The sequence below is a fragment of the Drosophila nasuta genome, chromosome X, assembly GCF_023558535.2.
Source record: "Drosophila nasuta strain 15112-1781.00 chromosome X, ASM2355853v1, whole genome shotgun sequence".
NCBI classification, from domain to species: Eukaryota; Metazoa; Arthropoda; class Insecta; order Diptera; family Drosophilidae; genus Drosophila; species Drosophila nasuta.
The window spans coordinates 21,127,728-21,568,424 of NC_083459.1; the positions used below are offsets into that span (position 1 = coordinate 21,127,728).

The following is a 440,697-nucleotide window of genomic DNA, read 5'->3' on the forward strand; positions in this document are numbered from 1 at the left end:
GCAATAGTTAACATGGATAGATCTTAACTCATTTGAACCACAGAACTCATACGTTTAATGTAAATAAATCGGAATAGAAAAAATTAGAGATATTATATATATTTCCCCTCTATTATAATTTTGGAAATTATTAAATATATGTATTTATGTAACAGTGTTCTAATCTAGTTTTAAGCATTCAAAGAGAGCATACATAACTAAAAAGAAGCTAAGACATACGTTATCCATTCATTTGGAATACATAAAGAATATTAATCCTCAAATTTTACTTGAAGAAGTTAAAACTTATAAACTTGTTAAAACATGATTAAAAAAAATTGTATTTTTTCTATTAAAATAAAATTTTCTGAAAACATTACAAATCTTATTATTAGCAAATCTAGAGTAGATTAGAGGGAAAGAGTCTAAAATTTAAAACAAAAGAATTTTAAAGTTCAATGTCGCTTTTGAGACTAAAGCAAACAAAAAAACATATACAAAAAAATGTTTTCATTTTGAGTGAAGATGATTCTTATAGCTTTTGATTAAAACTTTAATTAAAGCTAAGAATGATTTTGAAATTATTTGTCTGTTTTAAACGAAAACCAATAAAATGAATTATTTTATCGTAAAACAAAAAAAATTTCAAAAATCAATCTTAGCTTTAAATAAAAAAAAAAGGTAAGGGTCATTCTTACCACTAGAATGACCCTTACCTTTTTTTAAACTTATGTTTTTTTCTCACTGTATGTTTTTTTATTATACCCGCTACCCATAGGGTAGAAGGGTATTATAACTTTGTGCCGGCAGGAAATGTATGTAACAGGTAGAAGGAGGCATCTCCGACCCTATAAACTATATATATTCTTGATCAGCGTCAACAGCCGAGACGATATAGCCATGTCCGTCTGTCCGTCTGTGTGTCTGTCCGTCTGTCCGTCTGTCCGTATGAAACACTGGATCTCAGAGACTATAAGAGATAGAGCTATAATAATTTTTCGACAGCATTTGTTATGTTTGCACGCAGATCAAGTTTGTTTCAAATTTTTGCACGCCCACTTCCGCCCCCGCAAATCAAAAAAATCGAATAACAAGCGTAATTTTAAAGCTAGAGTTCCGAATTTTGGTATATACAATAATAACTATAGTAGTTATGATTCCTGAAAATTTGGTTGCGATCAGATAAAAATTGTCGAAGTTATTAAAGAAATACTTTTGTATGGGCAAAAACTCCTACTTACTAGGGGTCTGAGTTGCTTTGGCCGACAATCTGGTACATTGTGCCGCCTATGGTATATTTTGAATGCGGTACTATGTCGATATACCAAATATATCATTTGGTATATTTTTAGTATTTTTTGCAGTATATTCGGTATATTTTGAGAAAATACCGCAAAATATATTTCTTTTATTCAAAATGGGTAGCGGGTATCTCACAGTCGAGTACACTCGACCGTAGCTTTCTTACTAGTTATTTATATTAAATAATGTAAATTTAAGATTGTTTGATCTTGATTTAAGATATTATCTTCTTCTCTTTGTAGAATTTCGATCATAATTTAAAAACAAGTAAGAAAGCTACAGTCGAGTGTACTCGACTGTGAGATACCCGCTACTCATTTTGAATAAAAGCAATATATTTTGCGGTATTATTCTCAAAATATACCAAATATACTGCAAAAATACTAAAAATATACCAAATGGTATATGTGGTATATCGATATAGTACCGCATTCAAAATATACCATAGACGGCGCAATATACCAGATTGTCAGCCAAAGCAGTTGCTTGGTTAGTTAACCAACCTAGTAAGTAGGCGTTTTTGCCCATACAAAAGTATTTCTTTAATAACTTCGACAATTTTTATCTAATCGCAACCAAATTTGTAGAAATCAGAACTACTATAGTTATTATTATATATACCAAAATTCGCTTAAAAATTACGCTTGTTATTCGATTTTTTTGATTTGCGGGGGCGGAAGTGGGCGTGGCAAAAATTTGAAACAAACTTGATCTGCGTGCAAACATAACAAATGCTGTCGAAAAATTATTATAGCTCTATCTCTTATAGTCTCTGAGATCCAGTGTTTCATACGGACGGACGGACAGACACACAGACGGACAGACGGACATGGCTAGATCTTCTCGGCTGTTGACGCTGATCAACAATATATATACTTTATAGGGTCGGAGATGCCTCCTTCTACCTGTTACATACATTTCCTGCCGGCACAAAGTTATTATACCCTTCTACCCTATGGGTAGCGGGTATAATAAACCTTCTTGGTTCCATTTTGATATCAAACAGTCTTGATTCAAGATTTTATACTTGATATTAACCTATTTTCTCTTTAAGTGCATATATGTATATAACGCGTCTAAGAACTCTTTCTTCACTTGGATGCAGCTGAACTTTGTAGATTTAAATGAATATATATTTTAACCTATTCATTTTCCATGTTCTATGTCTACTTCTCTATTGATCCAGAATGAATCGATTCTAAAATGATTGATCTATATTTCAATGACGTCCGGTGCTGGAAATAATAAAAAACAGACATGAAAAAGCGACGCTTAAGTGGCAAAAGTGGAAACTGCGTGCGACGCATAGTTAAAAGCCATATTTCTTTTAATGGCCACATGCGAAATGCGAAAAGCGAGCACCACGTCGAATGGTGACAATAACCGTAAGGCTAAGGATAATAATAAGTGACTAAGTGAGTGAGTAAGTGAGTGAACACGGTGTCCAGATAACGATAACGTAAATAATGACCAACAAAAAAAAATGGAAGGAAGGAAGGAAAAAACGTGCTCGATATTCAATAACCGCACCGAACTAAACTCTTACGATGCTAAGGACGAAAGTGTGATGGTGTGGCGGAAGAGGGGGGAGAGGGTGGGGGGCAAAAATTGAATTGAACATTTGCCGATGCCGATGGCAACCAAGGAGACAGGATTGCCATTGCTATGTCCTGCCCATGACTGACCCATTCAATTAAGCATGAAAAAAATGACCCAAAGAGACAGACAGAAAGAGATGGAGACTGTGTGTGTGTGTGTGTTCAGCCTACGTGCCATGATAGTCCTGCTTGTGTTTTGTTCATAAAAAAAAGGACATCACATGCGAGGATGAGCAGCACTTAAGGAGCCAGCAACAGCAACAGCAACGCCAACGGACGCTGCCCGCAACAAAACACGCATCACTTGTCACACATACTTAGCAGACGCGAGCGCAAGAGAGAGAGAGAGAGTGAGAGAGAGGGGGTGCGAGCGAGATGGCGTCATGTCGAAAAGGACTCACTTATTGTCGTGTCCTGGTGTTGTTATTGAGGTGTAATAAAATTTTTGTCCATGATACCCATAACAATAGCGACAACAAAAAAAAAAAAAGGAATAGAAAAAAAAGCGAACGTACGAAAATAAATAAATAAAATGAAACGCCGCCATGCCGACACAATCAGTAAAGGATAACGAGGCCGGCGTCACCCTGGTCACATATGGCGGTATTAGTTTTAGCAACAATAGCTGTTCATGCGGCAACAGGGGTTTTTCTACTTTTTTGTGCGATGTGTTGCGAGAACATCGCATAAACTTGCAATTGAGCCAATTTGTAAAGTGCGGCAAGCCCATTAACGAGCAGCGACTCCACACACACAAACACACACACACACACAGACAGGACAATGTCCTGCCACCAATCGAACATCAGCACCTGCGTCAGAAGGCAAGGCTGAAGCTGAAGCTGGTCAAATGTTCAATGTGCAGCTGAACTTGGGACTTGAAGTTGAAGAGTTGGAGAATTTGCGAGTTGAAATTGAGGCAACAAAAAGTTTTTGTTTGGGGCGCGTATCCTTTTTAGGGATGCGACTACTTTGCATTACAAGCGCCCACATTAAAATTAAAATCAAGTTCTTTCTGCTGGCTGCCTTTTTTTTTTTTGCCTAACTACAAATAAATCTAAGACTCGCATATTCCTCAAAGCAGCCATCCACAGTGACTGATGCAAATGGCCAGCACAAAGACAGACATACAGATAAAGAGAGGGAGATAGACATAGAAAGAGAGAGAGAATCGCATTGGAGCGCGTAGAATTCTGTTGGATACGGGTCGAAATGGCCACAGTTGGGCAACGCAATTTTATTTCGCATTTACATGCCCACATGCATTATGCATACTCCCCCTGTGTGTGTGCGTGTGTGTGCTGAGTCCTTTCACTCTTCTGTTGCCCTAACAAATACAACGCAGCTGAGATTTTATAGTATATTGTCCATTTATTATAACTGAAGCTTACAATTCAATCCACAAATCATTAAATTTAATAAAACCTATATAATTATCTTTAAGTTTTCATTCTCCAAAAAAGCTTTCGTTATTCAACATAACTCACATAATTTAAGATTTCATATCAAGCTTCATTAGCTAACATTTTTAACTATTTCACATATTTCTTTTTTTATTTTGAAATTTAAAAAAAAAAATGGTATTTTTCCATTAGTTAATTAAATTTTAACCAATTCGATTCAAATAAAAATAATACAACGCTCAACTTCAACAAATTAATGAATCTGTTCTTTATTCATTTCAATGACACATGATTTTCGAATAGCATTATTTAAGTGCAGATCTGCTTTTTATCAAATTCGAGTTCATACTTTATATATATGAATATACAAAATAAATTAAGCATTGTATGGTATTAAAAAAATACTGTAATAGTATTTAAAAGTATTTATCTCCATTGAAGTTGAAAAAAAAGTTATTGAACATTATTAGAATAAATGACGTCGAATTGATAATTGTCAATCGAGAAAGACACCTTATAATATATTCTCTGCGATTGCAGAGTATCAGATTGTCGTCTTGTTTTGTTTGGTGGGAATGCTTAACTTGTTTAGTTTTCACTTATGTTTAGTTGCGCTCGTTTGTTCTTTATTTTTATTCTGCTGCCAAAGACTCTAAAATGGATACAAAAAGTACAAAACACAAAAAACAAAAAAAAAAAAAATCTATATAAAGTATGCAAAAAGTAAAACAAAAAGCGTTCGGCACAAAGGATGCTACAATAATATCCTTAAGCTACAAATGCAACATGAATTTGTCTTTGCTCGACCCAAACCCCTTTCCGGTGGTCTCGTGTGTTTCCTCTCTCTCTCTCTCTAAGTGTGTGTGTGTGTGTGTGTGTGTGGAGCCAGGGGCACTTTCAGACCGAGTCCAGTAGTGCACCGTAATGCCCACTCAACCCTCCGCTCCTCCCCCCCTCCGAAAATCCCATTCCACTTAGCCCGCACTCAGCAATTTTGTTTCCCTGTTGCTTCCTTCTTCGAGTTGCCTTGGCAAAAACAGAACAACAAAAAAAAAATAAAGATCCAGACAAAAAATACATTTATAAAAAACAAATAAGAATGCTTCGAGTCAAGCGTGATCGACTTCAACTGTCCCTGCAAAAATTATTTTATGTTTCACTAGTTTTATATTTAAATAATGTTGAATAAATTAGTTGATTTCATAGAAATCTTATTTTTATACATATATTCTTATACATAAATAAATTTAATAAAAATGTTAATTTTATACATTAGTGTTATCTTTCATTAAGTAAATTAGCACCAAAAATATTACAAAATTTGTTTTTTTATCTCCATTTGATAATTTCCCTTAAGGTAACTAAAAAAAATGAATATAAAAAATACTATGCAATATATATTTTCACAAATAAATAAATAAATTTACGTATTTGAAATGTAATTTCATAAATCAATACTGGCATCTGTTTATCAATAATATAATTAGCAAATTAAGATTTAAAATTTACAGTTTTAACAAGTTGTCTTCAAAAAAAAAATTATCACACAAATTAATTGCTTAAACACACAACTTTAACAAGAAATTGATTATCAAAATGCTAATATATTAAACAATTTGTTCATAAACAATCATGTTTCATAATTTACATCATAGTAAACAATAAAAGCAAATTTTGTATATGTATAAATGTAGTTAAAATACTAATATATACTATAAAATACTGTCTAAAAACTGAAAATACTGTATAAATATAATTAATATACTAAAAATATACTATTCAATACTGCATGCATATAAAATAATATACTAACATACTGTCAAAATACTGAAACAACAATTTTTTTTATTCATTTTAGCTAAAAGAAAACATTAAATGCTACTTGCCAATAAAAGTTTTGCATTATTAATACTATTAAGTTTTAAACTTTAATAGAATAAATGTGCTACAAAAAAGTATTAATAGAAAATTCGAAAAATTGACAATTTACTGAATAATCTTCAATGGAATACCTTGAAGTGATTCACAGCTTATCTCAAGATGTACTTCACATTATAGGCAGGTCGCAAAAATTAGCATAAATTGATAATACCCTGTTTGTTGGGCATTCGTAATGGGCGCAGTATATAATAAAGGATACTCGAACTTTACAAATGCATGCACATTAGAGCGCCAATCCAAGCGACTTATGTGGAGTGTGTAGGTGTGTGTGTGTGTGTGTGTGTGTGTGTGTTGTATGTGTGTGTGTGAAGTAATCTTATGCGTATCATGTGAACTCTGCATATGCCTTTCTCGTTCTTCTTTCAGCTCCTGTTGTTGTTGTTGTTGTTCCTATTCGGGCTGGCCAACTTGACGTTGTCCTTTGGTCCTTTTTGCTGCCTTTGCTTCGACACTTATTTTAATTTATTTCATTTTCATTTATGCCTCAAATGTCCTTTGTGTCTTTGTCTCTCTTCCTGCCCATGCATGTGTGTGTGTGTGTGAGTGTGTGTAATTAAATAAAAACGAACTTGGGGCAACTTTAAAAATATTACACACGCACACACACACACATGCTTAACCCATAAGGATACTCTCTCTCTTCCTCTCTCTCTCTCTCTTTGTCTACGTATCTGCAGATGTATCTGTATCTGCATCTGTATCTTTTATTTGTAAACGTGTTCGTGTCGCATCCGGCAAGCTTTTATTTTAATTGCACATTGAAATTAATGCTGAACTTCAGTTGTCAAAAGAAAACGAATACATTTTAACCTGTCCCAAATGTTGACTTTATGCTAAAGTCCTCTCGTATTATTTGCTCTGAGAGCTAAACTGAATCTTGATTGAAGTGATGACTAATAAGAATCTAAGCCAAAATAATTAAGAATGCCCAAAGCAAAAGGAATAAAAACTCGTAAATATCTGAGACGAATCTAAAAGACTTCAAGTCTACAAATATTTTCAATTTGTTGTCAAGTTTGCTTAAACAGTGCATTAATAAAAAAGATTAAGGAATAAAAAACTGTATATTCCATAAAATATTCTTAAGCCGAAAAAAAATCGATGATTCCAAATTCAATATTGAGCAACTTGTCTTATGACTTGAATTCTGATTGCCGGAACAAAGTAAATTTCAATGATTAATTTATAGCTTTATTCTAATGAATACGGCATTACTGTTAAAATATACCAAAATACTTAAATATAGTATATTGAAGTCTATATTTGGTATATTGTACATTTAAAACTAATATCTATAGATTAAATATCTAGTTGAAATATTTTTCTTGCAAATATTTTTTTTTTATTTCAAATATTGCGCATTAAATATTCAATCTCCTTATAAATGATTAAAAAATATTGTATTATTATGCACTTAAAGTACCAAATGCTGTTCAGTTTTATCCTCTTCAAATATTAATTAGCGTCTTCACTTCGTTCTTTGGATTCTTGTGGGTCTGCTATCTCACAATTTGGCAAATTATTATAGGATTTTGGGTCTGTGGTATCCTCCTTTGATATCGGCGATGTTTCGGTCATCGGCTTTAGGTTGTCAGATTCTTCAGAGTTTGTCACGTTTATCTTATCCTTGGACCTCAACTCCAGTTTCTCCTTTTCACGATTGCGACGCAAGAGTTCAGCATATGAGATTTTTGGCTTATACTTTGGATGCAATGCCTGCTTCGAAAACGTGGGCAGCAGCTTGGCCACTGGATGGACGTAGTAGCCATCTTCAGTCGCCCCATTGATCACCTTCAGCTGCGCCTGGCGACAGGTCAAATGTGTGTCATGTTTAGCTGGAAATGGAGTGTGTCGAATTAGAAAACTTAAACCGATAAACACAATTTGTTTCTCACCTATAAAGTGTTGTTGCTCGCGAAGTTCACGCTCTGGCTTTGGCATCGATTTCGGTATGGCATAATCACACTTTGGCCCCAATTCAATATTCTCCTCGCCCAGCACTTCACGGGCACGACTCGAGAGTGCCTGTCTGCCGGGCACAACATGCTCGAATCCCGGTGGCGGTCGTGCTGAATTTGACAAGTTTCAATTAGTAACAGGTAAGTAAATAAGAAAGCTACAGTCGAGTGTGCTCGACTTTCGAAATACAGGCTACCCATTTTCAATAAAAGCAACGGAAATGTGATATTATTATTAAATTATACTAAAAAAAATACTAAAATATACCGAAATGTATATTTAATGTATCGACAGTCAGAAAGTTGCCATTCATTTTCAATAAAAAATGAAATAATGCGACAGTATTGTTAAAATACACCGAAATAATATACTGAAAAATACTAAAATATACCGAAGTTTATATTTAATGAATCGACCGTCAGAAAGTCGCCATTCATTTTCGATAAAAAACTAAATAATGCGACACAATTGTTAAAATATACCAAAATAATATACTGAAATATACCGAAGTCTATATTTGATATATCGATATACTATTACATTTAAATTATACCACAAAGTATAAAATATAGAACCACAGCATCTAAAATCTGACTGCAGCTGCTTTTTTTTTTGGTATATAAAACTATTTCTTTAATAACCTCCACAATTTTTGCCTAGGTTATACAAAAATAAATTATAAAACGGTCATGAGAGACACAATAAACATAACAAGTTCAACAGAAAAAGTGAGTGTGATCGAAAAGAATAAAAGGAAAACAATGCGGTATTATTCTTACAATATACCAAATCTACGAAAGGGAATATTTGGTATATTGATGTAATTTAATTTAATTATTAATTAATTTAATTTAAAGTTTATTAATTTAAAGTTTACCGTAGAGTTTAAAATATACTAGATTGTCAGCCAAAGCCAGTGAGACCCATAGTATTTAGTCAAGCATTTTTTTCACAATCTCTTACAAGTTTTATGTGATGACAACTAAATTGCATGGAATCATAAGGACTGTAGTTATGATTGTCTGACTCTAGCGTTAAAATTATGTTGTGGAAGGGGATCTTCAAACTTATATACCGAAAACGTAATATATATTTAGAGAGCATATATATTGTTTTAGTATATTAACATTATAAATGCCAGATAATGGTATCCATTCTCATTCATCATTGAAGTACCTACGTTATTTTTAAAAAATGTTGTGTCTCTACTTAGCTCTTATAGATAGACAAGGGACTGTATGAAAATACAAGGATAAGGATACTCACGCATTGGATTACTAGGATCGCAATGGCGTTGACTCGAGTCAAGTGGCAGCCACATCTGCTGCGACTTGGCAATGGGCTGCCACTGCATCAGGTCAAAGGCACGTGGTGAAGACGTGATTTGACATCGAGTCCTAGAACAGACGCATCGACGTTCTGGCGACTCGGCGGCAACGCGCCACCAGGTTGGCTTCTTGGGGGACAACTGAGCTTCATAGGTTGATGGCCTGGCTGACACGGATTCTTTAGGCGAAAGGTCCACCGAAATGTTTTTACTTTCGCTGGTCGGAATCCGCGGATTATTCAGGTGTGTGAAGCCATAGACATGACGACGTGGTCGATACGAAAGCCCTTGAGCATTGGTCTTGTGATGTGGCGGCGGCTGTGGCCAAATGGTGCGAAAGGAGCCCGATTGTGTCAATTTGCCAGCCATTGACAATTGTTCCTTCGCACGCGATTCGGCATCCTTGGCGACAGATTGCTTAACAACATCTGAAAATGTTGCATTCATCTTTGTTGTGGATGTTGTGGACACCAATGTGGGGGAACCCTCCAATGCTTGTTTGATTGTCATTGACTTGACTGACATCTTTGGAGCGTCTTCTTTTATCTCCTTGGCATCCTTGTGAATGCCATGAGCCACTACAGATGCCCATGATGGCGAACGTTGTTTCGACATCTTATCAAAATCAGTCCAAACCCTTAAATTGCTCCTAGAAATTAATAGTTTTGAGGGAGCTGTGTGAAAACGAGTCAATTGATTTCCCCAAAATCTCTGTCAAACTGAAGGTAAAGGTAGTAAAGTAAACTCGAGACAAATTTGACAGATGTTACAATGACTATTTAGTATTGTCATTGCCTTCATATCGAAAAGCAAAATTCACAGTTGTGCGTTAACAATCAGCTTTTTCAGAAGTGGAAACTCTGAATAACTCCAAAGCGAGCAAAAGCTTAGAGGCAACAGTGGCGACATCTGGTGGATAAATGAAATAAATTTGATGTACCAAATGTGTGATAAAATGTCCCGTTTTTGGTTCAAATGTACCGAAAAAGCTTTAGGGCCGAAGAAGCTTTAAGTTCTTGAAAACATTTTCTAATTTGATTTATTTTTTTGGCTGGTAATCAAATACAATAATTTTTATTTGAACTTAATACAAAAAATTAAAAAATTTATACAAAAAAATTATTAAAATAAAAGATATATGAATGATATATCTTTATTTTGAAAATTATAATAATATTAATAATAAAACTTATTACAAAATAAATTCTAAATTTGAAATTATAATTAATTTCTTTATTTCGAAAATATTACAATCTTAGAATAATAATAATATTATAAATACAACTTATACAAAAATAATAACATTTATATAGAGGTGATTTTATTAAAAAAATAATATTATTATTAACATTTTATTATTTAACATTTTAAATACGTTGTAAAGCAAATAACTGACTTAATAAAAAGCATAAATTTTATACAAAATGTACCACTGTATAATTAATTTTGCAATATTTAAATGCAGATAATATTGCGCACTGCAAAGCTAAGTTCGTCATTGATATCTCCGCCAATTAATGCAAATATACTCTCGATATATCAGGCAATGAAAAGCACAAACGTACAAAGTATTATTTTTAAGTGAAAAGGGCATTGTTCAAGGAGATAAACCAAGCACGACGCGCTGGTGATAAACAAAAATAAAAGGCAGTGTTGCAAAACGTGAATTTTATCGCAGTCAGCTGTTGAGATTTCGCCGCACCGCATGTCAGTGTTGGGCAACGTTTACTACTGAGATATAAAGATATATATGTTACAAACTTACACACATACATACATACATACAAACAAGCACACACTCTTTCTTTCGACATGGAAGATATTGTATCACAAACACACACAATATAAATTGCAACAAGCGTATTTTTTTTCTATTTTTTTTGCTTGAACGAAATTCCCAGATAACATACATATTAAATAATTTGTAGCTAAAAAAAAAATTGATTAAAATTGTGAATTAAAAATACAAAATTTTTCTGCACGCGAGAAACAAAAAAAAATCGAAAGAAGTAAAACAAGAAAGCTAAAACGAAGCGGAAGAAAATAGAGCGTATGAAATAGAATATGTATGTTTGTATACAGCGCACACCTGCTTAAGTGTGTGTGTGTGTGTGCGTGTGTGTGTATGTACATTAGGCAACAGCTGGTCGTAATATTGTAAACATCAAAACTCTAGCTACAATTGCCTTCGATATCAACAAGTCCAAACTCATTGATTAATTCTGCTCTACATGCTGGAGTGAGTGTGTGTGTGTGTGTGTGCACATGTGTGTAGTTGTATTTATGCATATGCGCTCGAATTCGCGTCGTTTCGTTATCGCTTATTTTGGCTTGCCCAAATTGGAGCATGCTGCCGACGTCGTCGTCGTCGTCGTAGTCAACGTCAACGCCAGCGTCGTCACATTGAGTAAGGGTAAGGTCTGTGTGGAAGATAAGGGGCCAACGATATGTCAGCGACAGCAGCAGTCGCTGCACCAGCAGCAGCAACAGGCACATCAACAACAAACACAGCAGCAGCGGGAGCAACAACAACTACAACAACAGGAGGTGGTGAGAAGAACCTTTTGTTTGGCCTCAACAAACTGCGATCGCAAGGCAAGCTGACAGACGTGACGCTCATTGTGGAGGATCATCGCTTCAAGGTGAGACCCAGACAACACTCTACTTTCTCGCATTCTCTCACACATATTCTCTCCGGTTTCCAGGCTCATCGCGTCGTCCTGGCCGCCAGCAGCGATTACTTTTGCGCCATGTTCGCCGACTGTGCCATGATCGAGTCACGCAAGGAGGAGATCACATTGTATGGCGTCACAGCACGCGCCATGGGACGAATCATACTCTATATCTATACATCGCTGCTCGACCTCAATGTGGACAACGTAGAGGAGACGCTGGCCGCTGCCACCCACGTTCAGGTTAAAGAGGTGATCGAACGTTGCACCATTTTCCTGGAGCAAAAGATAAGCATGGACAATTGCTTGGCCATTGCCAGCATGGCAGAAATCTATGGCCAATTGGCACTAGCCGAACGCGCCTATCGATATATTTGCGCTCACTTTAAGGAGTTTGCGGACAGCGGTGATTTCAAGGATGTTAAAATGGAGCAATTGCATTTCATACTCTCGAGCAATTATCCCATCGATGTCAGTGAACTGGAGCTGGTGCAGCTGCTGTGCAACTATGGCCACGAACAGCAGCTGGATGACAGCGCCCTCCATGAACTGTTGCGTCTGATCAAATGGCAATATATTGGCTACGATGAGCTCAAGTCGTTGTCCAGTCATCCCATCAACTATGCGCTGGTCGGTGAATATCTGGCCAAGCTGCAGGAGAATCGTGTCGTTAGTCGTCAGTCAGCAAACAGTGGGCAAGAGTCCAGCACGGAGCTGGGTCACTCACAGGGACAGGAACAGGGACCGACGAATATGCGCGGCATGGAACTGAGTCTGCTCAAGATTGGCGGCTTTGAGTGGAAGGGTCTAACCAATGAGATTATGTGCTTCTCGCCAACCAAAATGAAGTGGTATGAACTGACTTCCATACCACACATCGATCAATGTAAGCTGTCTACCAATTTAATTTTTCGATTTACTCGCTACCTCAGTTTTGAAAATCCGTCTGTCTGTCCGTCTGCCTCCAAATGCAGCTAGATTTTGGGACTATAAAAGCTAAAGCTTCCGAATTTGCTGAAATAGTTTCAGATTTAATCACCGAGACAGCAAATTAAAAAATATCAGTTGGACAGGCTCAATTTTATAGGGGCTATGATGAAGACTATCTAAATTAGGTTTATATTTTTCATTACCTTGCCTTAAATTGTTATTTATGCAAAGAACAGCAATGTAAAGGTTAGAAAATCTTAACAGTTTGCTATCTAAATGAGCACCAATAATTTTCTTAAAACTTCTATAACTTGATAGTTTCTCAGAACAGAATTGAAAAGATGCAAAATAGGTTTTAGGAATGTCTGTTGCAGTCGGGTCTTAGTGTCTTTGGTTGACAATCTGGTATATTCTGTACTCTATGAAATATTTTAAGTGAAATAATAGTATTTTCTTAGTATATTACATTTAATATTTTTTATCCGTATATCAAATATAGTCCTCGATATATTTTTGTGTCTTTTAGTATATCAATTTAGCACATTTCATATTTTAAATGTAATAGTATATCGATATACCAAATATAACCTTTGGTATATTTTAGCGTTTTCAGTATAATTGGTACATTTCATAATTTAAATATAATAGTATATCAATATACTAATAGCCTTCGGTATATTTTAGTATGTTTTCAGTTTATTAATTTGGTATATTTTTAAAAATATTACCGCATTGTTTTGGGTAGCGAGTATCTCACAATCGAGCACACTCGTTTGTAGAATTCATGCGTGTTGTTCATTAAAATTATGTATTATGTGTAGGCAACTTTGGCACTGCCGTTCTTAACAACGAGCTGTTCATCGTGGGCGGTGCCTACGATGTCTGTCTCAAGGAGTATATCCATCCCTTTGGCTTTCGTTATTGTCCGCTGCGCGACTCCTGGGTGAGCATAGCGCCCATTCAGCTGGATCGGTGTCGCTTCTCGCTAAATGCCGTGGGCAAGCAGCATCTGTATGCCGTCGGTGGGATTGTGGAGCACGACGACAACTCGGAGGAGGCGCTGCGTCGTATGTCCAATGTGGAGCGCTACGACATCGTCAGCAACACATGGACGTATATGCCCAGCCTGCAAGAGAATCGCAGTCAACATGCGGGCGTCGTTGTCGGCGACAAGCTCTACATATCTGGTAAGTCCATTGGGGAGGTGCTAAAGATTGAACATCAATAATTACAACAAACTACTTCAGGTGGCATCCATTTGGCAAACATATTGTCGAGCATGTGGTGCTTTGATACAAAGAGCGAACGCTGGCTGGAGTTGGCACCGATGCCAACGCCATGCTGTGACCATGTACTCGTTGCGATCGATAATCGCATCTATGCCTGCGGCGGCTGGCACGAGACGCTACGGGAATCGCGTGTGCTTGTGGAGCACATCTATGCGTACGACATCAAGACGAATACGTGGAGCGTTGAAACGAAAATCCCAGCACCAAAATTCTATTCAGGCGTCACCTCGATGCGTCGCACCATCTTCTTTGTGGGCGGTCTCGATTCGACCGAATCGATTGATCGCGCCAGCTCCGAGACAATGGCCTATGATCTGGATACCGGCGATTGGTGGCATCGCAAGGACTCGTGGGATACGCCCAACGATGTCTGGGAATCGACATGTGCTGCCATCTATGTGCCCAGCTTTGACTCATCGTAAAACGACGAATTTACTACGACTACAACTACAACTACGACTGCCTGTCCCTATCCTGCGTCCTGTCTCCTATCCCTATCCTTATCCCCCGTCAAAATCTTAGATTGTGATTAACCTATTACTACAGTGTACAGTGAACAAATGTGCCAAGCAAGGCCACAACAACTTTGTGTGTATAGAAACAGAAAGAGAGAGAGCAGATCAACCACAGCACGAACGTTCGAATATGTGTGTAACTATTATTGTGTAGAAAGCATAACCATAACGATTTAAATAAATGATTTTGTTAGCAAAAAAAAAATATATACATATATTTATAAATAAAGAAGGTGTGCAGATAGATTTCTAATCTGATTCTGTAGTTGAACTAAATTAATGAAATACAATTGTGTTTTATTATTCTCGACATATTAATAAAAAAGTTAAATTTTCAGCGAATTATATTTTCCGGTTTCTTCAATCAATATTGGATCCTAAGCATCGAGACTAGAACCAAGTTGACTCTGTTTCAATTTATGTCCATTTTAAAAACGATTGTTGAAATAACTGCATGTTTAAAATTAAATATATACATGCATTTAGTTTAGTTTGTCATTTTAAACATCTAAACTTCAGGTTAAGGGAATTGCAGCTTTGTGCTTTGAATCCCAATTAAAATGTTTAAGAGTTAGCGACCCCGACTCAATTCACAATAAAATGAAAAAGACTGTTCAAATGTCAACAGCCTCAATAAAAATATATATAAATTAAAGCTAAGCCCGAAAAAGCTTGATCCCTCATTAAATTGATAATAAAATAAAAAAAGGCTGTTGAAATATATGAATGTTAAAAACTAAGTATGTAATCGAATGAAGTTTTAATTTTTCATTTTAAATAACTCCACTTTAAGTAACTTGAACCAAACTCACAATAAACCAAGTTGTCATCCCGAAAAACTTGCAGAAAGCTTGACATCAATTTGGAGTAGTTTGTCTCTGTTAATTCGATGAATAATATGCAAATACGATATATCTTTATATAGTATGAAATAACCCTGTAAAAATTGCGCATTTTGGGATGGGAATTTGTGAGCACGGTTGGGCGGGTTTTAATACTCGAAACCGATACGGTGGTGGATACGTTTTTATATATATTTTTGTCACTTTGGTAATCGTCTTTTTGTCACACAGATGATATACACATGTGCACATGTATTGTATATATATGTATGTATGTATGTATGTATAACATAGTATATGTATAGTAATGACACACAGTAGTCGAACTAAAATATAAGTATGCATAGAGTATAAGTAAATAATTTAATCTTAAGTGTCAAGAGTCAGAATGCTTACAAGGTACACAAGAAACAAGCAACATGGCTAAAAACTAGACGGCTGGCTAACACAACAAGTTCGCTCGCGACAATTCGCGATCTAAATGGTATTTATGTACGTATACGTATTATGAAAATATATATCTCTAAATAAAACTCAACTTAAATAGATACAATTACAACATAATCGTTACAAATTAAACAAAGAATTACACAAAAAAAAAAATACATAATAGATGGAAGTACACAGCTATTGTTTACGAAAATTCAGAGCCAATCTTTCTTCGGATTCATCAATCCAAATTAGGAGGCGGGCTACGTTTGATGATGCGGTGCTATAACCACCCAGCCATCGTTCTCAACTGTCTCGCCTCCTCCAACAATGCCGCCGCCGGACATCTCTTGGCTGCTGCCGTAACTGTTGCCGCTGCTGCTGACGATGTTGTTCATCACCGGTGGCTGGAGACGTGCTTGTTGCGCCGCCGGCAGCTTCTCCCATTGCTGCTGTAGATTATTGTACAGACTCTGGAGGTCCTCCTGCAATCGATGTGAGGTGAATCGAGTATTAAAATAACGATTTCATTTAACGTGAAATCTTGGCTTACCTTGTCTTTGATTTTGCGCAACAATTCCTTCTTCTGCTCGCGCTCGATTTGATCCATTTGCAGTATGAGCTTCTCCTTAAAGTCCTGTGCATAGTAGAGGTTCGTGTCCAAACTGAGATACTCCTTGGCCATATGGCGATGATCGCGATAAATCGCTTGCGATTCGGCATTGTTCGGTATGGGCGGCTCTGGCTGCAATTCGAGATCCAAAATCTCCGCCAACGATTGCTCTGTATAGCCACAACCTGAATCGACATCGGGATCAACATCAACGAGATCTACATCCACCTCGGCATCGACACAATCGTTTTTATCGTTGGCATGTTGATTGTTTTGCAGTCCGTTTGTTGTTATGTTATTATCTGGGTTGTTATTGCTGCTATTGTTCTGTGTGATGTGATTAACATTGTTGTTGTTGTTATTATTTGTGAGGTCTGTTGTGGTGTTGGCGGTATTGATGGCCATTATCATCGGCTTGGTGTCCGTCACTGTCAATCGCTCGCGACCATCGCTTTTAGCTGGAAATTAAATAACATAAATTAAACATAAATTGAATTCGTTGGTTTTCTTATACGCATTAACACTTTAGAATAGCTTTGAGACAAAGCGATCTCGTCAAGGCAAAAAGTGTCACCATTTTATCTTTAGTGAAGTAAATTTAGTCATTAATTAAATAATCAATTTACTATGTTGAAAATCCTTCTCTAAATCTCCCAATTTTAGGAAACATGGTAAATGTATATATATTAATATAGATTTTACTTTACTTAGTTGTTTATACTATAAATTTATACATACTTATATGAAAATCCTTCTCCCAATCTATTGAAAATCTTAATTTCAGCTAGAGATTTATTCTAAAAACTTATCAAGCGAGTGTGAGTGTGCTCGACTGTGAAATACCAGCTACCTATTTTTAATAAAAACCATTTGCTGCGAATATACCCAACAAATATACCACAAAGACTAAAATATACTGAAAGCTTTATGTATATAGCATATTGATATAGTTTTACATTAAAAATATACCACAGAGTATAAAATATACCATATTTGTAGCCAAAACGGCTAAGACTCGATACAAAAGTATTTCTTAAATACCTTCCAATTTTTTTTCTTTTTTAATTATTTCTCATTTGTTCATTTCACATTTGTTTGCCATGCTACTAAACTATGGATCATGAGATTAAGTTGAATACGATATCTACAATATATATTAAATGTGAGAAAAGTATACAAATTCACCAATAAATGATTTTTTTTAAAAGCATGTAAATAAAATTTGTATTTTATGTTCCTTGCATTGTGTTATTTATTTATTTATGTTGTTTAGGTAGAAAACTTTAAATTTGTTGCCACTTTTTAAACACATTATTTTTTCTTTCATATTATTCTAATAACATATTACCATCACTATCAAATGGCTTATGAATTTAATGGCTAAATTTTGAGAAAAGTCTTAATCGCGTTTAACTAGAAACAAATGTAATTTGAAATAAACATTTATGTAAACCGCTCTAAAATGGTTGAAAATTAAATTAATGAAGATTCTTTATAGTCATATACGAAACTATTCATCGACAAATATTAGAATATTTTCTTTCGAGGCAACTGACAATTGTATTTGCTTACTTTTCTTCAAGTATCTTTCAACATTTTGCATAGTAACATTTGCTTGTAGATTTTAATTTTCCAAAGAATTTTACACTCAATCAGTTTCAGTTCATGAGTCAGAAAAAAAGAAGCAACAAAAAAAACTCATATTGTATACACTAAGAAGACATATGGGAGGAGGAGATATGTATACTATATATGTGTAGATATTAAAAACGTACTATAGATGATCCAGCAACTGTGCAGATCGCTCGTCTGTTTGGTGGTAATCAAAGCCTGTGTGTCGCACATGTTGATCGAGGATGATTTTTGTCTATACTATATAGTATATTTGATATTCACTTCGATACTTCGATAATATATCGTTAATATACTCGTTGCAAGATCTTCATCATGATCATCATCAACAATAGTAGATGAGATTGAATTGTTGCGAAAATCCTCCACTTGGCCGAGCGATGAGTGTGCTCGTTGTGATAACGTATTTTTCATATGGATTTGCTTTTTTCGGGCAAAAATTTGCAGGGGGGAAAACAGTAAAACCAAAAACACACAAAGAAGGCAAAGAAGACTAAATAATATTCGCGTTTGTATTCGAGAAAACTTTGCTCTTTCGCTCTCGAATCTTTTCTTTTTTTGGTTTTATTGTTGCCTCTCTGCTCGCTGAGGGCCAATGTTTATATGAGTATTCGACGTTTTCCTTTTTGCTTTTCCTGCTAATTTGGCACAGTAAAAATCACATTTCATTTAAGTAGTTTTGATCGTGCTGCAATTTGCATTATTAGGGAGTGTTTATTAAAAGCCCGACACAGAGACGACGATGATGATGTTGAACTTTGGGCGCGTTGCGATTTGTTTTGTTTTGTTTTGGAATTTGGAATTGTCGTTGCAATCGTTGCGATCGATACTCAATGCGGCGCACAGAACGGCACGGCGCTCAAACGTAGACTGAGCGTATTTGGGGATGACCGTGCTATGGATGTGATGTGCTGTGCTCGGCAATATGGCAAGAGCCAAGTGGAAACAGCAGCAACAGCAACAGCACACAGATAGAAGGAGAGTGACCACAATGGATCCCATACACACACACACACACACACACACACACACACACACACACACACACAGCACAACATTTGTGTATATATTCTATGTAGACTCAGTTTTGATAGAAAAGAGTCTAAAGCACACACATTCATCGCGCATTTGCCGATCATTCGATGAATAATGCGCCTGGCATGCGGTTGGGAAATCTTCCCTGCAAACAGCAACAGCATCAACATCAACAACGACAACAACAACAACAGCGGCGACAAATGCCCTTTTGGCTGAGAGCTGCCAACAACGAGAAAATGTATTAGATAGAGATATGTATTTACTTTTTGGCCAACGACTGCGGGTGTGACTAGGTCGTTGCTGCTTCTGCTGCTGCTGCTGCTGTCGATGCATATAGATATCGACATGCAACAACAGGCCGCCGCATGCGACACTCTGCCTGTCTGTCTGACAAGCAAATTTGTCTTTTGGCTTTTGTCATGCCGAACATTGAATGCCCTTTAAAGAGACTCAAAACTGGAAGAGACGGTAAAATGGCTTTACATTCGAATTATATTTCATTTATAACTCCATATAAATATTTCATACTGCTTAACAGACGGACGAAAGGACAATATACTAAGTATGGTATAAATATACTGAATAATATTGAGCACACCTCATTTAATGTTTATAAGAGATAATAAAAGTGGCTTTACATTCGAATTATATTTCATTTATAACTCTATATAAAAATTCTTCTTAAGCATATTTTATAGTTGCAAAACTGACTCATGGACGAAAGGAAAATATACTAAATATATAGATATATACTAAATATAATACAATATACTGAATGGTATTGAGCACAATTCATTTAATGTTATTAAGAGACTTAATTTATAACTCTACATAAATATGTAGCATTCGCATATTTTATAATTGCGAAACTGACTAACAGACAGACGAAAGGACAGTATACTAAATTTATAACAATATACTAAATGGTATTGAGCACACTCAATTTAATGCTTTCAAGAAATAATAAAAAATTGAATCATATTTAAATTATAGCTATATAAATATGACATATTTTATAATTGCCAAAACTGATGGACAGACGGACGAAACGACAAACATACTAAATAGAATACAATATACCAAATGGTATTGAGCTCGCCTCATTTAATGCTTTCCACAGTTCAGCACCAAATGAAAATATCGGCCCCCCCAGCAAGGGTATAATAATTCTTGATCATATTTACTCGACTTATTTCGTCCCCGTGCCCATTAAGTGAGATTCTCTCTATCTCTATGTGTGTATATATGTATGTATGTATGTGTAGGCATATAGACTACTTCATATACATGTGTACTATATGCACGAAATCAAAATAAAAGTGAGATTATTGCCGAATGACTCATTCGGTCAATTCGGCTGCTCGCCGGGGATATGATGCCAGGGGCGAAGGGGGAAGACAGAGAGAGAGAAAGAGAGAGAGAGAGCGGGGCTAGTCGGTCAGACTGTCGGCCTCGTCATGTGTGCAGTGTTGTCCCCACATCCATGTGTGTGTGTAAGTGTGGCAATTTTCCCGCTAGATCTAGCAATAAATCCCGCTATACGTGAAGGCCCCAGACTTGATATATTCGTTATTACAATAGAATAATAGAAATTATACTTCCTGCTATGCTTCAATATCCACATACTGAGGTAAGAAATCTAATTAACCATCTTCATTTATGAAATCCACTCACAATTTTAATTTAATTAAAATTGTAATGGCCTTAAGATATAGAAGACAAATCAGCTAAAACTTCTACATATATCTTTAATATGTTATATTGTTAGGTTTTTCTTCACACACGATTATAATCTTCTTAAAAAAAAACTCATCCAAGCAAGTCTTTGGATTGAAATTAATGAAACCAATTTCTTTTTCAATTACCCGAAGAAATTAAACTACACTTTGATATGTAAAGTATAGTATATACCAAAAGTTGAATATAAATTGGCATTATTTTCCTATAAAGGAATCGTTATGAAATTTTGAGAATCAACATAAAATATTTTCATATCAAGTTTAAAAATCATTTCAACTACGATTTTAACTTTTCCAAATATTTAAAATGTATTAGAAGTATTTAATATTTAAAGCGCGCAGCACTGTTTGCGGTTTCTTCCTCTGCTATTAGTTGATTTTCATTTGATTTCTCGTCGCTGTTTTTCTTGTTGTTTCTGTTGCTGTTTTGTAGTGTTCTGCTTTCTGTTTTAGTGTTTATGTTGCGGTGGCAGGAGGCGGCAGCGGTTGCGGTTGCTGTTGCTGATGGTGGTGACCGTGCATGTCATGCCTATAAATCTGTAGAAAAATTGCCAGCTAGCCAGCCAGCCAGCCGATCTACTTAATACGATAATTGTGCACAGCGCAATGACTGAATGTACAATATAATTGAATTGGGTATAGCGAATACTTAAACACTTTTGCAACTATGTATAGGCCAGAATATAAAACGAAGAACAACTAAACTTTCCTTCATATCTAGAAAATTATATTGCTATTTCTTAGCAGATCTTTGAGTAGCAAAATTTGGGAAACAACATTGCAGAAACTTAAAACAAAACTAATATGAAACATGGAAATGACTTGCATTACAATTAATTAATATATAAGAAGCAATAATAATTTGCAATTAAACTATTCGATCGTAAAAATTAAATATTAAAATCGAACTTCAAAGAAATGTGCCAGAAATATTCATACACATAATTTATAACACACGTTTACCCTTTGTAACAACAATTAATATAAATTATTCAACGAACTCTTTTGCCATTAAAATTGTCCTAGTTGTTGACAAATTTGTTGGCCATTTGTTGTATTTCTATTCAGATAAATCAGCAATCTTAACAATCAGATCAAAAAGAGTCATCTGTTGCTTTTCAGTTGGGTGGGGAAATAATAATATTCAATTGGGGCAATTGCTGCATTGTTTTCAAATTGCACATCGGGTGTTTTCGCTATTTTACTATTTGCATGATGATGAGCGCATCGCATATTTATAAAGCGAACGCTTGGCTGTTGGCACTGAGAACTTTTGCCAATTGAAGAAATGTTCTGAAATGCATTTGCATTATTAAAAGCAACGCAACGCAGCGACTAATTAACCAAAAATCGAGCAATTAAACAACGACAACGAATGAGATAGCAAGCACATTGTTTACATACGATTAAGTGTTGCTTGTTTTTGTTGCTGTTGCTATTGCTGTTGCTTTTGCTGTGTAGCTGTCGTGATGCGTCATGCTGTCCCGACCCCAAGAGCAGCTGCCACATGGTAACTCACACGTAACTCAACAGAACGCATAGAAGAGCAATCAAATGAGGAAAGCAAAGGAAGTAAGAAAGCTAGAGACGAGTGTGCTCGACTTTGAGATACATGGCACTTGCTTGAAAGGAAATACTCAACAATTTAAGGTAACCAGAGCAACACTCAAACGCGTTCTTAACCCTATAGAAATATTGCTTAATTCATTTTAAATATAGAAATTTGAGACATCATTTAAATACGAATTTCTGTTATGTATTGAAGTGATAAAATCACACTCTAAAACAAACGTTAAACTAGTTTTTAATCCTATAGAAATAATGCTTAAATAAATCGAAATATTAAAATTTGGAAACATCATTTAAATTCGAATTTCCATTATGTTTTTGAAAGATAAATTCACACCAAACGTGATTAGCAAATTTAGTGTTTGAAATTCTCAGACTTCAACTCCAGCTATGCTGTATAAAACACTTTCGGTACCCTTCTATTCCATGGATTGCGACTATACACTTTCGATTACAATACGATAATGTAATATGCAAATATAAATTCAATAAACATTACTCACCATGAAAACTACTGCTGCTGCTCTCGCTGCGACTCAGATCGAAACCGTTCTACAATTGTGAGAGAGTGCAAGAGTGAAATTAATAATAGATCCATCAATGTGAATAATCAATACAACGCACCGCTTCAACATCTAGGGTAAGCTGTTCCATTGGCCTGCGGGCCATTTGAATCATGCCATTGCGAATGGTCTCCAGACGCTTGGATGCCTCGGCCGATGATGTCAAATTAAAGCTATCGTTTTGACTCTCGCAGCTATCCTCCTCGGGTATGGCATCCCAGCGATTACTGCTGCTGATGTGAAACAGGCCATTATTGTCCAATTGCCCCGAATTCGTGGGCGTTCTTTCCGATGATGATGATGAGGTATTTTCGTTGTGTATTGAGCCCGTCGTCTCCGAGCCCATCTCAGTCGCAGTGCCTCGCACATTTGTTGGCGTCAACTGTGTGGATGCTAGACTCATGTCACTGGAACTATGACTAAAGCTATCATATTGAGCGCCCACCGTGCCGTCGCTCTCTTTGGTCACAATCTACAACAAAAAAAATAAACATTTTCCATTAACTTTTACGTCAAGCAGAATCGTTGAAGTAACCACTACTCTCACCTGTTGGTTAACAAACGCATATTCGAGCGCCTTATCGGCACCCACATAGTCTTTAATAATCTCGTTCATCACGCCCACAATATACTGCATTGAGGGCCGATCCTCGGGCGCTGTTTTCCAACACGCTGTCATCAGTTGCTCAATGTGCTTGGGGCAATTGTCCAGCAGCGGAGGTCGCTCACCTGTTGACGCGAACCCCAAACAGAACAAGTCAATATAAAAAACAGTTTTTGTTATGAAGAAGCCTCACTCACCTTTGTAGATCTTCCACTGTATTGTGTATGCATTGTCAATGTCCTTAAAGGGCTGCTTTCGCGACAGAACTTCCCACAGCACAATCGCCCAACTGAATATGTCGCATTTCTCTGTGTATTTGGATCCTTCAAACACCTGTTTGTAATAGAGTAATAAATATAACAGATGAGCACATTATTCAATATAAGCAACAAGCTAAAACTTCTGCTCCATCCACTAATTTACTAATGTTATTTACTAACTGATTCAGTATTTTGTATATTATTTTATTTAAACTCTATACAATATGAAATATTATATCTTATATCATGCATATCATTATAAATAAATGTTTTTCTATACCGAATAAAATACAACAATCCAATATTCAATAAAACCATATTCTAAAAATATACCGAATTAATATACTGAAACCTACTAAAATATACTGTTGGCTATATATGGTATATCGAAGTAGTAGTATATTTCAAAAAAATACCATTCAGTACAAAATATACCACATTGTCAGGCAAAGTAACTCAAATATATTTCTTAAATAATTTTTATCCGCTCGCAAACAACATTTTTGGATTCATACGGAGAGATAAACAGACAGACATGGATATATCATCTCCGCTATATATGTATGTATATGTGCATGTACTTTATAGGGTCGCAGATGCCTTCTTCTGTCTGTCCCATACATTCCCTGCAGTCACAAAGTTATGATACCCTTCTACCCTATGGGCAGCAGTTATGAGGATGATTACTACCATCAATACTAGTGAGTTTGTTGTGTACATATTACAACCTCCCGTTGACTTAATTTACAGTAATTCTATTGTTTTCACTACTAATGGTTTTAGTACTACAATAATTTCCTCAGCTGAGCTCTATTATTATCGATTTAAAAAAGGTTTACTACTGCTTAAATATCTAAAGTTACCTCCATAAAGCAGTAATGAAAAATAATTAAAATATTTAAAAAAATAAATTGATGTAGATTTTTCATTATTTTATATTTCGTTTAGTGTGGTTTTTTGTTTTAATTTTTAAACACAATCTTGCTGATTAAATCTTGTAAACTTTGTTATGTACAACTTGCAGCCTCCTAGCTCTTATGCGCAAATAAATTCTGCTGTTTTAATTATTTTTTCTTACCAAATATGCCAACTTAATATTGACGCTAAATAAAGTATGTTGCAGTTATGTGTAAGTGCCCTTAAGCGAGATATAAACTATATATGACTGTATTATTTTGGCACTCACCTCAGGCGCCATCCAAGCAGCGCTGCCGCGATTATTTGTCATCATTGTGGACTTGTCGGCCACAGTGCCAAAATCGCAAATCTTCAGGTTGCGTCCCTTGTTGGTCAAGAGCAAATTGAGTGGCTTTAGATCACGATGTATCAGCGGCTTTGGAGTCATTCCATGCAGGTAGGCAACACCCTAGAAAAATGAATTGAATATTTTAGGATAATGTTCATATATTATGGAATCTGGACAGACCTCTGCACATTGGCGTGCCCAACTCATGGCATGGGCCAAGCTATATACGGGCTTTACTTTTCCATGTAGGAAATTGTGCAAGGAACCGCCTTCGGCATACTCCATAATAAGATATGTGGCCTGCTGATACGATGAGATGCCGTGCAATGCAATGATATTGGGATGCTTGACACGCGACAATTGCTTGACCTCCTTTTCAATGTCCTTCTGCTCGGCGCTGGCGAAGAACTCCTTGACTGCGACCAGCTGATTGCGCCAGATGGCCTTGCACACCACACCATACGAGCCATGTCCGACTTTCTGCGAATGTGATGAAGAAGTTAATCAATTCAATTCAATTCGGAGATTATAATCATTCTTACCTCGCCAAGCGTTATCTCACTGAAGTTCACATAGAAGGCTTGCAGCGAATCTTGGGACGCGGACGCAGATGCAGCCATTGCCTGCGGTTTATGTTCTTGTTGCTTTCGTTATTGCTAATCCTGATCCTGGTTATGATTGCGATTCTGGTCTTACTGCATATGCGTGCTATTGTTGTTGTTGCTGTTGTTGTTATTATTGTTGTCCGTGCGCTTAGCTTATGCTTATATCGACCAGCAGTGAATCGCTGCAAATGCGAACGCTGCGCACATCTTCCAAAAACGGCGTTGACCACAACTTTACCATTAGCGGCCAGGTCGAATAGTTTCGCCGTTGTGTTAAGTTTTAGAATTCGTGCTGCGATTCGATTGTTTTTCAATTGCTTCAACAATTATTTCTCATTTCTTTTTCGTTTTCCTATTTAGTTTGGGCCTGTTCGTTTGTCGCTGTCTCTCTGGGCTAGTGGTTGAGACGACCTGCAAAATAATCATAATATTTTTTCGTGCTTATCGATATGATGCGATGTTTCTGCATCTAATATATCGTTTGAGAAAAAATCTGTTATTGCAAGCAATTTTCAAGTGGTACCAAAACTACTGTAGTTATTTTATTCATAAAAATGTTTTATTTTTTCTTTTTTAAATAATTCATCTATTCGAATATATATACATATATATTTTATCTTATACAATTGGGTTGTAATGAATTATCTATTTGAATTTAAATATAAAAATTGAAATTACATGTATTTAAAGATTAATAATTGTACCTATTGATCTTGATCAAATCGGAATATTCACCAAAAATGGAGTGTTTATATATTGTATATAAATACATCGATATATTTCACCATCTCTAACCGATGTGTGGCCATTGTAGCCCGAAAATACTAAGTTCTTTTTGGTATATATCTGGTTTAACTGCATTCTGTATTTGTACTCCATTAATAAATGCCGTTACTAAACTTTGATTGTGATTTTTGATATAATACATTTTTAATGCAAAACATTTTGTACATCTTTGCTACAGTTCGGGAGGCATTAAGTTGTTCAATATGCTGGCGGTCTTTTAGCTTGTTATTTATGTAAAATTTACCACCACAATACAGTAGGTGGTATATTGGATATATTTTTGAGCTTATTTAGTGCGTTTTGGAAACACACTTGCGGTCACCCTGCCACACTCATACGTTGAAGCGCTCGCTTGCCAAGCGGATGCAATTTCGGACAAGAAAAGAAAGAAAAGCAAGAATTAATTTTGTTATCTTTTATTTTTTTTCGACGCTCGCAATATACACAATTACAAACGCAAACAATTGAGTAAACTGTGGTCAAACAGTAGTTAAAATGAAAACAGATTGCTGATAACACCAAATCGTAATGCATCCAATAATAATATTAATATAATAACAAGTGTGCAGCCTTTTTTTTCGCCCGCGTGAATTTGGAATCGGGAAATCGGGAATCGTGAATTGTGTGTTGTGCGTGTGTGAAATTTGCTGGTAACACAAAAAAAGGCAAAGGAAAAAGAGAAAAAGTGCGTCTAAATATATGAAGAGAAGAAAAATATGGTGTTGGTTTGTGGGGGGTGTGTTTGGGGAAAACAGCAGTAGCCAGCAAAGGCATCAGCAGAACCATTTGCCCACAATTCTATTTTTTTTTGTTTTTTTTTTTTGCCAAAGTGTTGTTGGAGGCGACGCCGCCAATTAATGCTCGCGGTCGCTGCCGCCGTCGCAGTCGCAGCCATTGATGCCGACGCCAGTGTCACCGCAGCAATAACAACAACAACTACAACGATGACAACAACAACAACAACAAAACGCTGCAACGTGAAAGAAATGAAATGTCAAAGTTTTGCAAAGTTTGCATATTGAAAAGACGCGCATAAAAATAGTATTTTTTTTGTTTTCTGTTTTTCTTTTTTTTGTTATTGTTTTTGGTTTTTGTTGGTTTTGTTTTCGTTCTTTCGCTTGTGATTTTCATTGAAAATGAACGAGAAGTTAATGCAATATATACATATACACATAACACAAGAAGCAAGCGAAAAGAGGAAGAGCGCACAGAAAGTCAACTTCATCATCATCATCGCCGTCGTGGTCGTCATCGCCATCATCATTATCAACGTAATCGTAATCTCCATCTCCTCCACATTCTCTTCTTTGTTAGGATGTGTGCGTGTGTTTTTTTTTTATGCGTGCGCGCCACACGAGGAAGAGGAAGCGCTACCAAAAATTACTTTGCGGCTTGCTCTCTCCCTCTCACTCTATGAATGTGTGTGTGTCTGAATTTCCATTGCCTGCTGGCTACTGTGTGTGTGTGTGTGTTTGTGGGCGAGTTTGTGTTTTAGCACTAATCTTAATGTAGTTATCGGCATTTTAAACGCTTTTTAAAGGGCATAACAACAACATCCTCAACATTCGTCGTGTACATTAAGTGAGAGCAGCAAACAACAACAACCGGCGACAACAAAATAAAAACACACACAGCAAAACAATAATAACAACAACTGGTCACACTGTGCATCACAATATCCATGTGCGTGAGTGTGTGTGTGTGTGATTGAGTTTTAAAGCCGCCGATGCCGTTTGGTAATTTGTTGGTAAGTCTGTTTTTCAAATTATGCTCACATTTTGTTTTTGTTTATTTGTGCACTATTTAAATGTAGTTTTGTGTCTCGGAGCGTGTGTGTGTGTGAGTTGTGTAAATAGTATAAACAAACAGCGAAACGAATTATGTACTATACTCTTTTCCTCTTGCCATCATCATCATCATCATCCCCACTTCAGTACCTCCCTCCCTACATGTTTGGACTCTTGTGCATCTTGAGCTATTTCTACATTATTCTTGTTTTGTTGCTGCTGCTGTTTGCTGCTTTTTACGTGCTCACACACACAAACACACACGTTTCCCGTTGTACTTACAACATGAACAGCGAAAGTTGTCTTCCTGCTTTTTACCGCCATCTCTCAGGCATCTGCATCAGCATCGTTCATTTTCCAATCGTTCCTCTGCTCAAGCTTTTTTGTTTCTTTTGCTCACGCTCTTAACTTGTCTTGGTCTTGTGCCTTGCAGCTTTGGCTGACAATTCCTGTTAGCAAGGGCATATGCAAATTGCGTTTAGCCGACCTTCTCTCACCTCGCTCGCTGGCTGGCTCGCTCTCTTTTGCTCTCTTTCTTTCTCTTTGCGATTTGCTCACTCCTGTTTGGAGATCATTTAAAGTAGTCGCTTGTTTAGCTACTTGATTCGATACGCACATGTAATTTGTGATCTATCGATAGTTTGATCACTTTCGATAATTGTATTGTATTACTCACGGATTACACTAAACCCAAGCAATATGAACTTTCTTGTCTTTAATCTATTTAAACTATTAAAGCTTTGCTAGATTATAAAGGGAAATCGAAAGCTAATAAATATAACTATTCTTATGAAAGTACATGGAAACTATCCTATTACATTTGTCTTGCCATTGAAAATAAATGTGACTCTGCAATATAGCGACCAAAGAATACAGTTAAAGATTTTTATATTAATAATATTTAACAAAAATAAAAGCAAGGGAGTCGAGAGAACTTTACTACGAGATACCCTGTACGCATTCAAAAGATCAGACTTATCGTGTTATCACATGCTTGAATGCTTTTAATATTTATACTGATCATGATATTATAATATGCTCACAGGAATAGGAATCACATGATACCCTTTTATTTACACATTTTGTTACGGGGTATATTTAATACTGGGTAATAAACAAATAAATTATACTTTTGAACAGACCAAATAAATAAACAAAATGTGTACAATTGTATTTTGACGGATCTCGATCTCTCACCGAGTTCAGCGAACGAACGCCTTACAAAGTCATAAATAACAATGCGATGACAATGTCCCTTCTCTTTTCATGCTTCCACATACTCGCCTCATAATTAGGAGTCGAAATGCAACCCGAACGAATTAAGTGGCTACAATAAAGACCCTGAGAGTTTTTTTTTTCTCTCCTCTTCTGTCGGTCTGTGTGCTTGTTTGTTGGTGTGATCATACCACACACACACACAGTTGCAAAATAAAACGGTTTTAACTTTATTTAATTCGAGGACAAAATGTTTCTTTAATCCAGTTTTCAATGCGTTCAGGGTGTATCTATTATCACAGCAATTTGATTCCCCTGAAATTATTGCTATAAAGTTTTTAGTGAAGATCTTATGTTTTTTTTTATATTAGAAAAGTATGAATAGGTAATTGTAGTATAGCTACATTATAAAAGTTATATTTGAAAATCAAATCAGCTTTAGTATTATTGAGTAAAAAAATACTCAAAAATAATGATTATTTGTGGTTTTTAATTTTCCTCAAAATAACTGGCTGTTAAACAGAATAGTATGTGTTTTGTTGACAAAGAATATGTACAAACAAACTTTATATTTAACCTTCCACACTTTATGGATAGCGCATAAAAAAAAAAATAAGACAAAATAACACAACTAAAACACACAAAAAAAAGAAGGTTATTCCAGTAACTAAGTAAGTTCATTGCTTGATTCCATTCGATCTTTCATCCGTTGGCCCTGTTTTTGTGTTTGGTTTTTTTTGTAGGCTCGTGCTTTGTTGAACGTCGAATCGACTCCGTTCGCTCCGTTTTGGAGTTCATCGTTGATTCCGCCGTCAAAAGGCGAAAACAGTTCCCAGGCCCGTTAAGCCAAAAATCGTATGAACGAAGTAGCTCTGCTGTTGCTTCAAGGTTTTATGTAATTGTTAATTTTATTTTGTTGGCCGTCGGTTTTCATTTTCGTTTATTATTATTTGTATACCCTGTAGCCGTTAAATACGCTGTCAAGGGTATAATAAAGTGCTGTGAATTTTTGGATTTGTTCGATTCGATTCGCTACAGAAATAATGCAAATTTGCATAGTAAATTTGAAAAATGAGAGAAGAGTTCTCTTCTGCTTAAAGAAAAGGGTGTTACTAAAGTCGATCATGCTTTTGATGCTCATTGTTTTCTTCATTTCTGCTTCTTGCGTGTTGGTCGAAACCAAGAGAGGAAAAAAAAAACAATTGCAACAAAGAGGTGATTTCTTACAATCGTGATTTAGCCATATTGTTGTTGTTGTTGTTGTTGTTGTTGTTGTTGTTGCCGCAGTTTCTGACAGTTGATGCCGTTATATTATTAGGTATTAGCTTGCCTACATTCAAATTGTAATTCTTTACTCATTATGCGTAATTATCTTTTGACTGTTGTTGTCTTTACATCTCTATGCAAGTCATTTGCATTTAATTTCAACAGAATTATCAACCTATTACAACGCAAAGTAATCGAGAATTGATGATAAATTGTTATCAATCCCCCACTTGACTGAGTGGGGCGACAAAGCGTCATCATCATCATCACACCACAACAACAAAGCACAGAGCTGAAACATGTCACTTTTCTACCGGTTGTGTGCAGTCAGAACATGTCTCCAATTCACTTGATATTACTCACTCACTCACTCACATTGAGGTTTCTATTCTATTGTTCTAACTTGTTGTTGTTATTGTTATTGTTATTCTTAGTTGTTGGCCATTTGTCAAGTGTCCGCAAATCGCGTGAAATTTACAACGTTATACAATTTAAATACTAGAATTAACAATTTGTTACTGTTCTATACTTCCATTGTTCGCTATTTTTTATTCCATTTCAATTTCTTTTATAGAGGTATGATGACATAACCTCATATGTTCACAATACCACACGAAGACCATACAAAAATTACACAAACCAAAACAAAAAAAAAAAAAAAAACGAAAAAACGAAACAAAATAATAAGTACGAATAAGTAGACTATCAAATACACTGCTTGCAGTTTAAATTGAAAATTTTAAGCTAGATAAATTTGGTTGTTTAAATAAAAAGCTGAATTTAGTTAGAGCAAATAGTTAAACACTTTTTACAGGGTTGCATACCCTGTATCTATTATAATAAATAATACTGCTTAATTTTTTCAAATTCAACAAATGGTCAGATAACAACTTTGGTTGTCTAACAAGAATTTGAATTTAGTTAGCCACAAATTGTTAACTACTATTTACAGGGTATACAAAAGTACACAAAAAAAAGAGAACAAAAAATATATATTACTAATAATAATTCCGTTTTCAAATTTAACAAATGGAGGAATAACTAATTTGGTTGCTAAATACAATTTGAATTTAGTTAGCCACAAATTGTTAACTGCTATTTACAGGGTATACAAAAAGTAGGCAAAAAAAAAAAAAGAGAGAAGAAAACTATTATAATAATAATGCTTTCCTTTTCTGCCTTTTGTGTACAGCTGAGCTTAGGCGCCGATAAAAAAGCATTACGATACACAACGCGAAAAAATGTGAAATATTTTATATTACTTTTTTTTTTCTCTTTTACTTATTATTATTTTTTTGTGTGCTAGCTAGCAAAGCGTTGTTGCTATTGTTATTGTTGTTGTTGTTACTGTTGGTGGGACACTTCCGGCGTTTGTCAGTTGCCTGAATAAATGTGTATCTGAGTCTCTCACTTTCCATGTATGTGTAATGTTATGTTATGCATGTGTGTGTGTGTGTGTGTGCTCTCCCAATAGCTGCGATTGCTTTTCCAAGCACTTGTCGTGTCTCGCACTTGCCGCAGTTCCGTTAGAACGGCTAGTTAACCAAAGTTTGTCATTTCATTAGAATTTCACCTTATCGCCAAAAGCATAACAACACAACACAACACATGGGAAAGAAGCAAACAACCGCAATGAGATGAAATTCTATCACTCAACGTAGTCACAATTCGAATACTCTTTTATCGATAATCGATGATGATGAAAGCCATCAAAAATAATATTTCATTTGAGTTGTTTTCTTAAATGCTAATTATCTGATGTACTATTCTTATAATTAAATTTCGTTATCAAAGTTTAGAAGTTCTTCTATTGAGATACTTTGATTGTGATAGTACACTCAATAGTCGGTCTTTACTCTCTGCTCGATATATCGATGTTATCAAATGTCATAAATGTATTTTTGATTCAAAGTGAATATTCTCACATGTGACTCAATTCTATAAAAGTTCGTTTTCTCATTAAGTATTTTCCGATTCGTTTAGGTAAAGACTTTAAAGTGAAAAGTATGAAATGATCGTAGTAATATAAATGCAAATTCTTTAGTTGAGAGAGAACAAAAGCAATTTGCTACTTTACTACGCTTTCTTGATCAGGGATAAAAGATGAACCACAGTGTAACAAAATTAAAATTTAGTTTAATTTTTTTTTAAATTGAAAAATGTAAAAATTAATATAATACTTATTTTTGAAAAGTAAATCTATTGAAAATAAGTCATCAAAATACTGTCAGAAAATGTATTATATTTTATGAATTTGAAAGTAAAAAAAAATGAAATAAAAAATAAATTTTGATAAATAGTTTAGAAAGTAAAACTTCTGGAAATAAGCCAATTACTTGCACTAAAATTTGAGTTTTAAATAATAATTTTGTGAGAAATATAATGAAATTAGTTTTTTCCGAGCTTTCTAAGCTGATTATGGTTCAATTATTTCTTTAATATTTTGTTTTGCTTAAATGCAGAAAGGTTTAATTCACACGCATGAAAAATCAGTTCCCTTATCGTCTGCCTAAGAGATTGCATAAAAACTTTTGACAATCTCATTCGAAATTTCATATGCAATGAATTTGTAAGATGTTTTTAATTTTCCTTCTGTAATTCAGTTGATATCTAAAATATTTCATCTGAAGTGAAAATAGTTAATTTTTCTTAATTCTATTAATAAATCTAAATAAATATGATACACATTATTAGACTTTGCAAAAAAAAGGAAAAATAAATTGTCGGCGACTTTATCATCGTACTTTAACAACTTTTTAATCGCTTACATAAATATTTATTTTCCAGCAGCTAGGCTGCAGATCTTGTATGGCAAATAGACACACTGACACTTGGTTTGATAACAAACTGAATTGTTTTATAACTAACAGAGTTTATCATATCTATGATGGTATATTAGAATACATTTTTAGCCATGTGAGATAAGTGAGTAGGGTAGCATAAGGGAGGGGGAAGAGACAACACAATCCGACACCTAAACTTAGCTGAATGGACATGTTCAAGTATCCGGTGTGAGGGGGGGAGGGGAGGCTTACATTTCAAAGAGTGAAAAGGAAATGCAATGGGACTTTTGCACTTTCCGTTGCTCCCCTTTCTCGCTCTCTCGCTCCTTCTCTTGAGTTCTCCGTAGAGAGATTGTGGGCACCGGTGTCGCTTAGGTTCAAAACTCATCAACGTCGCCATTATCAACTCAAGCGGCTGTGATTATCTGATGATTGTCTTCGCTAGCAACGGGAATTCACCGTCATGCTATCAATATGTTGCTTGGGTGGTGGGGTGGTGGAGTGGTTGGGTTGAGACACGTGCAACGGAACCAGCTGCCAACCAAAGGGGATGCAGAACGCGTATGCAAACATATGTATTCTAAAACAAAAGTGAATGAGAGAGAAAATAAAAGAAAACAAAACGAAACGAGACGAGACGAAAAAAAGTAAGAAAGCTACAGTCGAGTGTACTCGACTGTGAGATACCCGCTACCCATTTTAAATAAAAGCAATATATTTTGCGGTATTATTCTCAAAATATACCAAATATACTGCAAAAATGCTAAAAAAAAATATACCAAATGGTATATTTAGTATATCGGTATAGTACCGCATTCAAAATATACCATAGACACAATATACCAGATTGTCGGCCAAAGCAACTAAGAGCCCTAGTAAGTTGTCGTTTTTTCCCATACAAAAGTATTTCTTTAATAACTTCGACAATTTTTATCTGATCGCAACCAAATTTTCAGGAATCATAACTACTATAGTAGTTATTGTATATACCAAAATTCGGAACTTTAGCTTTAAAATCACGTTTGTTATTCGATTTTTTTGGCTTGTGGGGGCGGAAGTGGGCGTGGCAAAAATTTGAAACAAACTTGATCTGCGTGCAAACATAACAAATGCTGTCGAAAAAAAATGATAGCTCTACCTGTTACATACATTTCCTGCCGGCACAAAGTTATAATACCCTTCTACCATATGGGTAGCGGGTATAAAAACAGCAACTGAAGAGCTCAAACTAGACAAACAGAGAAAGAGGGAGTGAGAGAGAGAAAGAGAGAGAGAGTGAGCGTCTAAGTGGGGGGATGTGGTTAAGGGAAGGACAAAATGCGTTAAAGGACGACAACAAGAGTCGTGTCGACACCACAACAATGCCAGTTGCTACTGTTGTGTGTTAACTGTTGTTACTGCCGGTGACGCTGACAACGACAGCAACAGCAGCAACGACAACAACAGGCAGCCAGACGGACGGACGGACGGACAGACAGACAGACAGACAGAAGCATTAACATTAACCTGCAAGGCGAACAAGAGGAAGCACATTAACCAGTAGGCTGCAAGGCATTAAAATATCGATCGATAATGTCGAAAGTAAGCAGTACGAAAAGAATGAAAGATATGAAAGGAATGAACACAAATGCAAATGGAAGAAGGCCTTTAAAAGTACGCTCTCATTAGAGGCGGAAGCTAAGAATTGTTTAGCTAGAGAACAAGCATAAATAGAGGAGGGAAGAAGGAGGAGAGTATAATCTCTTATCCCAATCTTATGCATATCCTCCCAAGTGCCATTCACATCCCACCACTGCACAGGAAATTACTTGGAACGAATCAATTGATAACAACAACAACAACAGCAAGAAAAAGATAAATAAAAGGGAAAAAGCATTTGCCAATTGCATTCGCATCCCAAATAGATTTAAAGGTTCCACAGAGAGCTTCTCATCAATGACTTGGCGCAAAGTGTTGCGATTCGATACGATTTGAATTCGATATTCTGCACTAGAGCAGCTCACACTTTTCTCTCTCTCTCCCTCTCTGACTCGGCGTTTTATGTGCGCAATTTCCGTTGTCTGACAATGTAACGACTTCTGCCAGTTAATAACAATAACAACGACAACAGCAGCAGCAGCTATGCTAGAGCCCGAAACTAAAGCTAAAGTCTGAAGTCTGAAGTTACCAAGTTGCAAGAGCAGCAGCTGCTGCTGCGTCGATTTTTACGTCTTTATGAAATATGCATCGTCTGCTTGCTTCTTGTTGTAATGCGACTGCGTCCTCACAGAAGAGTCTCTTGTGTTGGTCTCTCGGAGCCGGTTTGCTGCTAAACTGACTCGGTCGGCCTCGGCCTGTTTTGCTCTGAGCTCTGTGCTCTGTGCTCTCTGGCACATCCAGTCAGGCAGCCTGGTCCTTGAACCGTTCGCTCATCTTTGCCAATGCATCGACTCGACTCGAGTCGTTTTAGTCTCATCTGCACTGTAAGAGCTCCAATGCCAAGCATTAAGTGCAGTAACTTCTGCATTTTCTTCTCCAACTTCATTATCGTCTGCTTATGCGTCAACATCATCGTCATCGTCATCATCTTCATGAGCTTCTGCTCTCTCTCGCTGAAATTGCAAATTGCATTGAACTGAATGCAGCAGCAAAGTGGCCTCGACTGAGCCGAAAAGAGATGCCAACACACAGCCAGAGCGAGTGAGGAAGAGTCAAAAGATTGAGAGAGTCGAAATGATATAAAAAAAAAAGAGTTGAAAAGCTTACGTTTAGTTGCATCCAATTTATAAAATGCCCCTGGATGATTCAGACAGCGACGACTGTACCCAGAAAGAGAGTGGAAGAGAGAGATGGGAGACAGAGAGAGAGAGCGAGAGCGAGAGCGAGAGAGAAAGAAAGAGCTGCCCAGTAGCCCACCCAGTTTTCTAGCCAGTCTAGTCTATTAACTGCTTTTGACCTGCTGCTGTCGCTGTCGCTGTTGTTGTTGTTGTTGGCGCCACTTCATTATGCATATGCACTGCCCCTTCCCCCTCCCTCAAACACACACATACTCCACCACACCCAGGAGCAACCCTTGTGGCAATATCCTCGCCCCCTCTTTGAATGTCTCAATTGCATTTTAACACTCATTATTAATGGGCTTTGCATAGGCCCAAAACGCAAGTTCTGGGATTTGGGCACCACACACAATACCCACTGGAAAATAAATCGCACCACCATGAAATGAACCACCCTTAAAGAGCCGCCCCACCCATCGCTAATATTGAGCCACCCCATCGAGTTTGGGCTGAATGAAAGCCTATTCATAAATGGATTTTAAAGTGGATGCATTGCTCGCTGCTTTGGCCTGAAGTTACTGATACGTATGGCTAAGCTTTTACTTTTTTGTTTTTCTGCTTTTTCGGTGGACTGCTGCGCCCCCTTTGACCCTGCCCTTCGGGGGGTGCCTGTTAGGCATTCAATTGGCATGAGTGGAGTACTCGCATGCACTCAGGGTCTTCATTATGAAATTAAATACACACATATGCCCAAGCATGGGTCTTGCCTACAGATTTGCATTGTGCAATGAGCACAGCGAGCACTTGAGACAAACCCTTCTTCTTGCATTTTGCTGCTTGCTGCTGATGCACTCTTTGGCTCAACCGTGACTGTTCATAAATTATTGAATCGCCGCTGAATTGAGTTGTCTCCACATCGTAACATTGTCAATAAACGAATTTGTAATGATTTACTTAACGAGACAGCGAGATATTCATTTCAATTTCATTAAGGGGAATGCAATTTATTACTTTCAAAACGGATTTGTTTTAAGTTAATCTTATCACTTTAATATAGTAGACATAATTTATTAGAATTTCAAGTGAAATCAAATATAATAATATCTAGTACAGTGTTACATATTTATAATACTATACAATATTCGCACATTCAAGATTTAAAATTATTGTTTCAAGATTTATGTTTCGTGATTTATGTTTTGGTTGCGATCAGATCAAAATTGTAAAAGTTATTTAATAAATATTTTAATAAATGCTTTGGTTGTTAATCTGGTATATTTTGTACTCTGGGGTATATTTTAAATGCTGTACAGTATCAATATACCAAATATAGCCATCGGCATATTTTAGTATTTGTGTGGTATATTTTCGGTATCGGTATACGGTATATTTTCAGTATTCTACATCATATTTGTGGTATATTTTAGAAATATTTTTTATTTTTATTTATATTCTTATTTTAAGATTTTTTCAACATAAAAATCTTGTTTCAAGGTTTGTACTTAAATCAAGATTTCAAATCTTCTTTGTTATCTAGATATTTTTTTCTGTGTAGTAATTTCTGCACATTCCTGTTTTATTCGAAGACATTCATCAATTTCAAATGTCGTGTCATTTCATAAAACTGAGGGATTAGTTTCAATTTTATTATGTAGCGTATTTTCATTATAGGCTATCAATTATAATATTTGAATTTGTTGAATTAAATAGAAGAATATCTAAAATTCATCCCTGTTTTCAATATATTTCTGAATTTCCCTTTTTCTTAATATAAAAGTTGATAATTAATGAATATAAAATGTTGTAGTGAAAGCCATCAATAAATTAAATAAAAAAATGAATTAGTAAAATTAAATTTAAAGATCGGGTTAGTTCACTTTTACTTAAGTGGGCTGGACTATTAATGACATCTGGACAAAATTTGATGTCAATGTCATTATTAATAATATGTATGTATAGTATGTATATAACTAGTAATTATAGCTATAGCATTCAGTGAAATTGTAAGTTAACAAATCTGTAAATTAACATCAGATATGGGAATTCAGAGAATAACAATTTAAATAAAAAATATAAAAAAATACAAAAGAATAATAACATCGAATTTAAATTGAATTCAAGATATAAATATCAAAAAAAAATATTTTTAAAGAATTCTCTTTAGCTGTGCTTGCGAATTATGATAAAATAGATTATTAATAAATCTCAATTATTTAATGCTAAAATCACCTACAACTAAAGCATCTAAATGAACATGATGTGAATTATTGATGAGGAGCAACTATTGATGGCATGTGAGGGGAGAGAGGGGAACTCGCAGTAGCCACCTATTAAAATAATGCAGGTGCCATTAGAGTTGAATTTGTAATTGAACCGTCAGCAGCTGCAACATGGGTTAGTGGGTGGCTCTCCCCCTCCCACCTTCCCCCGCTAGTTCCTTCAACTCTGTGATTTACAACAAATGCAATTAGGCCCCCTCTCACTTAATTAGAGACTAGCAGCAGCAGCTGTTGCAAATACGTCGCCGCCAAACAACGTGGGCGTCAAATATATATACAGGATATATTTATTATGTGTATTGTGTTCGTTGTCCTTGAATTGGATCCGCATTCAGTGGTAGAGGTAACACAATAATTGCCGCAATTTTCCAATTATCTTTGGATTAAATTGAATTTGTATTGAATTGTTATTAGCGTTGTGTTGCGTTGCGTTGTGTCGTGTTGTCATAATGCATAGAAATATTGAAATTTACGATTCAAGGACATTTGGCTAGCTGAAATGTTAACTCAAATTTCGTAATTATTTTTCCTGCAATTTTTAGTTGATTGCTGTGTGCAGCTAGCTCTCTTTTTCTGGTATTGGAGTGTGATGACTCTGGCATTTGTTTCTCGCCATTTTCGCAGTTCACTTCAATTGAACTCGAAATCATGTCAATGAACACAGCAACAGCAACAACAACAACAACAACAACAGCACACACATAATGACAAACAACAATGTTGTTGCCTTTAAAGTCTGGACACGACTCCAGTTGGTTTTTATTTTTGTCTTTTTCTTTCTGTTTTCTCTATAATAAATTGGTCAAAGGCCTGAATAATTGCAAACTACATACACTACTTGACAAAAGTATTCTTACAGCAGTGTTTGATCGTATTTTGTATTTGGCTTGCATAAATAACAAATTCAATTTTGCTTATTTTCCAATCGATCAACAATTTACCTGTTGTGATCACATGATCACAATATTTAAAATGTTTAAATCTTGTACGTTCTTCTTCTTCTTGATGATGTCATGCACACTATAAGATATCTGTGGCAACTGGCTGTTTATTGTACACGAACACACGACTTTGTCAAAATACTGTATCCGATCACTGTTTGATGATTGAACAAGAGCAAGACAGATTTCTCTCTTTGGGGTTATCATTCTTTTTTTTTTTTTTTTTGTTGTGTACACTTTTGGGGCAGGTCTTTTTCGCAGTACATATTATTATTTTATTTTTATTTCATACATTGTATTTTTTGCTTCTTTTTTTTTGTTGATTTCAGCATTAGTTTCCCAAATTCACTCGCACGCTTCGAACTTGTGCCGGGGTCGTGCCAGGGCCTTGGTATTGCTCGGGCACGTTCAACGGTGGGATGCGATTATGCCATGATGATCGACAGCATATTATACTCTCGCTCGTTGCCGCCTCTTTAATTAATTTCGATTCATATTTTACCTTTTAGGTGAAGCAGAAATTACATTTTTTGCAGATGAGTCCTACAAAAGCGTTGGATACTTTCAAAACGTTGATCTCTTCTTAATCACTTAAATATTGTAAATGTCAAACGATTCCTTAAAACGGATATGGCATTTATTTACCATATTACCGAATAATAAGCACTGTCTGTTTTTCTCTCTTAGAGTCCCATTTTTAAGTTCAATTTTGTTTAATGTAGTTTTCAAACATACTGCAAACATCACTTTGTAAAATCGAATTGTTTAAAGAGGATGTTAAATACATAAATGGTTGGAATATAGACAATACTGTGTTTAGTATATTTTTGGTTATATTAATATAGTATATTTTTAATTATATTTTTAATTTCGTTGGCGAAATCGAATTGCTTGAAGAGGATATTAAGAAATTTTTAGAAATTCGATAATACTGGCTGTGCTTAGTATATTATGAGCTTATTTTGTTAGTATATTATATTTTGAATATGTTAAACAAATATTTAGTATTTCGACAATACTGACTGAGTATATTTTGAGTTAAATCTTTAATTTAGTTAACAAAATTTAATCAATTAAGGAGGATGTTAAATAAATGTTTAGAATATCGCCAATATTAACTGTGCTTAATATATTCACAGTATATTTTTCATTATGTTAGTATAGTATATTTGGAATTAGATTTTTAATTAAATTGGCTTCAAAGCATAGAACTTCAATGTGTTTTTTCATTTTTTTTAATTCAGTGTTGAATATCCTAAATTTATTTCTTCTGTTGCATTTTTAATAATGATTATTGCACAAAAAATATATGTGTAGTATATTTATACTATATACTATGTATATTGATAACAAAATGTCCCTTGATGCTGGCTGCTTCACTTCTTCGTTGCTTTTGCTCTGGTATAAAGTTTTGATTATTTCCTGCGATATGCTCATTTGTTTATTGAAAACGTTTTCACGAATATAAGCAATTGACACACACACGCACACACACACATTCACTCGCACACACAAGTTCATACAAGATACACATAAAAAGCATCAGAAAAAAACACGAAGAAAAAAATCGAATATAAACATAAAACTGTAGCGAATTGCCAGCTAGGCGCATGTCTATGAGTATTCTTCTTTCAGTTCACTTCACACATACCCTATGCTCTGGTGGGGCATCAGGAAAGGGTATGCTCAATGCTCAATAAACCTATGAAGTTAAAGAGAAAGCCATTAAAGCAATTAATATGAATTAAAAACTATATGATTGTGTTAAAAGCTAGAATCTTGTATTTTTTTTTTTTAGCAAAACGTTCTCTCAATTAACGAATTTATTTTTGCTGATACATGCTTTTTGCTCTCGTTGTTGTTGTTGTTGCTGTTGTCGGTAAATGTTGAAACCTTTTGATGCTGATGATATAATTCACATGCATAAATATCAAGCATACGAAAGTATGTTTGGAATTGATACATGAACGAAATACACAGCTAATATAATGCCAATTTTAGTAGACCAAAAAAAGAAGAAAATAAAACACTTGCACTTTCACACACACAAACGTAGATACAGATACAGATACATTTACAGATACAGATACACAGGGACAGTCAACAATCGCTGCCACCCCTGGCACGCCCATTTTGCCATAAACTTTGGAAAATGCTCGTAAAATGAGGTCAAGGTATCTGGGTTTTATTGATGTATGTATGTATGTATCTCTTTCTCTCCACACTCTCTCTCTTTCTCTCGCTCACTCTGTTTGTGTGTGTGTGTGTGTGTGTGTGTGTGTGTGTGTGTGTTTTTCTCGCTCGTTTGCTCTTGGTTCCTTTGGCGGCAAATTTTAACACTTGACTTATTGATTTGCCCGTCAATTATCAGAAATATGATTATTAAGGCTCGGCTGGACCAAGTTTGAATCTCTCTCTCTTTCTCTCTCTCACCATCCACTCAATTACTCGACTCGAGACTAGAATTCAAGAACTCTCTCAATTACCTGGCTCCTTTGGCCAAATCAATGAAATCAAGTGGTTCACTTGGCACAGTTGCTTCCCCTTATGCTTATGTTTTCATTAACTTAATGCTGCTCACAGTTGAAGTCAAGTTGAATGATCCCTCGGATGCTTGGAACTTAAATTCTTATTGAATAGGTAAAATTTGTAAAACATACAAATTTCTTGATATATGTTTCAAGCATTTCTCTCACCTTTGTAGAATATTAAGTGAACTATTAATTTTATAGTTTATTTTCTTCTACTTTTAGGAATTTGCAACCCTGTTTGATACTTTAAGCATAAAAACTTAATGCTATTGTTATCAATGCTGAATATTTCGAATTTCAGCAAGTTAAAACTATTTAGTTAGTTTATGTAACCAAATCAAAACTATGCTTAAGTTATTTTTGGTGCCAAGTTCATAGATTCCCTGCAACTCTTGAACTCTTCTTCTCTCTTGCTGTTCTTAAAGAGTTGAGAATGAACTAATAGGTAGCATACACAAAGGGGAAGGTGATATGGGGGGAGGAGTGGGCAAGAAAAAGAAAACAACATGACGCGAACGCGAGAAAATTAAATAAACAATTCGAAAATAAACGTAACAACGAAACAAATTGAAAAAAAAAGTGAAAAAGTGAACTGAACCCGACGCATGGGAGTCGCGAGTCCAATTCCGATTGCGAGTCGCATCGTCGGCGTGTGTTGTATGTAGTATCTGTATCTGAGTATCTCAGAGTGTGTCTGTATCTTTTTGCGGCACTTGGCAACAAGTTGAATGGCACTGAAAATCCGAGGCCCCCCCCTCATATCCAGTCAGGCAGTCCGTCAGTTAGACAGTCAGTCGCACTTCTAGTCACTCCTGGGAGACAGATACACGCGTACTGCAAATGCAGATATACATATCGATATATATATCTATATGTATATATGTATATACTGACAAACGGACAGCGAACTGACCGATCGACTGTTTGAGTTGTCGATAAATACTCAACACTTGTGTTGTCGGTCGGCAAATGCTTTGATGTGCGTACGAATACAAATTCGAATACGAATACGAATACAGCAAGTATTATTTCGAATAATGTGTGTTTAATTTACCATGTGCCAAGAAGAAGTCGATCGCTATTCTCTCTCTCTCTCTCTCTCTCGAGATGTGTATGTGTGTGTGTTAAGATGAACCAAATGGATAACCTAACCGATAACCTGACTGGCCTCTCACTCACATCGTCAGGTGTCTGGAAGAACACACACACATTCTATACTATATAGAGATCCCTATGATTTATAGAGGAAGCTTTCCATAGTATCTCTCTGAGGTGTGCTTTTGTTACCCCTTTATCTACTGAATTCGTGCGTGAATAAAGAACAAAACACAAAACAAAACACACGAAAAAAAACAAGCGATAATTGAATTGTTGTATTGCTTTTGTTTTAAACAAATTCAAAAGTATTTTCTTGCACGTAATTGAATGCTTTCTCTTTTCTTGTATCGATTCATTTGTTTGTTTATCTATATATACATCTACATATATATATATATATATACAATTGTAATGGATTGTACATTGTACATACCATACTGTATACTATAATATATATTGGAAATTTGAAATGCAATCGTAATCGCGTTACGCACTCTAAGTGCTATTGTAAATATTCGAAATGGCAATGCGATATGCCATCGTCTTTCAATTTATGGGCTAGAACACACAAAAATATCATATAATATAAGTAGGTATAATCACAGATAATCAAATGGCCAAAAAACCATTAGGCTTTTTTCGAGGGCCGAGATTATGCATTAATCTAGGCCAACTAAAGGATGAGCTTATCGCCTAACAGCGAAAACTGAGAATAGAAAAATGTGCATACATATGTATAAGTAGAGAAAATGCGATCAATTCTTCGCTGAGGGGGCGTAATTAAGCGTAAACTTGATCGTTGATTGATGTTTATAACGGTGCAGCGTTGCAATGATTTATATCGATTAACCTTTAGAACAATTGCGAACCGACAAATGGAAGACTTCTTGTTGTACACGATGTGGATGATGATGATGATGATGAAGATGAAGAATCTGTGGATCATCAGTTTCACACGGGTTCATCAAGTTTCATTTCGTCGTCTTCTTTCTCTTTTCGTTGTAGTTTTTTTTTTTTTTGTTTCCCCTCATTTTATTTGATTTGATTTTATTTGAGCTAATGTTGTGTTTTGGTTTTCGGTTTTTCTTGTTGTTTTTTTTTTATTTTCTTGATGGGTCGCCGCCCCCAACACTTTGATTGATGTAATGTGTCCATTGGAGGTAGTATGTGTGTGTGTGAGTGGTTGGCTTATTGGATAGCTGGATACTTTTACCGTTTGTTCGTTCATTACACGCATGTAGTTTTTTTTTCTGGTGGGGGAGCTTTGTTTTTTCTTGTGGCTCTGTTACGATTTTTCGATTCCTAGTGCAAAACAATCAATTTAATTGTTATCACGAGTATATTGAGAGAACAAAAAACAAAAACAGTGAAAAAAAGAAAGAACAAAACAAAATATTAAGTATAGTCAATAAAGCTGGCAAACGATTCGTTTGTCGTCGTCGTCGTCGTCGTTGCTGTCGTTGTCATTGCCGTTGTCGTTGTCGGTCGTTGGTCGTTGGTCTGTCCGTCAGTTGTCGCTACTTTCATCATGATATCATCGATTTTTTATTTACCCATTTTGTGTAGAACGTCGCCCGGTCCGCCCGACATTAACAAGATATCGAAGTGATCGTGCGATACGATCTTTGTGTTTCAACTCCGCCAACTGATTAGCAAAATGGTGTTGCACTCTAGCGCTTATCTAAAGTTTGCTATCGATACGCACTAACTATCGATAGGAGTGCGATATTACTATCGATTGCCGGCCCTCACAACACTCGACAGGCTTCTGTACGTAATCGCAGTGATATGAAATGATATGATTGTAAAGTGTATAGATAAGAATAATAGTTAGATACGTTCGCTCAGATCTAAATATAAGCATGTAAACTCATTCGTTTCTCCTTGAATGCTGCTGTTGGTTGCTGACACATTTTAGACACTCTGTTGTTGTTTGGTTAACTGGCTGCAATTAAAAACGAAAAACTAAAGTGTTTGGCTAGTTGGCTAGCAATGACAATGGAACACAATTATATATAGCCTAGTATCTAAACGATTTTTTAGTTGTAGTTTTAGTTGTCTACTGTGGTAATTACACGTGTATTAATTCACGAGTTGTCATTGTCGACTTCTATTGTTGTTTAATTACGTCGCACTCGCCGCAGCGATAAAAACAATAAAATACACACACACACACATACATTCATAAACACACCCATTTAGACATGCACAACTAATCCATATAGGCAAAGTTAAGCCCTGTTGTGTGTGTGCCTTTGCTGCTACCTCGTTTACTACATATCAAAATAAAATCGCATTCAAGGCTTGCGCTGCAAAAAACGGGGGGCGTTGATCGGAAAGAGAATGAATATTAACAAGTGCATATATACATCACACCTGCCCTTTGACCCGCTGTAATAATGGCTGGCTGCTGAGCGAGAGAGAAAGAACAGTTGAAGCAAAACATTCTTGAGTTCAGTGGCCGTTGAAATGGCACAATTATTGTCTATTGGGGTCAGCGAATGCTCTGACTTGATTAGAGTGTTTAATGCGTCGGTGTTGCGTTGTCATCACTGTTACCTAAAAGAAAACACAACAACTAAGAAAGCTGCAGCCGAGTGTGCTCGACTGCGAGATACCCGCTGCCCACTTTGAATAAAAGCAAATCAGTACGGATTACGCTTAAAATATAGAAATTAAATATATTGCGCAATAATATGAAAATATACCAATATACTGCATTTGGTATATTGATAATCATATACCAAATATAACATTTGCATATTTTAGTATTTCTTCGCTTTATATAGATAGTACTATATCAATATACCAAATAGAACTCGGTATATTTTAGTGTTTAGTGCTACATATGTAATTATTTGGTATATTTTATTTGACAGTAATATACAAATATACCAAATATAACTTTTGATTTATTTCAGTATTTTTGTATTTTGTGCTCTATAATTATTTGGTATTTTCTACTCGGCTTGATATACCAATATACCAAATATAAGTTTTGGCATATTTCAAGAAAATATACCGTTAAGTACAAAATATACCAGATTGTCAGCCAAAGCAACTAAGATCCGTAAAAGGTGCGTGTTTTTTTTTTTCATAAAAAAATAAATAACTTCTACAATTTTTATCTGATTGCAAACAAATGCAGAAATTGCAAACAAATGCAATACTATTGTTGTTATTTTATATACCAAAATATTTGAATGGGCGAGATTTAAGTGTTCATACGGACATGGTTATATGTGTCATCTCGGCTGTTGACGCTGATCAAGAATATATGTATATACTTTGACTCCTTCTGCTTGTTACATTCATTTCCTGCCCGCACAAAGTTATAATACCCTTCTACTCTTTGGGTAGTGGGTATAAAAGTTACGCCATGTTAATTACCATTTGAAGTCGACTGGCAGCGGGTGGAGCAGGTGATGAAGCAAAGAGCAAGGGAGAGGGCAAGGGGATGCCAAATGCGACTAGGCGTGTTACGCTTTTCAACTGCCAACATTTTTGACGGTCAATGCTCGCAAAACACTCGCACACACACACACACACTCATTTAGTTGTGGCTATTTATTATTTTTCTTCATCTTTCTTGTTTTCCTTTTGTTTTTTGTTTTGTTGTTGTTTTTTTTTATGGCAACTTGCATTGTAATTAAAGCTGTAAAATGTTGTTTAAGAGGGTCGCTTTTATGGTTAAAAACACTTAAGTAACACTATATAACTGTACTGCAAAGAAGGCCAAAAGAGCTAAAGTTGTATATAGAGTACAACTATGTGGAGTAAGGCTATCAATTGAAAGAAAGACATTCTCAGAAGTTGACCGAGAAAATAAAAGTTTATACCATGCTATAATACAGTTTTCTTGATTTGTTTTTGTTTTGTTTTCTAGATTCATTAAACTAAACGTCTGGACCAATGCGTTACCGTTAGGAGGTGCTATGGTCTGGTGTAGCGCTATCATGGGCGTTCTGACGCCGCCCCCCCAATATTGGGTCAACAAACAATGCGGACTTTGAACGGGCAAGGAAAATAGATACCCCCCAAAACAAGAAGAAGAAAAAAACCCCAGACCCAGACCGAACGAGAAGGTGTCGAGAGCGAAAGGTATTCGCCAAATCAAATGAGGCTGCAACACGTAAGCAGCCAAACAGCAGGTTGACCATCATCATCATCAGCAGCAGCAGCAGCAGCGGCAGCGGAGAAGCAGGCGACTCTCGGACTCGCTTCGTAAAGCGACAACAACAACAACAAAAAACAAATCCAAATTCAGGCTTAACAGAAAATGTTACAAAACTCGAATGCAGCAACAGCTCAGCCCAATACCACAACAACAGCAGCAGCAGCAACAACAACCACAACAGCTGCCATGGCAGCAGCAGCCGCGGCGGCAGCGGCAGCAGCAGCAGCAGCGGCGGCGGCAGCAGCGAACAATGCAGCGATAGCCGCGTCATCCATACAACCAAAGCTGGTTGTCATACGAAGGCGTCCGAATCAGGGCTTTGGTTTTACGCTGCGTCATTTTATTGCCTATCCACCGGAAGATGATGCCGCCAGCTGGCCTCAGGTAAGCACAGCTTGGACAACAGGCGAAAATAAAGTAGCAAAAAAGCAACAGAGAGAGAGAGAGGGAGAGAGAGAGAGACTGCGCAAGCGCGCAGTTCCAGTAGATTGTATACTAACATTTTTGCCTGGCCTGATGTGCCTTGGCTTTGTCAATTAGTCACCGATTGCCTTGCCACTTTTGCTTTTCGCGCTTCGACGAGTTTCAGATTCACAGTCGCAATCGCAGTCGAATTTCGTATTCGGATTCGCAGTCGACGTCACACACTCACTGTCACTGTCTCCCGTCCCCATTCCGATTCCCATTCCCATTGCTATCCCTCTTTCGTCCCCTCCATTCCCCGCCCCTCGATCACGTCGCAGTCATTACGTGAGCTCAACGCACGCGCCGCTTATTCAAATGACCGTCGTTGCTTTCTTTTCGCCCTTGTGGCAACAAAATGCGGGCATATTGAATGCGTCACACAATTTGCAACACATCACTTGATGCAACTCTGAAAGCAAATACCTTCCTTCTGAATTGACACACAAAAAGTACGTTACATTATTAATACAAATAAGTTTAATAAAATGTATAATCAATCGGTAAGCTATGGATTATTGTCTCATAAAACTAGACTTTGTAATTCAATACAAAATTTACAAGTGTATAATCAAAAGACAAATCTTAATAATTACAATATTTTACATATTTTTGTACACTTCATTTAAAACAAGTTTTTGTATTTGCCTCATTTTAAAATACCAAGTTTTCAATACATATATTTATTACTTAAAGAAAGAATAAATTAATAATGCAAATAAATAATTAAAATAAAGAATATATCATAAGGCAAAACGTTCTTAGAATAAATATATTTTTCTTTTTCTCTCAGAAAAATACACAATTTCTTTCTTTTTTTTTCATTTTAGTAGACTTGAAGTTAATAATATTAAACTATAAAATATTACAAACTATAATATAGTAGATAGAGTTCGATTTAAAGTAAAGTATAAAATATTATATACTAAAATAAAATAGATAGGATAAGTAGCTATTTCGCAGAGTATTTCGAATTCGTAGTTTTGAAAACTTTAACAAAACTTGTGTGTCTCTTAAGTTGCTTTTTTTTTGCACTAATTTGCGTTTTGCTCACTTTACTTTTATTACACGCGACGTTTCGTTTTGCTCTCTATCGCTCTTAAGCGTCTGTCTCTCTATTTCTCCCACTCGCCAAGTCACTCTCAGTCCCTCTCTCTCTCTTTAAGCCAGTCTCAGCTCTCTCTCGCTCTCTGGAGCCGCTCTCCTTATTGCCATTAAAGTTGTAGCTGTTATTGTTGTTGTTGTTGTTGTCGATGTCGTTTCACGTTTATTTTGTACAATTTGTGTTGTATTTTTGCGCTCTGCGTAGGAAGCGACGAATGTTGGAGTTGGCGGTGGCGGCGGCGGTGGCGGTGGCAACGGCAGTGTCGTCGGCTTGGAGCCAACTTCGCTGCCGCCATACCAAGTGAAAGCGATGGAGACCATTTTCATCAAAGAGGTGCAAGCGAACGGACCGGCTCACTACGCAAACCTGCAGACGGGCGACCGGGTGCTAATGGTGAACAACACGCCGATCGCAGGCATCGCCTACAGCACCATTGTGTCAATGATCAAACAGACGCCAGCGGTGCTCACGCTGCACGTTGTGCCCAAGGAGTGCGATGTGCTGCAAATGGTAAGTCTAACAAGTGAGAAAGCTGCTGCGGTCAAGTGTGCTCTCGACTTCAAGATACCCGCTACCAATTCTCGAATGAAAGCAAAACAGTGCAAAAGCGGCTTGACCGTTCGACAAATAACAAAAATATACACATATATACGAACAAATATGTAGTCTATACAATATTCAATGACATTAAAAAGTGAGAAAGCTGCAGTCGAGTGTGATTGAATGTCAAATACCCATTACCAAATTCTTAAAAACAAGCAAAGCAGTGCGATACCGGTGTGTCGATTAAAAAATACCATCGAATATACTGGATTATACTACAAGCTGTATTTGACATAATAAATTAATATCAGTTCATTGTGCTCGACTGTTAAATACCCGCTACACTTTTCCAATAAAGACAGTATAAAATCGGCTTGATCGTTAAAAATATACTAAATAAGCATTCATAGAGTAGATTTTGGTATAACAATATACCATTTCGTTACAAAAACAAACTGCAGTGTGATCAAGTGTGTTGAAATGCAAAAGCGGTTGAACCATTTAATAAGCCACAGACATGTACTTAAAATAAAATTTAGAAAAATACTGAAAATAATATATGATAGACTATTAATGATGTGGTCACAATTACTTTTTCGATAACTTGAAAGTTTTTAATCTGAGCGCAACCAAAGCTTTTGGAATCCTGATGACTGCTGTTATTGTGTGTATCAAAAATTTTGTGTTTAGATTTCAAATTCTATCAAAACTAAAACCAACTTCGTGAAGTGTTCGTTCAAATAATAATATAATGATAGAAAAAGATATCATCAATAAAAGAAAAACAGTGCGAAAGTGACTTGATTGTTGATAAAAGAAACAACAAAAATATACCAACATATTCGGCATAATTGTGTACAACTAAAGTTTTAAATTATTTATATCTACTTCGTATCATCGACATACACTCTTTTGTTTTGTTTCTTCAAAATGTTGTTTATTATTTTCTTACGTTTTTTTTTTATTTGTCTATGTTGTAGCACTATACGAGCATTGCCCACACTCCGGAATCGAATCGTTTAACGATGTCCGCACAAGCACCGCCGCCTCCTCAGTCTCAGCCTCAGACGCATTCACAGTCGCAATCGCTGGCTGCAGTTTCGCCAGCAATGTTGGCAAATGGCGCTGCGACCATTAAATCCACATTTCCACAGCAACAGTTGATCTCATATCCCGCTGTTGCCAACTCGTCGTCATCACCGGCGTCGTCCTCAGTATCGCCAGCAACGCCACAGCAGCAGCAGCAGCATCAGCAGCAGCAACATGCGCCGCCTCTCCATGGCGGCAGTCGCTCTGGCAGCATCACTAGCAATGCCAGCGGCAGTGGCATCCCCGGCAATAATAGCTACCACAATCAACAACAGCAGCAGCAACTGCAGCAGCTGCAGCGTAATCAGGCAATCACCGGCAGCAGCAGCAGCGGCGGCGGCGGCGACTTTGGCGACATGGCCTATGGACTGCGCCAGCAGCAACTTTACCATCAGCATCAGCAACTGCTGTCCAGCAGCTTTATGCGGTAAGTTTGCATGTTTACTATTATTATTATTATAATTATTCAACTTACGTGGCCCAAAAGCCAAGTGTGGACAAGGACGGAGGAGGCGCCATCGTCAGCGTCATCGTCACCGTCAGGGACGTCGCGCGTTGGTTTATCTTATCAGTTTGGCAGGTTGTGATGGCGTTTCTCTTTCGCCAAAACAGTGTTTATTGCAATTAGACAAGCCAGCGAGCGAGCGAGCGAATGTTGCCACTAGCCACAGTGGGGCAATGCTAAGTTCCTAATCTCATTTTGACAAATTTGTTTCATTTATTTCAACTAATTTCAAAATGATTGCGGATAAAGTTTTCCGAAATTATAGGAATGAGGTTTTATAAGTTCAGAATCTCATTTTAATAAATACATTTCTTTATTTAAGCTAATTAACAAATGATTGCGTAAAAAGCTTCCTCAATTTTGATGACAATTGGAAAATAATAATTTTCTTATCAACTTGATATTTCAAGAGACGCTGTTAAAACACTGTCAATCAAAACATATTTAATGTAAAAGGCTTTAAAATTGTTAACCAATATGTATTTTAGCACTTATTATATTAATGTACCAAATAGGTATATTTCAGTATTTTTTTCGATATATATCAATATTCTATATATGTAATTCGGATTACTTCAGTCTTTTAAAGCCATATTCGTACCAAATATAATATATTTTTTAACGTAAAAGGCTTAAAATTGTTAATATGTATTTTATTTTAGCACTTATATAAATGTGCCAAATATGATATATTTCAGTATTCTCATTTCAATGTATACAATTCGGTATACTTTAGTATTTTTTTTATAGCCATATTCATATTTATGTATTTAGATGATTTATTTATCCCTTAAGCGAAAAACTCATTTCGATTATATACTCTTTCAATGCATTCGATCCCACTGTGCAGCGTTTGATTTATGGTGGCGTCGAAAAACTGTCTACCTTGATGAGTATGAATGGTGTGTGGTGTGTATATTTTGGTGCTTTATTACACTTTTATGCAAGAAGCCAACAAATCAACAATTTGCTATTAATATTCAGCGTGAGTAGTGAACACAAATAATCATCTTCAGTGAAATAGAATTTGTTTGGGATCCCACAAGAAGAATTCTTCGAATCTCACAACTAAGATGTTAGCGAGTTAAAAATCCATTTTCTGCATTCGCTTGCAGCGAGCATACCTCATTTTCTTGACTCAATTAAATAGTCACAGGGTATAGCAATATTGCAAATAGACGAATGCGAACACACGACCGACCCCTACGCATTTTGTAGGCACTGAATTGCTCATTTCCAGCATGAGGTTTGTTTTTTGTGTTTGTCTTTTTGCTTTTTTGCATTTGTCATACTCATTTGGCACATTTCTCACCAGAAACTTTTCACTGTCATTAATTTTTACATTCTCCTGCAAAAGCATACAACAAACACTTGAGTACATATGTTTTCAATTTTTATGTATTTATGTGCACACACATACATATCTATGTAGGCGCAAGTTAATGATGATGAGTCCATAGTTGGACGGACACCGGCCTATAAAATTATAGAACATCAGCAGCAGCAACACAAGATAAATGTAGACACATACAGTCGTAGTAGTAGTAGTTGTCATTCTGGTGATTTCATCGTCATCATCAGCATCATAATATTTTATTTGTGCTCATTATCATGTTGAATGCAAAGTATTTGAACGTTTGCATTATACAGAATTTCAGATATTGACCTCTACAGATTTGAGATTCCTTTGTCAGGATACTCATCGAATACATTTAATTTGTACAAATTGAACTTTTTCTCAATTTTGCTACTTCAAATGTGACCAAAGAATACATTGAATTTAGTTGTTTATTTACGAATTTAATGGCTCTTAATTATAATTTTTATGTACCAAATGCTTGGCATGAAAAAGCCATCTTGCAGACAACATTGTTATCCAAAAACTAAATTAATGTTCAACTATGTTGAACAATATTTTGTATTAACTTTTTGAACTATTAAGTGAAAGTATTATTCTGTGAACTTCTTGTCGACAACTTAGTTTTGCGTGTGTTTGAACTCATTTCGATCATTCTTCCATCTGACCATCAAATTTGGCATCTCCTGTGGGAATTGGGAATTGTCTTGGCATCATTTGTTTGGTTGGGATGATCATTTGTCTGTCTGTGTGTGTGAGTGTGTGTGTGTGTGTGTGTTGACTTTACGACTGCGTCTCGATTTGGCAATGACGACGAATGCATTTATTCATATTTCTCGTGTTTTTAAAAACAAAAATAAACACATGCATAAAAATGCTTTTGGCCATTTGGGCGAACTTCCTCTTTTCTCTCTTTCTCTCTAGCTTTCGCTCTCATTCTGCTTACACACATTGTACATCGGGGCCAATAGACAATTCCCTCCAGAGAGAGTGAAACGATGACCCAGTCCAGTGGGTGCTGGATGGAAGACGATACTTTTGGCATATGTGCAGAATTGCAATTGAATTGTTGCAAGTACGCAATGCATAAAAAACGTGCATGCATAAAAAAAATAATCTTATCTTTGCAATTACAATTTAACTGACTTTGCATATGCAGACGCATTTTGAATGAGAGCAATTAAGAAAGAAGCCGATAGCAACCTGTTTTCAATAAAAACTTTGCGGTATTCTAAATTAAATATACCAAACACATCTTAGAAATACTGAAATTTATATCGAATTATATATTGATATAGCAAATGTTGTCAACAAATATTAATATAGCTAATGATATACCATTATTATTTAGTATATGGTATATTTTTAAAGCAAGTGCTGACAAAAATATTAATATAGTAGTTATTAGTATACCAAAAAAATCGGAAATATACCGAATTTTATTATGGTATATTGATATAACAAGTACTGACAACAAATATTAATATATCGAGAAACATACTGAAATATTCCGTATTGTATATATTGGTAAATTGATATACCAAGTAGCTCAATATATTGAGATTTGAAAAAAATACTGAAATATACAGACGTTTATATTATATATGGCTGTTACACAAAAATGACTATATCGTAACAAAGTTATCATACACCTCATCCCTATGGATTGTTATACCCGCAATTATAAAGTTTGACAAAATAAAGCAGAGAGCTAAAGCGAAAATTTTCAGAATATGCATTTTATCATGTGAAAGAAACTTTATGCAGATTTATATCACTTACATTTTAGGGTAATACCCAAATAATAATACCCTTTCACGCTACGATTATCGTGTCTAGAGAAATGAAGAAATTATAGAGTCAAGAGCTCTTTTTGAACTTCATCTCGCAGACGTTTTACTTGAATAGTTAACTGTTTGGCACGTGTTACGGATGCGTTGTGGTGTGTCAAACGTTATTCATTGTATTCATGTTGTACTTTTAGTTAATTATACATATTTTTGTTGTACTTTTTCATAAGCTATCGTTTCTAATTACGTGCCAGCTATGTGGTAGCAAAAAAAAAAAAAAAAGAAAAAACTTTCGTGCTGTGGTGATAAGTGGCTAAGAAGTCAGTTGCCACCCACTCACTCACACATCGAAATACTCACGTAGTTGTGAGTGAATTTGAATTTTGTTGGCTTATTGAAATTGACTTTCTTTATGCAGCGTATTTATTTATTAAATCATTTTTGCTTTGTTGTATTGTTTTAAATTGTTTTGTGACCCATTAATGATGGCAAAAGAAGCAGAATAATAACAACAACAAGAGTATCGCGAAATGAATAAAATTCAAATCACATTTCGAATGTATTTCACACTGTGTGTGTGTGTGTGTGTGTGTGTGTGTGCGTTATGACGCCCACATTTCGACATCATCAACAACAAGCAAGCAAACAATTGCGTATACGAAACGTTGTCGCTTTGTGTGCCCAGGCAAACCATATTTCATACATATGGATGTGTGTGCAATCAATTATAATATGTGCGTATGTATTGTTGTGTTGTGTTGTGTTGTGTTTATGCTAGCAACTTCCAACATAAACCTCAACATCAACGTCAACGTCACTGACTAATTTAGCAACAACAGCAAGAAGAACACTAAACCACAACAACAACAAAATGCAAAAAGCAAAAAACTGAAATCTCATGTGTGTTGTTGAGTGTAAATGGATAACAACAAAAGCAACAAACTGCACACGAATATTTGTTAATGCGCCATTGTTAAATGATTACGACAAAATTAAATTGAATTTTATACTACACACACACACATACGCACACACTTGCGCACACATGTAAGTCAGAAGTAAAATGAGACAAGAAAAAAAAAATCAACCGCAGTGAATGGCATTTCAATTGAATTCGCCCTGTGTGTTGCACTCTCAACTCAACTCGATAGGGACAGGGAGAGGGAGAGGGACTGTTGTTGCTGCTACTGCCACGCCCACCGCATATCATCGCCCTTCGGGCTGATTGAGATCGGCGAGCCAGAGATTGAGATAATGATGCATAAGATGTGTTTTAGGCTGAACTCGCATGCGCGACACTTGAGCCAATTAGCATTTACTTTCGTTTAATGCGATGCGTATGATAACTACATAGAGATACAGTATCTGCTAAAAGTATCTCTCTATACAGTAGTGACAGTTATTTTTATTTGAACAGCGAAAAGTTCGATTTATCTTTGTTTATTGACAAAGCATGTATTGATTATAAAAAAAAAGCCATTTGCTAATATTCACATTATCGTTTAGCTTTATCACCCATCAACGATGGACGACCACACACAGAGAGCTCTCTAATGGCGATTAAAAAATTTCATATGCAGCACTTAGGCAATTATTTATCAGTTATTGTCTAATTTATGAACAATTTTTGTGCAAAGTGAAGTGAATTGATATACAGCTATAATATAGTATAGATTCATACTATAGTATAGTAACATTTAGTGTATTTTATAGTATAATACTATATTTATATTTCTATGCAGATCTAGAGATGTAGAATTCAAATTGATGTAGTATTATAATAGGGTATATTTTAGTATATTTATATAGTATAATATAGTATGTATATTTATGTAGATCTATAGATATAAAAGTAGATATCAACTTTGTTTATAGATACCCCAAAAGATGGCGTAATATTTGAGTCCTTTGCTGCTCGATTGACCTTTTCTCTCTGTGTGTGTGTGTGTGTGTGTGTGTGCCTTCGATTTTGACTCATTTGATTGATGGATGATGACAATGGTTGATGGCAGCCGTGCACAGTGGAACAAACACACCATATTCTGGCCAACAAACGTGTCAATTTGGATTTGTGGGAATGATGCATTTGCAACCACTGTGCGAATTCAAATTTTTCGTTGGACTTTGACTGACAATTATACCCCCAAAAAAGAAAAAGGCAAAACAGGGTGAGGAAGTGAGTGTTTGGTCAACTACGATGACTGATAGCGATATCGACTAGTGCTTGTCGTCTCCCTCACTCGTTCGTTCTCTCTCTCTCGCTCTCACTCTTTCTGCCAATCGGGTAAACCTTGTGCTCCTGTTTACCCAATTGAATTTGTGAGTTTCATGTTGCCCGCCACCTCCTCCTCCTGCTCCTCCTCTCTCCAGCTGCTTGGATATACTATAGCATATAGCATACATATGGTATCGTCTCTCTCACATGTGGATGTCGATGTCGATGTCGATATGGATGAATGTGGGCTGTGGTATCCTAATTCTAGCCCATCGTCGTCTCTTATTGCATACAATGAAATATTTTTTGCGCTATGTGCGCGTGGCACAATTGGTTATAAAAAAAAAAATGAAAATGAAAATGGAAAAAAAAAATGTAGAATAAAGAAGCAGAAGAGAAGCGCGTTGCGTCGCGTCAGTCGATGTTCGGTGGCTGGGTGGGTCGTCGGTGGCTTGGTGGGTTTTGCTTTTGCTTTTGCTTGTTCAACGATTGCCCACTCAATAGCTGGGGGGCTCTTTTCAATTGGCGGCGGGGCCCTGCCTCGTTTCAGTCGCGAGCTTAATATGAATTTCATACATGCATACAAAGTGGATTTGCTGTTGTTGTTTAATGTTGTTGTTGCTGTTTTTTTTTTCATATATTTCAGTTTAGTAGCATGGACTTTGGTTTGTACTTTAGTTTAGTTGCTGATGGCGAGTGGAGCGCGTAGATTTCATTTCGCAGCCAGATACGAGATTCGCATACTGTAATCTGTAATCGGTAATCGTTAATCGGTAATCGTCTAATCTTTTTGTGATCAATGTGAGTTCTCGCCTTCTGTGTGTGTTTCCTATATTCATTTTGGTTTTTTTTTTTTGTACTTCAAATTATCATTGATTAAGCGAGATCACAAAAAGTTAAAGTGTTTTCAATGAAAGATTAGCTCAGTTCTAAGATTTTTGAATGCAACACTAACAACAGCAACAAAACAATGCGCGATTGTTTCGGTTTTCTTAGTTTATTATTTAGTTCTCTCTCTCTTTTTTTCTTTTATTTTTTTATTTTTGAATGCGATTTGCGTTTTGGTGGGTTCGCTTCCGTTGCGGCGTATGGGTTGCCCAAACAATAAGCAGCTACGAAATCGATACCAAAACAGGCCAGCAAATAAATGCAATGCGAATTCCACACACAAATGAAGTTGCGAAGTGCGTCTGTGGACATAATGACAAACCGACAGTGCGAAGAAGGGCGGGAATTGAATATGCACATATATATATATATATATATATATAAATTTGTAGTGGTATACCCCTCCGTCCCCTATTGGATGCAGCATATGAACTGTTGACAGCACAGGTTGGTTCATTGGTTGGGGCGTCTCTCGCTTTCTGTAGCTTTTTGTGGCTTATCAAATGTGTCAACATTATTATTTATGGCTTGTTAGAGTTGCAAAGAGGCGAAAGAGTTGGCAAAACGAACGCAAATCAGACAATAAGCAACACCAATTACCAATACACCAAGACACAACAATGCAGCAGGCAGACATACTACAACTACAACTACAACAAGTAAGAAAGCTACAGTCGAGTTTGCTCGACTTTGGGATACCCGCTGCCCATTCTTAATGAAAGCAACACGTATAGCATATAGTTAATATAACATAATAATATTAAAAATAAATAAAAGGTTATATTTGGTATATTTATATAGTACTATATTAAAAATATACCACATAGTACTCAAATATACCAGCTCTGCTAAAAATCTGGTATATTTTAGTACTCAATGGTATATTTAGCATGTAGTGTTATATTAATATATCGAATATTGAAGTCAGTGCAAAATATACCAATTCTGCTGAAAATCTAGTATATTTTAGTACTCAATGGTATATTTAGCATGTAGTGTCATATTAATATATCGAATATTGAAGTCAGTGCAAAATATACCAATTCTGCTGAAAATCTGGTATATTTTAGTAATTTATTTATATATATTGTATGTTTTGTATTAATATACCAAATATAGCCTTCGGTATATTTCAAATTGAGACCCATATTATATTTCTTCTAAAATGCTTTTTTATATACATAGATCTAGATACAAACAAACATATATCGACTCTCTGATCAAGAATATATATTCTTTATAGTGTTGGAGATGCCTCCTTCTGCCTTCACAAAGTTATAATACCCTTCTACTCTTTGGGTAGCGGGTATAACTAGCAGACAATAAAGCGCGAAATTCCACACCTACACATACTGAGAGATGCAGATACAAAAGTATGTGACTGTGTGTATTGTATAGATACAGTTCATTTATTTGGCTCTGACTTTATTGATAAGCTACACACACACACACACACACATACCAAACAACAACAACAAGAATAACAAATCAGCACAATAGAGTAGCGTCGATTCGATTCGCGTCGTGTGTAGATGGATCACTTGTGTCAATGGGGTTGTTTTTTTTCCTCTTTTTGCCCCCTATTTTTTTTTTTCTGTATTTTTGTATTTTGTTGTGTACAAAGCTTATGCAAAGATAACGAGTAACAGTACTTGGGGATATATATTTATGCATTTGCAGCTGTATCTCTGTATCTGTATCTCATATTTCGCCCCCTCCATTTGCATATTTACTTGCCACTCTCAGTTGATTATTAATTCATTCCAGATCACTTGTGCTCACTTTCACTATACACATGATATACGTAGAAAAGTACTTGCAATGCAGTTTTCACCTGACCTTCATGGTCATTTCAATTTTCGCTTAACCTTCCTATGTGTTTTTATCAAATATCCTTCTTCATGGTCAATGTCAATTACTTGGCACATTACATGCATTACTTTAGATAATTGCTTGGTCAACATGTCGAATACGCAACAAGTTTTGTGCCACAGCCACAGCTACAGCTACAGCAAACTCTGTCCGGAAAGTTTGATTTATTAAAAGCATTCGGGCAAGAACGCCACGCAGCTTCCACCTGCTGCCACTCACAATAATGGTTGTTCACGGTTGAGCGTCAGCGTTTTATTTGCTGACCTTTAACATCGCGCAGCCAATTAAAATGGCTGCCCCGTTGCATCCTTCTTCCTGTTGTTGTTTGCCTGCCACTATATATACTAGATCTATCTTTCCAATCGCCTGTCAGTTGTAAGCGCACTATAAATTTGCAATGCAATTTGCTTCTAAATAATTAATGATTATATCATTGCATTTACTCTTCAATGAGAAAGATAAGTTTTTTCATTCAAATTATGAATCATATTTCCATGTTATAACTGATAATAAATCTTAACTCTGTTTTTTAATTGCTGGCGTGTTAAAGTAAACGAAGCAAATGCAAATTTGCAATCATCTCTCTCAGCGTTAATCTCATTTCTTGAGAACTATCGCTGGCATCTTCTTAGATAAGCATTTGATATTCAATGTCAGTCACACTTTGTGTGTGTGTGTGTGTGTGTTTAGAGTATTGTGTAGTCGGTGGTAGCACATTCTAACTTTTGCTGGCATTTGCACTTAGTGTGCATCTGTGCAAAGTGAAATAGGAAGCCGAGGTAAACTAATTATTGCTCACAGATTCCTTGAATGCTGCCAGGACACAACTTGATGCTTTGACTTAATGCTGCAACCAATCTAATTTGCGACTCCGATCAAGTGCTGAGTGCACTTTGGTCTTTGTGGTTGTCAGCACACACACACACACTTATCCAAATTGTCATGGTCATGGTTAGGAGGAGGGGGAGTGGGAGGGAACCGCAGTTCACATCGCGATTGCCATTTGGCTGCCAACTGTTGACCTGTTTTGTTTTCTGCCTCCTTTCCCCTCTCCAAAAAAAAAATGATATGATGTTATTTATAGACGAGGCCAAAGAAGGCACCTGCGTCTCCCGTGGCACGAGGCGACGACATAAAGATCTCGCATTCACATTCGATCTATTGCTGCATTCGTGATGTGGCAACACATCGAAATTCTTAAGCAAATACATTCATAAATAAACAAACAACACACCAGCGAACACACACACACACACACCAACACAATTCTCAAATGCAAATACACATAACATATATACTATATACTCATATACTCATTGTAAGCAAATGGATTTTCGACCCTCGGAAGGGACGCAAGACAAGGGAAGGCAAGGCGGCTTCGCACTTTGTTGTTTGGCCAAAATTGCGCAGCTTACGCGTATTTGGCAACACAACTGAGCAACTCATCAGCAACTCAGCAACTGGGCAACTGTCATCGTGACCAGCGTAATCAATCAGCTGACTGCGTCAAATCCGATTCATTCACGTCCAAAACATTGATGTCGTCTCTATCATCGTCATCGCTTGTGGCACGCGCCAAAGTAGCTTAGTTCCAGCGACCTTATTCCCTATGGCGATCAGGTGCCAACGCTTTCATATAAAAATGCGCTGAAGTGATTCGTCGATAGCTCTGTGCTTCACCCACACAACAAGTTGAGCATTAAAGTTGAATTTATGCAGCTTTTGGTTGACAATATGGTATATGCTGTTATACCAAATATAGGTTTTGGTATTTTTGGGCACTTCTATGATATATCTGAAATGTAAAATTATATCGTTATACCAAATATAGATTTTGGTATATTTTAGTATTTTTTGGTATATTTTAGTATTTTTTCGGAATACCAATTTAGTATATTTCAACAAGAATACCGCTGTAGCATTGTTTTACTTTTATTAGATGTGATTTGTCGTTAACTCTTTGCTTCACCTTCATAAAAAAGTTGAGCAAAAAAGCTATGTTCGAAAAGTTATATTTCTGCTGATTTTTTGGCTGACAATCTGGTATATATCTGTGGTATTATGCGCATTAAAGTAATAGAATATTGTCGTATGTGGCGTTTGCATTTTTTGTCCTTTATTTGCTTGCTACTTATGAAGTTTAATGATTGTGAATCACACTTAAAGGTGTTATATGAGAGTAAGGTCTTTTGTTTAACCTTCCATAAATTTATGTGCACTTCCTTTAAACACTAAGTGTTCTTTCTAATGTAACTCGAGAAAAAGAAATAAAACCATAAAGCAAAAAATAACTCAAATTTACTTTACACTTTTGTAAAACTATAAATATTTCAAAGGACGCAAACTTAAATGGTTGTTGGCTCTATTTAAAGCAAGGTTTCCTAGTTTCCAATTTTTCACCCACCCATAATATAAAAAGAACTTTTGACCTTGCTCCACATATCCTTTGTCCTTATTTCGTTTATCGTGTTGTTCTAATGTTGTATGTTATTTTGTTGTTGTTCGTTGCAGTGCCAATCAGCCGCCAAATCTAACAGTATTAGCAAGCGCAACCGCGACCACGCCCACCACACGCCAGCCCAAATCGGCAGCGGCCCTGAGCCAAGCACTGTATGCAGTGAATGCAAGCGGCGGTTGCGGTGTCGGTGGCGGTGGCGACAATAGCGACCTGATGATACGACTGCGCGAGTCGATCAAACAGAAGGAGGAGTTTCTTAAATCGCCGCTGCCCTCCGGTGTGTTGTCCGCCTCTGGATCTGTATCCTCCAACGGCAACGCATCGCAGTCATCGCCGCAACAGCATCAACACCAACACCACCAGCAGCAGCAGCAGCTGACGCAACATTTTTTCCCCCCGCACACACCACCGGGAACAGGTGGCGGAGGACAACGGGTGCGCCATCAAGTGTTGCTTAAGCAGCAGCAACAGCAACACCAACAGCAGCAACAAGTTGTCCTCGGCTGCGATATGTATAACAGTTATGCGGGCAGCAAGCTGGTGGCACGCCCCTTGGGCGCTGTGCCGTCCCAGCAGCGTCAGGTGGCAGTCAACGTGGCCAGCAACAACAATGCGGCTGCCAAATACGCCAAGGAGCTGGACTATTTCGAGACACTGCAAGAGACGGGCGTAACCAATAAAGTGTAAGTGCAGCACGATTTCAATTGAGATCTCAATTAATGCAATTCCCTCTCGCATTTCAGATTCGAGAGCAAACTGGTCTCGCACATGTCCAAGGGCTTTGATCCGTTCAAGCCGCTGTCAATCAACACAAACGCCGTCGCCTCCGAATCGACCAGCAGCAGCAGCAGCATTGGCCCAGCGGGCAAAAAGCAAAGTGTCCTCTACGAGTCACTGCAACAGCATCCGCTGCATCAAATGCAGGCCAAATATCAGCAGCAGAGCTCCAGCAGCCACAGCCATAGCAGCAGCACTGTCGATGGACAGACCAGCAGTCGCATGGAGCTGCACAAGGCAACACTTGCGAATGCCACCATCGACACCACACCGAGCAGTAAGTGTGACATCGGAACAAACTCCTTCCCATTTTTCACATTGCTAACTTCCTTTTCCTTTTGGCTTACAGAGTATAGCGAAGTGGTGGAGCATTCACAAAGCATCAGCAGTTCCTCGCACACTGTGGCTACATTAGCGGACATTGCCGAGAGCAGCGGTGAGTGTTTTCCATCTGCAGGAGAATATTAACTGTCTGATCAGAAGTTTATCTGAAAATAGTAGTTTACGTTACTTGGATTCGCTTCACAATAGTCAAAGATATAATTTCATACAATTTGAAAGTCATTCTATCAGGAATACAACCAAAAACTCGCCTAGCGGCAGCAATTTCACTTAACAGCTACTCTACATTTAAGCTAAATACGCTTCATAATATAAATAGTACTTGACGTTACTTGGATACGCTTCATTTCATTTAATTTGAAAGACTATTCTGTGAGGTATACAACCAAAAACTCACTTAGCGGCAACAATTTCACTTAACAGCCACACTTCATTTAATCTGAATACGATTCATAATATTGCAATTAATTAGAAATCATTCAATTATATTGTAAAACGTTTATATGTGCAACCATTTCGATTAGCAGCAGGATTTTCACTTAACAGCCACACTGTATTTAATATAAAATACACTTTACGGCATATTTGCCTCATTTAATGGGCTAACATTGAAGAATGCTGTCTTTGCTTCTGTTAGAATTTTACTTAACAGCTGTTAGGTTTTGTCTCTGAATTACAGTTAAATGAGATTTACTTTTATTAGAAAATTTGCATTATTTGTGGTTTAAAAGTTTGATTGAAAATCTTAATCATAGACAAGTCTTTAATTCTTTTTAGCTTAAACCGCATATTTAATTTTTAGAAGTCTCTTCATTTCCCTCTGGTTGTCGAACTTGAAGCAATCTGAAATTAAATGAAATTGTTTATTGAAGTTCGCATTACCCATCGAGTGCTCTATTGTATTTATTTATTTTATTTCTAAAATCGAAATGAGCTCAAGTAACAATTGCAAAAGTTATCGATTGTTCGCTATTGAATGATTTTCTTTACTTCTTCGAACTTTACCAGCAGGTCAAGTGTTTTATTTTATTATCAATTTTGCATTTTAGTGGCCACTCGAAATTGTTCGTTTTCATTTGCAACTTCCATTTATTATTTTTAATAAATTCTAAATGCCGTGCATAGCATATTAGTAATAAGAATAATAATAAAAAATGACTAATAAATCTAAACAATATTTTGTTGCAGCCGCTGCCATTGTGGACACAACAATCGGAGCTGGCACCGTTGTGCGACGTTACAAACCACTGGCGTCCAGTTCCTTTGACGAGGGCAAACCAATGCGACGCATCTCGTATCTGCGTGCCACCAACAACGAGACCGAATACCATGCGGAGACATCAGCATCAGCAGCTGCGGACAGCGTAGCGCCAGCGAGTGCCGCCGTTGCTGCTGTTGCAGCGGCAGCTGCTGCAGCCGCCGCCGTTGTTGAGCCGCACAAGACGAAAGCGCTGGTCGAGGAGCATCCGGATCCCACGTACGATGTCATCGGCGGCACTGGCGGTGGCCATGAGTTCATTGAAACGCCCAATGGATTGGAGGATGTGCGTCTGTCCACGCATCATAGCAGTCGACGTGCCTCCATGAACAGCGACATGCGTAGCAGGTGAGTGGCGAGCTCTTAGCATTGGGATGTAACACACGGAAGAAGGCATCTCCAACCCTATGAAGGATATAAATTCTTGATCAGTATTAACAGCCGAGGCGATGTACCCATGTCCATATGTCTTCATTGATTGAAAATTGTGACCAGAAAAATTAATGTTTCTTCACTGATTTCAAATAATTTAGGACTCGGCACACACAAACGACTATAAGATGTGTACAATTCTTTTAAGTGAATATATTCACTGTAGTGAAAATCTCTTTAAGTTCACTATTAAGGTCACTTTAATTAGCAAAAAGATAGTTTCTATTAAACTAACTTCTAAGTCGTTTGCAAGTAAAATTCGATTTTGAGTCTTGTATTGCGTTCGTTTAGTTTCACCACGTAATTTAATGTTGTTTGCAAGTTTTTAATGATATTAACTCTTGCATTTACTTTGTGCGCAGCATTCACATTGATGCCGAGCTGAATGGCAAATATGTGCCCAACGAACTGGAGGCCTTCGAGACGGAAATTGAAATCAAGTCGTCTTGCATCAATGGCAAGGTAGGTTGCAGCAGTATATCTCCTACTACATATGTGATGTACTTTATTTGGTGTATATTTTCGTTGCAGCGCATGTCGGAGTATCGTTCGTGGCGCCAGGTGAAACTGGTGATCGAAGGAGATTTGCTGCGCATTTACTCTGGACGCCATGGCAAGTCGGAGCACAATGTAAGTACCCCAACCAATTGCACATAAAACAGATTCTCACTCTACACTTTTCGTTAACAGGTGATAGAACTTGATATTAGAAATTTTAAATTCTATGACGAGTCATTGGACAAGAAGAAGTACTTGATACGCATGCAATCGAAGCCCAGTGCCAGCGGCGCCCACTTGGCCACATTGGGCAACGAACTGAACTTGGATGATGCCCACGACAAGCTGACATCGTCGGGCAGCAGCAGCGCCGCCGAACCGCAAACGCCAGCGGCAACAACAGCGACGGCACCATCTTGTGGTCCCTACACCGAAATACTGTTTAAGACCAAGAGCAGCAACGAGATGAAGCGTCTCTTTGGCCTGTTGCAGTGGAAGGACAGCCTCAACTACGATGATAACGTAAGCTTGAAATTTCATGCTTGTTTAATAAAATTTACTACAACTTTGCCCCCACTTCAAAATTTCAAAACAGGAGCAACAGCTGGCGGGTAAACAGTTGGCGGAGCCACAGAAAACAGCTGCCACTTCCAGCTATTTGGATGATGTCGCCGGCGCTGCAGATAGCTCACCATTGAGCTCGCACTCAGGTGGCGGCTTGGTGGAGGGACCCGTGGCTGCCTCGATCGCAGCGGCTGCCACAACTGGCGATTCCATATCGCCGGTGATGAAGTTGCGCAAACCCTCATCGCACAAGAATGTGCCGGATAAGGATTTGGGTTCGCCCAAATCAAAGAACTGGAAGGATTTACTCTTTCGACGCGGCGGCAGCGGTGGCGGTGGCGTCTCTCACGGCGATTTGTCATCCTCTGCCTCGGGTTGTGCCAACAAAACGGGCGGCTCCATTGGTTTACCGTTGCGTGCCTGTCCCATGTCCAAAACGAATGCGTATGTGCCGCATTTGGTGGAGGTGTGCACCAATATTGTGGAGACCAAGGGCCTGAGTGTGGTGGGCATTTATCGCATTCCCGGCAACAAGGCGGCCATCTCGGAGCTGTCCGAGCTGGTCAACATGAAGGACTTTCAATTCGATAGCTGCGCCACCGATGATCGCTGGGAGGATGTGAATGTGGTCAGCAGTCTGCTGAAGCTGTTCATTCGCAGCCTGCCGGATGCGCTGATGCCGGCCAGTTTCTACATCAATTTCATTGAGGCGGACAAGAAGACGGGCCTGGAGCGCATTGTGCTGCTGAAGGAGATTGTGGAATCGCTGCCGCGACATCCATACGAGACGATGAAACATCTGATCAAGCATCTGTGTCGCGTCAGCGACAATTGCGAGGTGAATCGCATGGAGCCAAAGAATCTGGCCATCATATTTGGCCCATCCATAATACGCACACCGAACGATACGCTGGAGACGGCGGTCAAAGACATGAAGCATCAGTGTCGCATTGTCGAGCTGCTCGTCACGCAGGTGAGTGTGTGGAGAGAAGACGGTTTAAACCCGCTACTTATAGAGTGGAAGAGAAATGTAGGTAACAGGCAGAAGGAGGCATCCCTGACTCTATAAAGTATAAATATTCTTAATCAGCATCAACAGTTGAAATTATATAATCATGTCCGTCCGTCCGACCGTATGAACACCTAGATCCCATAGACTTGTTTGCAGGCAGATCAACTTTGTTTCAAATTTTTGGCACGCCCACTTCTGCCTCCGAAAATTTTAAAAAATTTAATAACAAGTAAAATTTTGAAGTACGATTTTTGGGACGTACAGTAATAACTGCAGAATTTATGATGATAATAATAAAAATAATTGATAATTCTTAGGCTGACAATCTGGTATATTTTAGTAATCTATGTATACCAAATATTACCTTTGGTATATGTATTTTAGTATGTTTGTGGTATATCGCACCAATTTTGCTCATACTCAAAACATAACTTTTAGTATATTTTAGTATTTTAGTGGTATTTTAATTCGGTATATTTTAATAATAATACCGCACTCTTTTGCTGTCATTATAAATTGTTAACGGGTATCTCACAGTCGAGCACACTCGACTGTATCTTTTTTACTTGTTGCTTTTGAAAACACGCTAATTCCTATTTCCATTTCAGTATGAATATTTCTTTGAGAACGGCATCTTGCCGGATGTGGCAGAGTTAAGCGGCGGTGCAGCGGCGCCGAGTCCGGCGCAACCGCAGCAGGCGCAGGAGGATCAAACGAGCATGTTGCTGCACAATCTGTCGAAGATTGAGCGGATCACGGAGCGCGAGACGCGCACCTCACGATTCATTCCACAGCTGCGAAGGCGGACGCATGGCAAGCGCAGTGCCGTCAACTCGGACACGTATTCCGGCGAGAGTCTACTGGTAAGCGGCAACTCTTCCTCTTCCAACTGCACCACCAACTCCACCACCACCACCACCAACAACACCACCACAACCTCAACCACCACCACAACCTCAACCACCATACGCACCAACAATCAGCGACGAATGCAGCGAAAGGCTGTGCAAAGCATTTGTGATTTTGGCCTAATCCTGCCTGCTGTTCACTTTCAGTCGCTGGACTACGCCAAGGTATCGGCGAGCAGCACCAGCAGCAGCTCGACGCTGCATAGCAGCAAAACGAATACCACATCCACCACAACCACAAGCAAGTTAATCAGTTCATCGTCATCGACATCGACGTCAACCACATCGCAATCGGCGTCGTCAACAGCAAAAGGTTCGTCGTCCACAACGAGCACCAAGAAGCGCAGCACTGGCGGCTTTCTCTCCGGTTCACGCAGCTCCCAGACACGCAAGGCCAGTCTCGATGAAAAGGACTCGGGTAGCGTGGGTTCGGCCAGCAGCACAACGGGCGGCAGCGGCGGCAAGCATGAGAAACAGCAACAACAGCAACGCAGCAGCGTTGACATCTCCATACTGCTGACCGACGATGACTCGAGCAGTCGCCTCAGCGATACAGGTAAGTTGCTTGCAAGGAATTGTCGAGCATGCAGTCAGCTAATCGTTGGTTGATTTCATAGGTTCCATGTCGCTGACCACGATTACGGATACTCTCGACAGTAAGCTACGTAATTTGCGCAGCGGTTCCGAGTCGAACGATGAGAACGGCTCACCTGAATTTCCCAAGAATCGTCGGCACACACTCGGTCAGCCGCTGCACTTGCACTCTGAGAACATTCCTTATGCGGACGAATCGCCGGAGCGTTTGTTTCACACCTTTTGCGCTCTGGACGCGCCCCATTCGCTGCTGCTGAGCCGCTCGTGCACCGCCACCAACAGTTTGGGCGGCGACACCAAGGAGGACAAACAGCAGCAGCAGCAACAACAGCTGCAGCAGCTGATGATGAAACCCGTTGTTGCTCCATTGCCCGCGAATTTGCTGAAAGCAGCGCATAAGCTGCAGCATTCGGCCACGGCGCCCATACATCAGGGCAGCTCAACGGCGCCAGCAAGTGGCGCTGCCACGCCCACCGCCGGCACCGGCTCCAGCAGCGCCTCGACGCCGTTGGCCAGCACCCCGAGCTCGCAGACAGCGTCGACGGTGCAACGCAATTCGTACAGCAGCAAGAATCTGCGCTTCAGCAGCTCGCTGGCCTACGAACGGGGCATTGGATGTGGCGTTGGCGCTGGAGCCGGTTCCGATGATGATTCGGAGGGTTCGACAACCAGTGATCCGAAGGAGAAACTGCTGATGGCATCGCCATCGTTTTTTCTCGAGCGCTACAATAAAAAGCGACGCGACCATCGACTCTTTCGCAGTGCCAGCTTCAATTGTCGCAACTATTCGACGCGACACATGAGCAACAGCAACTCAACATCATCGTCAGCTGCTGCGGCCGCTGCTGCAGCTGCCTGCTGTTCGCCCACATCGTCGTCGACAGCGTCGTGGGCGCATGCCGCTGCCGCACTGACCAAGGACGAAAAGACTGACATGAATCTGACGAAGAAGCGTCAGATACAAAACAAGCAGAATCGTTCCATTAAACGGCGTCACACAGTCGGCGGACCACACGACTATGCGGCCAATAGTGGCGCTGCGGTTCCCAGCGCTAGTGGTGGTCACGATCTGGCCGCCATCAATTACAATCATCACAATCGACATCATCAGCAGCAGCTGCTGAAATTGGGTGGCGCTGGGGGCGGAGGAGGAGGCGGCGGCGGCACAGAGGAGACAACCACGACGACAACCACAACGACAACAGTGTTGCGTAGATTAGGTGCGCCAGCGGCGAGTGTGAGTGGAGTCAGTGTCAGTGATGCGGCCAATGTGGCGTTGCCCGTCTCGTCGGGCACAAGCTCGAGCAACAATAGCAGCAGCAGCAGCAACAGCGGCAGCAATGCAACCAACAACAACAATAACAACAATTCGCCACTTAGTGATGGCAGCAATGCGAATAGCGCAACATCCAATGTTGGCGGTAGCAACAACCCTGGTGGCAGCAGCTCGAATAACAGCAGCAGCAGTAGCAACACTGGCGTCTCAGCTGGCGATCAGGTGCTGGAGGTGGGCATACGTATTAAGAATATCAATCGAGGACGTTACTAAACGTGAGTGCAGCAGTCACAATTAATGTGTTTTTTTTTAATGAAATTACCAACTTCAATTCTCTTGCAGAGCAACACAACACAATAATGAATCAGAGCGAGAGAGGAGTATGGCAGCAAGAGCGAGAGAGCGCGAGAGAATTGTACATACAGAAAATAAGAATATGTTCAAGAAAAAGTATTTATTTACAATGGCAAATCGAAACCTCACATATACACTCAACACACACACACACACACACACACTCAACGTGGGAACAAGAAACACGAAGGAGAAGGAGAAAGCGTGGTAGTAATAGATAGAGGAAGACAGATCAAGAGAGAGAGATAAAGCTATTTTGTAAAACCTATACACAGTACGGGAAATATGCTTAGCCCATATATATTTGTAAAATAATCATGTTTATACATAAAAAGCAGAGGTATATACACATACATATATGTATTATAGAGATATATACCAGATATAGGTAGAACTTGGCTCAAAAGTTGATATATAATTATTTAAAGGAAACCAATCTACAACATACATATATACAATAAACCATGCAATGTCGCCTGCCCAGAGAGTGCTTCAAAGGAGACACACACAGAGAGACAGACAGACGGACATAATTCGGACTGTATGTAGTTTTGTACCTGTACCTGTCGATGCGATGCGATGCTAATGCAATGCAATGGTGATGATGTTATAAGTTGGGTGGTAGCTAGTAGAGCGTGTAGCTGCCGCAGTTGCAGCAGTTTCGGTGCCTTTATTACTTTGCTTTAAAATGTTGTTTGGTGACATGATTTAGGGAACAATGCACAATGGAGGATGGTTTGTGCAGACGACGACGAAGACCAGTCAATCCATTCTTGGTGGCTGGGCAGCTTAACATCATTGGCCCCATTGCAAAAACAGACAGAGCATAATGTGTGTACTACGTTAACACACAAGGGGAGTAAACTTACTATATACATACATACTACTTGGTGTATTTTGGTGCTCGCGCGGTGTCATTAGTCTAAGAAAATCGACCATGAAATTTGTATTTTGTGTTTTGTGTATTTTGAAATTGTCATAAGTTAACGATAAATGTGTTGAATCCTCTTGGAGTTACATAGCAGGCGACAGACAACAAACAAATTATGGTGTAAACACACGGTACGCAACAAATCTTATAACATTTCCCCCAGATGAGGTTTTTTTTTTTTATTGTATTGTATTGTATATTATGTTAATGTCAAGTCGACCGCTTATGAGTATCCATTATAAATTATATACTACATACACATACATATATATATATATATATATATATATATATAAATATATACACTTACACACATATATATGTATGTTTCATATATCCGATCATCTACTTGAATACCGACCATAAGTCAAAAGGTTTTGGAAACAATGCAGAATGTATTGGATCGAATCGTGTTGAGTTATGGCAAATGTCAAACTAATGATTGTGCAATTGTATATTTTTTGATATTATCTTAAGTTATATTCAACACGCAAATATTGATGAAAACGAAAATATGAAAAAACGCAAGAGAAAGTTACGCATACATAATTAAATATTAAGTGATTAGAACCTATAGTTGTATATGTAGTTTTATACAAACACCCGCATACGCACACACACACACATGCATATTATATATATATGTATATAAATGCATGTTTATACACACACTGACACACAAACACACGTACATAAATATGCATATTGTATAAAACTTTTCTTTGTATATACCATTTATCTTGCTATCTTCTGATACTTTCGATTTGTTTAACTATTATTATTATTATAATTTTCTCCTCTATATATAATTATATAGACATGCTATATACATATATATATATATTATTCTTTTGAAAACCCGTACTTTACTGATATACACATATATTATGTTTTGTTATCGCAGAAACAGATAAAAACTTGTTGCAAAATGTTAGAAACCCAAGCGCGTAACGTTGCTATATATATTATATTATATATTATTACTATTTTTTGTTAGTTTTAGGTAGTTATTTTTTAAAATTGTATTTTTTTTTTAATAAATGTGAATTTATAAAAGCAACAATGACGACACAATAAAAGAAGATAATAAGAATACTTGTAAAGCGAACACATGTTTTTTCTTTGGATTCTTTTTTTTTGACCCGACATTTATTTATTTACATTATACATTTGCATAAGAAAATATGTAGTTCAAGTTGTAAACCCCATTGAAGAACATACTATATTGGGAATTAAATGAGCTTATCCAGGAAAGTGTGTATTGTCTTTGATTTTCTCTTCAAATTCGATTTTATAGCCGGTTGCCGATTCTTATACTACTGAAATCTAAAACATCTGTAAACTGGTTAGTAAGTGACATTATTGCATTGAATTGTGTTTATTTCGGCAGACGTTCAACTCCCTAACTGAATCTAAAAATGTATTTTTGTAGGAAATCAAAATTAGTTCAAAGAAACTATTCTTCAATATCATTTCCTAAACTTCAAATGGCAAAAATTTATTAAGTAATTAACTGCATATCTTTTAAATATATTTTCTTGTATTAGAATTTCTTATTGGACTGATGACACATACAAAAATAAATCACTTACATATACAACCAAATTCAGTAATATCTCCAAAACCAAGAAAATATTATTTTCAAAAAAGAAGTATCCAATCATTTGTACATTTATTTGCTACACTTTAACGATGAAATAACTTAACCATAACGATGATATGTATAATACGATATTTACAAAACAATATAATGTTATTTAAATGCATTTAAAGCTTGGCTTGTGGTCCAGTGCCCGATATCTTATAAACAAAATGATGAGCCGTATCATAGTGGGGATTGCAGGATTGTCGAACGCGTTTTAGCCACGCACGTATCTTCGGATACTTGATACGTACATCGTAGTCGGCCATGCCTAATCGAAATTGTATGATTAAATGGATATAGCTATTAGAATATTGTCGATCTAACTTACGTGTCTGTTCAATTTCGCAAGCAGCAAATATGTCGGCTACTGTGAGCGAGGAGCCCGTTAGGAATTCACTTTTGGCCAGCCAAACCTCTTCGATGATATCGAGATTGCGTTCCATATGGATGCGTAATGTCTCGATCTTCGCCTCTGTGGGTGTGCGCCCGGTCAGCAATGGATCAAGCCAGATCGTACGGAAGTAGAGGGCACAAGTCACACGGATTGTGTTGTGCTGCCACTCGAGGAACTCATCGACACGTCCCTGATCCACAAAATACTTGGGATACAGATGCTCGGGGATCTTGCCTTTGGCACTGAGATACCGCAAGATGGCAACACTTTCGGCCAGCTTGTAGCCATTGTCATTGATGCAGGGCACACGCTGAAACCGATTGATGTTGTGCTTGAACTCATCTGTCAGATGTTCACCTGTTCACCAAGAGTGCCAAAGTGCAAAGTCGTATTATGCAGATAATGCGTATCGATTAGATTAACCCAAAAGTTCAACCTACCATTCCGAAGTTGAACAACACAATCCTCATACTGCATGCCGCTTAACCGAAATATTATAAACAATGCCCGCGAGGGCTGTGACATTAGATCATAATAGAAGCGCAGCGAAGACATCTTTTCAACATCCAGATTTGTTACCTGCCTACGAGTACCTACAAAAGTGCAAGCAGAGTTTAAGTATGCTTCAAATCCGAAAGCATGTAAACAAAAAACAAATGGTCCAAAGTTCACGCAACTTTACCGATCGATCGATTGATCGATCTGCCGACACTCACCTTAAGCTAAACACTTGCCACAAGCACCGCTCGCTAGCGACTAAACTCAACGGTTCGCGAGTAAAAAGAGCAAAGCTACAAAAGCTTTGTCTCTGAGCGGATGAGAAGAATATGGCGATATTTTTTTGCAGAGAGTGAGCGAGTTGCTTATCGAATGGATGAGAGCTTTGCTGTGGTCACTACGTTTAACCCTCTGCGGATGGAAAAGAATTGCGGCAACTAATTGAAGACGATGCGAGCAAATATTTCATTTAATTAAACTTATTTCCTGTGCGTACCGTAGTTGATAAAGCTTTCCCGTTTTGTGAAGCTTTAAAAATATGAATGAAAATTCAGACTACGCAATATGGGTAAGTTTATCAGATTTAGTGGGTTAACGTTGTTGTTTATTCAGTCTTTGACTGATTTGCAAATAAAGACAATTTACAAATAAGTATGAAAAATCAACAACACACTGAAAGAAATTTAATCATATATACATTTTATATTAAGTATACGTAATGTATAGCTGCATTTCGATTTTGAATTTAGCGATTTAAACAAATTTTCTTTGGTTAAAATTGAAACTATTTTGAGTAAAATTCAAATAATTGTTTAATAAATACTTTTCTTGGTTTTAAATTTGAAATATATTTAGTGTATAGATGCATTTTGAATGAAATAGGCAATTTTTCATTTGAAATTGGGATTGTTTAAGTAAATTAAATTAATTAAATTAAATTAATAAAATGCTGATAATTTGATATGTCCTATGAACTTCAATAATATTTCCCATGGAATAATCCTTTTTTATTACAGTTTATTTTTCTATGGAACTTGGGCTTTGAAAATATTTCCCATAAAATCATAAATTTTTCTCACAGTCCTATATATTTCTGCACTTAACACAAAAGAATTTACAAGTGCATGATCAACATGGTTATCACAATTCATTATAGCATCTACATATGTATGTATAAACATTACATACCATGGCGATGACTCTACCATGGGGAATCAATTTACTACATTAATAAAACTGCAGTCTATTATAGATAACACAATCTTTGTAAAAACACTTTCCACTTGAACTTTTGACCTTTCACAACAGCATATTTGAATTGAAACCTTACCACGCAATCCTTTCTTCGGCGTAAATGGAACAACGTTGTCCTCATCATTGCTTAGACCAAGTAAACCGGCCAAATGTGACGCCATTTTTGAGTTCGAATTAAGAAGTCAATCAAATCCATTGCTACCCCACCCTTTTATACCACAATAAATTAATCTGGCTTCTTATGACCGCGAAATACAAATAAAACTAAAAATAAGAAAACAAATGTACAAGCTGTTGACTATGTATATTTTCGTATATAATATATAGACTAGTATCGGACATAGCAGCTAAGATAGCAATGGCAAATCAGCTCAGGAAACCAGGTTCTAACCGGTTATCGTATGACTTACTGATATGGGGACGTTTGTTTATGCCATTGCATTGCTCGGTTTCAATTTGTATATCGCTCGATTTTTATATTAGCCGGATCAGCTGATGTATTCCAAAAACAAACCCATGGAAACAGAACTTTTACTCGCGCCGTCCGTCATTCATTGCCTGATTATTAAGATTATTCCAAAAGTGAGGTAAACGATCAGGCGAAATTATTGGCCGGATAATAAACTGTGTACATACATACATATATATTATAGTAATAATATAAATAGTAATGAATGAAAACAAATTTTGCAATATAAATGAGATGAAAGTACCTTCTTCACTTACTGTTGTCACAGCTATTATTTGTGAATTCTGTAATTCTTATTCTTATCTTTTTTTAAATATTTTCTAATGTATCTTACTTACGTACTTACCTTCCGAACTAAGCTATGTAAATGCGGCATTTAGAGTTTGACATTTAAAGGTCTTTTTCCAGTTTCAAGCTTTTTACACATTAATAAATGAACTGATTTTACTGTCAACAGTACTATTACAAGATATTACAAAAAAACAAATAAGGCGCAAAGGCCGCTGCAACAATATTTAATTTTTTAAAGCGCTAATTTAAGTCTTCAATGCAAAAACAAACGACAGATGTTGACCATTTCAAGACATTATTAACGGTAAGTCAGCTGGTGAAATACAAGGCGAACAGAAGTGAACAGTAAGCAAAAATACAGGAAGTCACTTAACTTGTGCTGAGTGGCGCAATGACGGTTTAAATTTCAGCCTCAAAGTATGCTACAAATAAAGTTTTGCAGCACCAACTTAAAATGTTGAGTTTAAAAATTGCATTGCATACTTTTAAGGGCACATTTTCAAAATACGCCACAATTTCAAAGGAGTTGCATTACTAGGATCACAAGGACGAACTTCCTCGATTAGCATCAAAAAATATGTAACATCATCTAAGGATCTAGCACTTTTAATTTTTCATTCTGGGTGTCAAATCTGTCGGTGGAAAATCTGAAATTGCAGGATAACTCAGGAACCACAAGGACGATTTGAATATCCTTTGGCACGACGAACTTGAAAGGCTTAGAGCGAATATGGCCGAGATATACCTAATTTTCAGTTCACAAAAAAGTCCTTTTATTTCGAGTCCTATAAGAACTTTCGTCCTTTTAGGCACGCCAATTACCTTGTTTTCATAAAAACAATCCTTACTCCAAATTACATCCCGATCGTCCTTCAAATGGCCGAGACACAATGTATACAAAAAAATGTTTGAATTTTAACGGATTTGTTCTTTTTGTCGGTTACTTTTAAATTTTAAATTGGCGCCCAAATGGATGGTGCCACTAATTTAGTAAGTGACGTACTGGAGCTCTACTTGCTGCTAATTTATGTTCTCCTAGTATTTCATTTGCTAACTTGTCAGTTTTTGCCGTCTTCTGTTGCTGTTCTTGACCTCTTAAAGCAGCCGCAAACGGTGAAAAAGTTCCAAGTCAGTAGGTGAAATACCAGGCGAACATAAATGAGCAGCAAGCAAATAAACAGCATGTGACTTGCTTATTTGGTGGGAGCAATTTTGCTCCTAAAAGAATGCTACAAAATATTGTATTGCTGTGCTGCACTAATTTAAATACTCATCGCCAACGAAACATAGATGGCGCTACTAAGCAGTTAGTGACAAGGCTTCAAATTTCAATTGAAACTTTAAAGCTACTGCTTGTGTGGGATTGTTTTGGGTTTATAAGGGCAATCCTTCTTCGAAAGGACATCTCTTTTTTTGTCGGTATTTTCAATTTTCAAATTCATGATCATCAATTGAGTCATGAGTCTTTTTTTCGAAAACAAGCAACTTATCTAAGAATCCAACATTTAGAAATTCATCATATTTCATTTGTTCTAGTTAATTAAAATCTCTCAAATATTTTCATATTTATAATATAAGCAAAAACAGTTAAGATATACATACATAATACATAATTAATATACAAACTTAGGTTTGTGAATGTGCATATTCAAGAGGACATATAAGATGAAAACAATAAGATTATAATATGATAAAAGCCGAAAAGATACCACTAAAACTATGTATATTGATTAACAGTTGCTCTTATTAACATTGTTTCGCTTTTTGGCAAATCGATTTATGGTCTCTATCTCAATCCTTCGTTCTGTTTAATACATAACAATATTCATATATGTATAATATAAGGTACTTAATATTAACTGATGTTTGCAGTCAGTTTTCCACTTGGTACATAATTTCCATTTGAATTCTTTGACAGAATGACTTTGATTATATAAATATATTCATTTTCTTCCAACTATCGGCAACTTTGTGTGTATATATATTTAAATATAGATATATATATACATATATATGTATGTATTGAGTTGCACATTGTATATTATTGTAATTAAATTGCACTCTAATTTCTTACATCAATTTCTGTGATTGTTTTTAGTTTGGATTTACAAAAAAAAAAATTACACACATCTTTCTAACTTGTAGATTGATAAATACGATCTGAAATATTTGGAAATGCTGATTTCTTTTTACAGTGTATTAGATTTAGATTTACTTTATAGTCTTTTACGTTTTCAGCCCCTGTTTTCAATTGGTTTGGGGATATGGGTATAACATTTAACGATCATTTACGTACATAACATTGAGGAATAATTCAGTTACAGTTACAGTTACAGTTACAGTTACAGTTACAGTTACAGTTACAGTTACAGTTACAGTTACAGTTACAGTTACAGTTACAGTTACAGTTACAGTTACAGTTACAGTTACAGTTACAGTTACAGTTACAGTTACAGTTACAGTTACAGTTACAGTTACAGTTACAGTTACAGTTACAGTTACAGTTACAGTTACAGTTACAGTTACAGTTACAGTTACAGTTACAGTTACAGTTACAGTTACAGTTACAGTTACAGTTACAGTTACAGTTACAGTTACAGTTACAGTTACAGTTACAGTTACAGTTACAGTTACAGTTACAGTTACAGTTACAGTTACAGTTACAGTTACAGTTACAGTTACAGTTACAGTTACAGTTACAGTTACAGTTACAGTTACAGTTACAGTTACAGTTACAGTTACAGTTACAGTTACAGTTACAGTTACAGTTACAGTTACAGTTACAGTTACAGTTACAGTTACAGTTACAGTTACAGTTACAGTTACAGTTACAGTTACAGTTACAGTTACAGTTACAGTTACAGTTACAGTTACAGTTACAGTTACAGTTACAGTTACAGTTACAGTTACAGTTACAGTTACAGTTACAGTTACAGTTACAGTTACAGTTACAGTTACAGTTACAGTTACAGTTACAGTTACAGTTACAGTTACAGTTACAGTTACAGTTACAGTTACAGTTACAGTTACAGTTACAGTTACAGTTACAGTTACAGTTACAGTTACAGTTACAGTTACAGTTACAGTTACAGTTACAGTTACAGTTACAGTTACAGTTACAGTTACAGTTACAGTTCCAGTTCCAGTTACAGTTACAGTTACAGTTACAGTTACAGTTCGGATTTGTGCCTCTTGAGGGGGAATCTGTGGCTGTCAGGGAGTTTTGGCAAACATAGATAAAGTGTCTATAGTATGTCTACAATATTTGGTTGCATCTACACATTCTATACACTATATATGATTCTTTCCTCAACTAGATCTACTTGTTCTCAATGATCATTTGCAGCTGCAACACTAGACTCCGGGCCAGCTGAAGGACCGCCTGAGCATTGTGTCGCTCGGCCATTTCTAAAAAGGATTTAAGGATTATATTAGCATAAGTTAAAAGCACAAATGCTATATAGATCAAGGCATACCATTGAAGAACTTGATGACATCGGTAAAGTCCATGCTGTTGGACAAGATGATGTCGCGATAGGTTTCGAGCAGCGCCAGCGCCAGGAAGAGCACAAAATGTCCGGATGCAATGTGCTTGGCCGCCCAGATGACCTCCCAGGTGGCAAAGACATCGTCATAGATGAGCTCGCGTTTAAAGTCCAAGAGGAACCAGCGGTAACAGAAATAGAAGTGCGTGTAGTCGCCATTCGAGTCCATCAAATCGTACATCTCCGAGTCGAGTATTTGAATGAGGGAACTGCGTTCAAAGAAGAGTATGATAATGATCCTCTAATGTGTAATCTTTCCATTTACTTACCGCATGTTGGCAAAGTGCATGTCCATCGCACCACCGCTGGGAAAGTTCTCGATCATGCGCTCCATGAGCTTGCAGAAGCAGCTGTAGCTGAGCGACTCATCGTCGAAGATAACCAGAAGTGGAGCAACCAGATCGCACATGCCCTGCATGTAGCCAATGTCGAGGTGCTCCCACACGTATGTGGATATCACATTGCGCAGCTTGTCCAGATTCTCGTTGGCAAAGTACCAATAGTTGCGATCGCAACGCTGCACATCCTTCTCAATGCGATGCAGATTCAAACCAAACTGTTCCAGTAGTTCACTCTGTCGAGAAATAAAGGGATGCTTGTTACCGCGAATGCAAAGCGCATAATATGGGAGAAAAACTTACGCTATATACACCTCCATTTGAGCTGGCCGGCGAGGCGCAGGCAGACTTTGGCTGCTGTAGTGCATCCATATTGCCGGCACTTCCGGTGCTCTCCAATTGCTCGGTAAGTGGCGGCATTTGATTATCGCCATCTGTTTTCGTAGTTCGCTCCCAGCTGGCAATGTCCACGGAAGCGTTCGTTATGATGACAGCTGCCTGTTGTGTTGACTTCACAGTGTCCTCGTCATGAGGCAGCTGAGCCTGCAGATCATCGGCGCTTAGAAACTCCGGACTGAGCACGCCTCGAGATTCACTCGGTTGTGGTGCACCGCCAACGGTTTCATACGAAGATGCCGTCGAAGTTGAACAGCTTGGCTGTTGTTGTTGTTGTGATTGTGGTTCCTTCTCGAACACTGCTTTCGATTCGAGTGCAGCAGCTTCGTCTGCGGACTGCTGTTTTTCCTCTGGCTTCTTTGGAAACTCTTCTTCGTCTTCCTCCTCCTCCTCCTCATCTAGCTCATCGAGTCCTTCGTCCACATGTCCGGAGTCTGTGCTCGTTTTCATTGCTCGTGGTATTGGTTTAACACTCAGATGCGTAGCGCTGACCGCTGAAGAAGCCTCCTGGCTCTGCTGTTGTTGCTGCTGCTGCTGTCGCTGCTCGTCGTCAAACTCCAGATCGCCCGGATCGGAAATATCCGAAATATCCTCAAAGACTTCGTTCTCCAGTTCGCCGCCAGCCTCGAGATCAGCAGCACGCACAGTGCGCTCATTGCCGCTGTTGCTGCCCGAGCTGAGCTTGGCCACCGCTCGTGCCGTCTTCTCCTTCTCCCGCTGCTGCACAATGGCGTCCACCGCCAGCCATTCACTCATTGTGGTCTCGTAGTAATGCTTGCACGTCTCGTCCTGCTTCTGTCGCTCCTCCTGCGTGGTGCCAAACGCATAGTGTCCCAGCAGATATGGCCAGACATCTTTGCGCAGCTCCGGCTGAACGCCACCAAAATAGATGAGGCGATAGAACTCTGTCGAGTTCGTTAGCATGCCATCCGCATTGAGCTGCTCCCAGCGCTCCTTGGTCAGACCTTCCTCATCAGTTTTCACTTGAAGAACAATACGCAACAAAGATTGGGAGTTAACCGAAGGAAAAAGTGAAAGTAAAACAATGACTTATAGTTGATTTCAAAGGAATCTGTGGTGAGAATTGATTTGAGCTGAAAGTCTATAATTTTGTTGGAGAACAGATATTAACAATGCAATTTAACAAATCTGTTATTTATAGTTAACATTCCTGTTGACAAAACAGTTTCATCTATCTATTATATATAGCAAATAGATGAAAGCTCTATTAGATACAATTCTGTAATTATATTCCGTTGACATATAGAAATATTTGTTGTACTCTTTAAATATGTTTAACTGATAATTCAGCTTATTTTGAGAATTCTCTCCTGCTTCTCTCTTGTTTGTTTATTATACAAATAACGAAATAAGAATGCAATCGTATGCAACTATTCAACTGATCTGATCTTAAAGAATTGGCAAACTTACTCTCCGGTGTTATGCGTCCATGCACAAGTCCCGATAAGTGAGTGCGCACTGTGGAAAGATGCCGACAGTAGGCGAGCCAGCCATAGAAGGCCCGCGAGATGATCTGACGACGCATTGTGGAGCAGACCATCTCGATGCTGGTGCTCTGGTTGTGCTGTTGCAGCAATGGCGATTCCAGCGGATACTGATCGATGGACAAGCTCTTGTTGGAGCAATCGCTGCTGCCCGTGGTGGAGCAGCTGCTCAGTTGAGCGCGTCTTGGCGTGCTGCGAACAAAGTCCAGAATCGAGTGTGTTGCAGCTATGGATAGGAAAGAGAAATGAGTTTAAAAATAAGGTATCAACAAATACATGTTCTTCTTATTTCAAAAACTGATTCTCTAATACAAGTCTACCCAAATTCACTGCCTAAATCAAGCCTAAGCTAAAGGGTCTCTAGTGGGAACAAATACATTTTAAGAACCCGATTACATGCTTTCTTTGGGTCATCTGCATTTTACAATTTAATTAACGTTGCTTATCACGCATTGCTATTTCCTACTTTTCTCCTGCTTTAAAGTAGGACAACGACCTTATCCTTGTTCCTCCTGCCACGATGGCAGCTGGCTTTTAAGCCCCGTCGTTCGTCTTAACTCTCATTGAAATTGAAATTTCTTGTTCTGACCTCCTGGACAGTGTAACTTGCTTTGGAGTAATTATACAGAACTAAACATTTAAGATTAATAGCAATAAGGAGTGGAAATTTGTCATTTAGATGTTCTCTAGATGTGCGTAATAACTTGAAATAAAATACAGTATATAAAAAGCGATATAAAGAATATAACCGACAAAGGACAAATATAAATTTAAGCTTCATTTACGATTTTTTAAATGAATTTTCAACTTTTGAAGTACCCAGAAAAGTGAAATAATTTCTTTATAAAAAAAACTCTAGCAAATTTTAAGCATACTTATTTTTATACTACAAATGTATGGTATATATCGATTTCTTTATGCTTTCGCATAAACTCATAATAAGTAGAGTTCTAACCATATGCTCTTTTCTTTCGCTTTATAGACAATTCGCTTTGCCGGAATTCGGTTGCATTCGAGTGTAACTTTCAATTCGACTTATAGTCTTTATGTGAGTTATAGTAAATCGAAAAGCAAATAAGAAAACTTACCAAACTCTTCGTGTCGACTTTTGCTGACAATGCGAAACACATAATCAATGGGTGTCTCATCCACAGACTCCATGACCGAGGGCAGAATGCGTCGACGCATGCTCTTGGGCCAGAGAAACATCTTGCCAATGCCACGTTGCGACCACAGCGGAGGATCCAGCTGGCCATGTGGCAACAGACCCGTCTCCAGGCAGCTGAGAAACTGCTGCATGTGTCCACCCTCGGGGAAATGTATCGGAGGACGTTGAACGCCATCCTGACCGACGAGGATGACAGTGCCGCCGCTGTCCTCGCCACGACTCTGATGGCAATGCACATAGACGATTTCATCGACGTTGATGTTGAGTGCATATGCCCAGAAGGCTTCCTTGTCGATTTCCTCCTCCTCGGACTCGTTGTAGCCATTCATCAGTTGATTTGGTGTCCATTTGATGGTCAACGTTTGAATGTGTTGATGCAGACTGAGATAGCCGGGCATCAGTTCGGCAACATCCTTGGGCAGGACATGCACATTGTTCTTCCCATAGAGCAGTGTGGCCTTTGCATTCTGATGCAGCGACTCCACATAGTCCTTGGCCACGCTGGCCGACGCAATCGATTTGAATGAACAGCTGCTGGCATCGTCAGAGCTGGTGTTCAAACTGCGCTTGAAATTTATGATAGCTGGTCGCGAACAAGTCGAGGATGATCGACGACAGCTGATGCGATGTCGTTGTACCTGGAAAATGCAAAATCAACAAATTAATACCATTGCAGCATTTTTGTAATTTATATTTTAATATAGATCTTAAATATAATCGAAATATAAATCTAAATAGAAAAATAGTCACCTAACATCACGAAAATAGAGTTAAAGCCCTAAATATTTGCTAGTACTTAATATAGTTTATATAAAAAATAATAAAAGGAAATTTATAGATTTATGTAACTGGAGAATCTGAATTAGCTAAAACTAGCACCTTAACAACACAGTCAAATATTAACCAAAGCTTTCAGTAAATGCATCATTTATAACTTTAAATGAATCTTTAAATAAAATTGCTGTGCTCATTTACTATTATTTATATATTACACATAGTTTGTAGTTAATTATGAGACGAATGATAGGTTAAGTACTCAAAGATAGTTCCAACAAAGAGCTTTAAAACTTTCCTAATTCCTTTTCATTAATCCCATTCTAAATTGTCTGAAATTTCTACTTTAAAGCTGTAAGAAATTAACATTTTTAAATTGCCTTTTTTTCAGCAGACTTTGAGGTAAAATTTTTGTTTTGTTTATAATAATCATTCATTATTACTACTCATAAGCAATGCTATACAAGTTGTATAATGTAATTTTACTTAATTTTCACTAAAATTAAAGCCATAAACAGAAGTTATATTTTGACTATCAGATGCATAGCTTTGCATATTGTTCGGACTCACCAGCTCATCGGCATGCGGATCTGTCCAGTAGTGATCGGCTGTCTTGGCGCGAGTGAACTCCAGAGCACAAGGACCCACGAGCAGGGAGCTGAGAATGGAGCCATAATCGGGATCGGCAACAAGAGAATCGCGGTCGTAGTAGCTCTGAGCATTGCTGACCAAATACTCGATGATCTTGGTCAAACGCTTCTCGTAGAGTGCCAAGCGTATCCACAGATATCTGCAAAGTTATTGAAAATTAATTAACAATCAGTTGTGAACATTGAAATAGCTGTACTAACGACATACGCGATTAATAATTGAAAGAATAAAACATTAACAAATAGAATTGATTTTTTTAGATCAAATGTTTTACTACTCATTTCAAGTAGTAATTATTAAACATTATTAAAAGAAAACACTTAAACAAAAATAAATAAAATAAAGTTAAATTAAATCAATATAAAATGAAATAAAATAAGATGAACTTAAAACAAAACCAAATCAAATAATGTTAAAATAAAACAAAGTAATAATGAAAAAACAAAAAATACAATGATGTCATAATAAAATAATAGAAAATAAAGTAAACAAGTAAGAAAGCTACAGTCGAGTCTACTCGACTGTGAGATACCCGCTACCCATTCTAAATAAAAGAAATATATTTTCCGGTATATTTCTCAAAATATACCGAATATACTGTAAAATACTAAAAATATACCAAATGGTATATGTGGTATATCGATATAGTACCACATTCAAAATATACCAAAGACGGCACAATATACCAGATTTTCAGCCAAAGCAACTCAGACCCCTAGAGTAAGTAGGCGTTTTTGCCCATACAAAAGTATATCTTTAATTACTTCCACCATTTTTGATCTGATCGCAACCAAATTTTCAGGGATCATAACTACTATAGTAATTATAGTATATACCAAAAACTCTAGCTTTAAATTTACGCTTGTTATTCGATTTTTTAGATTTGCGGGGACGGAAGTGAGCGTGGCAAAAATTTGAAACAAACTTGATCTGCGTGCAAACATACCAAATGTTGTCGAAAAAAAATTATAGCTCTATCTCTTATAGTCTCTGAGATCCAGTGTTTCATACGGACGGACGGACAGACACACAGACACACAGACGGACAGACGGACATGGCTAGATCGTCTCGGCTGTTGACGCTGATCAAGAATATATATACTTTATAGGGTCGGAGATGCCTCGTTCTATCTGTTACATACATTTCCTGCCGGCACAAGGTTATAATACCCTTCTACCCTATGGGTAGCGGGTATAAAAATAAAAAATACAAAAAATAATAGAAAATAAAGTAAGAAATAAAATAGAATAATGATGAATATGATAGAATATTTAAGATGAAATGCTGCATCACTCACTTCATGTTGGCCAACGACATGCTGGAATTGCTGGCGCTGATGGAGACCGAGATCGAGGCCGAAGCGGAAGCTGAACTGGTCACTGTCGATGATGACGTCGCTGTGGCTGTGGACATTGAATTGCTGCTGCCCTTCTTGAGCATCGGTGGTCGATTGAAGCTGTCGCTGCTCGACGACGAACGCTTATTGGGATCATTCGACTCGATCTCCTGCACCATTTTGCTAATGTGCTCCGCCTCCGCGCATGTTTTGGCAATCTTATGCAACAATGCGGTGGTCGATGATGTCTTGAACAAGCCGAGAGCACGTCGCCGCAGCCCCTGACTGAGGCATGCCTCGACGGCGGCACAGAGCGAGGTCACCGAGCTGCTCTCCTCATGAACGTACTTCTTGGTGACCGCCTCCTCCATTAGTTGTTTCACCTCCTTCTTGACGCTCGCAATGAGCCGCTCCTTGAAGTCGACGCCATCTGTGTGTGTGTGAGTACGAGTAAACATTAACTCTCTATATGTGTGTATGTATGTGCCACGCGAATCTCATAAAATGCGAACGCAACGCAACGGCAAAAAACCCCGCGGGGCCGTAAAACCAAATCACAGCCACGACCTGACCTGGCGACGACGACGACGACGACTTTGCTCCAAAACTTCGTTCTGGCTCTGACTCTGACTCTGGTCGCTGGTCGCTGGCTGTGGCTGTGACTGTGGCCCGCCTTATTGTCCGGCGGCGTCCATTGTTGCGTCGCGCCCCGTTTTTGCTCGTTGCGCGTTTGGAAACTCAATATGTTCAACATGTGTTGACAGCCTCCCCTGGTAGCCATCAACGCGCTACATGAAATTAAAACATACGCCCCGTGTGACCCGCCTGACCCCTCAGACCCCGACCGACCTTCTCCTCGCCTAGTTGCTGCTGTTGGTCAGCAAGAAGCGAGTTTGCTGTCCGTCGCATCCTTCGCGAATGCTAATGGCATTTGCACTCAAAATTCATGATGGCTTCCGGCTACGTATAATTTCATTTTCATTAATGCTTTGCCATTGCCACATGGAAATGCGAGCCAATGTGTATGTGTGTGTGTGTGTGTGTGTGTGTGCCAAGGATGTGACGATGAAAGATAGTTATAATTGGCGGACAGGTTGTCAGGCAGCGTCCGTCCAAGAGTAGGGTCTGAGCTGGGTTCGCCTCCGACTCGCCTTCTTCTTAATCTTGCTCGCATTTTTAATGAAAAGAATCTCTGCCAAATACTAAATGAAATGTCACGCAGTTTTCCTTTTTTTTTTTGTCTTCCTTAGCACTTTGACATTCTTTCAAGCAAGTTACTTTGAGCGAAAGAGAAAGCAGGAGCGTTAGAGAAAGAGAGAGATATTTACTTAATGCTAAACGGTCAACATTTTGCATACATTTGCAAGCACATAATAAATATGTAGTATATATGTATGTACACATGCCCCTTATGTGTGTGTGTGTGTAGACTGAAGCAGCTGTTGCACCCAGTTGGGTGTCGCTTTTGGCGACAACTCGCTACCCGTCTGGCCAGCAGAGTGTGGCTAAAGAGAGGGGAGGCGGGAGGCAGATGGCAAATGGCAGGCAGTCGCCACATGGTGAAATAAAATGCGTAAACGAATGCCACGAATGCAACATGCTGTTGTCTGGAGCGTCTAGCCGGGTGGCGTCACTTGCCGTGAACAGAACATAACATCGTGGAGCGAGAGTGTCTGAAGTGCTGAAGTGCCTGAACTGCTGTTTAATTGCATCTTCTTTGTTCCACCATTCACACATTTGCCACACACACACACACAGCTCTTTCTCTCTCTTTCTCTCTCTCTATATAGTATATATATTTTTTAGTAGGGCAAGTAATTAGTATCTAAATGCACAGCAGCAAAATGCTTGAGGGCAGCCAAAGGACAAAGTTTGAACAACTTAATTTATGCAGCAAAAAAAGAAAAACCAACACAAAGAGAGCAAGACCGAGACCAAGACCGAGACCGAGAGATGGGAAATGAAATAGATTGCAAATACAAACACAAAGTGCATAGATCACACTTTTGTTACATTTTCCCCGAGTATTTTCTGCTATTTGACATGCGGTTCTTTCATTTGTTTATTTGCCTCTCCTCTCCTGTTTGCACATCAAATGAATGCAAACACATGTAATATAGATGGCACTCGTCGCTTAGCTTGTGAATCAGTAGCTTGATAAATTTTTAATTCGAAATGATATCGCATGCGAGAAGAACTTGGTTTAGCTGATTTACAACTTTTTGGGTACGATTTGAGTAAGATATCTTTTATCTAAAGCTGTTCGATTGACATTAAGTTACATTCGATTACTTTAAGAACAAATTCTTAAAACTAAGAATATTGGTCTGAAGAATACAAAATTCTCAAATAAATAAATATTTGATTTATGTTACAAAATTTAAGTAAGAAATCTTTTATCTAAAGCTGTTCGATTGATATCGCATTCAAGCAGTAAGTGAATGAATTAAGTTACTTTCGATTACTTTAAGAACAAATTCTTAAAACTAAGAGCATTGGTCTGAAGAATACAAAATTCTGTAAATAAGACCAAAAATATATGATTTAGGTTACAAAATTCTGTAATAAATAATCGAAATTCCTATAATCTTTTTAAATAGCCATGAGTGTTTTCCTTCATAGAACTTAACAAGTTAAGGTAATTAACTAAACTGAATAGCTGAATGCGCTAATTAAATGATAAAACAACAAATTATAAAATTTATACTAAAAATAAAAAACTTTAAAATATAGTGTACTATTTTTTTGGGCTTATAATAAAATTGTTGGCTTTAAAAATACACTAGAGAAGGAAATATAAAAAAATCAATCTTGAAATAAGATTTTTATATTGCAAAAATCTTGAAATAGGATTTTTAGGTAAAAAAAATCTTAAATTAAGATTCCTACGATAAATTTGAATATTCAAATTAAGAACATCTAGTTTGAAGATTAAAATCTTACTTTAAGAATTAAAAGGAAGATTGCAAGTCTTGAGATTCAAACGATAATAAGAACTTGGGTCTTACATATCTCAAATGAAATCAAGATGTGTTTTCTGGCTTTAAGATTTTCGTGTTCTTGACGCACTTTTTAAACCACAATTCTTCGTATTATATTATAACTTTTTCTTAACAGTGTGTGTATAACTTAAGTGAGAAATCTTTCAGCTAAAGCTGTTCGATTGATTGGGCACATCCCACGCACTATTTGCTTAATGCTGTTTAAGAATTTATGTGGAAGCATTTATCTAATCGAAGATGACTCATTTGCAAGAACTTTAGCTTGTTTTCATAATCGTTGCTGCAATCTGTTGAAGCATTAACGCTTTAAACGCATTATTAAATTGATGGCAAATAGTTGTTTGCAACAGCACTTTGAAGCCATGCCACAATAAAATACCATAAAGTCAATTTGTCGCAAGTTCAAACGCAAAACATTTCAAATCTCTGTGTCTCACATCTCATTCAAGTCAAACGGCATCGGCATCGGCATCGGCATCGGCATCCCAATGGATGCCAAGAGAAAGCAGCAAGAGCAACAACAAAGTTGACCAGTTTTCCATTTGGTTAATAGAAATGGAATGGAATGGAATCCCAAGAGCAAATGCCCACAAGATGAACACACAATATTATATACAATATACATATATATATATATATTATATATGTGGTTGGAATGTGTGTGGCAAGTGCTTTAAAAGCCGCAAGCTGCGTGCTACAGATTTACCGATTTGCCAGATTTTTGTGCGATTCTCTCAACGATTGCATCAAATTGCGCATTTCGTTCGCAGTTGGCAATTGGCAATTGGCAATTGGCATTTGCTGTACTTTTAATGGGCATTTAATTTGCAATCATCGTAAATTCATTAGGCTTCCTCGACCGCAAATGCCAAATTGATGGCTCAACATGATGTCAGGTTCCCGTGGAGAGGACTTTAATTACGGTTATCCGCGTCAATTTTAAAATAAACCCGCATATTTCTATCTGAATGCACGTTACACAAGCCACATTCCATCTATTTTCTCTCATCGCTCTCTGCTTGCTGCCTGTTGCTCTTGTTGTTGTCGTTGTTGTTGTTGTTGCTTTGAATTTTGTTTTTATTTCGGGCTGTCGTCGTCGTAAAATGATTTGACCCTTGAATGTCATGACCCTGCTCGACTTGGCTTTGGCTTTGGCTTTGGCTTGCTGACGGCTCACTGCTCGCAGCTCGCTGCTTGCTGCTGGGAAGGGCAACGCACAAATGCACTGCGAGCAAATTCAATGTCAACTTAATGTATCAAAGATTTAAATCGTTGCAGCACCAAAATAAAACGTCGAATTTATTAACCTAACCAACTGCTGAAATTCTGCTTAAATTCTAACTAGTTAAACTACGTTTATTTTATATTAAATTGCATATAAAATAGCCCTTTTTAATTGAGCGTGTAATTAAAAATAGCAACACATTGAAACAAGCTTCCGCTTACAAAACTTCACTCAAAAAAACGACTTAAGGAATAGCTCAATTCTATATGGGATATTCTGTGCCGAAAAAGTCACAGTAAAAAACATAAACTGAAACGAATTTCAAAATAAGTAAAGGTTATTCTTAAAGCTATAGATTAAATTGATTTTACGATAAAAATTAATTTATTTGTTGTTTTGTCGCAAGAATTTGTTCAATTTTGCAATTATCTTAAAACAGAAAAATAATTCCAAAAGCATTATTAGCTCGAATTAAAGTGCTAAGCAACAGATATAAGAGTCATCTTTATTCAATATAAAAACATGTTTAGATATATCTATTTCATTTTAGATAACTTAAGAGAACTCTCATATACTCTTTGTTATTAGGTCGATAAAATGGTAAAACTTAAAACAAATTTATTAAATAAAAAGATTAAGTTGTTGGCATATCAATCAATAGAACCCTTAGCTATATTATTAACAAAAAAGAAAGTAAACAGAAATATTTATGCTATTTTTAATTTCAGCAAATGAGATTGCTTAAGCTTTGACAAATAAAAATACGCTATTTTATACTGAAAGTTATTTTAATATGCGAGCAATATTAGTGGAATTTACTTCACTTCTTAGTTGAGATAGTATAACAAAAGGTAACCAATCTTGATGGAATGTATAGTATTTCATTTTTTCGTTCAGCTGGTTTCACATAAGATAACAACTAAATGGATCGTAGACTCAGCTGTTTTAATACTAAAAACTCACTTGATTAACTGGCATGTAAGGTTCATATAAGACTTACATATGAAATACCTAAAATTATGACTCCATTGTTGTTAAATTAAAATAATTCACAGAAAAAAACGTGCTCAATAATAAAGTAAAATCTTGACTAACTATAATATATGATGTGAAAATTCAACTTTTTTCAATGTTATTTATAATATATGTATCTACAAACCGACTAGAGTTTGAACCTGGCATGATTTGCGGCATCTCTGTTTACTGAGTTAACAGCAACGACGCCAGAAACTAGATTCTAATTTTAGAGGAAGCGAATTACAACATTCGCATTTCCAAAAATTTATGTAATTCGTATTTTAAGAATCAAGCGCAAATTTCAAAGAATTTGAAAGCAAGATTCTTCAATCTTAAAATCGAAAAGTTCTCAAACCATTCTCATTTGCAATCAAGTTATTTATATAGCATAGTACTACATTCAAAAAATACCATAGAGTGTAAAATATACCAAACTGCCAGCCAAAACAACGAAGTCCCAAATTCAAAAGTATTTCTTAAATAAAAAAATGTTGCTTAAAATTTGTTGCCATATTTAATAGATACAAAAACAATTAATTAGTTAAGGAGCAAGGCGGCATTTTATTTTCATGCTGTGCAGTTTTTGAGCAGTGTAAAAGGCACATAAAAATCCATTTATGTTTACGCGCATAAAATATGGATTCCATTGCCGTTAATAAGTGAGTGTGTCTAGCCTATAGAGTAACTGTGTTTATTATCCAACGCATCTTCATCCTCAACAACAGCAGCAGCATCTTAAGTATGCGACGTGAGTTTCATCGAACTGACAATTATTTGTAGCGAATTAAGATAAACACTTAATTAGATGCGACTACGGGATTTGAGTTCGAGGTTTTTTTTTGTTGTTTTTGTTGTTTTTTTTGTTCTGCGGGTCGACTCTATGTGGCATCAGACATCTGTTGCTTTTCCCTTCCCAAACGTTGCCCTTGCTGTGTCCTAGTAATGTTGTTGCTATCGTTATTGTTCTTACAACAGCTTTATGCGTTGCCAAATGAGCTTCTGCCCCACCCCCCTGCCCAAAAATAAAAGAGAGAGGGGAATAAAATGTTATCAGCAGCGACAGCAGCCGCAGTAACAAAGCCCGCATAAAAATTGCTGACTGTGTGTCTCATATGTACAAATGTGTGCGCATTTCGCACATTAATTAGAGTCAAATGTATGATACATATTGTATTAAGAAGGTACATACGAACACATATATACACATGTGTATATGTATATATGTATAAATGACTGTGTATTTGTTAACATGAGCTCATAGGAATCGTGTTTGCTCCAGTCACAAACTGCATAAGCTTCTAGCTTCTAGCTTCAAGAAAAATGTTGCCTACATTTGGGGGCTGGAATTTCAGCTATTTTCTTTTGATAGTTTTTGTTGGTAGTTTGTTGACAGCTGCTGCTGTAACTGCTGCAAACATTCCCCAGATTGAACGTTAACTCTTTTCGCCTCTTTTGCTGTCGTTTCATTAAATCACACACACACACACATACAGAAACAATACACCAACGCAGAAATTCCGCATTGCAAATTCCATATTAATTTGCAATTCCATGTTCATTTACACATTGGCAACTGTATGCGTAATTTGCAATCAGAGAACATATTGCAATCTGTGTGTGTGTGTGTGTGTGTGTGTGTGTGTGTGTGTGTGTGTGTGTGTGTGTGTGTGCGTGGATTGCATTTCTTGATCCTAGCTCTTAATGCAAATGGATGTGCATTTATATGGCATATTGCAAAATGTTTTTGCTCCTTGTTAATTGAAGTTCGTAGGTCAAATTGTGTGGAGGGTGGAAATTCAACTGGAAATAGTTTGTGCAATTTCACAAGATTGTTTCGACGACAATATTTGTGATTGCAATTACCCGATTGGCAACGATTGGCGTTGGCGTTGCACATTCAACGTTAGATGTTAGACGTTCGACGTTCGATGTTTGTCGTTGGCAATCGCAACATGTAATTGCATTTCAAGTAAATGCTAAAAATAAATCATCATCGCAGTATTGAATGACATTTCCTGCTAACCTCAGTTGTTATGGCATCGATTACCAAAGGTGTATTTCACTTTTTGATTTTGATCTAACCCAATCTCAATCTCAAAGCTGAAAGTACATAACATAAATCTCTATTAGCATCGCTTTTGATAAATATTCGTTACTAAAACTCATCATTGCAGTCTCGAGTTGACAGCTGTCAAATGAGTGTAAAACTAATGATAGCCAGACGCTGGATTTCTACTTTATTTTAGTATTATTTCTTTTTTCATTTTTAATGCATGCCAGAGCTTTAATGTTTAAGAACAGAGGAGAGGAGGAGCGAGTGTGACATGTGAGTTTGACACGCGTTGACAATGCGAGAGCATATTTTGAAAGCGAAGCTTTTTATGGGCTGTTAGGTAGACAGAGACAGACACGCACGCAGTTGGAAAACGTGCCAAAGGCATTTACTCGGTGCGCCTGAAAGTATGCAATGCGTATGTTGATCACATGAAACCCGCATTAGCCAAGTCTGCAACCCCTGCCCCTGTCTTTGCTGCCCTACTCCAACCCACACACACACACACACACACACACACAACAGACTGTTGTTAGCTAAGACTTAAGAATACTATTTGCAATGCGTGCTGACTCTGCTGCTGACTCGCATCTCGCATCTCATCTCTCGTTTCCATTTCCACATCGACATTGACCATCATTAAGCGGTGCTTGCGTGTGCGAATCGTGCATTTGTGCCATTGTGCTCTGCCATTGACAGGCATTTGTGTGTTGGAGCGCTGGCGTGTTGGCTAACTGACTAACTGCAGCTTCACAGCTTCTCTTAACTGCCTGCCAGTATGCCACAGCGATTGTGAGATCAGCCGCAAACGAAAACGCAAACGCAAACGCCTACATACAAGTTTAGTGACAACATAAACAAACGCCCACGACAGACAGCATTTGGCTTGGCTTTCGTCTCTCTCTCTCTCTCTTTCTCTCTTTCTCTCTCTGAATTGACTTTTGTTCATTCATAAAAACGTGTTACGAGTTCAGAGGGTGAAGGATTTGCAGCTTGTAAGTCAAGGGCAGCCGTCACACTTCAATCAAATCCAATGCTAATGCACAGCACACGAATAGCTTTGCACTCTGTGTGTAGCTCAATTAATTTGCAACAGTTGCAACAGTAGCAACAGTAAAATGCAAAAACTGTGTAGGTTTCGCAGCCATGCTCAATGTGGAGGAAGCAACTGTAGCAAGGAAGCAAGGAAGCAAGCTTAGCTTAACTGCACACAAACGCAGCAATAAAGTTTTAAGCAGCTTATGCTGCAGCTGTTGTTGCAATTTCTGTTGCTGCTTCTTCTTCTGCTGCTGCTGCTGCTGCTGCTGCTAATGCTACTAAGTATTTGTTGCAGCTGCAAACAAGCTTGAAAAGTAATGCTCAGTGCTCAGAGTGCTCAGCATTATTATTGCATTTTGTAGTTCTGGGGGGCGAATTATAATTGATGCTGCGTATAATGATAACAAAGCTGCTTATTTAAATGAGCCATAATAATTACCAATTATTGTTTAAGGTTTAAGGCGAAAGTCATCAAATTGAATTGCAATAGAATTTCAATCAAAATACTGAAATGAAGATATTCTATTCAGATTTTGGCTTATGTAGTAATGAGTTTCATCAACATGAAATTAATGAAAAGGCATTCAATTCAGATTTTGGTTTATGGGCTTTGATCAATCTTTGTTCTTACTTCAAGAGTAATGTATTTGCTTTTGCCAATTGTTGTTAAGACATAAGCAAATTTAATCAAAATTACATGAATGTTGAAATTGTCATTGCAATTGCGAAGGAATTTAATCAAAAGGCTTTCAGCTCAGACTTTGGTTTATGCAATTTGATCAATCTTTGTGCTTACTTAAAAACAACATTGTAGCATGGTTGCTTGTGAATTGTTGTTAAACGTTAAGTTAGTTTAATTTAAGCAAATTTCATCGAAATTCAAAGGTTTTTGAAATTGCAAATTCAATTGCATTTGAATTGAATCAAAAGGCAATCAATTCAGACTTTTATATATGTGATTTGATCATCATTTTGTGTGCTGCTTGAATATCTTACTTATATATGGTACAACATAGTAATGGGTTTGATAAGCATAAAATGTATAAATGAATATTTCGATAACGTACCTGCAGTTGTTTGCACCATTTTGTCGGCCCCAAAGCTGTGAAGCTTTTAACGTTTACACAAGCGCGCGTAAAATATATATTTGTATTTCGCTCCAAGAGTGTTGTTGTGTGTGTGTGTGTTGATGTGTGCGTATGTGCGTGTGTATATAAAGTATGTACTTTATAATCTGTCTGTCTGAATGCTTGTTGTTGTGGTTGCTCTGCGTTGGGTATCAGATTTGTTTTGCGGTTTCTTTCCTTTGCTTTTATATCCGCATACAACGCTGCGTATGAGTAATATCGTAGCAAAACGTTGCGGTTGCCGTTGCTGTTGCAGCCACAATAACAAGAAAAAAAAGTGCGAGTACTCGCTTTCACATTCACTTGGCCATGCCTAGCTTCGCTGCTAGCTAGCTGACTGACTGACTGACTGACTGACTGACTGACTGACTGACTAACTGACTGACTGACTGACTGACTGACTGTTTGAGTGTCTGAGTGTTGCTTATTTACCAGTTGCTTCTGCTCTGGCTGCGTTTTATAAATAATTTGGCATGCTGACGCTTCGAAGCAAAGCTGTTGTTGCTGCTGTCGCTGTTGTTGTTGTTGTCGTTGCTGTTGTTGTTGCTGTTGTTATTGCCGTTGCTGCCGTTGTTGTTATCGTTGCCATTGCCAGAGCCAGAGTCAGAGCCAGTGAACTAGTGCAGAGAGAGAGTAATGAGATTCGAGCCAGACGCGAAAGTGGCGAACAAGCTTCTTCAGCTTAATGTTTATAGGCGTGTGTCTTTCTCTCTGTGTGTGTGTGTGTGTGTCTCTGTGCACGTGTGTGTATGTTTTTTTTTCTTTCTTGTATTATATTTTATTGGATCGTTAAGCTAAACGCGTAACGTCCGTACGCGAGCAGCTCAAAAGTAAAACTGAAAGCAGCTAACGAAGTTCAGCAGCGACGAAGCTGTTGCTGCTGTTGCTGTTGCTGCTGTTGCTGATGTTGCTGGTGTTGCCTGCTTGCAGCTATCCACATGCCACCTCTTCCACTCTCACTCACTCTCTTTCTCTCGCGCTCGCTCGCTCTTGCTCTTGCTCTTGCTCTTGCTCTCTTCGCGCTCCAGCCCTTCTGCTGCTGCCTGCTGTTACTTGTAACGCTTTTCAGAAGCTTTTTGCTATCGCGCTGCCCTTTGGCCAATGCTATCTCGCTCCCACGCCTGGCACACTTTTCTACAACTCTGTTTTGTGTGTATTGTATATATATTATATTGTATATATGTATATATTATACATATACAGCTATGTACATATTCATCGCTGCTGGTGTTGGTTGGTGGTGGTGCTGACGTCGAACGCTGCCTCGTTGCTTGTGTGGCAAAATCTTGCCACAAGCAACAGGACAAAGCTACCCGGCTCCGGCCGCTGTCTGCCCCAAATTCGGCAGCAGCAGCAACGGCACTTATTTTACTGTTGCTTCAAAGCATTTTCGTGAGTTTGCGCGCTGTGCTTTCACCTGCGACCCGCTAACGCCGCCCTTGCCCACACTCTTTGGCCATGCCTAACCTGCACACTTTGTATTTGTGTGTACCAAATATCGACTTTAGGTTCTTTTACTTTATTTTTTTCTTTTTTGTTTCTGTTGCTTTCACATCTGCCAGCCACATAAAGTATCCCAGAAATTGTCATCGACAGGCAGTCATCGCCTTCATCATCATCATCATCGTCATCGTCATCGTCATCGTCATAAGCATCCACGTCTATGTCTACATCAATATCATTTCGATTTAAGCTCTTGCGCTATTCTATCCAACGCACATGTGAACGCAAGTGCTTTGATTCAGCGAGCAAAAAAAAAACAACACACGCACTCACAATGTTTTCAAGTTCATGATCGATTAGGTAATACCCTTTAATAGTCGCATTTGAGACACATTTCACTATAAGACTCAAAATCAGTAACTGGCTTGAATAGCGCACAAAAGTAGGCAACAGATATTTTCAAACTACAAATTTCTATTGAAAATGGAAAACATGTGACACATTCAGTTGCAGACACAATTTCCAGGGTATCCAAATGTATTCCGAGTTCTTCTGAAGTTTATTCAAGCAGGCAAGCGAGTTACTGCAAAAGATAAAGAGTAAGATTGAGTGAGACAGAGAGAAAGAGAGAGGGAGATAGAGTGAGAGAAGTGGGGAAATATTAAGCTTTTTTCTAGGAACTACTTTAATTTGATTTCCTCTTTTGCTTCATCAATGTTATGAATTCGAGGATGGCAGCAGGATTTGATACTACTTTGGGTTTTACTTACCCTCTAATATCCTAGCAAGTGGATCTACTTAGTGAATGTATACTTTCAATTAAGATTCACATTAATGTAAAGATATCTTATGAACAAATATGTTGTTGAATTTCATTAAAATTATCTCTTTTTCTTTTTCTTGCTTTTATCTTTTTCCATCTTTTCATTCTTTAAAACACTGATAAATGAATAGACAATTTTTTTGTTTGTTTTTTTTTTCTTTTTTTTCTTTTTGGTTATAACAATACAAATACAAATATACATATATGTATGGTATGGTATATAGTATATGTCTATGTATATATATAATTATATATATATATATGTTGTATATTACGACAGGCATTTGATAGATCGATAAATCGATCGATCGATTCATCATCATTCGTTTCGTTATTGTGACTAGCAAACAACATTATATCATCTTCATAACATTTCGTATAGTAAGTACATCGTACATCATCATCATCATCATCATTATCATCATCATATATAATAGTATTCTACTAATCTTGCTCGATCTACACAGTGCTGCATTACATTACAATGGAACTATCAGATCTGGTCATTATCCCAGCCCCAAATCCCCGCATTTCATCCCATTTCAACTACAAGTGTACGCGTGTATATGTGTGTGTGTGTGTGTGTGTGTGTGTGTGTATGACATGGCATAACATAACATTAACAATTGTGGAAACAGTTGCTGTTTCATTTAAAATTCCCCCGCTCCCATAATATAACCCGCACAGCATTTTGCAATTAGTGCATATGTATGTATATATGTGTATATATATATATATATATTTATATATATGAATATGTATATGTATAAGTATGTATATAATACAATATTCTCGCTTCTAAATATACAAAAGGTATAAATATTATGCATTTGCATTTCGGTAACTGCCTCTAAATAGGTATGTATCATGTATATTCTTTTCTTTTCCATATATATCGATTATTTTTTTTTGTCTTTTTGTTTTTTGATTTTTTTTTTTGGTTTACAGTGATTTTGGTGATTATTTCATATTATATACTTTATTTTTGTTATATATATTTGTTTATTTTTGTTTATTCTTTTCTTATTCTTTTCAGGTCACTACATTTCTTTATGGCTTAGTTTCGTATGCATTTGTTTTTTGGTTTTTGTCTTTGACTTAATCAAATTTGCAATTTCACATTGATTTAAACGTGTGTGTGTGTGTGTGTGTTTTATTTATTGTTAACAATGTGTTTTCAGGGTTAAAGCGCTTCTTAAACGATTCCCAGCCGTTTCTTCCAACAAAAACCAAAAAACATCGATAACCGATAATCGATAAACGATAACTATGCATGTAACATAACAATTTGCTCTCACGAGAGAACTTCGCGTGCTCTAACGGTGCATTATCTATTGGGTGCTTCGCTCAGTTAACTCACATACCGTGAGCGTGAGTATGTTTGTATGTGTTAGTCGCATTAGGAATGTATGTATGTATGTATGTGCTATGTTCTATCTCCCTCTATCTCATGCTGACTCTGTCGACCATAAGTTCCAAATACTGATTGCGAAGTACATTACACTACACTACTGTATTGCGTGTGCACTAACTCTGGCATTTTAGTTAGTTGAGCCTACTAAGTGCTACTAAACAACTCTTCTACACAACTACACACTCAGACACACACACACACACACACACACATAGCTCCTAAGTAAAAAAAAACACTACACACATAAAGTGAGATCCACTTCCAGTTCGAGTTCAAGTTCGAGTTCGAGTTCTATTTGCCAACTTATTTGTTCTCAATTATTGTCTGCAGTTGCAGGACGAGACTGCGTGACAGCTGAAGGATCGACTGGGCATTATGACGTTCGGCCATTTCTGAAAAGGATTTAGCATAAGTAACAAGCACAAATGTGATATAGATCAAGGCATACCATTGAAGAACTTGATGACATCGGTAAAGTCCATGCTGTTGGACAAGATGATGTCGCGATAGGTTTCGAGCAGCGCCAGCGCCAGGAAGAGCACAAAATGTCCGGATGCAATGTGCTTGGCCGCCCAGATGACCTCCCAGGTGGCAAAGACATCGTCATAGATGAGCTCGCGTTTAAAGTCCAAGAGGAACCAGCGGTAACAGAAATAGAAGTGCGTGTAGTCGCCATTCGAGTCCATCAAATCGTACATCTCCGAGTCGAGTATTTGAATGAGGGAACTGCGTTCAAAGAAGAGTATGATAATGATCCTCTAATGTGTAATCTTTCCATTTACTTACCGCATGTTGGCAAAGTGCATGTCCATCGCACCACCGCTGGGAAAGTTTTCGATCATGCGCTCCATGAGCTTGCAGAAGCAGCTGTAGCTGAGCGACTCATCGTCGAAGATAACCAGAAGTGGAGCAACCAGATCGCACATGCCCTGCATGTAGCCAATGTCGAGGTGCTCCCACACGTAAGTGGATATCACATTGCGCAGCTTGTCCAGATTCTCGTTGGCAAAGTACCAATAGTTGCGATCGCAACGCTGCACATCCTTCTCAATGCGATGCAGATTCAAACCGAACTGTTCCAGCAACTCGACGCTGTAGACACCGCCATTGGAGCTGGCCGGCGAGACGCAGGCGGACTTTGGCTCCTGCAGGGCATCGAGAGAGGCGACCACAGTGATGTCCTCGTTGAGGGGCGACATGAGACTGGTTTTGCGTGAGGTGAACTCCTCGGTGGGCTCGTCGTCGTTGCATTGTATGTCAAGATCGTCCAGGGATGCCGCCTCGGTGATGATGACTGCGGTGGCCGGATGCTCCTCATCGTGACGCACATCGTCGGCGCTATGAAATTTGCTCAGCTGGCCACAGGGCTCATCCTCAGCCACACCGTCTTCCCCTTCGCCTTCCCCTTCACCATCCTCTGCCTCAGCTTCAGTTTCAGATTTCTCGCTGGCCTTGGCAAAGGCAAGATCAGTAAATTCATTGCCAACCGTCTCGTAGCTGCTGGTGGAGGGTGAACTCTTAATGCTCAACATCAAGATATTGCCGCAGCCATCGAGGGCCAAGCCCAGATCGCCTTCCACCTCCGAGTCGGCAAAACAGTTCTCCTGCAACCGCAACGGTTCCATATCATCGATGTTCTGGAACTCCAGCACCACCTGCTCGCTAAGCTGCGGCCTCTCCTCCTCCTCTTCCTCCTCTCCAGCCTCAGTTCCAGCCTCATCCTCGCCCTCAGCTTCATCTGGTTTTTGCTGCGCTTGCTCCTCCTCCGCTGGCTGCTCATCGAACTCATCGCCCGGATCGGATATGTCCGAGAAATCATTGTCATCGAACACATCATTCTCGCCTTCACCCTCGCCCTCGCCCTCCTCGACATCCACTCGATTCAATGGTCGACTGCCATTGGGCAGCAACAACTCATGCGGATTGCTGTTCGCATTGGCCTTTGCCGCTTGGCGTGCCTGCTCAGCACTGAGCTTGGCCACCGCCAAAGCTGTCTTCTCCTTCTCCCGCTGCCGGACAATCGCCTCCACAGCCAACCATTCGCTCATCGTGGTCTCGTAGTAATGTTTGCACGTCTCGTCCTGCTTCTGTCGCTCCTCGGGCGTCGAGCCGAAGGCATAGTGACCCAGCAGATAGGGCCAAACCTCTTTGCGCACTTCATGCTCCACGCCGCCAAAGTAGACGAGGCGATAGAGCTCCAGTTCGCTGGACACCACGCCGTCCACGTTCATGGCATTCCATTTTTGACGCGACAGTCCTTCCTCATCGGCCGCGACTGCGAAGAGACAGAGTTTAGATTTTGGTTAGTTACCTATCCTTTACTTGCAGAAGTATTCATATTACGCTTGTGTTGCAACATTGTAAGTTAATCTGGTTAAGTAGAAAATACTAAACTGGTCCGTACTAATTTTTTCTGCTCTTCACATTTCATATTAAACTGATTTCCTAAGAAAGTCTTTAGTCTATAAAAAATAAGTAAGAGACCAACAGTCGAGTGTACTCAACTGTCAGATATCCGCTATGCATTCTCAATGACAGCAGAACAGTGCAGTATTATCACTTAACTATACTAAATTAATATACCGAAAAATACTGAAATATACCGAAATATAAATTTGGTATATTTATATAGCAAATTATGTCAACAAATAATAATGATATATGGCATCGTTAAAATATACTGAATTTATATACCGTAAAAATACCAAAGTACTCGAAAATCTATATTTGGTATATTTTCTTAAAAAAAATATATCAACCAATGATTGATCTATGCGGTATGGTTAAAACATACTAAATAGATATAACGAAAAATACTGAAATATACTGGAATGTATATTTGGTATATTAATGTAACAGATGCTGTCTCTTTATCGTTAAGTTATACAAAGTTAACATACCGAAAAAAATCCTGAAATGTACCGAAATGTATATTTGGTATATCGATATAGCAAATGTTGTCATCAAGAGATAGATCTATGTGGTATATTTAAAATATACTAAATTAATATACCGAAAATATACTGAAATGTGCCGAAATGTATATTTGGTATAATGATATAACAAGTGCTGTCAACAAGAGATAGATCTATGTGGTATCTTTAAAATATACTAAATTAATATACCGAAAATATACTGAAATGTGCCGAAATGTATATTTGGTATATTGATATAACAAATGCTTTCAACAAGAGATAGCTCTAAGTAGTATCTTTAAAACATACTAAATTAATATACCGAAAATATACTGGAATGTACCGAAATGTATATTTGGTATATTGATATAACAAATGCTGTCAACAAGAGATAGAACTATGTGGTATATTTAAAATATACCAAATTAATATACCGAAAATATACTGAAGTATTCCGAAGTGTATATGTCTATAGAAAATTCTGTCTAAAATCTAGCACAGATGGACAGAAAACAGTCTTAATAGGTAACTAGTATCTTGATTATTTAATGCAACTCTTGGGATACTTACGATCTGGTGTAATACGGCCATTGACGAGGCCAGAAAGATGGGTGCGAACCGTGGATAGATGGCGACAATAGGCCAGCCATCCATAGAAAGCGCGCGAGATGATCTGACGCCGCATTGTGGAACAGACAAGCTCAATGCTGGCGGTTTGACTGGCCTGTATCAAGGGCGGATCCGGATTGCTGCTCTGATCGATGGACAGACTCTTGCTGGAGCAATCGCTGCTGCCGGTGGTCGAGCAGCTGCCCAGATGCTTGCGACGTGGACTCGAACGTCCCAGCTCCAGTATGGGATGTGTGGCCACTAGAAAAAACATTGGAATTAATATAAAGATACAAGGTAAATGAAAAAGTGAAAGTGAAAGGAAAACTTACAGAACTCTTCATGCTGACTCTTGCTGACCACACGAAAGACATAATCGATGGGTGTCTCGTCGCTGGACGACTCCATCACCGATGGCAGAATATGCCGACGCACACTCTTCGGCCAGGGAAACAGTTTGCCAATGCCCCGTTGTGACCACAGCGGAGGATCCAGCTGGCCATGAGGCAACAAACCCGTCTCCAGGCAGCTGAGAAACGCCTGCAGATGTCCACCCTCGGGGAAATGTATCGGAGGACGTTGAACGCCATCCTGACCGACAAGGATAATGGTGCCGCCGGTGTCGCCGCCACGATTCTGATGGCAATGCACATAGACAATCTCATCCACATTGATATTGAGTGCATAGCTCCAATAGTAACTCTTGTCCACGCCATCCGTATCGTTGTAGCCATTCATCAGTTGATTTGGCGTCCATTTGATGGTCAGCGATTGAACGCTTTGATGCAAACTGAGGTAGCCGGGCATCGGTTCGGACACGTCCTTCGGCAGCACCAGCACATTGTTCTTGCCATAGAGGAGCGTGGTGCGTGAGTTCTGATGCAGCGACTCCACATAATCCTTGGCCACGCTCGCCGGCGAGCAGGCCTTGAAGCTGCCGCTGCTCGTGTCCTCGGAGCTGGTGTGCAAGCTCCGCTTGAAATTGATAATTGGCCGATGACAGGTGGGCGGTGTCCGGTTGCCAGAGCTGATGCGATGACGTTGCACCTGCAAACGGAATGGAAAGAGAAACGAGTTAGCAAATGCAATTGGATTGACAATCAATTTAAAATTGGGTTAAATATATGTTACATATAGTATTCTTTTAATTTCAAATGTGTGGATAGTAAGCACTGCTATTTCAAAGAACACAGCTGTAAAATAAATGAAATAAATACAACTGCAATAAATATTCACTAAAGTCTGCATCGCTTTTGGTTAAATTTTGATCTATGAAAGTTATTAAAGTGCATCAATATATAAAATTCACATTTCTAGCTCTAAAATTATATAATAATAAAGTAATATAAAAGTTGTCAGAGAAGTAAAAAAAAATAACGTCATAATACGTAAGTCATATGATTTTAATCGCAATTCTTATTATAGAAAAAGTTAGCAACTCTAACCGCGATTAGCATATGACTGAAACAGCTTACAGGTCGTATACGCAATCGAATACGTGCTGTAGTAATTGTATATTATGTTCATGACATTTCCTTAAATTAATTTATAGGGCAACTAAGTCTGTCCCTTTTTTTTTTGTAATACTAAAACTATTTCCTTTGTTTAATATAAATTCTATTATTCTGATGAGATGTTTTAATTATTATTACTGTCTCTTTTGATCAGCCATCTCACATGCTCTCTAGACTTTAGGTAGCTACAGTTATAGAGGAAGCACTTACCAGCTCGTCGGCACAAGGATCAGACCAGTAGTGGTCAGCAGTCTTGGCGCGTGTGAACTCCAGAGCACAAGGACCCACAAGCAGCGAGCTGAGTATGGAACCATAATCGGGATCGGCGACCAGCGCTTCGCGATCGTAATAGCTCTGAGCGTTGCTCACCAGATGCTCGATAATCTTGGCCAAACGTTTCTCATACAGCGCCAGACGTATCCACAGATATTTCCCCAGCGGCGAGCCGACGTTGTTCCCGTTCCCGCCACCGATAACCGATGACGATGACGCCGTGTTGATGGTCGTCACCGATCCGCTGCTGCCGCTGCCCTTGCTCAACAGCTTCGGCTTGATGATGCTGTCGCTGCTGGACGACGAACGCTTATTGCTGACCGCATGACTCTCGTGGGCCAGCTCCAGCTCGAGCAGGCGACGACTCACATAGTCGGCCTCGGGACAGATTTTGGCAATCTTCTGTATCAGCGCCGTGGTCGATGAGGTCTTGAATAGGCCAAGGGCACGACGACGCAGTCCATGGCTGAGGCACGCCTCGACGGCGCCGCACAGCGATGTGACGGAGCTGCTCTCCTCGTGGATGTACTTCTTGGTGACCGCCTCCTCCATGAGCTGTTTCACCTCCTTCTTCACATTGGCAATCAGGCGTACCTTAAGTTCGCCATCTGTTGTAGGAAGGAGGAAGGGAGGAGAACATCAAATTAATGAGCAACTACGGAAAAACGAAAAGACAGCGAGAGGAGAAACAGAAATTGTCATTAAATCCCAGACCCTAGACCCTAATCTCAGACCTTAACCCTAACCCTATCCTGCAAATCCTGCAGCTTCAGTTACGCCTTTGGGCCCCTCCCTAAAGTTGCACTTGATTGATGGCGCACAGTCAACGTGCCACTTTCTTCCCACTCCGTGGGAGTTGCGAAAGAGATAGAGAGAGAGATAGCGAGAGAGAGAGAAAGGAAGAGAGACAGAGCGACCTCAATCATTTTGTCCTCACTGTCAATTTTGCTGGCTTTCCTGTTTACTCTCGGCTTGATATCAACGCTTACTTACTTAGTATACTATGTCCGTATGTCTGTTATGAATGCTATGCATACACTTGGCATTAAAAGGCTTACATGCTACACACACACACACACATACTCGCTATACGATATGCGTATGTATTCTTACACAAATATGCTAATAGGATAGGAAAATGGCTGAGCGAAAGACGCGCGCGCGCTTCTCTAATTAGAATGGAAATTTGATGGAAAGGATTTCGGATAGCGACTCCGTGACATGGCAACTCAATGGCCTAACCCAAAACGATTTATACGTAAATCTCCAAAGATTTGCCCACTCGCATTTCTAAATATTGTTTGTATACAATATACAGCTCTTTAGCTACACATGGTTGGGCTTATTATGGGAATAATAGATTCGAATATTTCGTAAATCAATAATTGGATTTTGGAAAACACAATTGAAGAAAACTATTTATTGTGGGAAATATACATAAATTAGAATACTTTCCAAATTAATAATCAATAATTAGTTAATTCAAATTAAACTTCAATACAATGTTCGGAATGATATATTAAAATACTTGCTCTAGCAATAATTAAAAGTTAATTAACAAGAATTCAAGTTTAATTTTGAGAATCCCAATTTGTAATTGACAATTGCGGGAATAATGGATCACAGTACAAATGTATAACAAAATTAATAATTTCAGTTGTTTAATAGTGATAAAACATAAATAAATTAAAAACAATTTTTTTTTAAATTTTTTCTAAATTTACATCATTTATTTTAAAATCTTCGAAATAAAAATAAATAAATTCTCACTTTGATAATGGAAATAATATATTGAAACACTTATTTATACACATTAATAATTTGAATTGTTTAAATTAAACAAACTAATCGTAAACAATTTACTTTTTTTTCTTAATTATATAACTAAAGCAAGCAAAATGATTTCATAATTTGAATTCTACGATGATGGAAATACTAGATTGCTATACAATATAAATAAATCAAAAATAGTAAGAATATATAAGTAGCTTTAAACAAAAGTCACTTTCATTTAAGTACTTTACGTATGTATTATTATTATTATTATTATTGTGTATTTATTTATTGTTTTTGTTAATAATCCTCGAAGGTAGCAAATTACTAATTTGGCTTAATTCCAAATTCGAATAAATGCCATCAATAATAGAAAAACTTTCGGCCGAAGCAGATGAAACACGCTGAGCGCTCAGCTCAATATTCGTTGTAGCCCCCAAGGGATTAATCACAATAATGTTGCCAGTTCAAACCTCATTTAAACCCATTTGTAAAACGCTTAAACAGTTCAATTAAGAACGCAAGACGCCAGCACTTGGTCTCGAACAAACGAACGAACGAAGCAGCCAAGACCAAGACCAAGACCTAGACCAAAAGCAAGAGCAAGAGCAAGAGCAGAGCGGAGCAGGTCAGGCCAGGCGGGTGGGAGGTCTGATAACCTTGACTCGCCGATGGCGAAAATAAAAAATGGAAGAAGAACAAAAAAAAAGGTAAAAGGGAGAGGGAGAGGGAAGAAAGCTTTCCTGAATCCTCAACTAGATAATGTGTGTCTACCCAGTTTTTCGGGTGTGTGTGTGTGCTCGTATTGCGTGCTGTCCGAGGGTGAGGAGAAGAGAGGGGAAGAGGAAGAAGACGAAGTGAAATACGAGCATGCGGTGTTGGCAACACCTGCGACGCACACTCTTGACCCTTAACAACATAAAACAGCTGATGACAGGCCGACGCACTGAGCGCTCAAACCACACGCTGTGGCGAGAGCGAGACGGCAACACAGTGTGTGTGTAATAGGGAAGCAGGACAACTACAGAAAGAGAGAGAGAGAGAGAGAGAGAGAGAGCGAGCGAGAACATTGGCTAGAAAGAGACGCAAAAGGGTATTTCGTTTGTTTCGCTCAAATTGCTTTTGCCTTTCTACTTTGTCAGCGGTGGATGAGAGTGGATGGATGCCCCATGACCATGCCCCTGCCTGCAACATTGCCATATTGTTAATGGAAGCTGGAGCCCGAACATATGTTTGCCACCCACACACAAACAGAGAGTGTGTGTGCGTGTGTGTGTGTGTTTGCCTTGGCCATGGCCACTAAGAATGCACCTCTGATTACACTAATTGCAATTCAATTTAATAAATATTAAATGCGGCTGACAGCTGTCTCTGATGACATTTGATGTATGTATGTATGTATATGTACATATGTACATATGTGTGTACATTTGAAAAGGACTTTAAGGACAAGGCAAATGCAATTACCGCTTGGTCGTCATTAAAAACCAATATATATTGTACATTTAATTAGGCAAACAAAGGCAACGCAACACAACCGCAACACAAATGCATTTGGTGCTCAACAGGCCACATGCCACATGCCACACGCCACAGGACACGGTACACAGGCCACAGGACACCAGCTAGTATAAGCCATAAGCCACAGCGCGAACGTGGGAATGATGAATGCAAATTTTTGTTCTTTGGCTGACCGTGAACTTTTGCATTTGCACTGACGGCGCAACAAGCTTGCAAGCTTGTACGCCGGGTCGTATGTGTAATTTAATTGAATGCATTTCACAGGTGCAACGGTGGAGGGAATATGTAAATGTATTGAGAGCCTTCACTCTTCACTCACTCACAAAGTCGATACACACACAAAGTAATCGACGTCAATTAGCGGCATATGCGGTTACTTAAGTGGCACATTGGCAAATTTCAAGGGCAAATTAATGATAGCAATAAGAACAACGAAAACAAAAACCCTGATGGAGGTAATAACTTACAATGCAGACGCTTGTAATTACTCTCCATTGATTAATGAACTCTTTCGAAAGTTCCTTTCAGCTAGTTTCACAATAATAATGATTCTTCCAACAACAAATACAACTTGGGCTTAAATTACCATTCTTAAGTAAGCTGCTTTAATATGGAAATACAAAGAATTTCTGCATGAAATTTAACAAAAGTCTTGACAAAAGCAACTGTGCATTGCGTTCGCCCCAAAAAGTATGCTACAAAAAATTAGCGATTCGAAATTGAACATCTAACAAAAAAATCGGGTGTATAATATACAGTATATAGTATACACAGTAGTATACACATAGCATATATATACACCACCACATTACACACACACACACATGAACAAACCAACAAAAAAAAAAAAAAGTTCCATTCCAATAGTTCAGAATACACTCGCATTTGTCTTTTATTTTGCTTTCTCACCTTCAGCTGCGAAACTTTCTAATCATCAACAACACAAAACACAGTGTAAGAGAGGGAGAGAGAGAGAGTCAGAGAAACAGATACAGATACATTATTGTACACACACACAGCTGTTGTACTTTCAAACATAAGTTACTCCTTGTGCTGGGCTTGCCAAAAAACAAACAAACAAAATACGAACACGAACATTGTACAACAAATAAAAATCATATTTCAGGCATTTATGGGAAACGTATTAATTTTTATTGAATATGAATACTAGAAAGGAATACTTATATAAAAAATATTCAAAAATATGTTTACTTTTATTTACTGAAAACATAAAATTGGAAATGAAATTGTAAAAAATATATTATTGAAAACAAAGAATTTAAGTTTAATATGCATAATGAGGAAAAAAATGCTGAAAATAATAATTATTTTGGAGTTTCTACATAATCGCAATTTATTTCTGAAAACATATTGCATAAAATAGAAATAGAACAAAAATATAACAGACAATGAATACATAAAATAAAAAATAAAATAAATAATAAAATAAAATATAAATCGAAATTTATATTTAGAACATATTGCATAAAATAAAAATGAGACTATAAAAATAAAAAAAATACTGAAAATTATAATTATTTTTAGTTGCTGCTAAATCCTAATTTATTCCATAACACATATTGTATAAAATAGGAATAGATCTATAAAAAAAATAATAAAAATATACAATATTTTGAAAACAAATAATGTGTAAGAATACTGATAATATTTATTACTTATCAAATAAAAAATGAAAAGTATAATCATAATTGATGTATAAAAACATATCGTAATAAAACGACAATTAATTTATTATATTAATAAAGAAAATATTCATCATAATAATTGTTCGTATTTTATTTTAGCATTTCTTGCCACTAATCAAATGATTTCTGAATAAACCCGCTCTGAAAATGCTTACTGGGTATCTGGAATCTAAGCAGAGAGGGGCAAAAGTTTTTCTCACTCACCGCTGGTGACATCGCCTGTGGCGTTGGAAGCGCCTCCACTGCTGAAACTGTGTAGCATATTCATTTTGTTTGGCTGTGTGTGTGGAACGTGCCAGGCTCCCGCTTTTCGCTTTTCGGATTGTTGTTGTTTCTAGTTGCCTTCTTCGTTTCGTATTCCTTCTTCTATGTCTACGTCTTCTTCTTCTTCTTGTTTTAGTCCTTGCTGCTCTTTCGTTTTGCGCTTCGTTTTTTGTTCTTCTTCTTCTTCTTGTTAGTGGGGTATATTATAATACTTTGGGCAAATATTTTCAGTTTCGGCTTTGTTTATGCGTCGCCGTTCTTCGTTTGCTGTCCCTCTCTTGCGCTCGTTACTCTCTCTTGCTCTCTTTCACTTGCCAGCTCGCTCTCTTTCGTGGTGGACTCTTTTTCGTTGTTGTTGTTGTTGTTTGTTTTTTATTATTATTATTGTGTTTCGTTAGTTGAGTTTAGTTAGTTTTTTTTCGTTTTGTGTTATGCAAAAATTAAATTGTATAAAAATTTATATTCGTTGTATTTGTTGACGACGACAGTAATCTAGTTTGTTTTTTAAGTTGTTGTTCTTCTTCTTTTTTTTCTTTGGTTTGCTTGTTGTATGGTTTTATGGCTGTATATGTATGTGTACACACGTAGGCACACACACACACACTCACACGCGCGCTGGCAACAAATCACTGCGACTTTGTCACTGTTGCTGCTGTTGCCGTTGTTGTGGTTGTTATTGCTACTGTAGTTGTTGTTGTTTTTGTTGTTGTTGAGAGCTTTGTTAAAAATGAATTACGTATTTTGGCCAATGTGTTTTTCTAGCTGTATGTATTTTGTTTGTTGGGTATTTCGTTGTGCATATGTGTTTGCATAAAAATGTGTGTGTGCGCATACACATACAATGTAGTACATACATACGATACAAATACAAATACATACATACATCGAACAACAAGTATATACGTACATATCCTACTACTACTCGCACATTGTATTTATATTTTACATTTGTGTACGTGTATGTACCATGATGTATGCATATGTACATTTAATTAGAATCTTTCACATTTTCGCTGCTCTCTTCCATTGTTCATTTCGTTAATGCTGTTCAATTGTTGTTGTTGTTGTTGTTCTTGTTGCTTTCCTTGTTGTTGTTATTTTTGCTCCTGCTGCTGCTGATGTTGCTGTTGTTGTTGTTGTGGTTGTAGTTGTTGTTGCCAAATAAAGGGACGAATTGTATTTCGCTGAATTTCTCGTCATTCTCTGCCTCTTTATTTTGCATACTTTTAGGGCCTGCCTCCTTCCAACATCCTCATCATCATCATCATCATCGTCGTCGTCGTTGCCGTCGTACCTTCCACACACACACTGTTTGTGCCTGCGCGTGAGTGCGTGCGAGCTTATGTGTGTGTGTGCGTGTGTGCTTGTCTGTGTATGTCCGTGTGAATTGTTTGTTGTCCGTTGTCTGCTTGCTTAGCTCTGTCCTTGTTCGTCGTCTGTTCGCCAGCAGCGTCGTTTGTTAACTAACGGCACTTTACAAACGACGACACACTGCCAAACGGCAAAGTCAATTCTCGCTGCCAGAGGCAAAACGATAGACACGCCAACACAACTGCGATTACTAATTATCGATAAGTGGCGATAGTCAATACTGCAAAATGGTGGCGCATTAAAAGCTCTTGATGTTTACCCTTTTTTCAAATAACAATTTAAAAACAAATATGGGTTTGCGAATGTATTAAACTACGCAAGATACTTATGTCTTAAATATCAACTTTAATCATTGTTTTTAATGCAAAATCAACTACATAATATGTAAATTTTACCTAATTGCCTTTTTTGGATAACTGCTTCTCTTTTCTTATTATATGAATTTGGTTTACAAACAATTATCACTCGAATTTTTTTCCACATTTCCATATATTCATTCATATATTTGATATTTTCCAACTAAGCATAAATTAATTATATCTTTCATCTTTTTATTAAGGCTCATAAAATAAAATACTATATTTATGTTAAATTCACTTTATTTCATTTGTTTTCAAATTTACTATCCATATATTAAATGCCTATATATTTTGAAATTTCAAATTATTTAATTTGCTCACTCACATTTCATATTAATTATAACTTCATCATTTTTATTTGTATAAAAATTTATTTATTTTTTTAGTTAAAAATGTAAAAATTCTATTGTGAAAGAACATTTTAATATTCATGTTCAGATCTTTTTGTTCTTAACTTCATTGTATAATTTTTATTTAAATCAATGATTGAATTCTCGTTTTTAACGGTTTTCATACTATCATTTTTGATTAACTTTTATAGTATAAAATATTATAACAGAATGTTTTTATATTCATGTTCATATTCCTTTGTTCTTAGCTTCAGTTTATAATTTTTAATTATAACAATGTTTGAATTCTTGTTCTAACAGATTTTCATAACACAATTTTTAATTCATTTTTGTAATATAAAATATTTTAACGTAAAATTTTCATATTTATTACAATGCCATAATTACAAATTATACACTGAAGCTAAGACTTAATAGCTTCAGTCTATAATTTGTAATTATAGCATTGTTTGAATTCTATTTGTAACAGATTTTTGTAATATTAGTTAAATTTTTTACGATATAAAGCAAATATTTTTCTTTCATTCTTATGAATTGAATAACAAAATAAACAAAACAATTTCAGTGTAAACAAAATCGCATATATAGTTGTGGCAAGTTGTAGCAGGTACACCGTTGTAATTGAAATTTAACTAAACAAATCGTGTGTGGAATGTAATGTGATATTGATATTGATATGTATAACGTATCGTGCTATATATATGTACTATATGATTAATCGATTACAATGACATCGCCACATGTCAAGTGCAGCTGCTTCTGCTGCTGCTGTTCGTCGTGTGGATCGTCAGTGGCATCGCTTTGCACTTGTGAAATGTAAATGCCAAATCGCATTTTGCCGCTCTGCATGCGAGCGATTGTTGTGAGCGTCTCCGGCGAACGTTCGCCGGTGCGTTGATTAATGCAGATCATGTCGCAACGCTGACACGGTCCATCCACATGGAAATGGACGTCGCCGATGCGCAACTGCGTGTAGGACAACTCCTCGAAGGGAACATCGGTCTCCACAATGATGTTGCCACGAAAACGATCAACGGTCTCGTCCAGCGGCTCCTCGAAGTCCAGCGAACGCACCGAAGCTCGATTCACAAGCAGAAATTGCGCCTGATTGACGAGACTTAGCTGTTGCTTCTGCTGCTTGCCGTTAGCTGCACTGCTGCGCTGTCCCGATTGACGCAACAGACGCAATCCATCGATGCCCAGTTGATCGCTCAGCCAATTGGCCACCTCGTCACCACAGTCGTAACCCTCGATGGGCTGGCGGCAAACTTTGCTGCGACACCGCGCCGAGTTCTCCGCCTGAGCGCTAAGCGACAATGGCACCGAGACAAAGGACGACGAGCTATCGAAATGCAATTGCAATTGATCGTGTACGATGCGTGGCTGCAACAGACAGAGATGCGTGCAACGTTTCTGGGTCAATGCCATGCCACTCATATCGACAATCATCCATTCACGATCATACTGCAATCCCTGCTCGGTCAATGGCCAACTTTCGCCAGCATTTGTGATCTTAAACGCTGCGCACGATTTGATCGGATAGATGGCCAGTTGTTGGAGACGTGGTCGCAAATGCTGGGCGCGTTGTTGCAACGGTTTCGGCAGCTGTGCCACTTGATTCACAATGAACTCGACGCGCTGCTGTCGCTTCGAAGTCACATAGCTGTTGCGCAGCATTTCCAGCAGCCGTTCGACATCCTCCAGTCGCGACATGTAACCAAATGAGACACGCACCGCACCCGTTGGCTGGCCATTTAACAGATCATAGTAGTCGCCACAAACGCGTCCGGCACGCTTATAGATCGCATCCATTGTGTCGTCGCTGAGCTGCAAATAGCGCTGACAGGCGCCAATGTTGCAAAAGCAACCGGTGCGCAACAGTATGCGATGCAATGATGCCACACACGCCACCTCACCGAATCCCACATAGTCACCCGACTCGGTCAGCACATTGAACGTCACAATGCCGCCCTGTGTGGCACGTTGCTCGTAGCCAGCATTGTTATACAGCCGTATCAGTGGCGCTCCATTTGCGTGTTGCAGCTGCCGCAGTTGCTCGGCACAATAGCGTGCCAGGCCGTGCACATGCCGGGAGATGCGCTCCATTGTGTTGCCACCGGGCACCAGACGCTCAAGCGTGCGAAAGCCCTGCAACAGCTCGACAATCGATAGGAATGGCAGTGTGCCATCCTCGAAGCGTTCGTGGAACACGTCACGCAACTGATGATCCATGCTGTGCGGATACGCATAGTTGATGGTGCCGCCGCCATAGAAACGCTTCTGCAACACCTCCGCACCACGTCGACTAACGAGCAGCGCTCCCACGCCGGTGGGATACCCAAAGAGCTTGTAGAAACTGAGGCACACATAGTCCGCACGATGCCGTTGCAGATCCAATGAACTGCTGGCTGCCAAGGAGGCGGCATCCAACAGCACATAGTGCTGCTGTTTCACTTTCGTGGATGACTCTTCAGCCGTTTGCTTGCGCCACACACATTTGCCCGGCTGTTGCAGGCCGTGCTTGTGCAACTGCTCAATGATGGTCAATGGCAACTTGTTGCCACTAAAGTTGCACTGGCCAGAGAACACGACCAGTGATTTGCCCGACGTCGTTTCATTTGCAGTCGCCTCCTGGGCCACATCATTGAGCCGCAGCAGCTCCTCTTGGGTGAGCATATAGATGCCTTTGGCTTGCACCAGCTGTCGCATGCCCAGCACCGATGTGTGATTCTCCCGGCAATAGTGAAAGTTTCCCTTGCTGCCGAAATCAAAATGCTCGGCAACCAGACGCAGTGCAGCCGTTGCATTTACCGTGAACACCACATGATAATCCTCGGCAGTTGTGTTAAAGAATTCCAGTATTCTGCAGAGTTCAAATGGAATAATGTAACAAAGTGTCAAGAGTTTAACAGTCGGAGATACTCGCTGTCCATTTCAACATTCTTAGTCAATGGGTAGCGGGCATAAAAAACGTATTTACTTGTAGCGCACCTGATCCACAAAGTCGCCGGTGGAGCGACAGGTGTGTGGATTGCATATCACATCGCGTTGCAACTGCTGTGCGGCAGCTGCCACTTGACTCTCCGCGTAGAGTGTTGTGCCCGCATGATCGAGGTATGTAGTATCTATGAGAATCAAAAAAACAACAACGATTGACAATGTCAACAGGGATTCTTATCAGTAAACAATGTATTTCGCCACCTTGAATACCACCTACCAGCGAGTCTAGAAAATTCTTTATCGATTAGCGCCTGCTCCGCAGCGCTAAACTCAGCCGTGTACTCGCCGCTCATTATTGCGTGTTTGCAGTTAACTCCATTGGCTTTTATACCCCCAGCACAACAACACTCACACACAACTTGAAAAACAACCGGCAATTATAAAATAGTTTCACCAACAGTAAATAGTGGTGGACATTCAATCAATAGCTCTATCGATACATCGATGTTTTCGGAGATATGTAAAAATCGCTTATTTTCAGAGAGTATAAAATTGGAAAATTTAAACAAAATACTTTTCAAATAAAATTAATTAATAAAATGTATATACATGTTTTGAAATACATATATTAAAAAGTAAAGTTGCTTCCTCGTGTTTCTATGCTAACGCATTTAACAGTTAGCTATCGATAACAAGCCACTCAGCTGTTCACGCACAATTGTTATCGGCACACAGTTTTGATGCACATTTATCTGGCTGTGTGTTTTGTTGTTCCGCAAACGTTTAGATAGAGTTTTATTGTGCACAATGCCCAAGGAGAAATCACGACATCGGAGCCGCAGTCGCAGTCGTGACCGAAAACGGGATCATCACAAACGCAGCAGCGACAACAAATATCGCGACTCGGACCGGGATCGCGAGCGTGAGCGTGAGAGAAAGCGGGACAGAGACAGAGATGCACACGGCAGGCGCAAAGAGCGGGAACGGGAGCGCAGTCGAAGTCGCGAACGCCAACGAAGTGGACGCGACAAGAAGGATAAGGAGAAGGTGAAGGAGCAACGTCGTCGCTCACCCTCCAGCTCCAGTTCCAGTTCATCGTCATCCTCCAGTTCATCAGCGCCACCAAGAGGAGCAGCGAAAAGTAAGCGCAGTCCCGAAATGAGCTCCATTAAACTGCTGCAGACGCTGGAGGAGCGACGTCTGCGCGAACAGCAGGAACGCCAACGCGTCAAGGAGCAACTGAAGGCGAACGAAACGCCGGAGGAGAAGCGTGCCCGCCGTCTGCGCGAGAAACAGGCCAAGGAGCAGCGTCGCCGACAGCGCATGGGCTGGGACAACGAATACCAGACGTACTCCAACGAGGACAATCCGTTTGGTGACTCCAATCTAACGTCCACCTTCCACTGGGGCAAGAAACTCGAGGTCGAGGGTCTGGCCAATCTCTCGAGCAAAACCGTCGAAGTTCTCTCGCTGCAAAAGCAGCTGGAGAATCGTCGCGAGCTCGAGAAGGTGAAGAAGCGACGTCAGGAACGTGAACTGGAGCGTCAGGCCCGCGAAGACGATGCCATGCAACAGCAGCGCTCCAAGGAGGCGGTGCAATTCCGCGAATGGCAACGCCAAGAGGATCAGTTCCACTTGGAGCAGGCGCGTCTGCGCAGCGAGATTCGCATACGCGATGGACGCGCCAAACCCATCGATCTGTTGGCCCAATACGTGTCCGCCGGCAGCACAGAAACGACGCTCGAGGATGCGCTCGAGATGCAGATGCATGAGCCATACATGCTGCTCCATGGCCTGCATATGGACGAGCTGGAGGATCTGCTCGTGGACATTAAGGTGTACGAGGAGCTGGAGCAGGGCAGGCATATGGATTTCTGGAATGACATGGTCACCATTGTGCAGGACGAGCTGCAGAAGCAGCTCAAGCAGCAACAGAGCGAGGCGAACGCATTGAATCAACGACGCGACGGCATCCATCAGAGCGTGGTCAAGGATGTGGCGGACATATTTCGCGGGAAGAATGCCAAGCAGCTCGACGAGATGCGCGGCCGCATCGAGGCCAAGATCAGCGGACGTGCCGATGGCGTCGACATCAGCTACTGGGAGAGTCTGCTGTCGCAGCTGAAGGCGCACATGGCGCGTGCTCGTCTCCGGGATCGCCATCAGGCGCTGCTCCGCGAGAAAGCTGTCGCTGCTGAAGCGTGAGAACGACGGCGGCAGCAGTGAGGCAACCACTACCACAGCAGCAGCAGGAGGAACCTCTCCTACGGCTGTTGTTAAGCAGGAGGATGAGCTGGACGATGAGCAGCAGCCTCCTGCTGAAGCAGACTTGGGAAGCAGATCAGGAGCAGGACATGGACAGTCCGTTGCGTGAGCTGCAGCAGGCGGTGCGTCTGTATCAACTGGGCAACTACAGTCCCAGCTACATGCGTGACGAGGATTTCACCGGACGCCGCTTGACCGCTGCCGATGAGGACAACGTGGATGGTGCGCTCTATGGTGACAGCGATGACGAACATCGGGTGCGCCAGCAGCGTCTCCAGCTCATCCATCCGGAGCGCATTGTCGATAGCGTTGAGCTGACGCCCCAGGAACAGCGTATGCGGGGTGAGGCGCGCAAAGGAATGCAGGGCGATGAGGCCGAGTTCAGTGTGGAGACCACAGTGGATGCAGTGCCCCAGCTGGCGACGGACAAGTATCGACCGCGAAAGCCGCGCTACTTTAATCGCGTGCACACCGGCTTCGAGTGGAACAAATACAATCAGACGCATTATGACATGGACAATCCGCCGCCAAAGATTGTCCAGGGCTACAAGTTTAACATCTTCTATCCGGATCTCATGGATAAGTCCCAGACGCCACAATACTTCCTCACCCCATGTGCGGACAATGCAGACTTTGCTGTGTTGCGCTTTCACACGGGTCCGCCATATGAGGATATTGCCTTTAAGATCGTCAATCGCGAGTGGGAGTTTAGTTATAAGCGCGGTTTTCGTTGTCAGTTCCACAACAACATATTCCAGTTGTGGTTTCACTTTAAGCGCTATCGCTACAGGCGCTAAACATCAAATATATTTATCTTCGTCATTTTTTTTTATATATACATATTGTCTTTAAAAGTGAATAAAATAATACTTGTAAACATCGTACACAGTTTGATTGGGAAGTTCCGACCTGAGCACTGATACTTCAAGCAGTCAGTCGATCAATCAGAATAAGTAATAATGATTAATAATATAAAAAGGATTGAAATTTAAAATGAATTTAAGGCTGTACATACATTTTTTTTGTCAGTCGTTCATGATAACGAGTTTTACACAACCAGCATAAAATGAGGACTTATGATCCCAAATTAAAGCAAAGGATAAATAGTAGACAATATTTACTGTCATATGTCACTTAACAACATTGAGCTTTCGAATTTTACAAGCTCCATTCGCTCAAAAGCTTAGCGCTTAAGTTTGTTTTAAGATCCTGAGTTATTCGAAGAAGAAATAAAATAAATACGATTCTTATACAAAACAAAATCACTTTACAAAACTATATATTTATTTAAATTAAGTTAAAATTTATTTATATTTGTTTTAACTTAAACAAATTCTTTAAATTTAAGCAAAATCAACTCAAAATTTATATTTTTGAAATAAAAAACTAGTAAAATCTAATTATTATATAAATATTTAACATTTTTGTAGCGTCTACAGCAATTTTTTGAATTAAGCGTCAGTTTAGGATATCACACAAAAATCTATATTTTGTAATCATGTTAGAAAGATTTTTAAAAAGTTATAAATCAGCGAAAGGAATTTTAACTCGAGCTAAAAGAGAATTGTTCGTATTTACTTAATGTTGATCAATTTGCAGTTGGAATTTCGATCAATCTCTTTTATTGCATGATTTCAGCCTTCTAGCCCTTATCATTTAAAAATTTAGTAACTCAGTCGGTATTTATATACAAATAGATCAACAATTAGTTATTGGTCAAAATCATTACACTTGCTTCACATAATGCTGCAGTCTTTGATGGGCGCTTCCTTCACACGTTCCACAGATTCGCCTCGTCGCGCTCTCTCCACCTGGAGGAGCACGCTCTGGTGCTGGGGAAACGCCAAACAACTGAGCTTCGAGTGGACCAACTGATCGTCGATCTTCACCTCGAAGGCTCCACGACGTCCCTGATGGCATGAGACCTCCACATCGGGTGCTGCATCCAAGAGGAACTGTCTCAGCATCTGGCAGTGCATCGCAAAATTGCACACGCCGCTGTGGACATCGAGTATATACATACATAGAATATCATCAGTTTTTATACGATTTGGATCACGTACCAGTATTCCACATCCACGTTGACCATTGTTTAAACAAAAGCTTAAAGCTCTTTAATCGCAATCAATAATAATTATATATTCCGATTGTTTACACATTGAATTTAATTGTGTGCTCATTTATTTGATTTTTCAAATTGAAGTTGACCTTTTTGATTTCAGTTGTCCCCACAAATAAAGCTTCAAGTTAGGCAACCACAATACGTTAGTGCTGGAACCGTTGCAATATATTTTAATATCGATTGCACACATATATCGATAATTATCGCATCGACACGCAGATTTCGCAAAGCGCATTTGAAATTGTAACCGAAATGTTGCATTCTTTTTTGTGTAAAATTTATTGTTATTTATTATTTATTTGTGATATTCGCACAATTTTTCAGTTGGCAATTAAATCATGAAGCTCTTTATTTGTAATTGTGAAGTTATTCCATCTCTTAAGACTATTTTTATTGTTTCAAACACTTTAAATTCATAATTTACATCCACTTTAAAATACATATATTGGAACTAGAAATTACTTTACATTTTTGTTTAGAGCACTTTAAATGCTAACTTTACATTAACTTAAAAAGTGTTTTGGAACTACGCGTTTTTTAAATATTTTGTTTCGAATGTTCAATGTTCAATTATAATTATGAAAATGCTCAGCCTTTGTTAACGCGTGCACGAAGAAGTGTCTTGCATGCGGCATTGTGTGTCTTCAGAGGCAACTCATCTGCAAGACAAATTCGTAATCAAATCGAATTGTAAATAAAAGAGACGTTGCTGCACTTACAGATCTTGTGTTCGCCGTGGACTGGCAGCAGCATTGGCAACTGTTCGGGATTGGTGCAGACAAACACATAGGGACTATCGGATTCACCCTGAGGATACAAATCCCGATATTCCTCCTGGGGCAGACAGTTGTCGACATGCACACAGCCCAGCAGACTGCTGGTTGGATAATGCTTGGGGAATTCCAGATTGTCATCTGCAGGAATATATAGTATAAGTAATCCCAGCACGAGACTATACTTTCGGTTACTTACCATTGTAGAGCACTCGATAGAACTGCTCCATTTGGGCAATGTCATCCGCATGCGGCTCCTTGGAAGTCGAAGCTATCCACAGGCGGCCTCGATGCTCGCTGTACCAAACACGACCTTCATGCCTGCACACAATATTTGTTTTATATTATATTTCACAATATTTTATAAAAAACGAGTTTAGAAAGTTGTAAGTTTATATAAAACAAAGATAAATGAATGAAGTGGTAGAATACGATGGAAAACTGTCACATTCTTTTGATAAATTAAGAAAAAATACTTTCAGTTATTTTTTCACATTCTCACAAAAGTGAACAGGTCTACAAACAAATAAAAATAACGAAACATTGGCAGCACTGCCGCCTCGAAGTGCATTGGCAGCACTGCCGATAAATAGTTTTAATCGACAACGATTCGCACTCACCTCTTAATGCCCGCCACGAGCAGCGAGGCCCACGGCTGATGCATGGAGAGACACTGTCGCATGTCCTGCAGCTCTAGCAGCTCCTTATCCTGCACCCGATTGTAGACACGCTCCAGACCATCGTGTGTGGGCACGGCTGGCCACTGCTGTTGCTCCTTGTTGGGACGATAAGTGGGCGCCTTGGCCACATCCAAATTGGGCGCCAATCCCATGGCCGAGTGGCCAATTAGACACGTTGTCGTGGTGCCAGCAGTAGCTGCTGCTTGTTGCTTGCTCACTGCAGCCAGTTGGCGCAACACCTGCTGCTCGTACTCCTTGCTGATTAACGATTCATCTGGCAGCTCACGGCCAGCGAAATCCACTTTAATCTTGCGCTTCAAACGGCTGCCGTGCTTCAAATCATGCATCTCGCTTTTCAGCTGCTCGTACTTCTCACGCTCCACATCCGTCAGCCAGACGGAGTTCTCCTGGAAATAGTCTAGCTCATCGTCAATCACCGTGGTACGTTTCTCGCTGTTCTTGTCGTATTCCAGCAGACGATCACGCTGTGCCAACGCCTCCTGCAGCGCCTTGTTGGAGGACTTCTTGCCGCTCGCCTGTTGTTTGGGCTGCCGTGTGGCCGCTTTGGCCATCTTGAGCTCTTCCTCGGGTGTGTAGACAAGCTGTCCGCAAAACAGACATGGACCGCTGCCCTCCTGTTCGCAAACAATGCGTCCGCAACCGAGACAATTGTTGATCAGCTTATGTTCGGCTGCCTGGCAATCGCAGCTGCGTCGTCCCTTCAACAGCACATTGGCACCCAGCACTTGGCCATCCTTGGCATACAGATTCACATATTTTCCCTGTTTCTTAGCCGCTCCTCCTCCTCCACCACCGCCGCCGGTTCCACCGCCACTGCCTCCACCTGTGGGTGACTTGCCTTTGGCTTGGTGGCTGCTGCGTGGCTGCTTGCCACTGAGCAACATGTGGCGACAGTTCAATAGAAACATTCGATGCTCTTCATTATCCTTGTTAAGCAGATTATCAAAGTAACTGTCGAACTCAGAGTCGTCGCGTATGGCCAAAATAGTGCTGTGAATTCCAAAAAGAGAAAATCAGTAATTAACCATTCAAGTTTCCGTTAGCAGTTGACACTCACGACATCATTTGATCGGTGACCACACAATCGAGGCACTTGGACAAAGTGTCGCCCAGCCACTTTTCCATATTGCTGCTGCCAATTTGAATTGTATAAATTTATGAAATAAAAGCCAACTCAATAAATCTACACGAACAGCTGTTTCGGCTTACTTATCGATTTGCCGTTAAGAGCACGAACATTATCGATAATGCTGCTTGTTTGTGATTTTGCATTAAAAGTCATTATTTAAAATTGGAATTTTTTTTACATAATTTTTCACACTTATAAACATAATTTTAATCTTTTGGTAAAGTTCATAAATCAAAATGCATTAAACTAGCACTAAATACTCAATCTTATCGATAAATATGAACGCGCACATATATTTGAATTTCTTTTCATATTTTATGGCTGCTCAAATTTTACGTTACACTGTAAATTACAAAGCTTAACATAAGAAAACATTACTTTTATTTATGTTTATTGGCATAATTCATATAAGAAGTAAATAAAAGAATAAATATTATTCGATTACTTGACATGAAAGAAATGCAGTGTTGGTAATCATTACAATCGGCAACTGGGAATGGGTACAAAAACAAATGTCTGGCAACGCTATGACAACAAAAATATGCGAAATGCAAGTAGAAAACAAAATACAATAAATATTCGTGCACAATGAAAGCAATGGAAACATTTTAAACGCTCTACCGCTCCCGTTCGTTCGTGAGATGTGTGTTGTCTGCTCTCTGTTGCTCGCTGCTTCTCAGACTGTGATCTTACGCGTATAATCAATTAAAATATACGAAAAATCGTGCTAGTGTGTGTTCTTCTATTTGTAAATTCTCGAAGACACCGAGACGCGTTCGCTGTGTGTTTATTTAATTGGTTAGTGCTCCTGTTCGTATGTGTGTGTGCACGCTCCTGTGTGTGTGTTCAATTTATTGTAAATAACATAACATTGAGAGCGGCGTACCAAATCAATTTTCAAACTGGCCAAAATAGAAAGTGCTACCTGGCGACAACAACAATAGCAACAACAACAATAAAACGGCAACGAAAGTCATTGGCAAAAAAAAACGGGAAAAAATCAAAGCAGACGTCAGCGGTGACAACAACAAGGAAAGGCAATGGCGGGGACGCCTCAATTTTTTGCCGCAGCCGCAGTCAGCTTCTCTGTCCGCGTCTCAGTCAGCAGCCACCCTCATTGAGAATCCGTGAATTCGTGATTCGCACAGCTGTATTTGCTTTTGCAAACACACACACGCCCCGTTAAACAAAAAAACAAAGCTATTGAAGTTTTAGCTTTCTGCATTTCAAACTATTGTTTTTGGCTTGTGCAAATTGCGTGAGTCGCTCTGTCGCGCTGCTCCCAACCTGTCTCTTTCCTCCTTTTCTTTCCACTCTCCCTCCTCTTCATCTCACTCTCTCGCTCGCTTGCTCCAACATACGCCACGCTGCTGCCGCCGTTGGCTTTTTGCCGTTATAGTGTTGTTGCTGCTTTGTCGCTGCGTTTAAATTTGACACGCTGCTCGATTTGCTCGTTATTAACTTTGATTTGTGTTGTATTGTTTTTTTTTTTGTTGTTTTCCAGTAGTTTGCCGTCGTCAAAAGTCTTCGCTTACGTGTAATAGTTTTGCCAAAAATAGCCAAGTAATAAAATTATACAGAATACTCATACATACATATATACAAGTAGCAACAAAAACAATGAAACGCCCGCACTAACAACAACAACAACTACAGCAACAACAACGGCATCGAAACTACAACAAGAAAAAAAGCTCTTCAAATTATATGCGCCTGCGTCATCGTGTGTGCAATAGTGTGCGTGAATCTCCAACGAGAGCGTGTATGTGTGAATGCGTCGTGTGCGTGTGTGAGTGAGTGAGTGCATTTATGCCAATGTTGTGCTTGATTGTGTGTGTGCGTATGCATCTGTTTTGAAACCGGCATCATAACGTCAGCTGAGCTGAGCAGCGGCGAACTAAAAGACGAAGAAGAAGAAGAAGCAGTGCGCCTCCAACACCCCCCAACTCACCAAAACACACACATACATAACGCACACACACATATAGAAACAACACGAAAATGTATCGAATCGGTCCAATTGGACGTAAATCGAACTTCCATTCGCGCGAGAAATGTCTAATTGGACTCGTGCTGGTGACATTGTGCTTCCTATGCTTCGGTGGCATTTTCCTGCTGCCCGATAATTTTGGCAGCGAGCGCGTACTGCGCGTCTACAAGCACTTCCAAAAGGCCGGTCCCGAAATCTTCATACCCGCCCCTCCGCTGGCCGCGCATGCGCCACGCGACGAGGATCCGCATTTTATGGGCGATCGCCAGCGATTGCAACAGAAAATCATTGCTGAGCTCGGCGACATACTCGATGAGCCGCAAGTGGCCGCTGTCGCTGCTGCTGCATCCGATGCAGCTGGCGCTGCGGCTGCGCCAGCGGTGCAACAAGAGCAGCCGGTGCAACAGGAGACGCAGCCCGATGTGGCGCAACAACAACAACGTGTCTCATCGGCCGATGATACCACACATAATCAACAACAACAACAACAACAGCAACAACAACAACAATTGAAGCTGCCCATGGGCATGTCAAAGGACTCTACAGCTGATCATGCTGCCGACGCGGGAATGGAGGAGAAACGTCTTAAAGTCAAAGAGGTGAGTGCGATTATCATACATACAATTGTACTTCTTCTCTTGTCTCTTGTCATTTCGCTCGCACACGTTTTAGGCAATTAGCTGATAAGCTTCAGTGTGTCAAACAGATGAAAGCTTTCAAAGCTTCCTCTTCTTCGCTTCTGCATTGACTTCCGTGACAGCAATCGTTAAGCTTCGTGTTTATTTTTTCCTTTTTATGACGTGTTATCGAAGGCTCCCATGCTGTGTGTGTGCTGATGCTGGCAGCAGCAGAAGCAGCAGCAGCAACTCGTTGATTCCATGATACAATTATACAAGGTAGTCCCGTCGTCAAAAAGCTGTCCATAATCGACACAGTACATAAGTGCGAGTGAAACGACTGCGCCTAGTGAGTGCGAAAGAATCGACAGTAGAGCTTTGTGATTAACCCTTCAATGGCGCATAGGGTTTAATTGTTCCACTATATTAAAAACAGTTGAAATGTTTTTTATAATTTAATTTTTAATAGTTTGGAATTGGATAGTAATCGTTGTTTTGGTTTTTGATTACCAATTATTTAGTTCAGGTTCTTAATTCTATCATAAAGTTCATATTTATATATAATATAATTGCAATCTGACATTTTTGTCTTGCACAAGGGTTAATATTTAGGGAAAAAATCGTCCGCATACAACCTTTCGCTTCAACAAGCACGAGCGCACTGGTCGATTACACTCTGTAGCCGAACGAAAAAACGTACGACGGCACTACCTTGTATAATTGTATCATGGTTGATTCGTTTGCTTAGTTTCGCGATCAGCTGCATGATACAATAATACAAGGTAGTCTCGTCGTGTGCTTTTTTCGTTCGGTTTCTGTCCGCTATCGTCAGTGCGCTCGTGCTTGTTGAAGCGAAAGGTTGTGCGCGGACGATTTTTTCCCTAAATGTTAACCCTTGTGCAAGACAAAAATGTCAGATTGCAATTATATTATATATATATATGAACTTTATGATAGAATTAAGAACCTGAACAAAAAAATTAGAAATCAAAAATAAAAACAACGATTACTGTCAACTTCTAAACTGTAAATAATTAAATTATAAAAACATTTCAACTCTTTTTTATATAGTGGAACAATTAAACCCTATTCGCCATTGAAGGGTTAATCACAAAGCTCTACTGTCGATTCTTTCGCACTCACTAGGCGCAGTCGTTTCACTCGCACTTATGTATGGTATAGATAGCGGACAGCTTTTCCGACGAGACTACCTTGTATTATTGTATCATGATCAGCTGCTTCGTCACACTCTTCGTGCTGATAACGAAGCTACACGAGTGGCAAAAGTAAGCAAAAAAAAGTTAGAGAGTGAGAGTGTGAGGGCAAGAGTTTTGGAAAAGTCAAATGCAAATGCGAAATGCGAAGTGAAAAAGCATGTAGTAAATTAGTGCTTTATGAATGCCAGCGAATGCATTCCAAACTTTAAAATGGCGACCTAATTAGTGCTACAGTAGACGCTCGTAAATGCGAAACACCTTGTTTTGATGGTTATTGTAATTTCTAGAAATGCCAATTAAAAATTTAATTTAAAAAATGGAGTGAGCTTTACTTTACTTTTTTCTTTCTTTACATTTTTGGAATATATAAATACATAATATTTAGTTGTTGGATTCATAGTTTATTTAATTAAAAGAAATACGTCAAACTAAACATTTCAAATATGTCTAAAAGATTCTTCTTTGCGAGCTTCCAATGTTCGCCACAATGTTTCTACGTATACAAACTTTAGCAGATTTTCTTGTTTTGCGATACTGTAATTGAACTGCCATGTAAGTCGTGCGTGTTTGATAATTTTAATTGGATTGCGGTGTTTAAATATTATTTTTCAGGAAACTAAGAATGTTTCTGCATTGCTGTCGAAACAGGAAAACACAAATGAAACGTTTGTTGATTGATATCAGATATCATTATATTTATATACATTTCATTGGAAACACATTTCTGCACATTTGATTTTCATTGTTTCGATAACATTACGGTACGTTCAGGTGTAAGTTGTTTTAATTGCATGTTCATACTTTGATGTGTGTGTTTTGTTGATTTTTCTATAAGCAACTCGTTCGCTTACTATTTATGCTACCTGCAAACCACTGTTATTCCATTTAGCCATTTCCCGTGCCTCAACAATCATTCATGGCTGGTTCCTCAGTTGAATCAACATCTTTCGACTTGATCAGTTTCCTCTTTCCGTTTCCACTGGCTGGCTATACCCTGAATACAAGTCCAGCGGGGTATTACGATGAATATCTAGAAATTTAAATACAATATCCAAAAGAAACACGAAACATAACATTTCACTTAAGACTTCAACTGTATAGTATTTGAATAATTACAGGGTATTAGTTGATCGAGCAACTTATGCATACATATATTTTTACCTGTTTTGATTTCTTTATGTGCTATTTATTTAGTTTCCTAACTGTTGTTGCTGTTATTTGCTAAGTCGCCAAAAAATGCAATAATTTTGATGTGCTTTCACTTTGTTAGTCACTTTTTTCCACCATCCACTTAGCTTTTTTTTTCTTTTAACATATTTGCCCCTCGTAATTTTCATAGCATTTTATTTCTGTTATGTATTCTACTGACCCAAAAAAAAAAAAGACGTTCTTAGGCGCTAAACGATATTAAGTAAGAAAGAGAGAAGAGGCAGAAAAAAAAAACTCTTAATAATTAAGCATAAACAGAAGCACAGCTATCAAAACAAGAACACGAACAACAAAAAAGTATAAAATGAGAAAAAAAAACTAACCGCAAAGATCGCGAACATGGCAACAAAACAAGAACACGATTAAGCTGACGACGTTGAAGCTGACATTGTTGTTGTTGTTGTTGTTGCTGTTGTTGTTCTTGTTGTCGTTGTTGTTGTCGCTGACTTTGCCGCTAGCGTTTCTGTCGTAGTTCTTTGTTTTTAGCGATAGAAACTGAATGTTGTCGTGATTATTCGAATCTTATTAATTAAGTGAATTTGTAGCCTACAGATCAATGGGATGTTAGAAAACACCTGCTGGGTCGCTCACCTCTTCACACCTCTTCTTCCTTATCTTCTGGAGTATAAAATTCATTCAAGAACATCTCGTAATTTTGGGTTTCGCTTTCTTATAGACCGAGTCTGACCTTGCTCCAGGCTAACGCATAAATTGATTGCGTGTCAAGTGTGTATGCGTGTGTCTATGTGATATTTGTGGGTTAAATCTTTGAATTGCAAATGGACGCAAGCGCAAAAATATGCATAATTAAAAAAAAAAAATTGATATGTTATTATAACAGCTCGACGTTTATTTTTAATCTGATCTGACTTCCTCAATTTCGTTCCACTGTAAGGCAAAATGATTTAATTTATAGCAGTCCACATTCATTTTATTTCCCACTTTCATGTTCAAGTTGCTTGCTGGCTCTGCTCTCAACTTTCAAGATGTGTGGATAGCGATAACTTCGCTGGCTCTAAATTGGCTAATTTATCGCGAGCAACTCTCTACTCTAACTTTATTTGAAATGCCAAATGCGAGCTAGATGGCGATAAACCAGTTTACTCGAACTCTCCTCTCAGCACATTGAAATAACAGTCTCAAGGTTTTCTGTAAACAATTGAATAACAATTTCGTTGTACTCATCTTGATGAATATGTAAGGCCTTAGGCCCTCTGCTTATCTGACTTGTACATTAACATAAAGTTCTATAATGACAGTAGTAGTAGTATTTTTATTGTAGGCAACTAATTATTGTTACATTTGTAAAAGTTAACAGAAAAGTTTATACTATTATCTTTAGCATTTTAGTGAAAACAATAGATTTGTAACTAATGTATATTTAATTACAATTTTTTAATACTCAAATTTTTCTATTTTTGTTATGATTTATAAAATGCAATATTTTTAAACTCGCTACACATATGGTAGAAAGGTATTATGTTATAACTTTGTGTATGCAGGAAATGTATGTAACAGATAGAAGGATTCATCTCTGATCACATAAAGTATATATATTCTTGATCAGCGTCAACAGCCGAAACGATCTAGCCATGCCCGTCTGTCCGTCCGTCCGTATGAACACCTAGATCTCTTGCTTTAGTTGACAATCTGGTGTATTTTTTTATGTTTTAGTATATTTTGAATGTAGTACAATATTGATCTACTAAATATAGCCTTCGGTATTTACGTATTTTTGCGGTATATTTATAGAATATGATTTTATTGAAAAAGGAGAACACATACTCGATTGTCATTTTCATACTTGTTAAATACTGCAATCATCACCACTTCAGACCATCGATTTGTGTAACGTAAACTTCTCAGATTTTGCCAATATTGAAAGCTGAATAACCTTCTAGTTAAGCGCTAGAATTCAAAGAACAAGTTGACAAATAATTGCATAGAAGCAAACATATATTTATGGACATTGAATGCTGCTTCATGTGTCAATTTGTGGCAACCAAAATGGTTAGCAAACTTGGATCTGAATTTGGCAAAAAGTCACCCAAATACCGTAGTCGATTCTTGACAAAAGTTATTGCAAATAAAGACTACACACTATTCTGAGTCAATAAAACAATTGTAAACTTGCAGTGATTATTTGATCATGAATTGTAATACAGATAAATGTGTTTAGGGTTGGCGGAAACAACTTAATTGAAGAGGTTTGATAAAACTTGAAGATGTGACAGTGTTTTTGTTGAATTGAGTTACTTAAAAATAAAGTAGGAAAAGCTAGGAATCTAGATTTATTTCAAATACCAAATCTCAGTTAGTTTTAAGTGTTTCCTAATGAGAAGATTGAAGTATTTTATACATTTATTTAATATGCTTTACTTTTTGCGCATATAAAGCAAACACAATGCCAAAACTAAAATGTTGAAATGCACGTTCCAAAATAATGATGTCGACCCGCATAAAAATAGCAAAAAATATGTGAAATATGTGATTGAATCAAATAATGATAAAAATAAAATGTCTGGAACATATCAAATAACAAAAACAATTGCTGATTTAAATTTAGGAACATGGAATGCAATTTTTTCTTTTGCTATTCTGCTAAAATGTAATCATTCGTTTTGGAAAGTTGTCGATATTTATGCGTTGATAGCTCTCTAACTAGCTTTTTAAATACAATAATGACTACACGAAATCATTTTTAAATTGTGGCGTGCAGAGATTTCGATAAACTATATGTATGTACAATGTACATATGTAGTTGAGCAAACATGTTAGAGAGTTGCTGCTTTATCAGCCATCCATGACTAAGTCCCTGCCCATTAAAATGTTGATAAACATTTACAGGCCAAGTTGAGCATAACATTTTCGTGACTGCCCATCGAAAATTGCGTTTGAAAATTGTGAACTTAGCGACACAATTCTGTTTACGAGATGCTCTAATTATATTTTGGCTGGATGGATTAAAACATTCACGAGAGGTGGTGGAAATAATTTCCCACTCGCTCGATTCCAATTGTTAATTTAGTCATTGATTACATTTTCGGGAACTATACGAAATGATTGTTCCCTATACCTATCCCCTTTCTCTTTTTGTTCGTTGTTTTTGTTTTTTTGTGACTGTTGGTGACATTTAATTGGCCAAGTGCGTTGGCTTGGCTTTCACAAATAGAACATAACAATTTCGTTTGTTGTTCGTGCTATGCATACCTATGTATAAATAACGACATAAAAAGCCAGAATAACCAAAACAACAAGTGTGTGCCGCATGGTGTAGCGATGTGTGTCAATAACCAACAGCAACAGCAACATCATGACAAACAATTGCATTGTAGATACTATGTACATACATATGGTATGTACATAAATACATACATACATATATCTATCTGTATCTGTGTGTATCAGGGGAGAGTCGCAGTCGTATTGGTTTCAGATGTGCGACGTGTGGCTGTGGTTCTAACTGTGACTGTGACTGTGACTGTGGCTGTGGCTGGGGGGATTCATTGTTGGGTTTGTTAGCCTAGACTCAAACACATATACAGAGCATATAGTAGAAATCGAGACAACCTAGTTTTTTACTCCAATTTATGCGCTCAAATCAACAATTATAAATGCATTTCTTCACAATTATTGCATATCAAATCAATTAAATTATTGCTAAATAAGAATAAGAAAAAGTTAATCTATTTATACCAGGGATATACGAATGTAAATCAAGTTTTTATGGTTTGTAAAACATTTAAAATTTGCTTTAACACCAACTGCTATAATAATACTGAATATACTGAAAGACTGAATTGCTATAAATATACTGAATACACTATTTCTTGAATGTTATCGAACATTTGTGTTTGAAATTCGTGTAAAATGAGCCGACAATTTATAAAACTCATTTTATTCATAACTTCTTTATATTGGCATAGTAAATCTATATAAAATACAAATAAAAAAATATTCGAAGAGCTCATTTTTGAATGCCTCTCAGTATTAATTACCTATAATTTATAACATTAATTTCACTAAGTCTCTTTATTCCTGTGATGATGCTTATTAAGTTGTACAGGGCTTCACTAACTTCATTCATAACTTTTCTATATTGTGAACGCCATTTGAATAGTTGATCTATTATATACAAAATACAATTTGAAAATATTTAAAGTAATCGAACAACTATCCTATTTCGCATTCAAATTAACAATTATAACAATACCTCTAATACTTCTCAGTATTATTAATGGAATATGTATAATATTAATTTGCAAAGTCTCTGCTATACAATAATACCTTCTTTATATAGAGATCTATTAATCGAAATTTATTTTCCGTTCAATTATAATAACTCTGAAGTGGAAAAGAATTAAAGCTTTTCAGTATTATAGATCATGCGATGTTCACATTTTTCGAAATAATATAAAATATATATCGATTGCAGTATTTGATATTTATTCAATGTTTCTAAATTCCGAAATTATTTGAATGAATGCCCAAATATTTTTGCGCTACGAAGAACAATTTCCGAATTGGGATTTTAACTCTTCGGATGGTTTGCTTGGCTGATACGAAATGCGGATTGTCTATGGACAAGGGCAAAGCACACGAAATTGGTGTTGCAAATAACCCCAAGCGGGCTCAGAACCTTGGGTATTTGGCCCACGCCATTTACCATTTACCACTTGCCACTGGAAACTTTGACCTTTGGCCGGTCGCAGTCTCTAGTTTGCGTTTTCGTTCGTTTGTATGTTACACATGCAATCATTCAAGTCTCTGCTACCGCAGGCATTTTTCACCTACATAGATTCTGGCATTTGTTGTTGTTGTTGTTGTTTTTGTTTCTTCAACACAAAGTGAACTCACAACCATTCGATGGTGCAGTGCGAGTTCAACTGAAGGAGAGGCTGCTGTCGCAGCGCTGAGAATGTTTTGCGTTTTACGTTTTTAGTGTTCCAATCCCAGTTCGTTCCCCATCGCACACAAAGCGTACGTAGAGTGAAAGCTGCGAGACTGAAAGCTCTGCTTTGCGGCAGCTTTCACAAGCATAACAAATTTTTGGCGCCAAAAACTCGCGCGCTGCCAACTCAACTTATTGGGTTGAGGGGCCCCAAAAAAGCTTAACTTAATTTCAAAAGTCCATCGACTATGTGACGAGTTGCGCATACGAGTATATTGCAGATCTCTTAAATATGATATTTTTAATTTACTTGAGTTTAACTGTTGAGAAGTGCATTTTATTTTATAACTTTAATAATTTGCTGTTCAAAATGATATGCTATAATTTGAAATTTGAAAAATTTACGTTTTCTTTATGAAAAAAAAAGGAAATTTATTTGTTTAATTTGTGGCTTATAAATAATCTCTTCTGTAATTTCTGCTAACTAAGAGTTGAGCATAGTATTATGCTTCGATTTTTCTTATATTCTGTCGTTAGCATTGCAAATTAAGCGACAAGTTATTTCAAAGTGAACTTTGACACATTTTTTTAATAAGTTTTTTATTAACTAAGCCAAAATATTATGCAAAGTCTCCAAAATAAATAATTTTGTATTAATAAATTTGTTTTCTTCTTTGACATAGTCATTTATTTTATAAACGAATTTTGTACTGAAACTCTCTAAGAGTAAATAATCGTTTTTCTTTGATTTTTAATGAATTATGACATGTGTAGTCTGTTAAATTGTTAAAAGAAAATGTTGAAAAACTCGGAACTTCACATTTACAGCTCATGATGTTTGAATAAACATTAATAGACATTAAAAAGAGTTTATAAATCTCTTGTTTCTAAATATCTCTCAAGTAAGTAAGAAATTGTTGTTTTAAATAAAAATGAATTATGAAATTTATTGTACTTGTTGTTTTATCAATCAATTATTGTATTAACTTGGCAAAATAGTGTATTCCACGTTCGTTGTGCACTTGCTGCTCGATTCCCATTCGGCAACTGAAATCGTTGCGACTCGACTCTCGACTCGATTCGTTTGAAACGATTCGACATTCGTGTCAAGTTCGTGTTGTGTTCGTATTGCGTTCTTTGCATTCGGCTTCTGCTGCTGCTGCTGCTGCTGCTAGGCGTCCAGCGATGCGATGCGACGCTTGGGCCCCAACGGCGCCGCTTTGGCCGCCTGGCCGGACGGACTGGCTGGCTGCCGTTTTGTCCGTCCGTCCGTTCTGTCCGTTCTGTCTGCTGCCTGCTGCTTCGTTGGCTTGTGGCTCGTTGGCCTGGCCTCTTGTGTTGATGTTTTGCTCTGGCTTGTTTAATGTCTCGGCTGCTCTGGTAGCATCAACTTCACACAGCACGCGCTCTCTCTCGACTCGATGCGACGCAACGCAACGCGACGCAACTCGACTCGTCTACTCGCTGTGTCAATCGGACGGACCAACAAATTCTCTGTGTGCGCGCCACCTCGTTATCGTTATTATCGTCGTCGTTCTTGCTGTTGTTGTTGTGGTAGCGTTGTCTGCCGTGTTCAAGGCTACTACCTGCAACAGCAGCATCCTGTGTTGCAGCTGCTGTAGCTGCATCCAAAAACCTGTGACAGCATTAAATCACTAAACACAAAACCTTAAAAACAAAAATAATACAGTATCTGCGGAAGCCCTTCGGGCGGACTTTCCGCTTTTTATCGCGACCCCAACACGCTTCTAATACCGCGTTCAACGCTCGACCGGCCAAAAGCAGCGTGTAAATAAACAATAAACAATGTGCTGAACATCGAGTGGCGAGTTGAGCCAGCCAGCAGTCGTCTTCATTGTTTGCCGCTATTAATTGTGGTTAGCAAAGTTGCAAGTTGCAAGCTGCCTGCAGCATGCAGCCTGAAAGGCTGCAACGGAAGTGCAATATGTTGTGGTGACGCCATTTTGAGCTGTCTTCGCAACTGTCTTTTGTCTCCATTCCATTTTTTTTTTTTGCTGTGTTGTTTATTTTTTTTTTGTTGTGTTTGCAGTGTTTACATTGAAAAAAGCGTGCATTAAATTGAAAGAGTTGCGAGTTTGTTTACAAATGCTTTAAGCGCATCAGAGATCGAGTTATTAAGAGTGAGAAAGAGTCATTAATATATAAATATTATGCATAACGAGTTCTTCGTGTACCACAAAAATTGTAAATCGCACATAGAGACACGAGTTTCTCTCTATGTATTATGTACACACACACACATTTATTTAGACAAGCTCTCGCTTCATGTGCCATCAACTAAATTCAAATTCGAGCACAGCGGGACAGCATTTTATTTCACAAAAAAAAAAAATTCCAAAAAATGCTAGAAAAAAAATATAATAAAACAGAAACAGAAACAACATAAAAACGTATAAAAATTGTTGAAAATTTCACATCAAAATCTCTGCCATAGACAAACTCTTATGTATGCCTCTGTGAGTTTGAGTGTGTGTGTGTGTGTGCGTGTGTGTGGGGTTTCATTTGACTAAACACAAATACAAACACATGTGTGTAGGCCACACACAAGCACATTGGGATCGTGTAAAGGCTATAAAAAACGAAAAGAAAAACGAGTGAACGTAATGCATAATGCGTCATTTTTCACTTGAGCGGCATAATAACGAGCCCAGAGATTCTCCTGGCCAAAAGAGATGTTGTTGCTACTATCTAGCTAGCTAGCTTGCTTGTGTTTTTGTTTGTTGCAGCATGCAACTGAAGCACAAGTGAAAGGCTGCAGCTAAAGTCAAAACTGAAACAGAGGGAAACTCGAGCTGATTCCAAAGTCAAAACACAACGCTACATAAAAAAGAAATGGTCTGAAAGAGGGAGAAAAAAACGAAATAAAATAAACCAAAGCCAAAGTTGAAAAGCTGCAACAAATATCCTTGCGGCAACATACGCATCCTGTTGAGCCTAGACAAAAGCGTAAGCGTAACATGTCTGCCAATCCAGGAACCCCCCCACCCACGCCCCCTCTTGGTCACGCCCACCCTTCTTCGGCACTGTACTGTATGTGTAATTTTATATGACTGCCTCGCTTCGCGCTTTGAGGCGCGTGTGTGTTTACAGGCAACTCGAGTGCACTTAAGCGCTAGCTGTAAGCCAGGCTAAGCGTATGGCGGGACAATGATGTCCTTATTGTGGTTGTTGTTATTGTTGCTGTTGTTGTTGCTGTTGTTGTTACTGCTTAGGCTTTGGATTTGGCTTTGGTTTCGGTTTTGGCTTTGGCTTTGCGTTTTTGCATGCGACACGAGACACCATCCACTTAATGTTTGTCTCTTTAGCGTCTGTGTTTTTGATGCTACGTGTGCTATCAGTAACAAGACTAACACCACGACAGCAGCAACATAAAAACAAACACCAACTTGAGCAACGCCATCGACGATGCATTTTGATTGCCAATATCGATAGCGCTGAGCGTGTTACTATCGATAGTTGCATCATTAATACAATACAATACTTTGCCAATGCATTTGATGTGCATTTAGTTTCTAAGTTCATTCATTGAGTTCTCTTTGCTAAAGAGTAGTAAGTTTGTTTTCTTTTTCGCTGCTCAGCGGTATCAATAACATTGAATGTATTAGTATCGATTGTGGGATCGTTTGATGATTAAAGTTTGGCCATATAATTCAGGTTCATTTTGTTACTAATTAAAGTTGTTTGTTTCATTGCATATTATTTAAGAATAGTTGGACAATTTTCCTATTCCTTGGAAAAAAAAGTATCGATAACACTCAACGTATTACTATCGATTACGTCATCATTTATTGATGATTATAGTTTGACAATGCAGTTCAGGCTAATTTTGTGACTTAATTAATTTGTTTTACTGAATACTATTAAAGAAAAAATAAAGCATTTACTGCTATCGATTGTGGCAACATTCATGGATTATCCTTTTATCCCTGTTTTCACCTTACTATTATAAAAGAATACTCAGTTTTCCTTTTATCGATAACAATGAACCTATTACTATCGATTGTAAATGCAATGTTAATTTTTTAATTGCCAATGCAATCTATGCTCGTCTTATTTCTTATTTCATTTCTTTGTTGCACTGAATATTTTGAATAACAAGTTATATCCTTGTTAGCATTTAGCAACATTGGCACAAACATTTTCTAATCAGCATTAAAATGCTGATTTTTATTGTGTTACCTATCTTTCGCTTTCGTTTGCAAGTATATGCAATAAAAAAGTTTTCTTGTCGTCTAATTTTCGCATCTCTGTTTGGCTGTGCTTACAACAGAAATTTGTGGATTAGCAAAAGACTTTTGCTAACTGAAATTTAAGTTTCATTTAGATACATTTATAGTTCAATAACAGATAGTGCCTTTTTAGTATTCTTTGTAGTATAAATAGTATAAAATGTATACTAATTATAACTGTTTTGACGGAGATACAATTCATGTCATAAATCAAGTTATCACTTTATTACACTACTTTTTTGACTTTCAGTTTGTGACTTGTAGTATTTTTTCAGTATAACTCGCAGGGTTTAGTATATATTTTTTATAATTGCTATAAAGGAAATACAAATCACTTTATTAAGCCACAATTCGCTCAGTGTACAGCGCGCTAATACAAAAGTGTATTTTGTTTGCCAACTCTTTTTAAATGGTGTCTGGTGTTCGTCAACTGTAATAAACCCTTTGTGCTCTTTAAGTACAGGGTGTGTATGTGTCTGTGTGTATGCAAAGAAGCGGGGAGTGCGATGGAGTGGGGAAAGTTAAAGAAGAGCTCTCAGGACTCCATTTGACACGTCTGATTTGATGTCAAGACAAATTCACGTCTATAGCTGTGTCTTGTAGCCATTCTAGCTGTCGACTCTGTCGTCGTCGTCGTCGTCTTGTCTGCTGTCTACCGTTGTGTGGTTTTGGTTTTTTTTCTTTCTTTTTGTGTTGCGGTTTACATTACAAGCCTTTTGCATTTTATTGACTTTTGAATTTTGTGTGGCGTCACAGGGCGACACATTGCCTATGCCTGAGTCTCTGTCTCCGTCTCCATCTCCATCTCCGTCTTCGACTGCGGCTGTGACTGCGGTTGTGACTTTGGGCCAAGTTATTAATAATTCATTGCGCTTTCCACGCCTTTTTTACGCCTGGTCATAATTCTTGCGGCTCCGCCTCAAAGTATGCAATGAAAACGCTGCACAGAAACAAGAAAAGCACCGGCAAAAAAGGAAAACCCAAAAAAAAAAAAGAAAGCACGAAAGAGAATGAAAGAAACCAAATTCTACAATTTATCAGCACACAACGCCTCTTGTTATATGTAATACCCTGTACACATAAAATGCTTCAAAGGGGTTGCTAAGCGGTGCTAAATACAATACTCGATAAACCTAGGATATCTGCTAGTCTGGCAAATATTGCATAGTTGCTTCTCGTTTATTATTATTTTACCTGTTCTGCGGTTCCTTTTTCTGTTCTTGTTTTTATTGTATTTTTTTTGTACATCATGAAAAAGTTTTTGCGCAACTTCACTCTGTGTTTGTTTGGTTGTTTGTATTTCCGCTTTGCTGTTGCTACTGCTTGGCATGCATTTTGTTTATTTGTTATACCCTGTGGACACTGTGAATGCTCGAAAAGGGTGTAATAAATACCTTGATGCAATACCAATATGTCATTAAAAGTTTATTTTTCAAATTGCTTTTAACTCAATGGATTAATTAAAACATTTCAACAATTGAGAGTTAAAAATTCATCTTTAAAGGGTATCTTGGTATAATGCAGAGGTTTTCCTTTTGGAATTTTACTGCATCTGTAACTGCAACAGACAACAAATTGTGAAAAACATTTACCGACTTTTTGGCCATTGAATGGAAACTTTTTGGAAGAAAAAAAGAAAATATAGCATATAAATGCGAAATAAGTTAGAACGCGACAGTCTAGTGAGCTTGACAGTTTACCCATATCTTTTGCAGTCATTTTATTGAATGACAATAAACAGAAAATGGAAAAGTTGCTGGCAAAAAAAATATCAAAAAACAATTAAAAAGAAACTGTCCAGAAATTGAATTTATGTCAAATGCTTCAAAGAAGAGCAGTGATAGAGTGTGGCTTGTAGTAGCAGAAAATTGAATAAATATTTACATGAGGCGATGCACGATTAAAATAGCAACAAACAAGGGAATTAGGAGCCATCTCCAACCCTATCAGCGTCAACAGCCGAGAGGATATAGCCATGTCCGTCTGTCTGTCTGTCCGTCCGTCCCTATGAACCGCTTGATCTCAGAGACTACAAGAGATGGAGATATAATATTTGTTGGACAGCATTTGTTATGTTTGCACGCAGATTAAGTTTGCTTCTACTTTTTGCCACGCCCACTTCCGCCTCCACAAATCGACAAAAATTGAATAACAAGCTAGAATTGCGAATTTCGGTACAGATAACAATAACTATAGTGTTGATGATTCCTGAAAATTTGATTGCGATGGATTACAAATTGTAGAAGGGATTTAATACACTAATACAATCTGGCATATTAATTTGGTATATTTGAAGAACAATTCCGCACTGTTTGACCATTATTCAAAACGGTCAGCGGGTGTCTCACAGTCGATCACACTCGTTCGTAGCTTTCTTACTTGTTACCAATTGAAACTTGTAATTTGGCAGTTGGTGTCATCAAAGTGCAGACAACTGATATGTGCACAATAATTAATCCATATTTATTTTCTCCGGTTATCGTCATTTATTCCATATGCTTATCACATGACTCAGCTAATGATTTATGTGGCTTTAAATCAATAGTTAGTTCTCGATGTGTGTTTGTGTGTGTGTGTGCAACAAAAAGCATTAATAAGTTTGCTGTCAATGTTTCAAATTATTTTCGATTTTATAGAATGTCTTCATAATCAAAATAAGGCAGTTTAAACAACGCATTGCAAACACACTCTGGCTTCCCTTAGAGAGTTGCCATTGGCTTTAAGATAACCAATAAATCATGTACTTGTGTGTGTTCTATGATAATGTTTGACATGATGCGATGTGCTCTACAAATTTTGCATTACACATGCCAATTTTATTCGTTGCTCTCTCTCTTTTTTATTTGTTGTTGTTGTTGGACAGCACATGTCACGAAAACTTTCGCAAGCACACACAAAGTTGGGACGCTGAAAAGTATGCAAAGCTATTTGCAAGATAGCAATGTGTGCAGCCCAAAAATGTGTCTTTGCTGTTCTCATTGCTGCTGCTGTTGTTGTTGTTGTTGTTGTTGATTTTGGAGGCGCACCTGTTTGTGGGAAGTGAAGCTGAAAATGCAAATGTGACACTTGCAAGAGGCTGGAAAATAAGAAAATGGGAAAGAGGAGAGCGAACTAAGAGTCATGTGTCAGACATGTCTGGCAGCTTGCCATCATCCTTACTTGTTGTGCTCCACGATATTTTTATTATTCGAGCTGTCAACAGTGCATGTGTGTGTGTGTGTGTGTGTGAGAGTGTGTGTGTTGGCCTTGGCAATGACTAATTAAAGGTTACGGCGTTGAAATTCAATTTTTCTATCTCTTTTTCTATTCGTATCGATGGCGACGCGCGCGTTTGGTAAACTTGACCTTTTGGCTTGGACAAGTCGCGATTAGATTAGACAAAGAGAGAGAGAGAGAGAGAGAGCGGAAGAGAGAGAGAGCGAAAGTGAACCGAAATATCGAGTTTATTTTATCCCAGCTGGTGACAGAATGAAGGACACAACGAACTGCACAATGAGCAATGCACAAAGCTCACTTGCGTGCTGGCTTCTTCTTGTTGCAGTTGCTGTTGCAGTTGCTGTGCTGCTCTGGTGCTGTTTTAATAATTCAAAGTGCTGCAATAGACTGCTGCGTGTTGGCCATAACAGCTGCATGTAATTTTCTTTTAGACCATGTCCTTTTGTTTAGCATTTCGACCAACCGCATTGCATGCGCACATTACGTATACGCAATGTAATACAAAACCCAATGCAACAGAGCGCCCGTCACACACACACACAGACACACACACACACACACACGAGGGAAAGACCAACTAAAATACAATATACACAAATATAAGTATTACAAACAAATAATAAATAAAAAAAAAGTTGAAGTGAAATTTAACTAAACACGAACAGCTGTCAACTTAAAAGAGAACAGCAAACGACAACTTTTCATTGTCGATTATTTGCCAATTCTCTCGTTCTCGAAGCCTTGAGATTAATGTTATAATATTGGGTAGAAATAAATATTGATTTGCTCGAAAGTTGCCAACAATTATGGTTAACTGAGCTGTGTCAACTAATCTGCGGTCTTTGTATTTTTCTAAGCTGCTCTCTGTGAAAATAATCATCATCATTGTAAATGTGAATTAAAAAGGAATTTTCGAAATTGTCTATGCTCTTCAGATTTGTCGTTGAATGCAGAATAAGAAACTTTACAAAAAACATTAAGGAATAAATTGCGATTTTCCATGACTAATAAACGGTTTGATGAACTAAAAAAAATCTTACTTACAAAATATTTTAAGCAGCAACTGCGAATATAGGCCGAAGATATTTATTTATTGGGATTTATTTTCAAACAAAATTTTAAGCAGAATTTTAATAAACTTTGCGAATATTTTCCTGCCTCCCTAATATATTTATTTATTTCGTTTTATTTTCCAAATATATTTTAAGCAGCATTGATCACGATTTTTACAGGGAATTCGATTGCCTATGCGGCGTCGCTTTAATCTTTCGCTTTTGCATAAGACATGACATATTTCTTTGGTCCATTTTATTGTGGCAGATTTATATTTTATTTTTAGCCGTAAAATGCGCGACGACTACAAAAAATCGCCAGTAGGCAGAAAGGCAGAAGGCAGCAGAACAGAACAGAGCTCTTCTTACCACCGATAATATTACTGAGTATCGGTGGTAAGAAGAGCTCTGTTCTGTTCTGCTCTGCTCTGTTTCTACTTCTGCTTCTTCTATTTTGCTTTGCTCTGCAGCTCGTTTCGTTGTCGTTATGCTTTTTGCAATTGCAGTTGGCTGCCGCCTGAGAACGCATTATTTTGTCATTTGCATTGGCCGTTTGAAATTCGTTGACATTCAAAATGCTGATTCCCTTCTTCCTTTTTTTTTCGCCACGTTTCTATACTGTGTGTGTGTGTGTGTGTGTTGCATCGGCTCGTTTTGGGTATTCAGCTCTCATAGTAGGTTTTATTTTTTTGTTTTTGCCACGTCTCCTGATTTACAATCCAAGGCTGCTGTTGCTATGACGATTTCGTCCTTGGCTCAACTGCAGCTCAGGGGTTAGGTCCGAAAAATTCGACTTCATTTGCAGATTCAATTTCACTAAAGCTGCCTAAATCAACAAAGCTGCAACAGCCAACAGCAGCCAACTGCGGCAGCAAATAGCAAAATTCTTATCCTTGGTACATACGTCTAATTAGTAGAACTGCTTTTCACCTCTCTCTCTCTCTCTTCTCCCCCCTTGGGTTTTGCTCTTAGTCATAATCTTAGACTGGCACAGTTTTGTTATTTTTGTGTAATTTCTTCTTTTTTTTTGTTGTTGTTGTTGTTGTTTTTGAAGAGCCCAGCGCATGCCGCAGAAGGATAATTATAATGAGCCTTTGAGATGCTGTCAATACGGGCGAGCGAAGGAGGCGGCGAAAGTGAAATGCTTCGCACATCCTTGAATAAACAGCGAGCTTGCAACACTTCTAAGTAGTTACCTCTGCTGCTGCTCATACGCATTAAAAATAGATAAATACACACACTTTTTTTTATGTTGAAATTTTAGATCAAAGGCTTCGTTTTTTGTGTGAATGCCCGGAGGACATTTGAATTGATGTCAAGGCAATTACAACGTGTATATATCTTAGGCAAATTTGCCAAGCATTTCGCTATTCACTACAATTTATAGCAAAAACACACAAGCAGCGCAGTATGAATAAAAACAAGTTAGAAAGCTGCTGCCGAGTGTGCTCGACTATTAAATACTTGCAACCCATTTTCAATAAAACCAACAAGTAAGAAAGCTATCCGCTACTAATTTGGAATGGAAGCAATATAGTGCAGTATTATACCACAACTAATACTAAAATATATTGAAAGTATACTGACAAAGTACTATATTAAAAATATACCAGATTGACATATTGATAATTTGGTATATTTAGCACTCTATAGTATATTTTGAAAGTACTAGCACCATATCAGTATACCAAATATACCATTTGGCATATTATTTAGGTATATTTTGAGAAAGATATCCGCTACCAATTTGGAAATAAATAATTCTAAAATATACTGAAAGTATATTGACAAAGTACTATATTTAAAATATACCAGATTGACATATTGATAATTTGGTATATTTTGCACTCAATAGTATATCTTGAATGTAGTACCATATCAATATACCAAATATACCAATTGGCGTATTATTTAGGTATATTTTGAGAATAATTCAAAATGGATAACGGGTATCTCACAGTGGAGCACACTCGACTGCAGCTTTCTTATTCGTTTTTTTTTCGTTATACTTGAGTTTAATTTAAAATGTCATATTTATTCTTTTGTTTAGTAATTTGTTTTTTTGAGCGGATGATTTTATGAAATTGCACATTTTTAATAGGTGATTAAAATCCGCAAAATAATTATTGTGCTACGCTGACTAATAGCGTCCGTACTAATAATGTTATCGAGAAAGGCAATCAAAAATGGCCAAACATAATAATACATAGATTTGGTCGTAAAATGAATACACAATAATATCATAAAAGGCGATTGAACTACAACAAAGCAGTGCTTGGTGGTTTTATCACAGCATATATCACATGTTCTGTTGGCCAGATTATTATTAATTATTTTATAATTAGCTAGCTTGGATGTCTTTTTCACTGTGTTGGTCGCTGCCGCCGCAAACAAACAAGCAAGCCAGCAAGCAAACAAACAGATGTGCCGAAAACATTAACAAAACCCACAGCAAAGCAGCAAAGCAGACAATCAAACAAAACTCTATCAATAAATATTTATTAATCTTGTCCACAAGTAAATATCATTAATTATGTGCAGAAGTAGAGAGTGAGAGCAGCAAGAAAGTAAATACATATAAGAGAAAGAGAGCAAATATCGAAAGTTCACAACAACGAAATACCCTAAGTTGAAAACTTAATCGTTAGCCTTAACTTGGTTCAAAGTTTTTGATATTGATTAGTGTCGACACCTGTGATTATTATACCTTGAGGAAGCAAGTGCTGTTAAGCAACTAATGCATATGTTTAAAGTCCCTTTGACATTCGATTATTGTGTTCTCTTCTGCATTGTCCTTTCCCCCTCCTCCCTCGCGTCGCTTGTATCATATGCAAGTGCGTCAATTATAAAGACGAGTTGACAGGCGAACAGTGGAAACTCACTGGGGAATATTTGATGGACAACACACACACACACACGCAGCACATTGAAAGGACAAAAGAGAAGAGAAGTGGGGGGAGGGTTGGGCGCATAACAATTTACCATCTGGTGGTCAGAGAATCGCATGTGTTGTGTGTCAATGGGGAATTCACTCGAGAAATTGCTGTCCACCCATTTATTATTACGTATACGCGCAGTGTTGCAATTAAATGGCCGACACACGACGCACACTGTGATGCTAAACAAAATTGCAATTTACTTGCGTAAAATTTAATAAAGTTGCCAACGGGTAATGTGCCAACAATCCCCTTTCCTTCCCCCCTTCGCTCTTCCCTTCACTTTTGCACGCTTCCGTTCGTTGCGTTCTGCGTTCGGTTTCCTATGCCAGGCTGCATTTCGTCATGCTAAAATGCACAACATCAGCGTGGAAGGAGCAAGTGATGTCTTGTATGTCTTGTAATGTAATCTGTCTGCTCTGCTTTGGTCTGGTCTGGTCTCTATAGCCGACGTCGTCGGACGTCGGACGTCGCCTTAAGATTGCGCTGGCAAAAAAGCTGTTGAAAATAATTACTTGAAAGTCAGTGCAATTTTCCATGCTTGATGTGCAAAGCTCAGCCTCGACGCTTATGGCATATTGTTAATGGCTTTTCCACGAAGTATGAGCACTAAATGATAGCAGCAGCAGCAGCATACAATGATGCGTCTCTTCCCTTTAATGCATACTCTTACCCGTTTATTTCCGGGCTACAAAAAGTGTGTACTTACATGTGCGCAATAAGCCTTAAATTGAATTATAATGCTTGCACGTTATTAAATTTCAAAACTAATAAATGAAAAGTGTTCAAGATAAATCTCTCATTTAATGCAAGTTTGTTTTAATTTTAATTACGTAAAATCCGCAACTATTTATATTGTAATGAATTCTCGCGCGCTCTCTCTCTCACTTTCTCTCTCTCTCTGATATCAGTTGTACAAATCGCGCTTGGCAAACCAATTACAAAGCAATTATAACAATTGGCAAGGCAATTATTGTTTCCGATCGAATTGAATCACAAAATATTTTCATTGTGTCATTTGTGTTAATTATGGAATTTACCTTTTGTGTAAATGCAGCTGGACAGAGAGAGAGAGAGAGAGAGAGAGAGAGAGAGAAATGTAGATCCGCCAAAACCACACGTAAACATTAATTTTAATTTTAATTAAAAAGGATTTCACGGACACTCGTCTTCTTTTTTTTCTACCTAGCTGTAATAATGCTTTGCATGCATTTTCCATTGAATTGCAAAAGAAAAAAAACAACTGCAGCAATAACAACAGTAAAAAAGTTTCCCATTACAATTCGCATATAATTAATACAAAATCAATGTGAAAATTTCCATCGCCATGTGGCACTATAATTCATCACGAACATAACAATGATAACTGTGTGAGGAAAAACAATCCAAAGATGATGTTGATAATATTAACACATTCAATGCATATTAGTCTAGCGATAATGTGAATGGACTCTTTGATGATTGATGTGTATATTACATGCTAAACTACTCGGATTCCGATCGAATTTCAAAAACAACAAGCGTAATTAATCATTGTTTTACTAAGTTTCCCTTAGTAAGTAACACTGTAAACACTGATTAACAAATTAATCAACTTCTTTGTTTGTTGCCCCCCTTTTGAAAAATCCGATTTTATGAAGAGTGTGTTACATGTGTGTCAAAATTAGCGAATAGAGTAGAATTGAAATTCATTAGTTACGCTTCTTATCAACGTGTAAGCTGTAGTAGTCATATCATCATCGCACGTTGTTATCCAATCAAGCAAATCGATGGCCTTCACCTTGCGATATACCTATCGAAATATGCTTAGAAGGGGTGTACACGGCGACTAAACAAAAATATTCTAGATATTATTCTAAATAATATACTAAGTACTACATGTACCTAACAATATACTATATATAATAATACTAAATACTAAATAATATACCACATACTACATAATATGCCACATACTGCATAATATACTATTTAATATACCACATACTGCATAATATACTATATAATATACCACATACTGCATAATATACTACATAATATACCACATACTGCATAATATACTAAATACTATGTAGTAGTTGATGATTATAAGAAATCTAATTAAGAAACAAAATCAAAATTACCTTTTTGCAGTTATTTTTATAAATTCTATTTTATGAAATATAATGTGAAATTTCCACAAGGTATTCACAGTCGTTCGAATCATTTTTAGAGCATTCTTAGTGCTCTTTTCTATACGCTTCTCTTGTTTTTTTTTTTTCTTCTTCTGTGTTATGCTATTTTGACAGCAGTGGCTTAGCCGTTATTTCATTTTCATGGGAGCAGCACACGCGCTGGGGTTTTAGTCTCGGTTTCGGTTTTGCGCTTCGGGGTTTCGGGATATGGAATATTCGGGATTCGAAGTCGGATTCAAGCGGCTTTATGTACTGCTATTGGCTGGTTTGGGGGAGTGGAATACTTGCGGATTTAATTGAGCGCCATGCGAGAGCTTTGACACGCACGAATGTATCATTCATTTACACACACAAGCACACACACACACACACATACACAGAGAACCAAAGTCACCACAGTAAGCTGAAAGATTCGCTTAATTGAATATTAACGCCTGTTGCCTAAGCGAAATATTTTCGGGCGAATGACATCGACTACTAATAACGACATTGCCTTGCCTTTGCCCCCAACCCCCTTTTCGTACTCTCTTTCGGTCTTTTCCTTTTCATTTCTTTCCATCGCAGCTCACCAATCTTTCTCACGTTACCATATGATGGTTGCTTCTCTTTTCTTTTTTGCGTATTTCAATTAATAAAGCTGCGTCTTTGTCGTCAAATTAGTTCGAAAGAAAGAGAACCCTTTACTACAATAGTTGGCGAACAAAGCTTATGTGTGGACGTGCTTCTATGCGGTAGGCACACACAAAAGCGGGTATAATAAGTTCTTCAAGTGTTTCAATTTGATGGATATATAATTCTTTAACTGCAATTTAATTAGTGGTCGCCTAGAGTTGTATATTATATAAGTATACATTTTTGATATATTTTCTTTAAGAAATATCAAAAAAACCTTAGAAAACGTATTACATTTAAAATGGAAAACTCGTTTCTAAACTTTATAAAGACAAAGCTTTGTCATAGCGACAAGTCTAAGTCAATAACTAAGAGATATAATTATTAATTGCAATTATACACTACTTGCAATTGAAATTTTAAAAGTGTAATAGACTACACAATATAGAAAGCAAGTAAAGCTTTGTGCGCTTAATCAAACTTCAAACTAGTGTTAACTAATCTTTAGAATTTCACATTTTTTATTAGCGTGAAATTCTTCGCATAGAGTATTTGGCTGTCGTTGAGGCGCCAAGTCGAATGAATTTCATGCTTTTATTTGCTGTTACGTCCGAGTTCGTAAATTCGGCGTGAGAGCTTCAATAAGATGGTAATGGGTGGAAAGAAGAAGACGAGTGCGGAGGGGAGACTTAAGCGCGTTTTGGGAATTAACGGATTACATTTTCAATTTAACATGTTGAAGGCATTTCAATTAACAGTAATTAGTGACAAATTGGTTTGCATGTAAGACGCAATTGTCGTTTGAAGATTTTTGGCGAACCTGAGTTTTTCGCTACTAAGCTAAGCGACTAAGCTGAACTCACTTGAGATAAGTAGGGTATCGAAATAACTGTGCATCGGGTTGGGGGACACACCCCGTTATTTGGAGTCTTTTTGCTCCTGTATTTTATTGTCGTGCATTTATGGAACAAGTATTTTGTTTTGGTTTTTGAATCGAACCAGCAAATGAGTTTCAAAGGAGCAAACAAACAAAGCAAATTGATGCATAATCAAACGAATTGCAAAGATCATAAAGGCAACACACGATAACGACGATATTAGCAAGTTAAAAATATCAACAACAACAACAACAGCACCCGTTAATACACACAAAACATGCAAATACGCTTGACGCAGCGCGCAGCTGCGACGGCTTCGACGCCACCGTCAGCAGCAGCAGCAGCAGAAGCGGCGTCGGCGCCGGCGCCAAGGTGAACAAGCAGCTAAAAAGCAGCCGCCAACATATTAGAGAGCGATCGGACAGCAAGAAACACAAAACAAAATAACAACAAAAAAGTGAGAAGAAGCAGTAAACAGAGAGAGAGAGAAAGAGAGCGAGAAATAACAGTGCTCGAAGGCAATGTGCAGAGTGCAGTAGCTCCGCTGCAGCAGCTGCATTCGAGTCTCGGCAGCGGAACACAGCGGACAACAAAACGACTCGACGGCGGCAAGTGAATCGAAACTGAAGTCGAGACGAGACGAGCCGAGCCGAGCCGAGCTGACCCGACCCGAAGTCGCACTTCGTTGGCCGAGTGCAAAACAGAGTTTACAACAACGAATCGCGAGCACAATCGCCAATCGCAGTCGCCGCGACCACGCGACGAGGTTAAAGTGCAGTGCGTGTGCGCGTATGTGTGTGTGTGTGTGCGTCTAACTCGATACGATAAACGATAATTTGCCCGAACGCCGAACGCCGATCAACGACAACAGACAAAAACGATTATCAATAAGTGCCAGCAAAATGTGCAGCAGAAAATGCTTCCGCATGCCCACGTTAGTCATCTGCGGCGTTGTGCTGACCATTGTGCTGGTCTGCATCACGGGCATCACGCTCACCAACAGCATCAACATATCGAACATTGTGAAGCTGCGCGAAAAAGTCGCCAGCGACTCAGCGGCAGCCAACGGCGGCCATCAGGCGGCCCAAACACGAGCTGCACTCGTCGAGCAGCAGTATTCGACGCTGCAGCAACATCACATGTCCAAAAGTGATTTGAATTACATATCGGCTGCAACGCATCCAAAGAATTTGCAGCGTCTGCTAGTCACAGCACCGCCACAGCCATCGCCACCGCCACCGCCTCCGCCACCCAATAAGATTGTCATCGAGATTGGCCTCAGAAATAGTGGTAACAACAATGAGAACGCGACCAGTGCAAACTTGATGCCAATGCCGCACATGTTGCAGGCGGCAGATGCGCTCTTAGAGGGCAATGTTGATTCAATATCGCTGCCAGCAGCATTAATTGCAACTACCACAACAACAACGACAACATCTAAAACAACAACAGCAGCAGCAGCAGCAGCAGTTGATGCAACAACAACGACAGCAGAATCGACAACAACTGCAGCTGATCAAAGCGGATCAGTCTTTGGAATAGCAGATCACAATCCGGCGGGAATTCAATTTGAGCGACGTGCACATGTCAAGCAGGTAAAATGTTCTTCCAAAAGTAAACAACGTCGGCAACATTCACGCAATATCAATTTCCATTCACAATTTCAATTTACCCAATTGCAAATTAAACGACCGAAAAAAAAAAACATCAACAACAACAAAACAAATCATTTACCAATTTTGTTTTTATTTCGATGCGGCTTTTGTTGTTGTTCTTGTTGTTGTTGTTGTTGTTGTTTGCCGCCTCGCTAATCATCAACGCATTGTCATATCAAGTGCGGCAAACGGTAATTGAAGCGAGCAGCAAAAAGCGTTCATAAAAAATTAAAAATATGTATACAAGTATTCCCCATATACTCTTGATATAGATGTACGATTATTTCTGTTGTACTATGTACTTGTTTTCATATCTGAGTGAAAAACAAGTAATAACTATTTTATCGAGAGCACTCCACTTATAGAGCATATACTCTTTTCTATAGAAGCATGTTGAGTATATTGATTCGATTTTTGATTTTTTTAGTAACTTAAATGAAAATTGATTTTTGATTGAAATCAATTTTTAAACTTTCGACATTGAAAAATCTTAATTTTCTTAAAATGAAAGAAGTCCGAAGCGGTTTATGAAAAAATACCAAAATTCATAAATGGTATTTAAAAATAAATATCAGAAAAGTAGTTTTTTCTTTATTTCACTGTGTGAATAATTCTATTTACAAGCTTAAGACAAGCTGTAATAAGCCAAAACATATTATACCACATTTAAAACAAAAAGAAAGCGTTACAAAGTTGTTCATTCTTAGGGTTTGAATCAGTTGCAGTTGGTCAACAAAAAGTGCATTGCGTAGTGTGCCAATTACTTAAATACAATGCACAGAAAACAAACAACAAACGACTCGAAAATGCTTTCTTCGCTTTTTATTTTGTTGAATAAAGAACAAAACTCTCTTTTATATTTTGCTTTCCATACACAAGCATTACCCTCGACACTTCTTTTGTGCTAAATTACAATAATTAACATTGTTTTTGAATGACACCAAAAATGAAAGAACGAGCTTGCACGACTGCGAGTTACCCTGTTAACGTTTGTACTCTTAGTAATAGTTAATGCAGGGTATCTTGCAATTATTTATAATCGCATTGTTTTGTTGGGGTTCATGAACACGAGTTCAGCGAGAAGTTTTTGCTGCTGTTCTGTTCTGTTCTGTTGTGTTCTGGTCCCTTACGAATGCAATTGCAAAAACCAAAGCGAATAGAAATAGTTGTTAGTGCGGAGATGGCTTGAAGGCTCAGCAGAGTGAGAGAGAGGTGAAGGTGGCGACGGCAGTTTGAAGAAAAGAGAGAAATAAAATGCGAGAAGAGGGCAACAGCAACAGCAGCAGCAGCCGTGAGCTGAGTGAATGTTGTTGAATGTTTAATGCTGAAAACTCAACGCCAGAGCAGCAGAGTTGGCCCAGCTTTTGCCTGTTTTCATACCCTCGTTAAGTCTCCTCTGACCTCCAATGCGATACCAGCAGTCATTTCGTCAGTCAGTCGCTCACTCACTCACTTAGTCAGTCAGTCAGTCAGTGAAAAGCCAACGCTAAGCCAATTAACTTTGCAAACTTATTCCGTGTGAAATTAATTACTTGATTTTTAATGCATCGCAATGCGGCTGTTTGTTGTTCCTATACTCTTTTTAATAGAGCATTATAATTGGCTGACGATACGTGTAGCTTCTACTCATACTTGTAATAAATTTCAGATGTTGCACATCGAACACAATTCTTACATATTTCTGTTCTTTCATTAATCATTTTCAATAAATTTGTATATTTACATAAAGAGCATTACATATTCGACATTTCATAAGCTCGCTTTCTAGTTATTTATTAGTATTGTTTGTTGTTGCTGCTATTTTTTTGTTTCTTCTGGTTTTTTGCTTTGTGCGAAAAGATAACACAAACAAATTTAGCTGATGAATTTTTGATGCGATGTTTATTAATTCACAGCGCTAATTTTAGCGCTTCCGTTTTTTATTGCACTTTTGCAAATAAAAGTCTTCTAATGTCCTCAAAATTAGTTTGTGTTCTCCACACTTCAAAATGTTACAAAAGCAATTGCAACTCGGTAATAAATCAATAATTCAAATCTCTCAGTATTCAATTATACTAATTGTTTGCAACGATTTCATCGTGACTTGACGAGTTTTTCTTATTTCAAGATCAAGATTTCGTATGCGTTGCGAGATCAGTTACGATATCTAATTTTGCTGCGTATATTACAAATAAAATAAAACACAAAAACTGAGCTTAGGGAGAAGAAGCAGTTCATGGAACTTGGAACTTTTTAAATTTTGCGACTTTTGTGTCGCTACGAACAAGTTGAAATTGTCCCTTGACAGCTTTTCCGAGCCGTTTTTGGCTAGGTCTTTTTATGGTTCAGACTTGTCCCGAGTTTTGCTCGTTATGTTTTATTTAATATGCTCATTTATCATACACAGGTCCCTCCCATTAAAGTGTTTTCTATGAGAGAGGAGCGGCTTTTTGCCTTTCTCAATGCCGCGAGGGCTTGTAAAAGTTTCTTAATAATAAATTGCTTAACTTTTATGTAAATAAAATCACAGAGTGTTCCCATAAGCTTATGGGAGTCGAGGATTGGCCTGGACACTCCTAGGGCTATCAACATGCCTTTTTCATTTTCATTTTATTATTATTTTCTTTTTTTCGGACGAGAAGAATTTTACTAATCAACGGAAAGAAGCAAATATTGTTTATTATTATAAAATATGCTAATTGCTCAAAAGTAATTGTCAAGCAATTGACGAAGCTCTTGAGATAACTGCTTGAATAAACTATGTGAAGTATGTTTGTTAATTGTTGCCTATCGTAAACATAAGAGAATACAAATAAGTAGAGTGTGCTCAACTGCGAGATACCGCTATTTTTATTGTTAAAATATACCAAATTGATATAACAAATAAATGCAACACTGTACGTTATATTTGGTATATTTATATACTAGTACATTTAAAATATACCATAGGGTAAAAAATATACCAGGTAGTAAAACAGAATAGTTTTATGCATTACGCACAATTTAGTTTTAGTTTCACATTTTCAATAAAAACAAAACCGCGCGGTATTTTTATTGTTAAAAAAAATACCTAATTAATATACCGAAGACTGCATTAGGTATATTGTTATACTAGTACATTGAAAATACCAGAGAGTTCAAATACATATCAGATGGTAATGCACCATAGTTTTCGAAACTATGAACAATCTAGTTTTAGCTACGCATTTTCAAAAGTGTGGTAATTTTATTGTTGAAATATACTAAATTAATATAGCGAAGTCTATATTACGTATATTAATACTTTAAAAATATACCAGTTAGTAATGAAGAATATTTTTGTAGATTATGCATAAACTACTTTTTGCTAGTTCTATAAATATAATAATTAAATAATCGTTTTCAAAACTCGACAAACTTCTCTGGATTCTAGATACTTGCTAGATCTTAATATGTAATAATAACCGAGATGAGAGTTCAATTGAAACTGTTTTGCTGAACACAGCACAGTTCATGCTAATTTCCTGCAAGCAATTCTTTTTATTTTCAATTTTCGTTGTCATTTTGTTTTGTTGTAAGTGACTGCGGTTTGTGATTGTTTCCTGGCAAACGTTGACTCGCAAACTCAACGTTGTCAAACGATTTGCTGTTTCCTGTTACTGTTTGCTGTTTGCTGCTTGCTGTTCTCTCTGCCGCTTTCTGTTGTTGTTTACCCCATCATCAGTCGCCGTCAAACTCATCTGTATCCGTCAGTCAGGCCGAGGCATAATTTATATCAACAATTGTGATGCAAAGCAGCCTCTTTAAATAAAAAACACGCGCTTGCCGCTGTCCCCCCTCCTCTCTCTCTCTCTCTCTAAATATATATATGTATATAAGTCATCTTTAACATACACCAAAGAAAAAGCACTGAACCAAACTAAATCCTTATTTTCTCTTTTGTTTTTTCCCTTTCTTGCAGGTGAGTTCTCAGTTGCAACAGCAGCGTAAAATTTTGTGTCATACCCGGGAAAGAAAAGAAAGGAATTTCAACTTCGCTTTCTCAGTCTCTGATATTGACTGAGTCTCTGACTCGACTCGAGTATCTCTTTGGCGCAATATCATGGCAGGTATGTAGGTGATGGAGTATCAGAGACTGACTGAAGCTCTCTACTGACATTTCGAACAATAAGCTTCAATTTGACGCTAAGAGGATATTGCAAAAGCATTGATGGTCTTATGTCAAGCAGATATCATCGTCACACTGTGGAGACTAGATTTGTTTTGCGTTTCTTTCTAAAAATCTTTGAAATTCTCTTTTGCAAAGTTTGTTATATTGACGTCTTTTTCATACTAAAGGAATCTCTAGTTTTATAAACTTTACTTCCAGTTTGTGCAAACTATTGATTGACAATTTGTATTTAGGGAAATTTGGTGTTTCATTAGCCAAAAGGAATATACAGACACTTCTTTAGCATCAAGTAAAATGTTGTGCAAACTTTAAGCTGGGCTCAAATTCAGTTCATAAAAGTGGGCAGAAAAGTGCACTAAAGGGGAGACTTTAGGGTACACATTCACAATTGTGTCTGTGTTGTCAATTTTCATTCATTCCACAGCCCATGCTTCATAACCAAAAGAAAAGTTAGCTTTCTCTGTTGCTAACTAATGCGTAGTAATGGGAGTGCCTCAATTATGGTCACTCGATGATGCTTTCCCCTTGTGTAACTCGCATATTAGTTGGAAGGCAAATGGAAAATGCAACCAGAAAATAGGCATGTACATACAAATGGATTCTTGTGATCCCTAGCAGTCATTGTCATAAACGAAAAACTTTTGTAAATTTATGACAAGTAGCCAAAGACGAGATGTAACACGGATTACGACGACAACGTCGAAGGCGACACAATACAAGAAGAGAACATGGAAATGTATTGAGCATTAGAAGGGGCCAATGTGAAATCCATTGCATATCAAAAAGTTTTGGTTTGTTGTCGTCGTCGTCGTCGTCTGTCGTCGTCTTCAATTGTGTGTCTCCAGTTTTGTGGGTTGACGTTTGAGGGCCGAAAGTAATCAATGTTCAATACCGGAAACTATTCAATTTCCACACGGCATGAAACGTGCACGAAACGGAGCGAAGAGCGAATAGCAGAGCGTAACACGAGAGGCACATGGCACAAATGATACGGACAAGGACATGGCACATTGGACAGCACAAAGACATTGTAGATGAAGGGGGGGCAGACAGAGGCGAGAGGAAGCAGGTGCTCCTTGAGTGCTGCGCATCACCTGGACTTGTGTTGTGGCTGCGGCTTCAGCTTCAGCTTCTGCTTCGGTATCCGTATCGGCTTCTTATTGTTCCTTCGTTGGCACGCACTTTTATCATTGATTGCATTAGCCGAACGGAAATTGCAAAAGCTTCTAAATCATTTATAGTGTTGTTCGCAAATGCAGTCACTCGATGCGTTGATGTGTGCGTGTGTCTGTGTTTGTGTGTGTGTGTGCTTAAGCTATAAACAACTATACACATTTATATAAAGTCCTTGACTAAGGCTAAGCAAAGGCCTAGAGGAAAATGCATTTTTGTATAGCACTTCAGCAGAGTTGAATAGAAATTCTTATAGTTATAGTTGCTTTTGAAATAAGAATCGTTTTTATACTCGCTACCTATAGAGTAAAAGGGTATTATTACTTTGTGCTGGGAGGAAATGGTGCTGCTTTGTCTGACAATCTGGTATATTTTGACCTCTATGGTATATTTATTGTGTAGTACTTTGTCAATACACCAGATATAACTCATTTTGAATAAACGCGAAACAGTGCGGTATTATTCTTAAAATATACTGAAAATACCGAATCAACGAGTTATTATTATTAAAAAATTCTCAAAATTATACCACAAAAATACCAATTAAGTATATTTTTAACAAAAAAGTGTGGCCTCGTTGTTAAAAATATACCACAAATTATACCGAAAAATACTAAATCGGTATTTTTAGCAAAGCAGTATGGTATTGTTAATAAAATATACCGAAATAATACTCCAAAATACTAAATCGATACATTTTAAGAATAATACTGCAATGTTTTGCTTTTTACAAAGTAGGTAACAGGTATCTCACAGTCGAGTGTGCTTACTTGTTATTCATAATTATTATTTTAGCTTAGCGTATTGACAATCTTGTCTTGAATTTCAATTCATTTTCAATTTCAATTCATTTTCTTTAACTTAAACACCAACCATTTCCCATCCATTTTTTATGCTGATTCATTTCTGCAACTAAAGCCAACTCTTTGCCCTTTTAAACTTCAATGATATATATAGGAAATACCCTTTGCAACTCTCTGCTACAGATAATAACATATTGCAAAAGTTTTTTTATAGCAACTGCATCGAACGATGGCATAAACAGCTTTTGGCAATCCATCAATCAGGAGCTGACTCTCAATTATTTATTGCAGTTTTCCAACAAAAAAAAAGGAGAGGAGAGGAGAAATGAGCACCTTTAATATATGCGAATCTATGACATAGAATGTCACATGGTCTGATGTTGATCAATTAGGTAGCTAATAGATTGCAAAGTCACATTCTTTACAGTCATATATCATGCAGGGAATGTATGCAGCAAATCTATGCTCTACGTTTAAAAGGAACAGCAAAAAAAGAAAAGCAACATTTGGTCGTCGTTTGTTTTACGACTATTTCTAATTGCTGCTGCTGCTTGCTTGCTTGCTTTTCTCCTTTTCCATTTTCTATCCCTTCTCCATATTAATCTCTCGTTTATGCTTGTGAAACACGGAGGAGAAGGGGGGAGAGAAAAACCCTTAGGCCAAATCGAAGTGTTCGCACTTAAATTATTGGTTCGTAGGGCAACGAGACGAGAGCACGCAAAAGACCAAAAGAGGAAATTACCCACGATAAAGACGAAATGTTTTACGCTCTGCTGTGTGAATGCAACGAGACACAGCACTAAATCGAACGGCACACTCTGGGGCACTTAGACCATGTGAGAAATGCCTATGAAGTGGTCATAAAATCGGTACCGAAACTTTGGCAATTTCCTTAAAAGAGAAAGAGAGAGAGAGAGAAGCACAACACTTAAAGGCCTCCTCAGCCTACACAGAAGACGCAAAGACACAAAAAAACACAAGACCCCAAAATAGCCAAAGCCAATCAATTGGGACAGCAGCAGTAGCAGGAAAGACTTTAGTTCTTAGTCAGCTGCTCTCGCAGCTGCTTAAACTTTCAATGTTGAAGCCATGATTTCAATTCTGTCACTAAATATGCTGAACAAAAAGTTCCAAGAGCTTAATTTGCAATTGCAAAAATGGTTTCGTCACCCGCTGCTTTGGATAAACTTTACTTCAAAGCCAAAGCCAAAAAAAAAAAGTACCCCCCAAAAGCAATTGAAAAGATGGCAAATTTTTGAGTACCAGCTGAGGTTTCCCCTCGCTCAAAAAAGGGAAACGACTTTGGAGTGAAGCGTTTGCCTAGCCCAAGATTTCCAATTAAATATTTTACAAAGATTTTGCGAAAAAAAAAGAGGAATCAGCTGCTCGCTTTTATCTGTTGCAGTTACGACTTCATCTTCGCCCATATATTAGTCATTGCCCCATTTTTTGTCAAGGTCATGCTTGACATGGGGAATTTTTTATTTGGGATAGCACACACACAACTTGAATTCAATCTGTTGTGCGGGTCAAAAGAAAGATAGAAAATGTTTGATACACTCTCGGTTTGTCTGTGCTGTAAATAAGACTGATATTAAGTATACGCAATGAATACGTATTCTTGATACACTCCTTTCAACTTGGACTGATATTAAGTATACGCAACGTTGGACAACTGTGTTGGGTAGTTTGATAGTGGTCGATTTATTTAGATTGTCTCTGGAATTTTGTTTACTAGCCGGCACTTTAACAGCTGCCGTCTCTATCTCGAACTCTGACAAAACTTTGAGACAATCGTCGCCTGACACTAAGAACCTAAAAACAAACTCTGACCACTTTGAAGTTTTGTGTCGAAAATATGCGTTCAAGTGCCTGCTGTGTGTTGGTCGTGAAGTGCGCTCTGGTTTTTGGTTTGCTTTTGTGGTTGTCCACAACAGCAACAATAACAAGAATACTGAACTCTGCCCCCGCATGTCAGTGAAATTACCACCAAATATTTTACACTGACTGACCTCAGTTTATGTGACTGAGTCTGACATCGATATCTCTCTCTCTCTCTCAGTCTCTCCCTCTCAACCGCTTTTCTTTAATTTTCAGCTTATGTTGCATAATTTTAGGCAGCAGCAAAGTTTGCAGATTAGGATGAGGAAAGAGTTGGGGGGCGGGAAGTATGCGTAAAGGATTGGCGATTGGCGCTTTGGAAATTGTGCGCTGACAGCATCGTTGAAAGTGCTTACTCGGTGAACGTTCGCTCGCTATTGGGATAAATACGATGATGTGTGTTATCTGCGTATCTACAGCATAACCTCCTCTCCGCCATTGTGTCCGGCGGAGTCAAATCAAATGGGCGGAAGGCAAACGCAGTCCGCAGTATCATCAGCTGCTGCTTCTGTTGCTGCTGCTGGAGAAAGCGAAAAGCGGGTGGAGCCAGGGGGAGCAGTGAAAGTGAGACAACAAGAAGAGCTAAGGCAACGGCAACGACGTTGTTGGGTTTATGGATACTCAATCACTTGATTGACAGGACAACAGCCAGCAAAAGAAAACTACCTGACGAGCACACAGAGAAGCATACATTTGGTTATATTGCGGTTTTTATTATGCAACGAATCGGGTTCGTTAGGCGATGTCTATCAAACAGACACAACAAAAATACACAGAGAGAACAATTTTGGTCTAAAAGTGTGGTCGATGAAGCATTCGTAAATCAAGTACAATTTTTGCAACATTACAAGTCGTAAAATTTTTATATATTAATAAAAAAAAAGTGCAAAATTATATTGTAAAAATCACTGCCTCAATTTTTTTACTTAGCCATGTTTCTGAAATTAAGTATGTATATGTTTTCGCTAAAGTATAATTATTTAATTTGATATATGTATAATTAAATAAATAATTGTAATATACAAATTTCTTTATTATGTATATTTTTAATTAAGTTTTGTATATGGATATTTTTATTAAATACTTTCTTTAATGAATTCTTAATATTTATCTTTTATTTTTGTTTGTACATATATCATTATTGAAATATTTATTTTATTTGTTACGTGTCAAAAAGATCAGCATATTTCGAATTAAAGTACACTAAACAAATCAGAGTGAAGATATTTTTGGATTTTGGGTATATTTTTCGTAAATTCATTAATGAAATTAATTAAATATATATTACCATATATTATTAAACAATAAAAGCTTTATATACAAAATATTTCTTGCACCTCGTAATTTTGTTTCAAATGTTGATCATCACTTCTAGACATTGCTATGTTTATTTAATTTCAGTTTTATTTTATTTTGTATTAAAAGCATTTCTTGTACCTTGAAATATATATATATCATACATTTAGTATTTGTAAATGAATTTTACATATTTCTTTACATAATTAATTATTGTTTAATATACATATTTTAGTTGCAAAAATCGTACTTGAATTGCGAATTTCTTAGGCGTTTCTCTCTGTTTCCCCAATCGCAAAGTGATAGACTTTTTTACCCGTAAAGCACTCGTGTGGTCATAGAGTGTACTTTATTGAATACTTGCATAATTGATGACATAATCGCTGTGGCATTTTCTGGCGATTCATGCGCTAACCATAAGTAACCTATGATGTCCGATCTTTTTGGCATAACACATTTGCTAACAGGCATTTCTCCCTAATTGCGATAGTCATCGCGATTTTGGTTTCAATGGCTGCCATGTAATGCTAAATGTAATTGCAGCAGCAGCAACAGAGAGCAGCGAAAGCAGCAGGCAAATGGCAAATGGCAAATGGCAATGAATTCAATTCAATTACATATCCTGTTGCTCTGTTCTGTTCTGTTGTTGGCTGAGGCAGGATATGCACATTCAATGCAAATGCCTCTCTCTCTCTCACTCTCACTCTCTCTTTTCTCTCGACTGCGCTTTAATGAGCAAAATAACATGCCATATTTATTCATTAATTTTGGCCATGGCCAACGTTGCGTTGCGTTGCGTTGCATCGCTTTCACTCGGTGTTGTCCAGAGTTGTGTGTGCAGCACCTCGTTGCAATTAGAAATTTGATATGCAAATGCGAGTGGAACATAAGGGAAGCTGCTGCCGATGCCGATGCTGTGTGTGTGTGTGTGTGTTGCTGCAATAAATCATATTCATAGCTTGCCAGATGAGCGAACATTCAATTTGCATGCTCTCCTCCTGCAGATGACAGACAGGCTATTTCTGGAGTTCTCTTTACTCCACTCCTCTCTCTCTCTCTCTTGCTCTCTCGATTTGGTTCATTTAACGGTCCAGCGGGATATGAAACAACAAAACGTTTTTTGGTTTCCAATATACATACGTGTATGCATATATTATTTAATGGTATAGCAAGAACTTGCAAATTTTGCAATATTTGTCGTAATAACAATACATACAACATACATAATAATTATAATTAACATGTTGTGTGCACAATGCCATTGACACATGCCATTTTGTAATGAATTGTTTAGTAAATGAAAAGTACACTTCGATTGCACTTAGCGGCATCAACTCGAATCGAATGAATATGAATCAAATCGAACAAAAGCTTTAGCATTTCTTTTATACTTTTTAATGTTTTCAAAAGTCAGTATTTTCTATGTGACTTCTAAGTGCATTTTTTGTACACATATATCTCACTTAAATGCCTCAAAGAAGATGCGAAAATGCAGTAATATGAGTAATTGAAAAGTTCACTTCGATTTCGATTAGGGGCCTAAATTCGAATTTGACATTAAGTAATGCAATCGAGTTTCTTGTACAGCTTTCAATGTCATCAAAAGTCTGATTTTATTTGTGTGACATTTACTAACATCTTTTCCTACAACTTTATCTCACTTAAATGCCTCAAAATTGGCGCTTAAACGAACAGCAGAATGATCTGGGCTTTTTTTTTTTAATGTTTAAGATTTGTATCTAAACGAGATAAGAAAAGCTTTACCTCAAAATATAGAGTAGTGACCCTTAAGTCGAAAATACGTTTATCGTAGTGGCCATTAAGCGAGATGTGGGTGTATTATTATGCTAGAAGAGCGTTTTTTATTTGCTCTCGCACAGCTAAAGCATAAATTTGAATGGCTGCCATTTTGGGACACAGAGATTAAAATGGCCGCGACCTTCATGGCAATTGCCAGCACAAAACTGCATAGTTAACATTTCTGTACTATTTTTAGTTATGGGTTTCATAGCATGGCCACTTGCATAACCCGCATTGACTAACCACCTTCAACCAGCACCCAACTACGCGTCATTCATTGCAGTCATAAGACCAAGCCACGTACACACAAAGTATGAGACTGAAGTGCATAAAATGGCATAATAAATCAGTTTTTATATTCAATGTCCATCATTTGGAATAGTATATGCCATAAATATGAGCCTCACACATCGATATCGTATGGCATCGACGTAGGCGTATACGCAATTTTCTACATGAAATCCCAGTGAATAGCACCATGAATAGGCTGTAATGTGCGCGATAATAATTGCAATTGTGATCGAGTACGTTTTTATGACTCAATTGTAATAACGTGTGTGCTCATTTATGCTCCAAGTTTGACACAGAATCGATGTAGATATAACAGATTGGCTTAACGTAGAAAAATTATTTAACAATTTTGATAAACATAAAAAATAGAGCAATATTATCACTTTAGGTTGATTACCTTAGGTCACTTTAGGTTGAGTTATTTGTTTTGAATCAAGAATAAACTCAATCTAATGAATCTTTAAAATTCATAATCTAAAGAACCTAAAAGTTACGACTAAAATTATTTTTGAAATCATTTCATAAGTTATCTGTTTATTACCGTGAAAAGAAGTGCCCAAAAAATACAATTACACAAGAAATTGAAAACTATTAAATTAATTAATAATTCAAAATTGAGTTCAGTAAATAAAAAAACAAAATTAAATTCTAAAGTCGTAAAATATATTAAAATGAATATAGCAAAATAAAATAAAATTATAGTAAATATTTGAAGAAAAAAATCATTTTATGATATACTATTTGGATAAAGAAAAAAATCTGTATTATAAAATCAAATTAGTTCATTGCCAAGAACTCTACAAAATAAATAGAGCTTTGCTTCAAAAGTATGAAGCAGTTATTATAATGCTCATTGCTATTATTTATGCGCATTAAGCAACAGAAAATGAATATTCGCCAGCAGAGAGCTGTTGTTAAGTATACGCATCGTATGCAGCACACACTCGCATTATCACATAATGAGATCAAAGCAGCAGACGCTGCCAACAATTAGTTGACAACAATATTCAGTTTCTTAAGAACTGTTCGCCTGCGGCAATGTTTCACATTTGCCCAAAATTACAACGAACCAGGGAGTAGAGGCAGCTGGCTGGCTGGGGAGACAGAGAGAGAAGGAGAGTGAAAGAGGGGCAGGGAAAGCAGGAGCTGGAACTGGAGCTGGAGGGCGGCAACAGGTTGCCAAGCAGAGCGCCAATGTGTGCGCTTGGCATGTTTGTGACTCATGCAGGCATTCAACAACAGTTTTTTGTTTGTAGTGAAATGAGCGCATTAAATTTAAGCTTTGAGAAGCTGGCTTAAATAAAATTAAATACTAAAAGCGTACTTAAACGAATAGTAAATCGTGATTATAGCAAAATTACTAATTTCAAAAATTTAACAAAGCTTGAAAATTTAAGAAAACATAAATCGATTTCATTTGACTTCTTGGCGCAGCTTCTCAGCGCTCATTTAATGCGCGTTAACTTCATAAGTTGATTGAATTTGCCAGCACAACACAAGAAGAGAGAGAGAGAGAGAGGGAGAGAGGGAAAGCGCGTGAGAGACTCTCACAAATTAACTTAGACATTGTATTTGATGGCAGCGTAAAAGAGATTAAGTATACGAGCTGCAGACCGCATATGGTAACAAGAAACCACAGTGCAAATTACGTATACGCACTGTATGCAGTAAACATGGTTTCGAAGACATTGTAGCTTGTAACTTTAGCATCAGCTTTAGCTGAAAAATTTGCTGGGCGTGAAATCTATTTTGTGTTGGCAATTTATTTTAAATCGCATATTAGCACGCTTTAATGGATTGTCCCTCATCTTTTTTGTTGTTACGTTTCTCTAACTACGACTACGACTTCGACTATATGCATACACATAGATAGAATAAAACATATTTTTATTTATGACAGCGCATAAAAAATAATACGCAAAAGTTTATGGTTCGCCGGGCACAAAATGAAAAATTGGTTTTACACGCGGCAAAACGTGCTGAGACAATAATGATGATAAAAAGCTGATAGTAGCACAACACGATAATGATAACGATAATGATGATGATGATGATGATTGTGATGCAGGCCTGTTCATGGAGGAGCTGTGTTTAGCCGGAAGCTGGACGACATGACAATACCCAGCCGGGCTAACCAAATAGCCAACCAGCAAGTCATGCAGCCAGCCACCCAGCCAGTCAGCCATCCATAAATTATGGCCTAGCGTTAATGCCGCAAACACACATGGAAGCGGCAATTCAATCGATAGAGCGATACGACGCGATATTTCCAAATTGTTATAGCGCAGTCAAAACGCTGGGGGCGTGTCTCTGTACAAGTGCCACTGCAATCCAATAATAATTGCCGCAATTATGAGGGACTTTTTTAATTTGATTTGTAGTAATTGTATTTCAAAAATGATTATTATAATTTTATTGTAATAACATATAAAATTTCTCATTGAAATGAGATGAGCTAGAGCGACAAAAGTTTTCAGGCTACATTTAAAATATGTTTAATATATTTTATTTATGCATTGCTTTTTAAATACAATCATCAATTCTACGAGTGAAAGCGCTGTTCTCAGATAAATGAAATAAATGAGGTGCGAAGATGCACAAATTTCAGTGAGACCGTTTTTAACAAGCTTGGAGTAACTAAATTTAAATAAATGAAATTATTGAAACAAATGAATTCATATTCTTGTCTATTTCTATGTCGAACTTATTGCAACTTGGCTGATTTTTTAGATTTAAAATTTCATATGGAATCCTGCGACTCCACAGTTGTAATTATTGATATTACTCTTCACGAGAGTGCTTCACATGCTTTCATTTCGTTGTTTTTAAGTTAAACTAATTATTAGATTTGATCGCTTTGCCGATCACAAATAGGTTGTCTAGTTTTGATTTGACATTCCAGTATCGAAGTATCAATATACTATACTTTATTTATTTTGTGCTTGACTGCCTTTTTTATGGAAAAATGGGATTTCGTTCATGTGAGCACAACGCTTAACTAGAAACTTCAGATCGATTTCAATTCCAAGAAGAAATTCCTTTGTAATACACAAACTTGTTCGTTGCTAGTTTCACTGCTGTAAATTCAATATTTCAATGAAAATTGGAATGCCACGATTATTGAAGAATGCGCTGCAAACATATTTCAAGATTTTGCAATTTGTTATTTGCATTTGCATTCATAGGCAAGGCAAGACAGTCTCTACACACAACATATTTTTCCAAGTAGTATATTTTTCTTTTTCTTTTTTGCACTTTTCGTTTGTGATTGCAATTAGCGATTGCTCTTGTTGATTCTATAGTACACCAAGCCAGAGTCTGAGGCCGGATTGCATCAATAAACGAGACAATTAGCAGTGCACGCTTGAGCTTATCTATTGAGTAGATTGCGCTGTACACAGACCTTGCTCCAAGATGTGCACTGATTTTCATATGGTTGCTCTAATTGCTGCTGTTGCTGCTCTGGATGCTGATGCTGATGCTATGGCAACTATAAAATAGTTCAGTCCACTTTGGCTGCTAATTAGATTTTTCTACGCTCGGCAAATCCAACGAACCTTATTGGGGCAAACTTAACTTTCACAACACTTTGCCCAATCCCTTTTCGCCCCCATCTCGATGTGTATTCAGGCATGGGCAATAATTCTCGGCAGCAGTCATAACCGTAATCACAATCATGAGCACAATTTCATTTGAGAGTTGCTCGCCAAGTTTTCCGTGTGCTTAATGAGGCTAAAATCAAGTGAATATGCTCGCAAAACGAGCTTTAACTTCCGAATTAACCAACGAATTGAAATGGATATTATATAGTACTTGCATAATAATTGATTTTTATTGTATACACACATCGTTTGGTTTAGTCCCTCGATTAGTCGTTCACTCAAGCACAGAATATATGTATGTATACTATATAAAGCCATTGACAACATTGCATTCTTTTTGTGTGTTTTTTTTTTTTGCACACAGTTTATCAACTGATTTTTTTGCGAATTCACATTTCACTGCGCACTTTTTTAATACCAACACTAGTATAAAAATTGTCAAAGTTATTTAGGAAATACTTTTGTTTGAGGAAACATGACTACTTACTACGGCTTGCTTTGGCTGTTGTTTTTAAAGTAGTACGGTATCAATATACCATATATATATAATTTGGTATATTTTAGCATTTTCAGTATATTTCAAGTTGCGCAGAATAACAATCTGGTATATTTTGTAAGTGGCGCTGTATCAATATTTTGATATATTTTTAGTATTTTTGGTATAAATTAAATTGTTTTGTCTGGCTATGCGATATATTTTGAAAGAAGTGCGATATATATATACCAATTTTCTCATTTGGTATATTTTTAGTATTTTTTGGCATATTTTAAGAATAATACCGGACTGTTTTACTTACATTCCATATGGGTAGCGGGTATCTCACAGTCGAGCACACTTCGACAATAGCTGTCTTACTTGTTTTATTTTATTATATTTATAAATTTTTTTCTATACTTTCTTTTTTTTAATTTTTTTGTGTGTACTTATCGCTGACTCCTCTTCCCCAGTTAGCCAGAAAGTGCACTCGCAATATTTCTCATGCCAACACACACACACACACACTCACATTCATGTAGCTGCGGGTTAACAAAAAGAAAAAAAAAATGAAATAAAAAAAAAAAAATTACGCCCAGAGTGGGCATAATGTTTAGTGCTTTTTGTTGTTAAGAGTTTTTTGCTCGAGCCATAAATTTAATGTGTGTGTAATGTGCTGCAGTCGACAAACACACACACACACACACACACTCAGACTTACATCCTTTGTATGTGTGTGTGTAGCGAATGCAGCTTTTGTATGTAACCCGGTTCAGTGGCATCGTCTAAAGGGATTTCAATTCCACATAAAGCAAGTTCTAAAGTTTTAGACAGCAATTACACTAAGTATGCGCTGAGATTTAACAGCTATTTACAATTTCCTTTTCCTTTCATGCATTCGGATCGTGCATAAAACAATCGAAAAAGTATAACTTGAATTGATTTATTACCTTTGGTTGTAAAGTTTTCTTTTTCTAATTGATGTGTGGATTATTAATGGGAATTTATTTAGCTTCAGCTCACTTTTATAAAGTTCACATCCCTAGATAATTCAGAGAGACAAAAACTATAACTAACTATAAAAAAACGAGTTCGATTTCATTGTAAAAAGGTAGATTTGGAGTAACAAACTTCTTACTTGAGTAAAATTTTTATTATATTTACCCTTTTTTATAAATTAATGACGGAAAAAAAAATTCTAAAATCAAAACTTTAGTCTTTGGTCAAGAGTATGAAAATGTTAAAGTTGGAAACACATTTTTTTAAGAACATTAGAAAGGTTCCAATTAATAAGAGGACAACATAATACAGTTTTATATATTAAAAAAAGATAATACCATACAAATGATTTGATGACTTTCACAAAATAATAACTTTTAAGTCAAATTATGGCAATTTATGCCAGCTCTGTATCATTTAAAGTTATGTAAATTGCCAATAATAACTAAATGTTAAGCTTTACTGCTAAGTTTCCATAGAGTTGACACAATTTATAATTATTGGTTGCCAATAAGGTTGTAAAATTATTACGCAATCTGTGGCTTCGACTATGCAAGAAAACTATTAAGGTACCTAAAAGAGGCAAATTTACTTTTGAGCTATAGAACATTACTTTTTATTTAACTTTGAACTCGACACACAAGCAGACACACATACACATTAACAAGTGCCTCGAATATCGAAACACATCTGTGCAAACTGTTGGCATTAAGGATCTGCCTCTGGCTATTTCCTCAGTTATGGCCACATTCCCTCTCACTCTCTCTCCTTCTCTCTCTCTCTCTGTGTGTGTTACTGATATGTATCAATGAAGGTCATAATATCAAAATTTAAATATTCATAAATACTTTCAACACATGCGTGCCACCAAGGGTTTTCCTTCTACATTTTTTTCCTTTTCTTTTTTCATTGTCATTTTCATTGCTGTGTTGTGGTTGCCGTTGCCGTTGCCATTGTCGTTCTCTACTTGTTGTTGTGGCTGTTGCGCGACTACAAGAAATGTGACCTCATAAAATGAAGAAATTTATTTGCCAGCAAGAAATCACTTAAATATGCTGCCACGTGCTGCCTTCCTGCCTCATCTGTTCTACCGGCTCACCGGCTCATCGGCTTTCCTTCGCTCGCTCGCAGCTCTGCAGCCAGTTTATTATTTCATTTGCTTATTGGTAAACCTAGGCATGGACATAAGGAGCATGGAGAATGGAGCGTCGAGCGTTACTTACTCGCTTCTGGGCGTGTCGAGCAGCAGCCTTTGTTTAATTGAACTGCAGTTACTGCGGGGGGCGGAAGAGGGGGGTCTTCAATGGGTTAACCACCATTATAATAAATAGACACACCCCGAGTTTCGTATGCGTTTAATTGCTGCAACATTTGCGAACCATTTGCTAGCCACTTTCATTACAACAGCGACTAGCTTGAATATACATTTATTTAGGGGGCCCACTAAGCTGCAGTTAACCGTTAAACGTTAACTACACCAGCGTGAATTACTGTTATTGAAATATCTAACGTGCTAACGAGAAGGCTTGGCTTGACCCAATGAAGCATTAACAATTACGATCTTGACGATTAAATGAGTAAATATATTCCCTCAATTCACTCATAAAAAAAAAAATTGTAACTACTATAAAGACTTTGTTATTTTGTGATTTATATTATAAATATTACAAACAAATTTTATCACCTTTTTCTTGAGCTATAAAATAAATTTGCATCTGATATCCATCCATAAATAACTAATTAACTAAGTAGTGTTTCCGCATAAGTAATTCAATTAATAAAGTACTATATTTAAAATCTACTTACTTGCACATTAATAACGGCAACCTGAACTAAATATCCACGGAAAGAGCTTGGAGGCTTCAGTTTTTTACACCACTTTCTTTATTTTATCATGCATTAAGAAAATCTTTTATAACGTAATGACTGACTGCAATTTATATTAAAGATCAGTCGCAATGGTAATAGCTAGGAGGCTGCAGTTTTTACTAAGCTTTCTTTAATTTGGTGTGCATTAAGGTAGCCTCTCAGTTAAATATGCCCAAAGTTATTTCTCTAGAATATATTATAGTAGATTATAATGTCTCCTGTTTGACTGCAATACTTCTCGAGGGACAGCCTTGACGGTACGTGCTAGGAGGCTGAAGTTTCTACACATCCATCGATGTTTTATTGAGTATTAAGTTAGCCAATTCGAATATTCTTACATGTAAAATGCACTTATTACACTACATAATAGTAGGACAACATCATTAATAGTAAGAACTAGGAGGCTGCAGCTTTGACACTGATATTAATAGTTAAGTATGGACAATGTAATCTCTTCAGAATGTATTTTAGTAGATTATAATGTCTCCTGTCGACTGTAATACTTTTCGAGGGACAGTCTTGACGGTACGCTCTAGGAGGCTGAAGTTTCTACACATCCATCGATGTTTTATTAAGTATTATGTTAGCTACATATTTGGAACATTCTTACATAGTACCATTTTACAATACATATTAAAGCTCACCATAAATGGTAAGAGCTAGGAGGCTGCAATTTTTACACAGCTTTTATTGTGTATTAAGTTAGCCATTTCGAATATTCCTACATGTAAAATTCACTTATTGCACTACATAATAGTAGGACAATAACATTAATGGTGAGTGCTAGGAGGCTGTAGTTCTAACGCTGCTTTCTATATCAGAGATTTGCGATGTTTCCCAGCTGAACATATTTACGTACATAAAGAAGTATAATATAACTTTTTGCGAATGTTTCCTGTGGTCATTACTTCATTCTTTACTTCTATGACCTATAGAGGAAGTTGGCTATTGAAATTTCCTGCCAACGCCATTGAAATTAATGAACTTCTCTTTGGTAATTTTCATGACATTCCCAAATACGTTTTAGTGCAAGTTCGGAAGTGTTTGTGGAATATATGGCCGACTGTTTTTGGGAAACGACTTAGAATATCTGAATATCTCAAGCAACAAATTGCCATTTCCTTTTCATAATCGCCGTCGACGACGCGTCGTCAGCTAATTAACTGTTTTTATTCACGCGCCATTGTTTATGGTGACGGGGCTCAGCAGAAGGAACAAAGGATGCAAAGGGATATTTGTTGTGGCTGTTTTTGTAACTTTTCTCGTTCTTGTTCTTGGTCTCTCACACCACATAAGTTTCATTTGTTGCTCCTTTTATTGTCGTTGGCCACGTTACGCCCTCAAATATCTAATGCTGCACAGCCTCCTCTCTCTTCGTTGCGTTGTGTTATTTTTTGTTCTCTACTTTTTCGCACAACACAAAACACTTGTTGTTGGGCATGCTGCCATCTCTCTGTGATGTTGTTGTTGTTGTTGTTGCTGTCGCTTCTGCTGTCATCGTTACCTTTTTCTTTTTTGGTTTTTTGGTTTTTATTAAAAAGCTGAGACAAGAACGATTCACAAGAGTGGCAAAAATGCAGAAGAACATAACGCAGTTCTTGTTGTTGTTGGTTGTTGTTGGGTTGATTCTTTTTGGCTGCTATGAATTTGTCTGACATTGCCTAAAACGCCTACAGAGAAGTCTTAACAAGAAGAGACAACAACACCAACGATTGGCCTAAAAGCAAAAGGGTTATTAGAACGTAGTGATGGGGAAACATCAATTCGAACTTTTTATTTTTTCATTTGTGAGCATTTATAGATTGGAGAGAAGTTAGTATTAGTTAAAGGAAATGGTCACACTCAAAATTATTATTAGCCAGGGTATGTGACTGTTGTGCACACTCGGCTAGATTGCTTTGGGCTTTGCTGTGAGTTGTAGTTGTTGCCATTGTTATGGTTGTTTATTGTCTTACTTTGTGCCGTGTTTGCCTTTGTCATGTTGCTGTTGCTGTTGCTGTTGTTGCGTGGTTGTCGTGTTACCATGTCCAGGCTGTCGTGTCGTCCTCTGCTGTCAAGCTTAAAGGCAAGGCGCACAACACACACACACACACACACAGAGAGAGTAAGTGACAAGTGCAAGAATCCTTCGTACTTACTTACTTACTCACTTAACGATCCAAGCTTATTTTGGGAAGCAAGGCGTACAATAATAACTGTTGGCATCTTTTGTGAAACACCACATCCACAGCCTCAATTCCCCCCCCTACCCCCTGCCACGACTTGCTCACAACAGAAAAAAACAAAAATAAAAATTAATATCAAAATGAAACCAAGTAAGAAAGCTTCACTCGAGTGTGCTCGACTATGTGGTACATGGTACTTTTTTTTCTTTTATTTATAAATACAAAAAAGTACTTGTGAAAAGAATTTCTTAATATATATTTAGTTACTGTACAAACTTTTGAATTTGAAATTATGGAAGGTAACTTATTTAAAAAGAGTATTGCCTAAAATAATTTCCTAGATTCCGATCGCATTTTTAGATATAATTTTCATCATATAAAATGCACATGTTGACTATTATTTTCCATTTTTTTAGATGTCCCCATCCATCTCCTTATAATTCTAACACACATTTTTGACTGTCACTAAATGAAAATACCCTCTTAGCCAATCTGCACCGGGTATAATGTTAGCAAAAGGTTTGTGTGCGCAAGGCTTTAGCTAGCGTTACACAGAGAATGTACGATAAAAATTGGCAGCAGGGGAATAAATTTGCTGATAAAGTTGGGCACCGCGTAGCAAGTAAAGTTAGAGAAAAACTCCATTTCCAACAGACTGCCAAGAAAGAAAAATGCAGAAAATATTTAAAGTGTCAAACATAAACCGTTGTTAAATAGAAAATAATGCACACAAACATAATCAAAATCGACTTTGACAATTTGATTGAATAGCGAAAGGTATAAATTATAATGCCTTGTTTACTTTTCTGCTCAGGGTATAAGAAAATGTATGGAAACTGACTTGACAATAATTCAAAGTGAATTTTAATGTTTAGCAAATTTAATTGCATTATTTTGCTGTTCATTTTTGATTTATGAAAATGTATAATGTCAGTTTATTATAAGGAATAATTACTTCAACTGCTACCGATATTCAAAATAGAATTTGAAATCATAATTTAATATAAAACTGTTGAACTATTAATAATAGAATTTGTTTTTAATTCATAATAAATTGAAAGCAGATTTAAACAATCGAAAAGAAAAGTTCACTCAAATATGGAAAATTTGCAACATAATAAGGCATTTGAAAGCATTAGTCTCGAATAATATGTGCATAAGTACAATAGACTTTTAAATTGAAAATTGTTTTGCTTTTGCAGTGTTGTAATTACTTAAGTAATGGTAATTGATGGTAATGCAAAGCATTAAGCTGGCGTAATTTTTTTTTTCTTTTACGTTGTACTCTTAACGAGCTGAAGTTGTTGCAGTTGAAGCTGAAGCCGATGCTTTCTACGGGGCATAACCCTTAAATGCTTTTGAGGGGGAATAGCGAAGGAAATGAGTGAAGAGGGGTGTGGAAGGGGAAGGGCAAGGGGGAAGGCAGAGCAGACACTTCATTCATTTGGCGGGGCCACATGGCATTCGTTTGCTGCTGTTGCTGCTGCTGCTGTTTGCCGCACACGGCGTATACTTAACATTCACGACATTCGCCGTTGCCTTTTAAGTCGCCTTTTGCTGCCATAAATTAAACATAATTAAAATGTAAATGGAGCAGCAAGCTCACACACATTGCGAAAGTTGGTTGCTCTTGTTGTTGTTGTTGTTGTTGTTGTTGTTGTTGTTGTGCGTAGCGTGCTAATTATTTTGTTATTATTACCTTTGCTTGGGGGGTAATTATTTATTGAGAATTATTTGATGCTCATATTTTACAACTCACTTGCTCTCCCTTTCTCTCTCTTTCTCTACTGATGATCGCTGCTTTGTTGATCCCTACTATATATCGCATCAGGCTCAAGGCTATGTTAGCTGCAGCAAATTTAAGCACCATCGTCTACTCCATCACCCCCGGCCCCGCTCTCCTCCCCCACCCACGCTAATCACCTAAGAGAAGGCCATTTAAAAAAAAAGAAAGAAAGAAGAGCTTTTGCAGCAGCAAACGAAACGTTTCGTTTACCAATTTGTTGCTGCTGCTCTGTTTTGATGTTTCGCTTGTTTGCCATTTCGTTTCATGCTCGCGCTTTCTGCACTTCGTTTGCTCTCTCTCTCTCCCGTTTCATTGCCATTGCGTTTCAATGCTCAGTTCTAGTGCTTTGGGTGCCCATCGTCGTCGTCGTCGTCGTCGTCGTTGCTTCGTCGGGGCAACGAGCGAAACATCTTCGGTCGCGGCATTGCGATTCCATTTCGTTTCGGTTGGGCCAGTTGATTCCACTTACCGCACTCGCCTGTTGTCTGCTCAACTGCGGCCACGCGTTGCTCGCAGCAACAACAACAGCAACAACAACAGCAGCAACGAAAGCAACAAGAACCCCCAATAAGAATAGCAAAAACAACAAAAAACCGAACCCCCAACTCACAAGAACCCGAAAAGTGAAACAATAATAAAACATAGCATACCAAAAAAAAAGAAAGAAAAAAAGTAAACACGCGTCTCGTGATATTTTTTTTGTAGTTGTTGTTGTTGTTAAATATTTGATATTGTCTAACGGCAAACGTATATATAATTTTAATTAAACCAAGTTTAAAGTGTATGTGCGCTATGCTATGTTTGTATAAGTGAGAGTCTGTGTGTGTGTGCGTGTGTGTGTGTGTGCGCAACAGTTCAACGAGGCAGCACAAAGTTGACTACATACAAATTTTTACTATGCACAACTCAAACTAATCAACAACGGCGGCAGCAACAAAAGCAACAAACGAAAACACACTAGCAAAAACATAACTTGCAGATGTGTGTGTGTGTGTGTGTGTGTGTGTGTGTGTGTTGCCTCTAAGGTAGCGAGAGTAAAGGCAACACACATACATACATACACACATGTGATGGATGTCCGTGTGACGAAGAGCGAAGTGAAGTGAAAGAAGAAGAAGAGGGAGACGATGCTGCTTGACACGTTTCTTCTGCATTCCCAGAGCACATTCTCAGCAGCCTCCTGGGCAACTTTTGCTACATACATACATATATAAAGCTAGCTATATCACTCAGTCAGCTAGGCAGTCGCAGTCCAGTCGCTGTTGCTGTTGCTCTCGGGTATTTGTTTTTGTTGCGTGGCGTTGCGTTGCGTTATTTTTTTTTAATTACCGCATAGTCATGTCCTTGAGCCTCGCTCATCTTATGTCGCCAAGCAAAACACACATATCTCTTGCACAATGTTTATATTTAAACGCATCTCTCGAGAGTTGAGAGCCAAAACAAAAACAAACACAAACTGAAAACTGAAAACGAAAAAAACAAAACTGAAAATGAGGCATCAGCAGCGCACATTTCATATATATATATACACTATATATCTATCTACTTGAATGCTGGCGTCAAACTGACAAAAATTCTAAACATTTCATCTTCTTTTTTTGGTTTTTTTAATTGTTTCCTATTGAATTGAAATGAAGATAATATTAGCGCCCATAAATAGGCAATGCAAGGCATACGTTGCGTATACGCAATGCTTGACAGCATGTCTATTAAGCTTGCCCACACAAAGTCACAAAGCGATGCGTCTTCGCACAAGCTATTGATTATTCGATTCGATTCGATTCGATTTTGAAGTGCAGTCGTGTGAAATGCAAACAAAAACCAACTTCAACACAAACAAACACAAACATTGTGGCCATACTTTGCCTTTGTTCCGTCCATCTCTCTGTCTGTCTGTATTTCGTGTGTTTGCTGTTCTAGATATCTGCAAAAGATCATCACATGTTAATAACTTGCTCGCAAAACTGACCTCGCACAGCGTTGTGAGAAGATGCTGGCAACAATTCACTTTAATTGCTGTTGCAAATGATATACACAAAACTATAGCCAGTTTAAATGGACAGTCATTAGCATTGATTCAATCATTAAAAAGTGAATTTAAGGAATTTGGAAAAATGTTCATTTTCGATTTTATTCCAAATTTATTTACGCTATGAAATTTCAAGTGCTCGCTGAGCTTCAAACATAATTTGAAACGCGTTGAGTGTCGCCTCTCGGTTCCAAAATAAAAATAAATTATGCGCAATCGAACTAAACTGAACTGAACTGAACTGAACTGTTGTTGCCGCAACGAAGCACAAACTCTCGCTGTGTGTGTGCGTGTGTGTGTCTGTGTGTGTGCAAGCAATTAAGGAATCATTAAAATAAATCAATAGAAGAGCATGTGATGGCCGCACAACAACAACAACGCGAACAACGCCAAACGATTAAGCAAAGAGCTCTGAACATTTGTTTGTTGTAAAACTGTAACGAAGAGCAAAGCAAATAAAGGGAAAGAAAAAGAGAGATACAGAGACAGAGACAGAAGAGAGATGTGCCCAAAGACATCGAAGACAACGCCAGTGCTGCTGATCGGCGGCATTGTGTTCGTCATCGTTCTGGTGGCGATCACTGGCATCACTCTGATCAATAACATCAATTTGTCGAACATCATACGACTGAACGAGAAGGTGGCCAGCGATAGCGTCAGCGCCAATGATAATCAGATCAAGGAGCTCAACTATGTCAACAATCATCCAAAGAACTTGCACATCAACATCAAACAACAACAACAGCAACATCAACATCAACATCAGCAATCACAGTTAAATGAAACGCATGACGATGATTCAGCTGGCGATGCTCGAAGTATGGAACAAATACGCAAGGAGATGTCCTCGCTCCGGCTGCAGCTGGAGCCCAAAGTGTTGGCCGTGATTGGGCCAAACGATGCAAGTGAAAAGGCGCAGCCAACACGTCGTATACTCAACAATACGCTGAGCACGCAGTTGCCGCTGGACGTGTCCAACGACGGCGACGGCAAAAATGACTTGATTGATTACGAGAAGCGCGCCCAAATCGTCAAGGTGAGTGCTGCTGCTGCTGCTGCTGCTGCGATGCGGTGTCGCATGCCACATGCCACATGCCGCATGCCGACTGCTGCTGGCTTTCCATCTGAATTGCGTATCAATTTCAAATGTCTGACCTTTGGGGGCCTGTCACGACCCCAGGCAATGTGCCAGCTGTTTTACAACAGCCACACAGACTGACAGCTTCCACCCCCCCTCCCCCCACTTTACTTCTCCGCCCTCAACTTACCTTTGTCAAACCCCGAACCCAATTGACTATTGACAATCCCCCCCACACACACACACACAAATACAAAAAAAAGTAATTAAATCTCTGCAGAAATCCCTTGGCAAGGTCAAAAGTTTCTGCTTAATGTCGACAGAACAAATTGTTATAATATTCAGGTTAGCTGCAACTATTTTATGGCTAATTCCCAAAGGAACATTTTGCATTATAAGTATCAAACAGCAAGTATCTTCAAGCCTCTGAAATTATCTATATCAAATGTTTTTGGCATAAGTTTCAAGCAGAGCTCTTTTTAACATATATGTTTGCATATAGAGCTGATGTCATGACACGCTAAATTTATGGCATAAGCTGAAAAAATGAACACAAAACAGTGAAAGTAAAGCAAACACAGAATTGAATATTGCGAAAGATAAAAACGACAAATGTCGAGAAGAAACAAAAAACAAGCATATGAATTATCAATACTTCTAATTGATCTTGATCTGAATTAAATGATAACAGTTGTGCACTAATTAAACACTCGCCAACTTGCAATTAAATCGTCATGTCAGCGATACATAAACACACAAACATTTAGCTAACGGAGATGAGCTAAGCTTTGATCTTTGCAGCTGCTAAAGCAGCTTTTATTGTTTACAAAACTTTGTTTATTAGCAACAACAAAAAGCTCATCAGTATAGATCATCAGTTGGTGAGCTTTCGATGCACCAACGAAAACGAATTTCGCGATCGCTGCAAAGAAGAAAGCTTCTAATTGAATGGCGGATTTATATGTAAATATATAAATAGCGCGGATGCGTTAAGTGCATTAAGTAATTAACAAATTTGCAAATTATAGAGGAAGAAGATTTTTATACCTGCTATCCATATACATACGTATATACTCTGTGGTACATTTTGATATATCGATATACCGAATATAGCATTAAGTATATTTTAGTGTTTGCCAGAATACTTATTTGGTTAACAAATATAACATTCGGTATATTTTTAATATTGGTAGTAATAGGCTATAATTTTATATGAAAACGAAATGTAGCATTCGGTATATATCTGTATGTTTCAGTATATTAATTTTGTACTTTTGCAGAATAATACCAAATATAATATTCGGTATATTTTTAGTATTTTTGGTATTTAGTATATTTAGATGGTTTATTGTTTTTAGTATATTTGTAGAAAAATACAGTATTTTTAGGTATATTTATTTGGTATATTATTACCGCAATGCTTTGCTTTTATACACTTTTTTAACTTGTTATGCATTATTATTTGTACAATTATTTTTTTTAGTTTTGTTTTCCCGATAGTACATATTTATTTTATTATTTATTACGTTTGCAATTATATATGATGAACTTTTGTTGTTTTGAGGGCAAATGCCATTTATATATTTGCATTAAACAAAAGTAGTTAATACTTGACTATGAAATACTCTCCACAAAAATATACTAAATTAAGGTATAGCAATGAATTTTGTTTCTTGAATAACTTTTACTGATTTCCTGCTGGCACTTAAGTTATACTCAATATCGAATTTGCTGCTTTATACATTATAATATTGCTGATTGTATTTATAATAATAATAAGCAATAGCAATAATGGATTATGTTGTCAACAAAGTTTTCGTTGTATGTTAAGATATTAATTTCTTAGACTGCGGATTTTGCCCTTCGAATTTTGATCAATCAATCTACTCATAAAGTGTGAGTGTGTGTGTGTGTGTGTGTGTCATCGATTGCCCAACTTTAGCGGGAATGTTGACAATATTTCGATGTAGTCTCTTTAAAGAGGAATTGCAAACAAACTGTTGTTGTTGTTGGGGTTTCATGTCTCTCAGAGGAGGAGGCAGAATTCCTGTTACGCCTACAATCAACACCTTAAACACTCAGCTAACTGCGTTCATCATGCGTTGTTCTTCGCTCTGTTGTGGTCTCGAAATCTTGACGTTTATTACGCTCACTTGGCGCCGGTAGTTGGCAGTTTTCAGTTTACAGTTTTCAGTTTTCAGTTGGTAGCCGGTAAACACGGGCAAAAGGTTTGGCCCAGGCCAGGACTCGAGTTAGCTCGCTCTCATTCTCTCTTTCTGCTGCTGTCGCTGTCTCTTTCGGTCGCCATCATTTGCGCACTCGCTGGGAATGCGCAAGGCCGTCAATTGCTTTACGCTTTTGCGGTGCTCGAGTGTCGTGTCGAGGCCTTGGCTCTGGCTGGCTTGCTGGCTTGCTGGCTGGCTGGTTGGTGCAAACGAGGCGCTAAACAAATTCTTACCTCGAGCTGCAGCAACTATAACTGTCGCTGCCACTGTTGCCACTTGCCACACACACTTGCAACGACAACAACAATAAATAACCACATGCCCAGGATACACGATACGATTAATTTGTGTGTATTCTTGCAACAGTTTCGCCTTTTATGACCTCAACAACAACAATGGCAAAAATTTTAAATTTCAATTTTCGACATATTTTATTATTTATGCATTGCCAACACTCGAAATATGTGAGGATATCTATGTATATATACTAGATTTATTTTTGTTTCTCTTCTGCGAATTACTATCAAATCAAATTGCAATTTGCTTGTGTCAAAGTATTATCAATACATACCTAAGATGGATTTCAAAATAAAAATAATTAATTTCATTTAAAGTACAAAATGAAATTTGCTGTTGCTTCAGTTGATAGATGGATTAAGTTCAACGAAAATGCATAAATCAAATTCAATTTTCGACAAGACAAAACAAACACACACACACACAGAACGCTGTCATTGTAAATGGAATTCCATTTTGTTGACTGTTGTAATAAATATTTTGCATACACACGCATACGCACGCAGGAAGTTTAGCAATTGAAAACATTTATTTGTTCACTCAATTGCACCATGGAATGTGTTTTTGGGTATATTCTATCGAGTAGATATTCAGGTATTCCCACCTGATGATGATGATGATGAGCAACTGCAGGCGGCTCAGCTCAATAAATTGCGAACATTTATATATTTACAGGGGATAAGATAAGTTGCCCTTAGTCATAGATGGGGGTCACTTGATAATGGATTTCAATTGAAGTTCAGTTGAGTTGAGGTGCGTTGCACGCATTTTGCCAAGCTAATAATCGAATTTCATTTATTCAATCCTTCGCTCTTCGCTTCCCCATTCCTCTCGCATTCTTTTTTTTGCACCCTTGAGGCAATCGCATTTACATTTGACAACAGCCAGAGTGAGGCAATGGCATCTCATGTCAATTTTGCCACCACCCCACCCAAAAAAAAAGAAAAAAGGGGCAATCCAAGGTGAACCACTTCAACTGACCGCCAAAAACTACAACGCAGTGCAATACACAACTGGCACAGTGGAGCAAAAGTGCAAAATACAAATTATAATTTTCTCATAGTCGTTACAAACAATGTTCACTTTATATATAGCTAACAGAGTTTTATAAAATGAATCTAATTAAATTCAAATATTTTTGTAAAAAAAAAAACCATGGAAAATTTGACAAAATTTAGGAAATGCTTGTCAATAAATTGAGTAAGAAATATAATTGTTTTAGTATATGCAATATATATTCTTTGATTTAAAGATTGGTATGAAACTAAAAATCTAGTTAAATACTCTAAAAAATTCCTTCAAACATTTTAATAGAATTTTTTTTTTTTTTTAGAGTTTATAATGACATTCATAACATATTCAACTTTAAATAAAAAATGAAGTTACAGATCCTATATCTTATTAAATAGCTGACTTTATACGGTAATAGAATACATTAGGAAAAAAGATCAAAGAAGTTCAGAATATTGTAAATTGTGAAAATTAGGTTGATAACGTAATACTTAATGTTAAGTTTGTTTTAAATTTGAATTTGCTATTTTAATACTTCTATTATAAATTGACACTTGATGTTAAGTGTGCATTAAAATACAATATAATTAATATTCTAATACTGCATTAGAACTGGATTTAACATTTATTGTTGTCCATCAATTTCAATAGTGAATAATTTTATTCAAATTTAAATTCCCGAAGAGAAAAATTTATACAGATTTTGTTGCCTCATAAAGAATTTGTTTTATTTATAGATTGTAGAAATTGCTTTGATAATAATTGTATGCATATTATATACATATATTATTATAAAAGCTTACTATTGCTATTCTACAATAGAAATAGAAATCATAAATTTTTGTTGTTCCACATAGTTTGCTTATTTTTTTAAAACACTGTTGGCAAATTTCTTTGATATCACATTGAATAGAATGTCTAAAGGGAAAAAGAAAATTTGTGCATTAGCTACAAATTGTACAAATCGTAATATTGATTTTTATCAAATTAAACACAACTCATCTAGGGAATTCGTAATGAGAGAATTGTTCACGTAGTTAGCTTATAAAGAACATCGAAGTTGTCCCACTGTGCAGTCAGCAGTGCATTCATCAATTGAATCCCCTGGAACAACAGCATACCAAAGCAAACGAAATGAAACGAAACGAAATGAAACGACAGAAAGACAGAAAACAACATTTTCGAATGGCGATGACGGTGACGTCGACGTCGACGCCGTCGTTGACGTCGATGTCGATGTTTTTGGTTCTGGCTGCGTTTTGTTTTGGTTTTTGCTTTGTTTGTGTTGCTTCAGCTGTTGGTGTTTTTGTTTCTGTTTTTTGTTATTGTTATGCTTTTGGCCAGCCAAGTTGACCGTTTGGCCGACTGCCCGTTGTTTCATTGTCAATGTGCAAGTAGTAGTAGTAGTAGAAGAAGAAGAAGACGAAGAAGCCAGAGTTCGCATTGGGAATGGAAATGGAAATGACCATCGATATGGCTATTGATGGCTTGATGGCATTGCTGCAGGATTGAAAAAGCGTCAATGCTAGACGACAACTTGACATTAAATATTGCGTAGCACCCACACACAACAACAACAAGAACAACAATGAAAACAAGCTACTACTTTGACCGCATTAGTCTATTTACACTCATAATACTCATACAATATCCTCTTCTCTCTCTCTCTCTCTCTCGTTTTCTCTTTCATTTATTCTTCCCTTCAACACTACTCAACTTTTAGCTGGCCTTTTAAGCTTGTGTGTGCGCAAAAGTAATAGAAAATTTGAAATAGTTTTAAGCACACATTTCTCCACCCCCATCGAAAAGTGACCGAATAAAAATGGCTTTTGATATCATCACTAATAGATTAGATAAACATTTTGCCATTTTTGCAGGCAAACTTCCAATGATAAGTACTATAGTTAGTTCGTCGCTTAATTCAGGATTTCAACTGAAGTCCTTTGGCATTTCAGTTCCTCTTCAGCAATTCTGTATGTCTATCGTTAGTTAAACTTTGGGAATGCAATATAGTTTTGTTATATTTTATGAATGTCTGTCAATTTAAATGTACTTTCTTTACCATCCAATTGTATAGCACTAGGATTTTTAGAATAGCATAAGCAATAAGGATATGGAACTTGACATATTTCCCTTTAAAGTTGTGAATTAAGTAAGGAGTTAGTTAGGCTACCTATAAAATTATAAATTATTAAACTATAGAAACAACAACGTAATTTCATTACATTTATATTGCTAAATTCAAAAGGTTTCATTACATTTCTTTTGTTAAGTTCAATAAAATTTAAATTAAATTGACATTAATTTGATTGATTTCCAAACTATATTTCATCAACATCTCTTTTAGTTGCATTGTTTTCTCTTCAAGTTTCAACTTTATTGTATGTTTGTTGTTTGTTTAAAAATGCTGCCAATTGAGTCTCATTGCTAAATTAATGTTAAGTGCAACTAATGAAAAGCAAAGTGGCTGTTAAGCGAGATCTTGATGCGTTAACATATCTCTAGAACTGCAAAATCACATTTCTTTCTGAAAGAACTAATAGATTATAATAAAAAATTCCTAAAAAAAAAATCCTTCCTTTAAAATGCATTATTTATTTGACTTTTCGTTTCTGATAGAACATTTTGTTTGCTGTAATATAAATGTTGCGTTTGAAGTGAAAGTTCATTTGAGAATCTTAAATATTGTGTCAGCTAGCTGGTTTACTATTTTTAGAAATTGCACAAGTTTTCAAACAAGAATTACAGACTTATGCGTTTGTGTTTTTGCGCTTGTTTCCCCCGTTTCCATTAGGAAAACTTTGTCTCCATTTATTCCCTGATTTTCCTTAATAGTTAGTTTCATTTTGCTACACAGCCACCAAACACACACTCAAGCACACGCACACTTGTTGTTCTTTTGTAAGTTAATTTCTTGGTGTTGCTGGAGACAGAGACAGAGACAGAGAGTGAGCGAAAGAGAGAGAGAGAGATACCATGCATAAAGCCACACAAATAGTTGGTTTCCTTTTCTTATTTTTTGGTGTACTCTTTGCAAATATGTTAAAAGAAAAAAAAGAACCCAAATTTAAATTGGTATTTGTGCAGTAAGAAAATATCTTCGACCTTCCTTCTGTGTTTTTTGTTTCGATTCAAAGGCATTTCAAGGTATTTGGCAGTTGGGTTTACAGTTAATATAAATTCTTTGATGGGAAAGTATGCGAAAGTTGTAACAATATATCAATGCAGTGTGCCTTTAATACACAACAATATTGAGCTTTGCTTTGTTTCAACTTTAATTCATTTAAATTTAAGCCATTGTTTTTTTGTTTTTTGAAAGGGCATTCAAATTGCTGTGTGCCAAAAATAGTTTTTCTTGGTTTTTATTGCAAGATAAAGGGAGAGAGAGAGAGACGACGTCGACTTTTGCATTATTTTTCTTTCTGTTTTTTTTGTGGCCTTAAGCAAATTATTTTCACTCGGCTTCGAAAGAATTTGCCAAACTCTGGGGCATATAAAATATGTGTGTGTGTGTTGCTTTTGGGGGCATGCATATTTTGTGCACAAATTTGAATGTTGCTCCATTGCTGTGCGCGAAGCATTTTCTTACTGGCTTTAACCATTTGGCATTGGCAGTGGCACTTGCACTTCCGGTTCCCCTTATCCATTTCCGTTTTAAACTATTCCCTTTATTTCCTTTGCTGTCATTTGCATTGTTATGCAGCCAGCAGCCCCGTCGGCATTAAGTGGCGAAGTTTGCAACTTAAAAACTTGCCTTTGCTTCTCCCAAAAGTTGCATTTTGAATTTGCATTAAATTAAACCACACACACACACACTCATAGTTATACTCGTACACCTGCATAGAGACAGTTGGCTTAAATTGCTCGCTGGCTTCGCTTTACGAAACACTTGAAAGTGGCAATAAAATGCTTACTATATGAATGACACTGCCACACATGCCACATTCGCGTAAACTTCAATGGATACCTCCAACCGACAGGTCAAGTGCAAAATCCGTCGAAAAGCCACCTAGCAAAAAAAAAAAAGAAACAAGTGTGAAAGCTACAGTCGAGTGTGCTCGACTGTGAGATACCAGCTACCCACTTTGAGTAAAAGCAAAATATTGCGGTATTATACTCAAAATATTCCAAAATAATATGCCAAATGGTATATTTGGTATATCGATATGGCACTACATTCAAAATATACTATAGAGTGCAAAATATACCAGATTGTCAGCCAAAGCAACAAAGACCCCTAGAAAGCAGCCATACAAAAGTATTTTTCAATAACTTCGACCATTTTTATCTGATCGCAAACCTAAGGGATCACAAAGATTATAGTTATTATTGTAGAAACCACAATTCGACGCTTGTTATACGATTTTTGTCGATTTGCGGGGGCGGAAGTGGGCGTGACAAAAATTTGAAGTAAACCTGATCTGCCTGCAAACATAACAAATGCTGTCGAAAAAAATTATAACTCTATCTCATATAGTTTCTGAGATCTAGGTGTTCATACGGACAGACGGACAGACAGACATGGCTATACTTTATAGAGTCAGAGATGCCTCCTTCTACCTGTTACAAAGTCACAAAGTTATAATACCCCTCTACCTTATGGGTAGCGGGTATAAAAACGAAAAAGGTAAACAGAAAGAGAAAGAGAAACAGTAGCAATTCCCTCAATGGACACAGTTGGCAGTTGGCCGCTAAGTAGGCTGGCTAGCAACGAACAACGAATGAATATGCAGGACACGGTTACGGTTAAGGGACACGGGACATGGGACACGGGGCACGGGGTGGGACGGGGCAGAATGGGAAATGCAATGCAATTGCTATGTGTGGCATTCCAGGCATGTGTTTGGGTGTGTGTGTGTATGAGTGTGTGTGACACACACACACGAGGGAGAGACGCGTCTCGACGCTTGACGCCCAGCACGTTTCCACGGTCGCACATTCACACACACACACACACACATTCATACATAGGACGGTGCTGCCAAATTGGCTTTCTTTTCAGAGGACAAATTGTAAAAATAACTATTATTTTTATTGGTCAACCTTTAAAAGTCTTTAAGGGAAAGTTCCTGATCATATAAAAAACTTTCTTAGGTAAAACCTTTTTCTGTGCTGCCAACTTGGCTGTCATTTCGGTGCTTAAATTGTGAAAATAACTTGTATGCTAGCAACATTTGAAAAATACAGTAAATTCATTTATAAAACAAGCTTTTAGTAGATGTTCCTGTGCTTACAGAAAAACTTTATTAAGCGAATTCGTTTTCGTTTTCTTTTTATTTTTATAATTCCTCCGACAAAAAAAAACTAGGCTTTCTTTTAGGCTAGCAACTTTTAAGAATTACTATAAATTTACCAATAAATCATGCTGTAACTTACTTTTATTTGTAACCAAAACCAACCTTTAAAATTGTGTTAATATTTATACCGAAAACTTTCTTAGGCGAATTTCTTTGCTATGCTGCCTTCTGGCTTCTTGCTAAAATTACATTAATTTAATGAACATTTGGAATAAACTTTAAATTCGTTTAAAAACAATCTGTAAAGATTAAAAAAGATTGACATTTTTTTTACTTACGAAATATAATACGCTTAAAAGAAACGAATAAATAAAATGTGTCAAAATCAAATTGGTTTTATATGAGAAATATTCCGAGTGGAAATAATATTTCAAATTTACCTATCAGCAATAGGAATATTTGATGGAATTGCGAATTTTGTAGCCAAATGAAAAAGTTTAGTTCGTAGGTTTAATAAAAAAAAAGCTTAATCTGATGAGGATCTTTTCTAGCCTTTTTTTTGTGTGTGCAGATCTATTGCTATTTTCTGGCGAGTTGGCAGCACTGTTGCTGCTCAGTTCTATATAGAAATCTACAACTCGCACATTTAGTGGGCACGATTCAAGCGACGTTTGCGCATTTCAAGGATGTGTAACTTAATTTAATGAAGACGTGCAAACAGCAACTACAGCTGTAACTGTTCATGCATGTGTGTGTGCGGGTGTGTGTGTGTGTGTGTGCGTGGGTGTAAATGTGCTGTGTTGATGTGGCGTGTATTATTTGTATAGCATACTTATCCCATTTGGAGCCAACAGCCACAGTGCAAAAAGGATGCTCAATCAATCAGTCAAACCAGTCATCAAGTAATTTCCGTAAAATTAGTCAAGCTGATGATTTACTTACTTCTTTTACCACCTTCCCTCCTACTCTCTCCTTCCTCAGGTCATACTGAGGTCATCCCAAAATTCACCTTTAGTACTTTCTTTCAACATCCTTTTTTTTGTGCAACCTTTGAAATGTGAATTGTCGTAAATCTAACAAATTATGTAGATAAATAAAGCCAAAATGTTACCTTCTAAGACTTCAATCAGATGCGACTCATTGCACATCGAGAGAAGCGCTTCAATTTGTTCAACAATAATCGCAATTGAGCTATTAACTAACTTTTCATTTTGTGCAATATAAAAATCTTCGAATGAACCGAGTTGCATTTAAACAGTTGTGTTTAAACAATGAAGGGAGAAATCATTTAAGTTTGTTTACATTCTGATACTCTCTGATATATATATTTTAAAGATAGCAGTATATCGATATACCAAATGTATACTTTGGTATATTATGAATTTATAAGTATATCAATATTTCAACTATAGCCATTGGTATATTTTGTACTCTATAGTATATTTATACTGCAGTGGTGTATTAATATACCAAATATAATTACGTATATTGTGTTCTCTTCTGTATATTTTACTTTTATTATGACTTTTTATTAAAAAGATGGTAGAGGGTATCACACAGTCGAGCACACTTGAATGTAGCTTTCTTTCTTGTTATTACTAATTATATGTATTAAGAATAAAGTTTATGTTGAATTTTACTGAACCAAAACATTCTTCATTTGACGAGTTGCATTTCCATTGATGTTTGTTGTAAATTCGTATTTTTATGCTGAATATTTGCAATATATAAACTTTATTTTTAAAGGAAAGTTGCAGTATTCATTTGAGGTTTTCTCTTCAGCAGTTTTCTTATACCAATGATGCTTTCCCTCTAAAGTTGCCTCGTGAACTTTAGCTTTCTATATTGTTAGTCAATGAAATTGAATTTGGCTTGGAATGCCATCTCGTGATTGGAATATTTTTGCACTACTTATAAAGGAACAAATGTCAATTCTATATCATTTGGTCTTCTCTGTGTTACAGATGATGGAGCACGCCTGGCACAATTACAAACTGTATGCGTGGGGCAAAAACGAACTGCGTCCTCTGTCACAGCGTCCGCACTCGGGCAGCATCTTTGGATCGTACGATCTGGGCGCCACGATTGTGGATGGCCTCGATACGCTGTATATAATGGGCCTGGAGAAGGAGTACAAGGAGGGACGCGATTGGATCGAGCGGAAGTTCTCGCTGGACAACATCAGCGCCGAGTTGTCCGTGTTCGAGACAAACATTCGCTTTGTGGGCGGCATGCTAACGCTCTACGCCTTCACCGGTGATCCGCTCTACAAGGAGAAGGCTCAGCATATTGCGGACAAATTGTTGCCCGCCTTCCAGACGCCCACTGGCATTCCATATGCGTTGGTCAACACCAAGACGGGCATGGCCAAAAACTATGGCTGGGCCTCTGGCGGCAGTTCGATTCTCTCCGAGTTTGGCACACTCCATCTGGAAGTTTGCCTACTTGAGCGACATCACCGGCAATCCATTGTATCGCGAGCGTGTCCAGACCATACGTCAGGTGCTCAAAGAGATTGAGAAGCCCAAGGGACTCTATCCCAATTTCCTCAATCCCAAGACGGGCAAATGGGGTCAACGTAAGTGTGGGGCGAGAAGAAGATCAATTATGTAATAGCATATTGTTCGGGAACTAGTTTATTCGAATAATGAACTAGTTCTTTTAAACAATTCAGTAAACTAAAAGAATGAACTAGTTCATTTAAACAATTTAGTGAACTGAACGAGTCAACTTCTTCATTTAAACAATTCAATAAACTAAAAAAAATGAACTATTTCATTTAAATAAGCCAGTCAACTGATAGAATGAACTAGTTCATTTAAACAATTCAGTAAACTAAAAGAATGAACTATTTTATTCAAACAATTCAGTCAACTGAAATAGTTTATCACACAATTCAGTCAACTGAAAGATGGAACTAGTTCATAGTTAAACAATTCAGTCAACTGAAAGAATGAACTAGTTCATAGTTAAACAATTCCCTCAACTAAACGAATGAACTAGTTCATAGTTAAACAATTCAGTCAACTGATCGAATGAACTAGTTCATTCAAACAAATCAGTCAGTTTAACGAATGAGCTAGTTTATTCAAACAATTCAGTCAGCATAAAGAATGAACTAGCTCATTTGAGTTTCGTTTTTGTTCGCTTATAATCTAAACTTTAGATGATTCATTCTTCTAGTTCACTCACTCATCGTTTAGTTCTTTTGAGTAACATTCTTCTATTTTATCGTCAGTTTCAATGAAATTTGTAAAACAATTACTAAGATTTAAAAATGAATACTTTAAAATCACTTTAAATTCTATGAACGAACAGCACAGCAAACTCGAACGAGTCGAAAAAGAAATAAAGGAACTAGAATGAAACTCAAACGAACTAAATAAACTATATGAACGCATTGTTCGATCAGCTAAAATTGAACTACTGAACTACAAAGAACAACTTATAGACGACTTCTATATAGTATATTCAAACTAACATTAAATTCAATTCTCTTACTTTGCAGTGCACATGTCGCTGGGCGCTTTAGGCGACAGCTACTACGAGTATCTGCTGAAGGCGTGGCTGCAATCTGGGCAGACGGACGAGGAGGCACGCGACATGTACGACGAGGCAATGCTGGCCATCATGGACAACATGGTGCGAACCAGTCCCAATGGACTGACGTATGTATCCGATCTGAAATTCGATCGATTGGAACACAAAATGGATCATTTGGCCTGCTTTTCAGGTAAGGCGTTTACTAGAGTAAAGTTTTGGTATATTTTGAATGTGTTAGTATATCGATATATGGAATATAGCTTACCGTATTTTAGTATATTTGGGTATGATCAATTTAAAAGTTGTAATTCCGCGAATGTATAGTTGAATCGTTAATCAAAATATAGTTTACGGTATATTTCAGTATTTTTTTGGTATATAAGAATGCCAAATTGTAATTGTGATTGACTTATGTTATGGAATCGTTAAACGGCATACAGTTTTTAGTATATTTCAGTATTTTTTGGGATTTTAAATTGTCAAATTGCAATTCCGAATGAATCGTTATACGAAATGAAACTTACGATATAATACAATTCCGATTGAATTATTGAGATAATATTGAGATCGTAAAGACAAAGCTGTTTGAAGTTGCAGCTCTTTATCTTCCAAAATAAGTTGGATTGGTTTCTACAACTTTGTGGAACTATGCTTCAAGTCATCATCTATAAATTTCATACGAAAAAAACGCTTATTTTTGCCTCATCATTGCATAAAATACTTTAAAAGGCTTTAATATATACGATATACGAATTATAGCTTGAGGTATATTTCAGTATTTTTCGGTATATAGCAAAGTTGCTTTTATTTATAATGACAATAGTACTTTATTCGCACTGTATAAAAAAGTTGTTTGAAGTTATAGCTCCATAAGAAACTGACTTCTATAATTTTGTGAAGCAATGCTAGAAGTCGTTATCTATGAATTTAATTTCACCTCCTTCCATGAAATGCTTTAAAACACTTTTCAACTTGTTGACAGGCGGACTTTTTGCGCTGGGCGCCGCAACGCGTCAGAACGAGCACACGGATAAGTACATGGAGGTGGGCAAAGGCATTACGAACACCTGCCACGAGAGCTATGTGCGCACACCGACTCAACTGGGACCCGAAGCATTCCGGTTCGTTGCTCTCTTTTCGATCTCGTTGATCAGTCTCGTTAACTCCTTTCCTTTGCAGTTTCAGTGATGCGGCGGAGGCGCGTGCTCTGCGCTCCCAGGAGAAGTATTACATACTGCGGCCAGAGACATTCGAGAGCTACTTTGTACTGTGGCGTCTGACGCACGATCAAAAGTATCGCGATTGGGGCTGGGAGGCGGTCCAGGCTCTGGAGAAGCATTGCCGCACAGCGCATGGTTATTGCGGGCTGCGCAATGTGTATCAGCAGGAGCCGCAAAAGGATGATGTTCAGCAGAGTTTCTTCCTGGCCGAGACACTCAAGGTGAGCCTTGATTGTTTGTAATACTTGAATTGAATCTTAACGTGGCAACGTTTACAACTTTTGCAGTATCTTTACTTGCTGTTCTCGGACGATTCCGTACTGCCGCTGGACGAATGGGTGTTCAACACTGAGGCGCATCCGCTGCCCATCAAGGGTGCCAATATTTACTATAGACAGGCGCCAGTTCCGCTGCCTGCATCGAATGCTTCATAAGCAACATCAGCAACAACAACAACAACAACAGCAGCAGCAGCAAACATCAAGAATGTCATTTTAATATTTAATTTTCCGTTTTTTTTTTCTTTTTGTATGTATTTTAGTTTTTTTTTTTAGTTAGTGCTTCTTTTTAAAAACGGTATATATATATATATTTTGTAATTAATTATGGACGATAATTTTGCAATAAGGCAATAAGTATGTAATCTTGATCTTAAAAGTTCGCGAGCGACGACGACGAAAACAACTTTCTGTGTAACATATTTAAAAATGCGAAACTTAATTAACGTTAGCACTCTCTTCCCCTTAAGTAGTCGAAACATTTTTACTTACTTAACGCAAGAACACAACCTGCTCCTAGCCCCTGGCCCCTAGCTATTATGGTACACATAACGTAGTTGGTATGTTATCTAGGCACAAGTTGAATCCCAAAAGAAACTCTTCGTTTTGGGTTACATTTTATAGATACTTTGACAATTTTGGCATTTGACAATTTTGAAATGCAGAAGCAGCAATTAATATGGTAATAGACCACACACACACACACACATACACATGCATAGATAATTTGTATAAGTAAACTCAGGTGTTCGAATAATGATTTAACTATTTCCATTTTCCCCATTTCTATTTCTATTTCGGTTTCTCATTCACTTTTTCACAATATTCACAAACAATTTCAATCTCACTTTTTGTAATATTCTTCTCTAATCTCAAATCTTTATCTCAAGAAAACTCCAATCTATTAACTAGCAACTTTTTTGATATGAGAATAATATATATATATGGGAAACAACTTGCAACATTCAGTGTCACACACACACATACACATGCACTCTGGGTTTGACGAATTTCGAGAAATCTTTGTTTTGTAAATATTTCCCCCAGCGGCAAAATGAAGGCATCTGTCAGAGAGAGAAAGAAAGAGAGAAAGAGAGAGAAGGTTTATAAATCAAATCAAATAATTATCATGTTATAATTGTTTATGTGGTATAATTATTTATAACAGTATATATATTTATATATACTTGAATATACATATATATAAATGAAATATAGTAATCTAATTATATATTATAATAGCACCTAGCTTACTTTAATGAAATGTAACGCATATTACTTTACATCAGCGAAACGAATCTTAAATATATATTAATATATAAATATTATAATTATAAAATGGAAAACAATATCGTAGGCAATTCGTTAAAACAAAATATTTATACAATTATACAACAAATGCTAAAGCGAGCGAAATAATTTCATTTGTAACATTTGAAATGTGTGTGTGTTGTTTTTTTTTTTGTAATAATCCTAAGCCTAATATATATATACAAATATATATATTCATGATAATGATATTAATATTAATAACATTAAATTAAATCTCAAATAATACATAAATAGAAAAGCAGCAGCAACAGCAAGGAAGCACATCAGAAGTAATGACAATTATTTAAAACAAATATATAAATAAAAATATTATCAATTTTTTGTAACATCTCCTGCACTTTGTATGAGCTCTTGTGCTGTGAGAAGTCATTTTAGCATAATATACGTAGTGAATATTACGTAAATATTAAATATTACACAAAATAATAAATATGACAAAACAAAAAACAAAGGAAATAAAAAATAATTTTCTAAGCTATAATAAATAAATAGTTTTATCATTAAAATTATGTTTTTTTTGTTATAACGAAGTAAATGTAAAAGTGAAAATAAATATTGTATAATTACAAGTCTAATAAAAATGTAAATGCGTGAAAACAAAATAACTGTTCAGAATAAGCGAAAAACGAGCGATAACAAAAACCCAAAAAAAATTTCCAATTTGCTGTGCAGCAAAAACAAAATTGTTGCATACTTTGAGGATGCGGCAATGTAAATATTTATCGTGACTATAGGTATAACTGGTCAGGATCTGAAAGGATTTCAAAAGGACATGCATTTTTGTGCTGACAGATGCCAGCACTATCGATTTGCATTCAAGGATTTTTAAAATTCAACAAAAAAAATGTTCGAAAAAATTTGTAAAATCTTATAAGGGGGGAGCATGTAAAAATTGTCCTTTTTCAAAATGTTGACTGTAACTTCGCCATTTTAAGGACGATTTGGTTGTCCTTTTGCCAGTCGATAGATATTGATCTAAGGATGCAGAAACAATAGTTGCATCCTTGAAGGTCCTTGAAACGGCTGAGATCAAATGATTTTTTCGTATATAAAAAACTCGCAAAATCTCTGAAGTCCTTGCAAGGATCAAGCCGATCTTAGTGTCAAAGAACTTCTATTTTTGAAAGCAAGCGACTGACCAAAGGACATTCAAATCGTCCTGTTACTTTTCGATATATTCAGAATATTTCGTGTTTGACGATTTTCCGTTCGCCCTGAAGCCGAAAATTTACAAGTGTTGGATTCTTAGATGACCCCATACTTTTTAAATGCCAATAGATAGTTTTCGATCCCAGTAATCGAATGCAGCAGGTCACGTCAAAATGCGAAAGGATATGACCGAGCTATGATCAATTTACTGATATGTCAAAATCATGCGCAGCAAATAATTTTGTTTAGCATACTTTCAGGATGAATAAATTCAGATTGTAAGGGCAGCACACAAAAGTATGTAGCATACTTTTAAGCAGAACAAATTAAATCGGCATTGTCACTACGACACATAGATGGCGCTAAAAACGCGACTTTTAAGTCGCTGCCCTAAAGTATGCCACAATAAATCAATGCGTTTGAAGCGACATTTGGGCGCCAGTTTAAAAAATTGTGTATATAACAGAAAACCGACAGGAAAGCAGATCCACTTAAAAATAAAATAATTTTTTTTATAATATTTTATTTAGCACGTATGTATATCTGCTTGCTGGTATTTTATGTTCGCCTGGTATTTATGCTGATTTGGCGTCTATAGGAGCATACTATTGTTACTATTGTTATTGTAATTATTGATGGAAGCAAGTTTAAGTCCCAACTGCAGGATATCTCGAGGACGAACTTTATCATTTTCTTATTTTTTAAATATTTTAACACTAAATTCAGTCGTTTTTACTGATTCTACGCCACCTACAGTTTTTGCACGCCCTCTGGCGTAAAATTGTTGAAAACTGTTCAATTCTGTTTCTAGCAATCTGGCAGCACTCTAAACTGAGATTGAAGTAAAATACAAAATATCAAAGTCTGAATATGTGATTATTGTAAATTATTTTTATTAAATACAGACGAAAATATAGATTATTACTCTAAACTTTGCTCTATTTGGATATTGCAAATTGGAGTTAATTGGTCAATTTAAGAAAATCAGCTGATACAGCGGCAATTGAGCTGATTTCTTGTGTTTCCACATCTGGTCACACTCTGCAATTAACCATAAGCGAAAAACAATTAAGTGCAATATAATCAACAAAAGGTGAGTTTGCACTAAAATTAAATAATAAATTTATTATAGAATGCATCTATTTTTTTTATTTGTGACAAGATGGTGTGTGTGCCGTGCTTCATAATCCCGCTGTTGCTCTACATTTGGCACAAGTTCGTGCAACCAATATTGTTGCGCTATTGGAATCCCTGGGAGAAGAAGGACGCCCAGGGTAATGTGATCAAGGCGGGACCTGAATTCCCCTTCGAGTGCAAGGGCGGTGTTTGTCCCTTTGTGCCCGGCAAGAAGAAGCAGCAGCAGGATGAGCTAAATGAAGGCGAAGGTGGTGGCGATGAGGAAACAACAACAACTACAACCACAACAAAGGGAGAAGAGCAAAACAAACTAGTGGAGAATACAACAAAAACAGAGGCGACGACCACAGCAAACGATGAGAGCAAAAAGCAAATTTAGTTGAAATTCCTTCGCATTAATATTGTTCTTACAAACACTTTTAGATATTTGTGGTCAGCATTCCAAGCACACAACAAACACAACAACAAATTACGCTTAACGTTGTTAAATCAAAGAGCTAACTGTAAATGCTAATGTAATGTAGTTTAATCAATCGCAACTGGACAAGAAACTAAATATGACTAAGCAAAATCCAAGTGAAGCGTGCAGCTTTATTTAGAGCGAGATGGAGAGGGAGAGAAAGAGAAAGAGAGAGGTGCTTTTGACTGCGGCTCATTTACCTAACGGCTAATGGCAGCTTAACCAATCAAAAGGATGAACATAAATAAGGTTTAGAAAGAGAAAAATACAGATCAGAAGAGAATTCGTCTCCTTTAACGGTTAATGCAGCTTAACCAATCAAGGAGAAGAACGTACCAAATAAGCTTATTATGGAGTTAAAGAGTGAGCGAGACAGATGCTAGATACGTCTCCTTTAAATAACGGTTCATGCAACTTAATCAATCAAAGGGAAGAAAGTATTAAATAAGCAAAATCCAAATGCTTATTTTTATTAGGAGAACGAGGCAAATATCGCTTTACCACGACAACATTTACAATTTGGCAGCACTCGCGACGATTCAATGCCGATGATTGAAGACCTTGGCATAATCCTCGGGATTCGTGGCATGACAAAGCCAGTGTTGCCAACGAGTTGGCCATTCTAGATAGCTGAGCCACCAGAGTCGCCATTGCAGTCATCGTTGCCCTCGGTGTGGGCCAAACAAATCAGGCTGCTAATGAACATGAAGGTGGAGTTAATGCACTGCTGCCTCGACAGCGAGCTGGCCAGGGGAATGGCCCTGATGATACCCGAATAGGTGAGCGGTTCAAACCGTTGCAATTAGAAGTTGGGAAGCACCACGACCTGGACGACCTTGACGATAACGCCGCCCTTCGAACGATCCACGAATGCTCAGATGTTTGGCAGAGCTACTCAAAGAAGTAAAGGAAAAGTTGATGTTATTTTCAGAGCGATTTAAGTTTACAGAATATAGAAAGCTAGATTGCAAATTTCAAGCCAATAGCTCTTATTTACTCTGAGCTACAAACACTGTAATGAATGGACGGACGGACAGACGGATGTCTACTTTATGAGTTTGGAATGAGAAAGCACTACTTACATCTTCAGTGTGTAAAAATTAATGCACTATGCATTTCGTTATTGATTTCCAAAATTGTGAAGCGCAAGATGTTTTGGAATTTTTGTCGTGTTGTCTTCTATATGAGTAATTAGAAAATTGGAAGTTTTAAAAACTTGTTTTTTTATATTATAAAATGTATGGTATTAAATGTAACAAATTTGTTGGAAAATATATTTTGTTTGAAATCAAATATTTACGTTTATCTGTTTACACTTGCATTTAAAGCTATATTGCTCTATATATGCATGGGTATATATTTCAAAATTGTTTAAATATAATCGTCATAGAAACCCCCAAAAAAATTGTATATATGAAATATTTTATTTAAACTCAAAGTTTAGCGCGCAGAGCTGGCAGTGCTGCCAGACGGCTCTCTAGTGTAAGCTTAGCCAGATAACAAAATATCTAGCTAAGCTAAGCAGCAGGTGGCAACGCTGTGTTAGCTTAGCTTTTTGGTATATTTTGAGCTGAAATTTGCTGTCGGTCAGCAAACTAAGCAAAAGCTATTGCTTTTAATTTTGAATAATTTACAAAATTTATTGCATAATCATAATTTGAAAACATAGATTTAAAAAGTGAAATATCAACACACATAATTTATGCAGTGTTGCCAAGCGTTCAATGGATTTGTCAGCTTTAGTATATTCGGCAACTAAAATTACGGTCACCCCGCAGCCGGTGTTTCTTGGTTGTTGTTTTTGTTATTTATTTGGGCGACTTGAAACAATTTGTGGGCGATAACAGATGCTCATAAAACGCTTACAATTAAGCTTATCACAATTGGCCGACTAAACTTATCGTTTGCTGTAGTGCAAAACAGTTGAGAGCAGTAAGAGAAGCGAATAAGTCAGCAACGATGCCGGAATATGTTCCAATTAAGGGCTACGACCAACTGATGGATGCACTTAAATCGCAATCGAAGAATAATTGCCTGATTTACTTGTATTTCTTTGGCGAGAAGGATCAAAATGGACGCAGCTGGTGCCCGGACTGCGTAGCAGGTGAGGGGAAAAAGAAAACAAACCTTGTATATATTATTTAATAACTATTTCGCACAGTGGAACAAAATGTGGATACGGCATTCAGAGAGAATGCGCATCCAAATTCGTTGATTTACACGGTGGATGTGGGAAATCGGGAAGCCTGGAAGGATACAACCAACAATAAGTTCCGTTTGCATCCATTCAATATGACGGAAATTCCATCCATCCAACGTTGGAATGGCGTCGAGCGCTTAGATGGCGATCAGCTGCGCAAGCCGTCGCTGCTCGAGCTCTTCTTTGAGGAAGCAAAGCTTGCGAGCTCAACCGACAATACGATTCCATGCAAATAAAGAGAGAGAGCGACAGAGAGAGAGCGAGCGCTCATAAAAAGGGGTTGAGTGTGTGTGTGTATGTTGTGAGTGAATAATTGTAAGAGAACGAGAGAGCAAAATAAATATGCGATTTGAGTTGAACTCAATGTGTCGCAACTTGACTCAATTGCACGCCATTTCAACTCCACTCAATTTCTGGGGGGCTCGTTTAACAGCAGCAGAGCAGCGCAGGCATCGTTGGCAGCGTTGGCAAACCTGGCCGCCTTGCAAACGTCGGCGTTTTATTAGCACGCACGTCGTCGGGCAGGACGAATCGTATGGCGCGTCGTCAGCAGCAGCAGCAGCAGCAAAAAGCAGCCGCAGCAGCCACAGCAACGATACAAACAATATAAAGCTAAAAAGTGCTGCTCCCGTCGTTGCTCGGTTTCAGTTTCAGTTCAGTTTCGGTTCCATTTCGTTTCGTCGTCTTCGTTTGTCTCGTCTCGTCTCGTCTCGTTGCCGTCGTCGTCGTCGTCGTCGTCGTCTGTCTCGTGCACACGTTCTGTTTACATTGCGGCGGGCATTGTTGCTTGTCCCATTCCCGTTTTCCCGTTACCGTTACCGTTACTGTTACACTTCACCATCGTGTGTGAGTGTGTGCGTGTGCGTACTTTTGCGTGTGTGTGCGTGCGTGCGTTCCGCTCAACAAACAAATAATGTGCATAAAAACAAGCAACAGCCATTAAATATTAGCCAAATCAAATGTAGGTAACCCAACTCACCCACACACACACATACACACTACATGTACGTGAAGTTGGCTGCGGTTAGTTTTCGGCAGCGACAGCTTAAATCCTTGCTTGTGGACCGAAGGGATGGAGAAGGGAGGGACGGAGAAGTTTGCTCTGAATTCTCTGTTTCTGTTTTTCGATTCTGATTGTGCGTGTGTTGTTGTTATTGAATCAAATTATTTGCGCTCACCTGCCGCTTCACGGGGTGAGAGGGTGGTGAAGCAGGGGAAGGGGGGAGGTAGGGGATTTACCGGCAATAACTGTTGCGCTTGCAACCAGCAACAAATCCTTTAGCTCCCATTTTCTTTTGGCGTTTTTTACCCATTCTTTCTTGCTGTTTCTTTGTTCTCTCCTTCCTCTTCCCCTCCTCTCTGTTCACCACCCCTTCCAAACTTGTAAATAACGCGCTTCCATTTGGCGTCGTGGTGCTAATAAATATTTGCGCGTTGTCAAAAACTAATAAAGAAGCCTCGGCAACAGAAATTCTCACACAACACAAAAAAAAAAAAAAAAATTAAATGAAATGAAATGAATTTTGCAAATAAGCTAACGATCGGCTGACTGGAGAAGACTGAAGTATTCATTGGACTATTTGTCGCTTCGCTCAGTTGAAGAAGACGTCAACCTTGAATCGTGAAATATAATTTGTGTGCGTGCAAGTTAAAATAAATAACCGAATTTTATGATTAATAAAAAGAAATTGCCATTTCTTAATTACGTCGTGAATAAAACCAAAATACTGTCGTATAAATTAAAAGAGTGTAAATTTTTTAAAACATTTTTTTCTTGTTGTTACTGGTGAATTAAATATTTGAAGTGTGATTAAGCTTGAAGACAGTGTTCTTGTATGAAATATATGTAACGGATTTTGTGTAAGACCAAAACTAAAAATATTTAGTAATTCTTTTTAAGCTTCTGATTGTAGAAAGAACTTTATATAATGTATAAATGTATTTATTTTTTGATTTTCATAAAATCGTCGTATAAATTTTATTGAAATTTTGGGTAATTCAAGTAAAAATTTTAATTTCTTTATTAATATTAATAAAATATTGCAGATGTTAGTATTACAAATGTCTTAATTAAGTGTCAGAGCGATATTTGCCTATTTATATATACATATTTTTTTTTTTTTAGAAATTATTATATATTACCAGTGTTTTTTATATTTTATTATCTTTGAAATTAATATTTTAGTATTTAGGTTTATTATACACTTGAACTATTTGTATTTGGCTTAAATGCAAATCCAGTTCTTAATTTTGATAATTCTTTTCAGTATATTTATAAATTTTATAATTTGCTTTCGAAATTTCCTTGTTTCGAGTCTAGTCCAGCTCTATATGCAATTCTTTTAAGATCATGCGAGCTGATCATTAATCGAATCACCTTGATGCTTGATTTTGGATCATAATTTGCAGCCTCTTTTACGCAGTCACACCCACACAGTCACACACCAACACACACACACACACACACACACACATACAGATGTGATGTGTGATTATGGTTGGACTTGCTGTCAACATTGCTTTCGCATTCCAATTTTTAGCCCCTGACATCTTTTTGGCTCATTTCAAAATTCTAATATTGAAAATATAAAGCGAAATCTATTTGGATTGCCATTTTCTTTAGTGTTCTTTGCAGCTATAATTGTTGTTGCTTATTTCATTTATTTATTTATTAATCTTTTTTTTGCGTTGTTGTTGCTGTTGCTGTTGCTGTTGTTGCTTTCGCCGTCGTTTGTCAATTAAAAACTAAGAATTCTTAATGAGCCACGTAACAGGCCGAGTAGGCATTGCGCTCAACCAGCTGCCATGACGGTGGTTACGGAGGGGAGAGGGGAGGAGGGGGGGCTGAGGGGAACGTGCGGGCAACGTCAGCGACGTTGTGGGGTCTCTCAATAATACAGCAGCGTCCCCAAAAGTAGCAGCGAAATGTCATTAAAGAGCTAATAAAAATTTGAACAAAAAAACAAATAACGAAGAATAAATTATATTGAAGATATGAAGAATAGCAAATAAAAGAATCGCACAAATTGTGAGACTCACTTATAAACATCCCCATTAAAACAGCCCCCAACCCCACCTGCAGTGCCTTCCCCTTGCCCTTCATACCTCCCTCTTCCGCCTACAAAACGCACAAAAATAGCTGCATATGAAATATATGTAGAAAACAGCTATTGACAGTTAATTGGATAAATTTATATTTTTCGTATTATATTGGGCAACAATAATGATTAAACTTTTCCTAATTAAAGTGCGATATTTTTACAACAGAAAAGGATTTAAAAGATTGAAATCATTTTTTGTATATATACAATAATAACTATAGTATTTAAGATTCCTGAAAATTTGATTACGATCGGATCAAAATTGTGAAAGCTATTTAAAAAATACTTTTGTATAGGCAAAAACGCATACTTCCCATGGTATATTTTGCTTTCTAAGGTATATTTTGAATATAGTATTATATAAATATACCAAATATGGACTACGGTATATTTTAGTATTTTTTATAGTAAATTATTTTAATGTTGCTCTAAATCAACATACCAAATATAGGCGATGATATACTATTAGTACTTTTTCGGTATATTAAGTTGGTATATTTTGTATATATACAATAATAACTATAATATTTAAGATTCCTGAAAATTTGGTTGTGATCGGATAAAAAAAGCTAATTAAAATCCACTTTTGTCTAGGCAAAATCGCATATCTCCCATGGTATATTTTGCATTCTATGGTATATTTTGAATGTATGTAGTATATAAACTATGGTATATTTTAGTATTTTTTGTGGTAAATTATTTTAGTGTTGCACTATATCAACATATCAAATATAGGCGATTATTTACTTTTAGTATTTTTTCGGTATATTAATTTGGTATATTTTTAAATTAGTATTCCCCTGCTTAGCTGTTATGTACACGGAGTAGAGGGTATCTTAATTGTTTTAGTTTATTCTTGTAAAAGTGATATTTGGATTATATTTTTTTTTGGATTTAGTTTTATTAAGCGAAGATAGTTGGTTGTTCTTTCTAATTAGTTGCCAATCACTGTCAATCGTTCTTCTGGATTCGATTTACTAGAAAGAGAGAGCAAGAAAAAGAGAGAGAGAGAAAGAGAGACAGAGAGAGAGAGAGAGAGAGAGAGAGAGAGAGAGAGAGAGAGAGAGATAATTTGAAATTCTCCGCTTGCCGTTAAATCACTCAACGTGCCGTTGATTAGCATTGCTTTCCACAAGCTCATAGAGACTGTTGCGATTTATAGTGTCATCCCGAAATCATAATTTATTAATAATTTCTATAAACACACACACATCAGGTGTGGGTGTCGCAGCGTGTGTGTGTGCGTGTGTATCTCTATCTATATCTCAGCTTTGCATATACATTTTTCGTTTTTTTTTTTTTTTTTTTATATTATTTAATTGACGCATTTAGTTCAACAACAACCACAGAAACAACGAGCAACGAGCATAGAATATTTAGTGCATATATCATCAATATGTGGCCACTGTACGTGTGTGTGTGTGTGTGTGTTTGTCGCACACACAGAAACCGAATGCAAATCAAAAAAAAAACATATATATATATTCAAATCTAACGTTAATCGTATTTTAGATGACTTTTATCCAAAATTAGCGAGCACAATTTGACAATTTCGCTTGGCCATCAACTTTATTGACTTTACGCAAGCAGAAGTTTGAGCATAGAGAGAAAAGAAGCAGCGATAATTGGCAATAACATAAGGGAAAAATGTTCAACAGCTGCTTGAGATGCTAACACATAAAGAAAGAGATTGATACATGTTCACTTTTAGTTCAAAAATATTTCTTTTAAAGAGTTACTTAATTTGTGTTTTACTTTTCTATAATTTGTGCTTGGCAGTTTTTTTAAGCAAAAATATATTCACAGTTTACAGTTTTATATAGTATTCATATTTATCCAATATATTGAAAAGAGAGAACACAAATGTTATTTTCTTTTTAAGGCAAATTTTAATGTAAACTTTTTGTTTAAAGTTTCAATTCAAAATTGGAATTTTAATTAGAAAAATTACTTTAACTTTTATTTAAAATATTTATTAAAAAAAAGAAAGAAAAATAAAACATTTAATGTAAAAATAAGTGTTCTTACCTTATCTTCTTAAATAAAGATGATAAATAAATGCAGTCGCTTGTATTTATTATATTTACTGCTAAGCCTTGTGCTTAACAACTTTAGCTTTGCAATTAAGTAATGTATTTTTTATCAAAAGCCATTTAAGTAGATTGTTTGCTTAGTTATTCAGGTAGAGAGAGAGAGAGAGAGAGAGAGAGGGAGAGATTCGATTAATGACTTTATAGATTGCTGGCAAATAATTAAGCAAATTTGTTGACCAACTCTGCGTATGCTTAATGTGTGCTTTATATCCTGGTCAATATGTTAGTTGCATTACAAAACGCATCGAACTTTATATTTTCGATATTGTATCGTGTTAGAAACTTTGCTATGCAACAGATAGAAACGAATTGATGAAGAGGGGAAGGGGAGGGGGAGGAGGAGGGAGAGAGGGAGGCGGAGGCGGAGGCAGCCGTTGTCGTAGTCTGTCGCCTTATCACAGCTGCAAAAGTTTTTTTTTTTTCGCTGGTCGGTTTGCTCTCTGATAAGCGAGCGACCAAACAAACCAAATGCCGAAAGGCGACAATAACAACAAAAGCAACAACAACAACAGCAACTACAAGACAAATAAACGAATGACGTCGACGTCGACGTCGACTGCGACTGCAACGGCGACGTCGGCAGCAGCGACGTCATGACGACACACATGCGATGGACAAAAGCGCGATGGCCGCAAGGCTGCCTCTCAACCTCTCAACCCCATTTTGTTTGCGGGGAGTATTTGAAAATCGTTAGCAACGTCAGCAGCAGAAGCAGCGACGTCAGCAGCGACGCCAGCAGCGACGTCGCCAATGGTAGTTACACTGTTCGCAGTTGAGTTTGCGACGGCGTCGCAGTTGCGATTGAAACGGTTACGGTAAAAGTGCGGTGCGGTGCGGTGAGGTGAGGTGCGTTTGCTTGGTTCCGTTGCTGTCGACGTCAGTGTTGTTGTTGTTGTTGATGTTATTATTACTGTGACAACGGTGACAGCAGACGGCGCAATCGTCGTCGCTTCACTTTAATTGTAATTATAATAACAAACAACGGCAATAACAGCAGCAACAGCAACAACAACAACAACAACAACAACAACAACAGCAACAACTACAAAGAACATCGATCAATTTTGTTGACGATCGTTGACTGCCGCTAAAAAGCACAGCAACAACAACAGCAACAACAACCAGAGAACACACAAACATACAAATGCACTCAATATCAGAGCGTGATCAACATCATCACGAACTACCAACAGCAAAAACAACAACAACAACAACAACAACAACAGCGGCAGATTGATCGCAATCGAGCGGCATCTGCAGTAGAGTAGCAGCAACTGTGTTCGGGTAGCAACATTTTTAAGCGAGCTTTGAGACGAGAACATTTAAAAGTTCAAAATAAAGTACACACTAGAATCATTTTGTTCTTTAGGAACGTTTTTTTATTTATGCATATATGTATGAACAAATTAAGAAAAATGACTTTATCAAAAAAAATTGCTTTATTTTTATATTGAGTCAATTAAGAAGGTTATTTAAAAATTTATTTAAATTTTGAATTAAACTGCTCGTGAAAATAATTACAATACAATTTATAATAAAAATGAGAGAGTAACAAATTTTGATTTTTTTTATTTATACAAATATGAAAATATTAAGAAAAATTACTTTATTAAACAAAATCGCTTAATTTTTATGTTGAGTCAACAAATTTACTTAAGGACTTATTTAAATTTTGAATTAAACTGCTCTTCAAAATAATTGCAATTCAATTTATAATAAAAATGAGAGAGTAACAAATTTTGATTTTTTTATTTATGCATATATGTATGAACAAATTAAGAAAAATGACTTTATCAAAAAAATTGCTTTATTTTTATATTGAGTCAATTAAGAAGGTTATTTAAAAATTTATTTAAATTTTGAATTAAACTGCTCGTGAAAATAATTACAATACAATTTATAATAAAAATGAGAGAGTAACAAATTTTGATTTTTTTTATTTATACAAATATGAAAATATTAAGAAAAATTACTTTATTAAACAAAATCGCTTAATTTTTATGTTGAGTCAACAAATTTACTTAAGGACTTATTTAAATTTTGAATTAAACTGCTCTTCAAAATAATTGCAATTCAATTTATAATAAAAATGAGAGAGTAACAAATTTTGATTTTTTTATTTATGCATATATGTATGAACAAATTAAGAAAAATGACTTTATCAAAAAAATTGCTTTATTTTTATATTGAGTCAATTAAGAAGGTTATTTAAAGATTTAGTTGAGTTTTGAATTGAACTGCTCTTCAAAATAATTGCAATTCAATTTATAATAAAAATGAGAGAGTAACAAATTTTAATTTTTATATTGATTTTTATTTATTTTTATATTGATATTTGATTTTTTTATTTATACAAATTTGAAAATATTAAGAAAAATTATTTTATTAAACAAAACCGCTTAATTTTTATTAACTTATTTAAATTTTGAATTACACTGCACTTTAAAATAATTTCAATTTATAATAAATATGAGAGAGTAACAAATTTTGATTTTCAATAGATGTAGAGTATTTGTTCGTCGAGTTGATCGACTATTCCAATTTTGGTATCCGAAACCGAAGCGCGTTGATCGTTTCAATTCGATTGACGACGTCGCTTCGTGTTGTTTCTGTGCTGACAAAGCAAAAGCAAAGCAAAGCACGGTTCGTTTCGTTTCGCTTCGTTTCGGTTTCGGTTTTGGTCTCGGTTTCGGTTCCGTTCGGTTCCATTCGGTTATGTTTTTCATTTTCATTTTCATTTTCGTTTCAATTTTATTATTTTGCGTGTGTGATTAAAATCATGGTGTGTCGGTGTGAGACGGCGCATGTTCTATACAATAACAACAACAACAACAACTCATCATTGTGTGTGTGTGTGTGTGTGTGTGTTTGCTACTGATTCTCATTCTGATTCTGATTCTGGCCGGTCGGTCTGTCTCTATGGGTTTTCTATTTCCAATTTAGTTTCCATTTCGAAACGAGACGAGACGAGAGCACATCGATCAGATGCGGGGTCGGTCTGCTATAAATTCAGTCGGTCAATTCATTCAGTCCATTTGCCGCGTTCTTCTCGAGTGAACATCATCATCAATTCACACACACGCAATAGTGCAATTCTCTCTCCTCCCCCCCTTTTGGCTCCCATAAGCATCTGCACGTAAAATCCACCACCAAAAATTTGTTTGTCAATTACCTTTTCGAGCATCTTTCCGTTGTCTTTCGCATTGCAATGCAAATACAATTGCAACGGTATTGTTTACTTTGCAAAGCCGCAAATACAAAGTAACAAAAATACAAATAAATAAGTAAGAAAGAAACGAAACGAAAAAAAGGAAATAAAAACGAAATGACGCGCGCGCTTCTTTCTCAATGATCGTTGTTGATTGATGTCGATTACGATTTGCGATTACTCCATTTATCGACACTTTACGTGTGCATGTATGTGTGTGTGTGTGAGTGCTTGGCTGATAAGCGCGCATAAATTACGTTAAGCAAAAACGCTGATTGAAAAATTTCGTGCAACGTGCGTTTCATATAATATATAATTTAGCTTGTTGTCTTTTTTACTTGTTTGTTTCTTTTTTTTACTGTGTGTTGTGTAAAACAAAAAATAAAACAAAATAAAAGCAGAGAAACGAAAAAAAAGTTATCAGAAATCAATGCGATAAGCGGTTAAAGCGGGAATCGTCACAGCACCAACAACAACAACAGCACCAACAACAGCAGCAGCAGCAGCAGCAGTAGAAATTACGGTAGCAGCGTCGCGCAGCTGATAAACAAAACGTTTTGTTGAGGTGAGTTAAAGCTTTGAGTTGAACTCAACACTGAGTCGCTAGTCGCATTTGTTTTGAGTTGAGTTCAGTGGGCAGTTGAGTTCAGTTTGCCAGCGCCTGCGCCGGTCTCAAACAACAACGATGACGTCGCCGCTTAGACAGGCAGGCAGGCAGGCAGGCAGGCAAAAGCGCAAAGGCAACAAGAAAGGCAAAGGCGAAGGAGACGAGAACGAGAACGAGCAACGACAACGACAACGAGAGTAGGCAGAAGACAGCACAAAGAGAGAGCGTGCGGGTGAACCGCAATTGGATTTTTTTCTTTCTTTGCGTATGTGTGTTCTTCGTTTACAAGAGAACGGCCAGAGCAAGAACAACTACAAGCACAACTACAATGACAACTGGGCATAGCAAACAACAACAGCAACAACAAGAAGTCGTCTGACAGCAGCAGCAGCGAAGCAGCAGAAGCAGCAGCAGCAGTTGGAGCAGCGACGTCAGCGCACGTTTCAAAGCATCCACGCTGAAAATCAGTGCAGGCAGCCGCAGCGTCGTCCTAGGCCATGTGCGGCTAACGTTGTTTTGTTGCCTTGGCTGCAAACGCAAAAAAAACCGAAAAAAAATATACCACAAAAATACAAAAATCAAGTTCTTCGAAAATATTCAAAGGCAGCAACAACAAACACATACAAAAGAAAAGAAAATTTGAAAATTAAATGTTTTTGGTGCTACACTTTTTTTTTGTTATTTTTTGTAGTTAGTTTTGTTTGTTTGTGTGTGTGTGCGTGAAAAATATGTGAAAAAATGCTGCTCTGAATTATGGCCGGGCCAAATGTTGAATGATAATAATCATAATAATAATCGAGCAAAAAAAGAAAATTAATAATTTAGCGCGTGTGTGCAAGCAAAAAGTTGCAAATAATAATTATATACATACATATATACGACACAAAAAATCATTTCAAATAAAAAGCGGTGTGCAAAAATCTGACAAAAAAAACAAAACACGCAACGGCAACGAAAAAGCAGCGCAACCTTGTTGTTATTGCTTGCTTGAGTAATGATGATGATGCACTGCAGCAGCAGCAGCAGCAGAAGAAGAAGAAGCAGCAGCATAAACAATAACAACAACTGGAGCTAAGAGCGGCTGTAACAAGCGAAAGGTAAGTGACCTGATGCAAAACACCAATACGAATACAATCAAAACACCAACACCAACATAAGCTAAAGAAACGGTAACGGTAAAATGCTTAAATTGCCAAACGAAAGCGCTGAGCAATTAATGTTTTCGTTGCGCCTTTTTCGCTCATTGTTATTTTCTTCCTTGTTCCTTATTTTCGTTGTGTTTTTTTTTTTTTTTGCTTTCGTTCTTTGCCATTCGAGCGGCAAACAGAATTCCATTGCATACGCACAGGGGCCGGCAGCTGTTGTAGGCGCGCCGCTCCTGTCGCCCATTGAGCGAGCAACAACCACAAACTACAGCAAGAACAACAACAGCAACAACAACAACAGCAATAACAACAAGAAGAGAAACAGCAAATTTGTCGGCAAACATATTATTGAATTTTATTGTTGTTGCTGTTGCTGCTGCGTCTCGCGCATGCGTTGAGCCGAAAGCTCAAAGCTTAGACTCCAATTTCAGCATCACAGTGAGAGCGCATAAGCAAAAAAAAGAAACAGAGCGAGAGCGAGAGTGAGAGAGTGCGAGTGCGAGCGCTTTTTGAGCATTGTGATGACTCACAGCACGCGAGGCGCAATTTAAGTCACGCATGAAGCGCAGTCACTGTGATTTTTGGTGAAGTCACTGTTAAATAATCGATTGCAGGCAAACTACGTCACTTGAAATGAATTTTCATATTTCACAAGTGCATTTACATTATTATTTATTTAGTTAGTTATAATTAAAATTAATACTAACACTATTGGTAAAGCAATGGCAGCGAAGGCCTTTAGCTTAACATTATTAATGTTATTAAATACACAAGTTACCACTATTTTTTACTTAAATGTAAATTTAAAAACGTAAATTAAAATTTATATCTTAACAAATTTATTATTGTAAAGTTGGAATATATAAAAATCAATTGCAAAACTTTAATGTAATAAATTTGTATTTAATTTTTACAAACTTATTACATGATTTAAAATTTCTGAAAATTTCAAGCTGAAACTAAATAAGCTAAGAAAGTAATAAATGTTTTTTGTTTTAACTTTTTTATATTAAACTGTCTATAAATTTGTCTTTACTTAAAATTTCTAGCGTTATTTGTGTTGTTTCACTGTCACTGTTACCAGCAAGGATCTCATCACAGTTTACACAATTTACACGTGTTGTCGCTAATGTTTGAGTCTTTTGTCTCTGACGAGTGAATAGCGAGCGCAGTTTTACGCTCAATGAGCTCAGCTTACTTGAGTGACGAATTGAGCATAGAATTCGAGTGGTTTCCTCATTGCCATTGAGTGACTTTTGTGCAGACTTTTACAGCTGCTGCTGCTGCTGCTGCTGTGGCTGCTGCTTCTTGGGAAATTTAGCAACCTGCAGCTAAAAAAAAATCTATCCAATATATCCGAAGGCTGTGCTTATCCAGCTACGTTCAAATATACCCACATACTTACACACTAGCACACTCACACACACATACACACATATGCGCCCACATTCGCAGCATCTTTTTGTGCAGGTCTCTGTGTATATTTATACCTGCTATCCATAGTATAACATAGAGGGGCATAATAATCGAAAGCATGTCTGTTTGTTCATCTCTCTTCATATCTATGATTATCGAAGAGTCTAGCAAATTAGAACAACTTTATGGATACCTTTTTATTCTAGAGCATAAAAGAAGAAATGCAAAAAACTTAAATGAACAAAATAAAATCGATTTATTTATTATTTTCATTAATTTCATTTGATATTATTTAAATTCAATTTCTATTTAAATACGAAAGACAATTGATTTATATTTTAGTTTATTTTATTTCACTTTATGTTTGTTTTATAAAAAAAAACAAAATATGCTAACTACATGCAACATAAGCAAATGATTCACTCGAATTTCTTCAACAACTTCAATGCATAGTTCTCAAAAATTGTAATTAAAAAAATTCAACTGTATAAAAAAATTCAATTGTATATTCATTTTGCTCAAAATATAAAAGTTAAAGCTACCAAAATTGTTGCCAACACTTGAACTAATTGTAAGAATAATTTTAAAGGCGATTTGATTGGTTCATTAGCTCACTAAATATATTTTCGCTTCCACAAAAATATTTGAGAAGTATCTTTGAGTGGAGCAAACTCTCTCCTATGGCATTCCTATTGGTTTTTGCTGCTCTTCTTCGGCCTTTTTATGGCCGCATTTTACGACGCCTTTGCCAGTCATTGTCGTTTTGCTTTCCACTTTCATTCTTGGCTTGGCTTGCCTTGCCTTTCTTTGCCATTGGCCTGGCCCTGCCTTTTTATGCCGCTTTCCGTCAAAATATTTTGCGGCAGCAGCTTCTCTTGTGTTACGAGTGCTGTTGCTGCCACACGACCCATCCCAATAAGAGTCACATGGAAAACGCAACAGCAACAATAACAGCAACAAATTGGGGCCATTAATTGTAATCAACTGAGATACCTGAATGCTTAAATCAAATCCTAACACGTTTATGCGTGCGTCCTTTCGGCGATAATGTTATCAGATACACATGCACATTAGTTCTTATCAAATCACTTTAGGTTCGCAAGCCAACGAAAAGGGTCAAGGAAGGGCAATAAGTGCTACGAAATGAGATTGGATGCGAAGCAGGATTGATTGCTACGATTGAAGCAAGTTCACTTGGAGCACGGAAATATATTACGATATTGCAAATTACATTATCAATTGAAAGCAACATAATGGGCTTGAAATGCAAAAGAAACAAACAACGATTTCTTTAAAGAAGTCACCAAGATCTTTTCTATAAAATATTTTTTATTTATAAATGAAGCGTTTGTTGTGTATAACAAATTATCCGTATTCTTAAGTATTTAAGATCATTAAAGAAGTAATATTTACTTCATTAATATATAAATTAAGTATACGCAGTATATTACACAGTTCCATTGCATTCTAAAAAATGCCAAACAGCTGTTTCTTTATTCTTAATGAAATGAGAACTGTTCTATATCTTTGCAAATTACAAATTATTCAGATTCTAAGAGAATGAATATATTTTACTTCTTTAAAATGAAATATAGCGTATACGCAGTGTATTACGTGCATTACATACACGAATGAATACCAAACAGAAGCAATTATGATTATTGATTACAAATTATTCACACTCGAAATTAAAGTTAAAATTAAATATAAAGTATACGCAGTGTATTGCAAGCATTGTATACACTAATGAATGCCATATGTTAATACTAAGAATTATTCAAATTCCAAACAAAATTTAAAATAAAAATAAAGTATACGCAGTGTATTTAACAGTTTTTGCATTCTAAAGAATGCCACACAAATGTTTCCATAATTCTTTTTAACTGAACGCTGTTCTATACCTTAAAAAATTACATATTCACATTCTTAAAGAAATGAAGATGTCTTATATAGAGTATACGCAATGTGTAACATGCATTAATGAATGCCAAATAGTTGTTCCTTAAATCTTATTTAATTAAGAGCTTTTCTATACCCAGAGAATGTTGATACTAAAAAGTATGCATATTCTAAACAGAAATTAAGATCTTTAAAATAAAAATAAAGCATACGCAGTGTATTACATGCATTATATATACTATATACTAATGGATGCCAAACATATGTTGCCATAATCTCAAGTAATTAAGATCTTTTCTATACTTGGGCGCAATTTGTGTTGCTCTATTAGTGAGATTAAATGTTCACGCTGTCTTTTGATTCATGGAGCTTAGGAGTACAGCAAAAGATTCCGTAACTTGTTTGCATAAATTCGTATAACTCACATACTTTCGTACATTACATAGCATAGTACTTATGTATGTAGAACTCCCTCTCTCTTTTCTATGCGATGATGTTTCAGATTACAGCTGGCAGGCAAAACGCAAAATGAGCGAAGGGAACACGACAAACTTGAAAATGTTGCTTACAACTTTTGTTGCCATACCCTCGAGACAGTCCATATACGATTTGTCAGCAAGTTTGTCGCACCTTAAGCGTATATAACAAACAATTTTCGGCACTTTTCGTAGAACTGCTGTTTCTGTGAGCAGCCGAAACGTTGTCCATTTTAAAATAAAAGAAAAATATAAAAAATCGAACGAGATGTTTGCTTATTTCTTATCTCTTCGTTCCATTCTACAAAAACAATGTGTCAGCGATCAACTAACAAAAAAAGAATATGCAAAAGAAAAACCGTTATGTCGCACTGCTATTTCAAAGTTCACAGCTGTATAAATTACAGGGTATTCGAATTTTCGTCATTTGCAAGAAATGACTGTATTTTGTTCTTGTTTTTTTTTGGTTCTTTTTTGTTTTGTTTTAACAAAGTTATTATTGCTTTAATTTCGTGAGTCAGTTGAGTTGAATACCAGGAAAAGTTTGTTTTAGGGGTCGCTGTGATTTGTCTTCACAGTTTCCTTCCTTCGTACTTTTCTTTCTTGTGCTACTTTTTACATTTTTATTTTGTTTTCCTTTAAATTAAAAAGTTGCTGCGTTCCGTTAAACAAGGAACAAAAAACAGCAAAAAGAGCGAAAGTTACCATTTTGCATTAGAGACGCCAAGACGACAAACAGCTTTCTACAGCAACAGTCGCAACAACCCGAACAGCAACAACAACAGCAACAACAGCAACAACATATGTGTGTGCGCTCTCGAAAAATCTGTGCAATATTTGATTCTCACTCCTTCGTCAATCTTTTGCCCGCTTCTTCGTTCTTTGCCTTTTTATTTATTTCTACGTTGTTTTTTTTTTGTTGTTGTCCGGGTTGTATTTACGAGTTGTTGTTGTTGTTGTTGTTGCCACTCAAGTTTAATATGTTCCCCAAGGGCCTCATTAGTGGCGCCCCCTGCCGGCAACTGCCACCTAATATAAAACATTTGCTTTGCACTATTTGACGTTGTTGTCGTCGTTGTCGTTGGCCTGGTTTTCTCCTTCCTTCTGTCCTTCTGTCCTTCTGTTCATTCTTTTTGTTGTTGTGATTTCTGTTGGCCAAAAATAAAAGTTGCCAAAATTGAGATTAAGGTTTCACTAACTTTAAGTGGATGCTCTAATGAGCGTTATTATGATGGGTATTATTATTTATTCAGTAGAAAACGAAAGCGAATGCTTGGGAGAACGTTAATTGCAGTTTGTTGTTGGTAATAAATAAATTAAATTTTATTGCTGCAAAACATTTTTCATAATTATAAATAATGGCGTTAGAGTTTAATTATATTATGATGCATTTTCGACAATCTAAACAACAGGCTGAGTTAATTAAGTAAATTGTATTAGCTGAACTTTTTCTATAATCATATTCAAACTCATTTATCAAATCAATAGAGAGCGTAAATGTGATTTTATGCTAAAAAAGAAAGATTTTTAATAAATTCAAATTACTTCACAATATGCGTTAATACTAATCGAAAAATTTGCATTCTAGTGATTGCAAATGAATGACAATAATAAAATGCAAAACTGTGCACACACACACAAACATAATTGATTTGCATGAATTACGTATACGTAATTATTTGTAAATAGAGCGCATTGCGTATACGCAATAAATAAATGATTAGAACACAAATTTGAATTTTGTGCAATGCAAATGCGATGAAAAGTAATTTACAAACAAAAAGAAAATATGGAATCTCATCCATAATCCTCGTCGTCATGATTAAGTTGCATGCCTCAAAGTTTTCGATGGTTGGTCAAAAGTTTTTGGATAATTCACAAAATGCAAATCGTGATTACCTACCTATTCAGAATCGCAGATTTTACACGTTTTTCACGATATACACACGCACCTGAAGCATATTTGCTCCCCAAGCTAAAAAGTCCTGCACGTCTCGTGCTGCGACAAAGCAAACAACAAGAAACACAACAACAACAACAACAAGAAAAACAACAGCGGCAGCGACAACGTAAAGTCAAAGTTTGCGAGTGACCTGAAGTAATATTAATGGGCATGGCAGTTCATTGTTTAAATTACCGCCCCTGCCATACACTTTCCCCCGCACCTTCGTCCCCTTCTGCTGCCACGCCCCAGAGTACTGCCTGTGTGTGTGTGTGTGTTGGGCTGCTTATTAGAATAGAATGCCGGGCTGCCTATACAAACATCAACAGCCAAGAGCCAGCGAAAACAAAAACAACAACAGCTACAGCAACAACAATTATAAGCTGTCTGGATGGAGCAGCACTCAGCAATTATTTGCATACAACAGAGTGAGACAGCAGCAGCACAATATGTGTTGGTGTGTGTGTGTGTGTGTGTATGAAAAACGCGTGAAAATGCTGAAAATGTAGCGCCCTCCACAAACAAAAACAACTTAAAGAGCCAAGAAATTTGATGGGAATAGACTGTTAAATACCCTGGAGATCTCTTTCTTTCTTTTTGGTTGATAATACCAACAATCAAACTATTAAATACCATGTCTAAGTTTATTACTTTTTCTACCTTCTCTCTCTGCCTTTCTCACTCTGTTTCTTTCTGGTTTTACCTTATAGTATCAAGTTACAGGCGTTTAAGGCTGCTAGACAGTTTAATACCCTGGCTGCACTTATGGCATTATCTCTTTTCCTCACACCCCTCTCTCGTTCTCTCTTGCTTCTTTAGTTGTTCATACCCAACAGCAAGATTGCCGTTCATTGTGTGGTATTGAGGCAGAGCCAAAGAAAAAACAGAACAAACTTCTTCGCATTATTATTATTATTATTATTAATATTATGAAAACGCCGTCGCAGTGTCAGAATGCCAGAAGTAGCGCATACGTGTCCCACACCAATTGAAGGACAAACGCACACGGGGTAGAGCCAAAAACGGAGCCAGCGGCAGAATCGAAGCTTCCTATATATATAGTATATATATATGTATGTAGGTGCTGCTGCAGGCAACGCAAACAAGTAAGAAAACTACGGTCGAGTGTGCTTGACTGTGAGATACCCGCTACCGAGTTTGAATAAGAGCAAAACGGTGCAGTGTTATTCTTAAAATGAACCGCAAAAATACGAAAATATACCAAAGGTTGAGTAAGAGTAAAATAGTGCAGTATTATTTTTAAATTATGCCAAATTAACCACAAAATTAGTAAAAAATATACCGAAGGTTGTGCAAAACCAAAACAGTAGGGTATTAGTTTTAAAATATACCAAATTACTGTATTACAAAAATACTGAAATTTACTGAAATACTAAAATATACTGAGTAAGAACAAAACAGTCCAGTATAACTAATGTATCACAAAAATACTATAAATATACCAAAGGTTGAATAAGAACAAAACAGTGAAGTATTATTCTTGAATTATACCAAATTAATGTATTACAAAAATACTAAAAATATACCAAATGTTGAGTAAGTACAAAACAGTACAGTATTATTTTCAAAATATACCAAATTAATGCATCGCAAAAATACTGAAAATATACTGAAGGCTGAGCAAGAACAAAATAGTGAAGTATTATTCTTGAAATATCCCAATTTCATATACCGCAAAAATTATGAAATATGCCAAAGGCTGAGTAGGAACATACATAACAGTACAGTATTATTCTTTAAATATACCAAACTAATGTATCACAAAAATACTAAAAATATACCGAATGCTAAATAAGAACAAATCAGTGCAGTATTATTCTTGAAATATGCCAAATTAATATACCGTAAAATTACTAAAAATATACCAAAGACTGCATTTGGTATATTGGTATACCATAAAGTACAAATTTTGGTATACCATATAGAGCAAAATATACCAGATTCTCATGCAAGGCAGAATTTTTGTCATACAAAAGTATTTTTTAAATAAGTTTTAAAATTTTTAACTGTTTGCACAAAATTATAATACCCTTCTACCCTAAAGGTATCGCGTATAAAAATATGAGGGAGGGCTGCTGAAATTGCTGAAGCTGTAGCTGTAGCTGGCGCTGAAGCTGAGGCGGCAACCGCAGCGCACAGGCCAGAAGGCACTTTCCGAGCTGTTTGTCCAGGCTTGGACTGGCATTTTAAGTGATTAAATGTTTGGCTTTTGCTTGCTGAATTGATGACGATGGCAACGCTTCATCTTCTTCTTCTTCTGTTTTTCGACAGGGGGGGGGGTTAAGCACTTCTCTCTGTGTGTGTGTGTGTGTGTAAGGAAGAGAAAGAGCACAGCCGAAAAAGAAAAAATTACTAGCGAATGCTGCGCATATTCAGCGTAAATCTATTCGCAAACAAACTTGCAGCAGCAACAGCTTAGCACGAAAGAGAGAACAAATAAAAGTGGCAGCGCTCTGGCAATTTATGCCACAGGTGTTGCCTTCTCTTGTTACCCGCAATTTAACGCGCTTATGGCCATATAACTTAATTCCAAGAATGCGGCAACGGCGGCATCTTTGTCCTGTGTTGTCTTGTGTCCAGCGTGGCGTATGCGTAACAAATTTGTAGGCAAGCATATACATACATACATATATGTATGTGTATATATATATCCATATTTAAGTCCATATCACAATTGGCCATTGCTTGGGCTATTGACCAACATTTATGGCCAACTAATTTGTAGGTTGAAATGTAGACAGACGTAGGCCAAATCCGCTTGAGCTGATTTATGATATAACTTGTGGCTATTTCCACATGGATTTACTAATTGACCAGCTGACGAGGGAATCTGCATAAATATGCACAGATCTCTCTCTCACTCTCTCTCTCCCTTTCTCCCTCTATCTGTCTTGGTCTCTGCATTGATTTCCACTCAAATATGCTGCCAGCATTTGGTGAGTTTATCAAAATGTAAATGAAACATTTCTCTTGCTTTATTTAATTGCCTTTTCAATATTTACTTGCCACCTTTGGAAATTATTGCAATAATCAAATCAATAAATAGCTTAGATATTTTAAATTTCTCTTTTTTTTTTAATGGAATTCTTTATTTGCTAGTTTTATGAAAACAAGTAATTTTTGACAAATTTTGCATTTTTTTCATTACTTGATTTGTTGAACTAATTATTAGTGTTGCAATTTATATTTATTTGTTTTTTATTATTTGAATTTTTTTCAGCAAATTTGCAATAAACAAATCAATCAATAATTGAGTAAATTAACTGATCCACTATTAGGCTTTCAACTAATAAAGTGCCATTCAATTATTGAACTTTAAACATTGTTTTCATTGTATTTGCATTTAAATATTTATCGAATGTTAGCAAAGTGAAATTAACACATTGCATGTCGTTGTGAATCGCATTGCATGCATGGCAAAATATTCTAATTGTGAATTTATGTTGAGTTTGTTGTCCGGGGTTATTCATATTTGAATAAAGATTGCATTTCAATTGCAATTTTATTTGTTACACATTCCCAACAAAAAGAATTCTATTCACAAATTCGTAGTTTAAAGTGTGCTTCCAGCACGTTTAAAATTCGAGTGGAATATTTTAGCAAAATAGCAATACAAAAATACTTTTGCAATGAATTTCTATAGTTTTTGATGCAAACGCGACACTTGATGCCATTTAGCTTTTGTCCGTCAGGTGTGTGAAGAGCTATAGCGTGCTGCATTTGAGAGTGGTGTTTGAAAGAGGAAATGATTATTATTATTATTATTATTATTATTATTATTATTATTATTATTATTATTATTATTATTATTATTATTATTATTATTATTATTATTATTATTATTATTATTATTATTATTATTATTATTATTATTATTATTATTATTATTATTATTATTATTATTATTATTATTATTATTATTATTATTATTATTATTATCATTATTATTATAATTATATAATATATTATAACATGCTGTTTACCTCATTCAACTATTTGGTCAAACATTTTCATGACACCAGTCAAATACGTGAACAGACAGACGGACGGACAGACGGACAGGAACTCAATTCAATTCCATACGCTTGAAATGTGAATACTAGACCATGAATCGATAGGAGGTGGGGAGAGGGGAGAGAGGAGAGAGGAAGCTAGCCCATTGGCCAGGCTCGATAACACAGTTATTGGGAGCAGCTCAACCAAGCTGACCGAAGGCTGCCTCAGCACCAGCTACAGCACCAGCAACAACAACAGCAATAACAAAGAGCAATTGTTGTCCCAGTTGCTCTTGTTGTTGTTGTAGTCATATCGCACGCACTGGCCACGCCCCTTGAAAGCGAACGCCCAGGCAATGTTGTGACTGCTTCGTTGGCATTGAGGGTATTCCACATGCCTCATGCCTCATGCCTCATGCCTCATGTCTCATTTCCGTTTCTCTTCACTTCTTCTCTGCTGCTGCTGCTGTTGCTGCTGATGTTGTTGGCTTTCGCCACTTTTGGCTTTTGTGCTGACATCGTCTAATTTCAATTTATTTAGCTTCCAATGACAACGCACAAAACGCTGAGTGCATTTTGGGTCTAAGGGTTTGGGGCTAATTTCGATGTTGATGTCGATGTCTGCCTTCGTCTCCATCTCCGTCTCCTTTTCTGTCGCTGTCTCTGTCTCTGCTGAGCGGGCACTTTTCAAGGATACTTTCGCTCTCTCTCTCTCTCTCTCTCTTTCTGTGCCTTGATATCATTTTCGGGTGACAGCAAATGGAGCATGGGGTCTTCTCAAGTAGTCAGCAAAAATGCTGAGCTGCAAAAAAAAAAAGAAAAACAAAAAAAACTTTACGCGCTTCTTCTCTGATGGCCCAACAAAATCAACAAGTGAAAATGCAAATGTGATTATTTATTAAGCGCTTTAAATAATTCTGACTTTGCCATTCTTCCGTTTTTTGGCTTCGACTTTGCTGCGCTGCTTTGATTTACTTTCTCGCTGATGGGGAAGTCGCGCCAGTCGTGTTGTAGAGGGCAACAGGTTAGACGACAGGTAAACACAACTGGAAATGGAAATTCATAGCTGGGGCCCCAATTGAAAATTCAACAGCGAAATGCAAAATGTTTTGTAATTGCCGACGCGCGGCTTTTCTTTTGCCGCCCACACGAAGCCAGTAAAAGCAACAGCAACAGCAACAGGAGCAATAACAACCTCCTTTGCCACCCTCTGTCTGTCAGTCTGTCTGTCTGTCAGTCTGTCTGTCCATCCGCTTTTTGTGCCGTCTTCCGTGTTCCGTCTCCTGGCTCGAGCTTGATTAAACGTCAATAGGATTAAAGCATTTTGCCATTGTTCGCCTTAGTTGCTATGCATAATTTGGCTTCCACGGCAGCTTCAAAAATATAAATTAAAATAAGAAAATTAAAAATGTTTTCACCATCACAAAATACGAAGACCAAAATGCTCTTTTAGTAAATTGTAAATTCGAATATTTAATATGCATAATTGACATACAAAAGTTTTTCTTATCATTTATAATGTTTATTTTTTTTATATTTAAATGGTTTTGCTGACTCTTGTGTAAATTCTAAATGAAATTAATTGATTTGTATATTTGATATTCTTATAGCTGAATAGTTAGAGTTTTAAATGCTAATATATTTTGTTTTATCTGTTTTACTTTAGCTACAAATTGCAAGTTCAAATTATTTGCTAACGTAATATTTAGGTTTTCTTTCGATCTCAATTGTTGCTGCTTGCAAGTTGTAAAGTGTTTTTTGTATTACGTTTTTTAATTGAGTCCGTCAGTATTTAAAAATACTGAAACTTTGCAAAAGGCTTTCGCTTAGAAAATTCCACCTAAAAAAGCCAAACATAAGCAGTTAAAATTTAATTTATAATGCAGTCGTAATAAGAATAGATTAAAAATTCAGAAAAATTGCGAATATTTCTAATTCGACGATTATCTAAACAGAACCTATAAATATGTAATTATTATAACATTATTACAGAGTTTTTATTGATATATTTAAACTATGTAAAGTAGATACATTCAGATGCCTGTTGCTTCAAGCACAGAACTTGAACTTTAAAGGGGATTTCATCGAACTATGGATACTTATGAACACTAGTAAAGTTGTCAGATGTGCAGTTTTCTATATAAAATGTATATTTGTAACTTGTTCAATTTACTCGTATGTTTAACATTTAAGTTGATTTAAGTTTAGCTTGGCACATCTTTTATATTAGTTGATGGACTTTTTTTGGTGTGCAGCATATTTAATGAGTGCTTTTTTGGTCGTCTTTTGCTACAGCATGCAAATTAATTTAAAACAATTTCTTTTGCTGGTTTCTGACAAACTAATACACGTCGTGGATACCGCTGACGTTGAGATGCCGCATCTCCCTCTGCTGTTGCTGTTGGAAGAGGGGGAGGAAGTGAGACGGAAGATGGGGGAAACAGGTGAGCAGGTGAGCTGCGGCCAAATAAGCATCATTAGGCGTTTAGCAGGCGCCTCAAGTGCTGCGTAGGTTGGAGATGGCATCCAGGCACATCCTCTATCTCTCTCTCTCTCTCTCTCTCCCTCTTTCTCTTTGTGTGTGTCTCACTCTTCAGTTGGTATGAGAAATGGTCTTTCAAAAATTTCAATGTTGCCATTGTACCGAAAATGGGCGACAGCTGCAGCCGCCGGGCGATTTCATTTAGACGCCAACTACCTCAAAAAGTTGCTCCTCGAGGAGATGCTGCTAAGAAGTTGCCAACACAGAAAGAGAGAAGAGAGTGCGAGTGAGAGGGAGAGAGAGAGAGATAGGGGAAAGGAATACGCTTATAGCACAAGCAAAAGCGTGTCGAGCCAAAAATGTGGCAAGGTGTTTGTAACGCAAATGAAGCAGAAAGCAAAGAGTAAGAAAGAACTGCTTACATGGATAGATACACAGAGTGAGAAAGACAGAGAGAGAGAGAGATACAGATGGAGGGAACGAGAGACACACACACACACACACACACACACACACACACACATATATATATATGGTGGTTACACATACGCACTCGAGAGTTCTGGGCTTTTGGTCCTTTGTGTGTTGCTTTTTGCTTTTGCGTCACTTCAAGTGGCGTCTTGGCCGCTTTTGGCCTCCGTCTCCGCCTCCGCCTTGCCTTTGCATCTCCTGCCCCTCATCGTTGTCCACACGCACGCAACGTAATGAAGGATAATGAAGATGGATCGCATATCAAGGCTAAGAAAAGACCGAGCTCAATTCCCCAAAAAGTGGAGCCTACGTGTGCTAAGCGTATCCGATTCCCACCGCATCTTGGATCCACGCAAATTCGAATTTAAATGCACAACATTCACTCCAAATGCTGAGCGCAACCACATGACAAATCTTTGGTGGCAAATTAAACATGTTGTCAATCCACATTACAAATCGATTTGACATCATCTCTCCACATTGAGTTGTCAGCCATTTTTCTTTTATGTTCTTACTATATTGCTTTGCATTGCTTTCTGGTTTTATGGATCGCTTGATATGTTAGAATGGAATACTTCAAATATTAAAAGTTGTCCAAGTTGTTTAAGAAATACTTTTGTATGGCTAAAAACGCCTATAAAGATGGCGTCTTACTTACTTTTGCTGGCAATCTGGTATATTTTGTGCTCTATCGTATATTTTGAATGTAATACTATAGCAATATACCAAATATAGCCTTCGGAATATTTTCTCAAGCAACTTTATAGTCATTGTATTTCATTTGTATGTAGATTTTCTATTCGTCACTTTGAAATAGATAAGAATAATGTGGGTCTATCATCAATTGGAATAAGGAGAAACTTTTTTTATACATTGATTACGAATTATCATCGCTTAATGTAGCTTAATCAAACGTATTAAAGCACCTTAGTATATTTATGGAATTGCATTTAAATTGTATGCAGAAATTCTATTCATATTTTTTTTTAAGGAAAAAAAGCATAATGCGGATTACTCAATTATCGATTGTAATGAAGGAAATCATGAATGCGACTTATAATCGTATAATGTAGATAAATCATTTATCGGTTGTAGTTGAATTTTCAACAACATTGAGATCTCTATTTTGATTGTGAATAATCAGTCAAATAAACAGTTTATCAATAAACAATTGCATTGTTAAACAATATGAAATGAACATATTTTCACAGCATTCGCACACATTCGTATAGTTTTGATTCACTTTCCTACTGTCTATCTGGCATATAATTAGTATCCGAGAATTGAGCGAGTTTTGATCATCATTTTGCACATTTTATTGTGTTTATAGTGTGCTGCTAGATGTGTGTGTTTATTTTTACAATTGTGGCACAATTTCAAATTTCCGCTTTCTCTTACAATGTTGCCGATGAGGCGATGATGTCGTCGCTGCTCTTATAATAATAAATATGTTACTATAGATAAATTGTGTTTTGTAGGTACACGCAGTAATGTGTGGTCGTGTGTTAAACAAATTGGTATTAGTTTAATTGCCAATAATAAGCTTTGTGTGTCCACACTCGCTCTCTCTCTGTGTTGGCTTATAAATTTCCAAATGAAATTATCGTAAATTGAATTAACTAATTACACTAATGAGTTGCGACTTTGTTGATCGAAAGGGTTCCATGAATTCCACTTCGTGTGTGTGTGTGTGTGTGTAAAAGCAATATGCATAAGTAGTTCTTAAGTAAATAATAGATGATTAGATTGAAGAGACGAAATATGTTTCTTTTTTTACTTTTTGTGTGGGTCGCGTTGCGCAGTAATATTTCAATGAGTTTATCAAAATCAGTTGCCTCAAAGCATCAACTTGATTTGTCAAGCAAGATGCTCGACATTCACATTAATGCGCTTAACTTTACTGGCTAAAATACACTGTGGAAAATACCGTTTCGATTTAATTTCATATTATAAAAGACTTGCTTTGTTTTGTTTCTCTTTTAATAAAACATAAGATTCCGAAATTGATTTCATTTTGATTTTGTGCCAATATTCGAACAAGCAAGAGATTTATTTATTTATATTTGATTTTGTGCAGTGTAGGCTTTTGAGTATTTTGTGTTCTTTGTGTGGCGAGCGCGTTATAAATGTTGCGCACTTTTGCTCCCAGCGCGGAGCTCAGGATGAGCGCGATGACTGAATGAGTGAATGAATGCCTCAGTGGCTGAATGAATGAATGAATGAATGAATGAATGCATAGATGAGCACGGCAAATACATATTGTTGATGCTGCTGTTGCTGCCAGCTTTGCCATCAATTCATTTCGCTCACTCACTCTCTCCCTTTTTTTTCGTTGTGTGTTGTGTTGCTATCTCGCTCTTCGTGCGTCCTTGCATGACGAAAGACGCCGTAAGCCTAGCATTGCCATGGCAATTTATTCCGCAACAGTTGGGCAAATTTCATAAGGACCTGACCTCACAATAAGCCCAAGCGCTCGGCTCTAAGTCAATCTAGTCCAATCCAATCTCCAATCTCCAATCTCATTCCCATTTCCCATTTGCCACGTCCCTTCCCCTTCCCCTTCCCCATCCCTGCAGCTCTGCAGCAACAACGTTTCGCATTTGGTTATATTGAATCTGTCGTCTATTTTGTGGTGTGTACACAAGACGCCCGCAGGCGATTCGTTTAGCTTTCTTTTTTCCAGATTCCAAATATGCCACATCTGTATATATACTCTACTATATAGATATGTTCATATATGACCTTGTGTGTGTGTCACTTCGCCTGCCTTCTGTCTTGTGCTGTTAAGCTGCAATTTACAACAATTTAATTTACACAAGACTTGAACTAAGCCGCATCTAAAGCTACCAAATGCATTTTACTTACTGCATTGCTGCTGCTTCTGTCCTTGCTTGTCCTTCGGGTCCAATTAGTAAGTCAATGTGCCAGAAAAAAAAGGTGTCAACAGCAGCAGCAACAGCAGCAGCATCTGCTTTGCAACTTGCTCTTCTCTCCTTATTCTATATTTTTCACTCGCTTTTTATTTGTCTCATTGGGAATGCGAGGGGCTTAACTGCAAATCAAAATGCATGAGCCAAAGGCAAAGCACTTTAATTGCATTTGAGCAGCACGAAATGACCATAAATACAATTTACAGACGCCATTACACGAACGGCAACAAATATTCGTGGCCATTCTCAGTTGTGAAATTCGCATTTAAATCGCCCGAAATGCCAAGCCACAAAACTGCAAATTACAGCAGTTGGAATTTATTTATTTGCATAAATATTTACAGCAAAAATGGCATATATGCAAGAATTTTATAATTATTTGTAACGATTATCGATATATCACATTAACAACTGCCAATTTAGCAAGGTTCTTACTTTTAATAAAGAAACTATTTAATACAATAAACAGTAAAGGAATTTACTTCAGATTAATCTAGAATTAAATCGAATTACCAATTTTAGATTATACTATAAATATGTTATTTTGTCTATTATATTTGTCAATATATGTTTGTATGTTTGTATATTGTTTGTGTCTTTAAAAGATCCAATTAATATGACAATCTATTTCAATTGATGAACACTAAAGAAAACTGAAACTTATGAATCAAGAAAAACCATTTGAACATTTTTGATATGATGAAGTTTTAACTGCAAATAGTTCGACTATTAAACAAACAATCGGTAATTATCGGTACTATCGATATGATGCTTGTAACTGCAGCCAATTTAACAAGGTTCTTACCTCAAGCAGAATAAATATTGAAATTATTGCAATTAGCTAACAGTAAAGAAAATTACTTCAGATTACACTAGAAAAAAAACCATATACCTTAAATATTGTGTCTCTTTTATTAAAAAACTCGAACCTTAAGCCCAACTAAAATAGAAATTTATTGCAATTGATGAGCACTAAAGAGAATTGAAACAGACTAATCAAGAAAAACTATTTCAACACTTTAAATATGATGACACTTTGACTATCAAAGTATTTGGCTGTTAAACTAACAATCGGTAACTATCGGTACTATCGATATGATGCTTGTAACTGCAGCCAACTTAACAAGGCACATTTAATTATCGCTGTGGATGTTGCTTAATAATTCAAAGGATATTTTTAGCATAGCAAAGAATCGATTCGAATAAAATAAATGTGAAGTGAAATAGTTTGTAAGCACTATGCACATAGTTTATTAGACAATTGCACGCCATAAGAAAGCAATAAAGACAATAATTGAAATGGAAAATTATTGCCTATAGTGTACAGTTGGAAAGAGATGGAGGGTAGGAGAGACAGAGAGAGAAAGAGGCAGAATTTAGGTGTTGAGTGAAAAACAAATGGATCGTAAATCTTGTAGCTAGTGAATTATTTTGGAGCTGCTGCTCCGGTCCTCGATAGTCAATTGGTTGTGGGTCACGCCCACAGTGAAATTTCGAGACACACTCGTACAGACAAAAATGTATGTAGGAAAAATATATAGCAAACACACACACACACACACACATCGAAGAACAGATGCTGGGGGCAATTTCGCAAACTGTTCATTTAACAGAAATTAGCGGCCTCAAGTTAATTAAAAAATTCTTGGGACAACATGCAACAAGTTGACGGCTGGCCATGACGCACGAACAGCAGCAACAGCAACAGCAGCGAGCAGCTAGCTATTGATAGAATTTATGATTGCCATTGAAAAAATGTTTGAAAATTATGAAAGCCTTCTTCTGCCAGAGCATTTGAGATTTTTGAGTATGTGAATACGATTCACAACGATGGCCTTTCATTTCATTTCATTTTCATTTTCATCTTCATATTTCGATTTTCGTTTGTGTTTCGTTGTTTTTGTTTTTGGTTTTGTCAGGCGAAATAAATTTATTGAAAACACGTTGCCAGCCGCCAATAAATGAAACATAAATTCAAAATACAACATTGGCGACACACATAGCAGACAGACAGAGAAACTGAATCACAGACATTTTTGTCTATGATAGATGGTTGTATCTAAGCGTGTTAATGTGCGAGTGTGTGCCTGAGTCTGTGTGTGTGTGTGTGTATGTGACCGCCCTTAAAACATTTTCTCAATTGCATCGTTAAGGCGTTCCCAAGTGTAACATAACGTTTTGAGGTCATGTGGCGCTTAGTTCCCTGCCCCATTCTCCATTCTCCGATTACCCATTACCCATATGTATGCATGTAGCAATAGCAGTTTGCCGTTACTTTTGTCGTAACCGTAACCGTTATGCCAGATAGTTTTCTGTATTTTATTTATTTTTTTTAAAGTTGCCTGTGGCCAACTGAAAGGCGGCGAATGCAATTGAAAAGCCATTTAAGAGTGCTTCAATGGAGCCTAAGATGGCGAATATGCTGACGAGACCCAGCAGCTAAATAGTCTGCGGTTTACATGGCGTATTAGAGACACCCACACACGTAAACAGACACACACACACACACACACACACACACACAGAACACAGCACCATTGAAAGGAGCGCTTAAAGGAGACTCAGCCAAGAAATTGCTGCTACGCTTGCCAACAGCTGCTGCTGCTGTCGCTTCTGCTCTCCCTCTTTTGGCTGAAATCAAGAATAAGAATTTACCACAACAAAAGTGCATATAATTCCATTGTCGAGTTGCAAATTTCCGCAGTTTGTTGCATGGCCATTATTAACATGTACATTGTGTAGTCAACAACAAAATGCTTTTGCTTTTGCTTTTGCTCCCAGCTTTTGAATAACATTGAATGCTTTTCGTTCGCTTGCTTACTATACTATATTGTGTGCCATTATAATTGAACTTTAATTTTTTACCTTGTTACATCACAAAAGATTGATAGAAATCGATGCAGTTTGTTCACATCAAAATTGGTTGCCATTGCATGCAACAAATATATTTACCAATTAAAATTACAAGTGTCAATTACAATACAAGGCAACACTGTTAATTATGCTATGAGATATTAAATATACATATATCTATATGAATTTATTAATGAATTTGAAAAATATATTTTCGAAATTATGAATTCACTTTCTGTTTGCATTTATGATTTTTTAAAATATATTTTATTTAATCTAAGAAGAAGTTTTAATGATAAACGTATTTTATTTGTTAAAAAATATGTAAGAAAGCTACAGTCGAGTGTGCTCGACTGAGAAATACTGGTTTTTTTTAAATATATCAAATTAAAATACCACAAAAATACTGAAAATATACCAACGATTATATTTGGTATATTGATATAGTACTACATTCAAAATACATTAGCTAAGCATTGCGGTATTTATTACAAAAATATACCAAAGGCTATATTTGGTATATTTATATAGTACTACATTAAAAATATACCAGAGTTAAAAATATACTAGATTGTCAACCGAAATAACTCATTTTCGTAGTAAGTTGGTATTTTTGCCTTTACAAAAGTATTTTATAAATAATTACTACAATTTTTATCTGATCGCAACCGCATTTGTCAGGAATTTTGAAAACTATAGGTTTTCTTGGAAGTATGATAGTATGATAGTATACAAAAATAAATTGTATATACATATATTATATATTATAATATATAAATTTCATTTGTGTCAAAAGATAACTATTTGATATAATTACAATATTTGATTATCCATACTTATACATTTCTTTATTGAAACCTTAAAGAAATTCTTAGTAAAGTGATATTCAATGTTTGATTTTGTTGACTTTAATTGATCATTTTAGTAGTTCTACGAATGAAAATGTTTGAATTGAGTTTGGTGCCTTCCAATTGCAGTTTTCATTGCATGTTGTTCGATGTGGTCAATTTGATTATCGAAAATGATATGGTATCGCATATGGGTGAATCGTGTGCTTGAAACTACAGGGAAATGCACTTGAAAAGGGGGAATTCAAAACCTCTTGAGCCTCTTGTTAGCGTGTGTGTGTATGTGTGTGTGTGTGTGGCTCTGGAGAGCGCTTTAATCACTTAGCTTAAGCAAATTTCCTTATGCGTCGTCGTCCGCAGCAGTTAGTCATTATTTCAATTTGCAATTGAGTCAACTGACATACGCGTTGTCTCTCTGTATATAGACAAGCGTGTCTTTCCCACTCTGCCACACACACACACACACACACACACACACACACACACACACACACACACACACACACACTTGCCGCACACTTGCAACTGTATCTAACATGCGGCGTCGGTCTCTTGAGGTAAGGTGGACTTCATTCATGTTGCTGCACGCAACAAAAAGGGGTGTGTTGAAGGGGAAGGGGATGGTGTGGCAATTGCATTTAATTGCCAGCTCCAATGCAATTAGTCAAAAGCCAAACGGCGGCCAGCTGCAACAGCAACTGATATTAACTAAATGCAACACGCGACCACTTCAAATGTTCTCATAAGTAGCCATGTAATGTGACATTGTGCATTATTACAGTTACTCGGGTATGTTATATATATATATACTCGATCTCCTCTCTTCGTTCCCACTCGCCATTCGCCTCTTCCTTCACCCTTTAGAGGCCATCCAATGCAGACATTAAGCGTGGCATGCAACACTTAGACATGTGCTGGCCACATCGCATATTCAATAATAATCCCTCGCCTGGCATTAGCTACAAATGTGGTACTCCAACTCTCTCTCTCTCTCTCTCTTTCTCTCGCTTTCTCTATCACTCTGACTATTCCTCTGTGTTCACTGCAAGCTTCTATCTCTTTTGTTTGCTTGATGCAACAGTACGTGGCACGCTTAATGTCTGCTTCACAATATACTTTTTTTTTCAAATGAATACGTTAGCAGTCGCTGGGTAGTACAGTGAACACTCGAGATAATATCTATTTACGATCTATTTATCAACACTAGAATAATAACAATTCTAGTATTTATTAATTTTCAATTCTAGATATAAATTTATTTATGAATAGTAAAAAAATTTTGTTTTAAAATTGAAAATTTCGTTTTTGCAATGAAAATCATATTTTGGTTTTTATTTGGAATTTATTTTGTATTTTTGGTATTCATTTGGTCGAAAACCAATACTAATAACAAAAATCTTTCTTCGTGAATGAAATATCTAATTTTCATAATTAAAATTTTAAAATATTGTTTTTTTTTAATAGAAAATTTAGTTGTAGAAATAAAAATTTAATTCTTTCATATATTTCAAAATATTGTTATAAAGATGTAACAATGAAAATCAAATTTCAATTCTATTTCAATTCAATTCTTATTTTAATAATGAAAATATTCACTAGCAAATTTCGTTTTGGACGGAATAATGTTTTGCTAATTGTTGAGGTGCAGAATTACGTTAAGAACACATTATTTTCGGTCTGTCGATAGATCAGAGCAATTATCTTGGCCAATCATGAAAGCAACTCAAGTTTTGTGTGTGACAAAAACTCTTGACAATTCTATGCGGACGACACACAAAAATGTATTCAATTGCCAAAGTCCTTTTAATTGCTTGCTAATTGCCACGTTTCCTGTTTGCTCTCTCTTTGTGTATTTGTGTCTTTGTGTGTGTGTTGGCAATCACTTATTGGCTTAGTTGCATGTTGCCACTTTGTGGCAAGTGTTTTCACTTGCTTAACGGATTATACAATACTATATGTATATATTACACACACATATATCACTGCTTACATTTTAAGCAATCAACACTGTACGGTGTGCACAACTTTAGCGTTCAATTTGCTACGAATTTTTTTTTTCGCGAAGTTTTCAAATGTCTGGCGATGTTGTTGTTCTTGTTTGAGTTTCGAAAATGTAACGTTGAAACCACAGAAATGAGTTTATACGCGACACACGACACACACAGAACTCACACAGGAGTCACACAGGACTCGCACAGGACACATGATACACACGTGGCTGGGTTGATGTGTTGGGATGATGCTGCTGATGCTTCTGATGCTGCTCCAGCTGCTTAGTTAACTGTGCAAATATTGGGCACGACCAGAGCAGAAGGCAAACAAGATTTTCCCCAAAGCTAGTCACCCTGTAAACTACTTCTGCTTCGTTTCCCAACTCTCTTCTCTTTTCTCCTCGTTGCTGTCGATGCTGCGATATCTGTTTGCCCTCAAAGTCAGCCATGGCATTGGCTAAAGTTGCTGCGCGCAACTCCACAAACTATAATGTGCGCTTTAAAGCCGATTATAAGCTGAGGAGCAGTGTTATTAGAAAGCATTTTGAACACATAAGCATATTTTTGGATTGAGCTAAAACTTGCGATTTGAAGTAATCATTTTTTTTTATCAGTAATACACAATATATTTGGGTAGAAATTGGAAATTGAAATATAAAATTATATTAAATCGTTTTGCATTTTTAAGACTACAATAGAAAATCATTATTTAGCAGAAATGTTTATATGTTTTTATTATCAAAAAATTTGAAAGAGTCCTTCAAAAGTAATTTGTTAAATATTGAAAATTTCAGTTCGAATAAAAATGAAATATATACTATATATCCATGTTAATTAGTGTATGGTTTGTATCTGTGCTAGATAAACTTCGAAATTTCTTTAAGAGGAACTTCTCTTCAAATCGCGTGTATTTTACAAGATATCCTAGGGAATTAAATATGCTTCCTTCACCTGTTTGCAATTACTAATAGAATTAACAAAATCAATATTCAAATAAATTATTTAGAAATTGCATTAACAGACTTATTTGTAGAAAAAACAAAAAGGTGCCCTGTATCTAATCAATTTTTATTTTTTATCTCTTTATAGGTAAGCACTATCGAACATTAAACTGGCAACCACATCCAATTTAAGGCATCATAAGTATTAAATTAATTCTAATAAACGTTTTGAATTTTTAATTTACTCATTTATTATTAGTTTTTAAAACATATACATATATATGCAGTTTCTTTTAGGCTCATTTTGAATACATACATGATATTTTTATTTATATCTTTAATACTATTATTAGTAAGTATGTGATTGATAATTGTCAAAAGTTTGAAGGCTGCAATTTGTACACAACAAAGTTGCAGACAATTTAGAAGTTTCCATTACAAACTCTGCGCTTCATTTGTAAATGAAAACTATTTGTTTTTTCGGAACAATGTTACGTCTAATTTAATTTGCCAGAGGACAACGAATAATATTCAAAATTTAGATTTTGTGTTGTTTTTTAAAATGCTGGTGATGTTTACTATCTTGTGCTCATAAAAAGTAAATACAGCTTTATTATATTAAAAATGTTTATATAATTCCTATATCTTAATTTTGAAATGTTCAAATTTTACCTCATATATCGCCTTATTTTTATTTTATGTAAGTTTTTTTTTTTGTTTTTTAATGTAGCTAAATGATTACTTTTTGTTGTGGACTTTAAATATTAATATTAATATGAATTTGCTAGTTTTTTTTTTATATATAAAGGGTGTAAAGAAGACGATTATTGCATTATATTATTATATCGATTATAGCTACAAAATATAAATGCGACTCTGCCATTTGTGACTTAAATTATGGCATTCCCCTTGGCGTTGCACTGAGTGGTCAATTGATGTTGAACTGCGTCAGTTGCTGTTGATTGCAACCAAAGCTTTGCGCTTCTTATTAGACACTCTGGCCACGCCTCGTTGTTGGACGGCGCTGGGGACGTGATGCGGTTAATGCTAGTACATAGAAAATATGAAAAACATGTTGAGTGAAGCGCATAAATTGCCACAAGGGAGGCGACCACGAGAGGTGGGTGCTGAAGGATGGCGAGGGGGGAGAGGGGGACTGTGGTGGCGTGCCAAACACAATTTTGCTATTAGTGAAAAGGATTTTATTGCAATTAGAAAATGCACTTTGCGCACTGAGTGAACGAACAGGATCCAAACAGGACCAAACGGAATGAATGTAAAAACTGAAAAAGACAGAGATGGCAAGAAAGACAGACAGAGAGAGAGAGAGAGAGGGGGAGAGAGTGATAGAGTGGGAGAAACATTGCGGCTACTCGTTTGGTTTAATGAAGCATATTAGCCCACAAATTAAGCAATTAAATATGCATGAAGATTATGAATTGCATAATTTATATAATTTATGCGCACTGAAGCAGCGCAATTTCACATTCCAAATTACAAATTCCAAATTGCATTTTCAATTGCATTTGCCATAAAATGGCCGACGCAACGCGACGCGACGCAACGCGACAACTCTTTAGTTGTTATTTTATTTATGTATTTATTTATTTTTCGGCTTGTTTGTTTGCTACCGCTTATTGTTCTTGTTGTTGTCGTTGCCTTTGCTATGCAAACTGTCAAGTGCACAAAAGCAGAAAGCAAATTGTAAACACAAGTTTATGCATGCAATTGCAATGTGTGTGTGAGAGGGTGTGTATGTGTGTGGGGGTGGTGGGTGTGAGTGTATATATGTAAACACTGCAATCGACAGCTGAGAGATTTCCCTACACAAATATTATTGCATGCAGTTAGCTCCACAAAGCAGAATTTCCTTTGCTTTAAGGCCAACAATATGATGCTGTGAATTATAAAAATTTGTGAGAAAGTATACGCTTTATTATTATTAATATTATTATTGCTATTATTATTAATATTATTATTGCTATAATTATTAATATTATTAATTAAATTAATAACCTTGCATCAGGAAACACTTTAAGCAACACTTTCAATTTTCAATTGCATCAACTGAAAGCCTTCTCTTCAAATAGAATGCAATTTGATTCCAGATAAACAAATGTGGCAAAATAATAAACAATTTCCTACAATTTGCGAGTTTCCTATGAAATTTTATACTTGTGAAACTTTGCTTTCTTCATATTTCGAAACTTGTTTCATGCAAATGTTTTCGTTAATTAATTGCCAATTTATGTGCTGATTTTTTCCAGATTTTTTGGACTTAATCAAAACTGTGTGTGTAACGTATAGATTTTTATGACTATAACGTTGATCGTGTGTGTCTTGTGGCAACTTTCTGCTCTGCTCATGCAATATATATTCATACTGACACACTCACACATTCACACTGACACATTCACACTCATACTCGTTTTTATTGCATTGCTCGTAAATAAATGATATGCTTGTACTAGTGCTTTATATGTCGGCAAACAATCTAATTGATTTGGTAATTGTTCACACGCCTCTCCCCTCCATGAATACATAGCAGAGTCAAAGAGGGCGGGGGCGGGAACGGGAACGGTGTCTCATTCGCATGCCCATTAATTTTGTAGGGCAGTCGAAGCTTTGTCATTGTGTCGTGGCATTAAATAATTTAGCGCGTTTTCTGCGGTTTATTCTTGTTGTTGTTGTTGTGTGCTTTCGATGTGTGCTGACGATGATGATAATGATGATAATTACTTAATGTCTGTTTATACAGAGAAATTTGGGAGTATAAATTAATTTAATTCCAATATATTAATTCATTTGCATTAATATCGTGGAGTGGCTCTTGAGTATTTGTTTATACAGGGCATTCGACAGTCGAGTAGAGGCTTCACTTCGCTTTTGTTTATGTGTTGACGCTTGTGGAAGCGTCAAAGCAAATATTTCAATTCAAAACACACACACACACACATACACAGACATAGATGCGTAGCACATGTGTGCTATTCTGCTCTTTAAAAATAAAATTTGATGAAAACAATATAAAAATTGTTGAAAGCATTTGTCGAAATATTTATAGCGCGTTATATTTCTTGCTTCTCTTTTTCCTTTTTATGTCTTCTTTATGCTCCACAAACAAATCGCCTACAATTATACGAGTGACACATTTCGACAAGCTTTGACGAGCGAAAAACTGAATAATAAATTGAGCAAAAATATGATATTTTGAAAGAAAGTATTTATAGTTTAAGTACGAGTACTGAAAGTTTAATTGTTTGGCGTGCGTCGTCCCCAATGTTGAAGGCAATGCGGCGTATGAGCGATATTTAATTAGCCACGCTCTGACAAATAAACAGATTGTCTTCTTCTGTGTGTATGTGTAAGCTCTTCAAAATGTAAACAAATTTATTTAGTTAACAGCCAAGCAAATTTATGTGTTTTTCCATTTGCAAGGCAAAATTCATTTTGCAATTCACATTTTTCGAAATTCGTTTTTCTTTTTTTTTTGTTGCATTTTTGTTGCCCCGTAAAATTGTGCAGAAAAATGTTAATTTTGAACGAAAGACGCAAAATTTCGCGAAAAATTATAAATAATATTTTTCTTTCGCGTTGACAAAGTGAATTTCGTTTATTGTTATGACTTAATTAATGCGCTTCGATTTTTTTTTGGGGACATTGGTGACTTGGCCTCCGTCAATGCGTTGTAAACTTTTACTGCTGCTGTGTTCACTCGGACCATAATTTATCTTATATGGTTTATGATTTATGTGTTCTGGTATCTGCAGGTGTGTGTGTGCGTGTGTGTGTGTGTTGATTGCTCTGCTCTTCTGTATCTTTTGCTTTTTATGGCTGTCCATTTCGTTTGCAAATAATGAATATGACTTTTTCTTGCCACTGTGTTGAGCATAAAAAACAATCCCTCAGCTATTTATTAGCGCAACACTAAATCAAATTATTTATAGACTACGCTTTTTGGTTTTTATACCCGCTACCTATAAGCTAATATAAGTTTGTGCCGACAGGAATAGGCAGAAGGAGGCATCTGCGGCCCCATGGAGTATTTGTATTCATGCGAATATTCGATATACCAAATATATTGGTTTATTTTTGTATTTTTGCGGTATATTAATGTGGCATATTTTAAAAATATTACTGAATATACAATTAATTTGGAATATTCGATATACCAAATATGGTCTGCGGTATATTATTAGTATTTTCGCGGTATATTATTCGATATATTTTAAAAATAATGCAGAATACAATTTGATATACCAAATATAAACAGTGGTTTATTTTAGTAATTTTGCGGTATATCATTTTGGTATATTTTAAAGATAATACCGAATATATAATTAATTTGGAATATTAGATATACCAAATATGGTCTGCGGTATATTTTTAGTATTTTCTCGTTATATTATTCGATATACCAAATATATAAACTGGTCTATTTCAGTATTTTTGCGGTATATTAATTCGGTATATTTTAAAAATAATACCGAAATTACAACTAATTTGGGATATTCGATATACCAAATATGGTCTGCGGTATATTTTTAGTATTTTCGCGGTATATTATTCGATATACATATTTTAAAAATAATGCCGAATATACAATTCGATATACTAAATATAAACAGTGGTCTATTTTAGTATTTTTGCGGTATATTATTTTGGTATATTTTAAAAATAAATACCGAATTCTTTTGAATATTCGATATACCAAATATATTATATTATTCGGTAGATTTTAAGAATACTCTAGCACTGATTTGCTTTTATTCAAAATGGTTAGCAGGTATCTCATAGTCGAGCATACTTGAGTGCAGCTTTTTGGCTCGTTTTTTATTTTGCGTTGTATAGATAGTTGTAAGCCATGAAAAAAAGTCAATTGGGAAAAGTAAAGCTCGTGTGAAATGCGGTGAAATAAATTCGTTTGATTAAACCTAAGCATCAAAATCTACGGGAATATAGTAAAAGCACGTCGAAACTTGGCCAAAATAAAGGCTGCTGTCAAATAGCAACGACAGCGACAACAACAACGACGACGACGACGACGACGACGATAGAGAAATGGCAGCAACTCCATTTGTTTGCCAGACATTGACGTTGACACCGTGGAACATGTTGTAAGTTGTCAAGCTTGTTAGAGAAATGAAACCAGATCGGATCGCTGGCAATGTTTGCCACAAAACCAATAACCCAAATGGATGTGGTCAACGTACTATATTGCGGCGATGAGATGGGATGAAGGGGAGATGCAAACAGAAATTTGCCTATTTTTAGAATTTACGTAAACGAATTGACTTTTATTTCCTTTTCCTTTTTCTTTTCGTTTTCAATTTGTTATTTCTTTAATTATTGTAATTTCTATTTCAATTTTATGAAGCGAAGTAATTATGTTACAGGTTGAATAAATAATGAAAAGGCATTTTTGGCTAAATGTCAACAACCTTTTCGGCACTTTTTGCTGGACTGAGATTAGTCTTTAGCCGCAGCCCAAAAAAAAAAAATCATCAAAGCACAAGCCGCAAAAAAAAAGAAAGAAAGCCGAGACCAACCTTTTCATTTTTCCTTGGTTGCTTCTTGTATTTAGTTTCATTTATTTATTTACTTTTATTATACCCTTTTTCCCTATATATATTTTGCTAGTAGCATATTTAATAATTACATAATCGAGTGACTTTTTGTGTGGAGATATCAGTGCTATTCAAAAATAGTTTTGTAGTAAATTAACTTCAAATAAAAGTTCTAGTTGTGGAAAATTAAAGTGCTGCTAAAAGTTGATGTGGGCTGCATCCATCCCAACATATGAGTTGTGATTACGTTCAAGGGTATTTCAACTTCGTAACTGCGATAATAGTTGTTCATTTGCCAACAAGATTTTTATTTAATTTGTGGGTGCATTTCTGGTTTCGTTTCTCGTTCGCCATCGTTCCGTGGTCCGTTTTTTTTTTTGTAAAAAGGATCTGACAGAACTGGCAGAGAAGCCTTTATTGAGAACAGCATATTTACATACAAACAAACACACACACACATACACACTCGAAAGTACAAACATGTGTAGGCAGCACAAATGTAAAAGTTTTTCAAAAGCAAACAACAACAACAACAAGAACAACACGTAGAAGGGCTGCCCAGTTGATTTAGTTGTTGCTGCTGCTGCTGATGTTTCTAAATATTTACCAAAATAAAAATGAAAAACACTACAAAAAAATAAAGAGAAAGAGAAGAGAAAAAAAACTTTATTAATTGCCAGAAAGTTTTTAAGTCGTCGCTTCTTGTTCGTTTTATTTGTTTGTTTGTTTAGGTAATTAAAAATATGGCCGTGCATGTGTGTTCGTCTTCATTTTTATTTCATTTTGTATTCGCATGTGAGACGAGTTGAGTTTGTGTTGAGTTGCGTTGCGTTGCCGCCTCGGTAGTTTATGTTTGCTGCCAGAAGAACATCAATTAAAGCTGCCGTCGTCAGTGACGTCAGATCCATCAATCGAGGTTGCTTTAACCAAAATGCTTCACCCGCTGCTGCTGCTACTGCTGCTGCTGCCTTATATAATGCCCTTTTTGGCGTTTACCATGTCGTATGCGTAATGCTTTGAGCATTTCCACTGGGCGCTCTATAGAAGCGCGCTTACATAAGATGTCCAGAGCCGAGCGAGGCGGCAGCAGTTAAGCACGTGTAACACCATATGTATGTATGTATGTATGTCGGTGTGTATATGTGTGTGCACATTGAATTGACACAATTGTCGGCAATGTCAATGCCTTTGCCCTAGTCAGCGTCAACGTGGCAGCTGCACTGTGAAGCAAAACCGACTTTAGTTGACATGTTTTTAAATGTACTACAAATTTGTTTGGCATTTTCGAAAATGAGTTGAGTTATTTCAAATAACGTTATTACGCTTTATTCCTTAATCTAAACAAATTTATTTATTTCGACGTTTCTCTTGTGCTAGATTCATTTGTATATTTAATTACCAAAAAATAGGAACAATTTATTTTTCTTTTTATTAATTGCGGTTCAATTGTTCTTAAATGAATTTATTTCCCACTTTGTTTACATTCGCTTTGGCATTGGCGATTTCAAGCAGTGTTCGCCAGCTGCTGCACCACGGTTGTTGTCATCTTGGTCTCAATTGAGAGCGTGTTTTTAGCACGCAGGCGTTATGTGTGCCTTTGAGCAAAATACTCAGCACTCAATGCAGCAAACTCGACTCCAAATCGAGTCGAGTCGAGTCATGTCGAGTCGACTCACTCATTGAGATCTCACTCATTGCTGGAGTTTCTTTGCCAGATGTTGGTTGGTTGCTTGGTGTTGGTGTTGTTCTTGTTGATATTCTAACGCCATCGTTTTGCATCGTGCGTTGCCCTTGTCGAGATGCTTTGCTGTTGCTTTTATGTAATTACATTGCTCTCCCTTCCTTTCGATTCCTTTTTTGTTTTTTTGTTTTTTTTTTTTTTTTTTTTGGTTTAGCTTTTTTCATTTTTCTTATTTTTGTGGGGCATTATTTGTTGCTGTTCGTCCTCCCCAATTTTGGTTGTGTTACCTTTTGAACCTGCCGCCATTTTGTTTTGTATGCCGGCTTCAACTCGAAGCATCCATAAATTGTAATTAAAGCGAATAGAGCACAGCCATTATAAGTGTATATCTATATGTGTGTGTGTGTGTCTGTTTGTTTGTATTTCTCTGTAGAACATGCAAAACATTGAGTTTGGTGTCGGGGAGGCAGATTATAACCAACGATGAGACGAAGCGTTACATTTTGGCGCCAAATCTGTAGGCGTGACATCATTAGGAACAAGTTGCACCAAACAAACTTTTAATTAGATTACTTCACGTTGCAGCTGTTGCATGTCTGGCATATCTAGCCACGCGTATGCCGCAGATATGTATATATATATATATTTGTGTATGTACATACATACACATTTGACCTTTACGTATACTTAATGTGTATGATGTAAGACAAGACTGAAGAGTTTTCGCGAAAAAAAACATATAGGTAAGAAAGCTGCAGTCAAATGGTCTCGACTGCTGAATCTCCTCTACTCATTTTGAATAAAAGCAAAATAGAGCGGGATTCATTTGAAAATAAACTAATTTTATATGCCATAAAAATACTAAAATATACCAAATGCTGTATTAGGTAAATTAATGGGAGTATATTTAAAATATACCATAGAGTGCAAAATATACCAGATTGCTGTAGGTCACACAACGCCCATTGTAATCGGGTCTTAGATGCTTTGGCTGACAATCTGGTATATTTTCACCTCAATGGTATATTTCGAATGTAGTACTATATCTATATACCAAATACAGCTTTCGGTATAGTTTAGTATATTACTCGGCTTATTACTTGGTATATTACTATGTATATTACTGGGTTTATTACCTGGTATATTACTTGGTATATTTTAAGAATAATACCGCACTCGTTAGTTTTTAACTAAATGGGTAGCGGGCATATTGTAAATTGTAACCAGAAACTTTGAAGAAGGCAACACAAGCAAATGACACTATTCTGTAATTACAGTAGAATCCGTCTATAACGACTCCACTTATTGTGTCTGTCCGGTCATTGCGACGAAAACTTGATGACTTCGCTGGTCTCCATACAAACTTACTATAGTATATGAAAGGGCCTCCGCTTAGAACGTCTCCACTTTTAGCGCCAAACCGCTTATACCGACGAAATTTTTCACAATTGAACCGGATATTGCCACGAATAAAAAAATAAAGCGAAATAATGCCGACAAATTTAAGCATCAAACGACGTGTGTATTTATAAGTGATCGGCAAACTCATTTAATTGAATTAAATTCATAAAATTTTTTGCTTTGATTAAAAAATTATTATTTTTTTTTTTTTTTAAATCTATTACAAACATGGCATCTAAAAAAATAATCAACAAAAATTTGTTTTTGTGCGTTTTGGTCGCTATAACCGGATATAGGTTACCATATATTCAACAGCGTATCTCAAAGTCGAGCTCTTGGAAAACACGTTCAATTGAGTGTTTGTTTATTTCTTTAATTTATACACCACGAGCACCACTGCACACTTTGAGAAACAGGAAAGAAGAGAGGGAAAGCTTATTCTTACTGGAGAGGAACCATGATAGTGTGACCATAGAAGTTCTATTCATTAATACCTTAAATACTAAATATAGTATAATGTTATTTTTGCTTGGGAATTACGATATTCCAGCACGAGCACACTCGACCTTAGCTTTTATATTTGTTACGAGTATGTTCAATTTTTCTGTCATATTTTCGACTTTCAATCAAAGTAGGCTCCCATATAGATTTGCTGTGTAGTCAAGCTAAAATATAATAATAATATAAAGTTTCAACGGTTTATAAATAAAATGGAGAGTGAAAGTACTGAAAAATGCGCCATTTGCCTAATGAGCTTGACGAATACGGTAAAATTTAATTGCAAACACACTTTTTGTAAAGAGTGTGTAAGTGATTATCTTTTGCGCAACCAATTCAATCCCCGCTGTCCGCTTTGTCGCTCACGATTATTCTATTATGAGGTAAGTTCGAAAGGGAATCAATTTCGATTGGAAAAGAAGAGTGCATAAATCGTTAATTTGTTCGAATACTTAGCATGTAAATGAAGAAAAGCCAGGACGAGTTTTTCTTGACTATTATTCAAGTGATTCCAGTGATTAAAGCAATATCGAAAAAGTTAAACATCCATTATACGATGCTGGCTGCTGATGAGTAAGATAAAAATAAACCATCAGCTGGATATTGAAGTTTTTTATCAACAATTATTTATCAATAATTACAGTAACTAGAGCAGCTGCAGAAGAAAATTGGCGTCACAATATATTCTTGTTTCTCTTCTTTTAAGTAATTTCTTTTAATTTCATTTTATTTGTTATTTTGATTATAAATAAAAGAAGAGAGAAAACATTGTATTTTCCATTTAATTTGTATCTTCTTTTAATTGCTTTTTTATTGTTTCCTCACTAAACTAAACTAGTTTGTAATTTGCTTGTAACTATCTACAATGTTTCACACAATAGTCCAATGATTGAAGGTCTGCACCAAATTAAAGAATACTTTGTAACACATAATCGCAACCACGATTTTCTAATTGACTTGTTGGCGACTTCTTTGGAAAAAGTCAGGTTACAAAATAGTTAAAGAGTGTGACGAACACCACGAGGTTCTACTCATCTAAGCCTACTCTGTCTAGCTAACTTGCCGGCTCAGTTCAGGGCTGGGGTGGGTCTTTGGCTTCGACTGGGTAGTAAGTCATCATAAATTAAAGTGTAGACAGAGTGTAATACCAGGGGAGAGGGACAGTACTCATTTCGCATTATCTCAAACGCTCGCACATCTAGTGCCCAATCAAAATTAAAAGTTTAACGCCTCATTGTTTTCTTCTCCATAATATTCAGTATTTTAATACACATACTTCATTTTGTTTATAAAAATTATCTCTAATTAACAATAGTGCTTGATTTATCGAGCTATTATTTATCGTTACGTTAATCTGTTTTGTTTAAATATTTGTCTTCATGACTTAATAATACGAAAAATATACCAACACGGAACACACGGAATTGAAAGCCTCACAATCACAACCCCAATCAACTATAAATACAGTCACGGCTATGCCGTACTTACGCACTTTCCATCGAAGTTAGCAGGCCTGATAACCGATGAATCCGTCGTAGCATATATGATTGTTGATGATAGCTGTTAAAGATGATAAAAGGTTATGGTTATCAGGCTATCAATCCCTATGTACCCATGTTGGCTGTGTGAAAAGTCGAAAAAATGAGTTAGTTGATCTGACAAGTACTATTTACAAATTCAATTTAATTTTTCAAGTATTCAAACCATGTTGGCACTTTTAGTGCATTTTACGAACGAAAACAATCCAATGCAGATGGTGCTGGCGGGTTTTGTGTGGAGCCGTAGATCTCTCGCCGGAAGATCTACGCTCCTTTGAACGTCTCTAGTATCGCCTTCGCTTAGCCGCTATCGAATACCGTTTGATAATCTGCAGCGAAGATTCGCTGCCGCAAGATTATCGCCTTATTCCCACTCTAGCCGGTTGTTTGCAGCGAGGTTCGCCGCCTTCACCCAAAACTCCCTTAGGCTTGCAGGTTAGGGTGAATATCCGCGTGCGCTTCACTAGTTGCACTTGTTCAACAAAGGGGAGACGAGGATCGCAATGTGCAACACCTATTCCACTCTAAGGAGGGTCTAGCGGGTGCAATTGCCAGAGGTATGGCCAATAAGCTGCATAAAATAGCATTTTTACTGCAAGGTCTAATCAGATGGACACTACTTACCAATCAGTGGCAAAGAGAAAATTTAGCAATTCTAAATTCTCTATTAGAGCCGGCCAATCAAGTTGGCGACAAAAGAAAACCTTGGATGCCAAAATTGTTGGCTTTCCTTTCTTGGTTGCAGTATTATTTTAAATTTATTTTTGCAATTTTTCTTTGCAAATTTTTGGTCTGATGTAATAATGCTCTCAGTGAAAAAAAAGTGCATAAGTGAAGATGGCTGCCCTTAGTGAGTACTCAAAGCATCTCTGTGTGGATCAAGGCGATACTTACTACCCGTTCGATAAACTCAACAGTTGAACTATGCTAAGTGGAGTTGCCAACTTAATTAAGGCTTTGGCGCATCAGCTGATGCTTTGATTTGTGACAATCAGATGTTTATTTTTTTTTTTTTTTTTTGCAACTTTAATTTAGACAACTACCTCACAACAGCAGATTTTAATCGAGAGTTCAATCGAAGACGTAAAATCTGAAAGAAGGTAGTTACTCTTTGAATTCCCACAAGTCTTTAGCATGAAATTGACCAATTTCCTTGCCCTCTAAATTTTCTAATAGGTATAAGGCCTGTCCAATTTTTCGCTTTACTCGTGCCTTAAGGCCGACTGGTGCAAGCTTAGCGTTGAAATTGTTTGCCATATTGCTCAGTGCCCAGTTACGCTTAATTACTGTCTGGCCAACTTCAAAGGTTCGTTCTTTAGTACGAAAGTTATACGATCTCTGATTCTTTTCATATGCCTTTTCAGATATTTGTGAATATCAGCACGGATTTTAGAAAATTTGTCAGCACGATCGAGTCGAGCAGTTCCTTCACTTAAGAGATTCAAATTTTTAAGTACTGTGTAGTCTTTACCATGCGTCATCATATGTTGTCCAAATACAACATAGTACGGTGACGCGCCTATCGATTGATGTATGTTATTGCGTAGAGCACAATTGATACTGCTAACATATATATCCCATTCTCGCTGGTCTGATCGAATAAATGATCTTAACGCCGCATTAATGGATCTATTGACTCTTTCAGCTGCATTACTTTGAGGGAATATGCTCCAGTGAACATGTGTTTGATACCATACGAAGACAAAAATGCAGCGAATTCTCGGCTTTTAAACTGAGTGCCGTTGTCGCTGATTATGAACTCTGGTGTGCCAAAACAGTTAAATACAGTGTTGCGCAAGTGATCAATGATTATTAAAGTCGAAAATTTCTTAACTGGTATAAGAAATGTGAATTTTGAAAGATGATCCAGGATGATAAAAATTCCAATATTACCAAGTTTTGAGCGTGGAAACGGACCTATGAAATCTATGTAGAGTCTTTGAAATACTCGCTCACTAATTGTTTGAATACCCATTGGCGGCTTTAGATTTTGTGTCGGGTATTTTGAGGTTTGACATATTTCGCATTTGCTAATAAAGTCTCGCACTTCCACTACCATTCGTGGCCAATAAAAATGCCTACGAATGCGTTCTAGACACTTCGCTGTGCCGCAATGTGCTGACGTTGGGGTACAATGAGCTGAAACTATCACCGAATTTCTGAGAGATGTAGGGACGTACAGTTTCCAGCCATCGCCAATATCTTCGCTGACGTCGGAAGGCAATACTGCTCTGTAATATAAATATCCGTCTATGATTTTGAAATCCGGAAGATTGGATTTGCTCATCTTCTCTTTTAACTCGACATAATCACTTTCGAGAAATGCATCCGAGTTTAAATCTATCTCTGGTAGTATTTCGAGCTCAACAACATCTACATTTTCTTCGAATGCTCTGGAAAGAGTGTCAGCGACTACATTTTGACTGCCCTTTCGATGTTCGATCTGAAAATCCATTCCTTGTAGCTTTAACGCCCACCGAGCAAGTCTGCCATGAAGGTCTGTTTGATTCATCAACCATTTCAGACTTGCATGATCGGTTATAACTTTGAATGATTGGCCTTCTATATACATACGGAATCGCTTAATGGCTAATACAACTGCCAAGCATTCTAATTCCGTTGTAGAATAATTTCGTTGTGCTTTGTTCAACTTTTTCGACATATATGCAATGGGTAGTTCGTTGCCTTCTGCATCAAGTTGAGCTAATACGGCGCCGATGCCATATGTTGAAGCGTCACATTGCACTATGAATGGCAACTCATAGTTGGGATGACGCAAAAACGGAGCAGCACATAGTCTATGTTTTATTGCTTCGAACGCATGTTGGGCCTCTTCATTCCATTCAAATTTCTTTCCTTTTAGCAGCTCTGTTAGTTCAAAGATGACCGTTGAGTACTGGGGAATAAAACGCTGGTACCAACCAGTCATGCCCAGGAATCGTCTCAGTTGGCGTCTGGACTGTGGCACCGGAAATTCGGAAACGGCTTGCACTTTCATTGGATTTACTCGAAGTGTGCCTTCTCCTACTACATGGCCTAAGTAATCTACTTCTCGTATTCCAAACTGACTTTTGGTAACATTTATTGTTAGTCCCGCTTTTCGTAATCTATTTGCCACTTCGGTCAGATGCAGTAAGTGGTCTTCAAAGTTAGAGGACATGACCAATAGATCATCTAGGTAAACGAATACGTGTTCCTTCATGTCATAGGGAATTACTTGATCCATAAGACGACACATTGTATGAGGTGAGTTACACAAGCCAAATGGCATCCGAGTAAACTGATACAAGGGTCTATTTGGTACCGTAAAAGCAGTTTTTGGTCGCGCTTCTTTGTCTAGAGAAATTTGCCAAAAGGCATCTTTTAAATCGATTTTGGAAATGCACTTAACAGATGGCAATCGACTTAGAAGACCTTCTAAGCTAGGCATGGGATATGCGTCCTTCTTCGTCACTGCATTTAGCTTTCGAGAATCAAGACATAGACGATCTTTGCCAGGTTTAACAATCAAAACCACAGGCGAGGACCATGCAGAGTTCGAAGCTTCTTCTATTACTCCTAAACGTAACATGCGGTCAATCTCGGCACAAAGTCGCTTTTCTTTAGCTGGAGATATGGGATAGTATCTTTGTTTAATGGGAGTACTATCTCCTGTGTCTATAGAATGTTCAAGAAGTGTTGTTTTTCCTAAGCCGTCCCTTTCGCATGACGGAAAAAATCAACAACTGCTTGTAATCTGCGTTTTGCATTACTGTAAGAGACAATTTGGGTATCGTTTCATTTTCAATTTCAGATTCAGTTACTGCATTAACATAACTAACAGAAATTCCAAATTTATTCCAAAAGTCAATTCCGCAAATAACATCTTGCGTGATGGCGCTAACAATTAGGAACTCAAACGATTGCTTTGTCGAATTATATTCGATTGGAAGATTAATGGTACCAGCGACCTTTTGAGGTTGTCCATCAGCAGTTTTAACAAATCCTTTGGATTTAAGATAGTTAATATTATTTTCAAGAATGTACTTTGCTAAGTTTCCTCCGATCACGCTTTTATTTGCTCCGCTATCGAGCAAGGCCAAACAACGCTGATCGAGAATGTTGAGGTAAGTAAAGGGTCGTATATCGTTGTCTTTATTTACGATAGCTGATATCCTATAAGAATTTAGTACACGCTTTTTCGACCAAAATGTATGCATACGATGAGCAGCACGCGATTTCGGAGATGTGTGTATTTTTCTTAATCGCAAATGATAAGGTATAAAATGTCGATGAATTTGTAAGTCAGGTAAGTTATTCGATATAGCAGGTGGTTGAGAATACTCTAGAGAATTTGGTTCTATTTTTAATTGCGGATATCCGCTTTTGGTGGTAAGCGAATACCCTTCTGCGAGTTTTCCTGTTTGGTTTTACATTTTGTACAATTTGGTTTATATGTGTCAAGTTTTCCACAGCCATAACAAAATATACGACGTGATTTCAGGCAATCCTGGTAACGATGACCAATTTCATCGCAATTCCAGCATTTGAAATTATCAGAGTACTTCATAGCATTTACATCTGCTGATTCTGAGTCTTCATCTTCCGAGCCTGACTCCAGGTCTTTTCTAAAGCAATCTCATGAATAACTCGGTTGGGGTTATTCGATCGATTTTGATGTTTAGGCAGTTGTGAGTAGAATTCTTCATGTTTGTGACATTCTCTACGAAGGATAGCTAAATTTGAAATTGGGACATGTAATAGTTCATGTCGAAGATCTGGTTTCAAATTATGTTTAACATAAGAGACCAATTCGGTATCGGATAGACGAGAATTAAGCGTATCTGCTATGTTTAACATCGCATCCAGATATTCATCAAAAAGGTTCATTAAACTTTTGTTTCCTGCGTCTTAAGCTATCTTTTATGTCTTCATCGGTTCTTTGATTTTGGTATCTTTCGCATAAACGAGAACAAAGATTATACCAATTCCTATGATGAGAGCTACGATGAAACCTCCAATAGAATGTTAACGCTGGACCTGAGAATAGTAAGTGCGCAAACTGATACAACGTATTAAAGTTTCCGCTCAAACAACGAGAGGTCAAGCAATTTATTCGATATATAAAGTCATCGATTGGTATATCAGTTGGTGTACCACTGAACTTAAGATGCCAATTAACAATGGTACTGGAAATTCGGTCAGGCCGATCGAGACTACCAGATATATTTCCTGATTGCCCCAATCCTTCGTTATTCTGATCTGGAATTTCGTTATCCCATTCCAATTGCGGTTCCTCGGAACGAACTATTGGCGGTTGGGCGGCAATATTTAAGTTTCTAAAGGCAAATTCAACCTGATCAGCGATAGTAGCGACTAGTTCCGCTCGAAAGTTATCGAGTGAAGAAGTGATAAGTCCTTGAACTCGTTGTTCAGACACAGCTGGAACGGGTGTGGTTGTACTTCCTGTTGATGCTCGGGGTAAGCGACTTTCTCGCGCAGCATTTTGATGCTGCCTGGAAGTAGGTACATTTTGTTCTAAGCTTGCCCTGTGTTGCCAAGAAGGAGATTGTGCGGCATTTCTCATGAGATTCTCTCTCTGATTAGCTCTTGTTTTTGGTCGATCTCGTGGTTTAGTACCAGCGGCTCCCGAGGCTTCGCGTGAAACTGGGGGTGCTGCAACTGTATGAAGCATGCTTAACCCTTCAGATTGTTCTGAGCCAAAATATCTCCTATCCTGCACGGCTTTTGCAAGTTGGACAAGTTTCGCTAGTATTGAGCCAATTGGATATACATTCGGAGTGAAAGTTATGACTACAAGGGGTTTTTACTAATTCAAATTCAGACGATTTTAAATCATTGCAAATTTTGCAAAGAATTAGTGAACTAGCTGATGCGAGGTTTTCGTCGCTGCGAGTAACCGGCATAATGAATTAAAATATGAATGTGAACTAGTACGGTATTCGATATTGACAAGGTAATTGACAAAAATAAGTTTACGATATGCGATAATATAGTGTTCAAGTTTTAAGTTTTAAGTTTGGGACTTACCCTTCAATGCGATTTTAAGACAATGCGAAGTGTGTACTGAGAGTCTGAATCTACTTTGATTAGTAACGTATTTGATGAGTGTTTGTGATTGAAAGAGGAACAGATCGATATTAACCAATACTGAACAATTCTCGATTTCAATACCACAACACAATATTGTGTACTGGGCCTAACAATGATTCGGTAGAGAATCGAAATTCATCCAATTCTACAAAAAATTTCCTTAATCACATTATTGGCCAGAAAATTGCATTTAACAGGTTTAATTCATTGATAACACTATCAATTAATGAATCCGCTATGTATGTTCTTTTCGCCTGGTCTGCTTCCGACGTTCTCATCAGTAAACAGCCAATCCAGAAGGCAGAAAATTCATACATCTATGTTTTCAATAAAAGAATGAATAGTTTGATGAGGAAATGTTTATTTTGGGGCACATTTTCCATAGGCCTCACGAGTTGGGCGCCATTTAATTATGTGACGAACACCACGAGGTTCTACTCATCTAAGCCTACTCTGTCTAGCTAACTTGCCGGCTCAGTTCAGGGCTGGGGTGGGTCTTTGGCTTCGACTGGGTAGTAAGTCATCATAAATTAAAGTGTAGACAGAGTGTAATACCAGGGAGAGGGACAGTACTCATTTCGCATTATCTCAAACGCTCGCACATCTAGTGCCCAATCAAAATTAAAAGTTTAACGCCTCATTGTTTTCTTCTCCATAATATTCAGTATTTTAATACACATACTTCATTTTGTTTATAAAAATTATCTCTAATTAACAATAGTGCTTGATTTATCGAGCTATTATTTATCGTTACGTTAATCTGTTTTGTTTAAATATTTGTCTTCATGACTTAATAATACGAAAATATACCAACACGGAACACACGGAATTGAAAGCCTCACAATCACAACCCCAATCAACTATAAATACAGTCACGGCTATGCCGTACTTACGCACTTTCCATCGAAGTTAGCAGGCCTGATAACCGATGAATCCGTCGTAGCATATATGATTGTTGATGATAGCTGTTAAAGATGATAAAAGGTTATGGTTATCAGGCTATCAATCCCTATGTACCCATGTTGGCTGTGTGAAAAGTCGAAAAAATGAGTTAGTTGATCTGACAAGTACTATTTACAAATTCAATTTAATTTTTCAAGTATTCAAACCATGTTGGCACTTTTAGTGCATTTTACGAACGAAAACAATCCAATGCAGATGGTGCTGGCGGGTTTTGTGTGGAGCCGTAGATCTCTCGCCGGAAGATCTACGCTCCTTTGAACGTCTCTAGTATCGCCTTCGCTTAGCCGCTATCGAATACCGTTTGATAATCTGCAGCGAAGATTCGCTGCCGCAAGATTATCGCCTTATTCCCACTCTAGCCGGTTGTTTGCAGCGAGGTTCGCCGCCTTCACCCAAAACTCCCTTAGGCTTGCAGGTTAGGGTGAATATCCGCGTGCGCTTCACTAGTTGCACTTGTTCAACAAAAGGGGGGGGAGACGAGGATCGCAATGTGCAACACCTATTCCACTCTAAGGAGGGTCTAGCGGGTGCAATTGCCAGAGGTATGGCCAATAAGCTGCATAAAATAGCATTTTTACTGCAAGGTCTAATCAGATGGACACTACTTACCAATCAGTGGCAAAGAGAAAATTTAGCAATTCTAAATTCTCTATTAGAGCCGGCCAATCCAAGTTGGCGACAAAAGAAAACCTTGGATGCCAAAATTGTTGGCTTTCCTTTCTTGGTTGCAGTATTATTTTAAATTTATTTTTGCAATTTTTCTTTGCAAATTTTTGGTCTGATGTAATAATGCTCTCAGTGAAAAAAAAGTGCATAAGTGAAGATGGCTGCCCTTAGTGAGTACTCAAAGCATCTCTGTGTGGATCAAGGCGATACTTACTACCCGTTCGATAAACTCAACAGTTGAACTATGCTAAGTGGAGTTGCCAACTTAATTAAGGCTTTGGCGCATCAGCTGATGCTTTGATTTGTGACAATCAGATGTTTATTTTTTGCAACTTTAATTTAGACAACTACCTCACAAGAGTCTGCTTATTAAATTTACTGATTCTGAGATATTGAAGTCCTTTGGGGAGTTATCTCATAATGTGATAATATTACATGGCCAAAACTGAATTTTGAATAGTACAATTGCGACTTGCTCTTTATTTTAATTTGGGGATTGCAACTGCTCAACGACACTCTAGACTTTCGCATAGCAAAAAAAAAGGTTCCACACTTTGAAATGTGATAGGATAGTTGAGTGTGCTTTCGTAATGTGGACGCTTCAAATTTTTAACGAGAAATACGCCACGACCTTTTTGCCAAAGAAAGAGAGACAGAGATAGAAAGAGGGAGTGGGAGAGGGAGGAAAGTTGGGAGGGAGGGAGGTAGGTAGACTATTGCAGACTAGATCCCGAGACATTGATAGTCGCATGTCATGCAAGGCCATCAAGGTGGCCGCGGGGCAAAAGCGATGCGAGGAGAGGTGGGAATGGGAGGTAACAAATAGTATAAGGATATGGCCCAAAAGGAGCCAACGAAATGCCCAAGCCAAAGTGCAATCGAACATTTTGTTAATATACTTTATGAGTTTTGTCTGCGCGACGTGTTGCTGCCTTTTCCTCGCCTTTTCATCCCAACCCATCTCCTCTCCTCCTCTCATTCACCCGTTGCCCTCGAGGGCATTGAAAGCAAAAGTGTAGCCTAAAAAGAAAAGCAGAAAAAAGGGCAAAGAGCAAGCCGAAGTGTGATGACAACGAACTCGCAATGCTCTGCTTCGCAACAGAGAAAGTATTTCACTTTTTAAAGAATGAAAGCTGACTCAAAAATGTTGAACAAATGATTTGTGAATCGTTCGATAAATGGATAGAGCAAAAGTAGTTAACATAGTTACTGAGTATATCGCAATGCGCGGAGTTTATGACACATCTGTATTACACAACTATTCGTTAAGGGCATTTCAATTGACATTCCCCTAAGAAAAACTGACAAGTTGACTGCCTGACTGCCTGACTGACTGTCTGCCGTTGTGACGCACATATTGACAGGCGATGGCGATGGCGATGGTGACGTTGGATCCATTGTTGGGTCGAACGACTCTCGACTCTTGGCTCTCGGCTTCTGTTGCCTCTTTATCTACCTTACCTGGCAGAACCCAGCTTGTCTCGGTCCCCAGATCCCTGAATGGTGTTGTGTGTTGCCAACCCAAAAGCCAGCAAAGAAAAGAAAAGAAAAGCGAACCGGAGAAAAGGCAAGGGAGAACAAAATAGCAACAAGCATTTGGCTGCCGAGTCGAGTTGAATCGAGTTGAGTCGAGTTGAGTTTGCGGAGCTTTTACTTGTCGCGTCCTCCTTTCAATTTAGGCAACATTTTATTATTTATATTCATTTATTTATTTATTTATTTCATGCTGGCCGCATAGTTCTGTTCTTTATGTTAATGTCAGCCAACCTCAAAAGCTTTTTACCACATGTGTGTGTGTATTGCGACGCTGTTCGGGGAATTGAAAGTAAATAATACAAAAAAAAAAGAGAAGAAGCGAAGTGAACCCTTTAAGCGAAAAAAGGGTTGATTTACTTTGGGTTCAGATCGTCAAATACAAGTTCTCATTTTTCCTTTACTGCTTTTTTCTTTTTTTGCATTTCCTGGCCAGCTAATTGGTCATGCGATACTACGTATAGAAGATTTTTAGTCCCGTTCCCTTTAAGAAAAGTCATTGCAATCCATTTCCGGTTCGTGGGCGACAATGAGGCATAACATTTTCTGCTGCTGCTGCTGCTGACGGCGATGATGATGATGAGGATGAGGATGACGATGATGATGATGATGACGTGGGCTGTGCTGCATAATTTGCTAAGGCATTTGCGCCACCTTTTCTGGCACATCCTTGGATGTCATTTCATGTCAATGGTTTTCATTTTCATGCGCACAAATCAACGGATATTGTGCACTGACAATTTCCGCCTGCCTACAAATGCGCGCTGCATAGAAGAGCGAAGCAACAAAAACAAGACAGCAAATAGTTGTACACATTTTTTTGTAGGTACAACTTCTACACTTCTACACTGACAGCTGAGCATATCATGTCTCAACGTGGGCGTTGTGTAAGCCAGTCAATTAGTCAGCAAGGCCAACACACACACACATACACATACACACACAAACACACAGAGAGTAGTCTGTAAAAGCGGGAATGAGGGGAAAACAGCCAGCAGAGCAAGAGAGTTAGAGACAGAGCATGAAGCATCGCTAATTGCAATGAAAACACTTGTTGATTGCACGATGTTGCCACAAGCTGCATGCCACACATGGAGCGTCGTGGCCAAGAGCAACTACGACAAACCCTTTTTAGACCAAGCGAGCTCATTTGCAAGCGCAACTGAATCTAATTTGCCAACTGTTTACTATGATTTTGTAGTTAACTTTAATTATACATATGTGTAAAGTTCTTATTAACTTGAATTGATTGCACACTGAAAAAAAAAGTTCTAAAATCAAGATTTTGGTCTAAGTTCTAAGAATTTTGGTCTAAAAAAGTGTTTTAGGAACATAAGTATCTTAAATTAAATTCTTAGAAAACACATCTTGATTTCAAGAACACTGGATATAAGTCCCAATTTGTCATTAGTAAGAGGAAAAAATCGTATAGTTTGAAGACCAAAAATCTTATTAGCTCAATGAAAATATTACATTATAATGAAGAAAACACTCAAAACCAGATGAGAAATTTATACGAATTTGAATGGATTACAGAATTTTGTTACTCAGTATTTTTGATCTTATTTTAAGAATTTGGCATTTTTCAGATTTAAGATTTAAGAATGTGTTCTTAAAGTGGTCTTAATTTAAGAACACAATTTTAAATTGATTTTACGAATTTGTTTTTTTCTCAAATCCCGGAATTTCAAATCCTTTTTGATTTTCAATTGCTTTGCTTTTAATATCAGCTTTGGCTTTATTCTTTTCGACTAAATTTTGTGTAATTTCCATATTCAATATACGAAAATATTTGCATGCTTGTAATATAAGATGTTTGCTCCTTGGCGTAACATGTTTAGCTACTTAACCAGATATTTTAGAAGCAAAAAACATTGCTAAATGGCTCTTTTGACATTCAACCTAACAAATCGAAATCTTAAACGTCAATTCAGTGGGAGTGCGTGTGTGTGTGTGTGCTTGAATTTCTCTAGAGATTATTATCTACATAAATAAGTTGTTCGAAGCAGATAAGAACCCTTCGGAATTGGATAGTGTTTTATTTGGCACTGCGTTGTTTGTTCTCGCCCCCTCGATTGCCCCTTTTTTTCTGTTTTCAGTTGAGTTTTATGGCAGTTATTGTAATTTTTAATGTGCTCCTCCCACACACACACATACATACACAGACATACATATACATTCACAGAGACTGTAAGACTGTCAGGCATATCGATTTCAAGCTAACGTAGAACAAAGAAGCGTCCCAGTTATATATATTTATATATATATGTATGTATATATGGACAAGCATCCACTATTATCCATGCTACGTAGACTCATACCAAAGCTTACAAAACATATACATATATATATACTCTATATATAGTTGTAGTCGTATACTATAGCTATGGCTATGACATAGCCATAAGCTGATAGAAAATTCCCTTTGAGTGCCAGGGCGCTTGCTGCCAACATTCATCGTCCTCAAATGACGCTCCACGGACTGAGACTGAGACTGCGACTGCGACTGAGTCGGAGATGGGCAACGAGTAAAGCAAACAAGCAAGGAATGGAATACCTCTTTTCACTCTCTCCTTCTCCCTCTTTCTCTCTGTCTCTGTCGCCCTGCAAAACAAATAATCTTTGGCTACTGTGCTGTGTGTGTGCTTCAAAGGCTTATCATATTGTATCTCTAAGTCTAATTCAAAGTGTGTTGTAGGCCACTCTTACTCTTCAGTCTGGCGATTCTTTGGGGCTACTTTTGTTGCATTAAAATTTCGTTTATTGCCAACTTGGGAGCTGTTAAATCGTCAAAAGCAACTCCCAACTAAATCAAGGAAAACAGTAAGAAAAACGCTCAACGTTCTCATGAATAGAGCGAATTTGTTCGCCTTCGCTTGCACTGTTTACCCTTGCCTCGAATAATTTAGTTGCGGGTTTGCCGACAACACTGAGAATAATTGCTACTAGATGTTTTTTACATAATTGGCCAAGATAAGTCTCGTAATTAATTTGGGGATAATTCGTTTGGTTGGACCAAACAAAACTTAGAGTTTTTCGCAAATCAAATGTAATTTTTAAATCGCTCAAAAATTATTATTCAACATTTTAAAACTACTATGTATATTGTAATTGCTTACAAAATTCCAAAAATATTTTTCTTTACATTAATAATTATTTAGAAATGTTTAAAAAATTATAACTTTTAAAAAATTGTTCTTTAATTTGTACTTTATACATTTTTTGGAAATATTTTTATTATTAATACTTTTCTAATTTCTAAAATAGTTTTCTAGTCATTAAAAATTTTTGGTAACTGTGTAAAAAAATCTAAATATTTTCATTCAATCCTTATAAATTTTTCTTTAATTTATGGTTTACAAGTTTTTTTGATAATAGTAATTATTAATACTTTAATAATTTTTTAAATTTTATTTCTTTTGTCATTAAGACTGTAATGTTAAATTTCTTTTGTCATATATTCGTTTTCCAATGACAGTAGGCTCCCATATGGATTTGCTTTGTTTTCGTTGTAAGTCAAGCTAAAATAAAATTTGTAAAGAAGTTATAAAATAATAATGATAATAATTTCAAGTCTCAACGGTTTATAAGCATAATGGAGAGTGAAAGTACTGAATTATGCGCCATTTGCCTAATGAGCTTGACGAATACGGTAAAACTTAATTGTAAACACACTTTTTGTGAAGAGTGTGTAAATAACTATCTTTTCCACAACAAATTGAAACGCCGCTGTCCGCTTTGTCGCTCACGATTCGTCTATTATGAGGTAAGTTCGAAAGGGAATCAATTTCGATTATTGTAGAAGAGAAGAGTGCATAAATCGTTAATTTGTTCGAATACTTAGCATTCAAATGAAGAAAAGCTAGGACAATTTTTTGACTTTGACTCTGATTCAAGTATTTCAAGCATTTCAAGTGATTCAAGTCATTCAAGTGATTTAAGTGATTCAAGTGATTTAAGTCATTTAATAAGTCCTTTTTTTAAGTCCTTGCATCACGCAAGTGATTCCAGTGATTAAAGCGATATCGAAAAAGTTAAACATCCATTATACGATGCTGACTGGATATTGAAGATATTTATCAACGAGGAAGATATTTATTTATTATATATAAATTTATATCTTTATTTTTCTATTTAAGAATTATTGATAAATGCCTAAAATAATTAGAAATATTTTGTTTATATATTTTTTGTTTTGATAATATAACTATTATTAACAATGCTTACTTTTGGGAAAGAAAAATGAAAAGGATGTTAATTGATTTAATAAATGACTAAAAATATATAAAAAATTAAATCAAATTTTGCAACTTTAACAAAGGAATATACCCGGTTTGAGTGCAAGGGTATCACAGGGTATCTGTGCATGAATGCAAATGTGCCATTAGACTGAGGTTGGGCCAGTGGCAGATTGATAGCATGAAATTCAGTTCAGTGGTGAAAGTGAGCAATGAAACGATAGCAAATTATCAGCTGATGACTGACAAAAGCGACCCAGCTATCAAATGCTTCAATTTGCAGCTGTAATGAGCTTATGAATATATGTGTCGTATGTGCTCTATCTGCCCGAAAATCTATCGAAATCTCTCTTGCTAAAAGTGTGTGTGTGTCAAATTTAGTCTTTCTCTTTCTCGCACTCTGTGCTATCTCTATGTGTCAGTTTGTTGACATCGCAATTGATTTAATTGAGATTATGCGCTCTAATCTGTGCCAAGAGTAAATTATATGGTTGGCTTTGAATTGATACCATCGCACTGTGAAATGCAAATTGAAGTGCACAGCACATGAATTTCAATTGAATGAAACGAGGGGAGGTGGCAAACGGGGGGAGGGAACTTTTTGAACGAACAAAATGAAAATGCTTCTACATCCGGAACACTTGACAGCATTCATTCATTCACTCATTCATTTGTTCACTCGCTCACACACACACACACTCACACACACACTCGTTCGTTCAAGCATCATTTTGGGGCGGCTGACATTATGGGGAACAAATTTCCAATGAAAGCGACGACCAGTCAAAGAAGTCAAGAAAATGCGACACTTTGAGCCTAATCCGATTTTCGCATAGAAAATTCATGTCGTCATTGGACAAACACGAATGTCAAATGTCTGACAACACTCACAAGGCATTTGCTCATCAATTTGCCAGATTCATTCGTTTCTCCTCCCTTTCCCCCCCCTTTATTTTGCAGCCTCAGCTTCTGCTACGATTCCCCAAAATTGCTCTGAAGCCGTATCAGTTTTGACTTTTGTGTGTGACGTTTGCAAATTTACCTTGCCATTTGAATCCAAATAGCTGAAGCACTTTTCGAGACACTCATCGAAACAGACTTTCGGGAGTTGCAAAGGTTAATTAAGTGCTATTCATAACTCATTACTGCAGCTGATGAGCTGAGAATTGTTTATTGTGTGAGTAGTTTAAATTCAAAATGTCTAACAACTTTTGAACCACTTAATGAAGCTGTTCCAGGAGTCGCAAATATGCTTCAATTAAGTACGATTCATTTCTCATTGCCTTCTATGATGATCTGTTTATTTGTTGAGTATATTTGTTATAAAATCCTCAACACTTTTCAATCAAACATTTGAAAATTCAATTAATTACTATTAAGACATCGTTCGATATGAACTATGAATTGTTTACTTCATCACTTTTGAACCACTTAACGAAACTTATTCCTTAGCTGTAAATGTGGTTCAATTAAATTACATTAGTAGCAAACTCTGAACCACTTTTGAACCACTTATTGAAGCTGCCCCTGGAGTTGCAAATGTGGTTCAATGAAGTACTATTAAAACATCATTTGATATGATAAACTGTAAATTGTTTACTTCGAATACCGGCACCACTTTTGAACCACTTAACGAAACTTATTCCTTAGCTGTAAATGTGGTTCAATTAAAATACTTTAGTAGCCAGTTCTAAACCACTTATTGAAGCTATTTCTTTACGTTAAAATTTGGTTCAGTAAAGTAGTATTTATATTAAGTATATTCTTAAATGTTTTGAACCATTCGATATTGTATCAAACCTTTCCATCCTGATTGTATTTATCTACAAAATTTGGTCGCCTCTGTTTAAAAGAGAATCTGTCTGTTCGGTCACTTGGTTGAGCTTCATCTTGTCGTTGTAATTAGCTGAGTTCAAATGGTTTACCTTTTGTTAAAAACTGCTTGCTAAGCTGTTGAGGAACTGATTGCTATATGTTTACTGTTTCGGCATTTGGTATTTGGTATTCTGTTTTATGTGTTTGTTTTTTTCTTTCCTTTTTTTTTCTTTCATCCGTAATTGGAACTGTGTACCGGCCGTATTTGTGGGCCAAGGTCAGTAGATATTTCTCCCGCCTCTCGCCGGCTGTTGGTGCCGTCGATCTCTGGCAGTAAAATGTAAAAGTTGTATGGACAGTTTGTTGCATTTATCTTATCGGGCATGGCAAATGCTCGTAGTATATACGCTTTATGTGTACAATCGAATGAGAAAGCTCATAGGCAGTAGAGAGGGGATATTGGGAGAGTGGGGGGTTGGCGCTTCGTGTTGCAGTCAAATGTTTTTGTAATACGCATTTATCTTTCATATGGATCTGGGGAGCAGTGGCCACTGCGTCATCAACAAACATCGTAATCATTATCAAGCAAAACAAAATACAGGGGGAGACAAAAATGACAAGAGCATTATTATGTATTATCTTTATATTCATCATGATGATGATGAATCATCATCATCGTCATCGACATCGACATCGACATCGACATGTATCTGTGCGCTAGTTTATTTTCATTGCGTTAATTCATTTGTAAATATTTTCCTTAACTTTTACAGCCAGCGTCGCCCGTGGTTGTTGCTTCCTTTGTTGTTTATATACCGATTTTCCAGCTTGCTGCCAATGCGCCCCTCTTCTCACCTCTCGCCACGCCTGCAGTGGGGCAAGGGTTGCTGTTGTTTTTGCGGATGTGGGACGGAGGCGGCAGTAGTCGGGTGCTCTATTTCATTGGCATTTGTTGTCATTCATACGACCCCATCAGTTCGCACAGTGGGCGACTAATCGGCAGTTAAAGTAAAGGATTTACCCACAGTGAGATTTATCCAGAGTGAGTCACAGAAGGAAAGAGCGACAGAGAGAGAGAGTTAGAGAGAGGGGAGACTGTCACAATAAATAGAAGAAATGAGCTGCGTAATTGCAGCGTTCTATAGCGATCAAGTCAATTGCGAAATTCAATGCGAAATCGGAATAGTTATAGCGCATTAAATTGGGTTTTGTCAAGGAAAGATAAAAATGAGAGAATATAAAACCAAAAAAAAAAAGCAGTAAGAAAATGAATAAAAAGAGACAGATAAATCAGTTTGTTATTTGTTAAGTAAAAAAAAATGAAGAAACTAAAAATTTATAATGCAGAAAATTATACAAAGGAAGTCAATTAGAAATATATCAAAAGTGAGCAAGAAATCAAAGGTAAACCTATATAATAAAGAGGAAGAAAATTATTCAAAAACTAGTTAAATACGTAAATAAGGGATTTAGTTTGATAGATGTGTAAAAAAAGGAGAAAAACGAGAAAAAGTGAATAAATTGTATGCAGAAATAAGTGATTAAAGTTGATAAATCTACAAAGAAAATCAAAGTGAGCAAGAAACCAAAGGTTAAGCCAGTTAATATGGAAAAATAAATTATTCAAATTAAAAGAAAGTAAAAAGATAGATTAAAAAGAGAAATTGAAGTATATTCAAAACGTGAAAGACACAGATAAAATAGCCAACAAAGAAGTCACAAAATTAGTGAAATACTGTAATAAGTGATTTAGGTAGAGAACTGTAAAGAAAAAAACGAAAAAATAAGCAAAGAACGCACAGCTTTCAGAAATTTTTGAAATACAGAAAAAAATGTGGTAAGTAGATAGAGGCATGAGTGAAACGGAAATATATAAAAAGTCACAGAGAAAGAAAATGTGGAATATTAGTGAGGTAAATGCAAAGCGAGTTCAATGAAGAGAATCAAACTAACGACGATTAGAAGTATTCATTAGATTGCAATAGTGTGTAATTTTCCACAATTATGCTTCACTTTTTGTGTGGTTTAATGGCATTTGCATTTGCAGGCATTTTCGATAGCTGTGCAACCACTGTGCACAGTGCGCTCTCCTTTTTGTTGTTGTTGCGCTCATCATTGTTGCTGTTTGTTGTGTGTTTAATGTATTTGCATGCCATTTTTTATGGCTCAACACTTGGCGCGTTGTCTATGTGCAGTCCTCGGGCAGTTTGCCTCCCTTTCTTCCCTTCCGACCCCCTCTTTCCCCCTCCTAATGAGCAAAGTCTCCTTTAGCCGTTTGTTTGTTTGGCTTTCGGTTAGTTTTTTGCCGTTTGCGTTTTACAGAATTGCAATTGATGATTAAGCGCATTCGTTGGCTATTAATTGCTTGGCCACTGAGCATTTATTTCACTTTTTCTATTTTATTTACATCGCTACTTGGCTACTTGGCTTTTTTGGGAGTTGCAAGTGAATAAATTAGAGTCAGTCCAAGGACATGATCCATTAGTTTTGAGCTTGAGTTTTCAAGTGCAGCAGTCGCTGGGTGTGGCAATGATTTATGCAAATTGTGGCTATGATAAGCATGCAGAGCCACAGAGTAACACAATCGGGCGAAAGAAAGAAGAATGTCTAAAGGGCAACCCGAAAACGAAAATGAATCTTAAACCCTTTTAACCAGTTTAACATACGAGCGCAGACAACGGCGGGTCAAGAAATAATTTATAGCATTATATTCGTATGCAAATTGCGCTGGACTGCGCTTTTGCCGATGCAAGCAGCGAAAACCAACTTGACTTGGTCGACGGCTAAGAAAGTTAATGTCAAGTCAATGCAGCTGGAGGTTAACTAAAGGGCACATCGAGTGCAGAGCAAAAACTGTTGATATTAGTATGTTATATACTTATTTTATTTGTATACCCCCTACCTATGATGGCAGTAGTTTAGTATTTAGAATAGTATATTAATATACCAAATATAGTATATTATTTACTATATATATACACTTATTTTATTTGTATACCCGCTACCTATGATAGTATCAGTTGTGATATATTTTGAATTTAGTGTTTAGAGTAGTATATTAATATACCAAATATAGTATATTTTTGTATGTTATAATATTTTTGATATAATATTTTTCTTTTTATCTTAATAATACCGCTAGTTCTATAATATTGACTTTTGTATATTTCATCGGTATATTTTAAGATTAAAACCTCAAATTTTTAATATATACCAAAAATAGCCTTCGGTATAATTTAATACTTTGTTGGTATATTTTTTTAGGTATATTTTACGAATTTGCGACATGATTCTGAAAATATACCAAACAAAACTTAAAGTATTCCAAATTCAGTATTTATTTTATTGATATGCTACTCTAATTAGAAAATTTAAAAAATACTGAAATATACTAAAGACTATATTTGGTATACTTCTATGCCATCATGTACGAAATTGTTTTTATTGAAAACGGGTAGCGGGTTTCTCCTAGTTGTGTTGCTTTAATTGAACTAAACATGCAAACAAACGAAAATAATAATAGCGTAACAGCACAGCTTAAAAGGCATATTAATGAAGAACATTTTTTGCCATGCTTCAGTTTAAAAATATCAACTTAAAAATACACTTTTGTTTGGTCGCACTGCACGCTAAAAGAGTTTCCACAGCGCGCACTCGCAATAAATGATGGGAATAAGCAGAGGCCAATTTATTAGAAAATTCCTTGAAAGTAACTCGCGACGTTTCATTGGTTGCTTCGTGTTGGTCTTTTGTCTCTGGCACTTGGCCACTTGGCGTTTGTTATGCCAGAGACAGTTGGGAGTGCTATTTATTTGCCACTTCATTATTGCACACACACACACAAGGTGCCCAAGGACCAACACACAACACACACACACACACACACACAGAGAGAGAGCGGAGCAAAGGACCAAAGCGCTGAGGCTAACTGGTAAACTGGCAACTGTTGGTTGGCTAACTGTTGTTCGCCGCAGCGGCAGCTGTAAAATTAATTTGAAATGTTGACTGGGCTCTGTGCGATACGGCGCTTTGGGGGCTGCGTAGCGGGGTGGCACGGTGGTAAAGGAGGGGGTGAAAGCTGCGGTTTTTTGCGCTGCTGTGGAAAATGGGCAACGCCTGCTTGTGGCGCGCGAATTTTACATTAAGTATTTAAAAGGAAAATTTAAGTAGATTTTCCGCACACAGTTTACAGTTTACAAAAAAAAAAAAAAAACAAAACACATTTCTGTGGTTTCATCGTCAAAGAAATCGAAATTCAACTGCTACAAAACACAAAAGTTCACAAATAGTTTGAGCGAATGCTTAAAAATGTATTAGGTAATCTACTTTGTTTTTGGGCTTGCAAAAAGCGCGAGGAGTGGAAAAGTAGTTGGATGAAACCAGTTTGTTGTTGTTGAGCCTTAAGCCAACTGCCACTGCTCTCTTCATTTTGAAGTCAGCTTTGCATTTGGGAAAGCAAAAGTGTTTTGCTGAGTTTTGCTGACGCAAATCCTTTCATCAGACTGATGAAACCTTAAGCAGCCTTGTCTCTTCCTCTCACTCCCAGACAGCTCGGGGACGAAGTAGTATTTCAATTTTGAAATTTTTAATTACTGACTGCGGCACAACTGGCTAATTAACAGGCAGACTGACTCACTGACTGACTGACTGGCAGTCTGTATTATAAGCTGCGCTGAGGCGTATTTGGGCAGCAAAAAGAATTTAATATTAATAAACTAATTGTTTGCAACACAAAGCGAGAACTCGAGGAGCCGCTTTAGCCAACAGGCTGTGTATTCTTTAATAAAGCGTTTCTCTTTTGACCAGCGCCAAAAGAGAGAAGGGCAAGAGAATCGGAGAGAGAGAGAGAAAGAGAGAGAGAGCAACCCAACAACAACCACAAGAAGAAGCACAACAGCAACAACGTGAACCAAAAGCGACAAGAAGAACAAATCGCTGCCAACACTAAAAATAACAATTTCCGCTCTAATAAACATTTCCGCTTCGTGAAATTTAACATTTTACAATAAATTAAGTGAGAAGAAATAACCATAAGCCATAACCATATAAAGATACATGACAACATCACACACACACACACTCACACTCGCACACACACACACACACACACACACAAATATTTTTTTTATTTTCGTGAATTGGTTTTTAGACAACTCTCCCATCGATAAATTGAAGCTGCTCTTCGTTTTCGCGCTTGCTGTTGAATTTCATTTATTTTTTTTATCTTTTCTTGTATAAAATTTAAAGAAATCCAAGTGAAGCGACTTCTTGCAATGTATGATTTTTATATACATATTTATATATTTTATGACATGTTTACAATTTGTCTACTTCATTATTCAAATTCGAGGCTTTAAATATTAATTATTTATTTTCTAATTCAATTTGTGGTATTTTTCTTAAAATATACAAAATTAATATTCGAAGAAAAAATATAAAAATACTATATATCGATGGATAGTGAGTGTAAAACTTAAAGTGCCTAAATTCGTTCCCAAAAATTTAAAAGTTTGCCAACACAAAGTTGCATAACGGTATTTCTCTGGCAAACTTAAGAAAATACATATACCAAAACAATTTTTATTATGATTTAAGCTGAACCTTCTAGCTTTTAATTAACACTTTCATTATAGCTAAGAATTATATTCCATTTATATTTCTGTTTTAAGATTATTGCAAAAATGTACAAATTCGTTCGAAAAATAAAAAATTAACGAATTTATATATTTTTAGCGTAAAACGGAAAAAATTCTTAAAATCAATCTAAGCTCTAAGAATTACCTTTACTTATTTTGAAAATTGTTTCGGTTTATGTTTCAGCACGCGAGAATTAGCAAACATATTATATAATGTAATGTCGGTGGACAGCACGTAGCTGAACAAAACATTGAATGGCCGCAGAAAAAAGTTTCCATTTCATTTGTTTTTGATTTAGAAACAAAACAACAACAAAAAACAAAGCACATTTAATGTTAAACAAAACACACACAGAAAAGAACACACAGTCAATTTTGAAACCAAAATGACTTTTGCATAGAGCAGGAGAGAGGGGGGCAAATGGTGTCGAAGGGAGGTGCGAGGTGGGAGGCTCACTAGCTTTAGAAATGCGGCGACTGTCACGTACTTGTTAAATTAAAAACGATTACTTACTCAAATTTGCTGTTGCTTTGTTGCACTTAATTTAAATTGTTATTGTTATTATTTCTATATAAAGTCAGCCTCAATCGCAGCTACAGCTACAGCTTCAGCTGAGGCAACTCGAAACTGGTAGCAAGAGGGGGGAGGGGCGTGAGGCCTGTGAGTGTATTTCAATTAAAAGGATGTGCCGCAGGATTCATTCAAGGGGGGGGCAGGAGGCAGGACGCAGGGCGTAGTTGGTGTGCGCGTGGCACTGACAGCATTGAAAACATTTTGTGCCAAAGCAGTCGAGCAACTGAAATGAAAATGGAAAATGCTCGAAATAATGAAATGAATAAAACTGAATTATAAGCATAACAAAAATGAGAAATTATAGTAATAAAATTGAAAGAAGCAGAAACCCGAAACGAAAAATGAAAATGAAAATGAAAATGCGTGTGCCAAGAGACATAGAGACAACGACCGAGAGAGAGAAACAAGGAAATGAAGTTAGCGTAAGCCGCAGATTGTGTGTGTGTAGTGAGTCTTTGGTTGGCAATCAGCATGAGTCTTCATGAAAGTTGGCAAAAGTATCGATTACCGAAAATATAAACTGAAAACTACTTGGCGATGAAGCAGTTGCTCGCAGCGCAGAAAAGTATGCTACATAAACCGCTTTACCGGAACTCGCAGCGTGTGTGTGCGTGAACCCAAAATGGGCTTTAATGGGTAGCTGAATACAGTTTTTAATTGAAATTGAAATGAATACACACACACACACACATACATAAGATGCCTAACAGCTTATGCAAAAAGGTTCATTAACTGCAACTTCAGTTGAAGTCTCAATTTTGAGATACGGTTAAAGATCCTTTAGGAGCAAAGTGCTTAAGCAGCTGTTTTTTTGGTGTGCGAAGCGAACTCTTCTAGCCTTCGTCGTCATCGTCATCAACGTCATCAGGCTAAAGAAATCGCATGACAAGCCGCAATTTTTATGACAGGAAGCGGCAAACTAATATACACAAAAAAAAATAACAAAACAAAACTTTTTCATTTACATTGTGGTTAATGTTGTTATTGTTATTGTTAATATTCTTTGGCATGACGTCACTATACAAAAACGTAAACGTATTACAGCGCGTATATCCTGTAAATACTTTCATATTTCGTTCTTTTCTCGACATTTTTTTTGACAGGGTAGAAAGCAGACAATAAGACATAGCATATTATAAAAGTTGAATTGGACTTGTTTTGTAAACAGCTCCTATTATAAGTATTTATTTATGTATTTGTCTGCAAGTAAATACCTTTGTTTGCTCCCGTATACATATACGGAATGTATCTACATATATATCGCGCATACGTCACGTTGTTCCTTGACCTTGGCTAACGGCGCTGAAAGTGAAAGTTGAAAGAGTTCGCTTAGTTCTTGGGGGAATTACTTTCTCACTGCAATTAGCAGACGCTGTTGTATTTTTCCCCTTCATTTCATTGTTGCGGTCATAACAATTTTTCCCCACACTTTGATAGATGTTTGTGATCTGCGCAACTGCAGCAAAATCGCTTAAAGTTCGCTTAAGGCCAATTAACGCAATAAAAACACAACAAGCGCAAAAGTCGTTTATTATTATAATGAATTACTGCGAGTAACAGAATAATTTTGCTTTTAGGTTGCAAACTGACATTGACATTGAAGTGCTTGTCATTTGACTGCTGAGTGTTGCAATTGCAATTCAAGTCTGGCTTTGTGTTTGTGCATAATTGAGTCGAGAGGCAAAGGGAATTTGTGCTTTCTCAATAATGCCATAAATTGACATTTGCATTTGCATTTGCATTTGCAAGTTGGGCCACAATTAAATGTAATCAAGTCCAATGAAGTTCCACAGTTTAGTCGCTTCAATCAGTCAGTCAGTCAGCCAGACAAGTTCCAAATTTCATTTAGTTAATTCAATGAACAGCTCGTGGTTTTTCGCTAAAAGCTACTAAACCAAGCTACAAGAGAAGGATGAGGAGGAAAGTGCTGCTATTTTAGGGAAGATGATTTTCTTACTCAAGCTTGTATTTGCTTTTTTCTGGCTTGTGCTTAAGACTGGCGGTTAGCTGCTTTTTACTGTATATAGCTCTCTAGCTAGTCTTGTGGGTTCGTGGTTTTGGCTGCCAAAGACGTGACGCAGATGAAGGCATCGAGAGACGACGACGTGCTAAACACAGATCAGGAGACATTCCACATAGGGGCCATTGTGGGACTGTCTTTAGCATACACACACATAAACTGTACATATATGAGTGAGTGTGTGAGTGTGTGCGTGTGTGTGTGTGAGTGCGAGGATAAACCCAACAATTGAAACGAGCTGACAAAGCAAACATCGTTGGATTAGAGGCAGAACAAGAACAAGAACAAGAGAGCGAGAGAGATTGAGAGTCGAAAAAGAAAAACACAAAAATAAAATGTCAGCAAATAAGTCAAAGAAGAGACATCAAAATAAAGCCATTATTAATATGTATGTATATCGTATATATTTTTATGTTTGAGACTTCACAATTATATGTGCTATGGCACAATCGATGGCACTTACATGCTAATCATCTCTATTCACATTTGTCAAAAGCATTGCCAAATTATATGAATGCTTTCCTTTTCGTAACTAAGAGATTAAAATGAACAAAGCGCGGCATCAAAGAATTTTGAAATGTGCCTACAAAGTGCGAGTATTCGTAGCTTTTAAGGCATTAAAAGAATAAAATGCTTACAATGCATATGTACACATAATAATAAGCATATGTAGGCATGATAATAAATATCTTTCAGTTGTGATATTGATTCATTTGAATTTACTTAGCTCTCAATTTCATTTGGCACTTTTCTATTTTATTATTTAGCTCGATCAAACGAAGGAAGCTAGCTATTATTTATGAATTTCTACTGTCCAATTATTTCTTTAGTTCTATTACCACTTGACTTATTATCAGCGTGAATAGCCAAGATGATATAGCCATATCCGTTTATCCGTCTGCCTGTCTGTCCGTTTGAATACCAAGATCTCAGAGACTATAAGAGATCGAGTTATAATTTGCCGATGGGTTGGCTGAAAAAGTGGTATATTTTGCAATCTATGGTATATTTTACATGACAATATACCAAAATCAGTATTTTGTTGAATATTATTTGGTGTATTTTAAATGTATTGCAATATAAATACACCAAATATAGCTTTCAGTATATTCTAGTATGTTTGCGGTATATTAATTTACTATATTTTGTAATTAATACCGCACTCTTCTGCGTTTGCGGGTATCTCACTGTCGAGTACACTCAATTGTAACTTTCTCTCTGTCATAACTTTTAACATTACTTCACGACAATGTTTTTAACACGCTTCATTCATGTAATTTATCAGCGCATCAAGTCGTCGGTGTCTGTCAAACATATCAACAGCGTTGTCTTCGTTGTCGCTTCTGATTCAGTTGCATTATGTTTTCTTTTATTTTCTGTTCTTTTCTTTTCTTTTCGGCTGTCTGCGCGTTACACATTTCTGTGAACTGAACTCGACTGCGAAATGAAAACGAAAACGAATGCTTAAAGCCGCTTGCTTGCAGTTGGCAAAGAGTTTTCCTCTGCTTAATGAAGGCAACTGTTTCGCTGACTTCGCTCCTTCACCCTCTCTCTCTCCGCTCTCTCTCTCTCTCTCTGTCTCTGTGTTTCGAATGAAACATTTCAACAGAGCGATGTCTTTTTGACACTTTTCACTGGCAATCTGAATGGGCATATGTATGTGTATTTGTGTCTGTCAGAATTTTTGGACTACTTTTTGCTGCTGCATGGCTTAATCAGAGCAAGTATTTTGGGGCCGAACGAACTTCCGCCCGCTTTTTAAAAGCATTATAATAATATTACGTATACGCAGGGAAGGAAGCGAGGAAGCAAGCGAACTGTACTCATATCATAAATAATTAATATACACAAAAAAGCAACATGGCAAATGCCAGGCCATGCAACTGGAGGGTCTAAGGTCAACCGCACAGCAGCCGAAACCACTCTTCTTCCTCTCACTCTCCCTCTCCCACTCCCCCCTAAGTCCTCCACTCATTAAAAGTCCCTGCAGGCGAATGCGCGCGTGTGTGCGTGTGTGTGTGTGTATGTGTGTGTGTGTGAGTGAGTTCCTCTGTGTATTTGTGCGGCTAAGTCTGACCGCAAGCTGCGTCTGTGCTGGTTGCTTGTGACCTGCCCCACCTGCAACTGCCGCTGACAGTTAATAGCCTTCTGACAAACCGCACAGCTATGTAACATACTCTACAATACACACACACACACACACACACACACTAACACACACACACACACGAAAGCACTTGCAACCTAATGGCAAGTTAAATGTAAACGCGAAAATTAAAAACACAAATAACGCACACAAAACGTAAATCAATTTGACAATTAGTCGCATGGAAAAAAGTCATTAAAAAATTATTTAAGTGCCCCATCAACGTGGCAGCGGAATACAAATCATCCTCATTCATTCATTAATTTCTGCTATTCTCATTTGTTTATTTCTCTCTCTCTCTCTCTCTCTTTGTCTTTTTAGGTAAGCTTCTTTTTTGGATATTAATCTCCTACAGCGCTGCCTGGCGGCATTTTGGCTCATCAGCTCAAAGGCTAAGCAAGTAAAAGACTCGAATTTACTTTCATTATTAAATTTACAAAATTTATGAAGTTTATATAATTTACGGATTTTACGAATTTCATGAAATTTATGAAATTCATGGAATTTATGAAATTCATTAAATTTATAAAAAAAAAATTTTAAATTTACAAAGCTTATAAAATTTAACTATAATATTTTGCTAATTTATTTGAAATAGTAAAACGATAGCAGAGAAATGCGCAAACTGAAATCAATTAATTGCAATTTATTATGCTTTAATTATATTTAGATTAGAGGCACTAGAAAAATCTCAATTAAATTTCAATCGGCATTCAATTAAGGGAATTTAAAGTGGCGCAGCGGATTCGTTAAGCTAATCCGGCTGCATGAAAATATTTAATATTCATGCTGATAATCAAAAAGAAAACAAATGCAATTAACTTTATTTTTTTGTTGGTTTTGTGTTTTTTTTGTCGTATATTTGTTTTTGCAGTTGGCCACACACAAAAATGTTCATTTGTTGCTGGTGGCAAAGTCAACAGCAAAATGAGAGTGTAAATCATATAACATCAATTTTCATTAGGGCGTTGACAGGCTTTGGACATTCTTTGGGGTCAGTACTCTGGAAAGAGAACGAGCGACCGAGAGAGAGAGAGAGAGAGAGAAGAGAAATACAGAGACAGAGATGGTCTGTGTTATTATGCTGGCAATTTGCTTGATTTGCTTAAAGTTTCTTTGCAGGCGGCGAACAAAATTAATTGCATACAAATAGGCGTCAGCAAATGGTCTGGCTAAATAAATTTCGTTAAGCGAAAGAAAGAGAGAGAGAGAGAGAGAGAGAGAGACAATGTATGACAATGACCAGCAATAGAAAATTGTTGTTGTTTTCTTTCTTTTGCTGCATGTGAAACGCACATTTCCGACGAAACAGCAAAGCAACAACGACAACAACAACAACAAGTTGAATCGTCGTCGTCGTCGTTGTCGTTGTCGTCAGTCCACTTGATGCTTTTGAAAACGTGCTGCGCATTTGAAGCGATGACAAGGAGAAGACGTCCTTTGCCAGCACTAGAGGCAAGCTCTCCATAGCATGTCGAGTGCAGTCCGACTGGTTGTGAAATACTCCTCGTCCCGACTAGAATTATTCGTTTTTTTTTTTTTTTGTCGCTTGCCCATTCAACGACGTGCGAAAAAATGTTTGGCGCAAAAGAGAAATATTAACAGCTGCTTTAAGGGCTGCAATTCAATGCGAAAATTCATATTTGTAACAACTCCCTTTCACATAATTTATTAAAAGTTTAAAAACAAGAAGAGTTTCAATCGATATTTAATAATTAAAAGTTACTTTCGTTTGTTACCAGCTGCCTTCGAGTCTGCAACTGAATTTAACAATTTTTCTACTATTTTATTTAATTCGTATATAAAATCATAGCTATATTAACAGCTGATTTAAAGTCTGCAGTTGGATTCGAAAATTCATATTTTTTATTTTTTTTAGCAATTTTTGTATTAGTTTTAGAACAACAATAATTTTAATCACATTTCTATTGAAGTACTTAATAATTGACAGCTTTAAAGCTCTACAATTACATGCAAAAAATGCTTTGAAGCTAGATTTTGGTATAGACAATAGAAGATATAGCATTTAAGATTCCAGAAAATTGTATTTCTTTCGGATACAAATCGTAGAAGTTATTTAAGAAATACTTCATAATGATTTTAGCTGCTTTGCCTGACAATCTGGTATATTTCGGTAGTACCTTAACGATATACCAAATATGGCCTTCGGTATATTTAAGTATTTATGGTGTAGCTGTAGCAATCTTTAAAAAATACCGCACATTCGAATGTAGCTTTCTTAATTGTATTTTATCTATTTTATTTAAAGACGCAAAAAGAAAAATAGTTTTCATCACATTCGCAAATAAGTATTTAATAATTTTATATATTGCTTTTCACACGTCGAAAACTCTTCGTCTATGCAGTGGAGAAAAAGTTTGAAGCATTTCATGTTCATAGGAATGACATTAAAATACCTTTTTTGTTTCCGATTGAATTTCAATGCTTCAGACACGTCAAGTGGGCTCTGTGAAATTGTATAGGAAACATGAGCGAAAGTCGAGCTGACTGTCGCAAGAAGATGATGACGACGACGACGACGACGACGACGACAACGACGATGATGATGTGTGTGTGCGTTGGAAAGAAAAATGTTAAATATCTGCAGCTCAAAGAGCAAGGACGACAGACTTCAAGGATAATGGAAAAGCAGCGCAAAACTCTTTCAGTTGTAATCAAATGTTGTTTTTGTTGCAGTTGTTACAGTCCTTAAACTTTGCGCTGTTTTCTTTGTAAGGCAAAAAAAAGAAGAGAAAAGAAAAAGAGAGAAATGAAATCGGCTGCCAAGGGAAAAATGAAATTGCCTGCCATGTGGCAAAGTGGCAATGACGAGCACAAAACTGAAATCTAACCGAAAGCGAAAGCAAAGTAAAAATTCGTTGCTGTTGTTGTTGTTGTTGTTGTTGTGGCTGTTTCTTATTTATTTCATTCCATTTCAATTTCGCGCTCATTTCATGCATATGATTTTAATTTTCGCTAAACATGTAGATGTGTGAGTTATCTTTGGCCCCGCTGCCCTCTATGCTACTAGTCTCTATGTGTGTGTGTGAGTGTGTGTGTGTGTTTTAACGCACATTTGCGCCGTTTGTAATTTAATTTGGCTGCGCACAGCACATGCGATGTGGCAAAGTGAAACGAAATTGGCGTAAGGCAAAAACTGGATTCCCATGGAGACGACGAATACGTTTTGCTCTCTTTGTTGTTGTTGTTCTGGTTATACCCGGTACTCGCGAGGGTAGAAGGGTATTATAACTGTGTGCCTAACAACTACAGTAGTTATGATTCTTAAAAGTTTTTAAGAAACACTTTTACATACCAACAAATGTTTACTGCTATCGGGTCTTAGTTGCTTTGGCTGACAGTCTGGTATATTTTGCACTCTATGGTATATTTTCTTGAATGCGGTACTATGTCGAGATACTAAAATAACCCAAAGTCGATATTAGGATATATTTTTAACTGCAATTGGATCTTAGTTGTTAGGATTGACTATATAGTAACATATATACCAAATATAGCTTTTGGCATATTTTCGTATTTATGTGGTATATGAATTCGGTATATTTTAACAAAAATACCGCACCATTTTCAATGTGGTACTTCATCGCTATACCAAATATAGCTTTTGATATATTTTAGTATTTTTGTGGTATATTTGGTATATTTTAACAATAATACTCCACTGTTTTGCCTTTCTTGCAAATGGGTAGCGGGTATCTCATAGTCGAGGAGACTCGACTGTAGCTTTCTTTCTTGTTTTTGTTCTATGTTTGTCGTGTGTCGAGTGTGTGGCAAGAAGTGTGCCTGAGGCCAAAAGGCCACATGAAGCATGGACATGGACATGGAGAGTCAGTGACAGCTGTCAAACTGCTGCCAACAGATGGCGCTGCAACACTTGCCACTGCTGCTAACCAAATCATAAATGACATTACAAAGAACGACAGAGCGAGAGCGAGGAGATTGCGCTGTCCAACGGCGGTCGCTGTGTGGCAGCCACTGTGTGTGGCAAGCAACAGTTGTTCGATCCGACACAACAACAAACAATTTACGACTACATTTTGTAAATTAAAACTATTCAATATTATGCATATTATGTATACGACATGTTGGCTGTAAGTCAGTTATGGATAATATCTTATGCATATAACTCGCAATTTAACGCGCCACGCGTCAACAGCAGGAAAAACAGTAAAGAAAACACTTGAAGCGCAATTTATGCGTGTTTCAAGCTTAACTGCTGTTCAGACTCAGCTACGAATACGACTTTTACACCCTCTCGATGAAGTTCTGGGAAACGCAAGCATATCATTTGTAGTGATTTTATAGTTAATTGCTGAATTCAATTAAATTAACTTTGGAATTGTAAAGGTTGGAAAGTAAAATAATTCTACTTACTAAATTATTCTTCAAGTTCAAAATGAAAATCCTCAAAGTATTCACTTCACTTATGAAATTGACGAAATTAAATGAAATCACACAGAAAGATAAGAATGGCAAAAAGTTGTAAAACAAAGCGAAATGCTGCAGCTATTGACTTGCATTTTGTAGACTATAAAAAGAGGAATTCAACAAAGGAATCAAATTCACTTGAGCTTGTACATTTGAATGTGATTCGCAAATCGCTTGCAATCAAATTTGAAGTGAAACGAGTGCAAGTCGATTTTGTTTATCAGCGTTGGCGAAATGCTAGAGAAATTGAATTGAATCATGCGATGTGATGTGCTGTGATGTGGGAGGATGTGAGGTTGTTGTGTATGTGTAAAAAGGAAATGCGAATAACTTGAAAAGATAATTCAGTTAAGCCAAGAAACAAGAATTTACGACTGTTGACAATGTGCACAAAAGTTGCGTCACTTTTTTAGTGCTCAGCGGGGCAAACGATGTGTGAAGCTCTTGATGCCGCGCCACAACACACAAAAAGAGGGCGTGGCCAACTCGATAGCGATGGCAAAGGCGATGGCGATGGCGAAGGCAAATCTGCAAGAGGCCAAGACTAAGATAAAGACGAAAGCGTGCAATTTATGCAGCTGGCCTGGAATTTACAACTATTTTTATGAAGCCAAAGCCAGCAAAATGTTTACGACACAAACAAACCAAATACGTGTAAGATGGAAACAGATAGAAAGACAGCAAGGCAGAACGAACGAAAGAAAACAGAGCAGACAGAGCAGAGTTGAGTTGTTGGTCCGAAAAATGAAGAATAAAGTTGCCAACATTTGTCTGTCTACTGTCAAGGAGCAATCAAAAAAAACTGTGTACAGTGTTAGCCACGCATGCAAATGGCCCAAAGAAGGAACGAGAGAGAGAGAGAGAGCGTAAAGTACTTTCTTCAAATGAATCCATTTGTATGGACCCAGAATGGAGAATGTGCTTTGGACCATTTTGTTATGTTGACAGCGTCATAAAGGCAATAAGACTGACAGACAAAAGCTGAATAAGCTTAAAACCAGCTGGAGAAAAGTCTCGAGAGAGCAAGAATGAGGGAGAGAGAGACAACGGTGCTCATCCATAGTAGTTCAAACGTAACTTGCTTATAAGTAATTTGCCTCATGAAAATGGCCAATTTGACTGGCCAACTGGCTTAGCTGGCAGTCGTTGCAGTTGAAAGAGGGAGAGACAGTGGAGCAACGGCTTGTCTTGGTGGTATTCAAAACATGTCCACGGGGTGTCGTGACGGGTGAGAGGGTTGAGCGAGCGAGGGAGCGAGGGAGACAGTGACTGTAAAAAGTTTTGTGAAAATTGAACGCAGCGCTGAGCGGAGCTCTGCTATGCTTTGGCCTGGTATGGTCTGGGCTCATTGTTTCTAAGTTTTGCCAAGTTTTTAAATGTGGAAGCAAACACACTTAGACAGACAGTGTTAAAGCCATATCAAGTTTTCAGCAAGTTGGCAGCCTTGTAAGCGACTGACAAGCGATCGAAAGCAAACGGCGAAACCAAAAAGAGCCGAAGCACGAAAAGCAGCGAATTGTCTGCTTACCAAAAAGTTAGACAACTTAGTTCTTAAAGATACTTTTTCGTAATTTGGCGATACCGACTTGCCGGCTTGCAAATTTATAATAATTTTGCCGTGCTGCCAACTTACGTTGAATGCAATTCTTGCGGAGTTTCACTGGGCAACCAATCAATTTGTTTTGGAATAGTATACTATAAGTTATTGTAAATAAAAATACTTTTGTGTGGGGTTCGATGCGAAATAGATATCCTTAATATATGTTAATGAGAATAAAACTATAAAAAAAAACTATTGCAGAAATTTGCCTTTTTTTTAAGGAGAGGCAAAAGAGACTTAAGGACAATCAATCAATTGAATCTGAAATAGTATAGAAATTGTTGTAAATAAAAGAAGTTTTCTATGAAATAAATATCCCTAACATAATTCGAATATAAATAATAAAAAAAATACTTTTGTTTTTGTCATTAAATCATATATTAAATATAAAAGATATACTATTTATAAATAGAATAGAAATGTAGGCATTTAGTAGTGAATAAAATACTTTTATCATTGTCAGTTTCCACATTTTGTTATTGATGAATAATACAGAAAAGTCGACAAGTTTCAGCCTCGCTGCCACCGCCAATAAATTTGTAATTTGTTTTATTTCTAAAGTGTTTCTTGAGCTATGCATTCCACTGTGTCTTCAGCTCAGTAAAATTGATATTGATGGAGTGTATGCTGCAAGCTTATGCATTGCTTTAATTGTTCACATGCAAATGAAAAAATGCAATAAAAATTTACTCACCTGGTCAAGAGCAAGAAACAACAACATCACCTCTAATGCTGTAGCTGCTATTGCTGCCTCTGTTGTTTCTGCTGCTGCTGCTGCTGCTTTTGCTGCTAGTCTAGTAGAACATCTATTAATAGCTGTGGATCAGGTGGAAGCAGAGAGGCAGCTATCGATTTTCAGCATACAATATACAAAATGAGACCATCCAATGCATGTTGGAAGGCGCACACAAAAATAGTCCTGAGTACCCCACAAAGGATGTGCACGTGTCCATGTATATACATGTGTATGTGTGTGTGTTAATTTTAAAATATTGACCAAAATGGCTGAGTTCCGTTACCACTTGAGTCCATTTGTCAATTAGTTGAAATATGCAACAAAGTTTCATTGCATACTTTTCGGGGCCAGCTTGGGAGTGCGTGTATGTGTGCGTGCGATAATGTTACATTTTTAATAGCCATTAAAATTAATTACATACAAAACGCTTTTAATTATTTAATCAAATAACTGAAAAGTTTCCTCCACACTTGAAATTTATAGTGCGCTGCGAGTCCGTCATCAAATATTTAAATATTGTAGGACTTATAATGAGGCCGCAAGGAGAAATCCAAAAGAGATGTGAGCAGACACACACTGAGCAGTCTTTAGACTTCATTGAGTGTGTGGATGATTGAAAATGTGACACGTATATTTTACCCACGCTTATCGCCAAGTGAAAATACGTTATTTGTATTTGCGAAGAAATCACTCTTTGTTTTTTCTTCATCTCGTATTTTTCGGCTGCAGTTCATGTTGGAGCATTAATTTTATGCATTAAATGCGTTGACAGCTTGTTTGTGGGCACGCCCACAATTGCACAAGCACAATCACAAGCACACGGACACAAAGCTCATAGTCTGGCGAATTTTGGGTCAAAATTTAATGCACGCAATGCCACAGACACGACCGCAAAATGGTGTGACGGTGAAAGCAACGCGGGCAATCGGGGGCAACAGCAAGGATATCCGCAACACCAACAACAACAACAACAACAAAGAGCAGCAGCAAAAATGGCACACGGAAAGTGGCTTCGTTTCCTGCGTTCCTTACAGCCAACATCATTCATGGTCTGTGGTCCTTTTTTAGTCCTTACCATACACACACACACACACACACACACACACGGCCAAAGACAAACACGCAGAATCTGCTGCTGCCGCTCGTAAAGTGTAACAAGCTGAAAAAGAAACGAAACACAAAAGAAAAGAAGTCAGCCAGTGAACAAAACGTTTGCTGTAACTAATTTGGATATATGCTATCAATTAAAAATACTTTTTCGGAATTTTTCATTTAAATAATTAAGCAAGGGATTTATATATAGATAGATAATAGAGTGGAGGATAACTCAAGGTGACAATGGAAGTAAATGGAGAAACGTTGTTAAAGAGTTACTCAACTTTACTTTACTTTACTTTAATTTGCCTGCTTACAAAATAATGTTGAAAAACATTATGAACTGTTTTTATTGGAAAGCAAAAAAATAATTAACTACTGCTAACTTATTTAATTAGAATGCTTGCAAATGTAAACAAGTAAGAAAGTTACAGTCGAGTGTGCTCGACTGTGAGATACCCGCTACCCATTTTTAATAAAGGCAAAAGTATTTCTTTAATAACTTCCACAATTTTTATCTGATCGCAACCAAATTTTCATAACTACTAGGGTTATTATTGTATATACCAAAATTCGCAACTCTAGCTTTAAAATTACGCTTGTTATTCGATTTTTTTTATTTGCATGGGCAGAAGTGGGCGTGGCAAGAATTTGAAACAAATTTGATTTGCGTGCAAACATAACAAAACATAACAAAATTATAGCTCTATCTCTTATAGTCTCTGAGATCCAGTGTTTCATACGGACGGACGGACAGACACACAGACGGACAGACGGACATGGCTATATCGTCTCGGCTGTTGACGCTGATCAAGAATATATATACTATAGGGTCGGAGATGCCTCATTCTACCTGTTACATACATTTCCTGCCGGCACAAAGTTATAATACCCTTCTACCCTATTGGTAGCGGGTATAAAAAGCAAACACGAGTGTGGTTGACTGTGAGATACCCGCTGCCCATGTTCATTAAATATCCTACTATACTAAAAATACTCGTATTCAAATATACTAAGAATATACAACACAAATACTGAAATATACCGAAGGGTAAATATATTATATTGATATATTTCTCAAGTTAAAATATACCATATAGCTCAAAAAATATACCATATAGTAAATCATTTCGACAATTTTTATCTGATCGCAGCCAATTTAAATAAATAGTGAGGTTATTATTGTGTGTACCAAAAATTAGCTTCAAAATGTGTCTGAGATCTTAATGATTATAAGGACGGACGGACGGACGGACAGACGGACAGACGGACGGACAGACGGAACAACGGACATGGCTTTATTGTCTCGGCTGTAAACGCTGATCAAGAATATATTTAGTTTATGGGGTCGAAGATGCCTCTTTCAGCCTCTTAAATACATTTTATAGCGGCACAAAATTATAATACCCTTCTACCCTACGGGTAGCGGGTATAAATATCATTATGAAAATGTGACACCACTATTTCTAGACAAAAATATTGTAGTAAATCTAGCAACAAAACAAAAATAAAATCACAGCGTTAGTTAACTTTACTTTCACTTCACTTGAATTTACCTGCTTAATAAATAATGTGAAAACATTATGAACAACTTTTATGTGCGAGCAAGCAACAGAAGTAGTTAACATATTTAGTTAGTATGCTTGCAAATGAAAAATATCATTATGCAAATGTGACATCATTATTACTACGATGTCGAGGGGAGAGACAGAGACAGAGACAGAGAGAGAGAGAGAGTGAGAGCACAAAGTGCTAGTTACTTTCGCCCTTGATAATGGACACTTTAAGCTGACCGGGGCGAGCAACTGATGAACAGCTGTAAATGTCGCAATCGCTGTCAAATTGCCGCGAAGCCAGGCGACGTGATTGATGATGATGATGATGATGATGATGATAACGAGAGGAAGAGACACTGAGAGAGAGAGAGAGAGTCACATTTACATACATATGTGGAAGTAATAGAAGAGAGCGAGAGCGAGAGTGAGAGCTTAAGTGACGTTAATTATCAGTGCTAGACGCGCCAGCTGTGAGAGACAAACTCCGCCGCTGCTGCGTTAGAACAATATTAACGAGTCAGTCAATGCACGTCCTGAAATAATCTACACCAATAAATTGGCATTAAATGAAAATCAGTTTGAGTTTGATTGATGCATTCGACGACGACGACGACGACGACGACGCTGCTCAGAGTTGTGGCATTGACGCGCGACGACCTGAAGTTTGTTTTGATTTGTTTCGTTTCTTGTTGTGCCCCAAAATGTATGCTATTATTTTTATTACAAATTCTGGGACAATCATTTTTGGCTAAAGCTAAGTAGCAAAGCGAAGCCGTGAGCTATGACATTTTAAACTGTTTGTCCGAACTTAAATAAGAGAACTTTTTTTTAACAGCTGAATTATTACAGCAGTTGATCATAGGCACACACACACTCACACAACTGTAAGCAGCAAGCCAGCAAGGCAATCTTTGTTAGACTCTCCTGCCGGACCACGCCCACTTAGCAGATTCGCCTTCATGAATATCTTGCTCCGCCGCCTAGTCAAGCACACACCCAACATACGAAAGACTTACCTCAAAATTTTTGGCAATGACTTTTTTCAGCCACATACCCAGCAACTAGACTTATTTCTTACCTTTCGGTACAACTGTTTAGCAACAGTTGATCAAATATACCCTAAGCAAGCTAGGCAATCTTTTTGAACATCTACTCCTTCACCATGCCCACTTAGTAGATCCGCCCACTCTTGTAACTCGGTCCGCCGCCTAGTCAAACACCCACTCAGTGTATGAAAGACATAGGCTAAAATTTTTGGCAATGCATTTTTACGCACGATCGTTTACAAATGTAGTGTTAACATATTAAGAATAGGGCAGAGTGTTAAGTTACACACCAGAAATGTTAACATAACAGTCTACTGTTAACATATCGGCTGTTAAAGTAAGATGTTGAGTAACAGTTGATCAAAAGTAGCCAAAGGAAGCTAGGCAATCTTTGTGAAGCTCGCCTGCCTAACCACGCCTACTTAGCAAGTCCGCCTTCATGAATATCTTGGTCCGCTGCCTAGTCAAACACACACCCAACATACGAAAGACATACCTCAAAATTTTTGGCAATGACTTTTTTCAGCCACATACCCAGCAACTAGACTTATTTCTTACCTTTCGGCACAACTGTTTAGCAACAGTTGATCAAAAGTACCTTAAGCAATCTAGGCAATCTTTTTGAACATCTACTTCTTCACCATGCCCACTTAGTAGATTCGCCCACTCTTGTAACTCGGTCCGCCGACATAGACTAAAATTTTTGGCAATGCATTTTTACACACCAGAAATGTTAACATAACAGTCTACTGTTAACATATCGGCTGTTAAAGTAAGATGTTGCGTAACAGTTGATCAAAAGTAGCCAAAGGAAGCTAGGCAATCTTTGTGAAGCTCGCCTGCCTAACCACGCCTACTTAGCAAGTCCGCCTTCATGAATATCTTGGTCCGCCGCCTAGTCAAACACACACCCAACATACGAAAGACATACCTCAAAATTTTTGGCAATGACTTTTTTCAGCCACATACCCAGCAACTAGACTTATTTCTTACCTTTCGGCACAACTGTTTAGCAACAGTTGATCAAAAGTACCCTGAGTAAGCTAGGAAATGGTTGTGAAGTTCGCCTGCCTAACCACGCCCACTTAGCAAGTCCGCCTTCACAAATATCTTGGTCCGCCGCCTAGTCAAACACCCACACAGTCAATTTTCATACCTAAATCGAAATTTTTGGCAATGCTTTTTTTAGTCACAGACTTAAATCAATTACCAGCAGCTGTTGAGTAACAGTTGATTAGAAGCGCCTTAAACAAGTTGGACAATCTTTTTGGAATCGCTGTGCTTGACCATGCCCACTCAGTAGCACCGCCTTCACTAATAGCCCGGTCCGCTGCCCAGTCAAACACATTGATGTACATATGACACACATGCAGATTTTTAACATGGCATTTTTACACATTCACAAGGGAATCGATTACCAGATGATTACCAATAACTTACTCTGTAATATATTAAATTCATTTGCTGACACAGCTGCATATGTACATTATATACTTTTTGCTTACATTATTTATTAATAATTCATTGTATAATTGCCTGAATTTATTTGTAATTGTAAATTTGGTTTTTCTGAACTTGTTTGTAGTATTTTTTGCATGTTCTTGTTAAATGATTAGTAGACTTGCTCTTTTTTTTTTAGAATATTTAGCATATTTTGGTTAAATAATTACTTGACTTGCTGATGTTGAAGATTAGGCGAAATGAAATTGAATCCATTGATAGTTGTGAGTTATGAGCTTTGAGCTATTCATGCAATTGCCAAACACTTGAAATATGTAACCGCATACGATGTCAGACACAGAGATAGAGAGCCTGCAGGCAGCTGGTCAACTGACATAGTCTAGGACTATATATACATACAATTACTGGACAATTGAAACAGCCGACAGACATGTCAAAAGTTGCTTTATTGGTTTAGCACATACAGGAAATGGCAACTGGCAAACGGAGAAGCGAAGCCAAAAGAAGACGTGAAAATCAATGATCGCAAGCCGTTGGAATCCATCTACCAAATACACCTCTCTCTCTCTTTCTCTATTTCTTTCACTTTTTCTCTATGTGGTAGATCCTGCTAGTTGTGCTGTCTCTCCTCTGTCTATCCATCTGTCTAAGTTGTCTGCTGGCAGGCCATTTAACACACATAGAGACTTAACTAAACCATGCGGGTCTATGTAACCTGGTTTCGATAGTTGCCACCAGACACGCAGCGTTGGTGTTATATATATATGTATGATATATATATCTTACACACATGTACATATCAATTCTCTTTATGTATGTGTATGTGTGTTCACACCCACAAAAATGCCAGCGCTCCAAAAGAAAATATAACTGATTAAATTTATGCGCTCTTTGCATATCAAATTCATAGGAAAATTCGTTGTGCTAAAAATAATGAAACTACAACACACATACACACACACAAACACAAAATGAATAGGCACAAAGCAACCTGGCCGAAAATATATATAGCATACATGCGCCTAAATACATAATACTAGTAATTGGACACGTTATTAACATAGCATATAAGAAAAATACGGTTGAACTTAGCTTGACTGTCAGTTGCTCTTGCTGAATTGCTAAAATATTGATTTTCAAAGTGCTTACACAAATATTTAGCTTATCAAATTTGACAAACTCTTAGACGATATTATAAAAAACCCAAGGAATCTTTCTATAGCACTTTTCTTAAACTTTCTGAATTAATTTCTTTACTTATTTCTTAATTTAAATCTCTAAGACGATGTTATACATATAAACGCGAAAGAATCGAACTGTAACAATTTTTAATAACTTCATTTATTAGTTTCTTTATTTAATTCATTCACTAATATGTATTTTAAAAGCTGCAGAAAAATAATTACAAAATCATTCTTACCTCTAATTAAAATGTCAATCCAGAGTCGCTTTAAATAGAGATAAGAATGATTTTTGAATTATTTTTTCGTATTTGTATAATTCCAAACGAAAAAAACGAATGCGTACGAAAACAAAAGTAAAAAGTTGTAAGAGAAAAAGTTACTAAAATCAATATTACCTCTAAATAAAGATCTTATACAGAGCTATAAAAATTCCTTTATTTATTTTAAAACATTTTTCAGTTTATGTCTTGATCACTGTAAATATATTGCACGTGACAAATTCCAACTAATCTCAATATATAATATATAGCACATTATTATTATGATTTCTTAAAATCTCTTGTAAAATTAAAAATATCGTCAATTTTTTTCTACTCCTTTTAATATAGTTATTTCGTAACGCAATTAAAGTAAAATCGAGATTTTATGTTAAGCGGTCTTTTTTAGTCAAATTTGTTTGGCGTAATTTTTTTAATGTGGTGCTATTCTTAATTTCGCAGCTGAATGTAAACTATATACTTTCTATACATGTCACTAAACTCGCTACTTGTACTCAACAAAACCATATTCTACAAATATACCAAAAATATTCCATAGAACTGCTAAAATATACAAGCAATAGAAAATATGGTATATATTATATTATATCAATATTTAAGTATCAACAATATTTTTATTTCGTTTTTTTGTTTCTATACTTTGCTTCCATAGTTCGAAAACTGTGCAATGATTTTGTTTGCCAGCGGCTTGACCTATGCCTTAGGCTATGCACACAATGTCGCACTCACTTGTTACTCTTGCAGCCATCTCCCTTTCTCCACTCTCTCTCTCTCTCTCTTTCTCTCTCTAGGGTTTTTTGTGTCCTTTCGCTCTTTTGTTTGTGCTAGCCCCTATAACGAGCCGCTTAAAGCAAATAACAAAAGCGTGTAATAAAACATTAGACATGAGAGTGTGCCAGACACGCAATTACCCTACGCTTGAGACTTGAATTGAATTTACTAACTCTGATAACTACTGTGGATACCCGTTGTGTTGTTGGCACTTGATGTAGGGTATTGAAATCAGTGAGCGAAGTTGCCGTGGTGTCAACGTTGTTAATGTTATTGATGTTGTTGTTCTGCCTGATACTTTTAAATTCGTGGACTCTTAGGTTCAAGTATTTGCAAATAAGTACGAAAATTTTCCAAAGAATTTGGCGGCATAACAATAAGTACAACAGCAACAACCGCCACAACAACAACAGCAGCAGCAACAGCGAATGGAGGCAGTAATAACAACAACAACAACAACGGGCAACGGGAACAAAACCAGACACAAGACAAGACAAGACACGACAAGACAAGACAAACAAGGAGCAAGCAGCGTAATTGTATGGCTCTTGTGTCACAATACATTTTTCTGTGTATGTATATGTGCCTGTGTGTGTGTGTGTGTGATATGCGTAATTATATACATATACACGTATATGGTATGTGAATGTGAATGTACTCATGTGGCGTATACGTATTATAAGAAAGGCATTACAATACGCTACGCACCGTCACGTCGAGCATATCAACATCAGGGTCGTTTATATGCTTGTGTAGGTGCCAGCATACAGGGTGTTTCATACTAATACGTATTTTAGTAGTATAAACTTGTACCTTTCATGCCAACTTAAGTTAGTGTGAATAAAATACACAATTATGAATTCAAATACACAATTGAAAAATAACAAATAAGTAAGCTATAGTCGAGTATGCCTGACTGTGAGATACCCGCTTCTCATTTCCAATAGAAGCAAAACATTTCTGAATTTGATACAATATCAATATACTAAATATAGTGTTTAGTATATTTCTAAATTTCTTTCTGTGAAATAATTAGGTATATTTTAAAAATAATAATAATTTCAGTAAAACCATTTTATACAAATATACCACAGGCTATACTTCGTATATCGATATTGAACTACATTCAAAATATACCAGACAACTTGTCAGGCTAAAAAAAATTGGTAAAATTTTGATATACAAAATATAGAAATCACACGGAATATTTTTAAATCACTAGTGATTTTTTTTTAGCATGTGCTAATATTGTAATTTCTAACCCAATAATAAATATTTAGAGTTGTATTTAATTGTTATAAGAGATTTGAGAGCAATGTACAAAAACGTTGCGTATACGTAATGTGTGAGTGGCCCTGTATAATGTGTGTGAGTGTATGTATATCGCATTCATATGCTATGTTCTTATGCTCTGTGTTTGTGGGCGTGTTGAAGACGAATGTCATTTCCACGCGACTTCCGCTGGCAACAACTTGGCTCCTTGTCTGCTTCTTTCAGTATCCACCCAGCAGCAGCCATTGAAAGAGTGTATCAGTGTGTGTGTGTGTGTGTGTCTGAATGTGTCCTGCATTGCGTTCATTTTGATAGCATACTTTCAGGCTGGTTTACCCGTTTCGCTCGCTTGTCATTACTTGGCAATGGCAGCAACAGCCACAGCCACAGTCACAGCAACAGCGACGTCGACAGCAACAGCAACAGCAACAGTTGCTGGCATTGTTGCTGATGTTGTTCGCATTGTTCGTTTGTTCGTTTTGTTATTGTTTTCCATTTTTACAACCATTTTTATGTGCTGGCATTTGCCGATGGGCCGCCTTGGATGCCAAATGCGACTAAACCAGCCCAGACATATTATACAAACACACACACACACACACATATGTATATATAGTAGCTATATATGTGGTATATGTATATGTACATTATATATTCCAACTTGTTGCTCTTTCATTTCAAGTCTTTTGAGGGCAACTTTAACCTTTCCCCTCGCTCGTGTGCTTGTGTGCAACAAAGTGAAGCGCGGCCAAGTAATCAAGGCAAGCGTTTATGTGCATTTTAAATGTTAACGTTTACAATTTGTGCCCCCCCTCTCTCTCTCTCTCTCTCTTCGTTCTGTAATTGTAACTGCGTGTAACTGAGACGCTAACTGTGAATGCAAATGTAAATGGAAATGGAACTGGAACTGTAACTGCCACAGATATTATTCGCCTTGTCCTTGAACCGACGTGCGCGTGTCCAAATTCAATTTGCAACTTCTACACCAACTGCCAAAAAAATGGAGGCCAACATTTTGAATTGCGAAATTTGTGAAATTGTAAATTCTCTTTGATTTATTTTATGTGATGATGTCCCTAACATATTTCTTATTTAACTGATTCGACAGCAGCAGCATCAGCAGCAAAGATGGCAACAAAACTTTTTACATTTCCCCTTCTTACTTTAACTTATGCTTAAGTTTTTTTTGGCGAAACTCCACGGGGAGCCGTCTCAGCGATTCCTTCGTGTACCTGATTTCTGAGCATCAAAAACTTTGTTTATTACGCAGTTTACTCTCGCAACCCAGACAAAATATTAGCAACATTTCTCATTAATGCGTCGCAATTTTGATTGCCAAGTCATAGAGCAAGTTGTCTAAAACTAAGACGAGACTCCCCAAGGAGTTGAGATTCTGTGATAAATTAGTGATATTTCATAGAAGGAATCTAATTCATTCAGCAGGAATTTAACAAATTGTTTGCCGTGTTACGCATTTAATTTAATTTTTCGGAATTGACAAACAAGCTGTAGCCAATTAAATCTGTGTAGCCAACATAAATGGTTCACAACAACAACAACAACAACAACAACGACAAAAACACTATTCAAAATACGTCAAAGAATGCGAACTAAAAATCAATGCCACAGGGGAGCAATAAAAGATAAATATGTGTGATGGTGGACAACTTGGTTAAACTGATTAAGTGACTGACTAACGAAATAAATGGATATCACAAAATGGCAAATTAAATTAGAGAGCAAGTGTGTGATATCAAATTACCACAAATTTTAGTTAAAAAACCGGTTTGTACTGAAATTTAAAGGGCAATTTAAAGGTTTTATGCAAGTCGTGTGTGCTTGATATTGAGAGTTTTTGCAAGAGTTGAGATGCCATCAATTAGAATCAATCAATTAGTGTGCATAATTAAATTGCTCATTAGGCGAGTCGAAGCATCGACAACAACAACAACTTCTTTTCCCCCTTCACCCAATTCATTCTCATTGTCTTGGCTGTGGCGCCCACAATCATGTTTACATGCTGCTGCTGATTCAGAGTACCAATTTCAGCTTGCCAGATTTATGCCCCCGCGTGCCACATGCCACATGTGTGTGTTTACATTTGCAGCTGCCTCCCATTAATTGCTGCGTATCTGTTGTCGTCTTCGTTTCTGATTGATTCCTGCTGTGTTCTGTCTGTTTCTTCATCTCTTCGCCCACATTTTTTTTCCCCATTGTTTTGTTAGATTCTTTTTGTGTTGCGTGCCTTTGTTTCTTGACCTGACAATCGAATTGCCTTTTTCATTTTCGGCCAAGATAAATACAAACAATTAAGACGTTGCTCGACTAGCGAAATACTTCAATTGTCGAACTTCACAAACTCAGCTGCGCACACATTAAAATTTACCTTTTAATCCGGGGTATAACAAATTACCAGCCCTGGCACTTTATGTGGCTTTAAGTTGTGCACATTTCATGCCACCTTAACAATTTTATTTACCTGCCTCAGCTCGCTTTTGGCTCAGCTTCAGCTTCAGCTTCAGCACTGTGACTGACTCTGACTAAATACCTTAATGCTCCCTGGGGCGCCGCTCAATGGAGAAGCATTTAAAGTGCCATTGTGAGTCGCATAAGAGAGCAAAGTGCAGCTCGGGCACAGAGCGAGCGAGGTCTGAGGCCATTATATGAGCCTCATATAAGTGCTGCCGCCTTGGCTCTGTTCATGCTCTTCATGTTCATCATCATCATCTACTGTAGCAAGAGCAGCCGCATCATCATCATCCGCATCATAATAAGCTGGTCCAGTGTGGAAAGTGTCAAATTCAATTATGCTCTGGCACAAGTCTCCAACTTTTTGCTTTCACAACTCGCAACTTTCACAATCTGTGGCAAAATGTGCAGAAAAACCCAAAACTATTTGCAACTTGTTTCTGTCTATTTCTCTTTTTTGTTTTTTTTGTCTGTTGCATTGTTCTCAGTTCACAAACTGAACGGAAATTCACAAAATTTGTCTAGTCAGTGAAAAATACTATAAACTACCGTCGAATGCGTATCGCTTTGCATTATAATTAAATGGAACGTGAAGCGATGAGTTAAGCGACTGCTTCGAATTGAGCTCAGTTGATAAAATTAATGAGAGTTTTTCCGCCATTTGCAATATGAATGTGTGTGTGGGGGTGTGTGTGGGTGTCGGCACATTAATCAATAAAATAAGATGACAACAACAACACAGATATGAACATGGCAAGAGAAATCAACTTGAGTCGCAGCATAACTCGTTTGTTGCTTGGGGGTTTGCCTTATCACGCATACGCAGCGTTGTACCTACAACTCGCATTGCGCGTCTGTGTGTGCGTGTGTAAATGGGAAGTGCAGTCGAGAACCAAGAGCTGCTCTCAAATTATTTGCCATCAAATTCTATTGATTTATTAATGCCGCTCATCATTCGACAGTTTTTGCCATAAAGTTGCCAAGCGTCGCCTCGCCTCGACTCGTATCGAATTCAGCTGCTGCGCTGTTGAGTGGTGTGCCCACATCGGGCACATTAATATCACAAAATGTCTCAATAAAAATCAATATCAAATATATTTTGTGCTTTATGGCTTTATTAAAGGCATCACCGTTTTGTACTCAAGATATGCGCAAATAAAAAACGAAGAAAGAAAGCTGAAGTCGAGTGTGCTCGACTGTGCGATACCCGTTACCAAATCAGTGAGGCATTATTCTTAAAATATACCAAATTAATATACCACAATAATACTAAAATATTCCAAATGTTATATTCTGTATGTTGATATAGTTTTACATTCAAAATATACCAAAATATACCATAAAACACAAAATATACTAAAATGTCAGAAAAAACATCAACGTTTTGCATTAATAACTTTTACAACTTTTACTTGAATCATAAATACTGTCGTTGTTATTATACATACCAAAAATCAAGCTTCAAAATTACGCTTATTATTCGATTGTTAATCGATTTGCGGGACCAGAAGTGGGCGTGGCAATTATTTTAAACACACTTCATCTGCATGCAAACGTAACAAATACTATCGAATAAATTATAGCTCTATCTCCTTTAGTCTCTGAGATCTGGGAGTCGCTATATCGTCTCTGCTATATATACTTTTTAGGATCGAAGATGCCACCTTTTGCTTGTTACGTATATTTCCTACCGGCTTAAAGTTATAATACCCTACTACTCTATGCGTAGCGGGTATAAGAAGAGAAACAACAAATACGATTCGATTGCCAAGATGCCTTAAGGGCGAAGCGTTGAACCAAGCTGTCACAATTGGAATATAGGAATATATATATATACATATATTTGCTTCTTTTTTGTGTAAATGCTAATTTACATATTCGGGGGCATTTTATGAGGTAACCTGGGAAACATTACAGTTAAGTTGCTTGGGCATTTTCTCTTCTATTTATTATTATTATTATGAGCTTTTTTCATTTCAATTTTAAATGATTTCATGGAAAACTGTTGTTTTTGTTTTTGCCAGACGTTTTTAGATATTACTCGTTAAATTAAATAAAATCAATACGTTCTTAATAATGAACAAATTATGAAGAGTATGTGTCTAAAATAGTCTGGCATTTATTATAGATTAGCTGACAAATAATTATGCTAATGTGCAGCACTACTTTGATAAACTATTTAACACATTATTGTTGAAATCAAAGAAAATTCAAATTTAGTATACGATAAACAAATTGTTTAAAACTTGAAAGCTTGTTTATGTGCTTGCCACACTTTTAATTGAGATCGATGGCAATGTCAGGGATTATTTGCCTTTTCATATTTGTAAATCCCATAATAATATTGTCTTTGCCCTTAAATTGTTAAGCTTGTGTGCTCAAAATTGAAAGGACATGAACGTAAACCTAAACCGCACACACACACACACACACACACACACACTTTTACACATACATATTTTTGGGTGAAGTGTCATCTAACAATGCGAGTTTTTGTTGATTTTCGCAATGTGTTGAAAAGTTCTTGAAATAGTTTTGTGCATACTTTGAGGTCGTCAGACAGCTCATTTGGCTTGCACGCCCGAAAGTATGCTTCATAATTTTAATAATTCATTAGGTAAAACAATTTTTGGCTTTGCTACCCAAATTGACTTTGAGTGGCAAGTGAAGTTGACTAGCTTTTGCAGCCATTGTTCTTCACATTTCACCCCCTCTGTCTCTCACTCCCTCTGTTGTCTATGGCAAGTTGTTGAACCCATTTACTTTAGTTGTTGCCGTTGCAATTGTTTGTTGCTTTTGGGGTTTTCGGTTTTTGGGGTTTTGTCATCGTGTGTAGAGAAGTATGGGGAATGTTTTTTGACTTTTACACGTCGTTTGCCGTATCTATGGGAACTCTGACATTTAGCTGTTTGTTGTTCGGTTGCCAACAAGTTTTTGGCTTCTACAACAAATGCATATGTGCCAGAGAGGGAAATTTGAACTGTGGCTTTTACTCTATCTTTAAGTTGAATTGATTTCGAGCAAAAAAAACATATTTACACGTTACCTATTTTGAGTAAGAGCAAAATAGTGCGGCATGAATTTTATATAAGAAACAAATACTGAGTGTTATATGTATATATTATATTTCGTTGTTTAAATACACACCATTTGGATTGCTTTAAACACGACTTAATTACTGGCGCATTGCCAGCTAATCCTTGCTTAAAGTAATTCTGCAGTCTATGTAGTATATAATCTGCCGCATTGTATCGCACTTTCAGCTTGCCACATTAAAGTTGCCATTGTGTTGTTGCCAGGTGAATCCCCTGCAGCTTTCACTTAACTGCAATGCAATGCCCACACACACAACACACACATAGACACACAATATCTTGACTCGCGAGCTCAACTCGACTCGACAATGATGCCCCAAGTAGAACAATGCAAGAGAGCAATGCGATGGAAGTTGGACGGATGCTGAACAATGAAGGAGGAGGATCGTCATGTGGGTCTGTTTGTGCAGCTGCCGTTTGGCTTGAGTCAATATACCAGCATTCGCACTCTCACTCGTACTCCGACTCCGACTCGGACTCCTACATTGTACACACTTGTGTTACACACATGTTTACGAGGGAATTACCCAGCGAACAAAATACGAAAAGCGATTGTTTTTTTTACCTGGCAACTTGCTAAATACAATGCGATTAAATCATTTTAGAATATTTAATTTGTTTGTCAATTGAGTAAATTTTTTTTATGAATTTTGTTTCACATTAATAATGCATTTATTTCACTTATTCGCTTTACTTTAATTTACACTCTTTTTAACTCTCGCTTGTTGGGTTTGATGTGTCGTTGCCTGTGTGTGTGTGTGTATGTGTAACCCACATTCAGTTAGCCAGCGCATTCTTTTGTAGCATACTTTTGAGCGTCGCTCGAATTGTTCAACACTCAAAGTGACTATTATTGCAATATATAGCTGTGATTGAGTGCTTCACTCCGACCAGACGGACGCATTCCCAAACATATTATCAAAGCAATGGTTGTGTGTGTGTTTTTTTTCGATTCAAATGAGCGCAAATAGTTTGTTAGTTTAGTTAACAAACCTGCAAAATGGATTGATGCATAGGGAAAATCTGCGCAGCTACAATGAAGCTATGTACAATTTTTAAATTTAAATACACTTTAATTGTAGATTTTATTTAAAGTTATTGTGGCTTTGAAGTGAATGCCATAATGTAAGAGAGACTTATTAAGTGGTTGAATCAGCACAGAAATAAAGTACCATAACAACACATTCATATCATTAAGATATAATTAGTTTAATATTCAATAATGATTTTGCCATTGTATTAACATTTTTTTTGGCTTTATTCTTTCTCTTTGCAGAAGCAGCAAAATAAGTGCATGCAAAATCGAACTGATGTCGCTGCGAATTGAGCTGCAAATTGAGCTGTAGCTTAAGTGGGCGTGGCTGTATTCATGATGCGACTGGCGAAGTTGACACAAAGTTTTACGCTTAAAAATGCGTCGCAAAAGTGCACGGATCAAACGCACGCCAAGGTTGAAAAGAGAGTGATGAGAGGGAAAAGTGGGGAAACTAGTTATCGAAAACTGCAACTGAACTCAACTCAGCGTTTCTTTTTATTATTTTATACTTTTATTATGACTATTGTTTTAGTGCAGTTGCAAGTGTTTACTCATTGCATCTCCATATATTCATATGTATTTTATGCAGCGTCACGGCAGCAGCAGCAGCAACGGTGCAGGCCAGAGCATTGGAAGCGGCGGGAACGTTAACGGCCTGGCGGCCACGGCGGCGACTGCAGCAGCAACAACGAGGAACGGCAGCAGCAGCACGAACACCAGCGGCGGCAGCAGCCACAACAACAGCAATAGCAACAGTAGCAACAGTAACAGCAGCAACAGCAGCAGCAGTAACAGCAACAGCAGCAAACGTAAATCAAAGCCGCGAACAAAGTGCTTCGGTGGCACAGTGTTTCGCTGTTGCCTACCTTGTCGCGGGGGCGGCTCCGCAGCCCCCGCCACAAGTCCGCCCCAAACACCCGCGCAGACTCCGGACGAACTGCTGAAGCCCAAAGCACAGACACAACAACAGACACAGATACAGAGACAAGGAACAACACCGCAAACCGATTTGCTGACAGACAACGAGCAACCAGAAAAGCAATCACAAGAGCATCAACAACAACAACAACAGCAACAATTGCTGGACATTGAGACAGAGGAACCGTGCGGCATTGCGGGTGAGAAGAAGCATTCGTTAGCGGATACGATTGGCACATCGGTGACAACGCCCATATCCCTGAAGACGCTCATCAACGACGTTGACGAGGACTTGGAGCATCCGTTGAGCGCTGCCGATATCGCAGCCGCAAGTTTGGCCAGCGGTTTGGTTGCCCGACGCGCCGAACCGGAGACACTCAGTGACGCCAGCGTATCGCCCACCGTTGTCGTCTTGCAGCTGTCGAGCACAGTGACAGCGAGCACAGCGCCCAGTCTAACGCTGCCAGAAGCAGCGAGCACTCTGACGACAAGTGTTACGACAACACCCTCAGCAGCAGCCACAGCAGCAGCAACGCTGTTGTCCACAACTAGTAGCAGCGTCTCTCCCACGTCGCCGTCGCCCAGTGGCGTTTATAGTGCCAATCAGCAGGTAACAGGCGGCAGCACAGCAACAACTAGCAGTAACAGTAACAGCGGCGGCGGCGGCGGCGGCAGCAGTGGAGGAGCAACAGCAACAACACAGCAGCAACAACAACAACAACAGCAGCAGCAGCAGCAACAGCAACGTTGTAGTTGTCAGCCACAGACATCACCATTGCCGCACATCAAAGAGGAGGAAGAGTCCGAGCAGCAACAATTGCAACAGGCAAACAATCGCCAGGCGGCAAACAACAGTCCCATCAAGGGGCTCGAGGAACCGCTGCCACCCATCACAATAGCCGGAGCTGGCTATTGTGGCAGCTGTGAGAGTGTTCATCAGTCGTCAGGTACCACCTCATCGTCGGCAGCAACAGCCGGAGGCGGAGGGGGCAGCTCACAACCAGAATACGTTGGTGCATCGACGCCATCGCCACGCATCAAATTAAAGTTCCGTAAACCGCATAAATCGTGCTGGTCGCGCATTGTTCTCGCACCGATTGGCAGCAGCAACAGCGGCACTGGAGGCGGCGGCGGTTCGTCATCGGCAACGGTTATTGGCAGCAATTCAAACGAAACTTTAGCTTCCAGCGGCAGCACCGGCAACACAAATACCACCAACAACAGCAGCAGCATCAGTGTCGCTGCCCATCATCGCTTGGCATCATCATCGGCATCGGCACTCGCCTCGCATCCCAGCAACTCGCAGCTGCTGCCCACCAGCAAAATGCAGGCCGAACAAGGTTCCATTGGGGATCTGCAGAAGTACCACAGTCGCTATCTTAAGAATCGGCGTCACACCTTGGCCAATGTTCGGTAAGTTTGATCACGACATTTACAATTAAACTACATTCAATTTATTATTAACAAGTAAGAAAGCTACAGTCGAGTGTACTCGACTGTGAGATACCCGCTACCCATTTTGAATAAAATAAATATATTTTGCGGTATTATTCTCAAAATATACCAAATATACTGCAAAAATACTAAAAATATACCAAATGGTATATGTGGTATATCGATATAGTACCGCATTCAAAATATACCATAGACAGCACAATATACCAGATTATCAGCCAAAGCAACTCAGACCCTAGTAAGTAGGCGTTTTTGCCCATACAAAAGTATTTCTTTAATTACTTCCACTATTTTGTTCTGATCGCAACCAAATTTTCAGAGATCATAACTACTGTAGTTATTACTGTATATACCAAAATTCGTAACTCTAGCTTTAAAATTACGCTAGTTATTTTTTTGATTTGCAGGGGCGGAAGTGGGCGTGGCAAAAATTTGAAACAAACTTGATCTGCGTGCAAACATAACAAATGTTGTCGAAAAAAAATTATAGCTCTATCTCTTATAGTCTCTGAGATCTAGGTGTTCATAGGGACAGACGGACAGAGGGACGGACGGACAGACGGACATCGCTATATCGTCTCAGCAGTTGACGCTGATCAAGAATATATATACTTTATAGGGTCGGAGATGCCTCCTTCTACCTGTTACACACATTTCCTGTCGGCACAAAGTTATAATACCCTTCTACCCTATGGGAGGCGGGTATAAAAACAGTTCAAAGCGAATCTTACAAATTATAGAAAAAAAAAAACATAAACATTTATATCATTATAATAAAATTGGGAGTAGAACAATTTATGGTCAATACTTATTATCAACAACAATTTACAAGCATTATCGTATTTTGTGGAGTTGAAAAAATTTGTTTTTTATTGCATTATATTCTCTTCTATTTAATTCATATTGAATATATTCCAATTTTTATTTATTTGCCATTTTATTGAAATGATCTAATTTTATTAACATTCTTATAATTTCAAACAAATATAATTGTAAATAAATTCAAAATAAAGTAAAGAAAGAAGATTTAAAAGAAAACATTAATAGTTAAAGTTCCACTTGCTTGAGGACGCATTTGAAATTCATTTTAAATGGCAATTTAAATAAATTAAATTATAAGAATAAAATTTGCATAATTTCAAGAAGAAAATTTAATTCCAAGTAAAAAATACTAAAAAAAAAGCTGTTAAAGCACAAAATCAGATTTAACAGAAAATATATTATTCGGCTTGTTGATGCATTTCGAAAATTTTCTTTAATCTTCGTGTTTGAACCCGCTACAAAATTGAATAATCGCTTTTCATAGATCTGAAATATGCAGAGCCAATTTGGCATTGACTTGTCACAGAAGCTCTTGAACCTCAATTTGAACATGACTCTAGATATCTGTTTGCTCAACAAATAAATCAACACAACGATTTATTTATTTGTCTAACCAACAGCAATTGAAAACAAGACAGTAAAACAATATTTAATTTGACATATAAATTAAGTAAATGGAAAAATTATTCAGCAAATAATTAAACAGTTAAACATTTCAATACTCCGAAATATTTGAAAACAATATTCAAGTAGCGTGATGAAGTTATCATAAATTATTTATTTTAGAATTCGCTGGCAAACTGAATGAGTAAATAAAAAAAGACGCCCACAGTTATGCAATACTTTTCATGTCGCTGTTTTTTATTGACTTTGGCCTAAAAAAACGACCAAAAAATTGAAAAAAAATAATAAATATAAAGAGATGAAAACCCCCTCAATAAAAACAAAAAAAGCGAAAACGAAAACGAAAAATAACGAAAACCCACAACCAGAAAATAAATACAAGCCAAACAAATGCCAAAGTATTATTATTATTATTTTTTTTTGATATTTACCAATATTTGCACAAATGCCTTGGCGCTGCTTAAAGCCGAAAACCGAAAGCCGAAAGTCGAAAACTCGTTAAGTGACGCTGAGCGCTATCGGCGTAAAGTGCGTCAGTTGTTTGAATTTGTTCTGGCGGTATGGCCGCATGGCCGCATGGCCCCCATGGCGTATGCGCAATCTTTGGAGTGTGTATCGCTCGCTGACAACAAGTTCTTCAATAGGCGCGCACACAAGTGCCCAAGAAAACTTGCCTCTAAAGTTAGATGAAGAGAGCAAGAAAGAGAGAGAGACAGAGAGAGAGACGAGGGCGTAAACCAAGCAGCCAATTAGCGACTTACAATGAAATCAATTTGCAGTTAGTCGACTTAATCAAATCAGAAAAGTTAAGTGACAAAACTTTGCCAGGTCACAGACCAAAGCAGACGACAGCTGTCCAGGATGAGTTCAAACTCGCACACACACACACACACTCACACTCATACACACACACACACACACTAACAATAACACTAACACCAACCTGAACTAAGCTGCATTTCATGCCCAACCAACGTCGACCGTTGGGAGCACAAAAGCGACATAATTTATGGCTAAAACCTTATGCATAATTGAATATTTCCAACTATGCTACCAATAAAATCGCTAAATGAACTGAATACAGACTCAATGCCAGTCGCTGTCGATGTCGATGTCGCCGTCGCTTTCGTTGTCGATGTCGCTGACAATGGCAAATCGAATGAAATAATTATACTCTCTCTCTCGTGTGTGTGTGCACAGAACTTTGCTGATTTTCCAATTGTATATTGATGTAGGATAATACAACGTTTTTGTTTGTTTTTTTTGTTCAATATGTTGCATTTTTAATGCGTTTTATAGGTACAATTATAACTTTGTGCCTGCGGAAAATGTTTGTAACAGGCAGCCATCTCTGTCTCCATAAAGTATATATGTTCTTGAGCAGCGTCGACAGCCGTCTGTCTGTCTGTCCGTCCGTCCGTATGAACACCTATGTGCGTACATAGATCTCAGAGACTATAAGAAATAAAGATATAATTTTTTTTTTTCGAGAACATTTGTTGTTTCTTTGGCTGACAATCTGATATATTTTGCACTTTGTGGTACATTTTGAACGTAATATTATATCATAATACTAAATACACTACTTGCTATTTATGTTATATTTATTTGGTATATTTTGAATTCGATACTCTGTGGTATATTTAGATTGTCGTACTATACCAAGAAACTATGTATATACATTGGCATATTTTTTTTTAGTATTTTTGCGGTATATTAATTTGGTATATTTTTAAATTTAATACCGCACTGTTCGGGTTCGAGCACACTCGACTACAGATTTCTTACCCTCGTACATTCTAATTTAAAGCCGAGTTGATCCTTTTATTTTGTATTTCACAAGCTTTTCATTTAATCTGACTTCTGTGCAATGTTTATTGTATCTTTTTTGTGTGAATACCTAATGGTATTTTCACCTGCATAAATTGTGTGGCTAAATTGTAACAGCTGCTTGGCACGCTTTTGCTTCACTGTGTTAAATTGCAGAAATTATGGGAGTCCGAATTAGTTGCGAGTATTTATTCGTTGTTCAAATGTTCAAATTTGCTGGAGAATAATTGCTAGAAAATAAAGATTTTACTGATGCAATTAATTCATGCATATTAGTTGAAAACAGATGCATATTAACTTCACAGATGTAAATATCGCCTTGGGTTATGGCTTTCATCCATTTAGTTTCTCTGCTTTAAGCGGCAATAAAATTCAATCTCTGGATTGTAATTAGTGCTCACAACTACTAGTTGAATGTTTACGACGTTAATCAAAGTATTTATTATACAAAAATGTTTGCAAGGGAGCAGAAAAAAAATGGTGGAAAGACGGCGGCTAATTGCTGTGGTCCATTTGAGGCTTGGTGTGCATTGGTCTCGTTGCAATGTTTAACCGCGCCTGCGACGCGCGTTGTTGGCACGACGTCTGCTAGCGGCGCGTCTGTTGCTGTTGTTGTTGCGTCTGGTGTTGCGCCTGTTCTTCGTGTTGCGACTGGTCCGGCGATTGGTGCTGGTCGTCCTGCGTTTGCGAGTGGTGCGTCGCACAACTGCAGCTGCGGTGGTTGTTTCATCGTCACTTGACTCGGTTTCGGAATCCGTATCGGCGGTGGATACCGATGAATCTGTATCGGAGTCAGAATCTGTAGATGATGGTGCTGAGGAGACTGTATCTGAAGCTGCATCTGTAGCTGATGTGTCAGTGTCTGTTGTTGTTGGTGTTGTGTTTGAATCAGTGTTGGTATTACTCGCCGCATCATCGCTGGCATCATCATTGCTAGCATCATCGGTATCCTCACCTGCATCGGTGTAATCATCATCGCTATCGCCATCCGCAGCCATCACTGTGGTGGCCCACAGAGCGAGGAGGGCGAGCAACAAGAAACGCGTACTGAACTTCATTATATTCTTTCTCACTTTCAAATGGCAAACGCTAATTTGATGGCATTGTTGCCGTTGACAGCCAGTTATATACGTGTTGGGGGAGGCCAATCGCAAAAAGCAAACAGCATTTGTTCAACGCTAGTTTGTTTGTTCAACTTGTCGTCGAGTATCAAAATATGTCGCGCACATAACAATAGATATGGCGAAGAAAACAATGTAAACATTCTATTTTGATCATCCACCAATGTGAGTAATTACCAAGGGGAATAAGAATATTTAACACTAAACTCGAAGTGGAAACTTCCAAACTCTTCTGCGAATTGATGCGCAAAAATTTCATGCGAACTTCTTTTGTTAGATATTTGTTCATATGAAATGTGGCAGATTAAATGAATACTTTTATTTTTTATTTGCATTTTTTTTGTTTGTTATAGATCTCGAATTTATTGCTTATTGCCAGTTGAATAAACTCATTTGTGAATTATGAATCAAACATTAGAAGATTGAATTTAACATTCCTGAAAATTTGATGCGATCAGATAAAAATTGTTGAAGTCATTTAATAGAAAATTCTGTACGCTGATGTCAGATCTTAGTTGCTTCGGATATCAATCTGGAATATTTTGTACTATATGGTATATTTTGAAAATAGTAGAGTATTGATATATAGTACAGTCTTTATATACCAAATATAACATATGCCATATTTAAGTATTTTTTTATTATAAGAAAAGGGTAACGGGTATTTCACAGTCGAGCACATTCGACTATAGCTTTCTAACTTGTTTTTATTTAGCACAAAAGGCATTTTTATAGATATACAAAAATTGATACTCTCTGGAGTTATATCCCCTTTAAGAAATCTTAAGCATTAATCTCAAAGAAAGCGAAATTGTAAATTTTCTAAGAAATAATCTTGCCACAAAATGAATCTAATAGTTAAAATGCATTTGAAAAGTGCTGCTGTCAATATCTTAAGAAAGATTACACTAAAAAAAGTTAGCATAAATGTTTTTCGAATCCCGAATCACAGATTGAATGACCAATGGCTCGGTTAACCTTGAACTTTATTTTCTGATAAACACATTATAAATTTAGAATGACACCGAGAACAGATTAACCATATAATTGGGCTGGGCAATTTGCTATTTAAAGATCGATAATGGTTATATTAATAACAACTCGCCAGTTGCCATTAAGTAAACTGCTAAAAATATAAATATTCACAATTGGAAATAGACTTGCATTGATCAATGCGATGCAGTTGCCAAGCACTTTCAATGCCCTGCATCGATTTCTGAATATGTTGTAACTGCAACTCTTTCACTAAGCTGCTGTTGATTGTAATATGCTCAGTGTAGGGTAATCGTGAGGGCATTTTACTATATAAGCCTGGACGAAAGACTCAAACGACAGCAACAGCTACCTCAGCAGTTCCATCTTCCAGCCATGCGCTTCTTCTCGGTCTTCTGCATTCTTGTGATCCTTGCGGTTGCGGTCATAACTGGCGGCGAAGCCAACTGTTGGACCCCTCCTAAGTGCAAGCCCACACCCTGCAGGCCAGTGACCAAGTGTCCACCTGTGACTAAGTGCCCGCCTGTGGTGACCAAGCGTCCTCCAGTGGTCACCAAGTGTCCTCCAGTGGTCACCAAGTGCCCGCCTGTTACCAAGTGCCCTGTGGTTACAAAGTCTCCTCCAGTGGTCACCAAGTGTCCGCCAGTGACTAAGTGCCCGCCTGTGGTGACCAAGCGTCCTCCAGTGGTGACCAAGTCTCCACCGGTGGTTACAAAGTCTCCGACAACCCAACCCAAGCCATGCGGTAAGAACACGAAGAAGCCCAGCGGCAAGCATCCAAAGAAATCTTGTGATAAGGACACTAAGAAATCCTGCGGCAAGCACCCAAAGAAATCTTGTGACAAGCATCCAAAGAATTCGTGTGACAAGCACCCAAAGAAATCTTGTGGTAAGGACACTAAGAAATCCTGTGGCAAGCACTCTAAGAAATCTTGTGACAAGAACCCCAAGAAGTCTTGTGACAAGAACCCCAAGAAGTCTTGTGACAAGAAGCCCAAGAAGTCTTGTGACAAGAACCCCAAGAAGTCTTGTGGACACACCACAAAGAGATCTTCTGGACACACCACAAAGAGATCTTCTGGACACACCACCAAGAGATCTTCTGGAGACACCCCGAAGAAATCCTGCGAGAAGACCCCAAAGAAATCCTGCGAGAAGACCCCAAAGAAATCCTGCGAGAAGACCCCAAAGAAATCCTGCGAGAAAACCCCAAAGAAATCCAAATGTTAAACTCTCTGACTGACTGATGGATCGTTTCCGTTTTACCTGATCGAATTTATTGCTTCGTGTATAGTTGTTATATTTTTTGTTTTGTTTTGCCATGGTTATGGTTCTACTTGTTGATGAATTTATAGTTGTGTAGTAAATAAAGTTTCTCCATATTTAATATGTTGTCTTTTTTATCGAAAGTGGGCGGGAAAGCAAAGCAAAGGCAAGGGAATCCTAGATTTGAACTGTGAAATCAATAAACTAACATATTGGTAGTTCTAAATTATCATGATTATCTACAAGTTATATACTCGTATTTTATTTACGATTTGTAATGTCAACATTAACTTAAGTTAGTTAAATTACATATTTTTATTTATTTACATAACCAAATTTCAATATCGGCTTTAGCTTAACAAGTGGAGTTGTTCTCAATAAACTTTATAATTTAATTGAAGTTAACTTATAGATGCAATATATAATATTGACGAATTTTTATTTAAATCAATTTAGATTTAGACATTTAGCCAGAAATGCATTAATATGCACAATCTATCTATATACGCATTAACTTTAATTAACAATCTCTATAAAAGACAATAATTATGAAATTGAATCGATAAATTCCTATCACGGGTTGCTTTATTCGCTTTAGCGTGAAATTCATGCATATTCCGAAAAACGAAATTCAACATAAGGCAACAACGTTATAAAAACATACAATATCACTTTTCAGATTGTATTTTTATGCATATGTATGTATTTGTACAATATTTCAAAGGGCATATTAGTCTCATTGAAAATAGTATAAAAACAATTTTGAATTTTATGATTATTATGATCAATTGATGTGCTTTGAATTCGAGAGAGAGTAAGTTAAATTAACTTGTACTTTCACTCCTCGAAATAGCTCATAATAAACGCAGAATACCCTTTAAAAATTCGCGTAAAAATTTGGATATGTTATGTGGAAAAAAGACTATTCGTTTTGATGTTTGCTGTGAAACAAGTTTTCGTTGCGCAAAAAAGTTTTGTGTTGTATTCTTCTTTTTTGTCGGTTACGCAACATGCAATCGACTCTTGGCCCAAGCACCCATATGTGTGAGTGTGCGTGTGTGTTTGTGTGGCATGCAGATTTCTATCAATTTTCACGCCCAATTGGATCTGTCACCCCAAACCATATGCACTCTGAATAATGCGTGGACAATTTGATTTACATAATTTCCATTGATGGCAATCAACTGTTGCGTCTTTTCCCACACACACACACACGCACACACACACACATACACACCGTAGACTCCGCAGTCGAATGAATCTGGGCAGCAGCTCGAGGCAAAACCCTTTCAGGACAAACACTTTTGTCACATTTCCGCTAAGCTGCTCAGACGGTCTGAAACTCTGCTGTTCGTTTACTTCGTCCTGCCATCTTCAGTTCAGTTTGTTTCGGTTCGGTTTCCTTGTCTCCCTTCTGTCTTCTCTCTCTCTCTCTCTCTTATCTACATTCCATATTCTCTCAGACCATTTTTTGGATGGAGGAGAAGGTCCTCGACAATAATTTACGCTTGAATGACGCTTCGTTATTGCTAGTCATTGAACTTCAGCAAATGTGGGCGTATGTCACAAGTGGGCGTGCTTTCCATATGCGTGTGTGTGTGTGTATTGCTGGACAAGTCACAGCTTAATCCGATGCGAGCGAAAAGAGAATTTGCTTTTTATTTATAGCTGCACCTTTAGCGGGGCTCGCATTTGCCAGCCCCCAAAAATAACTTGCATTTAATCAATATGTTTGTACATATGTATGTATGTATGTGTGCATAAAAACTGGCAAATGGCATCAGGATTTTATTTGTCAGAGAACTGAAAATATTGAAAAACTCAATACTATTAAATCAACACAAGTAACAATCGAGAAAAGTTTAACGGAAATACATACTACATATATTCTCTATATAAATACGCCTTCATGTGTATCGTTTGCTCGCTGCGATTGATTAACGCAGCCTGCCTTTAACAATGGAATGAATATCTTTTGTTTTTATTCACCAATTTGCATATCGGAAAAAGGCTTTATTTTAACTTCAATGTCGCAACTGATGCTTGCAATTAAAAGTCTATTTAATTGACGATTAAATTGACTTTCTTCGGTGCAAACAAATTGAAATAATTGATAGTTTGTAATAAAATGGTATCAAGTGACTTCTTAAATTTCGAGACTGAAACAGTTTTATCTAATTTCAATTAAAGTAAATAGTTATTAAATGAAATAAGTTAGTTACAAAATTATAGAAATGAATGTAAGATTTATGTAAACATACCAAAGAGTGCAAAATATAACATATTGTCGTTATATGTTCAGGAATTATAAAAATTATATTTATTATAGTATGTATGAAACAAACTTGATATGCGTGCCACCAATATAAAGAACAATTATATGTCTATACCTTATAGTCTCTGAGATCTAGGTGTTCATAGAGACTGACAGGCATGCAGACAGACGGACATAACTAATCAAAAATATATTCGGAAATGCCTGCCGACTTCTACCTTTTTTATACATTACGAGGAGGCACAATCTTATAATACCCTTCTAGTCTATGGAAATTTACATATAAAAATATGTAAACAACTTGATAAAAGTTTTAGTTTAAAATAGAAAATTGAAAATATACATACTTTTTTATAAAATGCTAACTTTTCATAAAAATATCCGAAAAGAATTCAAAAACTTATCAAGCTGAATGACTAATTTACTTAATGTCTGGAAGTGATAAATGAATTTGCAAACATTTTAAAATAATTTCAAAAAAAGATTTAAAATCGATAAACTTAATACCGCCTATTTTGTTGTAAACTTTTAAAAAATAACAGAACATGTATTGTATAAAAGCATTTAAAAGTTGTCACAACAAGCTTTGAACTTTCGCATGCTTAAAGCTATCAAAAGCTGTGTCCAATTTATTTAAGCTTTGCGCATTCCTACGGAAATCATTTTCGGAACCGGCTATGCAAGCTTTAAGCTTTCGGAATTTCACCACAGTGGAAAAGCTCTTCGTGCTACTCGTATCCGGGACTACTGGGCGAATGAGCTACTTTACAACCATATATGGCAATTGCGGCCACTTACTGCTTTAGCTTATCTTACACCGCATCAATTACGGGCAGCAGATGCACAAATCACTTGGCTATGCAATTGACATAATAAGGGTTGACAGTTAATTTGTGAACTACAAACGATTAAACATGTTAAAGACCTATCAATAAATATAATGACAAATACATTTTCATTTCCATTTCCTTGCTCCCTGCTGCCAAAAGGGAAATAGTATGTCAACGTTCATGTTTAACATAATTTGCTCAGTTAATGAGCAGATTATTGGTAATTTGTCTAGCAGAGCTTTTTTCTTTCGAAAAAAGTTTGTCAACTGATTTCACAAAAAAGCGAGCAGAGGAAATTGTGTTTCGTTCCGTTGAAGACTGTTAGAAGCAAACGAAAAAGAGAAGATAAAAATTACTATGAATTTTATTTTATTATTTGAAACTTTATAAAATGTATTACAAAATTTACTAATTGAATTTCAAATTTGATTTAAAGAGTGATAAATATCTCGTATGCATATTCAGAGCAAGTATTTTGCAATTTTGTAATTCTTGCATCGCTCATATTGCTTAATTAGTATAAAAAGCATAGAGTAATGGAAGTATTTAGTGTGGCTTCGATTCTTTACGTTCGAGCAATAGAATTTTGCTATAATAACTTGTTTTCACAAGAATTTAATAAACTCTGGCGAAAGTTATGCAAGGCGAGTTCACCTAAACAATGTGGAATGCAGAATATCAAATTAGGATTAATATGAGTATGAGTATGAGTATAAGCAAAATGCAAATCAGTTATTTTTCGCATTTCCCCCTCGGTCGCACATTAACATTTAGTTCAACTGGATACTTATGTATTGAAGATTGAAGCAGAGATGAGTAACGAATTAAATGCAAAATTTAAATTGAAAATTTTGGCATTTTCACAGCTGAGTAACGACTAGCTTTATAAGAGTTTATTAATACTGATATAAATTATTGATTAATTACATATTCTCTTATTTCTCTCTTTTCCTCTACTTTCAGGTAAGTTTTGCAACTTCATTAACTACATACTTTATTGGGTGGCGACGAGATTGCAAATTTCGCACAGGTGACAACTTTTAATTACCGTAAGTACAGTGCGTGGTGAAAATATTGTGTCAAACGGGGAGGTGAAATTCATTATGATTATATCGTGGGCACCCATACACTTGGTAATGAACTTGCCACACATTTGTGGTCAATAGTGCGAGTTCTTGTTGCAGTGGCAGGTGAACTGAGTGCAACGATTTGCTCAACACTTTATGATTGAGTTGCATAGATTAAAGGGCAGCTCAGCAACATGTTCAATCACATATACACACTGACATCCTTTGCCATTGCAATTATGAAACTATCAATAACAAAAGCTGTAGCTGTTGCTGTTGCTGTTGCTGTTGGTGTTGCATGCAACAAAGCGTCTGCAGCACAGCTATTATACTGAAAGGCAACCACAAAGTTGAGCTTGACGGGCAAAAAAGAAAATAGTAAAGAGAAGCAACAGCGACTGCAATAAAAACAAACTCATTTAACTTTCGAATGGGGTCATAAACTGAGCTCAAAACTGAAAACGAAATGGCCTGAGCAACTGATAAGAATGGAATCCAATGAATTTATATTAAAAACTACAAAGTATTTGTAATGTGCTAATATCTATATAGTTCACGAGTTAGAATTAAATAATATTATTATAAGAAGTCACAGAAGAGTCTTTTCTGACTCTCAGTTGATTTACGCCTTCTCAGATTGTATTGATTATTGCAATGAATATATGTTAAAAACTTCAAAGTATTTGTAATGTGCTAATATCTATATAGTTCACGAGTTAGAATTAAATAATATTATTGTAAGAAGTTACAAAAGAGTCTTTTCTAACTCTCAGTTGACTTACCTTATTTCATATTATATTGATTTTTGCAATGAATATATATTAATAACTACAAAGTATTTGTAATGTGCTAATATCTATATAGTTCACGAGTTAGAATTAAATAATATTATTATAAGAAGTCACAGAAGAGTCTTTTCTGACTCTCAGTTGGTTTACCTTATCTCATATTGTTCTGATTTGTGCATTAGAGAGACTTATCAGCAGAAACTTATCAAACTCGGAGTCTCTAACTATTGTATTATTTATTTACATATGTATATATGTATGTATATGCATACTGCAAATGCGTTTTATTGTGATTATAAAATATATGTTTAACTCTTCTATACTTTGTCCTTTTTTGAAGGGAATTTCTAAGCTTGTCCAGTTGTGTGTGGCAAAGTGAATTTCAAATTTGTAGCGAGTCCAAGGCTAACCGACTTTTGCTGCCACACATACACACACACACACACACACAACAGACACACACACACATTGGAAAGCTCACAAGTGTTACATTTGTTTGTGCCGCATTGTTGGTTTAATTAGGTAATCGGCTTCTGTTTTCCCTTTGCAGTTTGCATTTCCAACTGCTGTGCGAGTCGATCTCTAAAGCCAGACAAAAAACACTTGCTCAAACGTTGAGAGAGAACAATTTTAACTTTATTGTTTGATGATGAAATGACTTTAATGTAAACTTGTTGCCAGCACATAAAGATTTCGCTGGCGTTTACTATTTTTCTTCTTCTTTTTTTTTTGTAAGTTAAATTTGTTTTATGGCATCGTTAGCATCATTCTCTATGGGGACAATAAATGTGTGTGTGTGTGTGCTAATTTTGTTAATAATACGCCGTGTTGCACAAGCTGCAATAAAATGCTTGTGAAAACAATCTGCAAATCCACAATCCACACAGCCGCATGCACTGCAATCGTCACCTCATCACCTCAGCTCTCCATTGTTGTCAGCCGGGCTCTATAACTAATGCGTGTCTGGGATTTGCCAGCAGCAACATCATCGTCGTCCCCATCATCATCAACGTCGTAAGCAGCGACTGCTGCTGCTGCTGCTGCTGTTGCTGTTGCTGCTCTACCTTCTGCTGATGGCCCATCATTAATAGCAACCGTCGGGCAGCCAACATGTTGGGCTAGAAACACGCTTGGCAACATGTTGGAAGCGCTCGCCCGGGTCGTATACGTAATCGAGCTCGAGAGCACAGTGGTGTGAGTTTGCTGCTGCTGCTGTCGAGTCTTCGACTTTGCTTTGTGTGCGGCATTTCCGTTTGTTTCGAGTACTGAACTTTGCACTTGCTATTTTTTGAAATAACAATAATTGATTGTAGAAATATTGGGAATAGTTCGATAAGTTGATCTTTACTTAACTCTATATCTCTATGTCTCTTTCTATCTGTTTCAGAGTTTCTACATTTTATTGTTTCATATCACAAAATTTGCAATTTTCTCTGTGTTTTACTCCTCCTCTGCCTTGGCTCTACTCTCCCTTATTTTCATTGCAACCTTTTCAAACTCATTTTCTCACCCTTTTCACGTCTCACTTAATTTCTATTCCGCTCGATAGAACAATATGATATGCCAATTATTTGAAGTGCATTGTCTTTTGTCCAGTCGAATGCCCCGCACAGTGGTTGTTGTTGTTCGTATAGCATTACAAATTTGCATGCTGTGTGCCAGGGGACAAACAAATCCAAATGAAATAGCGCACTAGTTTATGTGTTTAGTTTTCAGCAAAGTAATTTGCAAATTGCAATGAATATGTAAATTGTAAATTGCTCCACTGTGCGGCAATGTTGCTACGGTTTGCTACGGTCATGTAGCATTTTGCTGCAGTTTATTTATTTGCACTTCTGTTTGCTTTTGTTGTGCTTTGTTTGCACTTTGTTTGCGAAGCGCGCGCGTTGCTCGCGCTGCCAGCAGCAGCAGCAGCAGCAGCAGCTTTTGTTGCATGCCACAAGGAGTCGATGCTGCAGCAGCACTTTCACTCACGACTCTTACACACACACACACACAGAAATTGTGGGTGTTTGCTGCCTGCTTGCGGGTTCGTCTTCTTTTTGTTCGCAACATGTTGAAAGCGAACGCCATGTGAAACGAACCGCTGCCGAACTTGGCCGTCGCCAGTCACGAACCGTTGCCGCTTGTCAGTTGCGTAGCAAACGTCTAGCGTGAAGGTTTAGCACCAGCGAGATTCCAAAACGTCAACAAAAAAAAAGAAACGAATATATTGTGTACAAACCGCCGGCAGAATTTCCTAGCACCAGCAGCAGCAGCAGCAGCACGTGCAACAACAACAACAACAACAACAACTACAACGATTGGCAACTGGCAACAAGCAATTGCAACAAATATCAACATCAACAACACAAAAGCGTCCCGGTGTGTAAAACTCGTGCACAATTTGACTATGCTCGCAATTTGTTTTCTTTTTTTTGTTCAGTTTTTTTTTGTAGTGTAACGTATGTGTGTGTGTGTGTGTATGATGTGTGCGTATGTATGAGTGTGTGTTTGTCGCGTGTTGAGTGCCGAAGGTGCTTTAAAAATGAAAAAAATCAAATCAAAGTGCACAGCCCTGGAACTGTGAAGTGAAAAATGAAATGAAAACGCAAATAAAAAAAGTAAAATGTAAAATACAAAAAAAAAAACAAAAGAGGAAGAAAAGCGAGACACACTTGTAGCAATTAGTGGCAAGAAGACGAGTGTCAGCGCCATTTTCGGGGGCCAAATGGACTTGTTGCAGAGCGCAGACACACAAACCATAAAAAAATAAAAATCAGCATCGACTGTATAGAAGAAAACACACAAAAGTCGCAGCAATTGCAATCGTGTTTTTTTTGTCAGCCTTTTTACGAACTGTGCACACACTACACTTTTGTGACCCATATATGGCTGTTATAGTTTATAGCCCGCAAAACAAAACAAACAACACAGCAGACATCGAGATATATATATATATATGCATATAGATAGTGTTGATTAGGGGAACCCAAAACTCGAAAATTGCGACTGCGATTCAAATTTCGGCGTGGGCTGAAATTCCGAGTTCTGACTTCTCATTCTCATTTTCGGTGGGGCCAATATTTAATGATTGCGCTAAATTAATCGCTTTTATTGATTGTTTCTATTATTGTTGTTGTTGTTTTTGTTGTCGTTTGCTTTTCTGCTTTTTGCATAAATTTTAAGCCGCCACGGAAAATCAGCTTCATATTGTAATTTATGGCCAGCTAACGAGGCAGATAAAGATGCCAAGAGAGAGATAGCAAAGCGCGGGTGGGTTTAAATTTTAGTGTGATGAAACTACGAGCAGGTGTTGAGCCAGCGATAAGCAAAGAGCGAACAAACAGACGGACAGACAGACAGACACACAGCAACACAAATCACAATGATTAATCCAATATGAGGGGCAGCCTCCAGACTTTGTTTGAGTGGCAGTTGCAAGTCAAGTCCAAATGTTGCTGTCAAAATGACTCAAAATCAAAATCATACAAATTTATATGACTTCTTCGTCTGCTTCTTCGCAGTTGCCGTCTCCTTCTTCTTGGTGTCTTCTATCATATCATTTTTGCTATCAATTAGCGCGTCAGCATTTCAGAGTCATCGAACGTTAGCATGAAGCATGAGAGGGGGTTAGCAGTGGGGAACGATATGACAACATGTTATTAGGGTACTACTTATTTTAAAGTATGAAAACAAATACTGAACTCAGGCTGATAGACAACGTCCGAACACTTAGTCAGCTTTAGACAGTTTATTTGCGAAATGCGGTCGAATGTCTAAGAATTTCTTTTTGGCAGCAATCAAAATTATTGGACGGCCACCAATACAACAAAACAAAAAAAAAAACAAGAATAAAGAAAGCAAGAAAGAAAGAAACAAAACAACGACAATGTCTAAGAAAATTAACACATTTTTTTTTTTTATTTGTTTGTGGGCTTTGTGGGGCACTAAACGCAAAACAATTTAAATATATTCATCATGCGGACTAGCGAAAAATGTTAAGCGACACGCTTAGCAGCCTCAATCACAACGGCATGACGAATGCCCTACAATAAAAAATATACTAACAAAAAAAAATACTGCAATACATTTAAGCAAATTGATTGATTGTCAATTATGTAGCCAACAAACAATATTTATAGCACAATTTGTCACAGACAGGAAGTCAAGTTGTTTGGCTAATGATCGATAGAGGTCCAAATTAAATAATCTAGCTGGAAGGATACAAAAAAAAAGAAAGAAATGAACGAAATAAATGAAGAAGGTGTGAGCAGGAAAAACATTTCAAAAGGCAGTGTTGCATTCAACTGAAATGGAATGGAAAAAGATTAGATAATTGTTTAATTGAAATATCAACTCGAAACAAAAGAAATCAAGCGGTCAGTTAAATTAGTATTAAATAAATAAATAAATTGTTCAATTTGCGAAATAGACTTTAAACGTGATAAATCAATTTGGCAGTTATGTTTCGTATATTAGTAGATATTTAGTATTAATTGTTAGTATTTTATTTAGTATAATTTTACTGATACTTCAGCAAGTTTCTTAACAATTGAGAGTAAACAAAATGAGCTAGAAATAATTTCAAGTGGTTTGGATATTATGTAGTATATATTCAGTATATTGTATATTTGGTATTAGTTGTTAGTATGTTATTTAGTATAATTTTACTGACACTTCAGCAAGTTTCTTAACAATTGGGAGCAACCTTTTCAGTTAGCTAACAAATCAGCAACATAATTTGTATATTAGTATATATTTAGTATTATTACTTAGTATTTTATTTAGTACAATTTTCTTATACTGCAGCTTGTGTTTTCGAAATTAAACGGTCAGTTTAATTAGTATTAAACAACTAAATTGCTTAATTGCAAAATAGACTTTCAAGTTCTAGTATATTTAGTATATATATTTAGTACATTATGTAGTATTTTTTCTTATACTGCAGCACGTCTCTTTCCAATTGAGAGCAAACTTTCGTGTTTGCCTCAAAAATCAGTTATAAAAAATTTCAGGTAGTTTATATACATATTAGTATATATTTAGTATATTTAGTATAGATTGTTACTACATTATTTAGTACAATTTTAGTGATACTGCAGCAAGTGTCTTTCCAATTGAGAGCAAACTTTCGTGTTTGCCTCAAAAATCAGTTATAAAAAATTTCAGGTAGTTTATATACATATTAGTATATATTTAGTATATTTAGTATAGATTGTTACTACATTATTTAGTACAATTTTGATGATACTGCAGCAAGTGTCTTTCCAATTGAGAGCAACCTTTTGAGTTAGCTACAGCTAAAATCAGCTATAAATAATTTCAGGTGGTTTATCAATTTCCGCTTCCAAATATGCAGCAACATCATCATGACAGATGTCTCGCTAGAGGCTATATATAGTATATTCAAATACATCGAGTGTTGGGCAGTTGCCAACGTGTAACGAAAAGTGCCATACAAATGCATGTACTCATTCAATGCTTTGATTGTCGTGTAGAGTATCTGTGCACAGAAAATAATATTGTCTATGTGGGAATACATCAAATTGAACCGAGTTCTTCTATTTGTTTTTGCGGCAAATGCTAAGTGTGCTCGTGTCGCATAATTAACGCATACCACAGTGCACTACATAAGTGCGCGTCCACATCACTCCCAGCACACGCATTTAATTGTCTCACACAAACACACACACAGAGAGAGAGGGAGAGAGAGAGAGTCTCTTTGACTCTCTGTGTATGTGTGTGTGTGTGCAGCTGAGCTTAGGCTTGGAAATTTCATTTTGGTGGCCATTTGATGTGAAACTTATTTATTTATAAAACACGCAGTCGAGTGTATGAATTTGTGTGTGTCTGTGTGTCTGTGTGTGTGTGCTCTGAAACACAAGCGAAAGACAAGCGACAAAAATTCAACGATAAATATACAAAATATAAATAAACCCAAAACGCGAAACGCTCTCGATGTCGTTGTCGTTGTCGCTGTCGCTTTCGCTGTCCAGTCCAAAAGCCCCAAAAGGTGCAAAACAAGGATATATCAAAAATATTTAATAAAAAACAACAACAACAATACGCGGCATATATAAATTAAAGTAAATAAAACGAATACGAATACGAATACGAATGCGAATAAAAATAATAATAATAAGAACAGCGCAGTGAAGAGGAAAAACCAACAACAGTGTAAAATGTTGTGTTTCTTTTTTTTTATTCATTTTTTTCCCGTATATTCATGCTTTGTTTTCTACTCCTTGCGCGTTAATGCCAACAGTTTGGATGTTTTAGCTCCCGCTACCATTCACCCACCTTTAAAGTGGGCGTGCAACACAAAAAATTCAGCAGAAATTTACAAAACCAAAACACACACAGACACCCAAAATAATATAAACCGAGAAAAACCAAAAACCAAAAAGCTAAAAAGCAATTAAAAACGTAACAAATTGTGCCGTAAGTCAAGTTGGGGGCACTCGCCCAACTTCCCACCAAAAAAGCAACAACAACAACAAGTAAAAACCAAAAAAATTATATATAAATACCAACAATAACAACAACACAGAGAGGAGAAAATATATATCAAAAACCCAACGCATCAGTTACAGGAGCAGTAAACAACAAGCAAAAGCAAAAGCAACAGCAGCAGCAAAAGGTAATTTGCGAGAATTAAAGCGAAACTCGCACTAAACTATAAACAATTTAATTAATATTTTTTAATTGCTTGACTACCAAAAAAAAAAACGAAGCGCGAATTTTGTTAACTGAAACTCGAAGCACGCACTCGAAAAAAGAAAAAAAAAAACTATCAAATATCATGCATACGCCAAGTGCGCCAGAGAGAATTTTTGAAATAGCGTTGCAACTGGCAACCGAAAAAACCAAAAAAAAAAACAAACTTACTATTATTGTCCAACAGCGTCAACGTTTGCTTTTCGCATTTAATTCGATTTGCGGTTTAATTCGGTTCGAAGGGAAAGTTCAATAAATGTTGGTGATTCATGTTTTCGACATGAGGTTTGAATTTAACTGCAACTTTTAGGTAAATAACAATCACAACAGAGGGCGAGTGAGTCGCATTTGGCATTTGGCTGTCCGAGGGCGAGAGAGATGTGCCCACAGTCATCAGCCATCAGCCATCAGCCCACTCGGAGTGTAACCCACAAACACTCACTTGCACTCAGAGACCGAGGCAAGTTGAAGCGCCACTTGAGAATCGCACGCAGCGCAGAGACAACTGCAATTTGCATTGCTGAGTTGCTGAGTTGCCAAGTTGCTGCTGCTGATGTTGATGTTGTATTGTCGGTGATGGAGCAGATAATTGCCAGCTGAAACAGTGCTGCATAAAATGAAGTGTAGCTGGCAACAGGTCTCAAATTTATTTATATGGGGAATTACATTGGTGGGGGCGGGGGAGAACTTTTAGTGAACCACAAATGGTGAATGCATTGGCAGTTTATTTATAGAATGCTTTGGCTTTTATGGCTGGCAATTAAAGCAGCCTAAGCATAAGCATTTGGCCAACTGATTTGCCTAAAACTAATCAGTTTAAAAGCACACTACAGCTACACTGCAAAAAAAAAAATATTTGAAGATGGAGATTTTGATTTGAGTACTAAGAATTTTCTTCAAAAAATATGAAAATTTTTAAGTTGATCTTATTAAGAAGGGCAAACATTTTTAATGTTTTGTTTTAACTATTTTATAATTTACCCTCTAAATACAAAATACGAGTACTTATTATCGATTCACACAACATTCAAAATCAGAACCCTCTCTTAGACTGCAATAAAGAATAGTTTGCAATAGCTCGAAACGCAAAAAAAAAGGAATTTCTAGAATTTTGTAAACTAAATGTAGTATTTTCAGTATTGAGAGTTTGGTATTTTTCACATAATTGTTTTAAACGTTTTAATAATTTGGTCTTCTTTAAGAATACAACTTGTAAGCTAAATGTTCTTGATAAAAAAATTAACCTGTTTTTTCGATGGTCTTAATCGAACAACACAACTTTCAGGATTAATATTCTTGAATTTAAAAACTAATCGGTTTGGTTTTGCAGTGTACGGTATAAGGCGACACGTTTCATAATCGTATCACCGCTTTTCTGAGTGCTCTGTGTGTGTGTGTGTGTGAGTGTATTTGAGCATTGTTCAAACTGCTTTAGCAGTGGGTCTTAGGTAGGCCATAGATAAGATAAGTGCAGTGCTTGTTGCCCGCCTTCCACCACTTTCCCCCGCTTCTGTTATTGCTGATATACAACTCATATAGCACAGACGTGTGTAATACTTATGGGTTAAGTCTCAAGTATTGGGCGCGAGTGCTTTTGAAGAATTGTTTGTTCGATTGTTCGATTGTTGTACCCCATCATGTTCTCGGTGTGTCGTGTCTGCACGAAATTATATAAAAAAACAACAACAACAACAAAATTTTATGTTCAACTCGATTGTTGTTGTTGTTGTTCGTCTTGTGTACTACATTGTTAATGTGCTTGCAATGCACAATCATACACAATCATCTGCGTTATTGACGCATAACGGCGACATTGTGGCTGAGAAGCATTTGCCGCCCGCTTTTCCCCTTCGTCTTTTAGCCAAAAAAAAAACAAAAAACAAAAATTAGAAAAGATTTAAATAGCCAGATATTGCCAGTTCTCGGTATGTGCGTTGTCGATTCTGATAAGATTGAGATAAAGTGAGTTTAACACGTAACGCAGCAATTTTTAAACCCATTTTTTTTTGTGTGAGGTGTGCCCTGACTTTTCAACGCCACTGTGCCGTCAACTCGCTACTACATAAGACATCCAATGCACTCGCTTCAAGTGCTGTCCACTTCAGCGACACTTAAAGGATTTGCATTTACACAGTCTCAATTACACAGACGAGCGTGAGCGCGCGGGGTGTGAATGCAATTTTCCAGCCTTAAATGCTGCCAGGCCGTGAGTTTATTGGCAAAAAATGAAGACAAATTTGATCAAATTTACTCGAAATTTTGTCACAGACAAGTGCAAACTTTGTGTGTGCTCATGAAATGACATACAAAGTGGAGCAAAAAGGGAAATTTGTGAGAGACTCGTTTCGAGTTGAGTTTTTATTTCAGCTGGGAAAGCATGAATAGAGATAGCAGATTGAGTGGGTGGGGATAAAGAGGAGGGAGTGGAGGAAGAAGGACAAACTGTACCCTGGGGGCAATTTACATTCAAATGTATAAAGTAAATAGACTCGACACTGAGGTTTTTAACAGAGCCTGCATACGCCTGAGACCGAGAGAGAAAGAGAGAGAGAGAGAGAGAACTTGACTTTATTGGCTAATTTGAAATGTAAGCATTGGCTTATTCATATGCATTTTGTTACGCAATTTCCCAGTCGAATGCCGTCGGGGTATTCACATAGTGAGCGTAAGTGAGTGTGATTGTGTTTGTGATTGTGGTTGCAGCTGCTGCTGCTGCTGCATTCACAAACACAGCCAGAGATGCTGCCGGAGGAGAAAGCTCCAACTTTGTATTCATTTGTATAAGCGTTCGGATGCAAAAGGAAACTCGCTGACTTTCTTACAAGTTGCAATCGCAGTGAATACACTCGTATGGGAATGTAATTTATTTATGAATACGCTTACATTCACTTGACTACATTCAAAGTAATTGAACTGCTTGCGAGTGAGTACACACATCACAACGCTGCATACAAATGAATAATGTAGAGTATAAAATGATGAAAAAATAGAATTTTATCGATCTTGATTTGATATATATTTATGTTATATTGTTGCACTTTAATTAAAGCAAATATAAATCGAACTACTTTTGTGCCTATTATAGCAAGTGTTATGCTTAAACTTTTAATTATGCAACTTAAAATGTTGCAAACACAAATTGACAATTTAAGAAATTTGGCAAGGAAATATGTCGGCACATTCACAGTGAATACACTCACTCACACGCTCATTCAGTTATTCAAAGCAATTTGACAACACTCAAAGTGCATTTGAGATTCCGTCACTTTTGACTCGGCAACGTTCCCGAAACGTTCCTTCTCGATTATCAAATATTTAAGACTTTTCATCGCAGTGAGTCAGTGAGTCAGTGATTCACTTATTCATTCACTCATTTATTCATTCATTCATTCATTCATTCAATCCTAATGCCCCGCCGTCAACAAAATTTTCGTCGCTCTCGCGCATTGAATTTGTGTGCAGAGTCGAAAGCAATTCTATTTAACATTTCCATCAAATTTGTCACTCAAGTTGCCAATACAAAACAATTTGTCACTCTGCTTTGAGCTTTACAAATTTCTCTCCCCTTCTTTTGCTCCCTTTCTCTCTCTTTCTCTCTGGCTTCTTTTGACTATTTGCCATTTTCAATTATCTTTGTTTCTTTGCTGCTCTAGAGAAAACTAATTGCAAATTCAATTCATCATATTTTATAATGCCAATTGGAATCTGCAAAACTTTTCCCTCTCTCTCTCTCTCTCTTTCTTTCTCTATTTCTCTCTTACTTTCTGTGCTTCACATGTGTGTGTGTCTGTGGCACTTTGTCATAACAAGGGCAACACTGATAAATTAGTTAAAATTGAGCTGGCCAAACAAAAATGTTGTTGCTGTAATTTTTGGTCAGCAAATTGCTTTGGCTATTTGAACTTCAACTTGACATAAATTGCAGGCGTTAATTTGCCATTAGCACGTCACAACAACAACAACTGGAGCAGTGACAACAACAAGAACAACAACAACAACAATGTTTAGTACAATAAATAAGTGTCGACAGGTTGGCAGCTTCGATTTGCTTCTTGTTTTTTATGCAAATTGCGTTGCCCAAACTGAACCTAAGAGCACACACACACACACACACACACACAAACATATAAATAATCAATACGTAAATGTCTCTGATATCTCTCTCTGTATGTGTGTAACATTTATAGCTGCCATTTTGCTGTCATGTAGGACGAGTTTATGCAATATGCCAAAAAAAAAAAATAAAAACGTAAAGATAGAAGGGAAAACGTGAATGTGAACGTGAGACTCGCATATTGATTGATTGAGCTTTTTTTTTTGGGCCAAGCCAGATAGGCAAAGTGTGGCCTTATCTGTCAGAGTTTCATCGTTGTTGTTCTACACACATCATATTTGCGACCTCTATTTAATTACAAAACTTTTGCAGCTAATATCAGATTAATATCCAAGTGCCTGTGTTCTGCTCTGTTCTGTTCTGTTTTTCGTTGCCTAACCGAAAGTTGAAACTGCAACCGCAAAATGTGCGCAAAAGCCAAACTAAGCCAACATTCCCCCTTGGCAAGTGAAAAGAAAAGCCGTGCACACACACAGACACCCACAAATACGTAAATCTGCAGCTTGAAACTAAGTGAAAAATGAAATATTGCGCATACGCACAATTGCACCACACAAGAGGCGAACAAACTTAGCCGCAAAGTTAAAGTAACATTAACGATGCGATACGTTGCGTTGCGTTGCCAGCACAACATCGAATTGCCAATTCACTTGAATACACACACACACACACACACACACACACCCACACACACACATTGAAATTGAACTAACAATTTTTGCAGCTAATTGATTTTTTGTTTTGCCTCATTTAATTTGATAGCTGCATTTTAATTAAATAAATCCAACTGAATTGCTGGCAAATTAATTTAAATATTGTTAATGAATTGTTAATTAAATACATTGTGATTGCACATACCAACAACAACAAAATTTCCAAATTTCTGCGTTGGCCAAGCACTTTGAGCAAGTGGCTGGAGCCGCAGCCAGCGTAAGCGTATTTTGCACGAGAAGATGGGATGAGCTGGCTGCTTTATGTTGACAGAGATTATGTGACAATAAGCTTAGATAATATATATGTATTTATATATTGTGTGTGTGTACTATATATGCAAGTTGGTAGAGGGGTGGATTGGAAAAAAAACAAGTAAGAAAGCTACATTCGAGTGGGCTCGACTGTCGGATATCCGTTACTCATTTTAAATAGGATCAAAATAGTGTGGCGTTTTTCTTTAAATATACCAAATGTACCAAAATATACCATAAAAATACTAAAATATACCAACAGATTTGTTTGGTATATTTTTATACATAGCATTATGGTCGTATTCTTAAAATATACCAAACAATATATTGCAAAAATACTAAAATATACCAACGGACATGCTTGGTATAGTTTTATACATAGAATTATGGTCGTATTATTAAAATATACCAAACAATATACTGCAAAAATACTAAAAGGGTATATTTGGTATATTGATTTAATTGAGAGTGCGGTATTAAACTTAAAATATACCAATTTAATATAGCGCAAATATACTTAAATATACCTAAAACAATATTTGGTATTTTGATATCTACATGAAAACATAAAAAGTGATTTCGAAAAATGATCAGACAGACAGACAGACAGACAGACGGACCTATATCATCTTGGTTATATATACTTTACATGGTCAAAGATGCCTTCCTCTACCTGTTATATACATTTCCTGCAAGCACAAAGCTATAATACCCTTTTACCCTATGGCTAGCGGGTATAAACATAATAAAGGCACAACACAAATGTTGTGTGTTGCTCTCTTGCAACAACGCAACAGAACAGCACAACGCAGCACAGCGAACAGCTGTCAATTGTGTAAATATTTTGTGCCAAAAGTACAAATAGAAATGCTGAGTCTGTCGATAAATCGAATCGAATCGAAGCGAAGCGAATCACATGACCAGCCTTGCATTAACAGCTGTGACTTGTTTCCTATAAGGAGACAGAAGCACAAATAATATATGCACGTATTCTGTAATGTGAAAACAAATAGCAGCAACAGCGAACATGGAATGCTCTGAAATATATGGATGTTGACAATGCTTTTATGTCAATTACATTTCAATTACTGGAACGTGAATGTTGTTCTTGTTCTTGGCCGATAAAAGCCACTCCAAAGGCGAATGTTTTTTGCGACTCGGCGACTCTACTCTCTGGATAGTTGCATGCGCTAATCACAGTTCTGTCAAGAATTGCAAATGCAAGTCGAATTTCTGCTCCGAAGAGATAGATGGTCAAATGTCTGCGTCTCTATCTCTCTGTGGGGATTGAATATTCTTCGATCGATCGTCTCTATTGTTTTGCACTTGCATGCACTATGCAAATTGTGAGAACGAAGCATCCAATTACCGTGTCTGGCATTTATTGAATGACATTTTGCTAGCCACAATCACACACACAGAGTCAGACACAGAGAGACAGAGAGTCGCATTCTATGGTATTATTGGCTCTATTATTAACTTGACTATCAACCGCACACACACACACTCGCACACACACACATCATGTTTGAACACACCCCAAAAACTAATGAGCAATATGCACTGATTCTACTCCTCGTTGACAGTCAACTCAATGATGATGATGATGATAAATGCCTAACCACATTTTTGCATTAATGCATTTGCTTAACACCGTTTCTCGAAATTGAATTCCAAAGCAAACGCAACACAATCACAATCAGCATCATCATCTCTATCGCACAGAATTTGTTGTTGTAAATGAATCGCATTTTGATACAATAAATTTGCATTTTATGTGGAAAATTCCATGAGCCTTGCGGCAATTTGCTCGATATACCAATTGTTGTTGTTATAGCATCGTTGCATTCATTAAATATCGATAAGCACTCGGCGTTTGGTTATCTAACATAAATTTCGGAAGTGAAAACTCCCACGAGATGCTGCCTGAAGCTATGGCTGTAGATGTTGCTGCTGAATGTTGTACAACATATCGGAAATCGATAATTCAAGTGGCTCTGCCAAACGATGCTGCTGCCTTTGATGGACGCGGAGCCAAAGCAAAAGAAAACGCTTAACATTATTTTTATTCGCTTCGCTCTCCTTTTGTGTTTGTGCTGCTGTTCGCTTGTATTTGGGCATCATTGATTTTCGGAAGAACCGCAGGCTTTCGAGTCTATGAATAGCATGTCGAAGCCAAACAATCGAATTCAATTATTTCAAGTAATTCAAGACGACTTCGACAATGAGACGTATACGTAATTTTCGCTGGTATTTGAAGATGCCGAGTAATTCCATCTGTGATTGCAGCTTATCATTATCATTTCTCTGCCTCTCTCTCTCTCGTTCTTCTGCTCGTTTACCGATTAGCACAATTAGTGCATGAGTATAATGCGGCGTATACGTGATACACTTAAGATGAAACGGGAAAATTGCAAAAGAGAAATACTAAAGCAACTGAATGATTAAAAATGATGAATTAATTAATTGTTGTTACGTGTATTGCTTGAAATCGTTTTAAAGAGCAGCTGAATGAATTTTTGATTTGAAATACGCTAGTTAGCAAATTGCTATCATCAATTTCATACGTTTTTCGTTCGATTGCATCAAGTAAAATCTCAACTGTTGACTGTCACTTTTATTGCTTTCCACTGTCTCGCAGACAGCTGGCAGTTGACTATCTGGCTGGCTGACTGGCTGAGTTCACAGCGGATGGGAAAATACTGGTGGGAAACCACAACTGACCTGTTGTTGCCACTTGCCACTTGCCACTTGCCATTGCCCATTGCCATTGCCACGTTTTACAGCTCATTGTGCAGAGGACAAAGGCGGAATGCTTTCATTAAGGTCATCAAAGCAGCAACGGCAGCAGCAATGGCAGCAGCCGAGCAACCAGCGGCTGACACGGCAGCAACAGCAACCAAGAACAGCAGCAGCAGCAGCTACTCATAGCAATGCAACTAAGTAATCTTGCTGCCCTTAGCCATATCCATGAGGTTGGGCGAGTGTACAATATCAACATTATCATTATCAACATTTTCATTCTCATTCTCATTATCATGATCATTAGCATTGTCGTTGGTCATTGTGGAGTATGCAACATCATGATGAGGTTTATGCTCGTGTTGAGCTTGTGTTGTGTGCTCTGCCTTTGCCTTTGCCTTTTGTGTGTGTTGGTTGCTGTGTGTGTGTGTGTGAGTGTGCCACATCCCGTGCTTAGTCCTTTGTGGCGCCATGTCCTGCCGGGCGTAGACTTCAAAGCGTTTTGTTATTTCTCTCCACTTTCCCTGTGTAGTTCTTGCCACTTCCTTCTTTCCATTTCCATTTCTCTTTTTCTTGTTTTTTTTTCGTTTTTATTTCGGCATTCACCTGAAATTTATGCCGCCCACAGACTCCTGCAACTGGCAGCAAATGTTTCGTGCCAGTTGACGCTCAATTTAGAATTATTTATGTACAAGTATTACGCACAATTATAAGAAAAACAAAAAAGACAAATAAAACACACAAATATTTCGAAGAAATTGAAACTGAAAGTCAAACGACTGAAACGAAGAACAAAAAAAAAAAACGCAGTCATAAGCACATCAATCAATCGCTTTAATGGCCATTAGATCATTCCACATTTTAGCCCTTTTTGAATAACACTAAACAACGAGCGCACCGAAATCAAACAATTCATATTATATTTAACATTCGATTAATATGCGTCATAAAAATCAACACAATTTGCCACAATCATAAAGCTCTTCACAGTTCATTCATACACTTTTGGGCTGTCCAGTGTTTTTATTAGCAAATATTTGAATTTTTATTTTGTTTGCTCAATTCATAAATGCTGAGCAACAAAAAAAAAAAAAAAGAAAATAGCGCATATTAATACGTCAAATTTGTGTTGTTCAGATTCAGAATTGGAAATCTGTTTTCGCTCTAAAACCAAATTACGCGTTAATCAAATAATCAAATTAAAGTGCCCGAACAAATTTCGCAGCGGCAACAAAAATACATAACAACAACAACAACAACAACACCGATAAATTTACGTCCACAAACAAAGTGTTTGACTATGAATAATGTGTTGTCTCTCATGTCAGATTTTGTTGGGCAAAAGGTCGCCATAAATTGTTCATATTGAATTGCTGCTGTTTCGCAACCGTTTTTATACCCGGTACTCATCGGGTAGAACTGTATTATATGTTAATTATATATTATATATTTTGTAGTTTATGGTATATTTTAAATGTAGCACAATATCGAAATATCAAATAAAGCCATCGGCATATTTTAGTATTTTTACGGTATATTTTGCGTTGACTGACGATTTGGTATATTCTGTACTCTATTGTATATTTTGAAAGTAGCACAATATCGAAATGTCAAATATAGCCAACGGTATATTTCAATATTTTTGCGGTATATTTTGCGTTGACTGACGATCTGGTATATTTTGCACTTTATGGTATATTTTAAACATAGCACAATATCGAAATATCAAATATAGCCATCGGCATATTTTAGTATTTTTGCGGTATATTTTGCGTTGACTGATGATTTGGTATATTCTGTACTCTATGGTATATTTTGAAAGTAGCACAATATCAAAATATCAAATATAGCCAACGGTATATTTTTGTATTTTTGCGGTATATTTGGCGTTGACTCACAGTCTGGTATATTTTGTACTCTATGGTATATAGTATATAGGTAGAAAATATATATTATATTATATGTATGGTATATATGACTATTTTTGTTGTATATTTTCAGTATATTTGTGGAATACGGTTTTATTGAAAACGGGTTGCGAGCATCTCACAGTCGAGCACACTCAATCGTGGCTATCTTACTTGCTTTTTGTACATTTAATTCAAAGTTAAAATCGTTCATCACATAGTTTTGCTCATTAACGCAGTGCAAATAACTGAATGTGAAGATTTGGTTGCGGTGCACTTTAAGTCCAAGTTTGCAATTGAGAAAATTGTCAGGGTTTATTTTGCTCTTCTTGCTGCGAAAACTTAATTCGGATGCCAGCAATTCAACATTGTTTTAATGAGGCACTTTGCAGCGTTGTAATTTACTGTTGTTTTCTATTTTGTTGGCAAAAGTTTTTTTTTTGGCAAAACATTTAAATCCAATCCTTTCACTTATTTGAAATTCCTTTTTTCCACCGAAATTTCTTTCTCTTGCTTTTTCTCTGAAATTTCCTCTTTTTGTTGTTGTTGTTGTTGTTTTTGTTGCTTTCGCTCTCTGGCTTTTATTATCGTCCGGCTCTCGGCTGAATGCCACCCGGCTACCTGTTGTGTATGAATTTACAATGAGTTTTTGATTAGCTTTTGACAACACGCACACACATAAGCAAAAAGCAGCAGCATCATGCATAGTCGTAGTCATATAATCTCCTATGGCCGCTTTCACTCTAGCATGCAAAAGTTTTTTGCGGCCATTTTCAAGTTTTGTTACGCCCCGTTTTCCATTTCTCCGTGTGTTTGTGTGTGTGTGTGTTGTGTGTTGAGTTTATAAAGTTGCGCAAAGTGCAAATAATAATTAATTAAGCTCAACTCTGTTTAGCTCAACTCAGTTAAATAGCTAAAATCGAGCATGCTAGAGCTGGAGAATACCCTGCAAAAGTTGAAAGATAACAAGTAAATAATCTGCAGTCGAGTGCGCCCCATATAATATACTAATTACGATATTATTCTTTACAAATACCAAATAATATATTATGAAAAATACTATAATATACCGAAGGTCATGTTAGGTATATCGATAAAGTATTACATTCGAAATATTCCAAAAAGATAAAAAATATTCCCAAATACTAAAATATACCGAAGGCCATATTTGGTATTTCGATGAAGTACTACATTCGTAATATACTATAAAGGTCAAAATATACCAAAATTCTAAAATATACCGGAGCCCATATTTGGTATTTCAATGAAGTACTACATTCGTAATATACTATAAAGGTCAAAATATACCAAAATTCTAAAATATACGGGAGCCCATATTTAGTATATCGATGAAGTACTATATTCGTAATAAACATTTTTTTAAAAAATACTATAGAGGTTAAAATATACCAGATTGTTAGCCAACGCAGCTAAGACCCGACTACAGTAGGCCATACATATTTTAACATACTTTGTTCAACGTCCCGCGTGACCATCGCTAAAAGGATATAGAAATAAATTGCATTCAATGTCAATTAAATTCAACTATAACTCTCGAGAATTATGCTTCGATTTGACATCATAAGTTGTTCTACGAGTAGTAACGACAAACTGAAAGGGAAGAGAGAATCAGAGGGAGAGAGAGACAGAGAGAGGAAAAGAGATAGTCCGAGCTTATCCACTGAAGTACAAAAGTGTTGTAGACATTATCGCCCTTGGGTGGGTTTGGCGGCCGATAGTCGTAGTTAATGTGAATGTTATTGGCTTTTAAACAAAAGCCAATAGATAAGCTCTTCAAAACAAATAACAAGTTAGTTGTTAACTGTAGTGTACATCGCTTTGATTATGATTTGATTTACAGTGCCGAGAGCTCCCCTCGTTATCAATTTTCTGCGTTTGTGTGCGCTCAACATCTGCATATTACGAACTAATCGATAGCTGTTTTTGAGTGCTATTTCAATTGCTGAAATTCAATGATGATGATGAGTGTACATGCGTCGTATGTGTAATATTCTATACACTGATTATTCATATTATTTCAATTTGCCATTTTGTGCTTATGATGATGATAACAGATGACAATTGAAATTGCCAAAGCTTTTGACTTGACTTGACTTCTCACATTATTGTGAATACAAATGAAAGTGAGCAACGATTTGATATAACTTAAACAACAATAAAAGTGAGCAACGATTTTATATAACTTTCATATCTGCAATAAACGATTTTATTCATGTTTATTCAGTTACATGTGTTGAGTGAATCGAGTTGCATTGATAACCTTTTCATTTATCAAAATAAACAGAATAATATTTTATTAACTAGAACACTATATATATTATGTATATTGTCTAATTTTTGTTCTATATTAGTTTCAATTATAAACTCTCTTTTTTATATACGAACCGATTATAGCTTAAACCTAAGCAAACCTCCGAAATTTAATCCATATTTTATAAGAAGCGAATTCCCACATTTTAAAACACAAAAAAAAATTTTGAATTTGATATCTTTTCGATTTAATGATCTCAAAACGATGATTGAAGAAACTACACTTGCTTTAAGATTTTTTGGTTTAACAAACTTGTTTCAGGTTCTTGAAGCAAGATTAGCAATTTCAATTTAGAAACAGGATTTAAATCTTAAAATAAGATGTTTTTAATCTTAAAATGCAAATTTAGAAAAAAATCTTTATAAAATGAAAAGATTAAAGATTTAATTTAGATTCGCAATCTACTTTTTCAATCTAGACTTTCTTCTCTGTGAGAATACTTAAACAACAACTTTCATTTTCGATTTAAAATCTTTATAATATTAACTACTAAGTTGGGCTTAGTTGACATTTTGTTGAGCTTGCTCTAAATACAAAATTGATAAGCAGAAACGTCTATCATATCGGTTTTATACTTACCCTAGAATGTCCGCACACATTGACACTTTGTGTTAAACACAAGTGGGCGGATATTTAAATGCAAAATGTTGGGGTGACAACAAAGTATGAACTAAACTTTTTAGGTCTAATTGAATCAAGCCAAAGTTGAACATTATCAACCAAGTGTGGGGAGGGTATAAGGTATAAGAGTAGGCACAGGTAAAGTTCGGTGCCATTTACAAAGTTGCCGGGCAACAAAATTACACGCTGTGCATGCAATTAGAGTTCAGGGCACTGGCAAACCGACCGAGTAAATTCAACGGCACCTCCATCATCCCATCTGCAACCCTTCTCATTTAAAGCCCAAACACACGACGACGAGGCATGCCCCTTGGCCCTTTTACACCCGGTGGCACTCTGTCAACTCTTTGGCTTGGCAAGCCTGGAAGACTAGCAAAATGGCAGAACTGGACTTGCATGGCATTTGAAATATGCACTGCTTCTGCCTCTGCCTCGACCTCTGCCTCTGCCACCCAAAGCCAATTATGACTAAGCACCTGTGCTTGGTTGTCTTTAGTGTTCGCTGTTGCCGTTGCTGTTGCCGGTGTCGTTGTCGTTGACGGGGCCAAAGCAATTTGCCAACATTCAGGCCGTTCTCTCTCTTTCTCTCTTTTTACCTCTCTCCCTCTCTCTCTATCGCTGCCCCTTTTCATTTGGCCCAGTTAAGCAATGGCTGCATTACGTCGAACCCTTATGCATTGAGTCGCTTGCATGTCTGATTATGATTGGATTGAAATCATTGAACAGTTTGCTGTCAAACTTGGTAATATTCATAAAATATTAATAACAACAAAGCCACACTACAAACAAAATAAGTTACACAAATGCAAACTTATAACAGCAGAAAATAAATGACAAAGTTAAACTAGATAAATCAAATAAAGTTACATTCAAAACAATTATTTTCAAATGAAAAATCTATAAATTGTATATTGTGGTAAATGAAAATTTAGATGAGACAATAAATGTCAAACTTAAATTTAAAACAAAGTGTTTAATTAAAAATCAATCAACAAATTAATATATTTCTTTTCACATATTTGTGGTAAATGCAAAAAAAATAATAAGAGAAAATTAATGCCAAAGTCAAACTACATAAATCACATTAATCTAATTGAAAAGCAAAATGTATTCATATATGTTTCTTATTAAATTAAAGCAAATATAATTGAATATACATATATATTTATATATATTATTTGCTGGCATATATTTTCACATATGATTTAAAAGAATTGCAATTTTTGGTTTTTATTTTTGACAACTTATTTATGTTCATCTACATTTTCACACATTATTTAAAATACATTGAAATATCGTATGGCAAACTTTGGCATTTATTTTCGCATATTATTTAAAGCTCTTACATCTGTTTGGCAAACGTAACTTTTGACCAAATACAAGTACTTCGTTGCATAATCCATACGGCTCACCGAAAAACTTTGTCCTGCCATGACCGAAAGTGCCAAAAGTTTTCCCAGCACAGCACAGCACAGCACAGCACAGCAGCTCTTCAGTTAGTCAAGCTGGAAAAGCTGGTCAGCATTTGCTTCGTCTGCCTTTTGTTAGCCCCGGGTTCAGTCATTGGTCAGCCATTAAAAATGTACAAAAGGTGTGCATGCCACATTGAGTTGCAAGTGTGCAAGCGAACAATACAACATACACACACATACATACTCTTCAAGTTTATCCTCTGGTACACTTCACTTCTTCTCTCTTCTCTCTCTCTCTTTTAGCTGCCTTCAATTCATTTCAGTCACTTGCACACCACGTACTTTTCACGTTTCGCATTTCGCATTTGCTGCACGCTGCGGAAAGTGCGCAACGAATTGGAAAACGAATGAACGTAGTACCTTGTGTCAATTTGATTTAATAATGAGTGGCATTTGCAACGAAATGCTCGAAACTTTCAATCCAATGCCACATTCCATTTTCCTTCCCTCAAACTTTTTTGCTAAGCTGCGTGCCAGCTATTTTAATACCAGAGATGTGTCTAAATATCCAGTTAGTACGAAGCTTTAACTTCGTATTTCATGAAGACAGTTTGTAGTTGAGTTAATTTGAAATTATTGTTGCCTATAGTGAGAGAGTATTTCAACACTACACTTTGATTCGAATAAATATTGCTGTCCATTTGGCTAACTCTTTGGGAAATAAGCAAGTAAGAAAGCTGTAGTCGAGTGTTCGACACAGTGCAGTATTATTCTGAAAATATACCGAATTAGTATACCAAAAGAATACTAAATTAGTGCATTAATGTAGAACTACATTCTAAGTATACCATAAAAGTATTCTAAATTCTCGCATACACAATTTTCCAGTATGCTAAAAACTAACTATGAATAATTGAATCAAATTGATCGAAACAATTTAAAGTTTTAGTGGCAGCAACAACGCCATCCATTAATATTATTCGAATTATACGATGCCTAAAAAAATAGATCCTTAAAAAGATAAGAGAAATTAGCAATTAAACACGCCGTTGAGCAGTCGCTTGTCTATGACACATTTTGCTTTCCCATGCGTGTTTGAGGTGTTGTTGTTGTTGTTTTTTTGGCTTGTTTGGAAGGTGTCTCATTAGCCGCACAGCGGCCAAAAGCACAGAATGAATGAGTGAGTGAGAGAGTGAATGAGTGAACTGTGTGTGGTTTTTGCTCACTTTGTTTGTTTGTGCAATTTTAATGCGTCGACATTTTATTGGCATTTTGTTGTGCCTTCGTTCATCACGTATACGCAGCGTGCGACTGAACATTTTTTTTCTTTTTTTTCATTGTTGTTGTTGTGTTTTGTATTTGGTATTTTTTTTTTTGTTGTTGCTGCTCCTCTTGCCTTTCCGATTGCCAATGCTGCTGGCGTCGTCGCCTCGTAAGTCTTTCATCATTTTTATTGGTTTTTCTTTAGCTGACTCTCCGCCCTCTCCCTCCCCCCTCTCCCTTAGCCACCAGCTGCCCCCTCACTGCCACTGCCACTGGCGCAGAGTACAGCAGGCGACCTCGGGCGGCTCCCCGCATTGTGTGTTTGTATTCAAAATTTATTAATTCCGCGGGCTCGCAGCTGCTTTAAAGTACAAAAATCCCCTGTGCATCTCATACACATGGGCAAACACACGGCACATGATTAATTACATGTGTTGGAGAGTGTGTGTTCGTATGTGTTTGTGTGTGCGTACGTGGAAGGGAGGAAGGGAGCGAGAAAGTGCTGTTAACCGATAAATGATGGCCCCCGGAAAAAGTTTTGTTGGTCGCCTCGGGGCGCCTTTTGCTTGGGCTCTTGGTTTTGGCATCTTATGGAATCTTGCGGTTATGGGAACGCATCTGCTGTGGCTTCTGGCCATAATGAGCCCTGTCATTAGCTTGTTTTATGTCGCTAATCAAGTTTGACCACGCCCACACAGGCACAGGTCTATAACTATATATGCAGCGGGGGGAGGAAATGCTATTAAAGCGCAAAATGGAAACATCCGGGAAGCATTTATATGCGAAGAACTAAGTAAGAACTTTTGCTTTTGCTGTCGGTCTCTTTTCCTGCCAATTTCTCAGACAATTTGATAGAATTTGCTTTCTCTCTCGTTCTCTTGGCAAACAACATAGCATGCTACCAATAATCCGATCAAGTTGTATTGAAGAAATGCAGCAGACATTTTGCCATTTTGCGATGCGCTATTCAAGCATCAAGTTGTCAAACAGCGGGAGCGAGAGCGAAAGAGAGCGAGAGAGAGAGAGAGAGAGAGAGAGAGCGTGAAACATAGACAATGCCTCAGCTGAGTCTGCTTTTGTTGCATGTCGGGCAATGCAAATATTTTGCATAAACTACAAGTGTCAGCCTGCAACAGCAACAGCAACATCAACATCAACAGCAATGGCAGCAGGAAGCAAAAGGAAGCGGCAGGAAGTCTAGTGCCTGCAGGACTTAACAACAAGGGCAGCCATCAAACATGGAGAGCATCAATGCTGTCAACTTTATGCCAAACGCTGACAAGCGTGAGTTTCAGCTCAACTACTAGTACGAGTATAGAGAAAGTGACAGAGAGCGAGAGAGAGAGAAAGATAGAAAGAGCTAGCGATAACGATGGCATTGTAAATGACAGCACTGGCTGACTGTTCAGTCGGTTGGTTGGTCGGTTACTCGCTTCTTCTTTTGGATGAATATGGCAAAAATATGCGTCAAGGATAATAGACACACACATAACAGATGGTTTGCACTATGAGGGAGAACGGCATTGAGATAGGCAACCTCAGCTTCAGCCTCCTCGATAGGCAGCCAAAAGGATTGGGCCGCATAACTGGGCAAGTAAAAGTGCCATTTGTTCCGGTTCCAAGAGTCTTAAGCGCATCAACGTTTACGGCTTTGGCCAAGCAACAGATATTCGAGTCGAAGGCAGATACTGTGCTGATGAGACAGAGACAGAGACAGCGACAGAGACAGCGACAGCGATAGAGAAAAGAAAGAAACACTCTGCTCTGCCTTTGGCTTTAAGCCGCTTTAGGCACACCAAAAAGGACTGCAATAGCCAAAAGGAATTGCAAAGCATACTCTATATATATTATAGTAGTCAAAGAACTTGAAAAAGAAACCATACAAAGTTTTGCAAAAGAGTTGAGCAAGTGAAAATTAGATTTTTCTATGCTTTCGTGATTTGCAAATGAAATGAGAAATAGCAACAAACATTATTTTAGCATTTGCCGCTTAATTGAATAACACACTTTTTCATTTGCTCAGCAACAATAAAGCAGAGTTATTTTCTCTCCACAGCAACCACAAAACTAAAATATTTTACAAATCTTATTGGTTGCCATAACTACTTTTGAAGAGCTCGAATGCTATTATGAAATAATTACTGAAAAAAAGCTCTTTGCTAATTTTAAATTTATTTCGCATATTTAGCGCATAAAATAAACTTCAAATTCTAGCACAACAAATTGCTCTTTTCTTCAAAAACCAAAGAACATTGCTAATGCTTTTGTTGAACAAATTACTTAAGCTGATTTCAATGAGTGTTTACAATTTAACAATTTGTTCAAGTTTGTTTGCAGCGAAAGCCACACGCAGACAAGCGAAAGACGATGGCGAAAATGGGTTTGCAGATGCTAATGATTGACATGTTGTGGCAAAGGCAAGGGCAACAGTAAAGGCAAAGGCTTGTGCTAAGGGATTGTGTTTGTCCTTTTTGTACTCTGCTTGACACTTGAGACGATTGTGTCTATAAAATTGTGTGCACTTGAAAGCTTTTCCGTGTTTGGCCAGAAAGTTAAAGTTTTGCGCTTGTCAGTTTTCCATTTCAGCACAAAGTTGCCTTACAGCGATTAAACCTTTTTTGTTATTTGGATTTTCCTTCTAATCAGCATCGTTCATACGACCTGTTGTTCGACCGCGATGTCAAGCTGCATCTCAAGCAGCTTTAAGGCCACACCGCAAATGCAACAGTTTAGACGCAGCAAAGTGCATTAAAGAAGCCGACTCTCTCTCTCTCTCTCTCTCTCTCTCTCTCTCTCTCTCTCTCTCTCTCTCTCTCTCTCTCTCTCTCTCTCTCTCTCTCTCTCTCTCTCTCTCTCTCTCTTTCTCCCTCTACCCTCTCGCTCTCTGTGCATGTAGAGCTCTATGTCTGTTGTGCTGCTATGCAGCTATGAAGCTCGATGTGCTGCCACCAATCAAATTTCGTGCGTATCGCCAGTGGCCATAAAATGTTGCACACACACACACACACACACACACATATTTGGGAGAGTTTAGCTGTCGCGTATAAGTGTAGAAGGGTCACAGGCTGGGTCACTTTCAGCTGCAGATTGAACTGAAGCATAACCCAGTTAACCAAAAAACACGCAAATCCTGAAATACTATCGTGTAATATAGAAAAGAAATGGAGCAATAAACGAATTTGTTTTGAATGCCACAATTTATTATTGATATTATTTTATGGTATTCCTAACTAGCCTTAAAAATCCAAAAAAGTTAAAGGACTGAATATCTTTTAATAGTTCACTCTATTTTCAAATGACCAATAAACGAATATGTTCAGCAATTTTTTGACAATTATCAATGGAAATTGCTCAAATGAAAAGAAAACAAGTAGGAAGTCTGCATACATTTTAATTAAAAGCAAAACAGTGCGTAACGTTAAAAATGAAAATATACTTTTAACGTATTTTATTTTGTTTGGTTCTATTTCAACAAAATGAATTATTAAAATGCATTAAATTTAGCTGAAATACTAAATAGAACTATCGCTAATTATATTGTTCAGTCGTGAGGTCTGCTGGGTTGTAGCTGTCAGCTTGTCTGACGTTCTAAATTAAAAATGAGGCTTCAACATGGGCCACACAGACCCAAAGGCGATGCTGCTGAAAATTGCGCACCAGGCGAACCAAATCGAATCACACTGCATTGATTTTTGTTTTTTTTGGAAACAAACGGTGCACAAAGCCTGTTCTTGTCTGCATCCTGATGCTGCTCTAGCTCTCCTATTTTGGTTTTTCCTTTTTTTTTGTGTGTGTGTGTTGGGGAGAGGATGATTTGATTACACCGCTTTCTGGGCTCAATTGTTCTCGATTGCACTTTGTCAATTTTGGTTTTTGTCTGGTAATAAAAGCATCATCGAGAAGTGTTCAAATAGCTATGTTCTCCATCAACTTGCTTAAACTCACTTTCTAAATTGTAGTTGATTTCTTATAATAAAAATGTGTAAAGTTTTTGATAACTATTTCATCAAAGTTTACTATCAAACATCAAGCAATTAATTTTATGAATTTTATATAATATTTGCAAATAGTAGAATTTATTAAGATATATAAAATTTATCAACAAATAATTGCTCTATGTTTGATAGAAAAATTTGTATGAAATAATCAGCAAAAACGTTTGAACATTTGTATTTGCAGAAGACTAAGAAAACAGTTTTGTCATTTGCAGTCGAAGTTGCATATTATTCTCGATTTGCAATGTTAAAGTGAATTGTTAATTTACCGCAAATTCTTGTGAGGTTATAAACTATGCAGCAAAAGTAAGTCAGAGCAAGAAAATTTCTATAAACATGCTTGGCATTATTTAATCATAATTCATTTGCTGTACAGTGATATAACAAATGCATTTCCCACACAATTGCAATTGTATTTATATTTACTTTCAGTTGCGCTATTTTATTGACTCTGTTCTTTTTTTTCCTTTCTTTTTGTATGGCTGTTTAACAACATTTTCCGTGGCATAAATCACGATTGAAGCAGTGAGAGTTCTTTTTGCTCCCCTCGTTGATTCCCTTGCACGTGTTTTGGCCATTCACTTGTAAGGATATTCGCTCTCTCTCTCTCAAGCCTTACATAATTCCGGGATGCCATTGCTGTTGCCATTTGCTGTTGCAGTCGAGGTAAAAGGCCGCAAGCATAATGTCATAATGCCGCAAATGTTGAGCAAATGTTGAACAACGACGAAAACAAGCCACAATCCTCGATGGCAAGGGGTGGGGGATGGCAGTGGCAGCAACCTGTTGCCCGAGTCGGTGGCATGCAACATCATTCTGCTCTTTTTTTTTTGCTCTTGTCTTTTTTTGTTGTGTTTCATTTTGGTTTTAGCTTGTTTCCTGCGCTTTTATTGTCGTTTATCTTGTCTGCTCTGGCAATTTACTTCTTGCCCGAACAATGAAAATCGATAAAGTCTGTTTGAAATCAGCTCTGAGCAGTGGCAGCAGCAACACGCAACACATATATATAAATGGGGGCACGATGAGCGGGGAGTGGAGGGAGGATTGTATCCCAAACACACACACGAGAGTCATTTTTGCCACAAGCAAATTGGCAAAAATAAAATAAAAATAAACGAAAGCAACAACGAAAACGAAAACGAACAACATGAATGAAGGCAAAAAGTAAGTCAACGATGTGCATAAAAAAAACAAAGTCAATGCAACGACTGGCGAATACACTGCAAGGAAAGAGAAATTTAACGACATTTCTTCGAATTAAAAACATAATAAAAGAGCAGAAATTTTACGTGATTTCTTCGAAAGAGAAAAAGAGAAAAAACTGTACAAAAGAACGGAAATTTTACTATAGAAAAAATGGAACATCGAAAAAGAAAATTAATGCATTTTGATGTATGTGAAAAATTAGCTTTATTATAATTACAAAATTCATACAGTTAAAGGTTAGTCTACAATATTTCATTTTCATACTCGTATTCATGAATAAATATATCGGAATTTACAAGCAATTAAATTTGCATTTGAAAATGTTATAGTCAAGCATAAAGCTAAGCTACTTTGATTGTTAAGGCATACTCAGAAAACACACACACACACACACACACACACATAATAAACGGAATATGAAGCAGCCGCAGAAGTCGCAACATCTTTAGGCCATACAACACTGGCTTCTTTCTCTCTTGGACGATGCCACAAATCGTTATGAATAATGTTCAAGCATAAAATTTCCAAAAGAAAGAGAAACAGAAAGAGAGTGAGAGGGGGGGGAAAAGGGAAAGGAAGGGGAGAATGAGGAGTGGGGAGTGGAGAGTGGAGAGAAGTGTGGCAGGTGGTGCTTGTTGTTTGCTGGTGGCACATCAAATTTCCTTTTGCATAACAATGAAAATGAAAACCTCACCTAATTATGCCAAACATGACTGGTAACAACAGCCAACAGCCAACACACACACACTCACACAAATTACGACAAATTATGTAAAGTTAACTAAAGCAATGACACACACACACACACACACAAATCAGAGACAAAAACAAATAAAACAAAATGTGGCATTATAAACACAGCAAATGGGGCAATAACTGCAGGCGTTGAGCATTATTATGAATATGTGAGATACTCTAACAAATGCCATTAACAGCCACAAAATAATGGAGTTAATGATGCATTGCAGCAAGTATTCTTAATTCCTGTAACAGAAAGTAAGAAAGCTACAGTCGATGGTGCTCGACTTGAGATACTCGCAACCCATTTTGAATAAAACCATATTTTACATAAATACCGAAAATATATCGAAAAAATACTAAAATATACTAGAGGTTTTATTTGTTATATTAATTTAGTACTACATTTAAAATATATACCAATTTAATATACCACAAAAAATACTAATATATACTGGAGGGTATATTTGGTATACTGCTATACTACGAAAATACTAAAATATACCGAAACACGTGTTGGTATATTTAAAATATACAAAATTTATATACCACACAAAATACTAATATATACTGGAAGGTATATTTGGTATATTGACATACCACGAAGATACTAAAATATACCGAAACATGTGTTGGTATGTTTAAAATATACAAAATTAATATACCACAAAAATGAAATAAATATACCAAAGGCCACATTTGGTATATTGATGTAGTACTACATTCAAAATACAACATAGATTGTCAGCCAAAGCAATTTTTTAAATTTATTAACAAACTTCTACAATTTCTATCAGATCGCAACGTGTCATAAATACTGTAGTTTGTATTGTACGCATCAAAAATCTCCGTTCTAGCTTCAACTAACGCTTGCAATTCGATTGTAGTCAATTTGAGGGGACGAAAATGGGCGTGGCAACAATTTCAAACAAACTTGATCTGCGTTAAAACATAATAAAAGTTGTAGAAAGAAATTATTGCTTTATGTCTAATAGTCCCTGAGATCTAGGTGTTCATACGGACGGACGGACGGACAGACAGACGGACGGACGGACATGACTATATGTCACACGCTTACCTTAAGGAGACTCCTTCTATATGTTAGGCACAAAGTTATAATACCATTCTACCCTATGGCAAGCGGGTATAAAAAAGTGGAAATTATAAATTCGTTTACTCACATTAAATGAGCTACTCCAAAGAATATCATTTCGACCATCAATCAGCGCAACAATAAGCACATAAATCAGCGGCTCAAGCGATCAAAAAGTCCGTCAGTCAGTCAGTCAGTCAATTAATCAACAGCTGACGAGCACAATCGGTCACGTATCTCATAAATATTTTTGTCAAAGATTAAATCACATATTGTGCTATTAAATTTATCAATCGAAAGTTATTTCATTTTGCAACAATTCATCATTCATATTTCCAGAAATTCAATGAAAACTTAGCAACCAAATTTCCTTTGCTTTTCAAGTAAAAGTTTTGCAATTGAAAAACCAGAAACTTCTTAATTAATGAAATTAACCATTTTGCAAGCCAAAATAGATGTACATTTTCATCAACTCTAATAACACAAACGATTTGACAACTTTTTAAGACGTTTAGTTTAGTTTGTTTGATATTTTATTTTCATTTTTTGTGTAATTTTTCTTTTGTGGAATTTAATCAGCGTCTTGGGCATTTGCGAGGGAAACTTTTCCCAAAAACTTGCAATCTCATAGGGTACGTAATGAGCAGCTGAAGAGAGAGGGAATTTGTGAGGGTTGGAGTTCGGTTAATTTCTTGGGTAGGGCTTTCTCTTGGGGTAACGTAACGAGAAGCTTTGCTTTGTATTTTGTGCCCGGGCACCTGTCAATAATGTCAGCTGGCATTATGGCCAGAAGTTGTCGTTGTCGTTGTCGTTGTCGTTGTCGTTGTCGTTGTTGTAGTTGCTGTTGACCCTTATATTTATTTGCCTACTAATTTGTATACAAAACTTGCAAAATAGCCGCCGCATCGCGCACTAACAAAAGCTGCTTAAGCACACACATATTACACGCACACGCACATGCACACACACACACATGCTAAAGAGGCGGCGCGACTTGTCGTATCGTGTCGTGTCGTGTCGTATCGTGTTGAGTTCTCTCAAGCAGCCCAAGCTCAAACAGCTTCCGTTTCCGCTTCCCCATTTTAGTAAGGTGCAAGGCAAGGCAAGGCAGGGGACGGACAGGCAGGAAGTGGAAGTGGAAGTGGATATCGTCCTGAGCCTGTGCTCCGTCTGGACTGTGTGCGCAAGGGTTGCCGCCTCGCTGAGCACTCGAGTGCCACAAACAACAACAACACGAACAACAACAACAACTGGCGAGCAGAACTAATGCAAGGCGTGCTAGTTACATGAGGTTTGCTTGAAACAAAAAAGCAGCAGACTTTTGGGGATGTGGGCTAAATGTAGCAGAAAGTACTTCATAATTTAATTAGTGCTGCAGCCCGTTAGACAGCTTGACGCGCGACTGATGTGTGTGTGTGTGTGTGTGTGTGTGTGTAAGTGAATAGGTAGCAAAAGAAAATATGAAAGAAAAAAAAGAAAAAGAATCTTAATAATAATTATAGTAAACAATTTCACGCACGTTCTAACTAATTGATTGAGCATACCCCATTTGCATATTGTGTTAGGGTATAAACAGGCGCGCAGTGGCACAGAAACATCAACAGAAAGAGACAGAGAGAGAGAGAGACAGAGAGGGAGTTGTGTTGTATCTTCTTACTAATAAGGAGCAGAACCTTAAAAGGCCAGCAAATAAATTAAAAACAAATGAAATATGCATGCTCGAAAATGTGAAATATGAAATGTGAAATACGAAACGTGTAGTATGCTTTGAGGCGTTCAACAAATCCAAGCAGAGACAACAAATGTCAGAGAGAAAGAGCGAGAGAGAGAGAGAGAATAAAAGCAAAGCAAATAAACGCACAGCACAGCATAAAACTGAGAAACTGAGAAACCGAAGCGAAAAAAAAAAATGTTTTCAAGTAAACGAAAATAAACAAAATATTTAGACAAGCGACTGGGGAACAAGGCAGCTGACTCTAGAATAAACACAACAAAGACAGCGATACAGCTGATAGAGAGAGATGGAAGATGGCAGATAGAGAAAGAGAGAGGGAAAGCGACATCGTTATGATGCTTTGCAAGCCGAGACGCTTTTTCGTGCACAAATAAGAAGCAAAACAATTCCGCTGGCACTGCCAAAAGGCAAATAGTTCTTTATTGAGTTTTGTCGAGCTGCCAACTTGTTGCGACTTGCTGCTGCCACACAACTTTCTAATAAACATTTACTGCAAATTAAATCAAAACCAAAAAAACACGCGAATTGCACTTTGCAACAAGTTTTATGATCTACCGCGCAGCGAATTAAAATCAAATAAAACAAAAAACAGAAAACAGAAAGTTGGCAACGCAATAAATAGTTGATTGAGTTGGTGGCGTTGCCAACTTGTTGCAATCTTGCTATTTGCAATTCCAAATTGCACAACTTTGTGCAAAAGTGAGTTATTAAAATACCTAAGGGAAGGAGATGAGTAGAACTAAAAAAAAATTGAAATGACAAGTTTCACTTTAATGTGAAAAGCGAGCTGTCAACGTGTCAATAAAGTTTTTGAGCACGTGGTAAACAAACTATTGCTGATTTTACTGTTAGACAGCAAGAGGGAGAGAAAGAGTAAGAGAGTGAGAGCGAGAATGAAAATGAAAATGAGCACTGCCAACTTGTCGATAAACTTTGAGCTTAAGCTGTCGCTCTTGTTAATGGCGCTGCCAACTCGTTTTGCACAGCAACCGCAAAAAAACTTAATGTAAACCTTGCACAATGTCATTTACATGCTCCCACACTCACCTCCACACACACACACACACACACACACTGGTGACGTTTAAAACTGTGCTTGATTTATTTGCGTCGTTAAAGTAAAGAATTGTTGGGTAACCGCAAATAGACAGTAATCGTAGCACGTGTCACGTGCCACCAAAGTGACAGAGAACTAACGCCAAGCATTTCGCAGCGACTCCACAAATGCCCTACGAAAATAATAATTGCCAAATGCCAACAACAAATCATTGAAGCGCCAACTGAAGCGTAAGTGTACTTCCCCCAAAAACAGCAAGATGCTTGAACCCAGCTGGCTGTTGGTATTTTTTTTTTTTGGGCACATGCTTCTCTCACGCGACAGCGACGCGCTTTTATCTATCTTCTTTGTACTACATAGTTTTGTGGAGCAAAAGGAGGGGAGTCGAGGGGTTGGTTTTTTGCGGGCTGTTTTTTGTGGTGTTTTGTGGCTGTGACACTGAGCAGCTGCCTCGGCAGCCAACAGCCTACAGCCAGCAGCAACAAAAGCAAGAGCAAATTCTGGTCGTTTTTCATTGCCTACTTTTAGGCGGGGTCGGTAATAATTTCATTCGATAATTCTGTTGTTTATACTTATGCTTTCCTATGTAGTTAGTTCAAGGGGGGATGAGTGACAAATTATGCGCACAGGCAGATGAATGGACAGCGGGGGAGAGCGGGGGACAGCGGAGGACGTTCATGTGTTTGTTATTCATTGAATTATTTTTGTTATGTAATTGCCTGCCCCAAAATGTATGCAACGAAAAAGTTAAATCGCCACAAAGTGCCACAATATTGCCTGGCATTCAAGAGACAGAGACAGAGACAGGAAGAGAGAGTGAGCGAGAGCGAGGCCATAAATATTTTAGGAGTGAACGCTGTGTCAGCAACATTTTTGGACGAATGCTCATCTGTCCAGGTTGATGTATGCTCATCACAGACTCTGATAAGCTAGCTATGCGTGTGCCTGTGTGTGTGTGTGAGTGTGTGCACAAAACAATTTGCTACAAAATCTCACACACACACACACACACACACACATTCACCTGGCGTTTGAAATGCGGCGCTTCAGCTGTTTGCATTGTATGTCGCATAAAACTCCCAAAATACGTATGTGTGTATGCCTCTGTGTGTGTGTGTGACAAAGGCATGCCTCAGCCCACAAACACACACACACGTGCATTCTTAGCCTTGTCACACGGACAGCAGCTTCCTTCCTGCCAATGCCATTGGTATTGCCTTTAAAGCTCGGAAGCCGCCTAAATGCTAAAAATTCCTCAAGTTTTTCGTCCACATCGATTTTGCATTTTCGTGTTACGTTGCCACAAAGCTCACCCACCACCCTTACCACTCACCCCTCACCCCTCTTTGGCCCTTTACTTCGTTGGCCCCGCAGTCAAATGTGACGTAGCCAAGAGAGAAAGAAAGAGAACGCTTCGTAATTCTTTCAATATTTTCTGGCCCAGGGGCTGTCAATTGAGTTTTGGGTCTGTTTCGGTTTTTTTTTTACTGCTGGGGGAATTGTCGTGAATGACCCAACTCAGCCGAAGAGGAGAGCAAGCAAAATGATTGACTGATAGAATGATTGGCGATTACGTAACACATTTTATGCCCGTTTTGTTAGGCTGCGTCCCTTGTGAAGGGAATTCTACAAATAGCCCAACATCATTTCTATTTATGTGCGAAGACATTTGTTAAAGCTGTCGCCAAAAAGCTGCTTAAAGCTGCAATTAAGTCAAAAGCTCAATAATTTTTCCAAATGTAATAAGCTTATGATTAAGCTAAAGCTTCAGACATAAACTGCACAACAAATACGAGTATATTGCATTCTTTGTTGTGTTGCGTTACGCCTTGGTTGCACATGGAAAACTTGTAAACTTTCAATGCGAAACTTTTTGTCGCACAACAACAACAACAATAACAATTGGGAAATGGAAAACTTTGTCATAATGAGAAGAGTTCATTTTGGAGAGTTTTATTAAGCCAACTTGTTAGCCAGCTCATTTTCAAGCACAACAAGCTGAGAGTGTTTATCTTCATAAAGATTGTCAAACTTTTTTGTAGTTGTGTCCCTTAAAATACGATGTGCAAGATTTTTCAAAAATACTCTTTCTTTCTTTTGGTCGAACTTTAACCTACATATATGTATACATATGTATGTTCCATGTTCGTGTGCAATAAAAGACAATAGATAAAGCTTTTGGACACAACACGACACAAGACTAAATGGAATAAAATATGAAAATTCGTTGATGAAAACTCAAGAAGAAGAAAAGATATTAAAATGTGAAAGATTTTACCAAGCGAAAAACACAAAACTTAATGAGTTTTTCAATACATATATAATATAAGCGAGTGATGAGAACAAGCGAGCGTTGGGCTGCTGCTTTTGACTTATCTCAGCAGCTGTTGCCACACTCACTCATGCCAACATCCCTCAGTGTTCTTCTGTTTGCGACAGGCGGAAGAGGTGGAGCGGGGAGGAGCGGGGAGGAGGGAAGATTCGCCCCTATTTTGCTTCAGCTAACGAGCTGCCCATCAAAAGGTCAGACCTCTGTCAGGTCGACTAGCCTTAAAGTGAACTAAATACAACCTCAACCCCATCATCAAATTGGTTTTGCGGCTTTGTGGCAACATCTCAGTCTATCACACTCACACTCTCTCACTCCCACTCTCTCTCTGTCTTTGTCTCTGTTACAATTGTTGGCGTCTTTAATTTCGATTGCGATACTTTTGGCTTTAAAGCTAAAAGCCCACACAGCACGCACAATAAATTAAGCAAATTTATGGCTAGCTGTGCTCTGCCATCAGCTCCTCCCCCTCCTCCTTCCTCCTCCTCACTCTCCTGCTGTCGTCTATCGACTTCATTGCTTACCACTTTCGCGTGCCAGTGGCTCAGAACGGAATCCATTGGCTTTGCCATCGACCCGTTCACACTGTGCAGCAAATTTGCGGGTCTCAATTTTGCAATCGCTTTACGAGTAACTGTCTTTCTCACTTTTTGATTGCATTTGCAAATAGTTTCGATACGAATGTTCTTAGATTAGCTAGTTTTGGAACACAATTCTAGGGGCTGCAAACTGTTCCAATTTAAATAATGTGTCTATCATAAAATTAGATTTTTGTAAAGTACTTTTCGATGCTGATCTTTGCTCCCAATTGATTTGTCTATTTCATTATTTTCGTAATTTTTCTAAAGTATATTGTATTTTTTGAATATAACAAATGTACGCTTTAATAAACTTTTAGTATTTTGGTGGTATATTAATTTGGTATGTTGTAAAATTAATACCGCACGGTTTTGCTAGAGCTGAGCACTTTTATATTTCGCATTTCTTTGTATTATAGTGTTTTCATATTTACCCCCAAATTCATGTTGACTATTAAATATAAATTTCAATTCGAAATAAACGACAAATGAGTGTATTATTTAATTGTGCATATCTCTCAAAAGATTTGCAAATAGTTTAAAGTATTTTTAATATCATTACAACTAAATTGCACTTGATAGTCTTCAGAATGCTGCATGCAGCCAGCCAACTAATAGTTGTTCTCGAGCACTACTCGTTGCTTTGTTTCTTGCCTGCCTGACTGTCTGACTGTCTGACTGGCTGGCATTCTAACATAGTAAGGTTTTCATTAGCATTGGAATTTGGCCCTTGGCCCTCCTCTTGTCCCTTTTCGTCGAAGTTGTTGGCTGGCAAATTTTGTTGTTTAGTTTCGCATTGTGATTATATTAAATACTTGACTTCAATTTCGCCATGGCTTTGCCATGGCTGACTTTGACTTTGGCCAGCCTTTTATGTCTTTGATTGTCGTGTTACCTTAAAGCCAGCCTTGGGTACGCCCTCTTCTCCTCTCTTCACTTCACCTTCGCTTCGCCCTCGCCTTGGCACGTACGGCTTAAATAAGCTTAAGTAATGTGCGGTGAAAGGAGAAAGCTCGAGGAGAAGAAAGCGTCTAGAATTTCAGCTCAGTTCGCTTGTTGGCTCATTTCATTTAGACGAAAGAGAAAGTACGCGCTGGTATTTCATTATTAATGGAACTTTGATTAAATTGCAAGCCAAAGTCGAGCCAAGTCCCCATTGGTGGCATATAAAAAATTTACGATGACAAATTTACACAAATTAGTGAACGTTGCCCGCCGCCGTCAGACGCATCCGGCATCCAACTGAATCTCCTTGGCACAGAGTAAAAAACACAAAAAACACAAAAAAAAGAAAACCCAATCGTAACTCGCCTGCAATTAGGCTCAATGCAAACGCATAAATTCTCTGAGCACAATTCGTATTCCGTTTGCTGGATTATAGTATTTTCTGCTATGTATTTTTTTTCTTTTTTCCTTTATTTTGGAGGTACATTTGTTGGATTATTTCTTGAAAACTGCTTTTGTGCATAAAGTGGCGAGGAAATTGTAAATATTTAAAAACAATTCTTAGCACTTAAAGTGCAAATTGCTTTGCTATTCTCTTTTACAAAAAAAAATCATTTCACAATTCTTTGATTACAAATGATTAAATATAATTATTTTGTCAGATACATAATTGAATATACTAAATTATAATAAAATGGAACTGAAAGGAATGGTAAAGAATTTTAAATAACTAAATGCTTCATAATGAAGTAAAATCATTTGATTTTAAGAATTAGATATACTCAAAATTTAATTATTAAATAGTAAAAAAAAATAATCAATGTTGTTAATTCTGAACTTTCACATATTTGCAATGAAGTTAAGCAAGTTTTAAGTAATTAATTAAGTGAGCACTGCAAAAGGGGTCTAAAAATAATGCGTTTCGACAAACGCATAAATGCTTCGACCTTATCAATTTGCTCGGTTCGCATTCGTTATTTTTAATCCGTTGGTCATGGCCAACAGAGATGCATTTAGCCACCGAAGTGTTGTTGTGGGGCCAAATTAATGTGAACCCTGACACCAGACTGAAGGCAGCTGAAGGCTAAAATGCAAACAATAAAAGTAAAAGGAAAAGGAAAAATACTAAAAGTTAATTTAAATTGACTTTGATGTGAGCAAAGCATAAGCAAATGCCTACCAGTAAATGCAATATATACGAGTGCGAAACGAAAAAGATATAAAAAGGAAAATTGCAGAGAGTTTGATGTGAGGTCTCTCTCGCCTCCGTCGCAATTTTAAATGCCAACTGCCAACTGCCAACTGCCATTTGCCGACCTTGGCGATAAATTAACGTGTTGCCTACTTAGCGGCGCAAACAATGGAAATTACTTTGGCAAAAAAAAAAAGGGGAAAGAAGCGTGGGTCCAAAGTCAAAGTCAAGCGACAATTCCTAGATTAATGACTGTGTTAGCTCTGTGTTAGAAATGTGACATAATTTCACTGTTGACCCCCATAAATCACACAATGATCGACGCAAATGAATAACCAACAAAACCCCTTTCGACAATTGGCAACTTAAAGATGGAAACTCGTAAGAAATATGTTTGAAAATCAAGTGCAATTTTTTGAGGGTTCACTTATCTAAAACCGATTACCGCAGTCTAGATAATTAATCAACGACTAATGACTGTGAATGTCTTAATGTTTCCTCAAGCGTTGCGGCTTAATGGCAAACCATTAAAATCCAGTCAAGCTCTCATTTTGCATTCAAATGCCGGAATATAATTCCCCCCCACCCATTAAGCTGTAATAAACAGATTTCTTGACATGTGTCTGGCAGCTGTTAGCCACTCATTGCTTTCCGTTAACAGCTTTCAATTTCATTTTATACAATTTTTTCTCTCTGTTTTTTTTTAATCAAAATGCAAAAAAATGAAAAAAATGTTATAATAAAGGAAATGCATTCAGTCGTTGGGAAAAGCCAATTAGGATTTGATAAATCTGTGCATGTGCACATCAATAAATAAAATTGTTCATCGAATTGATTCGTTTGATAAATGTTGACGGCTGTTTTTCGCCTCTTCTCGTCGCACGTCGCGATTCATTCAACTGCGTTAAATGCGACGTACATAATTTATTTTATTTTTAATTTTCTGTTTTTTTTTGTTTTCGTACTTCTTTCGCTACTTTTATTTTTAAAGCAATTTAAAAATGTTCAATCCTCATGTCAAGGGCTTGTAAATGAGGCTGAATAAATGCTTCAGCATCAGCATCACCCTTTGGGATTCCTGGCTTTCAGACGCATTTCGCACAAAGTCAACTTTTGATATACACATAACATATATACATATACTATATATATGGCTAATGATGTTGACAGCATGCGAGCGCAACAGAAAAAAAAAGAAATAAGAGTGAAATGAACTTAAAATGAAAATGAAAATGAAAAAAAGTAACCGTTGTTGCTAACAATGGCGTCCTTGTCGCTCAAGTTGACTTTTGATGCCGCTGTGGGCTGTGTGCTCAACAATGGGCGTGGCAATTGATGCAAGCTCATACATGAGCTTATTGCAATTGTTGCGGTTGCAACGCCCACGACAAGTGGATTATACAATACTTATGCACAACTGCACGACGCTATTGCAGTTAATAGCAGTTAAGCCATCGATCGATTTCTCGATAAACCAATCGAGTGAAGAATGTGTTAAATGCGCCTGCATTCTTGAAAAGCTTCAAAAGTTGGCTAATTTATCGATGGCAGCAATTTTAATATTTCATTATTACCTGAGCTAATTTAACTACTTTATACACTAAAATGACTTCAACTAATTTACAAATGCATAAATCTACAGCAAGTCAGTTTAATTATGAGTGGTGTCAAGAACAATCGATAGATGGCGCCACTCAGCAAACGCAGCGACTTACTGAACAACTGAAACATTCTTCAAAAGCTTAAATAGACGTATAATTTATACCTAGTATAACAAGTACGAAATGACTTAAAGTAAATCAAGTTATTTGCTTAATGAGTGGCGCCATCTATCGTTTGTTCGGTATCAGAACACTGTACAAGAACAATCTATAGATGGCGCCACACTGCAAACGAATCGACTTGATGTTTTTCTGCTTGCTGTTGATTTATGTTTGACTGGTATTTCATCAAATGACTTGACACTTTTTAGTCGTTTATTAAAAAAATACTACTTTTTAGCAACAGAGCTTTGGGAGAAAAAAACGTCTATAACATATTAATAATAACTCTCTTATTATTATTATTTAATATTATCTATTATCAACTCACAATAACGTATTGATAGTTAGAAAGAACTTCGATAATTTATCGATAATTACACATTCCTGTATAAGTAACTAAATCTCTTTCCAAACAACGAGCCACTAAATCATGTACTTTCATTGCGTCATTTCAACAGCTTAATCGATTCATTAGAATGCGAAAATTTTAAATTTATTACTTCAGTTTAGCATTAAATTACGAAACGCATGCAAGTGGAAACGCTGCGATATTTCAATTTGAAATTCATTAATGCAAATTTCAATCAAAAACAGAAATAAAAACACAAAAACAAAACTGATTAGATAGTTTCTTCTTTGTGGCTAAAGTAATTAGAAAGTCACGCGATTGGCGACAGTCACTATCAGCAGGGGGCGTGGCAGTCGCCAGTGGGCAAAAAGAGGGAGTAAACAGGGTCGCATCTTTAGCTCAACCGTTGTTGTTGTTGGTGTTGCAAGTTGCAAGTTGCACAATATGGCAATGGCAACGTTGTTGTGCATGCAAATTGATTTTGCTGTTGGCCCTGCCTTTGATTTTGAAGAATGGCCAACACAAAGTAAGCAAAGCAAAATGTGCTTTTCCAACTATCGAACTAAATAAATCCAATGCGTAATTGAAGAAAGTCTGTGAGAGTGAAATGGAAATTGATTTGGATTTGGATTTGCATGCGTTTTATGTAACTGAAATGTTTTGCAAGCGTCACTCGTTGTCGTTTCCATTCATTATCATCTTCAATTACATTGAGTGCCACATCTTTGGCTTTTTGGTGTCCAAATCAGTCATTGATTTTATTTGTCGAATTATTATTGCAGCCTTCGAAGTTCTTCTCTATTATTAAAACTGAATTTGCATCTGACTCTCAGATAAAGTCTCACATTTAACACTCTCGATGGCTGTTCATTAAACTGCATTATTTATAGAACTTTCGAGTTAACATTTCCACATTTCTCAGTCAGTCAGTCAGCTAGTCATTCGGTCATCATTAGCACAGAAGCCAACCACATACCAAAATTCAATAAATTAATGAGCCATGATGAAGTGTGTTTTGGATTTTGGCCAAATCAATTAGCACTGCCAAACTGTGATTTCACTGTTGCCCTTTTGCCTTCCACTCAAGGTGAAAGTTCACACTTCATAGTTTTCCAGTTTGCACTTAATTATGCAGCTTGTTACTGCCACCGAAATTAGTAAAAAAAAGAAAAAAAACTTAAATACAAATAAAAAAATCCTTGGCAAAAAAGAAAACACAAAATATGAAAAACTGGGAGTACAAAAAAAAAAAATACACAGAGCCACAGCTGGTAGCCGAAAAATATTATTATATACATACATATGAGTTTTTTTTTTTTTGCAATGGATTCCTTTTTTTTGGCACACACTGTGCCCAAGGCCGCAAGCTGCCTGTAAACAGAGAGAGAGAGAGAGAGAGAGAGAGAGAGAGAGAGAGTAGGGAAGGGGAAGCGGAGGCAACTGACGAGGTCGAGGGCGTGTGCCGCTTGCCTCTTGTGAGTTGAGTTGAGTTGCGTTGGGTTGAAGTTGTGGGCACTGCAACTGTTGTCTGGCTGCTACATGTTGCGCTCTCAAGAGTGAAAGTGAGAGAGTGGGCAGAGACGATGAGGACGAAGTTGCAAGTAACTTTTGTGATGTGTTGAGCGTGTGGCATGTGGCATGTGGCAAAGAGACACACTCTCTAGCATATGCCACACCAGTGTTTGCAGCTTACCGCCAGCTACAGTTCAGGTTCCACTTCAACTCAGAGTCAGCGGGTTAAGTGCACTATGTAGCTAGCTCCTCCCATCTTGTTCTTCCCGTTGACACTTTCGACCGCAAATCGTTAAACATTAAAAGCAAAATTTCTATATTGAAATGAGCCTATTTTGGTATGATTTCAGCACTTGTGTAAAGTGTCCTAAAGTTTCCGTAAATAATTTACTACCTCATTAATTGATTAATAAAATTTACTTATTATTAATTAGATAGATTGTAAATAAACAGAATAAAAAAAAAAAAATATTGATTTGCGATTTTTTGTCTCAGTTTTTCAAACTCATTAATAAACTAAGTAAGAAAACTACAGTCAAGTGTGCTTGTCTATGAGTTAATCACTACTCGCTTTCAATAAAGCCATATTCTAAAATTATACCAAATTAATACACCAGCAACACTAAAATATACCAAATGGTATATTTGGTATATCGTTATAGCATATTCTGAATATACAAAAGAGTAGAAAATATCACATATTTGGTATAATGATACAGTATTATAAATATACCACAGAGTACAAAATATATCATATATAATATACCGCTACTATATACCACATATACCAAATATACCATATTGCCAGACAAAGCAACTAAGACCCGATTGCAGTAGGTGTTTTTTGATACTCAACAGTATTTCTTAAATATCTTTTATATTCTTCTATTTATCCTCATTTTTTCTTAGAATATTGGTTAGAATGTGTATCAAAACCTATTGAGGTTTTGTTGTTCATATTTTTTGTTCATTATGAAGTTAAAATGGCAGTTATTGTATCATACAAATTCTGCGAATATGCGCATATTATAAGGAAAATATTTTACGAAATATTATTTAAATATTTGTGTGCTTAATAGGCAGGTGATATGTTTTTTAAGCTCAGATTATATGTTTTATTCGCTGTGGACATTATTTGTTAGTTGTGAAATAAAGAACATTCATAAATATGATACATCTGTTATATTAGTTCAATGCTCTATATTTATTAGCTGTTTTTTGTCTTCAAGAATACACAAATTGGCTTTAAAATTGAATGTATTTATTTTGATAAAATTGCAATTCTGCCAGCTACAAAGTTTTTGCTAATTAGAAATTAAACATTATACAAATAAAGTACCATTTCCATTTCCACAAAAAAGGCAAAAAAGTTGTTAGTTAGCTGTCGAGATTGTTTGTTCCCCAAGCGCCGCAAAGTATGCAGCAACTTTGTAGAGCAAAACGTAAAAAAGAAAATCGATTTGCGAAAGCAATTCGAGTGCACTTCGAGTTTCAGCAAACAAAACAAAATTCGTGCAAACGCAATGTGAATTTGAAATTGTGTGTGATCAACAAGATTTTGTGTTCCTTCAAATACAGCTAAAAAACCAAATCAAAAACAAAAGAGAAAACAAAACCAACGAAATTCCCAACGCGCAGCAGGATGTCTGGCAACGCCAGTAGCGATAGCAATGGGGCAACTCCCGCACAACAGCAACAGCAACAACAACAGCAACCGCCACCGCAATACATAATCACAACGCCAAGCGAAGTCGATGCGGACGAGGTGCGTTCGATGGGCGACTTGGAGTTGAGTTCGCCCGGCGATGACAGCGTCTTTGGCACGATCTCAGAGCAGCAACAGTTGCTGCAACAGCAGACAAAGCTAACACACACGCAGAAATACAGCCAGACATCGAGCACAAGCACAAGCAGCAGCAGCAGCAGCAAGCTTGCCACACGCTCCTATTCGGTCACCAGCAGCAGCAGCAGCAGCGCCGGTGGTGGCATCAACTTGCAACAGCAGCAGCAGCAACAGCATCAGCAACAAATTCAACAACAACAGACACAGACACAGCAGGTGCAACAGCAGAAGATCATGTCGAGCAGCACACGCAGCCAGAGTCTGCAGTCGAGTGCGATTGTCAGCGAGCAGAGTGGCCACATGCTGAGCACAGCGGCTGCGTTGGCCCAACAGCTGAAGGCGCAATCGTCGACATCGATCATCAGCAGCAGCAGCAGCACCACACGCTATGTGAGCTCAACGAGCAGCACAGCACAGCAGCAATTGCAACTGCAGGGGGCAACAGCAACGGGAGCAACCACATCGAGCAGCACTGTGACGGGCAGCAAGTCAAAGTTTCAGAGTTTCTTGCAACAGCCGGAGGCACACGGCGGCTTCTTGAATGCCCATCAGAAGCATGTGCGGCAATTTGTGCGCTCCACATCGGCACACTCGGAGGCGGCGGCCAGCATGACACCGGTGAGCGGTGCAAGGCCGGAGAAATGCATACGCAGCGCCTCCACACAGATCGATGATGCTTCGGCTGCCAGCGGTGATGTGAACGAGGGCAGCAGCGGCATCGGCAGCGGCAGCATGCAACTGTCGATGTCCAAGCTGGGACTGCAGCAGTCCTCCTCCATACTCATCTCCAAATCGGCCGAAACCATCGAGATGAAGAGCAGCTCAACATCGGCCGGCATGCGCACCCAGCTGACCCTCAGCGGTGGCTTCCTGGCACCGCCCAATCGCAAAATCACCATCCTCAGTCCCATCCATGCCCCGCCCGGTCTCCACGACATACTCAAGCGTGCCGGACGCTCGCCGCTCTCGCCGCGCATCAGTTTCCCCGGCAGCGAAACGGATCTCTTTGGGTGAGTTCTTCTTCTTTACACAATCGCAAAAACTCGACAATTTCCATCATCATTTTTGTCGATGCCACAAAATCAGGCATCGAAGCAAGAAAGACAGTGTTTGACTGTGAGATACTCGCTATCCCTTTTTGAATAACAGCAAAATAGTGTGGTATTATTCTTAAAATATACCAAATTAATAAAAAATATACTGAATGTTATATTTGGTATATTTGTATAGTAATACATTCAAAATATACTGAATATACTCAAAAAATACCATAAACATACTAAAGTATACCGAATGATATATTTGGTATATTGAAAATATACCACCATCAAAAATACTTAAATACACCAAAGGATACATTTTGTATAATTATATACTATTTTATTTAAAATATACCAAAATAATATACAATAAAAATACTAAAGTATACCGAAGGATATATTTAGTATATTGATATATTACTACGGCCAAAATATACCGAATTAACATACCACCAAAGGCTGTATATCGACATAGTAGGCATAGTCAAATGTTTACAGTTTACTCTAGGATTTATCAAATGGCTTTCTAGAAAAGTAGTATATAATATACACACAAAACAAAACTGAGATTTTTATCATGCATAAATTAGAACAGAAGATACAGACCTTTGAAGTTGGAGTAATGTCTTGGATTCAAATTATATTTACTTTTTCACATATATGTACATTTATAGATACATTTTTGAAGGCAGAAAAATTAGTAATCAAATTTTAGAAAATTTAAATTCACATACATTAACATAGTTTGATCAAATTCTAAAGATATTTCAGTAATTTACATATGTATTATATGTCTATTACTTTTTTATTGGCCTAATTACAAATTATATTCAATTATTACAAACTCCAAAAAAAGCATTAAAGAATTTTATAATATAGGAAAATATGCACTTTTCCAATTGGTTTTTTAGTTAATTTAATAAATTGATACTACTGAACAAGAGGAATTTTCTTCAGATACTTCAATCGATAAAATATTCTGATTAAGTTTTAAACATTCAGTGAAGGAAATTAATAATCACATGACATTCAATTTCTTGGTCTTGCAAATTATTTTAATTTACACAAAAATTCACGTTCTCCAATAAAACAAAAGTTTGCAAATCTCATATGAAATTTGGGGTAACAGTTAGGAAAAATAATTGAGTTTTGTTTTTCTATATAAATTCACTCATTGAGTTTAACTTTCGTAACATATATAGAATACAGAATGATGTATAATATAATATAATATGTATATATGTATATTTGAGTTGAATTTATATTTGAGAACCGAAATGAAAAGTTTTCAACAAAACTATGGCATAACTGTCTTTAGATTGTCGCAAGCTATCAAAATGATTGCATTTTGATTGAGGCACTTATAAAAAACTTTTATATAGAGTCGAAGATTTTGCCAACAAGAAGTTGCAAATTGTCGTTTCCAAATTTAACACTTCATCAGTTGCAAAGCTAAAACAAACTAAAGCGGTAGAGGGAGCGAGAGCGGGGGGATAATAAAAATCAACAAGAGCAACGACAATCTTTTGATTAAGAACATTGTGTAGCTGTCGCTGTCGTAGTTGTTGTCGCTGCCTTGACGCCAACAGCTAATGAGCTTGTTTATATCCTCGGTCCAAGCTCCTTTTTTGTTCTTTTTTTTTTTTTTGTTGTTGCTTGTGCTGTGCACGTTTCGTGTTAGCATCTGCGTTTATATGCGTGTCCGGAATTTGTGTGCTCAAAATGCTCATCTTATTGTTAATTGCTGTTGTTGGTGCATATCGCGTATACGCTCCGTGTGCGCTGCGAATGTCATGTCACTCGCAGTTCAACAGTCGCCACAGTTGTCATCGAGCTCTTATTTTTCCCTCAGTTCATCCTCTCTCTCTCTCTCTCTCTTTCTTTCTGCCTCTCTCTCTTTCTTTCTGGCTCTCTGTGTCGTTGTCAAAATGCCAAAATTCTTTGTCATAGTCGTATAATTAAATTTAAATGTTTTCGTTTCGAGGCCTGGCAACGACAGCGTCAGACCAACAGATAAGGTTAGACAGCGAGAGTATGAGAGAAAGAGAGAGAGAGAGGGAGAAGGAGAGAAAGAGGGAGGAGAAAGCATCAGAGAATAGTGGCAAAAGCTGGGGCGGAATGTGTAGCGACATTTATATTAATAACAGCAGCCAAGCTGTTAAATTTTTAATGAACCAGTCAAAGCAACAACAACAACAACAACATTGATGAAAGCGACAGCTGAAAATTGCCAGCGCACGTTAACAATTATTGAAATTATCCTCCAGGATCCCATCTGATAAATAATCGTACTTATCATAATTGAAAAGCCAACAAAAAAAAAATAATAATAAATGTGCAAAATCAACAACAACTTAAAGTTACTCTGCATTCGAATTTGTTGCAATCTTAAACTACTTTAAAACGGCAAATAATTAAAAAATATATATTTTCAAATACTCAAAAATAAATATATTTTTGCTTTATTATAATCAGTAACATAATGCAGAGATATTTCTCTTTACTTCAAATTTAAATTAAAAGCGAACAGCTTTAAACGACTTTAAGCAATTCTTTAAACTGTTTAAAAAAGAAGAAATATATATTTTCAAATTTCTGTAATTCATAAATAAACATATTTTTGGGTCAGTATCAATCATTAGTTACGCTGAGCTATTTCTCTTTATGTCGAATTTCAATTAAATGGGAATCGCTTTAAGCAAAGCGAAAATCGAATCGACAACTTGAATTTTCTGGCCAGATAACCGTAATTATACAGCTGTCAGTTTTCAACTGTTCATCGTCTTAATTCAATTGGATTGCATTGAATTCAGTTAAGAGAGAGAGAGAGAGAGACAGAAAGAGAAAGAGAGAGAGAGAGCTCAACACACACAGATCAACGGAGTTTAAACACACTTTTTGTGCATTTCTCACATGTTTGCACAATTTCATTTCATTTTACATTTGTTTTGTTGTTATTGTTGTTGTTTCGTTTATTTTTTTACTGCTGCTGCTGATGCTGCTGCTGTTATTTATTGGCAGTGTGCAAATTAATTCTCATTATAAATAGAAAATGAGCGCTGAAATTTAATATATGTATATTATGAACATATGAACATTTTGCTACCCTTAATCCCACAACAATAAACCATGTCAACAACGTGTAGTTTGGCTGACTGGCTAATACCCTGGATTATTGAGTTGACTTTTTGTTTAAAACAAAGAAAAATCTGCGCTGCAAACATAATTTTAATAATTACCCTCAAATCGAACTGATTAGCAAACTCATCTAATTAAAGTGGAAATTTAATTCTGCATCCCAGATAAATGTATGGAAATAATTTATAATTTATATTGTATATTCAAATGAGTTTAGAATTAACAATAAAAACTAAATTATTTAGTTGTATTCATTGAACACTTTGTCAATCATTAATCTAATTAAAAGCAACTAATTGTTGACTAAACAAAAAAAAGAATATGCTTCATAAATATTATCAGCTGACAAAGTAAGCTACTGGTAATTATTTGGTACTCAAAACAGCATCTGAAAAAATGAGCTAGATTTCAAAACGCCACAAAACTTTGAAAACTATCTCTAGATTTGTCATTTGGTCAAGTATTCCAGTTTTTCCTACTTTTCAATTTGATAAATCAAATTCAGTTAATTTGCAGTCGAGTTTGCTCGACTGTAAGATACCCGCTATCTAATTTCAATAAAACCATATGTTGGAAAACATACCAAATTAAAATACCGAAAATATAGTATGAAAATTTTGGCATATTGATATAGAACTGCATTCAAAATATACAATAGAGTAGAAAATATGCCAGTATATTCTTGTATTTATCAAATATGCCAATATAGCAAAATTTCACTTATTATTCGATTTTCTTCGATTTCCGGGGGGGCGAAAGTGGGCATGGTAGAAATTTAAAACAAACTTGATCTACGTGCAAAAATAATAAGTGCTGTCGAAAAAATTATATCTTTATCTTTTCTTGTTACTGAGATCTATGTGTTCATACAAACGGACGGACAGATAGACGGATATGACTATATGTCTCGGCTGTTGACGCTGATCAAGAATAATTATACTTTATAGGATGCAGTTGACTCCTTCTGCTTGCTACCCTTCTACAGGGGCAAAAAAATCACTTTCACCGATTAAATTGTCCTAACATAAATATATTACTTTATATTATTTTGTATTTTACAAATGTAATCATTTTTTTATTTTTGAAATTTACAAATTGTCTCCATTTTTTTAATATCATAATTTATCAATTTTCTCGATCTTATAAATTTTCATAATTGACAAATTTTCTCAATATTTGTCAAATCGCGTATTTTAAAAATATTCTCTTTTTTCTTTATTGATTTTACCTTCTAGAATCGATTCGCTTTTTTCTGTGTGTTTCGAGTTAGAACAAATATATTTTTTGCATTTCTTGACGTTTTTATAATTTGCTTTATTGAAATTAAGTGGCATCAAATGCACTTCGCAATCTGCCAGGAAAATATGAAAATATGTTGAAAAAGAAACAAAGAAGGAAAGAGAATAAGTTTTCGTTTTAGCTTTCGCTTTTATTTCCCCATCGGCTGTTTTGTGGCTTGTGTCTAAGCACTTGGATTGAACAAGATAAATGACAGGTTGTTTTCTTCTTCGTTTTTTTTTTTATTATTTTTGATATTAATTGACTGTCCAAAACTTTTTGCATGTTGCCTAGCTGCCTGGCTGCCTGGCTGGCTCAACAACAGAACTGTCAATTGATGTCAGTGGTCGCGAACAGTCGCAAGCCGGAAGGCGAAACAATTAACAAAGTTATCAGTTGCATCAGTTGCTATAGAGAGAGAGAGAGCGGCCAACAAGTGCACATGTTAATTAATAATGAACAGAGCACAGAGCACTAAGAGAACAGACAACAACACGACATAACTGAACCCCGTTCGACGTTCGACTGCTTTGTTAAGTCAAACACACACACACACACACACACACACACATACACATAGAGATTGCGGCAGATTTGTTAAATGGAATGTTGAGCTTAACTATGCGGCTGCCTTTAAATTGCCGCTCTGCTCCCCAGAGCAACAACTCATCCGCTGGCTGAGAAAGAGAGGGTAAGAAGAGAGAGAAGTAAGAAATGCTACAGTCGAGTGTGCTCGACTATGAGATACCCGCTATACCCATTAAGAATGAACGTAAGGCAGTGCGATATTAATTTTAAAATATACTAAATTAATGTGCCACAAAATACTAAAATATACCAAAGGATGTATTTGGCATATTGATAGAATAATATATAATACATTCAAATATACTATCTACGATATGCGCGATTATTTTTAAAATATACCAAATAAATATACCGAAGGCTACATTTGGTATATTGATAGAGAGCCCCATTCAAAATATACTAGCTACGAAATGCGGTATTATTCTTAAAATATACCAAATTAATATACCTAAAGTACTAAAATACTCCAAAAGATACATTTGGTATATTTATAGAATAATATACAATACATTCAAATATACTATCTACGATATGCGCGATTAAAATATACCAAATTAATATACATTTGGTATATTGTTAGAGAACTGCGATTAAAATATACCAGCTACGAAATGCGGTATTATTCTTAAATTATACCGAATTAATATACCTAAAATACTAAAAAATACCTAAGGCAACATTTGGTATATTGATATAGCACTACTTTCAAAATATACCAGCTACGCCATGCGGTATTATTTTTAAAATATACCGAATCAATATACCACAAAAATACTTTAAATATACCACCAATTACATTTGATTTATTGCTAAAATACTACATTAAAAAATACAACAGCTAAGAAACGTGGTATTATTCTCAAAATACATCAAATAAATATACCGCAAATATACTAAAAAATGTATATATGAAACAAACTTGATCTGCACAGTCTGAGATCTCGCTATATATACTTTATAAGGTCAAAGATGCTTCCTTCTGGCAATGTTAAAATACCCTTCTATCCTATGGGGAGCGGGTATAAAAAGGAGAGGAGATAGCAGCCAAAGCTAACGCTTCGAGTGTACACATAAATCTCTTAAAGCTAAGGGCTCAACTTTTTTTCTCTGTGCTGTTTTTTTTTTTGTTTTTGTTTTTTACTTTATGTATGCGTGACTTATGTTTACAGTTTATTTATTATTTAAAACATAACAGACGGCAACAGAAAAAAAAAAGAATATAAGAAAAAAGCTAAAAATTATGCTAGAGGGCTGAGAGTCAATGAGGCAACTTCACCTCGAGGGGATGCCAAGGGGCGCCTAGGGAGAGTCAGAGGCAAAAAAAAAAATACTTGACTTCCACTTTCGACTTGGACTCCATTTATATGTGTCCAAATATTTTGCAAAAGGCAACGACGACGACGACGGCAATTCTAATGCTAAATTAAACTGAGCAGCTGAAGGCGTTTTTCGGCAGCCCGATTAGAGGCCAAGCGGAAGCTGCTTGCCCCATGCCACACTCGACTCGGTTACAAAACCCAGCAAACTGTGCAAGATCCAATGACAAACAGGCCAAAATGAAACCCGCAGCCAGCAGCAACACAACACAACAACACAACAAAAACAAAAGAATAAACACAAAATGTGGCACAAACTCAAGATATGCGGGCAGAAAAGAGAGAAGGAGGAGTGTGGAAGCTAGGGAGGGAGGAGAAACCCTTTTAAGACATTTAGCAAAAACAAAATTTGTTTACATGCCGACGCAGTGCGCGTGCCTTTGTTTGCATATTAAATTCGCGTTGCATACTTTTTTTTATTTCCCTTCTTTTTGTTTTTTTTTGTTTTGGGTGATAATGAAGGCATTTTTGCGCGAATGACTTTGGCGGGTGGCAAAGCGGTTGGCAAATGGTCTCAAGGTGCCGGCAATAGCTGTGAAAAAGGTCTTCCACAACATAATATGTGTGTGTGCGTGCGTCGCCTCAATTAACTGACAAAACGACGACGACGACATCGAGTCGTATACTTAATAAGCGAGCAGCGAGCTGCGAACAGAGTTAAGCGGAAATCTCGCATATAAAACATAGCACTTGGGCTTTTGGCCTGCATCTCGAATAACTTGCGCAAACATCGCAAAAGTCCTTAAACAATTCCACAACACACACACAACAACAACAACAGCAAAAACAGAAAGGAAATGAAAGATTTGCGCTGAGAAAAAGCGAAATAAATTTTCATTTGCGTGGGTTGCCGATTAAATCTAATTGCACAACAAATAAATTTATGGCTTCAATGACCGTTTTCTATGGATAAATACACACATTTATATATATATATGTTTTATATACATATATGAACAAATTTCTGTATATGGGAATTTGTAGGTAAAGAAAACTAAAGCCAAGTAATAAAATCTTATAAAAATTGAAATTGAAAAAAATTAGCTAAAGCTATTAAGTTCAATCCAAGAAATTATATAAATTTAACAAATTTTAATATACAGTTAATTTATCTATCTATCTAATTATCTATCTAACTATCTATATATCTATCTATCTATTTATCTACCTATCTATCTAACTATCTATCCATCTCTCTATCTATCTATCTATCTAACTATCTATCTCTGCTATCTAAATTGACAAAAAAAAAAATAAAAAAAAACTACAAAACATTTTCTTATTTTGAGTAAAGATGAGTTGCAAAGCTCTTAACTAAAACTTAAATTAGAGCTAACTATGATTTCGGAATTATTTTTCTGTTTTAACATTAATTATAAAAATGATTGAGTTCATACAAAAACATGAAATGAACGAATTTACTATATACTTTATCGTAAATTTGAAATAGTTCCGAAAATTAATCTTAGCTTTAAAACTAGTGATATAAGAATGACATTTAACTTTTTTTTCTAATGGTTTCAGCTTATATATTTTTGATTGTAAATGAAATTCCGCTAAAGATGTAATATGAAAATTTAATATAAAATATTACAAATTGTGCTCAAAGCGAAATCACTTATTATGCAATATTTGCTCATTGAAACTTTCATAAAAGTGATGCAGCATTAAACAATTTTGCAGATCTGTGAATGCAGTTAAAGTTTTCAACTAATTAAGTTGAAGGAAAATCGCCTTCGAATTGAATTGTTTGCAATAAATAACACGAGAATGTTTGCCAAATTGAAATGCTGACATTTTGCGAATGCCAAAGAGTCAAAAAGAGTGCTTTACAATAAGGCGTCAGCATTGGCATTTGCATTGTGTGAATCTGTTTGAAATGCAGGTGTTGAAAACTTAGAACACCTGCTGTCAATTACACTTGACAAACTGACCATGTTACACACACACACACACACACACACACACACACACACACACATATCTTTTGGCACATCCTTTGTCACATCCTTCGTACATCATCCTTGGAATGCCGCAGGCGAAACAAAAAACTACAGTAAACACACTTTAGCAAACAAATCAAACATGGGCAATTATTGTAATCAAAGTAATTGCTGAACAAATAAATGATTTGACCATTTTCATTATAGTGAATAACTTGAGTTCAGTGTCAAGTGAAGTTATTTGTCTATTTGCACGCGCACGAAAATTCCAGTTTTTGTGCACTGCATTTTCTTTAGTTTATTCTCGCAAAAGATAAAAGAGCAAATAACTTCGAGTCGCCTTTTGAACTTCAAAGGAACAAAAGCAAATATTAAATAATAATTTCAATGTGCGCAGCAAAACTTTCAAACAATACAAAAATTTCAAATTTAAAAGTGAGCAAAATGCGAATTAAAAAAACGAAAACGAAATATTAAATTTGCTGCGTCATTAAAAAGCAACAAAAAAGCCGTGTTAATTGGCTCTTAACGCAAAACTGTTAATTAGCACATAATGCAACATAAGTGCTCTGCTCGTCTTGTTGGATGGGGATGGGGAACAACAGCCACACAAAATATGTGTGTGTGAGTGCGTATACTTAATATTAAGCATACGCCACGTGTCACAGAAACGAGTGCCTTGATAAGGATAAGCAGCGGGGATAATCTCAAACGACTGAAGAGTCAAAGTGAGTGAAAGAAAAGAAGAAAGAGAGAGAGTGACAGAGAGAGACAGAGAGAGAGCTCAAAGCAAAGCCGCCGCAAAGTATGCAACGCTTTGCTTGCAGCACGTGCAGCAGGCAGGCAAACAAAACCAAGAAGACCTTCAATAAAATTCGACGCAAAGAAAAAAGCATAAATCAGCAAAAAAAAAGTGAAAAAAAGTGAAACGCTCTTCGCTTTCGCTTTTTACCTGTGCACAACATTTTTGAAGGCTCTCGGACTCGAGCTTGAAAATGCTGCGTTCGATTTGCGTCAACAGTCAAGAGATAAGAGAGGGGTGTGGACTGCAGGGTGGAGGGGAGAGGGATGAGTGGGCTGTTCGTGCTGAGCAGCTTATTTGTTTGCTTTGCTTTAATGCACATTAGGGTGCCGTTCAATTAAAAACTCTAAGCTAAGCGAATTTCCTTTTGCTCTTCCATTTATTGTTGTTGTTTTTTTTTTTGGAAACGTGTTGAAAAACACATTACAAAACTTTCACCAAAGCTTTTCACCCCACACAAAAGCTCTGGCTAAGCGTGGACATTGTTGGGAAAGCTTTTTGTGAGGGTGAAAAGCGACAAAACTCGCAACAAAAGTTCAACAACAAAAAGCTCGAAAAGCTGGCAAAACACTCACTGAGCTTTCTGTTGCTGATGGTCAGGAATTTAATGGGAAAGCTTTGGCAAATATAATTAGCGTGTGCCAAATGAGAAATGGAAATGAAATAACGAAAATTCCAAATAATTGGAATTTAAAGCTGTAATATGTTAAACTTGATGCAATTGCATTGCTGTTGAAAGCAAAATGGGAAATTTGGATGGCGAAAAAAAAAGAATACAACATAAAACACGCCATAAAATGTGCAAAACATTAAACTAATAAATGAGAACTTCCATTCGAAATATGAATATATTATGAAATATATATATAATTGCATTAAATTGATATATATTTAATAATGAATTGACGAAAGTTGGAAATTTCATTAAATTTAAATATAATATTAATAGAAATTGATATTTATTCAATAAGTGTAAGTCTGAAATTGCATTTAAAGAATGAAAATATAATATGCTGATGAAATTTGCTATCTTATTACATACTTAGTTTTCTATTTAGATTCAAGTTAATTACAAATTACATATACCAATTTTTTAAATAGAAAATTTATTCTGAAAACTGAAACTTAAATTTCATGAAATTATATTAGACTTAATATGGCAATAAAATTCTAGATTGAAATATTGATGTATTCAATTTTTAATTTTTTTCTAATTTCATGAAATTATATTAGGCTTAATATGGCAAGATTTTAGATTGAAATATTGATTTATTCAATATTTAATTTTTTTTAATTTAAATTTTTTCTAATTTCCTATTTGGACTTTATATAAAATTGTGAAATATAAAATTTAAAAGTGCAATAATTTCGAATTTCATAATTAAGCATTAAATTCAAATAAAATATTTAATGCATGAAATTTCCAACTTATTTATTAATTTAAGTTATTTTATGCAGCGCAGCTCTCAATAATGTCATGTTATGTTTTTTTGCATAGAATTAGTTTCTAATTAATTGCTTTAAAAGTTGAGAGCAAAATGCATTTCTCAGTTGCACATTCTGTTGTTTAATAACTGCTTTCAGACTCCATTAGTTGTCGTTAAATATTGAAATCAAAGTGCGTCAAAAACTTTCGAACTCAATTATGGCAACATTAAATATAATTATTGAATAAATGATCAATTAAAGCTGCTCTTTAAAAATTCTTTCAAATATATATATATTTATATTGAATAAATTAAAGTTTGCTCTTAATACGAAATTCGAATTCGACTAATTTGAAAACGTCTTTCTTCTTCTTTTTTCATCCTCGTTTTAGGTAAGTGAAAGTCCTTGATTTTGAGCGGATGTTTTTTTGTGGTGTGCACTCTTCTCGTGGGATGTCCTGACATTTTATCCTGTGGTAAGCTGTCAAATGAGCTAAAAACAAAACTGAAGAGAAAACCAATTTTACCAGAAGGGAAAGATTTCTTTTTTTGGGTTTTGTGGATGGAAGTTTATATTTTGGCATGGCTAAAAATGTGTCTAACGACGACGATGATGATGGGCAGCCATTATACATAAATAACAATCAATAAGCTAACTTAGTGCGTGCCAGTTTAAAACGTTGCGTATACGCAACGCAACTGGTTGCCTCGTTGATGGGTGACGGGGGGACGGGGGGAGGGAGGGTGAACTTGCCCACCTGAAGGCAACCGGAAAAACAATCAGCAACACGTTGAACCTTGGCATTTTTCTCGCTTTTTTTTATGATTAACTTTAGGGGCGTTGTTTGCAGCTGCTGCTGCTGCTGCTGCAGCTGCTTGTTGACTTGCCACGCCTATTGCCACCGCCAACGCCCATTGCTGTAGGCATGGCCAAGAGCGTGAGGCAACACAAAGACAGCAACAACAACAACAACAACTGCAAAACAGTTGAAGATGCAACAAAAAACAAATATTGTAATAAGAGAGAACGAAAAGAAAAAAAAAAGAAATGAAAATTGTACTTTAAAAACGCATGCAATTTGTTGGCTCGCAGCCACGCCCACCCAGGGGGCGGCAAACTGCAGTGGCGTTCACTCTCTTGCCATGGCCATGGCCATGTGTGTGTGTGTGTGTGTGTGTGTGTGTGTGGGCAGACAAACACACAGCGGGCAAGCAAATCTCAAACGAAAACAGAGTTCAAAGCACAGGAAATTGAACGCATTAAAAAATGTGAAAAACGAGCTGGCACTATTTTTGTAAGTGCAAAGCAACGACTTGGCGAATACCCTGCACAAAAATAAACTACTATGAAAAGTTGATAATAATAATAATAATAATAATAATAATAATAATAATAATAATAATAATAATAATAATAATAATAATAATAATAATAATAATAATAATAATAATAATAATAATAATAATAATAATAATAATAATAATAATAATAATAATAATAATAATAATAATAATAATAATAATAATAATAATAATAATAATATATAATAATAATAGTAGTAGTAGTAAAAAATGATTACTATTAAATTATTACTAAAATAATTACAAAAATAAAAATAACTTAAATAACTTTAAATAAAAATACCATACTTTTTGCGAAAATACTGAAAATTCAAAAGTTCTAAATACAAAACATAAAATAAAATTATTACTAAAATTATCCAAAAAAAAAAAGTCTAAAGGAAACTAAGTATTCAATTACTACTAAAATTATAAAAACATGAAAAAGTTACTTTGAAAAAATACCAATAAATACACTATAATTTTTACCAAAATATTAATATTGCGAAAACAAAAGCATACAAATATATTATATTGATATTCGATTATTACTTAAATGATTAAAATGAATTACACAAAAATAAAATTTTGCTAGAAGAGCAGGCTTAAAATAAAAATATATATAAAGAACAACAACAAAAAAACATAAAAATATATAATTGCTAAAATAATCAAAATAAATAGCTGATATAATATAAAACCCTACAGGGTATTTGCTAGTTGAGCATGCGCGAACATCGTCGCCATTTAATTACACAACCAGTTGCTATGAACTTTGACAATGGTATCCATAGGATTAAATAGCGAAAAAAAAGCGCAGAAATATATATAAAATAAAGTCATACCGAAAAAACTTGAAATACAATAAAATGTTAAATAAAGAAAATTACGCAATTAATAACAAAGAGTAAATAAATATGCACAATATTTAAATAAAGGAATATGGAAAAAATATACAAATTGGTTAAAAGATAAAAACCAAAAAAAAAATAAATAAAAATAACAACTTCACTCTTTTGACATTACAATGTTGATAAAAAAAATAATTAAAGACCACAAAGCGAGTATCTTGCGAATATCAATAAAATGCAATTAATTAATAATGCAGAGCAATAATTTAATTGATTTACATTAATGCGAAATACAAATATTTTTGCATTGTGGTCGGCGCAAAAATATTTGCAAAGAGCAACAAAAGTATCTCGAACTCGAATGAAATGTATCTTTTGCTGCAGGCAAAAAAAAAAAAGAAAAGTTCCACACACCAAATTTGGCAGTCGAAATAAAAACTGAATACGAATGTTCATTGCTGTTGTTGTTGTTGTTGTTGTAGAGTCTGCATCTGTATCTCGTAGGTTGTGTGTATCTGTAAAGCGTCTTGTCTCTTGGGTGCCATTTGCCATTCATTATTTTGCTGAGTTGTTGTTGCTGTTGCTGTTGCTTTTGCTGTGGTCATTATGTGATTTGCTGTTGTTGTTTTTTGATTTTACATTTCGCATTTCACATTTTATTGGAGCACAAAGCACAGCATGAAGCAAAAGCAGAGACAGAAACAAAACAAAAAAGTAGAGTAAACAATTTCTAATAAAAATTTGCTGAATTCTGAAATGCAAAAGAAAGAAGCGTGTTTTCCACTTATCAAATAAACGTTTCAATTGTTTAATCTTTTAATCTATAGACCGACTTAATAAATGCAAGAAAATCTCAAACAATTTTATTGACAGCAACGTAATTTTGAAATGCAAATTTTTGCATATCTTGCAATGAAAATCTATCATTTAAAATGAATTATTTGATTGGAAGTGACTTTTAAAATATTGTTAAATTTATTAAATTTCAGCTTAAATTATCTTTTTTATATAGAAATTTAAAATTCAATTCAATGTAGGAAGAATCTTTGAAGTCACAAAAATACTAAAATAAATTAAAACTTTTGAACTACAATTTTTCATTGTTTATGTTGCAATTAATTCTGATTATAATATTATATGATAAAAAATTCAAATTTGTACTTAAATTATGTGAAGTAATATTTTTGGACTTGTCATAATTTCTAAAATATTGTGAATTAATTAAAGTTGTAAAATAGAAATTCAGTTTTCTTTTATTGCGTCTAATTTTGATATTAGAAAATAAGTAAACTGGTATATTTTTCGGCCTCAATAGTATATTTGGAGTGTAGTACTTCATCGATATGCCAAATATGGTCTTCGGTATATTTTAATATATTTTTGGTATATTTTTCGGTCTCTATGGTATATTTGGAGTGTAGTACTTCATCGATATGCCAAATATGGTCTTTGGTATATTTTAATATATTTTTGGTATATTTTTCGGTCTTTATGGTATATTTGGAGTGTAGTACTTCATCGATATACCAAATATGGGCGTTGGTATATTTTAATATTTACGTGGTATATAAATTTGGTATATTTTTTGGAAAAATACTTCACTTTGTTGCATTTTTATAATAGAAAGTTCAACCTAATTTTATTGCAGTTGCTTTTGATATTCTAAAATAAAGAAGTAAATAAATAGAATTTGCTTTTTCGATCTTTATAAAGTCATAAATTTATAATGATAATATAAATTATTCCTGAAATGGTTTTCATTGAAATTATTTCAAATATTAATATTCAATGCTTATTTTAAATTAAAATTTGATAATGAATGAAACGACTTTCTTAACTGAAGATCAACATTAGACACTCAAGAAAAGTTAAGGAATTTGTTGACACTTTTTGGGGCAGCACTTCGGGCTTAGTTTGTTGCATGTGTGCACCTTGCCACAATGCCTGCAGCATAGATCGGTGTATGCAAAAGATGCCAAGTCTCAAGCATAACTGAAACGCAGCTGCAACAGAGAAAGAGAGAGAGAGAGAGAGAGAGAGAGAGAGAGAGAGGGAAAACAACAAATATCAGCGCATGCAATTGCCTCATCGTTGTTGTTGTTGTTGTTGGCTGCAGCAATTTTCATTTCATGACTTTGGCTGATGGATAACTCTCGACCTGGCGAAACAAGCGCCACATAATTGCAAAGCGAAAGCGAGAGGGAGAGGGAGAGAGAGAAAGAGAGGGAAAGGGAGGTGAGAGCGGGCGTCGCTTTCTTATTGCGTTTGCTTGGCAAAGAAAATTCCAAACTTTACTGTAAACGCACCTGAGAAGCAGCAACAGCAACAGCTCAAGAGCCAATAACGAAATTCATGCTCGCGGGTCAGTCACGCGGGAGTGTCGGTGAGGGGGGAGGAAGGTCATAAGGTTAGGTTACCCAAAAGTGACGCCCGACACTTAACTGTGAATGACAGAAGCAACAGCAGCTGGCAGCTGACAACTCGCAACTCGCATCTGGCTGTGGCAACAAAGTGGAAAGTAGGGAAAGTGGAAAACGCTCCAGAAGTAATCTTGTAATCAAAATTGCCTAATTACACTCTACAACACAAATGTTGCTATCGAGTTCTCTGTGGTTCCTATATATAAACATTTCAATAATCAACTTTTTTACATTTGTTAAAAGCAAAGAGTCGTAAGAGAGAGAAACAAGAAATAAAAGAGCAAATCAATTGATTTTATTTCATTTTTTATTTTCTTCACAAATACGACCAAATTTGTATAGCATACTTTTTTGCATAGTATATAAGAATTAACAATTCATGCAATTCGAATTTTCTCAAATTCTTAAATTTTCTGTATAAAAATTTTCAACTTCCAGGAAGTTAATGAAAAAGAAAAGTTTTCAGCGAGTTGTTAAAATTGTGTTGGGAATTAATAAATTCATTAAAAATATATCAATTAATAATCATATTCTTGAATACACACAATTCTTAAATTGTAGAATGTGCCTAAAATATGTTGATATACTTTCAATATAAATGTAAAATATATATTTATATTTTACATTATATCGTTAGTACTATGATTATAGTAATGTGATCTACTCATTCTGTAAAGAATCTTTATTGCAAATTTGCATTCACGATCGAAGGCTTCATTGGGTTCATTATTTTGTTGTGGAGTGTTAGCGAAGACAAGAACCTGGAGTGAACAGCAGCAGCAGCAGCAGTAGCAATGGCAATGGCGACGTCAACGTCGGCAGCGCCCGTCACTTGACCCAGCTTAGGCGGATCCATAACAAATGCAAATTCAACTAAGCAGCAAAAAGTTTTGCTTGGACATTGGTGAAGCGAACGGAAGGTGTGATAAGCAGAATGGCAGAGAACGAGAGAGAGAAAAAGCGAGCGAAGCAGAGAGCCAGAAAGATAGAGAGAAAGAGAGATGCAATGCGAGCAACTATGCGTAAATGAAGTTTTCAAGTGCAATGCGCAACAACAACAACAGCAACTACAGCGCCAGCAGCCGCACAGCAAGAACAAAAACAACAGAGAGCAATGCTGAGAGGCCTAAGAGAGCGCAGTTGTGTGTGTGTGTTCTATGGGCTGCGCAAAGAGAGCGAGAGAGAACAAGAACAAGAACGCTGCTATGCTGGGTGCGCTCCCACATGTTGTCGCTCTCTCTTTCACACACACTGAACTGTTGTTGTTGAAAAGCAATTACAACTGAAGCAGCAGCCGATAAGAAACAACAACAACGAAGGTAAAGCTTTAGCATTTGCACAGCTAAAACCAACAATAGCAACAACAAGTACAAAACATTTGCAGTGAATCGTAAATATTGAGCTTAAAGAGCTGCACAGCCTCTCTACCAGCATCTACTACTATTTGTTTGGTGCGCACTTCATTCAGCAGCATAGAAAAGCGACAGTTGAAGCGACGCCGCCGCTCAGTCTCCATACAGCTTCCGTTGTCGCAGTCGTTGGCTTTTGGCGGCGTGCGTCGTCGTTTGGTCGTTCGTCGGTCGCTTCGTCGTTTTACTCGCACGACGCGTCGACGTCGACGTCGCGCTCTCGCAAATAGCAAATAATAAAAAAAAAAAAAAAAACGTTGGCTTTGGGCTTTTGGGGCCAGTGTTGTGCGGTCGCTGCAGCTGTGAGCATCGCGAGAGCGCTGTCGCCGCGTCGCTGTCTCGACTGTGTTTCTCGTTCAAAATCTCTGTCTCTGTGTGCGTGCGCGTATGCGTTTGTGTTGTGTGTGTGTGTGACAGACAACAAACCGTGTCGCGCTTAAAACAACAACAAAAGCATTTTGCAAAATACAAAAATCTAAAAAAAAAAGTTGTAAGAGAGCAAAAGGAAAAAAAAAGCTCCTGCATTTCTTGTGTTTTTCTTTTTTTTGTGTTTTTTTTTTCGGTGACTATTTTTTTTGTGCAAATTCAAGAAGAAGAAGCAGAAAGTGCTTTGGCAGCGCTGCGGGCCGGCGACGCCAAACAACAAAACAAATTACATAAAACAACAGCAAAGCAGCAGCAGCAGAAACAACAACAAAGAAAGCCAAAAATACAAAAAAAAAAACAAAAGCGAATCTAAATTAAAATCGTAAATCAACGCAAATCACACAGCAGCTGAAAGTGTAAGAAGAAGAAGAAGTAGCCAGAAGGAGAAGCAGAAGAAGAAGAAACAGTGAAAGCAGCAGTAAGAAGAAGAAATAGCAGCAACAAGAAGCAGAAGCAGAAGCTGCAGAAGAAGAAGCAGTATAATAACAAGAACAGCAGCAGCAGCAACAACAACAACAACAAGCACAACCACAGCTGCCGCTTATCAAATGCCGCGACGTCGACGTCGCGCACCGCGTGCGTGAGTTGTTGCTGTGTGTGTGTGTGCCGTGTGTGCGTGTGTGAGTGCCGTGTGCATGTGTGTGCGTGAGTTAAGGGCAAAGTTTTTGAACTGGCGGCCAAAGGCGACAACGAGAACGGCAACGCCGCCGCCGCCGTCGCAGCAGCAGCAGCAGGTGCAGCGCGTCAACGTCGCAGTCAAAGTCTAACGGCAGCATCAGCGACATCAACACCAGCAGCGGCAGCAGCAGCACCACCGACTGCAGCTGCGTCCACACAGACGCCGACAACATTTCGCACTCGACATTTGCTGAAAGCGACCGGCAAAGTGAAGAAGAAGAAAAAGTGGAAGCAAATCAGTTTTGTCGATGACACGCTGCAATCAACGTCGCTGCTAGTGCCAACGTCAGCGTCGCAGCAACAGCAGCAGCAGCAGCGCAAACGATCCACCTGCAGCGCACCGCCAGCATTAGGCGCAGCAGCTGCATCAGCAACGACAACAACAACCAACATCAATTGCACAAATTATCACGCACATTCGCTACCGCTGCCTCAGTCGCTGCCTCAGTCGCAGTCGCAGTCGCAGTCGCGCTCGTCGTCGGCAGCACGACGTTTGAGCAAATTCTTAAGGCAAACTGCGCAAAAATCAAGCAGCGACGCAACTGCGCTGCCAACAACGCAGCGACGCAAATCGTCAGCCGCCTCGATCATCGTTGAAACGGCGCTTAACGCCGCTGCCGGTCGCTGCGCAGGGGGCAAAGAGAAAGAGAAGGAAGGAAAAGGAGTAACAGCAACAACAACAACAGATCAACATTGCGAACACATTGCAAGTCGCCACAGCAGCAGCGGTACTGCAACAGAGGATACAACCACAGCTGCCACAACAGCAACAACAGCGACATCGGCGACTGCATCGGCGACTGCAACTGCAACAGCGACAACTTCAACGTGGTGCGGCAGCATCAACTTTCTGGTGTATATGGTTTGCTCATTCTGCTGTTGCTGCTACAACTTTCGCAATTCGCCAACAAGGTTAGTGGGCAGCCAGTTAACCCTCCACTCACTCCATTAACCCTTATCTAGCTATAGATCCCTGATTAAAACTAAAAAACTAATTAATATATAACATTTTCTATATGTATATTTATATTGATTTACTCTTTTTTTTAACAATATTTGTTTCTATGAAATTTTCATTGCATTTCAATGTGCATTGAATGCGGGGTCTATCGATAGAACCCCGCGCTATATAGAAACAAAAAACAACCCAAAATCTTATGTATAGTACATTTAATTTCCCCTTTCTAAGAAACTCTTTGACTAGGAAATTTATTTTATTTGATTCTATTAAATATGTGAACTTTTGTTGAATGTGTATGTATTGTATATCGCCTACAACTTGTATTATCTTCTTGATATACCATTTCATTTAGTCTGTTAAAGCTCTACCATATGTTTCTATATCTGAAATTGTCGTAATTTTGAATTTACTCTTGAGAGAATTTTCACCTTTTTGCCTAAGAAATTTACTATACAAGAAATGTTTATAGCAAACATTTAATCGTTTTGAATAGAGAGACCTATGAACTAGAATAGTTATATATATAATAGTTATATAGAATAGTTATATATATATATAATATGGTTTGTCCTTGACAATTTATACTACTTTCTTAAATTACTTATATTACTTTCTTATATTTTTTACTTTGTTAAACAACGTTTTTTACTTAGAAATGTACTCGATTACATTTGGTTTTATTTGAATGCGGGGTCTATAGTTAACCCATATATATGTATATACATATATATTTCACCAGATCCTTAACAAATCAGAGAACAAAAATATAATAAACCACAAAGTTCGCAACTCACTTATATGCATTTTCGATTATATTTCGATTAAGCAATTGATTTTCAAAGTGATTTATTCTACAGTAAATACTTGAGAGGGAACTATTTATATATACGTACATATTTGTATAGTATGTCCTCATAGAAACTATAAAGTTCTTGGGATTTTTGTTATTGATATCACTTGTTCTGCTTCTTTCCAAAGAAATTTACTTTACATTGCCTTTTATCTTTTTAATTGTTATTGCCTGCAACTATCAAATATCTAAGATCGGTCAGAAAAGTAAAGCTACAATGTTGGATTTATCTTTAGATTTTATTAAGCAACCTCGTTTTTCGACGAAATATACTTTTTATAAGTCTCGATTGCATTTCATTGTATTATTTATGGCGTCCTATCCACAATCGTGACATGACTTATATTTTCGATTTCGTATGCATCCAACGAACGCAAATAATACTTGGTCTTGCCCATACTCAATTATTATTACAGTTCCTGTTTTATATGTTGTCGTTAACAAGCTGAAATGACTTTTAGAAATTGTTATTTATTTGTACGATATCTGTAAAAAATGGTTTCCAAGAAAACGATGTAGCGAATAGGAAATGGAGAGTAAATATTAAAAAGAATCAAGTAACAACTTGATAAAGAGAAAACGTCGAGTTCTAGGAAAAGCGAATTTTCAAAAATTAAATATAACGGGTATTTTTTTTTTTGCAGCACAGTTGAAATATTTACTCTTATGTAAATCGTATTGTTGCTTTCGTTTCTAGTAAACATACAGTAGAAAATAAATATTCCGCTTTAAAAAAACACACTTCAGATACAGCTGTGCACCTGTGCACAAAATAACCGCAATAAAAAAATAAACAACTCAACTGCGAGTTGTGAAAGCTGACAACGAACAAAAAAAAAACTCTCAAGTCTTTACTAAATCCAAATTCACGCGATTTAAATGAACCCTTTTGATAAGTTCATTATCAATAGTCGTTCAAATCGCGTGAATTTAAATCGCGCAAATTGTGAGGGCATGATAAGCTTGTGAACATACGCACTTGAAACAATTTTTAACAATCTGGGATTTCCTAAAAGATAAAGATTATAGTGTTAAATATGACGGAGGGAAGACAGAAATCCAAATTCCAAATATTTCTCAAACATTTCATTGATAGTTGCAACTTTTAGATCTTTAACGAAACTTAATGTATTGAAATAGTGTATTGCAACTTTCGCTTTAATCCGATTTGATGAACTCGACAAAATGCATATACATATAAGTAAAAACTTTTGTAGGTTTCCATGTAAATGATTAACTTTTTAGGAAGAGTTGAATAAACAGAATTGAAGTGAACTTCTCTGATATGAACATCTTCACATTTGAAGTGTTTAAAAGTGTCGATAATAACGACTAAATTTTGCTTATAAAATACGGATCAAATTTAATAATCGTGTTCAAGTTTTGATGAAACTCTTAGAATATAATTGCAATTGCATTATAAACTTTACAATAGACTAAAATTTACTTTAATTAAATTCCTTAAAAACATAACCAGGTATCACGCAGTTGAGCATACTCGGCTGCAACTTTCTCTTAATTCTTTATCATTGCTGCTGCTCGATTTCCATTTGAATTTCTGTGTTCTCAGTTATATTTGCTGTAAATCATTGAGCTTCTATTTACAATCATTGATTTCGATGTTTCCGTTTTTCTCTTTGTTTTCATTCGTTGATATTCTTCTTTTTCTTGTGATTTGTAATCAGCGCAAAACTCTAGTGAGCTGACCATTAGCCCCCTCCACCTGCTTCACCTCCTCTACTTCCTCCTCCTCCATCACGTCTCTCTACTCAAACTCTCGTGCACTTGTGAATCGGGCACAAGATTTCAGCTTAATGGCCGAGAGGCTCGTTGCTATGAAACCCACTTGGGACTAATTATTAGTTTGCCATCATCCAGTTCCATCTCCTTCTCCATTTCTATCGTTCATCAGTCTCCTTCATCTCATTCACGTTGCGAGAGCGTAAGCGTGCGAAAGAGACCGAAGGCAAGCGAGCGAATGAGTGTGAGAAGGAAAGCAACTGTCGTCACATATCAAGTCAAGTGGCGACGTCGACAGCAGCCGAATGGAGGTGTGTGTGTGTGTGCTTGTGTGTGTGTTTAAGTGGATGAATGACCTGGAAGGGGGAGAAGGGAACTTATGGAGGGTGGGCGGAGGTGCTGCGTTCGGACAGAGGCAGGTCAATCAAATGTTTAGGCGCAGATTAGAATGCTTGTAGCTGACGCGGGGTCAAAGTTCAAGGTTGTCGCACCCACACACACACACATACACTTACGCATATGAAAGACTCCTCGCATTTTGTTACCGCTGTGCTCGATTCATTTTATAAAATGCAAAATCCGCAGCAACTTGTCAATCACATCAAAAGCAAGGCAAATCAACATTTTGTAAAACAACAACGACGACATCAAAACCAAAGATTCGCTCTAGGCGAGCAATGCGTGGCTTCTGAATACCCTATGGTGATTATTGTAAAATGGTTTTGCAAATATGTACTTTATATGCATTACAAATTATTGTAGTTATTTCACTATACGATTTTTCTATGAGAAATATTTGTTTAGTAATTAGATAATAATACTTTAAATATTGAAACAATAGGGGCTTTGTATAGTATCGTAGTAAAATTTAAAATAAACTTGATCTGTATATTGACATGCTAAATTTAACGCTTCACTCTATCGTTCGGAGATGCTTTCCATTGACACTTAATAGTTGCAATACCCTTTCAACTATAGTGCGTAGCGGGGAATTAGAAGAAGAAGCATCAAGAACAACGGAAAGAACGTCACAAATACCCAATGAGATGAAATAAAATCACCCAAAAACACTTCATAGCAGCGCCATCTGCATTGGTGCTCTCTCGCTCACTTACCGCTCTCATTTTTACTCTTACTCTCTGCCTTACTCTCTCAGTCGCTGCTTCCATTCTGTCCGTTTACACAGTGCCGTTGTTTCTGTTGTTGTTGTCAGCAGGGAGGCCGGTCCGGCAGGTGGCGCTGCTTATGCGTTCTGTTTTGTTTGTTTGCGATCATTGTAGTTGTAGTTGTTGTTGTCGTTGCTGCTGCTGCTGCTACGGCGGCGGCTGTGGCTGCTGATAAGCGGCGTCGGCACACTTTGTAGGTGCAAATAAAAGCGCATTGTTGTTGTTTCAGTTGTGTGTTGTGTTTTTTGTGCTTTTATCATTGGCGATAAATACATAAGAAGAAGCACAAGATTAGAGCTGGGCGCATAATAAAACGAGAATAACAGTGAATATGGACATTTATTCAAAGGAATTCGATTTGCATTTGCAAAACAGCATGAACCACTAGAATAGAATGTGTGTGTCTGTGTGTGACGTCGTCAAGTCATTGTACTTGTGTAAGCTGCAATCTCTGCCGACGACGCCGTGTCTGCCTTTTGCATTTTGCGACGTCTGTCCGCTGTTCTCTGCCTTGTAATTGGATTTCCGCTGTTTACCAAATGCGAGCGAAAGAGAGAGTGAGAGCAGGATATCGAGAGCAGCGCGAGAGAGCGAGGATGCTTGCTAGCTTGGGAGAGTGCACCGGCGATAGATAATACAAAACCAAAAAACAACCAAAAAAAAAATGTGAGAGAGAGCACTCACTAAGCATAAGTATTTTGCGGCGGCAGCTGTTTGATGATGAATTTCATGCAAGACTTGCACCCGCTGCTTTGCTGTCGACCCCAAAGCTAACGTTGTGTCGCCTTACGTCGCAACGTATTACAACTTTCAATTTCAATTGCCAAATGCTCTGCTCACTCGCTCTCTCTCTCTCTCTCTATCGCATTGGCATTGGCACTCATTATATGCCAAAGCACGTATTAAAATGAGGTGGAGCAGGGGGGGGTTGGGTTGTTTGGCCACCCACCAAGAACACGCGACAAAACTCTCACGCATGGCTCTCACGCCGCGTTCTCTCTCATTCTCTCTCTGAACACAAAACGTCTTGCGTCAGATTCGTGTGCTCACTTCGGCTCGTGTTCGTGTCGCTTCGATTCATTTCGTTGCCTTTGCTTTTCGCCTGCTTGCTTGCTGCTGCCATCTGCTGCTGCTGCTGCGCTGCGCTGTCTGTGAACGCGTTGTTCGTCGCTCGTCGTTGTCGTTGTCGCTGCCGTTTCGTTTTCATCATATAACGTATAAGCAACTTCGCTCGTGCGGCGGCAGTTCGTGTAGCTTTTCTTATGAAAAATTTGTATTTTGTTTAACCGACAACCAAAAAAAAAAATAGTAGTAATCCAATTGCAACATATGCTCGTAATTATATTTGTTGCTCGCATTAGCAACCATACAATTGACAAACGTGCGCGCGCCTTTTTCGCTTTTCTTTTTTTTTTGTTGTGCTTTAAAATTTTGTTCAAATTGTTTTGTGCGTGTTAAAATTGTGTGTGTGCCGTGTTAAAAGGGGCGAAGGGGGTGAAAAGAAAGGCTGCTGCTGCATGGACAGTAGCGGCGGCAGCAGCAGCAGCGACGTCTAATTCACATAATAATAATACAAATTGCAATGTGCCAGACAAATAAATGCAACACACAAATAAACAAAACCCACTAGCAGCGGCGTCAGCAGCGGCCGCAACAACAACTTAACACACATAGACCCCAACGCAACACACACACACAAACACTGTGCACTGAGAGTGGGAGAGAGCAGAGCGCAACTGAGAGCGCCGTCGCCGCCACAAAGCAAGGAGAGAGAGAGTGAGCAAGAGACGTGAGCAGAGCACAACTACTAAAAGTGCAAACTAGCGTAAGACAACACAATAAAACAAGAACAAGCATAAACTAAGCGGCGTCGACGTCGACGGCGACAGCGACAGCGACGTACGCTCAAATTAATTAGAAAAACAACAACAACGGCCGACCTCATGGCAAAAAATTTTAATGTTTTAAATTAATTGCGAGCAAGTCTCGATAAAAAGACACACATTCACATACACTTTTAACTAGACGTCTACTGTTGATTTTTATCGCGTCGCGTAAATGCGAAAACGTAAAATGAAAAGCAACAGCAGCAAGCAAAACGCAGCAAACGCAACTCAATGAAAATCTTTGCTAGCACCCAAGTACGAACAGTACACACACACGTATGTATGCATGATTGTGTGTGTACGTGTGTGTGTGCACAGCCGCCTTATAAAACGGCGCTAAATTGACATCGGGCTTCCCAAATTGTCGCGTGGCTGTTTGCTTTGAAATTTGTATTTGCACTTGAAGCACAGTAAGAGAGAAGAAACAGAATACGCGTGCAAAACAAAAAACTGCGACAACACAGCGAACATCGCACACTCTTCCCCACACATTCACAAAAGTTGCAGGCCATTAATAAGTGCACTCGATGCAATTTCATTTGGTAAATACACAAATGTTGTACAAAATATTATAGTTGTTAAGTATTTCTTAATTTTAGCATTTTACATGTTGAGTTGCACAGGCAATAGGCTATAGCATATGTATGTAATTTATCATTTTTCTCTCACATACTCTTTTGTGATCTCTCGCCCATGGGACTTTTGCAGTGAAGTGAGTCAACCTCCCGTCTCCCCCTTCTTCTGTTGCAACCGGCCTCTGTTGTTCACCTTCACCACACCACTACAACATAATTTCAACTCGAACTTAAACCGTAGTTGTGAGTGTTGTGTGTGTGTGTGTGTGAATGGAAAGAGGGAAGCGGAGACAGAAACAGACTTCGTTTTTTCTGTGTATTGCTTCTATTTCAACTAATTTGATATCATTTCTTTGCCGTTGCTGATGCTTCTTCTACTGTGCATTCAAACGAAAACGAGAACGAAAATCAAATCAAATCAAATTGAATTTTCAGCACAGTAAAATGTTGGCGACAACAAAACACCCAAAACCACCCACTTCACTTCACTTCACTTCAGTTCACTTCACAACGAAGCGAGATGCTGTGTCCCACTTTGCCTTGCCCTCCCCCCACTTCCCCACTCTTTCACTGGCCACAAAACACACTGTACAGAAAGTTGAGTGGATCAGTGAATCAGTTTGCTTCTGCTCATTGAGCGTCATCTAATGCGGTGCGCGCGTTGTTGCCACACTTCTCTCTGCTGCAGCTAAAACGGCTGGCTTAACTCCATCAACAAGTAAGCGATTTGCTGTTAAGTTTGCTGGACTATGAGATACCCGTTGATAGCAATTGCATCTGCTCATTGTTTATTGAACTGCATGCATGTTTATTATACGATCTTACAAATTTGATGTTGTGAATGTTGATCACAAAAATAAATTCTCGCAGTTGGATTCTACTGCTTGCTTTGCATAATACCCTTCTTGGATTTTGAGTAGCGGGTATAAAAATGTAATTTAGCGTCCAGCAGCTGCTCTGCTCTTCCTTCGATGCTCTATGGATCCCGGACAACATTTATATTCTATTTATTTGCCCAGCGAAATTCTATTTGCTGCTTGGCTTGGCGGCGCGACGCGTAAATTAAAAGCGCTGGCCAAAATAATAGTAAACAAACGAATCGCGCGAGCGAGCGAGAGAGAGGGGAAGACAGAGATAGAGAGTTATCGAAAGTGCCAACAACAGCAAGAAGAGCAACTGCGCTGCCAACGTCAACGCCAGCGTTAACGTTAACGTCAACGGCAGCATTTTGACGTCGACTTTGGTGCTTTGCATAAACCAAACGCAACACAACTTTTTACCTAAACAAATCAAAAAGTTTTTGGGGCCCACGCCAAGGGACATGAAAGGACAACACTTTGGCTGTGTGCGGAGTGAAGCTGCAGCTTCAACTTTATCTTATTTCTTCCTTCTTCATCATTATCATCTTTGTCTTCTTCTTCATCGCCTTCTTCTTCTTCTTCTTCGTGTTCATCAGCTTCATCTTCTTGGCTTTAGTCTTGTTTATTGTCTTGGGGGTTGAGTGCTGATGAAGTGCGGCAACACTGCCAAGCAAGTGCAACTTTGGCCCAATATTTTTGAGCAACAATTAAGGCAAACTTAATTTGATTTAGAGCTTGTCTGTCGACAGGCAAACAGTAGCTGTGACATATTTCCTAATTGAGTGCCGCCCAACCTAGATACGTTAGTTATGCTTAAAGTTTATCTTAAGATGCATTTACATTTACTTCATTTTATTTTGTTGACCACATATAACTCTTACTTTAACATAATTGATATTCCTATTGTTATTGTTGTGAGAAGCCCTCCTCACAGTAGTTTCAGTTTGATAAGTAAAAGGGTCTCTCACAGTCTAGCGATAGCAATTGATACCTTCTTTAACTAGTATGATTTTATGCTGATAATTAATGGGTTCTCTCATAGCCAACAGTGAACGATTGACGTCTTCTTTAATGCGAAAGTTTGGGCAGCAACTCACCCCAGATTAGATAAGTTGGTTGTTGGTTATTTGTTGGTTGATTTGTCAAAGAACCGACGTTGCTAGGGTATTTCATGTTCGGTTCGAACTGCAAATGGAATTTTGTTGTTTCTGTTTGCAAGTTGTTCGCGAATATGTAAAATTATTGCCAATGCGAATGCGAATTGGAATATGAATATGAATGTCTGACGACTGTACGGGGTGTAGATGCTTTGCATTTAGTTAGTTATTCAGCAAGAATTTGTACGTGTCTACTCGGGCTTATCGACACTTTGAATAATTTGTTGTATGTAGACATACATACACATAAATATATTATCATTTCTGTCATAGTTTCCCCCAAATGAACACTTACCTATCACCTGTCACGTACTTTAAACTGCGTTTCACAAACAAGAGCGACGTCGTCGAGTGAGAAAAACAAAACTCGACCGTCTGATCATACTCTCTCTCTCTCTCTCTCACTCTTTGTTGGCGTATCGAATATTTCGGGACGCGACTGTAGTGTCGTCTAGTTTAGGTGATCTACACACATACACACATCGATACGCATTCGATTGTTTGATTTGTTACTGTTGCTGGTGCTGCTGCTGCTTTTGTTGCTATTGAGGCGCCGTCATTATCGTTATTGTTGCTGCCTTTTGTTTATACTTCTGTTTCGAGTAGCGTTTTTTTCCGCCCATATTGATTTATGATGCCACAGGTATTCAGATTTATCAATATCTCCGCCCTCTCAGACTTAGCGCCTCTTGACGCACAACGAACCTCATAAATCACTCGAGAGCTGCGTAAACCTACCGCAATTGCTTTCAATCGGGGGCAGCTTAGAGAGCTCCGCTGCTAATCTGTTTTACCGGGTGTGTTGCAGTTGGATACTTTCATATTTGCACAGTTTTGAATTTAGGAAGATTCCCATTCGTTCGATTAAGTCTTGTAACATATATTCAATAAATTGTTGATTGATGTTTCAATTGATTGAGTGATTGACTGAATAATTAACTAATCGAGACAAGCATTGAAATTGCCTTTGAAAATTGGGAAATATAGATGAACATTTGCATTCGATGATTTCTCGACATATATATTCTGAAGGTTATCGTTTTAGGTTAATATTGTAATTGATTGATTGATTGATTGAATTATTGTATCGATACAATCATGGACATGGTTGACAAAAATCGTCGAGATGGCCAAATATTTATGAATATTTCAACATATTTTCCAAGCAATTGAAATTTTTTTGAATTTAAAAATAGCCACGTTGTAGTTGTTGCTTGATTGATTGATTGAATTATCGTATCGATACAATCATGGGCATAGTTGACAAAAATCGTCGAGATGGCCAAATATTAATGAATATTTCAACCAATTTCTTGAATCATATTTTGCAAAATGGCCTCGTTTTAGTCTTTGCTTGATGTTGTAATTGATTGATTGACTGATTAATTAACCAATTGAGACAAGCACTGACATTGCTGATGAAAAACTTACAGATTTGCATGTGCCTATATTCGAAAATCTTTCATATTTTGCTATGAACTTTTTATATACTAATGTATGCATATATATTTCTCATATATTTTCTATATAATGTATAGGGTATATGCCAGTCGGGTTGCATTTGATTGCTGCTTGCCCCTCAACTGTTGTTAATTTCGCCTTGTATTGTGAAAATGTTTGCTGTCACTTTTGCATATTGTAAATTGGCATTGCTTAACCGATTAGTTGATGTTCTGAACGATCGATTGATTGGTTGATTGATTGATTGGATAACTGATTAATTGATTGAGACAAGCGACGCTTTGGCATTGGTATTGGACATTCGCTTTGATTGACAAAAAATGTCCTCGTTGTCGGTTTTGCTTTACAGTTTTTATGCAGTTTTCTGCAATGATTTATTGGCCAATTGCATTACCATGTCAATCGCTTTAGACCACCACGCCTACCGCCCAACGCCCGACGCCCATGGCCTATCGTCCACACAGCGTGAGAGGAAAAGAATGTGAGGATAGAGCCAGAGAAACACACAGAATTTTATTGATTTTGTTTTGGCGGTTTTACAGTTTTAGCTTCCATTTTTAGTAATATATTTTTTTTTTTGCGTTCGCTCTCTCGCCCCTTGCCTGCCTCCCTCCCTCTCGCTTTATTTTCCTTTATGCTTATTTGCCATTTGCACTAAAAGTGTGCATGCACACACACATACACACACACACACACACCTATAGACTTCCCCCTGGATCGCCTCTGGGTCGTCGTCTATGTGTTGGGGTTGTGGGACTTTGGCGATAAAATTTTTATTTATTGATTTTCATTTATGCTTTCCATGCGGTGTCCCGCCCACTAAACAGCTGCTACACTTTATGTGTGTGTGTGTGTACCATCATCTCCTCTCCCCTCTCCCCTCTTCTCTCTCGTGCAGCTTCCAAATGAGCGGAGCGCATGCTGCCCGCCCCCGCCTCTGTCCCCCCCGCTCTCTGTATGGCAACCAATGTCGACACAACCGCCGAGCAATTACATGTATTACCCACTAAAAGCCGATTTTATGGCTCTTTTTCTGCCTGCCAGCATGTTTCCTTCATTTTCTTTTTTTTTTTTCGTTCGTTCGTTCGCTCTATTGAAAAGTTGGAAATGTTAACCTCTGTTCGGAGAGGGTTTTTAATGGCAACTACTACGACGAGCGTTTCACATTTCCATAATGATTGATTGAGGTACTATATTTGTGATGCTCAACTACAAAATGTGTGTGTTGCGGAGGGGAAGGGGGAGGGGAAGGGGACAGTTTACATGTATCTCATGGATACTTTTGCAAATAGTTTTCATTAGCAACTTGATACTAGGAAATGTTGTTTTTTTTTGCTACTTTGTGGAATTTTCTTCTTCGTTCCGTTGCCTTGTTGATATTACATATTTATGTTGGATGAAATTCTTTTTGGAAAATGCTTGCATTCTTCAAGTAATAATAATTGCGAAAATTCCTATGAGCTCACGAGAGTATATACACATTTACTTCTCTCTCGCTCTCTCTAATTTCTTGATGTGTGTGGGTATCGTATTATATAATAAGTACATAATTGGAAAATTAAATTAAAAAATAGCTAAAAGAGAGAGAGGGAAAATGGGTGCCATGGCAACTAAACTGAAGGATACTCAACCTTCAGTTAGCTGCCCTCTTCTCTGCTCTGTTTGGTTCTCTGTGTGTGGTCTGCTCTGGACCTCTGTTGTTAGGCTTTCAGGTGAAAGTTTTGCTGCTTCTGTATCACAAAAATGTATGTGTGCGAGTGTGTGTGTGTGCCACTAAATGATTATGAATGGACCGCGTCCTTCGAAGCTAGCTCACTTGAAATATTTCATTAAATATTGCATTCATTTCCCCCTCCCACAATTGCCACAATTTCTCTCTCACGTTCTCTCCAAAATTTTATCTAGCTTTTGTCTCCGGCTTTTGTCGCTCATTATATTTTCGTTTATTTTTCTTTTTCCTACATTCATTTTTGTTTTTTTATTTTAATTATATATCCCACACATAGAGAGACAAATGTTCAGCTCACATCTCGCATATAGCTTTGTTTCTCTTTTCCGCCTTCACATCTTGTGTGTGTCTCTCCGAAAACTTGAAAATTCATCCATCTATTTAAACGTTTCGTCTTTATTATGCTACCACGCCAGTGTCTAGGGGGTAGTTAAGGTATTCGAGGCACAGAGACGGGACAGAGTTTTGCTCTTGAGGTGGATTGATGTGTCTTCTACAGAAATACACATACACATATATTTTTATATTGGGTGTGTGTGTGTGTATTGGCACGTTGTCGACAGGCCGGTATGTGGATTTTAATTTCCGTTTTCCGTTACATGCCACTGTCATCGTTATCGTCATCGTCATCGTCGTCGGCTTTTGTGTATTGTTGTCACAGCACTTTCAGCAGCAGTTCAAGCTATTTAAATATGCAAAAAATAAGTAAAAAGGAAAACATATTCTATTATTCAAACTCTTTGTTAAGTACTTGTGATAATCTAAAGTAGATTGACTATTCGATAAATTACGTTTATCGATAGTAATACTCTTAAGTATTACTTTTTACGGCTTTATCAGTTTAAGTTATTAAAAAAAAGTGAAAGTAAATGATATTCTATTATCTCAACTTTTTGTTAAGCACTATTCGATAAATTATGTTTATCGATTACTTTTTCCGGCTTTATCAGTTTCTATTATTTAAATATAAAAAAGAAAAGTAAAAGCAAATCATACTTTATTATTTAAACTCTTCTTCAAGAATTTGTGATAATCTAGCTACTTTAGATAAATAATGTTTATCGATAGTAATACCCTTAAGCATTACTGTTTCCGATTTCATCAGATTCGGTTTTTTAAATATGCATAAAAGTAAATGGAAAACATAATATATTAGCCAAAATCTTCATTAAGCACTTGTGATAATCTGAAAGAGATTCACTCCTCGATAAATTATGTTTGTCGATAGTTTTACTTCTCCGGCCTCATTAGTTTCTGTTATTCAATTATTTAAACTCTTTTTTAAGAACTTGTGACAATTGAAAAGATCTTGACAATTCGATAAATTATATTTATCGATAGTAATACACATAAGTATGTCCTTTTGCGGCTTTAACAGATCCACCTTTCTAAATATGCAAAAGCCTAAAAAGAAAACATATTCTATTGCTTCAACATCTTTTTAGAACGTGCTATTTGATAAAATATATTTATCGATAAAACACTTCCGCTTCATAATTTCTATAATTTAAAGCAGAAATAAAAATAGCAAGTGCCTCAAATTATTTACAACATTAAGACTAATTTATTAAAGTGATTTGTACTCAATACAATCAGTTGGCAATTATTATAATTAGACAGCATTAGATTCTTAATCTGATTCGACGTAATTTGTAGTTGAAGCCCTAATTACGTGTCATCAAATTGTAATTGAAAATGCACTTTTATTAAGCAGATTTTTTGTTACTCATTGCATGCATCTAGAACAATAAATAAATAACAAAATAATTGATCGTTGCGATCGCATGTCTATTGCAACAACAACAACAACAAAGTAGCTAACTAAATAGGAAATCAGTTAGAAAGAAAAACTTAAACCAAACATTTTTGTGGCTGCGTCGTCGTGTGTCAGTCACTCTCGTCTCGGTTTTGTTGTCAATCTGTCCGCAAATAACAGGAGCAACTGTCTGTTGACCATTTTGCAGCTGCCAGCAGTTGCCCCATGCACCATGCCACACGCCACATGCCACTTGCCCCAGCATTTGCACTCCCGTCGCCCTTTTTTGGCTGAGAGCTAAACAAATTTCCATTACCATTTCCCCATTTCTCTCTCTCTCTTTCTCTACCTCTCTCTGCAGCTTTGTCTTTGAGCCAAAGTTGTTTGGCAAAACTTTTGCCGAGGCTGTCGCTACCTCCCCATCCCCCCTAGAGGGGAGCAGGGGCGTGGCTGGGTCAGGAAGTATTTGAAATTGCATAAAGTCGCTTTGCTGTTTGTGCTCAAAAAGATTTCAATTAAAGTTCTGCCACACATACCTACACAGACATTTGCCCATGCCACTTGCCGCTTGCCACTCGTGCCCCATGCAGCATCCGTTAACAAAACTGCAAAAAAAAAACAGGAAAATGGAAAGGGAGAGAAAAATACTCGGCCAAGCAAAGAAATCGTAATGACAGCGACATGCGATGATGGAATATCTAAAAGCAGACACAGCAAAAGCTACTGAACATTTTCAGCAATGAGAAATATCAACTGCTACACACACACACACACGCACACATAGGTGTCCATACGTATGTGTGAGTTGGGCAATAGGAGTTGAGAAAAGTGCATAGAAGCTGCTGATATGCAAAAGGGCATAAATGACAACAAATTGCACTCAGAAAACTGTCAAATCCAAGCTATTTTCTGCATTTCCACACAACATGCCACAAATTTGTCATCAAGCAGCAGCTTGTGTCACAATTTTGTAATCATTGAAAACTGATAGCTGTTGAAAAACTTTCTAAATAAATATGAACAGAAAAATTATAAAAAAACGGAATAAAATTACATTAAAAAGATCATAAAATTCAAAAAGAAAAACATTAAAATAAAATATAGCAAATACAAAAAAATATAGTATAAAATTATAAACGAACATAATAAAATCAAATAAAAAAGATTATCAAACAAAAAACAATAAAATTAAATATATTAAATTAAATGAAATTAAGAAAATAAAATAAAATAAACTTACGATCAAATACAGTAATAAAAATAAGTAACATTAAACAATAATTAGAAAAAACAAAATAAAATAAAATCAAAAACAAAATAAAATCAAGTAAATTAAATGAAATAAATATAAAATAAATAGTCTTTACAATACACTAAATAAAGTAAAGTAATAAATAATAATCTAAATAAAATTTATGAAATTATCGATAAATTTGACAAAAAATAAATTTAAAAATAAAAATAAGGTAAATTAATTAATTATATGTAAAATAAAATACAAGAAACTGTTGTGAAGTACAACAGAAATTAAAAACGAAAATAAAAGTAAAATAAATAAAATAAAAAATATTATAAAGACAATAAAATCAAATAAATAAAAAAAATATAATAATAAATATTATGAAAATACTAACTAAAATATAAATTCTAAACAAAATAAGTTAATTTATAATTAAACAAAGAATAGACTAGATTTGTTCAATTATCGAAGCAAACTTCCTCAATGAAATCTCATAGCTATAGCGATAAGACTAAAAGAAGAAAGAAAATATAATCGAATCAAAAGAGGTTAATTTGTGTATTAAAGAAAGAAGAGACCACAGTTTGTAGAATATAGATTTAAGCGATTATCGAAACATACTTGCACTTACTTATAGAGTATGTTGAGGGATTAGGACACAAATATTAGCGGCTAACTTGAACTTCTTGCTTCTGCCTGGTTTAACGATGTGTGAACTTATTGAATACCAACATTTTAGGGGGCGTGCCACCGCGACCAACAACAAAAATTGTCCGACCTATTGTTTTAGTGAGACAGAGAGAGAAAGAGAGAGAGAGAGAGAGAAAGACAGACTGAGACAGATCTAAGTAAATAAATACGTGAGCTGCATCACATTAAAGTTGATCTAATGACCGCCTACGTGCGTTGACTGCCCAAAGGGCTTCTTATTTATGGCCTGGCCATAAGACAGTAGTGACGGACGAGCTGGGGGTGGGAGGGGGAAGGGGAACGCCATCTGTGCCCACATCGATTCGATGGTGTTGCAGGCAGCTTCAAGGCGGGGAGATGCGGGGAGCGGCGTGCCCATTAATGGCTACAAAGCGGATTAGCCAACAGGCGGCCTTGTGGTGTGTGCACAAAAATAAAACAAAAAGCAGCAAGAAAAAAACTGCGTATACAAATTTATATACACACACACACACGTAGATATATTTAAGCCAAAGAGCATTTTTAATGCAAATTGTTGAGATGCCAGCGAGAGACGAGTAAGAGAAAGCGAAATAAAAAAAAGAAAAGAAAAAATAAAATAAATAAATAACATTCACAGGACCACATCGCATCGCTCTTTTGTTACGGGGGGCGCCCGCTTATTGCACAAACACAATCAAATTATTAGCGAAGAGCGAGAGAGAGCAAGAGAGAGAGAGACGGAGGATGGAAGCAAATGCTTAAGCTTGAAGGGAGGAAGCATACAAATGCCATGAAATAAAATTAAAGCACTTAAAAAATTTTCATTGCATATATTCAGGCGCACACACAGACTGACGGACAGACAGACAGACAGATAGAAAGAGAGTGCGCGCAAAAGATTGTCGACTTTTTTCTTTATACATATTAATAAGGACATCAGGAATTGATTGAATCGAAAGCGGCTAAAGCTTCAACGCTTTAATAATTCAGAAGTTCAGTTGGTTCGCTTGATTTGTGTGTAAAATACCAAATTTATATTAATTAAATGCCGCAAGTTTAGCCAACAATAAATTTCACTAATAGACTATCGTAATTAAATGCAGCTGCATTCATTAAAAATAAATGCCATTAATAGAAGCACAAATGCAACTTTACTAATTCAATTTAATATGCTTGCATTTTTCATTCATTTAATTTTCAGTTTTTTCCATCACAATTCATGAATGAAATGATTAATTTAAGAGGCATTGCAATTAGTTGCACTAGTAAAATTTACGCTTCAGTTGTAATAAAAGAAATAAAACAAAAATTCTGTTATAGCAAATTTATGTAACAACATAAATTCGTATGCAAAACAATTTATTAAAGCCATATTACCAATGAACAAATATGAAAATCGCATGCAGTTGTGAAGTGAATATACCAAATTAATGTACCACAAAAATACCAAAATATACCAAATACTATAATTGGTATATTAATATGGTGCTGCATTAAAAATATACCAACTAAGTAATGCGGCATTACTCTTAAAATATACCAAATGAATATAACGCAAAAATACTAAAATATACCAGGGGCTGTATTTAGTATTTTGATATATTACTACATTTAATAAGAACAAAACAGTGTAGTATTATTTATAAAATATACCAAATTAAGATACCACAAAAATACCAAAATATACCGAATACTACAATTGGTATATTGCTATAGTACTGCATTAAAAGTATACCAACCAAGCAATGCGGTATTACTCTTAAAATATACCAAATGAGTAAATCACAAAAATACTAAAAATATACCACAGGCTATATTTGATATATTTATATAGTACTACATTTAAAATTCACCATCTACGCAATGAGGTATTAATTTTAATATATAAAAAATACACATACTGCTAAAATACTGAAATATATCAAGTGCAATATTTGGTATATTGATATGTAATGATATGCATGTACATGCAAATATACCAAAGAGTGGAAATATACCAGATGGTCAGGCAAAGCAAGTAAGACTCGTAGTAAGAATAGAAAAAAATTTCTTAAATAGTGGATATCAAAATAAATAACTGTATGTAAATAATTGCACTCTACTTAAATGTAGCTCGTCATTTTCAATTCAGTATGTGCAATATTTTCGCTGTTAACTCGAGTAAATTGTGTGTTGTGGTGCGTGATCAGCGAACTGTGGCAAATTGTGTGCGTCACGATCGCTCGAGCGCTCTCTTGCAAATTGTGTAGCCTACTTTAATGCGCAGCTATGCGTATACGTGTTTTCATGCGTTTCCCGTGGGCGTTACAGCAACGGATGGGAGGAGAGGGAAGAATGCAAAGGGAATGTTTTAGGTTGGTTGGAGAAGTTCGAGTTGTTCGCTGTTTTTGGCTTAATGAGTTGCGCAAATGAAATGCAAACAAAAATATGTTAAAATTCAATTTCAACTTGAGGCAGCAGCAGCAGAAGCAGTCAGAATAAAACCAAAACGCAGCTCATACGCGTTGAGTGAAAGTTTGTGTGTGTTTGGGTTAAGTGACAGGGGGGTTGGAAGAGGGAGGATGACGGGGGAGTCGGGCATACGGGGGCCGAGAGAAGGGCTGACAAACAGCTGTAAATTGTGCGGTCGCCTAATGGCGTTTGGCTTGATGTTGATTAGGCGTCGCTTCAGTTGATAAACTCGCTGGCAACCGCAAAAGCCAGACCAGCTCAGCGCTCAGAGGCCCCAAAAGCAGGCGACAGCCAGCCACGCCCACACGTCGCTTTTCATATGGAAATTGTGTTCGCAACAACAGCAGCAACAACAACAACGACAACAACTACAACATCTACATCGACAACAACAACAACAACAAGAACAAAAGTGAAACGCAAAACTTTTTTGGCACAAATATTTTTTATGTAAATTGTTTTGGCATTTATTCATTTATATATGCAGCAGCAGTGTGTGTGTGTGTGTGTGTGTGTGTGTGCTGTCTCCCTCTCTCTCTCATTCATCTCATCTCTTTCTCGCTTAACACAATATCATTGTGTGTTGGAATTTTCATAATTTAACTTTCGAGATTTCACTGAAACCTGAGAGTGCAGTTCATTTTCATTTTCACTGTCGGCAACTTGATTAGTGGCAAACATTTTGTTCTATTTTCCACACTTTCCATCCACCCCGCCTCCATCGTCAGCTACTGTTGCCATTGCGCTGCTTCGTTTTGTCAACAGCAACAAAAACAACAACAAGAGCAACAACAACAACAGCGAACAGCGACAAGCAACTTGAAGAGGCTCAAGGATCCTTTGCGCGACAAGTTGTTGTTGTTGCTGTTGTTGCCGCTCCTTAATATTATTGTTGATGTTCTTCTTGTTGTTTTGCCTTTGCTCTGCTTCTCTTCCCTCTCTCTCTCTCTCTCCCGTTCTCTTATTCACTTTCACTCATGTTGCTTTGTTTTTGTGCATTTTGTTAATGAGACTTTTCCTCACGACGAGTGCAGCAACAACAACAACAACAACAGCAACAATAAAAATAATAATATACAAAAAGAAAAATACAACACACAAAAACAGCAAGCAGAAAGTATAAATTCAACGAACTGCACTTTAAATACTCTCTCTATGTTTAATTACAATTTTATAGGATTTGTGTGTTGGGAATTATTTGACATACATATTTATTTTGATGTTGAAATACATTTTAAAAGTTGGTTGCCATATTATTAAACTAAATTTTCTCGATGTCTTTCTTCATTCATATGGCAAAATTAGTTGAGTGAATTCTCTGAAAAAGTCGAGTCATTTTATGTTTTCTCTTTCCAACATATTTTGATTAATTTTACATGAAGTGAACTTCATATTCTTTATTTTAATATAAATATAAAGAAACAAAATGCAACTCTGAACAGCTTAAACTCACTTAGTTAGAGGCAGAATTTTGCATTAAATGAACCTAAAATTCTTAATTTTAGTATATTATTATTCAAACTGATTTATTTAGTATTTAGCAACAAAATTCAATTTTTATCAACTTAAACACGAAATAATGAGATGGAAAGATTATATAAATAAATATATATGAAAATTTTTACATTAATTGAACTAAATATTCCTTACTTCAATATATTATTATTTAAACTCGTTTACTTAGTGAGAATTAAAGTTGAATATTTAACAACATAAACACTAAAATAATAAGATAGCGAGATTAAATAATTAAATACATATTTAAAAAGAATATGGAAGATTTTTGTAAGGAAAAGATTCTCGTTCGCCTACAAAATAAATATGGAAACAATTGCAATAGCTTAGAATTAAATTTATGATTTCTACGAAATGTTAGAGTATCCACAAAGCAGACAGTGCAAGCAAAACTTGTGCCAAAATGGCACATAAGAGCTTCGCAGACAGTTGGGCTGCCCGGCTGCTTGAATAGAGACAACAAAACAACAAGAGCAAGAGTGATAGAGAGAGAGAAAGAAAGAGAGAGGGTGTGACAGAAAGAGACTGAGACGTGAGGCAAGTTGAGGCAACTGATGACGTCGCACACACTTAATGTTGCATACTTTTGAGGTCCTTGTGCCAGTAACGTTTCCGTTCATTCTACTTTTGCACTTCGTTGATTGTATGTACTTGCTATTTGCGCGCCATGTGTTTCTCTAACTTCTCCCTCCCTCCCTCTCTCTCTCTCACTCTCTCACTCACTGTCTTTCTACTCTCTTCTCTTCCCTCTTTGCGTTTATTACGAAAATATCCAAAAATCAGTAGCGTCTTTTTCAGTGGTATTAAAAAAGAAAATACAATAATCGACCATATTAAATCAGATTCAATTCTTCACTGTATTATCTAAAGTGTGAAAAACTTTTAATCACAATCTAAACTCTAGAAACTCTCTCTGTATCTAAACTCTAGAAATTCTTTTGTGGTATTAGTTCAAAATAACTACGGACAGAAGAAGATACATTACATCAATATTTCCCAAAGACAAAAAAAATTAATTAAATGCGTTGGTTTTTAATTTTGCAATGAAACGTTTACAGTAAATTTATATATTTTAATGTAGCCTACTTTGCTTCATGGCTAATACTCTTGCGAAAACAAATTTGCATTTCAAATCTATTGTATAAATTTTACAAATTAAATAACAGTAAAAAAGAAAACAAATTTCAAAATTCTCTTATATTTTTATCGATAGTAAGATGACTTTTCAATAGCAAATTTTCCAAATTAAATAAAACCGTTTCTAAACGTGCAGTTAAAGTGGAAAAAAAACAACGATATTATCTTAATTTCCATCAACAATACAATCGATAGTAAGATTCGATAGTTACCTTAGTGACACATCTATAGCCGAACTTTACAAAAAATAATATAAGTAGTTTCTACAGCTGCAGTATATGTTATGTGAACAAAAACGATACACATTTAAAATATTAACTTATTATTCTAATGATAAAACAATCAATAGTTAAATTCGATAATTTCGTTAATGAACAGTGAATAAAATAAATAGTTTCTTAAGTTGCAGTTAAAGTCAGAAAAACGATGCAAATTACAAAATTAACTTATATATTTCTATCGATAATTGAATCGATCACAATATTTGATAGTTGCCTTAGTGACAGCTCTGCAGTCGAAGTTCACAAAAATTCAAATAATTAGTTTGTAAATTAACTTATATTTCTATCGATAGTACGATTCGATAGTTGCCTTCGCGTTGACAGCTCTGCAGTCGACGCACTTTAATACCACATTCCATTCCATTCTCATTTTGTTGGTGCTGTGCATAGTCTCTCTGCGAATTGTCTGCAACATTTTTCTCCCTCGCTTCGTGCACTTTATTGCGCTTCCGTTTTTGCAATTTTCATCAATTTGACTTCTTCATTTCAGTTGTCTGCCTTTAGCAGTCTGAGCATGTCTTGCTCGCTGTCTCTGTCTCTGTCTGTAAGATTGTCTGAGTGTCACTTTATCGCATTTCTCTCTCTCTTTGTATATTTAAGTGTGTGTGTGTGTGTGTGTGTTACCTGAGCGACTTTTGTCGCCTTGTGGCGCCTAAAACGATGCTATGATTTTTTCATGTATGCAGACACTCTTTTCTGTCACTTCATTTGCGGCATGCTATGTGCCTCCCTCTGTTGCTTCCTCTGATGCTACTTCTGCTTCTTTCTACTCTACTTTCTACTGACTCATGGGCGCCTGTGGCATCTTCTTTGTGCTCCGCCAAGTTGCTTGCAGTTTATATGACAGCTTGTGGCAACGTCACAAAGATACTCACACACACACATACACACACTTATCGTTATTTGTAGTGAAGAAGAAAAGAAATGAAAATGAAAATGGGAGAAAAGAAAAAGGAAAATACTGAGAAAAACCCTTTCAGGCGCCATTGCCTTTCAGAGAAATACGAGTATATATACGTACATACATATATATGTATATATATATATTTATATATATTAATGTACCTCAATGTGACCGCATTTGTCTCCGTCTCCGTCTTCCTCTTCGTTTTCGTCTTCGTCTCTCCCTTCTTTGCTCCTCATCACTCACTCACTTGTCAGACGCTCTCTCTCTCTCTCTGTCTCTCTTTCTCTTTCAAGCGCTTTGCTTGTGTGTATTTGCATTTGTATTCAAAACGCTTAAAGTGGATTTTTATTTCCTGTTTCTGTTACATTTGCCTCCTCCTCCTCCCCCCGCACATCAGTCGCTTATCATCTTGCTTTCAATGCTGCGCTGCTTTGGTCTCCTTTTGTGTATTTCTAATGCCATTTTTATACGCATTTACTTTCATTTTGGGCAACATTCCTGTAAGTACATATGAGAGAAATATTTTTATGTGGTATTTTTATATCGCCAAACAACAACAGCAACAACAACAGCAACAGCAACACGAAGCACAATAATATCAACATCCTTATGCTCCTCAATGGTTTGAAAATTATTGTCGATTTTGCCGCTGAAGGTTACAAAAGATATACTATATATGTACATAAATGTATGTGTATCTCTCTTGAATGTCGATAGCTTTTCGACTCGTCCAAATTGATTAAATTCGCTCAAAGAAATTAACTTTCAATGTTGAACATATCGATTAGTTTATTGTATTTACATTTTTCTTCTCTCGCATTGAAATTAACTCGTTTTCTTTATCCAGCTTCTCTTCCCCTTTTATACTTCGCTTTTGAGTCTGGTTCATCATCGAATTACACTTTTCGTTCTTTCCCCTCTGCTCCATCCATAAATGATCAATTAAAAGCTTAAGTAATTTTCGCAAATATGTGTGTGGGGTTGATTGAGTTGAGTTTTATTGTGTCGAAAGGTAAAAAGAAATGCCACGATGAAACGATGCTTCAAATACCTTCTCTCTCCCTTTCTCGGTTTGTTGTGGTCATCATCATTATCATCGGTAGTCTTAACGTTATCAGCATTCAGCATCTTCATTATGCTTATCGTCATCATCATCATCATTATCTGGCACGCAGTTTATCGCCTGTCGCTATTTAAAGCTCATCATTTAAGCAGTGAAACGTTTAATTTTAATTTAATTTATGCACACACAGCTGCCACAGCTGCTGCTGCTGCTGCCCCAGTTGACGTAGTCCTGCCTCTGTCCCCGTCTACATCCTCCGCCCCTCCCAACTATATCTCTGACGCCCACGAATTTGCAGCTGACAATTTGCAGTGCATTAAATGATTATAAACTAATTAGTTGTTTTTGTGACGAGAGTTGCACGAGGTGCACGCTGCTCTCCTTCCTCATTTATATGATATTTCGGGCTACGCATTAACCTTGGTATTAGCATTAGCATTAGCTTTGAGATTGGAATTCATATTAATATGCAATTTTTAATAGATGTATAAGTTTGTGACGGTACAAAAAAACCATGATTGAAATGAGAAATAACTTTGTAAATTAATTTGCGCATCATCATTTTCATTAGTTTATTACTTCGCATTAGCATTGCAATTAGAATTCACATTAATGTGAAATTGTCACAAAAATGTGATCAACTAAATGAGAAAACATATAAGGTTTTTAATTTAGAATTAATCACTTCAAATATTTTTTTTTTGTTATCAGCCTTAATGTTGCTCATTGTTATTGCATTAGCATTTGCATTGCTGTAAAAAATAAATCAGATTCCTTGTTGAATTATATTTTCTTTTTGAATTCATATCATTAATTCAAATAAAATTTTAAATTTTACTGAGTAATAATATAAAAATTAAGCATTGCAAACATAGCATTAATTGGCGCATTGGTATCTTCATGATCAATCGCATTGGCTGGCATATTTTATTAGCATTTACATTGAAATTGAGTTTAATTGTAATATTTATATGAATATTGAATGTAACTTTATATAAATATAGTTAATGTCAGCATTAATTTGCGCATTATTGTTCGCATTAGCTCTTCAACTAGCGCATTGTTATATTCATTATACAAATGACATTAGCTGGCATAGAATCTCTATATTTTAAAACCATTTAATTTGAAATTGAGAATCTTAATAATCTTAAATTCAACTTTGAAAATATTTCAAAATATTAGCATTAATTTGCACATTAGTATTCACATTAGCTCTCTAAATTTCCTGGTGAAAAAAGTCCGCTTGAGCATCGCACTCAACTGTAAATGAAATCAATATATATTGCTATAAAAATATATATTGTTCGTTTGAAGCAATTTGCTAACAAACAAAAAAATTGCGGTATGCCACTCGCCACTCAATTTGCGAGCATTTGTCGAATCGAATGCCACCCGAAGCGACTGTCAAGTATTAGCTTTATTTTCTCGCAAATTGATTGCAAGGTATGTCAAAGCAGATTGCAGTTTTACAGCTGGCTATTGTAACAAAATCGAATCTTATCGCATCGCATCGCATCGCATTGCAGAGATGAGTCATGGCTCTGACTCTCTGGTTGGATGCGAGTCTCTGCTTATGGAGTTCAACTTTGACAGCTTAAATCTTGCTCAGCTTCAAATTGGAAATGGCTCAGTACAATGGCTGTAAACTTTGTCTATCTCATTCGTTCGCGCTACCTCTCTCTCTCTGCTTTAGTCTGTCAGTCAATTTGAGGCTTCAACTTTGAAGTTCTTGTGCGGCATCGCACAGTGAATGCCTGCTGGGCACACATGACGTATGAGCAATTTGCCGTCTCGAGTCTTTTGCCAAGGCAGTTCTCTCCTCCTCCTCCTCCTCCTCCTCCTCCTCCTCCTCCTCCTCCTCCTGTGTTTTTTCTTTGCAAGTAACTGCTTGCAGTTTATAGCGCCTCACAAGTGCTATCAATGTGCTGGCACACACACGCAGATATATATATATACTAGGTATATATATATATAGATATATACACGCATGAATACACACAGCAGCCGTTGCTCTCCTGAGTGCCGCATGCATTTTTGTAGGACATTAGCACACACACACACACACTGACAACAGGAGCGTCAGCAAATAGCGTACATTATAAGGCAGCAAAAATACACACACACACACCCACTCACACACACACAGACTGAGAGTGAAGTCGATTGTTGCTACAAGCATAATCGTTGCTTATTGGCAGCTGCTGCCATTGCGATGGTGATAAAGATGAAAACGCTGATGGCGCATTGCGTTGCCTTGCCTTGCCTTGCCTTGCTCCATGCCCCTTCTCTCCCCTTCTTCTTTCCCATACACAAATTCGCAGCGAATTCGCATGAATATCGCATGTATTTAAAAACCAATTCAGTCGCGAATTCATTTTCATTTGTCGCTCTTTAAAAACGTCAACAGCCAAACAGCTGTCGTCAGCCTAAGAACGAGACAAGTTACACTCTATCTCTCTCTCTCTCGCTCTCTCTCACTCGCTCTTACTCGCTATTTGTCACACCTGCCTCCAGCATTTCGGAGCGAAAAATATAAAGCATACTTTTAGGCAGCCATTTTCACTGTCACATTTAATTGAGTTTGCCTCGGCTGGCGCGCTAAAAGCGACGTCATTACCTTAGCTACGTCTCTCCTTCTCCCTCTCATACGCACACACACACAGACAGTCACACACACACACAAATACATACACATTTTTAAGATGCCTTGCCCGCCACTTATTGTTTTGCCCGGCGAAGAGGAGCGCAGCATTTAATTGTCAAATGGCTTTGGCAAGGACTCGAAGCTGCCAGTTTTCTTGGGTGTGGAGACACAGAGAGAGGAGAGAGAGGAGAAGGGAGAAGGGAGTGGTAAGGAGAAGGAGGAAAGTGCTGGCTGTGTATCTCTGACGTGACATTTGTTGCAAGCCAAGCTATTTTTATGGCCCTGCGACTTGCGCTGTCCAAAAATGTTCTTCTTCTTGTTGTTGTTGTTGTTTGTCCCTCGGAACATTTCGCTGCTTTTGTCTTTTACCTACACTACTACTACATACTACCTATCACCTTCTACTTTTGCTGGTTATATGCTTCTTCATTTTTCTGCTTTCTTTTTTTTTGGTTTTGTTGGCCTCTCTGACGTCACCGCGGCGCCATTTTAAACGTCCGTTCAATTTTGCCGCTCAATTTGCAGTCACAAAAGAAATTACAACTCATAAAGAGAGATGAAAGGCAGCAAGAGGCAAGAGAGAGACTGGAGGGGAAGAAGTGCTTTTTACTAGCGAAGGGGGGGGGGGGAGGGGGGAGGGAGACGGAACTGAGACGGAGACTGTAAGTGGCATTTTAAAGAATCGACTGCCAAAAATCAAATGATAAATGCTTCGCTCTCCCTCTCTCTCTCTCTCTTTATCCTCTTGGCTTGCTTGTTTTTCGTGTTCCGTTTCTTTTGATTATTTTTATTGCATTTTGGTGCTTTGATTTCATTTTGGCAGCTGGACAAATTTGTGGGCGTGGCAGAGGTGGGCTAAAGTCTGCTGCTGCTGCTTATTTTGGCTACCTTGCCAGCCATTGTGACGCCTTTTGATCTGTCTCCCCGTCTCTCTCTTTCGCTCTCTCTCTCTCTCCTTTCTCTTTCGCTTACTTTTTGCCACATTTTCGCCAAGTACTTAAGACAACAATAACAACAACAACCACAAAGCATACAGCACATTTTTGTTAAATTCTTCGCCTTTCTTTTTTATGGTTTTCTTGATAAGCCAACAAAATGGGACGATTTTGGCAGCAACTCTTTTTGGCTACTTTTCTATTGTTTTTTGTGTGTGTTGGTCTGTTGTTGAAGCACAGCCAAGTGTCAAGCTGAGATACAAAAGTACACACACACACACACACTTACACAGACACACTCGGTTATAAAGTCGCTTGCAACAAGCTGTCCACTTTTGGTCTACTTGACATCAATTGACTTTTTCGCATAAAACAAACAAATACATGCAAGCAGCACACACACACACACACTCACACATGCGGTACACACACATATTCAGCAATTAACCCCTTGTTGCCCACTCATAATGATGTTGTCATCAGATTTAATTGAAATTTTCGGACAACAAAATTTAAAGTGCAAAGCATTATGCAACAAAACATATGTATTAGTTGCAAGTGTGTGTGTGTGTGTTTGTGTGTGGCACTCTGCTGCATGCCCAAGTGCATGCAAAGAGGGCAAAGGTGACGAAGTGGCAGGGAGGTAAAGGGGGGGCGTGGTCGTGGCCAAGTGGGTTAAGTGTGTTAGCTGCAAATTCATAGCATACAAACAGGCGCCAAGGGACGACAACAACAACAACAACAACAACGTTGACACACATATGCAAATTGCAACGCCATTAACAACAGCAACAACATATGTGTGTGTGTGTGTGTGTGTGTGTGTGTGAGTGTGTGCATGTGAATCAATACGTTTGACACTAATTTGGGCAGCGTTTGCATTGAGATTCATTGAAAATGGCATTGTCGTTGGCATCAACAACAACAACAATAGCAACAACAGCAACAGCATCGAAGAACATCATCATCAAGAACATTATCATTGTTGTTGAAGGCTCGACTGAAAACACGAGCACAAAAGCTTCTTCAACATTTGCAGCTATGCCAACAAAACTCGTGGGAAAAGAAGTGCAAGAGCAATGTGATAGGGGCAACTGAGAACTGAGAATGGAGAATGGAGAATGAATAGCAGCAAGGTTGCTACTGCTGGTCAGCTTTTGTGTGTGGCAGCCGTAACGTATACAACCCGTTGTCCGCTTGCGGATTATTAAGGGATGTGTATTTGCTTGGGCCCCGGACAAAGCAAAGCAACCACAAAGCACTGTGCACATCATTTGTCAGCGTTTGAATGAATCTCTTCAATTTTGAGCGGATTATAATCCGATATTTTGTAATTTTGTGCTTTAAGCGGCTTAGGCAAAAGAAAACGCAATTACTTATTACAGTTTCTTCAGTTCCAATTGCAGTTAATTATGTGCATTAATTTGATAATTAAAGGGCACTCAAGAGAGAGAGACAGAGAGATAAAGAGAGAGAGGGATGCGTTGTTGTACATAAATTAATGCATACATTATGCCGTTTTGCTTCGATTCGATTCGGTGTCGATAATTGAATTTGCTTATCTGCCAGCTCTCCATTAACACACATACATCTGTATCTCTGTATGTGTGTGTGTGTGTTTATTGAATGGTTTGCAAATGGAAAATGGATATATATGTACATATATATATAAAGAGAGTGAGAGAGAGAGAGCATGTAATATGTTATGTGCGTGTATGTTTTGCATTATGCAATGCATTTTGTGCTGTTAATGCAGTTTCTGGGGTCGCTAGCAGCTAGCCTTAACCTCAATCAACCTCGCTCTCTCTCTTTCTTGCTCTATCATCCTGTCTCTCTCTCTCTGTCATGTATAAAACATGGCTTGCATTTAGCGCATTTCGGTTTTGGGGATTTTGTATTTTGCACATATTTTGTGTTACATTATTTATGAGCAGCAGCAGCAAAGAGAAGGACGTCAACTCTCGACGGCCTGATGATGTTTCTAATGATTGCAGCCATAATCATAATAATGATGTTGCACTTAAACATACACACACACACACACACACATAGAGCGAGTGAGCGAACGACGATGTTGAGGGTGCACAGCTCGACTGCCTCTTAAAGCTGAAAAGCTGTTTTGCCTCTTGAGCTGCTTCTGCTGCTGCTGCTGCGACCTGTTTGACGTCATAGCAGGCCACATGCCACATGCCTCACGCTGCTGCTGCTGCTGCACTGCTCATTTGATTTGTATAATTGAAATTGCCAAGTCGCCGCCGCCACATTTGTCATGAAAAATACTGCAAAATGCTCTTTGCAACACATTTTTTTTGTTATCCTCCGACTTTTGTCTGGCGACTCGCAGTCTGAAGTCCTTTTTCTGACAGTGTTTGCTTCTGTCTTTTTTTTTTTTTTGGTACTATGTGTGGCCAGTCACCAAAAAAAGCATAGCATACTTTTTTGGGATTTCGTTGCAGCGCTTTATTAATGAACATGCCGCTCGCAACGTGTCAACAGCGTGTCGACTGGCGACTGCTGCAGATGATGATGATGACGATGATGATGATGATGGTGATGGTGGGACGCACATACACACATACATATCTACACCCACACACTCATAGAAATACAATGTATAAATATTATGTAAACACGCAAACAATGAAGTGATTTGTTGCTACTTAAATTTAGCCCCCGAGAGTGTGTGCCAACAACAACAACAACAACTTGGTTTAGTGTGCTTTGTGTGTGTGCGTGTGTGGGGGTGGGGGTGGGTGAGGAAGAGCGTTGTTAGTGGGACTGTTGTTGCGTTTGCTTGGCTGCCCTCGCTTCGCTTAGCTGATGCTGCAACTTGAAGAAATCTTTTCTTTCACATTTCTCGACTTGTTTTTTTTTTATTATTTTCGTTTCTTTTTTTTTCTTCTTTTTGCTCTACTTTGCGCGCCTTGGCAGCCATCTCGTTCACACGCAAAACGCAGCAAAAGAAAAAAAATGGATTTAGTTGCTAAAGAAAAGCAAAAAAAAAAAAAAAAAAATAAAGAAGAAAAAAATGAAATTGAAAGGAAATATGTAGCTAGCTGGTCGGCTGGCTGGCTGGCTGGCTGTCGAGCGCAGTCGCTGTAAAAGTAGCAAACAGCGCCTAAGGCAGCGAAGAGAGGGGGAGGGAGGGAGGATGGGGTTGTCAGCCTGTTTCTAGCTTGTTTACCAACACTTAAAGCAGCCCCACAGTGTGCGCTGCTGCTGCTACTGCTGCTGCCTCTGACTGCCTGCCGGGCGCGATAAGCAGCCACAGAAGCCACGCGAGAGCGAGACAGAGCGAAAGAGAGAGAGCGAGAGGGAAAGAGAGCGAGTTGAGCTAGCAAAATTGATGCCACTCGCTGTACCTGTGGCTGCTCGCCAGTGGCATTTCTACTCTTTGCTTATTACGATATACGACTCGCTTTATGCTACCATATATACCATATAGTATATACTATATACACCAGTCAGTATATATCGTATATGTGGCACTTACTCGTTGCAGGTTGTCTTGGCGACAACCAAGATAAACACTTGTTTAAATTTATTTATATTTATTTTTACAAGATTCTTAGACTTGAAATCGCACACACACACACACACACACACTCGCATAGATTTCTATTAGTTTAGAGTGAAAAATATGACCAAGAACTTGAAATTAAATCAGGCCAACTGGAATTGCTTGTTGCTGCTGCTTAAGCTGCTTTTGTGCATTCCAGATGAGATTCTTCATGCCACAGCACAGCACAGCACAGTCGGCACTTAAGCCTCATTTCTACTCTGTCTCATAATCTCGAAATGTCTTTTTCTGCTGGCATATAAGTCTGTCTTAAATATATCGTCGCTTGACTCCAATATTTGTTTAGCTTTCATTTCATTCATTTATAATTATACAATTTTGCCATCATTCTTAAGTGTTTTACTCAACTAGAATTGTTTAGATTTTTCATGGCTGTACTTTTAGTCTTTAGTTCCCCATTTCGATTTCTTATTCTGTTTTATCCTCTGTCTTCGTAAACGTTTTATCTTCACTTTGATATGTTTTTCTCAAACACCTTGACGATTTTTTGTTTTTATCCTAATCTCGCTTCTCTTTTGTTCTGATTTTTCCCTTATTCATCATTCGTTGTACTGAACGTTTGAGAATAACACTCAAACGTTTACGAAAAAGTGGAAAAGAAGAATAGGAAAAAAAAGTAAAAATATAATACTAACACGTTTGGCTGAACCAGAATTGGTTTTTGATTTTAAATTCAATTTTGTTTTAAGTTTAGTATTTTCAAGTTTTTCCTATTCTATTTTGTTTTGTCTCTTCTTCGTAAGTTCCATAGAATTTACATTGGTCTTATCTTTTAGCTAGTGTGTCTTCTATTTCTATTCTTTTTTCTTATGCTACTTCACACCTTCTTCGTAAACGTTTCACACTGCTGCAATTGCGTCTGACTTTCATGTGCCTGGAACTCTATGAAGAGTTGCGTTTGCTGCACGTCTGCGAATGTTTTAAAGTTGTTTCAAGGACATTTACGGTGCCTTTCTATTAAATATTCTATCACTCACACCGACACACACACACACACACACACAAAGTTGCACACGCACTTAATTCACTTTAATTTGCTCGGTCCAGATACCATAAGCGCACTTGCAACACTAAATTGCCACCTTGTTGCTCCTGCCGCCTGCTCAGCTCACTGGCTGTGGCTGGTTGGTTGGCTTCTGCCTTCTGGCTCCTGGCTCCATCAGGCACTTTTTGTGTTGTAATGCAATTTCAACAAATTAAAAAAGTAGTGCGTGGTAATTTTACTGCCGCCAGGTGGCAGCTCGCATGTGCGGCATGTGTGGCACGGAAGATAGACAGCAAATATGACGTGTACGTTGCCAATTTAGACATAATGGAATATAGCGTATACGCTTATATATAGTTTTTCGACTGCAATTTAATTGAAATATTCCCACAACAAGACATTATTTTTCTTTCTCTTCTTCTATCGAAATACAGCTGCAATTGTTTTTTGGTCATAATGCGATTACATTTAATTGCATTTTAAAGCCACTAACTCGAATCGAATTTAAGAATTGAAATTCTGCTGCTGCTGCAGTTAACTTGAACTTCCAGTTCACTTGCAATTGTGCATTTGATTCCCATTATCAATGGGAATTGCGCATAATCGCGCACACAGAATGTGTGTTTTGCCTTGTCCATTCGCTCAATCGCTGCCATTCAGTCAATCAGTCAATCATGCAATCATTTGGCCAGCAAAGCAAGTGAAGCGTTGCGTTTAGCGTTTTGTTCAAATGCCGAAGAAGAACAGTTGCAAAAATTGCATACACAAAACTGTTGAATAATAACTCTTAAAATTAATTGACAAATGGATAATTTATACATGATATTTCTCTCTCGTTTCCGCCGCGCGCTCTCTCTCTCTCTCTCTCTCTTTCTTACTTTAACTCTTCCCTCACTCTGTCTCTCTCTTATACACTGTTGCTTTCCATGCGCATTATCTCTCACAATAGTCTGTGTCTCTTCTCTCTGTTAAGTGCAATAATGAAAACGACACACACACAAAACGACAATTGAACTAATTAAAAAACAAAAATCGAACATCGAAAATCGAAAACAAAAAAGAAAAACGTAATCGCAACGAAGCAACTTCAATGTGAGCGAAAGCTAAACAAAAGCAGGAGTCCAGAATGATTGCCACGCTGTTCATCATCTTTGCATTTATACGCGCCTTTCCCTGGAGTCGACGACGCGCCTACGACGCCGCTCCCGGTCTCCGCCCACCGCTGGCGCTGACGCTCACAACTGACGAGCAGCAGCAGCAACAACAAGAGCAACAACAACAACTGCAGTTGCATTTGCAGGACAACAACAATGGGCCACGCCCATCGATTACGAATATGGGCAACGGTCATGCCGAGATGCCGCCACGCACACGACGCAAATCATCGAAATTCCATGAGGTCACCTTCAGCGGCAGCGTCGGTGGCGGCGACAGCGATGATGGCGACGCTGCCGGAGGCAGCAGCAACGCTGCTGCTGTTGCAAAGCGACACTCGCTGAGTGTGACCACGACCACAAGCAACTCGGGTACGACGAGCAACTCGGGCTCCTCGATGATCCTCACGCCATATCGCACGCTGAACAACAGCAGCGGCAGCGGGAGCAGCCAGCGAGGATCGCGTGGATCGCGTGACTATGCGCAACATGAATACTATCAGCTGTCGTCATCGAATGGACAGCAGCGTGGCACATTGACGCAGCGCAGCGACACGATGGCCACCGAGGCGGAGGAATTTGAGGATGAGGAGCGACCGCCGCTCGATGATGACGACGAGGATGCGTCGTATGATCGCGAGACGGAGGAGTTCTATAGCAATATACAGGATGCCGCCGGCACGTCGAGCAGTCGCAGCAAACGTTCGTCGCTCTTCTCGCGCTCCGACAGCTCGGCGACAACAACATCGTCGAGTGGCGGCGGCACTTTCACCGGCGGCAAACGACGCTCGGCCGCCTCCATAATGTCATCATCGCTCTGCTCGGATGTCATGATCGGCGGTGGCATTGGCGGTGGCGGCAGCGATCGTCGCAGTTCGACGGCCACCGAGTATAGTGTGCGTTCCGCTGCCGGTTCGCTGCCGGCGTCGAATGGGCAGCGCAGGTCGAGCGGTCGCATTCGACGCTATGTCTCGCGAATGACCATCGCGGGAGCGAGACGTCGCACAACGGGAAGGTAACATGCCAATGATAATGCTAATGCTAATGCTAATGCTTGTGGTCTACCGGTGTCTTCGTTTCACATTTATTCTCTCGCTCTCTCTCTCTCTCTGTCTCCTTTCTGTTTATTTTATGCTTGTCACTAACATACTCTGAAATCGTCTAAATAATGAACAAATACAAGTACTATCTTAAATTAAGAGCATATCTCGCTTAGCGGCCTCGACTGTTGCCGTTAAACGAGCGTAATTTTAACTGCAACTATAACAATTTTCTGTGTTTTCTATGCTAGTTTGGTTTTATTTTTGTGGCCGCTAAGTGTAAGCAATATGCCACTATATTAATGAGATTATTAAAATGTGGCTGTTAAGTGAGAAAAATGCAAAGCTGAGCAGTTGTTAGCGAAGAACGGAACTCGCTTATAGAGCAATATTTTCTATACAACAATATATTACTAAATAGCCGCTATATAAATTTGGAGAATGTGCCACTAAGTGCAACGTGTGGCTGTTATGTATAAAAAACGCAAAGTAAAACTGATATGTATAAATTGGGGATACTTAGAAGACAAATATTATATTATTATATTATATTATATTATATTATACAACAGAAAAATATACTACTTGTTATTTTGTTATACTTAAAATGAGAAATAATGGATAAGGAGTATATGCCACTAAATGCACTTTTTTATATATCAGATGCTGCTAATTAGAAATGCCGGTTTTGTTACTTTATTAATGTTGCATTTGCATTTATTAGCTTGAAGTAAAAGATTATCAAGTTTGTGTGATATTTGTGTAGTTTACATTTTTGTTAGATGCAGCAAAATGCAATGAGATATAAACGTAGTTCAATGTGACATTTTTGATCTCTATTCAGTTTCAGTTTCTTATTAAATATTGATATCTCCCCTCGATCATCGCTCTTTTTAGCCTTTATTCAGAATTCGTACAGTAGAAGGTAAACTTAAATCGATTGTAATGCGAGTGTTATTTGTGTGTGCCTGGTCAGGAGCCGTTCTCCTGCTGCCACTGCTCGTGCTTGGCCAGCAGCTTCATGCCCAGTGGTCTAATCTGCTTGAAGGCACGCTCCACATTCGCCTCCTGCACAGCCTGCGACTCCTTGGTTGCCTCCTTGCCACCGCCACCGCCAACGCGTGTGGCGCAACGCATGCGCTGCATGCTAATCTCCTTGCAACCCAAACGTATCTCGTCGCCCGTAAAATGCTCCGAACACTTCACCAGCTCCTCCAACAGCTTGGGCGTCAAACTGATGACAGATCCCAACAGTCGATTGATGAGACTCGAACGCTCAACGGCGCTGGGCAGCTGCACCAGCAGCTTCTTCTCGAAGCGACGCAAGAAGGCCTCATCAATGTCCCACGGCAGATTGGTGCTGGCGAGCACAAAGACGCCGCTCAGCGTGTGCTCCATGCCATCGAGCAGTTGCAGCAGTTCGTTCTTGAAACGCTTCGATGACTCGTGATCCGTGGAACGATCTCGCTTCGAGGTCAGGCTCTCGATCTCATCGAAGAAGATAACCGATGGCGCTCGACGCGCTGCCATGTGAAATAAAACACGTAAGATTTTCTCCGATTCGCCGCGCCACTTGGAGATCATAATGCTCGCGGTGATGTTGAAGAATGTCACCTTGTCGCGTGTCTCCGCATAGAGGGCCTTGGCCAAAAAGGTTTTGCCACTGCCCGGCGGACCGTGCAACAGCAGCGAACGCCACGGCTTGAGGCCGTGGGCAAAGAGCTGTGGATACTCGATGGGCGTGAGCACAGCCTCCTTGACCAGCTCGATGGCACGCTGATTGCCACAGACATCGGACCAGCGCAGCTTGAGGTCATCGCTGAGAATGCTCGTCTTGACCAGCTCGGCAAGTGCCTGCCACTCCAGTGAGGCAAACAGAGCATCATCTGCCGCATGGCCATGTTCGATTTCAGTGAATGCAGCAAGTCTGGTTTCTGTTGATGACGTTGCTGCTGCTGCTGTCGCTTCGGCTGTTTCCATTTTCCTAATGTGCAATGCCGGACGATGCTGTTGTTGTTGTTGCTGTTGTTGGTGTGTCAACTGCTGCTGTTGATCTGTGGCAAGACTGGCTGCTGCTGCGGCTGTGGCAGCTCCAACACCCGCATGCCAACAGGCAACAGCATCGCCGGGTCGCTGCAACGTTTGTGCAACGTTTCCCTCTTGTGCACCTCCCATTGTTGCCACAGCAGCATTCTTCGCCGCGGCGGCGGCGTTTTTTGGTGCGGCATTCAGCTCGAGCTTGAGCTTAGGCGCCACCTTCTTGAGTATGCGCGGATATTTGCCAAATTTCATGTTAAAGAAACTGGCATACTCCAAGTAAATGGCATCCAGGTCAACATTGTCGCACAGCTCAAATTCCTCGGAGAGTCGTCCCTCGCCCTTGAGCGCCTCGGCGCTGCTATAGAAACCATTCTCGAGCAGATAGCGATGCATCAGATACAATAGATTGCGGCGTCGGGTGGTAAAGTTGCGCACATCTTCGCACAGTATCGTTGAGGCAGCTGTGGCAGCCACGCCATATTTGGTCTGTGGCTTCATCAGTCAGTCAGTCTTCTTCTTCTGCTTCTAGTGTGTGTTAGCTATAAGCTCAGGCTGAGGCTGAGGTTCGTTAATGTTGTTGTTGTTGTTCGGGAAACCAAACTGCAACTATCTAATCGAAATTGTAGTCGAGCGGGCAACATTTGACAACATTCTCATTGTTTGACTGCTTTAAACAGACAGAGTGAGAGAGAGAGAGAGTTGCCATAACAAAAGCGAAGCCCGGCAACCACAACGGGGCAACGTTGTTGCAACACACACAACAACTAGAAGAACACGCACACAGGCAACGACCACGTTGCAACGTTTCAAACTGTTGCCATTAGTTTCACTTCATGCTCCAAGCTGCCACAAACATTCATCAACATTTGCCCATAGGCAACCACAAATACAAGTCTACTTTATGTGTGTGCGTGTGTGTGTGTGTGTGTGTGTGTGGGCAACAGTTGCAAAAAGTCAACACATAACCCACAATGTGTAACAAAGCAAGAGACAAAGGGAAAGGGCGAGAAATATGCTGCTCGGGATTATCTGTTGCCATTGACAATATTAACCGAGTAATGTGGCATCAACTGCTTTCTCTCTCTTTCTTTCTTTTCATTCTTTTCTTTATCTTCCCTCTTGCTCTCTTAGAAATTGTAGAATGAAATACGTTTTTTGTCTTTGAAAAATATATAATTTGTCTTTCATTGAGTTTTACGCATATGCAAATTTATAAATAGAATAAAAATATGCATTTAGCAAAGACAGCGAAAATTAACATGATTTTCAGTGTGACCATGAAAAATGTTTGTCAACTTACTGTGTAAAATTTAGGCACACATATGTTGCTAAAACGGTCACACCGAAATATGTAGAACTTGCGACCAAGTGATTGAATTTGTGTGTCTGTAACATTATTAAACAATTCTATTGAAACTATGCTATAAAACTCTTTATCATTTTTTATATTTGTTTATTAGTTAATCATTTTATTTATTTATTATGTGTGTGTGGTATATGATTTAATTATGCCTTAAATTAATAGAAGTTAAATTGAAATTTAGCGGAAAATTTGTGCAATTTTTACTATTTTAATTTCGCTGTTGCATATATATTTTTATTTTTAATTACACTTTACGCAAAGCAAATAAAACTAGATTGTTATCTTTGTACTACAAAACACAGCTAATGTTATTGATTAATTAAAAAGCTAAATAGCATCAATGTGCCAGGAAAGCCAATGAACATGAGTGCAGAAGAGTAAAAGCGACATGGTCGAGGAATCTGGCTAATTAGCAGGTAGAGTTTAGTTTTAGCTTCAGGTTCAGGTTCGTTCGTATTGCTTTTTGTGCGTCTGCCATTTTGTGAGCTAATTAAACATGAGTAGAAGGTAAATGCCAGATAATTGACCATCGCCAATATGCAGCTCTGAAGTTACTCCATCTCAGTTTCATCTATGCCTCAATTACTGCAACATTGCGACTAATTAACAGTAATCAATTATCGACAAGTTGACTTGCCATAAACTCGGATTATTGTTAAGGAAAATCACTTTTCTTCCTCAAACTAGTTACAGTTGTTGTATTAAATATGTATGTTGCAATTGTATGTGAAACAGAAGTTTTGCTGGTCTCAAAAACTGATTGAGCCAACTGAAAAGTTAGTAGTATACTATTTTAGACAGTAGTTTAACTGTTGTGTAAACCAGATTGACAATAACTAGCAAGCAAATAAAATATTGCTAAAAGTCAATAAATAACAAAGGAATTATGTGTTATTTGCAGCTCTTTAGCTATTAAATTGTACAATAAAGTTTCACAATTGTGATTTTAAGCAAAATTGTTCTCCAAACAAATAATAAAGCTACAATCGAGTGTGCTTGACTGTGAGATACGTGCTACTCTTAATTTAGAATAACAGCAGAACGGTGCGGTGTGAGGTTTCAAATATACCGCAGGCTATTTTGGTATATTGATATAGTATTCTCTTCAAAATATACCATACATCACAAAACATATCAGATTGTCAGTCAAAGTAACTAAGATCTATAGTAAGTAGGCGTTTTTTTGCCATACAAAAGTATTTCTTATATAACTTCTACAATTTGTATCCAATCGCAACCAAATTTTCAGAAATCACAAATACTGTAGATAAATTGTATGTTTGGAAAAACATGTAACAAAAATTTTAAACAAACTTGATCTGAGAAGGTAGAAATCTCTAATTAGAATTAGAATTTTTTTAAATCAAGTAAAAATACGATTTCTTATGGTTCAAAATTGATGTTAAATAATGACGTAATTACAAATAAATGCAAAAGATCAAAATTAGTTAGAGTTCGAAATGAATTTTGTCTTATTTTGATCGACATTACAATTTACTTGTTTTGTTAAGTTGAACTATGCAGTTATAGTATTTTACCGTATTGAGTAGTGAATGAAATTTCTGTTACTCATCGAGTGTATTGACTGTATTGACAATTGCAGTGATTAGCAAAGTAAATTTAGCTGGCTAAATTTAGCAACAATCAGAAAAAAGGGTTTCTAGCGTCATTGGCAAAGTTCGATTAACTATCGTATATTTGTTTGGTAAAGTCAACTAAGACTCTGTGCTGTTGTAAACGACTTTTGGCGCGTCTGGAATTGGTAGCTGATAGTTAACTGTTAGTTGGCTGTCTGTCTGACTGTCTGGCAGTAATTACCATGATTAAGCTATCCAATTGCCAATTGCCTTTGGCTTGTGGCAGAGGGCAACGAAAACAAGAAAACAACAACATTGAATATGTGCACCATGCGCAATGTTGCAGCGTAAATTTACGCTGCTGACTCATCGACATCATCAATTGAAATTGCTGGCTGCTCTTTAATTTTTTTTGTTTTTTTTTTTTTTTTGTATTTTCTTTTCTTATTTTTGGCCAATGTGCGTTGTGTGTGTGTGTGCCAAGAGGTTGCATGCTCAATTTGTTTGGTGCCGCTAGGCGACAGCTGCAGCAACGGTTAATCAAATGTGCGACGCAATGAAATGAAAATCAACGATTCTGATGGCTAGCTGATTTTTATGCAGTTCCCCCCCTCATCTTCCTCTGCCAAAGCTGTCATCATTTGCTGCTCTCCACACACACACACACGCTGCCAAATTATGCAACATGCAGATGCAGATGCAGATTGGAGGCTGTTGCCCAGCTTCTTTTTGCCGTACACACACACCACATATCATACTTGGAAATATAGTCAAGGTAGCAATAAGGTGAGGGGGATGGAGAGGGGGGGCATGACTGATGCCTTGCCTGCCTCTGGTCTAGCTGTGCTCATTTCATATCGCACGCTGCTCGCTCGCACTTTTAATTTGGTTTTCACACAGCAGTGGCAAATGGCAACGCCACCTACAGCTGCCCCCATCTATAGTGCTCTCTCTGTCTCTATAGTATATCCCTCTCTCTCTCTCTCTGTTTCGCTTTCTTGGTCTGTCTGTCTGTTGTCGCAGTCAGTCTCAGGCTTTTGTTAATGGCCTTGTGACAGTTTTTGTTGTTGTTGCTGCTGTGTTTTTTTCTTCTTGTTTTTTTTTTTTTTGCCTCCTACTTGTTTGTTTATCTTGCCCCAAAAGCATCTCCCACCATTCATATCATCATCTTCATCATCATCATGTTTATCATCATCATCATTTGCTAGTGTGCTGCATGTGTCGTTCGAATTGGTTTTTTTGGGTTCAGTTTCAGAGTCTCTTTCATCTTCAGATTCAGATTCGCATTCGCATTTTCGCATGGGAATCCTGTGGCCAAGGACTTTCAACGCACGCACACTAAAACACTCAAACACTCATGCATTGCATTTGTGAATCATGTGAGTGCATTCATTGGGTCTTTTGCTTTTGCTTTTGCTGTTGCTGAATGAACGACTTAAGTCAACTGCTGACAAGCGTTAACCGCAACGTGTCGACTCTGTGACAAGTGGCAACTCTGCGAGTAGCACGTTGCCACACATTGTGCACACAGAAAATGTCACCAAATTAAAAGAATAAACAGCTTACGAGCTTAGCGTTAATTCTGTCAGCATTGCCACTATGTATATGGCATATATAGTACAACATTTCATTATTCTGAAGCAGAGCAGCGAGTGAAGAAATGACAGTTTAAAAGAGCTTAGTGAAAAGTGGATAATCTGGCAAGGTTGCCAGTGAAAAAAAAGCATGCGTAATATTAAATTGTGAGTTGCCTTAGAATTTAATTTTAAATAAAATTTGAAAAAACAAATTATGAATAATAAAAAAAAAATAATAATAATCATAATGAAAAATACAAAAATTAATAATAATAATAATAGAATTTATAATAATAATACTTAGGCATTCCTTAAAAAAACCTATGATAAAAGGAAGATTCGAATATGAATAATAATAAAAGCGTTGCCACTCCACTGAAAATTATGTAAAATCTTAATAATAGGTATATAAATAATTTAATTAAAACAAGTCATTTTTGACTTGTCAATGTTTAAAAACTTTTTAAAGGCAAAATTCAATTAGCATCATATGGAAGAAGTGCAAATATTATGAAAAGCATAAATACTAAATTTAATGGAAGCAAGTCGAAACTTAAGCTACGGCTTGAGTTGTAAAGCAAATATCAAAGAGTGCAGTTGACAGCAGCACTTGCAAAGCAGCAGGTGATGTAGTGGGGAGTATGAGGAGAGGGGGTGTTGCAACTTGATTTGGATGGCTTAACAGCTCGTGAGTGTTGCATACTTGCAGGCGCTGGCAAATCAGTTGCCGAGTTTCCACATTATTATGGTGACACAGTAGTGACAGGCAAAGACGCTTAATGCCACAACGAGAAGTAAGAAGAGCGAGAGAGACAGAGAGAGAGAGAGAGAGAGAGAGAGAGAGAGAGAGAGGGAGGTAGAGGATGATAAAGAGATTGGCATTGTTCTCTGTGTGTGGCAAGGCAGGAAATGTGCCCCACGGCACTCGCTCCTCATGCGCCTAATTATATGTGCAAATAAATGAACGACCCAAGCTGATTGTGATGAGTGTGATTGTGATTGTGTATTGTGATTATTTTATATGTAAGTGTGCGAGTATGTGTGTGTGTGTGTGTGTGTGTGGCATAGATTCAAGTGATGCCAGCGGCATCATCTCTGCAGAGCTAAGCCCCAAACACCCCAACTTAATTAGTTTGTTAAGAAGGAAGTAGCTGGATCACAAATGATTGTATAAATGAATGCATGAAGTGAATAAGTGACTGCCTAAAGAACCAACTCGGACTGAATAACAAACTAAAAGCAAGCGACTAACCATTTAACTTTAAGCAACACAGCTCTGCAACATGTTGTGGCAAGTGCAAATGCAGTCGCTATCACCAACCCTGAAACCGATACACAAGCTGCAAAGTCCTCCCAAAAAAACAGAAAAAAACACAAAACCCAAAAAGCTGTCGAACTGTAAACCAGCCAAGAAATAACTTCTCGTTGCTCTCTCTGCCCCCATAACTTGGAGAAAGTGGCACAAAGTATGCCATGGCAAATGGCGACATTGTTGCGCACAACAACAGCAACAACAGCAGCAACAACAACACTGGGATGGGGGCAAACAACAACTAGAGAAGTGAGAGTCGAGGCAACAACGGGACAGAAGCAGCCAGCCAGCGTCAACTTTGTGCCAAGTTTACTTAATGACCCCGATATAAATTTTACTTAAAACATCATTTTTCTTTACGACTTTCGCTGCCAAAAGCGTGGCCTTCAAGTCGGGCTGCTGATAGCGCGGTGGCAAAAACAGGAGCAGCAACAAAAATTCCAGGCCGTGGCGAGGACACAGCTGCGTCACAGGTCCCCTAAAAACAAAAACGAAAAAACCAAAAACAACAAATAGAGAGAGGAAGTTGCAAAAGGAAACTGCCAGAGCAGCAACTGGACGACAACAGCATCTGCTTTTGGTTATGAAAGTATTTTCTTTAATTATGACAACGCGTTTAGATTGATGCCTGTCACACTTGCTCTCTCTCTCTCTCTCCCTCTCTCTCTCTCTTTGTAGTTGCAGCTGTTGCCAGGGGACAACAGAACGAACTGCATTTGAAAGCTGAAAACTCAATCAAACTTTTAAGCTTTGAAAACTCACCGCTGCATTCGTATAAATAATTTGTGTGTGACTTTTTATGGGGCATCATTTAATTTATTTAACAATTTAACTTTATATTGTCGCAAATCAAAACAATGAGACAACAACAGCAAAATAATTATGAAACATTTTGGAATAACTTTGAAATTGTATTCGTTAAATGTCATATGAAAAATAACATATACATAACTAAGCAAATAAGCAAATAATTTGCTTTCTACGTAACTAACACTCTACTGTCCGCCAGGTGGCGCCATCAATGTTAACAAGTTGATCCTTGAGCACAACCGCCAGCAACTTGATCGTTGAACTGAACTTTGGTTGGTTGTGGAAATGGTTTTGCTCCGAAGTGGAGTCAACTTTCAGCAAGTTCTCAATAAACTTGGCTACATTCGGTTCGTGGTTGCGCGTTGCGGGTAAGAAAAAAGCAGAAAGTATGTGCGCGTTGCCGTTCCGAGAAAACTTTTCATAAGCGTCGCTGTCGCTGTTGCTGTCGCAGACAACGAACGCAAGGCGAAAAATGTCTAACGAATTGAAAAACTTTAAAAGCGCCTTGTTAGGCGCACTTCCGTTTCCTGTAGGCTGCCTGTTTGATACCCACTCAAACCTCAAGCAACTTCCCCCCCCCCCGCCTGTCTTTATTTTTTTGGGCACTGAAAAGTTTCGTTTTGGCGTCTTGTCTGTCAAATCAAGTTGGCCGTCAGCCCATTTATAACATGGCTCAAGAGTTTGGCCTAAAAGCGTTGCGTCTGCAACTTTTTGCTGTGCTTCCCTTTTTCCCTCCTCCTTCTCCCCCTCCGTCGATAATAAGCAGCGTTGTAATCAGCTAATTAATAACAAACATCTCTTATTCTTTCTTCTTTCTTACAGTTTCGATGTAGAAAATGGCCAGGGCGCCCGATCACCGCTTGAAGGCGGTTCACCCAGCGCTGGTTTGGTACTACAGAATTTACCGCAACGTCGCGAATCCTTTCTATATCGCTCCGATTCGGACTTTGAGATGTCACCAAAGTCAATGTCCAGAAACTCAAGCATCGCTAGCGAAAGGTAAATACTACAAAAATCAATCTCACTTACCTATTATACTTAAGCTATAGACATACAAATACCATACATATACGATATATCTTATGCTTATTATCGTTTCTCGATTATCGGTTCTTATTCAACACATTTCCCCAATTGATATCGCCAATTCGATGCATTCTTAATTCTTATGATTTCTTCTTCTTCTTCTTATACTACACGAAAACATTTCACTCTTATACTATGCATTAAGATTTAGTACTCGTTAAATATCATCTAAATGAAAACCATTCGAGACACTTTTCGCATTTCTGGCTTCATCATTTCGTTCTTTAAAGTGTGTGCCTGTGTGTTTGGGTGTATTAGGTTGCTGGGCATTATAGAATAGTATATAGTGATTGAATACTGTAGCTTGTGAACAAGTATAAGAGTATTGATAAACTATTGTATAGTATATCGTTCACCCTTAGAGTTTCCACTTTTTACTGCCCTTAATTATTGAACTCGCACTTCTACTTTCAGTTTTTTTACTCCCCCTTCTACTTACAACTTTTCTATATTAAGAGTTTTTTTTACTCCCCCTTCTACTTACAACTTTTCTTCATTAATTGAGTCTATTCACAGCTACAACAAATCTCCTTATATATGAAGTCCTCATTAAAACAGAAAACAGCAACCAAAGAAAATTGTTTAACATTATTTTCATTGTGACCATGAAAAATGTTTGTCAATTTACCTTGTCAAATTTAGGCAGAGTAATGTTGGCATAAACGGTCACACTGTAACATGTGAAGCTTACGACCAGCAGAATTTATTTAGGGTCTCAGGGAATAACGCTTTACTTTTACGTTGTCAATGTTAGGCACACAAATGTTGGTGAAAAGAGCTTGCAACCAACAAAATGTGTTTAGTGTGCTTGCGAATATAGCTTTACTCTATAAATTCTTCACTGTGTAACATTTCTCAGCAATTTTATGACAAAACTAGGGCACTTCAATGTATGTTTATACCCGCTACCCATAGGGTAGAAGGTGCCGGCAGGAAATGTATGTAACAGGTAGAACGAGGCATCTCCGACCCTATAAAGTATATATATTCTTGATCAGCATCAACAGCCGAGACGATCTAGCCATGTCCGTCTGTGCGTCTGTCCGTCCGTCCGTATGAAACACTGGATCTCAGAGACTATAAGAGATAGAACTATAATTTTTTTTTTCGACAACATTTGTTATGTTTGCACGCAGATCAAGTTTGTTTCAAATTTTTGCCACGCCCCCTTCCGCCCACGCAAATCAAAAAAAAATCGAATAACAAGCGTAATTTTAAAGCTAGAGTTGCGAATTATACAATATACAATAACTACTATAATAGTTATGATTTCTAAAAATTTGGTTGCGATCAGATAAAAATTATCGAAGTTATTAAAGAAATACTTTTGTATGGGCAAAAACGCCTACTTACTGGGGATCTAATTTGCTTTGGCCGACAATCTGGTATATTGTGCCGTCTATGGTATATTTTAAATGCGGTACTATATCGATATACAACAAAATAGGTAGCGGGTATCTCACAGTCGAGTACACTCGACTGTAGCTTTCTTACTTGTTTTTTATAATCTCCAACTCTTTTACATACAACTTTTGTCAGCCTTTTACTGCAAATGTAACTTAAGCCTTACAACTGTTACTCGTTAGCCTATTATAAGGCTATAAAGCTAGTCGACTTGCATTCAATTTGTGCCAATTTATACGTATTTGAAGTATTTTACAACTCGACCAGGTCGAAATGCAACTTGATATCCAATTATTTGTATACCAACTACTCGGGTCGAATTTTGCACAGCTGTAACACAGAAATTTTTGCGACATAGTAACCACATAGTTAGCTTTCAGCAATTTCTTTGGCCAACTGGCATCAATTTTGTTATTGCTTCGACAAGAACCAAGCAACAACATTGAAAAAGGAGTCGCAAGTAATTCGTAGTCGTAATTTGCTGCATCTGTTGCCATTGTGGTTCACTTTTATGCTATGTGCTGCTGCTGCTCAAAGCAAATGGATATTTGCCACACCTTTGCCAGAGATGTGTGTGTGTATATGTGTGTGTATGGTATATTTCAAGGCACATTGCAGCATTAGGAGAGTTCTAGGTGACGCCTTTCGATCTGAAAACTCATGGCAACATCATCATTCGCATCATCATGATGCCTGAACTCCGCCCCGTTGATGGCATTCGTAGAATTCATTGCAAGCATTTTGCCACATTTAGCTGCCCCTTTTTTCGCCATAAATTCCTCTAGTCCGCAGTCCACAGTCGAAAGTCGAATGAGAGTGTCCAATGTCCAAGCATCCAGGGTTCCGGAATGCGAATGTGCGTGTGTGTGTGTCGGGTATGTGTGTGTGTTTGTGTGTAGTGTGGGTATGCGGTCTAACGTCAGCTGCTATGTTCTCTGGCCTGTAAGCAATCTGGGCAGAACTCTCTGACCATTGTTATGACAACGCTTAAAAGCAGACCGTCAGTCAGTCAGTTGGTTGGTCAGTCAAGGATGCGGCAACTTTTCGCAAAAATATGCAAAGCCATGCAAAAGCAAAAGCATTTTGACTTTTAGTCCCTGGCTGGGCGTTATTCGGACTTCAATTAGTTGCTGCAAAAGTTCTGTGTGTGTGTTGGCTGAGTTTTTTAGGCATACCACATATGTGAGTACGTTGCACATGCGAATGCGACACCAACTGGAGAACCCGAAAAGTGCTTTTTCGTTTGTTCGTTTGTTGTTTCGCTTTGCCGCTGTTTCTCATTCAAATCATAATGCATAAAGCGCAAAACAATAACAATAACTAACTGCAAACTACAAACTACAAAAATATCAAATAAAAAAAATACTATTCGTGTATATATATATGTACTATATACTATGTGATATATCAAAGCATCAGGTAGCAGCGAGATGTAGTTTTGTCGAGGGGCACAAATCTCGCCACCATATGGAATTGGGCGGGCATTTTGGTCACGCCCAGTGCCAACCTTGGGCATAGAAGCATTTTACAGCTATTTTTACATGACTTTTCGCTCCTCCTCCCCCCGCATCATCAGGCATCAGGCATCTCATCTATCGCGCACATCGACAAAGACTGTGCCTCAAAGGCGGCCCCACACCAAAAATATAGTACCACAGCAAAAATATCGCGCAAATCGTAGATGAAAAATTGCAAAAATATTTGGACCGCAAAACACTTAAAAACCCCAAATAAAAACAACAATAACAACGAACCAATTACCCAAACATACTTATCTATATTCAACCCAAGCGAAACCACAACAACAACAACTACAACAACAAAAGCGAAGAAAAACAACAAGTTGTATGTAGAAACAAAACAATTCACCGAAATGCTTCATACACTAGAGCTCAAATGTATTGGATTAGTTTGTGTGCTTGTTTTTTGGCTCTTTAGTAAACATAAATATCAAACGAAATGCAGATTTATAGCAATTATGCTGAGCAATTTGGCACCTCATATAAATATAGTTTCCTTTTCTTTAATTAGAAATAGAGATTTTAAATAGATGATGATAATTCTCTGACAATGTTAAACATCGAGTGCTTGACTAATTAAAATGTCTAACTTTGATAATAAGAAACAATAAAATTTGTTTAAATATTTAATACAGATTATTCACGATTAGGGCAACTATAATAATAATAAATAACAGAAATCTTAGCATTCATATTCTTATCCGTAACAATGAATATAAAATTGAATAGCATTGATTTATAGCATTTTTAACCCTATGTTTCATTTAATAGCCTTAAGCTTCAGAAATGGTTGATTTTGGTTGATTTGATCTTCAGTGTGACCATGAATTGTTTGTCAATTTCTTGAGTCATTTTTAGGTACACAAATGTTGACGAAAACGGTCACACTTAAATTTGTGAAGCTCTCATTATAACAATTTAAAAAAACGATTATAAAAAGTTAACTTTACACTATAAAAATAAAAATGTATTATTATTTTTTTATTGCAATAACGAATACAATTCCTTATTGCACTGAGATGAACCATAGCGACTATATACTTAAGTCTAAAATAAATAAAAACATGGAGTAATTTAAGTAGATTTTTGTAGATCGAAACTCGTATTGTATTGGAAGGATTTAAAATTTAATTTAACATTAAAAATAAAAATAAATAGCTAAAGCATTTTTTACATAATTCGAATAATTTATGATGAAGAAAATCTTTAAAAATTTTATACAAAAAGTTAACCTTCGTATAATAAGCGCTATTCGAGAAGATTAACGAAATTGTTGGGCTATTTAATTTATTTAATGTGTGATAAATATTGCATAATAGAGTCTCTCACTCTCTCAATATCGCTGTGTGGCAAATGCAAATAAAAGCCAAAAATGTCCTTGTGTGACAAACTGTTCTCTAAAGTTGGATGAGCTCAAGTTTAGTGGCCCATGGCACTGAGCACTGGGCAGAAAAAAAACAAAAAGATGAAGGAACAAAATGATTCGAAATGGGGAAAAAGGGAGAAAAGGAAACAGGGCAACTCGGTGCTATGTGCGACGACGACGACGACGATGACAACGACGGACTAGGAACATAAAAACGATTTAATTATACATAGTTGAAATAAATATTTTTGGTATTTTTGAGGCATTTTTTTGGCTCCCTTTTTGGCCATTTGGCAGCGACAGTGACGCAATTTGCATTCCTTTTTCCCTCTCGCTCTCTTTTTCGCTGTCCCTTTCGGTCTGTCGCCTGTTGTGCGAAAACTTTTTTGGGTCTCTGTTTTAAAGTTTGGCAGGCCTCTAGTCATTCCGTCCGTCCATCGCTCTGTCAGTCAGTCACCCAGTCAGTCAGCCAGCCAATGTTCTTATCCGTATTTGCTGCGGCGTTTGCTTTCAATCAACTTTCGAATATTTTGTCGGTGAGACATGCGAGAGAGTCTCTCTGCCACTCGGCCACTTTCAAACAATGTTGTTGATGAGCCTGTCAATTGCACACACACACACACCCTCACCCTCACACACACACACACACACACACACACTCACACTCACAAACTGTGCAAACCTGCAGTGAGAGAGAAGCTGGGCCAGCTTTTGGCTGTCATGACAACGAGCAAGTTGAGTGAAAATTTCATAAAGATTTCAACACTAATAACAAATAATTAGCTGACTGACTGCGGCTGGCAAATGTCAAGGCCAAAACACAACAACAACAACGAGATAAAATAAGTGCAATAACAATTCAATTGATTGCGTTAGTGACGTCTTTTAAGAACCGGCAAATAAATAGATTTCGAGACACGAAACAATCGGCCAAAATATTTCTATATATCTATCATATGCCACTAGACTTTGGCAGTTCAAGTTCGCCGCAACAATTATGCACAGCAAAATAGCTGAGCAAAATAGTTTTTGCGACAGTTCTATGAAAGCATCTATGAAAATAGCCCAAGAAAGATGCTTCGCAGAAGGCGACTCAATTGAAGAGGGATGCAAATAGCTGGGCTAAGACAGTAAAGGACGAAGGTTAAGAAAGTTTTGAAGGTTCGGCACATTTCATTTTTTAGCTCAAGGTTAAACTAATATATTAAAGAATTTGTTGTTAGTAATCCAATTATAAAACAAAAATAAAGGTTTATTTTTAGCTTATGTAAAAGTTTCCTGCAGAGCATCATAATAATATGGCGGGATTATCAGAAAGTAGAGAAAACACTTCCGAAAAATTCGAATATGTTCGAAAATTCAACTTATGATGAATACAATATAATAGAATAACAACATAATACAAAAAATATAGATCAAATAGAATATGGTCAAGAAAAAACATAATAAGAAAAGTCAGTCAATAATTTATTACAATTAAAAATTATATGCAATAATGAAACGTTAAATTTATATAACACATGATTTGTTATTAGTAAAAAAAAATTAATAAAATGATAGCAATCAATATTTAGTAAAGCTCAAGCAAACAAATATTAAAAATAGTCAACAATTTATTTGAAAACTAACTAAGATTGAAGTTATAAATCAATCTAAATGAAGAGAGGAATAATGATAAATAATACAACAAATATTATTATTCACAAAGCATTGATTAATTGAGTTCGTATTGTAACAAATGTATTATATAAGTTTCTTTAGCTTAATAATTTCACAAAGAAAACAAATTCATTTTGAAATAAAGCGCTTTTCCAAAATGAACTAAATTTTTTATGTGAAGCTTTCTGTTTCAAAAAAATATATCCAAATAATGAAGAAATGATAAATAATAAAATAAAGTGAAATAATAATGAATTTATGTTATTAAGGTGCATTAAAAGATTAATATTGTTAAACATTTTTTGAAGAGAACCACAAAGTACACTAAAAAGTGTAGAAAATATTTTCAATTCAATTAAGAGCGATTAAAAGTGAGTTGAAGATTGTGAAAAGGAAAGGAAAACGCAACTTGCGAAACAATATGAACGAACGACAAGAGATAAAAGTAACTCATCAAGTTGAAAAGCGACCAGAAACTAGTTAATAATATTATTTAAAAATTGTGCAAAGAATTAGCTGGAATAAAAGTCGCAAAAGGTTTTTGTCAAGCAGCAGCGCAGCGCGCTGTCAACTTAAATACGTTAATTAACTTTGATAAAAGTTGAAGAACTCTGCAAACCTCGTTTAAAACTCAGGAAAAGAAAACCAGAAAAAAGAACCGAGAAGAGAGAAGAGAGAATGAAGATGGAAACATAAAGTAACACAATTAGTTAGTTAGCAGGCAGTTTTGAAGGAGCTGCTTAAAGCTGATGCCAAGGATGAAGAAGCAATTGACAGGCAGGATCCATTAACGAGAGCTTTGTTTTTATGTGTGTGTGTGTGTTTTTTTTTGGTCTAAGAGTTAAGAGCCAGTGAAGCGTGTGTTGCAGGTGTCAGGTCGATTGTTGGACAACATGCAGCAACATGCATAGAAATGCCAATGAAATTTATCTGGCATGTAAATTGCCACTTGCATCGGCATCAATTTTAAAGCCAAAGTACATAACTTGCAACCACTTGTAAGTGTGTGTGTGTGTGTGTGTGTGTGCGGTTGGCATTTGCAAAAAAGTTTAAAATGCAACTCAGAGACAATGGCGATGATGTGAGTGTGTGCGTGTGTGCGTGTGTGTGTGTTTGTTTAAATGTCAACACTTCAACTTCGACTTTTGTGCAGCTGCTGCACATCGCTGTTGTTATTCTCGTTGCTGTTGTTGTAGCTGTGACGTGCACGACACAATGACGTCACAAGAGCGAGGCAACGAGTCGAGAGTTGAGTCGAGAGTCGAGTCGAGTCGCTTATCTATCAATTGCCCGGGGGTCATTGCCGTTGGTTCGCCATTGTCTGCGTCAGCAGAGCGAGAGCCAACTTATATCCAAGTGACCTCCGCTAATCCCCAGCTCACTGCACACACACACGCACACACACACAGAGTCACACACACCTCAACGCCACTTAACTTTCGCACGTGATGTCTCAATTAAGCTACTCGAGTCCCATTTGTCTCGCTTACTCGCCTTTCATTGCATACCTTAGGGCGTCACACACACACACACACACACACACTCACGCACACACATACATACAGCTGTGATCTTTGAAATAGCAGTGCAGACGACCTACACATTTAAAGTTGAAAAATACTATTATAAACACAACTTCGAGACAAAATTTTTTTATAACAGCTTAATATATTTAATTTGCGATAATTAATCATATTTTTCATTTTGGATAATTCAATATTTTTCCGAATGTGGATATTAACATTTGAAAATGTCCGTATTATGAAGAACATTGAAATAGCAGTGAAAAAAACAAAAATGTAATAAATTTCAAAAAATCTTATAAATAATTTAATCCTTCTAAATTTCGAGTTGAATACGACCTTATAATTTGTTGTGTAGCCTTTATTGGCTATTAGAGCCTCACAGCTACGTGGCATGGAGTCCACCACGTCCTCGAAACGCTTGCAGGGATTCTGGCCCTATACCTCCTGTACAACTTGTCAAAGGTGTGGCTTAGATGTCGGGGATTTCTTGGCAACATAATGCTTGAAGTCCTCCATCAGTTTCCAATCGGATTTAAATCCGGGAACTGTGCTGACATGGCATTACATCAGTTTTTTTCATGACCAAACCACTCCGTGACCAGTTGGCCGTTGTGTTTAGGTTTCGTGGCTCTGCTGAAAAGTCCATATTGAAGGGGCATTTCATCCTGAGAATACTTCAGCATGATGTTTCTTAATATATTTTCAAAGATTTCTTGGTCTATGATCTCATCGATCATATTTATAGGTCCCACACCACTGTATGAGAAACATGCCCATATCGTGATTTTAAGACCACCATGTTTAGCGGTCTTAAGGGTATGGTTTAGGTCATTTTAGGTGTTTGGTGGTCAACGGACATATTGTCTTGAACTTTTCTAATAATTAACACCAGTTTAGACACATTTGTCCAAAGGATATTACGCCATTTGGAAAATGGCCAGTTCAAGTGGCGCTTGGCAAACTCCCACCTCGCTTTGAGATGTCTATAACCAAGTAATTGCACCTTTTCTGGACTTCGGGTATTCAAATTTGTATCCACCAGTCTTCGGCCAATAGCCACTTCACTAGTTCTCCAACTCAGCCCTGCTTTAATATCCCTACAGGATGCAAAAGGATTAGTTTAGCTGAAGAGCACTATGCATCGGTCCTCTAAAATTGTGTTTTTTTTGTATCGCACTACGGTTTTCAGGCTTTGATTTATAATTTATGTCATTAAAAACCATTTTGGTAAAACATTTTAGGCAACACAGAACTTTTTTATACAATTTTGCTCCTTCCTAATCTCAAGAAAGGACCTCCTCTCTACATTGGACCAGTTAGGTCCTTTACACACTAAAATTAAATTTTTTTTTTATAGTTATAGTGTATTGTCGTATAAACTACAATAATAAACCAAATTAAACTCACTTTTCATAAAATTAAAAACAATTTCGGCTTTTTTAGTGGAAGAAAAGAAAAAACTGCTATTCTAATGTTCAGCCCAAAAGTGGTGCACTTGGGTAAAAATATCAAAATTTCAGAAAAACTGATCAAATCTAACGGGATTTTTGCTGTTTTCTTATCTTTATGCTTCATTTTACAAAAACAATGTGCTAGCGATCAACTAACAAAAAGGAATAACCAAAAAAAACGGTTACATAGTCTTTTCTCTGTCGCACTGCTATTTCAAAGATCACAGCTGTATGTCTACATGGCATTTTTCTGTTGACTTTTTATTTGCATTTTTTTTGTTTTGTTTCCTTTTTTTCGCTACACAATAAAATAAGCGTCAATTATTTATGCAAAAAAAGAACAAAAACGAATCGAAATTTTGTTGTGTTTTTTTTTTTTTGTTTGCTTATATTTTGTTGTTCTTGTGTTGTCTTTGTTTATGTACATCTCTATCTATATATCTATCTCTCTCTATATATCTATATATTTATTGTTGTTTGTTGCAACTCAAATACGAAATACAATAATTCTGCTCTGTACTCTTGTTTTACCACAAAAAAAAGAAAAAGAAAAATAAGGAACCAACCTCTACTACTATATTTACTTACTTAAAACTTACTTTTAGCCTACTTCTACTTTATGATCGTTATTTGTATACTATTATCGTTGTTGATTATTGTAACCCTTTTGCAGGTTTAAAGAACAGGAGGCCTCTATACTCATTGACAGATCGTACGTATGCCCAAGTTCTTTCTCTCTCTCTCTCTCTCTCTCTCTCTATCTATCTCTCTATCTCACTCACTATCTTTTTGCACTTTATCTGTGTCTTCTCTTTGCTTGCTCAAATGTTATGTTATTATGTGTATTGCTTGCCTGCTTTTTGTGTCTTTTTGTCTCGCTTTAGTTTCATTTTGAATCCTTTTGCATGCTCTCCATAAAAAAAAATATGTATTTTTTGGCAAAGAATTAATAATAACTTGACGCTATTTTATCAATCGTTTTTTTTTTTTATATTTTCATCATCAGATTTTTCAGTCTTTTTTAGTTCTCCTCTCTCACATTTCACTTGATTAGTTAGTTGTTTAATTGATTTAGCACTGCCCAAGTCTCAAAATATCTAATGCTTAAGTATATAACGTTTAAATATATTTCTAAGACTCATTCAATAATTTTGCTTACTACTGTTTCTTTAATGATAAAGTAGCTAGTTGTTTATGAACACATTTTGTAGGTGTGCATTCTAAAGGTTAAAAATATTTATGTATGCGTGGGATATTCCGCGTATTTTTGTATTTTTACTATCTCAACTCTCAACTCATTGAGTAATTCCTCAAGATTAGCTTCTCGTATCTGTCGTGTCTGTTGTGGCTGGCTGGCTGGCTGGTAGGGCTATAAAAGTACCCAATTTGACAACCACATGAGAGTGTACTATAAAACAACAACAACAATAACACAAAAAATAAGAAAATACGTGAGTCATGTCACGTTGGCTTATTTTATTGTTGTTGTTGCTGCTGCGACGTCTGCGATGGCTGCGGCTGCTGTTGATTCTTGATTTTTGAGAGACTGGGGAAAAAACTCACATGATATATTCCGCGTGTCACTCAATTCACCGAATTTATCCCCAGTCATCATTGTCGTCGTCGTCGCAATTAATGCGAGGTGTGTGTGTGTGAGCAGCGGGGGAACGGGAAAAAGGGAAAGGCAGCTGAATGAAAGCTGCCAAAGATGTGAAATCAACAGCATATAATAAACAATAATAACAACCACAACAAGACCAAGAAGAAGGCGCATTATTGGCCACGTTGGCGCGACAGCGCAGCTAATTTAAATATGAAAAACATTTCCTATTTCCTGTAGCCGCAGCAGCAGCAGCAGCAGCAAGAAACGAAAACAAAAACAAGAAAAACACAAAAAATAAAAAAAAAAACCCAACATGAAATTCGGTCAGTCGAAAAGTTGTTGAGGGCTTGGGTTTTTCGGGGTCTTCGGCACTGACCGAACCAATGTCGTTGGCAAAATTCAATCACAAGCTAAAAGCCAACCACACACACACACCCACACACACACAAACCCCGGCCAACGTCTCGTATACGTTTTTGCCGCCTGCTACTGCTCATTTCGCCGTAGGTTGTCCCTTTTTATGCACAGTTTTTGCCCAGTTTTGCCACATGCAGCGACACGCTGGCGTATACGTAACGTATGTACATACGTAGCGTTGAGCATATGAAGCACACACACACACACACACACATGCATGCATATTATTCATACGCAGCGTGACATCGAAAAAGTCAAACCAAATGAAATACGTTCTTTTCGCGCATTAAATTTGCCGCCTCAATTGCCGTTGTCGTTGCCAAACGAACAAAATCCGCCCAATGCAAATCACACCCAACTATACACGAGCATCTCTCTAAGTGTGTGTGTGTGTGTGTGCGTGTGGGTTTTTTTTTAGTTCTCATCTCTTGTGCGCTTTTAATAAAAATGCATTTCACAGAAATTTGACATGCAGGCAAAATGCAAAATCGAAATGAACTCATCCTCCACCTCTTCTTCGCTCGCTCAGAAAAAAAATATATTTTAATTTCCATTTCGAGCATTTTCAACAAAGAATGGAATGGCATTGCCTTAAAGTTTTGCGAGGATTTGTGTGTGCCGAGAGCTGTTGCCTCATAAAATAATTGAAATGTCGTTCAACTATTTCCATTTCAAGCTATCGTATCTCTGCTCTAATAATGATTCATAATTCCAGTTAAATCTGCAAAGATGGCAAATTTAACTTCTCTCTAAATGTTGCAAATTCTTTTTCACATTGTAGGCATTAAAGTTATTTTCCCAAGTATTTCACTTTGCATTAGTTTAAAAGCGGGTGATTATTTTATTCCTATTTGCTTAGGAAGTCATAAAACAGCAAATTGACTATGCCATTGTAAATATTTTACTAGCATTGAAAAGCAACAAAAACTGCATAATTTATTATAATGCGAATGCCTGAAAACAAGTAAAAAAGCATCAGTCGAGTGTGCTCGAGTGAGAGTTACCCGCTACTCACTTTTAAGAAGAGCAAAACAGTGTATTATTCTTAAAATATACCAAACTATTATACCGTAAAAAATACAAAAATATACCGAATGTTATATTTGGTATATTGGTATAGTACTTCATTCAAAAAATATACCAGGAAAGTAATGCAGTATTATTCTTAAAATATACCGCATCAACATAAAGCAAAAATACTAAAATGTACGTAAGAATATATTTGGTATATTGATACATATATACTACATTCAAAATATACTAGCTAAGCAATGCAGTATTATTCTTATAATATACCACAAATATACTAAAGTGTACCAAAGGCTATATTTGGTATATTGATATAGTACAACATTCGAAATATACTAGCTAAGCAATGCAGCATTATTACACACAAATATACCACAAATATACCAAAATGATATATTTGGTATATTGGTATAATGCTACATTCAAAATATACTAGCTAAGTAATGCAGTATTATTCTTGAAATATACCACAAATATACTAAAATGTACCAAATGATATATTTAGTATATTGATACAAATATACTAAAATGTACCAAAGGATATAATTGGTATATTGATATAGTACAACATTCAAAATATACCATAACTCTGTCTGTTATAGTCTCTGCAGATTCGGCTATATAGTGTTAGGTGTTGTCGCTAATCAAGAATATATATACTTTATATATATTAAAGGCACAAAGTACCCAGGAAGGGTATAAAAAAGATGGCTGAAATGATGTATTATAATGACGCAATTAATTATGTTTCGACAGCAGGAAGAGACGAGAGCGCTAGATTTCATTCATGGATCGACATCGACATTTATGTTTTGAATACAATTTGCAAATGTTTATGAACAATTTCGTCAGCCGACACTCACATTCAGATTATTCTCGACACTCGAGTCAGTTGAACGTCAGTCACGAGATTTGAAATGTGTGTGTGAGTGTGTAAGTGTAGTAGTTTTGGCTCATTGAACCACCGACCGACCGACTGACTGGCTGACTAAATTTTGTTTATCGAATGCAGCGCCGCTTGTCATTCAAGTTTTGGTTAAGTGACGCTCGCAGCGTCCAATGATTATCGTAATCAGGCTGCGGCAGCAACGCAATCGCAATCAAAATCGAAATTGAAATGGAAATCGGCATCTAAATCTCTTACAGGCGGCAACACGCTGCGTATGAGTAATGTGCTCGCTGTGTGGCTTAAGTGGCATAGGCATAAGAACCATAACAAGGGGTCACACAAGTGGGTTAGCTAAATTAAAAATTTGCTCGAAGATTATTATTAGAATTACGTGTGCGCTCATTTACGAGAGCGCAAGCGAAAGAGTGAGAGAGAGATACAACTTATTAAAAATAATCGGCAGTACTTAAAATACAAATATGCATATTTACATTCATCTCTCTTGCTCTCTTTCGCTTTCTGCGTTGTTTACTTATGTAATGAGCGTTCATCACAGCCAAAACAACAACAAAATGTTAGAGATCGCTTGAAGGCAGCCAAATGGCAATTTGAGTAGAGAATTTATTAAACATTAGCGTAGGTAAGTGCGCTAAAATAAAACAGAAAAAACTACTACAGCAGCAGCCGAGCAACAGAGCAAGCAACACATAGAGAGGAAGGGAGAATAAAAGAGGGAGTGGCAAAATGAAATTAATTTTGCGTGTGCCAAATTGAAAGGTAGTTGAAAAAGAAAGAGACAGAGACAGAGATAGCAATAGCGATAACGATAGATAGAGAGACAAACATCATCAGGTGTGGGGGAAAGAAAGCAAGAATTAAACGAAACGAAAATTTTCTACTCTGACTGCAGATAAAGATGATGATGTTTGTTGTTGCTGATGGTTTTCTTGTCGTTGCTAATGATGTGCATCATCATCATCATCATCATAATGATAATGCCGTTTGGCTGTTATTATAACTGGCAAGGACGCCCCCAACTTGCTGCCTTGCCGGACATTGGGAGCTTCTAACTGTGTAATACAGGGTGTTTTTTTTGCGCTTCGTTTCACATTTCGAGCTACTTTTCAAAAATATATCTTCTAAATAGATTTTAAGCTAAATCATAAGATTAATTGTACTGATAGTTTCAAAAGATTTCAAGTTAAAAGATACGGAAACTGATATTTTCAAAATATTTCGAGCTAAATCATAAGGAAATTTGGAAACTGATATTTTCAACAGATTTCAAGCGAAATAATAAGGATATTTTAAAAAAGATTTTAAATTAAATCGTACGTTAATTTGTGGACTAATATTTTAAAAAGATTTCAAGCTTAATCATTTCATTCTAAATTTCTAATTTCTTTTTAAGCAAATATCGTTTGAATGGATTTCAAGCTAAATCATTTTTTAACTGATATTTTGCCAAGATTTCCAGCTAAATTATAAATCAGTTTAAGCATCGTAATGCCATTTATTCGCATTGGATAACTAACTACATATATAAATTATTTACAACTGCAAACTTAAGTATTTGTTCCACATTTCTAGCTACTTTTTGATGGTTTATTTTTTAAAGATTTTTATACTCATATTTATATAATATAAAAGATTTCAATCTAAATCATAAGGAATGTTTTAAGCTGATATTTTCAAATGCTTTCAAGCTAAATACCTCTAATGCTCATTCCACATTTCTAGCTTCGTTTTAAACTGTTATCTTTTGAAGAGAAATTCGTAAGGAAATTTTTAAACTTATTTTTTCAAAAAAAACTGATTTAGTTTAGTATTCGTTCTTCATTTCCAGCGACTTCACGATTTCAAGCTAAATTATAAATGAGTTTAAGCATCGTAACTTTAAATTTATAAATTATTTGAAACATGTGATGACTGAAAATCACTTGAGTTTACAAAAAACAGAAGAGTTAGTTCACAAAAAAAAAGCTGTAAACAAATACTCAATCAATTCGTTGCTTTAGCGAATTTTTTAACTAAAGCAATAAAGCTGTCGAATAGAGCGTTTGTGTTTGTTGTGTTTTAACTACATTGATTAATGGAATGTGTGTCAATGCGACACCCTGTATAATTCAATAATTGAGCAAATGTTGTACATGCTGTGTCAGTTTGTCGTCTACGTTGATGTTGTTGTTGTTGTTCAAGATGAAAAGCAAGCAAAAATCTTACGCGCGCGCAAAAAAGAAGCGAACACAAAAATGCCCAAGCACAAATGATGAAAATGAAATGACACACACACACAGAAAGCAAGGCAGCTAGATACACACACACACGCTGAGAAATTTAATGTTATTTATTTATATTTTTTTTTTAAGTTGAATATAATTTGTTTCTTACGTTACGTTGCTCAGCTGATGGCTGCCTTCGCTTGGCGCAGCTCTGGCAGCTGCTGCTGACTGCGCTGTCAACGTCGACGTCGTCGTCGTCTACTATAATTTTTCTTTTTTTTTCTCGGTGTGTGTGTGTGTGTGTGTGTGTGTGTTCGTTCTTCTCATTTCTCTGAGCGTGTGAGTTTGTGTTTTGAGTTTTGTGTATTTTCGCTGGCCACGCCGCGGGACGCGCTTCTCATTCTCGGCCAGCGCGCATTCGTGGAAAATTCAAATTGAAAAAGGCGTTTTGTCGTTGTCGCGATTTTGCGTGTGTTGTTGTCATCTCATTTCAAAAAATTTTCTATCTGCAAGCCACAGTTTTTTCGTTGTTTCGTAGTTCAATCGAATTCTTACAAAATACAATTGAAAACCCGAATTGAAAAAGGAAAAAACGAATTGAAATCCCAAATATTGGGTCTTTATTTATTTTATAATTTATTTATTTCTTATTTGTTTGTTTGTGTGTGCGTGTGTCTGTGTGTGTGTTTATGCATTTGCGGCACAATGTTGAACAAGAATTCAGCCTCGTCGCAGTCGCTGCCGCGTGTGCACAGCTTCTTCAATATGATACCATCGATAATGCAGGACGATCTGGCCGTAACCATATTGGCCGATCGCGATAATATGTTCTCCATCAAATCGCAGCGCAGGTAAAGTTGCACAAGCATAACCATTTATGGACAGGCAATAAAGTTGTGTATATATCGAAAATATTAAAGGCCTACTATATTGTATACTATATTTAACTATATTGCCGATATATGTACATATATACATAGATATTCATAGTTTCTTGTATCTAGTATATTTTTCAATTTAATGACAGAATGAACGGAAAAAAACAATTTTTTTCACTTTCGCATTTCTCTCGATGGCTATTTGCATATTTCTATTAATTATGATCCATGTTTGTGTACCAATATATTTCAAAAGATACACACACACACACACACACATGGATAGATACAAATGTATCTAAGCAAATATGTCGCTTGTGCGTTGCTTAAATGAATATTTGCTTTAGTTTAATTAGTCAAAGGAAAAAGCCCAAATTGCTTTAAATATTTATTACATTTTCTTTGCTGGCCACAACTAATTGAATATGTTATTTACTATTTCTGTTTGCGTTTGCATTCGATTGTGATTGTGATTGCGATTTCGATTGCATTAAATTCAACTTCAACTTCAAGTGCAGTTTATTCACATTTTATAGCAACTAAATACAGCTTGCGATGAGTCATACACATGTTGTTTTTGTTTTTGTTTGTTGTTGACTATGCTGTGAAATGCGTCGCAGCATTCATAATCGAAGAAATAAAATAGAACAGGAGAAAAACATAGAGAATAGAAATGAAATGGAATGAAATAAAATGACAAATCAGCAGCAGCAACAGCAAACACAAATTTTCGTCTGGGGGTGCGGCTGTCGCTGGCGGTGTAAAAAGAGGTGGTGGCTGCTGTTGCTGCTGCTGCTGTTGCAGTTGCTGTCCCGCATGTTGTTATTATTATTTATGCTGTTGTTTATGGCTGGCACTTTAGATGCCTTTGGATAGACAAATGGTTCAGATGGATTCTTCAATTGTTGCGACACACAGATACACACACACACGCATACGCATGGCTGTGTGTGTGCAAACGCGAGACGTGCCAAAAATCAGGCAAACATACCGCAAAAAAACAATATCAACAACAACAATAATAATATTTCTGTTCTGTCTTTAAATGAGTTGGCAACATTCGCAAAACTCTCTGCAATAAACGCTTAAATCGCTTAAATAGCAAACAGCAAATTTGCATTGCTGCAAACAACAACAACAACAACAACAATTTGTTGATGATGAGCTACCAATTGGCTTCAAAAGTTCACACACACATTTGTCGGCTAGAGCGAAACGGTTTGGGGGAGCAACGACTAACAAAATGAACTTTCAATTCCAGAAAATGGAAGCGAATATAGTTTTATTTTGTTTTAAATCAAACATATATATTTTTTTATACCGAAGCCTTTTTTGGTTAAACAGTCAGTCGAGTGTGCTCGACTTTAAGATACATTTCGAATAATGGTTTCTTGCTGTACTGGTTCGATACTTAAATAAAGAAGCTAATTATTAAAAAATGTTGAATAATAGCAAAACAGTGTATTATTATATATAGATGTAGTAATGCATTCAAAGTATTCGTACAAGATACCATATCTGTATATCATACTAAAATATACCAACGGTTATATTTGGTATATTGGTATAATACTACATTTAAGATATACCGGCTACACAATGCGGTATTATTCTTAAAATATACCAAATTAATATACCGCAAGAATGCTAAAATATGCTGAAAGCTATATTTGGTATATTGGCATACTACTTCTACTACCATAAAGTATAAAATATACCAGATTGTCAGCCAAAACGACTCTAGAAGAATGAAGACTAGCCAAGGGATTGCATGTAAATACCTCTAATGTAAATTTGAAGCACAGACCGCAAATAGGATTTGTTAAAGACCAAAAATGCTTTCATAAAAAAAAACATATTCATATATTTATAATTGTTTTCGTCAAACTCAAAGATACGACAAATTTTTATTTTCGAATCATTATAGCAACTATTAAAAGATTTATTTGAACTTTATCGTAATTACGAAATAATATATATATTTATTTTACATATTTTAATTCACTTCCCCCATTAATATATTTATTTTTCGATGTTTTAACTCACTTCCACAATTTATAATTTTCTGTATTTATTTATTTTTACATCTTTTAATTATTTTTCATAATTTCATGCTATGTATTTATTTCCACAATTTTCAGTTCACTTTCAACCATTTTATGATTATATATATTTATCACATTTTTTTCACTTTTCACTTTAAATGTTTCTCCCTCTCTAAGAACGTAAATAATTTAGCAACTTTTAGAACTTTTACTTTCCACGTTTAAAGCTATCAACGTGCAAATTATATTTGTACGTATGTACATATATACGTGCACAAGCTAATTATACCCCATTTGGCAAATTTGAGGGTATTAAAAATTTAAAATTAAATATTCAATTCTAATTTAACGCCCGCGGCGACGACGCGTTGTCTTGTGACGCCACAACTGGACGGACGAGTTTCATTTTTACGTTTTTGCTATTCGTTTTTTGTGCTATTTATTATTTGTTTTATTTTATATATAGATAATATTGTACTATTTCTTTTTTTGTATTTTTTTTTTGCCCATTTTATTTTATTAATATTAATTTATGCCATTTTTTGTTTGTCAACGCGAAAAAATGACAATGTCTTGGTGCGCGTCTCCTTGCCGCGTTTTTGTTGTTTTTAGTGTTTTTTTTTTTTTGAGTTCTTTTTTTTACTCATTTAATATTTATTTTCGGCACAAATAAGTATTTCGAGCCAAGTGGCTCGTGTGCCACCATCAAACCGCCAACGTTGAGAAACGTTTTTCCACAATTTTTGTGGCGTTGTTCGTTCCGCATTTCTGTGGAATTTTGAACCTGCATAAAGGCAAAAACAAAAAAAAAATTAAAATGTGAAAAAAAAACTCAGCTACTTGAACGTCCTTTACCCCATAATTCACCGCCTTTCTTTTCCTTTCCCTTCCTTTATTTGACTTTCCTTTGTTTTAATTTGTTTTTTATACTTTTTTTTTGTTTTTGGCAAGTCTATTCGGGGCTGGCGCTGGCGTTGACCTTTTCGGTTGCCTGCCTGATTGCCATGTCACCTAACCATGTGACCAGCGATTGGGAATGGGAAATGGGAATGGGAATGGGAATGGGAATGGGAAGAAGAATGTCGCCTACACCGAACAAGCGACTACGATTCTATTCCATTTGATTTGCCAGCCAATTTGAGTCGAGTACTCTGCCGCATTGAAACTGTTTTCAAATTTACATTTACATTTTGCAACAAAATTATTTGGAAATGCCAAAAATTACAAGTACAAGTAGGACAACAAATTGTTTGTTGGCATTTCTCAGAAAATAATGTATGTGGGCGTTATGATCTAAAACGTATCGAAAAGACAGCAGCTTAGTTTCATATTGTATAAGTTGAATAAGCAAGCAAAGCAAGAGGTTCAACGGAAATCAAAGCCAGTAGCTTAGCAAGAAGGTCAGTGAAAAGATGAGCACATCGAGAAGTTCAATAGGAAGTGCAAAATGAGATTTTTAACGCAACGAAACAAGTCTAACAGCTGAGCAAGAAGTTCAGTGAGAAGCTAAGCAAGAAGGTTCAACGAGAAGAGGCAGCAGATTAGAGAGAGATAAGCTAGCAAAGCGAGAAGTTCAACTGAGAGAAAAGCTCAGTGAAAAGCTAACCCATAAGTGTAAAGAGTAGTTTAGCGAGAAGCAAAGCAAGAAATTCATCGGAAATTAGAGAGAACTTGAACGAGAAGTTCAATGGGACCTTCAAGGAGTGAACATGAATTCATCAATTTTAAGCATAGAAAATTTGATTCATATATAGATTGATATAATAAAAGTGCCTGTTAGCTTTCAACCCTTTTTAATATCAACTCTCTGTAGTTGATCAAACGAATATTTAATATTATTTGTTGTCATACCTTGCTCTTGAACTTCTTCTCATAGTTCTCACGTATATTTTCTATGCTTTTTTCCATTCTTCAAATCACAAAATTTATATTTTATCGTCATTGCTTTCTCACTTTAACTTTTTTATATAACTATCTGTGCACTTATGTATATACATAATAGATTTTACTATATTCCATTCTTCTTCTTTTACTGCATGTAACTATATTATAACTGCATTTCCACTCACAAATTTCGTTCTGTCTCTTTGCAGCCATGGCGAGGATCTCATTGTAACGCCGTTTGCCCAAATTTTAGCCAGTTTACGTTCAGTGCGCAACAATTTATTAAGTCTGACAAATGTACCAGCATCAAACAAGTAAGTTTATTGTGACCTTGACACACCCCCAAAGCCAGTCCCCCCCATCTTAGCACTCCACACACTGACCTTGCGTCAAAAGCACTTAGTGAATGACCCCGGCAGCGCCCCACCTCCACCCTTTTGCCCCCTCTGACTAGGCTGATCTCTCTCTGTCACTCTCTGTGAAACTGATAAAATATACGAATGTGTACTTGACCCATTCCACGCCTTGAGCCCACGTTTTCCCCTCTGTTTTTCCGCAATTATTCCCCGAGATATACGCTCTGCGTGCTCTCTCACTCTCCACCTAAACTCTCTCTCTCTCTCTGTCTATCTCTGTGACTGCCTCTCTTTTCAATATACAAAACTCTCGCTGTCTCCTGCTCTCTTTGTCTTGCTGCCTGTCTGTATTCCCCGCTCGCTCGCTCTCTCTCTATCTCTCTGTGTGCTCTCTCGCTCTCTCAATGTCTTTTTGTCATCTCACACTTTAATTAATCAAACGGCAACAACAACAACAATAGCGACAACAACAACAACTACAACAACAGCTACTAATAACAACAGCATTCAAAGCATTCAATCTTCTTTTACGCCTAACAATAATTTTCCCTAAATACATACATGTGTTTATGTGTGTATGTTATATGAATGTTTTACTCTATATATGTGAGTGTGTGTGTGTGTATTTGTAAATCCCCCCCTCTGCCACCCTCTACACACACGCACACACACAAATACACTTACAGTGCTGCTAAAGAGTAAAGACCCACTTGGAGCAGAAAATGACGACAAACGATGCTGTGGGGGACGCTTAGGCTGATGTAGGTAAAACGATTCTTCGCATGCATGAATGTGTGTGTGTGGGTGTGCTAGTGTGCTAGTGTGTGTGTGTTGACGTGCCAAAAATACCGCAAAACAAAAAACCATACCGTGCCACACAATTTATTTATAATTTTTTCCATCGAATATGACGGAACTCAAATTTAGAACATTGTCAGTTCTCTTGAACTGTGAGCAATGACGAGTGTTGACGAGGGATGTGGGAGGGGACGGGGACGGGGAACTGCCATAAACAGAGACAGAGAGGGAACTCCACAAATTTATGCTTGCTTCTTTTGTTTGTCTCGCTGTTATTGTTGTTGTTGTTCAACTTGTTGGTACACTAATAAGTATTTGCGTTGAAAGTTGAAAACGTTCCCCCCCCCAATAAAAAATTAACTGCGTGTATTACCCCCGTCGTTAACCCTGTTACGCCCCCACCCACGCCCCCGCCTCTTTAATATACATATATATATAATAATATATATCATTATTATTAATCCACCCACACATTTACATATATAAGTATGCAAAATTAATCGATAAGCTAACCGAATTGTTTTTAATTGTTGTACAGAGCAACCTCAGATTCAATTCGATTCAAGTTTTGTTCATATTTTTTTTCTCTCTCTCTCTCTCTCTCTTTCTCTCTCTCTCTCTCTCTCTTTTACTCTCTGTAACAACTGCTGTCTCTCTCTCTCACTCTATGTGTCTCACTAATATAAATATATATGTGTCTCGCTCGTTCGTTCGACACGTTTATTGTTGTGTTGTGCATTTGCAATAATACCAACTAATAATAATAATCAAATTTGCGATTCTCAATGTTGTAAACACATGTGTATCCCCGCCTCGCTCGCCTCGATGTGTGATTGTCTCCTCATTATCCTGCCTCCCGCTCTTATTAATTATATCGCGCTCTCTCTCTCTGTCTCATTCATTGAATGTTTACATTTTTATTCATATTCTGTGTTTTCCTTGTTTTGTTTTTCTTGTTTTTTATTGTGATTGTTTCGCTTTCCATTTTAAATTGTTGTTGTTTGTCTTTATCTTTGTTCTTGTTCAACTCCAAACTCCCATGTTGTCTATCTCTATCCTACACCTCCTTCCCCCCACCAACCCCCTCTTGTCTGTCTGTGTGTGTGTGTGCGTGTGTGTGTGTCTGGGTATCTTTCTCCTCTCGCGCTCTCGCTCTCTCTCTCTTCTGTGTATGGAAATCATGTATTAATCAAACAAGATCCAGGCGGCCAGCTCAATCATCATCCGTCGGACGGTCCGGAAATGCGGGCGGCGTTCAACTAGCACAGGGCGATGAGGCCTACACACGCCTGGCCACCGATACCATTGAGGAGTTAGACTGGTGCTTGGATCAGCTGGAGACTATACAAACGCACCGCAGTGTCTCCGACATGGCATCGCTTAAGGTGCGTTATCGATATCGATAGTTTCCTTACTATCGATTATTTACTATCAATCATTTACAATCTGTCGTTCATTCTCGATAGTTTACTATCAATCCTTTACTATCAATCATTTACTATCAATCATTTACTGTCAATCACTTACTATCGATCATCAACTATCAATTATTCACAATCAATCATTTAACATCAATTATTCATCATCAATCATTTACTATCAATCATTTACTATCTATCATTCAATCTCGATCATTCACTCTCGATCATTTACTATCAATCATTCACTATCAATAATTTACTGTCAATCATTTACTATGGATAATTCACTATTGATAATTTAGTCTCAATCATTTACCATCGTTCATTTACTGTCAATCACTTACTATGGATAATTCACTATCGATAATTTACTATGAATCATTTCCTATCAATCATTTACTATCAATCATTTGCTGTCAATCATTTACTATCGATCATCAACTATCAATTATTTACAATCAATCATTTAACATCAATTATTCATCATCAATCATTTACTATCAATCATTTACTATCTATCATTCAATCTCGATCATTCACTCTCGATCATTTACTATCAATCATTCACTATCAATCATTTACTGTCAATCACTTACTATGGATAATTTAGTCTCAATCATTTACCATCGTTCATTTACTATCAATCATTTACTATCAATCATTTACTGTCAATCACTTACTATGGATAATTCACTATGGATAATTTACTATCAATCATTTACTATCAATCATTTACTATCTATCATTCACTCTCGATAATTTACTATCAATCATTTACTATCAATCATTTACTATCAATCATTTACCATCGATCATTTACTATCAATCATTAACTATCGATAGTTTACTTATAACTCTCTTCTCTCGCCATTTGCAGTTCAAGCGCATGCTTAACAAGGAGCTCTCACACTTTAGTGAGTCCAGCAGATCAGGAAATCAAATTTCCGAATATATTTGTTCAACATTTTTGGGTAAGTAAACGACATATTAAGAAACAAGTAATAATAATAGTTTAGTATTGCCTAACAAACAATCGTTCGGTAGACATAAAGATATTGATTGTTTATTTGTAGATGAAAAGATATTGATTGTTTAAGATCTGCTATTTGCATATTAAAATCAAATTATATCTATTCCTAAAAACTTATTTTTAAAGTGGGGAAAAAATCCAATAAAATTACTTTTTTCGCGGATAGCAAAATTCAAATTAAATGTAATGATCGAATATATAATACATATCGATAACTACAATTATAAAGTTATATATTTTTGGTTGAGAAATAATCTTTAGATACAAATTTAAATTAAATAACTTGAACATTAAAAAATTGCTGAACAAACATTAAATACCTGATGAATTAGATCAGAAGCTCTATTAAGTTAGCGAGTCGCGAATAATCGATAGAATATGCATACATCAAATCCATGTTGCAACATTTTAAGCATATTAAACTCAAGCTGCTCGATTTGCTATCAAATTCTTCGAGCTTAAGCAACTTAACTATAGACTGACATAAAACTGCAAGTAATACGCTGGAAAAAGTAAGATGCTATTCAATATCAATCAGCATTAAAATGTCAAATCAATTTGCAATTGAGAAATGTGTCGCAAAGCGCCACCTAGCGGTGGGTAGCGGTGTGTGAGCGGAAGCCAGATATAGAGAAAGAAGTAATAAACTTGCTAGGAATAAGAAGCTATAAGTTGACGACTGCTGGCAATGCAAAATGCAAAATGCACTGAAAGTTATTCAAGAACTTGAGCGGCTTCAACTTTTCTTTTGACTGCAGTTGATGACATTCCCCCATTGCTGTTTGCTGTCGTTATTGTTGTTGTTATTGTTGTTGTTGTTTGGCAACGCACAAAAGTATGCAATAAAATCGCATTAACAACAGCAAAGTCTTCGCAGGATTCCGATCCTCCGCTTACCTCAACGCCACCGCCACCGCCGCCGTCTGCAATTAGAAGCACAAGAAAAAACAAAGCAAACAAATGCTGAAAAACTTTTGTGAAATGCGAGACGCCGCGCACACAGTTGAATTATAGTATAAACAACAGTACAGAACACAACACAACGCAACACACAACTAAAAACAGTTAAAGCCAAAGCTAAAAGAAAATTTCTAAACAACAAAAAGTAAAGGAAATAAAACTTAAGCCAAACGTCGCTGGCGTCGAATTGAAAGTGCTGAAAATTAAATTATGCAGAGCAGCATAAAAACAGATGAAGTGGAAATTTCATTGCTTAACCTACGAATCCAGCTCTCAACCCCAACACATACACACACACCTGGCAAGAGAAGAAGGAAAACAGTGGCACCTGCTAACTGCCACCTGGTTTGGTCTGGTCTGGTTCTTGCAACCAGCCTGAGGACGTGTGCACAAACAAAGGCGCGTAGAGCGAAAGAGTTACATAGAAAAACAGAATGAAATAAAATAAAGAACCCCCAGAGTGGACGACAATGAACGAGAGCAGAGAAGTGAAGAGAGGCGAAGGAGCGAGGAAGTGGGGTGTGGTCGATTTGGGGGCAACATATTTGCACATTTGTCCATATTTCTGCTTCGCTGAGCTCTGAGGCAAAGCTAAAGCCTGAACTAAACTCGAAACTCAAACTTAACTCGAGTCGAGTCGAGTCGATTCTCATCTCAAAATGGCCAAGTTGCCAACTGGCTGAAATGGTTCACTTGCTGCGCTGGCTTGGCCAAGGCCTAAAACTGGTTCGGCCAGGCCTACACCTTGCGGCCACTACAGTTTTGTATTTGTTCTCTTCTTTCTCTTCCCGTTTTTTTCCCCCGTTTTGTTTTTATTTTTGTGTTGTTGTTGTCGTTGTCGGGTCTACGCCTTTGGTTAGTTGCTTTCATTGTTGTTATTGTAGTTTATCAAGCATAAAATCGCATTTGAGCCAAGCCAAGCCAAGCACCATCACCTACACACACACACACACACACACACACATACAGAGAGAGAGACACACACACACACATGCGATAGAGGGCCTAATGTCCATTTGTAACACTTCATTTGAAACAGAAGCGCCTGACGCTCGGACGACCAAAAAGTCACACAAAAAAAAAGCACAGAAAAAAATGAAAATGGGCGAGAGGCTTAGGACAACGAAAATGTGTCGCCTAGTCGATAAGTCGCCTTCGCAAAATGCAGCCTAGACAGCAACAACAGCAGCAGCAGCCCAGAAACAATAAACGTTGTGCGGCCACCGTGCGTATACGTGATGTCCATAGCGTTAGCTTCGCGACTGCCGCATATGCTAATCAGAACAAAATCATTGCAAAGCACACAGCAAAGGTAAAAAAGAGCACGGTGAAGTGAACGCACACACACACAACTCTCTGACATGGATTTTGAGATTTAACTGTCCAGCAGTAAAGGCATAGACACAGCTATGGTATATTTTGAATGTAGTACTATGTCAATATACCAAATATAGCCATCGGTATATTAATTTGGTATATTTTAAGAATATCGCCTTGCTTAGCTAGTATATGTTGAATCGACATACCAACTATAACCTGTGGTATATTTTTTAGTATATTATTTTAGTATATTTTATGAATATCGCCGTGTTTTGCTTGTATATTTTGAATCGATATACCAAATATACCCTGCGGTATATTTTTCAGTATATTAATTTGGTATATTTTAAGAGTATCGCCTTGCGTTGCGGGTATATTTTGAATCGATACACCAAATATAACTTGTGGTATATTTTTCAGTATATTAATTTAGTATATTTTAAGAATATCGCCTTGCTTTGCTGGTATATGTTGAATCGATATACCAAATATAACCTGTGGTATATTTTTCAGTATATTATTTTACTATATTTTATGAATATCGCCATGTTTTGCTGGTATATTTTGAATCGACATACCAACTACTAGCATATTGATTTGGTATTATTTAAAAATAATACCACAATGTTACGTTAGCTTCGCGGCAGTCGCATATGTTAATCAGAACAAAATCATTGCAAAAGCACACAGCAAAAGCAACAACAAGAACAACAACAGAGTGAAGTGAACGCACACACAACTCTCTGACACGGATTTTGAGATTCAAAGCTGAAAACCAAAACCAAATCGTATGCAAAATATGTACATATGCCTACAGACACACACATACATACATAAAACATGTGAGAGCGTGTGCACCGTTAAAAAGGAGTGAAAGACAACAGCAACAACAGCAAGCACCAACAACAACAACAACAACAACAATGTGAAGTAGCAGCAACAGCAGCAGAAGTAGAAGAAGCAGAAGAAGAAGAGCGCTCAGCGTCGGGTGTTGCGCCTTCGGGGCATGCTGTCGAGCTGTCATGGATACATTGTGCATATGTGTGGGTGCTAGAGTGTATGTGTGTGTGTGTGTGTGTATGTACTCGACTGTATAATGTGCCATGTGTTTGCAAGACTTGTTTCACTTTTGAAAGCACACAAGACACGTGAAAAACGGTCTATTGGATCTCTCGCAATCGAAATGTGCTTTAAAGTGAGGATGCAAAAGAATTAACTGCGATCCCATATTAAATTAGCAAAGATTTTAAAATATAACTATTCATTGTTGATCTTATAGGTTGTCGTAAAAGAAATATATATTTGTTGATTTAGAAAGGTTAGCTGTAATTAAAAATTACACACATTCGGCTATTTATAATTTAGTTAATACTTAATATAATAAAAGTTAAATTCAAACGTTTTGTTAAGCCAATTTTTTAGTTAAATTATTTGAGCGAAGAACTTTTTTGAATTTTGTATTATTTATGTTAGTATTAACATATAAGCAGTCAACTCTTATTAAACTTTTTAATAAGAACATCAAAAACATTGACTAAAGAGCAATTATCTTTAAAACAACGAATTCTTGTTATTATTCTAATGAATGAATATTGAGTTGGATATTGGATTTGAAACTCAAAATGTATATAATGAATTTATGTTGAACAAATTCTTTTATAAATCCCAATACATATGGAGTTCCCCTTGTGAAACAAAAGTAAACAAGTCTCTGATAGTCATGACATATTTCTAGTTTTATTTAACGTATTAAAGCGTGTGCAACACCTGAAGCAAGCTGATCGAATGTCACTTAGTCTCGAAACCTCTCGTGAAGTCTTTGCATTTAAGCAAACAGATTAATAGTTTATTAAAGAGCACATTGAATTGATGTCAACTGTGTGGAATCAAAATAAACAGAGAAAATATGCATACAAAATGTTTGCGCTTTTAAGTCGATTTCAAAAGTAATTGTGAATACATGCGAAATTTATTCAATTTGAACTTTAAAATTAAATACAACTTATTGTCATACATCTTTATGGCTGGAATGGTTTAACTACAGGAAAAATTGTCATTTTATACAAGAAAAATATTTATGTATACATTAACAGCAATTTCTAGTTGAATATTATAAGAAGAAGAGCATACTTTTAAGTATTTTATTAAAAGAAAAGAGCATTTAAACCAAAATTACGCATACGCACTGTGTGCGTGTGGCAAGTGAGGCGATTAGCAAAACGCGAATTGAATATGCTTGTCTGCTATCAATTCGCCAATCGACTTTAAAGAGGTCGAGACCGTCAACCGATTTTGGTTTTTGGAGCACAATGTAAATAGAGAGAGAGGAGCATCCATATCTAGTGGCTTGTAGTGGAAACAGAGATACATTTGCCACTGCCAGCCACATATATTTTATATACTATACATACTAGAGAGGAGATACGAGCGAGCGATACATTTGGAATTTTGAAATATACATGAACTTGTTATATTTGATACTCAAACACACACTCGCAGAGAGAGAGAGAGAGGGAGAGAGAGAGAGAGAGTCGAGCGAGAGTCACACACTCGAAAGTCAGCAGCCTTTCGCAATGCGCATATTTGGAATATTTATGTGTTGGAGTGGCCTCATCTCATTCCACTTTGCCGCCACCGCCACCACCGCCGACGCCACCGCCTTACTCTAAAGTGGCAACTAAAATTCAACGCAATTCGAATAAATATTAATTTATGCACAGCCAATTTACGTTGTTTTTTTGTTCGCTCTTGCAACAGCCAAAAATAATACAACAAAAAAAAAGGAGAGCAACCTAAGAGTAGGCAATGGAATTTTGAATCGAAAATGCGCAAAGTGTTTTCAAGCTTCTCTTTTTTTTGTGTATACGTATACGTAACAAGTGTTATACCTAATTTAAAAGGGCACATAACTAGGCATTGCGTATACAAGTAACAAGTAATATAACTTTAAAGGGCTTATAACTAATTTCGAGTCTCGTTTTGTGCTTATTTCGAATGTTTCAGACAAGCAACAAGAGTTCGATTTACCCTCGCTGCGCGTTGAAGAGAACACTGAACACTCAACCGCTCAACCAATTGCCGCCAACCAGCAATATCCGCGCAGTCGATCGCCCCGCGGTCCGCCGATGTCACAAATAAGCGGAGTTAAGCGGCCGCTGTCGCACACAAACAGCTTCACCGGCGAGCGTCTGCCCACGTTTGGCGTGGAGACGCCACACGAGAATGAGCTGGGCACACTGCTCGGCGAATTGGATACGTGGGGCATTGAGATATTCAAAATTGGCGAACTCAGCTGCAATCGTCCGCTCACCTGTGTGGCATACACCATATTTCAGGTAAGCAAATCGTCTTCGTAATAATATTAAAATAAAATCTAACTAAAAATATGCTCAGTAAATTAAAGAAATCAATTTATATAGCTTAGTACAAGCTTGAGTATTAAGGAAAACTAATATATAAGTAACTAAAAATAAATAGTATAATAACCTTTAAACATAAAATATACAAAATATTAAAAAAGGAAAAAAGAGTTTCTATAAATATTGTGGAATAAAAGCTTGAGTATTTCAACAAGAACTAGTTAAAAGTGTCGACAGACATTACAAAAACAACTCAAAATAAATATTATAATAAGTTCTAAAAATAAAATGTACAAAATTTAAAAAACAAAGTGGTTAAATGATTACCTTAAAATATTAAAGATTAAAAGCTTGAGTCTTCCACCAAGAAATTTGAAAAACTTAAAAAAAATTCAATATAAAAAAATTATAATAACTTGAAAAAATAAAATGTACAGAGTATTAAAAAAGGCAAAGGAAAATAATAAAGTAAATCATGTTTGAAATACAATATAATAATAACAACAAAAATTATGAAAAAACTTGAAAACTTAACGATCCAAACTATCGCAAATTATTATTTCCAAAATCAATTCAAATTAACTTTCAATCTTTAAAACAATTTTATTGCTTCGTATTATTTACTGTCTACTACTTTGGTTAATATTTTAAAAGACAATAATAGAAGGAAAAATAAGAGTTGAACTATCAAAAAACACGTTATTTGAGTAATCAATTCAAACTAGATATCAACAAAATTCTTACAGATATATAAAGTAATTGTATTGCTTGATATTTCAATTCTTAGAATAATCAAATGAATTAAAAATAAACTGCTTATAAATATGAATTATTCTTAATAGACAATATTCATAAATATAGCAAAAAATATAAATAGCATTTTAAGACATTCATTTGTTCAATTCAAGTATTTCAATTTGTTTTGTTTCGATCTCTCGCAATTTTCACATTACAGAGTAGAGAATTACTGACCAGTCTTATGATACCACCGAAAACTTTTCTTAACTTTATGACTACTCTGGAGGACCACTACGTCAAAGACAATCCGTTTCACAATTCGCTGCATGCCGCTGACGTGACACAGAGCACAAATGTGCTACTAAATACACCGGCATTGGAGGGTGTATTCACGCCCCTCGAGGTGGGCGGGGCGCTGTTCGCCGCTTGCATACACGATGTTGATCATCCTGGCTTAACCAATCAGTTTTTGGTTAATTCAAGTGAGTAATGAACTTCATCATCATTATCATATAGTATGTGTAACATATTTATTATCATTATTTCCATATTATTCCTATTTTAGGTTCCGAACTAGCATTAATGTACAATGACGAATCTGTTTTGGAAAATCATCATTTAGCTGTTGCCTTCAAATTATTGCAAAATCAAGGATGTGATATATTCTGTAATATGCAAAAGTAAGTCGCAAAATTCATCGCAATTTCGAACTCTAGTTTTCAATATTTGCTGTTGCAGGAAACAACGCCAAACTTTGAGGAAAATGGTTATTGATATTGTGCTCTCCACTGACATGTCCAAGCACATGAGCCTGCTGGCCGATCTGAAGACCATGGTGGAGACCAAAAAAGTCGCTGGCTCCGGGGTGCTGTTGCTAGACAATTATCAAGATCGCATGCAGGTAAGTGAATTTCGATTTTTAGACCCGCTACCAATAGTGTGGTAGCCTTCTGCCTACAGCAAATGTATGTAACAGACAGAGAGAATCGACTCCTTATCAGCACTTACATAGACAGAATGTCTAATGTCGCAGAGTTTTATAACGAACAGAGCTATAGAATATTTCACTATATCAATATACCAAATATAGCGTTCGGTATATTTTTCGGTATATTAATTTGATAAACTTTAAGCATAATACCGCATTGCTTACTTTGAATATATTTCTATGTCGTTATACCAAATATAGCATACGGTATATTTGTGTATATTCATTGGATTAATTCAGTATATTTTAAGAATACCACATCGCTCAGCTGGTTGATTTTTAATCGATGTACGCTGTATTTCAGTATTTTTCGATATATTAATTTGATATATTGTAAGAATAATACCGCATTGCGTAGAATTAATATACCAAATATATAGCCTTCGGTGTATTTCAGTTTTTTGTGTTGTTTTTTTTCTGTATATTAATTTGGTATATTTTAAGAATAATATGGCATTGCATAACTGGTATATTTTGAATGTTGTACTCTAACGATCTACCAAATATAGCTTTCGGTATATTTTTTAATTTTTTTTTTTTGGTGTATAATATATTGTTTTTATTGGACGGACAAAACTCAAAGTCAAAAAGACACTTAAAAGAACAAAAACAAATATCGTATATCGATATACCAAATATAGCTTTTGGTATATTATTAGCATTTTTCAGTCAATTAATTTGGTATATTTTAATAGCAATATCGAAATGTTTTGTTTGTATTGAAAATGGATATTAGGTCGAGCAAACTCGACTGTAGATTTCTTGCATATTCTAATAATTTCTTTAACACATCTCTCTCTCTCTCTGTCTTTGTCTCTTGTAGGTGCTTGAGAATCTGGTGCACTGCGCTGATCTGAGCAATCCCACCAAGCCATTGCCGCTATATAGGCGCTGGGTGGCACTGCTGATGGAGGAGTTCTTTTTACAGGGCGACAAGGAGCGCGAATCGGGCATGGACATTAGTGCGATGTGCGATCGCCATAATGCGACTATTGAGAAGTCACAAGTGGGCTTCATCGATTACATTGTGCATCCGTTGTGGGAGACATGGGCCGATCTGGTGCATCCCGATGCCCAAGATATACTCGATACGCTTGAAGAGAACAGAGACTACTATCAGAGCACGATACCGCCATCGCCACCGCCATCGACAGCCGATGAAATACCGCAGGATGAGAAGATACGATTCCAGGTATCAAAAATCGGGTTGCCTTTGACTCTCTTGATCTCTTTATTTTTGATTCTTCATCACTTACTGAACCATTTGAAACTGCAGGTAACACTGGAGGAGTCCGATCAGGAGAATCTGGCCGAGCTGGAGGAGGAGTGCGACGAGAGCGAGAGCCGGGGAGATGCCGGCTCCAGCAGCACCACTGGCACCACAGCAACTGGCGTTGCCGGCGGTGGCAAGCCGTCAGGGAGTCAAAATCAAGCGCCACACGGTGGAATGTGACGGAGAGTCGTGGGAATTTATCGGAAATTAACGGAGAAAGCGCACAGCTTTTTCCTGATTCGTTAGTGACTACAATTTTAATCAACCACAAAAACCGAAAACAAACAAAACAACAACAACAAGAAAGCAAACATAACTTAGAAACAACCACAACAAAAACCGTTTAATCGTAAAAAGAGAGACAACAAAAAAAAAAACAAATTTATTTAAAATGAATGAAAAAACCCCAAAAAAATATATAAAAATATAAAAAAAAAAAAAAAAAAAAAAAAAACAAAAACAAAAAACATATATATATATACATATAAAAATAAAGAATTAAACAAATGTTTAAAGAGTAAAAAAAAACCAAAAAACAGCAATAGCAAACGTACCGTTTAACTTATAGTGAATGAAACGAAGGAAAAGATGAGAAACAAAAGCAAAAACATAAGAAATTAGAAATTTACTTGATGAAAAATGAGATTGATGTGGATTACACAGAAAACTAAAACACAAAAAGAAATATGAAACGGCTGAGCACGGCGTTTAAACCATAAACATTAACATTAACATTAAAGAAGAAAAGAACAGAAAAGAAAAAACCAAAAAACAAACATTGTTAATCTTAAAGCCCGAATCCAAGACAAGACAACCAAAAAACGTACTGCAAAAAGCAAAAAAACGAAACAAAAACAAACAGAAAAACCCCAATAAGAACAACAAGCATAGACGATTTTTGTTGCATGTTAAAATTGATTTTAATAATTATTACTTTTTTTTTTTTTAATTAACTGTTAAGCAACAAAACGAAATTTACTCTTTAATGGAAACCAACAACAATAATCAATAATTTTGTTAAGTTTAAGGCAACAACTAGTTGTTTTTGTTTTTTTATTGTATTGACAAAACCCAAAGCCAAGAAGGCAACTATATCAACAACAACAACAACAACAATTATCAACTACATAAAAAATTATGATTGTTGAGTTTTTTTTTAAGCTAATTCTTAAATGCGCAACGCTTCAAGTTTTAAACAAACGAAAGAAAACCAAAAAAAAAACAAAAAGAAAAAAAACCATAAACAAATTGTTTTGCATGCTTAAATTTATATTTAAATTATTCATTAATTACGTATTAGTTTAAAAAGCAAAAGCTCTTAATATACTGTTGACGATTGCGTTATTTGTTGTTTAAATTTGAAATTTTATTTATTGAAAAACAAACAAAAAAAACGACAAAGCAAAACAAAAAACAAGCACTAACTGCAATTAGATCTATATACATACATGTAAGCCACTTCCTTCAGAACCCCAAAAACCAAACACAAAAAAAAAAAAATAACTAATACCACCCTGCAGACAAATCCAGTGAATTCAACTATATTGAACAAAAAACAAAAAAAAATTGAAGGTAAAATTCTAAAGAAAACATAAAAGAAATCAAGCAGTCTGCATCAAAATCGATAGTTGTAACTATACTAACTATATGCATAAAAACATAAACATACATATGTAACCAAAACACACACATACTTATACATATAAATATAATATGTTGGTTTTTTTTTAATTATTTGTAAATAATTTAAATGTTGGACTCGAATTTAAAACAAGCAAAGCAGCGAATTGCTTGCAACTAAAAATGAAAACACTTAAAAGATAAACGAAACAAACAAACAAACAAGAAAAAAAAAAACAGGAAAAACAAAGCCAAAAAGAAAAAAATGACACAAAAAAAACACACGTTTGATTTGCTTGAAACTTAACAAAAGAAACTACTGCATAATTAGTAAAAAAAGGAAAGAAAAAAATATTAAAATAAAAGAAAAGAAAGAGAATGAACGTAACGTCAGATTATTACAATTTTTGTTGCTTCCAAGTAAAACGCTGTCTTCGCAAAATATAATTTTTAGTAGTAGAGAAACTAACTGAGAAAAGTATGCCAAAACGTTGTTTTACATTTGGATTGATTCTGATTGATTGATTGATTAATTGATTGACTGTTTGATTGATTTGCTTATTCAGACATTTCAAGCACAAGCACTAGCGAAAGCAAAAGCAAATTCAACTTTAACTGATTTCAAAAGCGAAAACCAAAAATTAAACTAATCTAAATTAAACAAAACAAAAGTCATTGGCTCTGTACCATTAAAAAATAACACAAACATAAACATACACACACACACACATAAACACTTAGGCATACACCTAGATACATACTTACAAAATATGTGTATATAGAAACTATATATATCACATATAACTATATTAACGAGTCACATATTCTCACGCTGGTGCGTGATCGATGCAAGTGGCAGGCCAAATAAAAAGCGCATAATTTATTATGTTTATTGTTATTAATTTATTAATTCTTTTTTTTTCTAACTATACATAAACACACAAACACACACACACACACACATTGTATGCTATATATATGTATATTTATATATATGAATATATTTTATTTTGTGTTTAAGCGGGCAGGATCCGTGAAATTGTGTTTTATATCCTGTGCACATCAACAATTGTACATAGAGATAAGCATTGAACCCTTTTAATCGTATTACTATTGATGTCTCCATTGTCCGTCAATCTCTATCTTTAACTCTTAACTGATTCAAGCATAAATAAATGTCCATACTGAAGGGTAACCGAGTAGAACCGATTGTGCACCGGGTATCTGCTAGTCGAGCAACCTCGACTAGATCACACTTGTTTTTTTTTCGATTTTTTATTCGATATAATTATATACATACTTATATATATATATATAAAATTGAAATGCAAATGAAAATGAACCTTGATGGTCTAAAAATATCATTAAAATAAAATTATTATGCACTTAAAAAAAATGATAATATAAAAAAACAAAAACAAAAATTCATTATATATTGTATATGAGAAAAACAAAACAAACAAAAAACAAAAGCGAGTTGAGCAAGTTGTTGTAACTGAAAGAAGGAAATAATAAAAATGCATCAAATGGAAATAATGAAAATGATAAATGGTAAATTATAGCAATTTAAGCAGCATTGTAAATGTGCGCTTCAGATTTACTTTTGAAATTAATGCATTGAATGGAAAGCAAAAAGAAAGCAAACAAAAAAACAAAAAAAAAACACGATAAGGAAATATCTAAAAATAAATTAATATATATATATATTTATATGTATATATGCGTATATATGTATAGGTATATTTAGATATATATGTATGCATGTACATGTATATGTATGTATATTTAGATATATATATGTCTATATATTATGTATGCGAGTACATACAATAGTTGAAAGCTGGGCGCAGTCCATGGCAAAACTGAAAGCTACTTTAACAATTGAGTGAAATGAAATTACAAATAAATGAAACAAAAAAAAAAACAAAAAAACAAAAAACCAAATGACTTTTTTCTCTACGAATTCTCGAAATAAAAATGCAGCCTAGTTATACATGTATACAATAAAAACAAACAAACATGACAAAAACAAAACAAAAATGAAAGCAAAACAACAAACCCCAAATATGATGTATGTCTACATACACAATGTAAGCTTAAGTAATGTATTGTAATTGATTACTAACACTCTGCGTCAAAGCACTAAGCTTATGTCGTACAACAACAACAACAACAACAACTAAAGAAGAGCATTTCATAAAATCAGACACACAGTTACACAGACAGACAGATAGACAGGGAGCTAACTATTCTCAACATATGATGAACAAATACGACAGTAATAAGACATTTACATAATGTATTATTAACAAGAAAAGTAAAGAAAAGAAAAGAGAAGAGAAGCGAAGCGAAGAAAGAAAGATATATAATATTACTATTTATAAATAAAACTATGTATGTGTTACAGTTACTTACTTATATGTATGTATCTAACCATATGTTGTACGTGTATTGTGTGTGTCTCACTGTAATTGATGAATTTAAATATGAGTACTTAAACCCTCGAAAAACCAAACCAAGAAAATCAAGAAACAAAAAACTAAAAACAAAAGAAACAAAATCAATTCTCGCATTGGTAAACCAGAAGCAATTTACATATATAAATTTTAAATTAATTATATCAATTACAAAACATAAAAAAAGAAAATGAAAACTATACATATATATACATATATATACTATATATAACGAAATAACCAAAGAGCAACTCTTTGTGAAAATGTTTGAACTACCGCATTTCAATCGTTCTATACCTTTCTCTCACACTCTCACTCTGTCCCACTCCCACTCACACACACTCGGAACACTTAGTCCATCTCGCTCTGTTCATCAATCTATCTCAATTTCGATGGCTGTGTCCCAGTAATTGCCCAGTTTTGACTGAGATTGCAGCATCGTTTTGTAGTTCTCATACTGTAAACAAAACAAAACAAAAAGTAAAACTTAGTTAAGGTATTAGCCAATTTCCCTAAACATCGGACGGGCAGTATATATATCAGTGTATATATCTATATATATATATATGAGGTCTTACATATACATACATATGCATAGAATTATATACAAAAAGAAAACTACATTTTTTTTTTTGCTAGTAAACTACGTCCCATTCAAAATGATATATATATACATATATATATATTATATAGGGCAACATTGGTTGGCCAAATTTTTGAGAGTATTACGCGAGTCGGAGAAATTATCAGACTCGACAGGCAGTGTTATAGAGATTCAGTTTCATTGTTGTGCTGGTAGTTGTAAATGGTAAATACATACATAACTTAACATATACATACATATACAAAGCTAGATAAATGCAAAATGCAAAATGCGAATAGATGTACGCGATTATAATGCGAAAGACACACACACACACAGACACACAGAAAGAAGGCATAACTGACAAGATGGTAAAATGAAAACTAAAGGTAAAGCTTAAGCTAAAGCTAAAGGTAAAGGTCACAAGGCAAGTTTTGTACTTAAATGAAATGTAAAACACCAAAAAATTGAAAACAAAACTCAAGAAAAAGATTATTAAATACCAAAAAAAAATGAGAAGAAAACAAAATAAAAACACAAATGTGCGCAGGCGACGGTTGTTAAGGAAAATAACGCTTGAACAAAAAAAATAATTACGTGGAAAATAGTTCAGAGACAGTTTGAGCTACAAAAAACGAGCAGAGATATGAGATATGTATATTATATAATATATATATTTAAAGAAAAAAATTTGTAACGCTGGCGTTACATGGATGCAGTTAGACATTTTTTTTTTTTGGAAATTTATACAATTATATACAAAAACAAACAGCAGACAGACAGACGCTTACACGAACACACACACACACACACACAGACAGTGACACACACACACACAGAGACACACAATACATAGAGACTTGAAAATCTAGAGATCCCACACAATACACGAAACACGAGATGACAAAACGAATGAGAATAGAAAATCTATGATGCAATTGATCTGTGTGGCAACCGAAGATGAAAATGAGTTAAACGAATTGAGCCGTTATAATGCCAAGTAAAACAACAAAAACTAAAACAAAAAAAAAGCGAATAGCGAAAAGAGTTTAAGTGTAAAAACTAAAACCAAAAAAATTAAAAAGAAAATGAAACCATAAATGAGATTAAACAGAAAAACTTACCACTGAATTTGATCAGGCGTATTAGGGCGTACTCATAAGATGAACAAAATATATTTATAAATAAATGTAATACCCAATTGCATTCTAGAAATTTATAGGTTTTTTTTTGTCGGTCTCTGTCTCTTGAAAGTTCCCCTTTCCCCCCTCCTCAAAAACCCCCACTCCATTGAAAAATACCCATATATATATATATATACATATGTGTGTGTGAAATTAGCATTAACATTAATGAAATGAACTCGTAAAATCCATAAAACAAAAACAAAAACCGAAAA

The 440,697-nt window shown here is 37.0% G+C and overlaps 17 protein-coding genes and 1 long non-coding RNA gene across 40 annotated transcripts; 8 read left to right on the forward strand and 10 right to left on the reverse strand.

Moving 5' to 3' along the window:
- Positions 1 to 7,562: 7,562 nt before the first annotated feature.
- LOC132795771 (uncharacterized) lies at positions 7,563 to 10,240 on the reverse strand. Its single transcript, XM_060806654.1, has 3 exons — positions 9,449 to 10,240; positions 8,119 to 8,292; positions 7,563 to 8,058 (listed from the first exon to the last, which is right to left on the reverse strand). The coding sequence occupies exons 1-3, from the start codon at positions 10,122 to 10,124 to the stop codon at positions 7,679 to 7,681; spliced, it is 1,230 nt and encodes a 409-aa protein (XP_060662637.1). The 5' UTR covers positions 10,125 to 10,240; the 3' UTR covers positions 7,563 to 7,678.
- A 1,051-nt stretch (positions 10,241 to 11,291) lies between these two features.
- LOC132795301 (kelch-like protein 26) lies at positions 11,292 to 15,162 on the forward strand. Its single transcript, XM_060805956.1, has 4 exons — positions 11,292 to 12,151; positions 12,215 to 13,067; positions 13,933 to 14,298; positions 14,359 to 15,162. Exons 1-4 carry the CDS (start codon positions 11,957 to 11,959, stop codon positions 14,820 to 14,822), a joined length of 1,878 nt encoding a protein of 625 aa, XP_060661939.1. The 5' UTR covers positions 11,292 to 11,956; the 3' UTR covers positions 14,823 to 15,162.
- A 613-nt stretch (positions 15,163 to 15,775) lies between these two features.
- LOC132795300 (mitogen-activated protein kinase kinase kinase 7) lies at positions 15,776 to 26,455 on the reverse strand. Its single transcript, XM_060805955.1, has 9 exons — positions 25,993 to 26,455; positions 25,631 to 25,930; positions 25,391 to 25,570; positions 24,142 to 24,277; positions 23,888 to 24,069; positions 23,402 to 23,812; positions 23,281 to 23,329; positions 16,740 to 17,257; positions 15,776 to 16,671 (listed from the first exon to the last, which is right to left on the reverse strand). The coding sequence occupies exons 1-9, from the start codon at positions 26,068 to 26,070 to the stop codon at positions 16,450 to 16,452; spliced, it is 2,076 nt and encodes a 691-aa protein (XP_060661938.1). The 5' UTR covers positions 26,071 to 26,455; the 3' UTR covers positions 15,776 to 16,449.
- A 713-nt stretch (positions 26,456 to 27,168) lies between these two features.
- Positions 27,169 to 71,999, forward strand: LOC132797330 (serine-rich adhesin for platelets). Of its 5 annotated transcripts, XM_060809026.1 has the most exons (17): positions 27,170 to 27,526; positions 28,382 to 28,588; positions 47,384 to 48,058; positions 49,446 to 49,751; positions 50,765 to 51,300; positions 62,012 to 62,641; positions 62,702 to 63,012; positions 63,085 to 63,171; positions 64,266 to 64,683; positions 65,130 to 65,229; positions 65,299 to 65,397; positions 65,458 to 65,787; positions 65,861 to 66,802; positions 67,450 to 67,704; positions 67,897 to 68,305; positions 68,367 to 69,894; positions 69,962 to 71,999. In XM_060809026.1, the coding sequence occupies exons 3-16, from the start codon at positions 47,777 to 47,779 to the stop codon at positions 69,890 to 69,892; spliced, it is 6,231 nt and encodes a 2,076-aa protein (XP_060665009.1). In that variant the 5' UTR covers positions 27,170 to 27,526; positions 28,382 to 28,588; positions 47,384 to 47,776; the 3' UTR covers positions 69,893 to 69,894; positions 69,962 to 71,999. The 5 variants fall into 5 exon arrangements, with proteins under 5 accessions (XP_060665006.1, XP_060665005.1, XP_060665007.1 ...); XM_060809023.1 differs by having other exon boundaries at positions 27,169 to 27,526; positions 28,354 to 28,588; positions 67,450 to 68,305; XM_060809022.1 differs by having other exon boundaries at positions 27,169 to 27,526; positions 67,450 to 68,305.
- Positions 72,000 to 72,559: 560 nt separating this feature from the next.
- Positions 72,560 to 74,868, reverse strand: LOC132797335 (glutathione S-transferase theta-1). Of its 2 annotated transcripts, none has more exons than XM_060809044.1 (4): positions 74,772 to 74,868; positions 73,384 to 73,536; positions 72,878 to 73,300; positions 72,560 to 72,817 (listed from the first exon to the last, which is right to left on the reverse strand). In XM_060809044.1, the coding sequence occupies exons 1-4, from the start codon at positions 74,854 to 74,856 to the stop codon at positions 72,672 to 72,674; spliced, it is 807 nt and encodes a 268-aa protein (XP_060665027.1). In that variant the 5' UTR covers positions 74,857 to 74,868; the 3' UTR covers positions 72,560 to 72,671. The 2 variants fall into 2 exon arrangements, with proteins under 2 accessions (XP_060665027.1, XP_060665028.1); XM_060809045.1 differs by lacking the exon at positions 74,772 to 74,868 and adding an exon at positions 73,660 to 73,765.
- Positions 74,869 to 78,548: 3,680 nt separating this feature from the next.
- Positions 78,549 to 95,623, reverse strand: LOC132796509 (small G protein signaling modulator 1). Its single transcript, XM_060807703.1, has 9 exons — positions 94,572 to 95,623; positions 85,131 to 85,599; positions 83,752 to 83,971; positions 82,328 to 83,045; positions 81,166 to 81,465; positions 79,642 to 80,717; positions 79,270 to 79,574; positions 78,932 to 79,209; positions 78,549 to 78,863 (listed from the first exon to the last, which is right to left on the reverse strand). Exons 1-9 carry the CDS (start codon positions 94,588 to 94,590, stop codon positions 78,775 to 78,777), a joined length of 3,474 nt encoding a protein of 1,157 aa, XP_060663686.1. The 5' UTR covers positions 94,591 to 95,623; the 3' UTR covers positions 78,549 to 78,774.
- Positions 95,624 to 96,436: 813 nt separating this feature from the next.
- Positions 96,437 to 110,388, reverse strand: LOC132795963 (small G protein signaling modulator 2). 2 transcript variants are annotated; one of them, XR_009633488.1, is made up of 8 exons: positions 108,827 to 110,388; positions 103,560 to 104,230; positions 102,168 to 102,882; positions 101,797 to 102,096; positions 99,098 to 100,586; positions 98,760 to 99,037; positions 98,555 to 98,703; positions 96,437 to 96,657 (listed from the first exon to the last, which is right to left on the reverse strand). XR_009633488.1 is itself a non-coding variant. In XM_060806945.1 (7 exons), exons 1-7 carry the CDS (start codon positions 108,888 to 108,890, stop codon positions 98,615 to 98,617), a joined length of 3,606 nt encoding a protein of 1,201 aa, XP_060662928.1. In that variant the 5' UTR covers positions 108,891 to 110,388; the 3' UTR covers positions 97,086 to 98,614. The 2 variants fall into 2 exon arrangements, 1 of the variants encoding a protein (XP_060662928.1); XM_060806945.1 differs by lacking the exon at positions 96,437 to 96,657 and having other exon boundaries at positions 97,086 to 98,703.
- A 1,029-nt stretch (positions 110,389 to 111,417) lies between these two features.
- Positions 111,418 to 114,369, reverse strand: LOC132796814 (molybdenum cofactor sulfurase). 2 transcript variants are annotated; one of them, XM_060808125.1, is made up of 3 exons: positions 114,184 to 114,369; positions 113,947 to 114,091; positions 111,419 to 113,829 (listed from the first exon to the last, which is right to left on the reverse strand). In XM_060808125.1, the coding sequence occupies exons 1-3, from the start codon at positions 114,257 to 114,259 to the stop codon at positions 111,681 to 111,683; spliced, it is 2,370 nt and encodes a 789-aa protein (XP_060664108.1). In that variant the 5' UTR covers positions 114,260 to 114,369; the 3' UTR covers positions 111,419 to 111,680. The 2 variants fall into 2 exon arrangements, with proteins under 2 accessions (XP_060664110.1, XP_060664108.1); XM_060808127.1 differs by lacking the exon at positions 114,184 to 114,369 and having other exon boundaries at positions 111,418 to 113,829; positions 113,958 to 114,064.
- A 241-nt stretch (positions 114,370 to 114,610) lies between these two features.
- On the forward strand, positions 114,611 to 117,141 carry LOC132796815 (splicing factor Cactin). Its single transcript, XM_060808128.1, is given in 3 exon segments — positions 114,611 to 116,087; positions 116,089 to 116,244; positions 116,246 to 117,141. Coding segments are annotated over 3 exon segments (2,253 nt in total). The 5' UTR covers positions 114,611 to 114,713; the 3' UTR covers positions 116,969 to 117,141.
- A 91-nt stretch (positions 117,142 to 117,232) lies between these two features.
- Positions 117,233 to 118,456, reverse strand: LOC132796818 (migration and invasion enhancer 1). Its single transcript, XM_060808131.1, has 2 exons — positions 118,235 to 118,456; positions 117,233 to 118,169 (listed from the first exon to the last, which is right to left on the reverse strand). Exons 1-2 carry the CDS (start codon positions 118,258 to 118,260, stop codon positions 117,908 to 117,910), a joined length of 288 nt encoding a protein of 95 aa, XP_060664114.1. The 5' UTR covers positions 118,261 to 118,456; the 3' UTR covers positions 117,233 to 117,907.
- Positions 118,457 to 118,669: 213 nt separating this feature from the next.
- Positions 118,670 to 120,977, reverse strand: LOC132796817 (activating signal cointegrator 1). Its single transcript, XM_060808130.1, has 5 exons — positions 120,825 to 120,977; positions 119,687 to 120,757; positions 119,266 to 119,387; positions 119,013 to 119,207; positions 118,670 to 118,952 (listed from the first exon to the last, which is right to left on the reverse strand). Exons 1-5 carry the CDS (start codon positions 120,890 to 120,892, stop codon positions 118,882 to 118,884), a joined length of 1,527 nt encoding a protein of 508 aa, XP_060664113.1. The 5' UTR covers positions 120,893 to 120,977; the 3' UTR covers positions 118,670 to 118,881.
- A 49,351-nt stretch (positions 120,978 to 170,328) lies between these two features.
- On the forward strand, positions 170,329 to 187,986 carry LOC132796816 (mannosyl-oligosaccharide alpha-1,2-mannosidase IA-like). The gene is given in 8 exon segments (XM_060808129.1): positions 170,329 to 170,643; positions 172,238 to 172,927; positions 183,704 to 184,174; positions 184,176 to 184,317; positions 185,248 to 185,472; positions 186,265 to 186,403; positions 186,462 to 186,723; positions 186,790 to 187,986. Coding segments are annotated over 7 exon segments (1,920 nt in total). The 5' UTR covers positions 170,329 to 170,643; positions 172,238 to 172,393; the 3' UTR covers positions 186,937 to 187,986.
- Positions 187,987 to 190,137: 2,151 nt separating this feature from the next.
- Positions 190,138 to 190,974, forward strand: LOC132796600 (UPF0729 protein GD16342). The gene is made up of 2 exons (XM_060807832.1): positions 190,138 to 190,354; positions 190,424 to 190,974. Exon 2 carries the CDS (start codon positions 190,424 to 190,426, stop codon positions 190,775 to 190,777), a length of 354 nt encoding a protein of 117 aa, XP_060663815.1. The 5' UTR covers positions 190,138 to 190,354; the 3' UTR covers positions 190,778 to 190,974.
- A 1,503-nt stretch (positions 190,975 to 192,477) lies between these two features.
- On the forward strand, positions 192,478 to 193,458 carry LOC132797337 (thioredoxin domain-containing protein 17). Its single transcript, XM_060809046.1, has 2 exons — positions 192,478 to 192,962; positions 193,020 to 193,458. The coding sequence occupies exons 1-2, from the start codon at positions 192,818 to 192,820 to the stop codon at positions 193,292 to 193,294; spliced, it is 420 nt and encodes a 139-aa protein (XP_060665029.1). The 5' UTR covers positions 192,478 to 192,817; the 3' UTR covers positions 193,295 to 193,458.
- Positions 193,459 to 203,044: 9,586 nt separating this feature from the next.
- LOC132797332 (cAMP-specific 3',5'-cyclic phosphodiesterase) lies at positions 203,045 to 440,329 on the forward strand. 14 transcript variants are annotated; one of them, XM_060809028.1, is made up of 14 exons: positions 203,046 to 203,164; positions 284,135 to 284,308; positions 284,484 to 286,225; positions 402,240 to 402,416; positions 412,103 to 412,141; positions 422,606 to 422,710; positions 424,749 to 424,935; positions 425,849 to 425,942; positions 431,285 to 431,616; positions 432,596 to 432,860; positions 432,944 to 433,058; positions 433,117 to 433,279; positions 434,190 to 434,558; positions 434,643 to 440,329. In XM_060809028.1, exons 2-14 carry the CDS (start codon positions 284,228 to 284,230, stop codon positions 434,817 to 434,819), a joined length of 3,846 nt encoding a protein of 1,281 aa, XP_060665011.1. In that variant the 5' UTR covers positions 203,046 to 203,164; positions 284,135 to 284,227; the 3' UTR covers positions 434,820 to 440,329. The 14 variants fall into 14 exon arrangements, with proteins under 14 accessions (XP_060665013.1, XP_060665011.1, XP_060665014.1 ...); XM_060809029.1 differs by having other exon boundaries at positions 203,049 to 203,164; positions 424,755 to 424,935; XM_060809032.1 differs by lacking the exons at positions 203,046 to 203,164; positions 284,135 to 284,308; positions 284,484 to 286,225 and adding exons at positions 300,023 to 300,247; positions 304,131 to 304,505; positions 340,009 to 341,283.
- On the forward strand, positions 248,898 to 249,575 carry LOC132796835 (uncharacterized). Its single transcript, XR_009633599.1, has 3 exons — positions 248,898 to 248,928; positions 248,992 to 249,183; positions 249,262 to 249,575. It is a non-coding gene; the product is annotated as an uncharacterized LOC132796835 (long non-coding RNA).
- On the reverse strand, positions 289,948 to 290,636 carry LOC132796242 (pre-intermoult gene 1 protein). Of its 3 annotated transcripts, none has more exons than XM_060807334.1 (2): positions 290,499 to 290,636; positions 289,948 to 290,324 (listed from the first exon to the last, which is right to left on the reverse strand). In XM_060807334.1, exons 1-2 carry the CDS (start codon positions 290,599 to 290,601, stop codon positions 290,092 to 290,094), a joined length of 336 nt encoding a protein of 111 aa, XP_060663317.1. In that variant the 5' UTR covers positions 290,602 to 290,636; the 3' UTR covers positions 289,948 to 290,091. The 3 variants fall into 3 exon arrangements, with proteins under 3 accessions (XP_060663317.1, XP_060663316.1, XP_060663315.1); XM_060807333.1 differs by having other exon boundaries at positions 289,948 to 290,342; XM_060807332.1 differs by having other exon boundaries at positions 289,949 to 290,405.
- LOC132796864 (katanin p60 ATPase-containing subunit A-like 2) lies at positions 393,447 to 395,401 on the reverse strand. The gene has a single exon (XM_060808206.1). The coding sequence runs from the start codon at positions 395,274 to 395,276 to the stop codon at positions 393,711 to 393,713; it is 1,566 nt and encodes a 521-aa protein (XP_060664189.1). The 5' UTR covers positions 395,277 to 395,401; the 3' UTR covers positions 393,447 to 393,710.
- Positions 440,330 to 440,697: the final 368 nt, after the last annotated feature.

Excerpts from the sequence above, each read along its gene's own strand:
- LOC132796600 (XM_060807832.1), top strand. The coding sequence starts at position 190,424 with ATGGTGTGTGTGCCGTGCTTCATAATCCCGCTGTTGCTCTACATTTGG.
- LOC132796242 (XM_060807332.1), bottom strand. The coding sequence starts at position 290,601 with ATGAAGTTCAGTACGCGTTTCTTGTTGCTCGCCCTCCTCGCTCTGTGG. Across the intron at positions 290,406-290,498 it reads TGATGATTACACCGATGCAG|ACACTGACACATCAGCTACA; the intron begins GTGAGGATACCG and ends CAACAACAACAG.
- LOC132796814 (XM_060808125.1), bottom strand. The coding sequence starts at position 114,259 with ATGAGCGGCGAGTACACGGCTGAGTTTAGCGCTGCGGAGCAGGCGCTA. Across the intron at positions 114,092-114,183 it reads AGAATTTTCTAGACTCGCTG|ATACTACATACCTCGATCAT; the intron begins GTAGGTGGTATT and ends TGATTCTCATAG. Across the intron at positions 113,830-113,946 it reads GTGGATCAGGTGCGCTACAA|AATACTGGAATTCTTTAACA; the intron begins GTAAATACGTTT and ends TGAACTCTGCAG.
- LOC132796818 (XM_060808131.1), bottom strand. The coding sequence starts at position 118,260 with ATGGTCAACGTGGATGTGGAATACTG. Across the intron at positions 118,170-118,234 it reads AACGTGGATGTGGAATACTG|CGGCGTGTGCAATTTTGCGA; the intron begins GTACGTGATCCA and ends CGATGTCCACAG.
- LOC132797335 (XM_060809044.1), bottom strand. The coding sequence starts at position 74,856 with ATGGCGTCACATTTGGCCGGTTTACTTGGTCTAAGCAATGATGAGGAC. Across the intron at positions 73,537-74,771 it reads GCCGAAGAAAGGATTGCGTG|GTACTCGTAGGCAGGTAACA; the intron begins GTAAGGTTTCAA and ends GCACTTTTGTAG. Across the intron at positions 73,301-73,383 it reads TGTTGTTCAACTTCGGAATG|GTGAACATCTGACAGATGAG; the intron begins GTAGGTTGAACT and ends CTTGGTGAACAG.
- LOC132795963 (XM_060806945.1), bottom strand. The coding sequence starts at position 108,890 with ATGAATATGCTACACAGTTTCAGCAGTGGAGGCGCTTCCAACGCCACA. Across the intron at positions 102,097-102,167 it reads GAGTCAGCATGAAGAGTTCT|TGGCCACACATCCCATACTG; the intron begins GTAAGTTTTCCT and ends TGTTTTTTCTAG. Across the intron at positions 100,587-101,796 it reads TGGCCGTATTACACCAGATC|TCGCGGCCGATGAGGAAGGA; the intron begins GTAAGTATCCCA and ends GTCTCTTCGCAG.
- LOC132795771 (XM_060806654.1), bottom strand. The coding sequence starts at position 10,124 with ATGTCGAAACAACGTTCGCCATCATGGGCATCTGTAGTGGCTCATGGC. Across the intron at positions 8,293-9,448 it reads CGATCCTAGTAATCCAATGC|CACGACCGCCACCGGGATTC; the intron begins GTGAGTATCCTT and ends TGTCAAATTCAG. Across the intron at positions 8,059-8,118 it reads CGAGCAACAACACTTTATAG|CTAAACATGACACACATTTG; the intron begins GTGAGAAACAAA and ends CTCCATTTCCAG.
- LOC132796864 (XM_060808206.1), bottom strand. The coding sequence starts at position 395,276 with ATGAAGCCACAGACCAAATATGGCGTGGCTGCCACAGCTGCCTCAACG.
- LOC132796817 (XM_060808130.1), bottom strand. The coding sequence starts at position 120,892 with ATGGAAAAGTGGCTGGGCGACACTTTGTCCAAGTGCCTCGATTGTGTG. Across the intron at positions 120,758-120,824 it reads GTCACCGATCAAATGATGTC|CACTATTTTGGCCATACGCG; the intron begins GTGAGTGTCAAC and ends TGGAATTCACAG. Across the intron at positions 118,953-119,012 it reads CCACGGCGAACACAAGATCT|ATGAGTTGCCTCTGAAGACA; the intron begins GTAAGTGCAGCA and ends TTTGTCTTGCAG.
- LOC132795301 (XM_060805956.1), top strand. The coding sequence starts at position 11,957 with ATGTCAGCGACAGCAGCAGTCGCTGCACCAGCAGCAGCAACAGGCACA. Across the intron at positions 12,152-12,214 it reads TGGAGGATCATCGCTTCAAG|GCTCATCGCGTCGTCCTGGC; the intron begins GTGAGACCCAGA and ends TCCGGTTTCCAG. Across the intron at positions 13,068-13,932 it reads CATACCACACATCGATCAAT|GCAACTTTGGCACTGCCGTT; the intron begins GTAAGCTGTCTA and ends TATTATGTGTAG.
- LOC132795300 (XM_060805955.1), bottom strand. The coding sequence starts at position 26,070 with ATGGCTGCATCTGCGTCCGCGTCCCAAGATTCGCTGCAAGCCTTCTAT. Across the intron at positions 24,278-25,390 it reads CTGCTTGGATGGCGCCTGAG|GTGTTTGAAGGATCCAAATA; the intron begins GTGAGTGCCAAA and ends TATTACAAACAG. Across the intron at positions 23,813-23,887 it reads ATGCGTTTGTTAACCAACAG|ATTGTGACCAAAGAGAGCGA; the intron begins GTGAGAGTAGTG and ends TTTTTGTTGTAG.
- LOC132796509 (XM_060807703.1), bottom strand. Across the intron at positions 81,466-82,327 it reads AAGTCGACACGAAGAGTTTG|CTGCAACACACTCGATTCTG; the intron begins GTAAGTTTTCTT and ends TCCTATCCATAG. Across the intron at positions 79,210-79,269 it reads ATGCACTTTGCCAACATGCG|TTCCCTCATTCAAATACTCG; the intron begins GTAAGTAAATGG and ends CTTTGAACGCAG.
- LOC132797330 (XM_060809023.1), top strand. The coding sequence starts at position 47,777 with ATGTTACAAAACTCGAATGCAGCAACAGCTCAGCCCAATACCACAACA. Across the intron at positions 51,301-62,011 it reads CTGTCCAGCAGCTTTATGCG|TGCCAATCAGCCGCCAAATC; the intron begins GTAAGTTTGCAT and ends TGTTCGTTGCAG. Across the intron at positions 65,230-65,298 it reads CGTCTTGCATCAATGGCAAG|CGCATGTCGGAGTATCGTTC; the intron begins GTAGGTTGCAGC and ends TTTTCGTTGCAG.
- LOC132797337 (XM_060809046.1), top strand. The coding sequence starts at position 192,818 with ATGCCGGAATATGTTCCAATTAAGGGCTACGACCAACTGATGGATGCA. Across the intron at positions 192,963-193,019 it reads GTGCCCGGACTGCGTAGCAG|TGGAACAAAATGTGGATACG; the intron begins GTGAGGGGAAAA and ends TATTTCGCACAG.
- LOC132797332 (XM_060809028.1), top strand. The coding sequence starts at position 284,228 with ATGATGCGACTGGCGAAGTTGACACAAAGTTTTACGCTTAAAAATGCG. Across the intron at positions 284,309-284,483 it reads CGGATCAAACGCACGCCAAG|CGTCACGGCAGCAGCAGCAG; the intron begins GTTGAAAAGAGA and ends TATTTTATGCAG. Across the intron at positions 286,226-402,239 it reads CACACCTTGGCCAATGTTCG|TTTCGATGTAGAAAATGGCC; the intron begins GTAAGTTTGATC and ends TCTTTCTTACAG.